The following is a 531,347-nucleotide window of genomic DNA, read 5'->3' as shown; positions in this document are numbered from 1 at the left end:
TAGATGATTCCAAAGAAGTGTACGCTGTTAAAGCAAACTAAATATGGCCTGAGAAGGACTCCATACTTCTATATGTGAATCCCTGTGGATGAACCGTAACATAGCTTAATAGTTAAACAAGATTTAAAACCTAACTTAGGAGTATGTGCCTGTAACAATAACTGAGTCTTGGCCAATCCCAGCGGCCACATTTTAACCACTCATAAACTGATAATTGTTCAAACTGTGTTCAAATAAGGCAAACACCAACCTGTAACCAATCCAGCTGTTTCTGTACCTCACTGCTGATTTCTATATATCATTTCCTTTTTTTTTTTGTCTATAAATCTTCTTCCACCGTGTGGCTGCACTGAAGTCTCTGTGAATCTGCTGTGATTCTGGGGGCTGCCCAATGTGTGAATCATTCATTGCTCAATTAAACTCCTTTAAATTTAATTTGGATGAAGTTTTTCTTTTATCAATACCAATGTATATTATAATCAAATGTCAAATGGCAAAAAAAAATAAGAATTTTGAAGACAGCAAGAGAAAAGCTACTCATCATTTATTAGGCTATGAGTGAATTTCTCAGCAGAAACATTGCAAGCCAGAAGGAGGTGGGATGAATATTCAAAGTGCTGAAAGAAAAAAAAATTGTCAGCCAAGAACAGTGTAACACACAAAACTGTCCTTCAGAAATTAACAGAGCTGGGGACAGTGTTGTGCACCTGTAGCCTCAGCCATTCAGGAGGCTGAGTTGGGAGAATCATTTGAGCCCAAGAGTTTGAGGCTGCGTAGTGCAGTATGATATCACCTGTGAATAGCCACCGCAGAGCCACTGCATTTCAGCCTCGGTGACATAGTGAAACCCATTTCTAATTAAAATGAACAACAACAACAACAACAAAAAAGGAGAAATAGAAACTTTCCCAGGTAAACAGAAGCTGAAGGAATTCATCGCTTTACAAAAAGTGCTAAAGGGAATTCTTTAAGTTGAAAAGAAGAATGCTGAACAGCAACATGAAAACATATGAAAGTAGAAAACTCACTTATAAATATAGAATACTGTAATACTGAAATGGTAGTGCATAACATACTTTTAATTTTGGTATAGAAGTTACAAGGCAAAAGTATAAAAATAACTGTGACTATAAAATATGCTAATGTTACATATTATAAAAATATGTAATTTGTGACATTAATAACATAAAGTGTGTGAGGGGATTAAAAGAGTAGAGATTTTGTATGCAATTGAAGTTAAACTGTTAGCAACTTAAGATACATTGTTATAAGATTTTTTATGTAAGCTCCATGGTAGCCACAAAGAAAATACCTATAGAAAATACACAAAAGAAAATGAGAAAAGAGTCACAACATGTCACTAAAAAAATCATTGAAACACAAAGGAAGACAGTAAGAGAGGAAAAGAGGGACAAAAAAGTTATAGGACAGACAGAACACAATTAACAAAATGGCAATAATAAGTTCTTCCATGTCAGTAATTACTTTTTTTTGGTGGGGGGGATAGAGTTTTGCTCCTGTCGCCCATGCTAGAGTGCAATGGCACAGTCACGGTGCCCTGCAATCTCCGCCTCTCAGGTTCAAGACATTCTCCTGCCTCACATCCCAGGTAGCTGGGATTACAGGTGTCCACCACCATGCCAAAAATTTTTGTATTTTTAGTAGAGACAGGGTTTCACCATGTTGGCAAGGCTGGTCTCAAACTCCTGACCTCAGGTGATACACCCACCTCCACCTCCCAAAGTGCTGGGAACAGCACTCGGCCAGTAATTACTTTTAATGTAAATGGATTAAACTTCCCAATCAAAAAACAGAGTAGCACTGAATGGATTTAAAAAACAAGTCAACTATATGCTGTCTACAAGAAACTCATGTTAGAGTTAAGGACACATATAGGCTGAAAGTAACAAAGATGGAAAAAGATATTTCATGCAAAAGGTCACGAAAAAGAGCAGAGATAGTCATACTTATATAGAAAAGAAGAGACACTAAGTTTAAAAAGTCACAGGAGACAAAGGATGTTATATAATGATACAATGGCCAATTCATCAAGATATATACAATGATGAATTCATATGTGCCAAAGATCAGAACACCCAAATATCAGACTCAAACATTAACAGAATTGAAGAGAGAAATAGCAACACAATCATAGTAGGATAATTTGATTATCCACTTTAAATTTAGTGGATAGGACATCCATATAGACGACCAATAAGGAAACAGTACTTGAACAACACTAAAAGAAGCATAGGGGAAAATCTCCATGACATTGGTCTTGGCAATAATTTTTTGGATCTGACACCAAAAATACAGGCAACAAAAGCACAAATACACCAATAAGACTTTAAAAACTTCTGTGTAGCAAATAGAATAATCAACACAATGGAAAGACAAAATACAAAATGGGAAGAAATATTTGCATTTCATATACCTGATAGGGGTTAATATTTTAAAAAAAGGAATTTCTATGACTCAAAAGCAAAAACAAGCAAACACAAATCCTAGATAACCCAATTTTATAAATGGGCAAAGGACTTGAATAGACATTCCTCCATATAAGACATACAAATTGCCAACAGGTATATAAAAAGATGCTCAATCTCACAAATCATCAGGGAAATGCAAATTGATTCCTCTGCAAGGAGATATCACCTCACACCTGTTAGGATGGCCATTAGCAACAAAATAGAAAATAGGCCAGGCGTGGCGGCTCACGCTTGTAATCCCAGCACTTTGGGAGGCTGAGGCAGGTGGATCACGAGGTCAGGAAATCAAGACTATCCTGGCTAACACGGTAAAACCCCATCTCTACTGAAAATACAAAAACTTAGCCAGGCGTGGTGGCACACACCTGTAGTCCTAGCTACTCGGGAGGATGAGGCAGGAGAATCACTTGAACCTGACAGGAGGATGTTGCAGTGAGCTGAGATCGCACCACTGCACTCCAGCCTGGGTGACAGAGTGAGATTCTGTCTCAAAAAAAAAAAAAATAGAAAATAACAAATGTTGGCAAGGACATGGAAACTTTGGTATTCTTGTGCAGTTTGTGGTAATACAAAATGGTGCAGCCACTATAGAAAATGGCATAAAAGTTCCTCAAAAAATTAAAAATTAGAGCTACCATATGATCTCATAATTTTACTGTTAGGTATATATCCAAAAGAATTAAACATAAGAACTTGAAAAGACATTTGCACTTCAGTGTTCATAGGCAGCATTTTACAACAGTCAAGAGGTAGAAACAATCTGGGTGTCCATCAATGGATGAATAAATTAAGAGAATGTGGTATATATTTATAATGGAATATTATTCAGTCTTTAAAAAGAAGGAAATCATGTCATATGCTACACCTTGGATGAAACTTGAGGATATTATGATAAGTGAAAGAAGCCAGTCACAGAAGGACAATCATTGCATGATTCCACTAATATGAGGTATCTAAAGATGTCGAACTTTTAGAAGCATAAAGTATAATGCTTGTATTGGTCCATTCTCATGCTGCTCATAAAGACATACCCAAGACTAGGTAATTTATAAAGGAAAGAGATTTAATTGACTCACAGTTCTGCAGGGCTGGCAAAGCCTCAGGAAACTTACATTCATGGTGGAAAGGGAAGCAAACACATCCTTCTTCTCGTGGCAGCAGCAAGTAGAAGGGGCAATTAAAAGGAAAAATAGGCCAGGTGTGGTGGCTCACGCCTGTAATCCCGCACTTTGGGAGGCCGAGGTGGGCAGATCACGAGGTCAGGAGATCGAGACCATCCTGGCTAACATGGTGAAAACCCGTCTCTACTAAAAATATAAAAAATTAGCTGGGCATGGTGGTGGGCACCTGTAGTCCCAGCTACTCAGGAGGCTGAGGCAGGAGAATGGTGTGAACCCAGAAGGCAGAGATTGCAGTGAGCTGAGATTATGCCACTGTACTCCAGTCTGGGAGACAGCATGAGACTCCATCTCAAAAAAAAAAAAGAAAAAATAGCCCCTTATAAGACCATCAGAATTTCATTACAACTCACTCACTATCATGAGAGCAGTATGGAGGTAACCACTCCTATGATTCCATTACCTCCCACCAGGTCCCTCCCATGACACATGGGGATTATGGGAACTACAGTTAAAGATGAGATTTGGGTGGCGACACAGCCAAACCTTATCATTCTGCCCCTGGCTCCTCCCAAATCTTATGTCCTCACAATTCAAAACACAATCATAACCTTCCAACAGTTCCCCAAAGTCTTAACTCATTCCAGCATTAACTCAAAAGTCCAAGCCCAAGGCAAGCCCCTTCCACCTGTAAAATCAAAGCAAGTTAGTTAGTTCTAGATACAATGGGGGATACAGGCATTGGATAAGTACACCCATTCCAAATGGGAAAAATTGGCCAAAACAAAGGGGCCACAGATCTTATTCAAGTCTGAAATCCAACTGGGTAGTCATTAAACCTTAAAGTTCCAAAGTAATCTCCTTTGACTCCATGTTTCACATCCAGGTCACGCTGATGCAAGAGGTGGGCTCCCATGGCCTTGGGCACCTCCACCCTTGTGGCCTTGCAGGGTATAGCCCCCCTCCTGGCTGCTTTCACAGGCTGGCATGGAGTGCCTGTGGCTTTTCCAGGTGCACAGTGCAAGCTGTCAGTGGATCTACCATTCTGGGGTCTGGAGACAGTGGCCCTCTTCACACAGCTCCACTAGGCAGTGCCCTGGTGGGGACTGTCTGTGGGGGCTCCAACCCCACCTTTCCCTTGTGCACTGCCCTAGCAGAGGTTCTCTATGAAGGCTCCCCTGTGCAGCAGACTTCTACCTGGACATTCAGGCCTTTCCACACCTCCTCTGAAATTTAGGCAGAAGTTCCCAAACCTCAATTCTTGACTTCTGCACACCCACAGGCCCAATACCATGTGTAAGCTGCTAAGGCTTGGGGCTTGCACGCTCTGAAGCAATGGCCTGAGTTGTACATTGGCCTCTTTTAGCCAAGGCTGGTGCTGAAGCATCTGGGATGCAGGGCACCATATCCCAAGGCTGTACACAGTAGGGATGCCCTGGGCCTAGCCCATGAAACCATTTTTCCCTCCTAGGCTCTGGGCCTGTAATGGTGGGGGTGGGGGGCACTGCTATGAATGTCTCTGACATAGAAGAACCTCTCGTCTTGCCCATTGTCTTGGTGATTAACATTTGACTCCTTGTTACTTATGCAAATTTCTGCAGCCAGCTTGAATTTCTCCCCAGAAAATGGGGTTTTCTTTTCTATAGCACTGGCAGGCTGCAAATTTTCCAACCTTTTATGCTCTGCTTCCTCTTGAATGCTTTGTTGCTTAGAGATTTCTTTCACCAGATACCCTAAATCACCTCTCTCAAGTTCAAAGTTCCACAGATCTCTGGGTCGGGGCAAAATGTTGTCAGTCTCTTTGCATAGCAAGAATGACCTTTACTACAGTTCCCAACAAGTTCTCCACCTCCATCTGAGACCACCTCAGCCTGGACCATTGTCCATATCACTATCATCATTTTGGTCAAAGCCATTCAACAAGTCTCTAGGAAGTTCCAAACTTTCTGACATTCTCCTGTCTTCTTCTGAGCCCACCAAACTGTTCCAACCTCTGTTTGTTACCCAGTTTCAAAGTCACTTCAACATTTTTGGATATTTTTACAGCAGTGCTCTACTCTCTGTGGTACCAATTTACTGTATTAGTCTGTTCTCACACTGCTAATAAAGACACACCCAAGACTGCATAATTTATAAAGAAAAGAGGTTTAATTGACTCACAGTTCCACACAGGCTGAGTAAGCCTCAGGAACCTTACAATCATGGCGGAAGCAAATACATCCTTCTTCACATGGCAGCAGCAAGGAGAAGTGCCAAACAAAAGGGGGAAAGCCCCTTATACATCTTGTGAGAACTTACTATCATGGGAGCAGCATGGAAGTAACCACCTCCATGATTCCATTACTTCCCATTGGGTCTCTCCCACAACATGTAGGGCTTATGGGAACTACAGTTCAAGAGGAGATTTGGGTGGGGACACAGCCAACTCATATCAGCATGTTTTTTAATGAAAAAACACAAAATTCATCATCAAATTCATAGAGATTTTCTCCTGTTTTCTTCTAGAAGTTTTATGGTTTTGGGTTTTACATTTAGACCTATGATCTATTTTTAGTTAATTTTTATATAAGCTGTGAAGTATATGCTGAGGTTCCTTTTTGGCATGTGAACATTCAATTATTCCATCACTGTTTATGTAAATGACTATTCTTTTTCCATTGAAATGGTGTGCCTTTGTCAAAAATCAGGCAACCATATTTGTGTATTTATTTCTGGGCTCGCTATTCCACTCCACTTATCTATATGCGTATCCTTATGCTAGTACCACAGTCTTAATTACTGTAGCTTTATAGTGACCCATGAAATTGGGTAGTGTGGGTTCTACAAGTTTTTTCTTCTTATTTATAATTTTTTGATCATTCTGTTTTCTTTGTCTTTTCATATACATTTTAGACTCATCTTGTCATTATCTATAAAAAATCTTGCTGGAATTTTGATAGGAATTACATTAAAACTGTAGATAAATTTGGAGAGAATTAATATCCTAACAATATTGAGTGTTTCTATCTATGAACATAGTATAGCTCTTCATTTATTTAGTTCTTCATTCATTTCTTTTTTCAGTTTTGAGAAGACCACTTTGATAAGGAGACATTTGAGTTAAGACCTGAATTAAGTGAGGAAGTGAACCATCTGTAGAAAGAGTGTTTCAGGCAGGCAGCATAATAATAAGTGCAAAGGGTATTTCAGGCAGGCAGTATAATAATAAATGCAAAAGTCCTGAAGTAAAGTGTGGTTGAAGTAGTCTAAGAACAGTAAGGAGGCTAGAGGAGGAGGTGGAAAATTCTTCTTGTTTGATTCCTGGTAGCATTACTCCAACAATTATTTCTTCACCCCAGCAGCAGCAAGGTCTTCCCATAGCAGTAGCTGAATGGAGTTTGCAGTTCTTCTTGAATTTGCAGAATTAGCCTCATTACCACACCACCCCTGCCACCTCCCCTACCACCCCCATTAGTGAACAGCACCAACCAGTGGAGTGGAGTGAAGTGGTGTGAAGAGGAGTAGAGGATCATATCACAAAAGTAACAAGAGGCCAGATTATATAAGGTCTTACAGCCAATGTAAGGCATTGAATTTTATTCAGAGGAAGGACAGAAGTGATTGAATGTTTTTGAGCAGAGAAGTGATGTCTGACTTATCTTTTAAAAGATCATTCTGAGTGCTGTGTGCAGAAAGGATTGATGGGAAAAGATGAGTCCAAGATAGAAGCAGGGAAACCAATGATGAGACAATTACAATATTTCAGCAAGAACAGATGGTGGCTTGGACTAAGGCATGAGTACAGGAAGTAATAAATGTTGGAATATAGATCTATTTTCAAGATAGCACTGATATGAGTTGCTGAGGGTTAGATGTGGCCTGTGAGAGAAAGAGAGGAATTAAAGGTTTTTATTCTAAGCAACTGGAAGGATAGCATGTCCATCAACTAAGTTGGGGAAGACTGCGAGAGTAGGGGTTTCAAAATTGTTTATCTAGTTTAGAATGAATAGGCAGTGGAAAAAAGATTCTAAAATATTTATTAAATATTTATTAAATTTTAAGTACAGAATCTAAGAACCTGCATCATACATCTGAGTACATTCCAATAGCAACCATCTGGGATAAACAGCAGCCTATGCATTATGGCTTGAATGTGAATGGTGAGGGTAAGGCAATAGGCAGACGGGAGGAAAATAACATTTTAATTAGTAACTCAAGTTATTATGCCTCTAAAGGAGCATGTAGGAATGATATCTGGGGCTCAGGAAGACCTCACTGAAGATTATGTACTTTACTTGAGACTTAAAGGAGTTAGCCAGAGGAGGAAGTTGGAGTTTGTAGGAATGGGAGGTTAGTCCATAAGCCAAGTGATGAACAGATGCAAAGGTCCAAGAATGAGAAGATGTGTTTGACAAAGTAAAAGAACAACAAGCATAGAGAAGGGAGAGCCAAATTAAGAGTATTGTGAAATAAAGCAGGAGATAGATTTTATTCTAATAACCAGATCTATAATTTTTTTTTTTTTTTGAGATGGAGTCTCACCCTGTTGCCTAGGCTGGAGTGCAGTGGCATGATCTCGGCTCACTGCAACCTCCACCTCTGGAGTTCAAGTGATTCTCCTGCCTCAGCCTCCAAAGTAGCTGGGATTATAAGCGTCCGCCACCATGCCCAGCTAATTTTTGTATCTTTAGTATAGATGGAGTTTCTGTATGTTGGCCAGGCTGGTCTCAAACTCCTGACCTTGTGATCCACCAGCCTTGGCCTCCCAAAGTGCTAGGATTACAGGTGCGAGCCACCGTGCCCGGCCCAGATCTGCATTTTTACAGAATGAATTGGAGGGGAAGAGTCATCTAGCCTGAAGACTAGTTAGGATGTCATTGCAGATGTCCTGATAATGATGGTTATGGAAGTAGATTCAGACTTCAGAGATACTTAGCAGCTTATATATGGCAAGTTAGAAGAGACAGGCTCTGAGAATGACTACTAGACTTCTAAGGTGGCAACTTGGCAGATGGCGATACCTTTACTAAAATGGGTGTGCCACATATTGTCTCTCAGCTGCAAACCTACTCTTCTATATTCTACTTTGTGAAGCTGATGCTTGTATTTTGCAAAACACATTTCTGCTTTGCTGGCTGGCTCTATGTAAACTCTTCCAGACGTGGCACTAGAGGGATACTGGGTAGCTGGAGGAGGAGAAAAGAAATGCTTTTTCCCGTGTGCTTCCTGGTAGCATCAGTCTAGCAATGATTCTTCACCCCAGAAGTAGCAAGTTCTTCCCATAGCAGTAGTTGAATGCAGTTTGCACTTTTCCCTAAATTTAGAGAACAGCCTATATCACAACACTGTGTTCCCATTCCACTCCCCCCCTACCTCTCCCTCCCCTACTCCCCTCCCAGCCCCCATGTCCACACTGAGCCAATAGCACTAACCAGATAGTGCTCTCTCTTCAAGGGTCTGAATTTCAGGCTTATGGGGATCCTCTTTTGAACCCAAAGACCCTAGAATCACTTGAGTAGCATTTCTTCCTCAGAAGTCTGAGTTTTAGCTATTGGAGTTCCTCCTCTAAGTTTCTAAGATTTGATAATTCTAGCCTCCTTCCTTTGTTCCCTCAGCCCTTCCTGCAGTTGCTACCTCCATGATACCTTATGGGTTGGGGGGCTTTTGAAGTGTTTCTTTTTAAGCTTTCATTTACCTAGTTAACATTTTTTAATGTAAAATTGTCTCTAATCAAATAACGTGTGTGGTTTCTGTCTCTTGACTGGACCTTGATTGATATAGAAATTGGTTCTAGAAAAGACTTTAGAAGTTGGGATTTGGGATTTGTTTGGTTTTGTCCTTGAGCTTGAATGAAGTGCTGAGCTCCCCACTAATGTGAAATAAATTCTGGTAACCCATGTCATGCAGATGTGTCATGATTCATTAAACTGTCACCTGCAGTTAATTGTGATGACATTCCTACTGAACCAAGTGCCTTAGGAGCATGGGCCTGATGCATCTGTTAGCAGTAGTAATGACTGTGAGGGCTGTGGTGTGGGATAGATTCTTGAGTTTAATAAAACACATACAGAAAGAATAACAAACTCAGGTCTTTACATTCTTCATAAAGTCTCATTAGGATGCCAAAATGATTCTATGGCAGTCCTAAAAGAATCTCTCTTTTCTTGCAGCCACAGGGCTGATATTATTAAAAATAAAAAAAGACTTCATTGGCCAGTTTACAATTTTTACAACAACAGTTGGATTTACAACCTTGCTAGGTCTGTCATGTAGAAATTAAAAAAAATGGAAAGAAAATGACCCTAAAACTTGGAATGAGTACACATTTGTTTGGGCTTAAATGGGGTTAAGAATTTTGAATTGTCAAGTCATTTTGAGCCTCTTCTGACAGTGGGAGCAGTTACTCCTCCTGTGTCTGAGAGATTAGCCTTCTCTTGCTTGAAAACTCTATCCACTATACCCATAACTAGGTCAGATATCAACATACCCCAAAGAGCCAGCATCAAATTTAACTTAGGAGGAAGCAGGTGGTAAACCAAAAGAATTGCCAGATTTTTCTAATTTATATCACCATCAACCTAGGGAACATGTATAGGAATGGAGCTTAAGGAAGATGAAATATAACACTGGATTGGGCCAAATGTATTGATAAGGGTGTACTTACCTGAGGTTCTGGATTTAATGTGTTGGCTCATGCAGGTGGAAGCATTCTAACAATTTAATATGTTGGTTTACTGACAGTTGGGCACAACAGCAGCGTCTATTTAATGAGGTTGAGATACCAGAACTTTCCATATTATAATGTTGAGGAAAAGATTCCAGTGCTTAGGGAAACAGGAATGGTGGAGCATATTTATCATGTGTAGTCTACACACCCATCCCTCAACAACATCCTTGAGAGAATCCAGAGGAAATCCCATAACTGACATGTGGAGAAACACATTTGTGTATAGACCGTGTACATCCTTGAGAAGTTCTGTTGTGGCTGTGCTCTGTAAGCCAGGTATAACGGGAATTTTCAGTGTTGAGATGGGCTCCGCAATTTAATAGGGATGTTGGAAGTTCTGGAGTATCAGGGGCAAGCAGTAGTACTTAACCACAGAAGACAAGGTGGGGGGCATATTTATTATAAAAGGAAAGCAGTAACATAGTGGTAATCATAGTTTTGAGCCATAGGAATTTTGGGAAGTATCCTATTGATTATAATGTCCCGAAGAATGAAATAGTTAGACAACCTAGTAAAATGGTCCTTAATCTCTATAACAGTAAAAACCAGACCTGACAGCAAAGAAAACTGACTGGAGTCTCAGAAATGGACAGTCACGGTCTTTTATTCAGTTTCCAGACCTAAGCCATGTACAGTACGAGAACCTCTTGGATTGAAGGAGACATCAGGTCTCTTTGAGGAAAGCCCTATATCATAGCCACAAGTGTATACTGTATATCTTCTTTCAAGTCTTCCTCAAAGGAAGCTGCAGCCATCTACTAGGGTGACTGTGTAGTAACAAAATGGAAATACCCAGACCTTTTGTGGGATTATCAAACACTGGCCAACCGATACTAATTCCTGCGCACTCACAGCCCTGCAAGTCTACCAGTTAAACTGGGGGCTTATGTAGTGTCTTAGTCAGTTCAGGCTGTTTTAATGAAATATTATTGGGTAGCTTATAAACAACAGAAATTCATTTCTCCCAGTTGAAGGCTGGGAAATCCAAGATCAAGATCCAGGCTGATTTCGTGTCTGGTGAGTGCCTGCTTTCTGGTTCATAGGTGGTGTCTTCTAGCTATGTCCTCACGTGATGGAAGGGGTAAGGGGTCTCTCTCAGGGGTCTTTTGTAAGGGTACCAATTCTTTTCATGAAGTCTTCACCCTCCTGACCTCATCACCTCCTAAAGGCCTCACCTCCTAAAACTATCACCTTAGAGGTTAGGATTTTGTGAACATTGTCAGATTCAAAATGTAGTCACTTGTGTCAAACCCTAGCAAAATGGAGCTAGGAAAGGCTATGCTGGTAGGGCTCTCACACACAATTTGCCTGATAACACAAACTATCACAAGACATTTTTCCAAACCACAGTTTACTATGTGAGTCACACAAAGACAGCTGGCAGCACAAGGACAGCTAGCCGCTTACACAAGAACATATGCCTGACACACTGACTCACAAACCCAATTCTAAATGTAAAGGCCTAACTGAAACTCCAAGATTACAAGTCCTCCCTAAGGACTACTGACATTCACATATCAGAACTCTCCAGCTCTTGTAAGATGTTGCCAGCACCAAAAAACTTTCTTTTAAAACAACTTGCATAAATCTCCTCTTTCTCCAATAAAATCCTAACCTTTTACTCTGTTCTCCATATATACTGGAGGCCATCCTGGTTTGTATATATGTCCCAAATTACAATCCTACTTCTTGTATACTATTCCCAAATAAAGCCTTTTTACTTAGAGATTCATCTCTATTTTTACATGACAATTTCAATATATGAATTTGTTGAGGGACACACACATTTAGACTATAGAAGTGAGTCAGGTGATAACTGGAGACCTAGCCCAACTTTGAAACATGATGTGCTCAGTAGGTCCACAAATCCACTGTGTGTTTTTGTCTCCAGCTCTCGAATGTATAATTGGAAGAGACATATGTTTAGGCATAATAGATATGCTTGGCAGCTGGTAAAATCCTCACAGTGTCTATGTGACCCATGGAATAAGGACCACGATAGTAGAAAGAGGAAGCCTCTGGAGCTTTCCTTCCCTTTCAGGACAGTACAAAAAAAGATATACTACATCTTTAGAGGAGTTGCAGAGATTAGTGCCATTATCAAAGACTTGAAAGATGGATTAATCCTATCACATCTCCATTTAAGTCACCTGTTTGTCCAATGCAGAAGAGAAATCTTAGCAAATAACTGAGTGTGGTTATAAACTTAATCAGGAGGTGACTCCAGTGTTATTTGATGCTCCAGAGGTAGTGTTACTAGGGTGAATCACCATGACATTTCCTGACATCTAGTGTGTAGCTATTAACATGGCAAATGTTTTGTCTCTATATTAATTTATAGGGTCCAACTAAAACAGTTGACCTCTTACATGTCAAGGCCAGCAGTGTAGCATCATTGGATTGATATCCAATCTTTTACTCTTTGCCATAATATAGTTCACAGAGATCTTGATCATCTTAATATTCTCATACAAAATAAACTGGTTCAACACATTGATTAAATTATGTTGTTCAGATCTGATAAATGCAAAGTAGTAAGCATTTTGGATGGCAAAAAAAGACAACTAGGATCTCAACTGTCAGGATTCATTACCTGATACAGTGAAGAACAATAGAGAAGCAGAATGCTGGAGTAAAAGGGACAATGACAAGATTAGTTTCAGGCATGTTGAGCAGCATAACAGAGAGTTATCCAAGTGAAGATATTCAGGAGGCAGTCAGGTACATTAATCTGGAGTTAGAGAGAACACAAGTAATGTAGATTTGGTAAGCACTGGCAAACAATAAGTCATAACTGAAACCATGGAATGGGATGAGATTTAGTAAGAATACATAGAATAGAGAAGACCCAAGACTGAGCCCTGAGGAATGTAAAACTTTAAAGGTCTATGAGAAGAGGAGGAACCAGCAAAGCAGGATGAGAAGGAGCAGCCAGAGTACCAGGAGAGGTTTCAGAGAGTATGGGGCTCCAGAAGTCAAGGGAAGAAAGTGTAGCTAAAAGAAGGGAGAATATCAGCAACGTAAATGCTGTAGAATGGTCAAGCAGGAGGACTAAGAGTGTTCATTGGGTTTAGTCCCATGGAGGTCATGGGTAACTTTGCAGTGAACAGCTTCAGTGTAGTGGAGGGGGTAAAATTAGTTTGGTGGGGGTTAAAGAGTGCTTGCAGGGTGATTATAGAGAGAGCAGAACCATGGTAAATAGGTGGATAGTGAGTTCAATTCACTAAAATTGGAGATTCAAAGAAGCAACTTATTTGGGAGAGATTTATATAAAGTTCAGTTGTAAATATATTGAGCTTGAAATGTCTTTGTATTTCCAGTGCCTAACTTGGTGTCTGGTATGCTATTTGTGAATGAGTCATGATTGACTATGACTTCAACACATTACTCTTCCTTTATCCTGCTTATCCTTCCTCATAGGGTTGATAAACACTAAACTTGGTCATTGAAGAAAGTATTGACATTGCCAGAATGTCTCGTAAAAGTAGGTCTTGTCCATCTGCCCCAAAGGAGGCAAGAGTGTCCAGTGGAGGAACACAGAATAAATGCTAAACAGACCTAGGACCAAATATGTACACAGTCACTTAGAGCTGTGGGATGCAGTGTATGTCTAATACTCCCTCTCAGCTCTTGTTTTCCTGTTTATATGTTGTTTCACCATACCTGCTTCTCACAGTGGTTAGGGTGAAATGAGATAATGAATTAGAAGAGTAGCACATTGTGAGGCTCATCATCAGTGGTCAATAAGTTCATTCCTTGCAGTCCAATATAGAAAAGTACAAGGCACTGCAGAGAAGCTCCATGCTCTCTGGTTCTCAGAATTTTTAAAGTATTGTTCAAATAGGAAACATGTACGACCCTTGCTCCTTGACTATAAAGTAACCAGCTATGCAACACAGCAGGTCACTGGGTATGATCTAGGTTGGCAGTGAAAGAAGAAACTGGTGAATGCAGGTGGATAACAAGAGGCCTATATACATTCCACTATGAGAGGAGCAAGTGGGCCAAGGGAAAGGGAAAAGTGTGGGGAAAAGAAGTAATATAAGCTATGTTTTAAAAAACTGCGTACAGAATCAATACTCCCTCAATGAAAAACAGGATACCTAAAGGTAATGTTTTGATAAAAAGACATCATTTAATACTAAGAAGAGTTTTTGCTAGTAATTCTACCCAGTAAGATGTAAAATTTATCAACCCACAAAGTTGACCTTTCCAAATAGAGTATACTTGTACCTAAGTAAGAACATTTAATTCAGTCTTTGTTATCTTGAACAACTTTTTAAGATATATTTCAATATTTATTCAGTTTCACCCCATGATGTGTAAATACTCCATATATAATTCTGTGATTAATATGACTGAGGTTAGGAAACAGATCTGAGGACCTAAAATACCAAAATTTACCCCAAAGTCTAAGTACCTATAACATGGGAAAGAGATAAAAATCCTACTAGAGATGGCACCTATCTTATCTTTGTGGGTACCTAATGAGAATGCTTGACTCCATTAAACTCCATAGCATTTTACTGAGGGTCCACAGCAACCAAATCATTACTGGGGCTGAGAAAATCCAACGCAGTTTGTGGCCTGTGATAGGTCTTAAATATTTGTTAATTAATAAAGTCATCATGCTGAGAAAAACAGTAGTTGCCTGGATCAGCACTCTTATTTTTATTTTGTGTAATCATAACTTATGATTTTGAAAATTTGTGCCCGGCATTTCGTATTTCCACAGGGTAGAACATGAAATATTATCTCACCTCTTCCATTGTTCTCCATTGCTGCTCTCTTGACTTTATAAAAGAGGGTTTCATTTTCATACCGTGTTAGCAGGAATAAAAAATGAGTATAAACTCTTTGGAAGTTGTTAATTTGGAATTTTCTCAATTCTATTAATTTTTTTATTAAAAAGTAGCCTTAACTAAGCAATTCTACTTCTAGAAATTTATACTTGCACCAAGTTGAATGGACAAGTATTGTTTGTACACTGAAAAATGGCAATAACTTAAATGTCTGTAGGGTTACATGAAGATGCATCCAACTAATGGAATACTCTGAAGCCTTTGAAAAGAATGAGGTTAAGTTTAAGTGTCGCCACAGAAAGACCATCAAGGAATAGTAAGTGAAAAGAGAAAGATTGCATAATAATAGTAGTGATAACAGTAATTATAATAAACATATTATGTTCTAAGCACTTTACATTCATTAACTCATTTAATTCTCCTCATAACTCTATGGGGTGGGTACGATTGTTATCCCCATTTTGCAGGTGAGGAAATCGAAGCACAGTGATGTCTAGTAATTTGCCCAAGGTCACAAAACTACTAAGTGGCAGCGGCAGTGTGTGGCTTGAGGATTAGTGTTCTTCTCTGGTTCTATCCCAGATATGTTTTTTAAAATATGTAAAAATGTGTATATACGTATATATTTGCTTTTTATTATGAGGGGAATTGTTACTTCTATAATATTTTTTTCTACAAGGATGTTTCTTAAAATACAATGTTTTATTTTTCCTTTTGAAGCTAGCAGTCAAGGAAGAAATTTAATCATTTTCCTTGTTTTCATTGATTCAATCAACTAAAATATCTAAACTGTGTTAGGCATCCTTGCCTGCCCCTGTCCTCAAGAAGCAACTGTCCAGTGGAAGAGAGTGATATGTAAACATGTAATGCAGAGCCCTTTTGCTATGGTCTGTATGTGTCCTCCAAAATTCATATGTTGAAACTTAATCACCAATGTGATATTATTAAGAGGCAGGCCCTTTAGGAGGTGACTAAGTCATCAGGGCTCTGCCTTTGTGAGTAGGATTCATGCCTTATGAAAGAGGTTTCACACAGTGTTTGTCCCTTTCTGAACTTCTGTCCCTTCCGCCATGTGAGGACATGGTGTTCTTCCCCTTCAGAGGATGCAGTGGTTAAGGTGGCACCTTGATCTTGGATTTCTCAGCCTCCAGAAGTGTGAGAAAATAAATTTCTATTTTTTATGTTATCCAGTCTCAGGTATTTTGTTATAGCAGCAGGAGCAGATGGACACTCTATAAAGATGCGGTAGGAGAGGCACAAAGGAGAGAGAGCAACTATGTAGAGGGAAGTCGGGGGCAGTGTGAAGGAAGACTGCCCAGAGAAGAGGTAATGTTCTGCCAGAATACGGAAGGAAATGTAAGAGTTTTTCAGGAGCTGCGTGAGAGGAGGAAGAGAAAAAGCAGCCCAGATGGAGGGAATAATGAGAGTAAAGACACAGAAGCCAGAACCCACATTGTTGATTGATCTGCACCTTAAGGGAGGGAAACGTGAATAGTGCCTCTGGAGATGTGGGTAGGAACCACATTATCTAGGACCTTGTAGGCTACATTAAGAACCTCATCCTGTGTGCCAGTTTTTTAAGGAACGCTTGAAGAACATAGGTGTTCTCAAAGTAACTCAAAAGATATAAACCAATTATACACATATAACTGAATATTATTCAGCCTTAAAAAGGGAGGACATTCTAACATATGCTACAACGTGGCTGAACCTTGAAGACACTATGTTAATGAAGTAAGTTCATCACAAAAGGACAAATACTACATGATTCCACTTATATGAGGTACCTGGAGTAGTCAAATTCACAGAGACAGAAAGTAGAACACTGGTTAACAGCAGAGAGGGAAGGAAGTAGGGAAACAGGGAGTGATTGTTTAAAGGGGAAAGAGTTTCACTTTGGGATGGTGAAAAAGTTCTAAAGATGGATTAGTGATGATGGTTGCAAAACGATGTGAATGCAGTTAATGCCATTCAATTGTATACTCAAAAAGGGTTAAAATGATAAATTTTATACTTTGTATATTTTGCCACAATTTATTTATTTCTTTAAGATGGTCTTGTGCTGTTGCCCAGGCTGGAGTGCAGTAGCATGATCATAGCTCACTGCAGCCTTGACCTCCTGGGCTCAAGCCATTCTCCCACCTCAGCCTCCTGAGTAGCTGGGACCACAGGCGTGCACCACCACATCTGGCTAATTTTTTTATTTTCTTGTAGAGACAGGGTCTCACTTTGTTGCCCAGGATGGTCTCAAACTCCTGGGCTCAGGCATTCTACCTGCTCCCAAAGTGCTGGCATTACAGGTGTGAACCACTATACCTGGTTTACCAAAATATAAAAATAAGAAAAAAAAAAAAAGAAGAAATTTAAAAAGATACAGACCAAGCACTTAGAAAAATAATTCAAAGCTCTTCTTTCCTAATCTATTAAAGTTCAATATATAATTTCTTTGCTTAAATCGATCATAATGATTTGCTTCTGTTATACAATAATGACTACCATTTACCGAAAACTAGCTCTTTGCTAGCTACACATCCACAGAGATCAGGTTCAGGGAGGTCATCTAATTGGTCCAAGACACACAATAAGGAGTGCGTGTGTTGGGGGGGGTGTCGTCATTTCTAGGAATCCTACAACTGGAAATCAAGTCTTTTAGGCTCCAAACACCTTGTGCTTTCACCAATCCCCACGCTGCTTATCTTGCTTTTTGGGATATGTCAACATTTTTCTTAAAACGAACAAAACTTCTTAATCTGAAAAGAAAGTATTGTTTGTTGTTTTCTGGGTTTAGAAGGTGTAAGAAGCCTGAGGCATTGCAGAATGAAATTTTCGTTGAGTGTTTACTGTTGATCCACATCTGATACTTTTGAAGGGTTTTTACCCCCTGCAAGAGAGGCTAAAAGAGCATTCAAAATTAGTCTAGACGCAGTGTACTCTAACTACTTGGCCGGCCACCTGTAACAGAGGGGAGGAGGGTCTGCACTTAGTTGCGGCAGTTATCCGGAGAATACGGCCTTCCAGCCCCTCTGCCACCAGACTCCCCCCGCCCCAGGTACGCGCCCCGCGGAGAGACCCAGCGCGTGCTCGTGCGCAGGCGCAGGGCGACTGTCATCCGGAGTCTGTGGTTTGTCGCCCGGCGCTCTAGTGTCTGGATGTAGTTCCCCTGGCTTCTCCTTGTCCGCCTCGGGCAGGGGGGTAGCCACTGCCCCTTCTCCAGGCTCTCTCCAACCCCTGCCCAGGCTAAGCCCGGCGCGGCCCTACCCTCTGACCCAGCGTTGCACAATGACCGGGCAAAGTCTCCAGGGGTGTGAACCCCGGCGTCCCTGCCCCTGGGCGGGGACGGGCGGCGGCCAAGCGGGGAGTGGAGGCGGCGAGCGCGCAGCTGGCCTAGTCTGCGGTCCCCAACTCCTCGAGTCCCCTGGGAGCCGCCGCTGCAGGCCCCCGAGCCGCTAGGCCCCGCCGCCAGGCCCGCGCCGCTGCGGCAGCCATGGCGGAAGTTCATAGACGTCAGCATGCTCGGGTTAAAGGAGAAGCCCCCGCGAAATCCTCCACACTCCGAGATGAGGAGGAGCTGGGGATGGCGTCGGCCGAAACGCTGACCGTGTTTCTGAAGCTGCTGGCCGCCGGCTTTTACGGCGTGAGCTCCTTCCTGATCGTGGTGGTGAATAAGAGCGTGCTCACCAACTACAGGTAGGGCCGAGGCGGCGGCGGCGGCGGCCGAGGCCGCGGAGGAGGAGCGGGCGGCGGCGGCGGGGCGGCGGCTCCCTGGACTTTGACTGCCAAAGTTAAAGCCGAACAAAGTTGGGCGGGAGCTGGGGAGGGCGGGCGGCTGACGCGCGCGGCCCGGGCAGCGGAGCCGGCCTGGCGGGCGGGCCTGTGGCCGGGGTCTGCTCCCTGCGCGGAGCTCCGGCCGGACCGGCACGTTTGGGGCTCGCCTGCCATGCCCTGGGCGCACCGCCCCGAAAACCTTGCCCTTCAAAGAGATGGAGCAAAGTGACTCGCTTTGTGACTTTTGAGCCCTTATGCCTGTCGATCAGGGAGGAGAGCAAGGGAAGCCTCCCTCCTCCGCAGCCTGGACAGGGGGCCGGGGCTTCGGTGTCCCCTGCACCCGTTGACAGCATCCTCACCCCCGCGGACAATTATTCCCTTGCTAACACTGGGACCCAGAGGCAGAAGTTGTTGTTTGTTTTTTTTTAAAGGTGTGTGAAACCGTTGCAGAGATCTGTATCTTCACTGCCTTGAGAAATCCTTTGCAGGCAGCGGACTGAAATTGTAGACTCGGACAAGATGAGACAAGCGGTCGCCCGAGGCTACATCAGCGGGGTGGCCTGACAACCAACCGGCAGGGAGTTTTCTCCCAAGATTTTTGTTTGATTTAGGGGCGGACGTTGGTGTGGCTTGTATCGGAATGCCTTATTAACGTTGCCGATGTGCAAATTGAATTCACGGAGCTAAGTTAGGTTTATTCTGATCTTGTTTTTTTCTTTGCCCTTTTTGTAGATTTCCCTCCTCACTATGTGTTGGACTTGGCCAGGTTAGTTGGAATTCTCACCATTACGTGGTTTATGTTGTTAGAACTTCTGTGTGTGTCTTTATGTGTAGAACAGTGAATCTGTGTTCTCTGTTTACAGATGGTGGCCACAGTGGCAGTTCTCTGGGTGGGAAAGGCGCTCAGAGTAGTCAAGTTTCCTGACCTTGACAGAAATGTACCTCGAAAGGTAAAAGAAGAAAAGCGATACTTTATTTTGTGAAATGAAGTCACTATGTATTAATATATTTTATCAGTGCCTTGCGTATTTAAAAATTGCGGCCTCAAAATTGCCCAGTCTAGAGTGGTTATAATGAATGTAAAGAATAAAAGTAGTAAGATGTGTCAAAGAAGGCCTACAATCTCTTTAAACTTAAGAGAAAAAATAACCTAGGAATATTCTTCTGTTTTTAATTAATGCACACTTGTTGAGAGTACAATAGTTTTGCAGTTTTTCTATCCATCTAATCTAGCCAGTGTATCCTGCATTCATTATTCTTTGGGCTTATTTTATACTGTCTGCCTCTGCTTGACTCCAAACGAAGATGAAATGCCCCTTTACTTTTTCTGCTGACATTAGAGCCATGGGCTCTAATACGTTATCATATTTTACAGCAAATGATGTTTCTGTCTCACATTGATCATATTCATATATTTCTGTCTTTTCTCCCTGCCTTCCTTCCTTTTTTTCTGCCATAGTAATGTTGTTTATCCAAGCATAAGTGTTGTTTGGGTGTTTGGGTGTCAAAATTGTGTATGATAACTAATCTTATGTTTTAAGTGGAAAAAATTTTGATCATATAAACAAAATTGTTTCTGTTTGAAAGGACCTTGTTTTAGCTATCTTTATTATTGAGTTTTGTTATCCCTTTTTAAATTTTCTAGACGTTTCCACTACCTCTACTATATTTTGGGAACCAAATCACGGGACTGTTCAGCACAAAGAAACTGAAGTATGGATAACTTTATTTTACTAGTGAGGTTAATATAATGTATTCTTAAAATTGTACTTGAATGTCAAATATTTAACACGTTGTTATTGATTCTGGAAAAAAATGAAAGGTCCAGAAAGCTTCTATTACTACTAAATAATGAAGGTGGTGCCAAAGGTTTTAGTTTATAGTTTATGCTCTTTTCTTTGAAGAGAAAGAGGAGTTTTTTGTTTTTGTTTTTTTTATGCCTCATTTTGATGTTAGAAGTCTTAAAATGTTATAAAATGCTATGATAGGAAATTTTTATTATTTTTCTAGAGCTACAATAGTGGAGATATATACTAGGCTTCTGGGATTTCAGTTCTTTAGTATAGTTCATAAATATTTTAGGCAACTTCCACACAGCAAAATTAGAGGGTAGGCACAAGAACTTTTGCAGTTTTTCTTTTAATGTGAAGTAAGGTAACATCAGCTAGAACCCTGATAAAAATATTATTAATATCTTACCCATGGCATATAACTATAGAGGCAACATACTTATTTTCAGAAAGAAGCAATAGCTCTCCTCTCCGTGGTAACACTATCTTTCCCTCTAACCTCCTGGTTTCTGGCTTCTGCTCTTATTGTAGTGTACATATCAGGTGTGTATGGTATTAAAATGACACAAATAGAGAAAACATTTAACAGAAACCCAGTGGCTTCACCACTACCGCACAAGCTAAAACCCTGGCATTGTAAAATAGAATGGAGAGATTTCTGAGGATCAGGGACAAGGTGTTTTTCATTGCTTCCTTTAAAACCCAAGAAACCTGACAGAATGACCAAGATGATATCTCTGAAGAGGGTTCCAAGGAAGTCAAATTTATCATGGGTGGGACATTTTTTTCCATTTCATTACCCACCAGGAAAGAAATGCAGGCCTTCTGCAAAGTGCCGCTTGTATAGAGTTTGCTTTTTTTCATCCATCTCATCCAACCATTCATTCACACCTATCTTTGATTGCTAGCTAAGTATAAGGCACTTTGGAGTGAGATAAGATATATTCAGAAATAAATATATTGCAAGAAGCTGTATGTTTGATTGGTACAAGCAAAATGCTCTGGGAATTTAGATGAAGACAAAATTACATCCACAAAAGGACAGTCAAGGCATTTCATGGGGTAAGATTTTCATAGATGGTTTTTGGGTGGTCTAGGGGGTGGGAAGGGATGTCAGACTAGTGAAAAAATGAGAAGGAAGCCCTTTTCTATTAAAAACTGACATATTTACAGCTTAGGGTTTTGCATAATTAGCAGAATAAAGTTTTGTAGTTAATTTAATGTTTGTCACTTCTAGTAGTTTTTTAAAAGCAACTCTTGTAGGCCTTCAAGTAGGAATTGTTTCTAGAGAGAAGCAGGGTTTAACCATAAATGAATCAGTATGGAATTTCCATAATGGAAGAATAGCATTATTTTAACTACCAATTTGGAAAATCTTAGTTTAAAACAAATCGTTAAATTCTATTTTACCTAATTATCTTTTTTTTTTCCAGCTTGCCAATGTTTACAGTTCTGAGAAGGTTCTCCATCCTGTTTACAATGTTTGCTGAAGGAGTTTTACTCAAGTGAGCTAAGTTTCTAATATATCTGTTCTTTAAATCACCTTGAAAAGGTGCCCAGCATATGTGAGATATTAAATTATTTGTCTTGTTCCTACCTTACCTTTTGAGAAGGTTAAGCAACCCTCTCTCTTGGCTGCTGGAATTGATAGTTTGTGGGAGTGGCAGTTGGGAAGGTTATGAATTGGAGTTGAAAATCTTATCTGAACATGAGATTTACATTCTAGAATTTCTGTACTACTGCCACTGGGAGAAGCTGGATCAGAATCATAGGTATAGGTTTTAAATAGTGTTCATGTCTTAGCTCCTTTTATTACAAATGAATGTGACATTTTTCTGTTAAATTCTACTTTACAAAAATTCAAACTCACTAATAATAACAATAGGTGAAAATTTCAAAAGTGGGTATAATAACTGATATAACAATAAATTTTTGCTTTATCAAAGGGGTTCTTTTAAACGTCCAGTTTCTCAGAAATGTTTAAAATATGATTGTTTATAGCTTTTGAGAAAGCATATCATATTTTTTGCTTCTGTTGTAAAATGAGTGTGGGAATAAAGTCGTGTGTATTTTAACATTTTTTATTTTGTAGGAAGACTTTTTCTTGGGGTATTAAAATGACTGTATTTGCAATGATTATTGGAGCCTTCGTAGCTGCCAGGTAAGATGCGGGCCTATGACTAGCACGTTATAAATTGTCAATAATTATTGATAATAAATGATTACTTATCAATAACAATTTTTTATAGCCTAAGTAAGAATTATATCTTTGAAAAGCATCTAGAAGACTCTTGAAAAGGTTAAATCTTTTTGGCTGTATTAAGATAAAGGTTGACAAAAATAAGATTCTTGGGATTGTTAAAATTTAAATTGATGTAATTTAGAATTTGTTACTGTCGTTGTGCTGAGCACATAGCATGTGCCACACAATATGTTTGGCATTTTACACATCTTATTATGTATTCCTCACAACACCTCTGAGAGGTACGGGTATAATTTTCCTATTTTATAGTTGAAGAAACTAAAACTTAAGTTCAGTAACTTGTTTAAGGTCACAGAGCTAATGGCAGAGCTGAAATTTGAATCTGTGGCTTTCTTCAGAGCCTGTGTGTTTTTATAAACCATGTGGCATTTCTTTTTTTTTTTTTTTTTTTTTGAGACAGAGTCTTGCTCTGTCGCCAGGGTGGAGCCCAGTGGCGGGATCTTGGCTCACTGCAAGCTCCTCCTCCCGGGTTCACGCCATTCTCCTGCCTCAGCCTCCCGAGTAGCTGGGACTACAGGTGCCCTTCACCACGCCCGGCTAATTTTTTGTATTTTTGGTAGAGACGGAGTTTCACCATGTTAGCCAGGATGGTCTCGATCTCCTGACCTCGTGATGCGCCCGCCTTGGCCTCCCAAAGTGCTGGGATTACAGGCGTGAGTCACCACGCCTGGCCTGGCATTTCTTAATTTTGCATGCTGCTAAAGAAAAGCATGTCTCCTCTTCTGTGAGGTGAGGAAAATGACTGTGAAACATTTGCTTGCCTTTTCGAATAATGAATAATAACATTGCTTTAATTGGCCTCACATAAGATATGTCACAAATGCCATAACTTAGATATTCTATTAGGTTATTAAAGCTTTTCCCATTTTTCTTAAGTTTTAAAATACATGAGGAAAATGTATACCCTACAGACTGAGAAAATTATAATGATTGCTAGAAGTCTTCTACAACATTTTAATCAGCCCAGGGCATGCATATATGTATTTGCTAATGCCACACATTCTGCCAGACATATGTTTTCCATCCAGGAGTTCCAGTGTACTTCTTGAATTGACTCATTTACCTTCATCACATTCCCGTCGTATAGGTGGAAGAAAATATTATCAGTCCAGTCCTGTTTTACAAGTCCAATCTCCAAGTAAAATTTCATTCTAAAAAAAAGAGAGTGGCATAATTGGTTACTGGAAATTGGCTATATAGCTAACTGCTTTTCCTTCTATGTCATATTCCCCCCTTGGAGAAAAATTCTATACTAGCCTCTTACCTTTCTTTTTAGAGGTGCCCTGCTAGTCTTTGAAACGTTTCCTTGAAGCTGATGGGACCCAAAATTGTACCAAACAACAGGGGTACCTCAGGGCTTTCTTGGGTCTACAAAAAACTTCTGAAAAGGATTACTGTCCGGACCAGCCTTATCTGGTTAGATCCTTTGACTTGGAAAAAGATTGAAAGGAAGGGAACTCAGACCTCTGAAGTCAGTCAGAAGGTTGTTAGACTGCTTGGGTAGGGAGTGTGCATTAAGTTAGTCCTGCCTAAAATTGCACTGGCATAGAATTATTAGATAAGTCTTGGTTCCCATACAGTATCTCTGCAAACATAGTCTGTGGAGCCACTATTTTAGCTAGGGTGCTGAAGTATGCTGAAGGTATACCTTTCTCAGATTTTCATTTATTCTGTTTAATTTACTAAATTCTTATCTTGTGCCTGGTACTCTAAGTTCCAGAAATTTTCAGTTTCCTTAAACCCCCCAAGTTATACTTCACAGGTTCATTCAGCAATTATTTAAGTATTTGAGTTCCTGCTAGGTGCTTAGACATTGTTCTAGCTTGATCTCAGAACTAACCATGATCCACACTTCAGAAATTTCACCCAGGGGCCCAACTACCTATGCAAGATAGTCCTACCTTCCATGTGGACCTTCAGAAAATGACTAGTTAACGGCCTTGTCCTTTTGGTTTTCTTGTCTATGAAATTGAGCTCTGCCTGCTTCTGCCTGCTTCACAGATGTACTTAATGGTAATCTGGTGCTTTTTGTCATCTGGCTTTGAATGCAGAGCAGTGTGCTATTAAATTACATGAATGATTGTTGCTAATTATGTGTTTAAATGTTAGTGCCTCTTATTTCTGAGGAATCCCTTATTGAGGTGAAATTGCAAACTATGACCAGAAATCAGGAAATACTAGTAGCTGATACAATGCCTGATATTCACTTCCCTAGATGAGCATATGTTCTTGTAAATATTTTAGCTCATATCTATTTAAAATTAAATGCCTGTTCTTTAAGTTGTTCTTAAGCTGTTGCTTATGTTTTGCAGCTCTGACTTGGCATTTGATCTGGAAGGATATGTTTTTATTCTGATAAACGATATCCTGACAGCAGCAAATGGTGCATACGTAAAACAAAAATTAGATTCAAAAGTAAGTAGCAATCTAAAGCTTTAACAGATGTGTACTGATGTTGGAATGTCAATTCATCGGAGAAAAAGTGGGGAATAAAGAAAGTACTTACCAGGGATGAGAAAGACATAGTGGCTCTCTGAGGGTAAAATTCCTGTACTTTGGTGTTCATATAAGAAACTTTATTTTTTAATTAATTAGCAATTAGGTTTTATTCCAGGCTTTTCTGGGATTGCATGAATTTTGACTTCGTGTGGGGTAGGGAAAGTAAAGCGTGTTCACTGCAGTGTCTTTAAATGTTCATGGCTGTATTCTAGAGGACTTTCCGGGGGACCTGGGAGGCAGAAAGAGAACTACCTGGAAACCTTTGGGCAGACTTGAAGGGAAATGAATGTTGGAAGGGGCTGCAAAACAAAAATGGCCTTTATGTATTTGCCCTATAAATAATGGGAAATTTTAGGGAGCATTAGTATCTCTGTCTCTCTTAGGGGCAACCAGTGTTTCCTGGCCTGGGCTTTACCAGATATTGTTTATTTGTTTACTATATGCTTTAAATATATTATTTTTAGATCAAGCCAGATTGTTAGCTGAGTATTTGAATCTATTGCTTTTGTAACATTATGTTATGAGATTACATTACTGTAAGAAACAACTAAATGGACCTCAACTTTATATATCCCAGGGTTGCTAATTGAAGGAATTGTCCTTGATATCATAATGTATCCTATATGAGGACTCATATGAGATACTTATCTTAGATGTCACCATAGTTTTTCCTGAGCAGCTGGTACATTTTTATCTCATAATTACATCTTGTAACTGACCATGACTTTATCTTATTTTCCTACCCATATTTTCTCTTTAGTCAGATGACTTTAACTGCTTAGTTTTTAGTCTTTTCTATTATGTGTAGAATGTTTCTGAAACTACTTAAGCTCCTTTTTGGGAGCTTAGATAATAAATAAATACAAGTGTCCTACCTGCTTGATAGTACTATTAGTATTGAATTGACCTTGTCTTGGTCAGGGGCTTTGCCTGCTCCTCTAGAAAAGAAGTATGGATTGAATGTCTATCCCAGTAGGTTTCATTATTTTGCAGATATTTTTTGTTTGTTTGTTTGTGTGTTTTTGGAATAGGCTTGAAGAACCAAGGACAGTGTTGATTTGTTTCCAGTCCATTTTCTTTAAATATACATGTCTTGGCCTCCATTTATTTGCTTTGATGAATCTATATGATGGTTGCGTTTTAATGGAAGCTACTAGTAAGAATTTTTATCTTTTTAAAATAGCTAGAGAAAAGGTAGCAGTTAGTGATTGATCTTACTCTTTTCTTCAGCCCACTTGCTGCTTTGGAAAATAGATACTATTAATGACATTTTATTTGTCCAGCAGCTTCAGTTGTCTAAAACAGCACTGTTAATAGAATTTTCTGTGACATTGGAAATTTATATTTCTGCTTTCCATTAACTGGTCATTAGCCATGCATGACCCTTGAGCACTTGAAAATAACTGAGAAACTGAAATCAGTAGTTTTATGTGATTATAATTAAATTGAAATAGCTACATGTGGCTAGTGGCTACCATATTAGTACAATCTATAGTATATCCCAGAACCTAGAAAAAAAATCAAGAAAGTTTCTGAGTGTTTTATTCCTAGGAGAGCCCTTCAGTTTCTCACTTAGAAATGACTATGACTTATTTGTACTAGAACTTTTAAGTTCATTGATTACTTCTCCTAGCTCATATCTTACAAGCAACAAAATAGAAGGCAGAAATCTATTTAGAGGCAGAGAAGTTTACCAGCAGTATAAAAGGTCAGCTAACAAGAGAAACAGTCAGATTATAAAAGACAGAAATACTGAAGAAGAAAAAAAAGATGTAGGGTGTATTAAACAGCTGTAAGGGCAACACTGAATAAGAACATAATACATAAACCTAATAATACAGATTTATGATGCATAACAGTGTATCATAAGACATAATAATACATGTTTATGATGATGCCCTAAGTCTAGTTTTAGTCAGTGTACTTTATTTAAGAAGGCAGGGAGAAAGACATTCAAAGCAATTAAAATGTATAAAGAAAAACGGAAGTTTTGGCATTTAAGTTTTTGCTGTTTGTCAGTTACTGGGTGATGTGTATTTGTGTGTATATGTGCCTCCATGCATATCCTCTACTTCCTGGATAACACTCATGCCTCTGGCTGACTGGGCACCCTTCTTAAAGGTTGTCCCAGTATGGCTTTTTTTTTGCTGCCGTACACATTTACACTGATGCTTGTGGTGACCATAAGCAATCAGTTACTTGGTTTATCCCAGAGGCAGTAAGGCAGTACGGCCATGCTGAGGTGCTTTTTAATACATCAGGAGTTTTCTTGTTTTCTTTTGTTTTTAGAAGTAGAGAAACAAGAATGGCTACTCCATAGGCAGGGCAGCCAATCAGGAGTTTTATTACTGATAATATCAGGACTGCTTACAATCATAGTCCATCGAGTATGAGTCATACGGCATAAAGATTTTGTGCTGCATTTTAGACCTGAATGTAGCTATCGAATTTAAAACCTTTTAACTTTAAAATATTACATAAAATAATGCGTGTTTATGATAGAAGTAGTAGAAAACATGAATAAGCAAGAGGAAGAAAACATAAATCTCCCTTAATACTATCATCGAGTGAGAAGCACTGTTTTGGTGGATATCCTTTATTGTGTGTGTATGTGTATGTGTGTGCACACTTATCTATATGTTAAAATTTTAAGCAAAAGAAGGATGATATATTTTCTAACTTGTATTTTTCACTTAGTACCATTTCTTGAACACCTTTTTATGTCAATCAGCATCATTAAAAATTTTTAGTGGTTGTGTAGTATTTCACTGTACAGCTAGTTATAGTCTAATCATCTAATCAGATAGTTTTCCTTCGGGTTTTTTTTTTTTTTTTTTTTTTTTTTTTTTTTTTTTTTTTGAGATGGAGTCCCACTCTGTCGCCCAGCCTGGAGTGCAGTGGCACATCAGCTCACTGCAACCTCTGTCTCCTGGGTTCAAGTGATTCTTGTGCCTCAGCCTCTTGAATAGCTGGGATTACAGGTATGCACCACCACGCCAGGCTAATTTTTGTATTTTTATTAGAGACGGGGTTTCTGTATGTTGGCCAGGCTGGTCTCAAATTCCTGACCTCAGGCGATCCGCCTGTCTTGGCCTCCCCAGGTGCTGGGATGACAGGCATGAGCCACTGCACCCAGCCTAATCAGCTAGTTTTCTATTGTTGGGTATTTATTTTCAGTTTTTCAGTGCTGCTTTTGAGAAGGCAGCTCGACTTTTCTCATCAGTCAGTAATCTTTCAATCACAGGAGTTAGGCAAGTGTTATGCCCCGATCCTTACCACTCCCTCACTGTCCCCACTTCCCACCTCTCAAACCCTGGCCCGCATTTTCAGGAGACTGCTTCATGCTGAATGTCCCAGAAGTGTGTGAATCAAAGGTGGACTCAGAGTTCTTATGGGCTTCCTGTGTTTGAAGATGTGTGTTGTCCTTTGTTGCTCCCCAGTAGCTAAGAACCCAGTGAGTCATATTGTGTTCTGGCAGTTGTAGTTATAGTAATCTTAATCTTCATTGTACTTCATACACATTTTCGGAAATACTTCACTGAGAAGTGCTGTCTGTTGGTATTGGTCTAGGCTTGAGTCTGTGTGTCTGAATCTGGCCATCTTTTTTTGTTTGTTTGCTTTGTGCTTTTTGTTTGTTTTGTTTTTGAGCCAGGGTCTTGCTCTGTTGCCCAAGTTGGAATGCAGTGGCACAATCAGAGCTCACTGCAGCCTCCCTTGGATTCCTGGGTTCAAGGGATCCTCCCACCTTAGTCTCCTGAGTAGCTGGGACTACAGGTGCACACCACCATTCCTGGCTATTTTTTTTTTTTTTTAATTTAAAATAGGTTCTTGCTCTGTTACCCAGGTTGGAGTACAGTGGCACAATCTCAGTCTTGGCTCACTGCAGCCTTGAACTCCCAGGCTCAAGTGATCCACCCACATCAGCCTCCCCAGTAGCTGGGATCTACAGAAATGTGCCACCATGCTCAGCTAGGTTTTTTTTTTTTTTTTTTTTTTTGAGATGGAGTATCTCACTCTGTCATCTAGGCTGAAGTGCAATGGCACGATCTTGGTTCACTGCACCTCCACCTCCTGGGTTCAAGCGATTCTCCCGCCTCAGCCTCCCAAGTAGCTGGGATTACAGGCACCCGCCATCATGCCCAGCTAATTTTTGTATTTTTGTAGAGACAGTTTCACTATGTTGGCCAGGCTGGTCTTGAACTGCTGACCTCAGGTGATCTGCCTGCCTCAGCCTCCCAAAGTGCTGGGATTACAGGCGTGAGCCACCGCGCCTGGCTGTTGTTGTATTTTTTGTAGAGACAGTGTTTCACCATGTTGCCCATGCTGGTCTTGAACTCCTGGGCTCAAGCAATCTATCCACCTCAGCCTCCCAAAGTGCTAAGTTTACAGGTGTGAGCCACTGTATCCAGCCTCATCCATCTTTCTTAAATGACACTGTGCTAGGCTTCTGAAAAGCCCAAGACATACTCAGTGACTCTTGATTCAGTTCTGGAAAGAGAATGGCTTCAGAGAGATGTTTTGATATTGGTGTGTGTGTGTTTGTGTGTGTTTTTGTGTGTGTGTATGTGTTCAAAATAACCTCTTTTCTACTTGCTATTTTGAGGCAGCCAGTAGTCATTTTTATTTCTCTGATCTTAAGCACTTGAGGAATTTATTTCAAGTAAGTATAAAATTTTGTAAGTTTGCTTTGTTTGGTCTTGAAAGTTTAGATTATTTCTTAATGTTTGCAAAACTTCTAACTTAATTTATTTGCTGTGTATGTTGTAGGGGAGGGTGTGTGTCTTTGTGTATTTAAGTGTAGTTTGAGTGGTATTTTGTACAGTGTTGTATCTGCTAGAACCAAATGCAGATGAAACACCTAATTATTTACTGTCCTAGGAGCTGGGAAAATACGGACTGCTCTATTACAACGCACTGTTCATGATTCTGCCCACCCTGGCCATTGCGTATTTCACAGGAGATGCACAAAAGGTAGGACTTTCTAATTATGGCTTAATGGCTTACGTTGATGAACTGCATTATTATTTATGATGAAAAGATAGACTTTGTTGTTCACAAGAAATATGCTTATTAAGTGACCAAAAACTGAGCATTTACTCTTTAAATTGCTAATGTCACGCTAACCTCTTTTCTTGGCATAAACATTGGATAGTACTGAGATGACTCAAAATAGCTCTGCTGTCAACATAAAAATAGTGCTTGCCAGCTAGTGCCCTTTTCTTACATGCCAGAAGGATAGAGGAAGGGAATTTTTACATTTCTGCTAAACTATAAAATAGGAATAGTAGTAAACTATCCTTGAGAAACAAAAATCTTGAAATAGTAAAATTCTCCAAATCCTAAACAAAATGCTAGGCATTGCTAGAAGTTCTCAGTTTTAGTGTACAGTTGTCATCCTGGTTTAACTCCCAACTTGGTTTTTTTTTTTTTTCCTCAGGAGATATTTAGCATTGTGTGGCAACTTAACCATATAAAGAACAACTAATATAGTAGTTTACCAGTTTTCTGCAAATGTCTAGCTAAATAAATACAGAATAGAGTAGTAAAATAAATCTGGAGAAGAATTTTTCTCTAAAACAAGCCCATATAGGAGACCAATTGATAACATATTGTTAGAATTCACAAAATTCTGTAAACTAAATGGAAGCCCAGAATTATGGCAAGGATTTCTGTACCAAGATTCCTTCTAATGATTCCCCTGGCTAGTAACTTCTTCAGAATAAGTATGTTGGTCATTTACTCTAAAGACTGTGATTTTTACAAATTTGTGGGAGCTAAAATAAAAGAGATTTTTAAAAGCAGTTGGACTATTAAATTGTTCTTGAACCAAAGGCTGGAGACTGACAGCTTATGAAGCTGTTTCCCCCCCGCCCCACCCCACCCCCATCATACCTCTTTCTTTTAAAGAACTGGTACAGGTCATCTTGAATATATGTGTAAATGTTTTAATGAACTGTGACTTACCTGCCAGCAGGCCTAAAAATGACACCAAAGTAGGAAACAGCTATTTCTCTAATAAAGAGTATTGAATAAGTATTTTGTGGCTGTGAAAAAAAATGGGGCAAGAAACTAACATTTATTGAATCCCTATTATGTGTTAGTCACTTTATATGTTTAATATAATGTAGTTTTTATAACAGTCAAGAAAATTTTAATTATACCTATTTTACTAACGTGGAAGGAGAGGTTCAGAGAGACTAAGAAACTTGTCCAGTGTCATACTATTGGGGAATAGTGGAGTCAAGATTTAAATCCAACCCTGACTCCAAAGGCTGTGGGCTTTGGAGCAGACTAGCGACTAGCAGAAGCACCCCTCACTCTCCAGCTTTGGGACAAGAATATGGTGTGATATATGGTTCTAAATCTTGAGGCCAATCTGAGAAAGCTGGAAGAATTAATTTGCTTAGGGAATGTATAAAGTTTCTTTTAGCAGACTTTGAACCAAATGGACTAAGAGAGCAATTTGTATGGCCCTTTGGAGGGAGAGTAATCTAGGTCAAGGAAGAGCAGGTTCCAAGTCCTGAGGTGAGAGTGCTTAGCATTTTTTAAATGGGCAAATACCAGGAAAAGTCAAAGTGGGCCTTGAAGAATGTGGAGGAAGAGAAACAAAAGGTACATTCCAGATAGAACTAACAGCATGAGCACAGGTACACCTGCAAAGACCAGACTCTTCAAATTAGAAGGTAGAAGTCAAAGACCTTAGAAACATTAGCAGAGACCTTAGAGAGCATCTGGTTTGAGCCTCTTATTTCATAGTTGGGGAAACTGGGCCCCAGAGAGGACTAGATTTTTAAATTCTAAGCAGGTGTTATTACCATTCCCATCATACCACACCCCGATTCCTTCTAAATTAGGACCAATGCTAGACACAAGAATTTGACATTTACTCTGCAGGTAGTGACAAGTCCTTAAAAGTTTGTGACAAAGGGCTAGGTGCAGTGGCTCCCGCCTGTAATCCTAGCGCTTGGGGAGGTGAGCAGATTGCTTGAGCCCAGGAATTCAAGACCAGGCTGGGCAACATGGCAAAACCCCATCTCTACAAAAAATTCCAAAAAAATTAGCACGTGTGGTCGGATGTGTCTGTAGTCCCAGCTACTGGGGAGGCTGAGGTGGGAGGATCACTTGAGCCCAGGAGGTCGAGGCTGCAGTGAGCCATGATTGTGCCACTGCACTCCAGCCTGGGTGACAAAGCAAGACCGTGTCTCAAAAAAAAAAAAATTGTAAGTGGTACAGTGGGGAGGATTTTGGGCTCTCAGAATGCAGAAAACTAGCTACCTCCAGTTCTGTGCCTGACCACCATCTGACTTTGGATAAATCCCTTCTGATCTCCCACCTAGCTTTATCATTTGTAAAATGAGTCTCTAGGTACAGCCCTTTCTGGGATTGAGACAGAGTTTCTGAGGAGTAAAAGCCATGTCATTGTGGAAACAGGCAGCTATTCTCACAGCTGGCATGAGCCCACTACTCCCCAATAATCAGTGCTGATAAACTGCTCTCATTTGTTGGACTGCAGACTTTTCTGACCCACTTTGAATGGGGGCCACTTTGAAGGGAAACTTTCTATGTATTGAATGAAAAGATCTCCAAGATAAATGGTTAAATGAAAAAGCACAGTGCCAAATGGTGCATATGGTATCCTACCTTTTGGGTAAAATAAAAAGAAAAATAAGAATACCCCCCACACCCCCACGCACACACACACACACACACACACACACACAATTTTTTCACTTATTTAAATAAAGAAAGTCTGGAAAAATATACATGAAACTAATAAATAATTTTTGTGCATATTGTGGGAACAGGGTAAGTAGAACAGGAATGGGAGACTTCTCAAACTATTCATCTTTCTATATTTTTTTGATTATAGGACCATGTAAATGTATTTAAAAACTATATCAAAGGAACAATAAGGAAAAGATAGTTTTTCTATAAATGACTACTATCGTGTGGTTAACCCTAAATTTGAAAATAACTGGGGACGTGGCAGGTCAGTTTGTTATTATCCTAAGTTGCAGACTCCTGACCCACATTGCAAATTGAAGCAAAATCGATGCAAATTATTCTGAAAGTCTCACTGTTAAATTTAGTAGGCAGAAGAGGGAAAACTTCCCTTTGTTAGGACAAGAATCCAACAAGGGGGCTCTGAAAGGTCAGCTCCGCAGAGAGGCAGGAGTTGGATACAGCAGTTAATGCGGTTGATACAGCCTTTAAGCAAGAGTTGGAGGCCAAGGATGAAAAAAACGAAATTATAATACCATAAAAATGTAAAGGAAAGTTCCAGTTGAAAAATTCATCCTAGTGGGCACATAATGCAACGTCTTGGCAAAGCATTTTGAGAAACCAAACTAGTGTGTGTGTGTGTGTGTGTGTGTGTGTGTGTGTGTGTGTATACATATTTAAAGTTTATCCAAGGTTCTCAAAGTTCTGGGTTTACCAGAAACCAAGGAACAAATAAATATATCCAGCACTTAGTTTTTAAAACATGTATCTTCTAACTTAAAAACATTTTCTTAAACTATGCCTCTTGTAAAAACCAGCTTACTGTTTTTTTTTGTTTTTGAGACGGAGTCTCGCTCTGTCGCCCAGGCTGGAGTGCAGTGGCGCGATCTCGGCTCACTGCAAGCTCCGCCTCCCGGGTTCACGCCATTCTCCTGCCTCAGCCTCTCCGAGTAGCTGGGACTACAGGCGCCTGCCACCACGCCCGGCTAATTTTTTGTATTTTTAGTAGAGACGGGGTTTCACCGTGGTCTCGATCTCCTGACCTCGTGATCCGCCCGCCTCGGCCTCCCAAAGTGCTGGGATTACAAGCGTGAGCCACCGCGCCTGGCCGCTTACTGTTAATAAAAGATACCTAGTTAACATAGATAAAGGCCGAGTGGACATCACTTGACCAATGACTTTCCAAAGCATCAGTACAGACTGTGTTTAAACTTACTAATTGCTACCTCCAGATGGGATTTTTTTTAGTGCAAAGCCAGTGATTCAGTCACAGGAGTTGGAGCTTGGCTTTCTGGCAGCACACCCTGCTAGGTGTTCTTACATAGGGATGGAAGAACAGACCCCTTGCTGTAGATCTCACAAGGCTAGTTCTGTGGTACACTGTATAATGTCTCCATTATATCACTGGCTAAATTACATGGTTTAGGGGAGTTATAGGAAAAGTTGCTGCACAAATTATCTGCCTGGAGGTGTCTCATACTAAGCATTGCTGACTAAATAATGAAGAAATTTTAGGCTGTTAAATTAGCCTGTTTAGAATTATTCGTCTTTTCTGGATTGCTCTGTGGACCATACAGATTGATTTTCAGACTCTGAATTATTCTCACCACATAGAGACAGATTCCTTCTGTTTTCTGGGCCTTGGTGTTCCCATATGTAAAACAGGTGGGTTGGGTCAATTATTCTTTAGTTATGAATGAATAGGCCTTTCTCTTTGCCAGTATATTATTTGACTGACACTGTTACGTTTTTAACCATTCTTACCTCTGAGATATCTCTTTTTAAATAGGAGCAAGTGACCTACTTGGCAAGCTGGAATGTGTAGTTTTGACATGATCTGTAGATTTTATTTTATATAGGTGGCACCACTGACATTATCTTCTTTCTGCCTTAGCAAGTTTCCTAACAGTTTACTTTCAGATAAGGATTCAATTTTTTCTTAGTAATTTTTCAGGGAAAGAATTTTTGGAATAGAATATCATTTATTAATCTTTTTTCTTTACCATGACATGCAAACTCAGTGGTTTATTTTTAGACTTCATGGTGAACAGAGATGTATCAAAACACTAAGAAAATATCTGTCACACTTTGGATTTTAGTTCAGATTTCAAATGAGTTGATGACTCAGAAATGGGGAATGGTTGCCTCAAGTGGACATTGAAACTTTTCCATATTTCTGACTAGATTAGGGTTGGTAAATTGTAAATTGGTGCTAAGTTATCCTGTGCTCTTTGTAGACATTACCAAGTAGTCACAACACTAGCCTGAGACTGCTTACCAAGACAGGAGTCTGGACAGCCAGAATCAGTTGATCAGAGCTGGTACAAAAGACAAAATCTGATTGCATCCCTGGATGAGAGTTTAGCCTTTGTATTGATTGTGTAGTTTTTGTACTAATCTTACTCAGATACTCCCTTTCTCTCTTAGTTTCCTTAACCTAGGCAACAAAAAAAAACAAAAATTTTTAAAATTAAAAATTTTTTCAAATATTTTTATATAACTAAAAGTTTTCAACAAAATGTCTACTTATACACTGTAACGGTGGTATGTAAACTACTCTTATTTTACATATAAAGACAAAAAGATGAACCATCAAAAATAATACCTGCAACAACTTTTCAACACATTGACAGTACAATAAGATATCAAGAGAAACAATAGAAAGTTAAAAAGTGAGGGGGTGAAATTAAGGTGTAGAGTTTTTATTAGTTTTCTTTTTGCTTGTTTGTTTATGCACACAGTGTTAAGTTGTTGTCAGCTTAAAATACTGGGTTATTAGGTTGTGTTTACAAGCCTCATGGTAATGTCAAATAAAAAAGCATACAACAGATACATAAAAAATGAAAAGCAAGAAATGAAATTATACCACCACAGAAAATCACCTTCACTAAAAGGAAGACAGGAAGGAAGGAAAGAAGGAAGAGAAGACCACAGGACTATCAGAACAAAATGGCAGGAGCAAGTCCTTACTTAACAGTAATAATATTGAATGTAAATGGACTAAACTCTCCAATCAAAAGACATACAGTAGCTGAATGGATAAAAAAAGAAAAAAAAAAGACCCAGTGATCTGTTGCTTACAAGACACACACTTCACTTGTAAAGATGCACATAGACTGAAAATAAAGGGATGGAAAAATATATTCCATGCCAATGGAAACCAAAAAAGAGCAGAAGTAGCTGTACTTATGTCAGACAGTATAAATTTTAAGACAAAAACTATAAGAAGAGACAAAGAAGGTCACTATATAATGATAAAGGGGTAAATTCAGCAAGAGGATATAACAGTTGTAAATATATATGCACCCAACACTGGAACACCCGGATATATTTTAAGTTAATATACATTAACTTAAATTAACCAAATAAATGAAAGATCTCTACAGTGAAAACTATAAAACACTGATGCAAGAATGTACCAATATATAAAACAAATACTACTAGAGCTAAAGAGAGAGATAGATCCCAATACAGTAATAGCTGGAAACTACAACACCCCAGTTTCAGCATTGGACAGATCTTTCAGACAGAAAATCAACAAAGAAACATTGGATTTAATCTGCACTATAGACCAAATGGGCCTAATAGATATTTATGGAACATTTCGTCCAGTGGCTGCAGGATACACATTCTTTTTCCTAGCACATGAATCCTTCTCAAGGATAGACCATATGTTAGGTCACAAGACAAGTCTTAAAACATTCAAAAAATTGAAATAATATCCAGCATCTTCTCTGACCGGTGGTGAGGTGGTACAAGACACCAGGCTTCTGAATCCTGGGCCACCTACTTTTCTAGGTACAGTGGCTTTTCTTGCAGGGTATGTGTAACCTTGCAGGGTATGCGTAACCTTTCCATTGCCTAATTGTTGGTTTACTGGGTTATGCCTTGTCTGTTCAAAGAAAAAAAAAAAAAAAAAACTTAGTGCAAAGCTAATGCAGTTCAAATGACCTTTAATTATTAGAAGAAAAGTTAAAATTATATATTTTGTTAACTATACCTTAATAAAGCTGGAGGGGGGCAGGAAACAGGGCAAACTGATAGTGTAAGAAACAGTTAAAACGTAAACAATTAAAATGTAAACATACTTGAGATTCTGGTCCAGTTTCAGATAAATGTGAAATAGAACTGTTTTTTTAAAAACAAATTATGTAGATTGAACATTCAACTTAAATACAGTTAGTAGCATGTACAAACAGGTGTGTGGGTGTATTAAAAAGCAAAGTTCAGAGGGGGTCAGGGATTTAAAAAAAAAAAAAAGTAAAGTTCAACTCATCTGTGTGTAGAAAATGATGCTGGGCCACAGATCATGGATGTTTAATCCACTACCACTACTATTTGTGCTTAGCACTTCTAAGTGCATGGAACTCTGCAGAAATGACATGTGACACATTTCCTGATCCCAAGGAACTTATAGTCTTGCTAGCAGAAGCTGGTCTCCTGAGTCGTAGGCCAGTTTATTGTGCATTACTGATTTTTCATCAGAGAGGAGGTTGTGTTTACAGGTATGAAAGAGCGTAGCATGAGATTGTATGCATGAGTTCTAATATCTTCCATTCATCCAGCAAACAGTTATTAAACACCTACTATTTTCTGATCACTTTGTTAAATACCATGGATACAGAGATAAATCATCAAGGTATTTGCAGTGTCTGTCTGGAGAGAGAGTCATGTACATAAAGATGTCCATATATATACACATACTTAGTAAGGAACCTGATAAAAGTAGCATTTAGTCTTCTGTTGAGTTTGGCAGGAAAGATACTAATGTGCAACTTAAGTTTTTGTGAAAGCTTCCTAGTGGAAGCATCATTTGGTGAGGTTTATAATTCAAATCAGGAACTGAATGTGGTCTTTCATTTCCTAGCCATGATGGAATAACACGGACAGGGTTTACCTTCCTGCATTAAGGTACTAGAAAATCAAACATTTATCAAACAACATTTTTCAGTCTTTGGATGACAGGCTGTGAAGGATTGTTAAGAAAGGATGAGAAGAGGAAAGAAAGCTATAAAAAAAGACTCAATTGGAACTTTTAGGGATGAAAAGTATCTGAATTGAAAAATAAAGTGGAAGGAATGAAACAGCAGATTAGGAGAAAAGATCAGTGCATTAAAGACAGTAATGGAAACTGTCCAAGATGAATCATATAGAGGAAAAAAGATTGTAAAGCAAATGAACACAGTATTAGTGACCTGTGGAGCAATATCAAGAAGTCTATGAAGCGTGGGGGTAGAAATTTTTTTTCCCCAAATTTGATGAAAACTTTAAAGGCACACCCACAAGGAGCTCAGTAAACATAGAATGTAAAAGAAACTGTACCATAAAGAGGAACATTTCATAATGATAAAATGGGTTAATTCCTCAAAAGGACATAATGGTCCTAAGTGTATATGTTCTTGATGAGAGAGCTCCAAAATACATGAAGTAAAAACTGATAGAACAGAAAGGAGAAATAGACCAACCCACAATTACAATTGGGATCTTAATATTTTTAACTCAGTAATTGATAAAACAGGATGCAGTTTCCCCATCCTGTTCTCGTGATAGTGAGTTCTTACGAGATCTGATGATTTTATAAGGGTCTTCCCCCTTTGCTGGGCACTCATTCTTGCCACCCTGTGAAGAGGTGCCTTCTGCCATGATTGTAAGTTTTCTGAGGCCTCCCCAGCCATGCGGAGCTGTGAGTCAATAAAACCTCTTTTTTACTGAAAGTCAGTAAAGTATAGAAGACTTGGATAATACTGTCGACAATCTTGATCTACTTGACATTAAAGAACATTCCACTGAACAACAGCAGCTTACACATTCTTTTCAAGTGCACATTGGGTATATACCAAGATAAACTATATTCTGGGCCATAAAATGAGTCTTAATAGTTTAAAAGAATTGAAACCATATAAAGTATATTCCCTGACCAGAACAATATTAAGGTAGAAATTAATGGCATAAAGATATTTGGAAAATCCCCAAATATTTGCAAATTAGCACACCTCTAAATAATTCATAGATGAAGAAAAATCACAAAGAAAATTAGAAAGTATTTTGAACTGAATGAAAATCAAAGAACAACATAGTGGCTGGGTGTGGTGGCTCACTCCTGCAATCCCAGCACTTTGAGAGGCTGAGGCAGATGGATCACTTGAGGTCACATGGATCACTTGAGGTCAGGAGTTTGAGACCAGCCCAGTCAACATGGCAGAACCTCGTGTCTACTAATAATACAAAAATTAGCCAGGCGTGGTGGCTCACACCTGTAATCCTAGCTACTTGGGATACTGAAGCAGGAGAATCACTTGAATCCAGGAGGCAGAGATTGCAGTGAGCCAAGATAGCACCACTGCACTCCAGCCTGGGCAACAGACCCTGGCTGTTTTTGTGTCTGTCTCAAAAAACAGAAAAACTACAACATAGGAAAATTTCTGGAATGCAGCCAAAACAGTATATAGACGGAAATCCATAAAATTAATTCTATAAATTAAATCCCTAAATGCTTATTTTAGAAAAGAAGAAAGATCTAAAATGAGTGATCTAAGCCTCTGTCTTAAGAAAGTAGCTGGGATGAGGTAGCTCATGCCTGTAATTCCAACGCTCTGGGAGCCTGAGGTAGGAAGATTACTTGAGGTCAGGAGTTCACAGCCAGCCTGGGCAATATAGTGAGACCTGTCTTTTAAGAAGGAAGAAAAGAAAAAGGAAACTAGAAAATTAAACCCAAAATAAACATAAGAAATATAAGATTGTAAGATAAGAATAGAAATCAATGCAATTAAAACCAATGAAACTAAAAGCTAGGATTTTTTTGAAAAAAAAAAAAAAGATTAATAAAATTGCTAATTCATAGCCAATTGATCAGGCCAAAAAGTGAGTTTACATAAATTATCAATATCAGAAATTAAAGAAGGACCTCATTACAGAGCAGGTATATTTTAAAAGAAGAGTAAGGGAATATTATGAACAATATTATGCCAATAAACTTGACAACTGAGACAAAATAGATTCTTGGAAAAGACAAGCTATATACCAAAGCTCACTCAAGAAGAAATAGGTAATGTATGAATAGCTCTACTCTGTTAAGTAATTGATATGATTTGGCTGTGTCCCCACCCAAATCTCATCTTGAATTGTAGTTCCCATAATCCCCATGTGTCGTGGGAGGGACCAGGTGGAGATAATTGAATCATGGGGTGCAGTTTCCCCATCCTGTTCTCGTGATAGTGAGTTCTTACGAGATCTGATGATTTTATAAGGGTCTTCCCCCTTTGCTGGGCACTCATTCTTGCCACCCTGTGAAGAGGTGCCTTCTGCCATGATTCTAAGTTTCCTGAGGCCTCCCCAGCTATGCGGAGCTGTGAGTCAATTAAACCTCTTTCCTTTATAAATTACCCAGTCTCAGGTATTCCTTTATAGCAGCATGAGAAGAGACTAATACAGTAATTAAATAGTTCTGTTTAATTGAAATTGATCATAAGCCTTAATTAATAATAGGGCTATTATAGCCCTATTTATGTTAAAGAAATTGAATTTGTAGTTAAAAACTTTCCTCAAAATAAAATTTCAGGCCCTGATTGCTTCACTGGAGAATTTGACAAAAAATTTAAGGAAGAAATAATAATTCTACATAAATTCTTCCAGAAAATAGAAGATAGAACACTTCCTTGTTGATTTCATATGGCTAGGATTACCTTCTGCCAAAATCTGACAAAAACATTACAAGGGGGGAGAAAGTATAGCACAAAAAAATCCAGCAATATATTAATAGGGCAGTATATCATGACCATATTGTGTTTATCTCAGGAATTAAGGTTAGTTTAACATTTGAAAATCGATCAGTGCAGTTTACCATATTAACAAGGATATAGTAGAACTATCATAAATAGATGCAGAAAACCTATTTGACAAAAGGTGACACCCACTCATGAGTGTAAAATTCTCAATAAACTGGGAATAGAAGGGAACTTTCTCAGCGTAATAAAGGACATCTACCAAAGAATCTATTGCTAACATATTTAATGGTGAAAGAAAGACTGAGTACTTTTTCACTAAGATTTGAGAACAAGGCAAGGATGTCTGTACTCGTGTAGTGTTCTATTCAGCGTTATGTTGAAGAACTTCATCTGTATAATATAGATTTGAAAGGAAGAAGCAAAACTGTGTGTATTAAAAACATGATGATATATGTAGAAAATCTTAAAGAATCTAGAAAAAAGTGATTGGAACTAATTAGCAAGTTTGCACAGTACAAGGTCAATATGCAAAAATTAACTGTAGCTCCACACAACAGCAGTGAACACTTGGAAGCTAAGTAAAAAATACCATTTATAATAGCTTCAGATTATAAAGTACTTGGGGATAAATTTAACAAAATATGTTACCTGTATGCTGAAAACTACAAAACACTAGTGAGATAAATTTTAAAAGACCTAAATAAGTGATTTTTATGTTTATTAATTAGACAGTTTGATATTAATTTGTCAGTTCTTAGCAAATTCATCTATAGATTCAACACCACCCCAACTCTATCAGAAGATTTTTGTAGAAATTGACAAGCAGATTTTAAAATTTATGTGGAATTGCAAAGGACTTAGTATAGTCAAATCAGTTTTCAAAAATAACAGCTTTAGAGGATTTATCCTACTTGATTTCAACACTTCTTATAAAGCTTCAGTAATCAAGACACTGTGATATTGGATTAAGAGTAGACAGACCAGTGAAACAGAACAGAGAATCTAGAAATAGAAATATACCATATGGGCAATCATTTCTGTCAAAGGTGTGAAAATAAATCAATGAGGAAAAGATAATGTCTTCAACAAATGTTGGTAGAACAATTTGACATCTGTATGCAAAATATTGAACCTTGACTATGACCTTGTGGAATACACAAACATCAATCAGGAAAATGTTACAGGTTAAATTGAGTCCCTCCCCTTCCAGATTCATATATTGAAGTCCTAACCCTTAGTACCTCACAATAAATCTTATTTTGAAATGTGATGATTGAGGTGTAATTAGTTAGGATCAGGTCATACGGGAGCAGGGTGGGTCTCTAATTCAATATGACTGGTGTTCTTATTAACAAGGGAAGTCAAGGGCCAGCAGGGTGGCTCACACCTATAATCCTAGTGCTTTGGGAGGCCATGGTGGAAGGATCACTTGAGGCCGGAAGTTTGAGACCAACCTGGGCAACAAAGCAAGACCCTGTCTCTACAAAAGAACTTAAAAAATATTAGCCAGGTATGGTGGTGCACACCTATAGTCCTAGCTATTCAGGAGGCTGAGGTGGAAGGATTATTTAAGTCTCGGAGTTCAAGGATGCTGTGAGCCATGATTACGCCACTGTACTCCAGACTGGTTGACAAAGCAAGACCTTGCTTAAAAAAAAAGGTGGCCGGGGGGGGTGGGAAATTAGGACACAGGTATGCACACAGGGAGAACACCAGGTGAACATGAAGTTAGACATCAGGGTGATACCTCTACAAGCTAAAAAATACCAAAGATTGCCAACAAACCACTAGAAGCTAGGGGAGAGGCAAGAAAAAGATTCTGTCTGTCAGTTCTTAGAAGGAGCCAATCCTGTAGACACTTTGGTCTTGGACTTCTAGCCTCCAGAACTGTGAGACAACAAATTTCTGCCATTTAAGCTACTCAGTTTTGTGGTGCTTTGTTACGGCAGCTCTAGCAAACTAATATTAAAAGGTTCATAGACCTAACTGTAAAAGTTAAAACCATAAAACTAGAAGAAAAGATAGAAGATCTTTGACTTTTGGTTACACCCAGATTTCATTAAAAAGTTATAATGCAAGAATTATAAAAGACAATATTGATGTTAGACTACATCAACATTCACATTTTTTGCTCTTCAAAAGACACTATTAAGAAAATGCAAGGTGAGGCCAGGCACGGTGGCTCACACCTGTAATCCCAGCACTTTGGGAGGCTAAGGCAGACGGATCACTTGAGGTCTGGAGTTCAGGACCAGCCTGGCCAACATGGCGAAACCCCATCTCTACTAAAAAATACAAAAATTAGCTGGGTGTGGTGGCATGCACCTGTAATCCCAGCTACTTGGAAGGCTGAGGCAGGTGAATCACTTAAACCCAGGAGGCGGAGGTTGCAGTGAGCCGAGTTCGTGCCACTGCACTCCAACCTGGGTGACATAGTGAGACTCTTGTCTTAAAAAAAAAAAAAAAAAAGAAAATGGAAGGTGAGTCACAGTAAAAATATTTGTATTTTATGATTTTATGTATGTGTGTGTATAGCATATGTATGATTAAGGACTTTAGAATTTATTTTTAAAAACTTGTGCAACTCAATAATAAGACAAATAATGTGAATAAAAATTTGGCAAAAGAGGCCGGGCGCGGTGGCTCACCTCTGTAATCCCAGCACTTTGGGAAGCTAGGGTGGGCGGATCACTTGAAGTCAGGAGTTGGTGACCAGCCTGGCTAACATGGTGAAACCCTGTCTCTACTAAAAATGCAAAAATTAGCCGGGTGTGGTGGCATGTGCCTGTAATCCCAGCTACCCGGGAGGCAGAGGCAGGAGAATCGCTTGCACCCAAGAGGCGGAGGGTGCAGTGAGCTGAGATCACACCACTGCACTCCAGCCTGGGTGACAGGGCAAGACTGTGTCTCAAAAAAAAAAAAAAAAAAAAAAAAAAATTGGCAAAAGATTTAGACAGACACTTCACCGGAGAAGAAATGCTAATGTCAAAGATTAAAAGGTACTCAATCTTGATAGTCTTTAGGGAAATGCAAATTAAAATGACAAAATACCACTTAGCCACTTATTAGAATGGCCTATAACAGTTCCAAGTGTTGGTGAGAATACAGATCAGTGGGAACTCTCATATAGTGCTGGTGAGAATACAAAATTGTGTAGCTACTTTGGAAAACAGCTTGGCAGTTTCTTACGAAGTTAAAGATACACCTAACCAAATGAACCAGCAATCCCATTTTCTAGCTGTTTACCCAAGATAAATAAAAACATGTCAGTTGGGAGACTTGCAACCAAAGGTTGAAAGGTTCATAATAACTTGTGGAAATAACCCAAATAAATGTCAATTATCTGGTATTTGGATAAACAAATTGTGGTATACCCATAAGATAGAATGCTAATTGGCAATAAAAATGAATGAATTACTGATACATACATAGGATGGATGAATCCTAGGAGCATAATGCCAAGTGAAAGAGAAGGAAGACACTAGAGTACATGCTATACGATTCCACTTGTAGGAAATTGTTGAACAGGGAAGTTTATAGTAACAGAGTAGATGAGAGGTTGCCAGGGGCTAGATATGGAGGGGAGATTGACTCAATGGGGAGGAGGAAACTTTGGAAGGAGTTGATTTCTTTATCATGATTGTAATGGTGGTTACATGATTATACATTTGTGACTACTCATTGAATTGAACACTTAAAATTAGTTTATTTTTCATGTATTCTACCTCAACAAAGAACTATAAACAAACTGTCTGTCAAGCACTGTTAGGAATATGATTAGATAAATGTGATGTGGGTCCTCCCTTCAGGGAGTTCAGTCTGTAGACATGGTATAGAAAGATTTACAGTTCGAAGAGACAAGAGCTCTAGAGAGGAGTACTGAGGGACAAAGGAAGGAGTACTTGATCAGGGAAGGCCCCACAAGGGAGCCTTGAGTTTTAATTTGATGGCCGAACAGGAGTCAGACGAATGTTGAGGGGAAGGACATTCCAGGCAAAGGCATGCATAAGAAAGTGTATGTTATGTTTCATAAGCCACAGGGAGCCTGGTATCGTTGGAGCCCTGGTGCCATGAGATTTATGTGGAAGTAGCAAAATTGAAGCTGGACAGGTTGGCAGAGATAAAAGGTGGAATGTTTCTCACATTTGCTTATCAAACTCCTATTGCAAAAACAACTAGGTACTTGAGAATCCATTCCTCTTGGACAAGAGATGAGATGATCAGCGTACCCTTTCATTTCTCTTTATTCCTTTCCTTTTGGCTTAACAGAGACAACAACAATAACACAAAATTCCTTGTTTTTAGAATTAACAGTTTTAAAACAGTAATTCTCCTTGAATAGACCTCAGCTGAATTTGTATAACTAAGGCTGTATTTAAGCTTTCACATGTTACAGAAAGGAAACATGTTTTAATGTTTGAGAAAGCCTTTAGTACTAGCACATTAATAGCCATCTGAAAGAACTGAGATTAGCCAGATGTGGCTTGTGCCTTCAAGGAAATATCAGTTTCTTTGCACCAATAGTGAGAAGTATAAAATCTCCACGTTACATTTTGGATGGGAGAAAATCTTATGAAACTACTTACTAGTTCAACTCGGTATATATGAAATCTTTGAACATCACTCTCTATCCTTGGAGTAATTCAGGGAAACATATACGTGTGTGTGTGTGTGTGTGTGTGTATGTCTGTGTCTGTGTCTGTGTTGGAGGCAGACTCATAGAAGGATTTACATAAAAACAGGATAGCTGATTTTGAAGGTCTGGTCTAAAATTTAATGCTTTCTTGTGTGTTGCAGGCTGTGGAGTTTGAAGGCTGGGCTGACACCCTCTTTCTTCTGCAGTTCACCCTCTCCTGTGTGATGGGGTAAGCCTTTGTTACCTTGTTAGCAGATAGTTTTCCTAAAGAAATGGGTTAGAGAAATTTGCGTGCCTCATTTCTCAATACCTTTAGGTCTCCTGAGTGTGTCAGCCTAGGATAATTAAGCCTGCAGATTCAGGTGGTTTCATAGCTCTTGGGAATGTGCTCTTAGGGCTACTGAATTGATACCTTAGAAGGATGAAGAAAAGAAACAATTTACCTGATAACTTGCTGTTTAGTAAGCACCATTATATTTCAACATACATTGTATAGTTTTATCTCTATACTGACCATTTGACAGAACTTTAGTAAATTGTCTAAATTTGCACAGTTTGTAGGTGGCAGTGGCAGCATTTGAATTGGGGGCAGTTTGACCCCTCCTTACTGTGTTTTCTTCCTCATAGAAGAGAATAGAGGTTGAGAGGATACCGCAAACATGCCTCTTCTCCTCACATCCATGTCTCTCTAATGTGATTTTTTTCCTCAGCTAGTTTAGTTGCTATTTGTGACTGGATCTGGCACACAGTGAGCAGATGCTTCAAAATAAAGTTGACTTGATGCCTTGGTTCTAAGTCAGGCTCAGAAGCCTCAGTGTAAATCAGAGAGTTCCAGCTGCTGCCCAATTAGTTGTTAAGTGAACCTGTATCCCCTCTTAAAGTAGTTTTAATTTGGTTTTCTTCAATATTTAAGGATCTCTCTTGCCTTCATCTGGCCCAGAGGACGTGTTGTCCTTACGGAAGGTGCACAACTGCATTTTAGGGTCTGTGAGTTCTGAGCTTTCTGTCTGGCTGGCTTAGGTGTATTAGTAGGAAGCATGATCTGTCAAAATAGTCATGATTGTAAGAGATGGTTCAGAGTTTTGATGAGGGCAGCAAGAAAAAACACTTGGTAAGGAGATGAATGTGTTTCTCTTTAGTGAAATTTTAAAAATTCTGGAGCTGCAGTATAAGAAGCAGTGAGGTGGGGAAAATTCATAGCTGGTCAGTGACTAGAATGTGCTGGCTTGGCCAACACTGATTGTTTATCTTGGCTAGAGATTACTATAAAGTAGGAAACTGGATTTTATACCTCTTCCTTCATTCTAGGTTTATCTTAATGTACGCCACAGTACTCTGCACGCAGTATAATTCTGCTCTTACAACTACAATAGTTGGCTGTATTAAGGTAAGTAGAAAAATACTGTTACCTTTTGGTACCTGCATTATTTGAAAATTGTTCCTTTAAGAGTCTGGCGATGGCCTTAAGACCCAAATCGTTATTTCCTCACATACTGTCTTAGTTTGAGAAATTGTGGTGATAGTGTCTGAAACAGTCTTTAAGAATGCAGGGAGGGCATAGTCTCTACTTGGAGGCAGCTTAGCTCTGAAGAGCATGGGAAAAGGAAAATGTATTATCTGAATAGAGGAAGGAATAGAATTAGGTCTATTTCTGACAGGGCAGATTAATAGCTTGATAGTGATAAGCCTGCCCCTTTAACCGCCAATGAGAACTGCTGTGTTCTCTGCCTCGCTGAGATCTGGCTGTTTTGTAGGGAAAGGATGCTGGCCAGAAGCTAATCAGGGGAGTTTTCCTATGCCTGAGCCAAACCTTAAATGGCTCACGTTTGAAAGCTGTGTCTGACATTTCCAATGATCTCATTTCCTCCTGATCCATTTTACTTGAGGGAGACTAATTTGTCTTCAGCCAGGAGAGCCAAGTTGACTTGAATATTGAGCTAAAGTTGGTGGCTTGAAGCCTGAGGCCTCTTTCATCTGACTTTGTGATTCTAGTGCTTTATGATTCAAGAGGCCACAGCTTGTCTGAATTCCAAATGAATTAGCCAAGTGGGCCTGCTTCCTTAAAAAGGCAAAACCCAGAAAGGTAGATCCTCAAACGTTAAGGATCTACCTTAAGAGGGCCATTACCCTTAACCATAAAGAGGGCCATTACCCTTGTGACTTCCTTTCTGATGCCCCATTGCTCAGTAGTGAGGGAAGGGGTTTCAGAGGTCAAGTTTTTACTGCTCTGCTGTTTATAGTCGCAATAGAGTGGTGCCCACCTGATCTCATTTTAGAAACTAGATTGGGTTAAAACTCCAGAAAGTCTGTGGTTTCAAATCATGAAATTGGACTGTTTGTTGTGAATAGAATTCCAAATTAAGCTATAACAGGTCAATTTGTGTGAATTCCTTTAGAAAGCTAGAGACAATCTATATGCCAGGGATTGGACTGGCTGAGACAGTTTTAGGCCCCTCCCCCAAATTAGCTCTAGCTTTATTTTGGTTTTGTAAAGTGAATGCTTCAAGGGCAAACTGGATGGCTTTCGTCTTCAGCATAAGAGCAGCAAGAATGTGAGAAATAGGCCATGTTTTTAGCTAAGGAGAGGGATGATGCAGGAAAGCCTATGTTTAATTTTAATAAGTAAACCTATTTGGCCTGGAATTTCTTAGTGTACTTTATCATTATCAACATGGGATACAAATAAAGTCATTCTTGCTTATTACTTTCCTTTTGATATATGTTTCTCCTCACAGTAGTCCAAGAACTCCGTGGATTTACTCATTCCAGGGTGATTAATTTTACTTACAAACTCCACCGGGAGGCAAAAACTGAATTGTCTGATTAGTTTACTACTGCTCTTGCTTCATACTGGTGCATGCAGACAGATGGGAATCCACTGATAGCCTTGCAGGGTCAAAGTCTCACAGGACACTGTGGCGCTTCTGTCATTAGCATCCCAGTCGTAACCCCTTTAGCTCAGCCATTCCTCCTAAAAGAGGCTTTAAGCTTCCTTCTGTGCTTGAGAATCCCCTGCAAATCCTTAGGTCAGCATTCCTTTTTCTGTTCAGCATGGTGGGAAAATCACTTAGGATAACTCATTAAAAGTAGAAATTCCAAGGCCTACCCAGATAGACTCAGTCAGAATCTCTAGAGTAAAGCTTAGAAATGTTTATGTTTAACAAGGTTTCCAGGCAATCGTCAGGCATACTAAAGTTTGAGAATTGCAGTCTTAGTTTTGAGCTATCATGACTCTTCTGTGCTTCTTGATAATTTCTTTTTTGAAGACTTTGGTGTCTTTTCTTCATAGCTAACCTTGCTTAGGATACCGTAATATATACCTACAGGTTTTCCAACTTCTGATTTTGAGCAGCATGGGTTGGATTCTCTGTCGCCTTCATTTCTGAAGTTCCTTGGGCAACTTACATAAATTAATCCACCTCCCTGGATCTCTGTATTCAAATGAGGTCCTGTTACACACTTTCCTAAGTGGCCTGATAGCCTTGTTTATTGTTACATGATACTTAATTTATTTTTTCCCTTCAAATAATAGGAAAATCATTTCTAAGGCAACCTCCTGTCTTCATCCTTAGGCCTAGAAGAGGCTGACATAATTTTGAAGGTTCTCTCAAAGGGCGTTTTATTAGAAAAATTATTTTGAAGTTACTTTTTGGCCTCCCTGTGTCAATTTACTTTGTGTCTCATAGGCCTAATCTAGAGGCCTGTGAGAAATAAGTCAGAGAAATATATTTTGGGGTAAAATATTTTAATTTCCTTCAGTCCTCACTTGAAAACTTCTAAAAGTTTTATATATTAAAAGCCGTTTGGGCCAGAGGTCATTAGAGATAGACAAAGAAGTGAAAAAACAAATTTAGATAAGCAGAAAAGAGTAAATTTAAATATAAATCCCATATATTTCTTAGTCATAGTCCTAAGAATGGATTAGTTTAAACATTTGTGTCCCATTTTAGGAGGTGGCATTGTAGACACACTAGGCCTCTATGTATGATGAAGGCAAACAGATCTTTAATAAGAGGTGTTTTTATGGAAACAGAAGAAAAAATGAAGGTTAATGTCTGGGGTAGTGTATAGAGTTTTTTAGAGTCCTTGAAGTATCTTCAGATTGCAGTGGCAATCTGACAGATTTTACGGATTATAGTTCAAATCAGTATTGAAGTGAACTTTCTGAGTAGTCTATACATCAGTAGGCATGAAGGCTGTTTGTATATAACTTGTGATTTTTCCTGAAGTTTAAGTTGTCTAGTTTCAGTTTGTACGGCTTTAAGAAAAGCCCAGTTTTAACTTTCAGTGGCTTAAAGTCAAAAATGGAAGAAAAATTTGAAAATGTTAGTTTGGAAACTTGTAGCCAGGAAAGAATTTAGGTTTTAGTCTAAATATTAGAGAAATAATAAAAACAATAACAATGAATGAGGCTAGAATCTAAACAGATGTGCTGTAGTTTTATTTGAAACAATTTTTTTTCCTCTAGTCTCCCTTTTTTACCAAAGATAAATCATAGTAGGATCAATTTATTTGTAAACTAAGTTTTAGTCTTATTATACTTGGCCTGCTTATTGTATAAAGTGTAATAAGAATAGTGATTGGCCATATAGGCTCTTCTTAGATTAGTTTTGTTGGAACTTTTTAATAAGGAATCTTAGATTATTAGACTTTTAAAAGCCTCAAGGCCAGGAGGCTAAGCCAAGGATTTGCCACCAGACTCTAATACCTGTAACAAATTGGGTGAATCTTTCTCCTTTTGATATCATAAAATAACTTGAGATCCCTTGGCCTGTCAGAAAGTTACATTTTTTATCACAGGTCAGGAAGCTTATAAAGGAGCTGTGTAGACAAGGGTCTTTTTATTGGCTTTGTAAAGTCAACTTTAATTTCTTAAAGTAGTCTGGTCATATCTGAAAAGATGTTATTTTAGTGAAAGCCTTGGCAAAATAACCAGTGTCTCTAACTGTGTCCTGTTACAAAGAAAACAGATGCGTATTGAACTTATCTAAATAATTATATTCTGATAAGAGTATTTATAAATAGTTTTTAAATTTGGAGAAATTAGTTAGAAAGATGTTTTATATTTGTTCACAAAGTATATTTTACCCAAGCGTTGTGAATTATAAATAGTTTAAAAGAAAAAAAAGTTTTTTGACTCTGGAAAACACAGCATTTTTTTTGAAGTCATAAAAATTAGTCTTTTACTAATGTAATTCCATGTAATTCTTATTCTGCTGGATGTTAGGTTAGCAATCCTCATGAATACTTCAGTTTGTTAACTAGAGTACTGAAAGTTTTTACCTAGTCTAATGGTCTGATGAATAAAGTTACCAGAAACCTGTATTTACAGCTACTTACCAGGGTCTTTTTTATTAATTTCTCTGAAGACGAAGCAAATTTTGGACTCTACCCGATTGTAAACTGCATTTTGAGAAGAATCAACGTAAAACAATAATTGTCAATGGACAACAAAAATCTTAGAATAGTTATACAATTGACAAGGAAATTTGATTATTTCATTGGCATATACCAATTTAACATAATCATAATTATTACTGATAATATATCTGAAGACGTTTCAAATCTTTAGGAATCTCATACAGGTTTAGAACATATATTAATAACACATTTATATAAATATAACACAGAGAAAGTTAAGCACCTTCTTTTTAATGATTTCCATTTGATTTTAACATACTAAATAAGACTAATAGGTTTTTCTTGGACTTCTAGGGGCCCTATTATCTAAAAAGTTAGTTTGAGGTCAAAAAAACTGAATTTGAAATTTTGATTTGGGGAAATATGTCAGATAACAAAGGTTTAAAACAGGATTACAGGCCACTAAAAGATATCATTTATTTAGTCAACGTGATAATTTAAAGATTTTAAAAAGCAAAACCTTTTACTCTTGGTGGAGACTTATAAGACATAATAAAGATACCATGAGTCATACTGAATCTGTTTTTCCGTCTACCCCCTCTTTGTTTTTTGCAATTTATTTAGAAGGTAAATAAAATGTTAAAAATTATTTTTTATTAATACTACATGAAAATTTTGTTTGAAAGAGAAAACTGCCCAGGGTTGGTGGCTCATGTCTGTAATCCCAGCACTTTGGGAGGCCAAGGCAGGGGGATCACTTGAGGCCAGGAGTTTTAGACCAGCCTGGCCAACACAGTGAAACCTGCTTCTACCAAAAAATACAAAAATTAGCTGAGCATGGTGGCATGCACCTGTAGTCCCAGCTACTTGGGAGGCTGAGGCAGGAGAATCGCTTGAACCCAGGAGTCAGAGGTTGCAGTGAGCTGAGATCACACCAGTGCACTCCAGCCTGGGCAACAGAGTGAGATCCTGTCTCAAAAAAATCAGAGAAAATTAGATTTTATTTTTGTATTAGTGTATTATTAATGTTAAAGTTAATTTTTAATAAAACCTTGTAAATAAATCTATTTAATTTTAGTTTGACCACAAGCTTTTTGTACGTTTTTAAATAGCCTCTTAAATTTAAACATTTTATTTTTATTTTTTTAATTAAAAACTTTTTAAACGTTTATACTAGGCAAAATCTTTTTTATTTTTTTACAAAAACACATTTTTATGTGTTTTATAACCTTTTTTACGAAAAACACATTTTCCTTTTTGAATATACTTTGTATATGGAATTATTTTAGTATCTAGTAGTTTTAATTATATATATTAGTTATGATAGTATCTCTTAGTAACTCTTATTTTTAGTGAAAAACCTAGGAAATAAGTAATTTTAACTATATGTGGAGTGCAAGACAAAGAACAGAGCTGTGAACACAATGCCTGGAGGAGTTAATCCTCAGTATGGCCGAGAGACATGGTTGGGCTAGGGAGGACGGGACCTGGGTGTTGGCCCCAGACCTTTTTGTCTAGACATTAGAATCTGAAGTCTCAAATTTACAGACATAAGCTCACAGATAAATTAAGTAAGCATTAAAAATATTATAGAAGTAACAGTTCTGTGACCTTAAACATTCAGTAGAGAGAGTATAAACCTGTCTGATCAATCCAACCAGGCCAAAAAAAAAAAAAAAAAAAACTAACTTAAAATTTGAAGACATTTTAATTTTATTTTACTAATAATTTTTAAACTTTTAATTTATTAAGGATTACTAAAACCACGTGAACTTGAAAATTATTTGGGCTTATTTAATTTGTGAGTACTAACATAAGTTAATTTGATATTATGTAGACAGTATATACACATAGACATGTATATATAAAAATATAGATGGACACAGATAAAGAGTTTATAGCTTTGGTTTTTAAATTTTAGCCATAAGACCAGTAAAATTCACTAGTTTAAAAGAACAGTTGGATTTAAACTCTTTGTCTTTGTAAGGGAAAAAGATTAAAGTTTATCTGCCTTACATGGCCCAAGCCCTTATTGTGTTTTAGAGAAAATAGGGTAGTAAATTATATTTTAAAGTGCAGAGAGAGAATTTATATTTTTTAAAAGGAGTTTGAATGTGTTAGTGGAAGATTAAAAATGGATGTCAAGGTAACAGACTTATAGGAACTTATCATAGGATCTTATAAGGGGACTAATTTTATTTAGAGGGGCATTGTAAAATTTAGTCTGTTTTTTAACTGGATCACTGAGCTCAAGGCAGAGCCCATTAAGCAACAGGGTCAACAAAGTATCTGTAGTTTTTAGGGCCTAATAATTAAAATATGTGGAAAGTAGGCACCGTTGAAAGGCAGAACATATAGAGCTTTACAAATGTAGAATTTTACTTTTACATTGAATCCCACATGCCCAGAAAGAAAAATGCCATGAAACCAGGTCATGCAATGCTTGTATAGTGTACTTTGATACAAAGACATTTTTAAAAGTATTTAAACTACATCTTTTAAATCTAAACTCACAAAGAAACAAGTAGTCTCTTGTAGTAATAATTGTTTACTGTAAACAGCTGTTAGCAGTCACCTCTAAAACAGTAGCTCTTCCCATAGTGATGACTCACCACTCATCTCACACACACACACACGTCATGTTTCTCCCACAGTACAAGAAAGGGGTAGATGGCACCTTTTTTTGTGTTTCTTAAGGGATCTGAATCATTAGAAGTCCCCTCTAGATTCTTTTATGTTGTACCAAAGACAGCAAAGAGGAGGAAGGAGGAGTAGGAAGGAATAAGAGTAAATGGAAGAAAAATATGTATTTTTTAAGACAGGGTCTCACTCTGTTGCCCAGGCTTTAGTGGCACAATCATGGCTCACTGCAGCCTTGACCTCCTGGGCTCAATTGATCCCCCCTTCTTAGCCTCCTGAGTAACTGGGACTACAGACACCTGTGAGCATGACTGGCCAGCTTTTATTTTATTTTATTTTTTATAGAAACAGGGTTTTGCCGTGTTGCCCAGGCTAGTCTTGAACTCCTGGGCTCAAGTGATTTGCTCACCTCTGCTTCCCAAAGTGCTGGGATTACAGGTGTGAGCCTCTGTGCCTGGCCCAATTTCTAAGAAAGGAAGTAAAATTTAAGAGTCTAATTTTAAAAACATAATTTTAAGAGTTTTAGTCTACTGAAAAAAAATTTAAGAACAGGATATATATATATATATATCCAGGATATATGTTCTTAAATTATATATGCATGTATAATTTGAATATCAGTTTTTAATTAAGCTGACTTTTAACCACAGAGCTTTTTTTAAAAAATCTTTTAAAATCTATTATCAGATTGTAGCTGGGGGGACAAACGTGATATTTTTGCATTTTGAATTTTTTTTATTGAAGATACCTTCACAAGTGAAACTAGTAAGACTTAACCAAAGTTGTGACTTAACTAAGGATGTACCTGGCATCTCTAAAGAGGTGAATGGGTACCCCAAAAAGTCAAAGTCACATGAATATTGAGCCAAAAGGGGCTGATTCTCTGACCAGGAATTGAACCCAGGCTATGGTGGTGGGAGTGTACAACTTGAATTACCAGCCATAAAGTACAGTAGCCTTTATTGTGAATCCCACAGGGGATCTAAAGCAGGGAGTGTGAGCTTACAAAAGATTTTAACTTTGTTTTAGGTCAGATTTTTGCTCTTTTAATTTTGTCAAGAGAAAAATTTTTAAGACTAACCATGACACTATTATGTGTCTTCTAAAAAAATTGTGACCTTCTCATCAATTGTTTAGAATAAGAAATCTCTTAAATTTTTTTTTTTTAATTTAGGAGTCTAATTTAAAGGATCCATCTTTTGGCTGTTGAATTTTTAACGGTGTCCTTATTTTAATAGTGACTCAATCTAATAGTCTCTTTGTGGAAAACCTAGGATGCAATTTTTTAGGTTTAGAAATGTTTTCTTGGAGAGGGCATAGAATAGCCTATCCCAAAGTTCCCATGCCCCCCCCAAAAAAAATGTATTGCCAGGAATAGGCTCAGATAGTGAAAGATTCTAATTATCATAGATGGTCTCCAGTAACCCACAAATATGTGGGGTACCACCAGTCACAGACCTGTTAATCTGTGACAATAAGTAGGCTGTCATGGGACTGGACTTTTTTAGTACTAGCCAAGCAACAAAGGTTGAGATGACAAAAGCCCCTTGTAGATGAGACTTTTTATGACAGACTGTCCTAAGAGCTTGACACGTTTGGAACAAAGTCTTGGGTTTCTAGCCATTTTTAGACTGGCCACCTGACGTGACTCAGAAATCATGCCCTCAGATGGCAGAGACCAAGAGAGAGTGCTTCCACTTGATCAGAAGTCAAACTTTCAAGGGCATAAAATGACCAGAGAACCTCAAGCAGTACCCTAATTTTTATGACAGAGCAACACAGAAAGACAAAGATAAAGGAAAAGACTATTTTCAAGAAGAAAGGAATCAAAAAATTTGAATATTCATGCCACAGAGAACCAAAAGCTATAACCAAGACTTGTCACACAAATCTTTTTCTCCCATTAATCAAGATTTGGGCTCTGTAGCTGTATAGGTGGGTGTGGTGGCTCAACTCCTATAATCCCAGCACTTTGGGAGGCTGAGGTGGGTGGATTGCCTGAGCTCAGGAGCTCAACACCAGCCTGGGCAACATGGTGAAACTTCATTGCTACCAAAAATACAAAAAATTAGCCAGGCATGGTGGTGCACACCTGTGGTCCCAGCTGCTTGGGATGCTGAGGTGGGAGGATTGCTTGAGCCTAAGAAGCAGAGATTGCAGTGAGCTGAGATTGTGCCACTGCACTCCAACTTGAGAGACAGAGTGAGACCTGGTGGCAAAAAATTAAAAAAAAGATTTTGGAGAGGAAAAAGAAACTGATTGTTTTTTTACCATCCACTTGACCAGATTCCACAGGGAGAAAGAGGTCTGGAGCCTGGCTGGTAAGAAATTTTTATCCTTATGCTGGCTGGTGAGGTCCTGGATTATCTTTGCTGCAGCTTCCAAAAGAGCAGAACAGCTTTGGTGACCCTGCTTACTGCGTCAAAACTGTAGGAACGAAGGGAAAATTTGCTTAAAAATCAGCTCACAAAAGACAGACTAGTAAAAGAAAAGGTATCTAATTTATTAATGTGTATATGGAGAATATTGCAAAGTGACCACCTAAACCCCCAGTGGAGTGTAGAAGCTTATATACTATCTTGAAGTTACAGAAAGAATGGGGGCTTAGATTGGGCAAAATAGGTTATAGGAGGGAGAGAAGAGGAGGCTTGGCTAGCAAAAGTGGTCTTGTTATGCAGATGAAACCTCACAGGTAGCAGCCCTTGGAGAGAATAGATGATAAATGCTTTTTTAGACCTTGAAAGGTGTCAGACTCTCAGTTAATGTTTCCTAGATCTGGACAAGGGGAGGCCTGGCTGCTGTCAGTGTAGATTTTTCTACAAATGTAAATTTCCCTCACAAAAGACAGCTTTGCAGAGCTACTTCTTTTTGCTGGCTTTCTGACAGCTATCTTAATTACTGTATGTTAAAGAAAATATTTGGGGGTAAAATTTTTTGATTTCCTGCAACCCCAAATCTGAAATCCAAAATGCTTGCTCCAAAATCTAAAACTCTTTGAATGCCAACATGATATTCAAGGGAAATAATCATTGAGGCATTTGGATTTTTGAATTTGAGATATTCACCTGGTAAGTGTAGTGGAAATATTACAAAATCTGAAATCTGAAATATTTCAGGTCCCAACTATTTGGGACCTGATAAGGGATATTCAGCCTCTAGTTTAAATTTTAGAAACTTATTTTTTGTTTTTATGGTCTTAGGATAATTAAAAGGGAGCCAGAAGATGTTTGCACCTGGGAGTGTCAGAAGTGATTTTAGGTATAATATCTTGAGATGACTTCCCATGTGTTTTCTTAAGATACCAAGGAAGATTCCTCTAAAAACAGTCATTATATTGGTAAAGTCCCCACCATTCCCTTTTTTCCATTTTAGAAGAAGAGGCAAAGATATTTTAGGTTCTGGGGGTGCATGTGCAGGTTTGTTACTTGGGTAAATTGTGTGTCACTGAGGCCTGGTGTACAAACAATCCTGTCACCTAGGTAGTGAGCATGGTACTCAACAGCTAGTCTTCCAACTCACACCCCCCTTTTACCCTCCCACCTCAAGCAGCACCCAGTGTCTATTGCTCCCGTCTTTGTATCCATGTACATTCAGTGTTTAGCTCCCACTTTCAAGTGAGAGCAGGTGGTGTTTGGTTTTCTGTTCCTACGTTAGTTTGCTTAGGATAATGGCCTCCTGCTGCATCCATGTTGCTGCAAAGGACATGATTTCTTTCTTTTTTATGGCTGCATTGTACTCCATGATGTGTATGTACCACATTTTCTTAACCCAGTCCATCATTAATGGGCATCTTGGTTGATTGCATGTCTTTGCTACTGGGAATCATGCTGCAGTGAACATAAGAGTACATGTGTCTCTTTGGTAGAACAATTGATTTTCCTTTGGGGATATAACCCAGTAGTGGGGTTGCTGGGTCAAATGGTAGTTCTCTTTTAAGTTCTTTGATAAATGTCCACACTGCTTTCCACAGTGGCTGAACTAAATCTACATTCCCCCCAACAGTGTATAAATAAGCATTCGTTTTTCTCCCCAACCTCGCCAACATCTGTTGCTTTTTGACATTTTAATAATAGACATTCTGACTGCTATGAGATGGTATCACATTGTGGTTTTGATTTGTATTTCTCTGATGATTGGCAATGAGTCTTTTTTCATATATTTGTTTGCTGCATGTATGTTTTCTTTTGAGAAATATCTGTTCATGTCCTTTGCCCATCTTTTAATGGGGTTGTGTTTGTGGAATTAGGTTGCTTATCAATTCTGGATATTAGACCTTTGTCCAATGCATAGTTTGTGAATATTTTCTCCCATTCTGTTGGTAGTATTCTTCAGTATTGGCAAAAGCATTTATCTTCTGGAGAAATCGATTGAGAAGAGGCTAATGTCACTGATTCCTTTGTAGTGTTCTTCCTTATACTCTACTCTTATTAGGGTTGGTGGGTTTTTGTTGTTTGTCTTTTGTTTATTTGTTTTTGTATTTTAAGGACAGATATTTGGATGAGTTTTATATATATGTAAGAAGCTCAGTTAAACCTATGTAACAGTATATTACTATTTTTATTTTTAGAATATATTAATAACTTATATTGGAATGGTCTTTGGTGGAGATTATATTTTCACGTGGACAAACTTCATTGGTTTAAATATCAGGTAAGTAAAAATATTTAATTAAATTGAAAAATCGGAGTTGGATATTCAAATAGTGTCACAATAAGGTTAGGCTATTAAATTAATGGAACATTTATTCATTATTAAACATATGTGGAGTGCCTTCTATGTGCTACATATTTAATGTCTCTACATAATGCTTTTTAAGAAGCAGGGAGAGGTTGGGCATAGTGGCTTATTCCTATAATCCCAACACTTTGGGAGGCTGAGGTGGACAGATTGCTTGAGCCCAGGAGTTTGAGACTAGTCTGGGCGACATTGTGAAACCCTGTCTCTACAAAAAAAATTACAAAATTACCTGGGCTTGGTGGTGGACGTCAGGACTGTTGCTCCCTGGCCATGGGGTTGCTATATTGAAAGCATTTTTAGTGTATATTTTTGGAATGGATATCTCATTGTCGGGGGCTAATGAATATGTCCATGACTGTAGGTTTAGGAGAAGTAGACTGTGTTTGCCTTGCTTTTGAAGATCAAAAGTGGATCAGAGCAGATGAAGTAGATTTAGTAGATTCAATAGATTTGGAAGCAGTTTGGCACATTCCAGTCAGATTTGCAGTATTCTAACAAGGCCCCTGTCTCAGGAACTGTAGCTTTGTCTTTTTCTTCTGGTTGTCTCCCAGCTGTGTCTGCCACAGAGGTCTCTGTGAGTTAAGAGTTGGTAGTGCCACTTTGGGAGGCCGAGGCAGGCAGAAAAAATGAATATTTAGGATGATCTAATGTATTAACACCAATTTCATAGTACTAGAAGGCATCAACTTTAATGTGAATATTTATGGAGCCAGTAGATTTGTTAAAGGGTCTCTGTTTGAAGTAGTAGAAGATCCTGATTTAGAATCGTTTGGTAGTGATGTATAAAAATTCAGATATAACCCCTCTCCCCTTCAAATCTGGGCTTTTCCTCATTTTCCCTTTCCCTTCCTTCCAGTTTTCCCCTTCCCCAAAGCTGCTAGAGAGCAAATTGTAGTTCCTGTCCAAAGTGTTTACTCATCACTGCATCACACATAGTATGCTCGTTGATGAATATTCAGTTCTCTCCAGGTGGTTCATGAATTGCCCTTTCTGAAAATCTGTATTTGATAATGATCGAGTCAGTAATAAAGATGAAATTAAAAATATTTTATTGTTGCCTCAAGTTACAACCATGTGGCAATAGTGTGCCCCCTCTTTCATAATGTTACATCTCCTTGCTCTATGGTCTGAATGTTTGTGTTCCCCCAGTTTGCTGAACTCTCAACTCCCAAAGTGATAGTATTCGGAGGTAGGGCTTTGGGAGGTGATTAGGTCATGGAGTTGGCATCCTCATGAATGAGATTAGTGCCCTTATGTAAGAGATCCCAGAGCATGATGAGAAGATACTGTCTGTGAACCAGAAAGAGAGCCCTCTCTAGACACTGAACCTGCCTTGATCTTAGACTCCCCAGCCTCTAGGACTGTGAGAAATAAATTTCTGTTGTTTATAAGCCATGATTTATGGTATTTTGTTATAGCAACCCAAATGGAGTAAGACGTTTATAATTATAGTACCTCACCTTTTGTCAGCAGTACATCTCCCCTCTGGTCTGTGAGTGTCAGGGCTGACAGGGAAGGTAGGGGAGAAGAGAATGAAGAGAAGATTATCCGTGTAATCTCTAATCCTCAGATAAGCTTAGATAGATAACATTATTCTTATTTGATGAATGCAGAAATGGATTAATTAATTTGCCCAGGGTCACATAGCTAGTGTAGATTGAACATCTGTGATCCACAATGCTCCAAAATCTGGAATTTTTGAATGCTAACAGGACGCTCAAAGGAAATGCTCTTTGGAACATTTCAGATTTGGGATTTGGATGCTCGGCTGGTAAGTATAATGCAGATATTCCAAAATTTGAAATTGGAAACACTTCTGGTCCCAAGCATTTTAGATAAGAGATACTCAACCTATAGTGCATTCAGGATTTGAACCAAGACCAAACTGTAGAGTCAATGTTTTTTTAATACACTGACTATGCTGGGAATATAGGGTCTGGAATTATCATTAGGGCTAAGCCTGGAATAAATTCCAGGACATTCTTTGTCTTCTTCTATCCTGTGCTTCCCCAGTATTCCTATCCAGTTTAAATAGGGTTAATATGAACATCAAAGATCATCTTAACAGGAAAAATGAGAAAGCATTTTTATTTTTTAGGTTGTTGTGGGAAGGGGAAGCTAGAGGAAGGTAGGATGAAAGAAAGGAGAGGTAGCCCTTCTACTTTGTTTTGGGTTGGGTTTGGAGGCAAAGGGAAATTGACTGTCATGTGGATGGATGTACATGTGAACCTTAAAAAACTTTTAGCTTCAGTCAAAAAAGACTTCAGTAAGCCATCTTCTTGGGTCCAGGCCAGCTACCAGGGAAGTAATCTACCTGAGGTACTAGAAAAGCCAGAAAAGTTTCTAGGAGAGTCATATCAAATTCCAGAAAAAATTAAATGGGAAAAAGCTGCTAGATGAAGGAAAAGATGAAGCTCTATGAACATTGGCATAAGAATTGGGTTCATGCTAGGCGCAGTGGCTCACACCTGTAATCCTAGCTCTTAGGGAGGTAGAGGCGGGAGGATAGCTTGAGCCCAGGAGTTCACGACCTGCCTGGGCAATATAGTGAGACCCTGTTTTCCACAGAAAGGGGGGAAAAAGACAAAAAAAGTGTAAGAATTGGGTTCATGAGGCCCCTTTCCTCAAGTGGGGTGATAGGGGATACTCAATTCAGCAGTTGCCGAACTTAACTGTGTTGCTAAAAAGTGCCAGGCCAATTGCAAGAGACTCTGTACAGCTAAAAGAATTAAGGCCATGGGAAATTAACAAGATGATAAGGACAAAGTGAGGATGGATAACTAATATTCTGTGGCACAAGGGTCATAAGGGAGGCAGCAGTTGGAGTGGAGAAAGACTAACCTAGGTTTTATTCTGGTCCATCATTAGGATGCTTTGTGACCCTGAGCAATTTATCTTATGATTCTGGGACTTTCCTCATCTATAAAATGGACACCTTGGAGGGATATTGTACCTTGCAGGAATATTGCAAAAACAGGAAATGTAAATAAAATGCTTGACAGGTAGACTTTAATAATTTGATTGTTCTTAAGTGCTGTGAGGTGCAGATGAGAAAAAGGAAGAATCTGGTTGGGAAGGTTAAATTGGAAAAGGCTTTATTTTGGGTTGATTGGAGTCTCAGAGAATGGCTAGTATTATGCGAGCGTGTGCAGTAAAGAACAAGCGCCAGTGCCTGATCCCGCTTTCTTCCTAGTGGGAACAAGAGCTAGGCATCTCTCACCCTTCTGCAGCTGGTCTGGGGCTGATGTCAGAGCCCAGAGGAGAACAGAACTAATTTCAAATAAGTGGCAAGTTCATGAGTCAAGTGGTCAGGCAGAAGATGAGGGCCAAAACCAGGGCAGAAGAATTGGAGCCCAGGTCAGGCATCCAGCTGGCTGAAATCCAAGGGAGTCCTGGGTGGCAGTCTCAGTGGAAGAGCCAGGGAGGGCAGGGCAGGAGTGGTCGGATCTGTGAGCTCCTCCAGCCTACTTTCCACTTAGTGAATAGGGTAGGAGGCTGTGTATCCTAGGTGAGTTTGAGGTCCCCACAGAGAATGGACCAAGTAATCACTGTCACCAAAGAGGGATCCTTCCTGGTGGTAGGTGCAATGGATAAGTGACGGGTACCAGCAACCACCTGTCATAGGCTGATGGCCCAGATGATAAGTTCCCTACTGTGAACTTGCTTTTAGTCAGAGAAAAATCAGCTCTGTGAATCTCCTAGGGTCTGCATATTTAACTAATTTGGGATGTTTCCTATTAATGCCTATTTTTCAAAATGCAAAAAAATACAAGTAAAAATTTACCTGTAATGTCAGCATCCAGCTGTAACCACTGTTAATATTCTTGGTGTGTTCCTTACAGACTTTTGTCTATTCCAGTGCATATTCATATACATATTGATGTTCATTTAAATAAAATGGGATTAGACAATGCTTGATGTTTTATGATACATTTTCTCATAAAGATTTAAACTGTCTTATAAAATTTAATGTGTCAATGCCTGTTTTTATTTTATACCATTTTAATAGATGCATAGTGCTTCATTGTATGAATTTCCCCACTGTGAAACTTTACCCTTCATCTAATTTTTTGGTGTCAGTTTTTTTACCGAGTAGAGTGTTTACACTAAAACCCTCCCTTCCTCCATCTCTGATAGTGGTTTTCTGTTTTGCAGCATTGCTGGGAGCCTGGTGTATTCCTATATCACTTTCACTGAAGAGCAGCTGAGCAAACAGTCAGAGGCTAATAACAAGCTGGACATTAAGGGGAAAGGAGCAGTGTGACCAGAGGATTGCTTCATCTGATACGTAGGCCTAAGTTTTTAATCAACTCAGAACACTGGCAATTCCTACACAGACACTGAGATGTCTTGATTATGGAGGAAATAACCATTCCTTTGCACTTGTACAATCTGAGGATTGATTGCTGCCTTTTAAAATTTTATGATGAGAGAAACTTATAATTGACTCTATTTTAAATATGTTGTTTGAATTAATTTATATCAGACTGGAAAATGTACTGGGCTTTTTAATTTATTTTTCTTCTATGCCGACAGTGAAACATCAGTGTTTCGAAAGTGTTTTATTTCATAATTTGATATCCAGGTGTCCCTGAGAGCTGCATATATAATGTTTGCCAACTGGAGCTTCATCATTCAAATTGTTGCTGCATCTGGAGGCAGTTTAGCCTTTCCTCTGCTGGAAATGCAGACGAATATGTGAAATTTCTCTTCTTTGAATCTTATTTCTTATGATTGCATTGTCTTCATCATATCATCATTCCATTTGCCAAGGAAAACAACTTTGGCACTATAAAAATATGTGGGGCTTTGAAGTGTATTGCTATCTATGTTGGCTTCCCTGACTTTCATAGGATGAGCAGAGTGCATTCCTTGAAAACATGTTCTTTTTTTGTTGTGTAGAATGGGGATAATGAAGGGGGTGAGAAAGTAGGCCTTTTACTAATTTTTCATCTATTTGATTTATTGATTCAACTAAAATGTTTTAAGTATATGTGCCAGGCATTGTGCTAAATGCTGGGGATACAGAGATGTTTGCAGAGGTAGTTGAAACATCTCACTCCTGCCATAGTGAGAATTTAGCTCTGTTAATCCATTCAGAAGATGTCACTAGGAGTAAGTTGTTTCAGCACTCAAAAGCTGCAAATCTCTAAATTGGATTAAAAACACCTGCCCTACCTACCCGGCAATAGTGTGAATCCAAATGCTGCAATGTGAGATGAGGTACAAGTAAAGAGCTGTGTTTTGTAAACCAGTGCAGCTCAGCATTGACTTCCTCTCTAAGTGAGAATTGCAGACAGGCACGTCTGTTTTCCCTTGCCTCCTTCCTTTGGGTTTGGTTGCTCTTTGGATGAGTATGATGAGGTCCCACATTTCTGAATTTATTGGTTTGAGGGGAAAGGCTGGTTAGACGGCTTTGTATTGTCAATGGTTGGTTTTTCTCTGGCAGTGTCAGTGTTAGAGCTATCATCTTCCTTCTTAAATGGCATGAGCAATGAGCAAACTTCCCTCCTTTCAACATTCTCACCTACATCATATGTCCCTTGGCTCATCTACTGAGCTTGCCAACTCTCAAAACCAATGCTGCATTTTGGGAGAGCAGCTGTGAATGGGCACTGCCTAAATTGCCTCTTGGGGTAATCTGGAGGGTGGAGGTGTTAACTCAAACATAATCCTATGACTTGACTCAGAGATATCCATTGACTTCGAGGATTAGTGTGTTTGCTCAGGCCAGTTGTGCAGCCAGTGTGCAAGAGATTTGGTACCTTTGCACTAATGCACACACCAGTGTCTATTTCATTGGGTTTGGAATCCACTGGACTCTGTTGAACTAAACAGTTAGGGTTTTGATTTTTTTTTTGATTTGCAAATTTATATTGAGATCATTTTCATATTCCTGTCTTTCTCTTTTGGTTTGTCTTTACTAAAGCTTGGCTGGTGGTGCTGTGTCCCTAGAATTATCCCTGCAGCCAACTCCCAAGTTACAAGCTTCATTAAGAGCCTTAGACTCACTTTTTTCTAGCATCTTCTGACCTGAGAAAATTCCACTGAGAGTAAAGGATATTATCTTGTGTCATATGGGTCTTACTCTCCCTATTTTACCAATGAGAAAACAAAACTCAGAGAAGGATGACTTGCTAACACATCAAACCTATGTCCTTTTTATTGAACTATGCGGCTATTTAATTAACCGCCCTTCCCCTCTGAGGGAGTAAGGAAACAGATCCTGAGTTCACTTGAGCACTTTCAAAAAAGCAAGCAGTTGATTGAATTTGGTGTCAGAGAGGAGCATGCTTTGCAAATCAGGAAGAGTGACAGGTTACCCTGTCCTGGAACCCTTATCCCACTTCCAGGCTGACTTTACTTGGTAATGCACTTCTGGCTGTAAATGTTGCCAACACTTCCTGGTTTTGCTTAGGTACAGTGAAAGGGCATAGTGAGAGCTATTTTTAGTGATTCTGTTCCTTCTGTCAGCAACATGAAGGAGGGACCTTTGAATAATTTTTGTTGTAGAATATTTCTTCATGAAAGGCTTTTGGGTGTCTTTAACAGGTGTTGGGCTAGAGCCCCACCAGGAGTTGAACTGCCTCTTGGGGGTCGTGTTCCCTAGGAGATCTGTCACCTCTTCAGGAGTATTTGAGAACATTGTGTAGTTACAGCTTCACTAAATGCACGTGACAGGCTTCTGTGCCTTGGGAGCCCTGGCTTATGCTGAAACTTCTGGCTGACCAGAGCAGTACAGCAACTTCTGCCCTGTCTGTGTTCTGCTTCCTGGATGCCTCCTTCAGCCGCTAACCAGCATTGCAAGATGGAGCAGGGTGAACAAGCTGGAGACTGAATAGTCTTTTGGAGTTTGTGTTTTGATTATTGCAGGCGTGTTATAATATGCTGGGGATTTACCTGGTACTGTGGCACCTCCCAGAAAGTCTGGTTTTTGCCCCGTGTTTGATATTTACTAGGCAGAAATTCCTTGTCCTGTTAACTGCCTCCTGGGAGAAAAAGAGGCAATACAGAGTTAAATCCTTAATTTTCCCACTGAGACAGATGAGCTGTGGTATTCCAAAAGACAAATTCTATGACTAGTGGCTCCTGTTCAATGTAGGTGAGGCCCTCTTTGGCCAGTCTGCTTCTAGTCAAGGCTAAATGGATTGGAATAACCCTAGTTGGCCAGGCCACACATTGCCAACATGTCCCGTTGAGTTTTAATTGCCCCATGTGGCTGTGGACTTTATGAGTCAATCATTTATAGGCTCCAGTTTGCACCTAGTTTTTTTTTAAAAAGTGCATTTACACGCTTTTGGTAGTCCTGTTTTATCAAGAATCCATGGAGGGTTTTGGTCAGTACAGCTGGTGCAGGATCCTCACGGAGAAACAGTGGAGTTTCACATTGAATTGGTTTGAAATGGCACCCCAGGACTTTGGGCCTGCCTTGCTTTACAGCCTCGTTCAGTGAGCAAAGATTTAGTGAGCAGCTGTTGTATGCCAAGTATTTTGCTAAGCTCTGGAAAAAAGATAAACAAGACATGGTTCTTGCTTTCAAGGAGTGTGTAATTCTTTCGCCAGATATGGTAACCTGGACCCTGAGTGGGAGAAAGGAGACAGATGAAAGGAGTCCGTGATTTTGTAACCAAGAGCTGCCTGCACAGCTATGAGTATCACTGATTTTAGGGGTGCCCCACACAGCTAAAGCATTTTTTTAATCTGAGAGGACTTTTGTAACTCATATTAGTTAATCTTCTAGCTCTGAGATAGCAACACAGCTCTTAGAATTCTGTAAGTAGCTTGAGGCCTCCTCCTCTACTGTAGATGTTCTTGCTTTCCCTAAGTTTGGTTTTCCCTATGAACAAGACTGTAATTGATTTTTCTCTCCCTGAGGAAAAAAGTTCAGAATAAATGAGACACGGATATGAAACTACTTAGCACAATGCCTGGTACATATTAGGCACTCAGCAAATGTGGCTACCGTGTCATTATTTCATGGTGAGACTCAAGGCAAAACAAGATTCTTAATTTATGCTCCGTAAATGCTAGAGGCTTGGGCAATATGGTATATCCTGAAAAACAGGACCCTGTATCTCATTGCCTCTAGAATCCTTAGGTTGCAGTTTCTGTTCACTGTCTTTTCTTTTTTAAAAATATCTACTGGACACAATTATGGCCATTACATGATGCAGGTGATTCTACCTATTTTTAAAAAAAGAACAAAATTGCTTTTATATTGTGATGGTACATTTTAATAAAGGAAAATTATTTTCTTGTCCCTACTCCCCCTCCTTTTTAAAAAAAAAAAAAAAAAAAAAAAAAAAAAAAAAAAAAAAAAAGTCTTGCTCTGTCGCCAGCCAGGCTGGAGTGTAATGGCGTAATCATAGCAGCTCACCACAGTCTCAAACTCCTAGGCTCAAGTGATCCTCCTGCCTTAGCCTGCTAAGTAGCTACGACTATAGGCATGTGCCATTACGCCTGACTCGTTTCTTCCTTTTTTTTTTTTTTTTTTTTTTTTTTCCTGGTAAAGACAGGGTCTCACTCTGTTGCCAGACTGGTCTCAAACTCCTGGCCTCAAGTAACCCTTCTGTCTCAGCCTCCCAAAGTGCTGGGATTACAGGTGTATGCCACATGTCCGGCCAGGAAGATTATTTTCTATCTTAAAGAAAGATAATTACATTTTAGAATGGCAATTCAGTTAAGTCTTTCTCAGTTTCTCACCTTAAGATGGCTCCTGGAAAGGCCAGCGTTCCTTTTCTCCTCTCTGAATTGAAAGCACTTGACCCCATGCTGCCCCTGCTTCCAGGCCTGCCTCAGTTGTCATATATTGTGAGTCCCTGGCACCATTACTGTTTTCTAAGCCAGTCTTCTAGGTCTTACTTTCAGGATGCTGCTTCATGGTATGAGGATATAGTTTACAGTGTTGTAGTTTTTTTTTTTTTTTTAAAGCTTTGTTCTTTGAAAATACTTTTTAGAAAGAAATCTACTGGTTAGATTTATTGTCTCACAAAAATGTTTTTAGAGATTATTTTTTTCACAAATGTTTTCTTTCTCATGCTGATGATCAACTGATTTTTGTCTACAGGTGTTAGCTTCTCACAGTATTTTTTCATTTTAGAGTCTATTTACCAAATGACCATTTTTAGTGTTAAAAGGTACTGAGGAATTGAGGTATGTAAATCAGGTGACATAAACATGAAAATTATGTGCCTAAATATTTTTGTAATGGTGTAAAATAAATACTTTTTCCTGAAAACAAGTATTAAAATTCCTTTGTAACTGCATACAGAGACTAATCCAGAGCCAGAAGTCTGCCCATATTTTAGAGGTTGGCATCCTATCCTGTTAGTTGATTGAGACTCCGTATGCAGAAAATACTGTTTTCTATACAAATGCTTTTATGAATAGTACGTGTAACTGAATATCCAGTGTCTTGTGGCATACTTGTGGTAAATTAGAAGGAAAGAAGTGCTAATCTTTCTGTTTTCAGGGCATTTCAGCTGCATTATCAGGTTTCCAAGCTTCTGAGTAGCTTTACTCATCAAGTTAGAGGCATTTTGGTACAGGCAGACTCAGCAGAGGTGGAAGCACATTAAGGTGTGTCAGAGGGAGAAGCATATTAAACCTTTTTTAAAGAAAAAGATTGTGGTAAAATAGACATAAAATATACCATCTTAGACATTTTTAAGCATACAGTTTAGTAGTGTTACATATATTCATGTTGTTGTTCAACCAATCTCTAGAACGTTTCCTTGCAAAATTAAAAATCCATACCCATTAAACAGAAACTCACCGTTTTCCCCTCACCTCAGTCATCGATAACCACCATTCTTTATGTTTCTATGAATGCGCCTACTCTAGGTATTTTATATAAGTGGAATCGTACCATATTTGTCTTTTCGTGGCTGGCTTATTTCACATAGCATAATGCCCTTGATGTTATTCCATGTTGTGTAACATATGTCAGAGTTTCCTTCCTTCTTAAGGCTGAATAATATTCCATTGTATATGTACCGTTTTGTTTATCCAGCCTTTGGTTGATGGGTACTTGGGTTGCTGCTACCTCTTGGCTATTGTGAATAATTCTGCTATGAACATGGGTGTACAAATATTTTTCAAGATCCCACCTTTTTGTGTGTGTTTTTTTAGATGGAGTTTCACTCTTGTTGCCCAGGCTGGAGTGCAATGGCACCATCTTGGCTCACTGCAACCTCTACTTCCCGGGTTCAAGTGATTCTCCTGCCTTAGCCTCCAGAGTGACTGGGATTACAGGCATGCACCACCATGCCCATCTAATTTTTGTATTTTTAGTAGAGATGGGGTTTCATCATGTTGGTCAGGCTGGTCTCGAACTCCTGACCTCAGGTGATCCACCCGCCTCCACCTCCCGAAGTGTTGGAATTACAGGCATGAGCCACTGTGCCCAGCCAAGATCCCACTTCCTTTTCTTTTGGGTATATACTCAGAAGTGAAATTGCTATATCATATGGTAATTCTAATTTTTTTGAGAAACCACTAGACTGTTTTCCATTATGGCTGGCCCATTTTAGAATCCCACCAAGAGTGCACAAGGGTTCCAGTTTCTGCACATCCTCACCAACGCTTGTTATTTTCTGTTTTTCAGATTGTAGCCATCCTAATGGATGTGATATGATAATCTTGTTCTGGTTTTGATTTGTGTTTTCCTAATGATTAGTGATGTTGAGCATCTTTTCATATGCATGAGGTGTTGCTGAGTTGTAAGAATTCTTTATATTCTGGATTTTAACCCCCTTAGATATATATGTCTAAGGATATATATATATATATACACACACACACACACACATATATAAATTATAGATATAAATTATAAATATAAATTATAATATAAATTATATATATAAATTATATATTATAAATTATATCTATAATATATATTATAGATATAATATATAATATATATTATTTATATATTTATATTTAAATATATATATTTATATATTTATATTTAAATATATATATTTATATATTTATATTTAAATATATATATTTATATATTTATATTTAAATATATATATTTATATATATAAATATATATTTATATATTTATATTTAACAGTAACAATATATAAATAATATTTATATTAAATTAATATATATTTAAGGATCTATATATTTAACAGCTTTCCTCCTGTTTTCTAAGAATTTTGTAATTTTATGTCTTAAATTTGGATCTTGAATATATTTTTGATTTCTGTATATGTTGTAAATACATATTTAACCCCTTTAGATATAGGGTACCTGCATATATATACAGATACATCTTTATACATCTCTATATCTGTATGTGTATATATCTATATCTAAAGAGGTTAAATATATATATAGATAGAGATATATATCTAAAGGGGCTTAATTATATATATATATATATTTTTTTTTTTTAACACAGAGTCTCACTCTGTCGCCCAGGCTGGAGCACAGTGGCATGATCACAGCTCACTGCAGCCTCAATCTCCTGGGCTCAAGAAATTCTCCTACCCTAGCCTCCTGAGTAGTGGAGTAGAGGTGCATACCACCACACCCAGCTAATTTTTCTGTAGAGAAGAGGTTTTGCCATTGCTGCCCAGGCTGGTCTCAAACTCCTGGGCTCAAGCAATCTGCCTGCCTGGGCCTCCCAAAATGCTAGGATTCCAGGTGTAAGGTGCTGTGCCTAGCCTCTTTATCAGTTATATTATTTGCAAATACTTTCTGTCATTCCACAGGTTACCTTTTCACCCCTTTGATTATATCCATTGACTTTGATGCACAGCAAAGTTTTAAATTTTTATGTAGTCCAGTTATTTTACTTTTGTTGCCTGTGCTTTTGGTGGCATATCCAAGATATGCTGGCAAATCCAATGTGAGTTTTATAATTTTACGTCTTAAATTTAGATCTTGAATACATTTTGAGTTAATTTCTGTATATGTTGTAAAGTAAGGGTCCAACTTCATTCTTTTCCATGTGGATATTTCATTTTCCCAACACCATTTGTTGAAGAGATTGTCCTTAACACATGTGTTTTAATCAACTTAAAAAACCCTCTTAGAGTCTGATTTTTTTCTAATTTGTTGAAGTTAGAATTCATCTTTTTGATAGCTTCTTGTCTCACTTGACTTCCTTGAAGCATAGGCTGTCAGTATTGGGCAACACTATAGATGATGCACTGCTGAGAGGAGAAAGCACAGAGCTAGTGCAATTGTGTGCCCACAGTGGGTCAGCAGTTACCAGGTAACTTCAATTCTTCTTTCCTACAGTTCTCATCACTTGGGGCCTATGTATCCATTGGTTCATCCATCCATCAAGCCAGACTGAGTTCACTGGTGCCAGCACCCATCCTCTAGTAGAGGCCTGGCATCTATAGATGAAGCTCAGAGAGGCCACACTTGCCCGGTGTGGTCAGGGAACCCGCATTCAAACCCCAATCAGTCTGACTTCGAACACCCTTGCTCTTCGCCACCATGCCAGGTTCTCGTTTCCCTTAAGTCTGTCTGTAATAGACTTGGCAGCACCAAACACATCACTGCTCTATACTTGTCAAATGTTATTTTTCATTCATTGTTCACCCACTGTGGATTTAAAGCTTAAGCATGAGATGGTGGCTGGTTTAATCTGAGAAGGCAAAGCAGCCATGCTTTTCCAGCTGTGCTAAAAGTGCCCTCTTGTGGCAACACCTGCTTTTGGCAGCTAAATGATGGAAAGCAGTTTAAGAGGAAGGAAAAGCAGTATTTACTGACGGCCGACTATGTGCTTTCACTGGGTTGGGGCTAAAATGTGCCTTTTCATATTTGGTCCTTCCAGCACTTTACTGGTGCATAAATGGTGGCTTCAGCCAGGCTAAGGAATTTGTCCAACTTCACTCACATGAGAAATGTAAACCTGGACTTTGATTCCAAAACCCTGTTCTTCCTGAAGAATATATTTCATATACCATCCCTCGTTGTTAGAGAAAGAGGAGGGTTTCATGAAGAGTGCTTTATCATATCTGCCTATTTATCCTTCAGATAATGTTTTTCAGTGAACATTTTTGAGGACAGTGTCCACAAATGATGACAGAATTATGAAAGTATAGCTGAGATATGCATATGAATGTATGGGAGGAGGAATTTCATTCCACCTGGGAACGGTAGGAAAGGTTTCCTTGGAGAAATGGCATTTGAGCTGATTCCTGAAAAACAACTAGCATTTGCCTGAGAAAATACTGGCGGGGACAGCCCATCCACCTTCTAGAGCCTCTGTCCCACTCCTTGACTGGAGCGCATCTTTCCTTACAGTACGTGCCCTCATCTGTGTGGGTCTTCCTTGACCAGCCTATCTGAAATAGGCTCCCCTGCCCTCACCACACCATGTTCTCTTCTGTCCCTTATTTCATCTCCATAGCACTTCAAGCTCTATGAAGACAGAGGTTTTGGTCTGTTTTTTTTTCTTTTTTTTAGCATAGCAGGGCAGAAGCATGGCCTCATTTGCATTTTAGAAAGATCACACCAGCTGTAGTATTTGGATTGTATACTGTAGGTCAGAGGTTGGCGAATTCAGATGTCTCACAGGGGCCAGGTGTGAATGCCTAGAGTGAGTGGTGGGGCTTGGGGTGTATACCTGCTCAAAGGCATTGAAATAAAACAAAACGTCTGCCAGCTAGACTTAGCCCACTGGCTACCAGCATGACTAAGTTGAACTACTACAGATGAGATTTGCACTATGACAGGATCACTGGGATTGCTGCATGGATGACTGTCAGGTGGGGATCACGGAAGGGCAGGACTGGAGGTGAGTGCATCAGATAGAGCAGGTTGTTGTGCTAGTGAGAATGATGAGGCCCTAAGTACAGTTGTTTCTTTTTTCATAGAAAAGAAAGGGATTTGAGTTATTTTAGGAATTAGAATTAACAGGTGATAAGACTGTTTTTCTTTTTAAGTAAAGTTGTTTCTTTTTTTTTTTTTTCCTAAATATGTCTTAAGGAGACCATTTTAACTTTGGGAACTTTTTTTTAATTAAGCATTTTATTTAATTATTTTCAAGAAACCACCTTAAATACTTAATTAAAACTTGAGGCCTGTATTGAAAACAAGTTTCCTAATAGTGTCCAGAACATTATTTGAAACACCTGTTTCCTCAACTAAGATTTAAAAATTTAATAATCCACTGTAGGATGCTGAATAGACTTCACCCATTATCACTTTGGATTTTTTTTCTTTTTTTTTTCTTTTTGAGACAGAGTCTCGCTCTGTTGCCCAGGCTGGAATGCAGTGGCGTGATCTCGGCTCACTGCAATCTCTGCCTCCCGAGTTCAAGTGATTCTCTTGCCTCAGCCTCCCGAGGAGCTGGAGCTACAGGCTTGTGCCACCACGTCTGGCTAGTTTTTGTATTTTTAGTAGAGACAGGGTTTCATCATGTTGGCCAGCCTGGTCTCGAACTCCTGACCTCAAGTGATCCACCCGCCTCGGCCTCCCAAACTGCTAGGATTACAGGCATGAGCCACTGTGCCTGGCCTGGATTTCTTAATATCTTATTGTTTTCATCATCCATCAGAATTACGAGTTCAGCTTCTCTCTGGATCGAACTGGCAGTTCTCAGGGTGCTGCGGCGCTAATAGTGACAAAGTAGACTTAAGATGGCCACGTGACACTGACAGAGAAGCTGATCATCTCCCCGGAGTCGTCAGGTGAACGGAACCTTTCCCTAAGGGCTCATGGCCCACCTGTGCTAGAGCTGAGAGTCCAGTGCTGCACATGGCCATCCCATGACCTAATGAACATCTAAGCATGCATGCTTGCAAACCTAAATGTTTTTAAAGCTGATTTTGATCTACCAATACAAGAATGCTGATGGTCCTGCATTTTAGGTAAACCAGTAAGTTTTGACCCAATTATTTTAACTTACAAAACATAATGGTGTACTTTCACCTAACCTCAATGCTTTCCGAGTGTAAAAGCAGGAAACTTTTTGAGGTGACTAACTTACATTTCCAAGAGTTTTCCAAAAAAGTAATATTTGAAGTGTAGCAAGAAAGAGAGTGCCTGCTATACCACAGTAAAAATACATGTATTGAGCCATTTTACATGCTACACATTTTTTTAGCACCTTGCATATTGACACATTTTAATCCTCTAAACAATCCTTTAAAGTTAGTCCTATTGTTATTTTAGAGGTGAAACAAGCATGGGAAAGTTTTATTGTTGGACAGTGGTATTTGTGAGACAGTCTTTGCTTAGAATATAAATGTGCCTTTCTGTAAAGCCTATCTTTTTCTCTGAGGTCATGGAGCTTCCTAGAACAAGCAGTAAAGTATATGATGTTTGAGGGTGAAAGAAATGTCACAGTACATTTTATTTTATATCAAAATATATCTGAGTCCCCATCTTGCCACCTACCGGAAAATTCAGTCCCAGTTCTTCGCTAAGGTTACACAAGATCCAGGAGAATTGCCTGTGCTCAGAAGATACAAGAGGGACTCTTGTCTTCAGTGCATCATGGTCACTGCTGAACTCCTTAATGACCAACTCTGAGGTGTCCTTTGAAGGCAGATGGTACAACAAATTGCAAACTTTGCCCTGGTAATAGTTTCTACTACTGGAAGTTCCAGTGCCTAGAGTCCAACCTGTTTTGTACTCCGTGTAGTCATTCCTCTGATGTCTTTCTAGAGAATGAAGCTCACATTCCTGCCATTCTTAGAGCCTACTAACATCTTTTTTCCAACTGGAGGAATTTCTCTTTTCTAGAGTTCAGAGTTGTGGGAAAAAGCTAGGAGAAAGATTGTTTGCAAGCAACATGTTTTCTATTCTACAACACACATCTTCCCTAAACACAAAGACCTGACTTAGAAAAATAGGTAAACAAAATCCAGATCATTGGAAAGAGCAAGTCTTAAAACTTCTTAAGGTAGCTCAGTTTTATTTGTAAATTGGGGAAAATAACGTTGTGAAGATTGTTTTATAATTAGTGCTATGCTTTTAACAGCAATCACTTAACAATGGTAGATAATATTTGCAGTAGACTTGTTTTATCTGCCTAATAGTCTTTCTCTGTGACCAGCCTATTTTCCTTTTGAGGGAATGCATCTTCCCCAACTATTGTAGCCAAATAAACCCAAAGGGTGCTGCCGTCTTAGGATGAAGACCTACCTGCCTAACCGCAAAGACAAGTTGGGTAAAGGGTAGCTAATAGTATCCTACTTCTCTGGCCATCGGGATTGACTGGACAAGGGTTAAGCCCATGGCTCTAGCCATGAATACATGTGAGCCATTAAGTGCCATGAAGGAAAAGGATACAGGCATCCAACATTGTCAAAGAAGCTCAGTCTAAAGTTGTTGAACCTCGGACAAGTCATTTTCCCATTTTCGGCCTTGGATTTTCCCTTCCGTAAGACAAGAGGATTGAGTGAGAGATTCCAGAAGGACCGCATCTGGGCTTTGGCAGCCTATTCTCACTCACCTGCTGCATTTATAGGCTTCCGGTTGCTCTGCAGAAGGCTCAGAGTGTGCAAGGTTCTGTTGTTGCTGCTATACAGGTTAGAGTGCACCTGCTAATTTGTCTCTTTGCCAGTTATGTAGAAAGTAAAGGCAGTTGGGACCAGCTGCCAAGTGAGCACCAGCAAAAATTTGAAAGCCACTACAAGTTTGCAATTCTGAAATCCACAGGGCTCTGAAAACCAAGCTTTTTCTTGTCGAATTTGGCTACAAAATCTGACCTGAAATTCATGTCAATACATTTTATTGTGGCCATATATCCAGCCATAGGTTTGAGAACGTGCTGTGGATGTGTTTTGAAATACCGCTAGCCACAAGAGTTTTGGATAAGCGATTGTAGACCTGTGCTATTACCTACCTGGTCATTAGCCAGCACTCTCTAGGGACAAAATATTTTCCTTATGAGGTATCTCATTTATAATCTCAACAGACCTACTGGCACATTGGTATCATCCTTATTTTACAGACGGCCAGTTTAGAGATTTTGCTTACCGCAGATTATACAGTAATGGCCAGATGAAGAGGAGAAATCTTGAAACGTGGCTGAATTTGACTGAGTGGGTATGGAAAAAGTTGGTATGACATAAAAAAAAATGTAAATATTTTGATTGGGAGGATTCTGAATAAAATAATATTTTAGGCTATCCCTTGGTTGAAATGGAGGAACAATATGAGGTATAGTTGGAGATAAGGAAATGCAAGGCCAGGTGCTGTGGGCTTTCAGCTCTTTGTTCTGGAATATTTAGGACTAATAAACATTAATGTGACTCCAAGCATCAGATGAATCCACTGCTTTCCCCATTAAACTTATAGGACATACCTTGTGAAGACTAGCATGGATATGAATGACAGTGGTTCAGAAACACTTCCTAAGTTTGTCACATAGATGATGAGTTGACTTTTTGACAAACTTTAGGGAAGGAAATAAAGGGCTCTGATACTGCTAGTATTCATGCCACAAAAATGGGACTGTGACTCTCTGTGGAACCCAGAGGGCAACTGGGACTCAGGCTAGCAATGTGGTCATTGACATCCATGTAATTGTTTCTTCTCTTCTCTCCAGCCTCCCCCAAATCAACAGGTTTTAGAGAATGGGAGAATGTGTAGGTATAGGATTACACAAGCAATGGGAGATGCTGGTTTCCATAATTTAACCAGGCAACCCTTTGAAGAAAGAAAAGTTTTCAAAAATCCTAGAGTCGGAGCTCCCCCAAAAAGCAAGTAAAGTGGTACCCTCTACCAGTGATGCAGTACCTGGATGAAAACACGCTTGGTACCCTCTACCAGTGATGCAGTACCTGGATGAAAACACGCTTACACTACTACTCAGATGGAAGTGAAGAACGGCGGCGGTACAAAGGACAACTCAGGATGTATCCCCAAAGGCAGAATAGAACAGTATCACCGGAAAGAGTAGCCAGAGTTAGGCCCTAAGCAAGCAGGAGACAAATGGTTATAGGCTATACTATAACCTATATGCTAATATGTTCAGTGAGTAAGGGAAGAGGCACTGTGCTTGGATGTGGGTGTATGATGGTGAGAAAAACAGACTCGACCCTCCCCCTCAGGAGGCTTACTGTTGGAGGGGGAAATAGTCATGCAAAACCAAATGGCACCTGGGCCAAGTGCTAGGAGACTTCTTTAATAAGGGGTCTGGCCACTTTAAGTCCACCACTCAGAAACAACCGTTACTTTTGGCATATGACCTTCATTACTTTTCCTAACTATACATATACACGAAAATAGATCCCTTTGCCAAAACTAGTATCATTCTGTTCAAAGGTATCTACTACAGCTCCCATCTGCTGCAATCTAAGTGAGTTGTTTTATTCTAATCTACTTGCACTAGCTACAAGAATTTTGTGGCCAGGTGTGGTGGTCACATCTGTAATCCCAACACTTTGGGAGGCTGAGGCAGGTGGATTGCTTGAACCCAGAGTTTGAGACTAGCCCTGGCAACACAGCAAGACCCTGTCTCTACAAAAAAATAAAAATTACGGCGTGGTGGCCCACACCTGTCCCAGCCATCTGGGAGGCTGAGGTGGGAGGATCCCTTCAGTCAGGGAGGTTGAGGCTGCAGTGAGCAGTGATCATACCACTGCACTCCAGCATGAGCAACAGAGCAAGACGTTGTCTCCAAAAAAAAAAAAAAAAAAAAAAAATTGCTGACGTAGTCCACGTATGTTCATAGTGTGTTTTTTAAAGGCAAACAAACATTTGTCTACTAAACACTAGAGGCAAATGCGTAAGACAACAAAGGAGGCCACACAGCAAAGCAGTTCACAAAGCTTATAATTCAGGATGTTTGAAAGCTCAAAACCACCAGCCACCCAAGTAAATTTCTGTCATGTACAAATACATGCTTAGAGGGGATTAAGGGAGTACCTTTCAGAAATAATAAAAAGGGATATACTTAGAAGGACGGGCACCACTATTAGCTCCTAAGCAGAACTAGTTTCTCATGTTCATTCAGCTAAAGCACAGCTGGTGACAAGAGTAGACTAAGGGATTTGAAAAGCCCCTCTTGGGAACAAGCTCTTAACCTAAATCTAGATTTTCTGGTCAAGAATTTAAAGTGGCTCAGATCAATCCTGATGCAGTTCTCTACCTGATCTTGTTTCTGGAAGAAACCACCCCCAATTCAAGGCCCATATGTCTTCTTTTTAAAAATGTTTAAGCTCAGACATGGTGGCTCACGCCTGTAATCCCAACAAACACTGGGAGGCCGAGGCGGGAGGATCACTTGAGCCCAGGATTTCCAGAGTGGCCTGGGCAACATAGTGAGACCTCGCCTCTACAAATAATAAAAAATTAGCTGACCATGGTGGTGCACAACTGTAAACCCAGCCACTCAGGAGGCTGAGGTGGGAGGATTACGTGCGCCTAAGGATGTCAAGGCTGCAGTGAGCCATGATCTTGCCATTGCACTCCAGCCTAGGCAGCAGAGTGAGACCGTCTCAAATAATTTTTTTAGAAGTTTAAATATTCCTCATATTAATCCAAAGTCAATTTCAGAGATCTTCTAATTTTGCTGAGTGAAACCATTTATTTTAGAACTACCTGAACTCTACAAATTCCAGTCAGTGTGCAGAAAAACAGCCAACTCTACATTCAGTCAACCATTCATGTTAACAACGATGAGAATACCAAAAAGTGAATGTTCTATAACCAGGCCAAATTTGTATTAGGCCTCCCCTCTTACAAACTTCAGAAAATCAGGAGATTCTCCACCTAATAGTAGTGCTCATGGGACAGTGAATGACAAGAAAAAAGGGATGAGTCCTAAATAATCCACAGCTGTTATGGTAGAACCGGCTCTGCAGGAAATATTTTTTTAAAAGACAAAATTTCTTAGGGAAAATCATGCATTTCATGTTGGTTAATTTCCAGCAAATACGAAGTTTGACAAAAGAAAAATCTTTAGCGAGACTTATGTGGCAAAGAGGAAGGTAAACTCATTTTCTTGAGATCGTGCCTATTCCTCTCTTTGCTGTCTCTGTACTCAGAATGTACTTCTACCATTAACACTTATCTGCTGCCTTCTTGAAGAATAGGGCATGCCACATCTCTGAAGCCACAAGCCAAGCAAGCATAGTACCTGGTCCAAGTATAGGCTGAAGTACTTGCTGGATATTAGAGTATATGGAAACATAATGAAAGCTTGTCATCACTGACATTTAAATGTGAAACTGTCACCATCAATTTGGACAATTAGAATCCATCTCCAGTTTACATGGCAATTCTTCGATATTCTTGACAGAATAAGTAGCCTTTAAAAGTGTGTTCAAATTACTTCTTACTCAAGAGCAAGCAGAATGACATTTTAATTACATTCTACATTCTGTAATTCTTTATACAAACTAAAGACAAACTGAAATTAAAAATAATCATATTCAGAAAAGGAAAAACTCCACGTCCGTATAGTTGTCAAAAGATCAGCACAATACTAAGGGTATATTACAAGAGTTTATGGAAAAGTGCTATTAGAAAAGAAAGAGATTAATCAGATAGCCAGATAGATGAAATCAGTCTGTAAGTGGGTGGATGGATGGGTGGAAAACCCTTTAAGATTTTGCAAAGGATGAACTTGATATTAAAGAAGAGAGTTAATTTTTAGGGTAAAAAGTTCTATCAGTAGAATTATGTGATACAGAAAAAGTCATTTTGAGAGAAGAAAGTCATTTTTAGAATAAAAAGTTAAAATTTGGGAACTCCTGTTCTTCTGTATGTTACATGGTTTTCCACACTGGCATTTTTCATGAATATGGATTATAGTTGGGAAAACCTTACTATCTCTGATTTGGTAGTTACACACCCCTAGGGTCATCAGCACACATATAAATATTGCCTATTATATTCACCAGCCCTCAGTTATTCCAAGTGCCCACTCCTAATTATCCATCGATAGCAAAGAAAATATTGTGACAAAACAAGTTTTATTTTGCAAAACATAATGTGATATGAACTCCACTACAAAATAAGGGAACAAATTATTTTTAAAGTATATAATCCAGCAGAAGAGAAACAGAGTGAATGGAGGTCTAGGGACTGAAAGGATCTCTTGTGGCAAAGGGGAAGAAGACAAACATCCATCACCCAAGATGCGGTAAAGGGGACCAAGAACCACTGAAAAAGTAGTGCAATATGTCTAGGAATCGAAGAAACAGACTGTGTGTGTATATATATATATTTGCATTGTCAATAACATGCATCATTCAAACAATCTCTAATAAAATCTTAGTGAATGAAAATATTCACACAGTATTATGTAGGCAAATATGTTTAAAAAAATATTTTAATAAGCATATTCAGAATGGCAGACAAGGAATGGGAGAAGGGAATTATTTTACAGTGCAAAATTACTATGCATAAATTTAACATCTAATTTGAAATTTTAAATGCCTATTTAAATATTACTTCAAATACATTTGAAAGCTCAACAAACTTGTGTTGAACTGAATTGCAGATCCTGAACTCTATTTAAAAATACATCATGAAATAGAAAATACCCATTCCAAATGAAAATGATAGTGCTTTGCTGGGGGTGGGAATGAGGCGGGGAGACTAAATCACTATTAACAGACTTCTTTTCCCAATGCAATTTGTCAAAAGTTCAAAAGTTCTAAAATGTACTAAATCTTAAGCAAATTAAATTCATGATATTACTAAAACTTTTTAAATAGTGCAATGACTTATCAAGTTATAGTGGCTGCATTAAGAACAAATTATTGTGTGAAATACCTGTATAAACACAAAATACAATTAAATATTTCTTTACAAAAAGCTGAGCATTACACATAATAGTGGAATGTCTTTCATTAGGTGTATTTTTTAAAGATTAACAAAAGTAACATTTCCTAAAATGTATACATGTGCCATATTTTTTCAAACATGCCTGAGAATTTACTTAAAACGTTTCTGTAGTAAGAGTTTGCGAGAACTTCACAAACCTGCAAATAAAATGCATCTTTTTAAAAAGGTGAAAATGGCATCTCCAACACTGCAATAATTCAAAAAGTACAGCATCCCTAATCTTTAAAAACATTTCTATAGACCATCTTTGACAAAGAGCTAGGATACTTTGGATTCATTTAATAAAAAATGATTTAGAAAACAGATTGTGACCATCTGCTTGCTAAAGCTACTGCCATTCTGGATAAATTAAAGTTTTAAGTAAAACAAAACAAAAACAACAAAAAACTCATACTTCTCAACACTTCCACCCAAAACTTTGATTTACTTAGATATGTATGTAACAACAGTGAATGTACATTAAGATGAAGTCAAGTGTTGCAAAGTGGCTTTTAACACTGTTTGGGAAAAAAAGTTGTTCACATTGGTGAAGGGAAGCAGTCTGAATGTATGTTAACAGTAATACTTCATGGGGGTAAGGCCTAAACAATAATTTCTCAGTGCAAACCTTCACTCAATTGCATCAGACAGTTGAGCCATTAAAAACAAGACCACAGAAGCTTTATTTTAAAAAGGCATTGGCTCTTGAACTGATGGCTGAAAAATGAACTGGAAGAAGCATTTGAAGTATGCCTGTGTGAGAAAAACAAGAATAATTAATATTTTATAAAAGTTTGGATATAGGTTGGTCTATCAGCTATATAAAACTACATTATTTACCAAGAATTTAGCACTAAAAATAAAATGGCACTCTTACAAGGCTATGCAGATGGATAATCCTATCTGTAATCACACAGAGCAATGATTATTGTGTATCTTATTTTCACTTTGGAAAAGCATCATCAAATCTGAAAAACTGGATTGTAACTAGAAAAGTTTGAAAAGTTTTCAAACTTCACTTTCTCTTCATAAAATTGATACTGCCTGCCAACAGTTGTTCCCTGTGTGCCAATATCTAAGTATCACTTGACCCCCTCCTCTGTTTATTTAATGCAGAAATGGGAAATTTTATGATGCATATAAAAATAACAGGATTCTGGTCAGCATGATATATTTAAGCACTTAAGCTGACATTAAACTTTTGCCTTGCTTCAAAAATAATTTTGAAAATTATAGCAAATGCAAAACAAACTGCAATCTAAGCATCACGCTTAATTTCTGAATTCTCAAATTACTTGCCCTTAAGTAGAAATCTGAAAAAAAAAAAAAAAAAAAAAAAAAAAAAAAAAATTTATAATCCTTTTACCACCTGGATAAGAAATATGACTTAATTACTACACAAACACTTAAAAATTCATTAGAAAAACCTTAGCAAAATAAAATGAAAGCTGACAGACTCAGAATAACAATTCCTCTCATAAAAGTTTACCAACTGTACAAGTTAAGAAAATTATACAAGCTTTTGTATTAAGAAAGGACAGCTCAGTCAAGACATATGTACTGTAAAAATCTTTCAAAGGCTACAAAGAATCTGGAAAAATACAGAATGTATTTCTTAAGCCCAGATAAGAATATGGAAAGACATCATTGATGTCAACAATTTTACATATACAAACCTGACCTGGTTTATTTTAAACTTCTATATATAAAAAAATCATGCTAGCATAATTTTCAGGATTCATAAGGGTTTCCTTAATAAAGATACTCAAATTGTTTGGTGAGAAAAATGTCTGTTTTAAAGACATTTCAAGAAACTCAGAGAAATTGGTATTAAGCAGAAATTTGGACATGAGTTTTTTCCCATTCATCCATCAAACTAAGCAAAAATTACCTTGTAGTGAAATTTTATGATTAATACATCAAATGAGAAGGTACAGATATATCTTTAGTTCATTCAAATTTACCAAAATTAGTAAATTTGAATGAACTAAAGATACTCAAATGAGAAGGTAGAGATATATCTTTAGTTCATTCAAATTTACTAATTTTTAAAATACCCTTAAAAGAGTCTGACAGCTTTAAAGTACAAAAATCTGCAAAAGGCAGAATTACGAAACCTCATTTCCTAAAGTTAAGACTCAATTCAAATTTTCAAACTGCACCAAGGAAATCAACTTTTTAAGGTAACCCATCAACCCTGAAAATTTTAGTCACACCAGAATTTACTCCAAAGAAAGTAAAATAGGTCTAAAATTTAGTCATCTGTGTTTTCAAGTTCTTCAAATTTCCCATGTGAGACTGCTTCTTGGAAAAATTCAGAAGAACCTGGACTTTCTTTTCCATTGCTGTTCACCCTTCGCCTTTTGGCAGGTCTCTCACTTTTTTCATCAAAATCATTTTCATTTCTTGCAGTAATATGGGCAAGTTTTGGGTCAGTGGTAAGGTTATCTGTTTCATAACCATTAGTATCCATATCTGCATGAAGTGGTTTCTTATTTCCACCTGTTGGTCCATTAATGTGTAACCCTTCAACTTTTACTTCCTCTTTGTTTAATATTTCACCTGGTCCATTAGATGACACTCCTAAATTGAAAGAAATATAAATGAAACCACAATTAGAAAAAAGTTAAATTTGCAAACTATTATAAAACAGCTTATTGTAGTTATTGTTATCAAGGAAGCAAGGTATCAAATACATAGTCTAAATTCTTGCTCTATTACTTATTAGCTATGTCTCCTTAGGCAAATTATTTACTCTTTCTGTACCTCCATTTCATTACATATATACAATAAAGATCATAATAGATATTCCTTACAGGGTTGTTGTGAAAATTAAATAAGTTAATAAATGTAAAGAACTAAGAACAGAATTTGGCATATGTTAAAAGCATATTAGGTATATGCTACAGCAAATAAGCACTGGATCCAGCAGTCTAAATAAGCTGAATTAATGGAAAATGCAGTAAATTACTCAGATTCAACAAAAGGTTTTCAACATTCTAAAACCACGTAAAAGCAAAATGAATGCTCTTTCTTATAAAAGCTTGAGTAAACTGCCATATAAAGGCAAGATGTCATGACTTCTTTATTCTTAATGTAAATCTATGGGAACTGTACTTTAAAAGATCACACAAGGCTGGGTGCAGTGGCTCACGCCTGTATTCCCAGCACTTTGGGAGGCCAAGGCGGGTGGATCATGAGGTCAGGAGTTGAAGACCAGCCTGGCCAACAGGGTGAAAACTTGTCTCTACTAAAAATACAAAAACTAGCCAGGCGTGGTGGCGTGCACCCTGTCTCCCAGCTACTCGGGAGGCTGAAGCAGCACAATCGCTTGAACCCAGGAGGCAGAGGTTGCAGTGAGCCGAGATTATGCCACTGCACTCCAGCCTGGGCGACAAAGCGAGACTCTGCCTCAAAAAGAAAAAAAAGAAGATCACACATTATTTACCTAAGTAGACTTAATCTGTCAAAATGTTAAAAAACTAATGCCGCACTATCCAAGCATATACTTGAAAGTGCTAAATTATTTACTTAAGTAAAAACAAATTAAAAAGTAAATACAAATTCTGTAATAGGTGAGAAAAGTAAAAGCGCAATTATTCTAATAAAAGAAAACAAAAGTTCATTTTAGAGTTGACTGTAAAATGGAATGCAAATTTTGGTGATAGGAAGTAAAATATAGGATGCATCACTGAATAATTACAATTTAATTGCTTGAAAAATATTCAACATAAAGGATGAGCCTCAAATACTGCATTTTGATCAAAGAAAATATTCTATTTTGACCAACTCAAAAATGCACTCAAATCATGAATGCACATGGGGATTATGCATCATAATATATTGAAGAGAACAATTCTGTAGGAACAAGTCCAAAAAGCTAGCTGACACTGTGATTAGGTCAAAAATAACTAAGATTTCAAAGTACTAATTAAAGCCCTATATAAAAAAGTAATACAATACTGGGATGACAAGTTCCTTCCTTTCTTTGAAAAAGCTGGCAGTTTTGACTGTACGTAATGTGAGTGGCTTTTGAGCTACAAGTAATTTATAAGTAACTTATGAACACTTTCCTAGCCTAACAGCATGTTCTCATCAAATAGTTTTTTAAAAAGGAAAATAAAATGATTTATTTGCTGTTAATATGTTAAGAACAAACAGGAAAAGCAGTAGTAGTACCGTCTGCCTCCTTGAGCCGATACCGTTAGTCCCAAGGTCAGAGTCTCAGCATCTTATTCTACTTCAGAATGCATGTGACAGACATTAGACATCAAGTTAACAAACCTTCTTGGACCAGGACATACTTATGGGCCCTAAGTTTTGTTTGTTTGGTTTATTCTTAGAAGTAGTGAGGGAACAGAGAGGGGTCATGAAATGAACTAAGCATATACACTCCAGCAGTACGAATGTGAGACCAAAGGTCAGAAGAGGATCAAGGCTTTCACAGTGTTTCCCTTCCAGTTTCGGTCAGGAAGAAGTCAGCTCTTCACTGGTACTCTCTTATCACCAGTTTCCTCAGAGGAGCTGGGGCTGGAACTTATTACTTTCTTGGAACTCTTTTACTTAACAAGACCATTTAATCAAAGAAGAAATCAAAATAATTCTCTGGCTCTTACTACTGATCAGCACAGTGATCTCTGGTCCACTGTATATTTCAAATGGAAACAGTATCTGAACCTCAAACAATTGGTATGCCTTTTTCTTCCCTTTTTCTTGGAGAGAAAAACAAATATTTCTGTAGAATATTAATGTACAGGTTGATACCGGCTTTGTCTTTTCTCATTCTTCAAGGTTATTATGCTATCAAAGAGAACTTAAATATTCAAAACAGTGCACTTGTTACCTTACATCAAGGTATTTCACAATGATCTGTGTATCACATGTGAAACTGCAGGGTTTTGACCTAAGAGTTAACATAAATACTTGTATCTAGGCATCAACCCAACTAGATAGGAAAAGAGATGCTACTGAAAAAGAACAAATTTCTTACAAGAAATAGTCACTGTTGATAGTATGCTTTATTAAAATTACTTTTTAGTGATGTCCAATCACTTTGTATTCTGTTAGTATATATGTATGCTGATGTTATGTTTGTCTCATGTGTTATCATTTTTTACTTTCTGATCTAGAAGTTTAATAGAAACCCAAACTGAATTTCCCAAGTCACTGAAAGAAAGTGTCCCTTATTATGAAGAAAGAGAAATGTTTCTCTGGTTGCTTACCATTTTGATTAGTAGTGCTTATAGTGCCATCTTCTTTCTCAGACTGGCTGTTACTACTATTTGATGCAGTTGGGGGAGGGGATGGTGCTCGACTAGATGCAGCACTTTCACTTTCATCTAGAAGACGATCCATGTAATCCCTTAAAATTAATAAAACAATTTTTATATTAAAAAGAGCTGAAAATTAAAAATTAGTTGAGGTTAAATTTAGAAGGCTTTCTTAACAAATAATATCCTAACATTCACTTAACATTCATTCCAGTGCTTCATCTATCACACCAGGATCTGAATATTTAAATGAAAAGCTCCTTTTGGTTACATGTTTATAGGAAAAATACATAAAGGTTTTAAAGTAACAAATTTTAGAGACCCATTGGAAATTTTAAAGCTTGTAAAGTTGTAGGCAGGTGCTCAGAGTGGCCCAACTAGAGCTGGAAGATCTCTTAACTGAAGTGATAGGGGTGATGTCTAGCAAGAGTACAAAAGACTTTCTGTACAAACACAGATTGAATTTTAAAGCTCCTAAAGGCAATACCTAAAAGACAAATTTGAGCCCAACAAAAAGGACTGATGACCTCCTAAAACCTTCCTGGATATTTTTGGTATTATATTTCTGCCAGATCTGAACTACAAAATGCTAACTAAATTCCTGGGATTATCTGCTGGTTTTATCCTGTCACTTTCTCATTGTATGTGAGCTCATTTCTCTCTAAATCATTCCTGAACTACATAACTGTGGTTAAGTGACATTGGTGAGCAGATCTGGGACAGAGACTTGTCTCTCTCAGGTTTAGTGTATTACCTACAAAATGTAGATAGATCATACCTCTCCTATCTAACACCCATGGTTATTGTATTATATATGTACATAAAAATGTTTCATAATCCAAAAAGTGCTACTAAACCACTAGAATACAAGTCAGCCAACTATAGCCTGTGGGCTGGCCATCAGTTTTTTGTAAATAAAGTATTATTGGAACCCAGCCACACACATTTGTTTACATAGTGTCTTTGACTGCTTTCCTGCAACAACTGCAGAACTAAGTAGTGCAATTAAGTCCTTTCTTACTACAGAGCATAATATATTTATTCTCTACCTCTTACAGAAAAAGTTTGCTGATACTAGATACTGCACCAGAATTCCCCAAGGACAGGAATTTTTAGTCTATTTTGTTTATACCTGCACCACTGGTACCTAAGTTGTGCAAGGCATAGAACAGAAAGAAGCTCAATAAAATTTTAATTGTGTTATTTATCTTAAAATTCCTTCAGCATAAATACGATAGAAATATTAAGACAAATCTCTTAGAATTTTGTGAGCAGGGTAAATAAGAAGGAAACAGTGGAAGCTCTAAGGAATTTTCTGAAAGTCTGTGTTAATAGTCTGTAATATGCAATTAACTGTAGTTATCTCAACCTATATGGTCATCACTGTCTCCTAGGTTATAGGGATTTAACAAATATAGGGATGTGATACCTGACTTCAGGAAACTTCTAATAGTCTGAGGTATAAAACTAATACATATCACAGAAATGTACATGACCATGACCTACTCAATTTACATTCTATGCCTTATTTTCCTCATCTATAAATGAAGGGAATTCGATGGTCTTGAATACCTATAAATCTATATAGAATTAAATGGTCTTGAAGACCTCTTCAGCTTTATGCTACTCATAATTATAGAAAAATTACATAACAAATTTGAAGCATACAGAAATAAGTGTGATGAGTCCCAAAGGGACTTCAGGTGCTAAGGCTAACAGAAGACACATGATGAGGAATTGTTGGAAATAAATATGTTATGGTGGGAATGGATAATATGAAGGAAGTTAAAAGCCAAAGCAAGGCCGGGTGTGGTGGCTCACGCCTGTCATCCCAGCACTTTGGGAGGCCGAAGCAGGAGGATCACCTGAGGTTGGGAGTTTGAGCCAGCCTGACCAACATGGAGAAACCCTGTCTCTACTAAAAATACAAAATTAGCTGGGTGTGGTGGCGCATGCCTGTAATCCCAGCTACTCGGGAGGCGGCGGCAGTAGAATCACTTCAACCTGGGAGGTGGAGGTTGCAGTGAGCCGAAATTGCGCCACTGTACTCCAGCAGCCTGGACAACAGGTTGAGACTCCATCTTAAAAAAAAAATAAAAATAAAAAAAGCCAAGGTAAAGGAAACAAGAGTTGATATCAAAATTATTTTTAATTTCTGGATATAGTCATACTTCTGTGAAAGGATGGTAATTATTATTACCATTATTTCCTAAAGATTAATAGTATCCAGAATGTTCAGGAAAGGGCAGAATCAGACAAACCATCTAGAAAGCTGGAGCAGCATTCAGGTAATCAAAGTTATGCTGAGTTAATTTTTAGTTTTTGGAAAAATTATTTGGAAAGCTGAATATTTTACAATGAAATCTCCAATAGGGCTCCCAATTCTTCCAGGTAGTAAATAGGGACAATGTGTAGCAGAATCTTTCAAAGGCTGTTTGTAGGCAGAAAAGGGGAAAATGTGTTTCATTCTGGTGAACAAATGACTTTCAGGATAATGTGCTCTGAATTATGGATTTTGACCTAAAAAGGAGGATGAGAAAATTCACTCAAATTTCTCTCTAAACACATTAGCTTAATGTTTTACGAAGTCACTTAAAGTGTAGCTATTAACAGAAAGAGATGGTAATGGAAGCAAATCAGAAAAATTTATCCCCATCTGGAAAGAAATGTACTGTTTGGTCACTGCTTCTTACAGAAGACATAACACAGCTAAAAGGGAAGAGTCTCAGTAAAAAAGTATGATTCTTTCAGTTAAATAAAATTTATTTAAAAAAACCCAGTGGGACTACAACTGAAGCCTACAAAACCATCGTATTCCTGCCTAAGGGAAAAAACACTTTAGTTCACGTCATACTATTATACCAGGTGACCACTATTAAGATATTGTTTACTTTTAACTGTGGCCACTCTACCTACAGAATATTTAACCTTAAAAGTCATCAAAGTTACAGATAAAAGTATCTTCAAAAAGTTTTCAGAAGCTACGGGGAGATCAATAGAGAAATTAGAACATTTGGTGGCACATCGCTACCTAACCTGTTAAGCCTGACATCACAGAGGACCAACTAAACCAGCCCACACTTTGGTGATGCTTTCTGAAAGAGAAAACTGGATGAACCATGGGTCTGACCAGCATGGCCATTCTTATGTTGTTACTGCTGATGATTACAGACTGACTGAAGCTCACGTGTGAACATTATTTCTGAAATGGTTGAAAAAATAAAAGATGTTACTATTGCTTTTCCCTATATAATAGCTTGAAAACCATGACTATTTTAAGATATATCTGCAGACTGGATGCTATATCTAATTCTGTATTATTATGCTTGAATACTACCAATGGAAAAAAAAATTAACTATAAGTTTAACATTAAGCAATTAGATAAAATTTGGAATACTGCTATTTATGAAATTCCACTTTAGCAATCACCAGCTTTGAATAATGGGGGATGAGGTACACACTCCATTGTCCCATGATTTCCAAGGGTGAATCATACCCATTTATTCCCTTTTGGATTATTTTACTGTGGGCTTTAGAGCATTTGACCTTCTAAGGAAGTGACCAGCAGAGACACCTATAAATGAACTTGACCAAGAAACAGTGCAGTTTAGGAGTCTGAAGAGCAAGATCAAATAAACATACAAACATATCTTTCTTTTTTTTTTTTGGAGACAGAGTTTCGCTCTGTTGCCCAGGCTGGAGTGCAGTGGTTTGATCTCGGCTCACTGCAACCTCCGCCTCCTGGGTTCAAGCAATTCTTCTGCCTCAGTCTCCCGAGTAGCCGAGATTACAGGCGTGCACCACCACATCGGCTAATTTTTGTATTTTTAGTAGATATGGGGTTTCACCATGTTTGTCAGGCTGGTCTCGAACTCCTGACCTTGTGATCCACCAGCCTCAGCCTCCCAAAGTGCTGGGATTACAGGAGTGAGCCACCGCACCTAGCCCAAGCACATCTTTCGAAGGTAATTATTTGGTCAGCTTTAAGAACATCTTTACTGGAGTACATTGACAAAGTCACAGCTTTGCATTATTTTTTTATTCTGTAAACGTTAGGGAATAATTAAGGATAGTACTGTAAAGTTAATTCCACCATAACAATCACCATTTTAAAGCAATTCATGAAAGACAAGGGGTTCAATACTCTATTTAAGTAACAAATTGCCAGTGGTAGTAGAATGTTTCAATCCAAAGCTAGACTGAATAAGGTGAAGACAATAAATTCTCTTAACATGGGAATAAATTAGGCATATCAGACATTTTACATAAAGAATGGATACAACAACCCATATCTGTGTCACTGGGACTATGCTATAGTTGCATTACTAATTCTTAAATATTACTTGTTAGAGGAAAGATTCAGGAAAGCTAGGAAAAGGAAAGTCACCATATGCATGTTTTTTTCCTCTATAAAAAAACTGTATGCCGGGTACAGTGGCTCACTCCTGTAATCCCAGCACTTTAGGAGGCCGAGGCAGGTGGATCATTTGAGGTCAGGAGTTCAAGACCAGCCTGGTCGACACAGTGAAACTCCGTCTCTAATAAAAATTCCAAAATTAGCCAGGCATCATGGCAGGCACCTGTAATCCCAGCTACTCGGGAGGCTAAGGCAGGAGAATCGCCTGAAGCCAGGAGACGGAGGTTGCAGGGAGCTGAGATTGCATCACTGCATTCCAGCCTGGGCAACAGATTGAGACTACATCTCAAAAAAAGAAAAAAAAACAAAAGATTAAAAAAGTATGTGCTTATACTGAATGGAACTGAATTTAAGAAAAACATGCTTTCACAGCTGTTCTGATCCATTTCTTCTCAACAGTGTATTAAAAATATGCATTCTAAATCTTGCTTTAATGATACGCTTGTCTCAATATGAACTGTAGTTTACAATATTTCATAAGACACTGAAAAGTCTAAATGCCTTATTTATGAAGATATAATAGATGGTAAAGTTTAATGTATATTATAAAAGCAAGATTATATCGCTCTCGGCCTTCTGGTTAAGATCTAAAAGCAAGATTATCAAAATAATAACTCAAGAAAAATCTAGAAAAGCTTAGCAAAAATGTATATATAGCTCTTAAGGAAAAAATTAACTCACGTTACACCAGGATGAAGATTATATTTCTTTTTTCCAAATCGTGTTTGCTGAGCAAAGAAATCATAACGTTCAGATTTTTTCCACATGTAATAGAATGCTACACATTCACCAACTGACCTTGTTCGGACCTATAAGAAACAAATGCTTGTTTTTAAGAATCTCCTTTTTAACAAAGTTACTTCATGATAAACATCTGAAGTTTGAAAATAAATTTGGCTAGTCCTTAACTGAAATATAATCCTATATATAACATACAACACTGTAGCAGCTATGTTGAAAGCTATTCTTTCTAAACGTCTGTTAAGATAAACAATATATTGGCAACAGGTCTTCAGATATACAGCACTGTGCTTTTTAAAATGCTACTACCATCATCCTAATTTACTAGAAAAATATACTCATGTATTAAAAATGCTTGGAAGTTGGCCAGGCACAGTGGCTCACGCCTGTAATCCCAGCACTTTGGGAGGCCGAGGGGGGTGGATCACAAGGTCAGGAGTTCAAGACCAGCCTGGCCAAGATGGTGAAACCCCGTCTCTACTAAAAATACAAAAATTAGCCGGGCGTGGTGGCAGGCGCCTGTAATCCCAGCTACTCAGGAGGCTGAGGCAGGAGAATCACTTGAACCCCAGCAGGGGGTGGGGGTGGGGGCAGAGGCTGCATTGGGCTGAGATCACACCACTGCACTCCCACCTGGGTGACAGAATGAGACTCAGTCTCACACACACACACACACACACACACACACACACACACACAAGCCTGGAAGTGGCATTCAGGTTAAAATAAATGTTATAAACAGTTTGCTAATACTTTTACTCACAGAGTACAAGTACCTAGGGAGTGTATCTTTAAATTCCCTTTTGAAAGATTCTCTTACTAGTCCCAACAGCAATCCAGACTCAGTTAATTTACTCTCTAGAAAGTCTGGGAAGATGCCACAGGGAGTTAAAAGTATCATAATAATGCTAATGCTTTGTTTACTAAGTTACTCTTGCGGCTTACTGTGCTGTACCTATTTGTGCAACTGAATGGCTCTCCTCACATAATGTTAAATGCCTATGGAATTAAATGATGCTGACAGAATCCCTTTTTGTTACTTAGCCGGGAGAACTGGCGGTAGGGTTGATGTATATACATAAAATACTAAGGATTTAGGGCTGATGTATATAAATAAAATACTGGTAACTTTCTTCCTTTTTTTTTTTTTTTTTTGAGATAGAGTCATGCTCTGTTGCCCAGGCTGGAGTACCGTGGCACTAAACCGCTAACTGCAGCCTTGCCCTCCCAGGCTCATGCAATCCTCCTGCCTCAGCCCCCTCAATAACTGGGACCACAGGTACATGCCACCACACTCAGGTATTTTTTCTATTTTTTATAGAGATGGGGTTTTGCCATGTTGCCTAGGCTGTTCTTGAACTCCCGGGCTCAAGCAATCTGCCTGCCTCAACCTCCCAAAGTACTGAGATAACAGGCATGAGCTACTGCACCAGCAATACTGACAATTTAAAAGGAAATCCAGTGTCTGTATGTGTTTTGGATGCAATATACTTCTTCATCCCATAAATTTCTGCTCTTGAAGTAAATATTCTGTAGCACTGATTGCACCTAAAGGACAAATGTTGATGATACCCTCCCTTACCCAACATATATTTTGCTTTCTTCCCATTTGCACTTTACAGCTCTGATCAATATTGCTCTGAGACTGACAGCAATCAGGACTTTAAAAAAATCATCCTCTCAAGCTCTTTTTTGTCTCCTCTAGGATCTTATTTATAGATAGATTCAAACTAAGTCAACTGTACTTTACTGAAAGCAAAAAGATAACGTCCTTTTGGGGCATGCAAAGTTAAGATTATGAAAAATCTTCAACAAAAGCCCTCAAAATAGAACTTATGATTAAGATCTGAATTTTAATTCCAGATATAAAACCAAACTTGATATTCTCACTAGAGTACTCTTCTCCCTTTTAAAGAATTACTGTCCTCTTTTTGTTCACTAGAGTAATTTAGTGTTCTGTAGAGGTCAGCTGACTTCTACCTTGTAACATTTAAATGCCACTGTCCCAAACATTTATAAGAAATCAAGGTTATACTTTTAATACTTATGTTACTTGGCTCTAAGTTTCAAGTCACCTATAATTTCTTAACTCCTTTAAAAAAACCATATTGGTCAGGGTTGTTGCTGCTGCTTGTTACATCAGCTATCATTCCAGGAGTCCCTTCCTTAGGTAATTCAGCATGGTTTGGTTAAGAGTGTTTTAATTCAACCAGAAGTGCTAAAACAACAACCAAAAAAAAAAAAAAAAAAAAAACCTCATCCAAAAATGTTGTCCCTTTCAACCATGAAACAATGAACTTTTTTCTTTTTTAATCAAAAACATACACGGCCAGTCACATAATGCACTCCTTTTCTTGAATGTTAACTATATTTGAGGTTATCAGATAATATAAACACAACATTAGGGCTATACATTTTTGAAACTAATTACATTGTCTTCTAAGTTATCCTAAATGCTAAAACTAAAAATTTCTCTATTAGTGTTATCTGCAGTAAACTGCCAACATTCAACAAAATAATTAAGAATGAACTAGTTGGGAGTGGGGCTCTTCACTGCCCAGTTCCTGCTCAAAAAAAAAAAAAAAAAAAAAAAAAGAATAAACTAGTTAATGCACGACAAAATTTAAGAAATGAACCCACAGGATTTGTAAATATTTTATTAATAACAAAAAATATTAAATATGTGTCAAAAAAAATCAACTGGATACAATCCAATCACATCCAAATGTATAAAAAGAGAGATGTGGTAGAAGACTATTCTATAGAGCCTCAGACATAAGCCCAGGTACTTTCAACAAGGTCCTGGACAAGCTACGACACAAAACTTGGAAGCTATCTTTCAGGAATTACATAAACCAATACCCTTGTCGTTTCTACTAACTAAAAGTAATGTGATAATCGTAAGCCTAGGAATTAATTTCCTACATTTAATCTCCAAGACTTTAATTCTGCCTGTCCTAATCTGTTGTCCTAATGTGTTGCTCATGGAAACAACACATTTTTCTATTCTATATATATAGTTACTATTAAAAATTATACCTAATTTCAGTTATAAGAATTAAGCCCCAAAACAAATCTGTAAGTAATTATAAAGTTATTTGGAGTATAAATTACATGACTGATATTATCAACATGAAATGATAAATGATTATGTTCAATAAAATCCTTGAATTATAAGAATATAAAGCTGATTTATTGACATAGAAGCTTCTAGAAAATTAAATGTTGACTAAAAGTAAGTTAAATATTAAATATTTGACTTTAGACCACTCAGGATTTAAGCAAATGTAATAAATATTTTAACTGCAAATAATGTCATGTTGAAAGTGCTTTAAAGTTTCCAAATTATTTCAAAGGCCCTCCATAAAATAGTCACAGACTGTGGAAAACAGCTATAAAGAATTCCATTGCACATAACACACCCCAACTAGAAGCTGATTAACATGCTTGTAAATGAGTACAATTCTTAAACACCTGCAATATGACGCACTGAAAACAGTTACTAACAGGTTATTATAGGTTAGGAAGTATAGGCAGCTTTACTATAATTACTCACTAAATACGAAAATATTGTCATTAATTATGAAACCTTTAACACTAGACAATATAGCAAATTACGATACATGACCATTTGAGTTGCTCAACTAAATTTCTTTTTGCAAAAAAGAGATTATCATTACTTACTTTATTAGCCTGAATCAAATGAAAATCCTTTCCATAGGCCTTCAACCCTTGTTCAAAATTTCTACACTCTTCCTCTGTCCAAACAGATAATTCCTCTGACAAGATGGGAGGAACAAACTGTTAAGCAATATTCCCCCAAATATTGCATACAACAAAACTACAAATGAAAACTTAACCTTCTGGTAAAAATGAGGGAAGCATTTTACTCCTGAGCTCTATTACTAATTGTTGCAAAAGATAAAGTGACAATTCCTTATTTAATAAGATTTTGAATGATTTGGTCCCTACCTCTCCAGCTTCAACTTGTGCCACTTTCTTCTTAATTCTTACTGATCAAACTATCTTAGCCACCTTTCAATTCCTTAAATTTGCCATGTTCTTTCTTACTTCAGACTTTGTGCATGGTGTCTCTCCTTTGCTTAGAATTATTTCCTGCCTCTACCTCATCCCCTTTCACTGAGATAATTCTTTTGCATCCCAACAAAAATCTTACTTCATTCTGAATGCTTCCCTTTTCTAAAAGCACTACCCTCTCCGCAAATAGGTTAAGTCCCATTACTACAGGTTTCAATAGCACCCTCTAATTTTCCTTGAAGAATTCATCAGCTATTTTCCAGTTTCCCTACCTAAGCTCTAAGCACCACGAGGGGAAGGGACTTTGTTTATAGTTACATCCTCAGAACTCAGAAGGCACTCAAGTTTTTGTTAAATAAATATCTCTCATTTGTTACTTAAATATATATATATGTAGTACTCTTAGTGAAGGGGGGTAGGAGCCAGATATAGTATAAAAAAGAAAAATCTAAATTTTAGTCATGGCTTTATTACTGATGAATTATGTTTGCTTTCACCAAGTTACTTTAGTTCAGAGATCTCAGGCTCATCAATTTTTACTTTTAAGTAAAGGTATTATCTGTCATACTACCTAGTTCATAGGGCAATTATCAAGATCAAATAAGAAAATATTTATAAATATGTCTTGAATGCATAAGGCAGTATAAATTTTTACATTTTTACTTACATCACTGTATTTTCCCACAAAGAAGGAAGGGACAATCTTAATCCCACTCCCCATAACGACTTGTGTAATACTTGGTATTTTGTAAATATTTATCAAACTCAGAAAAATCAGTATTATTAAGTTTAGGCTATACCTAGGTAAACTGAAAAGCTTAATTTTAAAATTTCTGCCAAATCATGAAAATGAATAAAAACTATACTTACCTCTAGCTGCTTTTACATTAAATCTTAATCTTCTCAATGCTTCTTCTGTATCAAAATTGCATTTAACCAATTCATATAAAGCCTAGAAAAATAAAAGGCTTGAATATGTGACAAGGACTATAAACAGTTCAATGCTACAATTTCTTAAGAGTAAAGGTTTTTCAAAAATCCAGTGTTTTCATCCTTTTTGAGGGCAAATAACTTTAGTGAATGTTATATATAGAGAACTTCAAAGAAAAACAAATATGAATTCAATCCTGATAAATTAACTACCTTTAAATATGTACGAAGTAGGATATGTGAAAACTTGGTGGCCATAGTATCCTAGGAACTAAAAAGAATTCATTTTATATCAATGAAAATTCCTTCTTTGTGGCTTCTTGAGATTCCTATAATTTTAAACAAATCAGAAAAGAAAAACAATGATTAAAAAGGTAAAAAAGATAGGTTCATGGTAGGCACTGGTCTTACCATGTACATAACATCTGGGGTGAGAATTCCAACTTGATATACACAGATTCTTAGGGATAGCCAAAGGAATTTTAAAAAGCCTAATCAAAAGTATATACAGGCAAAATAAAACATCAGGTTTTTGTTTCGTTTTTGAGCTTCACACCAATGAAGTCACTGTGGTAACAATGGGTATCCTACAGGGATTATAACCTCAGATTCCCTGTCAATAATGTTATAAAAAGTTTGGTGGACAGACAACAATGCAAGTGACAGCATTTACATAAATGTGTATGGCAAGGTTCTAAGAGGTGTTTCTTATTCACAGACCTGTTCATTGTCTTTTATGTGAGATCCTTCAGGAATTGCTTCTACACCCTTCTCATCACCTGTTCTTCTAGACGCATCTTTAAGAAATATAATCACTTTATCTTCTGGTAAGTACTCAGGGTCCCACAGGAGCTGATCATCATTTTCATATACTAAATTAGTAAAAGACAATGTTAAACAAATTTCTAAAAACTGATAAGAGTTTGTGTTAAAACATATTACTAAATAAACAACTCAGAGCCAAATGCTGAGAACTGAGGTACAGTGTGGTTCTACTACTTGCCTGACTTCGTTCTTGGGCAACAACTATAGTTTAAGTGAATTAAACAATTTAAACAGAGAGGAAGCACCACTTTATGCCCCCTGCAGATCCAGTCTGACTTTATCTTGAGTTTACCAAATTCCAAGCTCTCTTGGTTTGAATACCATCTCTACCACTTACTATGTGTATGATGACCTTGGGCAAATTATTTCCCTTCTGTCTCATCTGTGAAAGGAGGTAACAATAACTCTACCACATAGTTTTAAGGATTTAAAGCACTTTACAATCATTCTGGCACATATTAAAATCCTGTAATTGTAACTATAACTATTATTTTTGAAAAAATACCTAGAAGAATGCTCACCAAATGTTAACACTGCTTAATTCCTGGTCGTGGGATTTGAGGTAAGTTTTACTTTATGTTTTCTGTGATGCTTGAGTGTATAATGTATATAAATCACTTTCACAAAAAAAGTCATTACTTTTTTAAAGGTATTTAAGTTTCACCATAATTTCCATTATAAGAAGATGAAAGACTAAATCTAATTAAAACTCAAAAAGTAATGAAAGGAGGAGGATCTAAGACAAAGCCTGTGGAATTCTAAATGATAAGAAGAAAACATGGATAAAATTCAAAAGTCACAAATAGAAGAAATATCAAGAATGTAACATCACAGATGGTAAGGGAAGACAGTGTTTCAAAGAATAGCTTCAAAGACTGGTTAAATTCTGTTGAGTGATGAGGATGAAAATTGAAAAAGGTTATGCCAGCTTTACTAACAAGGAGGTGAATGTTGTGAGAACTCTTTCTGTACAGAGATGGAAGCAGAAGCCACATTGGATAAGATTGAAGAATAAATGGAAAGTGAAGAAATAAGACTCTTGAAAAGTTTCGTTATGATGGTGGAGATAGGGGAGTAGCTAGAGAGTAGAGTTGAAGAAAGTTTTTATGTTGTTTTGGTTTGTTTTCAAAGATGAGGCAAACATGTAAATGACAACAGGAAGGAGCCAGCCTGAGAAAGATTTTAAGAGACAAAGAATAACTAACAGTGTCAAAGTTTCTTTTATTATGAAAAGAATTTAACAGCTAATTAAGCATATCCTATGTACCAGGCAACGAATTTTTTTTTTTTTTGGAGACGAAGTCTCACTCTGTTGCCCAGGCTGGAGTGCAGTGGTGCGATCTCGGCTCACTGCAACCTCCACCTCCCAGGTTCAAGCAATTCTCCTGCCTCAGCCTCCAGAGTAGCTGGGACTACAGGCATGTGCCACCATACCTGGCTAATTTTTTGTATTTTTTAGTAGACAGAGTTTCACTGTGTTAGCCAGGATGGTTCTCGATCTCCTGACCCCGTGATCTGGTTCTCGATCTCCTGACCCCATGATCCACCCGCCTCGGCCTCCCAAAGTGCTGGGATTACAGGCATGAGCCACCGCGTCCGCCCATATTATTTTCACACAAATTATCTTGTCCCCTCACCGACGCACACTTCAAAACCTTCTTCTATCTTTCCTTGTTTCCCAAAATAGATACTTTTGTTTAAAGTACAGCCCGAAGGAAAATATTTAGAAAATTTTCCTTAATAAACATCATTCCTTTTCTAATCTGCTGGTACAATCCTAGTTATATCCTAAATTATAAATACAATGAAACTACCATGATAAAATGAATCTGGATATACTGCTATTGATTTCTATTTCTGCTCAGCCTCTGTTCTCTGCAGACTAAAGTTCTTATCTTCTTGGGATCTTTGGGGTAGACAAGGCCATACAAGGAAACCCTAATTCAGAAATAATTCACCCACCTATTCACTTAGGCACCAAATGTTTACTAAGTGCCTATGGGGCAAGGATCGACCTACTTACCAGTAAGGTTACAAAGATGAGTAAACAAAAGGTTAAAATACACTGTGGTTAGTATAAATGATAACTTACATGAATTTAGGAAAAAGTTAAGGGTAGCTCAGGAGATTTTGTAACCAAAACAGATACAAGTCCAAAGGAGCATGCCTGGAATGTTATTATAACTAACAAATCATGTTTATTTAACTGTTTGAATTAGGAGTGCTAACCAATGAAGAATATATAATCTGCATGGCGCCTAATAAAAAAAGTCAGATGGCAGAGAGAAAAAATTTGTCAATGTCTCTCCCAAGATACTAGGTAAGGAGGTTTCCATGTATCAATGAAAAGGAGAATTCTGATCCATCCATTAAGTAATCCCTACAATAAAGATATCAGGATATCTTAGTTTTGTGGCACTTAAAAAAAAAAAAAAATGGTCTGTGCTCACAAAACTGATGAAAAATATCCTGTGAAATGTTTTCCATAAGAATGCACTAATCAGCACTGTCCCTTTGACAAGTTTTATTTCTAACAGCATAGTTTACCTAATAGTTTCACGAATTTGGTTTGTGGTATAGGGTATCCTAAGAGAAGACAATTCTGGGTATCTTGACAAAAGTTTGAATTTCTAGAACTACAAAGCTGAGGAGTGCCCCTTTACCACAGGGATCCCTCCAAAGCAATGTCATTCTGCTTAGTCTGATCCTCCTTACACAAACTAATATACTTAAATTCTCAAAATGAGAAAGCTTCATAAATCACTTGTTCCTGAAAAAAATTAAGTATGTATAATTACTTTCTAAAATGTTAAAATGGAAAATATTAAGTTAGAATTTAAACCATGAAAAAATCAGAACAATTAGACAAGAGAAAGATATAAAGGCAATCCAAATTAGAAAGGAAGAAGTCAAATTATCCGTTTACTGATGATATGATCTTGTATTTGGAAAAACCTAGACTCCACAAAAAACTATTAGAACTGACAAATTCAGTAAAGTTGCAGGATACAAAATCAACATACAAAAATCAGTAGCATTTCTATATGCCACCAAGTCAACATTCTGAAAAGGAAATCGAAAGACTAATCCCATTTAAAATAGCCACAAATAAAACCAAATACCTAGAAATTAACCAAAGTGAAAGATCTCTATGACAACTATAAAATATTGACAAAAGAAATTAAAGAGGACACCAAAAAAAAAAAAAAAAAAAAAAAAGGAATGATATTCCACATTCATGGATTCAAAGAATCAGTGTTGTTAAAATGTCCATACTACCAAAAGCAATCTACAGATTCAATGAAATCCGTATCAAAATACCAATGACATTCTTCACAGAAATAGAAAAAAAGTTCCTAAAATTTATATGGAACCACAAAAGACTCAGAATAGCCAAAGCTATCCTAAGCAGAAAGAACAAAACTGGAGGAATCACATTACCTGACTTCAAATTATACTACAGAGCTACAGTAACTAAAACAGCATGTACTGGCATAAAAATAAGACATACAGAACAGAACACAGGACCCAGAAACAAGTCACATACCTACAGTGAACTCATTTTTGACAGAGATGCCAAGAATGTACACTGGGAAAAGACAGTCTCTTCAATAAATGGTGCTGGGAAACTGGATATCCATATGCAGAAGAATGGAACTAGACCCCTATCTCTTGTCACATACAAAAACCAAAATAAAGACTTACATCTAAGACCTCAAACTATGAAACTATTACAATAAAATATTGGGGAAATTCTGCAGGACACTGGACTGAGGGCAAAGACTTCCTGAATAATATCCCACAAGCACAGGCAACCAAAGCAAAAATAGACAAATAGGATCACATTAAGTTAACAAGCTTTTGCACAGCAAAGGAAACAATCAACAAAAAGACAACCTACAGAATGGGAGAAAATATTTGCAAACTACCCATCTTAGAAGGCACTAATAACTAGAATATATAAGGAGCTCAAACAACTCTATTGAAAAAAGTCTAATAATCTGATTTAAAAATAGGCAAAAGATCTGAAGAGACGTTTCTCAAAAGAATACATACAGATGGCAAAAAAAAAGTGTTCATCAACAGATGAATGCATCAAAACCACAATGAGATACCACCTCACACCAGTTAGAATGGCGATCATTAAAAAGTCAGGAAACAACAGGTGCTGGAGAGGATGTGGAGAAATTAGGAACACTTTTACACTGTTGGTGGGACTGTAAACTAGTTCAACCATTGTGGAAGACAGTGTGGCGATTCCTCAAGGATCTAGAACTAGAAATACCATTTGACCCAGCCATCCCATTATTGGGTATATACCCAAAGGATTATAAATCATGCTGCTATAAAGACACATGCACACATATGTTTACTGCGGCACTATTTACAATAGCAAAGACTTGGAACCAACCCAAATGTCCATCAATGATAGACTGGATTAAGAAAATGTGGCACATATACACCATGGAATACTATGCAGCCATCAAAAATGATGAGTTTATGTCCTTTGTAGGGACATGGATGAAGCTGGAAACCATCATTCTCAGCAAACTATCGCAAGGACAAAAAACCAAACACCGCATGTTCTCACTCATAGGTGGGAATTGAACAATGAGAACACTTGGACACAGAAAGGGAACATCACACACCGGGGCCTGTTGTGGGGTGGGGGGAGGTGGGAGGGATAGCATTAGGAGATATAACTAATGTACATGACGAGTTAATGGGTGCAGCACCCAACATGGCACATGTACACATATGTAACAAACGTGCATGTTGTGCACATGTACCCTAGGACTTAAAATATAAAAAAAAAAATGTGGTAAACACAATGGAGTACTATTCAGCCATAAAAAAGAATGAGATCCAGTCATTTGCAATAACATGGATGGAACTGAAGGTCATTATGTTAAGCAAAAAGTCAGGCACGGAAAAGACAAATATCCCATGTTCTCAATGATATGTGGGATCTAAAAATCAAAACAATTGAACCCATGGAGATACAGCAAAAGGATGGCTACTAGAGGCTGGGAAGGTCAGTGCAGGAAAGAAGTAAGAGAGAGGTAGGGATGGTTAATGGGTACAAAAAAATAGAATGAATAACGCCTAATAGTTGACAGCACAACAGGTGACCATAATCAATAACTTAATTGTACATTTTTAAAGAACTAAAAGAGTATAACTAGATTGTTTGTAACACAAAAGATAAATGCTTGAGAGGATACATACACCATTTGCCATGATGTGGTTATTACACATTGCATGCCTGTATCAAGACATCTCATGTACCCCATAACTATATACACCTACTATATACCCACAAATATTAAACTATAATATAAATTTATAATATAAATACTAAAATATAAATATAAAATAGGCACTATTATCTTTCATTGTCAAAATTTAAAAGAAATTTAATAAAAACAAATGTCTTTCAGTTCATTTATTTGCAGAAAGAAAAACCTCAATGGTGAACATTGCTAACCGCTATATGAGTAAAGCACAAAATTGACATTTCAATTACAAAAATAAATACAAAAGCCAACAGATCATTTATTTTGGCACACAATTATGCGTTCACAGAACATATCATATGTACAGAATTTCTATATGTAATAAAGTCACTCCATACTGCTAGCTTCAATGTTCCTATATGTTGCAGGAATTACCTTGAGAAATAAGTGGTAGCTATTAAACATTTAAATGCTGTATTAAAACATACTGCTATCACAAAAACCGTACTGGCCTGTGATGTTCCCTTGACTGCCTCTGACCTGCTGCTTACCCTGAGAGTAGGTGCATACTTAGAATATAAACTAAGTTTTTGGAGAAAATGCTAAAAAGAAATAAACAACAAAAAACTTCTATTAATACAACTCCAAAGGCCTTCGTGTATATTAAGTTGAAATGTGCAGAAAACTGAAATAAAAGAAATAAAGATTTCTAGTCCTGAGTGATGTCACACTGCACATGAACTCATTAAAAGCACACATACGGCCAGGCGCGGTGGCTTATGCCTATAATCCCAGCACTTTAGGAGGCCGAGATGGGCGAATCACCTGAGGTCAGGAGTTCAAGACCAGCCTGACCAACATGGAGAAACCCCATCTCTACTAAAAATACAAAATTAGCTGGGCGTGGTGGCGCATGCCTGTAATCCTAGCTACTTGGGAGGCTGAGGCAGGAGAACTGCTTGAACCCGAGAGGCGAAGGTTGTGGTGAGCCGAGCTTGAGCCATTGCACTCCAGCCTGGGCAACAAGAGCAAAACTCTGTCTCAAAAAAAAATAAAAATAAAAAAAGGCACATATACACAGCATTCTTTCTGGAACTCAAATGAAGTGAATAATCTGAAACAGACTCTTTAAAAAAAATCTTCGGCCAGGCGTGGTAGCTCACGCCTATTATCCCAGCACTACGGGTGGCAGAGGCAGGCGGATCACGAGGTGAGGAGTTTAAGACCAGCCTGGCCAACATGGCGAAACCTCATCTCTACTAAAAAACACAAAAAAATTAGCTGGGCTTGGTGACGGACACCTGTAATCCCAGCTACTCAGGAGGCTGAGGCAGGAGAATCACTTGAACCCAGGAGGTGGAGGTTGCAGTGAGCCGAGATCATGCCATTGCACCCCAGTCTGGGCAACAAGAGCAAGACTCCATCTCAAAAAAAAAAAAAAAAAAAAAAAAATCTTCAAGTATCGTATGTTATTGGAAGTATGACTTACTTTAGGACTTTCAAATGAAATGAAATGTAAAAAAAAAAAAAAACGTAAAATTTAAGTATACAAGTTGTTTTCCCAAATTATTTTTAAAACACAAGCCTCAAAGTAATCCATTTTTTTTTTTTTTTTTTTTTCCAGACGGAGTCTTGCTCTGTCACCCAGGCTGGAGTGCAGTGGCGTGATACTGGCTCACTGCAACCTCTGCCTCCCGGGTTCAAGTGATTCTCCTGCCTCAGCCTCCTGAGTAGCTGGGATTACAGGTGCGCATCCCGATGCTGGGCTAATTTTTGTAATTTTAGTAGAGACGGGGTTTCACCATGTTTGTCAGGCTGGTCTCGAACTCCTGACCTCATGGTCCGCCTGCCTCAGCCTCCCAAAGTGCTGGGATAACAGGTGTGAGCCACTGTGCCTGGTCCAAAGTACTCCATTTTAATAAGCATTCCATTTTGCTTACTGAAAGTTTCAGGAGCAAATAAGCTTTTTATATCAGTTATTTACTCTCGTTTGTTTTTATGCCTTTCATTGACATAAAATGGACTTCTAAAAACTAAATTATAAAGATTAGAAAAGGGTTAAAGTTTAGAGCACTGAAAATATGGGGAAAAAGTAAAAAAAACTGTTGAGACATTGTAAGTCACTTTAAAATGAAAAAAAGCATTCACTTTCTCCTTTTTTGGCTACGCTTCTATAGACCAAACTGAAAAAATTGAGTAAACATATTCTTCTCACAGAAATAATGAAGGGTTCTCTTTCACAAACCAATGGGGTTACAATGGGGTTACTTAGTAGGCTGTCATGTTCTTATCACATTTTACATATAAAGTAACAGTTCATTACACTGAAAGCATAAATTCAGCTAGGTAACTTTACTAATAACCCACCTTTTTCATTTTCTTTGTATCTACAAATGCCAACGGGAATTTCTGCTTGAAACATGGAGCCCACCATAATCTCCTATTTTAAAAATAACATAAAACATTAGTAAGATCTAGTAACAGATTTTATATCCATTTTCTAGCCTTACCATCTTAGTAAACTGTTCCTGGTTTCTCTGTCATAAAATATAAAAACAACCAATTAACTACCTCAGAGGTACCTTTGTGAAGATGAATGACAAATGATGACTGGATGAAAATATGAGTAATAATAATGAGGTGAAATGCAACGTAAACAATAAATACAAACTATTTCAAAATACAGAGACAAAGAAGTGAATTCTGATAATTCCATTAGTAAGACAACTACAAAACATGTAAAACACAAAGTCAAATTCAGATATTTTCAGAGTATCTACACTTAAGACAGTGGTCTTAAATATGATCCCTGTATGAGCAGCATCAGTGTCATCTATGAAATTTTTGTTTTTTTGAAACAGGGTCTTGCTCTGTCACCTAGGCTGGAGTGATCATGGCTCACTGCAGCCTCGACCTCCCAGGCTCAAGCAATTCTCTCACCTCAGTCTCTGAGTAGCTGGGACTACAGGCACATGCCACCACACACAGCTAATGGGAAACTGTTAGAAATGCAAATGCTCAGGTCCCACCCCAACCTACAGACCTACTGAAACTCTGGGGACAGGACTCAGTCACTGGTATTTTAACAAGCTCTCTAGGTGATTCTGACATACACTGAAGTCTGAAAAACAGAGCTTCAAGGTAAGAAAAGTAACAAAAAGGGTTTGTATAAAGCTCAGTAGGGGCCAAATGAAAGAAACTCTAAATGAAATACATAAGTAGGTTATGGCTTGACTTTCATTAAAACAATACAAAATAAAAAAGTAACCTCCTCCCACAAATACAATTAAATAGGAAATCCAGTAATCATATCTATATAGTCAAATCACAGATTAGGTGAAACTGGCTGTTCTCAAAAGCAACTGGAAACTACCACTGGTGAAATTTCACAATGCAAGGAGACCAAGATTACATGAACCCTCTTTTGTGTGATGGCTAAATATTAAGAACACATTTACTGACATTTTCAAAATTGGGCATGAAAGGTACAAAATCATGGTCTGCAAGTTTTGCTAACTCTTAGGATTTGGAAAGTCTCTCTCCTGCTATTGTTACCCCACTGATGTGAGGATCTCATTTTATCCAGTACAACTTCAAAGATGTGCTTTATGTAATAAAGTTATTTCTGTACCTATAAGAAAAACCAATCTTTCTCATGATCAGTTTTCTAAAAAGAATCAAACTTACAACAAATTTTCTCTACTCTTACAATGGAATTCTCTTTATGTCTTCTACTATAAAAAGAGTCCTTTATTGTCACATCTTGTGCCTCTTTTAACTTAACTCACCTAGGCCTACCAAAGAACACTGTCAAGTTACTAACCCTGGCTGGGGTGCTTCTAAGCCATCAATGCCTGGATCCACTGCAGGACAATTAAATTAGAATCTATGAATGAAGGCCCTGGTAGTCAGTACGTCTAAGTTATCCAAATGATTCTAACATAAAAACAGGGTTGAGAACATCTGGATTAGTATAAAGATAGGTACTTCCTTTTTCCTGTTCAGTTCTGAACATTTCTTTTCATCTGTTAATTTGTTCTGTAGTACAGGGAAGGGAAGGGAAATAGCTTTGAAGATCATTATGTGTAACATATCATATATGTAATTTTCGTTTAATCTTTCAGCAAGCCCCATAAGGCTGACATTGTTATTCCCATACTATATGTGAGAAGATGAAGCTAAAAAATTTGATTTTCTCAGGAGCACACAGTTACTAAGTTCTAGAGCTATAACTAAAATTCAGGTTTGACTTCAATACTGTTTCCCCTACCTTAAGTTTCTATAAAAACTCAATTTCATCTTATAAGTCTTAAAAAAAAAATGAATCTCTGAACCTTGACAATTATTTAAAACAACAAAATCATACTGAAAGAAAACAATCTGCATTTACTCTGGCCTGCTTTATTACATAATTTTTTTCTGAGAAAGGTGTGGTTAATTAATACCCTTTCTGAGTAAGGTGTGGGTAATTAATACCCTCCAGCAATGAAAGGTGTTCTACCTCTGAGCTTTTGTTCTTTCATTTAAAAAAAAGCACTGAATGCTTAATCAAATACTCTACTGAACACTCCAGATTAAAAAAAAACATATGTTGAAGATACATAAACTTGAATATGAAGTGGGACAGCAATTTATAAGGACTTCCAAGGTTTCTACCTTTTTTCATCTTAATTTCTGCACACTGTAGGAATCAGATTAAAAACAGGATGAAAGAACCCTTGCCCAAATAGGCCACACAAATTAACTTTTGTGATTCTTGTTTTCTGTCGAGTCCCATCATTTGCTCAAATTAACATATACCGTACACTGGGCTAATCTTGCCTCTCAACAAAAATAACTATTTCTTTTATATAAATGATTTGTTTTAACCAGTTCTACATAAAAAATTTTTTTGAAGACATGGGGTCTCACTATGTTGCCCAGCCTGGTCTCAAACTCCTGGGCTGAAGTGATTCTCCCTACCTCAGCCTTCCAAGTAGCTGGGACAACAGGGGAAACATCACTGCAACCAGCTAATTCTACATAACATTTTGATAGATTTTCCTAAGAGCTCAGTTCTTTTACAATAACTTACAATTCTTTAACTTAACTGTATGATTAATTATATGCTATATTTTATAATTAAAAACTAATCTCAATATACTATCTTTAGATTCATTTCAGAAATTAAGTTGTATATAGTTATGAAGCCAAATCTGTTTCTTCGTATAATAAGCTTATCAGTTATGTCAACATTAAATTCAATCATTTGGAGAATTTTCCTTTTATAAAGTAATACAGAACAAAAACTTGCGATACGAACTACTAAACAAAATTTACTTAAATATCAAAGCCTCCACAAATGCTTTCCATAATATTGAAAAATATATACGTGATACTTTTTACAGGGCAACAAATGCCTAATTCAGCACTAGTTCAGGACTAAATCAGAAATGTAGACTTTCATTTTTTGTTTTGTTTTATAAAACGAGACAGGGTCCCGCAATGCTGCCCAGGCTGGTCTCGAACTCCTGGGATCAAGCGATCCGCCTGCCTCAGCCTCCCAAAGTGCTGGGATTACAGGCGTGCGCCACCGCTCCCTGCCGGAAATGTAGATTTCTAATCTTAGTTTGAGTGCTGACTTCCTCAACAAAAACCAATTCTTTGAATTCATTTTATTTTATAAAAAGATAAATGTATCTCTAACCTAGATGTGTTAAGAAGGAATCTGAACATTTATCAAACATTTAAATGTCATAAAAGGGCTTATATCGATTTTATCAATATACATAGTTAGTAAAAAAAATAATAATAATAATTACACGAGACTTTTAAAAAAAATATTAATTTATCTAAATTTTGGGAAAATATTGTTCTAACTACCTTTTTCCAGTCTTCTGATGGAATATAATCTTCATCTTCTTCAGATTCTTCTTCTACTTCACTATCTAGAATAAATAAGACACCAATACTATAAAATGACTGCTTATCCTGTCTACATCTACATATTATTTTTACATCTACCATCAAATATTTGGATATGCTCAAAGGTATCTAATGCATTAAGCCAAGATATTTCTAAACAAATAATTAACACCCTATCACTTAAAAAAAAAAAAAAAAAAAACCAAAAAACCATAAACATTCTACGTAATTGTATTCTCATGAAATGATTTCCTATAAAAACTTAGGGGAAAAAACTGATTTAGAATAAAGATAGTATTACCTTACTACATATTTCATGACAGTTTTTCTTCAAGTGTTTTTCTTCTTTTTAAAGTACAGAAATTTAGGTGTATTTATGAATATACCTAAAAAAGGCTAAGAGGCAAAGAAAGTAAAAAATGGAAACTAAGGGAAAGACTATGAGAAATAAAAAGATGACCATGAAACAAACATTTAAAAACAGGGCAAGGAAAAAACAAATACACCCAAAGTCAAGTAGTACATGACACAATTATCGTAGTATATTCACTAACAACAGGGACCCTGCATTGCTAAACTAATAACTTACAACAAAATCCATTTATTGTTGAAAAGAATTTCAGACTAAATGAATTCAAAGACCAGTTTAAAAAATGAAGATTTTAGGTAATACCTAAAATAGTAAAAATTATATTCAAATATTATCAACCAGTAACACTTACTTGTATCAAAATATTTACATCGACGTGGGCGGATTATTTCCTGGGCATCTTGAGAAGCAACAGATTGTGATGGATCATCATTGGAAGACTGAGTTTCATCCTCCTGACCTGATGAATCCTTTATATTCTCCTCCTGTGGAATAATAAATTAAATTTCTTTAAAATGTAAGGAAAACAGTTGCAGATGAAAGACCATAACATATAAATTTTGTTCTAATATAAGCAGAAGACTAAAATGAATATACTAGATGTAATATCGTATTCTGGGTTGGGTCCTGCAACAGGAAAAAGTACATTAGCAGAAAAACTGGTATAATTCAATCTGTAGTTTAGTTAATAGCACTGTACCAAGATGTTAACCTTAGCAGAAGTTGAGGTAAGAGTATACAGGAACTTTCTATACTAACTTTAAACCTTTTATAAATCTAAAATTATTTCAAAATAAAGTAAGAAAAATAAACACAAACTGCCAATTAGCCTTTATTATTTAAAAGCAACAGCATTTTTTAGAAAGTTGGTATAAATTAATTAGAATAAGCACTGGAAAAAAAAGAAACCTGAAATGACAAGACCAAACTGTTACCTCAGGAGTAGATTACAGGGGATTTCCAATTTTTATATTATGTATTTCTGTAATATCTTAATTTTTAACACTTTTAAAATCAGGAAGAGTAAAGATTACAAAGACAAGTAATCAAAACATATTGTGAAATTTTAACTTCAACAAGAATAAAGACCACAATCTTAAATATACGTATATAGACTTACTTTATTTTCCCCACTACAGCCACTGTTGTCATCATTATCAGCATCTTCATCATCTTCACCTTCTTCTTCCTCTTCCTCCTCTTCCTCATCTTCTTCAGGTAGTCGAACAGTACTACCATAGCCATAAAGGCTGAGAAGTTCATGAATTGGCATGTCGCCTTCCTAAATAAATCAAAATAAAAGTTAATCTCTGAATCAGTGATATTTCTGATTCCCAGGCTATAATCCACAAATCTGTGGAGCATTCATTCTATACTGAAGAATAAAAGCTGTATTATGAATTCTCAGATCATAAAAAGTAAAACTGAAAATATTTCTGAAACCCAGGAATATCCCAATCTTTTAAGTATTTCTATAAAATTAACCAATTCTAATTGCTGACAACAAGATCTTTAAGTATAATTAAACAGTGGCCTTGGTCTAACATGGACTATTCTTTTTGCAATCAATTCAGTATATGCACAATGAGTTAACGCTATGCATGGATGCCCACTCTTAATAAGAGTACCATACTTAATTTGAGGGTGGAGAAATAGAACAATGAGAAATAGATGATAAGTTAACAAACCCAGAAAAGCAGATGAAATTCAGAGCTCAGCCCGAACACATGAAAAAAAAAAAAAAAAAAAAAAAAAAAAAACACAAACCAGTAGTAATATACAGAAATGATAATGGACTACATTAACCATATATTCTTTTCTATGGTTATCTCCATTTACATATAAAATCATCTCATGCAATCCTTACCATCTATCATACAGACTTGTTTTTTATTTCCATTTCATAGATGAGAAAACAGAGGCTGACAGGTTAAGCATTTCTTCAGAAATCAGACAAGTTACAAGTAGTAGAGCCAGATTTAAACAGTCTAACTCCAAAAGCCCATATTCATATCAATACACCATGGTGCCTTGGCCAGGGACTTCTCTCAATCCCCACAAAAATCAGACCCTCTGTGGATGAAAAAGAAATGTCCATACGCAATGAAATGAAATCAGCTTTCTATACAAACTACTGACTCTAACCAGTAAACAAGAAATGCACAGCATCAGGGAAACATAACAGAATTCTGATTATAAAAAGAAAATTTAATCCAAATCATGTGAACATATTATACACTCATGCACACCCACATACAATGCACATGGTCTAAAGCAAAACAGTCAGAAAACAGTCAGTTTAGAAGCTAGAAAAAAAGGGTAATCATGAAATAAGATATGGTTTATATTTCTCCAGCAGTCATGGAAAGAAAGAAGTAAGTCTGGCTCCTGTGTTAAACACATTGCTACAACGGATATGGGTAAATCAGACTGGATTAGATGATACAATTAACCTGCATCACTCAAAATCCATGTGTGAGAAGAAATTAATGATTATAATTTGAAAAGATTTTCTTATGAAGAACTAGGAAGAAAGTGTCATCCAAAACTTCTATTTCACATTACAAATGGATATTCTGGTTATGAATGAGTTTGTGAATCTATTTCTGAAAGATAAATCAATTCCAAGACCCCTAATGATTTTCAGAAGCTACAACCTGAAAAGTGGTAACTTTATCAAGGCAAGGTATTGCCACTCTTAGCTAAATAACCAGCTGGCAAACAACTGACAGTTCTTATACTGTGTTTCTCAAAGTAAAATACCACCAGTGCTTTAAGTGTTCAAGTACCAAGAATCTGGTACAGGACACTGGTATTTGGGAATCTGGGGAGTCAGTACTCAGGAACTAAAACAAAACTTCAAAATAAGAGATAGAAGTGTAATAAGAGAAATATAATGAAAAGGCTAGATTTATTTTTTGAGACAGGATCTTGCTCTGTCACCCAGGCTGGAGTGCAGTGGCATGATCACAGCTCACTGCAGCCTCAACCCACTGGGTTCAAACGATCCTCCCACCTCAGCCTCCCAAGTAGCTGGGACTATATATGTGCACCACCATGCCTGGCTAATTTTTGTATTTTTCATAGAGAAGGGTTTCACCATGCTGCCCAGGCTGGTCTCAAGAAAATTAAAAAAAAAAAAAAAAAAAGGAAAACAAAATGCTTGCTTACTAGTATTAAGGTTTTTCCCTCCTGGATATACAGATGAGAAGTATGACTCACTTTATAAAAATTCATTTCTCAGGCCAAGCTCAGTGGCTCACGCCGGTAATCCCGGCACTTTGGGAAGCTGAGGCTGGCACAACACTTGAGGTCAGGAGTTCGAGACCAGCCTGGACAACAAGGCAAAACCCCATCTCCACTAAAAATACAAAACAATTAGCCAGTCATGGTGGTGCACACCTGTAGTCCCAGCTACTCAGGAGGCTGAGGCAGAAGAATTGCTTGAACGCAGGAAGCAGAGGTTGCAGTGAGCTGAGATCGTGCCACTGCACTCCAGCCTGGGTGACAGAGTTGAGACTCTGTCTCAAGAAAAAAAAAAAGGAAAAAGGAAAAAGAAAAAAATTCATTTCTCAAAGAAAAATTCTCCAACACCTCCAATACTGACTAAGCAGAGAACAGAGTCAAAAGTAGCCTGATCACAGTGCATTTAGAGGGGAAATGCTTGAATTACAATCGTAATAGAACTGGCACAGATGGAGAAAAGTCATTCAAGTCAGAGCAAATGACAAATATACCGTACAGAAACAAAAATGAATAATCCAGTCACCCTGATTAGAGCAGACATACCATTTACAGTAACTAAAAAAAAAAGTATCATTTCAGAAGGCCATACATTACTGAAAGATCAGTTATAGATTAAGTCAGGATTACTATTTTTACCTACTTTCTCTAGTTTTACTAATTTTTAAAGGCTTCTGTTATACTCTTGACTCAATTTGAGCATATTGAATAGTTACTGACACTATGGAAGTATGCAGGGGAAGATTTAGGTTGCTTGCCAAGTGGGAATCCACTGCTATCATTCACTACACATTCACCTGTATTATGATCAGAACCTAAATTAAATTAGTGGTTGTGGAAAAGAAAAAATTGAAGAGATGCAACAGGATTCAACCGGGGATTAGGAGAGATGGAGGTCCTGGTGATGCTGAATCCCTGGTTCCATATATTCCTCGTACCCAACTCCACTTTCATATACCTTCTAATAGTCTATTTTTATACAACATTATTTTTAGATGGGCTTTATCACATGGAAACAAAATACCCTTACTTATTCAATCAAGAAAATGCTTACTTATGCCGGGCGCAGTGGCTCACACCTGTAATCCCAGTACTTTGGGAGACTGAGGGCGGCAGATCACTTGAGGTCAGGAGTTCAAGACTGGCCTGGCCAACATGGTAGAACCCCAACTCTACTAAAAATACAAAAATTAGCCAGGCATGGTGGTGCGGGCATGTAATCCCAGCTACTCAGGAGGCTGAGGTAGGAGAACTGCTTGAACCCAGGAGGCAGAGGCTGCAGTGAGCTGAAATTGTGTCACTGCACTCCAGCCTGGGTGACAGAGTGAGACCCTGTCTCAAGAAAATAAAAAAAAAAAAAAAAAAAAAGGAAAAGAAAATGCTTCCTTACTAGTATTAACTCAAGCTGTCACCCAGTATCAGGTGAGTAATATCAGCTTAGTAAGCAACAAAGAAAAAATCATCACCACCAAAAATACAAGTTGAAGCATGACAGTATAAAAAGTCTCTTATTTAATCTAAGGTAAAAAGTCTCTTACTTAATCTAAGGTAAAAGTGAAAATCTTGCAGCAAACTCTGGGCTACAACTACAATAAAAATCAGAATCAATTTTGCTGAGGAATCCTGTTTCAAATTGCAATAGCATGTATTTGTGTTCCTGCTTTGTGCTAACTGAAGATTTAGCAAGCATAAACAAGCATCATGTAAGGATTATTTATTATTTCCCTTCCAAGCCTCTCCTACTCTCTTCTACTTCTGTACTTGTCTTCTCACACGAAATGTTCTTTCTTCCATTCCAAGCATTTATTTTTCTTGAAAGTTCACCTCCTTGACCATAGTAGCTGACATAATTGGAATCACTGTATTCCCTGGCCATAGATTTGGAGTGGGCACATGACCCAAGCTTGTCCATACTTTGTTTCTGGAGTTTTATCAACAGCAACTTAAGAAAGAAGCACAGACTATCTCAAGTAGTAAATGTGGGAGACCTACAAACTGACAGCATCATATGAAGGAAGTTGGTCTGAAAAGACAAGTCAGGTGGGACACGGTGGCTCACACCTGTAATCTTAGCACTTTGGATGGCCAAGGTAGGCAGATCACTTGAGCTCAGGAGTTCGAGACCAGCCTGGGCAACATGGCAAAACACTGTCCCTATAAAAAATACAAAAAGAATTAGCTGGGTGTGGTAGCGCATGCCCGTAGTCCCAGCTACTAGTGGGGCTGAGGCAAGAGGATGGCTTCATCCAAGGAGGCTGAGGCTGCAGTGAGCCAAGATCGCATTGCTGCACTCCAGCCTGAGTGACAAAATGAGACCCTGTCTCAAAAACAAAAAGAGGTAAACCATGTAGAAAAGCAGAAATAGAGAAAATAAATTCTGGTGGTGCTTGAGTCCCTGGGGAGCAGATATATCCCTCCTTTAATGAAATTCCTTGAGACTTACATGAAATTCTTCATTTTGTCTAACCTGGTTTGAGGTTAGACTGTCTGTAATCTAGTTACAGACAGATTTCTGTCTCTGCACCCCCAAATTCTGATGCTATAAACAGTAATGATATCGTGTAACGCAAATATTCCGTTATTTCCCTCTGAAAAAAGATGTAAGGATGAATAAAACTTGGCCAAAAGTAGTACACTATTATGCCAGGGCCTGTCAGTCACCTGTTCCAGAGAATTTCTAATTAGCTTATATTACCAAAGTCTGCATTCTACCAGTTACTCAAGGGCTTACTTCAACTTAAATTGAAACATCACAATAAAGCAGCACAGTGTTTTATTCCCATTCACGTACGTGTTAAAAGAGTATAAAAAGGCGAGAACAGAGTGAAAGAAAAAATTATGTGTCAAGTTGTACATTTTCAGTTATAGGTCAGAGACTTTTTTGAGAATCTTATGAATGACATTAACTACTAAGACTTATTTTGTGTTTATTATGTGCCAAATACTATGTTAAGTGCTTTAGATACATTATTCTTGTAGTAACATCTGAAGTTTAACAATGTTAAGTAACCTATCCTAAGTCACACACTGAAATAAGTAGTAGAGCTGGATTATGAACCCAGGCAGTCTAACTCACTGCTTTACACTGCCCTTCTGTACATATGCATATATACTGCCTTCTTTAAAATCTAACGTCAGGTTAAGTATACAGCATCCTGTTACAATGTGAAATAAGAGGGCTGATAAACTGTGAGAAATAAGGAAAGTGGGCATAGTACATGATGAATAAAAATACAGAAATGTAGCCAGGCACGGTGGCATGCACTTGCAGTCCTAGCTACTCAGGAGGCTGAGGCAAGAGAAAGGCATGAATGCAGGAGGTTCAGGGTGCTTGAGCTATGACTGCACCACTGCACTCCGGCCAGAGTGACAGAATGAGACCCTGTCTCTAAAACATTAAATTAAAAAAAAAAAAAACAGGAATACATACTATATTTTCAGACTGTACTTTAAGAAATGAGCTGTCTTACACTGTAACAAAAGGAGGGGCAATCATGTCTGCATAAGCTAAAGGAAGGCTGGCTGAAGGTGGGAGAAATGGACTTTTTAAAAGATAAACCGACCAGATTCGGTGGCTCACGCCTATCATCCCAGCACTTTGGGAGGCCAAAGTGGGAGGATTGCTGGCACACAGGAGTTCAAGACCAGCCTGGGCAACAGAGCAAGACCCCATTTCTACAAAAAATAAAAAATTAGCCGGGCATAGTGGTGCGCGCCTACAGTCCCAGCTATGCGGGACGTGAGGCAGGTGGATCGCATGACCCTGGGAAGGCGACAGAGTAAGACCCTGTATCAAAAAGGATAAACATCATATACTATATCTCAAGTTAAGTCTGTCGTAATTTCAAGACAATAGGGTAAAGTTATCAAACACCAACATATTATAAGGTTGGAGTAGTATTCAACTCCTAGCTGCAGAAGAGGTGCTAATTCCTAGCTCCTTCTCCCTCACATCAGGAGGTGAGTCATGAAGAAATGGCAGATGCTGACCTTCAAGTCAGGGCCATTTCGTGGATGTAGATAGTACTCTTACACCTGTTGTACCAAAACTGACTTACCAATAAAAATGCTAATGAAGATAGGAAGAAGGAAAGAGGCTGATTTCCAGCCAAAAAGGCCTAAGGGACCAAATCCAGACTGAACTACAGAGATGGTTCCTAAGGTAACCAACCTCTTGGGGCTGGGGCTTGACTAGAAGATAAAACTACATAGGAATGAAGGCACTGAACTCTTCTTTATAATCCTCACACTGAGATTTCTTTTCTATCTATATAATTAATGTTGTGTGTATACTTCAAAATATTGCAATCTCTCACATTTTAATCACACATTTTAATTATTCTCTAGCTCTGGATGGAACACATCTAGCACTTTAAAAGTATATATTAAATACAGATACTGTTAGTGTGATTTTTATAAAATATATCTAAATACATAAATATATTGCAATCTTGATCTTTCTTTTCCCAAATGGACTGCCACAATTGTGCCCATTTAGAGTCTCTGAGTTTAAAGAGTTCATTTGGAAAACAGAGTTAAACTCTAGTGTTTCTATTTGTAGCAAACAAGAGTGTATCTATGGCCAGGTGCAGTAGTTCACGCCTGTAACCCCAGCACTTTGGGAGGCTGAGATGGGCAGATCACTTGAGGCCAGGAGTTCGAGACCAGCCTGGGCAACATGGTGAAACCTCATCTCTACTAAAAATACAAAAATTAGCTGGGCTTGGTGGCACATGCCTGTAATCCTAGCTACTAGAGAGGCTGTGGCAGGAGAATTGCTTGAACCCAGGAGGTGGAGGTTGCAGTGAGCCGAGATCGTGCCACCGCACTCCAGCCTGGGCAACAGAGTGAGACTGTCTCAAAAAAACAAAACAAAACAGAAGTCTATTTATTTACTATGAGAATGATTCTGACATTCCCTCTAAGATCACCACAATAAATAATAACCTATACACCCAATTCTATTAAAACACTTAACACTTAACTATCTTTTATATTGCCATAATCCATGCATACAAATGTAACAATACACATCAAAACTTCTATCAAGTTAGTTTTCACTGAAAAATTCTAGAATTCAAATTGAATGAACTTAAAACCACATGCTATACAGTTATTGATATTTCCTGAATGAATGTCAGAGTTCTGCCACAATACATCAAAAACTCATTTCATGCAACCAAGGTATAAGGTGAAAAACGCTTTATCAATCCCTGACATAACTAATGTTTTGCTTCTATAAAAGCAAATCAATAATCAACACAACAAAATCTTACTCACTTTTTAAATAAACACAACAAGGATTTTGTTTGGTTCATACCTAAAGAGTTAACTCTAGGAAATCCAACAAATTGGCCCCGAAATATTGCTTAGCTTCAGGTTATAGATGAAAAGCATTCTAAGCTACTTAAAGCTTTAATCGTTTCTGGGAGAAGTCAGAGAAGAATCTGAAAAGGTATAAGGCTGCCTAGTTGAAAGGATGATAAAGGATTCGTTCAACTGTCTTTTTTTCCCTATCTCTATAAATAATTCTATTTTAACTTCTATTTCCTAAGGCAGGGTCACTTGAAAGCAAGTTTTAAGGCACTATATGGGGCTGGGGAAAGGAATAGCAGAAACGGGAAAAGCCAATGATATAACCAAAATTTTAGCACAGCCCATTAGTAATTTTCTACTAATTAAATGTAATAAATACCTCATTTTCTGAAATAGAAAAAAACATCACTCTCATAACCCATTATGAAAACTGTACTTATTTCCTCTTGCTAATTAGTACTTGAGCTAATATAGAAGACAGAAAATACAAGATTTTATTACTGTACCTTTTATCCCACAGATGGCTATTCAGAAGCAAAAAATATAAAGTGATAGATCTTCTCTGAATATAGGCAAACTGAAAATAATTGTCTTCTCACTTCACAAATACATGAAGTGACTATGATTGTTAAATCAACTGTTTTTGAATCGCTTCCCAGCCTCCTACTTTTAAACAATAGTTCTGACTCCAAGTTCTTCAAGTGCCCTGTTTTCAGAGACATAGTCTCTGAAAAATAAAACAGGGTAAATAGTAGTAACATTTTTACTGTCACCCAGGCTGGAGAGCAGCGGTGCTATCATAGCTCACTGCAGATAATGGGTAAGAGGCCATTATCATGCAGGTGGCCTTGCTGGCCTGGTTGAGGAGTTTGGGTTTTCTTTGGATATAACAGGAAGCTGGGAGGTTGATATAAATTGATTTACATTTTGAAAAGAAGATCACAGCTCCTGGGTGGAAATGTATCAGGAGAAAGATGGTAAAAGGGGAAATGGGGAAACCAGTTAGGAAGCTACTGCAATAGTCTAGGCTAGAAAGAATGTAATCTAGGCAGCAATGGAACAAGAGTCGGCTAAGGGATATTCTTGTGGATACAAATGATAGGTTTATTTAGAAATAAGATATTGAAAGAGAAGGAAAATGACTCACTGGTTTCTCTGACTTAGGCAACAGGGTAAATAGTAGTGCCACTTTTTACTGATAGAGAGGACAGGGAAAGAACAAGTAGAGAAAAAAACAACAGTCAATAGTTCTGTTTTGGACATTTATAATTTAGAGATGTCCGTTGAGATAAGCAAGCAGAAATGTCAAGGTGGACAAACAAAACTGGAGACAGGAAATAGGTTAATGCTAGAAATATAAACTAAAGAATACTAAGCATATAGACACCATGGGAATAAATTAAATCACACAGCTTAGTGATTTTCAAATTTAGTGTACATATAATGCCAACTTACTGAAGATGTGGATCTGAACCCCACCTCCAGAGATTCTGATTCAGTATGCCAGGGGAGAGGTCTAAAAATCTGCTTTTTAAAATAAGTACATGGTTGATTCTGATGCAGCTGACCCTCATACTACATTTTGAGGAGCACTGATCCAGACAGAGACAGGAGAGAAAAAAAGGTCCAAACTGAGAATTACGAACTGCCAACATGTAAACCTTATGTAAGGGAAGAAGAGTCTGCAAAAGATACTGAATAGGAACAAAAAGATAAAGAAAACCAGACAGTGGTGTACTCCAGAATTCAAGTAAAAGAAGGGAGTGTTAAACTATATTGAATACTGCTGAGAAAAAGTAAGGTAGTAAGAGAAAAGTGAACATAACAATGGATGTAACAAGGAAAGTTCACTGGTCACCTTGACAGGAAGAGGTGGAGATAATCTAGAGCACTTTATGTAGTGAATGGAAAATGATATTTCAAGAATTTTTGGCTCCGAAGGAGAATAAGTAAAGATACGGTAACTGGGGAAGGACAAAGGGTATATAACAGGCCATGTAGAATCCTTTTATAGTCCATTTTTGACCAGACCTTTTATAGCAGAATCATTTAACAGTCTATGTTTTACCAAAGTAACTAAATGAATTGTTATTTCACATAATGAAGTTATTGTTTTTAAAAGCCTTTCATTTCAAACTTTAAATATCCCACCTATGATCACACAGAATTTTTCAGTCATTAATATATAACACAATTTCTCTCCTAGTCAGAGAATCAAAATTTCAGATCTTCCCTTTCCACAAAAAAGTCATAACCAATTCATACCCTAGCTCTACATGTTATTTACCCTTGCAAGATCTTCTATTTCAGAGCTGAAGTTTGTTTCTCCTTCCATCATCTCTTCCTCTTCTAATGTTCGTTCATCATCAAAATCATGAACCAGCATGTCAGCTGATGGATCAAATTCATGGTCATCTGATGTTGCTGAACCTCCTGGTAAGGAATATTTCAAAAAGTTTGGTAAACCAAATTAAGTGGATCTTATTAATATTAATGTATATATTTTTATTTGAAGCTGGATGTAAGTCAAAAGTACCAAGAAAAAGCTACGCACAGCAACTATTATGTATTGCTTTTTAATAGTTACAACAGCAAAATGGGAGGAAAATGTTTATAGCTTTAAAAGTGTTTATAATGTTATAAATATAAAACAAGTTGTAAATAATAAATGGTCATATCAAATAAGAACAGGCTTTTCGTGTGGAAAAAAGTCACAATTCTTTTTTTTCTTCTTCTTCGAGACAGGGTCTCACTCTGTCCCAGGCTGGGGTGCAGTGACACAATCACAGCTCACTGCAGCCTCAACCTCCTAGGGTCAAGCGATCCTTCTACCTCAGCCTCCAAAGTAGCTGGGACTACGACCACAACACACAGCTAATTTTTAAATATTTTTTTGATAAAGGCAGGGTCTTGCTATGTTACCCTGGCTGGTCTTGAACTCCCAGGCTCAAGCAATCATCCTGCCTTGGGGTCCCAAAGTGCTGGGATTACAGGTGTACCTGGCCCTAAAAATCACAATTCTTAACCATTTGATTAATGTTTGATAGAACCAATGAGTATGAACTCCTCTGGCCCATGAGGAGACTGTAAGTCAGCCCTCCATGTCCATGGCTTCTGTGTCTGTGGATTCAACCAACAGCAGATTGAAAATATTCAGAGGAAAGAAAACCAAAAAAACCTCTGTCTTCAACATGTACAGGCGTTTTTCCTTGTCATTATTCCCCAAACACCACAGTATAACTATTTACATAGCGTTTACCTATATTAGGTATTTTATATATATATATATACACACACACACACACACACCAGAGATTATTTAAAGCATATAAGAGAAATGTGCATAGGTTACACGCAAATACTATACCATTTTGTATCAGGGATTTGAGCATCCACAATTTTTGTATCCGAGGGAGGTTCACAGATATCGAGGGATGACTGTATAGTCATGCGAAATATACAGTCATCTGAATACACAGTCTAGTGAAGACACAGCTGCACTCAAATATTATTATTCTAGAAGTACTTCCTTGAAAATACATTCTAGTGGCTGGATGTGGTTGCTCATGCTTTAATCCCAGCACTTCACGAGGCCAAGAAGGGAGGATCACTTCAGCCTAGGAGTTTGAGACCAGCCTGGGCAACAAAATGAGACCCTGTCTCTACAAAAAATTTAAAAATTAGCTGGGTGTGGTGCTGTGTGCCTGTCATCCCAGCTACTCAGGAGGCTAAGGCAGGAGAAGTGCCTGAGCCAGGGAGGTCAAGGCCACAGTGAGTCATGATCACACTACTGCACTCCAGCCTGGGAGACAGAGTGAGGCCCTGACTTTAAAGAAAAAAAAAAAATCTAATATTTTGAGTAGCTGTCCTTAACTTAGTGGATTTTGATCAGAAATAACGCAAAAGACTGAGTAGAAGAGCAAAATTTATTAAAACTACATAGAGAACTCTTATCAAAGGCATTAAAAATAATCTAGTCTAATAAACATGTCTAACTGACATGCGGTTAGGGAATACTGCTGAACCCTATAGGGTCAAGCTTTGTAATAGTAGAATGCAAAGGCTGGGCATACATAGTCTGTAAAATATTGTACTACATTGGCAGTAGTAAAACTTGGGGATATTTTACAGACTATGTAAAATATCCCCAAGTTTTACTACTGCCAATGTGGACCTAGATTTGCAAAAGCATTGTTTACTAATAAACAAATGAGTTACTGAACACTGAAAAAATTAGCAATTTTTAAAGTTTTAACTGTTGGTGGTTAGACATTAATAGATGTACCTATTCTTTCATTTCACTCCAGAAAGATAAACAATAAGTAAAGCAAAGAGATAGAGCTGACTTCTTGAAAATCTGACTATTATGAATAAGGGAGTGCTCAAAGCTTAGGGTTCTTCAGTTACTCACAACAATTTTCAAAAGAATCATTTTTTTGAGTGCTTACTATATGCCAGATAGTATGTTCAAGCACGTCATATACATTATCTCAATTAATCTTCAAATAATCCTACAAAGTAGGTATTATCATCCCATTTAAAGAGGAAAAAAAAAAACAAAATAAAAACTCAAGGCTTAGAGATTTTAAGTAGCAAGTCTAAACTGACAAAGCCAGTAGATGGCAAAGACGGAATTTGAATCCTGAGTATACTAATCCCAACACCTATGCTTTTATTGGACTCCAAGCCTCCTGTAAATTATTTTAGTATACTGCCTCAAAGAATACTTAAGGAGAGTCTATGTACTAAGATGAGTGAATGCAAGCCAGGTCACATGGCAAAGCACTTAACATCATTGTGCCCTTTCAGAAGCATTAGAAAATACTAATATTAGGCCAGGCGCAGTGGCTCATGTCTGTAATCCCAGCACTTCAGGAGGCCAAGGCAGGAGGATTGCTTGAGCTCACGGGTTCAAGATGAGCCTGGGCAACACAGTGAGACCTCATCTCAAAAAAGAAAGGAGGAAAGGAGGAAAGGAGGAAAGGAAAGGAAACGAAAGGAAAGGAAAGGAAAGGAGGAAAGGAAAGGAACTGATATTAAATAGAAAATAACTAAAAACGTAATTATATGCCAAGTCAGATACCTTATATCAGATTATAGTAAAAATAAGTTATTAACACTTTTCAAAGTTTTAGAATAATTTAGAAAAACATTTAGAAAAGCATATTATCTTAATTTTCTTCCAGAAATTAAGAAAAGCTCAGTGCAATTTTAGCAGTGCATCTTAGTACTGCTTGAGGGAATGGACACAAGGGTTCCATAGGAGCACAATTTGAGAAACATTAATATAGGTGTAGTTTTCTGTCCCAATCCTTTTCTCTTCTGAGTTTTCAAGAAAAAACTCTCCTCAAACTTTTCAGTTCACCCAGGAATCTTCTGGGATACTGAGTAGTCAGTAATCATGTATCCCTACAAATGATGCTATACTTTTCTCCGTTGTAGGCAGAAAGACCCTAAAAAATCCCCACATCATCCCTTTGTATACTATTATCCCAATCAGAATATAATTGCAATTAGACACAGGTATTATCAAAAATAATTATGCTTAATTCCTTGTTATACTTGTTATACTCTATTGACTTTTAAAAAAATTCAAGTTCATAGGTATACAGCATCAAAGCATGTGTTATAACTCACCTTAAGTTCATTTTGTTATTATTTGCAAAGCCAATTATATATGAAGACTTGCCATTTCACTCCCTTATTATATCAAATAACAAAGTGTAGGTGAACTACTTCCTGTCTCACTCCAATTCCTTTCGCTAATGCACACTATGCTTTTTTCTATAAACTTTCAATTTTCAGTTTTTCTCTTTCCTTGATCTGACCTGTTTTATCTGACTTCTTTTTGCCTTGTTCCTTAGAACCAACTAACCATCTTATTCTTGTCAATAGCTAGGCCCACCATTAGGGTGTCTCCTAGGGGAAAAAAAAAAAAATCCCAATAATAAATCATTAGGGGTAATGAGTCTGGTGCTTTGTATAAATTAAGTATTTTGCATCAGAGTTAGGCAAATGTCACTGCTTTGTCATGAAATCCTATCCTACTGCAGGAAAGGTACCTTACATCTTTTCAAAGGTAAATTCAGTTTGTATCATGTCTACTCATTTAATCACTTTTTAAATTATCTTCACCTCCATTAATTCCCCACCTCTAATGGCTACTAGTCTTACAGGTAAAAAGCCTTACATTGTGCCTCTACTTTGGCTTACACTGGTGGAGACTAAAGACAAAGCAATTAATGTGGTCATGTGACTATTATTACTAGCATTGATTGCAAAGTACAGATGCTACAAAGGATATATAGCCTTTTCACCAGGGGACTGAAAAATTTTTTACATGACTATTCCTAATTTTCTCTACCAACTTTTATAACTGACTGTAATTAACATTATTGATAAGAACAATAAACACTGCCCTGGGCAGAAGCCTCAAATGACAAATACTGTCTAACTCAAAAGATCTATTTCAGTCTGAAAACAAGCTAAAGAAATATAAACATTCAATCTGTTAAGTATTCAACAAGTAGCAAAGCTATCAAAGACTTTTTTTTTTTTTTTTTTTGAGAGAAGGAGTCTCACTATATAGCTCAGGCTGGAGTGCAATGGCATGATCTCAGCTCACTGCAACCTTCACCTCCCAGGTTAAAGGATTCTCCCACCTCAGCCTTCCAAGTAGCTGGGATTACAAGCATGTGCCACCATGCCTGGCTAATTTTCGTATTTTTAGAAGAGACGGGATTTCACCATGTTGGCCAGGCTAGTCTCAAACTCCTGACCTTAAGTGATCCACCCGTCTCAGCCTCCCAAAGTGCTGGGATTACAGGCGTGAGCCACTGCGCGCCTGGCCAACATTTGTATTCTTCAAACTCCATTATTCTTCCAGTTCAGCCTAGGCTGATTCAAATGTAATGGAAACTGAGAAAGCCAATTACTAATATCGCTTGCTGAGTAATTATTTTATGTATCTATGTACTATCGGATGAATGCCTCAAAAATTCATCAGAAATATCTAAATCTCAATTTTATCTGCAATATCACAATACTATAAAAAACAAGTAGGATCTATTTTTTCTATGAAAACAACTTCTGTTTGAAAAAAAAATCGGAAATAATTCCACGTCCTAAAAATGAATATGGTGATCTAACACTTATCTAAGACCAGATTACTCCCAATCTTAACCATCCAGGATATACTTATAAAACAGAAAGTTCAAAAAAAATTGAGTTACAGAAATGCACAAAGCCTAATGTACTTTACTCTCAAGCATATTAAAAAGAGTAAGATGATTTCAGCTGAAATCAAAAGGACAAAATCAACATCAACTAAGCACACTAGTCATTTAAAAGGGATGTAGATGTGATCTAGTCCCACCCTCAGAGTCCAATGATTCATGTTCATAGAAAGGACCTTGCACCATGAAAACAGGCTTATCTTATGTTAAGCATTTTTAAAAGCTTTCTTCCTAAAACTTTAAACACAGAAAGGTGATTGCTTCAATAATCTGGAAAATTCAGTAATACAGAATACATCATATCTAAGTATTCAATACATGTGAGATGTTTTCAAATAAAACATTACTATGCCTCAGAGGGTTCATTTTCTCACTCTTCTGTATTGGACTACTCTTTAACCCACATATCCCATGCAAAAGGCAGTCCCATTTCTCTTGACAGTCACTGGACACTGAGGATAAAAGACTAGTACTTGACTCTTTCCTCACTGCTTCAACTCCAATGAATTACTGCCATGTAGAACTACTGTACCCAGTGGTGCCAGCCCATGGGAACCCTAAATCCAGATTTCATATATAAAATATTCTTATTTTTAAAGATCACTACAGTGGCCAAACAAAAAAAAATTTGTGGCACAGATCTGATTCAAAGATCACAGGTTTGCAATCTCTAAGTTAGGAAAAAATGAATATGTACTGTATTTGAGAAAGAATACAAAAATCCTAGATGTGTAGTCAGAACATAAAACTTGATCCTATTCAAATCTAAGAATGATTTCCTTATTTAGAATATTCCTTATTTACATTAAATATTCACTTGTTGAATCTTTTGCTTACTTTCTTTTTCCCCTCCCTCTGTAATGCACTAACAATTTTTTCTCAAATAAAAATACTTTGAAATCCCTACACAAGCAAATATTTCTAAGCTAATGATTCCTTTTTAAAAAGCACACTTTATATATATACTACAAGTCAAACAATAATGCAAAACTGTGAGAAATACATATGGCAACTCACCAAAAAAAAAAGAAAACCCAAAAATAGTCATTTTTAGGATGAAATCACAGTGGCCTCACCTGTACTTTCATGGGCAGTCAAACATTTCATCCATTTCTTTTTCCCCAGAGAAAAGAAGCATCCAGAAGAAAAGCAAGTCAGATAATAGTCTAACTCCTCTAGTCTTTATGCAACTAGTAGGACAAATGTTACTCAAATAGAAATTATAAAAAATATGGAAAATACTTACCTGGACTTGAAGATTCAACAGATGGCTGAGAAGGGGAGAAAAGAGGAAAAATTAGTATTTCTGTATAATGTATCTTCACAACCATTACCGAAATTATTCAATGACTACTATGATGCCAAAAACTATAGTAAGTTTTAATGTCTGCATTTTAGTTTTAATGTCTGCATTTTCTAAGACAAACTAAAACTTCCCATATAATCACTTCCCTTTCATTATATTTAAGCATAAAGAAAAATTCCAAACACTCCTGAATCCAGAAATAAAGACAATAATATAGAATTCAGATTTTAAAGATACATGTGGGCTTCATAACATATGTGGTTTAAGTAGTATGATTTTAGATCTTGGAATTTTCTGAAATAGATTTTCTCCTATCAACACAGAACTATGCACAAAGTTTGCTATCAAGCTGGTCTCCGACTTAAAAAAAGTGAGTGTAAGATGGGAGACAGAAACAATTTAGGACATTATCTCAAATAAAAAAGCAAAAGGAAAAATTAAAATTCTATTTAAGCACCAAATACTATATTAGGTTAACTTTACAGATAAACAATATATTTTTAAGTTATAACAGAATTAGCGAGCATTCAAGCTAAAGCCTATAGAGTTTAGGTTATCTGATGCAAGACTACACAGATTTCCAATTATAATGCTCCTTCCACTCTACCATTCTACCTGTCATAAATTTAACCACAAACAACTTGAAAATGTAAAGATAAAATTGGTAGCAACTTATTTTAGTAATGTTACTGCTTGACAATGCACAGTTGTGTTTTATCTTAGTTCAGTTAATCCACAATTATAAACAAATCATCTACAAACATAAGACTCCTATAAACCAAATATTAAAAACTCAAAAGATGCTTCAAATAACATGAACTAAAACTTCACCAATTCATTCAGAAGTATCTATTTCATGCCCATTAGAAAATACAGATGGTGGGAGGCCAAAAGCACTAGCAAAAGAAAGATAGGGATCTTGCAATATTTTATTTCTGCTAAGTAATGGGGAAGAGAGGCAAGAAGAAAAAAGGAAAGAGGGAAAATCTCTATTTTTCAAAAACGATGTGTCTAAGACAAATTCCTATAAGGTATTAAAATTTCTGTTTTTAAAACTGTACATATTACGTAATTGTAGTAAGTATGGGATTCTAGATTCCATATGGTGACTCACATTCTTTTGTGGCACACTTTTTCAAAGGTCCTACTTTTTCTGTTAAATTCTTATAAGAGAATAATTCCTTCCTATAGCATTGTCTAGCAAAAATCTGACAATAACCAGTATTGTATATTCCAGTGATACACCACTATCATTATTTTAAAGTTACTCTGACAGAACACAGTAAATACAGTGCTGCTTTTAAATCTCATTCCTCTAATGGGAAGCTTGGAGAGTAGGGTGACATGGCAAGAGTAATGCAACCACAAAAAGGGTTTCCAGCTTGCTTAACATCTTTTGGGCAGAGCTACATATTTCTGGTTCAAAATGGAGTTAACCACCACACAAATTATTACATAGTAAATCAATATTCTAAAATATTAATCCACTTGTGTTTCACGCAGTTATACTTCCCAACTGTAGGCACAACCTTCTCTGTAAGGCTACAAGCAATGTTAATGATCATCTTCATCTAATCCTAGGCTCACTACCCACACAAAATAAGACTTATGAACATTGGAATAATTATTCCATTTAACAGTTCTCTGATTTAAAAAACGGCTTTCTCGGGCGCGGTGGCTCACGCTTGTAATCCCAGCACTTTGGGAGGCCGAGGCGGGCGGATCATGAGGTCAGGAGATCGAGACCACGGTGAAACCCCGTCTCTACTAAAAATACAAAAAAAATTAGCTGGGCGTGGTGGTGGGCGCCTGTAGTCCCAGCTACTCAGAGAGGATGAGGCAGGAGAATGGTGTGAACCCCGGGAGGCGGGGCTTGCAGTGAGCCGAGATTGCGCCACTGCACTCCAGCCTGGGCGACAGAGCGAGACTCCATCTCAAAAAAAAAAAACAAAACAAAACACGGCTTTCTAATTACAAGTTACTTTATCGAAGAATAAAAGTTACATTTTTATTGATATTAGATATTAACAATAGAGATTTTGAATTGTAAATGGTGTCCATATATTTCAGTTTGTAAAAGGCCTCAGGAGCACTGAATGCCAATAAATATCTTAACCGATTGTTGCTTCACTGGTAAATAGTTAAAGTTCTGAAAAAGGCTGCAAACACTTTCCAATGATTAACATACCAAATGCTTGAGGACTAGCAGCATTTGTAAGCGTAGCTGATACAGAGTAGAACACCCAGTGTTCAAAGGTAACATTAGTGATTATGTCAGACATACCAGAATGTTTCAATGACTGATTTAAAGGCACATCTAGATTAGCACAAGCGGAGAACTAGGAGTGGTCTGCCTACAGATACATTTAATATCCATACATATTTCAGTATTTTACTTCCAAAATAAAATTCTGTTCTATATGTTTGGGGGTAGGATTGAGATTAGATTCTTTAAAGTTAAATACATCCCATTAAATCAAAGATGAGTTTCTAAAAAATTGGTATTTGAAAACATTGCATACTGTAAACATTCCTTTGTATAGCTGATTATCAAAAATGATGATCTTTCAAAATAACAAGTGAGTTTAGCATCTTAATATAGGAAGTTTGGGTGTGCAATGAGGGTAATTTTTATTTAGATATGAAATAAAATAGTACATCCAGCTTACATTCACATAGTGCTACACATTTTCTTTTCTTTTCTTGAAGAGAAAAGAAGATGAGATGGAGTCTTGCTGTGTCGCCCAGGCAGAAATGCAGTGGCATGATACTGGCTCACTGCAGCCTCCATCTCCCAGATTCAATCGATTCTCCTGCCTCAGCCTACCAAGTAGCTGGGATTACAAGCACGCACCACCACGGCTGGCTAATTTTTGTATTTTTAATAGAGACAGGGTTTCACCATGCTGGCCAGGCTGGTCTCGATCTCCTGACCTCAAGTGATCTCCCTGCCTTGGCCTCCCAAAAGTGCCAGGATTACAGGCGTAAGCCACGATGCCCAACCCAGTGCTACACATTTTCAAAAGCATCTAGGTAGCTGATCATAATCATAAATATAGGAATAATACCTGCCCCGCCTACCTCATTTTATAAATTAGTAAACCCAAGGAGACACACTGACTAGATCAAGGTTCCATGGTAGGTGGTGAAGGCAGGCCTGAAGTCTAGACCCTGACTCTTCCTTCTATACCTTCTATAGTGTCGGTTTGTACCTTCTAGAGAAATAACTGCTAAAATTTTTCACTCTTCACTTCTCTCCTCCTTCACCCTCACTTTTTTCTTCTTCTGTTTTTTTTTTTTTTTTTTTGAGAGACAGAGTCTTGCTCTGTCGCCCAGGCTGGAATGCAGTGGCACAATCTCAGCTCATTGCAATCTCGGCCTTCTGGGTTCAAGTGATTCCCGTCTCAGCCTCCCGAGTAGCTGGGACTACAGGCGCACACCACCACACCTGGCTAATTTTTTGTATTTTAGTAGAGACGGAGTTTCACACATGTTGGTCAGGATGGTCTCGATCTCCTGACCTCGTGATCCGCCCGCCTTGGCCTCCCAAAGTGCTGGGATTACAGATGTGAGCCACCGCGCCCTGCCTCTTTTTTGAAATGATTTTCATCAGTTCAAAGTATGTTTAAAATGTGACTGCAAGTAGTCATCTGTCATGTCAGACTGTTATCAGTCTTCAGAAACTGTTATCTTCACAATACCTTCCTGGAAAACCCACAACATCTACCATTAATTACTACCATAAACTAGAAAGGAGAAAGGAGAGACAAAAACAAAACTAAGGGTGGGCGCGGTGGCTCACGCCTGTAATCCTAGCACTTTGGGAGGCCAAGGCAGGCAGATCACCCTAGGTCAGTGGTTCGAGACCAGCCTGGCCAACATGGCAAAATGCTGTCTCTACTAAAATACAAATTTTTTTTTTTTTTTTTTTTTTTTTAATTTGGTGGCGAGCACCTGTAATCCCAGCTACTTGGGAGGCTGAAGCAGAAATGCTTGAACCCAGGAGGCGGAGGTTGCAGTGAGCCCAGAAAGCGACACCGCACTCCAGCCTGGGCAACAGAGACTCCACCTCAAAAAAACAAAAAACTAAACTAAACTAAACTAAAGCTAAGTAAGTGCTTATTTATAACAATACCTATTTTTAGAAAAAATACTTTTAGGAAAGATGATTTAAAATTGGGTATTAAAATATATTTTACATGTACTCATAATGTTATCAGTAGAAATAAGTTATGTCAACCACGCTGGAGATCATTTTGCTAACATGAACTTATCCTACTGATATATTTAAAAAAAGACACCAAGACATATATATATATATATAACATTCACTACCACAAAGTTGTTCATAACAAAAAGTTAGAAAAACATTTAAAGTCCATCCGTTAGCTGATTAGAAATGATACATAGTTCTTCCATATATAGTTCTTCCAAACAATAGAACACTATGACTCCATTAAAAATAATGAGATATCTCTTTGTGCTGATAGAGAAATAAATGGCAAAAAAAATTAGGAGTATAAAGAAAACTGTAGAACACAGCGTAAACTGGGCTGGAATATGAAATAATATAGAATAAATTTTTTTTCCTCAAAAGGATATACAAGAACCTGTTAACACTACTTACCTCTAGGGAATGGGGTCAGGGAGAAGAGGCTTTTTTCATTTAATACGTTTCTGTACTGTTGAACTTTTCTAACCACTTTCATGCACTATGCATTCTTTCTTAAAATGAAAGTCACTGGGGACTGATTATCTTGTGGAATTATGAGACATTTTCATTTTCTTCCTCTAAATTTTGATTTTTAAAAAAACCTAGTACTTGCTACTATATTTTAAGCCGTAATTTTGAAAAATTCAGTGTTTCGGGGGTACATATTTATCTTATCTCAGATGGAAAACAACACTAGAGAGACAGAAAGACTGTACACAGAGCATGAATGGGCTAAAACAAATTAAAAACAAACTAGTAACTTTTATAGCAAGTTGACCGTCACCCACATATTTGTATGATTTAGTTGATAAAATTGCTAATAGTTGTAATGAATATTCAATGCCTCAGATTTGCTGAAATAATTCTCTTTTATATTTTTCTAGAACATGGTGGGAAATGTCCCATACAGCAGAAAACTATAATTTGAGAGAGAGTAAAGAAATAACTAACTACAACATTACCATTATTTTCACCAAAAAAACCCTAACAACAACATAGTAAAAACATGAAGTAATTACTAGATTTTTTTATTCCAGGCAATCAAAAGCTTATTTTCAATGAGTATTACTGTCTGAACAAATTTTTCCCCTCAAACCAATTCTACCACCATTTCTTTAAGTATTGCCGTCATCTACTTAGTTATGTAGACTCTAAGTCAGAGATTCTCACAGCAATGGAGATGGGGATAGAAGCCTGGAAAGAGTTAGGGGTCCTACTTTAGGGTGAAAGGTGGTTACTGTGCCAAGGGCTCACCATCCCTCTCCTCCAATAAAATTAAGGTACTTAACTTTGTTGTTACTCGCAGGAATTCTGGGGTATAAAAAGGTTAAGAATGTACTGAAATTAAAATTAGCAATTTACTACAGTAGTAATAATTCAGAAGTAAAATGATATCATAGAAAATAAGGACCGGGAACAGTGGCACATGCCTATAATCCCAGCACAAGACAGGAGGATCACTTAAGCCCAGAAGTTCGAGACCAACCTGATCAACATATTGAGACCCTGTCTCCACAAAAAATAAAAAGCCAGGCATGATGGCACATGCCTATAGTCCCAGCTACTTGAGAGGCTGTGAGGGAAGGATTGATCACCTGAGCCCAGGAGTTTGAGGTTGTAGTGAGCTATGATTTGCGACACTGCACTCCAGCCTGGGCAACAGAGAGATCCTGTCTCAAAAAAAAAGAAAGAAAGAAAAAGAAAATAAGCACTAGGAATCTAGGAATACAGAAGGCTGGGTTCCAGTCTAAACTGTGCCATAGATGAATTGCACGACCTAGGACAAACTACGTAAACTCTCTGCTCACTTTCATTTTCTCTATGATCAAAAGATTTAGATTTCTTCAAGACCTAACTTTACTTTTACTATAAATTGCTCTAGAAACGTAACACTGCTAAGGAGTATGCAGCTAAATGCATGGGGTATGTTTAAATTTATTTTTTTAAATCTAGGACTGTTAAAAAAATCTCAATTTGCAGAAACACTTTTTTGGGGTCCTACTTCATGAATTTCATACCTACATAATAACAGTTATTGTTCTAAGCCACAGAATAAGACAAACAGAACGAGCCCCAAGCAATGACTGGTACTTGAACAATTTAATTACTGCAATGAATTTTGAATGAACGTCAAGCCAGGCAGGCATTTCTAGATAGCTGATTACTTTTCATAAAGACATGCTTAAGCTCAATGGCAGTGTTTTATTTCTGAATTATTTAGAAAACTGGTTAGTTTCACTTACTAGAATTATCTTAAAGTAATTCACTTATTGTTTCTCCCACCAAACCTTTCCCACCTATTCAAGTACCCTGACTCTTAACTGCCACTGAATTAAGCTTTTTAGGACTCTCAAACACTGGTGATCTTGACTACTTTTAAAATCTTAATAGCTCTGAAGTATAAACACGAAAAAAAAATTCATTATTAGTGTCAAGAATTATTTGAAGCTTAAATTCACTGCAGTGAAACACATTTTGCTTAGAGTAGAAATTAACGTTTTCATGAGTAACATTTAACATAATCCTTCCTTAAAAAACAAAATCCAAATACACTCAAAAAATACTAAGCAAGGAGTCCATTTTAAAGAGAAATGAATAGATAGGTGTGAATGTGAATAAACAGATTATATACCGTCTTTGAAAGTACTAAAATACTTAAATAGAAAGAAGCAAATCCATTAATTTTCTCTTTATACCACAGAAATGTGGCCTAGGTGAAAAGATAGGTCTTGAATTGTGCCATGGATTTTTTTCCTTGAGAAGAAAGTCCCTTACGTGTTTACAAACGCTAAAATAAAAGACAAATTGTTCGTTCCCAAAGGTCCCTAGTACATTCCTTATAAAACACAAAGGATTAACTATTTCTTCCTCTTATTTTTTCTCTCATTTTCCTCTTATTTTTTGCAGTTAGTAAAACTGCAACTATCCTGTAATTTCCTTCCTTTAAGTGTGACTAGGAAAGCGTCCTTTTAGAAGGTTGGTAAATAATTTTAAGGGATAATAAGCAATGAGAAATATTGCCAAAAAGTATTAAGCAAGGGAGCATATGCCATTTATTCTAAGTACATTAAATACGGCTTTAATGTTATCACAACTGAAGAACCAATATATACTTCCTATTATGGACTAAGATAATCAGATCAAATATAAAAAATTAGTATATCCTATTCACATTTAAAGCACTTTGTATTCAAGAATAAATATTTTTCTGGAAAAACATGGTTAGGGTCATGCTCTTGTAGGAAGCATCAATTTTTTTTTTTTTTTTTTTTTTTTTTTAAGCTGAGAAGCATAATACCTACATTTTTCTCTGGAGACATACTTCTTCAATAACCTGTTTTCCCCCTCAGATTTAACAAATAGATATATACTGTTGCTTTGCACTTACTCTTACTTCACAAGCTATCCTTAAATCCTCAGATTTATTTGATCAAAAGCACAATAATTCAGCATCTGGATTATTTCATCACGTTTTTATACTGGCTTCATAAAGAATGAATCTACTGAGAGCTCAAAGTGAAAGCCAACCAAACATTTCTCCTTTGTCTAATTTTTTAAAACCACTGGTCTCAAAAATCATCATAATTATTCAAGTACTGAGGCCAGGAAAACTATAAATCAATTGTGCTTTTCACTTCTTCACCTTAGATTTTTTTGTAGGACACAGATCACGAAAGTTCCTCTAACTCTTCCCCAATTCACTATACATGAAACTATCTACAAGTAACTGAAGAATATAGAAGATAAATTGTTTAAAGATATCAGGTCATTAAATAAACACTAAAAACAAATAAAAACAAAATTCCAGTTCTTTCCTTCTTGAAGTTGAACCATCCATGCGTTCCTACAAAACATTCCATTCTCCAACTGATAAAATATTTAAGAAAACTAAAACATACATTAGAAAATATTAGGAAATGACTGATTAGTGAATCAAAATATTTTTTCCTTTATCTTACAATCATGCAACCATCTTTAATTTTTAAAACAAAAAAGTTAACATAATTTCTTTTACATATTAGATCTTTTAGTTCCCTCGGCAGTAAAATTTATTTTTTAAAAACACAGAAATTATAAATTTAAGTTTTTTTAAGTTAGATTTCTCTGTATAAGCTATGTTCCTTCAGTAATATCTTGCCTTAGTATATGACTACACACCTTAAAGCTCAAACCATCCTGAGCAACACCAGGAGAGAAGAAACCACATTACCTATGCAGCACATTGCTGCTTATCCGATATTCACTGAAAGGGGTCCACTGAAGACACTGACAAAATGTATAAATCCAGCTACACACAACTCCTTAAACATGAAGGAAAGAAACACTTAAGAATAAGAACCTCACCAGGACTAAAATCCAGGTACCGATTCTCAGTCTACTGGAACAAACGCAGTCACATTTTGGGGAAACAGAAAGTACTACGTTCTCCAATTCATGTGCCTGGAAATACAATTCTTTAACCACCAAGAGCAAAAGAAGTGAAAATAAATCTAAGATCTAAATTTAGTTGTAAATTAGAGATATTGAATGTTTTAAAAATAATACTGGCAGCAAACAGTCCTGTCTGCTACAGTAAAATCTCACCCTCCTTCCTAAATCTGTATTGGGGTGCCTGTGAAACCGTGAAAATGGCAATTCAAACAAGAGAAATGCCTTATCAATCAAAATTTACAGTGGCTTATTTCAAAGGAGTCATAAAAAAATCCAAATACATCATCTCGAACTCCCAGGGATAAAGAATACTGAAATTCTTCCACGGATAAGGAAAAAAGGAAACAAAACAAATCCCCACAAAACTTCAGATATTTTAAACGTTTTTTAAACTTCCAGTTATTTAAAGTTCCAGTAGCTTATACTTAGTTCCGATTAATGATAAAACAGCAGTTGTATGCCCGCCAACTGCGGCCCAAATATGTAAAATCAAAAAAGGGGCTTTACGAACTTGATTATAAAACCAGCAAAAAGAAACAAGAAAAAGCTTCTCCAATTAAAGAAAAATTAGAAGAGAAAGAAGACAAGAATAGGGTAGCCTTGATTTGGAAAGGGGGGGGAAGCCTGGAAAGTGAAGGTGGTGGGGGAGGTGGAAAAGCAGCTCAGAGGTTGTACCTTGGGGAGCGTGCGACGGAACTGTCTGGATAAATGGGCAGACTCCCCCCAAACCTGGAGGGCTGGATTGCGGCTGGCCAGGTTAATTTACCCACTCGCATTTTACCACGATCATGAAAATTACAGTTAATGAAAGGCCGTCAGCCTTACGTTTTCCCCACTAACACAGACTGGATGTCAGTCGCAAATGGATGGGGGTGACGCGGAAGGGCGCAACAGCATCTCGCTTAGGAAGGGAAAAAACTTCGCAAGAGGAAGCAGCAGCTTCTCTCCTGGCCCCTAGCACCGGCCGGCGAAGTTGCGCCACAGGCACCCCTTCCCCGGCGGGCGCCCCCTCCCCCTCGCCCCGCACGACTACGCTGCACTACCCTTCAAACTGCCCCCGAAGTCCAAGTACGCCTCCGCTTCCTCCTACCCCCGGACCCATCCCAAGTAAGTTCCAGGCGAAGCTCCCGCCCAGAGCATGGCCTGTTCCGGACAACAGGTGGGCAGTGGCGCCAGCAGGGCTGGGCCTCTCCTGACCAGGCCCACTACACTCCTCCCCGGCCCAGGGCCGGGGGCGCCCGGCTCCGGGACAGGGAGGGGGAGCTCGCTCCCTTACCTCCGCCATATTTGCCGTACTGCCGGGTCACATCTCCGCGGCGGCCGCAGCTGGGTCACGGCCAGAACCCGGATGTGAGACTCAGCAACGGGACTCCGGCCGCTGCCGTCTCTGCCGCTCCCGCCGCCACTGCCTCGGCGGGAACGCGCAGGAGCCGCCCGAGCGCGCCCACCACACCCCACTCCGCCCCCTCGCGGCGCCCCGGCTGGGCTGGACTGGAGGGAAAAGGCCAGCGAGCACGCGCCGGAGCAGGGGCGCGCGCGCGGCCCCGCGGCCAGCCCTCCCCGGGAAGTGCGGAGGGGGCGGAGTCAAGGTGGGTGTGGGAGGAGGTGGGCATCCGCGCGGGGCGCTTCGCTGGCTCCAGCTGATCCGCCACTCCAGGCGGAGGGGGTTGTCTACGGATCAGAGAGGTCAAGGAACAGTGCCAAAGGAGCCACATCCAGCATTGACACAGCAGGGGAAAAATACGTAATATTTTACATGTAGGTCGTTTTTGAAATGCATTTGCTGAAAAACGGATGTTGCTGTGATGCAACGGCGGCAAGAACTGTGCTTTGAAAGCGGTTATGCCTTGACAAATATTTCTCCATCAGTAGATTCCCGACAGGAAATATAAAATTCTATATCCCCAAATCTCTAGAGAGGTCAGAGCAAAAATTAATGGAAGGGGTTGTGATAGGCAGTCTGCCATCCTCATGTCATTTGCGTTTTCACACACACTTCTGTCATGCCAGTAGCAATACAGTTATGTACTGGTTGAATTTTGCACAACCAGACAAAATTTAAAATACTGAAAATTGACTGTTTTATGGATACCATCTATTTAGTAGCATGGAGGGAGAACCTACTTATTTGCACTGCCTGAAATGCCGGTAACTTGAAAGTTTATTTTAATGTATTAGCCTACAGCTGCCAATTGGCAATGATGCCAATGCTGATGATGGCCAGAGCCAATGATTTCAAAGTAACTAACATGTTTCACTTCCATTATACTAAGGCACATACTGAATAACACAAAGGTGACATTAAAACAGTCACTAACATATTTTACTAAACCAGTTTGAAAGTCTTTATTTCAAAAGACTGGGATTTTTTTTCTAATCTTAAAGGGTTCCTCTTAATGCAGTTTCAAAAGTGGCTACCAAAATCAACCATTTAAATACGAGAATTATTCATTCCTTCCAAATAATGTGAACCAATGCTACAATATATTGCATAAATGTGTACATACACAATTTTTCTTAAAGTTTATACTTAACTTATAATGCAATATAGGGGAGGCTAATTATTTCCATTTCCTTAAAATTCTAGACTCTATCAAGCATTTTCCTATTTCCAAAGATTCAACGTTAATTTGAAACTGTTATATCCAATAATAATCTGTGCATGAATAAACTGCATTTACAGATATATGAAGTAGCCGCTAAGTGAAAGGACATTACCTGGTAATTTGACAGGAAAAGAGTCCACAGACAGTCTGTAAACCAATTAAACATAAACATCTGATGCACATTTTCTACTGAAAGAAAAGCAAGGGAAAGAAGAGAAAGGAAAACTTTAAGGTTCCCAAATCTACAAACAATTTTTACCATTAACTGTACTGTACAGTATTTTCATTTTATTTTTTAGAAAACTTATATAAAAGTGTTTCTCAGGATTCCTTGGGGGAATGAATATTTTAGCAGAGGTATATAGTTTCTAAGAGTTACCCTGTTGAATTATGTCAATCCTTTGGACTTGAAATAAAAATGACTTTTTAAAAGTGTCAGTTCATATCCAAATAGTTTTCAATCAATACACTTAATGCAAAGAGCTGAAGGCAAAGAACAATGGATATACATGGACCTGAGGTGGGTACAGACACAATTAGGGGCCTAGAGGTACAAACTCAGGCTTTATACCATGGAGATGAAGGAGGGTTTTCCATTAACATATGAAATCTAATTTATGAAATTTGGCTACCAAAGGAAAATTAAAAGTGTTACAATACAAGGTACAGGAATAACTTGCTTGCTTAAGTACACTGAATCTTTGATTCTTCAGTTAAATTACCAACAGAAATCCCAACTGTGATAAAGAGCAGGGGATCATAGTCTATTAACCTACTGAATGAATCCTAAACTTGTCAGGAAAATGGAAGTCTGAAACATTTCTGAATGAGTATCTATCTTACTGTTAAATAACTTTTTAAGTTTATTAATATTGTGTGTCAATATTACTAGCTTTAAATGGTATTATTATTATTGAGGGAAAAAAATCTCTCTACATTTTTCTCCTTCCCCTTTTTATAAATGTGGATTCAGTGGGATTTTTAGGTTCAGATATTATAAAAAAGAAACAGCTCTAATACTGCAATTCATAGGTAACACATTACCACTGAATTCAGTATACTTCCAGTATTATTTTATTTTAGTGATACACTTAACTGTAAAATTTTCAGGAGCCACCTTAGGGAATGAAGTCTTTCTCAAAACACTTACTTACCCTCTTCAGCATTAAATATATAAAAATTAACTATTCACTAGTTATAGAATTTTAGTGTTGGATGGGACCTTAGAGATCTTTTAGTCAATTCTCTACCCTGTCAAGAGAGTAATCTCTCATCATGCTTCTACTACCAGGTTTTCTGCCTATGTTTAAACACCTCTAGTGACTCACTATAGCTCATAAAAAGGCTGCTCTTTTCAAAAAAAGTTCAAATGTTTAAAACATTCTTTCTTTTATTATGCCAGAATCTACCTCCTTGTTGTTTCCATCCATTATGCTTAGTTCTTCAGCACTTTGGATTAATTCAACAGATATCTTCTTTGAATCCAAATGCAAACAGTTAATATTTATACTTGGGTTAACAAAAAAAATTAGTTTTAAAGCCTATTCATACTAGAAGAGTTGAAAATAGGACATGAGAGAGCTAAAGGCATGAGAAAATGCACCATTAATTGTGTCTGCTTAAAATTATTACACTTTGTTATTTATTAATGTGATATCCAAAACAGTAGTTCTGTTGGAATTGTGTATAAAATCTTTAAACTAAAAAAGTGTGGTGAATTCCAATTTTATGTGAGGTTTGTGATTAATGTCCCAAAACAAAAAACCGCTATACAAAGCCTGAATAAATGCCTCTTCAGCTCCTATTCCCCACCTAAAAGCCTCATTTTCAGGCAAACTAACATTAATTTTTATGGCATTAAGCTACTCAAAACTGCTATTACATTGATAAATCATTTGTAAGCAATTTACTGAATCTTCCACTCAAAAGTTATTAAACAATTCTATAGAGGCTATAAGGCGCACGCACACACAAACCCCTCAGTTATTATTATGCTTTTAACAAAAGCATTTAGGATCACAATCTTACTTCAACCAGTACCTTAAACGAACCAATGAACAAACTTCTTTGGCAATTTACATATACCTAAGAAATATAACCTTTTATTCAGTACCAACACCTGATTCAAATGCAAGTAACATATATATATATACTATATAAACCAATCTGTTATGCAATCCAAAAAGGTACCTCTCAAAATGCACCAAGAAAATACTGTACTTATAACAATTCAGACTCTGGGGTTAGCTGAATGAAATAGATTAATACAACACGTCCAAAACTAAAAAATTCTATATCTAACAATTTTCAGGGTCCATGAGTCTCTTTTGAGATTAGTTTATAAACTATTTCCTGAAATTTTTATGTAAAAGCAACAGCCTACACCATGTCTTTATGATGTGGTGGTAAAATTTTATGGATAATTACTAATTTGGTTGAAAATACCTAAATCTAAAAAACTTCGCCTATTACATTTGGAAGCCCCACATCCATAGTGACAATCAGCATCATCTTTTCATTAGTTTCATTTTTTATTATTAATGCCACTCTAAAACACTTATATAGGCTTTTGGTTCTTCAAATAACAGTTTTGGATTTTCTTTTCATAATTTTTACACAGTTTTATCCAGTGGCCCCATTTTACCAGAATATTACAAACTATGATTATGGTTTTTACACTGATGACATGTTATTTTTATCTCACCCAAATTCTGGAAATTTTTGGCCCATCAGTTCTCAAACACTGGAACATATAAAAAGAGTAATATAATCTTATATTACTTGAGGGAGTTTGGATTTTCCCTCCCTTAATCTCCAAGTGTACCCCTGCCTACCAGCATCACATCCGTCTTGTCTGCATTGAACCTCAACCAGTTGGTTCTTAACCACGTCCGAAACTCAGCCAGGCACTGGGAGAATCGAGCGACCACACCATCTGGATCAAAGGAAAGACAGCCTCAGTAGCAAGGAGACAGAAACGATGATACAAGCTCACCATCCACCCTGTTTCGCATTTTTAAAAAGATGGTCGGGAATCAGGACAAGGATCCCATGACAATTTTAGAAAAACATGTAATGGGCCTTAAGTCATGCAATTTGTAACTAATGATAAAGGAATAAAAGCGACCCAATAAATAGGTCGCCTCATTCCACCCATGAGTGAAGAAGGTTCAGTGAACTCCGGGTCATCTTGGTGAAGCAGCCTCAATAGCCAAGTCAATCTTGTAATTAGGTAAGTTCTTCTGCAGAAATACAGAATTCTAGCGTTGGAGGAAGCTTTAAATAGGGAAAACCGAAGCCCAGAGAGGGATAGTGACTCGCTCAAGGTCACACAGCATGCAGGGACCACAGATAGGCTCCAGGCCAGGCACCTAGCCACTACAAGCTGAAAGAACAAGAGTAAAGAGCGGCAGGCATCTGTCCCAAGGGATCCTCCCACGCGCTAGGAGGACCTGGTTTCTTTACAGTAATACCCTATTCGAGTCTCTCCTCCCTCCCTGACTCCATCCGAAAAGGGCAAGTTGGCCCAGGGCGCTGCACACCATAAAGGCTGCAGTGCAAGCGGGAGCCTCCCGGGGATGGGACACAAGTGAGGGAAATACAGGAGAAAGAGGCGGAGCCACAGCGGGGTGGTCAGCTTAGCCCCACCCCGACTGGGATCAGGGACCGAAGCGAACGGGGCGAGGCGAACTCACTCCGCAGCGGATTCCGAGCGCTGCGCCGCCACCGCGAAGGCAAAAAGGCGGCGCTGGGAGGGAGTCGGCGGCTGCCGGGGAGGGAGCTGCGCATGCGCCTTCGGCAGCCGGCGGCGAGCAAGCCAGGAGCGTTCTGCGGCAGCCCCTCCCCGGAAGTTAAGGGTCTTCCGGGCGGTACACTGCCGTGGGGGAGGGGAAGGAGAGAAAGGGGACTGAGGACACCTCAGGAGCCCCTCATCCCAAACTGGAATAGAAGGGGAGAGATGGCTTGTGGAGGCTGCACTTACAGCCGCTGCCGCTGCTGCCGCCGCCACCTTCGCTGCTGCCGCCACCGCCTGAAGAAGCCCCATCCATCCGCCTGCAGCCGGGAGACTCAGAGCCTGGGAGGGGCCTGAGGCCCGGGCCGCCCGCCTCCTCCTTCCAGTCGTCGTCCGGAGCTTCCTCCAGCTCCACCAACCCTCTGCCCTCCCCTCCGCCTCCGCCCTCCTCCTCGGCCTCGTGCAGCCAGCCAACCGCGCGGCCGCTTGTTGAGCCAGGGCTCCACCGTCGCCATGACGCCCGGCAAACATTCCGGAGCCTCGGCCCGAGCCGCTAACGCAGGAGCTTGGGGGTACAGGGACTTCAGAGGCGGCCAAAAAAGGGGTGGTGGACCACTCCCCAGCTGGTCGCCACCATGTCAGTCTCTCCGGCAGGCAGTCACAAGCAGCAGAACTTCGGCTTGTAAGTTCCGGCGCTAAAACCGTAGTCCATCCCCCTGGGACCCGGAGGGAGCCCTTCTATTAATAGATACCATTTCTGGATTTGGAAAGGGGCCCTACCCTAACTGGGTTCAGTCTATAGACCTCGAAGCTCCTAGGCCACAATGGCTCCTTTATCGACCTACCGCAGTCTTTAAAAAAATCTCTACTGGGCTGGGCGCGGTGGCTCACGCCTGTAATCCCAGCACTTTGAGAGGCCGACGGGGGGGTGGATCACCTGAGGTCAGAAGTTCGCGTCCAGGCTGGCCAACATGGTGAAACCCCGTCTGTACTAAAAATACAAAAAGTTAGCCGGACGTGGTGGCGCATGCCTGTAATCCCAGCTACTTGGAAGGCTGAGGCTGGAGAATCGCTTGAACCCGGGAGGCGGAGGTTGCAGTGAGCCGAGATCGTGCCGTTGCACTCCAGCCTGAGCAACAGAGCGAGACTGTCTAAAAAATAAGATAAAATAAATCTCTACTGCTGTGCTTGCTCTGTGAGAAGAGACCTGGTTTGTTTAGAACCATCCTTCCTCCTAGCACTTCTAGTTTGTTAAGGCCTGCAATCTCTCAAGCTTGATGCTTTCATGCTGTGCCCAGACGTTCAAGAGCCTCAGCTTCTGTGAGCCACCAGGCCGAACATTGCTGTGCTCTGTAGTAGAGGTATTTTATTGTCGTCTCGTCAATACCATCTTACCTTAAAACTAATTCCTGCTTCCAGCATTCTACTGTTATGCAGCAGTTGAACAAGATTGGAGAAAAGCACACAGCTATGTGGACTTGTCTTACTTTAAATGGTTCCTTAGCGCTGCCCATAATGCTGCCCACTAAGTTCCCCCAAAATTCCCTAATTAATTTGTTTTCTCTTCCCCTCTCCAATCTCCTCCACCTCAGCTAATCTTTCTTCTGCGGAACTTGTTGAGAGTTCTTGGGAGAGAACCTTGCATTCTCTCGAATATGGTACTCACGCTTTTGTCCATCCTACCACTCCACCAAAACAGCTTCTATGAAAGCCAACAATAGCTCTGCAACCAAATACAATGGCTGATCCACAGTTTCATTCTTTTTGAATGAAGCAGCGTCGGTCGGGTTTATCGCTTCTTGAGCTTTGAAAAGCTTTATTTGGGTTCTGAGAAACCACTCTTCCTAGTTCTTGTCTTGGTTCATGGTTTCACCTTTTCCAGATCCTTTGCTGGTATCTGTTCCTCACTACCATAACTAAATACAGTCATGCATCGATGGTGATACCTTCTGAGAAATACCTTATTAGGCAATTTCAGCATTTTGCAAATATCTTCCAGTGTACTTACACAAATGTAGATATATGGGCTACTATACACCTAGGCTACAATTGGATAGTATACTGTACACCTAGGCTATAGTAGGCTATACATCTAGGTTTGTGTAAGTACACTAAATGATTTTTGCATAGTGATGAAAATGCATTTGTTGCTTCTAGGCTACCAACCTGCATAGCATGTTACTGTACTGAATACTGTAGGCAATTGTAGCACAATGCTAAGTATTTGTGTATGTAAACATAGAAAAGGTAGTGTCTTGTGCTTGAATGTTGTGACAGCTACAACGTTGTTAGACAATAGGAATTTTTCAGCTCTGCTACCAGATCACCATTGTATATGTGGTTCATAGTTGATGATCCAGGACTGTATTGGTATTGCTGGGTCAGTTCATAAACCTCTTCACTCTGATGTCTTTAATACCACCTATAATGATGATTCACAAATGTTAATCTCTGGCTAAGACCTCTCCCAAGAAAACAGACCTTAAGAAAAAACACCTGCACTTATAAGTTAATAAACATCTCAAACCAAATATATAATATTTTCTGTCTTTTCTAATTAACTGCAATCTTTCTCATTTTAGTGAATGGCAAATTCCACTCTTTCATTACTCAGGGGAAAAACCTTGGGATTACCCTTGACTTCTATCTTATACCTCACTCCATAAGCAAATTTTACCATTTCTACCTGCCAAATAAATCCAGACTACCACTCCCATGTAAATCACTGTGTTACATTGTGATACCCACCTAAATAGTCTTCTTGCCAACACCCTCCAGGTAGTAATCAATGTGGTTCTGTTCAAAACATTTCTCAAGTTTTGTCCATTTCACTCAGTAAAACTCTTTACAGGGCCCCACAGGATCTCACTATGGACTCTTCCCCTTGCCTAATTACATCCCACGTTGTCCCACGACACATCAGGCACACTATATTCCCCCTTTGGAGCCTGTGCATATGCAGCTTTTTGGAATATTGTGCCCCCAGATAACCTCATGACTCACCTCCTTTAGGTGTCACTGTGTCAAAGAGTCCTTTAACCACCCCATATAAAATAATAATACTTCCCCCTTGGAGCTCTTCAATCCCTCACCTTTGCTTGAATTTTTCCATAAAATTTATTCCTGCCAGGCACAGTGGCTCATGCCTGTAATTCCACCACTTTATGAGGCTGAAGTGGGCAAATTGCTTGAGCTTGGGAGTTCACAGCCAGTGGGCAAATTGCTTGAGCTTGGGAGTCCACAACCAGCCTGGGCAACATGGCAAACCCCCATTTCTACAAAAAATTGAGCCAGGTGTGGTGGTGTGTGCCTGTAGTCCTAGCTACTTGGGAGGTTGAGGTGGGAAGATTACTTGAGACTGGGAAGGTGATGCTGTAGTGATCCGTGATCACTGCCATTGTACTCCAGCCTGGTCGACAGAGTGAGATACCATCTCAAAAAAAAAAAAAAAATTCTACAAGTTTATTGTATGCCTGCTTATTCATCCATCTTCACCTAAGGATAGTACTCCGAAAGGGCAGAGATTTTTGTTTTGTTCACTACTGTATCCATTGCTTAGAATGAAGAAGGTGCTAAATAAATATTTGCTGAATGAATATTTACTTCAGTAACATTGGTTACTGCTTATCTTGTATGGTTTTTGTTTTCACCTTAAGGTATGGAAATTTTAATGTAAAATTGAATTGAATTTATTAAATTGAAAAATACAAAAACTGTCCAACCCTCATAGTATGGTGTGTAAGAAAAATTCCTTTGGGAGTTTCTTAAATGTTGACAATTTCATAACATTATCCATTAAGGAAAGAATGGGGTGGGAGATGGGAAGTAGTATAACCTTCATTTTTTGCAGTAGCCATGTTATCTAATTAAAACGAAGTTTCACAGGCAAGTTTACAACCTTTTAGTTTGGCCTAATTTGTTATTTCTCATCTTCCTTCTTTTAGGACTTAATCCTGACCTTGGAAGGGATCTCATGAAGCAAATATTTGTCAGTTTTCCACTTTCTCTTTTCCTGTGTTAGATTCTTGCCTTTAGCTTTATAATAGTGGACAAGTCTCCCATTGCAATAAAAATAACTGCTGATTCTTCAACTCCTCATCCTATTTCTCTGTCTAGTGCCTTTATATTCCTTACATGTTCTTGTTTCCTTTTGATTCTTATTTAATATTTTTATCTCTACTTACGTTACTCACCTGTTCTTGAATGTTACCCATTTTTTCCATTGGAACCTTTAGCATATTAATCACAATTAGTTTAAATTCATAGTCTTAACAGTTATAAAATATCTGTCATATCCGAGTGTGGTTCTGATACTTGCTTTGTCTCTTCACACTGTTTTTTTACCTTTTGATATGCCTTACAATTTTTTGTTGAAAGCTGAACATATTGTATAGGTAATATGAACTGAGATTAAATAGGCTGATAGTGTGTTTTATGTTTGTGTGGCTAGGAATTAGGCTGTGTTTACTGTTTAGTTGTAAATGTGTAAGGCATCAGTTTCCTCTGTTGTCCTCGTTTCTGTCTTTTACAATTTCCCTAGGGACTCCTTAAGTAGATTCAGCTTTGCAGTTCTTTCCATTGTAATCTAATTATTATACAGGAGCCCTGTAGATATGGTGGTGAAGCAGGATAGTGACTGCTTCACAGGTGGGACCTGGAGTGCACAGGCGCTGGCAGGGGTGAACTCCACTCACTTGCTGCTCCACCCCTCGAGGGAGGTGGAGCACAAGTGAGTGGGTGCAGGAGCCAGGGTGAGTGCTTTTGGGCATCTTCAAGAGCGAACTGCATACTCGCTCCCCAGCAGTATCTAGGGGAGAGTACCCACAACGCCTGAAACCCCACAAGAGGTGTTACAGTGCCCTTTTAGCTTTGCCATCTACAGACAGCGTAAGTGTTAACAGCTCAGTGTAGGGTCAGCATGACAGCCTTTTGCGCCCACACTCGTGGCACCTGAGTTCTTGTCCGGTGTCCAGGAGGAATGAGGTCGCATGAGAGTTGAAGCTGGTAAATGCAGGGGATTTTATTGCGATGAAAGTGGTTCTCAGTGGGAAGAGGAGCTGAAAAGGGGACGGAATGGGAAGGTCATCTTCCCCTGAAGTTCAGCCGTCCCCAGCCAGATTCCTCTTCAAAGCTACACCATCAAGCTGTCCCTCTGAAGTCAAGCCACTTCTCTCTGACTTCTAACGTCCAGCTGCTTCTATTTCTGCCGCTGAGCCTAGAGTTTTTATGGGCACAGGATAGTGGGGCAGGGCGGGCTATGGGTGGTTTTGGAAAAGGCAGCATTCAAGCAGGAAAACACAGATGTATGTTCTCACTTTGGGCCATGATTCCAGGCTTGAGGGTGGGGCCCTCGCCAGGGACCTGCCGCCTTCTGCCCAGAATTTCCCTGCTTCCTATTCCTATCAGTGGGAAGATGTAGGGGGAGGGGAAGGATTGGACAATGCTATGATTAGCTCTTAGTGTTTTAATGGGCCCTTGTTCCTGGGATGAGACTTGACAAGTGCTTTTCAGTACATTTTTTTTTGGGGGGAAAAGATGGCTACTGGGGGCCAGAGTTGGATTTTCCTTTCCCTCATGTCAGTTAGGCCCTGATAAAACTCTAGTTAGGCTCTGGTAAAGTAGTTGTCCTTGAGGGCAGGTGTTTGTTAAGGAGAAGATAACATTCTAGGTGTATTTTAGAAAGATTACTTCCTATCCACCTGCTAGAACCATGAGGAAATTTTTCTTTAATCTTTATCCTGAGAACTTTGTGGGCACATAGAGGTAAAGCTCATGAAACTGTAGGGGCCCCCCTATGGGATCCCCAGAGTATTTTTTCTCTCAAGCTAGTCTACACTCAAGTCTTCAGTAGTTAGCTAGTTGTCTTTTAAGTTGCTGGCTTCAGTGGCATTTTCTGCTCCCAGTAGGTTGTGATTCTCTGTTTTCAACTTGTCTCCAATTTCCAAGGTAGTTGTTTGTTCTCCTTAAATAGAGGAAGAACTGTTTTATGAGTTAACGTGAGATTATTTTATTGTCCATGTATTCACTTTGAGATGGCTGTTAGACTAGAGTTATCTAGTAGTCAATTATTCGTATGAGTATGTGAACCTGAGAATTTGAGACAGGTCTCAGTTAATTTAGAAAGTTTATTGTGCCAAGGTTCAGGATGTGTACCCATGATACAGCCCCAGGAAGTACTGGCAACATGTGCCTAAGGTGGTCAGGGCATGGCTTGGTTTTATACATTTTAGGGAGGCATGAGACATCAATCAATATATGTAAGAAGTACATTGGTTCCATCCAGAAAGACAGGGACAACTTGAAGCAGGGAGGGGGCTTCCAGGTCACAGGTAGGTGAGAGACAAATGGTTGCATTCTTTTGAGTTTCTGATAAGCCTTTCCAAAGGTAGCAATCGGAATATGCATCTGTATCAGTGAGCAGAGGGATGACATTGAATAGAATGGGAGGCAGGTTTGTCCTGAGCAGTTCCCAGCTTGAATTCTCCCTTAGCTTAGTAATTTTGGGGCCCAAATTATTTTCCTTTTACATTTCCCCCATTTCTTTTTTAAAAAATCTTTTGGAGAAAACATTTTAGAAGAAAATGTGTCTCTGGTCTCAGGTTTTATCCGATCTGTCATGGCTAGGACAGTTTGTTCCTAGATGGGTTAGGTCCCAAAAGCTCATTTTTAGCAGATGGTGAAGTCTCATGTCCTATGAAGGGGAAACGGGAGGAAGGGAGGAAAACAACAACAAACAAAAGAACAATCCTGGAAAAACTGATATAGGCTATAGGTATGAATATATATATAGGTATGAAAGTGGCTTATGTATGTAAATAGGTTGCTGTTATTTTCTTCTGAAGTTTAAGTTGTCTGGCTTCAGTTGACAGGGCTTTAAGAAAGCACAGCTTAGTTTTCAGTGACTCCAAATTAGGAAAAATGGGGCAAAAAAGAGGGAAGAAAATTGAAAACATTATTTTGAAGACTTGTGGCCAAGAAAAATTAGAATTCGGTCCAAACTGTAGAAAATAATAAACATTGAGAAAACATTAGGAAAGACTAGACTCTTAACAACAGGTCTGCTATAGTTTTGAAACATAATTTTTCTCTCCAGTTTCCCATTTTTACTAAAGACAAATCATGGTACGACTGGTTTGCTTTATTATACTTGGCCTAATTATTTCTATACAGTGCAACAAGAAAATTTTTACATAGGCTTTTAAACTGGCTTTGTTGGACTTTCATAGGAGAAATCTCAGATAAGACTCTTTTAAAGCTGAGCCCAACCATGGATTTATGCAATCAAATACCTATGAGTTGGGTGAATTTCCTCTCCTCTTGAGGTTCCAAGATAAACCTGAGGCTTCTGGGCCTGTCAGAAAGTGACATTCCTCACTTAACACAGGTCAGAAACCCTGTACAGGGACTATGTACACAAAATATGAGGCCGGTTTTTCCAAGGGCTTTATTGGTTCCATAAGTCACGTTTGATTCCTTAAAGGAAAGCACACCATTTCAGTCAAAGCCTTGGTAAAATAACCAGTTTCTCCAATTGTGTCCTGTTACAAATTAAAACAGATTCTTATTGCACTTGTGCAAGTGACTGTATTACCATAAGTTAAGAATACTCACAAATATTTCCAAATTCTGGAGAAATCAGGTAGTGAAAAACAAATATGCTTAAAGTTTTGTTCATAGAAGTATACGAAACTCTTAAAAGCTGTCAATAGCTCAAAAGAAAAGTTTGAAAACTCTAAAAAACAAAGGATAAGCAACATTTAAAGCAAGAGTTAAAAAGATTGCTTTAGTCTCCTGTCAGTTCAGTTTATGGAGTTAACTCCTGTTCTGCTTGATAGTCGTGAACACTTCAGCTCTCCATGAGAATCCTGCAAGTTTTTTTCCCCCTCTATTCTAATGTCACAATCTGCAAAGTTATCAGAAACTTGCATTTAAGAACACCAGTTAGAGTTCCATAGTTGATTATAGAACACCTAAAAAGGACCAAAACAAGACAACAATTGTCCATGGATGACAAAAATTTTAGGGCAGCCATAATCAAAGACACAATTGACAAATGTGTTACCTCTGTGGCACACAATAATTTAACAACAATTATAATTACTGAAAATGTACACCAAGTTAAATCAGAATTATAGGAGTTTCCCATCATTTTGGAACACATACCAATGAGATTTATACAAATATAGCCCAAAGAAAACCAAACATCATTTCATATTTGACAGTGCTTGCTGTCTAATTTTTATACCAAATAAGCCAAATTATGTCATTTTTGGACTTTAGGGGACCTAATATCTTGAAGGATTAATTAGGTCAGGAAAAGACAATTTATAAATTGATTTTGGAAAGTTTGTAAAATATCAAAGGTTTAAAAGACTTGATACCATGAAATAGGATCACAGGTCATTGTAAAATAAGTCATCCATTTAACCAAAGTGATAAGGAATTCAAAAAAAAAGGCAAAAATCTTCATTCTTTGAGAAAGGAGACATAATTTTCCGAACAAGCCCTAATTAAAACAGCATGAAGCCAATTAAATTTGTTTTTCAAAATTTTATAAACTATAAAATTTTAATTTTGACCATAACATATAGCAATAGAGCTTCCAAATGCCTTTTATAACCTTTATTAAGGAGTTGGTTAATGCTTCAAGAAAACCCTGTTAATCTGACACAGGGGCCCATATACTGGTCTTGCATCAGTGTGCCTTTGACATTAATTGTTATAGAGAAACTGAACTTATTTTATCTCTTAAAATCAGCCCTTAAAATCCCACACTCCAACCTCTTTCACAATAGTCCCGGGACCTTAAAGAGTTGAATGGCTTTAATTATTGGCCCTGTGTCTCAGGGATGCCGTTTATTTTGATTAGCATCTTCTATGGAGCCTGGAGATAAGGCTTTAATTGCTGTCAGTGTTAAGATTTAGGAGGACTTGTCCTTTTAGACTCAAGAGTCAAAACCCTGTAACTTTATGTCACAAGTACTTTAGGAGCACATACAGAAAGATACATGGATGTAATAATTAAAAAAAAATTTAATCTCAGTTTTTTTATTTGTAAGCAAACCAAAACAATATGACAACTTGATCATATAAAAGTTTTTTTTAATAAATCCTTTTATTGTGATTTACACCGATTATTCATGATATGCTTGAACTTTCTGCTTTGTCCTGAACATCCCTCCTTCTTAAACAACCAGTCATTTTATTTTAGTACTAAATTTACCATATGAGATTCTTTTTTTTTTTTTTTTTAGACAGAGTCTTGCTCTGTTGCCCAGGCTCCACCTCCTGGGTTTAAGCGATTCTCCTACCTCAGTCTCCCAGGTAGCTGGATTACAGGTGCACACCACCATGCCTGGCTAATTTTTGTATTTTTAGTAGAGATGGGGCTTCGCCGTGTTGGCCAGACTGGTCTCAAACTCCTGGCCTCAGGTGACCCGCCCACCTCAGCCTCCCAAAGTGTTGGATTACAGACATGAGCCACTGTGCTTGACCAAAGATTTTTTTTCTCATATAAAATTATTCTCTTTAAGCTTTCTTACCACACAAAAACCTCTTTATTGTTATAACTTTCTTTACATTTCTGTTATTTCCTGGTTCCTTTTACCTTGTTTTATATATAACCTTTAAATAAACTTTGAATTAGACAAAACGTGTTCACCATTTTTTTAAAATGATAGTCTTTTTTATTTTTACCAAGAATGTTTTTCCACAATATAAACTTATTGGAAAATACTCAAGTAATGAAATATCAATTATTGAATTTAATATAACCTTAGATTCTAAATTATGACAAGTTTGTCTATAAGTATTTATCCCATTACATTTACCTAATTATTTTACTTGTTTACCTATATGACCTATGAAAACTGCAATAGTCATGATTTAAAGTTATGAAACCGCCATTGCAAAGTTATAACTGAGACAGTGAAAAAGATATGACCTAACTGACTCCATCTTGCTTCTAACCTCCAAGCTGTCCTTGTTCATTCGTGGGCACAGGCGAAAGTAACTTTGGGAGGTACTTAGTTTATAGCTTAGCTTTGAAACAAAGATGGTAACAGTTCTTTCCCAAAACAAGCCTCCTTACTGCCTGTGGACTAGACTGCCTAAAGCCACCGGTTTAGAAGTTATGGTAATCTTACTAACTAATTCAAGATGTAGGTAGTTTCATTAAGCCAATATTAATGTCTTATTTGTTAAAGATTACAGAGCAAAGGTCATTCTGTCTTGGGCTGGGTTTATGGTTTTATAAACCCTTTGCCAAATTTTGACACCTTATGGTATTTGTCAGGGATAAGTACGAAATTGCTTAATAAATGCAAACAAAATGTATGCTGGCAATTCTTAGGACATTTCTAATGTTACTTTACCAGTAATTTTAAAGCTAGCTTATTTATTAAAGATTTTACTTAAGTTACATAAACTCGAAAAAGCATTTGACTAGTCTTTTCCTTTTTAGTACCTGATTTAAGTGCTTTTATTTTTTAAGCCAATTAGAGCCCTTTGATATATTTTTAGTAGTGAAACATTGTGTACACAACACATAAATACATAGACATATTAGGCATGCAAATAGAAGTACATTTTATAGATTCATAAAAACCTTTTTTTTCGTTTTTTCCTATCTTCACAACCCTGGGCAGTTGTCAGCTAAATAGCCTTAAATGTGCATGTTAAAGGAAACTCAGGTGAAAGTCAGATAGCAAAATTTATATTATAAGATGCGGAGAGAAAAAGTTTTATGTGCTAGAAGGAAATGAAAACATTTAATTGCTATTAAACATAAAATTATAGAAATTATAAAAGTCTTTTAAGTGCACATACACACAGATTCTATAGCTTTTACTTCAGAACTTTTAGCCATGAGATAAATACAAATTCACTGGCTTGCTAAAAGAACTTGTTGTATCAAAACTGGTTTTTATCTTAATAGAAAAGTAACAGCAGATTTAGAGCAGGCAGAAAAGGAAAAAAAAAAAAGAGAAAAAGAGGACTTAGGAACTCTGTAGTTTGCAGGTTGACCTTGTAAATGTGCACAAAGACCATATTATGTCCATTTTACATACACTTTGGCAAGTAGAGGTGCCATAAAACCTATGGAGTGCTAGAAACATGCATTCTGCTTGTTTTCACCTCACTCTTAGATTATTTATTTACCCCCCCCTTTTTTTTTTTAAAGGAGGAATGGAGCTGTGGCCTGGGGTTTTTGTGTGGTGGATTGATGTGTGCTGTTTGTGGACAGGACTCCACTGTGTGTCACCACTGAGTCGTTTCCAGCTTTTTTTTTTTTTTTTTTTTGCCCAGGCTGGAGTGCAGTGGCGCGATCTCAACTCACTGCAACCTCCACCTCCCGGGTTCACGCCATTCTCCTGCCTCAGCCTCCCGAGTAGCTGGGACTACAGGCGCCCACCACCATGCCCGGCTAATTTTTTGTATTTTTAGTAGAGATGGGGTTTCACCATGTTAGCCAGGATGGTCTCGATCTCCTGACCTTGTGATTCGCCAGCCTCAGCCTCCCGAAGTGCTGGGATTACAGGCATGAGCCACCGCGCCTGGCCTCCACCTTCTTAATGTGTCTCAGTTGCTCTCTCCAGAGGTCTGTGACCTCAGAAAGGGCTCAAAATGTTGGGTCATCAGCCCTTATATATATTTCCTGGACAAGCCATTTTTAGAATTAATTTTTGTTGGGGATTTCCTTGCAGGGCCACAACTGCCCAGATACTCCCAGGAGGCCCCAGGGTACCCAGGGGCACCTTTAAGCTTGGAGGAGCAAATGCCCTTTTCCTTTGGAGCTGAGAAAACTCAGTCTCTCATTAACATATGAAAACAACAGTTCAGTTCCGCATCCAAATGCACACAGACAAACCGAATTAAGATTAAATTTGGGAGAAAAAGCAATAAAGACTTTGTAGAATGCATCTTTGAACTAGAATTAGGATCCTTAAACAACAACTTCAAACCAGAACAAACAACAACAACAAAAATCCCCAACAATATCATCACTGCGCTCTAATTGTAAGGAGAAATTAAGACTAGCTGGTTGTTAATCTTAACTTGAGCCAAGGAAAACCCCAAGTCAGTTACTTACCTAGGGATGGGTCTCAGGCTGAAGACTGCTTTCTACCATCTTAGAAGCAGGAAAGAAAAAACAAACAAAAAAAATCCCCTGATTTTCCCTGTTGGAAGCAAGCTCAAACTCCATAAAGGAGTTACCTGCCTTCCATCGTCATGGAAGCAGGAAAAACTTGCCATTCTTGTGTTGGAAGCAAGTAAAACTCCAAAAAAAAAAAAAAAAAAAAAAAAAAAAAGGGAGTTGTACAGCAAAATGAACTTTAGATCTCTAGCAAATTTTGGGAGATCAGGGATTCTCTGGAGGGGGTGCTCTCAGACCTCAGCAAATTGCCCTATTAGTTTGAGCCATAAAGTTAGCTCATGCTGTTAGCAAGCACTGATAGGAAATTTGTCAAAGGTCAGGGGCATCCACACTCAGAATCCCTTCGTGGTTACCAAAATGTGAGCCCCCAAAATTTGAGACAAGTCCCAGTTAATTTAGAAAGTTTATCTGGCCAAGGTTGAGGATGCGCACCCGTGTGACTCAGCCTCAGGAAGTCCTGGAAACATGTGCCGAAGATGGTTGGAGCACAGCTTGGTTTTATACATTTTCGGGAGGCATGAGACATCATTCAGTATATGTAAGAAGTACGTTGGTTCCATCCAGAAAGGTGGAACAACTTGAAGCAGAGAGAAGGCTTCCAGGTCACAGGCAGGTGAGAGACAAACGGCTGCAGTCTTTTGAGTTTCTTTTTTTTTTTTTTTTTTGAGACACAGTTGCACTCTGTCGCCCCAAGCTGGAGTGCAGTGGTGTGATCTTGGCTCACTGTAGCCTCTACCTCCCAGATTCAAGCGATTCTCCGGCCTCAGCCTCCCGAGTAGCTGGGATTACAGGTGTGTGCCACCACACTCAGCTAATTTTTTTTTTTTTTTTTTTTTTTTTTAGACATGAGGTTTCCACATGTTGGCCAGGCTGGTCTGAAACTCCTGACCTCAAGTAATCTGCTCCCAAAGTGCTGGGTTTACATGTGTGAGCCACCATGCCCAGCTTCATTCTTTTGAGTTTCTGATAAGCCTTTCCAAAGGAGGCAATCAGAAAATGCATCTGTCAGCTGGGCATGGTGGCTTATGCCTGTAATCCCAGCACTTTGGGAGACCAGGCAGGCAGATCCTGAGGTCAGGAGTTCGAGACCAGCCTGACCAATGTGGCAAAAACCTGTCTCTACTGAAAATACAAAAATTAGACGGGTGTGGTGACACACACCTGTAATTCCAGCTACTTGGGAGACTGAGGCAGGAGAATCACTTGAACCTTGGAGGCAGAGGTTGCAGTGAGCCAAGACTGAGCCACTGCACTCCAGCCTGGGCCACAGAGTGAGACTCTGTCTCAAAGAAAAGAAAAAAATATGCATCTATCTTTAGTAAAAGGCGAAAGATTTATACGATATGAAGAGAAACCCCAGCACTTTGGGAGGCCGAGGCGGGCGGATCACGAGGTCAGGAGATCGAGACCACGGTGAAACCCCGTCTCTACTAAAAATACAAAAAATTAGCCGGGCGTGGTGGCGGGTGCCTGTAGTCCCAGCTACTCGGAGAGGCTGAGGCAGGAGAATGGCGTGAACCCAGGAGGCGGAGCTTGCAGTGAGCCAAGATTGCGCCACTGCACTCCAGCCTGGGCGACAGAGCGAGAATCCGTCTCAAAAAAAAAAAAAAAAAAAAAAAAATGCATCTATCTCAGTGAGCAGAGGGATGACTTTGAATAGAATGGAAGACAGGTTTATCCTGAGCATTTCTCAGCTTGACTGCTTCCTTAGCTTAGTAATTTTGGAGTCCAAGATATTTTCCTTTCACAAGTATGAAGAGTAAGACAATATTTTGAGTTGGATATAATGATTTGGAGATTATTCATTGTTTCAATAAATGTATTAAACAGCCACTGTATTATGTACTGTGATATTGTAAAATAAATATTTATTTGGTCTTTGATCAAACGGTCCTTAGAATCTCCAGACTGTTGTCTTTTTGTATGCTAATGAGTTGACCATGGCTAGTACCTTCTAGGTAGCTTCAGGATGGAGGTGTCATCTGGAAGACAAAAGCATGATTATAGGATTGGGACCTTCAGCCCCACCAACCAAACCTTCAGGGAGGGGAGAGAGGCTGAATGTTAAATTGATCACCAATAGCCAACAGTTTCATCAATCATGCCTACTTAATAAAACCTCCATAAAAACCAAAAGGACTGGGTTCAGAGAGCGTCTGGATAGCTGAGCACATGCAGGTTTCTGAAAGGTGGTGTGCCCAGAGAGAGCATGTAAGCCACTGGCTCTTCCCTTGCCGTATGCATCTTTTCATCTGTATCCATTCTAATATACTTTACAATAAACCAGTAAAAGTAAATGTTTCTCTGAGTTCTGTGATCCACTCTAGCAAATTAACCGAACCCAAGGAGGGGGTTGTGGGAACCCTGGTTTTATAGCAGGTCATTCAGAAACAGGCCACAACCTATTTTTTCAACTGCCATTCGAAGTCAGAGGTAGTCTTATGGGACTGAGCTCTCTGCCTGTAGGATCTGAGACTATCTTCAGGTAGATAGTGCTGGAATTGAATTGGAGGACACCCAGATGGTATCCACTGCAGAACTGATTGTTTAGTTGGTGTGTGGGGAGAAACCCTACACATTTGGCCACAGAAATCTCTATTGATTGTTGTGGCGTGAGAGCAGAGCAAAAACAGTTTATGTTTTTTTCCACACTTGGGTACTGTTGTAAGCATTAGGGATACAACAGGGAATGAAAGAGCCTAAAGTTCCAACCCTCATGGAACGTAGATTCCAAGGGGAAGCAATAACTGATTCACAAGATAAATAAGTTAAAGATATACTATGTTAGATAGTAAAAAGTTCTAAGGAGAAAAATGAGGCAAGAAGATATGAAGTACTTGAGAAAGAATTTTGACATTTTAGAAAGGGAAGCCAGGGAAGGCCTGAGGCACAGGGGCTGCCCCTGTTGTTCTGGCATTTGGCCATGGGGTGATTAGGGCAGGTGAGGAGAGGATAGTTTTTCATTAAAGACCTAAAGAAAGTGAGGATGCTAAGTATGTACCTGTATGAGAAAGAGCATTTCAGGCAAAGGAAACATAAATTCAAGTCTTTGATATGGAAATGTGCCCAGCATGAATATAAAGGATGCCACTATGGCTGAAGCAGAGTAAACAAGGAAGAGATCACGAAAGATGAAATCAGAGGCCTAGTTGTATGCACGTGAGACTTTTTAAGTCATAGTAAGGACTTAGGCTTTTATTGTGAATGGGATGGTAAATGAAGGATTTCGAGTAGTCATATTTTATTTTATTTATTTATTTTTCTTTTATTTTATCTTATTGTTCTTTATTTGTTTGAGACAGGGTCTCGCTCTGTTGCCCAGGCTGGAGTACAGTGGCATAATCATAGCTCACTGTAACCTTGAACTCCCGACCTCAAGCAATCCTCCTGCCTCAACCTTCCAAAGTACTGGGATTACAGGCATAAGTCACTGTGCCCAACCCTTATATGTGTTTTAAAAAGGTCATTGTGGTTGCTATGTGGAGGATAAACTTCAGGGGATCAAGGTTAAGTAGGAAGATGAAGCGAAAGGCTATTGCAGTAATCCAAGAGAGATAGGATAGTGTTTGGACCAGGATGGTAGCAACAAGAGTGGTGAAAAATGAATGGATTCCAGATGTAGTTTGAATTTTTTTTTCACCCAAGCAACTGGAAGAGTAAAGTTGCCCTTAACAAAAATAGGGAAGAGTGCAAGAGGAGTGGATTTGCTGGATAGGGTGAGGGTGATGTGGTGGTGGTGGAGGTTAATGTCAGGAACTTAGTTTTGGACATGCTAAGTTTCAGTTAGTGATGTCAAGTAGGCAAGCAGATATATAGAGGAGAGGTCTAGTTAGAGATATACATATATTTGGGAATAATTTTCGCATAGATTACTTTTAAATCATGGCATTAGATGAGTTAACCAGACTATGAATGTAAATAGAAAAGAGAAGTGCAAGGATGATTGCCACAGAAAAGGGAGGAGGAAAACCAAGCAAAGAGAGTGTCCTACGATCCAAGTTAAAAAAAAAGAGAGAAAAGAATAAACAGCTGGGTCAAATGCTGCAGACAAGAAAGATGAAAACATTGAAATGACCATTATTAGAGTTAGTATTGTGGAGGTGATTGGACCTTGGTAATAATCCTTTTGATGGAATGTTAAGGGCAAACACCTGATCAGACTCTATTCAAGAGAGACTCTGTGTGTGTGTGTGTGTGTGTGTGTGTGTGTGTGTGTGTGTAGAGAGAGAGAGAGGTGGAAACAATAAATAGGAAATTTTTCCCAAGGGGTTGCTATAATTAAAGGAAACATGAATGACTGATAGCTGAAAAGACAGGTGAAGTAAAGAGAAGTTTCTTGTTTGTTTAAGATGGGAGAAATAACAGTTTGTTTACATGCTGAAGGTAATAATCCAATAGAGAGAGAAAAACTTATGATGCAGAGAGAGAACTGCTAGAGCAATGTCCGTGAATAGGCAGAAAAGAAATGGAATCTGGTATGCATGTAGAGGGAGTGACCTAAACTGCAATAATAGAGAATTCATTCAGAGTAACAAGAAAGAAATACAGAATATAGGCACAGATATAGGCAAGTGCATAGATGTGACAGTGGGAGTATGTACAAGTTACCAGATTGCTTCAGTTTTCTCATTCAGACGGCTGAGAGTGAAAATGTGAGAGGAGGTTTTCATATTTGAAGAAAGAGAAGGTATAAGATAGCCTTAAAAAGTGTAGTAAAAAATGGACCAAGAAAATACAGATTGCTGGCACATTAAGGACCCTGATTAAGTTAATGACCCATAATTTAAAGTGAGACCTGTCATCATAGTTGGGTATTTTTCTTCCAGTTTCATTTAGCTGCACAGGTTGAGTTAAAATATAGTGTATTATTACAAAATTTAGGGTATAGTTAGTCTAATAGATCAGGAAGTCATTGCCATTGAAAAAATAGTTTATTATTCACAGTTCCAAGGAAGAGGAGGCCCACCACACCACAGGGGACTACCCAGAAGTAGTGAATGAGGCAGCGTAGACAACTTTAGGATTAGCTACTTTGAATAATCTCAGTAGGTTCTGGGGCACAGGAGCTGCCCCTCTTGGTCTGACATTTGGCCACGGGGTGATTAGGACAGGTATAATGGCACAGAGTGTGAAAGCCCCATAATGGTGTGGATTCTGGATTGCTTAGTTTGCATTTGACAAGTGCGTGCCTGGGAGGAGGACTCCTCTTAGGAAAGAGGATGCAGGGCAAGAAGAGAGGCCAGAGGCCAAGACAAGGTAACTTAGGCATAGCATCAGGTTGTCCAGAATAGGGCATGTGTTTGACCCATGCATGTAGGTCAGATGTTACAGTATCAAATTTACAGACACTATAAACATTGTTAATATACAGGTATAGGCTCAAAGTAAGAGGATAATTGGAAATAACCATGATTTTGGTTTTGCCAGCAAGTATGCTGAAATGAAGGGAAAGGTATGGTGAGAATGTAAGTAAAGAATGATTATAATAATTAACTATCAATTAAAGTAACTAACTGTAACCTCAAGAGGGGAGAGATGGCATGAGAAAGATGGTAGAAGAATAAAGCATGGTAGAATCAAGGGCCTGAAGGTCATAATAGGGTCGAAGGATTGTTGAAGGATTGGAGTTTGAGAGGGTATATAAGCTGGAAAAATAGGAAATGCTGATTGACCTTGCTAAAAACAAAAGCCACATGTATGACCATGGGAGTAAGTGTCTGAAGTAGCAAGGCAGGTAAAATCATTTATGTGAGAAGATTTCAAGGAGCTAAGAGGTCAGGGTATTTGAAGGATTACCTTCATGGATATTGAAATGCTCAAGAATTATGCCAGAAGTAGCTATTAGAGATAGAGCCAGTGACTTAACATATGAAATCTTCAGAGGATGGTAGAAGAGAAAGGTAAATGCCATAAGGAAGTAGAGTACATGTAGTCATTGAAACCATGGAATTTACTCAGGGATAGTGTATATAGTGAGAAATCAGATAACTAAGATTCGAGCCTAAACGTAATCTGTAAAAGGGGAGCTCAAAGGAAAAGGGAATGGGAGGACCAGCTTTTGTGAGGATAGTAGGGCAAAATGTTAAGGGGGAAAAGAATGAGAGAGTTGAAGGTAATGGCAAAAGAGTGACTCAGTTGATAAATTGTGGATTCAAGATTAATAGAGAAAAGAGAAATCTAAAATGTTCTGATTATTTGGTAGAAATGAAAAGGCCAGGTGATTAGAGGTCTCAAGGAGGTTGAAGAATAGGCTGCGGTATGAGAGAAACGAATCTGAGAAGTCAATTTTAAGAAGGAATGGTCAGCTGAAGAAGAAAGAGTGAAGCTAGATTGTAGTTACAGAGCAAAAAGAGAAGTCATGTAGTAGGCAGTATTACTGACTAACATTTTAAGAAGTTGGACTGAAAGGAAGGAGAATATAGTAATAGGTAGAGGAAGACATAGTTAAAGGAAGGAATTTTTTTTTTTTTTTTTTTTTTTTTTTTTTGAGACGGAGTCTTGCTCTGTTGCCCAGGCTGGAGTGCAGTGGCGCAATCTCGGCTCACTACAAGCTCTGCCTCCCGGGTTCACGCCATTCTCCTGCCTCAGCCTCCCGAGTAGCTGGGACTACAGGCACCCGCCACTGCGCCCAGCTAATTTTTTGTATTTTTAGTAGAGACGGGGTTTCACCATGGTCTCGATCTCCTGACCTCGTGATCCACCCTCCCCGGCCTCCCAAAGTGCCAGGATTACAAGCGTGAGCCACTGCGCCCGGCCTATAAGATAGGAGACCTGGAATTATGGATGGAGAAGAGTCCCTGAAACACCAGTGACAGGTTTTAGAGTTCACATAAAAGGTTAGTCTTAGCTAAGAACGGCAACTCTTTTACTGAGAAAGGAAAAAAGAGATAAGTGAGTTTGTAGGAGGTGGGAGAAGACTTTAAAGGAGGTGGTGAAATAATTTGAAGGAATTTTTACATGAATGATAGTTTTTTTTTTTAGAGATGTTGGGGGTTAAGTCCTTAGAGATAGAAGGAGACCTGGGTAGGATACTTAAATGTAAATTTGAAATAGTGCACAAATGGAATTCATTTACTCATATATTTTAAAAATATTTATTAAGTGTCCATGGTGTACTAGGCACTGTGCTGGGTGCTAGGGATACAGCAGTGAACAAGACAAAGTTCCTGCCCTAAACATGCTTACATTCTGTAGAGTGGTGGACAACAACAAAATGCCAAGTAACGATAAATGCTATGAAGAAAAATAAAATATGAAAACTGGATTGATCGTTATTTAAAAATATTTTATTCTTGTCAGATTTTTTATGATTTAAAAAGTAAATATATTATTTAAAATGTTTTCTTTGGAAGCATATTTTTATAATCTCAGGGAGGAGCATCCCCATTTTATAGAAATCCATATCACAGAGTACTAGAAGGAATAAAATGATAAAGTAAGTCCTTGTTTTAAGGAATTTACAGGGTAAATCCAAAAGTGAAAAAATATTTTTTCATGGATATAAATATTTTGATTGTAACTTCTCTTCTTATTGAAAAGGGCACGGTGGCTCATGCCTGTAATCTTAGCACTTTGGGAGGCTGAGGTGGGATGATCACGAGGCCAGGAGTTTGAAACCAGACTGGCCAACATGGTGAAACCCCGTCTCTACTAAAAATACAAAAATTAGCCAGGCATGGTGGTGCACGCCTGTAGTCCCAGCTACTTGGGAGGCTGAGGCAGAAGAATCGCTTGAACCCAGGAGGCAGAGGTTGCAGTGAGCCGAGATCACACCACTGCACTCCAGCCAGGGTGACAGAACGAGACTCTGTCTCAAAAAAAAAAAAAAAAGTATACAATTCAGGAAGGAACACGCTATTCTTTCTCAGGCTTTATTAATCATGTTTAAATCTGCCTATTTAACTGCACTACACACTCATGTGTGCTTACTATGTGCCAGGGACTTACTAACCATAATACAAAAATTAATTTATTTAATCCTCATAATAACCTGTGAGTTAAGTACTATTATTATCCTCATTTTGCAGACAAAGAAACTAAGACCCAGAGAGGTCAGCATGGACTTAGGATCTGACCACCTGGGTTCAAATCTCAACCACTGTAGGAATGTTTCCCCTTAAAGCCTCTGTGACTTTATATAAAATAATATTAATAGCAACCTCTTGGAATTATGAGGAGAAAGTGATGTAATATATGCCAACTCTTTAGAACTATGTTTATACATAATAAGATTTCAAGTAGCTATCATTATTTCTTGTTATATGTTTAGATTGTTCACATGTTTTTAAAGGAAATCTACTTTTTTGTTGTTGGTTGATTTTTCTTTTCAATCTTGAATCCTTTGCATTATATTTTATTTTCCTTATATAGGAACAATGCCACACAACCAAAGAAGTCTATTAGCTTTTTTGCTACAATGAAAGCAACTTCAGTGAAAGGATATACTGGTGCAAATCAAAGCAGAATGGCTGTGTCCAAAACCATGCTTACTCCACCTGAACTGAAAACTGTAGAAAAAACAAATCCCAGTATAAAGACAACACAGGTAATATTCTTAGAATTCTGAGTTTGTTTGAAAATGGCACTATGAAAAACTCAATTGAAATGTTAAAGATAGAAAATATGCTGCTTTCCGATAATCACTCGTAATTATGAAATACTGATTTTGTTAATTTTTACCACATATTATTCCATACAACATAATATTGACACTTGGCTCCTATAAGTAGTTATTGATAAGCAGAATATTAGAGTAGAATGAGAAAAATCTATTCATGACCTTAAGAACTATTTGCTTATGGTATTAATTATATACATTACAACTATCTTTCACTGTTGTCAGCAATATAGTCTTGAAAATATAACAAAATTATTTGTCATAAAGTCAGTTATTTTGCCTTATTAGAAGATTTATAATTAAGAATTGACTCTTTTAAACTTTTAATCAAATGATTATATATATACAGAAAAGCATATAATATATAATTTTGAATGGGTTCAGCATTTGTTTAGATGGGACATTAAAAGCAGAGTCCATAAAAGATAAAATTCATAAATTGGACTTCATCAAAATTAAAACTTTTTCTCTTTGAAAGACATTGATAACAGAATGCAAAGAAATGTGACACACTGGGGAAAATTATTTACAAAGCATATTTTGATAAAGTACTTATAACTAAAATGTATAAACAACCTTCGAAGCAATATTAAGGCAACCCAATTTTTAAAAATTAGCAAAATGTTTGAGCTAACACTTCACCAGAGTAGATAAACAGATAGCATGGGAGCACATGAAAAGATGATCAGTATTAATTAAAAACCATACAGCACTTCTAAGTACCTATTAGAATGGCTAAAATTAAAAGACCGGTCATATCAAGTATTGACAAGTATGTGGAGGAACTAAAACTCTCACATGGCTGGTAGACATGGAAAATAGAAAACAATTATTTGTCAACTTATTAAATGTTAACATATACCTACTATATCATCCAGCTATTCCATGTCTAGGTATTTACCAAGAGAAAAGAAAGTATATGTTTATATAAACACTACTACATGAATGTTCATAGCACCTTTATATATAATGGCGGAAAACTAAAACAACTCTCATTTTGTTAAATAAATACTATATATTTGCACATATGTATCTCACTTATTTATGTGTGTGTATATACACATATACATATATATGAATACATGCATTTAAATATATATGCATACACACACAAATAAAGTATATTTCATTTATTTATATATATATAAAAAATTGTTTTCTCCAATGATGAAAATATTTATTATATATATATATTTTCTCCAATGGTAAAAGACTGAAAGCATCTCTCCTAAGGTCGAAGAACAAAAGAAGGATGCCTGCTTTTACCACTTCTCTTCAACATAGTAGTGGCAGTCCTAGCCAGGGCAATTGAGCAAGGAAAAGAAATAAAAGGCATCCAGCTGGGCATGGTGGCTCATGCCTTTAATCCCAGCTCTTTGGGAGGCCAAGGCGGGCGGATCACTTGAGGTCAGGAGTTCGAGACCAGCCTGGCCAACATGGCAAAACCCCATCTCTACTAAAAGTACAAAAAAATTAGCCAGCCATCATGGCAGGTGCCTGTAATCCCAGCTACTCGGGAGGCTGAGGCAGGAGAATCACTTGAACCTGGCAGGCAGAGGGTTGCAGAGAGCAGAGAGAGCGCCATTGTACTCCAGCCTGAGGAACAGAACGAGACTCTATCTCAAAATAAATAAAAGGCACCCAAATTGGAAAGGAAGAAGTAAAGTTCTCTCTGATGTGATCTTATATGCAGAAAACTGTAAAAATTACACATACACACACACACAACTAAAAAATGAATTCTGCAAAGTTGCAAGATAGAAAATCAACAACACAAATTAGTTGCATTTCTAACAATGAATTTCCAAAAAGGAAATTAAGAAAAAGATTGCATTTACAATAGCATCAAAAATAATAAAATACTTAGGGATAAACATAACCAAAGAGGCCAAAGATTTGTATACTGAAAACTACGAAACACAAAAGAAAGGAAAGAATACACCAGTAAACAGAAGACATTTCTTGTTCATAGATTGGAAGGCGTAATAGTGTTAGGATGTCAATACTACCTAAAGTGACTTACAGATTGAATACATTCCCTACCAAAATCCCAGTGGTATTTTTTCAGAAATAGAAAAACCTATCCTAAAATGTGTATGAAATATCAAGAAATGCAAATAGCCCAAACAATCTTGAATAAGAAGAACAAAGTTGGAAGTCTCATACTTTCTGATTTTAAAACTTATTACACATCTATAGTAATCCAAACAGGGTGGTAGTGGAATAAAGACAAACATACAGTATAGACCAATGGAATGGAATGGCCCAGAAATAAAATTTCACATATATGGTCAAATGGTTTTGACAAAGAAGCCAAGATTACGCAATGGAGAAAAGACAGTTTTGTCAACAAATCTTCTTGGGAGAACTGGATATCCACATGGAAAAGAATAAAGTTGGATCCTTACCTTACGCTATCTGCAAAAATAAATTCAGAATGGATCAAAGACCCCAAATAAGAGCTAACTCTATAAAACTCCTAGAGGAAAACGGGGAAAAGAAATTATTTGACAACAATTTCTTGCATATGACAACAAAAGCGTATGCAGCTAAAGAAAAAATATATATATTGGACTACATTAAAATTAGAAATGTCTGTCTATCAAAAGACATTAACAGTGAAAAAACAACCCATAGGATGGTACAAAATATTTGCAAATTATATATTTGATAAGATGCTAATAACCAGAATATATAAATAACTACAAATTAACAACAAAGAAAACAGCCCAATTAAAACAATGGGCAAAGAACTTTAGATATTTTTACAAAGAAGATGTACAAATAACCAACAAACACAGGAAAAGATACTCAACATCGCTAAACATTAGGGAAATGCAAATCAAAATCACAGTAAGACACCACTTCATACCCATTATGACGGCTACTATTAAAAAAAAACAAAACAAAATAAGTGTTGGTAAGACATGGAGAAATTGAAACCCTTGCCTACTGTTAGTGGATTGTGAAATGGTGTGGCCACTGTGAAAAATGGTATTGTAGGGCCAGGCATGGTGGCTCACACCTGTAATCTCAGCACTTTGAGAAGCTGAGGCAGGAAGATTGCTTGATGCCAGGCTCAGCACTTTGGGAGGCTGAGGAAGGAGGATTGCTTGAGGTAAGGAGTTTGAGACCAGCCTGAACAACATAGCAAGACTCCATCTCTATAAGAAAATGAAAAAATAAATTAGCCAGGTGTGGTGGCAAAAGCCTGTAGTCCTAGATGCCTAGATGCTCAGGAGAATCACTTGAGCCCAGAATTTCAAGGCTACAGTGAGCTATGATTGTGCCACTGCACTCTAGCCTGAATGACAGAGCTATATCCTTTCTCAAAAGAAAAAAGGAAAGAAAAACAGTATTGTGGTTCCTCCAAACCTTAAAAGTAGAATTACTATATGATTCAGGAAACAGTATATATCAAAAGACTTCAAAGCAGAGTTTCAAACAGATATTTGTACAACCATCTTCATATCAGCATTATGCACAATAGCTAAAAGGTGAAAGCAACTAAAGTCCTCATCAGCAAATGACTGGATACACAAAATGTGGTATATACACACAATGAAATATTCAACCTTAAAATATAATGAAAAATCATTGATGAAATTAAAATCTACATTAGAAAAATATTCACTAATAGAAATAATATACTATTGTGATGGTGATAGGTAAATAATCAGTAAGTTAAAGAAGAAATTAAAAGGAAAATCAGAAAATATTCTGAGATGATAGATAATCAAGACATGACATACCAAAGCTTATGGGATACAGCTAAAGCACTGCTTAGAGGGAAATTTGTAGATATACATTTGTATTAGAAAGAAGAAAGATCTCAAATAACTTACGCTTCCAACTGAAGAAACTAGAAAAAAGAGTGAATAACACAAAATAACATGAAATAAGCAGAAGGAAGGAAATAAAAAATATTAGTGTGGAAATTAATGAAATATTGAATAGAAAAACAATAGAGAAAATTAATGAAAACGAAAGCTGGTTCTTTAAAAAGATCAACAAAATTGACAGAAAAAGTATTTAAAAAAATCCAGCATCTTTTCATGACATAAACGCGCAACAAACTAGGAATAGAAGGGAATTTCCTCAACCTGATAAAGGATTTACAAAAACCCCACAGCTAACATTATACTTAATCGCACTTAATCTCCTTATGATCAGGAACAAGACAAGTCCTTGCATTGCTATTCAACATTATCGTGGAGGTTCTAGCCATGGAAATTAGACAAGAAAAAGAAATAAAAGGCATCCAGATTGGAAAGTAAGAGGTAAAAACGTCTCTATTTGCAGATGACATGATGTTATATATACAGACTCCTAAGGAATTCACTAAAAAACTATTAGGACTTGCAAATGAGTTTTGTAAGGTTGCCGGATACGTGATCAATATGCAGATAAACTATATTTCTAGATACGTGCATAGAACCATTTGAAAATTAAGAATGATTTATTTCACAATAACATCAAAAACAGTAAAATACTTAGGAATAAATGTAATAAAAGAAGTGCAAAATGTATGCTCTGAAAACTATAAAACATTATTGAAAGAAATTAAATAAGATCTAATTAAATGGGAAAGTATCCCATGGTCATGATCAAAAGACCTACTATTGTTAAGATCATTATACTCCCCAAACTGATCTGTAAACTTAACACAATTGTTATCAGAATTCCAGCTGACTTCTTTCTACAAACTGACAACTGATTCTAAAGTTCATATGGAGCCAGGCGCGGTGGCTCACGCGTGTAATCCCAGCACTTTGGGAGGCCAAGGTAGGTGGATCACCTGAGACCAGGAGTTCGAGACCAGCCTGAAAAACATGGTAAAACCCCGTCTCTACTAAAAATAGAAAGTTAGCCGGGTGTGGTGGTGCATGCCTGTAATCCCAGCTACTCGGAGGCGGAGGCAGGAGAATCACTTGAACTTGGGAGGCAGAGGCAGTAGAATCACTTAAACTTGGGAGGCAGAAGTTGCCGTGAGCCAAGATCACACCATTGCACTCCAGCCTGGGCAACAAGAGCAAAACTCTGTCTCAAAAAAATAAAAATAAAATAAAATAAAATTCATATGGAATCACAGGTGACCCAGAAGAGCCAAAATCATCCTGAAGAAGAGCAAAGTAGGACGATTCACACTTCGCTGTTTCAAAAATTACAAAGCAATAGTAATCAAAATAATGTGTTATTGGCACAAAGATAGACATGTAGATCAATGGGATACAATTGAGAGTTCAGAAATAAACCCATTTACCTAAAGTCAACTGATTTTTTATGAGTGCCGAGATCATTCAATGGGGAAAGGATATTCTGTTGAACAAATTGTGCCAGGATAACTGGATTGCCACCTGGAAAAGAATGAACTTAGACCCTTACCTCATATTTTCAAACTAATTCAGAATTTATTAAAGACAGATTTAAGAGCTAAAACTGTAACACTCTTAGAAGAAAACATAGGGGTAAGACCTTGGATTTGGCATAGGATACTTATATGTGACACTAAAAGCATACATAACAAAATAAAAAGTAGACAAATTTGACCTTATGAAAATTTTTAAATGTTTGCATCAAAAACATATACAGAGTGAAAAGATAACCCACAGAAATAGAAAATACTTGTGAAACATATATCTGATAAGAGCTTGTATCATATATAAAGAACTCTTATAATTCATTAATAAAGACAAATAATTATTGATCATACAATCTGAATGCTCATTTCTCAAGAAAATATATACAAATGATCAAAAAGCTTTTGAAAATATGGTGGACATTGTTAGTCATCAGAGAAATTGAAATCAAGCCCACAATGAAATATTCACTTTATACCCACCAAGATGGCTAGAATCAAAGAGTCACATAACAAATGTTAGAAGTAAAGAAAGGAGAACCCTCATACGCTGCTTGTGGGAATATAAACTGGCCACTTTGTAAAATAGTTTGGAAGTTCCCCAAGAGGTTAAGCAGTGTTACCATATGAACCAGCAATCCTACTCCTAGGTGTATATACCCAAGAGAAATAAAATATATTTCCATACACAGAGGTATACACAAATGTTTCTAGTAGCATTATTCATAATAGACAAAAGGTGGAAACAACTCAGATGCCCATCAATGGAAAAGTGGGTAAAGAAAATTTTGTATAGCCATACAATAGAATATTATTCAACCATAAAAAGGAATGAAGCACTGATGCATGAATCTTGAAAATATGCTAAGTGAGACAAGCCAGTCACAAAATACTGCACAGTATATGGTTCCATTCACTATCAAACTCCTGAATAGGGAAGTCTATAGAGACATGAAGATGCTAGTGGTGGCCTAGGGCTGGGAGCAGAGATGTTAGGGGACTATCTTAATATGTTTTCTGTTGTTATTATATAACTGAATGCTCAAGACTGGGTAATTTATAAAGCAATGTATTTCTGACATTTCTCAAGGCTGAGAAGTCCAGGGTCAAGTGGGCACATCTGGTGAGGATCTCCTTGCTAGTGGGGGACTCTGTGCAGGGTCCTGGGGTAGAGCAGGATATTACATGGTGAGGAGTGCTCACAAGAGATGGAGAAACTGGCTTTTATAACAGACCCCTCTCATGATAATTAATCCACTCCCTTGATAACCTACTTTTATTTATGAGGGCAGAGCCCTCTTGACCCAGTCACCTCCCAAAAGTCCCACCTCTCAATACTATTGCATTAGGGACCAAGTTTCTAACATAACTTTTAGAGACACATTTAAACCATAACTTTCTGCCTTTGGCCCCCAAATTCACATCCTTTTCACATGTAAAACACATTAATTCCATCCCAATAGCCCCAACGCCTTAACTCATTCCAACATCAACTCAAAAGCCCAGAGTCTTACCTGTGAGCCTGTGAAATCAAAACAAGCTATTTACTTCCAAGATACAATGGTTGGGCAGACATGGGGTATACATTCCCATTTTAAAAGGGAGAATAGGCCAGAAATAATAGGTCCCAAAAAAGTCTGAACTTGGCAGAGCAAACATTAAACCTTAAAGCTGGAGAATAATATCTTTTGACTCCATGTACTGCCTTCTGGACACACTGGTGCAGGGATTGGGCCCCCAAGTCCTTGGGCATCCCTGACCCTGTGACTTTTCTGGGGTCATTCTACACTATAGCTCTCCCAGGCTGGCTCTGCAGGCTGATAGCTCTGTAGTTCTGGGGTCCTGTGGCAATCCTGCTCCCATGTCTCCACTAGGCATTACCCTTTAGGGGCCTTCTGCAGTGGTTTTGCCCCTGTGATAAATCTCTGCATAGACTCCCAGGCCATCTGATACATCCATTGGAATTAAGATGGATCTTAATTCCTCCACAGCTTTTGCTTTCTGTAAGCCTGCAGAATTAATGCCATGCGGTTGCTGCCAAGGCTTATGACTCACATCTTCTGGAGTAGTGGGTATAGCCCCAGTGGGGGTCACTTGTGCCACAGCTGGGGTGGCTGACTCCTTGCCAAAATTTGGGGACCCAAGGTAGTTCTGGGTAGTGAGCTCTTGAAGGGCACCCAGGGCCTGTCCCCTGAAACCATTCTGCCCTCCTAGATCTCTGGGCCTGTGTTGGGATGAGCCACCTAGAAGATCTCTGAAATGCCTTTGGAGACTTCTTCCACTGTCTTAATGATCCCTTCATCTCTACTAAACTCCTTAGCAAATGGTTTGTGGGCCACACCCTTGGTTCATTCTTTACATGGCCAGGCTAAGACTTTTCCAAATCCTTCTGCTTTGCTTCCCTTTTGATTATAAATTGTTTTTTTAAATCTCATCCCTTTGTTCTCAAATCTCACTGTAAGCAAGCAAAAGCAACCATGCGGCATCTTGAACACTTTGCTTAGATATTAATATTTATTTTGCCAGGTATCCTAGTTTGTCACTCTTAAATTTTGCCTTCCATAAATTCTGCCAATTTCTTCACTACTTTATAACAAAGACAGTCTTTATTCCGGTTTCTAATAAGAATTTCTCATTTCTGTCTGAGACCTCATCAGAAGTCTTTACTATTCCTAATTCTACCAGTATTCTGTTCACAACCACTTAAGCAATTAAAAAGATTCAGACTTTCTCTAGTCTGCTCTTCTGAGCCCTCACCAGAATCACCCTTAGTGCTGTTTATGGCAATGCAGCCTTTTTCTAGACTGCTTCTCCAAGTTCTTCCAGCCTCTATCCATTACTCAGTTCCAAAGCCACTTCTACATTTTCAGGTGTGTGTTATTAGTCCCACTTCTTGGTATTAATTTTTCAGTGTGTTTTCTCTTTCTGTAAATGAATACCTGATACTGGGTAATTAATAAACAAAATAATATTATTTCTTATAGTTCTGGAGGCTAGATGTCCAAGGAACCACATCTGGTTAGGGCCTTGTTGCTAGTGGGGACTCTGCAGAGAGCTGAGGTGGTGCAGGGTGTCGCATGGTGAGGGGACTTTATGAAAGGTAGGGAAACTGGCCTTTATAACAGACTTCTCTTGTGATAACTAAACCGCTCCCTTGATAACCCATTTATCCATTAGTTCATGAATGGATTAATCCATTTGTGAGGACAAGCTTTCATTACACAGTCACCTCCCAAAGTCAAAGCTCTCAACACTGCTGCATTGGGACCACATTTCCAACACATGAACTTTTGGTGCACACAGTTAAACCATAGCAGGGATCATAACGGATACAGAGTCTCTTCTTGAAGTGTAAAAAGATTCCAAAATTAATTTTGGTGCACATATATGTGAATATATTAAAAACTATTGAATTGTACATGTTAAAAGCAATTTAAAAAAGAAATTAATGCATGTTATGTTATTGTATTCCAATTTTGAATTTTGAAAATTTAGGTAAAATGTAAAAAATGTAAAAAAAATGTAAAAAAACTTTTAAAAAATTACACTTTACCAAAGCAGACAAACAAAAATTGAAAACTGCAAGCTATTAAAGAAATTTATATGAGTGATTTAAAAACCTTCCTTCAAAGATAATTCCAGATTCAGATGACTTCAACTGTGGTATGTGTCAAACATACATAGATGAAAACAGAACACTAAAAGTGGGTATACTCCAAAACTCGTTTTATGAGGCTAGCATTACCTTGATATTAAAACCTGAATACAGTAAGAGAAACAAATATTATATGCCAATTTCACTTGCAAACATAGAGAAATCCTCAATAAAATATTATCCAATAAAGTTCAGTAACAACAACAACAACAAATGCCTAATACATCATAAAGAAGCTTGGTCTGTGCCAAGAAATCAAGATTGGTTTAACATTTAAAAACCCTTAGTGTAATTTACCACATTAACAGCATAATGTGGTAAAAAAGCGTATGATCATTTCAATATAGACAGAAAGTATCTGATAACATTTAATATTCATGATTTTAAAAATTCTTATGAAACTGGGAATTACAAGGAACTTTAAACATTTAGGCTATCTATAAAATCCTACAGTAGTGATCATGACAAATGGTGAAGCATTTCAAAAAAGAGCCCCCTTTTATTCAACATAAATCAGTTCAAATTGGTAAGAAAAAGAAATGGAATGTATAAGAATTGGAAAGGAAGAAAGAAAATGTTGAATATTTGTGGACTGAATATTTATGAGCAACAAATAGTTCAAAAATTAAATTTTTTTATTTGAAAAAAATTGTTTTAGAGATGAGTCTTGCTCTGATCATGCAGACTGAAAGTGCAGTGGCACAATCATAGCTCACTATATCCTCAGACTCCTGGGCTTAAGCAGTCCTCTTGCCTTAGCCTCCCATGTGGCGTGGGCTACAGGTGTGTGCCACCATTCCCAGCTAATTTTCTCAGTTTTTTGGTAAAGACGAGATTCTGCTGTGTTGTCCAGGCTGGTCTCAAACTCCTAGCCTCAAGCAGTCCTTCTGCCTTGACCTCCCAGAGCACTGGGATTACAGGCATTGAGCCACTGTGCCCATCCAAAAATTAGACATTTTAAAATGATACAATTTATAATAGCACTAACATTTATCAAGCACTTATGGAAAAATATAACAAAAGATGCATATACCAATATTTTTAAAACTATAAAAGTTTGTTGGAAGACATTAAAGAGGACCAAAACAAAAGGAGACATAGACATATTTGTGCATAGAAAAAGTCAATATTTTAAGATCAATTATCCTAAATTTTGATTTATAGATTCTTTGCAATTTTAATCAAAATCTCAAGTTTTAAAGTTATTTTTTCCAGAAACTTTTCAAGATAATTCTAAAATTTATATGGAAATGCTAAAGGCTAAAAATAGCCAAGACACTTGCATAAAAACTCAGTAGAAGCACTTGATTTCCTCGATACCAGGCTTAATAAAACATATAATATTAGCAAATTAGCCTTCAAATGACCTGAGCACATATAAACACTTATTTTATAATAAATGTGAACTGCAGAGTAATGGGGAAAGGACAGGATTTTCAAAAACTCTTGTTGAGACAATTGGATGTTCTTATGAAACAAAAATATATTGGCTTTCTTATCCTATGTATAAAATTACTTCTGGGTATATTATAGACTTAAATATGAAAAGCAACATATAGGACTTCAGGGCTGGGAATCTTTTTTAAGGAGACGTCTAAAGCACAATCCATATGGAAAACATGATACAATTGACTACATTAAAAATAACTCATATTCATCAAATATACCATAAAGAAAATAAAGCCACAAAGTGAAAGAAGACATTTGCAGCTTATACAACTGAAAGGACTCATACATTACCAATAATAAAAAAGTCTCAATAAAAAGTGTGCAAAGGACTTGAATAGGAAATTCTCCCCCTCCAAACGGAAATCAAAATGGGAATAAATATACAAAAACAGTTCAACTGTATCAATATCTCTGTTTTCTGCCTCCACATTTTGTCCCACTGGAAGGTTTTTTGGGGACAGTAATATGCATGGAGCTGTCATCTCTTATAACAATATCGTCTTCTAGAGTACCCACTGAAGGCCCTGCGCTAGGCTGTCCTCCTTTTATTTCTCAAAAAAATAAAAGGAGTACACTCTAAAATAATAAAAAGTATAGTTTCGTAAGCACATAAACCAGAAGCATAATTTATTATTATTATCAAATATTATGTACTGTGCATAATAGTATTGCTATACTTTTATATGATTGGCAGTGCAGTAGGTTTGTTTATACGAGCATCACCACAAATTCGTGAGTAATGTGTTGTGCTATGACATTATGATGACTGTGATGTCACTGGGTGATAGGAACTTTTCAGTTCTGTTATAATGTTATGGTACCACTGTCATATATGTGGTCCATTGTTGACTGAATCATTTTGTGGTGCAGAACTGTAAACCAAAAGCATATAATAACTTGGGAAATGCCTATTAATGAAATGTTAAGTGAAAAATAGTGAGTTTTCTTTAAAACGTGTACATACAATTTACATGCACCAAAATATTAACAATCTGGATGAATTATCTTTCCACTTTTCTGATTTTCCTAAAGTTAATATATATTAATTACGTATAGATAAAGCACAAATAATATTTTAAGAAAGTTTTTGCATAATTAAGAAACTTTCTAAGCATGACATTTTAAAGCATCCAATTTTTCATGTTTATCCTATTATAGGAACATTATACTTATCTTTTTTCTACCATATTTGTTTATATTTTCTAGCAGCTGTTATTTAGAAGCCCTGTCTTTTTTAGTTATTTCATTTTAAATAACCATTTTTAACAGGTGTTTGACATAAATGGAACTGATGTTACTCCTCGACCTCTTTACCATCCAGATCCACTTACTGGTACAGCAAAGCCAAATAAACTCTTGACATCACAAGAAGGATCACTTGGATCAGAATTTATATCTTCCTATAGCCTTTATCAGAATACAATAAATCCTAGTATGTTAGGGCAGTTTACAAGGTAGAGTATACTATTATATAGTTCCTTTTTTCTATCATATATATTCCCTTTCCATTTAAATTGCACATGTGTATCTTAGATATCAGTTGTCTCCAGTCTTCCAGTTTCTTTCTTTCTCTTTTTTTTTTTTTTTTTTTTTTGAGACAAGTTTCACTCCTCACTCCTGTTGCCCAGGCTGGAGTGCAGTGGTGCCATCTTGGCTTGCAACCTCTACCTCCTGGGTGCAAGCAATTCTCCTGCCTCAGCCTCCCAAGTAGCTGGGATTACAGGCGCCCCCCAACTACACCTGGCTAATTTTTTGTATTTTTAATAGAGACGGGGTGTCACCATGTTAGCCAGACTGATCTCGAACTCCTGACCTCAGGTGATCCACCCACCTAGGCCTCCCAAAATGCTAGGATTACATGCATGAGCCACCCAGTTTTGATTATCATCCTAGTGTTCCATCTCTATGTTCCTCTCATGTTTTAAATTAAATGCAGAGCTCTTAATGTCTTAAGAGTTTCCATACACTCACAACAAAACATTTGTGAAAAATATATATATTTCACTCAAGACTTCCTGAGCAACCAAAAGATGGGACTAAAATCACATACAATTAATTTCAAATTCCCATTAGACATTTTTCTTCAGATTTCTTCAGCTTCTTTTGAGCTGCATTTTACAGGAAGAGGTGGCTTTCCTTTTTTCCCCTCCTCTCCCATGCAAATCTCTGTTCTAGAGTTTGATTTCTCTCTTATTTTATAATACACAGCAAGTATATGCTTCTCTGGAGCTTGCCTCTGAATTTGCCTACAAAAATATAGGAGTACCTGGTAAAATAGGATATTCCAATAAACTTTACATCCTCTTTTGATGGGCAGTTGAGACTATAAATAGGAACAAAAAAGAAAGTATGTAACACCATGGAGTAGTGTTAAGTTCGTAAGTTTAAGGAAATTGTTTTTGGATTCTTCCATTGATTTCTTTCTGAGTACATATATTTTAGTTAAACCTTGAGAAGGCCTTTATAAAATGAAATAAGTCACATTTTTAAGATGACATTTGAACAGTGAACAGAAACCAAGTGAAAAATGAAAGGAAGAGTATTCCAGGCTGAGGCTCTGAGTTAGAGAGCTCTGTAAGATTGAGGAACTAAAAAAAGAAAAAAAAGTAAAGGAAGACTAATAATGAAGATGAATATGCTGGGTAGGTTGACTGTATTTTGGATTTATATACTAAATGTATTGGTAATTCCTTGAAGGACTTTAAGCATGTTTAACATGTCTTTCTTCTAAAATACATTTTGGCTGGGTGCGGTGGTTCACGCCTGTAATCACAGCACTTTGGGAGGCCGAGGTGGGCAGATCATCTGAGGCCAGGAGTTCAAGACCAGCCTGGCCAACATGGTGAAACCATGTCTCTACTAAAAATACAAAAAAATTAGCTGGGCGTGGTGGCACAAGCCTGTAATCCCAGCTACTCAGGAGGCTGAGGCAGGAGAATCACTTGAACCTGGGAGGCAGAGGTTGCAGTAAGCAGAGATCATGCCACTGTACTACAGCCTGGGTGACAGAGCGAGACTCCATTTCAAAAAATAAATAAAGATACAAATAAATAAATTTTAAGTAACTTTTTAAGAAATATTAAAAACCAACTCATTGTTTAAAAATTAATGTGTCCATTTTGCTTATATGATCATAGTATATTTGATTTCTCCATCTGATAATATGTTCTAATTTGTATATGTAGTTTCCTATAAGGACATCTAAATAAATAAGTAATTTTGTTATTCATTATTAAAGGTCAGTTTTAGGAAGCAGTACAGTTTCTAAGTCAAGTGTATCAACAAGTGAATCAATAGCAGAAGACCTGGAAGAACCATCCTATAAACGGGAAAGATTGACTAGTTTCACAGGTAATGAAAATATACTTGTTATTTCAGTAACAGTCCATTATTTAGTCAATATGCTTATTATTGGTTGGGTACTTGAAATAAAAGAAATATGGTACTGATTTCCAAATGCTGGCTTGTGAAGTCACTTCAAGAGAATTACCAGGGGAATATCTATTTTTTTAAGTTCCCTGGGTGACTTTTTTGAATCATCAGCCTGAGGAACCAATGGTGCTTTGTGTTAGAGCTCAGCTGCTGCTTCTGCTGCTGCTGCTGCTGCTTCTGCTTCTGCTTCTTCTTCTTCCTCTTCCTCTTCTTCTTCCTCTTCCTTTTCTTCCTCTTCTTCCTCTTCCTCTTTTCCTCTTCTTGTTCCTCACTTCTTCCTCCTCTTCCTCTTCTTCCTCCTCCTCCTCTTCCTCCTCCCCCTCTTCCTCTCCCTCCTCCTCCTCCCCCTCCTCCTCTTCTTCTTCCTCCTCTGCTTCCTTCTCCTCTTCCTCTTCTTCGTTCTTCTTTCCTCTTTTTTTTTTTTTTTTTTGAGACAGAGTCTTGCTCTGTCACCCAGGCTGGCATGCAGTGGCACGATCTCCGCTCACTGCAACCTCTGCCTCCTGGGTTCAAGTAATTCTCCCGTCTCAGCCTCCTAAGTAGCTGGGATTGCAGGTGTCCGCCACCATGCCTGGCTAACTTTTTTGTATTTTTAATAGAGATGGGGCTTCATCATGTTGGCCAGGCTGGTTTCAAACTTCCGACCTCAAATGATTTGCCCACCTCAGCCTCCCAAAGTGCTGGGATTACAGGCCTGAGCCACTATGCCTGGCCTCTTCTTTTTTCTTCTTCTTCTCAGGGTTTCACTCTGTCACCCAGACTGGAGTGCAGTCTTGGTTCACTGCAACCTCTGTTTCTTGGGCTCCGGTGATCCTCCCACCTCAGCCTCCCAATTACCTGGGAATACAGGCATGTACCACCATGCCTGGCTAATTTTTTGTAATTATTGTAGATACAGGTTTTCACTATGTTGACCAGGCTGGTCTCGAACTCCTGGGCTCAAGTGATCTGCGTGCCTCGGCCTCCCAAAGTACTGGGATTATCAGTGTGAGCCACCAAGTTCAACTTCTAATTGGAGACAAATAATTCTGATACATTTGTGATCAGTTCCATAATGACATATGTGGAACGTCATGGGAACACTTAGAAAGCAGTGATTAAATCCTTTGAGGTAAAATAAAAAAGGCTTCACTGAGAACATTATCGACTTTTGAATTAGGTTTTTAAAGATGATTAGTTACTTGTCTGGAGAAGAAGTAGGGGAAGCCCAATCCAGGCAGAGGGTAAAACATGAGGTAATAGAAGGGATTATGCAAATGAAGATACAAGAATGAGGAAATAATAATGGATGATCAAAAGTGCTGGGAGAAATGGTTACATACTTGAGAGGTACTTGATTTGGAGTGCAATAAGGATTTTTTTCCTTTAAAATGATAATGAGTTACTGGTGAAGATATAAGGTTGGAAAAATGGTGCTTTATGGACTTTTCTTTTTGATGTTGCGGGATGTAACAGGAATGACTTTGACAGCAAGTAACAGAATACCCAACTAACAAGAATTAAACAAATATTTACTTTTCTCACATTAAAAGAAGAGATAGCTTTTGGCTTTGATTTTTTTGGCTTAATTTTGTCAGAATTTGGATTGGCCGTTCTGCTGTTCTCTTTCCTAAAGCCTTCTTTACTTATGGTCTCAAAATATCTTCTCCAGCTCACTCTGGGCATTTAATCTACATTAAAGACAGAAAGGAGAAGGGCAATAGCACCATCCTATCTCTCTCATTTTTCAGGAAGGTAAAAAATTTCCCAGAAGCCATTCCGCTTTCTTTATTTTTCTGCTTTCATCTCATTGGCCAGAACTGTCACATGACCACCCTTAGCTTTAAGAGAGCCTGGAAAATCAAGTATTTAGCTTTCTATTAATTATATTATTTCTATTAAAAGAAAGAGGCAAGGGAAGAGAGAAAGGATTTGGAACAAAAATCTAACCAATCAGCAATGTCTGCTGCAGGAGAGACCCTCATTCTCTCTGTTGGAGGCAGAGAAAACTGGATTATTGTCATTACCTCCCCCAGCTTTCTCTATAGATATTCTTGCCACCTTCCAATCTATTTTTCCAAACTATATTCAGAGTGATTTTTTTAGAAACACAACTAATTGCATCCTCTTTTGCTTAGAAACTAACTCTTCAAAGGATTTGCATTGCTCTTAGCATAAAGACTAAATCTTTATGTAACAATTTGCCTGGAAGACTTTCTTTGCTTATCTACATCAAAAACAAACAAAAACAAGTAACACAAATTTACCTCCAGAAGACTTGAAAAACAATCTAGATATTTATATCATCTTGGCCAGTTGCTGGTGAATTTTTTTGGTTTTTTTTTTGTTTTTTTTTTTGCTCTGTCACCCAGGTTAGAGTTCAGTGGCGTGATGTCAGCTTACTGCAATCTCTGCCTCCCGGGTTCAAGTGACTCTTCTGCCTCAGCCTCCCAAATAGCTGGGAATACAGGCGCTTGCCACCATGCCTGGCTAATTTTTGTATTTTTAGTAGAGACGGGGTTTCACCATATTGCACAAGCTGGTCTTGAACTCCTGACCTCGTGATCTGCCTGCCTCGGCTTCCCAAAGTGCTGGGATTACAAGCGTGAGCCACCATGCCCGGCCGTTGCTGGTGAATTCTAACTACAAAGTCAGCCTCTAAAATGAATGACACCTAAACAAGTCTACTTCTACCCACTGGCTTCTTTTTTAGACTAGAACAGTGTTTCCTCACTCTAGAATGCATATTAAAGTCATCTGGTATGCCTTTTAAAAATTCCCATAGTTGTGTCTCAATTCAGGTCAATTGAATTGCAATATCTGGGACTAGGGTTTAGGCCTAAGCAGTTAGTATGCTGATAAATGTTTTACCACCTACACAGGTGGCAAGGAAACCTTTATTTGCAGCATTTGCCAATTTCCATGTTATAAATCCTCTCATTTTCTGAATGGGAAGTTACAAATAGATACTTAGTAGCACACCACCACACCACCATACAGATACAAGAGATATTTTAAATAACTGCAAGAATTAGGTAGTAGTAGGTTTTTTTTTTTTTTTTTTTTTTTTTTTTTTTTTTTTTTTGAGACAAAGTCTCGCTCTGTCACCCAGGCTGGAGTGCAGTGGTGCAATCTCGGCTCACTACAACCTCTGCTTCCTGAGTTTAGGCGATTCTCCTGCCTCATACTCCCAAGTAGCTGGGATTACAGGTGCCTGCCACCACAGTCAGCTAATTTTTGTATTTTTAGTAGAGACAGGGTTTCACCTTTTTTGCCAGCCTGGTCTCAAGTGATCTGCCGACCTTGGCCTCCCAAAGTGCTGGGATTGCAGGTGTGAGCCACCACTTCTGGACGGTAGTAGTAAAATTTAATAGCATAACTAGGAAGTGATGATCTTTGAGTAATTATTATCTTTGTTTTTAATATGATTTATTTAATAATAAGTTTATATAATTTAATTTTGAGTAATGTCTACGTTTAACAACTGACCCACAAAATTCCTGAAATTAGCCTGTTCTAATATACTTCTAGATAAAAATATATTTAAAATATGTTTGTAACTTCCCCCCTCCCAGACCTACTGAATAAAAAATTCTGGGGTGGACTTCCAGTTTCTGTTCTTATATGTAGAGAGTTTAGAAGTCATTACTCCTGTCTTATAACAAGAAAAAGTTGGACAAATGGAAAATTAACAACTTTTCTTGGGCTCATCAGAGAACTGTGGTGACAAGGGCAAACTGCCACCTTAAGATCTAGAGAGACAGACAATCCAGAGAAATACAGTTCCCAAGAGTTACTTACCATAAGCTGGAGGAACACATGAATGATTATTTTTATGAATTGCTGGAGGCTGAGTATTTTACTAGTATAAGAGTAAAAAATTCCTGGGGGAGCACAATCATGGGAAAGAGAGGGCCCACACTTACATGGGCTTTCGTTCTAGGAATCCAGTGGATTCTTTCAGGGAGGATCTGAGCTAAGGATCTGAGCTGAAGATAAGCTAGTGGCCTTGGTAGGGGAGGGAAAGAATATCCACCTTAATACACTCCTGCCTCTTTTTTCTAACAAAGACTTAGTCTGGGGATGGGGGATGGGGGAAATTTGCCAGAGGGTAATTTTGAAACTATAGCCCAGTTAGGGTAAGGGAATTCTACTCTAGCACCAGCCTTTATTTCTTAACTAAGGAGGAAAGATAATAGCGTTTAAGGAATTCCGTTGGGAATGTTGCAGCCAGGGAAGGGAGTAGGGGCAGGGATAAGATAACTATACCCTGGAAGTAGGAATAGATATACTTGTGAACACCATGTCTCCAAGACACAGGTTAACTAAAAGTCTGAGGCTCAATCAGACTGTAGACTCTTCCGTAGAATCAGATTGTAGACCCTTCTCCACACTTACTACCAGTGAACCTCCAGAGTAGCAATACTGGATTACAGATGAAAGAATTGCAAGACATAGGCTTTCTCTAAAGCAATACAAAGAGAAGCCTGAAAGCCAGGAAGGGAAACAAAAACAAGAAAGGTTTTGATACCTATAGCTACAACAACATTAAACACAACCAAACTGCTACCCTGAGTACTATCAATTCTTCTGCTGAAGGCCTTATTACCTCAGCACCTGTTACAGGATACAACATGTCTGGCTTTTAACAAAAAGTCATTAGGAATGCTAAAGGGCAAGAAAAAAATATTTTCAAGAGATCAAGCAAGCATCAAACCCAGACTGTTATGATATAAATTTAAAAATTATTGGACAGGGCATTTTAAATAATTATGATTAATATGTTAAGAGATCTAATGGAAAAAGTATACAATGTGCAAGGTGTGTAATGTCAGCAGAGAGATGAAAATTATATGAAAGACTCAAAATGACATGCTAGATATCAAAAACACAGCAACATGAATGAAGAATATCTTTGATAGCCCCATTGACTTCACGGGGTTAAGGAAAGAATCAATTAATTTGAAGATAGGTCAATAAAAACTTCCCAAACTAAAATGCAAAGAGAAAAAACATTGAAAGTAGAACAGCCATGCAAGAACTGTGGGATAATATCAAAAGGTGTAACATATGCACAATTGGAATACCAGAAGAAGAGAGAATGGGATAGAAGAAATGCTTGTAGTAATACTTGTTGAGAACATTCCAAAATTAATGTCAGACACTGAACAACAGATACAAAAAGAATACCAAGCAAGATAAATATCAAAGCAAAAAAACAAAAACAGAAACCTAGGAATATTGTATTTAAATTACAGACAACAAAAGACAAAGAGAACATCTTGAAGGAAGCCAGAAGGAAAAAACATCTTACCTATCAAAGAACAAGGATATATTTTTTATTGTTTTCTTTTTTTCTCTTTTATTTATTTTATTTTATTTTTTTTTTTTATTTTTTTATTTTTTTTTTGAGACGGAGTCTCGCTCTGTCACCCAGGCTGGAGTGCAGTGGCGCGATCTCGGCTCACTGCAAGCTCCTCCTCCCGGGTTCACGCCATTCTCCTGCCTCAGCCTCTCTGAGTAGCTGGGACTACAGGCGCCCGCCACCACGCCCGGCCAATTTTTTGTATTTTTAGTAGAGACGGGGTTTCACCGTGGTCTCGATCTCCTGACCTTGTGATCCGCCCGCCTCGGCCTCCCAAAGTGCTGGGATTACAAGCGTGAGCCACCGTGCCCGGCCTTTTATTTTTGTACAGACAGGTTTTTGCCATGTTGCCCAGGCTGGTCTTGAACTCCTGGGCTCAAGTGATTCTCCTGCCTCAAGCCTTCCTAAGTGCTGGGATTATTATAGGCATGAATCATCACACCTGACTAGAAGAACAAGGGTATAAATTACATTTGACTTCTCATCGGAAACCAAATAAACAAGAAAAGAGTGAAACAAAAATCTTTAAAGTGTTGAAATTAAAAACTGGCATTCTATAATTCTATATCCAGAAAAATTATCCTTCAACGGTGAAGGAGAAATGAAGATTTTCCCAGATAAAGAAAATTCTGAGGTAATTTATTGCCAGCAGACCAGCTCTGAAAGAAATGTGGAAAGAACTTCATCAGGCAAAAGAAAAATGACATGGGTCAGAAACTTGGATCTACATAAAGAAAGGATAGATGGCATTCTGTAGACCACATTCTGGTCCATAAAACATACTTCAACAAATCCAAAAGAATAGAAATTATACAAAGTATGTGCTCAGGTGACAATAGCAATAAGCTGGAAATCGTAACAGAAAGATAGCTGGAAATTTTCCAAACATTTGCAAATTAAACCACAAAATTCTAAATAACCCATGGGCCAAAGAAGTCTCAAGAGAAATTTAAAAACAAATAATTTGAACTCAATGAAAATGAAAGTACAACTTATCACAATTTGAGGATGCAGAAAAAGCAATTTTTAGAGGGAAATTTATAACACCAAATCCATATATTAGAAAAGAAGAGAGATATACAATGAATAACTTAGGTTTCCACTGTCCGTTGAGACAACTGGCTGTTCTCTGCTATCAGGCAGAGATGCTGACAGGGTACTTTGATGGCTTCTGGTTAATCTGGTCACAGGATGTATTCCTTGGCTAAGCAATTACGCTATTTGGTATCTGCAGTTGGTCAGGGCTGCAGTTGGGGTCTGAAGGGGGAACATTTCCAAACTAATTTTATAAGGCCAGCATCACCCTGATACCAAAACTAGACTAACACATTACAAGAAAAAATCATGAGCCAATATCCTTGATGAACATGGATGCAAAAATCCCCAACAGAATATTAGCAAACTGAATTCCACAACACACTGAAAAAACTCATCCACCATGATCAAGTGGGATTTGTCCCTGAGATGCAAGCATGGTTCAACATATGCAAATTAATAAATATGATACATCACAATAGAATGAAGGACAAAAACTGTATGATCATCTCATCAGATACAGAAAAAGAAGGGAACTCTCATACACTGTTGATGGAAATATAGATTAGTATAGCCATCATGGAAAACTAGGTAGGTTCCTCAAACTAAAAATAGAATTACCATAAGATCCAGCAATCCTACTTCTGGGTGTTTACCCAAAAGATTTGAAATCAGTTTCTCTGACTGCATCCCATGTTCATTGCAGCACTATTCACAGTAGCCAAGTTATGGAATCAACCTATGTTCATCAACAGATGAATGGATAAAGAAAATGTGGTATATACACATAGTGGAATACTCTTCAGCCTTAAAAAGAAGGAAATTCTGTCATTTGTGACAACATGGATGTAATGAATTAGAGAACATTATGCTAAGTAAAATAAACCAGACACAGAAAGACAAATACTACATGTTCTCATTTATATGTGGAATCTAAGACAATTGATCTCATAGAGGTGGAATGTAGAATGGTAGTTACAAAGGCTAAGGATTTGGGAGATTGGGGAGATGATGATCAAAGGGTGAAAAATCTTAGGAGAAGTATGTTTTTTTAAAAAGTCTATTGCATAATGTGATAAATATAGTTAATAGAATATTCTATATTACAAAATTGTGAAGAGAGAAATTCCAAATGTTTTCACTACAAACATGTTGAGTATTTGAGGTGATGGATATGTTAACTAGCTTGATTTACTTATTCTACATTGTATTCATAAACCATCACTTTGTACGCCATAAATGTACACAATTATAAATTGTCACTTTACAATTTAAAAATTGTATATTCCTGTAAAATACAACATATTTAAAAGTATCTTCCTAAAAAAGATATTTTAAAAATTATGTCACAGGCAAAATGAAACTAGGTTTACTTTTTTAAAAAGGAATAAAGTTGATGCAGATTGGGCCGAGTATGGTGGCTCACACCTGTAATCCCAGCACTTTGGGAGGCCAAGATGGGCAGATCACCTGAAGTCAGGAGTTCAAGACCAGCCTGGCCAACATGGCAAAACCCCATATATACTAAAAAAACAAAAATTAGCTGGGTGTGGTGGTGCACACCTGTAATCCCAGCTACTCGGGAAGCTGATGCAGGAGAATCACTTGAACCCAGGAGGTGGAGGTTGCAGTGAGCTCAGATAGCGCCATTGCACTCCAGTCCGGTGACAAGAGCGAAACTCCGTCTCAAAAAGAGTTTTTATAGATTGGAAGGCAAGAAATAAAACTGTCTATACTTACAGATGACATCATTGTCTATATAGAAAATTTCTAAGAATCTACAAAAAAAAAATAAATAAAAATAGGAAAACTTCCTGGCACCAGTAGGCATGTATCCTGCAACATTGCAGGATACAAGGCCAATATATAAAAGCAAACTGCCTTTCTGTTTGCCATCAATGAACTACTAGACTTTGAAATTAAACTACAACAACAAAAAGCATTTACAGTAGCATCAGAAAAGAAGAAGTATAAATCTAACAGAATATTTACAGAATCTATACACAGAAAGCCTCAAAACAGGGAAGAAAAGTAAAAAAATAAATAAATGAATTTCATATGCATGCATTGGAACACTCAGTATTGTAAATATATCAGTTATTTGTAATTTGATGTATAGATTCAATCCAATTTTAATCAAAATCCCAGCAATCTTTTTTGTAGATATCAGCTAATTGATTCTATAATTTATAATGAAGAACAGAGGATTTAAAACAGCCAGCCCAACTCTGGAAAAAAAAACTGAAGGACTCACATTACCTGATTTCAAGCATAAGAATAGAGCTATCATAATCAATTACACTGATAAATAAAATGGAATACAGAGCTCAGAAACAGACCCACACTAATATAATCAACTGATTTTTTATGAAAACACAAAGGCAATTCAATGAAGAAAGAATTCTCTTTTCAATAAATGTTGATGGAAAAATTGAACATCCATATGCAAAAAAAGAGAGCATAGACACAGACCTTACATCTTACTCAAAAATTAACTCAAAATGGATCATGGGCCTAAAGTTAAAATGCAAAAGTATGAAACTTTTTGAAAAACATCAGGAAAAAATCTGTATGATCTTGGCTTTGGTAATGGAATTTTAGATACACCAAAAGCACAATCCATAAAAGTAGAAATTGGTAGAATTGGACTTTTTAAAAATTTTTGCTTTGTGAAAGAAAATGTTAAGTGAATGATAAGACAAACCACAGGCTGGGAGAAAATTTTCTGCAAATCAAATAGATCATAAAGGACTTTTATCCAAAGAACATAAACAATTCATAAATTTCACAGTAAAAAAAAATTCAACTGTATTACTCTGTTTTCACGCTGCTGATAAAGACATACCCAAGACTGGGAAGAAAAAGAGGTTTAATGGACTTACATTCCACATGGCTCGGGAGGCCTCACAATCATGGTGGAAGGCAAGAATGAGCAAGTCATATCTCACATGGATGGCAGCACGCAAACAAGAGAGAGGTTGTGCAGGGAAACTCCCATTTTTAAAACCATCAGATCTCTTGAGACTCATTCACTATTACAAGAACAGCACAGGAAAGAACTGCTCCCATAAGTCAATCACCTCCCACTGGGTTCCTCTCATGACATGGAATTGTGGGAGTTACAATTCAAGATGAGATTTGGGTGGAGACACAGCCAAACTATATCATTCCACCCCTGGTCTCTCCTAAATCTCATGTCCTCACATTTCAAAACCAATCATGCCTTCCCAACAATCCCCCCAAGTCTTAAGTTATTTCAGCATGAACTCAAAAGTCCACAGTCCAATATCTTGTCTGAGACAAGGCAAGTCCCTTCTGCCTATGAGCCTGTCAAATCAAAAGCAAGTTAGTTACTTCCTAGATACAATGGGGGTACAGGCATTGGGTAAATACAGCTGTTCCAAATGGGAGAAACTGGCCAAAACAAAGGGGCTATAGGCCCCATGCAAGTCCAAAATCTAGCAGGGCAGTCAAATTTTAAAACTCAAAAATGATCTCTTTTCATTCCATATCTTGCATCCAGGTCACACTGATGCAAGAGGTGGGTTCCCGTGGTCTTGGACAGCTCCACCCCTGTGGCTTTTCAGGATATAGCCTCCCTCCTGGCTGCTTTCATGGGCTGGCATTGAGTGTCTATGGCTTTTCCTGGCACATGGTGCAGGCTGTCAGTGGATCTACCATTCTGGGGTCTGGAGGATGGTGGTTCTCTTCTCAAGGCTCCACTAGGCAGTGCCCCAGTAGGGACTCTGTGTGGGGGCTGCAACCCCACATTTCCCTTCTGCACTGCCCTAGCAGAGCTTCTCCCTGAAGGCCCTGCCCCTGCAGCAAACTTCTGGCTGGGCATCCAGGCCTTACCATACATCCTCTAAAATCTAGGTGGAGGTTCTCATACCTCAGTTCTTGACTTCGCTGCACCACAGGCTCAATGCCACATGGAAGCTGCCAAGGCTTGGGGCTTCCACCCTCTGAAGCCATAGCCTGAGCTGTACCTTTGTCCCTTTTAGTCATGGCTGGAGTGGCTGGGATGCAGGGCACCAAATCCCTAGACTGCACACAACACCAGGACGCTGGGCCCAGCCCACAAAACCATATTTACCTCTTAGGCCTCCAGGCTTGTGATGGGAGGGGCTGCCATGAAGACCTCTGACATGCTCTGTAGACGTTTTCCCCATTGTCTTGGTGATTAATATTTGTCTCCTCATTACTTATGCACATTTCTGCAGCCAGCTTGAATTTCATTTCAGAAAATGGGATTTTCTTTTCTATTGCATTGTCAGGCGGCAAATTTTCCGATCTTTCATGCTCTGCTTCCCTTATAAAACTGAATGCCTTTAACAGCACCCAAGTCACCTCTTGAATGCTTTGTTGCTTAGTAATTTCTTCTGCCAGATACCGTAAGTCTCTCTCAAGTTCAAGTTCCATGAATCTCTAAGGCAGGGGCAAAATGCCACCACTCTTTTTGCTAAAACAAGAGTCACCTTTGCTCCAGTTCCAAACAAGTCCTTCATTTCCACCTGAGACTACCTCAGCCTAGACTTTATTGTCCGTATCGCTCTCAGCATTTTGGTCAAAGCCATTCAACAAGTCTCTAGGGAGTTCCAAACTTTCCCAGATTTTCCTGTCTTCTTCTGAGCCCTCCAAACTGTTCCGACCTCTGTCTGTTATCCATTTCCAAAGTTGCTTCCACATTTTCGGGTGTCTACAGCAGCACCCCATTCTACTGGTACCAATTTGCTGTATTAGTCAATTTTCATGCTGCTGATAAAGACATACCTGAGACTGGGAAGAAAAAGAGGTTTAATGGACTTAACAGTTCCACATGGCTGGGGAGGCCTCACAATCATGCCAGAAGGCAAGGATGAGCAAGTCACATCTCATGTGGATGGTGGCATGCAAAAAAGAGAGCTTGTGCAGGGAAACTCCCACTTTTAAAACCATCAGATCTTGTCAGACTCATTCACTATCATGAGAACAGTACAGGAAAGACTCACCCCCTTAATTCAATCACCTGCCACTGGGTTTCTCCCATGACACGTGGGAATTGTGGGAGTTACAACTCAAGATGAGATTCGGGTGGGGACACGCCAAACCATATCACCAACCCAGTGAAAAATGAACAAAACATAGAAACAAACACTTCATCAAAAAAGATATACGGATGGCATATAAGCATATGAAATGATGCTCAGTTTCATGTTATCAGGAAAATACAAATTAAAAATGAGATAGTACTACATATGCATTTAAATGGCTAAAAAAACCTGATAATACCAATTGCTGGCAAAGATGTGGAGAAATAGGAACGCTCATTCCTTGCTGGTGGGGATGCACAATGGTACATCCAGTTTGGAATATAGTTTGGGAATTTCTCATAAAACTAAATATACTCTTACCATATCATCAAGCAGTTGTGTTCCTTGATACTTATCCAAATGAACCAAAAATTTATCTTCACACAAAAATCTGCACTCAAATGTTTCTAGCAGCTTAATCATAAATGCAAAAGACTAGAAGCAACCAAGATGTCTTTTAGGTGGTGAATAGATAAACAAACAATAGTATGTCCATATAATGCAATATTATTCAGCAATAAAAAAATGAACTATGAATCCATGCAACAAGATTGATGAATCTTAAATACTTATTGCTAAGTCAAATAAACCAGTCTGAAAAGACTATGTCCTGTCTGATTCTATTTATATGACAGTCTAGAGAAAGGCAAAACTATAGAAACAGAAAACAGATCAATGGTTGCTAGCAGGGCCTTGAAGAGAAGGGAGAGTTGAATAGGTGAAGCATAATGAATATTTTTAGGATGGTAAAACTATTCTGTATAGATACTGTAATGGTGGATACATAGCACCATGCCTTTACTAAAACCCATAGAATATTACGGCACAAAAAGTGAGACTTAAAATTTGGGAGGTTTTTTTTAAAATCACAATTAAGAAATAGGAGGATCCTACAATGGAATACAGACTGTAACGAAAGAATCAAACTGCCTTACAAATGTATAATATAACCCTCCAGAAAGAGTGGGAGGAAAGGGTATATACCTAAATGATATTGAAAATGAGTAGAGGCTGTAAGATTAAAGACAAAAGGAACTGCAAATAAACACTCTAGTTTATAGTCAGTTCCCATGGGGTATGGGTTAATAATTCTGAATCATTGTACATGCATACTGGGATTGAACATGTAAGTAATTGGAGGGCAGATGGTAGGAACTCACCATTGTTGGAGTGGGAGATTACAGAAAGCAAGAAGGGTACCTAGAATTATTCCTGTGGTATTGAACAAGTGTCAAAAACATTAATGTAAACTCATGTTTAGCTTAATAGAGATATAGATGAACATAGATGTATAGATACGTTTGTATATACAAGTTAGTGTACATACAAATATTTCTTAGCTCTGTCCACTAAGAAGGCCTAGAAGCAATGACACCCCAGAAGCAGCAAGCACTCCCAGTGCTCAGATTTTCATTTCTAATTCCATTCTCTAATAAAAGTAACTAGAGCTCTTTGAAGAAATGCCTGATTCTAGAGTTGGGGCAGGGATACAAGATGAGCCAGAAAGTAAAGAAGTGTTCAAACAAAACAAAATAGAACAAAACTCTACAATAAACAAACAACAAAAAGGGGTATTTGAGAGGAACCAGCAGCCAACAGAAAGAGCTCACAGTGGCAAAAGGTAAAACAATTTCAACAACAAAATAAATAGTATAGAATTGGATTATAACCCAAATTATAAAATAAATACCCATGAGTTCATAGTAACACAAACCAATATTGAATAAATGAAGAGGAGAGAATAGACAAATCTTTTTACACAAGAATTCCAAATAATTATATAGATATTCTTCCCTCAAGAAGGTGGATCTTAACTTCCCATTATACAAGTATGGGCTTTGCATGTTGACTTTCTTCTAAACAGTACAATATGTAAAGGAGAGAGGGGGGAAAATAACTTTAAAGCAGAGGATATTGACAGGTGGTCAAGATTAGCACCATCAACGATAAGTTATGTTGTTAGCATGTATCTTTGATATGATATGATGAGAATGATACTTTACCTCTGTAGTCTTCCTCCCAGAAACCCATAACACTTGTTTTACATCAGAAAATCACAAATTGAAGGACATTCTACAAAATACATGACTACTACTTTTCAAAACTCGCAAAGTCATCAAAAACAAGGAAATTCTGAGAAACTGTCACAGTGTAGAGAACCCCAAGGAGACATGATGACTAAATGTAATGTGGTGCCTTGGATGAGATCCTGGAAGAGAAAAGTGACATTAGTTAAATTTAAGGAAATTGGACTTTATATGATAATAAAATAGCAATATTGTAGTTGTACTAAATGTACCAAAGTAATGTTAACAATAGGGAAAACTGGATATAGGGTATACAGGAACTCTAATTATTCTTACAACTCTTCTGTATAACTAAAACTATTCTAAAATACAAAGTTTACCAAAGGTTAAGAAAAAGTCTAGAGGTAAGTCCACGCAATTATTGCTAAGCCCTTGGGTGCTTCTGATGCACGGTCAAGTTTGAGAACCATTGCTTTACCATATAACCAAAAGGAGTTTTGTGCTTAGAAAAGTTTATGGTTTTAATTGCAAGGTAGGGGCCAAACACATGCACGGGTTGTCTCTGGATGCTCTCAATTAATAAATAACTCACTAATAGATACCTTTGACAAGTGAGGAGAAGGGAGGAAGAATAAACTGCTTTTGTGACTCAATTATACTGTAATTGTATTGGGCCCATTGAAGCTAAAGTAGAGGCCAAGGAAGGCTTCATAGGTTGTTCTCTACTGGGGTCTCTGAGAATAGCCAAACAATTGCATCCCTTTTCCCCACCCTGCTCTGAATTAATTGAAAAATATGATAAGGGTAAATATGATGAATTGGAGCCAAAATATCACATTAAGGATAAAAGTCCCCTGTTAAACCCTCAAATTTGACAGACTTACCCACCCATTCATGAAAGGTTCGAGACTACTTCAGGACTCTCCTAACCCTCTCAAGGGGCTTCGTGAGTAAAGGTGTGGAGAGGAGCCATGATTGTCATACTAGGCTAGAGCTCCCTCCTCTGGGAAGAACCGTCAGGAGTGTAGATGTTCCCTCCATCACCGGCAGTGAAGAGGAGCAGGCAAAACAGATGATAGAATTGTGATTCTTTTCTAGGTGGAGAGAGAGGTGTACTCAAAATCTGTGGTACAGCTAGTCTAAAGTTAGGGGATTTGACTCATGAAATAGACAGATTCTATGGGTAAACAGTTTGGTTTGGGGGTATTTCTGAATATATATTAAATTCAAGCAACATTTAGGAAATGGGTGACACAGAACTCCAGGCAAAAATCCTATTTGCCATCCTAGGGCTTTGTCTATGAATGGTAGTTCCTCTGCCATCAAGAAGGTTGACTAGACTATTACTTTTCCCAACCATAATAACTGAGATGTTACTATATTAGGTTCTATATATGTAATATATCTAATATAAGATCATTTATTTTTATAATTAGCATGTCTGTGCCACATTGCTACTTTGAAGTATATATAACTAAATTGCAAAGGAAGATCTGGTGGTCTAACAGTAAGAAACCTCAGAGAATCAAGAGCCTAAATCGCTAGTCTTAAAATTGTTAGTATTCCTGTGTGGACTTTTCACTTAACTTCTGTTTTTTATTTTCTTCATTGACAAAAGGTTTGGACTACATATACCTCCAATTTTGTTCTTGTGGATAACTCATTTACTTCTTTACTCATTTTGTCTGTCTTAGTCAAATTTACTTATATAAATAAAATCTTTTACTTATTTTTAAAATTTATTACACAAATAGAAAAAAATTAAAGAATATTTTTAAAAAAGAAGAATCACCCAAAACTAAAGAAGATTTGCAACTTAAAATTTTCTGTTTCCTGACCTTGCTTATCTGCATAATATTTTACATTCTTATTACCATAGTGCAGATCACGTTCTGGGCTGCTCTGTCATTTAACATTTTAGAACATATTTTCAAAATTTTTTATTATTACATTACTTACTATTTAATAGTCATAGATGGGTATACCATAATTTATTTAGCCATTAAAAATGTTGATGATTGGTTTTTGGAATTAATAACTTGTATTTTTTTTAGATTATAAGGACGGTGTTTTTCTCAGCTCTGAACCTTTTTAAGAGGAGACTGAGATGTTTTTAAGTTTTCCTAAAGCTGTCCAAGCTTTACCTATCCCAAAGGCTCATGAATGTCTGCTGTATACCCTGTTGTTGATAGAAAACATTGAACTCTCACTTATATACTTTCTCATGGCTGTTACCCACATAACCAGTTCCGAACTCTCCTAGCTGTGAAACTCAGTTCTCAATGGAATTTTCCAAGGACCTTGGATCAAGTTCTGACTGTCCTAAAGGTTTATGGCCAATTATTTTCACTCAATTATTTGCCTAGACATTGGTTCCAATTTTCTTTCTATAGTCAACCAGGACTAATATAGTAGAGTCTTTACCCCTGGTGAAGATGATTAGAGGTGGAATGACATCTAAATTAAAAGACAGCTAATAAGGAGGGCAAATGAAGGATAAAAGTTTGCTAAAGCAACGAATTAGAAGTTAACTTCACGGCTCAAAGAAGCGTTGCTTACTAAATATACTTGCCTCCATATTCTTGAGTAGTGCCAACAGTCACTAACCCCAGTTCCCAATTAATATTGTGGGATAGTTATAATGGAATACCCTTAGAGTTATGACTATAGGTATTAAACTGGGGTAGGCTTGTTATGTCAGCAAGGAAGGCTGTTTATGGCCTACAAGATCCAATTTGGCTTCAGAAAGGTTGAATATACTACATCTCACAACCTGGCCTGTTCCTTGACTATATAAACCACCTGCAATATATTACCCATTATGGTATTTTGGTGACTAGAAGGAAAAATGCAAATTAAAAATAGCAATTAGTAAATGATTTTAATTAAGTCATGTATTTTAGATTTGCAAGTTACAAGGGCAGCACCTGAAAAAATTGTAACAAAAGAAGACCTGGAGAAGAATATACAGATAATACTCACAGAGACAGAAACACTGAGATTTTTTGACTTGCCCACAGTCATAGTCTCTGTAGAATCTGAAGAAGCTGAGAAAGTAACGTACGTATGGTTCAGTTGTCTACATTGTTTCTGTAATTCAAATGCTAAGCCAAGGGTTCTTATCCTTGTTTCTGTGAAGGGTCCTTGGGGATTCTGGGATATACACTATGGGGTTTGGGGGGAGACTGTATATTCCCTACAAAATTATATACAAAGTTATATAAGTGCCATGTGAACTTTTATGTTCATGTTTATGTTGTGTGTAAATTTTTCTAGAGGAAGAGCCCATAGCTTTACCATATTTTTAAATAATTAGGCGAACTTCTAAGCCAAATAACAAAATAAGCTTCCAAGTCTCTATATAGGTTTTAATTATTTTTACTTTTATACATATATAAATCATTTTCAATTTAAAAAGAAACAACTGACATTTTTATAGTAATAGCCAAAACCACAATTACTTTTGCACCAACCTAATATTTAAAACTTAGGAAGGCAAAATATGGGTAAATAAATGAATTTACTATATTAGAGAAGTTTTCCATTTCTCTTTATTAATGAATATAAATAGAGTTAGTTTTGATCTCAAGTATTTTGATAGTCTGTTGTTAGGCAGATACACATTTAAGGATTGTTATGTTTTCATGAAGAACTGACCCCTTTAACATTTTGTACTATCCGTCTTTGTCCCTGATAATTTTTCTTGTTCTGCTCTCCTCCATCTAAAATTAATATAGCTACTATAAGTAGATTATTAATAGTTATTCTGATTATTTTACCTAAATTATTATTTGAATAGGATTTATAGTACTAAAAACTCCATCACTAAAATAATTTTAGGGTATTATTCCTTCTCAAAATATAAAATATTATAATATGGTTTGGACTATAAAACATAGTACGTATTAGATCATGAATAGCGTACCTTTAAAAGCTCATAAGAAGGAAGGGAAAGTTCCCAGGACCAAAAAAAAAAAAAAAAAGGGAAAGAGGGAAAAAAGAAAGGGATAGATAATTGCTTTGAAATCAGAAAGGCAGAAATGCTGGGAAGAAATGTTAATATTAACATATGGATCTGGGGCCCAGTGATGAGTCTTGGGTTCTCCCAACCCTTACACTGAAAGAGCTGAAAGAGAGATTCTTGTGTTAAGCCAAGACTCTCAAAAGGAGCTCAGTTATCTCAACTGATCCTAGGCCAGTAGAGTCAACTCCCTACTGTCAGAAGCAAACACAAATCTCTGGAGGAAAGCATACCACCATTTTCGCTCTTAAGATTCCCTCAGATCAGCCGGGTGTGGTGGCTTATGCCTGTAATCCCAGCACTCTGGGAGGCCAAGGCAGGAGGATGGCTTGAGCCCAGGAGTTTGAGACCAGCCTGCAACATGGCGAGAGCCCCATCTCTACAATTTTTTTTTTTCTTTTTTGAGTAGCCGGGCATGGTGGTACATACCTGTAGTCCCAGCTGCTCGGGAGGCTGAGGTAGGAGAATCACTTGATTGATCACGGGAAGTGTGGCTGCAGTGAGCCATGTTCACGCCATTGCATTCTGGCCTGGTCAACCGAGAGAGACCATGTGACCATGTCTAAAAAAGAAAAAAAAAGGAAGAAGAAGATGAAGAAGAAGAAGAAGAGGAGGGAGAGGAGGGAGAAGGAGAAGGAGAGGGAGGAGAGGGAGAAGGAGAGGGAGGAGAGGGAGAAGGAGAAGGAGAAGAATTCCCTTAGGTTGAATTTGGCATAGATCCTGAAGACTATAGATAATTATATTATCAGATATAGAATATAAAATATGTGTGAAATGTTTAAACAAATAAGAGACAGAGTTAAAACATGATTAACATTAAGAAACTGTCAGGCCGGGTGCGGTAGCTCGTGCCTATAATCCCAGCACTTTGCGAGGCTGAGGCGGGCAGATCACTTGAGGTCAGGAGTTTGAGACCAGCCTGGCCAACATGGTGAAACTTGTCTTTATTAAAAATACAAAAATTAGCTGGGCATGGTGGCATGCACCTGTAATCCCAGCTACTCGGGAGGCTGAGGCACAAGAGTTGCTTCTCCAGGAGGGGAAGGTTGCAGTGAGTGGAGATCACCCTGGGCAACACAGTGAGACCACATCTCTCATTATTATTATGTATAAATAATAAATAGATAAGAGCATGGGAATATAAAAGTAATTTCATTAAAAAATAAAAATAGAAAAAGTATTTTTAAAAATCATGTCACCTACAGAGGAACAATTAAACTGACAGCATTATTAGGGATAAAGTGTACTTCATAATGATAGGAAGGTATAGTAATCCTGAACTTGAATATTCCTAATAAAATAACATGGGCCAGGCATGGTGGCTCATGCCTGTAATCCCAGCACTTTGGGAGGATGAGGCGGGTGGATCACCTGAGGTCAGGAGTTCATGAGCAGCCTGATCAACATGGTAAAACCTCGTGTCTACTAAAAATACAAAAATTAGCTGGGCGTGGTGGCTTATGCCAGTAGTACCAGCTTCTCGGGAGGCCGAGGCAGGAGAATCACTTGAACCTGAGAGGCGGCGGTTGCAGTGAGCTGAGGTCGTGCCACTGCACTCCAGCCTGGATGACAGAGCAAGACTCCGTCTCAATCAGTCAGTCAATCAATCAATAAAATAACCTGAAAATATGTGAAGCAAAAATTGGAAACTTGATACATATCCTGTTAAAGTAGGAGATTTAAACACACCTCTCTTAACTGTTGGTAGGTCAACCAGAGAACACATTAGTATGGATATAGAAAATTTGAATAAAAACTTAATGGTCAGATACAGACTTCTGTGCTCAACAATTAGAGAACACGTTCTCTTTCAGCACACATGCAGCATTTATAAAAAATTATTCATAAGGCTATGAAGCAAAGTCTCAAAAATTTCAGAATAGAATTATACAAATGAAAATTTCTGGCCACAATGCAATAAAGTTAAAAATTAATAACATAAATCTCAACTAAAACAGACACATTTACATACACATTTGGAAGTTCAAAAGCACATTTCTAAATTCCTCATGGGTCATCAAAGAAGTAATGGAAAATTTAAAAATATTCAGAACTAAAACCTACATGGAGTTAGTACTAGCATGTTATTGATAAGGTACCGAAAGTAGTAGGGATGTTGGGAAATAGACACAGTATAAAAGAGTCTTCTGGAGGTCATTTAGTGCAGTCTTTTCCTAAGGCTTTTTTTGAACTCTCAGTTCACTTTTTGGTGCAAGCCACATTAATGAAAGTAATTTTAAGGAAAAGAATAATATAAAGAGATAATATGTGCAGTGATGATTCTTATTAATGAGTTGGATACACTTTATTTTTTACAGTCAGAGAAACAAGAATTATGAAGTCCTTTGTAGAAATAGATTAGGCAATGACCTATACGTTGAAAGGATGATGCAGACTTTCAATGGAGCACCAAAGAATAAAGATGTTCAATGTGATAAAATCATAATGGAAGATAAAGGTAATTTCTTTCATTCTGCTTGATAAACTATAATGTTCTCATGTACATTCTTTGAGTCTGTCAATCAACAAGTGAATATTGAAATATATAAAGCAAAAATAAAAATAATTTGGCCAAACCACAACAGTAGTTGGACACTGTGATCTATAGCTTTCAGAATTTGACATGCTAAGTAATGTATAGATTTGAATAACATAATTATTCATCTTGATTTTTATGCATACTATATCATAGAACTTAATACTCTTTAAATGTTTATATAAACTGATTATTTACTATGTCACAAAGAATGTCAGCCATAACTATTAACATTTTAAATGTGTCAGACACTATGTCCTTCACATATATTAACTGGTTTAATTTTTACAGCAACCCTATGAGGTAGATACTATTATGCTTCCCCATTTTATAGATGAGGAAACAGGCAAAGAGAAGTTTGCTAACTGTTTTGGTTCTAGAGCTTGTGCACTTAACTACTATACTTACCACCTCTCAATGTGTACAGATTAACAACCCTGAGCACATTGCATAGCCAAAATCTGTAAGGTGTAGCCAAAGAAGTAATTACAAGCAAAGTTTTTTTCTTCCTTTTTTTTTTTTTTTTTTTTTTGAGGCAGAGTCTCACCCTGTCACCCAGGCTAGAGTGCAATAGCACAATCTTGGCTCACTGCAACCTCTGCCTCCTGGGTTCAAGTGATTCTCCCCCTCAGCCTCCCAAGCAGCTGGGATTACAGGCACCTACCATCATGCCTGGCGAATTTTTGTATTTTTGTAGGGGTTTCACCATGTTGGCTAGGATGGTCTTGAACTCCTGAACTCAGGTGATCCACCCATCTCGGCCTCCCAAAGTGCTAGGATTACAGGCATGAGCCACTGTGCCCAGCCAGTTATATTCTTTTCTTTTCTTTTTGAGACACAGTTTCGCTCTTCTCACCCAGGCTGGAGTGCAATGGCGCAATCTTGGCTCACTGCAACCTCCACCTCCTGGGTTCAAGCAATTCTCCTGCCTCAGCCTCCCGAATAACTGGGATTACAGGTGCCTGCCACCATTGCCAGCTAATTTTTGTATTTCTAATAGAGATGGAGTTTCACCATGTTTAAGGCTGGTCTCGAACTCCTGACCTCAGGTGATCCTCCCATCTCAACCTTCCAAAGTGCTGGGATTACAGGCATGAGCCACCGCACCTGGCCACGGCCGGTTTTATTGTTAATTGCCTTTATTATGCAGCAGAACTATAAGCTAGTTTTTACAAAAGATTAACAGAACAAACCCCTAGCAAAAAAATTAACCATTGCTTTTAATCAAAGAACACACATACATCTTATTGGTGAGAGCATTTATTCCTTACTCCTAATGTTTTCTTTTATGTGGAAGAACATGAGTGGATATCTTTATCTCCATCTCTTTCTATTCTCTCACTCATTCCTACTTAGGAGTGGAGGTGTGACTTACTTGATTGGTAAATAACCATACATGGGGATGTATGGTTATTCCCCTGCTTTCCCTCTTCTGGTAGCCTGCTGGCAGAAAGGAGTACAAATTCTGATTGGTTTCTCCATGCTATACATTTTATAGGGGGAGGACTCCACATTGTTAGGCCTGTGGTTATCAAGCTCATTGTTGCTGCACATCTAAACTGTATCAGCCAATCTAAACATTATCAGTAATAAAGGTAATTTTGATCTCTGTTTTATTCCTTGTCAGTTTCTAAATTGGTGCAAACTTGGATGGACCCAGAAAAGTGAATTCCTAGATGATATTTAGTAACTTTTTCTAGTCCTTAACCAATTCGTATTAAGAAACCTATTCATATTTTTTCCAAATATTAATATGTAGTAAAGGGTTTAAATATTTTTAAATGGATTACTGTATGTAACTTTAGGTTTCCAATTCATATTAGCAAACCTATTCATATTTTTTTCCAAAAGTAAAGAGTTTAAGTATTTTAAATGGATTACTGTATATAACTTGATGCTAAAATATTTGAAAACAAAAAAAGAATGATTCTTTATGGAACTCAAAATAATCAAAACTTCCCAAGAAGTAATAGAATTACACATTAACTCAAAGAAATGGGAAAATTTTACCAAAATATACCACTTTAAAATGGCCTAGATCAAGGTCAATTACTTTAGAGGTTTATTCTGTAAATGTGAGAATACTTTATAATATTCATGTGTATTAGGGTTCTTCAGAAAAACAGAACCAATAGAATATGTATATATATTCATATCTAGGATTTATTTATTTATTTATTTATTTTGAGATGGAGTCTCACTCTGTCACCCAGGCTGGAGTGCAGTGGTACAATCTCAGCTCACTGCAACCTCCGCCTCCTGGGTTCAAGCGGTTCTCCTGCCTCAGCCTCCCAAGTATCTGGGACTACAGACACGCCACCACACCCAGCTAATTTTTGTATTTTTAGTAGAGATGGGATTTCACTGTGTTGGCCAGGATGGTCTCAATCTCCTGACCTCATGATCTGCCCACCTCGGCCTCCCAAAGTGCTGGGATTACAGGCATGAGCCCCTGCACCTGGTCGATTTATAGTTTATATCTAGTATTTATTTATAAAGCAATTTATTACAGGGCATTGGCTTATGTAATTATGGAGGCTGAGAAGTACCATGATCTGCCATGTGCAAACTGGGGACACAGGAAAGCTGATGTGGTAGTTTGAAGCCCTGAGAGTTGAAGAGCCAACAGTATCGATTCCAGTCTACCTCTGAACACCTGAGAACCAGGATCACTGAGGGCAGCGGATTGATGCCCCTACTGAAGTAATCAGGCAGAGAGTGAATTCAACCTTCCTCCACCTTTTAATTCTATTCAGCCCTCAGTGTATTGGATGATGCCCACCACATTGGAGAGAGCCATCTGCTTTACTCAGTCTACCAATTCAAATGTTAATCTCTTGTGAATACACCCTCACAGATAACCCAGATACAACATTTAATCAGCTAGCTAGGCATCCTGTGCCCAGTCAGGTTGACATATATAAAGTTAACCATCACACCATGTTATTTAAATTGCTCCAAGTTATATAAAATATGAGGATATTTACTAGTTTTTAAAACAAGGTTAACAAAACATTACAAAGAAAATATAGACTAATCTCATAGATATGTGGAAAAATTAAAAATATAGTAGTACTAAATTTGAACCCTCAAGGCATTAGGAATCCCTATAGTAACAACTTATTCTAGGAGTATAAGATTATTAAATATCAGGAAACCTATGATTCATCATTACAAAATCATATTTATAGGTTTAATGTAAAACAAGAATGGTAAATGCCAAAAAGAGTAGTTGATGCAATTCAGACTTCATTCGTGATGAAATTATCTGTATAGGAATGGTATGGATCTTCTTGATAAAATATTTAAAAAGCAAAATTTTTGCTTGCAGGTGAACCACTAGAGATAATAATTGCTGTGATCCATTAAATATAAGAAGCAGAACATAATGTCACTTATCACAGTAACTCTTCAAGTTTGTTTTGGCAGTTCCAACTATTGCAGTAAGACAGCAACAGATATAAGATATTAATACTTATAAGGATTCAAAAACAAATAGTCATTATTTGTAGGTGACATTAGTGTCTACTTAGCTACCTCAGGAACATCAACTAAAAAAAATAGTTCCAGGATGATGCAACAAAAATGGCAGAGTAGGTAGTTCTGACAACGTGTCCCTCCACAGAAATGCTCCTAAAACTGAGCAAACGCTGTCAGAATCTGTTGCATTCATGGAACAAGAACAGAATGTTCTTTAAAAAAAAATCCAAAGAACAAAACAATCTTGATAGCTTAATAAAATGTTTGGAAGATAACAAAAAAAAAATTTCCAAGAAGTAGAGAAGAAAAACAAAGAGATGGAAAATCTAAGAGAAACAATAAAATTAGAGGACCAATCCAGAAAGTTCAATAGTCAATAATGGTTCCTAAAATAGAAAATGGAGGGGAGGAGCTAATTCAGTAAAACCTCTCCGACTTGAAAGTCAAAAGTTGGAAGATGGAAGGGGAACAAAAAGTGCCAGCATATTACCAATAAATGAAATTTTAAAATGTGGGGGACAGAAAATGTCCACAAACTACCAGAGAGAAAAATAAATAGGTCAGTGTAGAGAACAAGACATCAGACTGGTTGGAAACAAGAATGTAATGGAACACTGCTGATATGCTTGGCTGTGTTCCCACCCAAATCTCATCTTGAATTTTAATCCCCATAATTCCTACATGTTGTGAGAGGGAAGAGGTGGAGATAATTGAATCATAGGGGTGGTTACCTTCATGTTGTTCTTGATAGTGAGTGAGTTCTCATGAGATCTGATGGTTTTATAAGGGGCTTCCCCCTTCGCTCGTCACTTGCTTTTCTCACCTGCTGCCATGTAAGACATACCTTCTACCATGACTGTGAAGCCTCCCTTGCCATGTGGAACTGTGAGTCAATTAAAATTCTTTATAAATTACCCTTGGTAATTTTTAATTTTAATTTATAATTACCTTTGGGTATGTCTTCATAGCCGCATGAAAATGGACTAATACAACTGCCTTCAAAATTTAGAAGGTAAATAATTTCCAGTCTAGATACTACATCCAACCAAACGTCAAGTATGATGGTAGAATAAAGACATTTTCATATATGCAAAGTATCAAAATAATTTACCTCTCCTGTATATTTTTTCAAGAAGTCAAGGATGTGCTCAACCAAAACCAACTGTGAAACTAAAAAGGAAGAAGACAATAAAATACACTGAACAGGAGATCTGACATACGAGTGAGGTGATAGTAGTTCCCAGAAGGATAATGACTGGATAGCCTAGGATTTCAGCTGTTCACCAAACATAAAAGGCAACCTATTTACATTAAAACTTGAGATTGGCATATTGATCACTACCATAACCTAGATGCTTGCTGACATTATACAATCTCTTTAACCTGAGGACAGAATACTTAGTTACATTATTGGTCTGAATTCTTTTCTGCATCTTGCTTGCATTTACCATTCTTTTTTTTCTTTTTTCTTTTTTTTTTTTTGAGACAGAGTCTCATTCTGTCGCCCAGGCTGGAGTGCCGTGGTGGAATCTCAGCTCACTGCAACCATCACCTCCTGGGTTCGAGTGATTCCCTGCCTCATCCTCCCAAGTAGCTGGGATTACAAGTGCCTGCCATCACACCTGGCTAATTTTTGTATTTTTACTAGAGACGGGGTTTCACCATTTTGGCCAGGCTGGTCTCAAACTCCTGACCTCAAGTGATCCACTGGCCTCAGCCTCCCAAAGTGCTGGGATGAGGCATGAGCCACCACACCGCCTTTACCATTCTTAATCCAGTTCCTGCTTTCCTTTTCAATAGGCCTCCATAGTTAAGTTGAAGCTTAATTATTTGAAATGCCACCTTTATCATAAGTGACTATATGTATACTGTCAGGGAAGACTTACTCCTCCCTTTTTGTGAACCTTTACAGAAAGAACTTCTGCTAAATTAACACTTTTGGCCTCTCTCTATACATTATTTACTCATTCCCAGGAAAAGAGAAGTGACTGATTTGATAAGAGAATTTAGGAGAAGGAATGAAGCTCAGTAATTTGTGGCTGAGTCACTTTTTGTTAAGTCTGTTCACTTGCAGAAAGCATGCAATCTGGGCTGTTCTTACCCCTGTGGAGGAAGTCTGTGCTTATCTAGCTGTGACAGTTACTGGTTAGTAATTCTTCCCTATATTCTGGAAGGAAGAATTAGCAAGTCCATTTAGTTGCAGATTTAAGGCTACATTTTTCAATTAGACTTATCAGTAATAAAGGTAATATGTTGACCTCCATTTCTCTGATTCTTGTATCTCTTCCAGTTTCATCCAAAATCAGGCAGGGAAAAGGTACACTTTTATCGATCCATAAAATCTTTTTGTTGTTGTTGTTGTTATGAGATGGAGTCTTGCTCTCACACCCAGGTTGAAGGGCAATGGTGCAATCTTGGCTCACTGCAACCTCTGCCTCCCAGGTTCAAGTGATTCTCGTGCCTCAGCCTCCCAAGTAGCTGGGATTACAGGCACATGCCACCACGCCGGGCTAATGTTTGCATTTTTAGTAGAGATGTGGTTTCACCATGTTGGCCAGGCTGGTCTCAAACTCCTGACCTCAAGTGATTTGCCTGCCTCGACCTCCCAAAGTGCTGGGATTACAGGCGTGAGCCACCATGGCTGGCATCCATAAAATCTTAATATTTACTTAATTTGCATCTAAATTCTTTAGTGTAAACTGTCTTTCATTATTAAAAAACTTTATTATGAAAAATATACTGCAAACAGAAGAGCATACAACACATACATGTGTAGTGTAAAGAAAAAATCAATACCATGTACTCACCAGCCAGGATAAGAAATAGAACATCCCCAGTTGATTAGAAGCCCCCTGTACACTGTCCTATCACAACCCTCTTTCTTCTAGCCACCTCTAACAGAAGTATCCACTCTCCTAACTTTTGGGTTGATCATTACCTTGCTGTTTTTTGAGACAGAGTCTCGCTTTGTTGCCCAGGCTGGAGTGCAGTGGCACGATCTCGGCTCACTGCAACCGCCGCCTCCTGGGTTCAAGCGATTCTCCTGCCTCAGCCTCCGGAGTAGCTGGGTCTACAGGTGTCTGCCACCATGCACAGCTATTTTTAGTAGAGACAGGGTTTCACCATGTTGGCCAGGATGGTCTCGATCTCTTGACCTCGTGATCTGCCTGCCTCGGCCTCCCAAAGTTCTGGGATTACAGGCGTGAGCCACCGCGCCTGGCCTACCTTGCTCTTTTAAATGTTTTTTTCTTTTATAGCAGATGCTGTAACTGAACTGCCCATATCACGTCTGCATTACCTCTTGCTAGCCAATCTCCATCTGTCGACACCTGCGTTTCTTTGCCTTTTAACAACTATTTAAACGTGTATTACACTGAGAAATGCTTAAAAAAAAGGCACAGTTTGAAATGCTTCTTTTCTGATACCAGTTAAAATAAGCTTTCTTTAATAGCATATAATTATAAAATTGGGAAGTCACAATCATTCATTATTACCCATCTTTTACATAACATTAAGGCATGAACTTTGAGATTTTATTTTTTAACAGCTTTATTGAGTTAGAATTATATACAAAACTGCACTTATTAATGTATACAATTTGACAGGTTTGAAAGTTTGTTTCTTAGGTTAATTAAACTTGTTCAAATGAACAAATGTAACTATAGCACCCAAACTAAAATGAGCAGTAATTTGTTATCTACAAATAAGAGTCAACTTTTAATTATCCAAACATATTGTATTGCTTATTTATAATAGGCATATTTGTTTATGTAACAATTATTAATGACCATGTAACAGTATGTTCCTATATGCTAAACTTACTAAACTTTCAGTTAAAGGAAAGAAAAAGAAAGTTGAGTAATTCAGTGTTCAAAGATGTAATTTCTAAGTTCTCTTCATGAACATGGAAAATGTACTTTTTTCAATTGAGCAAAATATAATAGGTATTCTGTGCATGACTTTGTTAGATGGCCTTATGATAAGTTCATTAAGATATAAATATCATTAAGAAATTTGAGTTAACATTCTTACCCATTGAGGCTGGGCATGGTGGCTCACACCTGTAATCCCAGCACTTTGGGAGGCCAAGGCAGGTGGATCACTTAAGGTCAGGGGATCAAGACCAGCCTGGTCAACATGGTGGACCCCATCTCTACTAAAAATACAAAAATTAGCCAGGTGTGATGTGGGTGCCTGTAATCCCAGCTACTTGGGGAGGCTGAGGCAGGAGAATCATTTGAACCCGGGACACATAGGTTGCAGTGAGCTGAGATTGCACCACTGCACTCCAGCCTGGGCAACAGAGCAAAACTCTGTCTTAAAAAAACCAAACAAAACAAACAAACAAACAAACAAACAAACAAAAAACCCGATTATTACCCATTGAAAACATTGCTTTACTAGAGCTCCTCCATTTTGTATTAGGAAAATAATAGTTGTAGCAATTAAGAGGCTGCATTTATTAGATCCACATTCTGTTTTGATTTTTAAGGAAAAAAATTATTTATTAAATCACCATCCTTTAACTGAAAAATTGGTAAATTTAGCATGTACAAATATATTGTTACATGATCGCTGATAAAATAATTGCTGCATAAACATAAATCAGCAGTGAAAGAGACTTGCAGTTTTTATTATTTAAAGATAAATAACATTGCCAATATTTGTTTGCAAGCCATTGTTATATTTTTGATGATTTGAATAAATTTAACCTAAACTATAATTTTGAAAGAGAAGATAATAGCCATACTACTATACAAGCTTCTTGAGATCAGAGTCTATCAATTTTCCCAGCAGGGACAATCTTTTCACATAATAAGTGTATAGGAAATTTTACTTGATAAAAATGGAATCAGATGCTTGCAAATATCTGTTGACAATATATTATGTATTAATCATAAGTAAAGGAACATAAAAGTCTTTTTATAACATATTTGTCCATATGCATATCACCAAGTCAGCCCTACAATGACAGACCAATGAGATTATACTGTACAGGTGTGGGGTAGAGGGAAGGGAGGTGTGATGGTCAGAAAATATTGTGAAGATAATTTGGAGTTATCCTTAAAGCATTAAAGTGTTTGTAGATACTAATAGTGTGATGACTAAGGATCTCTTGAGGTATCCTCATGATGTATTTCTTCATCATTTCTATCCACTTCCTGTTATATTGTAAAACAATAGTGTTTTTAAAAATAAACAGTAGATTCTTTTTTAATTTTTAATTTCTTTAAAGAGAGGGTCTTACCATGTTGTCTAGGCTAGAGTGCAGTGGCTATTCTCAGGTGTCATCATAGCACACAACTGCTTCTAACTCCTGGCCTCAAGTGATCCTCCTGCCTCAGGTGGACCAAGTAGCTGGCATTGGCAACTGCATCAGGCAACAGTAGATATTCTTATCTTAGATTTTTCTGTGACTAGTTATGTGTAAAGCTAAAATGTTGGAATTTGGTTTAAAACAATTTTTACCTTTCTGTCTCTTTATCTAGGCATAATGTCCACTGCCTGGGATTTGTATGATTCTTACAATGCTATGGAACTTCTATCTTTATCAGTAAACCAATCTGTGGTTGAGTCAAGTAGTAAAGCAAATGCACTTCCTAAAGATCAGGACCAAAGAGTGCCAGGGAGCACTACAGAAAAAAGTAAGATTTCATTTATTTCAGTTTTTTTGAATGACTTTCACATGGCATTTTTAATAAATCCTTTTTTTTGACAGTTAACAATGTTTTCTTTCTGATGGACCATGAAAAGTACAACTTTTACTCAGAAATAGCACTATTACTCTATCACATGGTCTTGGACTTAACTGAAAAATTTACGTTTTTCTTGGATATCTGTCAAGAATTTTCAGTTTGTCTCTTTCTCTAGTGCACCTTTACTTGCTCTTAAGCTCCCTTTCGTACATGTGAGTTCCATCATTTTCTATCTCCCTTTCTTTCAACTAGATTACTTATGAGAAAAAGGATGTATACTAGCTCTATGACAACTTAAAATGGATTTATACATTAACAACAGTGGCTCTTAATTTGGGGCTATTTTACTTCCCCTGGGGACATTTGGATGTCTGGAGACATTCTTGTTTTTCATGACTATGAGGGCATCTACTGGGGATACTGCAAAAAATCTTTCAGTACACAGGACAGTCCCTGCAACAATGAATTTTCAACCCAAAATATCAGTACGTGTACTGCCATGGTTGAGAAACCCTACATTACACCTTTAGCTTCTAGTATTTTAATTTTTAAGATGAAATGTTATAATTAAAATCAATACAAAGTTGTAACTTTCCAAATAAACTTCGCAATGTGGAAGAACCTTTACTAAGTCTAGTTATAAGAAGTTTGTTCAATTCCACTTCGGAATAGTTTATGGTTATCTACTTTTACTTTTCCTATTCTGAAATGTTGTATCTTTTTCTTACAAAATTATATTACTGCATTTAGGTGATGGTTCTCATTTTAGAATAACTAAAACCTGATACATTTTTTTAAGTTTTGGCAAATTTTTTAAATTAAATGGAGATGTTCCTACTTTCACTAATTTTGACCCAAAGACAAATGGAATATTTTCAAGTTCAGTAAATCAGTAAGTATAAGTATTTTGAAATAACAAGTTTAAAGAGAATTAATAATTTCCAGAAAACAATTCCCTTATTTATAATTGACTACATTTCCTTAGGAGACTATAGATCCCAAAGACCTTTCAACTTGTTCTTTTTTTTAAAATCTCATTTTCTAGTCTCTTTGAATCTTAACTTTCAATAAGTGGCCTATATTCCATAGTTCTTTAACTATGTTTATGGTCATGTAGACTAGAGCTATGTTTTACTGAAAGTTGTTTATAATGAAGAATAGTTAATTTTCTAAGAGAACAATGAAGGGGAACAATAAATTATTTAATATTCGTTATCACTAAAGAAACATTGTTTTTGTTAAGCATGAATGTCTATACAATAGGTTTGCTTGTAGAAGCTATCAAAAACTGCTCAGAAAAATCCAACCTTAGACTGGAAATTACACTGGGACTTTATATTAGATCAATCTCTTCCACACCATTAAGGCCATTGACCTACAAAAATGTGCGAGTGCAAAGTTCCCCACAAAAAATAAATCTCAATTTGTGAATCTTTCAGAGTATTTCATGTGTGTATGGATGTGCTTTTAAAAACCAAAAGGGATAATAAAACCATATTCAATAACTACAATAGAAAATAAAGACATACTTTATTTTACTATTATAGCCAGTCAAGGGAATAGGGGAAACTAGAACTAGGAAAAGAAAATTTAAAAATAGAAAAAAATAGAGAACAAAGCTGAATAATCAGATTTAAAGGAAATTCAGATCAAAACTAGGACTAGTTACCTCTAAGGTCCTTTTGACTGAGATTTTTATAGTAGGAACAGAAAGGAAAAAAAGTTAAATATGATCCATATTTGATTTAAGAAATATTTTTATTCCATTTAAACTTTGAATGTATTATGCAAGTTGCATTTAACCTTCTATTTATCATACTCAAGGGGGGAAAAGTCCAATAATAATTGCCTTTGAATGAAGACCGTATCTCAGTTGATAGAGAAAAATTATTTTTTCTTCTGAAATAGTGCTGTAGGTTTAGAAAATTGATTAATAGAATTTTCTAGTACAGTTTTAGATTTACAGAAAAATTGAGCATATAGTACCAAGAGATCCATAAAATCCCTTCATCTCTCTACTTTCTGTGCACAGTGGCCCCTATTATTAATATTTTGCATTAATGTGGTATATTTGTTACAATTGGTGAACCAATGTTGATACATTATTATTAATTAAAATCCATAGCTTACATTAAGTTCCATTCTTTGTGTTATATAGTTCTTTGTATTTTAACAAATGCATAATGGCATGTTTCTACCATTACAGTTTTTTTTTTTTTTTTTTTGAGACGGAGTCTCGCTCTGTCGCCCAGGCTGGAGTGCAGTGGCGCAATCTCGGCTCACTGCAAGCTCCGCCTCCCGGGTTCACGCCATTCTCCTGCCTCAGCCTCTCCGAGTAGCTGGGACTACAGGCGCCGGCCACCACTCCCGGCTAATCTTTTGTATTTTTAGTAGAGACGGGGGTTTCACCGTGGTCTCGATCTCCTGACCTCGTGATCCGCCCGCCTCGGCCTCCCAAAGTGCTGGGATTACAAGCGTGAGCCACCGCGCCCGGCCCCATTACAGTTTTATACAGCAAAAAATTAATAGTTTCACTGTCCTAAATTTCCCCTGTGGATCACCTATTCATCATTTCTCCTTTCTCTTGTACCCTTGATAGTCACTGATATTTTTATTTTTATTGTCTTTATAGTTTCGTCTTTTCCACACTGTCATATAGTTGGAGTCATACAATATGTGTAGCCTTCTGAGACTGGCTCCTTTTACTAAACGATATGCACTTAAGCCTCCTGTATATTTTTTCATGGCTTGACAGCTCATTTATTTTTGTCACTGAATAATATTCCATTGGATGGGTGTACCACAGTTTGCTTATATATTCGCTTATTGAAGGACATTTTGGCTGCTTCAAATTTTTTGTGATTTCGCATAAAACGGTTATAAACATTCATGTGCAGGTTTTTGTGTGGATATAAGTTTTCAACTCATTTGAGTCAATATCTAGGAGCCCGATTTTTGGATCATACACTAAGAGTATCCCTAGCCTTTTACGAAACTACCGACTGTCTTCCAAAGTGGTTGTACTATTTTGCATTCCATTAGCAATGAGTGAGCATTACTGTTTCTCATTCTTGCCAGCATTTGGTATTGTCAGTTTTTTTGGATTGTAGCCACTCAAATATGTATGTAGTGGTATCTCATTATTGTTTTAATTTACAACCCCCAATGTGATATTGAGCATCTTTATGTCTTTTTTGGTGAGAGATCTATGTGGATGTTTTCCCCTTTTAAAAATTTGGCTGTTTGTTTTCTTATTGAGTTTTAAGGGTCCTACGTACAATTTAGTTCTTTATCAGATATATGTACGTACTTTCTCCTAGTCTATGGCTTGTCTCTTCATTTTTATTAGCAGGGTTTTTCATAGATGATAAATTTTTAATTTAAATAAAGTCAATTTATCAGTTTTTTTCTTTTTTACATTCTGTTTTTGATGCTATATCTAAAACGTTATCACCATTTTCTCCTATGTGAGAAGGGATATCCTAACCTTATTACTGATCTTAGGGGAAAGTTTTCAGTTTCTCACCATTATGTACGATGTTAATTGTAGGTGTTACCTAGCTGTTCCTTATCAAGTTCAGGAAGTTCCCCTTCTCTTCCTAATTTGCTGGGAGTTTTTATCATGAATGTGCAATGAGTTTTGTCAAGTACTTTTTCTGTGTCTATTGATGTATTTTTCTTTTTTAGCTGGTTGATGTGATGGATTACATTAATTGGATCCTGAATGTTGAGCCAGCTTTGCACACCTTGAAAAAACGCCATTTGATTATGTTGTATAATTCTTTTTATACATTGGTGGGTTCTATGGTTTCTATTTGCTAATATTTTGTTGAGGATTTTTGTATTATTTTCTTTTTTTATTTATTTTTATTTTTTTGAGACGGAGTCTTTCTCTGTTGCCCAGGCTGGAGTGCTGTGGCCCGATCTCGGCTCACTGCAAGCCCCGCCTCCTGGGTTCACGCCATTCTCCTGCCTCAGCCTCCTGAGTAGCTGGGACTACAGGCGCCCGCCACCACGCCCGGCTATTTTTTTTTGTATTTTTTTTTAGTAGGGACGAGGTTTCACCATGTTAGCCAGGATGGTCTGGGTCTCCTGACCTCAAGATCTGACGGCCTCGGCCTCCCAAAGTGCTGGGATTACAGGCGTGAGCCACCGTGCCTGGCCAATTTTTGCATTATTTTCATGTGAGATATTGTTCTGTAATTTTCCTTTCTTGTAATGTCTTCATCTGGTTTTGGAGTTAGGGTAATGCTAGCCTAATAAAACAAGTTGGAAAGTATTTTCTCTTCATCTATTTTCTGAAATAGATTGTATAAAAATGATATTTTTACCTTAAGTGTTTGGTAGAATTCACCAGTGAAAGCATGATGCTTTCTATTTTGGAAGGTTATTAATTATTGACTCAGCTTCTTTAATAGATAATAGGCCTCTTCAGATTATCCATTTTTCCTTGAGTGAGTTTTGGTAGTTTCTGCCTTTTGTTCCATTTCAATCTAAGTTATACATTTTGTGGGCAGAAGACCCGGTGCGGTGGCTCACGCCTGTAATCCCAGCACTTTGGGAAGCTGAGGTGGGCGGATCACCTGAGGTTGGGAGTTCAAGACCAGCCTGACCAACATGGAGAAACTCCATCTGTACTAAAAATTCAAAATTAGCCGGGTGTTGTGTTTCATGCCTGTAATCCCAACTATTCGGGAGGCTGAGGCAGGAGAATCGCTTGAACCTGGGAGGCAGAGGTTGTGGGGAGCCAGGATCGTGCCATTGTACTCCAGCCTGGGCAACAAGAGTGAAACTCCATCTCAAAAAAAAAAAAAATTTGTGGGCAGTCTTTAACATTATTACTATTATTCTTTAAATTATACTTTAAGTTCTAGGGTACATGTGCACAACGTGCAGGTTTGTAACATATGTATACATGTGCCAAGTTGGTGTGCTGCACCCATTAACTGATCATTTACATTAGGTATATCTTCTAATGCTATCCCTCCCCACTCCCCTCACCCCACAACAGGCCCCAGTGTGTGATGTTCCCCTTCCTGTGTCCAGGTGTTCTCATTGTTCAATTCCGGCCTATGAGTGAGAACATGCGGTGTTTGTTTTTTTGTCCTTGCAATAGTTTGCTGAGAATGACGGTTTCCAGCTTCATCCATGTCCCTACAAAGGACATGAATTCTCTTAGGTCCATGGAATCAGTAGTGATGACACTTCTTCCGTTTCTCATACTGACAATTTTAAATATTCTTTTTTTCTTGGTTAGCCTGGCTAAAAATTATGGATTTTATTGATATTTTTAAAGAACTAACTTTTGGTTTTATTAATTTTCTCTAATGATTTTTTGTTTTTGATGTCATTGATTTGGAACTTTTCTTTTTTATCTGCTTGCTTTAGGTTTATGTTTATTTTCTTTCTCTAGTGTCCTAAGGTGGAAGCTTATATTACTGATTTTAGATCTTTCTTCTTTTCCAATACATGTATTCAATGTTACAATTTTTCCCTAAGAACTGTTTTTGCTGTACCACACAAATTTTGATAAGTTGTTTTTTCCTTTTCATTTAGTTCAAAATACTTTAAAATTTCATTTGAGGTTTCTTCTTTGACCTATTTGTTATTTATAAATATTTTATTTAATCTACAAATATTTTGGGATTGTCCAACTATCTTTCTGTTATTTAATTCTAGTTTAATTCCTTTGTGTTCTGAGACTATATGTGATTTCTATTCTTTTAAATTTTTCAAAATGTGTTTTATGACCCAGAATATAGTCTATTCACATGGTGAATGCACCATGTGATCTTGAGAAAAATGTTTATTTGTTGATAATGGATTAACTATTTTATAAATGTTATTTAGATTCAGTTGATTGCTGGTGATATTCAAGTATATCTTTGGCCAGGTGCAGTGGCTCACCCTGTAATCCCAGCAATTTGGGAAGCCGAGATGGGCTGATCACCTGAGGTCAGGAGTTCAAGACCAGCCTGGTCAACATGGCAAAACCCCATCTCTACTAAAAATACAAAAATTAGCTGGGTATGGTGGCGGATGCCCTTAGTCCCACCTACTCGGGAGGCTGAGGCAGGAGAATTGCTTGAACCCAGAAGATGGAGATAGCAATGAGCCCAGATCGTGCCATTGCACTCCAGCCTGGGCAACCAAGAGTGACACTCTGTCTCAAAACAACAACAACTACAACAAACCTATATCTTTACTGATTTTCTGTCTGTTGATCTGTTAATTACTGACATAGAGGAGTGTTAAGTCTCTAACTATAATAATGGACTTGTCCTTTCAGCTCTATCAGTGGGGTTTACATATTTTGTAGTCTTGCTTTTTGCACCATAAACATTTAAGATTATTATGTCTTCTTGGAGAATTGACCCATTTTTCATATGTAATGCCCCTCTTTATCTCAGATAATTTTCTTTGCTCTGAAGTCGGCTTCATCTGTAATTAAATATAGCTACTCCAGCTTCTTTGATTAGTGTGTAGATAGTATATCTTTCTCCATTTCTTTAATTTTATTGTATTTGTATCTTTATATTGAAAGCAGACAACATTGTTTTAAAATGTAGGTTTTGTTCTTACTGAGGTATGGTAAAACCAACAAATCAGGAGATGATTGCCATTGCAAAGATAGCTTATTATTATACTCACAGATCTCAGAAGGAGGCATTTCATGCCATGAACTTCATATGTAAGTATCAGAGTTGGTCAGAAGGCAGAGAGAGTGATGGGGAAAACATGGGCAAGAGCCTTTATTGTGGTTACTAGGGAAAGGAATGGTGAGGCAAGGTAGGCAAGTTTAGGATTGGCTAGTTTCAGTAATTGCAGTGGGCTCTGGGGTTTAGCAGATATTCCTACTTGTCTTGTAGCTGGCCCTGGGTAATTAGGGCAAGGGAAACTAGTGACTGAGTGGGAAAGCTTTGTTAAGGAGGCAGTTGGGTTACGGCCTCTGGTTGATTGGTGTGCATATGGAAGGTATGCTATCACGTGGATCCTTTACTATTTTTAGGAATTGGCTAATGCTAGTGGAGGCAGTTCCTCCAGGGTTAGCAAGGCCCCAGGATATCAAAGCATTAAGTACAAAAAGAATTGATATCTTTACTGTGTTGTCTTTCAATCTGTGAACATGGAATGTCTTTCCATTTATTTAGATCTCATTTATTTAGATCTTTGAACTTTTTAAATTTTTATTTTTATTTACATATTTATTTTGAGACAGAGTCTTGCTCTGCCACCCAGGCTGGAGTACAGTGGCGTGATCTTGGCTCACTGCAATATCTGCCTCCTTCCGGTTTCAAGCCATTCTCCTGCCTCAGCTCCCGAATAGCTGGGATTACAGGTGCACACTACCAAGCCCAGCTAATTTTTGTATTCTTAATAGTGATGGGCTTTCACCGTGTTGGCCAGGCTGGTCTCGAACTCCTGATCTCAGATGATCTGCCTGCCTCTGCCTCCCAGTGCTGGGAATACAGGTGTGAGCCACTGCACCCAGCCAAGATCTTCTTCAACCTTTTTAAAATCAGCATTTTGTAGTTTTCAGCATTCAAGCTCTGTACATGTTTTGACAGATTTACACCTAAGTTTTTTTTTAAGCAATTGTACACAGTATTTTGTTTGTTTCGTTTGAGATAGGGTCTTGGTGTGTCACTCAGGCTGGAATGCAGCAGCACAATCATGGCTCACCGCAGGCTCAACCTCCCAGGGTCAAGCAGTTCTCCCACCTCAGCCTCCCAAGTAGCTGGGACTACGGGTGTTTACCACCACACTCAGCTAATTTTAAAATTTTTGTAGACACGAGGTCTCACCATGTTGCCCAGGCTGTTCTCAAACTCCTGAGGTCAACTAATCCTCCTGCCTTGGCCTTACAAAGTGCTGGGGTTACAGGCATGAGCAACTGCACCCAGACAGTATTGTGTTTTTAATTTGGTGTTCACCTGTTTATTGGTAGTATTTAGAAATACAGTAGATTCTTGTATGTTTTTCTTGTATGTGGTGACCTTGCTGAATACACACATCAGTTCTAGGAGTATTTTTGTATTCCTTGGGATTTTCAGCATCCACAGTCATGTCAACTGCATTTAGGGACAGTATCTTTTTTTTTTTTTCTATCTGATCTACACATGCCTTTTATTTCCTTTTTTTGGCTTCATTGCTCTGCTAGAACTTCTATCACTATATTGAATAAGAGTGGTGACAGCAGACATTCTTGCCTTTGTTCTTGATTGTAAGAAACAATTCAGTCTTCCGCCATGAAGTATAATGTTACCAGTAGTTTTTTTGTAAATGATTTTTATCAAATTGAGGGACATCCATATCTTAGTCAGTTTGGGCTGCTGCAACAGAGTACCCTAGGCTTGGGGGGTTTATAAATAACAGAAATTTATTTTTCATGGTTTAGAGGCTACAAGTTCGAGATCAGAGTGCCAGAATGGTTGGGTCCTGGTGTGGGACATTTGTTGGAAATTTGTTTAATATAGTTTCTGCCTTGGCATTCACTGTTAGGTCTGACATAAGTTGTTTGAAACTGTGTTGTACCCCCATCACCTTTAGCCTAGTTAGAACTTCCCTTTGCTGTGTGGTTGTGTGCCATAGAGCCCACTTGTTCCTCATCTCACAGTCCTAAAACTCAATATACCCCACAGCTGCTGACCATGATAAAGCCTAATGGTCAACACTAGAATCATGTGAGTTCCCTGAATCAGGCATGTTTTCTTTAAGCTCGTCAATCCATAAACCTGTGGGAAAGCCTAAGGGGTAATGCCCATGAGGCATAGTTCTGCATGTCTTCTCTCTCACTCCCTTCCTGGTGATTGAATTCTTTGCCTCCTCTGTGCTTCTCATCAGCTTCTTGTTAGGAGAATAATAACCAATAATTTCTCTGAGACCTGTAATACGTTTTTGATGTTTTGTGCATTTTGGTTTCACTTCCTCATGGTGTCTCACCTGACCAACATACCTGAATTTACCATTCCTCCTGGTCAGGGCCCTTCTAGAGAGTAGCTATCTTGGCCTATAGCTACTTGACTGAGAGAGCTCAAGACCAAATTAGAAAGAAGTTATAACAATAAAAATCATAACAGCCATCTTCCATGTTGCAGATTGCTAACTTCTTGTATCCTTACATGGCAGACACAGAGCAAAAGAGCTCTCTGGGGGTATCTTTTTCAGGACACTAATCTCATTCATGAGGGCTCCACTCTCATGACTTAATTATCTCCCAAAGGTCCTACCTCCTAATCGCCATTACATTGGGGGTTAGAATTTCAACACACAAGTTTCTAGGGACACAATCATTCTGTCCATCACACCCTGCTTGTTTCTATTTTTCTGAGAGATTTTTTTTTTTCATAAATGGTTGATTTGTCAAGTGATTTTTCTGCATTGATTGATATGATCATTTGATTTTTTTTCATTGGCCTAAACGTATGGATTACTTTGATTGATTTTTTAATATTGAAGAACTCTTTTATCCTAGAATAAACTTCAATTGGTCGTCCTGTATAATAATTCTTTTTATATATTGCTGAATTCTGTGTTGTAATATTTTGCTAAGGATTTTTATGTTGATGTTGATGAGAGATATTGATTTGTAGCTTTCTTTTTTGCACTTTATCTCACTTTATTATAATAGTTTCATAAAATGAATGAGCAAGTATTCTTTCCTTTTCTATTTTTGGAAAAGTTTATGTAGAATTAGTGACAATTCTTCTTTAAGTTTCTGGTTAAATTCTTTAGTGAAACCATCCATGCTTGGTGATTTTTTGTGGGTGAGTTTTTTAAATTACACATTTAATTTTCTTAATATTCAAATTATATTATTAATAGTATAATATAATTTGTAATAGTAGTTTTTAAGTAATTGGTTTATTTTATCTAAGTTTTGAGATTTATGTGATGTAGGGTTGTTTGTTATTATCACTTTGATGTCTGTAGGATCTGTAGTATCTACTATTTTACTCCTGATTTTGGTAATTTATTTTTTCTCTCTTTTTGTCTTTGTCAGTCTGCTGGAAGATTGTCAATTTTGTTAATCTTGTCAAGGAAGAAATTCTTTATTTCACTGACTTGTTTCTAATTTCATTTACTTCTCTTCTATTTTCTTCCTTCTCATTGCTTTAAGTTTATTTCGCTCTTTTTTCTCTTCTTTATTTTCAAATTGGGAACTTAGATTATTGACTTGACTTTCCTTCTTTTCTAATGCATACGTTTAATGCTGTAAATTTTCCTGTCAGTGCTGCTTTATCTGTATCCCACACATTTTGATATGTTGTGTTTTATTTTCATTATTAAATACATTTTTTATTTCCCTTGAGACTTCCCCTTTGACACAGATTATTTAGAGCATTTTGTTTTTTTAAGATTCTAAGTGTTTGGAGATCTTCCTGTTATCTTTCCATTATTGATTTCTAGCTTGATTCCACTGTAATTGGAGAAGACACTATGATTTCTCTTCTTGTAATACACTATGATTTCTCTTCTTTTAAATTTGTCAAGGTTTGTTATATGGCCTGGGATGTGTATTCTGCTGTTATTAGGTGGAATATTATATAAACGTTAGTTACATCTTTTTAGTTGATGATGTTGTTGAGTTCATATATACCCTTGCTGATTTTCTGTCTCTTTATTCCATCAAAATTTTATGTAACCATTATTTCTCTTTTCAGTTCTAATAATTTTTATTTTACATATTTTATAGCCTTGTTTTTTTGCATAAACATTAATTATTGCTATGTCTTCTTGGTACAATGATAACATAATGTTGCTATATATCCCTGGTAATTTTCTTTGTTCTGAAGTCAACTTTATATAATATTGATATAGCTCCTCCTGCTTTCTTTTGGTTAATGTTTGCCTGCTATATCTTTTTTTATTTGTTTACTTTCAACCTATCTACATTGTATATTTGAAATAAATTTATTGTAGACATCATATGTTTGAGTCATGTTTTTAATCCAATTTTTTTTTGCCAGTGTTTATCTCTAAATTGGTATATGTAGACCATTTGCATTTAATTTTTTATTGGCATGTTAGCCCTTAAGTCTGCTGTTCTTTTCTGCTTATTCTATCTTATCTATCTTATATTTCGCTCTTATCTTCTTCCTGCTTTCTTGTTGCTTTTTCAAACATTTTTTTTTACCATTCTGCTTTAATTTACCTGTCGTGTTTTGAGTTTATTTATGTGCAGCTTTTTTATTATTTAATTTACATATTCCATTATGCATACACAATAGTTCATAGATGTTGACATTTTACCAGTTCAAGTAAAGTGTAGAAACCTTACCTCCCTTTAGATTCCACCCCCATTTATATTTGCCTTAAATATTTCTCCTAAGTATTTGGAAAGATATTTAGATATATAAACATTTAATATTTAGACATTTAAAACTATATCAGACAATGTAATAATTTTTGCTTCAACTGTCAAATGTAATTAAGAAAACTCAAAAGAATAAGAAGTATATTCTATTTATTCTTATTTTCTCTCTTCCCATTGTTCTTTTTTCCTTTCATATGTTCTAAAATTCCTTTCTCATTTTCTTCCTGTTTAGAGAACTGCCTTTAGCCATTCTTTAGGGAAGACTTTTTTTTTTTTGAGACAAATTCTTAGTATTCCTTCATCTGAGAATACAATATCTTAATTTCCTCTTTATTCCTATAGGATAATTCACTGGGTATAGAATTATTCCCATAGGAAAATTCACTGGGTATGGAATTCTGCATTGACCATTCTTTCCACTCAGAACCCAGAAAATGTGTGCCACTTTTTTCTGGCCTCTAGGGTTTCTAATGAGAAATCTGCTGCTATTCAAAGTATTTTCCCCCTAAAGATAAGGTGTCATTTCTCTCTTGCTGCTTTCTAGATTTTTTTTTTTTTTTTTGGCCTTCTGTTTTTAGAAATTTTAGTATGGTGTGTCTTGGTGTGCATTTCTTTGAGTTTATCTTCATTGTGATTTATTCATTTGTTGAATATGTTTGCTGTTGTCCTTTGGCAAATTTTGGAAATTTTCAGCTATTATTTCTTTAAGTACCTTTTCAGGCTCACTCCGTTTCTCCAATTCTCGGATGATAGTGATGTGAATGGTACATATGTTGTTATGGTTGCAGAAGTTCTTGAGACTCTTCATTTTTTTCAGACTTTTCTGTCTGTTTTAAATATTGGGTTATTTCCATTGTTCTCTCTTCCAGTTTACTGATTTATTTTTCTTCCATTCTGCTGTTGAGCCCATCCATTGAGTTTTAAATTTTAGTTATGTTTTTCACTCCTAAAATTTCCATTTGGTTTTTCTTTTCATTTGGTAAGACTTTCTATTCATTAGCTAAGACTTTCTATTCCTTTGATGATACTATTTTTTCATTTATTTCAAGTGTGTTCATAAATACTTGTTGAAGGATTTTTATGATGTTTGCTTTAAACTCTTTGTCAGATAATTCTAACATTGATGTTGGTGTATAGGGACTTTTTTCCATTCAAGTTAAGATTTTCGTGGTTCTTGGTATTATGAGTGACTTTCATTTGAAACCTGGACATTTGGGGTATTGTAAAAGTCTGGATCTTTCCTGAACTTCCATTTTTGCAGGCTTTGTTTGACACCGTTCTGGCAGGGGAAAGTGGGATTCACTGCCTGATTATTTCCAGGTGAGAGTAGAAGTCTATATTCGCCACTTGACCTCCAATGACATCAGGGGAAGTGGTGTCTTCATTACCATGGGGCAGTGATAGGAGCTCCGGTTTCCATTAACAACACCATGGCTAGGAGGTATAAGAATGCTTCATTAGTGCTACACATGTGGCCTACACTGACACAACAGAGTGGAGGTTGTTCTCATTACTGCTGGGGAGTGATAAAAGTTTTGACTCTTCACCAGTCCAACTCTGACTACTCCAATGGGAAGAGGGAGGTATACTTTGTTACTACTGGATAGGTTGGAATTCCAGGATCCCCAGATGGTCTCCACTGACACTGTAGGAAGGGGACCACTGTCATTATGTTTGGTAGGGATGAAAGTCCTGCCTGCCTGCTGGGCCTTCTCTGACACCATACACAGTGAAAGGTCAGGGATTTGGGATGCCTTGTTACAGCCTAGTGAGGGTGGAAGACTAGGCTCCCACTTGGCCTTTGTCACATGGGTGGGGCTACAATTTTTTCTGTGCTTGGCTGGAGTAGAATGGCTGCCATCTAAAAGCTTTCTTTCTTTCAAGGCTGTGCTTTTCCTCATCCTTTGGCTAAAGAGAGGAGGCTTCTTTTCAGGATTTTTCTTGCCTGTGCCCATCAGTGTTCCCAGGTTGTTGACTTCTTCAGCTGCATATCTGGAATATATATATACCCATTCCTTCTCTTCACCTTTCAAAGACTGCTTATGTTTGTTGTTTTCTAAAATTTCCAGTGTTTTTAGTTGAATTTAGCAGGAGGAATAGGGAAAAATATGCTCCCTCTATCTATAAAGATAAAGAAGCAAGAGTTTCCTCCATTCTGTTTTTAAAATAAGAGTTTACTAAGTAATGCGGTAGGCAGAATAATAGTCCCGGAAATTTGTGCACACCCCAATCCCTGAAACCAGTGAATGTGTTACCTAACATGGCAAAAGAGATTTTTCTGGATGTGATTACAATGGGGATCTTCAGATGGAGAGATTATCCTGGATAATCTTATTGGGCCCAGTCTAATCACATGGGGTACTAAAAAGTAAAAGACCTTTTCCAGCTGTGGTCTGGGAGAGAGATGCGATGACAGAAGGTCAGCGGGAATGCAATCAATGTTGCTGTCTTTGAAGATGAAGGAAAGGTTGTGGTGGCCACCAGAAACTGAAAAAATCAGGGAAACAAATTCTCCTTTAGAACCTTCAGAAAGGAACAAAGCCCTATCAACTTCTTGGTTTTAGCTCAGTGACATCTGTTAGGCCTCTAATCTACTGAACTGTAAGATAAATTTGCATTGTTTTAAGCCACTGTGATTTGTTACAGCAGCAATAGAAAACTTAATACAATAGTATAGTATTTCTATATAGCAATAATCAAATCAGACCTTTTTCTGAAGACTGATCATCTTATTTCAACTTGAATTTTAAAAGAATAAAGACAAAAATTACCTCTGGAGGTTATCATTGCCTATCTTCTGAAAAATAGTGCAGTTTTTGATGGTTAAGAATTCCAAAATGAGATATGTGCATCTTTCATGTGCTTGGTACATAAGATATTCAATAAATGTCTGTTAAAGTTGTTGGAAACTGGAAGAAAATAAATACAAATGATGAAATGTCATTTTTAAAATCTTTAGAATGTATGAACCATCCATTTGAATATTTTATCATTGTATCATGTTTGTATTTTGTAGATAGTGAAACTAGTTCTCTAATGGACATAGAAAATGTAATTCTGGCAAAAATCCATGAAGATGAGGAAGACCACTCAGATGCAATATTAAAATCTGACAAATTTCATCAGGACTTATTTTTTATGGAACGAGTTCTAATGGAAAATATATTTCAGCCAAAACTTGCCGCTTATCGTCAGCTTCCTGTTTTAAAAGGTATTTAAAAAAATAAACATGTTTAGACTGGGTGCAGTTGCTTATGCTTATAATCCCAGTACTTCAGGAGGCTGAGGAAGAGGATTGCTTGGGCCCAGGAGTTCAAGGTTGTAGCAAGCTATGATCATGCCACTGCACTCCAGCCTTGGTCACAGAGCAAGACCTTGTCTCTTAAAAAAAGAAAAAGAAGATATCATGTTCAGACAACCTCAAATAATTTTTAAAATGTAAGGGTTTTAGTATATATTTCTAAATGTAATCTCCAGGTTGAGTTATCATTATCAGGGGACATGTTTCTAAAGCTTTCAGCACTAAATGCGTGAGTAGCGCTAGAGTCCAGACTAGGATGCCCACAGAAGCAGATTGTCTCAGATTCAAAACTTCCTAAGCATCTATAGCTCTTTGTTCTCCCTTATTCCTGCATTCAATTACTTATTCATTTTCACAATATCTCTCATATTCAACCTCTTCTTTTCCATTGTCGTTGTTACTTTCTAAGTTCTTACTTTTATTACTACTCCCAAATCTATTGCAGGAGCACTCTTCCCATTCTCATTGCTACAAATCCCATCTCATATGATCACAGAATGTTTTAAAGGATTTTAGAGATTATCTTAATCAACCTTTAATCATGTATTAAAAAATACGTGAATGAAGAAAATGAAGGCTACAGAAACTTTGTGAGGTTAATAGTAAATGGAAAAGCTAGGCATTCAACCAAGGTCTTTTGATCTCAAGTTCCAGTTCTCTTTCTACTTTATCAGCCCACTTTGCTGATGTATCCTAAACCACTCAAAAAACCTTCAATGCCTTCCCATTGCCTAGAATAAATTACAAAGCTCAAAGTGTATCATTCAAAAGATACCTACAATATGGCCACAGATTGCTTTGTATTATCATATTGCTTTGGAGACTCTAAAAGTTAGCTATATTTAGACTTATCTGGTAATCCTCAAATAGAACCTACGTTTTCCTGCGTTAGTACTTTTAGTTGGAATTTGCTTGACAGTCTACCCTTATCCCCACCCCATGTTTGCTTATTGTATTCCCAGCTTTCAAATATAGATTAAGGAAACTTCCTTTATGAAATTTATCTTGATTCTTCAAGTCAAAATTAATCTATATGGTTATATTTAAAAAGAAAAAGGTTACAGAATAGTATGTGTGACAAATGGTTGTAAATCTTTTTGCCTGCATGCATCTAGAAGAATATTGAAAAACTGTGTTCCTTCTCTCATATTAGGTTGATATTTAAAGATTTTTATCACTTATATATATAGATTTTTCATCCTATATTTAAAGAGTTGTAAGGTTGCAATTCACATAGTACTGTATATATTGACGTTTACAAAACAAAATGTAAATGTAACAATGTAAATGTTACTGTTGGCACATCACTTCTTTCGACACATCTAAGAAATAAAAATACCATAGCAAATGTTTTATTGAGGTAACATTTATATACGATGAAATATATATATTAAATTGTATGTAAAAATACATTTTGAAAATGTATAAACCAGAGTTACCAATACCCTAATCAAGACAGAGGACGTATCTATTAACCCTAAGAGTTACCTTGTGCTGTTTTCCAAGTAAACCTTAACCCCACCCCCCAACTCCCACCACACACACACACAGGCATTGCTCTGATTTCTGTCAATATAGATTAACTTTCCCTATTCTGGTATGTCATATAATACAAGTGGGTTCATAAAGTAAGTATTCTTTTGAGTCTGACTTCTTGCATTCAATATTAATGTTTTTGAGATTTCGTAGGTTGATGCGTGTATAAGTAGTTCATTTTTTTCCCAGTAATGCTCTAGTATATGAATATACCATAATGATTTGTTTACCCATTCACACATTGAGGGACACTTGCATATTTTCAGTCTGGGGATATTAAGAGTAAAGCTGGTACAAACATTTTTGTGTGAGCCTTTTGGTAAATGGATGTTTTAATTTTTCTTGTGAAAATACCTGCAAATGGGATTATTGGATTATTGGGTAGATGTTTAACTTTTTAAGAAACAGTGAAATACTTTTCCAAACTTTTTAAGAAACAGTGAAATACATTCCCACAACAATGTATAAGAGTCTCAGTTGCTCCACATTCTTTATAACATCTGATGTTGACAATCCTTTTAGTGTTGTTCTAAAAACTGAGTTCTTGTTTATGTGGTTTATTTTGGTCACTTGAATATCTTCTGTTTACTGTTTGGTCAAGTCTCTTACCAGTTTTAAAATTGAGTTGCCTTTTTTTTATTTTTTTTTTTTTTTTTTTTTTTTTTTGAGATGGAGTTTTGCTCTGTCACCCAGGCTGGAATGCAAAGGCACAATCTTGGCTCACTGCAACTTCCACCTCCTGGGTTCCAGTGATTCCTATCTCAGCCTCCCAAATAGCTGGGATTACAGGCGCCCACCACCACACCCGGCCAATTTTTATAGTTTAGTAGAGACCGGGTTTCACCATGTTGGTCAGGCTGGTCTCGAACTCCTGACCTCAGGTGATCCGCCCTCCTCGGCCTCCCAAAGTGCTGGGATTACAGGGCATGAGCCACCATGCCCAGCCTGAATTGTCTTTTAAAAAATCAAGGTGTAAGAGCTTATTTTTATATACTCTGGATACAAACCCTTTGTCAGTTACATTTTTTGCAAATATTTAAGTCTATGGCTTGCCAATTTATTTTCTTAAAATTTTTTTGATGAGCAGAAGTTTTTTATTTTTGTGAAATCTAATCTGTCAATTTTTTCTTTTGTAATTAATTCTTTCCATGAGTTCTCTAACAAATCTTTGCCTGCCCCAAGTTTGCAAATTTGTACTTCTCAGTTTTCTTATAGAAGCTGCATAGTTTTAGCTTTTATGTTTAGGTCTACTATCTATATTGGATTATTTATTTATTTATTTATTTATTCATGTTTTGAGACAGAGTCTCACTCTCTGGCCCAGACTGGAGTGCGATGACCCTATCTCAGCTCACCACAACCTCCACCTCCCGGGCTCAAGGGATTCTCCCACCTCAGCCTCCCTAGTAGCTGGGATTACAGGTGCACGCCACTACCACCTGGCTAATTTTTGTATTTTTAGTAGATATGAGGTTTCACCATGTTGGTCAGGCTGGTCTTGAACTCCTGACCTCAAATGATCCACCCGCCTCATCCTCCCAAAGTGCTGGGATTACAGGCGTGAGCCACTGCACCTGGCCTATTTTTATTTTTAATAAATTTATTGTGTATATTTAAGGTATATAACATGATGTTTTAAGATAAATATATATAGTAAAAAGATCATTACAGTGAAGCACATTAACATATCTATCATGTTATCTATTTTGAATTAATTTTTTTTATGAATGGACTAAGGTAAGGTTTAAAGATTTGTTTTTTTTTTTTTTTTGAATCTCCAGTTGTTTCCGCACCATTTTAAATAAGAGTTGTTCCCACTCTGGGATTATGGGCATGAGCCACTGTTCCTGGCTCCTTTTCTAGTTTCTTAAAATGGAAAACTGGATCACTGATTTCACATTTTTTTCTTGTCTAATATAGGTATTTAATATTTCAAGACTTAGTATAAAGCTATCATGGTCAAGACAGCATGCTATTGGCAAGAGAATAAACAAAAATATAGAATAGAACAGAATAGAGAACCTAGTAATAGGTCTGCCAAAATATAGTCAGCTGATCTTTGACAAAAGAAGAAAGGCAATACAATAGAAAAAAGATAGTCTTTCAACAAATGGTACTAAATACGAACCTAGACATAGACTTTATACCTGTCACAAAAATTAAATGGATCATAGACCTGAATGTAAAATGCAAAACTATAAAACTCCTAGAAGATAACATGGGAGAAACACTAGATGACCTTGGGTCTTACAGTGACTTTTAAAATACAACACCAAATGCATGATCCATTGAGAGACATAATTGATAAGCTGGGCCTCATTAAAATTAAAAACTTCTGCTCTGCAAAAGACACTGTGAAGAGAATAAGAAGACAAGTCACACACTGAAGATAATATTTTCCAAAGACATTTCTGATAAATTACTATTATCCAAAATACACAAAGAACTCTTAAAACCCAACAGTAAGAAAATAAACAACATGATTAAAAATGGGTAAAAGACCTGAAGAGATACCTCACTGAAGAAAATACACACATGCCAAAGTAGCATACAAAAAGATACTCAACATGATATTATTATTTTCTCTTCTTGTTCTTGTTCTTCTTCATCCTCCTCCTCCTCCCCCCACCCCCCGCCTTTTTTTTTTGAGACAGAGTCTTGCTTTGTCACCCAGGCTGGAGTACAGTGGCACAATCACGGCTCATTGTAGCCTCAGCTTCCCTGGCTCAAGCGATCGATCCTCCTGCCTCAGCCTCCCGGGTAGCTAAGACCACAGGCATGCACCACCACACCCAGCTAATTTTTAAAAATGTTCTGTAGAGATGAGGTCTCGCTTTGTTGCCCAGGCTGGTCTTAAACTCCTGAACTCAAGCTACCCTCCCACCTTGGCCTCCCAAAGTGCTGGGATTACAGGTGTGAGCCACTACACCTGATCTTTCAATATCAGATTTCATTAGGGAATTGCAAATTAAAACAACAATGAGGTGTCACTACACACTTAATTAAAATGGGCAAATCCAAAACACTGACAGCACTCAAAGCTGGTGGAGATGTGGAGCAACAAGAAGTCTCATTCATGCTGATGGGAGTGCACAATGGTATATCCACTTTGGAAGACTGTTTGGCACTTTCTTACAAAGCTAAACATACTCTTGTCTGGGCATGGTAGCTCATGCCTGTAATCCCAGCACTTTGGGAGGCTGAGGTGGGCAGGCCACTTGAGGACAGGAGTTCGAGACCAGCCTGGCCAACATAGTGAAACCCTGGCTCTACTAAAAATACAAAAAATTAGCTGGGTATGGTGGCAGGTGCCTGTAGTCCCAGCTACTTATTGGGCTGAGGCATGAGAATTGCTTGAACCCAGGAGGTAGAGGTTGCAGTGAGTCACGATGGTGCCGCTGCACTCCAACCAGGACAACAGAGTGAGACTCCGTCTTCAAAAACAAAACAAAACAAACAAAAAAGGCTAAACATACTCTTACCATATGATTTAGTAATCACTCCTGTTGATTAACTAAATGAGCTGAAAACTGTGTCCACACCAAACCTGCACATGGGTATTTATAGCAGTTTTACTCATAATTGCCCCAACTTAGAAGCAACCAAGATGCCTTTCAGTAGGTGAATGGATAAATGAACTATGATACATCAAGACAATGGAATATTATTCATCACTAAGTTATCAAGCCAGCAGCAGACCTGGAGTAAATTTGAATGCATGTTACTCTGCAAATGAAGCCAATTCGAAAGGCTGTGTGATTCCAACCATATGACATTTTGGGAAAAGGCAAAATATGGAGACAGTAAAATGATCAGTAGTTTCCAGGGACAAGAGACCAGAGAGGGATGAACAGGAAGAACACAGAAGATTTTTAGGGCAGTGAAACTATTCCGTATGGTACTACAATGGCAGATACGTGTCATTATACACGTTTGTCAAAGCTTATAGAATATACAATACCACGAGTGAACCCTAAAATTTAAAATGTAAAACTATGGACTTTGAATTGATAACGATAGTAAACCAGAAGCCGTAGCACATTCTTGGAGGGACTTCAGAGATTACTGCCACTGTCAAGGACTTGAAATATGCAGGGATGTTGATAACCACCACATTTCTCATTCAACTCACGTATGTGGCATGTGTAGAAAACAGATGGATCTTGGCCAAGTGCAGTGGCTCATGTCTGTAATCACAGCACTTTGGGAGGCTGAGACATGAGGATTGCTTGAGGCCAGGAGTTCAAGACCAGCCTGGGAAATATAGTAAGACCCCCGCCCCCCCATCTCTAAAAAATAAAAATAAATAAAATTAAAAACAGATGGATCTTGGAGAATGACAGTGGATTATTATTATAAACTTAACCAGGTGGTGACTCCAATTGCAGCTATTGTTCCATAAGACATTCATTAAGGAAATTAAGACGTCTCCCTTGTACCTGGTGCATAGCTATTGACAAGGCAAATGCTTTTTTTTTTCTGCAATGTCTATTGGTAAAAAACAACCAGAAGCCATTTACTTTTAGATGGTCAGGCCAGCAATATACCTTCACTGTCCTACTTCAGGGGTATATCAATTCTTTAGCCCTGTATCGTAATTTAGTCTGCAGGGCTCTTTCCCTTCAACAAGGTAACACACTAGCACTTTAAATGGATGATATGCTGTTTGAACTTAGTAAACAAGAAGCAGGCTTCAGTAAGAAATTTTCCTGTCAGAGGGTGGGAAGTAAATCTGACAAAATTTCAGGGGACTTCTACCTCAATGAAGTTTCTGGGTGTCCTGTGTGTGTGGTGTGGGATATGTTAAGCTGTATCTTCTAAGGTGAAGGATAAGTTGTTGTACCTGGCACCTTTTACAACCAAAAAGAAGCACAATGCCTAGTGAGTCTCTACATTTTAGAGACAACATATTTATCATTTGGATGTGCTGCACTGGCCCATTTACCGAGTAAACAGAAAAGCTGCTGGCTTTGAGTTGGAACCCAGAACAGCGGAAGACTCTGCCACAGGTCCAGGCCGCCCTTCATGGTGCCCTGCCACTTGCACCATATGATCCAGCAGATCTGATGGTGCTTGAAGTGTCAGTGGTGGGTAGATATGCTGTTTGGAGCCTTTGGCAGGTCCCTGTAGATGTAGAGGACAATGATCTTTTTATTTGATTAAACTTTAGAACCTGAACCTGAAGAGCCTGAAGATGTTTTAGAAAGTGCAAAACATGAAGAGGTAGAGGAAGAATCTAAGAAGGAGGAGGAAGAAGAAATACATGCAGAAGAATCAACAATACCTGCCAACATGGAACGACTTTGGTCTTTTTCCTGTGACTTAACCAAAGGCCTCAATGTGAGCAGCCTTGCCTGGAATAAAGCAAATCCAGTAAGTTATCAAACATTTGAACAATTCTGTTTCTAGCATTGAAGGGAAATTATCAAGTTCGAATAATGAAGAATTGTTTTCCTTAGATATGGGACAAGGAATTTAAATTGACCATAACTTTGAGTTTTAGAATGCCCCTAAAATAAGTTCCAGTTTAAAAAGGGGGAAATGCAAATAGTTACGAAATAATGTTTCTCTCCTTTAATATAGTAAACATTTAATATGTAAAACATTACCATTTTTATTTTAGGGGATCTACTTGGGACATGGCATTCTCTGAATTCATGTTAGATATGGATAAGTAAACTATAAGATTGGTAGATTTATTTAATGTATACCAAAACTCATGTGCCCAAATTTATGTTAGCCTCAAAGTAGTCATATTTGGAAGTGTATACTTAATCTAGTGACCCTACAAGTGTGCAAAATAATCTTGAGATTCCTTAAAATACTGTTACCACCGATATTAGCAAGTGCTTAAACAGCACTTAGTATGTAGCAAGCACTATTGTGTTTTAACTGTACTAACACAACAACACTATGAATTAGATACTATTATTTTTCTCATTATGTTGAAAGGAAACTGAAGCACAAAAAGCATAAATAATTTGCCCAAAGTCACACAACTAGTAGGTGAAACAGCCAGAATTCAGATGCAAACATCTGGCTCCATAGTTCTTGCTCTTAACTGCTGCACTGACAAAAGTCATCTTGAGGCAAATAAGATGAATTTTCAAGGTGGAGAATTATATGTTTGATTGTAAAAAAGAGATAATTATAGAGTAATTAGACTAATTTTCTTCTGGTGTTTATAAACTGGTTCTGAAGATATTTCCCAGTTAACAATTCCAACAATTTTTCAGGTAATGGCAGTATCTTTGATATAAATTTTTATATCGTTGAAGCAGTCAAAACCAATTTATTTAAATTATATTATATTTTGTATGTTTAAGAATTAGCCTTATTATTTTATTGCCACACCTTATCAGGTGCTATGTGCAAACATGACAGTTGTCATAGTTATTAAAAAACAGAAAGTCTATAATCATTTCCATTGAAACCTAAATAATGCATTATTTTAATTATGTGTATTATTTTGTAACAAAGTAAAGTACTTTTATTATGAATTTATCTTTATAAAACTATATTTGGGATTGTCTTGTCGACTAGTGGAATTAATTTTAATTAATTAAGTTTTTGGAGAGATGGGGGTCTTCTTTTGTTGCTAAGGCTGGTCTTGGACTCCTGGTTTCTAGTGATCCTCCCGCCTTGGCCTCCCAAAGTGCTGGGATTACAGGTGTGAGCTACCATTCCTGTCCTGTAAATACAATTTAATAAATCTGTAATAAAGATATATGAAACATTTTTAGAAACAATATACTAGCATTTTAAAAATTAATGCTTTGCTATGGAGATTAAATTAAATAATTTTGAATGAGCCTAAATACAAACATATTACAGATGGAGTCTATAATGTTTATTAATTCATTGTATAAATATTTATTGAACATTAACTCTGTGCCTGGCACACTGTTAAGGTGCTAGAGATACAGTAGTAATGAAGTTATACGTAGACCCTGCCTATATAATAATTTTGAATGTGCTATGATGAGGAAAATAAATGGTGCTGTGGGGACACATACAGGAAGCTCTTGAATGTTTCTTAGAGAAAGTAATGCCTCTGCAGAGTCTAGAAGAGATAAACAGGGATTTGTCAATGTCAGGGTGAAAGGGTATAGTAGTGAAGACTGTTTTTAAGACAGAGGGAATTGTGGAGAGATTACATTGGCCTGAAAGTAAGGTGGTGATAAGAAAATACAATATTCTAAAATTAAAGGTATTCTGGTTACACAGCAGAGGCTGGATTTGTTCAGTTATTAAGATTTGCCTATTTGTATTTACATATGCATTTCTTGAAATGACCTCCTGTATTAGGTAGCTCATGCTGCCATAACAAAATATTATAGACTGGGTGTCTTAAAGAACAGCAATTTATTTTCTCATAAATCTGGAGGCTGGAAAGTCTAAGATCCAAGGGCTGCTGATTCAGTTTCTGATGAGAGCTCTCTTCCTGGTTTGCAGTGGCTGCCTTTTCACTGTGTCCTCACATGGCAGAGAGAGACCTCTGGTGTGTTTTTCTCTTTTTATAAAGTCACCAGTCCTGTCACATTAGGACCCCATCCTTATAATCTCATTTAACCTGAGATTCCTCCTAAAACCCCTATCTCCACATACAATCATATTGGAGGTTAGGCCTTCAACATATGAATTTTAAGGGGACACAATTCAATCTATGGCAGCTACCTTTAACTTAAGTGTCCTTTATTTTACATTTGAAATAATTGTCATCCTCAAAAACTCAAAATATATTATAACCTATTAATACAATCTCAGAAGACGACCTCAATATGTAAAAGAACTTGTTAGCAATTGGTTATTTTTAGGTGCTTATCTTTCTGTCTGCAAATGGGAAGCATTATACTGATTAATTTTTTTGCTTAGGAATATGGAGGTATAGAGTAAAAACAGATGGTGTACTGGCATTTTTTCCTCTCAGTTGAAATGTCTTCCTACTATTTTTAACACAGCTCATTAATATATATCTTTATACATTTACCAATATTTTAATGCTATCTTCTCTTATTTTTAAATGTATTTTTCTGGTTTTCAGGATCTTTTGGCTGTTGGCTATGGGCACTTTGGGTTTAAAGAGCAAAAAAGAGGATTGGCTTGCTGCTGGTCAATAAAGAATCCCATGGTAACCCAAACAAGAATAATAAGCATTTTTATCTGGCTGTTGACAAAATTCTTGTAAAGTATATAATTACGTGTAATAAATAAAGTCTAGAAAATTTTATCAATCGAGACTATTTTCTTTGGTTTAACTTCATAGCAATTAAAATTTGTTCTTGTTGACATAGGGTAAAGATAATTCATTTATTAATTCATTCAGTAAATATTTATTGAATGTGTACTATTTGCTGTTATATATGATGATGAAGAGTTGAACCATTATTGATTTTCACAGCTAATTATAAAGAAAAAATTAATCTTAAATGAAAATCCTTTGAAAATTATGTTTTTTTTTTTTTTTTTGAGACAGAGTCTTGCATTGTCGCCCAGGCTGGAGTGCAGTGGCGCAATCTCGACTCACTGCAAATTCTGCCTCCCGGGTTCAAGCGATTCTCCTGCCGCAGCCTCCTGAGTAGCTGGGACTACAGGTGCGCACCACCCCACCCAGCTAATTTTTGTATTTTTAATAGAGACGGGGTTTCACAATGTTAGCCAGGGTGGTCTTGATCTCTTGACCTCGTGATCCGCCCACCTCAGCCTCCCAAAGTGCTGAGATTACAGGCATGAGCCACTGGCACCCAGCTGAAAATTATGTTTTTTAAATACCTGGTTGTTTCTTAATATATGAACACCTCCTTATCACCTGACTGTTATTCTTAACAGATATAAAATAGATTTATATAACCTTCTTACTGTCATACATTTCTGAAAGAGAATGAATATAAAGAATCATAGTAGTAATTTTGCTAAAGAGCCCTAGTCAATCTGTCACTTTAAAGTTTTACATTTAGTTTAAATTCACAACTGAAATGCAAAGTGGAAAACTTAGAGAAGGGCCAGAAGAGCATATAAAAATGACTAAAATTTTTATAAATAGCTCTAGTCTGTAATATCTGTAACAGTGTTTGAATAAACAGCGATATGTCATATAGATCTGGGTTTATATAGCATAAAAGAAAAGAAGCAATTTTAAATGTGGAGGGATTGACATTGGATTCATCATCAGTAGTCTGTCTTCTTTTTTATGTAGGTGGTTAAAAACAGGAAAGGATTTAAATTAGACATTCAAACAAAACAAACTCTTCATGGGGTTGTAGAACAGAGTAACTTGGGGAGTTTTGGAACTTTTTCTGTTCATTCTTTAGATAACCCAGGCATCTGAAACAAATACTAGAAGACAGGAATATGTGCTAGATGATTAGTTTTTTGTTCCCATAAGAAGGTAGACATGTGATGGTAATACTAATCCTGCTGAAAGATTACCAAAATATAATTATTGTAGAAGGCTGTGCTGTACTTCCCTTCCTACTTTCCTCCCTCCCTTCCTTCCTTCCTTCCTTCCTTCTTCCTTCCTTCCTTCCTTCCTTCTTCCTTCTTCCTTCCTTCCCTCCTTCTTCCTTCTTCCTTCCTTCCCTCCCTCCCTCCCTCCCTCCTTTCTTTCTTTCTCTTTTCTCTTTCTTTCTTTCTTTTTCTTTCTTTCTCTCTTCCTTTCTTTTCTTTCTTGAGGTGGGGGTCTTGTTATGTTGCCCAGGTTGGTCCCAAACTGCTGGTCTCAAGTGATCCTCCCACCTCAGCCTCCCTAGTAGCTAGGATTCCAGGAGTGAGCCCCCATGCCCAACACTCTATTTCTTAAAGCCATGGAGTGCTGAGGATTCATACTTGTATCAAAGGAAATGACCAAGTGAGGTTTTATTATTTTCTATACTGGAAATTAGGAAGACAGAAGTAACTGAATGTGGGCTAACTCTGCTCACATACCCACTGCCACCAAACTAAATCTCAGCCACCATTATATTCTGCCTTACTGTGGTCTACAAAAACAAATTGAAAATGTAATTTTTTAAAATTTAGTGGCCAGAACGTATTTATCAGAGTCCATATGGAGTTACTGCTGTGGATTTTTCAATTGGAGCACCTAACCTTTTAGCAGTTGGCTACTACAATGGCACAATTGCAATTTACAATGTACAGAGCAACAGTAATGTTCCAGTTCTGGATAGTAGGTAAGAATCTGAGAATTAGATAAATGTATAATACATGCTTTTTCAGAAGGATTTACTCTAATGTTATTTAGTTTTGAGTAAATATTTATGTTGTTACTGTGAGTGATACCATTATTTTTGAAACATTTAATAATCCCTCATATTGTCTCTCCAGCTGGAATGGTCTGTCCTAATAGCTCCTTCAACTTCTTCTCTGCCCATCTCACTAACGAACTTCCTCTGGCTTGACAGTTTATGCTTATTCTTAAACTATTGCTTTGGTTTCACTTCTTCCAGGAAATCTTCCCATTTCTTTCTTTTGTGCAACCTATACATACCTTTATCATAGCGCTTATCACATTATATATAAAAATTATTTATGTGTATATATGTAAATCTATCTTATCTATCTATCTATCTATCTATCTATCTATCTATCTATCTAAGGAGGGTATAAGTTCCTTGAGAGCAAGGATTGAATCTTACATACTTTCTATCATCAGCATGTCATATAATACTGGACATGTAACAGGAGTCCAGTAAGTGTTTGATGAGTAATTGATGAATAAATGAGTTATATGAGGAAAGCCAAAAAGTTAGAGGTGAAAGATATTAAAAAGGCTAGATTTTTGTAATAGACAAGATACCAATGGGGGATGTTTGTAAAAGTGTTTGAATAAACTTAGCTATAACTAGAAATAACCATTAAAGCAGAGGTTTCTAAACTTAACTTTCAAATTATTTGCAGTTTTGTAAGCATAGGCCTTTGTGCTTGTTTCTGGGAAGAGGGTCCATAATCTTCACCAAAAAATCAAAGATATGTATGATTTTAAAAATGTTCAGAATTGATTGCATTGGAGGGTTTGTATTAAAAATCAAGGTAGTCAGCACCATGAAAAGAACATCACATTAATCTGATAGGAAAAGACTCAGTAATCTGAGAAGTGAGTTTAATTTTTCAGAAAAATTTTAACTGTAATCCATAGAGAGAGTCAAACCAATGGGCAATCTTGAAGCATAGGAGGAAGACTGAAATATAGAAAAAGGAATTGTTTACCTGGATAAGATTTAAATGATTAACAACTTAATTCATAAGAACATCATAAAGATGAAAATACTTATATTCCATGTGTCTAAAATAAAGTAAAAGTCAGAATTTATACAACTAAACTAAGAAAAAATTAATGAATAGAGTAAGAAAAGTAGATTCTGAAAAGAAAGAACATTTTTGCTCTTGTATTCCTGTTATGATAGCTAATATAGTTAAAGACCAGTACAATTTTTCTTTTGTAAGAAGTAGAAAAAATAACAGTGAGTATTAAATAGAAAAGGGGTTGTCTTTCCTATTTTTTAAAATATTTAAAATAAAAGTCTATTTTTGAACAATAAAAGGATTATATAAATAGGTCATGATCTTCTAGAAAGCTGATCTTATCACTTATACTCCAAGGCCTTTAAGAAATTATTATAATGATTATATGTTTGGTATTTTTTTTACTGTGTTAGTGAATCACCTCAAAAACATTTGGGACCTGTATGGCAACTACAGTGGATAGAACAAGATCGAGGAACAACAGGAGATGACAAAAGAGAAATACTAGTTTCTATATCAGCAGATGGAAGAATCTCCAAATGGGTTATACGAAAAGGACTGGACTGTTATGGTAAAAGAAAAATCAAGTTATCTTTCTCTTGTTACATGCTGAATTAAAATTTTCTAGTTAACCATGTGTGAAAGGTGACAAATTTTGGTTTGGCCAATAAGAAAAAAATTGGGCTTGGTCACGGTTTTTCTAAGCAGCTAGTTCTGGTGTGTGCTAATTTTAGCCTAATTACATGCAAAAGTTGGCAGAACTAATATTATTATTTGCAGGAGGAACACACATGATATTTGCAGTACTCTTTCATGTGGTAAATAACAAGTTATATGTGTTTTTCTTTAAATACAGATTTGATGCGATTAAAGAGAACTACAGCTGCCAGTAACAAAAAAGGAGGGGAAAAGGAAAAGAAAGATGACGCTTTGATATCTCGACAGGCTCCTGGAATGTGTTTTGCTTTTCATCCCAAGGTAAATTATTTCACTCTTATTTACCACTGGACATAACAATTTCCAAAAATTGAAGTGTATTAAGTCATAAAACAAGACCAAATATTAGCCTGTTAATGAATACTGTGCCTAATATATTAGAGACAGAAAGTAGATAAATGATTGCCTGGGCTAGGGGATGCAGGTGGAAAAATAGGTGAGGAGGGAGGGAAAAATAGGGAAGAATGAATATAAAGAATGAATATAAAGAATCATAGTAGAATTTTGACTTCCTAATGATGATAGAGTTTTTTGGGGGATGATGAAACTGTTCTAAAATTGATTGTGGTGATGGTGCACAACTCTGTGAACAAACTACAAACTACTGGATTATATACTTGGCATGTGTGAATTATATGATATGTGAATTATATTCCAATAAAGCTTTTTTTAAAATTGTGCTTTGTAAGTGAAAAAATAAGCACAGATTTAGCTGCTAACCTAAGGTGGAATGGTACATTCCAGCTGGCTATACTATGATCTTTATCTACTTTTGCAGGTAGATAGATGAGAGGTATATATTTCTGAGGAACTATGGAAAAATTCTCTTTACAACTTTGTGCTTAACTCACGTGCCTCTCCTTTCCCCCCTTGGCCACTCTGCTGCTCTATCATACTTACAGAAACCTAATCCCCTTGTATATAGTCTTCTACATTTCAATTCACGTGGTGACTCTCAGGATTTGGGGATTAGAAAGACTACTTAATTTCATGTTTACCAAGAATCAAATCAGAGCACAGTTAATGAAGTCCTCCTTTTTATTTTATCTGGAGATACTTTTTTTTATTTTTAATTTTTATGAGCACATAGAAGTTATATATATTTATGGGGTACATGTGATATTTTGATACAGGCGTGCAATGAGTAATAATCCCATCATAGATTATGGGGTATCCATCCCTTTGAGCATTTATCCTTTGTGTTACAAACAGTCCAATTATACTCTTTAATTCTTTTAAAGTGTACAATTAAATTATTATTGACTATGGTCACTCTGTTGTGCTATAAAATACTAGATGTTATTCATTCATTCTATTTCTTTGTACCCATTAACCATCCCCACCACCCCCCTACCCGGTAACCATCCTTGTACTCTCTATCAGTCTGGAGATACTTTGGAATCAGAATGTTCAACCACTATGATAGGCTTTTTCAGAACATGTATTCCATGTTTTCTGTTACATGTAATATGATCATCTCTTTGGTGACACCATCATCTACCTCATTATGCAAACCAAAACTTGAGCTCCTCTATTCTACCCTGTCATCCAAATGATACTTAAATTTGATTGTCCCATCCCTTCCAGCCCAAGCCTGCTATTGCTAATGTAGTTCAGACCTTTCTTATTTTTTACTTTTACTACTACAGCCATCTTCTAACTTCCTTCATTCTTGAATTCCTTTAATTCACCTTAACTTTGACTCTAGTTCTCGATGTGGGCAGGGAGGGGAGAATTTTCCCATTAGGGAACATTTGGCAATGATTGGAGATATTTGTGGCTGTTGCAGCTGTCAGGAATTGAGGTGAGGGTGGGGAAGTGCTACTGGTATCTCTGGGAAGATGCCAGAAATGTTGCTAAATATCCTTCAATGTACAGGCAGCCACCACCCTCCCAGTGCACATCAGTCCCCAGCAGAGAATTATCTGGCCCAAAATGTCAATAATGCTTGGTTGAGACAACCTAGTCTAGTGTCCTGAAGTGTCCTTGGCATAAGGAATACAAGATGATCATATGGTCTGTAAGTAAAAACAGTTTTATTTCTTTCTTTCTAACCTGGTTGCCTTTATTTCTCTTTCTTGTATGATTGCACTGGTTACAACCTCCAGTACAGTGATGAGTAAAGACGATGAAAGCATGCATTCCTATATTGTTCCTGATCTTAGAGGAAAAGCATTTAGTCTTTTACTATTAGGTATGGTGTCAGATGAAGGCTTTTTGTAGACACAATTAATCAGATTGAGGAAGTTCCATTACATTCCTACTTTGTTGGGTGGTTCTTATTCGGAATGGACGTTGGATTTTGTTAAACGCTTTTCCGTATGTATAAAGATGATCATATAGTTTTTCTTTTCAAGTTTGTTAATATGGTGAATTAGATTGATTTTTTGAATGTTTATCCCTGGAATAAACTTTATTTGATTGTTGTTTACTACCCTTTTAATATACGAATACATTTGATATATTGAAATTTTATTTAGAATTTTTGAATCTTTGGTTAGAAGAGAGATTGATCTATAGTTTTCTTGTGACATCTTTGACTTTGCTATCAGGGTAATCATGGCTGCATAGAATTCCTTTTAGAAAGAATTTTCATAAAATTAGTATGATTTCTTCATTATATACTTAATAGAATTAGCCATCTGGGCCTGGAGTTTTCTTTGTGGGGAGATTTTTAATTTTTAACTACAAATTCAAATTTTAATATATGTAGGGTTATTATGGTTATCTATTGCTTCTTGAGTGAGCTTTGCTAATTTGTGTCTTTTAAGGAATTTGTCTATTTTATCAAAGTTGTGGAATCTATTGACATAATATTCCCTTAGCATCCTTTAATAACTGTGGAATATATAGTAATCTCACCTCTATTTGTGTGTGTGTGTGTGTGACAGAGTCTCCCTCTGTCATCTAGGCTGGAGTGCAGTGGTATGATTATAGCTCACTGTAACTCTGAACTCCTGGGCTCAAGCTATCCTCCCACATCAGCCTCCTAAACAGCTGGGATTACAGCCACACACCACCATGCCTGGCTAATTTATTATTTTATTTATTTTATTATTTTTTTTTTTTTTGAGACAGGGTCTCCCCCTATAGTCCAGGTTGGAGTGCAATGGAGTGATCTTGGCTTACTGCAACCTCCGCCTCCTGGGTTCAAGCGATTCTCCCACCTCAGTCTCCGGGTTAGTTGGGATTATGGGTGTGCACCACCACACCCAGCTAATTTTTTGTATTTTTTTTTAGCAGGGACAGGGTTTCACCATATTGGCCAGGCTGGTCTCAAACTCCTGACCTCAAGTGATCCTTCTGCCTTGGCCTCCCAAAATGCTGGGATTACAGGCTTGAGCCACTGCACCTGGCCTAATTTATTTTTATTTTTGTTTTTGTAGTGATGTAGTCTTGCTATGGTGCCCAGGCTGGTGTCAAACTCCTGGGCTCAAGTGATCCTCCTGCCCTGGCCTCCCAAAGTGCTGGGGTTGTAGGCATAAGCCATGACACCACCCTGTGATTCCTAATATTAGTAATTTGTGTCTTCTCTCTTTTCCTGATTAGTCTGACTTATGTTTATCAATTTTATTGAACTCAGAGAAATGGCTTTGGACTTAATTGGTTTTCACTATTTTTTTTGTTTTCTTTATCATCAATTTCCACTTTGATCCTTATTATTTCTTTTCTTTACATTGGTTTTAATTTGCTCTTGTTTTTCTAATTTTTTAGAATGAAAGCAGAGGTCATTGATTTATGACATTTTTCTTTTCTAATGTAGTTATTTGTGCTATAATTTTTCCCTAAGTACTGCTTTAGCAGCATCCCAAAAATTCTGATATGTTACATTTTCATTTTCATTCTGTTCAAATTACCAATTTCACCCTTGATTTCTTCTTTGATGGGTGGGTTATTTAGAAGCATGTTATTTAGTTTCCAAATATTTGGGGATTTTCCAAAGGTCTTTCTGTTACCAATTTATAATTCAATCCCATCATAATTAGAGAAAATACTTTTTATAAACTGAACTCTGTGAATTTATTAAGATTTGTTATAAAGCCCAGTATGTGGTCTATATTGGTAAATATTCCATGTGTACTTGAGAAAAATATGTATTATGCTTTTCTTGGTTAGAATATTCTATAAATGTCATTCAGGTTAAATTGGCTGATGATGTTGTTCAAGATTACTTCTCTTTGCTGATTTTCTTCCTACTTCTTTCAACTATTGAGAAAGAGGTATTAAAGTCTCCAACCATAATTGTAGATTTGTCTATTTTTCCTTGTAATTCTATCAGTTTTGCTTTGTGTATCTGGATGCTTTCTTATTAGGTACATACATATATTTAACATTATTATGTCCTATTGATCAATAAACTCCTTTATCACTATGAAATGGCCCTATTTATAACTTGTGATTTTTTTTACTCTGAAATCTACTTAGTATGATATTAGTATAGCCACTTCAGCTTACTTTTAACTGGTGTTAGCCTGGTTTATCATTTTTTATGCTTTTTCTTTTAACCTATTTATCTCTTTATACTTAAATTTTTTTGTAGGTAGCATATAATTGGGTCTCACCTTTTTATACAATCTTAAAATCACTGCCTTTTAATTATGCTGCTAGGATCACTTACCTTTAGTTTGATTATTAATATGGTTAGGTTTGAGTCTAACATCTTGCTTGAAGGGGGCATATGTAAAATATCTGGCTTCCTTATCTTGAGACAGGACTCTGAAGGGCCATCTTCTCTCCAGAGCTTCTTAAACTTTGGACTGAGCCCTTGATTGCAACTGCATCACGGCTCAACTGAAATATCTGCCCATTCCTGTTTTACACATAGAGGTTGTTCCTGAGAGCACTCCCTAACACTCTGGCATGAAATCTCAGAGTTTATTTGCTGGGAAACCCAACTTTTAACAGTGACCTTGAAGATCGCTAGCGAAAAATGACCACTTATAAATGGTGTTAGAATAATAAGTATCCATATTAAAAAAGGAATTCGATTTCTATCCTATCATACACAAAAACCTTTCAGAAGAAAATGTAGGAAAATATCTCTAGGACCTTAAGGTAGGGAAAGATTTCTTAAAGCACAAAAAATGCTAAATATAACAGAAAATGAGAACTTATGTTCATCAAAGACAGTAAAAAGAAAATAAAAAGGTAAGTCATACACTGGGAGAAGATATTTATAACATGTTATAGACAAAGCAATAGATTCTAGAGTATATAAAGAACTCATACAAATGAAAAATAACAAGATGTATTATTACTAAAGTTATCGGGACACAAAAGAAGAGGAACCACAAGTGGCCAATGAACATAAAGTGCTCAACCTTACTGATACTCACATAAATAGGAATTAAAAACAGGTGATGTAATTTTACATCTAATAGAATGGCAACATTTAAGATTTCTGATGTAACCAACTGTTGAAGAGAATGTGAGTCAGATAACTTCTAGATAGGACTGTCTGGGAATATGTATTGGTAATACGAATTTGGGAGAAATTATACTTTATCATATAGTTTTTTTTTCTTTTTTCAATATCGTGTAGTTTAAAAGTGTATATCTGTCTTTTCTTTGACTAGTTGTAATGAAAGAGCACTTAGTATTTCCCTGGACTGCTAGTTCCATTGTCAGGTAGCTCTAAATGTTAGAAAGTTTCTTATTTATTTTAAGCCAGTGTTTTTCTATGTAATTTCCATACAGGATATTAAATGCTACCCCGATTCCAGCAAAGGACCAATTTATATTTTCTTTTGCACAGTAGTCTCTCAGGTAGTTTGATTATTACAAATTCATGACAAAAGAAAGACAAGATTGGTATATTCAAGATAGTGTTTTTATTTTGGGTTCTTGAATTGATTTTAATAGATCCAGAAATATCTAATCTTCTATTCATCACACTTACTAATGTATCACAAGCCAATGCATTTCGATGTTTTGTGTTGTAGGACACAAATATCTATTTGGCTGGCACTGAAGAAGGTCATATTCACAAGTGTTCTTGTTCATATAATGAACAATACCTAGATACCTACAGAGGACATAAGGTTAGTTTAATTATAGTAGGTTGGAACATTTATTTTGTATTTCTGAAAAAATAGTACCATTATACACAGAATATGTAATATGCAATACATTTACAACTTCAGAGTTAAAAATACCATCTTGAATTAAGTGTTTTCTTCTATGGAAACCACCAATAATGTACGGGGCATTTTATTTGACTTCTAGATAGCCTTGATTTCTTCTTGAAAGTTTGGAAGTTTTGTTTCTAAAAGACTTTGCTTATGATAACATGCTGATCCTAAAGTAAAATTGTCTTTCACCCATACCTAGTCTCTATAGCTTATTTTTATAATTTTTTTTTTTAAAAGATGGGTCTCACTGTTACCCAGGCTGACCTTGAACTTCACTTTATCTTCCACTTGATCTTCCCACTTTAGCCTCTAAAGTAGCTGGGACTACAGGCAAACACCACTGCACCTGGCTGTATATCTTGTCATGATTGTTTCAGCCACATTTTCTTCATTTTCGCCCTCATTTCTTTTTTTTCTTAATACTCTTTATTTTTTCAAAGTATGCATAATATGTGTTAAATTTAGTGAATATTGTAGCAACTATATTTTTATGTTTCTAAATGTAATAATTTAGGGAAGATTCAATCTATGATCTTATTCTCAGCTAAAATAATGCCCACACAATAATGAACAGTGTGAAAATCTAGAAATCTTAGCATTTTTAATTTGCTGGTCAAGTTTAAAATAAAAGATGTTAAATATTATTTACCTATGTATTTTTTTTTATTTCTAGGGTCCAGTGTATAAAGTGACATGGAATCCATTTTGTCATGATGTATTTTTAAGCTGTTCTGCAGATTGGGGTGTTATTATATGGCAACAGGAGAATGTCAAGCCATTTTTGAGTTTTTATCCAACTACTTCTGTTGTTTATGATGTTGCCTGGTCTCCAAAATCATCCTATATATTTGCAGCTGCAAATGAGAACAGGGTGGAGATTTGGGACCTTCATATCAACACGTAAGTGTTACTATTTTTCTTGGGTGTATTTATAGTAGAAGCAGTTCAAACTAAATGATACCTGATAGTTTTGACACCAGTTAGAGGGTACTGCAGTTACTTTAAAAGAAGTAATAGTTTATGAGAGTCCTTTTTGAATAAAGATAACGCCAGGATGCTATATTAATGTCAATTATTTATACCGTATGTGGTTTTAAAAATATTTGAATGAAAGTAGTTTACCTTGGCTGGGCACAGTGGCTCACACCTGTAATCCCAGTACTTTGGGAGGCTGAGGCGGTGGATCACTTGAGGTCAAGAGTTCAAGACCAGCCTGGCCAACATGGCGAAACCCCATCTCTACCAAAATACAAAAACTAGCCAGGTGTGGTGGCATGCACCTGTAGTCCCAGCTACTCAGGAGAAAGAAACAGGAGAATCATTTGAACCCAAGAGGCAGAGGTTGCAGTGAGGCAAGATTGTGTCAGTGTACTCCAACCTGGGCAACATAGTGAGACTCTGTCTCAAAAAAAAAAAAGAGAATAAAGAAAGTAGTTTACCTTACTCATCTCCTCAAACTTTTCTAGGACGATATAGGATATAATAGCTATCTTGAGTTCTTATTCATTGCCTGGTTTAGAGAAACATACAGAGGCATTTTTACATTTTTAACTAAAAGTTTTCTACAATAGAAAAAAGGGACAAAGTAATTATTTTTGCAACATTTACTTATACTTTTACCTTGTTTCAAAAATATTCAAAGGGGTATGAACTTAATTAAAATATTTGATTTAAGATATTACACCAAAATTATTAGAGGATTGTCTAAATTAATTTATTCTTCCTAATATGAAAGCTTAATACAGTGTTGAAATAAAAAGGTTAATGGTTCTACATTTTCAGTTGGAAATTATAATATATCTTTATGCTAGTTTTTAGCAAAAGCAGCAAGAAAATAAATTCTTGTTTGAAAGAAACGATGTCAAATTCAATGGATTTATTCTTCATGAGAAAATTTTTTGCTGGGAATTAATAATTCAGTAACTTTAAAATTTTGCCCTGGTTTGTTTTATAAAACAGTATGAACCAAAAATCAAGGATTACAAGTATGAGGTGACTAATGTATAAAGTGGCTTCTTAAACAATCCCACGTCTGATTTTAATTTTTCTGGAAAAGCTGTAATTCCCAGGACAGCACATTTTTAAAAGAAGTATACAAACTTGCTACTTGTCTTCTTTTGAGGACACTAGGTAGATTGCTTTAGATGACGAAGATGGGAAAACTTCTTGTTCAAAATGTACTTGTACGTTCCAGAGGTTCATTTGGATAAAAACATTATTCTGTTAAAAGACAGTTATTATTTAAGAAGTTGTGTTAGAGGTCTCCAGAGAAACAGAACCAATAAGATGTATGTATCTACTTAGATCTATTGTTGTCTCTGTCTCTATATATCTCTATCTTTATATCTATCTCTTGAGAGAGAGAGACATTTATTTTAAGGAGTGGGTCCTATCAAGTATGAAATCTGCAGTGCAGCCTGGCGGGCTGGAATTTCCAGCAGGAGTCATGTTGCAGTCTTGAGTAGAAAGGCATTCTGCAGGTAGAATTTTATTCCACTTTGGTGGATATCATTCTTTTCTTTTAAGGCCTTCAACTAATTGGATGAAGCCTACCCACATTATGGAGGGTAATCAGCTTTATTCAAATTCTAGTGAATTAAATGTTAATTGTATTTGAAAAAAAAATACCTTTACAATAGACTGATGTTTGATCAAACAACTGGGTACCATAGCCTAGCTAAGTGGACACACAAAGTTAACCATCACAGAAGTTTAAATTTATGAGTTCACATCTTAATTGTGAAGTACTTTAATTTACCTGGTTGAAATTAGCTCATTGAAGAAATGAAGGTTTTGATTGAGTAAGGAGTGAGGAGCAGTTATTTTGAGTTTGGAAACACTTAAATAGGCTTATGGTTTTTGTTACATTAAATTTAAAAAATGTCAAATTTTTCTTTGTCTATTTAAAAGACCATATTAATATAACAATTGAATTTACAAATAAAATATTTCATTACAGTTTGGACCCTCTGATTGTGAATACTGCTAACCCTGGAATCAAGTTCACAACCATTCTCTTTGCCAAACAAACAGATTGCCTTCTGGTAGGAGACAGTGATGGACAGGTTTCTGTGTATGAACTGAGAAATATGCCTATTGTTTTGGAATCTGGCCGGGTAAGACGCAAGAGTAAAAAAGTTTGTGTCATTTTATTAGTCTATTCAGTTATACTTTTGTAGCATGCAAAGGATTTACATTTCTCAGTATCTTAAGTGTAATATAATAAAAGAACATAAATTCCAAGGGTTGCTAACTTCCAGATACGACCTACCAGGGTTATTTTTTTTTTTCGGCCTCATCTTCTTTATCTGTAAAAGATAATGAGAATAATAATGTTGGTGAGCAAAACAATTGTAAATATTATGTGGGAGAAACTAAAATTGTGCTTGGTATGTAATCGGGACTTAATAATTCTTAAAGATATTCAGAGAAATTTACGTCATATATTAAAAGATTGTTACATAAAATAATTGTATTTTCAGATATTTTCCAGTGTTCCTGAAATGGGTATTTATTTCTGTTGGGTTAGCATTATCGTATTCTCTTATTCCACATTCTTTGAATACCCAAGTTTTGTGTCGAACTTTGACAGACAACTCAGTGTCAATAGATGCCTATTATTTAAAAAAAGTTTTCAATTTTCAATTTAAAATTTCCATTTTTTCTCTTTCTTATGTTTAAATTGTTATTATAAACAGTAATCTGGTAAATATTAGCACAAATATGATTAATATGTTAAAATATTAAAAATATGCACAAATCAATATGAAAAAACACCAAGACTTCAATAAAAAAATGGGCAATGGTCGGGAACAGGTCATTCCCAAAAAATGACTAGTAGCTATGTTTTAAAATCCAACCTCACTAATAATTTAAAAGATAAAATGTTATTAAATTCAAATAGCATTCTCACATATCAGATTTACAAGGTTTATTTAAAAATAATTTTTTAATAAGACTACTCTGTACTGGCAAACATTTGATGAGTCCTCTCATACTGGTGGTTGGAATACAAATCGGTATAACTTTTTGGAAGTAATTTGACAATCTGAATCAAGACTGTTAGAAATGTTTAGAGAAGGCTGGGCATGGTTGCTTATGCTTGTAATCCCAGCACTTTTGGAGACCAAGGCAGGTGCATCACTTGAGGTCAGGAGTTCAAGACCAGCCTGGCCAATGTGTTGAAACTCTGTCTCTACTAAAAATACAAAAATTAGCTGGGTGTAGTAGTAGGTGCCTGTAGTCCCAGGTACTCAGGAGGCTGAGGCACGAGAATCATTTGAACGTGGGAGACGGAGGTTGCAGTGAGCTGAGATGGCGCCACTGCACTCCAGCCTGGGCAACAGAGCAAACTTCTGACTCGAAAAAGAAATGTTTAGAGAATATTGATTCCTTTTAACTAGCAATTCCACTTCTGAGACTAGCCTATAGAAATGTTTATAAATGTAATAAAATAAATTAACTGTAGCATTATTCATGAGATGATAAGAAAAGAAAAGGAAAGGGAAAACAGAACAACATAAATATCCAACAAGAAGGAAATGTGGCCAGGGAAATCAGATGGTTGATTAGATCTGGGTCACATGTAGGAGGTAGAGTTCTGTCCCAACCATACGGACTACAAATGTTAAATAAGTAAATAAATAAAATAAATAAAATGCTTGTCATTTCCCCAGCCTAAAATTCACAGGGCTTATTTCTTTACTTACTTCAAATCTTTGCTCAAGTGTCACTTTCTCAGTGAAGTCTTTCCTGATCATCTTATTTAAAATTGCAACCTCTACTATCTTTCACATTCCCTATTCAATACTCTTTCACGACTTATTTTTTAAATAACATTTACCATCTTTGAATATATATAAACTTACTTATGCATTTTATATTTATTTATATATAAATGTATGTGTGCATTATAACAAAATTTATTTATGTATTTTGTTAATTGCCTGTGTCCCACATCTAGAATGTTAACTCTATGAAAACAGTGATTTTTATCTCTTTTTTTGGGTTGTATTGCCATGGACTAGTATAGTGTCTGGCTTATAGTAGTTATTCAACAAATGCTTGTTGAATAAATATGCATTGAAAAACTAGAGAAAAAATTAACATGCTTTGTATTACAACTATTAGTTATTAGTGGTGGAGTCATGGATAAATTTTAGTTTTTCTTTTTACTTACCTGTTTTCCATATCATCTGTATTTTTTTCGCAAAATGCATTGGTTTTCTTACATAATAATTTTAGTCTACTCTGAGGAATGTAATCCTAATGGCTTTTTCATGATATTAAACATGTTTTCATTTCTCACACATTTATTGAGTATCAGATATTTTAACAGGTACTGGGATATTTATCTCCACATTGAAACTTGCCTAAGATACACAACTCAATGACCAAAAGAAATTAAAATAAAATTCCATTCTTATTCAAATGTCTTAAAATGTTTAAGTGACTCCAAATACATAGTTTATAGTAATCTTTTTTTCTTCTTTTGTCCATAAGCCTCCAATTCTAAATGTAGCCTCAAAGCCTAAATTCATCTTTTTTAAAAAAAAAAAAAATCTCTGTGATTCTCCTAGTCCATCTCACAAGAGCTCTAAGAACTTGCCCACAAACTCTGAATTTGCGGTGGTTGGGAGCGGGAATTGAGTTGTTTGAGTTGTTTTAAAATTTTTGTTATTGTGTGTTGGAGATAGTGGTGGAAGAGAAATCTGTGAATATTGGCATGTTGATTCTTTTCTTTTGATCGAATGTATATATACATGTATTTGTGTGTGTATTTTTATATACATAAAACCTAACAAGTGTGACAATAATCTATCAATAATAAGTTGCAGTATTTTGTATACTTATTTTTCTTACTAGTTTGAGCCCCTTGGAAACATATATGTAAATGTCTAGCTCAGTACTAGCACATAATGGGCATTCGGTGAATACTGAATGACTGAATGAACAAACACACAAGCAAAAGACATGGTTTCTAAGAAAGGGACAATAGATATTCAAGAAACTATAATCAAGTCATAAAGAACAGAAATAATGAACTACTATAGAATCACAGAGCAGGAGAATAATTGACTTTTGGAAGGTGAATGGGAAGAGGAAAAGGAAAATAAGAGAATGCTTTTGGGAAGGTTTTCACAAAGGAGATTAAATTTCAACTATGCTTGGAGGTTTAGGATTTTTCCTTGCAGATAGGGAAAAATTGGAATTGTTATTCCTGACTGAGGGAAAAGCTCGAGCAAAGATAAGGAATTGGAAAGGTTTGTGTCATCTTAAGGAACTGGTAAGTTGACTTTTTTGACTGGTAAGGAAGTTGCTTGAGAGAAAAGTGGCAAAGGGGCCAGTATAAGAGTAATTTAATAATTTATATACTGGTAATAGAAATTAAAATAGCCTCTTCAGAAAGCAATGAAATAAAATGGAAAATTCAAATACCATACAAGCCATAGAGAATCACATCTTACACATGCACAATGGGAGACATGTATAAGGAAATATCAATGTGAGGTGTTTTTAAAAATTTATTTCTTATTTCTTTTTTTGAGACGGAGTCTCGCTCTTGTCGCCCAGGCTGGAATGCAGTGGCATGATCTTGGCTCGCTGCAACCTCTGCCTCCCAGGTTCAAGCAATTCTATTGCCTCAGCCTCCTCAGTAGCTGTGATTACAGGCGCCCACCACCACGCCCGGCTAATTTTTGTACTTTTTAGTAGAGACAGGGTTTTGCCATGGCTGGTCTCGAACTCCTGACCTCAGGTGATCCGCCCACCTCAGCCTCTCAAAGTGCTGGGATTACAGGTGTGAGCCACTGCACCTGGCCAATTTATTTCTTATTTCTAATGTTCCCTACGGTAGCCTTTATTTGTACAAAAGATTACTCAGTCTACTTTGATTTTAAAAATTCATATTCAAATGATATAAGATTTACAAAAAACAAACAGTTCGTCTTAAGTTCTTACATTTAGATTATATATTTTGTTATTCTCTTTTTAAGTCTAGCAGATTTTAATACATGCCAAATGAGTTTTTGCAACTTAATTAAATTTTCTTAAATATTTTAAATCTCATTTATAAATTTAATATATTGGACTTTTAAGTACTTCAATTTTCTTATGGACAAACAAGTCTCAGATACTTAAGGAATTCTTATTAATTTCATAAATTAAAAATTTTAAATGTGATGGATACTATATTTTCTTAAATATTCCAATGCCGTTTACAAATTAGTAAGATTTCAATCCATGATTGTAAGTGTAAATCAATTACCCAAATTATACATTTATATAAGAAGCAAATGTTTCTGTTAGACATTCCAATATGGCAACTTCTCATATACATAATGAATATTTAAAATATTAAAAATATATACATTCCTTAATGCAGAAAATACTAAAGTTATCTGTTTGATTTGCTGCATCATTTTTGTACACAGTGTTTATTCTTCTCAGGGTAAAAAAGATTAACATTATAAGTAGTTTTGAAGATTATTTTCCCAACTAGCCAAGATGCATCTTGACTTAAGATTTTAGCCAAGGAATGAGGCCTGACACTGTGAACATTTAAGGGGATTTATCTAACTACCTTAGCTGCCAGCCTGAGCCCTGTTTTACTGTTGATTTGTCAATGCTCCAATGCATTTGTCTCCCAGCCCATGTCTCCTAAAGTCTAGTTACACATTACCTAAGTCCTCCATCATCTCACGGAAGTCTGCAACCCTGCCCATGTTGCTGGATCACTTGATTGACTTCAGTTCATTGATTTACTGTATCATTAAATTCTAAATTATTACAGTTTTCCTATGCAGTAGGATTACAACTTTTGTAGATGTTTAAATGCCATCTGATTAGATTAGATTCTATCCGTTTTTTTTTTTTCTTTTTTCTTTTAGAAAAGATCTCACTCTGTTGCCTAGGCTGGAGTACAGTGGCCTGATCTTGGCTCATTGCAGCCTCAAACTCTTGGAATCAAGCAATTGTCCCACCTCAGCCTCCCAAGTAGCTGGGACTACAGGTGCATACCATAATGCCCAACTAATTTTTGTATATTTTGTAGAGATGGGGTTTTGCCGTGTTATCCAGACTCATCTCGAACTCCTGGACTCAAGTGATTTGCCCGCCTAAGCCTCCTCAAGTGCTAGGATTACAGGCATGAGCCACCAGGCCTAGCCCAGATTCTATACATCTTTAGGGCTTTGTTCAACTCATGGGTAATGGTGTGAAAAACATGCTAATGAGAAAACAATGTTTATAGTAGCCTTGTTTGTATACTGACAAATTGAAAACAACCCAAATGATTATCAGTGGAAGACTGGATAGATAAAATATGACATTTACACATGTGTAATTACAATACAGAGATTTAAATTACCTATATCTTAAAGTGTTAATATGACAAATTTTAAATACATTTAAAAAACAGCATTGAGTGGTAAAAGCAAATTTCCATAAGGTAAGTACAATATGTTATAATATATGTAAGTATTATTTAAACACAAAAATAAAAACATATTCTTAGTAGACACATTTATAGTTGGTAAAAGTATAAAGTATAGACTGGAATATAGAAGAAAAATACTTAATTTTTGTGTTTGGATTTGAATTGGTTACGCAATCTTTTAATTTGAACAGTATGCTCTACAAGCAGAAAGCTAAGCTGAGAGAATCTGAACATTTTTGGCAAAGCTGTGTGTGTGTGTGTGTGTGTGTGTGTGTGTGTGTGTGTGTGTGTGAGATTTCAAGGCCCGTAAGAATAATTTGCTTAACAAATCAATTCCATATTGTTAGTAAATAAATATAATTTTTGGATACAAATATGTTTTTCATGTTTTTGGTCACTATATTTGAAAGGCTTAGGGTTATACTTTTGGGGAGATTAAACAACAACAAAAAACCATTAATTAGTTTTTTTTGTTACTTACAGCCAAATGTTAATGACAATACCTTTTCTTTCTTAGCTTATAGAGAATTATAGTCATAATAATAATTTGAAGTTCCAAAGTAATGTCAAAAACATTATTTCCTACCAAGATATCTTGTCAAGTAACATTATGACCTATAATTTTTTCATTAATTTTAACCAAGAGTGAATCAAAGTTTTGGAAGCCTTATGATTTCATTCTATATGAAAGATGTGCACCAAATTTATGATAAAGGCTGCCCCTGGGACATGAGGGAAAAGGAAGAACAGTATAAATGAGAAAGTTTAGGCTTAAGCATTAAGGTTAAATAGGAGATGCCAAAATTTTCTTCTTACTGAATCTTTATAAAATTATTTATCAGAATTCATTAAAAGAGTCTTTCGGCCAGGCGCAGTGGCTCACGCGTGTAATCCCAGCACTTTGGGAGGCCAAGGAGGGCGAATCATGAGGTCAGGAGATCGAGACCATCCTGGCTAACACGGTGAAACCGTATCTCTACTAAAAATACAAAAAAAATTAGCCAGGCGTGGTGGCACGTGCCTGTAGTCCCACCCACTCGGGAGGCTGAGGCAGGAGAATTGCTTGAACCCAGGAGGCGGAGGTTACAGTGAGCCGAGATTGCGCCACTGCACTCCAGCCTGGCGACAGAGCAAGACTCTGTCTCAAAAAAAAAGAGTCTTTCATGGAAAGAGTAGGTTTATACTAGGAAATAACCATTACTGTTTAAACTTACCTTTGCTTGTTTCCCTTTTACAATCTTATTGGATATGTGTATCACTAACTTATAAATTTTAAATGGCATTTTAAAGACTACTTTACCTTTTAATTTGCATTTTATTGCATTGTAATTTTGTGACTTTTTTTTTTTCAGGGAGATATAATAGATACTTTTCTTGGATCCAAGTCAAACCAACCAGCATAATTCATCATTCCTAATATTTTTCTTGTAGTTGTTTGAAAAAAGGAATTAACATCCAATATTCTGTATTATATACTGTACACCAGATTTTGATTTCAGAAAACAATATTTGATGTATAACTTCCACTTAATTTAAATTTAATAAACTTCTATTTCAGAGATATTTGATTAGTTTACAATCTAAGAGTTATCCTTAAGAGTTTCAGTGGAATTTTCTTAATTTTTCTAAAGATATTCCTACTCTACTTTTTGATCATATTCTAAGTACATATGAGTACATGTACATTCTTATACAATGTCTAAATGGGTTAGAAAATTATTATACTTATAGAAGCGAAACTTGGAAATTATTAGAATCACTAAAACCAAAATCTTTATAAGACACAATTCTATTGATTTTAAAGCTTCTGCTTTCCAGGCTCTGTTTTTCAAAGTTTATAATTACGTAGTTTTTAGTATGATGAAAATAATGGATTCTTGTACCTAACATTTTATCCTCTTAGATCTAAGAGCCGAAGCTATAGAACTTTGTTAGACTATTTGGCAAGCAAAATGTATGACAGTAAATATCAGAATTTTATTGTTTGGCCAGCGCTTATCACATTCCCAATTCAGCGAGAAAAATTAGTCTGGGACACAACAGGGTACTCTCCTCTGTTTGCCCAGAATCACCTCTGGATTTTAAGCCCAGACTTCGGTGGACCCAGATAGAAAATATAAAGTCTCTGATCTATAGGCCACGTCAGGATGTTATTTTATGAAGAGTTCTAGAGCAAGGTTGTGGAAATCAGGGTGGAGATGGGGAGCAGTGACTCCTCCAAATATTCATTGCTAACAGGCTATTCTACGCAGTTTGTTTTAACAAATCCTGGGTTAAACTGAGGCCACAGGACATTACGGGCTGTTCTATAAAGCATTCTAAGTGGAGAGGAGAGGATAGGGCATATGAAATTCACTAAACTCTCTGGAAAAAAAATATATGTATATATTAAAAACCAAGACTGGAATCAGTGCAACAGTGGGAACTAGCTTTTACAAGTATCCATTGCTTCATAATCTCCATTTGTTTGGAGCCATCCCTTACACAAAAGCAAGGCAAATTTTACATGGATTTAGAGCCTAGGTCAGGTTATAAGGATTATAAATTTTCCACTGGTATGTCGTTGTGATAATCTTTGTTTTTGTCTTTCTGAAAGATTGGACTTTCTATAACACCTTGTGTAAGAAAATAAAAACTTGATCTAACTGAAAAAATGTGTTCCTTTTTATTATGTACTTTTGATGTTTACAAATTATTCACATATTTTCCCCATTGTTCTTCAAGCCTGCATATAAAATAAAGCTATTTTTTTTGGATCCTGGGAAACTGCTCCTAAAGCACTGAACCTATTTTATTCTACCCTTCTCACCCCTGCTTCTGCAGCTTTAAGTGATTTTCCCATACTTAATAGGTTAGCATCAAATTTTTAGTCTAAGATCTTTCCTCCTGGGGACTTCAGAAGGAATTATTTTGCTTGCTTTATAGACTGGCTTTGAATCTTTACTAGTAAACTCTGTTTACCACACATTTTTAAGAATTGAGTAAGAATTCTGTCCTGCCATTAGCCATCTTATGTTATCCTTAAACACACACACACACACATACACACAGACACACACACACACACCCTAGTGTGCTGGTTAGGGATCTAAGGAGAGAGTGGTGACTGTGCTAACTTTAGGCTTCTATTTTGTGCTAGGTATTCATTACTTCATTTGGTCATTTTCTACCAGGCATCTCTCATATAGAACTTACATTATTGTTGTCTGATAGTAAATTGTTAGCTGCTCTTTCAGTTGAGGCAGAAAAGGAAGATTGTATTCACTGCTATATAATTGTGTATCATATTTAGTGTGTTCACTTGGTTCACCTCTATGTAGTTACATATAATTATAAGTGAGAAAATGGAACACTTAGTATTTGCCATTTTATCTCAGGAGAAGTCTCTTTAAAAGAAAATTTTGAATTTTACTGTGAATAGATTTAGTTATTAACATACTAATTATGCACATGAAAGTTCTTTACAGTTTGCCAAACACTTTCACATCCATTTTCCCAGTATATCATCACAGCAATCCTATGAGACTAATGGGGCATGTAATATTATCATAATCTCTATTTTCCAGATGATATAATTAAGGCTTGAAGAGGTGATACAATATGCCATAGACCATACAACTTATAACTGGTCAGGCTTGAACTCAAGTCCAAAGCTCTGACCAGTTCTTATACACTTTCTATTTTGGCATAATAAATGGTTGATGCCTTATATAGTTTGCTGAGGCCTCATACACCAAAATGAAAGTGTGTATAATCTATAATTAAGATTTTATCCATAAATGATAATGCTCATAGATTTGTTTTTTTTTTCAATGTTCTCCTGCTGTGAGGCCTTGCCACCTGTATCCTTTCTGTTGAGAACACCCTCCTCCCCACTCCTCACTCTCCTTCAAAACATTAACTCTTTTTTTTTTCAGATAAATATATCATTTATTACAGCAACATCAAAATTACTAAGAATTATTTCTAAAAAGTATGTTAAAATATGTCAAAAATAATATTAAAAAGTATGTTGTCTAATATTTTAATTTTTAATCCCAAAATATTAATTAAATTAATTTTTGTCTAATATTTATTGATGATCCATTATATTCCTCTCAACATACTAGATTTGAACACCATGCTAAGCATTGGAGACAGTTCTAGTCAACTTAATTGAACTACTTATTTTAAAACAAGGCTATAGTACCCAAAACAGCATGGTACTGGTAGCACAACAGAGACAGATCAATGGAACAGAACAGAGCCCTCAGAAATAATGCCACATATCTACAACTATCTGATCTTTGACAAACCTGACAAAAACAAGCAATGGGAAAAGGATTCCCTATTTAATAAATGGTGCTGGGAAAACTGGCTAGCCATATGTAGAAAGCTGAAACTGGATCCCTTCCTTACACCTTATACAAAAATTAATTCAAGATGGATTGAAGACTTACATGTTAGACCTAAAACCATAAAAACCCTAGAAGAAAACCTAGGCAATACCATTCAGGACATAGGCATGGGCAAGGACCTCATGTCTAAAACCCAAAAAGCAATGGTAACAAAAGCCAAAATTGACAAATGGGATCTAATTAAACTAAAGAGCTGCACAGCAAAAGAAACTACCATCAGAGTGAACAGGCAACCTACAAAATGGGAGAAAATTTTTGCAACCTACTCATCTGACAAAGGGCTAATATCCAGAATCTACAATGAACTCAAACAAATTTACAAGAAAAAAACAAACGACTCCATCAAAAAGTGGGCGAAGGACATGAACAGACACTTCTCAAAAGAAGACATTTATGCAGCCAAAAAATACATGAAAAAACGCTCATCATCACTGGCCATCAGAGAAATGCAAATCAAAACCACAGTGAGATACCATCTCACACCAGTTAGAATGGCTATCATTAAAAAGTCAGGAAACAAGTGCTAGAGAGGATGTGGAGAAATAGGAACAGTTTTACACTGTTGGTGGGACTGTAAACTAGTTCAACCATTGTGGAAGTCAGTGTGGCAATTCCTCAGGGATCTAGAACTAGAAATACCATTTGACCCAGCCATCCCATTACTGGGTATATACCCAAAGGACTATAAATCATGCTGCTATAAAGACACATGCACACGTATGTTTATTGCGGCACTATTCACAATAGCAAAGAGTTGGAACCAACCCAAATGTCCAACAACGATAGACTGGATTAAGAAAATGTGGCACATATACACCATGGAATACTATGCAGCCATAAAAAATGTTGAGTTCATGTCCTTTGTAGGGACATGGATGAAACTGGAAACCATCATTCTCAGTATCGCAAGGACAAAAAACCAAACACTGAATGTTCTCACTCATAGGTGGGAATTGAACAATGAGAACACATGGACACAGGAAGGGGAACATCACACTCCAGGGACTGTTGTGGGGTGGGGAGAGGGGGGAGGGACAGCATTAGGAGATATACCTAATGCTAAATGACGAGTTAATGGGTGCAGCACACCAACATGGCACATGGATACATATGTAACAAACCTGCACATTGTGCACATGTACCCTAAAAGTATAATAATAATAATAATAATAAACCCTTAACTCTTTACATGGCTTTCAGATCCCAGTTTCTATCTCATCTCCTCAGAAGAACCCTCTCTGAGCTCCCTTTCGTAGGACCTACCACCCAATCAAATTAAATTTGGTTCCTTTGATAACTGTTCTCAAGTCACCATGGATTTCCCTTATAGCATTATTTCAGAAATTATTATTGAGGGATAATATTAAGAGATATATTTTTAATCCTTATTTTTCTTCATTACCTTTCCCTTCTCAAGTTAGTAGCTCTATGTTTATAAGTTGAAAGAGACATATAAAATGACAATAAATCAAATACATCCATTTTTGCTCCATAAAAGCATAGGACTTGGAAAAGGTATTTGAGACATAGACCAAGTATCTTAAACATAAAGAGAAATGTGAAGTTTCCTCAGGGTTGGAAAGGGTGGGGGGATGAGAAAAAGAGGGAGGCCTGTGGATCCTTAGAGCAGAGGAGATCCATGCCCTACTTCTGAAAACCATTGTCCAGGAAGTAGTAAGACCTGTGAGGGACCACAGGAACTCTGAAAGCTATTCCTCATGCCATGAGTGATGTGCAACAGCAGCAGCAAAGAACAACTAGAACCAAAGAAGCCAGACAACTGAGGAGGCACCAACTCTTTGATGACAGAAGGGCCTTGGCACGCCAGAGTAAGATGCTCTAGTTATGTCCAGAGAAGAGGAAGGAAACCAAGCCCAAGTTGGGCTGACATTAGCTTGTTTGGTTGTTGTTTATTTCTGCCAGCTGAGTGGTGTGGAAACTTGGAGTCAAAAATTGAACAGAATTCTAGCAAATATATTTCTTGGGTAACTGTTTCTAAATGAAGATTCGTACCAACTGTGCTAAATGTTTATTTGTACAATCATTTGCTTAGTGCCTGTCTCTCTCCTAGACTGTAAGTTCCTTGAGGGTAGGAACTATGTGTTTCACTCACTGCACTATATTTACAACACCTAGAGCAGTGGCTCACAGAGTAGTAATGCAACAAGTATTTATTGAATAAATGAATTATCAAATTAATGGGGAAACGATAGGTTCATGCTTGCCCTTTATCACGAGATGGCATAACATTTTAAATTAAATTTTCTAAAAATCCTAACAAAATATCTTGACCATCACAGAAGGAAAAGAAAACATTTTAAGTGTGGAAAACATACAAAACATAAAATCAGCCTGGCAAGTTGGTTAACACAGTCATAGTTGTCTTTGGTTCTACAGCAATATAAAATCAGTTTTTCCCTTCAAGACAAAAACTAACCTATGATCCCTTCTTTTAAAGAGCGAGTATTGCTGCTACTTTGTAAGACTGTGTTCCTGCCAGCCATTTGGGGAACAATTTGTCTCTGATGTAAAGCACTAGCAAAATGCCTGGTACATGGTAGGCACTCAAAAATGGCAGCTCTCATTCTGATTATTCCAGAACCACATCCTCATGTTCTGGTCTGAGAACCTCTTTGCCCTTTGTGGTTGACTGGGTCTTTGCCAAGGCTCCACTCCTCCTGCAGACTATGTTGATGACCTCATTTGTTCCTTCACACAATATTTAGGGTGTTTTTTCTTGTTTGTTTAGGATTTTGTACAATGTCAAATCCACCCTCAAATCCATAGAACATTTACTAGGCTATTAGTCTTCATTTCTTTAGGTTGACATATCCATTTAGTGATAAAACTAAAAGGCTGACAGTTTACATTAAACGAATTCCTGGGTTAAATAGAAAGCATAATGTATCCCTTAACTTGGAACATATAAAACATTGTTATGAATCTTACAAAAAAGGAACACTGCATTTTCTAAATGGGTGAGACATTTATGCAACATCCAGAACAACTAATGAAAAATGTACTTTCACCATGTCTGTATTTTCCTCAAATAAGTCAACTATTAAAAGACCTGGTGCCATTATACTGGGAGAACAGAGGATTCCAGGATGTTCTGTTGGTTTTAAATCAGAACTCACTGATAATAATTTTATTGAATTTTCCAATTATTTATTGAGTCTTTATTTCTAAAAGCCTAAAATGACAACAAAAACGTAAGAAAGCTGCTGTTCTGTTCATACAAAATAAAGCTTTAAATATAAATTATTGTTTTTAAGATATATTTTTAAAAACATTTTTAGTTGCTCATTTTATTTTATTTTAGGTGTATTTGTTTTGGATTTTCTCCCAGTTTTATTAAAGTATAATTAATTCACAAATAAAAATTGTATATATTCCAATTGTACATTGTGAAATGATTACCACAGTTAAATTAATTAACACATCCATCATCACACTTAGTTATCTTCTTGTGCATGTATGTGTGTATGTGTGTGTGTGTGGTGAGAACACTTAAAATCTGATCTCTTTGTAAATTTCAAGTAAACAATACAGTATTAACTACAGTCATCATACTGCATATTAGATCCCTAGAACCTATTCGTCTCATAAGTGAAAGTTTTCACCCTTTGACCATCTCCCCATTTCCATCATCTTGCAGCCCCTTGCAACCACTGTTCTACCCTACACTTTTATAAATTTGACTTTTTAAAAAAGACTCCACATGTGTGAGATCATACAGTATTTGTCTCTCTGTGCCTGACTTCTTTAACTTAGCACAATGTCCTCCAGATTTATCCATGTTGTCAGAAGTGGCAGAATATCCTCCTTTTCTTATGGCTGAATAATATTTATCTGTGTCTGTGTGTATCACATTTTCTTTATGCATTCATCCACCAGTGGACATTTAGGTTGATTCCATATCTTGCCTATCGTGAATAATGTTTTAATGAACATGGGAGTGCAGATAATCTCTTCGACATATCGATTTTATTTCTTTTGGGTATATACCCATAAGTAGAATTGCTGGATTGCATAGTAGTTCTGTTTTTAAATTTTTGAGGACTCGCTATACTATTTTCCATATTAGCTGTACCAGTTTACATTTCTATCAACTGTGTGCAAGGGTTCCCTTTTATCTACATCCTTACCAACATTAGTCTCTTCTCTTTTTGATAATAGCCATCCTAATAAGTGTGAGGTAATATTTTGGTATTGATTTGCATTTTCCTGATGATTAGTGATGTTCATCATTTCATATACCTGTTGGCTATTTTATGCTTTCTTTGAAAAAAATATCTGTTCAGGTCCTTTACCTATTTTTTATTCAGGTTATTATTATTATTATTGCTATTACGTTGTATGTCAGCTGGTCATTTTAATCCTTACTGATAGGGCATTAAAAAAATCACTGTAATGAGTGGTAAGAAAGTTTAATCTATAAAATCATGCAAAAAGTTTTATAGATAATGTTATTGCAATATCCCTTCCACACATATTCCTCATAAGTTAACCAGATTTAAAAAGTCGAGGGAAAGGAGTTTCAGATGGGGAAAAAGAGAATATGGAACTTCAATATCTGCAAGGCGTTTGATATAACTGGACCATTTAGAGTTCGAGGATATCTAAAACCTGAACAAGTAGAGAGAGGCCAAATCATGAAATGTCTTGCAGGCCATGTTAGAGAAATTTGGAAATTTTCTTCAGGGAAACTGTTGGAGAGTTTTAGAGATGGGTGATAATCATGAGTTTCAGAAAGATCATTCTGGCAGCAGTATGGTAAATGGATTGATGACAGCGCCAACTGAGAGGCCATTGCAGCAATGCCAATGAAACTTGAGGTCATGGTAGAGGGGATAGAGAGCAGTGGGTGGATCATAGAGAAATTTAGAAGGTAGAACCAAAGAGACGTGGTGATTTAGTGGATGTTTGTGTATGGAAAAGGTTTAGTCAATGGAGTGTGAGAGAAAATGAGGAGTTGGGAATGACTTCCAGGAAAAGCTGGACGAATCGTCGCATTTTAATGAAAACTCTGTCTAGAAGCATTAAAAATAAGTATTAGCCAACGATGAGCAGCTACTATCTGTGTCAGAAAATAACAAAAATAAATTAGTATTTGCTAATGAATTTATATATAGTGATATCATAATCATAATTATCATCAAATAATTATATGTGATATGCTTTATAATTTATCAGAGCTATAATTAACATTACCGCAATTGATCCTGTTATACTTTTCAATGTAACAAATCAGAAAACCAAATTACAGGTTAAATACATCCTCAAGATCTCTTAGGTGGAAACTAGAGTAGCAATCCTAAAAGTCTAACATTCTAACACCAAGGTTCTATTTGGTGGCATTCCCCCCATTATAATTACCATCAATGATCAGTCTATTGAAACTTTCCTTGTGCTAGAGACTCTGATCAGCACTCTTTGCATCATTTAATCCTTACAATTAGCCTAATGAAGTTTGTATTATTATCTCTATTTTACAAATGAAGAAACTGAGATTCAGAGATTTTAGGTATGTCTTAAAATCTAAAGTATTAAGGTCACATAGATATTAAATGGAAGAACTGATATCTGATTTTCAAAATCCAGTGCCACAAACAGTATATACAATTCATGCCAACCTACTCCAAACACCATCTATTAAGTATACTGTCATCATAGTTCCTTGACAAATAGTATAGAAGTGAGTGATATATTTACTGAATTCATTGTTTGGTTGTTAATTTGGGTTTTTGGTACACATTAACTGTAGGCCTTTGTATAATCAATCATATTGAAAATGTGGTAATTAATTCCAATTGTTAAGGCCAAATAACTTGCTTTGCTTTGATCTAGAAACTTGAATCATTATAAACGTTCTCTGCATCTGTAACATGTAAATAACTGTAAGATAATTATACTAGTCAGGATAAGCCAGGTTATGTTGTTATAACCAGCAATCTCCAAATCTCAGTGACTTCAAATGACAAAGGTTTCTTTTCCATTCGTATTACAGATCAGTGGGCAGTTATGCTCCATATTATTCTGACTCAGTGACTAGGTTCCCACATCAGGAATGTTGTTGGTAACCGCAGCTGGGGAGAGGGAGAACTGGAGGATCATACACCTATCCTTAAATTTCAGGCAGAAGTGACATATGTCACATCCACTCATACTTTATTTGCCAAAATATGCCACATGGTCTTGCCCAATTTTAAAGAGCAGAGAAATACAACCCTACCATGTGTCAGGACAGAGGAGAACTAGAAATACGTCTACTCTAGAAATTCACAGCAATCTCAGATGCTAATCAGTTTCACAACGGAGTTATTTCCAACATCAAATAAGTTGTGAAAACATTGGATTAAACCAAGTTAAAGAAATTTCATAACTATAAGTCTTCTCTGGGCTCTACTATATTAGTAGGCATTATTAATCTCAAAGAAAGAGACTACTATCATGGAATCCTTTTTAAAAAATATTCAAAGACCATCTGCAAAGACTCATGTTCTGAAGAAAACACTTTATGAAACAGTACCATAAGACCTTTCTTTATTAGAACTTGTTTGTGGAAGGATGAAAGGAAAGAAGAAGGCAAGGAAAGGATGAAGGAAGGGAGGAAAGAAAAAGACTACAGCAGTGCAAATTTATGGATGGTTTTGAGATTAAGAATTATACAGAAAAGTCATCCATAGTAGCTAGTCCCAACCAAAAATATTATTTTCTAATCCCTTGTTCATGACATTGTTAATTTATTATTTATTGAATTATATATTATGCTAGGTGCTGTACTTGTGTTAACTCATTCTGCTTCACAATAACATTATAAAACACAGATTATTATCTCCTCATAGATGGAGAAATTAAAACTTAGAGCGAAAAATTACATATTGTGTCTGCTATGTTGAAATCCTAACCCCCAAGGTGATGAAATTAGGAGATGGGGTCTTTGGGAGGTGAATAGGTCATGAGGGCAGGACCCTCATGAATGGGATTGATGACCTTAGAGACCCCAGAGAGCCGGCTTGCCCCATCTTCTGTGAAAGGACACAGAGAGAGGTCCTGGAATCCGGACCATGCTGTCACCTTCATCTTGGACTTCCCAGCCTCCAGAACTGAGAGAAATAAATTTCTGTTGTTATAAGCTACCCAGTCTCTGGTATTTTGTTAGAGCTACCTGAATGACACCTGAAATAAGACACATAATAATTGCCACATAGATAGTAAACTGAGTTAGAGACCAGAATGAGGAAGAAAAATCACGTCCATCTCCAAATGAAAAGGATTAAGTGCTCCTGTGAGAGGTGCAAACAAGAAACTGTGGTTGGTCAAAAGATGGAAAGATTCCTTTTCAGTTGGTTAGCCTTTCATGGACCTTGAGGTATGTGAAAAGAGTGATGTTTGGGTACCTGAGTAGAAAGCATTAAATGTCACATTGTTTGGATTGTTTTCTGGAGGTAATGGTGAGCCACTAAAGGTTTGTGAGGTGGGAGTAACATAATCAGACAATTACAGTAAGACTGATAATTTCAAGTGCAGAGAAGACTTTTAACAAATTCAACCCTCTCAATATACAAATGGGGAAAATAAAGCCCCCAGATTTCAGGCTTCACATCTAGGGCTTTTATTACTGTCATGAGCTTTTTCATCTGGGTAGCTACTTGGCTGGCTAACTTGCCTCCATTAGGTCACAGAATGAGCTCACGTACTGCCAGCCTTTCATCCCAAATTAAATGAGCCCTAATGAGGTATTAAGAGCTGGCAGAAGAGGGGACTACTTTGCACTTAGGGGCATCAAGTGTGGTGATAGCAGGACCATGCCAGAGTCCATCTGACATCCAAGGTAGGGATCGTCCCTTGGCTGAATATCCCGGGGGCTGTGCAGAAGCCCAATCCATAGCCACTGACAATAAATCTACTGCAGTGCTATGTTAAAACTGGCATTGTCAAGATATGCGGTATAAATCTCCAAAGAAGGGAAGAAGTTTGGTAATACATGGCTCAATAGCTGTTATGTTGTGGGTGTGCTAAGCGTGGTAATACAGATGTCCCTCTGGAGTTGATGAAAGATGCTGATTTTGACCCATCCAAAGATGGAGTAGCTTTGTCTGATGACAGAACCATTTCTGCTTCTTTGGTCCCTTTCTTACCAAATGACCCCCCTACCTCCCAGTTGAACAAGCCAGAAATCAAGGTATCATATTTGACATCTTTCTCTCCATTGCCCCGATACCCAGTCAGTACCAAGCCCTTCTATATTTTGAATACACATGTGCCCTATCCTCTCTGCCATGGCCTTAGTTTAGGCCACCATCATATCTAAATTACTGAAACAGCCTTTTTCTGTTCTTCCTTTCTCAAGTCTTGCCTTTCTTAATCCATTTTTCACACTACAGCCAAAGAAATGGAGAAAGCAAGACTCTTGGAAATAATTTTTATTTTTTAGAGCAAAAAATGCTTTCAATTAGAGAACAGATTATTTTGTTTTATTTTCCAGCTTCCCTACAGAAGAACAGTGATTTTTCAAGAAGTACAAATGATATGATCATGGCCACAGACTTAGCAATTTTTTTCCAACCAGGAATCACAGACAAGGATTTCACAGAATCAACTGAACCATTATTTGTTCAACTTGCTAAAACCTGAGTCAACAGTTCTTTAAGATCTCAAACTCTGGGATTCTCTGTTTAGGTAAGACCTTTGCAAGAACTAGTGCTTTCAGAGGTTTTGCCAAAAGAGAAATTTCATTATGTAGCTTTTTGGGATATGGACTCAGCTTTCTATTATCATAGATATGTGTGTTGAGAAAAGTGTACCTACGTCATAGGTGAAGGATAACAAGATCCTAGTCAGATAAAATCTTCTGAATTCTGAAGTTATCTTTTCTAGTCTTCTGTTCTGATGGTGAGAGGAGAAGCAGCTAATAATTATTAGCTGTTTTTTTTGTTTTTGTTTGTTTGTTTTTGTTTTGAGATGGAGTCTTGCTCTGTCACCCAGGTTGGAGTGCAGTGGCGCGATCTCAGCTCACTGCAATCTCCACCTCCTGGGTTCACGCCATTCTCCTGCCTCAGCCTCTTGAGTATCTGGGACTACAGGCACCCACCACCACACCCAGCTAATGTTTTGTATTTTTAGTGGAGACAGGGTTTCACCGTGTTAGCCAGGATGGTCTCGATCGCCTAACCTCGTGATCTACCCGCCTCGGCCTCCCAAAGTGCTGGGATTACAGGCATGAGCCACTGCGCCTGGCCTATTAGCTGTTTATTGTACCAAGTGGGACACACATTATCACGTTAGCTCTACGAGGTAGTTACAATCATCAACACTATTTTACAAAGAAGGATGCTTTAAAAAACTTGCTTAAGAGTCTAGATCTGGTAAGTAACAGCCAGGTAACAGCAACGGCCAGGATTCAAACTCAGGACATAAGAAATTGCCTACTTAAGTGTGATATCCCATTGTTCTGACATTCATGTTGCTTTCAATATTCAAAAAAACCCTCGTGAGATGGGTCTTCCCATTCTAGAGATACGGTTATTGAGGTTCAAAAAGATTTTTGTTTTTTTTTTTTTTTTTTTTTTAGAGACAGGGTTTCACCGTTACCCAGGCTGGAGTACAGCGGCACTGTCATGGCTCATTGTAACCTTGAGCTCCTGGGCTCAGGTGTTCCATTGTGCCTGAGTAATTTTTAAATTTCTTGTAGAGATGGAGGTCTCGCTATGTTGCCCAGGCTGGTCTTGAACTCCTCTCCTCGAGTGATCCACCTGTCTTGGCCTCCCAAAGTGCCGGGGTTACAGGTGTTAGCCACCAGGCTTTGCCTCAACTCAAAAAGTTTAAAACTTGCCTTATGTCACTCAGTAAGTAGCAAGGCTGAGATTGAAACTCATCCTTGGCAACTTTCGAAGTCCATGAGTTTTCCATAATGCCTTCCAAGAGGGCATCTGTTTTTATCATCTCACAGATGCATTGATGGTATTAAGGAGTGACTGAATAGCTGGCAATAATCATAAAACCACATTTTCAAAACTTTACTGTGTAACCCTATGTGCTTAGCAAATACTGTAAAAATGAGGTTCTGACCAATGAAATGTCAGGAAAGTTAGTATAAATTGGTCAAGAGAGTGACAGTCACTCCAGAATTTGATTTGACCATATTTACCATATCAGATTCTCATTCAGTCCTCAGCAAAATGAAGGGCTCCATTTTCACTCTGTTTCTATTCTCTGTCCTATTTGCCATCTCAGAAGTGAAGAGCAAGGAGTCTGTGAGACTCTGTGGGCTAGAATACATACGGACAGTCATCTACATCTGTGCTAGCTCCAGGTGGAGAAGGCATCTGGAGGGGATCCCTCAAGCTCAGCAAGGTAACAGTAGCTCATGTGTCTCCTCTATTTTCCTTTCACATGTCCCTTTTATTTTTTCAAGCTGTGTTGTAAACGATTATTTTATTAAGTGTTTCTCTAAGTACTGTTGAGGCGTTTTTTATGTCAATTTAAGGGATTAGTTATCAAAATATACTGAATTTGGCTTGGGAAAGTGATGAGCATGCTACCTTTCAAAAAATAAGGACCTCATTTTTTTAGTCCCCTGCTTGAAATCATTTGATTGCATGACTACTTCAATGAGCTCAGCATCTATGGAAGGTACTTTGGAGGCTACGGCAAAGCATATGATTTCAAGGAGCATGTTGAAGTAGCAAGACTTTCACCCATGAATAATTATACAATATAATAAGTTAGAATTCAGGCAGTTGTTAAATATGGATGCAAGGAAAGAAGCTGACCTTAATATTGAGCACTTTTAAGTGCCAGGAAGTTACATGTGCAACATTTCATTCAGCTTTCTGATAAGGATCCTGGGAAGCAAGCAAAATTACCACCATTTATCATTTTACCAAGAAGAAAATTCTTCTCCCAGCTGGTGAAAATGTGGCTAGGTAGCAAACTGGGTCTATCTGGCTTCAAGAGCCAAGGTCTTTACTAATTCCATACTGAGTCTCGGGTGGGAAAGAGAAGGTGGTGGACTTTTGTAATAAGTGACAGCATCATGGAAGTGGTGGTTACTGACAGAGGCCCTGAAGGATTTGGGGATTATGAAAGGTGGTGGGGAAGCAGGGTGGGAATTCTAGTAGTAGGAATTGTCTGATCAGGATTTTGAAGGTAGAAATGAAACAAATGTCTTTCAGAAACAGTGAAGTGACTGACTTCACTATATTTCTTTATTATTCAATTCAACTAACTTAAAAATTTGACTGAAATTCTTTCTGTTAATTCCATATTAAAGTATGAGGCAGAATTTATTTAAAATCCTATTTTTAAATTTTTATTTATTTATTTGATTAGAGACAGGGTCTTGCTGTCTCACCCAGACTGGCACAATCATAGCTCACTGAAGCCTCAAACCCCTGCACTTAAGTGATCCTCCCACCTCAGCCTCCTGAGTAGGTAGGACTACAGGTGTGTGCCACCACATCTGGCTAATTTTAAAATATTCTGTAGAGGTGGGGTCTTTCAACGTTTCCCAGGCTGATCTCAAACTCCTGGCCTCAAGCAATCTTCCATCTTGGCCTCCCAAAGCACTGGGATTACAGGCATAAGCCACTGGGCATGGCTAAAAATCCTATTTTAAAAATTATTTTTTTAATTGGTAAAAATTATATATATTTATTGTGTATAACATATTGTTTTGAAATATGTATACATATCATATACATGCAGAATAGCTAAATCAAGCTAATTAACATATGCATTACCTCATATACTTACGTTTTTGTGATGAGGACACTTGAAATCTACTCTTTTAGCAATTTCAGGAATACAATGCATTGTTATTAACTACAGTCACCATCTCGTACAATAGACTTCTTGCAATTATTCCTCCTAACTGAAATTCTGTACTCTTGACCATCTCTTCCCCAACCATCCCCCTCACCCTCACCCTCTGATAACCATCATTCTCCGCTATACATTTTTAAGTTTGACGTTTTTAGATTTCACATATAAGTGAGATCATGTGGTGTTTGTCTTTCTGTGCCTTGCTTAAGAGTCTGTTTTAATAATTGGTTATATTTGCTTTGTTTTATACTAAAAAGTTAAAAATGAAAAATGTGATTACATAATAAATGTTGCAACCATATGTATGATTGTTAAGGTTTCCATTTAATTTAAAATGATGTTAGCAATAAAAACATTTTAGAAAATGACCTAAACTGTTCATATTTGGGTGGGCTAATGTATTGAAAAAGCATGTATTTTCCATTTTCACTACCACTTTAATATTGAGGTTCATATGACTAGATGCTAACAAAAATTATATGGGTTTTTAACCTTAAGACAGTAAGCATAATTTACCAGGATTTACAACAATCGCTGTAATAGCAAACCAAAATGCACTATAAAAAATACATTTGGGATATCTCTGAAACACATAGGGCAGTGGAATGGATATCTATAAGGCTGGCTCTGTTGGACATCACAGAAATCATACTACTACTTGTTAAATCTTTCTCAGATTTTCAGTGTTTTCCCATACTTTATTTATCTGATCAATTACTGGTTTACTAACCAGCAACCATTCACCTAATTTTTCATGGTGCCTGCTGGTGTGCTGAGGCACTGATAAGTCAATTTGAACTAAATTAAAGTGAGAGAAGCTTATATGTGAACTTTGGAAACAACACTTAGGCAAAAACTGTGAATTTCACTTTTTATTTTCAGATACAGAGGTTTAAATCTCCATTTCCTTCTTTACAGATCAAGATTGCAGGGCATACGCAGGATTGTTTTTTCGTTTATGTGTTTTTTGTTTATAGCACATAACTAATACTGGAAGCTGCAGTCATCCAGCAGAGGTAGCGAGTAAAAGAAGTCAAGTCCTGACTAGCTGAGGGACACTGGCTGTCACTCCTCGTCTTTGCACTCAAGTTTCTGCCTCTGTAAAATGAGAAGAGTGGAGATGACTGTGCTGTCCCCAAAATGTCTAATCTCTCTGAAACCAGGCCAACATTTTAAAAAATTATGTGTAGGATTCTATTTCATTTCAGGGATCCAGTTCATTTCCCCAAGAGTGGAATGTGGTTGCTGCCTTCTTTGTAGGAGCTGTCTAAGGATGTATTATTTTTTTCTCTTCCATACAGCTGAGACAGGAAACCCCTTCCAGCTCCCAAATAAACGTGAGTTTTCTGAGGAAAATCCAGTGCAAAACCTTCTGAAGGTGGATGCCTCAGGGGAAGACCGCCTTTGGGATGGACAGATGCCCACTGAAGAGCTTTGGAAGTCAAAGAAGCATTCAGTGATGTCAAGACAAGATTTACAAACTTTGTGTTGCACTGATGGCTGTTCCATGACTGATTTGAGTGCTCTTTGCTAAGACAAGAGCAAATACCCAATGGGTGGCAGAGCTTTATCACATGTTTAATTACAGTGTTTTACTGCCTGGTAGAATACTAATACTATGTTATTAAAATGATGGCTTTTGGGTAGGCAAAACTTCTTTTCTAAAAGGTATAGCTGAGTGGTTGAACCACAGTGATCTCTATTTTGTCCCTTTGCCAAGGTTAATGAACTGTTCTTTTCAAATTCTACTAATGCTTTGAAATTTCAAATGCTGTGCAAAATTGCAATAAAAATGCTATAAACCAAGCTCGCTGTGCTGTTTTCTTTTTTAAAAATTGTAAACAACTTTTAAACAGTAAACCGAAAATGCTGGTGATGGTTAAATCTAAAAATATACATAAAAAATTAACATCAGCTATTATCCTATCATCCAGAAATAACTATTCATGCTTAATGTTTGGGTTACTGTGTATTGTTACTGAAAACTTAAACGTTGATTCATAGTGTAAGCCAAAAAGTATCTGAGACAGTTGTCAATCAATTTAGAAGTTTATGTTCCTAAGGTTAAGGATGTGAACCCAGGAGACAGTTCTGTGTCTTTCTCCAAAGATGAGTTTGAGGCCTTCACTATTTAAAGGGGAAAGGGTGGATATTGGGGAAAGAGGATTAACTTTTTTTTTGAGACGGAGTCTCGCTCTGTTGCCAGTCTGGAGTGCAGTGGTGCAATCTTGGCTCAGTGCAACTTCTGCCTCCCAGGTTCAAGTGATTCTCCTGCCCCAGCCTCTTGAGTGGTTGGGACTACAGGAGCGCACCACCACACCCAGCTAATTTTTGCATTTTTAGTAGAGACGGGGTTCCACCATGTTGGCCAGGATGGTCTAGATCTCTTGACTTCGTGATCCACCTGCCTCTGCCTCCCAAAGTGCTGGGATTACAGGTGTGAGCCACCGCAACTGGCCGAGGAATACTTTTTAAGAGGTGTGGGTAGGTGAGAAGCAAAGGGTTGCATTCTTTTGAGCCTTTGATCAACCATTCACATGTGATAGGGGAGTAGAGAAATAGTCACTTGTGCATTAATCTAGCTCAGTGGATCTGCATTTTTACATAAGATAAACATAGGAGAGAGGAAGCAATCAGACATGCATTTGTCTCAGGTGAGCAGAGGGATGATTTTGAGTTCTGTTCTTTGTCCCACACCTGTGAAGATAAGCTATCAATTTACATTGTCAGAGTGAAATCTGACAGAACTATTTTAAGGTAAAGATCTTGGGGCCCACAAAAAATTTCCTAGTGGGCAAATTGTGAGGGAGGTATGTAGCTTGTTAAATCTTTGTAGTTATCTTAGTTAGGAATAAAATGAGAGGCAGGTTTGCCTGATGCACTTCCCAGCTTGACTTTTCCCTTTGGCTTAGTGATTTTTGAGTCCTGAGATTTATTTTCCTGTCACAATAGTCAAATATGAGAATCTAAACAAAGTGCTTTTCTAAAAGTACCAAAGTGCTCAATAAATGTTTCCTAATATCATATAGTCCTTCAACACTATATTTGAGAATAGCCAGGGGGCATATAAGTATCTACCAGGTCCCATAAACAGCTGAAACCCAGAATACGTTTAAGTGATAAGCTTCTTCCTGTAGTATGGGCCACCTTGGTTTTGCCTTTCTACTGCATTCTATTCTCATTCTGGAACTTGTGAAACAAAGACCCAGATAACCAAGTCATTGTTATGCAATTGGATGTCTTCCCAGATAAAATGACAAAAGACCGAGTAAGGATATCACAAAACTATGCTTTTATTTCTAACTCTGACAGCGAACTCCCCCAGTGGGTTGTAACAATAGTTAGAATCTAAAGACACATGCACACATATGTTTATTGAGGCACTATTCACAATAGCAAAGACTTGGAACCAACCAAAATGTCCATCACTGATAGACTGGATTAAGAAAATGTGGCACATATGCACCATGGAATACTATGCAGCCATAAAAAAGGATGAGTTCATGTCCTTTGTAGGGACGTGGATGAAGCTGAAAACCATCATTCTCAGCAAACTATCTCAAGGACAGAAAACCAAACTCAGCAAACTATCGCAAAGACAGAAAACCGCACGTTCTCCCTCATAGGTGGGAGTTGAACAATGAGAACACTTGGACACAGGAAGGGGAACATCACACACCAGGACCTGTCGTGGGGTGGGGGGAAGGGGGAGGGATAGCATTAGGAGATATACTTAATGTAAATGATGAGTTACTGGATGCAGCACACCAACATGGCACATGTATACATATGTAACTAACCTGCACGTTGTGCACATGTACCCTAAAACTTAAAGTATAATAATAAAAAAAAAGCAAGTCAGTTTCACTGAAGAATATCCTTGACGAAGTAGTAAAAGTTACATTAATCTCAACCCTTGAGTACATGTCTTTTCAATATTCTGGGTGATGGGAAGACTGGACGAAGCATTTCTGCAGCATACTGAAGTATGATGATTGTCTCAAGGGTAAGCATTTATGTATTTAAATTACAAACTTAAAATTTATGTAATTAAATTGTGAGCTGCTTTTTCCATGAAGCACTGTTTTTTTCTTTTTTTTTTAAAGAAAGAATGAAAATTTAGTCATTCGGATTTTGGGATTTGAATTGAAATAAGATTTGAAAAGTGAATGAAGTGAAACTTTCACTTCAAGGAAAACAACTGACAGTATTTGTTGCTGATGACAAAATTTAAGCTTTCGAGAAATTTTGGGAAACTCATCCCCTACTATCAGCATCAGTGATGATATCAATGAATTTGATTTTTTGACATTGTGTGTCAACATTTGGAAGATATGTATAACTTAGCACAACAATATTTTCCAAATGATCAATGCATGATATTATAAAATAATGAATGGGTAAAATATCCACTCAAAGTGCAAAATTAAAGTTTTAATCTAACAGTACAAATGATTCATTGATATGACTTCAGTTTTACATGGCAATCTAACTATAATAAATAACTGCTTGTTGAGTTTGGGGATATACCAAAAAAAGAATTTAAAAACTATCTGAAAACGTTATTAAAATAATCTCCCCTTTCCAAGTAAGTATCTATATGAGGCTGGATTTCCTTCACATATGTCAACCACTACCACACACAGCAACAGATCAAATGCAGAAACTGGTTTGAGAATCAAGCTGTCTTTACTAAGCCAGCCATTAGAGACGTACAAAAATCTGAAACAATGCAAGTCTTCTTACCAATTTTTTTTTTTTTTTTGGTGAAATGTAAGTAGTTTTTTGTTGTTGTTTTTTTTTTATTTTTTTATTTTTTTGGAGATGGAGTCTCACTCTGTTGCCCAGGCTGGAGTACAGTGACATGACCTCGGCTTGCTGCAACGGGGTTCGAGTGATTCTCCTGCCTCAGCCTCCCTAGTAGCTGGGATTACAGGCACGTGCCACGGGGCCTGGCCAATTTTTGTATTTTTAGCAGGGATGGTGTTTAACCATGTTGGCCAGGCTGGTCTTGAACTCCTGATCTCCAGTGATCTGCCCACCTTGGCCTCCCAAAGTGCTGGTATTACAGGCATGAGCCATCATGCCTGGTCAAGTTTTTATAAAATACGTTATTTGTGTTAACATGGTGGATTTATTATTTTTAAATGGGTTAATAAATTTAAATTTCAATGCAATAAATATTCATAGATTCAACCCACATAAACAGAAGTTCTTTGAAGTTCTTAATTTTTTAAGAGTGAAAAGGAGACTAAAACATTTGAGAACTGCTATTCTATAATATGTATTGCCATATTTTTTATTACAACAGTAGATATTCAGGTTGTTTTCAGTATTTGCCATTACAAATAAAGATGCAATAAACAACTTCCTTCATATATCCTGATGTACTGAAACTTATTTCTTTTTTTTTTATTATTATACTTTAGGTTTTAGGGTACATGTGCACAATGTGCAGGTTTGTTACATATGTATCCATGTGCCATGTTGTTTTGCTGCACCCATTAACTCGTCATTTAGCATTAGGTATATCTTCTAATGCTGTCCCTCCCCCCTCCCCCCACCCCACAACAGTCCCTGGAGTGTGATGTTCCCCTTCCTGTGTCCATGAGTTCTCACTGTTCAATTCCCACCTATGGGTGAGAACATGCGGTGTTTGGTTTTCTGTCCTTGAGATAGTTTACTGAGAATGATGGTTTCCAGCTTCATCCATGTCCCTACAAAGGACATGAACTCATCATTTTTTATGGCTGCATAGTATTCCATGGTGTATATGTGCCACATTTTCTTAATCCAGTCTATCGTTGTTGGACATTTGGGTTGGTTCCAACTCTTTGCTATTGTGAATAGTGCCACAATAAACATACGTGTGCATGTGTCTTTATAGCAGCATGATTTATAGTCTTTTGGGTATATACCCAGTAATGGGATGGCTGGGTCAAATGGTATTTCTTGTTCTAGATCCCTAAGGAATTGCCACACTGACTTCCACAATGGTTGAACTAGTTTACAATCCCACCAACAGTCCTGATGTACTGACACTTATTTCTGTGTCAGTACATAGCTTACCAGGTTGCTGGGGAAAGCAGTAAATATATATTTGCATTATATTTTTATTATTTATTTACTGTATTCTTATTTATATTTATTAGTTATTATAAATGTATTTATATAATTTAAGTACATGGAGAAACAAAGAAGAAAAATGGAACATTGTCTCTCAATAAATCCTGTAACCACTTTTTTTTGCAGGGAAAAAAAGAATATATGCATAAGGTTAGGAAATGCAAACAGTCCACAGAAGCATAAAATAAATCAAAAGCCTCTCTCTCCTTTATTTTGTTCTCAAGTAATAATATAACCCTTATTAAGAGTTTCTTATAACTTCTGCCAGAAGTAAAAATCATATTCATAATGAATTCATGTGGTGTAACTGCAAATACAGCTAGACAGGTCTATCTATCTATCTATCTATCTATCTATCTATCTATCTATCTATCATCTATCTATCTATATCTATCTATATCATCTATCTATCTATCTATCATCTATCTATCTATCATCGATCATCTATCTATCATCTATCTATCTATCTATCTATCTATCTATCTATCTATCTATCTATCTATCATCTGTCTAGCTAGCTAGCTATCTATGTAATCTATCTAGTGGATCTATCTCTATAGCATAGACTTTTAACTGTCCACTGAAAATTTCTTCTTCTCTTCCTCTTGCGCACACAGCTAGACTACATTTCTCAGCCTCCTTTGTGGTTTTGTTTGGTCATGTGACTGAGCTCCAGTCAACTAAATGTGAGTAGTAGTAATACGTGCCACTTCCAAGACTAGTCCATAAAATCCCCACCCTCTTGCTTAACTTAACAAGCAACAGCCTTTGAGTTGTTTCATGTTCGAGCCTATTTTTAAGGTAGTAAACCTACTCTAATACAGTATCTACTGAATCTATCATCTTATTTTACACCAAAATGGATTACGCACAGTGTCCTACATCTCATTGTTGTCGTTTCATTTAATATATCTTCATATATTTCAATAACATCTCAATATATGTATTTTAAGTTTAAACATATAGCAAGAGATGACCATCTACGAAGTGTGCATTAATTCACATTTCCACTAGAAATTTATGAGAGAGCCTATATTTTCACCTGTCTATGATGTGATTACACTTGCAAAAATTTGGTGAAATTAGTTGACATATTAAACATAATTTTTGGTTTGATTTGCACTCACTTGACTGTGGAGTTTTTTTGTTTTTGGAGATGGAGTCTCACATTCACTTTTGTATTTATAGGCCACTTGTATTTTCTCTTGCATAAATTAATCTGTCCATATGATTTGCCCATTTTTCTATGTATTTTTCTTATCAAATTTCAAAGCTTTTATATTAAGAATACTAACTTATTGACTGCTCTCCAGGTAAAATATTTTCTCCTAGTCTTTTATGTCCTTACTTCATTTAGGATGTCCTTTGACAAACGATGTCTGTCTTTTTCTTTTACAGTTTCTGAATTTCCTGCTTTGCTTGGGAAGATTGCCCTTTCCGTGAGGTTGCACAAGACTTCTCCTAAGTTTTATTCTAACAATGTTACCGTTTATCTTTTGAATTTATATCTAATTCATCCGACATTTATTTTTTCATAGCATGAGGTGGTTAATTTTAATTTTCTCCAGGTGGATAGCAAATTTTGCCTGCATCATTTATTAAATGAATTATCTTTTTCCTGTAAAAATTTCACGTCAGTTTAGTCATATGTTGTTTCCTTTATACTTTGAACTATTATAGTCTGTTTATTCTGTTCACTAATCTATTTACCCTGGGTTAACTCTATACTATTTTGACAGTAGTAGCTTTGTGGTAAATTTTAATATCTAGTAAGAAATGTTGCCCATCTCTATAGATTTTCTAGAAATAATTTTTATGACTATTATGAGACTTATATACTTCCATATGAATTTGTTATTCTGTACTAAAAAAACTCATTGGAATTATGATTTGAATTGCATTACATGCATACAAATGTAGGAAACATTTACATTCCATGATGTTAAGAATTCCTATTTAGAATATATTACTATAATAACATAGTTTATTTTAAATATTTAAATAATGTTATTTATGTAGGTATTATACCTTTTAATTTAAACTTATGCTGGAATTTTTTGCCACTATGAATGAGAAATTTCTTCCCATGTTCATTTCTAATTATTTGTTGCAGTGCAAAGAAAAATCTTGATTTTTAAAACATTATCTTATCTCCAAGCACCTTGTCAAGTAATTTTATTAAACTTAATAGCTGCTTGACTAGTTCACTTTGGATTTTTGAGGTGCACAATATTATCATCTACTATGAAAAAATACTTCTGTCTCTTCTTTTGCAGGATTTAAGCTGATTGTTTCATATTCTTGACTTATTACTTTACTCATTATTCAATAATTATTTATTGAGAGAGTAATGTGCCAGGCATGGTTCTGGGTAGTAAGAATAAAGCTGTGAATAGAATAGAAAAAGTGCATATTCTAATGGATGGCACATGTAAACAGGAGTAATATTAGATTATAATTGATGCTGAGAAGAAAATAAACCATGAAAAGGGGATAGGAAATCTTGGGTGGGGAGATAAAGGGAATTGAGTTTTAAGCAGGGTGGCCATGGAAGGCCTCACAGGGAAGGTGATCACTAAAAAAATCTAAATCAAGCTTGTCCAATCTGTGGCCCGTGGGCTGCATGATGCCCAGGATGGTTTTGAATACTGGCCAACACAAATTGGTAAACTTTCTTAAAACATTATAGCTTTTTTTTTTTAATTTTTAATTTTTTTTTTTTTTAGCTCATCAGCTATTGTTAGTGTTAGCGTATTTTATATGTGGCTCAAGACAATTTCTCTTCTTCCAGTGTGGCCCAGGGAAGCCGAAAGATTGGACACCCCGATCTAAATGATAATAACGACAGCAGACATCTCTCCCATGTTCCTCATTGCAATGGAAATGGCTTTAGCATTCACTACTCAGTATGACATTTGTTGGTTGAAATATGAATAAATAAAACAATAAATAATGAATTAATCTATATTATACATGTATATATAATATTTGTAATTATCTTAAAAGCATTATTCCATTACATATTGCTGAAGGACTTATTTTGTTGGAAATTCTTCTAAATTTCATAAAATACACATTTAATTTTATCATATGGTATTTTTCTCTTTAGTAAACGTGAAGAGTTCTGTTGATAATCTTTTTTTTTTTTATTATACTTTAGGTTTTAGGGTACATGTGCACAATGTGCAGGTTTGTTACATATGTATCCATGTGCCATGTTGATTTCCTGCACCCATTAACTCGTCATTTAGCATTAGGTATATCTCCTAATGCTGTCCCTCCCCGCTCCCCCAACCCCACAACAGTCCCCGGAGTGTGATGTTCCCCTTCCTGTGTCCATGAGTTCTCATTGTTCAATTCCCACCTATGAGTGAGAACATGCGGTGTTTGGTTTTTTGTCCTTGCGATAGCTTACTGAGAATGATGTTTTCCAGTTTCATCCATGTCCCTACAAAGGACATGAACTCATCCTTTTTTATGGCTATATAGTATTCCATGGTGTATATGTGCCACATTTTCTTAATCCAGTCTATTGTTGTTGGACATTTGGGTTGGTTCCAACTCTTTGCTATTGTGAATAGTGCCGCAATAAACATACGTGTGCATGTGTCTTTATAGCAGCATGATTTATAGCAGCATGATTTATAGTCCTTTGGGTATATACCCAGTAATGGGATGGCTGGGTCAAATGGTATTTCTAATTCTAGATCCCTGAGGAATCGCCACACTGACTTCCACAATGGTTGAACTAGTTACAGTCCCACCAACAGCACCTGTTGTTTCCTGATTTTTTAGTGATGACCATTCTAACTGGTGTGAGATGGTATCTCACTGTGCTTTTGATTTGCATTTCTCTGATGGCCAGTGATGATGAGCATTTCTTCATGTGTTTTTTGGCTGCATAAATGTCTTCTTTTGAGAAGTGTCTGTTCATGTCCTTTGCCCACTTTTTGATGGGGTTGTTTGTTTTTTTCTTGTAAATTTGTTTGAGTTCATTGTAGATTCTGGATATTAGCCCTTTGTCAGATGATCAGGACATAGGCATGGGCAAGGACTTCATGTCTAAAACACCAAAAGCAATGGCAACAAAAGCCAAAATTGACAAATGGGATCTAATTAAACTAAAGAGCTTCTGCACAGCAAAAGAAACTACCATCAGAGTGAACAGGCAACCTACAGAATGGGAGAAAATTTTTGCAACCTACTCATCTGATAATCTTTCTCATGTTGAAATGTCTCTAATTCTCAGAATAAATCCATTTGATCGTAGTACAACATTCTTCTAATACTCAGAAGCATTGCATTTGTTAATATTTTATTTAGAATTTTTGTACCTGTGTTCATAAATAAAACTGATCTCTATATAATAGTTTTGCCAATAAAGATTATTCTAGCTTTATAAAATGAAGGCATTATTTGTTCTTTAAAAATCTGGAAGAAAAAAGCTGTAATAGTATCTTTAGCCTCGTGACTTAAAAAAAAAATCACTGGAGTATAATACACATACAATCAAGTACATGACTTTTAAGTGAATTTTTACTTATTTGTACACAAATGAATTGTTAAAATATTTCCAGTTATGAATAATGTATTCTCTTTTTTATATACCACTGCACTTTATTTGTTAACGTTTCACTTAGCATATATTTTCATAAACAACATTTATGTTTTTTGTAATATCATGTTAATAAATTTTTAAATAACATTTACGCTTTTTCTTTAATGTACTTCAGTGATTTTGATATCAGGGTTAAGCTAGCTCCATAAAATGAGTTGGAAAGTGGTCCTTCTTTCTTTAATCTCAGAATGTTTCAGATTGATACTATTTCTTTTTTTTTTTTAATTATACTTTAGGTTTTAGGGTACATGTGCACAATGTGCAGGTTTGTTACATATGTATCCATGTGCCATGTTGATGCACTGGCCATCAGAGAAATGCAAATCAAAACCACAGTGAGATACCATCTCACACCAGTTAGAATGGCCATCATTAAAAAATCAGGAAACAACAGGTGCTGGAGAGGATGTGGAGAAATAGGAACACTTTTACACTGTTGGTGGGACTGTAAACTAGTTCAACCATTGTGGAAGTCAGTGTGGCGATTCCTCAAGGATCTAGAACTAGAAATACCATGTGACCCAGCCATCCCATTACTGGGTATATACCCAAAGGACTATAAATCATGCTGCTATAAAGACACATGCACACGTATGTTTATTGCGGCATTATTCACAATAGCAAAGAGTTGGAACCAACCCAAATGTCCAACAACGATAGACTGGATTAAGAAAATGTGGCACATATACACCATGGAATACTATGCAGCCATAAAAAATGATGAGTTCATGTCCTTTGTAGGGACACAGATTGATACTATTTCTTCTTTAAATGATTGGGCCCATAAATGGCTTTTACTTGTGCTTGTGAATTGGGATGCAAGCAAGCAATTTTACTATATATTTTTAAAAAATTATTAACCTGTCCTACCAAAGTAAAGTTCTTGTTATATAATACATTTCCTTAAAGGAAAAAAATAAATATAATTAATATAATTAACTAACAACATACAGTTTATTTTCCTTTAGTTTCAAAATGAAATTATGAGTCTTTAAGCTTGATTTTTTCATAGGAATTTAAAAAACTATTTCCCAGCAACCCCTAAACAAATCTGGCTGGATAGTCTGTCCTTTTAATGGTTAGATGATTCACCCTCATCATCGTCTGTGGGAAACTTTTCTGATCACAAATGTAAAGTGAAGCTTAGTGCTTCCCGTACTGGTTATACTGGTTCCTTGCTTTGCTAGGTAGGGAAATAGCCTGGTGGGCGGGTGGAAAACCACAAGTTTCAAGTTATATCCTGCACTAAAATAAAAAAAAAAAGTGTACTCAAATTGGCAAGGAAGGAAATTGGGAAGAGATTACAGGAGACTTTAATCAGATATTTAATATATATGCCTAAATAAACCTTTGGTGTGTTTATTCTATATGAACATACTAGAGGAATATATAAATTCACATGGGAACTAACAGGATAAAATAGGTGGAAGTAAACAGAAATGTTCAAAGGAATCAAGAAAGTACTGAACTGACAGTTAAGACATCTGAATGAAACAAATTTAAAAAACAGGTAGACATGAGCCATGAGAAGCTAAATTTGGAGATGTATAGGACTGTATAATGAATGTGGACTTGAGAAGAAATTGTCATTCAAAGAAGGCAGCAGCAGATGATTAAAGGTGCTAAAAGAAAAAATGTAATCTATGGTATTACATTAGGGTAGTGAGCAGAATTGCAAAAATATCTGCTCAATTTTTTAGAAAAGAGTTTCTGCAGGAAAAAATTAAAGGTTGAGAGTAAGCATCTACTGTGGGTCAGATATTCTATGCATACTTTCCCTTTTAGTTGTCATGACAAGAACATAAGTAGTAATCATAATCATCTTTACCTTTGGGGAAACTAAGGCTCAAGACACTAGCCACCACAAACCAAAGTCAGACACAGCTAGTAAGTGTGGCAGTTAAAGGATATTTTTGTCAAACTTATGCTAAAAAAAAAAAAAAAAAAGGCAACCAAAACCTAACCAACTATATTACAACGCCACTCAAAAGAAATGAATTCAGATGATAGCTGAGGTGGATGCAACTGGGGAAATGTTTTGCAGATTGGCCTGGGGGACCACTTTGAATACTTGTGAAAGTAACACATTAGCGGCGATGAGAACTAGATTTCTGAAGGTGAAAGTAGCATAGAAAGAAGTGGCAGAGAAAATCAGAGGTAATGGGCGCAGGCCACTCCTTTAGAAGAATTTTGGGAGCAAAATGTATAGTAAATTATGAATAACTATTTAATGTTGAGTTTTCTTATTATATTTTTTGGTAATATCTAGAACACGGTCAAATGATGGTTCCAACAAAGAGTTTGTTCATTATCTAGGATGGCTACATTTACAAGCTCTAATTTCTCAACTGTTGTTGTTTTTAAAATCATTCCCATATACTGGATAATTCTTAAGAGTTTTTTTTTTTAATAAAGGAGTTGAACTAGCACTTAATTTCCGAACATATAATATGTTGAACTCTGTTGGAAGAACCTCCTATGATGTATTTTCTTTAAAGCCATTTTATTAACAATGACAGCAGATGACAGCACTGACACCTCCATTCAAGATGCTAATGTATTTTTGAGAGAACCCTTACATTTTTTACGATGTCTGACAACATAAATGGATCATCTAGGAATTTTTTTAATGAAGAAAAGAAGGCATCATTTAATTTTAGTTTTGAAAAAAAAAATTCCTATTAATTTTTGAGGGGTGGTTTCCGGCTGATGTTCCCAGAGTTAACTGAATTTTTAGTAATTTGCTATTAGTACTCACTATACTTGCTGAAGATTATGCTAATGAATATTTTATAAAGCAAGAGGATGTTAGGTCTCAATCTGAATGACTGCCAAGTCTAAATCTCTCACCTTGATGTTGTAGCTCAGCTCCAGCCCCACGTTCTCAGCTGCCGGGGGCTAACCCCATCTTAATATCCCATCATTAACTTAAATTCAACAAGTGCAAAATCAAACTTCATATTTTATTCCTCAAACTCTTCCTGCTGACTTCCTTATTTTTGTTAATAGGCCCATTGAACTAGTGACCCATATTGAAACTTTCAACTGCAATCTTAAGAGCTACTGTATTGAGAGCTTTCTATCCGGAATTATGATGTTGAGAGTTTAGCAAACATATGTATTTAATTCTCACCAAAATCCTATGAGGTATGTACCAGTATTATCATTCCTTTACAATGAAGAAGCTGTGGCTTAGTGATATTAGTAATTTATTTGAGGTCACTTAACTTGTGTCTGGGACAGCAGGACTCAGACCTACGTCTGCAAACGTCCAGAGCTCAAAACTTTCAACAGTCTTTTCATATCGTGTTGGGGTCACTTCTGACTCCTCCTTCCCCTTGCCTACTCATGTAGACCTTGCCCCCATAGTGTCTCATACAACTGTCCTCTCCTTTCCATGTCCAGTGCTACTGCCTCTTCCAGCCTCTATTACCTCTCACCTCCCCAAAGAGTCTTTCTGTTCTTTCCCGACATATTCATCTTCTTAGAGCGTCCGTTCACTTATACTGTTAGTTTAACGAGAAACCTTTAATGATTACTCATTTTCTTACCCAGACACTCACAAAGTATTCTTCTAATCTTAGTTCTAACCAGTTATCTTCATGAACACTGTGTTTTATCCAGCCTAGACTTCCTGTAATCTTCTGCCTGTTGAAATTCTAATCTCTCCTTCACAGTCTAGCTTAAATTTTCTTTCCTTTCATGAAGCCTTCCACGATTCCGTTAATTGGATAAAGATATTCTGGATTTTTCTTATGACAACATATTTGAGCCTATACTGGGGTCACTTGTGTACTTCCCTTTTCACCCCTATAGGATCCTAGTTCCTCAGGGGTTGAACTGTGTTTGCTATTATCTGTGCAGCTGGGAGTTATGTAGCACAGTGCAATGCACATAATGATAACTCTAAAAGTAAAAATGAGTTTTATTGCTAGGCACTGTCAAGTTATGTGGTCCATGTCCTCAATATGTCTTCAGTCTATTAATAGTAAGGGAAACAAAACTAAAATTCAAAAGTTAGCTAGAGAACAGTCAAGAGCTCGACCATGAGAATGATCAGAGGAGAGAGAGAGCAGGAGGCAGGCAATGAATAGAGAAGGACTGAGAGAAACGGTGAGACCTGAATGTGACCCTGAAAAGTGAAGAAAGTGGCTTAAGTGGGAGGGGGTGTTCCGAGGTAGGAAAGCATGAGTGAAGGCTCTGGGGCAGGGATGGGCATGGCTGGTCTGGGAAGAAGGATGGCACTTTAGGAGAGGAAAAAGAATACCAGGGAAGTTCAGGGCGTTTCAAAGTAAAACAATTCCTTCAAATTTATAGTGTCATTTCTTTAAAAATTTCTCACGATAAGGTTCTGTGTGATAATTTCTTTAAAAATTTCTCATGATAAAGTTCTGTGTGATAACTAGCTTCTCCCAAGTTAGTTGCAAGGAGTGAGTTTTTACTATGTATTCTTATACTGCTATATAATTGCTAGAATTCATCACTGAGTATCTGAATTACAGTGTGTAGCAATATGCTGGCAAACTGCTTTCATTTTTGTTTTTTAACTGCCGTCATGTTTTGTAGTTTCGCTTCTCAACACAGCCTGGGGAAGATAGTAAGAAATTATCTCATGGATTAGAATTTAGAACTCTAAAACAAACAGTCATTGTTACGATAGACTTTCTATATGTTAAAGAAGTTTCTTCATTTTCATTTATTCATACAAAACTGTGATATGATTAACCCCGCTGTCGTTCCACAAAGGGAGACGTTCACAAATGTGTAATGAAAATATGAAGCTCATTTACTTATTATAGCTGTAATCTAATCCAGATTGAAAACTGTTCTATGGAGACTGACAAACATTGGTTGTGATAAATTATTACATAGACATATTCCCACTAATGCACTAACAGGAAAAAACTAGCGAAAATTGACAAATTCATTTTGAATAATCACTTTAAAAGCCAGAAAATAGCAGAAGGGAAGGGATTTTAAAAGTATCCACTTTTTACTACATGTCATTTTTGGGGAAAAGTAAGACACCAAAACATTTTAAAATTAAAGCATTGACTGGTTTTCCATTTGCTAAACTCTTTTTGATATGAATGATAAATCATTTTTTCCTTAAGACTACAGCATTGCTAATTTTCTCCATATGTGTACAATTTGTCTTTGACCTTTAACAAATGTCCTCTAGGCAGTCCACTTACCATCCAAGAACAACGCCACAACATCATTTTACTTGCACACAAAGACTTGAAAGCTTCATAAAAATAAATGATCCGTGGCGTAAGATACATTAACCAGCAGAATAATAAGCTATTTCAGCCCTGTAAATTTTAGCGCCCATCTATTCAAAACCTCACTGGGTCACTTTAGTATTAAAGTCATAGGAGCAAAATGGTAAATACACATGCTTTATTTGTTAAGGTGCCAGCTATATATTTTGTGAAAAAGTTTGTTAGCCTAGGATATTTAAAAGCAATGTCTCTTTCCAATAAATGATTTTATGTGTTACAGACACATTTAGTATTAAGCATCATGTATATTTAATTCACAATGTCTACTTCAGTGTCCCAAAAAGCCTTTATTCACTTTATAGTTTCCATTACTGAAGAGGCAACATTCGGTTCTCCCCCAATTGTGTAAAGTGCAGGCAAGCCACAAGAGCTTCTAGTTTTAGCTTGCAGCCCGTGGGACCATGCTAATTGTTATGAAGCCATTAATTCTACCTCGGCAGTTTCAGCTGTCAGGTACATGTAACAATAATTGCACTTAATGAATGCTGCTCAATTTATTAAGTACAAAATGAAAACCAGTATTCTTTTATATGCAGCACTGAGGCATATTATTTATCATTTGTGTATACCATGTTGAATATTCTACTATCATTTATTGGTCAGGGTATATAGCCATAGTTTTTCTAAACCTTCTTTTTATTAAAAAAATGCAGGAAATTGTAACACTCTAATTAAAGAATAATTAAAATAATTAGTACCAAAACAAATATTTAATAAGAATCTATGTCTGTGGAAAGCAATCCAGCAAAACCAAGACCAAGTTCCTGCTTTAGATAAACAAGATTCTTTCTGTGGCTACCCTCCCCTCCCCCAATCTTTACTAGAATATGAAAAAATTCAAAAGCTTCCAGTTGCTTGAATTATCAGTGTTGTTTCTTTCTCAAAGTTTTTGGCAGTAAAACTTTTGTGTACAGACATACAGCCTGCCTCAGAATTTTCAAAAGTAAGAGCTAGATTTCTTATTTTCAATCACTCAAGGTAAACTGCATAGACATTTGCAAGAGCGAAGAGAGAAGAATTTCTGAAAACATAAGATGAAAAGGTATCACTTTTAGGATCCCAGAGGCATCTGCTTCCAATAAGTATGCTCTGCCTGTTCAGTTGTCCAATGTGAACAATCACAATTAGTTTATACCGTGGAATCATCAAGTCCTTGACCTGGGCTTTAATAACCTAGAAATTTAAAAAAAGGGAGGGTCTTCATTCAGCTACATTGAAACTCAAAAGTATTAACCTTTGTTGTAAATATAAGGGATTTAATTTAATAGCATGATGCATTATAGATACTTCGAGTGATTGTTGTAGAACCGTAACTATGATTCCCTTCAAGCATGGTCCTCCTGAGATAGAACATTCAGGGACAAAATTTTAACACCAGCAATAAATCAACCTTTTTTAAGATACATGAAATAATTATAATCCAGAGCACAGAATTTGATAAATTACATTCTTTGAAAATTTATGTTAAGATGGCTTCACGTCAAAGAATGTTGGCATTGGAATTACACTGTCTTGTTCATGTCTAATTAAGGAACCATACATTTGGAGTCTCCTGTAATATAACTAATCATTAATGTTCATTAAAGAGTTTGTTATCAAAAAAAAGTAGAGGAAACCTTGATGAAGTGCAGCCCTGGGGTTTGTAAAACTAGAAATGTGCTTGAAGACCACGATGTCTGTATTTGATGGCACTCAAGGAAGCTGCCTTAGTGAGGAGAAAATAATCATTAAAATGTTGTATCTTTTACAATAAACACTTTTATAAATGGGGCAGTTTTATACACTTTTACATAATGCATGCAAATGATGCATCTGATTGTTTTAGACAAAGGCTTTATGTATACACACACACACACACACACACATTCATATATGTAGAATATGACCTAATTATAAATATGCATTTTAACTGTTACTGCAAATTAATTCCCCTCATCAAAAAAGTAGAGGGTTCATTGTACTTTAGCAAATATTCTAGCTATTGTTAACACTTTGGGCAAATCACACATGTACCTCAGAAATGGTTTTAGTCATCTGTCTACAGAGCTCTGGTTCATATTCTTCTACTTGTAGATAGCTGGTTAATACATCCTTCAAAATATGATTGACAGCGACCACAGGAAAATGTTTGGGAGGACCTGAAAATACACATAATATTTATTTCTAAAAAGTAATTGCAAATCACACCCACCCACCCCATAGGCTAATCAAAAGAGTATGGAAACATGGAGGGATTTAATCTTCTGGGTGGACTCTATTAAAAGAAACAAGTGGCTCTAATTAGGTTTCCCGTCAAGTGCTCTGAGAGAGGACAAGAAGACAATATTTTCATACATTTACACGACTATCTCAAAAGTGTGTTCAATACTGCTGAGGTTTGACCTTGAAAGTCTCTTCCTTCCCAGGCCCCATTGTTATGGCCATACTTCAAAGTCTCAACAGCTTTCTAACTGGCTCTCTACCTCTTATATTTCCAGCTCCAATCTATCTACCAGATCTTAAGTGACATTCCCCTTAGCGAGGTCCAAGGTGTGATTCCCTACGGCCCCTTCTCCCGCTACCACAGTGCCCCTCTTGCAGACTGCTCCAGCCTCACAGGCTCCATCTGTCTATAAAGGTGCTCCTGTGTCTTTATTCTTGCTCTTTAATTTTCAGATGGAATACCTTTCCCCATCTTGTTCATCTGAGAAACAGCCACTCATGTTTCAATACCATCTCAAATGTCTTCTTCTCCAGGTAGCACTCTACCTCCTCTTAGGTAAAAATGTCCCTCCTTTCCATGCACTGGGTCCCCACTGCCATCCTGGCTCCTAATCCACTTGATATTGGCTAAAGCATACCTGCGTTTCCAGTGAAATGGTAAGCAAGCTCGGATTTTATCCTCCTCAGAGTCTAATACAATGCTAAAGGCATAAGAAACTTTTAATGTATGATTTCTGAATTTAAATAGAATTAAATTTTATAGATAATAATCATTATATATGACATATGATTGTATATTGTATACATATATAATAATGAATGCTTTTTATTAAGCTTTTGCTACATGTCAGGCAGTGCGATAAGCACTTCATATTACCTTATATAGTCTTCCAATAGATCTCTGAGGTGAATCTCACTGTAATCTCCATTTGGTAGGTGGGGAAACAGATTTAAATACATTGAGTAACCTGCCAAGAATCACACACAGAGGCAGAGCTGGGCTGCACACCCAGGTTTATCTGATGCTAGAGCTTATATTCTCGACCACATTTCATCCACGTTCAGAGGAGAAGCTTCAAATGAATCTTCTTTATCCTGCATCCCAGGAATATTAGCCATATCATCACTTTGGTCATATACTAATGTCATTGCATGATGTGAACGTGTGCCCAGGGCCTGGCATACAGAAGCCCAATCATTATTTGTTGAATTGATAAAGGTGAAGGAATGAGATCAAGAATTCTATTCAATCCTCTTTTAATAGATGTCGGTATCTATTAATAAGTGTTTGTTTGTGATGACTGCATCTGTCAGGGTCAAAGGAAACATATGGCACCCTATAGTTAAAATAATTCCAGGAGGAAGTTCTGAGTGGGCTGTAGAAAATCACAAGGGATAGTGCAGTACCCCTCAGCCAGTGAAAGTAAGGTTGTCAGCCCACCCCCACAACCCCAAGATTGGGGAATAGAGGAAGAGCTTTTAATAGATCCCAGAAGGGTCATGTGGAGAGGGCTCCCTTGGGAGCAGCTTCTGTCCTTTGGTTGAGGAATGTAACCAGGCTGTGATGAACTCACAGGCAGGAGCCAGGGAAATAAAGAGCTCCACCTCACACTTCTCACTCCCTCTGCCTCTCTGCTGAGGTTTCCCACTGGCTGAACTTAACCAGAAGGTTACAGTCTCTGAATGCAGTTCAGTTAGGTGAGCCTCTTGAGGTTCTATAAATGGTTATTTTTATTTGATTCAACAATATAGAAATTGCTGAATTCCATTTAAATCATGGAAGGGTGGGGGTGGAGAGTGAATCTGGATAGGTAAAGTGGTTCTTAAAGATCTCCCCATCATTTCCTGTGAACTCAAGCCTAGGGCATGGTTGATTAACCCAGGGGTGACAATGCTCTGGGCCAGGACAATGAGAGCCTTTTCTTGGAATTTTTACTTTAAACTGCAAGTAGGAAAAAAGAGTCAGGCTCTTTCTGGTGGCAAAAGTTACCACGTGACTCTGAGGACCTGCTGGAGGCCATGTTTTTCATGGTGGAAAGGAGGCCAGGCCACCAAAAGAGAAGAAAGTGCACATAGGTTAGTGCTGGAAAGAGGGACCTGGTGGCACTTGAGTCTGTTTCCAGTAGTTCCCGTTGTACGGTGCTACCAATGTCCTTTCCACACTTTGCTTAGATTAAAAAAAAGTCATTAACCAGATCCTGTTTTGAAAGTACTTTGAAATATGGTAATGAAGTATTCTTTTCTTACTTCTTTGTTACCTTTTCCCTAAACATCCAGAATCATCCATCAATGTTCAGTTTCTGACTTCTGAAATAAGCTCCTAAAACTACTTTCAGAGTAAACTGGTGTGAATGGCAAAGCTTTTCTTCTTTTTTGAGATATTTTTTTCCTTAGGAGAAAAAACATGTTTTAGAAATCAAAAGGCAAAGACCTGAAGGATCAGAACAAAAATAATTTTAAAAACAAACAAAACTTATCCTTAAAAAATAAATAAAGATAAGTTTACTTAATGTATATGGGCCTCCACTACCCCACATTGGGGGTAATAATAAGAATTACTACATATTTTTTTGTTAGAATTAAATGAGACAATATATTGAATATGTTTAGAACAGTGCTTGTCACACAATAAAACACTCCTTAGATATGTGATCTTATTAGTGTTATTGCTGTTATTGTAGTTACTGCATGCTGAAGGAAGAATTGGGGATTTACCTTGCTGAGAAGGCAGCAAGATGAATGAGGACATAAGTCGGAAGACTGGGAGGCCTGTGGGGTTAGGAAGGACCCCATGGGGTGGGTCCCACCCAATCTCTCAATGCTGAGAGATTGACAGGGTCTAAGAAAACATGACATAGAGACAGGGCCTGAGCACTTCATGGAAGCTGAACTCAAATAATCTCTCTCTTTCTCTCTCAATATTTTGGATCTACTTTCTACTGTGCTGGCTTCATTCTCAAGGCAGGCTGTCTTGATGTGGTAGCAAAGACGGCCGCCAATCTAGTTTGGCTCGCAGTCCATGTTTGCAAACAACCAGGTGCCGCTATACTCAGTTCCAGAAAAAGTCCTGTGGAAAACTTATTCCATAATTAATATTAAGTTACAATGAATATCATGGAAGGCTTTTATTCTTAGTGATCTATAGTAAGATCCTTGAGTCAGTCACTTTTAGGAGTAGTAACATGATGAATGGAGATATTTAAACATATTACATCATTTGAGTCTCATAGCATCCATATGATGTATAGACTATTATCCCTATTTACAAGTGAAGACACTGAGATTCAATGATGCTAAATACCTTGCTCAAGGAATTAGCAAAATTAGTATTCAAATTCAGATATGACAGATGCCACAGCCTGCATTTTCTTTTATATTTGTTTTAGTAATTAATGAGAAATATGTAAATGGTATTTTATTGTAAGAAATACAGTTTCCTTTTCTATTCCCTTTTTTCCTCTCATGAATTATACTCATGTTTCATCTCATTTTTTGTAGCCGTAATTATTTACATAAATGCTCTCATTTAAGATGTGTTTAGATGATGCAAACATTATTGAACAGAATGAAAAATTAATTAAACATAATAGTGCTGGTGATTGGCTGATATTTCCCTCTACTTTTCTGGCCAGTATTACATTGTAAAGATATGATAAACTATTTACCAAAGTCCCACTGATATAGTTTGGATATTTGTCCCCTTCAAATCTCATATTGAAATGTGATCCCCAGTGTTGGAGGTGGGGCTTGGTGGGAGGTGTTGGAGCCAGGAAGGTGGATCCCTCATGAATGGCTTGGTGCTGTCCCAGCGGTAATTACTGAGTTCTTGCTCTATAGTTCTCCCTCTATTAGTTCACATGAGAGCTGGGTGTTTAAAACAGCCTGGCACCTCTCTTGCTCCCTCTCTTGCCATGTGACATGCCAACTCTCCTTCCCTTCTGCCATGCCTAAAAGCTTACTGAGGTCTTACCAGAAGCAGATGTTGGCACCACGCTTCCTGTATAGTCTCTAGAACCATGAGCCAAATAAACCTGTATTCTTTATAAATTACAGTCTCAGGTATTTCTTTATAGCAATGCAAAATGGACTAATACACCCACAAAATACCTTTCATATGTGAAATAAACCCAGAAACAAGTAGAAGTGGAAACACAGTTTTGATTAAGTATTAATAAAATGGCTGGTTGAATGCTATAAAAAGTGAATTGTCAAGCATAAAATACTTTAATTATTAAAAAATTCACATAGACTATTGTAGGAAAATACAGGTATATTTCATCTATACTAAGCTTTTTCTAAAATTACTTTTCTGATGTGTTCATGCTCAGTACTTCTAAAACTGATAAGATGCTTTATTTGAGAAGACAAGTTGCAAAAAATATCCTTATGTAGAAACACAGAGATTCACATTTCAAGTGCCCTATCTTGTTGAAATCTGATCCAAACCCTTCCAGCATGCACAGTTAAAAGTCATAGACACCCCATGGCTAAGAACTTTTAGTTGCAAGTGAGGGAAAACCTGACCCAAACTTAGCTTGCCTAACTGAAAAGTTAAAGGGTAGCAACTGCATTTAGGACTCCAATGATGACATCAGGATTCTGTTGTTTTCTCTCAGTTTCAAGTCAGGGCAAGGCGGCAGATACTGCCAGAGCCCCTACATTCCTTCAAGTTTCAGGGCTTTATGTTCTTCTGCAACAGGCCAAACAACATTTTCTGAATTTAATCTCAAAGGCCTTGATTGGATTGACCATGGTTATATGCCATTCTAGAATCAGTGACTGCTGTATCTATAAAGCCAGTGCCGGCTTCATCAGAATGCTAGGATCAAAAGTGGTGATGATGGTGGAATTTCAAAGGAAATTTAGTAAGGTTACCAGAGAAGTATAAAAGTATATTGGATGGCAGGAATATTAGCTGTCCACCACAGGCACTGTGAAAATATCAGTAGATTGGCTAATTATGGAGCCGTGTAATCCATGTAGCCTTAATATGAAGTTACAATGAATATCATGGAAGGCTTTTATTCTTAGTGATCTCTAGTAAGGCCCTTGAGTCAGTCACTTTCAGGAGTAGTAACCGTAGTCTTGGGGATTCCTGTAGAAAACTGGCTACAAGGCCAAAGGGGACACGCTGATGGTCTATAATTTTCCTGGGGTAAACTGGCCACAGATGGAATCACCTTGGCCCATAGAGTCTTTATTTGCCCCTTGGTAAATCTCTGTGGAATTTCTATATAGCAGTAATTATATATGAATTCAGGTAATAGTGGGCAGGTACGCATTTAGAGAAAACCAGTGTGTCTATGAGGAAACATGGATGGGAAAAGATATTTGCCGTGGACTCCACCTGGGAGTATAGGGGCAGGTGCAAAGATCTTTGTTTTCAAAGACTCAAAACCTCAATGGTAATGGATAAACATCTCTGTCAACAGGGGACTATGAGTCATTTGCCTTTGCTTTGAGTTTTTTTTTTCCTTAACCTACTAACAACACTGATTGGTTTTGTTGGATAAAACATCAATACTTATCTCTTTCATTTAAGTCATATCTCTCTATGTACCCAGAAATACTCAGTGAATTTGTTAAGTCAGTAGTATACTGTATACATCATTGCCACCTAGTGAATTGCCTGGCATTTGGGAAACATTAATAAAGAAAAGTAAGACAGCAAGGGTTGTTGCCTTTTTGCTGAGGAAGAAACTAAAGCAACATCAAATCACTCAATTCATTAAAGTCCCTTATATTGTGCTAGAATTGAAGACAATGCCAGGTTATCAAATATCATTTTTAAGAGCCTCAGTCACCAATTTAGAAGTTTAAAATAGGAGTGAGAGATAAAAGAACACACCCAACTGATAGGTGTTTTCCATCTGTACTGTAAGGTGAGACACATCATCACGCTGACTAGGTTCATCCACATAAGACACAGTACTCGTAGAACTAAAAACAAGGGAGAAAACAAATTTTAGTCATTATTATAACAATAATAACAAAATACAATATTACTTTAAGCTAAAATGTTACAAAGATGAAGTTTTCTCGAAAATTTCAACTAAATCCTACGTAAATATCCTAGTGGCATATTGAAAGTCCAAAACATCTTAGAGATGGAAATATTAAGATGCAGAGGAGTTATTTGGAGCAGGTCTCAATGTGATGGCTGAAGCCCAGGGCAGTTACCCAGGTCATCAAATTATCCAGAAAGTGATCCTGGGTTGATGTATGTGTATGGGGTAACAGTACATACTTCAAAATCCGTTGCCAATCGCGTCGCCTCCACTGATATAAAGCCTCTCCTCAAAGTAGACAAAGCTCACAAACAGGGCTGGGGGACATATGAGGAAGCTTAAAATGTTGGGCAACAACTCTATATACACATGTAGTATTATAAAGAGTTCACTATTATGTGTAGTTCACAAAATCCCTTTAGTATGAAAAAGAAAAATGAGAAACTCATCTACGTGGTAAAGGAAACCGCAATTCACCAAAACTATAATAAATTAATAAGCATCAATCAGCCCTTTCAACATTAAAAAAGGGTTTTGCTTTTGTTATCAAGGCAATATGAGCTTATCCGGGTGCTAAACAGGAGACGCAAGCAAAGAGGAGCCCCCAGTGTCTCTCCAGCACTACTTAATTCAATTTAGTTCAGAGGAAATTCAGCTGTAACTAATGACGGTCTCAGAACTCTGCACCCTCAATTTTCTCCACCTGTGAAAATGAACGTTAAGACAGATGTCATTTCAAAGAGGAGGATATAATAGCATGTGTGTATGTGCGTGTGTGTGTGTGTGTGTGTTCAGAGTGACCACTTTTCTAAGCAGGCCATGTTTTTGCTTTAATTAAATAAAAAAGAGATATTTGCTCTTAATCTTTGGGGATCTTTTTTCTTGCAAGGAATTTAAAATAGTTCTATGCTGTTTGGAATTAATAAACTTCTTGCAGATTGATATTTTAAGAAAATCACGGGCAATCTATTTTTAAAAATCCTTTAATGCAATACAACTTACATGATAAATTAGGGTTTACTCACTCAGCCCAAGAAAATGATGGAAGAAATTCTGGCTGCTTTTTTCATGGTGGGTTTCTGGATGAGTGACTTAGTCTTTATTCTTATAACATCTGCCTTCCTCAATTTACTGCTGCCCTTTGAAGTAGAAACCAACCTGTTTGGCCACACTGGCTGCAGGTGTTGTGGGCAATACCAAAGATGATTACTGCTGCTTAAAAAACCCAATGTTACATAAACCCCTTGATTCTAAGATAAGCCAGTCTGCCCCATTACTATATATGCTACTTTTAACTTTGTAAAACATTTCCCATAAATTATCTCATTTTACTTTCACAGTATCCTTTGAGGTAAGTAAAAGATTCATTATTCTACTCATTTCAGAGATAAAGGGAATGAGGCAAAGGGCTTAATGTACATGTATAAAAGGCAGACAGATTTCAAATGTCCTGTTTCCCTCTTAGTGACAAAGTCCCAACTATGATTATAACTGACAGAATTAAAATAGGGGCAATGAAATAATTAATCACTGCAATTAAAACTTACTTGCACAAACATACAGAAGGTATTCATAAAAACTCAATTTCTTTTCTACTGAACACCATATTAAAAATTCATGGAGAAGAAGAGGTAGTGCAAAATTCAAATTAGCTGGAGTGAAAAGTCAAAAAAAAGACAAAAAAGCAAATAAAGATTTTTATAAACTGTCTTCACTATCACTTACTGCAGATTGACAATCAGTGCACTTAATATTATTATCATTATGAAACCGGTAAGTGTCATAAGGGCAGCTTAAAAATCTCACTGGTTGAAGGTTGGTATGCGAATAGAAAGTTTTGCAGATTGACTTTTTTTGAGTTATTGTAGATGAATTTGTTCAGTGCCCTTTTATTTCCATAGTAGTCATATAAACAGTGTAAGCTCGTTTTAAAAATTCAAAACATACAGAAAAACATAGAGAAGAAAGTAAAATTACAAAAAATTATTAACCCCAGCGGTTCCTTAACCCCTGTTAACATTAAGAAAATCATTTCAGACATTTGATTTTACGTATGGGCTCATATTATAGATGCTTTAAAAAAATTTAAAATGTAACATGGATAACTTTCCATGTCAATAAATAGCAAACAATGCTTTAAATATCAAGACAGTACTTAATATATGCACATTCTGGATTTCATTTAACCATTTATCGTCCGTGCCTTTTAGGCTATTTCGAATATTCTACTTTTTTTTTTTTTTTTTTTTTTTTTTGAGACGGAGTCTCGCTCTGTCGCCCAGGCTGGAGTGCAGTGACGCAATCTCGGCTCACTGCAAGCTCCGCCTCCTGGGTTCACGCCGTTCTCCTGCCTCAGCCTCTCCGAGTAGCTGGGACTACAGGTGCCCGCCACCACGCCCGGCTAATTTTTTTGTATTTTTTTTTTAGTAGAGACGGGGTTTCTCCGAAAATTATAATGAACATTGTGTCAGGGACTCTTATTTACTTTCTAAAGTTGTTCTTTCCTTCTTCCTTGGTAACGGAATCCCACATTTGTAGGAATATTCCTGTGCAGACTAAAGACAAATTCTCAGTCTCTTTTTGTGCTATCGTGGCCTATGTGGCTTATGAGTCAATGAGATGTAAGTGGAACTGTTGTGTGGAAATTCTGAGAGGTTCCTCAAAAGAACTAGTGCAGCCTATAGGAGCCTGTTTTGACCCTTCTTGGTGACTGGAATGTGGATATTCCAGAGCTCAGCACTGTCTTGGGTCTTGAGGTGACCTTGTAGATTACAGATAAGAAAGAAGCCTCTGAACTTCCTCTCTTCAGACTTACTTTATGTAAGAGAAAAATAAATTTCTATTTTGTTTCAACTAATGTTTATTATTATATGCAGCAGTAGATCTAGCTGATAGCAAGTCTAATACAGAGTTTGCTACCTGGAAGTGGGATGCTACAAGTAATCAATAAATCGTAAAACTTGGGGCTGGCAGTGGTGGCTCACGCCTGTAATCCCAGTGCTTTGGGAGGCCGAAGTGGGCAGACCACTTGAGGCCAGGAGTTCAAGACCAGCCTAGGTAACATGGCAAAACCCCATCTCTACTAAAAATATATTTTAAAAAATTAGCTGGGTGTGGTGGCACACATCTGAGATCCCAGCTACTTGGGAGGCTGAGGCACAAGCACAGCTTGAACGGAAGGTGGAGGTTGCAGTGAGCCGAGATCATGCCATTGCACTCTAGCCTGGGCAACAGAGCAAGACTCTGTCTCAAAAAACAAAACAAAACAAAAACCAGTAAAAACCCATAAAACTTGGAATTAGTTTTAGAAAGGAACTGGGGCTTTGAGGAGCAGATTTTCAATATTTTGCTGGAAACCTGGTAATTCTTCTCTTAAAAAAACTATTATTTTAGGTTAGGGGGTACATGTGAAGGTTTGTTATATAGGTGAACTTGTGTCACGGGAGTTTGTTGTACAGATTATTTAATCACTCAGGTACCAAGGTCAGTACCCAATAGTTATCTTTTCTGCTCCTCTCCCTCCTCCCACCCTCCACCCTCACATGGGCCCCAGTATCTGTCATTCCCCTCTTTGTGTTCATGAATTCTCATCATTTAGCTCCCACTGATAAGTGAGGACATGTGAAGCCTTGAAATTCTTACCATGCAGAGGGAAAATAATTAGTCTATTGCTTTCTGTGCCTTAGAAGGCTGACTATGCATCAATTAAGACTACAACGTCATAAAACAGTATAGGAAATGTTTACTTTTTAAAACCTGTGTTTATGGTATTATAAAAATCTGAGATCTGATAGTTCCCACGTTAGAATGAGATGGGTTAGAAAAAGAGAGAGAGCAAAAAAGAAGAAAACGTTGAATAGAAAAAATAAGATATTTCTTCCTTGAGAAAAGAAAAAAGGAAAAGAGAAAATATTTAAAATGCTTGCAGGTATGGGCAAATAGCATTAAACCAGAATATGGGCTTGGCAGATTTTTAGAAATAAAACAGTTTTATGTCTTAAAATTGGGGAATTGCCAATATCGGTTCAGAATACTGGTTTAGGAAAACCTGGGCATATTTTCTATTGATAAACAGCTTCACTCAAATCCTTTGAAATCTTTAAAGATAAATATGTGAGATACCCAAAAAGTAAATTTATAATTTTAATTGCCAGTGCTATATACCTGGCACAATACATTTTTGGGGTATATATCACAATATTACACATGCACGGGTTTCAGTTGTCTATCATCAGACTTTTCCTAGTTTACAATGATAACCCTTCTAGATACGTAATCTCATTGTAAAGTGAATGCTACAGTTTTATTTTTTAAATATAAAAAATGTTCTTGCTGTCTATGTGTTTTACCAGCTTGTTGGCATTTATGGAGAAAAAAAATTCAATTGGCAAAACGTGTCCCAGAGAGTTATAAAGTTTTAGAAAGAAAGGTAGATGAAAAGTAATGTAATAAAAGAAAGTCTAGCATAAACCACTGGTGAGAACATTTAACAAATTAACTAATATTATTGCAGATGGAAGATTAACAACTTGTAATTCAATGAAAAATTCAGTGAATATCTGAAACCACATATGCTATTGCTGAGGACAGACAGCCTGCATACAGAAGTAGCTGCATTAAATTGGTCCAAAATAACAAAAGTAATCCTCCTTATATGTACCTGGCTGACACTGGAAATGCACCATGCTAACCCAATAGTATGCATTCTGATTATTTGCAGGAAAAAGACAAAAAAAAATTAGTTAAGAAGTTAGAGCCTGTAGTCCCAGCTGCTTGAGCGGCTGAGGCCGGAGAATTGCTTGAACCTGGGAGGCAGAGGTTGCAGTAAACCGAGATCAAGCCACTGCACTCCAGCCTGGGCAACAGAGCAAGACTCCATCAAAAAAAAAAGAAAAAGAAAAAGAAAAGAAAAGAAGTTAGAACATATTTACTCTTGAATGAAATTCATTTTTTCTTAAAAACATCTTGCAAATTTGCTTGCTGACCAGTCTTTGAATTACATAGATAAACACAAGGCATGTCTTTTTATTATGACGGTTAGAGATGGTAACAATAATTTCAGTTAATTCCCATCAGCCACAATAGCATCTAATTATTATTGAGAACTCATTTCCATACATTTTCAAAGTTATTATTATTATACCTAGATGTTTTGAAGCTGCAGGAAGAGATAATATTGAATGTGTAAGTGACCTTAGAGACATTAAAGTAGTATCTTTAAAGGTCAGAATATCATCTTTTCCTTCTATTTGTAACCATGAAATGCCTGGAACCACCATATTTATAAATATAGCATCATTTAAGTGTGTCTTTTTCGGAGGGGGGATAAGCTGTTACTAAAATCATGTGCTGCCTCCCAGTGGTGATATTTCAGAGTGCACAGAGAAAAACAAGGTCTTCAGGGTATAAATTTGTACATTTGTACTTTCCATTTTTCTTCATTCTTTCAACAAATATTTATTGCCCACAATATGTCAGGCACAGTGTGAAGTACTGGTAACACAGATAAAAATAAGAGCCCTTCTGCTCAAAAAACAGGATGTAGAATATGAGATTAAATATGCATAGAAACTCCTTTACTTGGGAACTTTCCACCTAAGACTATCCATGGATATTTTTATGAGTGTTATGCTCAAGAGCAAAGCATACCAACTTGTCCCCAGCAGTAGATGATGTTATTTGTCTGGTAAGGTAAGTTAGTTTTGCAGTTGTTATTTAGTTTATTCCAAATTTGCTGGATTTTTATGTACAGGCATATCTCATTTATTGTGACTCACTTTATTCTGCTTTGCACACAATGTGTTGTTACAAATTGAAGGTTTGTGGCAACCTTGCATTAAGCACATCGGTCAGCATTATTTTTCCAACAGCATGTGCTTACTTCATGTCTCTATGTCACATTTTGTTAATGCTCGCAATATTTTAGACTTTTTCATATTACATCTGTCATGGATATCTATGATCAGTGATATTTTATGTTATTATTGTAATTGGTTTAGGGTGCCACAAACTGTATCCACATAAAGCAGCTGACTTAGTTGATAAGTGTTATGTGTGTTCTGACTTCTCCACTGACCAGCCATTTCCCCATCTCTCTCTCTTTGGGTCTTCCTATTTCCAGTGCACAACAATATTGAAATTATGCCAATTAATAACCCTACAGTGGTCTCTAAGTGTTCAAGTGAAAGGAAGAGTCCCACATCTCTCACTTTAAATCAAAAGCTAGAAATAACCAATCGCGGTGAGGAAGGCATGTCAAAAGCCGAGATAGGCTGAAAGCTAGGCCTTTTGGGCCAACAATTTGTCAAGTTGTGACTACAACTAAGTAGGTTTTTTGCTTGTTTTTGATTTTTTTGAGACAGAATCTGGCTTTGTCACCCAGGTTGGAGTGCAGGGGTATGGTCTTGGCTCACTGCATCCTCGAACTCCCAGGCTCAGGTGATCCTCCCACCTCAGTCTCCCAAGTAGCAAGGACTGCAGGTGCACACCACCACACCTGGCTAATTTTGTTTTAATTTTTTGTACAGACAGGGTTTTGCCATGTTGCCCAGGCTGGTCTCAAACTCTTGAAATCAAGTGATCCACCCACCTCAGCCTCCAAAGTGCTGGGATTACAGGTGTGAGCCACTGCACCTGCCTGAAAAGTTCTTGAAGGAAATTAAAAGTATCACTTCAGTGAACACATGAATGATAAGAAAGCAAAACAACCTTATCGCTGATATGGAGAAAGTTTTAGTGGTCTGGATAGAAGATCAGACCAGTCACAAATTCTCTTAAGCCAAAGCCCAATTCAGAGCAAGGCCCTAACTCCCTTCACTTCCATGAAGTCTAAGAAAGGTGAGGAAGCTATGGAAGAAGTTTGAAACTAGCAGAGGTTGGTTCACGAGGTTTGAGGAAAGAAGCCATCTCTGTAACATAAAAGTGCAAGGTGAAGCAGCAAGTGCTGATGTAGAAGCTGCAGCAAGTTACCCAGAAGATCTAAGATCATTGGATAAGCTAAGAGGTTACAATAAGGAGCTACAATAAGCAACAGATTTTCCACGTAGATGAAACAGTCTTCTTTCAGAAGATGCCACCTAGGGCTTTTATAGCTAGAGAGAGGTCAATGCCTGGTTCAAAGCTTCAAAGGACAGACTGACTCTCTTCGTAGCGGCTAATGCAGCTTGTGCCTTTAAGTTCAAGCCATACTCATTTACCATCCTGAAAATCCCAGGGCCCTTGAGAATTATGTTAAATCTACTGTGTTCTATAAATGAAACAAAAAAGACTAGATGACAGCACATCTGTTTTACGGCATAGTTTCTTGAATATTTTAAGCCCACTGTTGAGACCTACTGCTCAGAAAAAGAGATTCCTTTTAAAATATTACTGCTCATTGACAATGCACCTGGTCACCCAAGGGCTCTGATGGAGATGTACAAGAAGATTAATGTTGCTTTCATGCCTGCTAACACAACATCCATTCTGCAGCCCATGGATCAAGGAGCAATTTCGACCTTCATCTCATTTATTTACTTATTTTTGTATTTTTTATTGATGTATCATAGTGATACATTTTTTTGGGGAACATGTGATATTTTGATACATGCATACAAAATGTGTAATGATCAAATCAGGACAACTGGGATATCCATTGCCTCAAACATTTATCTTTTCTTTGTGTTGGGGACATTAAAATTCCTCTAGCTATTTTTTCCCCCTAACCCCCACTAGCTATTTTGAAATATATAATAAATTATTGTTAACTATAATTTCCCTACTGTATTATTGAATACTAGAACTTATTCTATCTAATTGTATTTTTGTATGTATTCACCAACTTCTTTTCACCCCATAAATTTTACGATTTCAGAAATTCATTTTGTAAGGCTATTGCTGTCATAGATGTGGATTCCTCTGATGGATCTGAGCAAAGTAAGTTGAAAAGGATTCACCATTCTAGATGCCATTGAGAACATTCATGATTCATGGGAGGAGGTCAAAGTGTCAACATTAACAGGAGTTTTGAAGAAGTTGATTCTAGCCCTCAGGGATGACTTTGAGGGGTTCAAGTCTTCAGTGGAGGAAGTAACTGCAGATGCAGTGGAAATAGAGAACTTGAATTACTGTTAAAGGATACAAAATTATAGCTAGCTAGGAGAAATATAAGTTCTAGTGTTCTTACCACTGTAGGGTGACCATAGATGAAAATAATACATAGATTCAAAGAGCTAGAAAGAGGACATTGAATGTTCCCAACATGAAGAAATACTAAATGTTTGAGATAATGGATATGCTGATCACCCTGATCTGATTACTATACATTATATGTATGGAAAAATCACTATGTACCCCATGAATATGTATAATTGAAATTTTCAATTAAAACATAAAATTTAAAATGGTTAAAAAAGAAATGGAACCTGAATATGTGGCTGAATTGCTGCAATCTCATGGTAAACTTAAACAGATGAGGAGTTGCTTCTTACAAATGAGCAAAGAAAGTGGTTTCTTGAGATGGAATCTACTTCTGGTGACGATGCTGTGAATACTGTTGAAATGACAACAAATAATTTAGAATATTACATACACTTAGTTGATAAAGGAGTGGCAGGGTTTGAGATGGATGGACTAATTTTGAAAGAAGTTCTACCATGGCAAAATGCTATCAAACAGCATCACATGCTACAGGGAAATCTTTCACGAAAGGAAGAGTCCATTGATGTGGCAAGCTTTAAAATTTATTTTATTATTTCATTTCATTTTATTTTTACTTTATTTGAGATAGTGTCTCTCTCTGTTGCCCAGGCTGGAATATAGTGGTATGATCAAAGCTCACTGCAACCTCAGCCTCCCAGGCTTAGGGATCCTCCTGCCTCAGTCTCCCAAGTACCCAGGACTACAGGCAGGTACTACTATGCCTGGCTGATTTGTTCGTAGGGAAAGGGGGTGTCTCACTATGTTGTCCAGGCTGGTCTTGAACTCCTGGCTGCCGTGATCCTCTTGCCTTGGCTCCCCAAAATGTTGGAATTATAGGCATGAGTCACTTTGCCCAGCCTGTTGTCTTATTTTATGAAATTGCCACAGCTATCCCAACCCTCAGCAACCATCACCCTGATTAGTCAGCAGATGTCAACACTGAAGCAGGCCCCTCCACCAGCAAAAAGATGACAACTTGCTGAAGGTTCAGATGATCACTAGCATTTTTAGCAATAAAGGATTTTTATACTAAGGTATGTACATTTTTTCTTTAGATAAAATGCCATTGAATACTTAATAGACTACATACAGAACAGTGTAAACAATCTTTATGTGCACTGGAAAACTAAAACATTGATGTGACTTCCTTTGTTGCAAAATACACTTTATTGCAATGGTCTGGAACTAAACCTGCAATATTGCCAAAGTATGCCTGTAGTTTTTAGGTATTTTACTCACATTATTTGCTCCATTTTACTAGTAAGAGAAAGGCTATAATGGAAAGAAAAGATAATTTTCAAAAATGAAAGGCAGGAACGTGACAAATGACACTGTCTTGTGGAACGTATTTTTTTCGAGTAGAAGTGATGCTGAAGGATAAAGAATGAACCATGCAACCTGTGAAAAGCGCAGCTCTGGAGTAATTGAAGGTAATCCAGAAATGGTGATTGACAAAGTACAACAATTTTAAGTATGTGGATAGAAGACCAGAGTTAGTGTCTGAAGCCTATTGAGCTAATGCTCATCCAAGAGCAACGGAGGTGAGAGTTAAGCACAGCTGATGAAATTTTGTTGCAGCTCCTCGATGAAATGCATTGGTTCAAAGCTGTTTCACGCTGGGCAATCATCAGAGAGGTGATGCTGGGAGTGCGGGTGCCATGAATACCTCTACAAAGCTGTGGAGATCATCAAGGAGGAGTGTGGCCTATTACAACAGATTTCCAACACAAATGAAACTGTTCTTTTGGGTTTTTCAAAAATAGATGCACAATGGAATGTGTCAGCATGGAGGTAAAAGTATACATTAAGAAAATCTGAACAAGCATTTTTTCTATTTGCTGTAAATGCATCTTATGTCTATAAGAGGAAAGCCCATAGTCACTCTGGACTTAACACGTGCACGGACCTGTCAACCTAACTTGTTTGTGAACAAAAGAAACTTGCTTGCTCAGGAATTGATAAAATGCAACAATTATTCATTCGATGATCACAAAATATGTATTGAGTGACTACTACATGCCAGGCACTATTTTAGGTCTTTGGGATACAATACTGAAACAAAAACGAAAACAAAAACAAATTATGGTCTCTACTCCCATGGAACTGTTACTTTAGTAAGGAAAGACAGAGAATAGACAATAAAATACTAAACAAGCAAATTATATATTATGATAAAAGGTGATACATGCCTCGGGGAAAAGAAAAAATAGAGCAGGTTAAGGGAGTTTGGAAGTGGGTGGAGGAGAAGATGTGATGTGCAATTTCAAATGAAGTGGTCAAGGTAGGCCTTCATGAACAAAGAAAAGAGGTGAGGAAATGAACCACATGGATGGCCGAGGGAAAGGTATACTAGGAAGAGAGAACAGCCCATGCAAAGGCTTTGAGACAGGAGGCTGCTAGTGTGTTTGAGAAAATGCACAGATACCAGTAGCAGAGGGAGGAAGAAGAAAAGGAGTGAAAGAAGATAAAGTTGCAAAGGTATCAGGTAGCTAGATCATGTAGGGCTTTGCGAGCCATTATTCTGTAAGCTCTTACTCTGATAAAGCAGACACACCCTTGTACTTTCTGAAAACCACTAACTTTCTTTGCCAAATGGTGATATCAGGTTTTACTCTCACATGCCTTGCCAACATTTGGTATTATTCTCTTTTCTTATGTTTTGCCATTTGGATGGGTGCAAAATGGTATCTTGTTTTAATTTATATTTTTTCTGTTTGAAAGTGAGTTTTAGCACCTCTTCATATTCTGCTTAGCTATTTGGGCTTTGTTTCTGAAAACTGCTGTCTTCTTTGACTATTTTAAAAATTGTTTTCCTAGCACAAGTTGTTAATGTGCAGGATTTAAAAAAACGTATATGTATCTTCGGCCAGCCTATTAACTATGTCTGTTGTACCCTTTGTTGAACAGAAGCATTAGATTTTATTGTGGTTATATTTATCCCCAAATTATTTTGCTCTAGGGTTTGAGTTTTCATTTTGGGATCTTCTTTCAGAAATCTTTCCTTACTCCTAGAACACAAAGATACGGGCCTGTGCTTTCTTCTCTTAGCTTTGTTAATAGATTTCCACATTTTGGTCTTCCATGTGGAGTTTACCTGTGCAAAGCATATAAGGTAAGAGGCCAGCTTCATTTTCCTCCATATAATGAGCCAGTTTTCTGCCAACACAATCTATCATTTCCCCATTTACAAACATAAATGGGGATAAAATTATCTTCTCTACTTAACTTACACAGATATTGCATGTTAAATGGCTTAATAACCTATAAAGTACAATACAATATTAGTTGTTATTGTGGTTTCATTTGGAAACATGGCCATTTCAGTTTTCCCAAACTATTTTCTCTTTTTGGGGGAGGCTATATCTCAGGTAGGTCTTGTTGGGGGCTTTAGTTTAACGTAGATGGCGATACAACTTATCTCCTAACTCTGATCTTCTAATCTCTAGCCTTCTCCTTAGGTATCAAAATGAAGAAATTGCTCTGGCAACACCATTTTCAATTGCCCATAAACAGCTCACAGTAGTATAGATTGAATGATAGAATAAATTCATCACTGTTGAAATGAAGTAATGAATGCGATCATTTCCATTTTGGTCAATTTTACTGGCAAGACCTAGACAATGTGAAAAAAGTTACCAGGCAGCTCTCAGTTTCCCTGAAAAATGAACTTATCTAAATTAGAAACCTATAGTTATTCACCTTTATATGCCTAATATGTGGCACAGTAATTGGCACATAGAAGCTAATAAATCCTGAATAAATGAAGAAATACATACAGTGTGGCCTAACTGGTATGTTAGATGCCATCAGTGGGTTCACACGGGGAGCTGCGGGATCCATACAGAAAGTTCTGGTAACATGACATCACTGTAATTTTGGTTTGAGGCAAAGGAGAGAATGTTCAGCCCCCAACCTTGTCCCTAATCTACTAGTGGAACTCCTGGCCTCACAGATAAAAAGCCTGGATATCATGTCACATGATCCTGTGAAAGTAACTTGACCTCATAGCTTCTGTTTCCATTTTAAGAACAGACACTTCTCAAAAGAAGACATTTATGCAGCCAGAAAACACATGAAGAAATGCTCATCATCACTGGCCATCAGAGAAATGCAAATCAAAACCACAGTGAGATACCATCTCACACCAGTTAGAATGGCCATCATTAAAAAATCAGGAAACAACAGGTGCTGGAGAGGATGTGGAGAAATAGGAACACTTTTACACTGTTGGTGGGACTGTAAACTAGTTCAACCATTGTGGAAGTCAGTGTGGCGATTCCTCAGGGATCTCGAACTAGAAATACCATTTGACCCAGCCATCCCATTACTGGGTATATACCCAAAGGACTATAAATCATGCTGCTATAAAGACACATGCACACGTATGTTTATTGCGGCACTATTCACAATAGCAAAGAGTTGGAACCAACCCAAATGTCCAACAACGATAGACTGGATTAAGAAAATGTGGCACATATACACCATGGAATACTATGCAGCCATAAAAAATGATGAGTTCGTGTCCTTTGTAGGGACATGGATGAAACTGGAAAACATCATTCTCAGTAAACTATCGCAAGGACAAAAAACCAAACACCGCATGTTCTCACTCATAGGTGGGAATTGAACAATGAGAACTCATGGACACAGGAAGGGGAACATCACACTCCGGGGACTGTTGTGGGGTGGGGGGAGGGGGGAGGGACAGCATTAGGAGATACACCTAATGCTAAATGACGAGTTAATGGGTGCAGGAAATCAACATGGCACATGGATACATATGTAACAAACCTGCACATTGTGCACATGTACCCTAAAACCCTAAAGTATAATAAAAAAAAAAAAAAAAGATAAATTATCAATCAAAAAAAAAAAAAAAAGAAAATGAGAGCACATCTGTTCAAACACTGTTCAGTGTCTGCCAAAGCCTGAGCTTCCAACGAGAAAGATGTCATTGTCAAGACCTGCTCTTACTGCGGATGGGAAACAGAAGGTTCTGGTGAATGAATAGAATAGTTTTATTAATGCAAATCACACATGGATTGCCAATTTTCAGGAAATGAAAATACTCGACTAATAAACAAAAGCCCATTTTGCTGCTTGCTAATTCTGTAGCTTTGGAGCCTCAATCTCTCTAAGCTTCTGCTTCTTCATTTGTCGAATGGGGGAGATAATAACATCTATCTTTATAGAGCAGGAGTCGGCAAACATTTCTGTAAAAGGCCAAATAGCAGATATTTTTGGATTTGCAGGCCCCACGGTTTCTACTGTAACTACTCAGCTCTGCTGTTACAGTGCGAAAGTGGCCAGAGACAATGCACGAGTGAATAGGAATGGCTGTGTCCTAATAAACTTTATGCATATAGAGATTGGAATTTCTTATTACTTTTACACGCTGAAAAAAAAACTGTTCCCCTTTTGATTTTTTTCACCTATGTAAAAATTGTATTTAGCAAAACAGATGCAGATTGGAATAGGCCCTCGGGTCATAGTTTGCCAACTCCTATGATGGAGCTTCTCTGATACATAAAAAAGGTTCATGGTAAGGGCCCTATAAATGTTAGCTATTATCATCCTTATTATTATAAATTGTTCAGGTAAAAAATAATTTGAAATTACAGATGGAGTATGATGACCACTGTGTAGTGTACTGCCTGGACTCAGATAGTATGGGTCTGATACATGCGTGTCCAGGTCTAACAGAAATATGCCAACACACTAACAGTTACGATGTTAGGATAATAAGATCCAGCTTAAGATGTTTCTGTTTTTTCTTTAATAAAACATAAAAATTATATTAAATTGAAAAGATAACCTAAAAGCAGACCCAATCTTGAAAACAGTTCACAATAATATTTAATATAAATTTAATCTTCTTTTTGTAATTCAGAAGGCATTTCAGATATTTATTCTGTCTGGGATCATTGTTAAGCATTAGTTACAAGTGTGGAAGACTGCAGACGTGGAGACCAAGACTGTAGGGCTAAATCTGTGCTGATCTTATGCCACATATAAGAAGCAGCTTTTCAAGGAGGTCTACCTTTACTCTTCTTGTCCTCCTTATAAGTGTGGTTACTGCTAAAAAGACAAATAAGTCCATAGTCTATTGAAAGAGATAGACAAGCAAATCGCCAAATATAGGTGCATATCGAAGGCGAAAGCAGTAGGAGAAGAAAGGCAGATCATCCAACCCAGTCTGGAAGTAGAGGTGGTCATAGACGGGTAATTAGAGAGCACTTCCCAAAGAGGTGGAGATGGAGTGAAATTCTGATGGGAGAGGTGAAGAAACCCAGGGGAATAGTGTAAGAAGAGCATTGCAGGCAAGGAGTCAGGTACCCCACGGGGAAGCAACATGGGGCAATGGCTGGGAGCCAGATGGAGCACTGAGGGATAATTGAGTGTGGCTTGAGAGGAGGATGCCCGCAAGATGGTAGGGAAGATGGTGCTATGGAAGTAGGTAGGGGTCTGTGGACTTTGTATCTCATAGTCAAGGATTTGGGACTGTATCCTAATCATTAAGTCAAGTTACTTGACCTGTAAATTTTAGTTATTTCATAGTAAAGTGGTAGAAATGATGCCTACCTAGTAGGATTAATGCTGGGGAGATTCAGTGAGATAATGTATTCAGTCCTTAATAAACTTCAGAATGTTTTACATTATTGAAATTTATATTTTCAAGATTGTTTTAAAGTAATTTTCAAATGAAAGTTATATGTTTTTCTGTAAAACACTGCAATTTCAAAACAATGCCTGCATTTGATAGTCACTAAGCTTTCAGAATTTTTCTACTAGTTGAAGCCTCATTCATGAAGGAGAATAACTTGTACTGTCTAATTCCAGACAGTGAGGAAGCCAATGGAAAGCAAGTGCTAATACAAGTTAGCATGGAGTGGGGGGAGCCTCTTAAACAGTCTGCATTGCAAGGGGACTTGGAAGCTGATCATTTGCTATTTAAGAAAAAAAGTACAAATAGAGGATCCATTCTAAATGTTTTGTTTGGGAGTCCAAAACCAAAATAGTTATCATTTAAATGTAGTTGTCAGTGAAAAATCTATCCTAATGTGTTGATAAATATGATTTTTGTATTCTTGTTATTTTTAATATGTATTTATACTTCATCAACAATAGGTTAAAAAGAGTGATCTCTAATTCTTCAAACGTAGCCATGCTCTGATTCTATATGACAAATTTGTTTTGAAGGGGAAAAGATAAATAAAAGTCATGCAAATAGGAATTACAATTTAATCTTTGGAGACAGTATTTAAAAAATATCATGGGTACATAATTAATGTCGACTATTACTTAAATAGTTTCTTGGAAAACGTAAGTTGAATTTAAGCTAACAATCAGTTTTAAATAATTAAAAAAATAACCCTTGCACTTAACTATTGGAAATAGCAGCCAGAAGAGCTTAGAAGCAAAAATTACAAAGATTAATTATTCTCCCACCTTTACTTCTGACATGTGCTGGGATTGCTACTCCTTTATAGTCAGTTTCCCACCTGTAAAAGACATTGTATGTGTAATCCACAGACTTCCAGGGCTGGAATGTGGAGTTGTAAGTAGGCATTAATACACTCTGAGAATAGAAAGATTTTGGTTTCAGAATTCTAATTATTCCAGTTCTTCTACTCTCTGTTCTGCAGGACACCCTAGCTCCTGCTTCCCAATGTATACCCAATATACTACATCCTCCAGTGCTATAGAAACTAAGAACGAAAGTCTCTTATTAATTGACTGCTACATCGATAATTTGTTTTGTTTTCTTCCCAACAGCAGTCAAAAGGAAATGCCATGAAAATATTAAAAATTGATGTATATCTTTAGGAGAAAAGATGCAACATGTAGCAAGAGCCAAAAAATCTACTCACTGCCCTTTGACCTACTAATTATTCTTCTGGGAAATGACCAAGCAGAGACATATAGTAAAAAAGAAAAAAATGGAAACAAACTTAAAATGTCCAATAATTAGAGAATGGCTAAGCAACCCAGAATCATAAACTCACAAAATATTATGCAGTCATTTAAGAGGATATGGAAAAAACTATGAAAATATATGACAAAATTATATAAAATAATGTTAAGTACATTGTATATGTATGTATTGATTACAAAAATGCAAAACCTATGTTATAAAATATTGAGAAGAACTCAAAAGGCATATGAGTGTGTCTGCTTTACACTGCATGTGGTGTTTCTTTTGAGCAGGGGGTTTTTGGGATAGTATTTGAAATAGCAAAAATCCTGCTAGGATTTACATATCACTTAAGCTTTCTCTCTTTCTCTTTCTTTTTAAATATGGCCCCTAAAGATGACCTGCACCTTGTACTTGCCCATTTTATCTATTTTTATGTCCCTGAGGAAGTGTTTTTTTCTCCTAATAAACATTACAAACCTATTTATTCAATAAATGAATTTGCAATTTTAGACAGTTACTCACTCTTTGGTGCGCCCATGAATTTCCTTTTGCCAAAATTCATGATTACTTAGAGAAGAAATACTCCCTCTTTTCTTCCATGAATGAGCTGCTCTGTCTTTAGCATTGTCTGACATCATCATAACCTATGGGAGAAGACTTTTGTAAAATAGCAAAAGAAAGACCCGGAAACATTTTAGTTAGTATAACAGGGTCTAATCTCAAAGTACACAGATACTTCTCCTACCAATTTTGAACAGGGAAGTGGGGTTTCCTCAAGAGCAATATATAGTATTTGTTGTTATTCTGATCAGTAAAACTGGAACTATGATAACTCTGAAAATGCTTATTTATGCAATAGTATACTTAATTTACATAAGCAGATATTAAGCTATAGCAAAAATGCTTAACTGATGAAGAGGGAGGTCATTGACAAAAGATATGCCTGTATAGCAGAAAGATGCTATCCTACATCAGAAACCAATATTTTATTGCCCCCCAAATTTAATCATAATACAACTTTGCTAATTAATATTTGCTGTCACTGTTACATTTTATTTTTGAGACAGGGTCTTTTTCTGTCACCCAGGTTGGAGTGCAGTGCTATGATCATGGCTCACTACTGCCCCAAACACCTGGGCTCAAGCGTTCCTCCCAACTCAGCCACCTGAGTAGCTGGGACCACAGGTGTATGCCATCAAGCTGGGCTTATTTTTTATTTTTTGTAGTGATAGGGTCTATGTTGCCCAGGCTGGTCTTGAACTCCTGGGATCAAGCAATCCTGCTTCAGCCTCCCAAAGTGCTGGGATTACAGGCGTGAGTCACTCTACCTGGCCTGTTTTATTATTTTAGAGACAGGATCTAGCTCTTGTTACCCAGGCTGGAGTGCAGTGGCATGATCATAGCTCACTGTAACTTCAAACTCCTGGGCTAAAGCGGTCCGCCCACCTCAGCCTCCCTAGTAGCTAGGACTACAGGCCTGCACCACCATGCCTGGCTAATTGTTAAAAATTTTTGTAGAGACAAGGTCTTTCTATGTTGCCCAGGCTGGTCTTAATCTCCTGGCCTTAAGTGATCCTCCTGCCTTTGCCTCCCAAAGTGCTGGAATTACAGACATCAACCACTGTGCCTGACCAGCCATGACTTTAAAAAATAAAATTAGGGGTAGGGGGCTAGAAAATAAATAAACAAATAAAAATTAAAATTAACCTTGCTTTCCCAAAGATTTTTTGTTGTTTGTTTTGTTTTCTTGAGCAACATTTGCATACTTTGTAAGGAGCAAATAGGACTTAACTTTTAAATAAATAATTTATTGGAAAACTCCCTCCTTCCTACTAATACTTGTTAAAAAGCTGGTAGTAGCAATGGACTTCCCAGAACTTAGACTATAACTCTAATGCCCTCACTGTCTACCTACAAATTAAGGTATTCATTTAAATTATTTCATAATCTATAAATGTGAGAGCCCCAATAAGGAAATACTGTGCTAGACACCAAAGCATAAAAATAAAAGAGAATCCATGCCTTCAAAGAGCTGGCAGTTGAGTAGGTAGGGCACACAAGAACATACCCTAAAACTCAGTGGCATCAATGTCAGAGCAGAGGTGCTGTGTGTGGGTGAGGCAGGCAGCGTGGTGTGTGTGTGCACGTGAGTGTGAGCGTCCTTGAGTGTGTACCTGTGAGTGTGCATCTCTGTGTGTGCAGGTGCCTGTGTGTATAAGTGTGTCTGTATTCGTGTGTATGAAGGTGAGTGTGTTTATGAGTGTGGAAAGACACACAGCTTGATTAGGTGGGTCATTCAGGTTTCGCTGCAAAGTCACATAGACCCATCTCGGCCTCAGTTGTTTCCAAAGCTGCCCTGCAGGCCGCCCCCTCCCCAAGAAAGGCCGGAGTTGGGACCTGGAGGTCCTCATGGGTGCGGCCAGCTACAGGAAGACCGCCCGAGGTCAGGGGACCTTGCTGGCGGGCTCTGCGTTGACCATCACTCTTGAAGCCCAGCCATGCAATGGGGCAGGGGACCAACGGCTGGGACAGACTTTCAGTTCCCAAATTTGGGATCATTTTTTCTTATTTGTTGGGGAGAGGAGGAATAAAGTGGCGGAGAGATCGGGGCCAAATAGGGCCATTTCTCAACAAAGGGCCGATCCCTTGTCCCCTGTCCTTCCTTTGGGGTCCAGATGCGCTGCAGAGAGAGCCGACCCTACCTGCAACAGGGAGGCTTCGCCCGGAGCCTCCCAGACCTCTGGCTCGTTCACTGCAGACACTGCGCGCGGCGCGGCTCCAGCCTCCCAGGCCTCATTCAGCTGGCGGCCGCCGCGCACTACCCCTGGACTCTGAGGCCGGTCTCCAGGGTGACCTCAAACAGCGTCCTCGGCCCGCCCCGGCCGGACTTGGCCGCTGAGTGGCCCTCTGAGCTGCCCTAAGGATGTAGAGGATCTCAGCTTCACTGCCCACTGGGGGTCGCCCTGAGCCCCGCTGCGTCCTGGGTTGGCGGCGAGCTGGAGGGGAACTGGTTCGTTCTGCAGCGAGGAAGACATTTGGTACTAAAGACATTTGCACCCCGAGGGCCCCTCATCAAGTTCCTTTTCCCGCAGACGTCAGGGGCAGGAGTGGGAAATGCTGCGGTTTCCTAGGACAGGAAATCCGAGGCGCAAAGACAAAGTAAAGTAGCCCCTGCCCTTTCCCCGGCCCCTAACGCTGCTTTGCCCGTTCCCCCTCCAAGGCACAGGAGGTGGAATGTGGAGGTAAATGAGCACTTACACTGGCCAGATACCCCAGATATCGACAAACATTGGGATTTAGTCGTCCCAATAACTCTGTCAAGAAAGGAATGTTCTCCCTTTAAAGGATTTGGAAAATTGAGATTCTAAAATGTTAAATAATATGCCCACGGCCCCTGAAACTCATGGTCTTAACTCCAATGCATTACAAACCGGGCTGGGTTCCTTCGCTTTCCTTAACAAGACTGTTCTGAGCCTGTTAATGTCTAAGAAGCTTTGAAATGGAGGCTGTTTGGGGTTGAGGACCTACCTGCTGGTATGAATGGGCCTTTCCTCTTCTTTGGCGACTATCCCCAGCCTAAGCCCATTGGGCCTCCCCAAACCAAAAGCAAACAAAATAAGCACTATAGGGACCCTCCTGTAGTGGGCAATCATTGGAAGCAGAAACAAGATGCCTCCAAGCATCTAGCCAAGGGCATGGCTCTTGATGAGTGTCCTGCTGCAATTAGCATTAGCTGACAGTAATACATTGGGATTCCGGTGGAGCACAATGTTAGCATAGTGTTGGAAGAAGAGAAATAGATACTTCTGCCCATCCCAATCTCTACTCACAGAAAGATAAGAACAGGAAAGGATTGTTGATGGAATATCTACTATGGACTAGGTAGGAACTGTTAGGTGATGGATAAACATTATCTCACTGAATCTGTTCAGTGACTATGACATAGGGGACATTACTCTTTTTTTTTAAGATAAGGAAATGTAGAATCGTTGAGTAACATGCTCAAGTCGATATTTAAATCACAGAGCTGAGATTTGTCTAACTCTAAACCCCTGAGCTTTGCCAGACCTTTGGCCCACCATCCCTATCCTAAACATGGAATGAAGTTTTCCAGAAATGCGGGTAAAATTTTAAGAGGCTGACAGTAAAAGAGATTCACAATTCAATTTATTTTCATATTTTTCATTTATTTTCCAGAAAAAGAAATCACATTTCAGTAACAACTTACATATAGAATTAAACTTTGTTCTGGAATGGGAGCCCTAGTTGCAGTAATGTGTTATAATAAATAATTGCATATTCAGGATTTTGTGAAATAGATGATTGGGAAAGTTATGAACAAAAAACATTTACAAAAAATATTATTTACAAAAAGTGATATCCATACTATTTCTAACTTATAAGGCAAGTAATGTTAAGATGGTCTCATGATTATCTTCAACAAGTCAATTACACACTTTCCTGTCACCATTGCCCAGCAGAGAGCTTTGCTGCAATTCTCTGGAGGAGCAAGTCTTCGCTTCCGTTGTTGGTTTTCTCTTGAGCACAGCATAGAAGCAGTAAAGCTTTCAGCACAGACTAAGCAGTAATGGCTGTCAGAATAAAGTATACTCTTTTGAAATAGATGTGTAGGAAAAAGGCTGGGAATCAACAGTTTGACTAAATTTTAAAAGCATCTTGAGTATTTCAATTCACAATTTTATAAATATTTTATGCCCAAGGTATTTTTTTGAAATTATGTACTCAGTACAAGATTAAAAAGAAATTTAGTCTATTTTTGCTACATAGATCAAAGAGAGCTCTAAATAAAGGCTACCACCAAATCAAATTACACACAGCATTTTCTTTAATTGACGGGATTTCATTACCTATAGAAACACAGCAAAATCTTTCTGAGAGTCCTAGATTCTTATATTGTTAAAGTTTTAAAAAATCAATGCCTTACATGGCCACTTAGTAGGAATGAAAATTAATATCCAAGCATTTAATTCATATGATCTTTTACTATACAAGTGAAACACAAACAAAAATTCTTTTAAATCAAAAACAATAGGGTTCAAACAGCTTAAAAAGCCAGCTGTATACATTACTGCTTGGCCTGTAGTGAAGCTCTGTTCATAGATAAGATTAATATATCATCATATCAACACTTGGCTTTTTCAAGAAAAATTATTCAGCAGCAATTTTCCAATTCCCCTTAGACAGAGAGAAAAGAGACACACACACACACAGAGAAAGAGAGAGAGAGAGATAGAGAGAGAATATGAATTAGATAGGAGCCAATCTCTTTCATGTATGTCCATTTAACAAAGCAAGAACTTAATTCTGACCTGAAAAATCAACACAGCTATATGAATTATCATTCTAGCAACTTGAAAAGGAAAAATAATCTGACTTCGGATCTTGGGACAGTAGTTCCTGTGATAGTTATTTGTATGATTTAAAATACCTTAGAGTGATGGTGTATGAATAATATTAAGCATTTACTTTGCCAGAAAAAAAGTCGTAAAAGTAATATAAAACTGAATGAGCAAGATGAGATGGAATTAACATTTGCATGATATACTCATTCAATGGAACATTTAAAAATTATAAATGGCTTATGATCTATCAGGCTGATTCACAAACTCTGGATAGATTAAAAACTGAACTTTCTTTAGAGAAATGTAAAGTGATTCAGTTTGATTCTTTTCTATATGATAACAGACAATTTAACCGGGAAGTTTTTAAAGAAACTTTGTTGATTTGGTGTAAAAGTAACTGATTGGCAAAGTAAAGCAAAGCAAAAAACAAAACAAAACAAAAACAACCTGTGAAATGCTCATTAAAAGAGTATAGAATCTCGCAAAATCTGTGCTAAACAGTGCACTGCTCTTAGCTTTCCCCAAAGTGTTTTTTAATATAATTTCTCACAAGCTTATGTAAAAATACTGTCAACATTGATCTATCATGCTTCAGTTTCCTAAAGCTGTTTAGTAAAACGTTACTGGAGATTATTCACTGGCATTAATTCCACACGGCAGAGAATTGGAAACATCTTCAACAGATAGGGGTCTGATATGCTGGTCATAGGTGCAAGCCTTAAAAATAATACAAAAACAATTAAAATAATTTTATTGTTTTGTTTTGGATATTTTAGATGATAAAGTTAAATTCACTAAGAGATACTAATGAAATTTAAAATAGATAACAATTCATTTGAAATGACAGGAATTCTCTTAAAATTAAAACAAAATTCCAGAAGCATTTTTTTCAAAGCATTCCTGGTTATTTTATTTACAATTATTGAAGGATATATAAACTAGTGTTAAAAGAAAACTTTTCCAAAGGTTTCTCAAGGTGTGCTTAGAAAAAAATTTTTTTTACCTGATTCAATAACTTTCTTAAGCTTCATTAAAACACTAACATTTATTGTTAATGTCCAAGGAGAGAGAATTATAGTATAGGACCATTTGTTCTCAGACCACAATGAACATCTTCCAGAACACAATTTGTAAAATACTGGAATATTGGTGAGCATAGCCCAAATACACTTTACTTCTTTTCTTTAAAACATTATGGGACATTTAAAAATATATTTGCTTTTTGCCAAAACATTTTTTACAAGGATAAAGATGTATCTAAGGTAGGCAAGGTATTACTCTAGGGGTAGACGGAGGCAGTTAGAAATCAAAGGAAAAATAATTTTAGAAGTTAAACCTAGAGAATAAATTATTATACCCACGGTCGATGTCAACAAATAGGTGTCTTTTCCTCATAGACATACCCATTTAGGAGAGAAATCAGATACTAAACGTGAGGGCCAATCAAGAGATTCACCATGGTCAACTCAACAGACTTTACATTTGACATTCCTTCATAAAAGATATTTAGATCTTAATTAGACGTCAACAATGCAACTCTAGCTTGCAGAAGATGACAGAACATTGAAGCAATGACACAAGAGAAAGGCAAGTGTTTTGTTGTCGTTTGTTTTTAATATTTAGAGACTTAAGCAATGTACTCCTATCTCATTTTCCTTCCATACACTCCACTGACAAAAAGGAACATTAATGGTAGCCATATTTAATTCATAAGTGAGAGAATGGCATTTAGATACTGTTTTCCACATGAAAAAGAAAGCCTAAAGGAGCAAGGAAAATACAATAAAGCCTTAAGAGGAAAGTGCACACAGTAATAGATGGTGAGGCTGGTCATCCGAATAGTCCCTTCAATCAATGTAACTTGGATTGATTTGTTCATTTATATCAACAATCTAATCTGACTCATTGCATGGACACATATTATATTAACTTTCAAAGCTATATTTAGAGATCAGTCTTGTTTTGATATTATTAAATATAATGTAACGCTTCCATTTTTTTAAAATTGCTGATCAGAAAACCATGCGGCAAAATGAGTACATTTAGACTGAATGGGATTTTGCTCAAATGTATAATCTTTTGGAAAAGGAAAAGCTTAAACACAGACACATACACACATACTGATCTGTTTAGTATGTATCTGCATATTTTACTGCATTGTTCAATTTAATTTACAGCCTGTGGTTATTTTGAGAAAAAATATTGGTGCAACTCTTTAGAATGAGGCTACCACATGTTTGTAAAGTCAAAAGCTTATAAAATAAATAGGTTCGACTCACAAGTTAGAGATCTGAATGTCCCTTGCAAAAAAGGAAACATTGATTAGGATTTTGTATTTGAATAAATAACAGCTTGCAGCCTCCCTTCTACTTCAAGTCTTTTAAGACATTGAAGAAAAGGACAGAATTATGAAAACGAGAAAATGCGTTTCAGGCTACTTTGAGACTGAGATAGTATAACAGAGTAACTTTAAGAAAAAGATGGGGATTTTCCTAGGGAAAAAATTTTTTAAGATTGGAGGAAATTAAGTGGACTGAATGAAAAATAAACTGACTAGAAAAATGGTTTTCATCTTAGAATTTAATGCTTAAAATCTGATATAATGTCAGAACTAAGAAGGACCTTAGAGATCTACTAGAGCAATGATTCTCAAATTTGGGGCACTTATCAAAATGTATGTTCCCAAATCTCATCCCTAGTAGTTTATGCCGTCAATACAAATTTATCGATGACTACTGTGTATAGCTTGTATGAACTTGATTATACATGTTTCCTTATAATGCCTCAAAAGGTGGTTTATCTGAGTAAAGTAGAATCATGGAATTTCAGAGTGGAAGACATTGACATGTGATAGATCACTGTGTGTTGTTACGGTGTTTAACAATGTTTATCAGTGCCTACTATCTTCTAGGCATAGTGGTGACCAAGCCAAAATCATTAATAAGTGATGATACAAAACATTAATAAGTGATGATACCAATCATACTTTGAGAAGCAGTGATTCTTTTTTGACAGTTTTGTTATTGGAATTATCCTTATTTTGGTAATGGTTTTTCATGGTGCCTTTTATCTTGGCATTCAAATGGATTATGTATAGTGACATAAAACAGATTGTTTTGTTCAGGATGGACAAAGCAATTAAGGCGTTTCCTTTGCAGTCAGAATAACTGGGTTACTTTCAGCTGCAGTGTCATTTGGGGGAAATTATTCTATTTAAGCCTCAGTGTTATCACTTGTAAAACAGGAATTAAAAAGAGTACTTACAATTTTTTGATTGATAGGGCATTAAATGAGCTAATATCTCTAGTGACTGGTACATGGTAAACTGTCAATTTTTATTGTATATCATTCAATTACTGTGATTTTACAAGTTGGCTTATAAAGCCTCAAAAGGTGGTTTATCTGAGTAAATTACAACTGTGGAACTTCAGAGTTGGAAGACACTTGATAGATGATTGTGTGCTGTTGTGGTATTTAAACCATGCTCTGGGGAGCTCCGATTTAAACTGTTGGAGAAACTCCTGCATTGCTTTGAGCTGTTTTGCCTACCAGGATTCCATGTGCAATTTTATTAGAAAAAAAGCCCTGCTGTTAAGGAAAGCTTGAAAACCACTGTCAATCCCAACTCCTCATTCTAAAGATGAGAAACTGAAAAGGGCAGTGACTTGTCCAATAGCACATGGCAGGAGTCAGTGGCAGAGCCAACATATTATAGTCATCTGCTTTTCTAAAAGAAGATTTAGAAATGGAAATATTTGTAATTATAGCTCAAACACTTTGCTGACTAAGAATATATAAAACAAAACAAATTCTGTAGTTCGACTGAGGGATTCCTATCTATTAACTCAAAACCGTTTGAATTGTGGACATTCTTTCTTTCACAGGTGAAATATATTCCCAAATACCATACAGTGAATTTCCATTTTGGCTGTGGGTGTAGAGAAGAACACAGCTTTAAAAATGATTAAAAATTTAATTCTTAGTAATTATAAATTTCAATTATGATAAAATTCAGACTAATTCTTAATAAAAATTTATTTTTAAAAATTTCATGAAAATATGGATTTTATTGGAAAAAGAAAAACATAATTTCCATGTTGCCAAAATAAAGTAGCATCATTTATACTTTTTATCTTGCTAAAGCAGAACATTTTAAAGATCATAACGTTCAGGAAATGGTGTTCTGGTTAACTAGAACCATTTCTTTTTGTTTTAACCCCTAGTACTGAAAATAGTTTTAATACCTACTAGTTCATTTTATTCTGACTTGGGAATAAAATGAATAAATGAATCTGACTTAATGTCTTTGATAACTGAGACTCATTGCCTAGGACCATTTTCAGGACATGAATTCTTATTCTACAGTACTGTGGATATAGATGTAACAGGAGATTATAATCTACAAAATTAAAAAGAAACAACAAAATGTCAAAATGCAAATCCCTGATAGCAGCTTATTGTGTTATTATTTGATCTCTTTTCTGAAAGGTGAAGGGATACATTTTCTATTGAGATTCTGGTTATTCATAGTTCGATGATTTTGAAATTGCTGACTCCCATTCTGTTTCATAAAGGCCAATAAGGGATTATAGGATTTCTTCATAGTTTTTAATTTAGTCCCTAGAAAGATTTGAATAATGTTAGAGATTACCGTAATCTATGTTTTTAATGACATTTTTAAAAATTAATAAAATTATTTTTTGGGAAAAAACCCTTGTGTTTAATTACTAATCCATTCTAGATCTATACAAAATAAAACAAAATAAAATATAAATACAAAGACATGAGAACCAGTAATATTTACACTTTTTAATATGCTTTGTATTAATATTTAATTTTTTAAATGAATTGATTACTTAACACACTGTTATATTCATATGCTTGATAATTCTCAGTTTTCTGCTGCTTACTCTCCATTAATTTTGGTGTCATAAATTCCATGTTTCATGGAATTTAGAATTTTGCATTTTCTATTTTGGTTTCAAAATCAAATTGGATACCTTTACCTAAAATGAGTATATTAATTAGTTTGTTCAAAGAAACTTCAACACCAGACTGCTGTATGGGGCCAACTGAGAATTTGTTGAATAGTAAGAATTTTCCCACAGTAAAACAAATCATTTTGGACATTCTCTTGGTAGCGAGCACTGATAGAGGAGTACAAAGATTAATTTAAAAAGTTTCACTATAAACAATTGCCAGTCACAATCTCATTTTAGAAGTAAGACTTTAAAAATTTAACTTAATTCTAAAATTTAAAGGGGCTAAAGATTCTTTGTGAAATTTGAGTGGGTATAAAATGAAATTTAACAACTAATTATAAAAATAATAACTTAATAATTACAGTTATTTAATAGCATAACCTGTAATAGAAATTGGATTATCTTTAAATAAGTTCTATGACTTAAAGGAAGACTAACATTTTCAGATCTTAACGAGGGAAGATTTTACAACTGAGACTCCGGAAGAAGTTTGTCTTTCTAAATGTTCATATGGCAGGGCCAGAGTGAATAATTACAGTTTTTATTATACCTTGCAACGATGAAACGACATACATTTTTGATAACTCTCCTCTTGCTTCTCCAAGAATGGCAAAGATTTACAGTTTTATGCAATGAATCCTAATCATCCGAAAGGAAATTTATTACACAGTAATGTGAATAGAATTTCATTTATAAACCTTATTTTTTCATTCTCAAATGATATACACAATGATTAAAACTCTCCTTCTGGATCTAAACAGGGGAATTTTTTTTTCCCTAAAATTCTCAGTCTCAGCATTTTGATTCCTGTGGGTAAAGAGGAAGACGCGAGGTATCATTCCCCCATACTGGATGAGTAAGATCATCTATTCAGAGTAATTAAGCAAAAGTTGTTAACCAGTTCAACTATGGAAAGTCTCGAAATCTTAAAATCACAATTTTGGTTTTAGTCTGACTGATTATTCAGCACTCCCCACATTTGCGAAACTGTAGAGAGGGGCAAGTAGTTAAGACTTCAACATCTTCTTTACTCTTGATTATAATTTAATATACTTAAACTTTAAATATGAATTGCTTTCCCTTTTTACACAAGTTATAAAAATAAGAAGCCCTGTTTACACAGTTTGCATTTTTATGAAATTTGCGGTTTGAAAAAAAAGCTTTTTAAAAAGTGGTAACTAATGCTTTTCTTTGAATATGCTGTAACCTTAGAATTTTTTTCTGAAATAGTTTCTCAATTTAACCCACTAAACATTTGAAGATAGAATTTTTAGCACTAGAGTAAAACATACTAAGGATTGAAGAAAAGTAAGCTTGTTTCTTTTTCTTCTGGTTCCACTTAAGTTTCTTTAATATGTGGCACCCCCTTTATGACAGCTATCAATATTATATTTAAATTTTATATATTGACAAAATGCAATCTACCTCTGTAAGCATTGTGCCATTCAACAATACTACTATTAAATTTACATACCACAGTTTAAATTACATCCATTCAGGAATGGTAAAATGCTAAAACTCAAGTGTCTAACTGCCTTACTGGAATGAGAGTACAATTTACAAATACAATAATTACATTTTAAAACCATTAACAATATTACACCTAGAAGTAAATACTGTAGGACTGGTCATCATGGTAGTGTGTGAGGGAAATCACAGATGAAAGTCATTGACTTTCCACCTGATATATCCGAAGTGCAGATACTGGTTTGTTTTCATCAAACCAAAATTAAAACCTGTTTCTCATACATCAGTTCTCCATTATATGAATCCTCCAAATCCTTGCATAAGATTTCATCAGTTATCTGCCAAGTATTTTCCTGCAAAACAAAACAACATGTCAACAGTTTATCTGCTAATTCAATAATGTAATTATTATATGGGTAACATTTCTATTCCCCCTTCCCTACCCCTACGCGCCAGATACTGCATACTTTAGAGGTGCAATACGAATAAAAGATACATAAAGTTTCCAAATCAATTTTCAGTTTTTCAGATCAGCTAGTGGCCTTTTCACATTTCCATAGATCAACAATTTGCAGAGGTTTGGGGTTTGCCCAGAATGGATTGGGAGATTTATTTCTGGATGTGAGAATCCAACTTATGTTAGAAAGGGTGCTCATATAACTTATATTCCAATTTGGATCATTTTTGAGAGTGAAAAGGGCATAATTAATAATTACATCAGTACGATGGACATAAAAAAACCAGGATTTATCCCAGCAAATCACTGAAAAGTATAATCACTCTAGTATTAGAGAGTTCCTCTCTCCCAGTTGAAAAACAAAACAAAACCCCATTGTTTGTGCCAAATAAAACCTGTCTCATGGCCACATTCAGCTTATGGGTGACCAGTTCTGATCTGTGGCCTAGATTCTTTGAGTTTGTTATTAAAGTGAAAAATAGATTCTCCCAGGTCTCAGCTAAACCTGACAAGTCGAAACTCTATGAAGTCCTGTCAGGGAACAAAAAGTTTTCAGGTGGGAGATAAATTAAAAGGCAAGGCTGGGTGCGGTGGCTCACACCTGTAATCCTAGTACTTTAGGAGGCCGAGGTGGGTGGATCAAGAGCTCAGGAGTTCGAGACCATCCTGGCTAACATGGTGAAACCCCGTCTCTACTAAAATACAAAAAATTAGCCAGGCGTGGTGGTGGGCGCCTGTAGTCCTGGTTACTCAGGAGGCTGAGGCAGGAGAATGGCGTGAACCCGGGAGGCGGAGCTTGCAGTGAGCAGAGATCGTGCCACTGCAGTCCAGCCTGGGCAACAGAGAGAGACTCCGTCTCACCAAAAAAAAAAAAAAAAAAAAAAAGAAAAGGCAAAAAGTATTTGTCTTGTTCGTCAATATAATAAAAGTAGGATTTACTCCATTAACCTCAGTATATACATCTATATAATGGGAACAACTAGCCCCACTTAAGAAACAGAAGTCAGAGCCTCCTGACTTCCGATTTCTAGTGCATTGTCCTATTTCTACTCCATTCAATAATTGGTTTGTTTTCTAGTTGGGATAGGGGTTGGGAGTGGGAAAGAGGTGGAGGAAAAAGATGAGAAAATCACAACCTATTCCTCTTAAGAGTAGCCAAAGCAACATTATTTTCGCAAATGAAAAAATCAAGATACTCATTTACCTGCAGCAAACCTTTTCTTGATGAGTGAAAATCGATACCCTGCTCCAACAAGTTCAATGTCACAGCCAGAAAGGGTGCTTCCTTCACTTGTGAACTGCACAACCAATGGAGAAGGTTTGCTTGGGCCTTCAGATAACTGAAATCTTGCCAACAAAGAACCCACCCCTAAAAAAAACACATTATTACAAGGTAACAGTCAACATAATATTCTGGATATAATTTTGGAGGTTGCATTCAAAAGTTAACATACAAAATCAGACACCATTCATTGACAAAATGGTGATTAAATGAAGTTTATCACTGAATATTATGAGCAACTCTATTTGCACACTGGTAAAAGTGTACTTCCGTGAGATGGTACCTCAAAATTTGAAGATGTGCTACTTGGAAGCCCTCGTATTTTCCAACCTATGATTAACATCTGAGGAGAGTGAAAAATATCTAATCAGCGAGTGTGGAATCTGACACAGGATGGAAACATGCCTCCTTAAGAGGCCTAAATGATAGTTTGTTTGATGTGGAGTCTGTAGAAAAGGGGGAAAAAGAGAATTCATTGAAGAATTATTTGCTTTTATTAATTGAAATAAGTAAATGCAAAAATGGAGTGAAATATTCTGCTTGTTTTTATTGCTACATGTTTTGGGTAATAGTTGGCAAATGCCTAAAGCCATTTTAGCTTTACATGTTAAAGAAAATAAGCTTGTGATTCCATTACCTCCATTTTCTGACTTCTGAGAGATATCAGGAATCTTCCACAATATTCTCTGTTGTTCAGCATTCCTAAAAATAAATTAGGTAAAAGGTGTTTGTATATCCAAGAGTTTTTGTTTAGTGGATGCCATGTTTTTTTTTTTCCGGATAGTATTAATTTTTAAAAATAGAGCTTGAAAAGTTTCACTACCATTTAAAAATTCCCTGTCTCTCTCTCTCCCCTCCCAGACATACGTAAATCTCTTTTTTCCCTGTCCTTATTGTAACTAGCTAGAACACCATAAGATGAACATTCAGAGGACAAAGTCGAGTTAATTTTTTTTTAATAAATCTGCTAAGACAGATACATGGGAAGATAGATAGGAGCATTAGTTAATCAATTAATTAAGGTAATTTAAATTGGGGTCATGATCTGGCTGACATTCATTTTTAAAACAAATTCCACTTTTTGCTTCTGACAGTCGCATGGAAAAAGTGAAATGCTCTTTGTAGAACAAGTCCTTTATAACAGATGATATAGGCACAATGTATCTATTCAGTTTCTAGTCCCATACCTTCTCTAGTGTGCCTTCTTATACTTCAGAGGCTACAAAATGAAACACTACATTTCTCAGAGGCCTTTGCAGTTAGGGTCCTAGGCACAAATTAGGTTTCCCAATTGCATGCACGGTTTGAGATTTAGAAGACAGAAGGGAGGCAGAGGCCATTCTCCTGCAGCTTTCTTGACTGTTTTCCTCTGACCAGCAATCTAACTCAGATGTGGGGATCTTCTAACAACAGGAGGCCACTCTAGCCTCCAGTTTGTGGGTGCCAAGAAGCACTTAAGGAGGTACCAAAAGGAGCTTGCTGGTCCTAGGATCAGAATTACAGCTGTGGCTTTCTGAATTCAGTGGTTCTACTGGTAGCCTTCTACTTTCTCTCCTTCCCCGGATTGTGGCAGGCCAGTTCTGCAGAGCTCTGGGAGGCATTTTTGGAGATCCAGCCTGTTCCTTTAGCACTTCCACCGTTGTGTAAGCATTGAAGTCCCTGTTGAATTAGTTTTTGCTTAAAATAGCTACCAGCGGTTTCTATTTCCTGCCCTGAACCCTAATACACAGGCCTGCTGTCATCTCCTCCTACGGGACACACAAGCGCTAAGAAGTCTGTGACCTCTTGACCCAGAGGAGCCCTTTGGTGGAGAGAATAGGAGGCTTCATACCAGACTGCTGGTGGGAGCACCGCCTGGAGCTTGGTGACTCCTCCGTCGATGGGGACCAGGAACTGCACATTGTTGAGGGCCACAGCAGTCGTCATTGCATCTGTATTATATTTGTAATCTATGCGCAGGTCAGTGCTTGAAGGCTCACATCGCCAATTCACTGCCAGGTTCAGAGGTGTGGACTGAATGCCCTGGGCAGACACCTTGCCAGACAAACGACAGGAAAGAGAATATGTAAGTCTGGACCATTAATCTGAAACAAAACCAGAAGCTATGATTTTCTCCCACAGGGATGTTCTTAGACATCAAGCAAAATGTCATATGTTGTTTATGCTGCTCACAAGCAACCGTGAGTGAGAGGCACCGTGAAGCATGCTGTGAGAGAGCTGGGTGCTTCAGGGAAACTGTTGGAGACTAAAACCATGAAAGCAGCTACTAGAGTCTCGGTGGCACTTTGGAGTTTTCAGTACACTTCATGTCAGTTAAGGAGGTGGAATAGCATCACGGCCAGGAGCTGAGGCCAGGAAGCTAGACAGTCCCAGGTGTGAGTTCTGATTCTGCCACTCCACTTACAAGCTGAGTGATCTTGGACAAGTCCCTAAACCTCTCTGAGCTTCTGTTCTTTCTTCATCTGCTAAATGGGAATTACAACAATAATATTTACCCACAGGGTTGTCAGGAAGATTGAAGGAGGTGTTTTTTTGTGAAACACTCAGCAGGATGCCTAGCACACACTAGGAATTACATTTTGATAAATGTCACCTATTAATATTCTTACCATATTTGCTCTTCAACAAAAAACCAGTGAGTTAGACTGGGGTAGGTTATTATGACTGCTCTGGGATTTCACATCTGGTTTCAAGGCCTTAATTTGGCAAATCGCAAAGAGAGTAACTGGAAGTTACTTCTAGTTTTTACTTCCTTTGGGATTCCTTTAGCTGGAAGTGCTACAGTGCTATAATCTACTGTCGATACTAATTAGAATCAGCTGTGAGCTTGACCAAGAAAAAGCCAGGCTTGAAGAATCAACAAACATTTATCTAAAGACAATAATATTGATGTGAATTCTGGGGCCACAGTGAAAAATTCACAGTGTTGGAATTTCTCGATCCTTCATTATGGTGGTGAATAGGTGTCTAAGAAAGTCACCTCTCACGAGGACATGTACATTGCAGGGATCAGATGAGTGGTGTCTATGCCCTTGGATTTTTATTCATGGAGTGTGGTGAGCTTTGCTGATTTTGAAGGATATAAACAACTGTCTAGGAAATGCCTGCACATATGATCACCATGGATAAGGGTCCTGAAGGTAGACTGAACTCTCAAGGCAGGAGTGGTTGTGGCAGAAACAAGCCCCAAAATGGATTCTTTTATAAAATGACAGATATGGCTTTTGATGACAATTTAAGCTAGTTAACCATTATAGTTTTTGAACTTTAAATATTATTGGCAGCATAATGCTTTCTGCAGGCAAACATTTATTTAGAAATCTATTAACTAAAGCAGATCAAAAGCAGAGCAGAATCCCCCTCCCCCACCCCTTTTTCTGGACTCTGTCCTCAGCAGTACTTCTCAACCTGATTACAGTTCCTCTACCTGGGGAGGTGTTTTTTGGATATATGAAAATGTGTTTTTGATCATCCCAATTTCTGGGGGGATGCTATTGGGCCAGAAACTAAACATGCTGAGATTTAAGGGCAATTCCACAAAATGCTAGTTGTGCTTCTCCACCCAATCCCTTGCATTGTTGAAAAACAATAACAAAAACACAGCTAAACAACAGCAAAAGGGATTCCTCAGAGAACACGTTAAAATAAAACAGCAAGTTTAGGACTGTTTACATTTCACAAAGTACTTTGAAATATATTAGGCTATTATTAGTTTCTTATAGCAACCTATAAAATAGGTAGATATCATTATTACCCTTATTTGTAGAGGAGGAAACTGAAGTTCTGGGATATTAAGCACCTGAGGTCAGTGGCCAGTAGAAAGCTGACTTAATTCTAGAATTCAGTATCTTGCCTACACTTTATTTATTTTAAAAAAGTAGAGACGGGGTCTCACTATGTTGCCCAGGCTAGTTTCAAACTCCTGGGCTCAAGTGGTCCTCCCGCCTCAGCCTCCCAAAGTGTTAGGATTACAGACGTGAGCCACCGTGCCCAGCCCTTGCCTACACTTTAATACTTTACACAAAGCTCATACTGCAATAGGTGAATTCTAATTTCTAGATTTACTTAATAACAAATATGGAAATGAAAAAAACTCTATAGATTTAATAATTTAAAAAATTTTTTTATCTGAAGTGAAGATGTACATGCAGTGTATATAATTGGAGTCCACGAAGGGAAAGAAATGCCAACTTATTTTCACACTTTGGGGATGCAAACCATACATGAAATTTAACTTCTGCCTTGAAATTTAACTTCTCATTCAGAGAAAAAATTACATTTAGAGTTTTCCTTTCTTATTTCCTTTCATTTCTCTCAAAGCGTAAAGCAGTCACTAAGCATGTTTAAATATTTTGGGAAAAAGTTAAATAAAATGTGTTTTCCATTATATTTTAATTTGTAAGTGATGAATTTATGCCACATTATATATTTTTTCAGTATTATCTGTAATGTTCGAAGAGTATATACTATTCTCACAAGAAAAAATTATATTCTTTTGCATTTCTGGAAAATACACCATTTTATAGATATTTCACTTTAAATGGTTTTCTTACAACAATTTAAATAAATGTTTTCCAAGGCATAGGATGCATAGACTCCCTTGAGAAACTTACACAAAGTACAGATACCTGGGTGGCATTCTAAGCCAATTAAATAAAATAAAAAAATGTATATTTAATATATATATCTGCTAGGTCCTAACACCCCCAAATATACATATATGTATATTTAATAATGATATCTACCTATATTTACATATAATATATATTATATTCACATATAATATATTCACATATTATATTCACATCTAATATATCTTACTATATTCACATATAATATATCATATTTATATATTTGTATATTTTATGTAATATTTTTAAATATACAAATATTTATATTTATAAGTATAATGTGTTATTTTATATATTACAGATTGTCTACATAAATATTATAAATAAATATTTATATTATTTAAATATATATACATGTATATTTCTTTTTAGCATCAATTCAGAACCAGCATTTGATTGAGAAATACAGTTAAGTTTGAGATGTCCTGATTTTTACTAAAGTACAACTTCCTTCATTTGAAGAAAAATAATCTGAACATATTTAATCAAAAATTATAATGCATTGAAAATGTGGTAAATGAAATGAGCCAGGCACAGAAAGACCAATACCACACGATCTCACTCTTATGTGAAATATTTAAAAGTTGATCTTGGCTGGGCACAGTGGCACTTCGAGAGGCCAAGGCACGGGGATCACCTGAGGCCAGGAGTTCAAGACCAGCCTGGCCAACATGGTGAAACCCCATCTCTATCGAAAATACAGAAATTAGGATGATAGTGCGTGCCTGTAATCCCAGCTACTTGGGAGGCTGAGGCAGGAGAATCGCCTGAACCTAGGAGGTGGATGTTGCTATAAGCCGAGATCGTGCCACTGCACTCCAGCTTTGGCAACAGAGTGAGACTTCATTTCAAAAAACTAAATAAAATAAAATAAACATAAAAATAAAAGTTGATCTTATAGAATTAGAGAGTAGAATGGTGGTTACCAGAGGCTGAGGTAGTGGTGGTGGTGGGGGGGTGGGTGGGGTTTGTTTAGAGAGATATTGGTCAAAGGACTCAAAATTTCAGTTAGATGAGAGGAATAAATTCAAGAGATTAATTGCATAATGTGGTGACTATAGGTAATAACCATATCTGTATTCCCGAAAAACGCTAAAGTGAATGGAAAGTGTTCTCATCACAAAAATAACTATGTGAGGTAATGCATATGTTAGTTTAGTTTAGCCATTCCACAACGTACATATATTCAAAATATCACGTTGTACCTAATACAGACATACAGTTGTACCTGTCAGTTTAAAAAAGTTAAAAAAAATCTAGGCAGTCAGCTGGTGTGGTGGCTCATGCCTGTAATCCCAGCACTTTGGGAGGCTGATGAGGGCAGATCACCTGAGGTCAGGAGTTCCAGACCAGCATAGCCAATGGGGTGAAACCCCGTCTCTCCTAAAAATACAAAAAATTAGCAGGGCGTGGTGGTGCACGCCTGTAATCCTCGCTACTCAGGAGGCTGAGGCAGGAGAATCGCTTGAACACGGGAGGTGGACGTTGCAGTGAGCCGAGATTGTGCTACGGCACTCCAGCCTGGGTGACAGGGTGATATTCCATCTCAAAAAAAAAAAAAAAATCTAGGCCCTCAAGTGGCTGGGAATCAATGAGAGACTCAGGCACTATCAGCATCCTAGTATGAATTAGGCTTATTTATCATATCAATAATAAGGTAAGGGCAATTCTAGATACAAAAAGAAAGTTCTCATATATTGTATGCATCAAACATTCCTTTCTTATTGAACTATTTCTTAATGTTAGATTTTATTAGAATTCTTTCATAGGACTATCTTACTAGAAAAACAAAAGCAGATTGTGTACATTGAATCATTTAAAATAAGAGGTTTTAGTATAGCAATGTTCTTAACAAAATTATAATCATCTTGTTTATCAATATAAACTTATAATCTTAATTAGTATAATGTTCTGCAACTTCATTTTTTGTGGCACATTTCTCTAATTTTGTGATAAAATATTTTACTTGTAAGCTTAAACTAATAAGAATATGTATGAATGTTTTTGTCAGTAGTCCCCAAGTTGTCTTTTAAAGTTTCCATTTAAAAAAATGAGTTATAGCTTTTAAATAATGTTAAAAGAAGTGTTACTTTAGTTACTTTTATTCAATGGTAGGTACTTTAGAAAACAAATATGTCATGTGAAAGAGATACTGATCATGTAAATAGGCTTACCTGATATTTGAGCATGTCAACGTTATAATATGTAGCCTGGGGTTTTTGTTCAGACACTTTCTTTAGGTGAGTCATCAAATTTGGCATGTTTACCCAGAATTCCTTGGTATTGGCATCATTTTGTGTATTATCACTGTTCATTTGGGAAGAAAAATGATTCAGTAGCATCTTAAAACAAATATAAACCCTACAAGAAGCATCTTACCAAATTGTCCTCTGATACGTAGAGCCATCTTTTGACAATTTGTAGAGATTATTTTGGATCTATTAACAGTAGTGTGGTTTTCATACAAATACAGTTCTGAATGCTATTGTGCTGGTAGATTAATATCCACAGGGAGGAGCTACTGTGTTGCTATCAGTCTCAGTGAGTGCTCAGTAATATTTACTGATTGTGATGATAATTGGGAGCTTTAAAGAGTGAATTATTTATTAACTCAAACTTAATAGCACTTTCTACAGCACCAGCTTTGTCTAAATTAGTCAGTTAATGCAATTAAGGAACTGAATACATTTATTTACTTTTGAATTACTTTGACCAGTAGTTTCTCAGAAATTATCCAGTGAAATATTTGGCCAAACATAAACCTGGTCTTTATCACCAACTAAGCAGAAAAGAGTGATACTAAAATTACCATGCTGCCTTTTCAGCATTCATAATATTTCATCCATGAGCATTTAAATCATCAGAGATTTCACTTCACTTATAAGATGATCCTGGAGTTGAAATGATAATCATGGTAGTTATAATACAGAAGAAGAGTAGAGTCTTAATAAGCTAAGAAGTTTTATACCCCTATGAGAGTCTTAGCTTTGTTCTGAGGCCTGTATACAGACCACTTACCCAATCTATCTTGCAAATGCTCATCTCAATGATAAAAAGAATCAGGCAAGAGTGCACAAACATATAACTCATTTCCCATATAATGAGGAAGCTGAGGCCACAAGTGATTCAGTTACTTGTCACACACATTTGCTGACACTTCACTTTCAGAATATCCTATATAATGCAATAACAGTAGTAACAATTTCTTAACCACCTATTATATGCTAGGCATTATAAACTATTTCATTAGAATCTACCCTGCAAAGGAAGAATTATTGTCTTTGTTTTTAAAGATGAGCAAACTTGTTATAAAAAGATAAAATTAGGGGTTGAGAAGAGAGAAGGCTGATACAGTGAAAAAGTGAAAAGACAGGTCAAAAGTAAGTTGCTATGATTCAGCCTCCAGAAGTCTCATAAATCAAGAAAGCTGAGTAAAAAACACCAGGGCTTTAAAACCATCACTGATCTGTTAGGAAAGAGTGGCCAAGTCTCAGTGTGACCAGTGTGGTTTTGCTGTCCCTGGATGTAAGGTTATTGAGGATGAGGCAAAGCTCTTTGGCCCTGGAAATGGAGGAAGGGGGTGGAAAATACACCTGGTTCTTAAGACTTTGCCCCTTTTCAGTTGAGCTAGGGATGCTGATAAGGGCTATCTGAGTTTTTTTAAATTGAAAAGCATCTAAGTTACCCAAGCTCCCAGAGCTGTTGCTACACAAGCAGGCAGGAGGTAAGAGTAACAGAGGGTCTGTGAAATTAAATAATTTGCTTAAGGTCATGCAGCTAATAAGAAACAGAGCCAGATTCCAGCCCATATCAGTTCTACAAATAACACTTTCCCACTATGCCAAAATAGAGGTTCAGAATTAATATCTAGCAACATGTCATTAATTTGTACTAAGTAGATTTGAATAATTGGGAAACCCTCAATTACATAATGCTATTTTAAAGGAGTACATTTGCTGCGATTAATAGCAAAATAAACTGTCATAGGTCTGTGATAATTTCTTAGAGAACCTGCTTTAATAAATATTCAAGAAAGCTTTGCCAATCAGATGCTTACACAGAGATGGAATTCTTAAATGCTCAAGAAGCCTTGAGCATTCTTCAGTCTCATACTTGAGTTGACAATTGTTCCCGCATATTTTTTACAAGCAAACTTTTTTCACAAGAAAAAAGTAGATGTAAACTTCAATTTGGCCCCTGTCATAGTGATTGCAAACCAAAAGTCTCCAGGGGCCATGGTGACATATGAATCTTCAGTAAACATTAAGGAAACAATTGGCCGATGATAGACACTAAAGGCTGGTACTGCAATCTAGAATCATGCTTGGTCGACAATGCCTTTTTAAAAAATTGGGGATGGCTGTGGTGGTCGAGGTAGTGGAGTGGCACTGCATAACAAAACTAAAGAATCTATAGATGACTAAAGGGTCATTCATCACAGCCCTGTTACAGTGATCAAGTATTTAGAGTTCATAAGACCCAAATTGCTCTTTGGGGGGGTGGAGCCAAGATGGCCGAATAGGAACAGCTCTGGTCTCTAGCTCCCAGCCCCAGTGACACAGAAGACGGGTGATTTCGGCATTTCTGCTTGAGGTACCGGTTTCATCTCACTAGGGAGTGCCAAACAGTGGGTGCAGGACAGTCGGTGAAGCGCACTGTGCGCGAGCTGAAGCAGGGCGAGGCATTGCCTCACTCGGGAAGTGCAAGGGGTCAGGGAGTTCCCTTTCCTAGTCAAAGAAAGGGGTAACAGACGGCACCTGGAATATCGGGTCAGTCCCATCCTAATACTGCGCTTTTCCAACGGGCCTGGAAAACGGCACACTAGGAGATTGTGTCCCGCACCTGGCTTGGAAGGTCCTATGCCCACGGAGTCTTGCTGATTGCTAGCACAGCAGTCTGAGATCAAGCTGCAAGGCAGCAGCGAGGCTGGGGGAGGGGCGCCCGCCATTGCCCAGGCTTGCTTAGGTAAACAAAGCAGCCAGGAAGCTCGAACTGGGTGGAGCCCACCACAGCTCAAGGAGGCCTGCCTGCCTCTGTAGGCTCCACCTCGGGGGGCAGGGCACAGACAAACAAAAACTCAGCAGGAACCTCCACAGATTTAAATGTCCCTGTCTGACTGACAGCTTTGAAGAGAGTAGTGGTTCTCCCAGCATGCAGCTGGAGATCTGAGAACGGACAGACTGCCTCCTAAAGTGGGTCCCTCACCCCTGAGCAGCCTAACTGGGAGGCACCCCCCCAGTAGGGACAGACTGACACCTCATTCGGCTGGGTACTCCTCTGAGACAAAACTTCCAGAGGAACTTTCAGACAGCTGAATTTGTGGTCTCACAAAAATCCGCTGTTCTGCAGCCACCGCTGCTGACACCCAGCCAAACAGGGTCTGGAGTGGACCTCTAGTAAACTCCAACAGACCTGCAGCTGAGGGTCCTGTCTGGTAGAAGGAAAACTAACAAACAGAAAGGACATCCACACCAAAAACCCATCTGTACATCACCATCATCAAAGACCAAAAGTAGATAAAACCACAAAGATGGGGAAAAAACAGAGCAGAAAAACTGGAAACTCTAAAAAGCAGAGCACCTCTCCTCCTCCAAAGGAACGCAGTTCCTCACCAGCAAGGGAACAAAGCTGGATGGAGGATGACTTTGACGAGTTGAGAGAAGAAGGCTTCAGATGATCAAACTACTCTGAGCTACGAGAGGAAATTCAAAACAATAGCAAAGAAGTTAAAAACTTTGAAAAAAAATTAGAAGAATGGATAACTAGAATAACCAATGGAGAGAAGGGCTTAAAGGAGCTGATGGAGCTGAAAGCCAAGTTTCGAGTACTACGCGAAGATTGCAGAAGCCTCAGTAGCAGATGCGATCAACTGGAAGAAAGGGTATTGCTGATGGAAGATGAAATGAATGAAATGAAGAGAGAAGGGAAGTTTAGAGAAAAAAAAAATAAAAAGAAATGAACAAAGCCTCCAAGAAATTTGGGACTATGTGAAAAGACCAAACCTACGTCTGATTGGTGTACCTGAAAATGACGGGGAGAATGGAACCAAGTTGGAAAACACTCTGCAAGATATTATCCAGGAGAACTTCCCCAATCTAGCAAGGCAAGCCAACATTCAGATTCAGGAAATACAGAGAACGCCACAAAGATACTCCTCGAGAAGAGCAACTCCAAGACACATAATTGTCAGATTCACCAAAGTTGAAATGAAGGAAAAAATCTTAAGGGCAGCCAGAGAGAAAGGTCGGGTTACCCACAAAGGGAAGCCCATCAGACTAACAGCTGATCTCTCAGCAGAAACTCTACAAGCCAGAAGAGAGTGGGGGCCGATATTCAACATTCTTAAAGAAAAGAATTTTCAACCCAGAATTTCCTATCCAGCCAAACTAAGCTTCATAAGTGAAGGAGAAATAAAATACTTTACAGACAAGCAAACGCTGAGTGATTTTGTCACCACCAGGCCTGCCCTAAAAGAGCTCCTGAAGGAAGCACTAAACATGGAAAGGAACAACCGGTACCAGCCACTGCAAAAACACGCCAAATTGTAAAGACCATCGAGGCTAGGAAGAAACTGCAGCAACTAATGAGCAAAATAACCAACTAACATCATAATGACAGGATCAGATTCACACATAACAATATTAACGTTAAGTGTAAATGGGCTAAATGCTCCAATTAAAAGACACAGACTGGCAAACTGGATAAGGAGTCAGGACCCATCAGTGTGCTGTATTCAGGAAACCCGTCTCACATGCAGAGATACACATAGACTCAAAATAAAGGGATGGAGGAAGATCTATCAAGCAAATGGAAAACAAAAAAAGGCAGGGGTTGCAATCCTAGTCTCTGATAAAATAGACTTTAAACCAACAAAGATCAAAAGAGACAAAGAAGGCCGTTACATAATGGTAAAGGGATCAATTCAACAAGAAGAGCTAACTATCCTAAATATATATGCACCCAACACAGGAGCACCCAGATTCATAAAGCAAGTCCTGAGTGACCTACAAAGGGACTTAAACTCCCACACAATAATAATGGGAGATTTTAACACCCCACTGTCAACATTAGACAGATCAACGAGACAGAAAGTTAACAAGGATATCCAGGAATTGAACACGGCTCTGCACAAAGTGGACCTAATAGACATCTATAGAACTCTCCACCCCAAATCAACAGAATATACATTTTTTTCAGCACCACACCACACCTATTCCAAAATTGACCACATAGTTGGAAGTAAAGCTCTCCTCAGCAAATGTAAAAGAACAGAAATTATAACAAACTGTCTCTCAGACCACAGTGCAATCAAACTAGAACTCAGGATTAAGAAACTCACTCAAAACCGCTCAACTACATGGAAACTGAACAACCTGCTCCTGAATGACTATTGGGTACATAATGAAATGAAGGCAGAAATAAAGATGTTCTTTGAAACCAGCGAGAACAAAGACACAACATACCAGAATCTCTGGGACACGTTCAAAGCAGTGTGTAGAGGGAAATTTATAGCACTAAATGCCCACAAGAGAAAGCAGGAAAGATCCAAAATTGACACCCTAACATCACAATTAAAAGAACTAGAAAAGCAAGAGCAAACACATTCAAAAGCTAGCAGAAGGCTAGAAATAACTAAAATCAGAGCAGAACTGAAGGAAATAGAGACACAAAAAACCCTTCAAAAAATTAATGAATCCAGGAGCTGGTTTTTTGAAAAGATCAACAAAATTGATAGACTGCTAGCAAGACTAATAAAGAAGAAAAGAGAGAAGAATCAAATAGATGCAATAAAAAATGAAAAAGGGGATATCACCACTGATCCCACAGAAATACAACCTACCATCAGAGAATACTACAAACACCTCTATGCAAATAAACTAGAAAATCTAGAAGAAATGGATAAATTCCTCGACAAATACACCCTCCCAAGACTAAATCAGGAAGAAGTTGAATCTCTGAATAGACCAATAACAGGTTCTGAAATTGTGGCAATAATCAATAGCTTACCAACAAAAAGAGTCCAGGACCTGATGGATTCACAGCTGAATTCTACCAGAGGTACAAGGAGGAACTGGTACCATTCCTTCTGAAACTATTCCAATCGATAGAAAAAGAGGGAATCCTCCCTAACACATTTTACAAAGCCAGCATCGTCCTGATACCAAAGCCTGGCAGAGACATAACCAAAAAAGAGAATTTCAGACCAATATCCTTGATGAACATTGATGCAAAAATCCTCAATAAAATACTGGCAAACCGAATCCAGCAGCACATCAAAAAGCTTATCCACCATAATCAAGTGGGCTTCATCCCTGGGATGCAAGGCTGGTTCAACATATGCAAATCAATAAATGTAATCCAGCATATAAACAGAACCAAAGACAAAAACCACATGATTATCTCAATAGATGCAGAAAAGGCCTTTGACAAAATTCAACAACCCTTCATGCTAAAAACTCTCAATAAATTAGGTATTGATGGGACGTATCTCAAAATAATAAGAGCTATCTACAACAAACCCACAGCCAATATCATACTGAATGGGCAAAACCTGGAAGCATTCCCTCTGAAAACTGGCACAAGACAGGGATGCCCTCTCTCACCGCTCCTATTCAACATAGTGCTGGAAGTTCTGGCCAGAGCAATCAGGCAGGAGAAGGAAATAAAGGGTATTCAATTAGGAAAAGAGGAAGTCAAATTGTCCCTGTTTGCAGATGACATGATTGTATATCTAGAAAATCCCATTGTCTCAGCCCAAAATCTCCTTAAGCTGATTAGCAACTTCAGCAAAGTCTCAGGATACAAAATCAATGTACAAAAATCACAAGCATTCTTGTACACCAATAACAGACAAACAGAGAGCCAAATCATGAGTGAACTCCCATTCACAATTGCTTCAAAGAGAATAAAATACCTAGGAATCCAACTTACAAGGGATGTGAAGGACCTCTTCAAGGAGAACTACAAACCACTGCTCAGTGAAATAAAAGAGGATACAAACAAATGGAAGAACATTCCATGCTCATGGGTTGGAAGAATCAATATCGTGAAAATGGCCATACTGCCCAAGGTAATTTATAGATTCAATGCCATCCCCATCAAGCTACCAATGACTTTCTTCACAGAATTGGAAAAAAACTACTTTAAAGTTCATATGGAAGCAAAAAAGAGCACCCATCGCCAAGTCAATCCTAAGCCAAAAGAACAAAGCTGGAGGCATCACACTACCTGACTTTAAACTATACTACAAGGCTACAGTAACCAAAACAGCATGGTACTGGTACCACAACAGAGACATCGATCAATGGAACAGAACAGAGCCCTCAGAAATGATGCCACATATCTACAACGATCTGATCTTTGACAAACCTGACAAAAACAAGAAATGGGGAAAGGATTCCCTATTTAATAAATGGTGCTGGGAAAACTGGCTAGCCATATGTAGAAAGCTGAAACTGGATCCCTTCCTTACACCTTATACAAAAATTAATTCAAGATGGATTAAAGACTTAAATGTTAGACCCAAAACCGTTAAAATCCTACAAGAAAACCTAGGCAATACCATTCAGGACATAGGCGTGGGCAAGGACTTCATGTCTAAAACACCAAAAGCAATGGCAACAAAAGCCAAAATTGACAAATGGGATCTAATTAAACTAAAGAGCTTCTGCACAGCAAAAGAAACTACCATCAGAGTGAACAGGCAACCTACAGAATGGGAGAAAATTTTTGCAACCTACTCATCTGACAAAGGGCTAATATCCCGAATCTACAATGAACTCAAACAAATTTACACAAAAAAAACAAACAACCCCATCAAAAAGTGGGCAAAGGACATGAACAGACACTTCTCAAAAGAAGACATTTATGCAGCCAAAAAACACATGAAGAAATGCTCATCATCACTGGCCATCAGAGACATGCAAATCAAAACCACAGTGAGATACCATCTCACACCAGTTAGAATGGCCGTCATTAAAAAATCAGGAAACAACAGGTGCTGGAGAGAATGTGGAGAAATAGGAACACTTTTACACTGTTGGTGGGACTGTAAACTAGTTCAACCATTGTGGAAGTCAGTGTGGCGATTCCTCAGGGATCTCGAACTAGAAATACCATTTGACCCAGCCATCCCATTACTGGGTATATACCCAAAGGACTATAAATCATGCTGCTATAAAGACACATGCACACGTATGTTTATTGCGGCACTATTCACAATAGCAAAGAGTTGGAACCAACCCAAATGTCCAACAACGATAGACTAGATTAAGAAAATGTGGCACATATACACCATGGAATACTATGCAGCCATAAAAAATGATGAGTTCGTGTCCTTTGTAGGGACATGGATGAAACTGGAAAACATCATTCTCAGTAAACTATCGCAAGGACAAAAAACCAAACACCGCATGTTCTCATTCATAGGTGGGAATTGAACAATGAGAACTCATGGACACAGGAAGGGGAACATCACACTCCGGGGACTGTTGTGGGGTGGGGGGAGGGGGGAGGGACAGCATTAGGAGATATACCTAATGCTAAATGACGAGTTAATGGGTGCAGGAAATCAACATGGCACATGGATACATACGTAACAAACCTGCACATTGTGCACATGTACCCTAAAACCTAAAGTATAATAATAAAAAAAAAAGACCCAAATTAATGGGATATATTTTATTTCTTTTATTTTTACTTTTGCGAATAATAATTTAAGGGTCTATATAATATTTTCTTAAGCAAAACCATTTTGAGCGATATTTGATTCTATATATAAGACCAATATGTTAATATATGTATACAACTTTTGCACATATGCCTAAGAACTTGGCAACATAACTGCCTAAAAATGCAAACAAAAGCTGTAACTATGACACCAGTCATACTTACAAACAAACTGGCAAGATATTGGCACATAATTCCTAATTTCAGATGGAGGAACCTTGAAAAATAAACTGGCTCAACGTGCACAACCAAAACATGGAGGGAAACTGAAGCAAGAATTTGAATTAAGAGACTTTTTCCATTCTCTCACGGCTTGCACAGTCTTGTGGGGGAGACGGATGAATGAAGAAACACAAATAGATATGTCATTATTAACTGTAGTAAGTGCTACAAAGGAAAAGAACAGGGTACCTTTAGAGAGAATAACAAGGGGACAGAATTTATTAGGTTGGCACAAAAGGAATTGCGGTTTTTGTCATTTAAAAGTAATGGTAGCAACTGCAATTACTTTAATTACTTTTGCACCAAGCTACTAGTTTGGGGCTGGTTTGTGGGGGTATGGGGAGGAGAATGGGATAGTCCAGGAGGCAGAGTAGAGCTGAGACTAAAGGATGAGTTGGAGTCAGGTGAAGAAGGTTGAAACAGTATTCGAGGCAGAGGAAACAAGTACTACAAAGCCCTGTTGTGGGAAAGGACTCAGCCTGTTTCTGAGATTGGCAGGTCTGGCTGGAGCTAAAAGGATTCTGAGGCAGGATGGTGGGAGATGAGAATGGAGAGGCAGACAAGAGTAAACAACTCAAGGCCTCAAAGGCAATGGTAACAGGTTTAGATTCTGGGACAGGTGTAATGCAAAGCCACCAGGGAGTTGTGAAAGAAGGAGGCCTGATTTACTCATAAAAGACCACCTGGCTGTTAAAATGTATTGGAGAGGGGCAAGATTGGATTCAGGGAGAGAAGGCAATTGCAGTGCTACAGGGAAAAGACAGTGGTCACTTGGACAAGGGAGGTGGCAGTAAAGAAAAAAGTGGCCACTTCAGAGAGAGGTTTGTAGATGAACATCAGGACTTCATGACGGAGAAGCTGTCAAGAAGACTCCTTTCAGCTCATTCACTGCAAATAATTAACTTGTATAATTGATCATTTTAATAGCATGCATGCATGTGGGTTTGTGTGACTGTGCATATGCATAATAAAGACATCAAATTCAGGTTTGATAGTTAGAAAATGTGAAAAATTACATTTATATAAACATATTTGCATAAGTTTCTTTTATGGCATACATGTAAAGTTCTATCAAAACAATGATCATTACAATGAAATTGTATTAACTATTAAACCTGAATTTGATGTCTTTATTATGCATATGCATATGCACAGTCACACCTACACACACAATTGATTTAAAAAGAAGGCCAGGCGTGGTGGCTCATGGCTGTAATCCCAGCACTTTGGGAGGCCAAGGTAGGCAGATCACTTGAGGTCAGGAGTTTGAGACCAGCCTGGCCAACATGGCGAAACCTCATCTCTACTAAAAATACAAAAATTAGCCAGGTGTGGTGGTGGGCGCCTATAATCTCAGCTACTTGGGATGCTGAGGCAGGAGAACCACTTGAACCGAGGAGGTGGATGTTGCAGTGAGCTGAGATGGTGCCACTGCACTCCAGCCTAGGCAACAGGGCAAGACTCCATCTCAAAAATAAAATAAAATGAAATAAAATAAAAATAAAAAGATGCTTATACAATGAAAGGATTTTATTCTTGTTATTTGGCTCATTTCCCAACATTGTCATCTGTTGATAATGAGTAAAACAGACAATGAATAAACTGTTGCTGATACAGATTTTCTTACTCTGTCTCTCTAACCACTTGAGATAGTCGGCCATTAAAACACGTATATGCATATGCAGTCACACATACACACACAATCACCCACAACAAATTTTGATAGCTGGTAAAAGTTCTGTGCTTGAATCTACAAATATATCTGAGTGGTGGTAATTTCACTATAGTGCAACTCTCTTGCTAAGATATATCCCTCATCTAAGTACAAAGTACTAAGCCACATATGTCTCTGAAAAATTTATGCAAAATCATATTTACCAGCAGAGAAGTTGGGGGTTTGGCAGGACGTGTTCTAACCTGCTGAAATTTATCACCCGAAACGTCAGAGCAGCTGGGGATGGGTTGTTGGCAAAGTGTCTGGTGATGCCAGCAGGAAATGACAACACCATTTCTCCAGTAATCTTAACAATACATCTGGCATATCAAAACACAGAGAGGAAAGAGAGAGAAAATCCATGTCAATACACTGAATCAAAACTGCTGTGAAAAACAATTTATGAGGCAATGTTAAACAGCGGAAGAGATAAAAGGCAGGCTCTTACAATTCCATTAAAAAATACTTTAACTTCTAGTTTAGGTTGGGGGTACATGTGCAGGTTTGTTATATAGGTAAACATGTGACTTGGGGGTTTGGTGTACAGATTATTTTGTAACCTGGGTACTAAGCATAGTATTTGACAGTTTTTTTTTTCCGAACTTTTCTCTTCTCCCATCCTCCTCCCTCAAGCAGGCCCCAGTTTCTGTTGTTCCTCTCTTTCTGTCCACATGTTCTCATTATTTAGCTCCCACTTATAAGTGAGAACATGTGGTGTTTGTTTTTCTGTTCCTGTGTTGGTTTGGGAAAGATAATGGCCTCCAGTTCCATCCATGTTCCTGCAAAGGACATGATCTCATTCCTTTTTTATGGCTGCATAGTATTCCATGGTGTATATGTAACACATTTTCTTTATCTAGTCTATCACTGATGGCCGTTTAGGTTGATTCCGTGTCTTAGCTATTGTGAATAGTACTGCAATGAACATACCAATGCATGTGTCTTGATGATAGAATGATTTCTATTTCTTTGGGAATATAACCAGTAATGGGATCTCTGGGTCAAAGGGTCGTTCTGTTTTTAGCTTTTTGAGGAATCACCACACTATTTTCTACAATGGTTGAATTAATTTACACTCTCACCAGCAGTGTATCATTTCTAACTTATCTGAGAAGTCAATGGTCAACACTTATTTTAAAAAGTGACTACTTTGTTTTATGTGTTTTGAAATGTAAGAAGAAAAGTACAGCTTTTCTCTTTCTGTAGAAGTCTATAGCTTCGCCTCATGAATAGAATCCTATACTCTGATGGTTCTCCCTCACTTTGATTTCTTAACCTTTGGCAGCATATCTGAAGATAGTAAATTGTACAATGTTATCACATTATTTCCTGGACTTGTCTTACTTAGTTCTTCGAGTAAGGTGAGTAATGCCTTTAGCATGTTCTTTTACGTACTCATGAGGTAAAGTTTTTGCCTTGCACTTAACTAGTTCTTCATTCCATTAATTTGTCTATTTGGTCAAAATTGTAAAATCAGTCATATAAGTTAACACAATGGGATGATAGCATGGAAGGAAAAACAATTCTTTTTTTTTAAAAAAGGCTTTATGAAGATATAATTGATATATAATAAACTGAACTTATATACAGTGTAAAACTCCATGAGATTATATGATGTAAAATCATCATACAATTAAGAAAATGAACATTTCCATCATCCCTGAAAGTTTCTTATGCTTTTTTGCAATCCCTTTTTGTAATCTCTCCCACTGCTTCCTTTCCCTGTCCCTAGGCAAGAGTTAATATGCTTCTCTATACCTTCGTGTGCAATTTCTAGAATTTTATATAACAGAATTGTAAAGTGTATGATTTTTTTGTTTCTTTCACTCCACAGAATTATTTTGTGATCTGTCCATGTAGTTGTGTGCACTAATAGTTCATTTCTTTTTGTGGCTGTGTAGTGTATTGGTATACCACAGTTTTTAAAAATACATTCACCTACTGAAGAACATTTAGCTTCTCTCCAGTTTTTGCCTATTACAAATAAAGGTGCAATGAATACATGTGTACGGGTATTAGTATGAATATACCCTGCCATTTCTCTTGGTAAGTTCACAGGAGGAGAGTCACTAGCTCACACAATAGGTGTAGACTCTCAAAGAAACTGCCAAACTGTTTTCTAAAGTGGAAAATACAGCTGTGCATGAGGGTTTTACTTCTTCCATGTTCTCACCAACACTTGGTAGAATTGATCATTTTAATCTTAGCCATTCTCATAGGTGAGTAGTGATATCTTCTTCTTGTTTTAATTTGCATTTCCATAATGGCTAAGGATCATAAGCATCTTTGATGTGCTTGTCATCAGTTATCTTCTTTGGCAAAGTTCTGCTTAATCTGTCTGCCAAGTTTTTAAATAGAGTTGTTTGTTCTCTTATTGAATGTTAAGGTTTCCTTATACATTCTGGGCATGTCATTTATCAGATATATAATTTGCAGCCCAGTCTGTGAAATGTTTTGTTTTTTCTTTCTCTTAAAAGCACATTTGAAGAGCAGAAGTTTTTAATTCATCAATTTATTCTTTTATGGGTTATGTCTAATCCAGTCATTCTTTTGGTGTCTTATTTAAGAAATCTTTGCCAAACCCAAGGTCACAAAAGTTTCATTTGTATTTTCTTTTTCCTTTTTGAGACAGAGTCTTTCTCTGTCACCCAGACTGGAGTGCAGTGGTGTGAGCACATCTCACTGTAGTCTCAAACTCCTGGCCTCAAGCAGTCTTTCTGCCTTGGCCTCCCAAAGTGCTGGAATTACAGGCATGAGCCACTGCAATTGGCTCACTTATATTTTCTTCTAGAAGTTTAAAAAAAACTTTGAGTTTACATTTAGCTTCATTACCCATTTTCACCTATTTTAGTCTTACAATGTATATAGTGTCACGTATGGATCTCAGTTCATTTTGTGTGTGTGTGGATATGAATATCCAGTTGTTTCAGCATCATTTTTTTGAGAAGACTGTCCTTTCTCCACCGAATTACCTTGAAAATTTTGCTGAAATCTAATTGTCCTCATCTGTGTGAGTCTATTTCTGGATTCACGATTCATTCTGTTCTATAGATTTATTTGGTCTATTTTTTAAGCCAATATTGCACTGTCTTGATTACAGTAGCTTTATGATAGTTCTGAAATCAAGTAATGTTAGTCCTCTAACTTTGTTCCTTTTCATAGTTGTTTTGGCTATTGTAGGCCTTTTGAATTTCCACATGAGGTTTATAATCATCCTATCAATGTCTATATAAAATCAATTCATTGCCTCTCCGTTCCAATTCACCCTTTACTAACTGCTCTGAGAAAATTAATGGATCTTTATTGTATTTTTCTCTTTGCCTGCAGGAACCATGCTTAGTTTTGTCAGTAGAGGGCGCTAGAAAGACATCGCAGGAGAAAGGGGTTTTCCTTCTCCCTTCCAGCCTGCTTGCAAATGCAGGCTCTTGCAATGCACAAGGCTTATGTAGTGCTAGGCTGTTGCAGTTACAAGAGGCTTCTGTGTGGTTCTTGCAGTGCATGTAGTGTCCCCAGAGTGTAGGTTTTGCAAGTCATGTAGCTCTGCCAGTGCCTGGTAGCACAGACAGCTTTCCTGTCATCTGATTCATGTAGTACAGCTGGCTGGGCTGCCACAATGCCCAGATCTTGCAATGCAGATGGATTCTTTTCCAGCCTCCTGCCATGTTCACGCCTTCTCCACTGCCATCTTCTGCGGTGCATGGTGGCGGCAGTACCCATCGACCTTAGCTTCCCCTGGCACTTCCCTCGGCCAGTTTTGTAGTAGAGTGCCTCAGTGAAACACCTCCCCGTGAGCAGCTGGGCTCTCCTTATGCCAGGCCTGAAAACTCTCAAGCAGGTAAGCTGGAGCAATCATAGGGCACACCTCCCCTTTTAGGGATCACTGCCTTCGCCTGAGGTCCGGTGTCTTGCAAGTCATTGTTTTCTATATTTTGCTCATTTTTAAGCTGTTTGAGGTAGAAGGGTAAATTGGTCTGTTACTCTACCTTGGCTAAAGCAGAAATTTCACAAGGCTTTTATTCTTCTTTGGGACACAGTAAATGCTTAAAGTGAGTGAGCTTCTTTATGATTTCCTCCAATGTCTCCACAGCTGACTCCTGTAGTACTTCACCTCTAAGTTCAGGTATGTACTTTCTGGGGAAATTGATGTTAATACATGAAAACTTTGCTCACGTTGGAGCATGGGGACTCCACGTTGTCCTATAGTCACCTTGTATATTGTGTAACTCTGATGGATGAAACGCACATGGTTCAGGTGGGGTGCTCTCTGGCATACATTCAAAATAGCTTAAATGAGGAACTGCTATAACCTTGTAGGTATAAGGCTGGGTTTGGGGCAGAGACAGGGAGCAGATGAACTTCTTAATGATGCCACGTGAGCCTCCCTCACTCAGGTGTTAAATCCATAACTTTGTAGTGCTCTGAATGGGATTTTTGGTTTCTGGAAGTTTGCATCTCCATCTCTCCTGGAGAACACTGCTGACCTCCCAGTTCGGGAGCAAACTGCTGTCTTCCTTCTCTACCTTTTAAATCCATTAACCCTGTTTGTATACTGGGCCGAATTGGTTCTGAGCCTTGACTTCCCCTCAAGCTGAGTCTACTCTTGATATTTGTCCATATGTGGACATGTAGAATATTGTTTGGCAGCTATTAGAAAACAATTAGAGCACTTATAAAATTAGATTTCAGCACCTACCATCACTCAGAATATTGTTATTAGCAGTGGTGGCTCAACTGTTCTTTAACTGGTAGGGAATTTTCTCAGTTTTCTTGCCAGGTTGCTCAAAATGAGATCTAAATCGTGTCTTGGTAGGAGATAAAGTTTCTGTTTTGAAAGCAAGTCAGACAGGGGAGGAGGTGGCGTTTATTAACTCAACAGGCATCTGTCTATTCACTCCTAACTATGCAAGTTGTTCCTGTTATTTTTTCTAGTGGGGTGATAATTTAAAAATGAGCAAAATAGTCTCTGCTTTCAAAGGGCTTACAGTGTTGGGTAGAAGGTGGGAGAAGTAGTCCACGTAGCCCTGTGTAAGAAGCACTGAGGCCTCAATTACATTTCTGCACCACGATTGTCAGAGCCAGAACTTTTGTTGACTTGTTAATCCATCCAGTGTTTAAATTGGCCTGAAATTTTCTATATAAAAATTTAATATTTTCTATACTCACTAAAGAATTTTATTTTTAACTTAAGAATTGTTCCTACCAGTATGGAAGGTGGCTACATTTCATGTGAGTTTGAATTGTGGAAATAATGTGAGATGGAAATACGAATAGATGCTTACTTCATGGATAAAATAAGAAATCATGTGAATCCTTACAAATGAAACGTTTGTCAAAAAATGGCAAAACTTCAAAGTCAACCAGCCAAGTGAATTATACACTGGATTTTCCCTAGTGCCGTGGGCAGCATCCCTTAGCTGGTCACGGAAACACTGGCCAGTTTTGTTTAGGGAATGTGTGAGGTCATCAGAGATGCATCCCTCTCATAAAATATGATTTATATGTACTGCTAACTAAACCCCCAGATCTGTTTCTCAGTGTATATCTGTGTAGATGTAGCTTCTATTCTTTTTTTTTTTTTTTGAGACGGAGTCTCGCTTCTGTCTCCCAGGCTGGAGTGCAGTGGCGCAATCTCGGCTCACTGCAGGCTCCGACCCCCGGGTTCACGCCATTCTCCTGCCTCAGCCTCCCGCGTAGCTGGGACTACAAGTGCCCGCCACCTCGCCCGGCTAATTTTTTGTGTATTTTTAGTAGAGACGGGGTTTCACTGTGTTAACCAGGATGGTTTCGATCTCCTGACCTCATGATCCGCCCGCCTCGGCCTCCCAAAGTGCTGGGATTACAGGCGTGAGCCACCGCGCCTGGCCGCTTCTATTCTTTTCTTTACAATTCCCTTTCTTTGGCTTATGTACTGCTTTTCATATTACAAGACTAAGTCCAAAAGAAGGGCTTTCTGAAACATTTCTTTTTTTTTTTTTGAGATGGAGTCTCGCTCTGTCGCCCAGGCTGGAGTGCAGTGGCGCAATCTCGGCTCACTGCAAGCTCCGCCTCCCGGGTTCACGCCATTCTCCTGCCTCAGCCTCTCCGAGTAGCTGGGACCACAGGCGCCCGCCACCACACCCGGCTAATTTTTTTGTATTTTTAGTAGAGACGGGGTTTCACCGTGGTCTCGATCTCCTGACCTCGTGATCCGCCCGCCTCGGCCTCCCAAAGTGCTGGGATTACAAGCGTGAGCCACCGCGCCCGGCCCTGAAACACTTCTTAATATCCTCTCCATTTAGCCTTCCTTGGTTTCTCCTTTTTCTGGGTTCGCTTGGAGATAGGTACAGGTCTTTTTCTAGAAAATTATGTTGCAGTTTCACGCACATCTTACCTACTGTTGTGTAGACAAGTTCTGTGTCATAGGTTCTGGGAAGGCAACGGTGCATAATGCAGAACTCAGAGTAAGAACTCATTGTTTAAAAAATAAATTCATACATTTACTTATTTATTTATAGGGTGCCTACACAATATACCAGGTACAATGTAATGTGCTAGATTTGGCAGTGACAAATTGGACAAATTGTCCTTGTGCAAACTTCTAGTTTAAACAGGAAGACAGATACTGAATAAATAATTAAAATGTGATGATAAAAGAAGGATAAGAGAGAGCTGAGAAACCTAAGCTTTTCTAGGGAATTAGAGAATTAATCTCTGACCCTTATTTTTAAGCACCAAGGTTCTTTAAACAGGAACTAATAGCGGGAGATGTGTTTCCCCAATCAGTAGCAAAGGTCAAGGAATTCGCTGCCTGTGAGCTACTGAGAAAGTCTTACACGTCAGAATACCTGTTACAGGTGCTCTGAATATTTACAGTATAACTATATTTAAATGGGTTACATATCATAGTATATAATAATTAAGACAGTAGATTTCTGTTCCCAATGGATGATCTGAGAACAAATGGCTATGATGCAGGATGACAGGAAACTATAGACAAAATCAAACCCAAATGCCTTTGCTGAATCATTTCTCTGTTTGGTACCTTGGCTGGCATTATTTCCACTTGGTGAAAGAACTTGAGTTTTTTCCTTGAAAGTGAATGATAAAGGAAGAGCAATTAAAGTGGTTGCTGAAGATGAAATTAAAGATATGAGTGTCACTTCATGATTCAAGTTTCTGATTTCAAAATTTTAATGAAATATATTGCATCTCCCATCTACCAGCATATAGGATATCCTACAACTATTATGGCAATAAAATTAAAAACAGATTCCATATACATCCACAAGTCAAAGACTCAGTTAATTTAGAAGGGTATAGGAAAAACACTAATATTAATTTGGCTCAAGTGCCATGTCATTGGAATGCCAAGGCCACAGACAGTGGACTTACAGGTGTAGACCACCCTACACGCCTGTCATAGTGTATTGGGAAACTGAACCGGGATGAAAACCCTGGCTTATATTGTGACAGGCCGATGGGATAGGCTGCTATACCACTTATTGGAATTAAAAAATACGTTAATAAGGGCTTCTTGAGTCCCATTGCACCATATTTACACCTGTTCTCTGGTGTACTTGGTATTATATTTATGCACAAGTCCTATTTTCCATATGAGCTGTCTTTATCACCAATATATCTCCTGTCTAGCACAATGGCAGGTACATAGTAGCCATTTTGTAAATGTTAGGTGAGTAATTCAATTCAACTTGTTCCGCAAATATGCCTTGTCCTGTATAGCTGAGGACACAACAGTGAACCAAACAGGCAAAATCTGGCTCTCATGGTATTTACATTCTAGTGGGGAGAAGACAAACAATGGGCAACAACAACAAAAAAGATGTTAGAGAGAAGGGCTATGGAGACAGAGAACATGAGGTAAAGAGGAAGAAAATGTTGACAGGGTGGGGAGCGGTGTTGTTATTTTATATAGGATGGACAAGGAAGGTCTCTTTGATAAATTTACTGAAGAATCATGAAGGGAATGAGGGGACAAGTCACTCAGAACCTAGGAGAAGATTTCACAAAGGCAGAAAGTGAAGCAAATGAAAACCCCTGAGGTGCGGATGGGTTGGGGTGATGGAAGAGAGACGCCATGAGGCCATGTGGCTCCAGTAGAGTGAATATGGAGGTGAGGGTTGGAGGCATGGTCAGGGATAAGGAAAGGAGTGATGGAGATGGGATCAGAGAAATGGCCACTGGGGTGAGGCTGGGGGAGTCTCGAAGGGCAGATGATGGAGGGTCTTGTAAGATTACTATGAAGCATTTTGTTTTTACTTTGAACAAGATGAGAGGATTTTGAGCAGAAGAGTGACATGATATGTTGAGACTTCGTAAGGGTGCAAAAGTGGAAGAAGGGACACCAATTAGGTCTCTCTGAATAAATTAGTGGATGAATGAATGAAAGCCAATTAGGAAGCAGACAAAGATGAATTCATTCTTGTGTGATCCCCAGTGGTTTTCACTCAGGTATATATATTCCCTCCTGACTACTCTGATTTTTCAAAAGGGCAATTCTGGCCAGGCACAGTGGCTCACACCTGTAATCCTAGCTCTTTGGGAGGCCAAGGTGGGCAGATTGTTTGAGCCCAGGAGTTCAAGACCAGCCTGGGCAATATGACAAAACCCCGTCTCTACAAAAAATACAAAAATTAGCCGGGCGTGGTGGCTGAAGTGGGAGAATTGCCTGAGACTGGCAGGTTGAGGCTGCAGTGAGCTGTGATTGTGCCATTGTGCTTCAGCCTGGGCAACAAAGTGAGATCCCATCTCAAAAAATAAAATAAAAACATAGAAGGATGTTTGTCTGCTTTTCTCAATTCAGGCCAACCTGATTTTCTAAGGTATAGGTCAGTAGTCAGTGACAAATATTTCTTAGAACTGGAATAACAGAAAATTATGCAAATTCTTTGTCCAAAGAAGATTCTACAGAGCAAATATGTATGAATAAAGCATATCTACAGCTAACGCTCATGGCGACTACTTGCCTTAACAGTTCAGATGTATGTGTATAGGAGGTAGCTTGTGATTTCTATTGATATGGGGATGTGGCAAATGGCCTTTCTGCTTTGAAGATGAAAGAGAAAAGACATGGAAAATCCAGAGTCCACAGTGCTTGTTTCTCTATAATATTCTGGGCATAGAATGCAACCTAGATGTTGTTTAAAGAGACATGAAGTTGATAGATCCTAGTGGCTGGCTAGTACACTGAAAGGTGGAGTTACTAATTATATTAGTTTTCCAGTATAATATTGTTAGATTTCGAGTTTTACATCTAAAACTAGTGTTTCTGAAGTGTCAAGAGGATTCATGATTAGTTATACCAATTTCCACTTAAAATATATATGAAGATCCAAATTCTAATTATATTTAATTATCACTGTTTCAAAAAATTTTTATAATATAGTCTAGTGTTCTATATACACATTGACATTTTCTTGTCCGGTTTTTAAAATTATATTTATTTTTCTGAAACAGGGTCTTGCTCTGTCACCCAGGCTGGAGTGCAGTGGTGTGATAATCATGGCTCATTGCTGCCTCTGCCTCCCAGGCTCAAGCGACCCTCCCACCTCAACTTCCTAAGTAGCTGGGACTGCAGGTGTGCACCACCACACTCAGCCAGTTTTTGTATTTTTTGCAGAGGCAGGCTCTTCCTATGTTGCCAGGGGTGATCTCGAACTCCTGGCCTCAGCAATCCTCCTGCCTTGGCCTCCCAAAGTGCTGGAATTACAGGTGTGAGCCACCATGCCTGGTCTCCAGTTCTTATTGTCATAAATATTAAGTTTTTCCAAGCCCTAGTCTTTGTAAGTAAGAAAATTAAGAGCAATTGTTTCCTCACTGAGGTTTTCCCTTTATTGATCAAATTCAGGCCTGGAATTATATTAATGACACTATTGAAAATAAGTCTGACTTAGTTGTTTAGTTTTTGGTGTAGATCACTAATCACTTTTAATCTTTTTTTGGATTACAAATCTCTTCGTTAAGTGATAAACGTTATTATAGACTCTTTTTATAGAGTAATGCACACATGCACACACATAAAATACACAATATAATTTCAGGGAAACCACTGATTTTCTGAATCCTATCCATGGAATTCCTTAGCAAGAGGTCAAATATTTAATTATATCACATATACATTCAGACCAAGTCCATTGTCAGTATGTACATGTATAAGTGAAATCAGGCTCATGTAAATAGAAAGTGGTGAATTTTCCCTAGAATTTTTACTTTGCTCTGATTATAATTTTTTCTTTCTCTTTCATTTTTGGCCAGTTTTTCCTTTCTTAGTAGGGGTCACAGAAAATTTGTTCCCTTGCTACTTTGTGTGTTTTGAGAAGGTGTTTTTTCTTTCATGTTCTCATTCCAGTGAACCATTGTTTTAATTAATATGTGGGTGATTCCTGTCCAGGAAAGATTAAGACAATAAAAGACATGATCTGCACATTTACTTTTGTGAGACAATAAACTTCCTCATTGTTGACAGACTGGGTGAGAGTTTTCTGTTACTTGCAACCAAAGCGGAATCAAAGATTTCTAGAGTGAATTCTCTTGATACATTTTTTAAAAGCATGAGATCAGTATTCCTAATGACATTTTCACCTCTATTCTAGCTGTGCCATCTACTATTGCTAACAGAATTATTTTTTGCTTTTTCAAATAAAGAATGAAAAGGTTGTATTTAGGCTGTTCCACACTCAATGGGACAGAACTCAGAAAATACAATGGACCAAGTATCAGGCTTACTTGCTTGGGTCTGCTCCTTTGAAGTAGGCATTGACTGTTTCTGTAAATGCTGCTGCAACAGGGAGAGTGTCCTGAGCTCCCATGGTTAGGGGGCTGGGTCCCCTGGAAGAACCTGCATGAAATGAAAAATTTTCATTAATTATGAAAATAGGAGACACTTTAGTATATGTGAAATTAAAAGCCCATTAAAGGGTTAAGGAATAAAATCTACCCCTTAATGTAAAAAAAATGTGCTGAGAACCATAACTCTGTATATTCAACACAGAGCTCAAGTATTTAAAAGGAAATATTTGGCTGGTTTAGAGACAAACACACTTGAAATTAATTCAATTATGTATTTTGCTACAGAGAAGAAAATCCAAGCAGAACAAAGTCACAGGGGTTTTCAAATGTTTTGCATAAAACATAAGGCAGTATTTGCATGACAGTTTGTACAGCAGGTGGTTAATAAAGACAATTATTAGTTTCCTATTTGAGCATTCAGTCCAATCAATTGCCCATACTCAAAACTTTTTTTCATTTCTTCGTTTTGAATAGCAGCCAAGTGGTATCACATTACCCATTTTTTTTTCTGGATTGTTTCCATTTCAAAAAGCCCAGTTACTCTCAGATCAAGTAAGCTCAAGTTTACATGTCCAAAAACATGCACAACCAAACTATACACATTGACTTAGCACAACACATAAATGCACTAATTCACACTATTAAAAATAACAGCAGCTCACACTATTAAAAATAACAGCAGCTATATACAGGTGTTTATGCAGACATGGGCAAGGCATGTCTGCATGAACATGGGTGCCTTACATGAATAATCTCATTCAAATTCCACATCAACCCGGTGGGATAGGTATGATTATTCCCATTTTATAGAAGAAGAAACAGAAGCTCCATGTAAGTGACTTGTCTAAGATAATATAGTTAGTTAAATGGCAAAACAAAAATTCAAACCTAGATTTATCTCCTTATATAACTCATGTTTTTCCCACTATACCATGCAGTGTTCTAAATGAAACAGTTTCCTGTATCATTTTGCTGTAACCTGTAGCTTCTGAAAAGTATCAACGTTTAAGATTTTTTTTGTTATTGATCTCTAGGCATGGTATTGAACAGTAAAGTTTTGGTAATTATTACATAAAGTATTTAATTATGTCACATACTCACTGCTTCCCCTTCCTGCCAAACAAAATGCGTTTACTCTATCCCACTCCCGGCATAGACTACATACTTTAGTGTTAGGCTTGTTTTCTTTCACCTTCAATAACTTTTGTCCTCTTCTCCAGGTCTGAAAATAATCTACCATTTGTACACCTCCCTCCTCAATAAAGCTTTCCTTGATCACTCTAGTTCATACTAGTCTCTTTTCTATCTCCTCTTGGCTTCCAGTATCTTGGACTTGGCAATTGACAATTAATTTAACAAACAGCTATCTAATATCTAATATCTACTATGTATAAGGTATTATGGTAGGTGCTGGGGATTCAAAAACACGTAGTCTTTGCCCTCAATGAGTTACCATCAGCAGCAGCATTCCCATCATCAACATCATCAACATTCACTAATCTTAATTAACTCCATTAACATTATTTGTTGCACACTTACTAAGTGTTTTATATGTATTACCTATGTAAATGTATGAAGTAAGTATTGTCTTCATTTTACAGTGTGATGGAACCAAGGCTCAAAGAGTTTATACAACTCGTTCAGTCCTGCAAGCTGGTATGCATAAAGCTTAAGATTGGCACTGGGGTATGTATGAGTTTAGACTCTGAGGACATTATTATTTTGCCTTCTTAGTAGGCAATTATAGTACCAAGTGGACAATTACAGTGCCACTGGGTGAGTCTGAAGTTGGAGTGTGCATGGCTAAGTCTTCGCTGCCCATGGAGCCCTAAATTTTAAGAGGAAGGAACAATGGCATTAGCTTCTTTAATGAGACCTTGACAGTCCCTAAAACCCAGCCTGGATGATATTGGCCTTTCACTAAATACATGTTGAATTATCCACGGTTGGGTATCAGAAAAGTAAGATTTATGCACATTTATAAACAATAAAGGCACAATAAACACAGGCCATTATTTTGTAATGGTGTTGTTCAGTTTATTTCATCACTCATTAATTCAAATGTTTATTGAGCAACTACCAGTTTCTGGAGAAGAATGGCTTCTCTAACTGTTGAAGCCACAGTGGTAAGAGGGCTGGACTGTTACCACTCCATCAGGGTCATTGCCACTATGTGATTGAACCTTGGTGTTTGGTGAGGAGGATAGATAAATCTACAATCAAATACAGTGATTTCATAAATTCTTTAAAAGAAGGAGCAAAGCTCTATGAAAGCACTTAATGATGCTTGTATAGGTCAGGGAAGGTTTCATTAAGCTGATATTGGAGCTGAGGTCTGAGGATGAAGATGATCTTACAAACGGTAGAAGGAAGGAGATCCACCTTGTATGTATGTGTGGAACTGAGCAGACACATTTTAAGAAACCACAGGAAGTGTGGCATTTGTGTGTGTATGTGAGTGTGGTGGGTATCGAAGGGTGAAATGTGGAAGGCAAATGAGGCTTGGGGAGTTAGCAATTAGGTCATGAAGAGTTTTATATAAATATTTAGGAAAATTTGTCTTTATAGTCATTAAAATCATAATTCATTTTTGATAATCTAATACAAATCTAAGAATACTTTTCAGAGCAAAGCACACATATATACATCATTTTTATTATTTAAAGTAGAATTATAAATTTCCTGAGGTTCTTGGGGTCCTGGAACTGGGGTTAGAACACCCTGAATGGAAGATGGGAGGCCTCTGAAGTATTTGAAAAAATGGACTTGAGTTTAGAGCATGCTAGCTATATAAATGTATGAAGTAAGTATTGTCTTCATTTTGCAGTTTGATAGAACCAAGGCTCAAAGTGTGGTGCATCATTTAGTGAAGGAGACAATAATGTAGGTGAGGAGATTTCTTAGGAAAAAAGATAAAAATGACGAGAAAAGCAGATATTAGTATATAAAGGGAATGTCATCATCATAATATTTTTCAACTCTGCAAAGCATTTAATAGTCTTCTATGATAGTCATGAATAAAATAGTAAAAGTTGTGTGGATCATAGTCTTGCCAAGTGAATTGACAATTAGATAAATCACAATATCCAATGAGCATGAATCAGTAGCTATACATCCATTGCGAAGGAACTCTCTAGTGGATTATCTCAGAGATTGGTCCCTAGTCTGGGCTCTTTCGTGGCTTGGATGAAACTGAATAAAGTGCTCAGAAATGGCACACTGTAGTGTCTAAGAGCATGGGATTTAGCATCAGACATACCTGGGATTGAGTCTTGTCTCTGACACTTGTTATCTAAATGATCTTTGGCAGGGATGATGTCATGATACCCACTTTGTAGGCCTGTTCTGAGGATAAAATGAGGCAAAGCGTTTAGCACCACGCTTGAACCATAGTAAGCACTCAGTAATGATTAGCTACTTTTATGATGATCATCATGGCAGATTCATTAAAAGTGCTAAAAATTTTCTTATATTTTTGAGGTACTGGACTGGAACTTATAAGAAAAATCTCAGCAGAAACAAATGTAAAATTCTTATATATCAAGGTTTAAAATCAATGAAACAATTGTGGTTTGGTGAGAACTTGCTTGGTAGAAGAATATGTGAAAAAAAAGCAACTGGAAGTTTTAGTTGATCATCAATTTTCTATTGTTGAGTTCTAAACATCTTGCCTAGCTTGGGCTATGTCAAAGGATGAGTAAGAGACACATGACTAGAAATGATGGTTGTTGTGCTTTTTGTTTGCTTGTGTGCTTTGTTTTAAAGCTCGCAGATGGCAATCAGAACACACACCCACAAGTCAAAGACCACACTCTTCAGTGTAATGATACACAAGGCCATCTGTGGCACGATCAAGACCCATTTCTCCTTACCCACCTCCCTCCACGGCCCCCAACAACAACACATCCTCTAGCTATGTTAACTTCTGGGCACTATAGTCCTTATTGTAGAACTGATCAATGATGCCGGGGAAGCAGAAACACACAAAACAACAAACATTTAAAGAACCTTCTTATCTTTAAGGGTCCAAAATTTACAACCGTAATTTCTTCACATCCCTATACATTGCAATTGATACGCCATTTTGTGTTTTACTTTTTCCCACTTACAATATTCCTTATTGCTATTTGGTCTACATATTATTTTCCACAACTATTTGTTATTCTACAAATATTATCCAAAGGTTGAAACACTTCTAGATAGCAATCTAAATCCATCTTTGTTTAGACAGGTCTTGTGTTCCTTTTTTAATTTCCTTAAGATGTAATTTATTCCTACAAAGTAGAATGACCAAATCAAAAGGCAGATCAATGTTTAATTGACAAAAATACCAGGTATTTTGCATAAAGATTATACTCACTAAAAATGATATGAGTAATAAGTGAATGCTTTCATCCGCCCATGGCACCTCAGAGAGTTTTTCTTTAGTAGCATTATTGGAAAACAGGGCTAAAACCAGAAAAGTGTCCCAGATAATGAGAAATTCAAGCCTTATGGCCTAAGAGGACTAAGAGGGGCCTGGAAACTGTTTTCTAATAACTGAAATAATATTAACAGACAGCGACTCTGGAGACCAGAGTTCAAGGCTATAGATCTGCAAGTTAATAGCTCTGTGGCCTTGGGGAAATCTCTTAAACTTAGGTACTAAGGTTCTCTCGATCACGAAATGAAGGCAATAGACTGCATAGTGTCTGTGTTTTAAGATTCTATGATTTTAAGTTGTCTATGGGCGTTTAGAATTTTTACAGTGAAAACAACTTTCTAACAGAAAAATAAACTGCCCTGAAAACAGCATAACTTCACTGGAGATTTGGGTGGCTCTGTCATATTTACTGAGACACTACCATGTACAAGATGGTGAGAACACAAATATGTAGTCTTTCAGGAAAAAAGACATAAACATATGGAAAACTACATAACAATAATGTATGCCAACAAGAGGTTAGGTAAGACAATAGTTCAAGTGACATCATGATGGGATTATTTCACTGAAAGATTAATTACCAAATGAGTGGTATAGCAGATGCTATTAGTTGATTTAATAAAGGAAACCTGGACTGTAGAGTCATATGGACTTGCGTGTGAATCCTGGCTCTTTGGCTTACCATCTGTATGTCGAGGGACAATGTATTTAAATCTCTCTGTAATCAGTTTCCTCATCTTAAAATGGTATAAAGATAGTATCAATGTTAAAGGCTCATGGTGAACATCGAACAGGATAACATCTGTGAAGTACTTAACATGGTATATACTTGAAAACATATGACTAATATTATTTTTTTTGTTGCTGTCATTTTTGTCAGGGTGAGCTTTACTGAGGTTGTTGAATTAGAGTTGGTTCTTTGAAGTTGAGTAGATTTTTACGCAGAAACAAAAGGAGATACAAAACAAATAGGATTCTTCACTGAGCATGGAGTTAGCCTAGAATTCTTTCAGCTTCCTTCCATCACTAAAATTCTATCATATAATCTGCACATGTGTGCCTAATTTTTCACGTATCAGATAGGTGGCTATTATATTGATTTCAGTGGCTTGATAATAATACTTGTGTCAATAGGAGATAAAGTTGGTTGAATGCATGTTTATTTTATTCAAATTATTATTTGAATAATCATAATTAATTTATTAAAATGTGAGTTCCTATAATAATTAGACATTGTGTTAGGTGCCGAGGCATACACAGAAATGTATGAGGCATATCCTTCCCTCTATGGAGTTTATTGTATAAAAGGAGATTATAATATTAACTACAAATGAAGTTAGAGAACAGTTTAATATTGTAATTGTTATATTATTGTTGTTAATAATAATTTACAAAGAATTCAACTGGAGGCAGTATTTATTGACATGGCTTTTATGTCTGTCCTTCAATAACATCAAAAATCAAACACTAATGTGGCTTTATGTTCTTTGTACACTGGAGTGTACACAGGTTGGGCATAATTATCTCTAGCCCAAAGTAACCCTGCTGGTAAGTGGCGAAGCTGAAATTCAATCCTAGGTTTTCTGGCTCTCTTAATGGTAATTGTAGCAGCAATGAAAATTTCTATCTCTTACTGCATACCAACCACTATTCAAAGGACTTATCTTAGGAACCTGGTACTTATCTTAGGAACCTGGTAATGTGTATGTGGTACCCCTAGAAGGATGAGTTGCTGCCATGAGCCTGTGGACCTCTGACAAAAAAGCATCTCCAGAGTACTGGGAAGCAATTGACATGCACACTTTGAGGGGCTTCTGAGGAATGGAAGAGGGCACAGAGAGTCACCAGTGTGTGACTGTTTCTGAAAGGCAGTTTTCTGTGACTCTCATTACCAAGCAAGGTCACACAGTTGTACACATGTAGACAGCCTGAGGCTAAAAATAATTTAAATTCTTAACAGCAGTATGACATCTGACATCTTTAAAAGATGAGGTCCTTAATTTATGAAAGCATTTCATGGGGAGACAAATGAAAAATGAACGTGGGGAAGGAGTACAGACTGTATATGTAAGTGTTTAAAGAAGAGAGAGAGTTTTTAGAAGAGAAAGAAAAAATTAGAAAAAAAAAGAGGAAAGAGAAAAAAAGGCAAAATGCACAGGTACAGCAATTGAATACAAGTATAAGAAGGTTTCCTTTATAAATAAAGGAGTGTTTACCTCCTGAGTTTAATCAAGGTGCCTCCTATGCACTTCTGCCCATCATGTGCAGTGAGCAAGCCTGCCCTGGGGCAGGCCGGTCTCCCCTTCCTGTGCACTTTCTCCATTTTCCATATATCTCTTCCACTTCGCAATGTTGAAGTTTAGCCTTTCTCTCATCAAAGCCAGCTCATGAAGACAATGTATTTTCAGTTGTTTTACATTTAGTATGAATTTATGTCAAACTAGTGGCTCCCTCAGGGGTGTTGTGGCATTTGTCACAAAATTAACAATAAATGGTAATATCTATTATGTAATGTGTTCAAATTCTGTGCAATGATTCACATGTGTTATCTCCCTTAATTTGCACCACCATCTCACCATGTAGGTGCTATTTTAAACATCTCTTTCTTACATGTGGGGAAAGCTAGAGTGCTTAAGTAACCTGCTCAAATTCAGATAACAAATGCCTGCAATAAGGAGTCTAGGATGGTGTCAGAGGGTGTGGGCTTCAGTCTTGACTGTGCTTCTTCAATATTTGACCTGAGCTGGTCAATGATTCTAGCTTCACTCTGTTAAATTAGGACAAAAATACCAGTGCTCCCAATCTTATCCAAATGCAGGAAGGATCTGCACCACTAATGCCAGATGCCATGAGAGCTGCATATTTTACCTTCTGTTCATCTGAGGTTGGAAACAGTCACCCCAAAAACACAATCTGAAGCACGGACAGCAGGAGAGAGTGGTCTGATTTGTTTAAAGACTGTCCCCATTTTGCAGGCTATCAGGCCAAACAACTGCCCACCCTACCAGATCTGCTGCAGGCAAGGGGCAAATGACCCTTATGCCCAGGGATGACAATGCAGGGCATATAACCAACAGAGGGATATAACCCAGGGATATAACCAACAGACGTAGACATCAGAAAGCCTCAGAGCGCACGGAAGACAGACGATGCTCCAGAAGATGTATGAAGCAGCAAAGAGTGAACATTAGACTAGCTTTTTCTTTAAAAGCTGATTATATTAGTTAGAATTAGGAAAAAGATAAATGAGACCCAATTCTAAAATAATTTATAGAATATGTTATATATAATGCAGTGACAAAGGGAAAGAATGTTGGAAAGAGATTGAATTAATTTTGAATCTGGGTTTTACCCTTACTCTGTGACCCTGAAAAATTACTTGACCTCTCTGAGTTTCAGCTTCATCATATTGTAAAATGAAGATTAGTACCTTTTACAGACATTGGGAGGATGAAATATGATGATATAGGATGTTCTGTGTTCTTGTTATTTGAGGATAGTCAATAACAGAGGAATCATTTAACAATTAAGGTACTTAAAATGGATACTAAAATTTCATAGTACATAATGATAGAAAGGTTTGATTGAGATTCTAAGCTGTCATAAACTAAAGTTGTCAAACGATCTTTTATTAACAAAATTTAAGCTACATTAATAACTGAGTTCTTAGAATGAATAAAAATAATTTGTGTTGATATTTTTGGGAAGGGTACATTTTTCTGACACAATGATATTATAGCTTTACACACCACCCAAGATTTAGGTTTGGCTTTGATTCAGGATCATAAATGGAGCCATTATTGCAGAATTAATTGAGAGTTTTATACATTATTCTAAGGGTCTCTCAGTTTCTTGTCTTTCTTTTGAAGTGGCTCTGATGTAAGCTTATGTTTTTCCCTCTTCTTTAGTAATTAATAGTTTTAATTTCTGTTAAATTCTAAACTGACAATGACTTTGGGTGTGATGAAAAGCTTTACATCATCAGTTTCACTGACTTCATGGAATCCTATATCCTTCCTAAGACTGGCAATTTCACTTGCAATAAATATGCACTGTATTTGCATGGTATATCCATTGTTTATATGATCAGATGTTTATGGGAAAACTTATTGGGTTCTGCATTCATGTAATGGGTGGGGATGGACACTAGTGTTAATTTGGGAAAAAGTGTATCAGAATGAGGACTAAGGTTGTAAGTAAATACTTTCATGTTGCTGTGGTCTTTGCTTGTCTTCAGAATCCAGTAACTGCAAGGAGACCAATAGTGAACACTGGGACAAAGAGTTTCATTAGTTTATGTAAATTACCGTGCCTGACACACAGTAAAAACTCGATAACTTGGCAGCCATTATCACTAGCAGTGAAGAAGAATTTGCCTTACAGTCATGACATGTAACATACTGTTTCAGGCTCTTCTCAGCACCAGATGCATTTAGTAAATGAGGGAAGCATAAAAAGAAAAGTAGAAATTCTTTCTATATAGTTCAGTAGAAAGAACTGTATCATGAGAGCTTAACTTGAAAAGGCAAGTATGCTCCTGTGACATTGTGAATCTTAGCTGAAGTGATGATTAATAAAGTTACTTTTTTATCACGGCAAAAACTTTTCAAAAATGTTTAGGATAGGTTTGGGAGAAAAGAAGTCAAAATAAAGTTACTACATATTAACTTTTAATTTTTTCCCTTTTCTCTAAATCTTGGAATATTATGATTGAAGTTGGCTTAGATTATATAAAATATTATATAAAATATATCTTGTATGTGTGTAAATTGTGTGTGTGCATGCTGCATATAAAAATCTATCTTTATATAATATTTTCTTGAGTGTTTTCATAGTCCTATACTATCACCTAATCTAATTAATAATAATGCTACGACGAGAACTAAAAGAACATATACTTTCTGAATTCTGGGGACTTTGCTAAATGTTCCACACGCATTCCCTTATTAAATCCTCACACTTTTAAGAAAGATGTATTGTTATCCCCATTTTACAGCTGACAAACTGAAGCTTAAAAAAGTCAAGAAGCTTCTGTAAGTGCTGCCTTGGCTTCTCCTGTCCCGACGTAAGTAGCACCAGTTGACCTGCTGAGTGAGAATACAGAGGAAAAAGGGCAAACCTCGAAAGAGGAGGAACAATATTATTGAGTACTTGCTATGAGCTAGATACTGTCTTTTATGCTTTACACACAGTGCATCATTTCGACTACAACCATGTGTCGAGATAGGCATTACTACATACTATAGATCAAGAAACTGAGTCTGAGAGGAGAGAACCATTTACCCATGTTTTTGCAGCCAGTAAATGATGGAGTCAGAATTCAAATCTAGATTCACTTGACTCCACACTTTTCCATATAAGTGCTCCATAAGCCTCGTCCTCACCCATGGTAGCACTGGATGAGTTATGCTTGCTACATGCTTTTCAGAGTGCTACATGTTCTCCTTCATGAAAATGAGGAAAGTGTACTTAAGAAAGTCAGTTCTCCAACGAGAACACATGGACACAGGCAGGGGAACATCACACACTGGGGCTTGTCGGGGGTGGGGGTGCTGGGGGAAGGATAACATTAGGAGAAATACCTAATGTAGATGATGGGTGCAGCAAACCACCATGGCACATGTATACCTATGTAACAAACATGCACGTTCTGCACATGTATCCCAGAACTTAAAGTATAACAGTAAAAACAAACAGAAAAAAAATTCGAATGATTAATAAACATGCATGGATGCCCAAAATAAATAAATAAATAAATAAATAAGAAAGTCAGTTCTCATAGAGTAGAATTAAGAGTACTGGATTTCTGAGTATGTAAATAGGATTAGAGTTATTTCCAGTCTTCCTCTTCATAAGTCTGCTCACTTGCCCTGGTTATATATATATTTCATGTACATATATATTTTTTTGCTTTTCAAATTCTGCTCAGTCCAGAAACATACAATCAATTGACATTTTTCTCCATGTTTTGTAGATAATTTTTCTTCACCCTGGTTCTTTGCCTAGAGCACCTAACCTGTCATCCAAAATTAATGCCCAATTGAATTAACTTCCTAAAATGTTTGGCTCAGAAAATGAGAAAGTTATACTTTCTTTTTATTATCCAAGTCAGAATAAGTGTATTCAACAAAAACACTATTGTTAAATATGAACATAAGACAGAAGACAAAGCCATAATAAAAATGAAAGAAAAGTGAAGGTACACTTGCTCAAATTGATTTCCTCAGTTAGTCTAAAAACTTAGGATTTTCTTTGTCTTTGTATGAAGACTCATACTGCCAAATTTTAAACACTTTCACATAGACAGTGGTGAGAGTTTGATCAAGCATTGGAAACAGCCAGCTATAGCATGGTACTATGAAGAATATGAAGAAATACATCAAAAGCTAATTTATGTAAAGCACTTCTATACAATGGCCACTGTGCTGAGCACATTACATGCCTCGAGTCTTCTAATCTCAAAACATCTCTTCGATGTACACTCTTTTAGATTAAACCTTAGTGAAATTAAATAACTTGTTCAAGGTAATTTGCTCTATGGTAAGTAGGGGAGCTGGGACTGAAAACCAGGTCTAACTTCCATTGCATTCTTAAACCCTACCCTGTGTTAAAGATGTTCGTCCCTACATCCAAGGAAGTTGTGATCCGAGATCTAGCTGCAGGCGTGGCATGCATTCTCAAAGCGGAAGTATCACCCCAAAGGGGGTAAAAATTGGCTCTTTGGGGAAGGTGAAAAAGATCTCACTTGTTAAATATATAAAGCACACAAATATACATATAGCACATGACAAGTTGTACAGTACATCTGTGATATTAGAATTCAACTTGGGGAGCAATTAGGGAAAAACAAGGTCTAATAGAAGTTCTCTGGGCAAGGAAAAAGGGATAATGAAAAAAAAGTTTGAGAAGCACTGACCTACAGGCTTAAAAGGGCCAAAGATGTGAATGCCCCTGGACAACTCATCAACTCTCTTGGAAAATTAACAGTCATCTACCAGACTATGCAACTGCTGGTGGGAGAAACTGCCACATTCTTTGGAATCTAAGCTACAGAATTTTGAAAGATGAAACAAGTAGTTTACGACTGACATGCATCCTAAAGGAACACTCAGGTGCTAAAATTGTATCTGTCAAAAATTTCTTGTTGACTTTCAAGGAAATTATTTACTTTGCAACAATTTATAAGTAAATTCTGGAAAGCTAATGCAGACAAAATTCTGGAATTTTTGATGTGTCACAAAATTAAACTATCAATGCAAAAAGTATAAAGAGGTCAAGGTTATAAACATGTGGTATAGAAAAATCATCACACCACTATGATATTAATTGTAACTGCTGATGGCCAGAAGTGATTCAGATGTGTCTGCAGATTCTGAATATGAAATAGATTTAGGCTCAGTTTCTGATGGTTATACTGAAGATAGTGGCTAGTACTTTGTCTATTATTATTGGTTAGAAAAAAAAATGCTTTTCTACACTTGACAAAGTTTATTTTGTGCCCAAAAAGTTGTGAAAACAATGGAGCATATCCCAATGTATGGCTTCTTGGGATCAAGTAAATGCAGCACACGTATTTGTGTGTGTATGTGTGTCAGTGCATGTGTGTGTAGATACATGCAGAGAGGGTTTCATCAAGAATTTTCATCAAAACATCAAAAATGTTATTTCTACTCTCTGAATAGTGTGATTTTGGGGTGATATTTACTCTTTTATTTATACTTCCCATATTTGAATTTTTAAAAGTAATAATATGCTTAAATTAATGTCATGATCACAATAAAGCCAACTGTGAGCTATTTCTAAATACTTTGAAGTGTCAAGGGGAATATTAGCATATGTTAAAGTGAAAGGATGCATAATTATACACTGCACTGTGTGATAATATAAACTATATATGCACAAACGCAGACTCACATTCACATGCAAAATCTTAGAACTGAAAAACATCAAAATGATAATAGTAGTCAGCTGCAGTTATTTGATTATAGATCTTTTTAAAAATGCCTTTCTGTTTTTCCAAGTTTTCTATAATGTGTATGTGTTACTTTGATATTGAGGAAAAAATATAAGTACATATCGATAATTACTTTGGAATTTTAAATATTGAGATTTCTACATTTTCCTTTATTTCTTTTTTCTTTTATCATCTTTACATTTATTAAAGAGAAAAGATAATATTTAGATTAAAATATCTTCTATTATAAATATTATATTTACTAAAATATTTATAATATTTTATATTATATATAAATATATCGCTATATAAATTATGATATATAAATATATATTTTATATATAACTGTTTTATATTATAAATATATAAATATATTTTATAGTATAGATATTTATTTATAATATTTTACATATTATATAATATATAGTTTATATTTTACATATAATATAAAATATATACAAAATTAAAAATATTTGATTAAAATGTGAGGTAAAGGTAATAAAGATGTGACCAAATTAAAATAAATGGTTTGATAGCAAGAAGCAAATTATAACAAAAAAGTTTCAGATTATACCAAAAACAATAATTCATTAAAAAGAAGAAATAAATTGTGAACCAAAGTAACGAAGAAGTTTTTTTGTTTTGTTTTGTTTTTGTTTTAATATAAATGGAATTCAGAAACATTTTGTTTTTTATTTATTTATTTTTAAATTTTACTTTAAGTTCCGGGATACATGTGCAGAATGTGTAGGTTTGTTACATAGGTATACATGTGCCATGGTGGTTTGCTGTACCCATCAACCCGTCATCCAGTTTTTAAGCCCCACATGCATTAGGTATTTGTCCCAGTGCTCTCCCTCTCCTTGCCTCCCAACTCCCGACAGGCCCCAGTGTGTGGTGTTCCCCTCCCTGTGTCCATGTGTTCTCATTGTTCAACTCCCACTTATGAGTGAGAACTTTCTTTTATTTCTTGAATGGTTCCTTGCAGTTACAAATTGGATGCTGGTAATTTTGAGCACTACTGAAAGTTATTCCCCCAATGGGACTGATAAATATGATTGGAGAAGCAGGAAGAATGCAGTCTGCCATTGTTTGACTGCCTGAAAGCCTGTTATTTGAGCTGCTAGTTTCATAGCAAATGGGCTGTGTGGAAAGTCCAAAAGAGGCAAAAACCCAAGGAAAGGAGTAACCGACATTAAATAACTCATACTTCCTCTCCCTAGATTCATTTGCCACAGTGATGACTGCAACTTTTCTGAAACATCCTTGAACAATTAATATTACCCTTGGGACACTTCTCCAGAGAAACCTCTTTTGTTTTCTCAGGGCATATTTCAATTATCTGAATCTGATCTTAGGGGAAGTCATGCTGTTATTACTCTGAATAGAAGATCAAGAAACACAGTTGTAAACAGCACAAGCTGCCTGTGGTGAATGTGCGTCAGCAAGAAAAGAAGCCCCAAGGCCATATTTACATGTGTCCTGGTGACTTGGTACAGCAGGGTCAGCAGAAGAGAAGACAAAGTCCATGAAATTTTTTTGTCTGCTGACAGTCCACCCTGTAGCAGAAATGATTACACACACAGTGCAAAATAGTTGAAGACATAAAAAGGTTAAAATCTTAAGGACAGAGACTTATGTTAATGCCTTATGTTCATGTCTCTCAGCCAATCTTTGATTTAATAAATGAAGCAATTAATATAAAATTCTTAGCACATGCCTAGCACATATTAAATATTCATTAATACTGATTATAATCTTAGGAAATGATTACTTTTGAACAGGACTTTATAGTTTGCAAAAGCCTTTCACAAGTAATTGTCTAAAATTTGTTTGGAGTATATGTGGTGCTGATAAATATATCCACAGCAGACACATAAAAAGGCTTATAAGTGGGAGATTCTCCTGAGCCGTAATAAAATCTCTTTGAATCACTAGTATACTTCGTTCATTTATGTCAGAGGTTGATAAGAAGAGTACTTTGAAATAGGGTAGGCAGCCAAAGTCTGTGGACAGCTCTTCTCAAAAGACATAACAGAAACAAACGCTATAGAGGTCATCAGCCAGCGATCGCATGTTGAAGGCTCAGAACCATCCAAAGATGAAGCAGTTCCTCCCTGGAATTCTCAGCTTCTCCATCCTTTTCTCAGGAAGTTTGAAATTATTTGTCAAATCGGCAGAAATGCTATGATTTACAAATCCTTTAATGAAAGAGAGGATAAAAGATTTTCTGCCACATCTCCCATCAGTGTTAACACAGAACCCCCAGGAGTACACTGGCAGGCAGACCATCAGTCTCAACAAGTCAGCTTTAAGAATGGGCTCTAGTGGAGGCTAAGGGTGTACAGCAATGCAGTGGCATGATGCTTCCAAACATTGTCTTGCTCCATGCCAGCAGAGAAAACACTGCTTAGCATCCCTGCTGACAAGGAAGGGAGACCATGTAGCAACTCACAGCGGAATCAAATTGTCAGATTTGTATGTGGAAGAAGACAAGAATGCTACAACTGAAACTTCTCCAAAACAGGCAAGAACTAAGTAAAACACAGCCATGTTACAAGCAGAGGATGCATGAAGTTGGACAACAGTTGCTTATATTTGAGTGCTTTGCGTGCACTGTCCTCAGTGTTTGACTTTAATCTTGACCACAACCCTATGAAAGAGGTGCCATTATTATTCCAATTTTCAGAGGAGGAAACTAAGTCTTAGAGAGGTTAGGTAACCTGCCTAAAGTCACACATTGTGCTGAGGTTATAACTAAGATCTAGAAGGCTTATTCCAGAGCTCATGCATAAATGCACACACACACACACACACACACACATGTACACACACACAGAGTTCTTTTTCTCTTTATATATGTGATATGAAATATCTATGATATGCCATATATCATACATATTCCATATTTCATATACATCATATACAAAAACATTATATATCATATATGAAAACCTATGATATATATCATACTGTAGGTTATGATCATATACAATATATATGATATATATCATATATAAAATGTGATACAGCTGACATACAATATGTAATATGTATGTTATATCAATATGTCAATATATCCTAAATATGATATAGAATATATGTGTGATACATATCATATCATATATATGATATATATATCCCATATATGTATATTCCACATCTTTTTCTCTATTATCTCTATGTGTGTGTGCGTGTGTGTGTGTGTGTGTGCGCATAGGTATGTATATGTGTACTGAGAGCAAATGGATATGCATTAATTAAAGAATCTTTCTAATACTAGGATAATACCAAACATACCTTAGGTTAACATTTACATATCACCTAAGATTTTCTATTAGACTCTAACATAGCAACATGTTATATTGCTTCAAAGTAGAGTCTATGTAGGTATAAATGTTGCTCCCGTTTCTTCCATCACCCTACTAGAACATTTTTGCAATTCTACCATTGCCTTTGCTACAGGATGCTTTGTATAGGAAGTGCCAAACTCTTCTATTTCTTCTATGCTTCCATTTCTTGTGAATTACTGGAAGGCAGAAGTTTTATTATTTCACCTCCATAATTCCAGCACAAGGGCTTATAGCTAAGAAGAGCTCATGGACTGGTTGTGAATCACTGAATGCAAAAATAAATGAGTGAATATTCTTTAACTTTTCTATTCTGTTACTCATTTTCCTGCTCTAGGGGACTATTTAACTTATGCTTCAGGTTTTAAAATTGTCCACACATAGCAACCCTTCTTTTTGTGGGGCTCAAGACTTTCTGCTGTTCTTGTTGGTTCCCCATTTGATTACTCCAGTCAGATGAGAAGTCCTGTTCTAGAATCTACTTTTGCACCCAGGGAAGTGCAGCTGACACTCAGGGTTCCGTTCCTCTCTGGGGAGTGAAAGGCTTCAATCTTGAGCAAAGCAAATGCTGCCCAATGTTTATCTATTTTAAACCTATTAGATTGTGTTGATTTTCCTTTGCATGAGAGACATATTCAGAAACAACTGTGTGTTTTGGACCATTATGGCCATAAAAGGAAGAAACTACGTTATCAATGAGTCTGATAGAGACACAAGAAGCTTCTAAGTATAGTCACCATCAGACACCCAAGAGGCCAATTTAGAGACCAGGAAGATAGCAGAAATGAGGAACAAATGCATCTCGGATGCAATACCTTCTTGGTTTCTTCCTTTAATTCTTATTTAATTTGAATGCAACTTCAAAGCATGGATAATTTAAAACCTTTCATATGTATAGTACTTTATTAAACAAAAACCATGTGTCTTATCTGAATTTCCTGATTATCCTGCCAGGTGGGTATTATGCTTTCCATTTTAAAAATGGTAGAACAGAGACTCAGAGACATTAAATGCTCAAGATCACGTGGTTATTGAGTGGCACAACCAAGACTTGAGTAGCATAGTGGTTTGGAACATCAGTTTTGTGACATAATAGTAACTCCCTTTTAATGTATTTAACCATTGACTAGCTGTGTTATCAGTAACTCTCCTCTGATTTAACCACCAACTAGCTGTGTAATCTCAGAAAAGTTACCTAAGTGCCCCCAGCCTCTGTTTACTCATCTATAAAATGTGATTAACAATAGTACCCACTTCCTAGGACTGTTGTGTGAATGATATGAGCTTATGGATGTAGAGTAACTAGCTCAGAATGTAGCCCATGTGAAGGGCTCATCAGTGATACACTGCATCAGCATTACTGGTAAAACAGCAGCACCCCAGATATGCTGAACCCAAGCAAAATGATATTTTCACCAAGTAGGTACTCCTTGCATGGTGACATGCTTGGAATAGAAGGTAACACCTGCTCTTCAGCTTTCCCATCAGTAGAATTCTAACATGAATTCTGTACGTTTATGTCCTCCCTAGAAGCCTATTCCTTCCATTTTGGCCTAGACCTCAGGCCAGAAACAGGGGACACTTTGCTGGCTTTCTGTTCTATCACCAGCATGACAGTCGTACACTAATCATGAATGAGACAGGACAACTGCCTCAAAGAGCAGGAAACCAAGTATGATCAGCATGCTGGTGAATGTCAACATTTTCAGAACCAGGCAACTAATTTATTATGAAGAGGTAAAGTGTTCTACTGAAATCCTCGGCAGAACTGCCTGACAGAACATTTTGCAGGTTCAGCTCCACTTTAATCTTCTTAACAGGTTGAGGCTATTAAAAAAAACTCTCTGTGACCTTCAGTTATTTTAATAGAATGAAGTTTTCATTTTAGATAGACAATACCGTCCACATATAAAAACTCAGAATAGCTAAGGAGCGTGGTTTTAATATTTCTAATGAAGACAGTCTTGTAAAACTGCTTTTAATGTTTCTGTATTGTTTCCCCAACCTGGTCATACTTAATGCTGTGATTTGCAGAGTGGGTACTTAATAATTTTCCTGTTATTGATTGAAAGGGGCCTTCAGTGGAGTAAGTGCTGTTAGCGAACACCTCCCACTTGAGAATAATGTGAATTTAGCATAGCCATTGCTTCCCAGAAAATTAGTCATATCTTCCAATTTTCCTTTCTTTAGTGACTCTCAAATGAATTAATTAGTATCCTTGTGGCTGCATGTGAGAAATTTGACCTGTTCATTTCTTACTTTATTGCTATGTCAGGGTAAGGAAAGTTGAATGCTCTATGACTATAATTGTGACTTGCCGATGACTAAGTAGGGGTATTTAATAACCTGTTTAAGAAGGTCAGACATTTAAAATGCCCAAGCATTTATTTTTTTCACAGAGATAATATAACTCCAAAGAGAAAAAATGTAGCTCCTATTATGTAAATGATTAAGGTCCTTTCAGAAACGTATTTTTCCTCTCTGGGGTCTCATCTGGATAATGGAAAGAACTTGAATATCTCCACCTGGGTTAGTGGACTGAGAACAGGAAGAACGTGAGGACAGAGGTCTCAGTGGGGTCAAAGGCTGGTTAATAGGTACAAAATTACAACTAGATAGGAGGACTAAATGTTAGTATTCCAAGCACTGTATGGTAAATAGGGAAAACAATAATTTATTGTATATTTCCAAAAAGAGGACTTTGAATGTTCACAACCCAAAAAAACGATAAATATTTGAGATGATGGATATGCTAATTACTCTGATTTGATTATGATACAACACACATGTATTGAGATATTATTTGGTATCCTATAAATGGGACAATTATTAGCTGTCAACTAAAAATAAAAGGGAAAAATATGGTGTAGTATCAGGAAATTAGAGAGCTGGAAGGCTAGAAGATTAGGGCAAAACCTTTGTTGCAAGGACTGAATGAGATTAGGTATGTACAGTAAGGTGAGGTGGTGGAGCAGAGTGGCCTCCGGCTAGGCGGCCAGAGTTTGAATCATTACTCTGTTTTTTTTTTTTTTTTTGAGATGGAGTCTAACTCTGTCACCCAGGCTGGAGTGCAGTGGCGTGATCTTGGCTCACTGCAACCTCCACCTCCCAGGTTCAAACAATTCTCCTGCCTCAGCCTCCCAAATAGCTGGGATTACAGGCACGTGCCACCATGCCCAGCTAATTTTTGTATTTTTAGTAGAGGCGGGGTTTCGCCACGTTGGCTGTGCTGGTCTCAAACTCCTGACTGCAGGTGATCCACTCACCTCGGCCTCCCAAAGTGCTGGAATTACAGGCGTGAGCCACTGCATTCCACCACTCTGTCTCTTTTGACTGTGTGACCCTGTGAAAGTTACTTACATTGCCTGAATCTCAGTTTCTGCATCAGTGAGTTGTGCAGGTGAAATAAGACAATAGATGGAGACTGCTTTACACATGGTAAATACTCATATGTTAGTTACTCATATTCATTATTATTTTTATTTTATTTTTCATTTTTCAACCTCAAATCCTCCAATTTAAAACTGCAACCCTCACTATGCTCCATTCTCCTTTCCTATTTTATTTTTCCTATAGAACTCATTACCATATTCATACTATATATATTTTACTTATTTATCTTTTTATTTTTAACCTTCCACAGTAGAACATAACCTCTGTGGGGACAGGGTTTTTTTCTGTTTTGTTCACTAGTGGGGAGTGCCCAGGACAGTGCTAGTACACTGTAGGCAGTCACTTAATATTTGTTGAATGAAAGAATATTGCTTCATAAAGTCCCAGGTGTACAAAAAGGGTGACAAATTCTTAATGATGAAACAGCTGAAATGAGACTTGCCAGGGGAATGACTTCCAGGGTGTGGCCAGAGGTGTGGAGTCCTGAATAAAGTGGAGAGAAAGCTTCTTGGGGCAAAAATCAAGAGGCCCTGGAGCCAGCGTGTGAGACAGGTCGCACACATACACTCTATGTCACAGGATGATGCTGGGAAGTGAGGTGGCACAGAGGATGACACGCAAGCTGCCAGCACCTCTAAGATAAATGCAGAGGACTGCTCTGCAGTCAACTGTTAACAGCAATAAGGAGTGGAAGAGGGTGGAATTATCAGATGGCTGCTCTCGCAATCAGGAAGGCTTTGGAAGTAGCAATAGGGAGCTAAGAGAATCCAAACATGATGGATGAACAATCCACAGAAGACTGAAGAGAGGTCTCCATAGAGAGTGCTATGGAAGTGATGGCTCCTAAGAGTAAGGATTTCGTCAGGAAACAGGTGGGCAAGTTCATCTGAGAGACTGAAATGTAGAAAAGGGTACTGCTAGGGATGTGGCATTCCTGGTGGGAATGAAGGGAGGAAGACCAGTAAACAGGAGCACAAAGCAGTCTAGAGATGAGAGAGTGTGAGATGTAAAAGGCTATATGAGCAGATGACAGAGCTTATATTCCCACACAAGGCCACTTAAGTACTTAAGGTAGCAGACTTTTTGTTTGTTTTTCGCCACCACATACAAGATGATTTTGTAGTTAAAAAAGCTAACTAAGGAGAAGTGCAGTACATTTCTGGAAACATCTTGATGTTCAAACACTCTAGGGAATTGTTCAAATATCTAGCAGTCATATCTTCTATTTAATATTTGTCATGAAAATATCTTGCCCTCCCACCTCAGAATACTTGATAGCTTCAATAGGATACAGTCTTTGATGAATTTAAAAAGTCATCACCATTTGGGCTGGGCGCAGTGGCTCACGCCTGTAATCCCAGCATTTTGGGAGGCCGAGGCAGGTGGATCACGAGGTCAGGAGATCGAGACCATCCTGGCTAACACGGTGAAACCCGTCCCTACTAAAAATACAAAAAATTAGCCAGGCGTGGTGGCGGGCGCCTGTGGTCCCAGCTACTCGGGAGGCTGAGGCAGGAAAATGGCGTGAACTCGGGAGGCAGAGCTTGCAGTGAGCCGAGACTGAGCCACTGCACTCCAGCCTGGGCGACAGACTGATATTCCGTCTCAAAAAAAAAAAAAAAAAAAAAAAGTCATCACCATTTGCAATCTTCACTATTTTTTTTTCCCAACTTAGAATAAATTGAATTTTTATTATAAATTAATATTTCAGTGAAGCTGTTTCTAAAAGTAAAAACATTCAGAAAAGCACTGGGACTTGTGAATTAGAATCACTAACACTGTTCTATCTCTATTATTAACTTAAATTTGGAAGTGTGAAGCATCTCATATTATCCTCAGATAAAGTCACATGCCTCTTAGTTGATTGGTTGATCAGTAGCTCAAACATTGACTGACAATGGTATCTAAAGCTTTGTAAGAACAAAATGATGAATAAGACAGAATAGTGTTTTGAACACTATAAAAATACTATTTAGAAGTCGAAAAATAAAAATTGAAAAGCTATTTGGAACTGATGACTATTTTGACGTGGGAATCTTTCTTCTACATTCCCTGAATGAAGAATTAAAGATAATGATAATTAATATTAATAATAACAAATGCGGGTAAAACCAGAGTGTCCTACAAGAATATGTTAGAAATCCTACTCAATAAAGCATGTTGAAGGAAAATGTTTTTGCAGTATAAAAACTTAGGTGGGGGCACTATTCTCAGTAAATTAAAATGTCACCATTTCTATGTCATTTTATCATCACAGCAGAAACATTAAAAAAATTCTTCTAGGTTTTACTAGCTAAAAATACCCAAGTCTAACGTACATACATGATGAAAACAAATCTCCATTTAAAAAAATATAGCCGTTTTTCCTCAGATAGCAAGGCATCATTTTTAGTTTCTTCTAAGGCTTCCCTTGAAGTGCATTTGAATATACTTGTATCTGCATAAACATTTTTTAGCGAGAGAAATAGTGACACCGGCATTGGTGATATGGCTATTCACGTATCATTTCAAGAAGCCTCCTTTATACTTAAACTTGAACAAAGTCCAAGATCAAGATAATACAGTACTAGGGATTCCAATTAATTTCTATTAAAACTCTTCTTGCGTGACTTCTCTTGGCCCAAATTGAGATGCTTAAGGAATTTGGGTCTCACTAATTAGAATGGCAATGTCACCAACTTTAAATACCCAGACATCTACTGACAAATATATTTTCATAAAATGTGTTATGTTATTCCACACATTTATTAAATATTTATATTTGATTGAAAATATGTATTTTTAAAACAAACAAACTGACAACCAAAGATGTCTTTAGATTGGTTTCTTCAAAAAAGATCTCTCTTTGTCTCTCAAAACAGGTCTACAATAAAGCATAAACAAATAAGCTGACATATACACTAGCCAAAACAAACAACAAAAAACTGTCAGTTGTTTTTTTGTTGTTGAGCCCCAGACAATTATATGAGGGTTGGCAAAGTCCCTTGCTTAATTTCCTAGTTAAAAGAAGGTAAACTACATCATCTGGTGTGACCAGATGGAACCAAACTGCCTTTAAGTATGCAGGTATTGCTTTACTTCAGGATTACCAACCTATGCAACTGTAGTTTCTTCTTTGGCAACATGCTGATTAGTAAAAAAAATACCTGGGCACTCATTAATTTCATCTAATTCAAAGAGAAAGTTTAGGAGGTCACAAGTTGTGGACTTTGCATCTTGGTTATCACAAAATTAATGACCCAAGGCAATGAAGGCTTTGACTTCATGTGCAGAAGATACATCCTCTCCTGAAGACTGCTTATTTACCTGTCTTCTGACCAGGCTAGTTCAAGAAATCAGGATGTTTGAGAAATTTGAAATCAGACCATCTTTCCTAATACTACCCAAGCTATTTCAGGATAAGTTCTAGCTAATAACTTCCATCTCTATGACTATCTTGCAAGCAAAATTTATTATTGAGAGAAAAAAGCCACAACTATACAAACTGTTTATGTATACCAGCCATTCTGATTTTTAAAGTTGCAGTAAAAAACACACTCAAGTTACGAAAATTCTATTTTGTTGCCATGAAACACAAAAACAAATTCAATATTTAGATTCAAATCTAGAGTGGAATGTGTTTTGGCCAACTTTTGATCCTGGGATAAATGTAGCTATTTAAAATCTTGGAAAGTAGGATTTTATGAGATAAATTTTTATGTGTAAGATGGTCCATAAATTAAGTTAAATTACTTAACTTCTTCCCCCACCATTAGTTTAAATGGACCATTTAATCAAATGACTGGCCTGTTAAGATGATTAAAACTTAAATATAAAACAGAAGAATGCTTACCCTTAATGCAGAATATAACAAATGATCAAACAGTGAGGTTACATATTTGACATTATATTTATGTATATTTTCCTTAATCTTCTAAAATGTCAAGTCCAGCAATAGTTGTCCATTTTACTGCAGTCATCTCAATTGCAATTTCAGGAGATGCAGATCAAACTTACTAATAAACTCCTTTTTTTCTTTTCCCAATTTTTCTGATCTCTTATATAGCATTCCTTGTCATAAGAATGTATTTATATATTTAGATTTTACAATAATGGATGTTGCATCTAAAATATTAATTATCCAAAACAACTTAAATACCAATACCAACCAAAGATGTCCTTGTATTTGTTGCACTGCATTTGCAAAAGAGTTAGGAAAGAGCCCTGGTTGACAGAGTTAAGTTCCTTGGCCAAAAAAGGTGTGTTTTGTTTTGTTTTATTTTCAATTGACCATAGTTAATTAAATAACCAATATTAACTGCAAATTAGCTTGAACTTTTTTTAATGTGAAAAAATTGAAGATCATATACAAACCAAATTCATGTATTATTTCCTTTAGTGTTTAATATTTTCTAAGTAGCCATAGCATTTTCATATAGAAAGTGAGACCAGAACTTTTGAAGAGAACTGGGATTTGGAAATGCAAATGGGGAAATAAGGATGAGGAGGAGTGTAAATTAGAATCTGGTATGCTATGCACTACTTACCTTCAAAAGTCAAATAAAACTTTCCTCTGTCAAACCAAACGAGGGAAGGCTGTTCATTCTCTGTATGGCCAGGAGTTGAAGCGGGATGGGAAGGGTTAAGGAAAGGGAGAGAGAAGGACACAATATGAGTTACAGAGCAGGTCATTAATCTCACTATAGGGAAGGGTGGAGGCACTACATGCCATTAGCGTGCAGGAAAAAGGGAAGGCTGGCAATCTACACTTTTTTTTTTTTTTTTTAGTTCGGGAAACAGAAAGCAAAAGCAAAGCTATGGAGGCCTAAAGGAACGGGCACGTGTTGGTGGTTGCTTGATACTTGGTGCTTGTGTGCATGGAGCAGAAGTCTTCCTGGCCATGCAGGGGCGTCAGCATATTTTAACTGCACTAATTTGGGCAAACTGTCATTCAGCAATTGCTGTATCCATTTCATCTTCAATGTCATCCCCTTCTGTGTTTCCAAAAAGATAAACTCAGAGTTATGGATTGTAGAAAACATTAGCTTAGATTTTAAATGACAAAGCATTGCATATCAATATAAATTTCAGGGAAGATGTCACATATCTTCCATCCCCTCCCCTGGAATCACCTTAGGCATCCAGACACAAAACACCCTTTCCCTATGTACCAGAGAGAAAACAAGATTACTAATGATGCTCTATTATTTTTTAAATTAAAAAGCAGTGACCGGACATGTAATTCTGAGCAGTTAAATTATTCTTTCCTTTGTAAATTCACAAAGCAATAGCATCTCACCTTTTTTGAACCTCTTCACTGAGAAACTGTCATGCAACCTGCTGTTTTTGAATATAGTCACTTAAAAATTTTCATTGGCATGAGTTCCACGATGAACAGTAAATATACAGGGTGCATCTGAGAGGCACTGGACACTCATGAGGTGAGGGCATGTCCATGAAGTTTATAGCATTCAGATGGATAATGGCTTGGATTTTTGGAATCTAGGTCTCTAGAGATCACTTGGCTAGCACCATACCTGCAGGCATTTCACAGCGCCTTTCAAACGAGGGCAGTTTGTCATAAAAAACATCATCTTCTGACACTACGAACCAAAGAAACATAAACGAATGGAAAACAAAAACACAAATACAAATCCCAAATGAAATCAAGAAGCCCACTTTACTGACTGAAACACAGGAGTGGTTTTAATGGAAAAAGGAAATAAAACTGAAAACACTGGAATTATGATTGTGATATCAAAAAGTGTTTTCTTATTTTGTGATGATTCTATGAGAGGAAATGAAAATGTTAAAAAAAAAGCCAGGGTTTAGCATCTGTGAATTTGTCTGAAGTCAGCTCCAGGGAAGAAGTCACGCCCCACCTTTTCTGGGAGTTGCTAAAGGAACTGTCATTAATAATTGACTTATGCAAGTGTATTTCACTCCAACACAGTTCTCAAGTGGCCAGACACATGTCCATCAACAAGAATCTCCCGACAGAGAACTGACAGCTCAACAGGATCACTCAGCATGCACCTTCCTTCCATGGGGAAAGTAGATGCTTTTAACATGGCCATAAAAAAGCAACAGTATAAATCCAAGGTCCCTGTATGAACTATCCGATTTCAGCCTCATCAATATCCAAATGCAATTTGCCTTGCAGCTGCCTTTGATAGTTATGGACTGTTAATTTTGAACAGCATTATCATAATTTCATCTTTGTCTATGGTATCCAGCTGTGTCTGAATGTCTTTGTAAATTGGTCACAACATCATGAATTGGTGCTCTGGACTTTAACCAATTCAGCTCTTTATAAGGTCTCTCTTCTCAGCAACTAAAAATGCAAGTAATTGGGATTTTTGACTCTTTGTGATTTTAAAAAAGTACTCAGTGCTACAGGTCTTATGCATACTATTACAACTTTAACAGAAAATTGAATAAAATCTGTACAAAAACCAGTAAGAAAGAAAAATGCAGAGAAGGAGATGGATGAGGGTAGAAAAAATATTCCAAAAATAATAATGTTCCTCAGAAAATATTCTATTAGCTTGACTCCATATTTACAATTTAATGATAATATTCCTCATTATCTCTATTGTTATCTCTGTATCTTGAAATGTCAAGGTGCTTGTTTCTTAGAATAACTTTAAACAATTTGCCTATCCTCATAATATTGATAGGCTTTTCCCCCAAATCATATAGTAGAGGTCCTGTGAGCTTTTACTAGTGCAAAAAAACTTACTGTTTTTCATTTATTTATTTATTTATTATTTTTAAAAACTGAGATGAGAATCTTGCTAAGTTGCCCAGGCTTGTCCTGAATTCCTGGGATCAAGTAATTCTCCCATCTCAGCTGGGATTACCACCAGATTACCACCGCACACCACCAAACCTGGCTCATTGATTCTAAACTGTGCACTTTTTCATATTATAACCTGTCTGAAATAATTAATGTAATAAAAAAGCATTTTATCTTAGCTCAACCAGTAGTTTTTCTCCCCTTTCTTAGTCATATAAAAAATAATGGTACATTTTTCAATAGAGGGTGTCTTCAATTCAATAAAAGGCAGTTGTATAGGAGCTCTTCTTCATTCGAGTGTGACAATACACAAAATGCCCTAGTTTCACCTGTGGCATCAGATTTGCTATTGTGTAATCACAGCTGTCATGAGAGATTTCATATCCAAAGTCATTTAGGGGCATCTTCTTATATGAATTGCTGTGTAGAAGGTTTAGACTTGCTCTTAAAACTTTACTTCTTGAATTACTTTAGATTTGCCCCAATTTTGGTTCAAGTACCATAGGAAATGTCAAAAAAAAGTATTGCAGTGGGAGGGAAATGTTGAGCTACCAACCTCAGAGAATTTGCTGCTGAAATTCTCTACCTCCCTCACACCATTTGACTACATTAAGTTGACATTCCAAGTCAGTTATGATTAGGCCTTTTGGTGTTGAACAGCCCATCCTCTCCGGAGAGGAAGAGCAGTGCACAGGAAGCTTGGGGACAGTCAGTCTTGACAATATATTTACTTCAGAGAAAAGTGGCTGTCAGCTGACCCACAGCAGGTGAAAAGACAAAGCAGGAGGGTGAGGAATTCAGCAGGAAGATGGACACCAAATAAATATAACAAAATCAAACAGATTAAATCCGTATGCTCCTTAGTAATGAAGCAACGTGACTATCCTCTTACGTGGCTATTTTTTTTTTTAATCCCACTCTGGTTCATCCTGAAGGAACCCATACTAGATGTGTTAAGAATCAAAGTTTCTGGCCAGGATTTGAGATTTCTGCAGCAGAGAGTATAGAAACACATTGTACAAACATACATAAAGTTCAAATTCTCTCTCTCTTTTTTTTTTTTTTTGAGATGGAGTCTCACTCTGTTGCCCAGGCTGGAGTGTGCAGTGGTACGATCTTGGCTCACTGCAACCTCTGCCTCCCGAGTTCAAGGGATTCTCCTGCCTCAGCCTCCCAAGTGGCTGGGACTACAGGCACCCGCCACCACACCCGGCTAATTTTTGTATTTTTAGTAGAGAAGGGGTTTCACTATGTTGGCCAGGCTGGTCTCGAACTCCTGACCTTGTGATCTGCTCGCCTCAGCCTCCCAAAGCGCTGGGCTTACAGGCGTGAGCCACTGCACTTGGCCAGTTCAAATTCTTTGTGTGTGCTATTTTCTCTATGAATCAGAGTGCATTGAAAGAACATGTTACAGGTTTATCTGCGGTCACTTGGGGTCAGCTTTCTGAGTGACAGTTTACTCTTACTTTCCTCTCTGACAGACAAGTCAAATCACATGAAGGAGGTGAAACAACTAATCTAGAAAAAGAGTGGCAATGTGGGGAGTGGCTTATAGCAATCGAGGAGTATTAAGGAGACAGAATTTAAAAAAGTTACAGAAACAAACAAAACAGAGGGATATGAATTACTAGGCATTGAAAGATAGGAAGCCCCAAATTGCCCCAGTTGATGCTGCAGACAGGAGCAAACTTGGCTACATAAATAATGTTAAATATCTGTCTGTTGCTAACTCACATGAAACTAGGTAACTGGCTCTATTTTCACCAAACTTGAAAGGTTCTTTTGGGAGGATTTGATTAAAGATATAAAGCCATGTGATATAGTTGAAATTCCCTTTGGGGGCCTTAAAAGGCACAACTTAACTTATTTATCTGGGAAAATAGGCAGTTCTTTCTCCAGAATAGCTTCAGGCTTTGATCAAGCTACTTCTCGCATAGGCAACTGTGCAGTCTGCTCTTCCAAGAGTAGCAGAAGGAACTTATTTAGCTTTAGTTAAGGATTCTCCCAAGTAATGTGGGATGCGCCAGGTGGTTTACACTACGGAAGAGCTGGAGGGGAGTTTCTGACAATAAAGGAAGACAATGGGGAATGGGGATCCCATGGGAAAAATGGAATGGGAAAGCCCTAGGTGGGAGACACCATGCAAAAATGAGAGAGGCAACAGGAGCCTGTCTCCTGCTGGGAGGCAGAAAAAGAGAGAGACCAGCTTTGGAAAGGGGGATGATGCTCCAGGCAAAATGAAGCATTGAAACCTTGGAAAACCATCCAGCTGAACAGCCATTCTCAACTCGTCACTTTCATCACAGCATAAGGAAAGAGGCATAAAGGCATTTCCTGAAAATGCCACCAACAGCTTATTTCTCTGGGAAAATTGACCACACATCACTGAAAAGCACTAGAAAAAAAAATGTCGAAAAGTTTGCTCAAGTCTCACAATGCCGATGTTTATACCATCTGTCAACATAAGGACAACCAAAAATAATGAAGAAATGAAAGCTTCAAGAAAATACAAGTTCTAACTTTTGTGATTTCTGAAGTGGTACATGGTTGGAATTTAAACAAACATTTCCCCTCAAAGGAGACTATTTTTATTTTAAGAAATAATATCTAAATTACAAGACCTTCTTTGGCGATTTCTTCCTTATTTTTTGAATAGCTCTGTATGGAACAGCATAAGAAAATTCCTGCAAAACACAGGTGTTAATGTTCTTTTGTTTATTTGCTTAGGTAAAGCACTTTGCCTCCTTTGCTGAGAAGGTGGTTTTAAAAGAAGAGTCAGGTAATAGTAGCAAAACACACAGCAAAACAATTTCAACCAGAAACACAGGGCCTTGGGGATTTCAGATCATAAAAAATAGCCAGTCAAAACCACAAATGGATTAAAAGAGAGGAGTGAATTTTTACCAACTGTGGGAGTGGTGGCTGCGCTCAAGGAATTGGTTGACGATATTGAAGAAGTGCTTTCCGCCCGCGCTAAGGGTGCTATTGGAGGAGGGCTGGAAGAATGAATGGGAGGGCTAAAAGGTCTGGACTGTAAGGAGAAGAAAAGAGATGAAAAGTTAGATACACAGGTTGCAGTATTTTTGTTCCATATTTTTAATGTCTCCCAGCCCCAGATACGACAACTTAGGTATTTGAAGAATAGACAACACCATTTTTACACTGAAATTAATTATATCTATATGAGAGTTTGTAGAATGGAGCTGGAGAAACGATGAACATAACATGCTAAACCTGAGCTTAGCAAAACTGGGATCTGTGACATGGTCAGTGGGTCTGTTTCAGGACTGAAGTCACATGCCCTCAGGGACTCAGCAGGTAACACAGAGTGAGAGCGCATACTCCTCTAAAGCTAACCAAATTCAAAAATACTGTACTGTGTTAGCCCAGCCAAATAATACGGACATCATTTGTTTGTGACTCCTGTGTGCAAATGCCAAAGAAATCTACCTCTGCCACAAGTCTCTCTTAATTGTTCACACAGAATGTTTTCCACTCCTCAGCCTTAAAACACAAGGCAAGAAACTTCTGCAACAAATTCCTCAAGCCACCACTCATTCACTGTATATTCACATAGTGTGCTTACTAGCAATAAGTCATCTGTATTCTGGGATCAGAAACCAGGATTTTCCCTCTCTTGGAGTTTTCTAATATTAGACAAATACTGTGAAACACCTCTCTTTCTAAAGGATTTACTGCAACTGAATGTTACCATCGTCATTTGCATCTAACCCACTGTAGCAGAGATGAGGTTCCAAGGGTACCATTCCTGTCATTTTAGACCTTGGCTTGAAAGATGGTAGAAATTTGAGGAGGGTTGAAATGTACACTCATACCGCAGTGACTGTCTTTCAGATGCCACCTGTCAGGGTTGTTTGTAAGAGTTCTCTAAACCCTTAGACCTGAAGGCATTTGGAGCTTCTGTTTGTCATCCTCACTGTTTCTGAGCAAGCCAGGGTAGAAGGGAACATACCACATCTCCAACTCCAGGCTTTCCTGGAGGTAGCTTTGGCCTGGATGGAGGCCGGGGAGGAGGTGGAGGTGGAGTGGTACTGCTGCAAGGAACCAAAGGAGTGGCTGGTCGAGCAGGGGATGATGCACCTGAAAAACAAACTGGTATTAAAAATGGCTGGAAACACAGGGGGCCAAAGCCCTGTTATCACGGTACAATGCCAGTCGCGGACATTCTTTTTTTTTTTTTGCCTTGGCAGTTACTACACCAAACACTGTAGCACTTTCTTTTTTCTCTTTTTTTTCTTAATAAAGAAAAAAATTACTTATTTCAGCTATGGTTGATGGCAGAAGCTCATTGCCTTTTGTTGTCATGTGACATTCAGTGAAAGGTAAATCCTTTTATTGCTCTATGACAGAGGTAAGTTCTTAAGACTCTCTGCTGCATGGTAGGTACCTTTCATTATCATCACATACACATTAAACACATAATAAATTCTCTTGCATTTTGCATGCATTTAGAATTTATGTCCAAGATGAAAACGGAAGTTAGAACTTGAAGGAAGATGAATGATTTTTCTGCTTTAGGTTTTTCTTCTTTAAATGTGGTTAAGAGAATTACGCTTTTGACTGTGTTCAAACTATCAGTGCCAACTTTATCAATGTACCCAAACACTGGATGGTGAGCAAAAGATAAAATATAAGAAAATAAATTAGATGTTGCATGAATACTTCGTATTTAGAATCTTAATAACAGAAATGCACTGAATTTAGAGGATTTTGTTTTGTGAAGGAGGCTGCTTAGGAATCTGTCAATGCAGAGTTTGCCCATGATGATTTTTGAAAGAGCTTGTTGGATTTACTTTTCTGGCTGTCAATGACAAACGTATGAAACACAGAAGACACACAGAGGCTGGCATGCACATCAGTCAGCACACCAGTGGGGTCTCTGGATTCAGGCATCTGCCTAACTTCAGTCATATGTCTGAGATACACAGGGAAACTTGACCAAAAACCCTTAAAAAGTCAAATCAATGTTCAAGCCATTCTTGTTCAGAAAAGTTGTGACTACTTCTGAGGTATTTGTCACTTCCGTTAGAAGCACAGGTCTCAAATCATCCCAAGAAAATTCTGAGAAATCCTGCCCTGGGAAAATATCCACACTTCATCCCCCACACCTGCCACCCCCTTACCACCTCCCAAACAACACACCACAAAACTGGGATCTCTGGAGAGTTTTTATACCAGCATCTCAGTCTCCAAATTCTCAGACTCTCAAAAGCTTTGAAGTTGAGCAGCAAAACCTATCATTTCAGAAATCTGCTGTGTTTTAGGAGAGTCCCTGGGGGATTAAACCTTGCTCCTCTTGTTTAAATAATCTGAAATCCAGAGTGTGTTTCTCTGTGCTGTTTATTCTATGTGTAATTACATTAGTGTGAAACCTACTAATTATTACCCCCGCTCCCTCTCTGTCTCCACCTTCCTCTACCACTACCATCCGTATTCTTACTTTTTATTCTCCACTGGGCCAAGGTCTACGCTAAGCACTTTACATGTATGATCTTATTCCCCTGATAAGCTTTGGAGGCAGGTATTGTCAGGTATCTATGCGGAATCTGAAGCTCAGAGATATTCAGTAACTTGTCTCAGGTCGTGTAGCTCAAACTGTGTATGTACCTCCAAGGCTCACGCTCTTCAGTGCAATCTCTTATAGCTTGAGATGGACTGTGGGGTAGAGTCCCACATTTTCATAAAGTCTGTTCTTATTTTTGCTTGGCTTGCACATCTGTCTCTCAATACAGATGTTTTTAGTCTTTGGCTAATCTTCTCTTAAAAAAACAAGGTATGTTTTGACAGGCCCCACTACAAAGTTTTCTTTTGATTATTGTGTTAGATTTACACCCAGGATGTTTTCAGAAGACAGAAGTAACAGCATAGAGATCAATAAATCTTTAAACAGTGAAGTCTCAGGACATTTTTTTTTTTTTTGGTGTTGATGGAGGAGGAGGTGTTCTATTTAGCTTCATGAAAACCATGCCATAGGAAAGGTCCAAAATGTCTATCTGTAGGACTGTTTCCAAGAAGTAGTCTTTTGAATTGATCTAAAAAAAGAAAAAAGCCAACTGTTTATCTTTTTCCTACATGTTCCAGAAAAAAAATTTAAACTCCTTTCAGTGATGCCTGGGAAGGTACTAAGGAGCCATCATCAAGGCAGTGTGGAATATTGAAAAACACTGGATGAAGAACCAGCCGATTTGAGTTCTGGCCCTGCTGGCCTGAAACCTCAGCTTCCTTGTTTTAAAAAGTGAGACATTGTTTCTGCCTTACAAGGTATTTGTAACAAATGAAATTGAAAATGCTTGTGAAAATGTTGACTATATAAAATGTTACACAAATAGAAAGTAGTAGATACCGGTGATGATGATTAACATTGTGGTTTTTGATACAAATACAACTAAAAAGTTAAAAGAAAGTTTGTTGTTCATTGAAAAGTTAATTGTTTTCCTTTACGGATGCCCCATTGGAATCACTTTTTCTGTACTGATTTGAAATAATTGATTTGTTGTGCAGCTAGAATGACATTAAGAGAATGTCTAAGAAGCAAAAGGATATTTCAGTTAAAACCCTGCTTGACCAAACCCTGAGGCCTAGCAGAGGGTGTTCAGGGCCCGAGTGGTATTTCACAGCTGAACTAAGGCTTCACATACTTTTGTGAAATTACTCCATTGTTTCACATTTTAAGAGTGTAGATGGCTATCATTTGCGCATCTGTATCCTCACTGTTCAGTTTTCAATTGCATTTTCATTTCCCCCTTAAAAAAGTGTTTATTTCCAGAACAATGCTGGAAAATGATTTGGACAGTAACACTGTTTAAGATTTAACTTTAAAACCCAAAATGCACTGAGTTTTGTGAGTTAAAAAAGGTTGGCAATGACTGAAATGCTCTCAATCCATTTGTTGTTCTCAACCTGGTTTAATCAATTTATTTGGCAACCCCCAAAGACCACATGTCTACCGCTTCAACTTTCACCTCTTTTTTTCTATCTGTGTGTTGGGCTGGAGCAGTGGAAGCAGCTGGGAGAAGTGGTCAAGGCACAGGCCGTGGAATCCAACAGATCTGGGACCATAACCTGGCTCTGCCAATTACTAGCTTTGTGACCACAGCTAAGTTACCTTTTTGAGCTTCAGTTTCCTAATCCACAAAATGAGGCTAATAGTTCATGCTGTTTCTGGGAAAATCAAGTGAATTAAAACATACACACTTTGAGATACGTGTAAAACTAAACAACCTTTCCCAAATTGTGTTTCTTAGACCATAATGATACCATTTCTTTGAACAAACCATTAAATATGTATGTAAATGATTGTATGCTATGTTTCTCTTTTTGATGACTAACACATTAAAAGCCCTGAAATATTACTAATAGAGCTTTCTGCAATGGTGAAAATATTCTAGAACTGTCTAATAAGATAGTTGCTAGCCACATATAGCCACTGAGCACTTGAATTGTGGCTGCTGTATCTAAAGAATGAACTTTTTATATTAATGTTAAGCAACTAAAATTATAATTAAAATAACCCCATGCGGCTAGGCACTACTGTATTGGACATCGCTGCTCTAAAAGACTTGTAGTTAGCAAATATATTCAGTTAATTCAACCCCAGCTAGCTCAGACTAATTTGTTTATCGACTGTGTGTTTGCATGTAACATCTTTAGTTTCCCAAGTTGGAAAATGTTGCACTGAATATTCTTTCTTTACTTACTCCTTTCTTTCCCTGGCCCTCAAACATGGTGCAAGCCAACAAAACTCTTTCCCTCCAGCCTCTGGCACACAACCCACATGGGAGAAGAGATAGCTTTTGCCAAGAACCAGCATTCCAGTAAAGTACTGTTCTGGTGAAAATAGGCATTTATGACTTTTGCCATAAGGACATTGAAGTTATTGGAACAAATTCTTAACTTCCAACTGCTTTTCAACAGCGGGTACCTCTTCTGATTCACAAAGTTATCAGTACTGTCTATACTTGGTCAGTGACAGTCACCTTGCTGTGAATAAAATTTTAAAAATGAGTGCACAGTGGAATACAATTAAATATGCTTCGGGAAGTACAAGAAAGTTAGTTTCATCAGGCCTAATGTTATGAAAAGCAGGTAATGAGAAGCACTGCTAATCTTTAAAACATGAGGCCATACCCTATTGTTTCAATCTTAAATTTATATTTCTTCCAGCTTGTATACGTTCCATCAATAAAAGATTAAGCAGCAAATAAACTAGGACTTAATTAAGGAGATAATGCTGCAGAGTTTTATTTATTCACAAACTTCAGTGGCCCGGTTCAATTTTCTACTTAGAAATCCAATCTCTTAATACCAGTAAAGTCAAGCTTTTTCCAGCTCAATTACGAAGAATCAAGAGTCTTTACTGGTGATGTTTTAAAATAATTTCAAATAAGGGTATGGAAGCTAAACATTAAAATCACAACAAAACTCTCAAAAATTCCAGAAATAAAACAAAAGTTCCTTTCTTCCTAATTAGATCAGTGGTAAATTCAATTGAGCAAATATCTTCGAGAACTTTATGAAAGGTGTTAGATGAAACACAGATGAATTACCAAAGCCACCTGTCCTCTCCACTCCTGATAAAGGTGTTTCCTTTGAGGAGAGCATTGTGGTCTACCCTTGGAGGGAGATGGGTATTCTTTAAATGTCCTTTCAGGAGACTGAGAGCCTGGCTTAGGAGAGCTGCATAGAAAATAAAAGTACACACCCCTCTTTTATAATAGACAGCTAATGTCTTTGGGTTTGTGGTTTGGAGGATTTACATAGTGGTTCTTTATTGTCTTTACAGATAGACAAGGAGTTTGTATCCCCCCAAAGACCTGAAAGAACAATAGAGGGATGGAGATGGATGCTGTAACCCTCTAGAATTAGAGGAGCACAGACGAGTACATTTTGAGAGAAGACTTCCGGTGATCTTGTTGATGACACTGTGCAGTGTAGATGGGTGTCAGTAGTCAAATAAGTTTGGAATATTTATGACCAAACCTTACAAAAGTGCCTGGAGAGCACACTCGTTAACAACATAGGCTCCAGATCAGACAGACCTGAGTATGAATCTGGTTCATTGCCTCCAGCTTGTAAACTTGGGCAAATTACTTGACATCTCTGAGCCTCAGTTTTCCCATCTGTAAAATGGGAAAGATAAGAGTATCTACCACATGGTGTTGTTGTATGAAATAATGTACAAAAAGCATTTAGGGCCAAAAAGCATTTAGGGCTGGGCGCGGTGGCTCACGCCTATAATCCCAGCACTTTGGGAGGCTGAGGCAGGTGGGTCACTTGAGGCCGGGAGATCGAGACCAGCCTGGCCAATATGGTGAAACTCTGTCTCTACTGAAAAAAGTAGCCAGGTGTGGTGGCACACACCTATAATCCCAGCTACTCAGGAGGCTAAGGCAGGAGAAGCACTTGAACCCAGGAGGCAGAGGTTACAGTGAGCTGAGATGTATTGCACTCCAGCCTGGGCATCAGAGCAAGACCTTGTCAAAAAAAAAAAAAAAAACAAAAAACAAACAAACAAACAAAAATCCTGGTGTCCAGGATAAGAAACTGTAGTTTCTACTATTTGCAAAATAAAGGCTCCCAAAGGTCTTATGGTAAAAATATTTGCTGATTTTGAATAGTTTTCCTTTTGGGGGGAAGAAGACCTGGAAGCATACACACCTAAAGATATAAAACACTGGTTTTGTGTGCGGTACGGGTGAACTCCTAGCACTCTTCTTGATCACCAGGGACGCTCTCACTTTAAGCACAGAAGCATTTGCAAGCACAGAGCAAGTACTGCAAGACCTCATTGAAAGAGGCAGTGATGATGACTGAATATTAGAATTTCTGTCTCTTACTAGATTTAAGTACCTTACACTTGATTGCCTCTTTCATAGCAAATGAAAAACAAATGCATGGCACCTCCTGAAGGCCTCTAAACTGAACCCACATGCACAGGAAGGAAAGCACTGGGGGATGTTGTCAGACAAATTTGGGCAACAGTGGAATAAATTATATGGGGGAAGATACTTTTGAAAATATTGATATTGCTTTGGAGTGCATGGTAGGCGTTACTATGCTTTCATAATTTAAACACACAAAATGAAGCTTCAAATAAGGAAAAAAAATTCAATATCAGAACTGGCATAGTGTCCATCACCTGTCATCACACTTAGGGTTGACCTATAGCCTGATGAGTGTGTCATCTGGTGAGAACAGAGAACAAGTTTGTCTTCAGTGACAGCTTGATTGGATTACAGATGCAATATATGTATTCCTTTGTTTTTCTTTTGCCTTTTCCTAAAATCTCCTTTACAAACATTACATCTTTTTAAAGACATTAGAGGGGTTAACGTGGTTCTCCCACAACCAAAAAAGAAAATAAAAAATAGAAAAAAAGAAGAAGCCCACCCACCCCCTCCTGCCTGCCCACATACAGACACAACACATTGGCCCACAAAACCTAGTGTCCTTGTAGGGGCATCCGACAAGGAAATCAGACATTTAACATGAAACCCACTCTCTGTGAAATCTGTCTTCCTAGAACTTTCTTGAATTCCAAACAATGGCATGACAGCTTTGTTTGAGAAATCAAGACCTCTTAACTGCAGCGTGGACGGCAGGGCACACCTAAGGGCTGGGAGTGCAAGGCAGAACACATCCACAGACTCGGACCATTACTGTGAGCATCTGATGGACTAGGACATGCTGCGGGGCCACAGGACACCCAGGCCAGAGGAGCGAGGGCTGAAGCTCTGAAGCCGGCTGCCAGGCAGGAGGAGGGTGTTGCTCACACTGCAGCAGCCATGGCCATTCCCCGTCACAAGAAGCACACTCAAGCACAAGACATACCACTGGTGGTCCCCGTACCAGGGCCCGAGCCAGGTCCGGGGGACGAAACCACAGTCCTGTAGGTGGGTGGTGGTGGGGGAGGTGGAGTTGCTCTTTGTCCCAACCCCAAATCTTTAGGAGATGAGATTGTTTCTAAGTAATCATCTTTAATGAAGGTCTGCTCGGCGACTTTCTTCTGGACTTCTTCTAAATTGAGCGGCGATGGTACATTGCGAGGAGGCCCAGGAGGCCCTGGGGGGCCGAGAGGGCCTGGAGCTGGGGAGTCAGCTGGGCTGTCTGGTGTAGCTGGTGGGGACACCACTTTTTCCCTTGGAGTCACCTCCGGAGTAATGTGTTCCGGGGATGTATCAGAAAAATGCACCCACTTTTCTTCAGCATTAACAGCAACAGACTTGGGGGACAATACTGGCCCAAAAATGCTGTCCAAGTCATTGATGGATGGTAGTTTTTCAATTTTGACCTCTGTAGCTGACTGGTCATTTCCTGTGGTTAAAGTAGTTGATTTTAAACTTTAATTGACTTATTATTTGTGTGGGGAGTGAGGGAGGGAGGCAAAGACTGGAAAATACATTGCTGTGTGAGGTGCCTCAGTGGGCGTACTTCATGATGTAAAAATATCTTTATCGGATTAGGAGCCTAAGGTGAGGAAAGAGATCCCCCCTCCATAAATCGAGCATCATATTTTTGTGCTATTATTTACTCTTTTTTGCAAGCTGAGCACAGCTAGCTACTTTGACCATCATGTAAAGTGCTGTGCATGATACTGCTGTCAAAGGCTGCTTACAGGTGCACAAAGTGTGATCATTTTGAGAAGGCAGTGTTAGATTCACAGAGAGATACAGGCTCTGGGATGGCATATTCCAGAAGCAAGGTCCCTTCTGAAAATCTGGCCTACTAAAATGCACATCACACAATATAAAAAGAATTAAGAAGTCAAAGTTGGCCTCATATTTTATAAAGATTGTCTACTCTCGTATATTAAATCCAGACTTTGGTGAAACTGATTATAATATTTGTTAATTTTAAAAAGTGATCACATCATATTTAGCTGTATACCCTCAACCTTAAAAAACACCAGAAAAACAGTACAAAGATTAAGAAGGTGTCACCACAAATATACTTACAAATACAGCTATACACACCCCGCACACAACACACACATAGATTATTGAGGAGGCATTTGCTACTTATTAGAACTGTTACATATATACCTGCTTAACAGGGAAGAAAATAATTTAAAAATTTTTAAATAATTTCTTTTCCCATTAAGTCTAACCTGTCAACCTTATAGGTATAACTGTGATATTTATCTATAGGTTGTCATGATACTGAAAAGTCTGTTTTGCTAAAATATTAGCATAAGCTATTCTTTTTAATTCATAGCAATAATAAGAGAAAAAATTAAAAACGATCTTCTACAGCTCTGTATGAAGAAGTGTACTTTTTAAAAACTGAGATTATTCACATTACAAATTGTTACCTAAATAACTGGAAGGCATGAGCAGAAGTCACTTTACCTTTATATAACTCTTGGGCTATATGAGCCATCTTAGTATTTCTATATTTCTCGTTTGACAGGAATTAACTTTCAAGGTTCCAAGGCTATAGATAAATTGGGAAGCATTTTGCACGGTCTGCAATATTTATAATCTTGTGCTAGTAGGTATATTTCTATCTAACACAATTTGTGGAAATACAAGGGGGCAAAATATCTTGAACCTGCAAACATCTTTACTTATGAAGCTCTGGATGACTCTCTATTGGGTTCAAGTCAATATAAATTTCATAAATGACTACATCTTGCTTTTGCTTTTGTTGATGAATGCCCCACTCTGCAGCTATCAAACTCACCGGGTTGCATAAATAGCAAAGGATGAAGCTGCAATAGTATTCCAAAAGTGATAAAGAACCACATTCTAAGAGCCCAGGCACATAAAACAGTTAGTACTACTTTTGATTTGCTAGTCCAGTAAGACTTGGCAGACTATAAATTGTATGAATACATAGTATTGATTTTAATAGATGGTAAAGGTGTGCCTTAAGCATTATCTGTCTACAGGCATGTAGCAATTCCTTGCCGTATTTCATAATCTTTACATATCTCTTTGCCATGGGATAATAAATACTTGAATGACCACTGGAAAAAGAATTTCCTGGCCACCAGTATGCGGCACACCCTGGGAACCATTTTATGTCTTCATAGACTAGAGAGTTTTAGTCTTAGCAAAATTGTCTTGAAAAAATACCAATTGTGCTTTGAGACTATGAATTTGTAAACCATTAAAATGAGAGCCAATGAAGTGAGGGGTTAATTAAACAATGACTTTTCATATTGAGATTTTTTTCCTTTCATGTTACAAAATGGCCCTCATTCAACAAAATTATACCAAGGAAAAATTAATTAAGAAATTAATACTTTTTTGTGTGTGTGAAACCTGGAAGTGGTGCTTTAAAATAAGTCTGCATAAGAAATTCTAGTGAAAGCAAAACTGAATGCCAACATTGTAATGTTTTTGTGTAGCCTACAGTTTTCAACACATCAAGGGCATGTTCGTCCGGGGCCACTGCTCTGTTTGACACAGCATACCAGAACTGAAAAAACAAAAGCGTACCTGGTCCAATTGTTAAGGGGGATTCTGTTCGGGGTGGGGTAGCTGGTACATTTTTTGGAGGCAGTGGTGGAGGTGCTGCAAAGAGATGAGAAATTAAGTATCATTGGTCATGTTCTTCCTAAGTCATACAATACACTTTAAATAAGCAGGATTTGGGCTTTCAGTTATATTCCTGCTATTGGAAATGGAATAGCAATTAATGGTCTATTTTTTTGAAGTTCAAAGCCAAAGAACTGAAGCAGAACCCATTCAGATTGTTCCATTTTATGAGAATAAGAGAACGTCAAGAGAATGTTGGACAATAATAATAATATCATCATTTTATTCATTTAAATATGATTCAACACACAAACCTCAAGCAACAACTATGTCCTACCTCCTGTACTAGGAACTAGGGTCATAGGGTTGAATAAAAATAGCCTCTGGCCTCAAGGGATTTATGACTGACTGAATGAAATCATGTCAGCTGACAGTTACAGTCGAGGGTTTGATAACGGAAATAACAGGTTGGGTGGGGGCTCCTGTGAGGGGTTTTTAATCCGGTCAGGATCTTAGTGTCCAGATTGAGTTGGAAAAGATTTCTCAAAATTATATTTCTTAAATTTTAGTACATTTTTTAAAGTTAGAAGCAAACTAACTCCTTGGGTCAAGGAGGAATGAACAGATTCCTTTGACAAAAATTACAGCCAAAACAAGTATCATGGTCCTTACGAAGAGATTCACCTTTCTGAGCTGGACTTGTCACTTTGTGGGCAAAGTTTGGAATTACTGTTTCAATTCGTTCATTTCCTCTTTCTCTTTCTTTAAGTGTGTGTTTTCTTGTCACTGGTCCTATTTGGTAGATTCAAAGAGTTCACACTAATTTCATAGGCCATCCCAAAGCTTAACTGTGAATCTGAATGCCGTCCAATCTCTCCTACCCTAAACGCAAAGGGAGGCAGGTGGGCACATGGCTGGAGAGTGCTTGCTGGTACCTTCCACTTGCCTAAATTAGGAAGAAGCTTTTTCTGTCATTCCTCCCTCCTCCTCCTCTTCCCGTACTTTATTTATTATCTTTAGGTAGCATCCTGTTCTTCCACACAGTAAGTATGACTAACAACCCTCATCCTAAAGCCTAGGAATATGTGGTTCTTAACCTTAATTATGAGCTTCTGAAAGCTACACCTCTAGTGGATCATGTTTCCCGCAGAAGTTAAGAGTCAATCAGGGGCTCTGCTCCTGATTAAGGATCTCTGCCAAAAATCAAGGTCATAATCAACAAAATGCCATAAAAACAAATAAAATACCATAAAAGCCTGATAAGCTAAAATAGAAAACTTATGCTGAAACTACAACGTGAGCAGAATGATACAACGCACGTCAACTAAACAATAGCCTGTGCTGTGTTAAGTGTAACCACAGCATGTTAAGACTCACAACTCTGAAATACCAATAGTTAAAACCAATACGTCACCTCCATAAACAATCCATTCACTTTCTCGGCATTTAGGAAAGGGTTTTCTAGGGATCACTTGCATAGCTCAGGTCTCTAAAGAAAGCTTTTCAAGGAAGTTACAGCTTTTACACTGGTTTTGTTTTGCAGGGAATAACATTCAAAATCATGCCACTGTGGCTCAAATATTTTAAAAACACATTTTTCAAAGTTCAGAAGTTTTTAAAAAATTGTTGATAATGATGTTTTTCCTATCCTGTTTAATGAAGGAAATATCTTTGGAAAGGTTAGATCACATGGCTTTATAGCAATAATATTTCCAACAAACAACCTCTTGGCCTTCGATTATGAATCCCCTCGGTTAATTCTCATGATCATGTTTAGGCACCAAGGCGCAAGCTCTGGAGATGCTGAACTGGAAAAAGTATTGGTTTGTCTGTATGTGAGCCCAAAGGAGTAAAAATACTCTTTGCATCTCTCTCCTCCCAAAACACCTTTTTTTGAAAAGAGTGCCTTCCACAGGCATGCTTCAGAGGCAGTCTACTGAAAAGGGAATTCAAGAAATCTGTAAGAAGGGTGGCTTGACCTGATGAACAATCCATTCAGTCCAAATAGCCCAGCCCATCACCAGTGAAGGGCTATCTAGATCTTCGGGACCTCCTTTCCCAGCCACCTGGGTCATGCTGGAAGAAGCCAGACTGATGGCAACTTTCACATACATTTGCTCTGATCTACTGTCTAAGCTTCTCTCTACCATATAGCCCCAGTTCTCTTGTTCCCCGATTGTCACTCCTTCCTATCAATGTGTCCTTTCTGTCCTGTGCAGCCTCAGTTGCTCTATAGGATAAGCAGAGACCATATTAGACTTGTTCACCTCTGTGTTACATGATAGCCTAATGCCTGGAACGCAGTAGGATCTTTAGCTCACTTGCTTCTTATTCTTACATATATACGATGAATAAATGCATGAATAAGCATGTGGGATTTCAGAAAAGGCTATGAGTCAAGGTTAATAATTTGCTTTATTGCATTATTTTCTTCCTGTCTTCATAACCTGCCCTGAATTCTTTAACTTGAAAGCCTGTTAGAATAACATCTCTTCTGAATATAATTCAGTTCTAACGTTGCTTACGTAGACTTTCTAAGAGTTGCCTAATTTCACTATGCAGACAGACAGTAAAATGAGTCACTTATTTTTCCAGACAGAGCAGACACATAACTTACTTCCAGTGGGAAAAGGCCTTGTTAACTTTGGCGACTCCATGCTTGGATTAATTGGTTGGCCTGAACCCCATATCTCAGGCTGATCTAAAAGAACTGGAAACAAAAAAGATTTCCCAGGGTGAGTTAAAAAAAACCCCATACTTTAGAACTTAAAATTTCGATTTCAAGTTGAGCTTTACAAAATTATTTTCCTCTTGTTTCAGTACTAAAAAATTAATTTAGGAAATGTGCTGCTCCTTATTCTTTTCAAGCAGAGAATAGAAATAGGAGTGTGGTGTGAGTGTGGGTGGGAAGAGTGTCTGTGTGTGTACATATAGCTACATAAAAACTTTCAGAGAAGAATCTGCATTTTCTTCCTGGATGGTCACTTAAGGACATTCTGAGCATCAGCACATGTACTGGCTCTGTTTCAGGTACCCATTGGAAAATCCAGACATTAACCCCACGAACATTTGTTTTGTTGTAAGTTGGTTGATTTAAAGCCTCCTATGAATATGCTTCAAAACTGAAAATGCCTGCATTCTATGCAGTGGTTACTACCCTTGAAGGGTTTTATAGGGTCTTTACATAAACTTTTTACGGCATCATAAAAAGAAACTAAATTATTCTAAAAATGCTTGGTGAATATGTTAAGAGAACCAGAAAAATGAGTGCTTAGACACCTAACACAGGGCAATTAGGTTTTGGGCCTAAGGACACTGAATTTAACACTTCTTCTCTTTCTTTTTGCTTCCTGTTCTGATTTTTAAAAATAGCTATGACAATGCAAATAGTTAGTGCTTCTCAGCACCTATGCCGTGGCAGGGACTGTGCAAGTACTGCTGTAATTCATTATGTCATCTAGGACCAGCTGGGAAGTCAGTTGGATGTGGTTTGAATCTATCGTCTGCACTGACTGTAGGACGTTGGCAAGTTGCTTAACCTCTCTGCGCTGCCTTCCTTTAGTGTAAAGTGGAGATAATAAAAGCAACCTTAGAGAGTTATGAACAGGATTAACAGAGGAAAGATATATTAATAGAGTATATATAAAATGTCTATAAAACAGGTATCACAAGGCCAGTAGCTGTTACTATCTATTTGAATACTCACGCCACCACCATGTGGTTCATACCAGTTCCACTTCTGGGAGAGGAAACTAATGATTGGAGTAGTTTAATGAGGTGTCCACGATAAAAGAAGAAAAGCTGAGATCTGATGCAGCAGACTTAACTCTAAAATACATATTTTTTCCCCAGACCATTTCAACTAGTGATAGAAAAATCTTTCTAGACCAGGCATGGTGGCTCACGGCTGTAATTCCAGCACTTTGGGAGGCTGAAGTGGGAGGATTACTTGAGTCCAGGAGTTTGAGACCAGCTGGGCAACGTGGTGAAACCCAGTCTCTACAAAAAATACAAAAATTAGCCAGGTGGGGTGGCATGTGCCTGTGATCCCCGCTACTCGGGGGGCTGAGGTGGGAGGATCGCTGTGGGAGGTCGAGGCTGTAGTGAGCTAAGAACTTGCCACTGTATTCCAGCCTGGGTGACAGAGTGAGATCCTGCCAAAAAATAAATAAATAAATAAATAAATAGAAAAAAGAAAAACAGAAAGAAAAAGAAAAATCAATCTAAAGAAGAATGAGTAGATACAAAAGGGAAGTGTGAGTATTGAAAAAGCTAGTGTGATTGGTGCAAAGGCAGGAACTTTACAGAAGTTCAGGGGCTGAAATCATCTAAAGAACAATTGAGGCCACAATCACGGACAGGTCTAGGTATGTATCTCTTCTCCACCGCAAGCCTCAAAGGTGGACTTTGCTCTGTTTTAACATAAAAGCAAACATTCTCCAAAGATATGAAGCAGCATTTTCTTCATGAATTCAATGTGGAATACAGCTTTGATTTTTTAAGAGTGATTTCTTTTTCTATATATAAAGTTTCCATAGAGTTATGGGATTCCTTAAACGGGCAGATTTAGGTGCAACAAATCAAATCCGCTCTCCAGTGGCCATACGATATGTCATTAAAAGTGAGACTGATCACAGATGAGTTAATAAGGAAACTGATAGCCTCATGGCAAGGCCACCTTTTCATAGGGATTCTAAGTTATGGACATTTAAATCACTAAAGGAGTATTTAGAAATGTTCTTTGGACATTTTCCTAACAAAATAATTGAAAATATTCAGGTGTGGCTGACTGCTGGCTATCTCCCAGAATTCATTCTCCAGTTCTTCTGTAGTAACAGAATTTTAGCTGGCTACATGGCACCAAATTCTCTTCAGTGGGGTTTGGCAGGAAGTGACCTGTGCCTCTTCTAGTTTTGCTCTTAGAATAGTTAGCAGTGAGCTCCAGTGGTCCTCACCCCACTTCCTTTCTTCTGAATGGGAGGGGAGGAGAGCTGCAGCAGCCACCTTGGAGCCAGAGATAGTAGTAACATTTTAAAGACAGCAGAACTACTTTACCAGTCCTATACTGTTTACTTCTAGACTGTTAACATGAAAGAGTAATGAAATTCCATCTTGTTTAATTTATTGTACTTGGGGTCTCTTTGTTAATGTAGCTTAGTCTACCCATCATGCTTCCAATTCTTGCCATCTTTAACACTTAAGGACCTTCACCAATAGGTCCTAGAAGGATAACATGTTATTATACATTTACCATGGTGCCCCTAAGTCAAATAATTTTTTATAAAAATATTCTATATTACCAAACATAGCTACTGGAGATACATGCATTAGACATAAACACATTTCAGGGATAGATAAGATGCATTTTATAGACAGCTGATTTTATGTCAGTAAAGTACACAGTATTTACAGCCATCCAAAAATATGGTTAATTTTAAAAAGTTAAATATTTAACTCTAGGAATAAATATTTAATAAGTAAACTCAATGGCACAAATAAAGATATTTCTTCAGTAGCATTTTATTTTTTAATTTTTTTTTGAGGTAGGGTCTTGCTGTGCTGCTCAGGCTGGAGTGCAATGGTGTGATCACAGCTCACTGCAGCCTTGACTTCCTGGGCTTAAGTGAACCTCCCACCTCAGCCTCCCAAGCAGCTGGGCCTACAGGCGTGCATCACCATGCCCAGCTAATTTTAAAATTTTTTTTGTAGAGATGGGGGTCTCCATAGGTTGTTCAGGCTGGTCTCGAACTCCTGGGCTCAAGCTTTCCTATCTCAGCATCCCAAGGTGCTGGGATTGAAGGAGTGAGCCACCATGCCTGGCCTTATTTCTAAGTTTCTGAATGATTCAAGGTCATTCTTGGGTCTTGAGACAACAAACAATGACTGCTGTGAGCAATCCAATTGATGCCTTCGTTATTGGGTGGGAAAGAGAATAGATGGTCAGGGAGGCCAGACTGCAACGACAGCGACAATGACGGGTGTATGAAGGTCTGTCTCCATTTGTGATTCTGTTGATACCTCAAATGATGATGGTCTGGTTCCCAGAGTGTTTACTCCATGACAGGGATTTGTGTAGATTTGCGGTAATTTTTACTGACTTCTTTTGAAGAATGAGCTTGTTAGCTATTAGATATTTCTGGAAGTAAAGTTTCAAATCCTAAAATAATAGAGATTTGCAAACTAAACTTCCGTTCTTGACAGCACACCTAGATTGAAACTTTTCTTTCCCATGAAGATAATATATTAAAAATATACCTCAAAGTACACACATTTAATCTAGAAGAGTTGTACTTTAATAAAAGAAAAAACAAATCTATAATATATGGAGTTTCTTTTCCTACCTCCTGTCTTCTGCTCATCAAAAGCTGATTCTAGTGGTGGGCCAAAGAGGGGAGCGAGGGCCGTAGTGTCATCTGCAGGCTTTTTGCTAAATCACACACATTAAGGCAAAATACAGGGAAAGGGCTCAAAAATTAATACTCAAAAAGATATACAAACTTTCAAATATTTTTCTCAGTAAAACAAGTGTGTGTGTGCACTAGTGCATGCATGCATGCGTATACAAGCCCCGTTAGGACTAGAAAGTATTTTATAAGGATGTCAGATATATTATAGGACAAAAGAATTGGTAGAAGGTGAGATCCTTAGTTCTCAATGGAGAGCTGAGGTGCTCATCCAATAGAAATAAATTGAAGGAGAATAACTCTTTCAAAGCATCATGATTCTCTATACCTAGAAGAGATAATACTAGAGCTGAGTTTATTGCAAAGCACCTTTCTCCCCTAAGATCTCAAGTACCATTTATATTTGATTTCACCACATCTCTTTGTTGTAGTTAATGAAATTTATAATTAGTGAAAATCAAGCATAGTGATATTAAGTAAAAAGCCACCGAGAAGGTTCATCCTCTAATAGACTAGTTGTAACCTCCTTATACCCCAATACAGTAAATCTCAGAAAGAGAAGTATTAAGAAATCAGGGGGAATCAAGTTAAACTCGCATCCCTTCTCTTAATTATTACTCCAGACTGATTGTTAAGAAAACGATGCATAATTATCTTCATTTCTTCTCCAAATCTGATTGATCCCAATGAGGTATATGTGGTATGGTAACGGGCAAGGGGTGAAGAGGAGAGGGGAGAGGTTGGAGGAGGGTAAAGATTGAAAATAATCCAGTTTTAAAACAGAAATAAGAGTCTTTTTATAAAACAATGCCCATTTGTACAATACTTACCTAACCCACAGAATACACTGTAAAATACAATGCTTTGCCAAAAACTAAAAACAGAATGGAAGGTTCCTTTGGTGTGTGGCAGGTGGAATGTATCATGAGATGGTATCCAACTAAATAGGCTTCTTTGCGTAGGGTAATATAATGATATTGAAGCTCGGCATTCCAGACACCAAAAGACCCCTTTAGAGAGAAACTTTAGCTGTCCCATCAGGAAGGGGCCTGCACATTCTGATAGACAGTTACTTCAGATAAGTGCAGAATATTTCCCTAAAGGTCTCCCTTGGGCTGCACTTATGAAAAATAATAACATATTTGGACCATGCTATGGACATATGGACTGACATGTTTTGGTAGAGCCTTTGTTAATGGGAGCTGAGAGTTTAGCTCAAAGGAGATTTGCTTAATTGTTAAAAGTTCACGATGCCTTGCATAAAACACAACTGTCTTTCACACTCACCTTATAAGTTCTGGAGTTGGTGTGGAACGCCTGGGTCTTGCCACTTCTTCACCTGATGCACAGGACAAAGGAACTTTTTAGACAAATTTTTACCATTCCCTGATATGTTTTATAACCTATGTTTGGAAACACTTAGAGATTTAAGTCCCATCAATAAGCAGCTCAGTATGAAAACTTTGCAAAACAAACCTTCTCCCCTGGCAATGCAACAGCCATATATTAGGCATATGTAGTGGTGTTTTTTCTGGCATTTGTAAAACCTCATTAACTAAGGAACTTCCGTGACAAGCCATCAAATAGAAGATTTGTATAGTGCAACACTTAGTGAAAAGCACACCATTCTTGGAATGTCTGCTGCCTTGACTGGTTCTGCTTTCCAATTAAGAGAATAGTAAGCCAGGCCATATGTGTAATACATGAATCCAGCATTCTCTGCCTGTTCTTTTCTTGAAATGCCAAGAAAATGTTGTATCTTTAACTATGAAACATGAATTTAGAATTTCCTAGAAAGTGTTGTATGCAGCAGAGGAAAATTTTGCCCTATGTGTATTATAACCTATATCATATCACTTTGGTTGACTAAAATTTTCATATCAAATAACACAAGAATGGGTAAGTTGCTTCTACTTTCAGTTCCTTTTGCCCGCCCATTCTTCCCACCCCCAGCAACAAATACACACTTGATTAAATTCATTTCTAAAGTTAAATAATACAGCAAGAGTTGACAAATGTAGAAAGAAAATAGCAATGTTTTTCCAAAAACATATTTATTTTCGGAACTTAAACATTAATGACTCAGAACCCACAAGTGCCCTCTATCATTACAAGAATTCTTTGCTGTAAAAGTAAAAAATTTGTAAGTCTTAAAAATTAAGCCCAGGAATGTATAATTCATATGTATATATACTCCAAGATCCAAGGAACTGTTCTTTCTTTTAAATCATACGCTATTTCTGGTAGCTAAGATATACTTACTGGATAAGTTCCTTTTAATTGCACCCTAGAATTAGAAATAGACACTATAAGGTTTAAGACCACATATATGTTATGTACAATATGTATTATTTCTGTCATTGCAATTAAACTGAACTCAAATAAATGCAGATAGGGAAATGAAATTTTTCTCAGAACCGCGTTTAAGTAGGAAATTGTAGATACACACACAGAAATCAGTTTTTTATTTCACTCAAAGATTATAGAGAGGAGGGGAGGGTAAATCATAAGTCTTCTGAACAAGAAAAACCCCTTACCTGGGTAGATTTGGTAAATTAAATTCAAATATTGATTAGTCCATTAAAAAAAAAACCTCTAGAACTCTAGTAGATAAGAAAGTAAATTGAAGTTTAGCATATACTTGATGCTTAAAAATTACAGAATGTGTTTAGGAGTGGTGCATGCTCCTTGCCAGGTGTGGTCCCCAGGTTGCTAATGGAAACAGTCATCAGTTTACACATGTGATTTTAAAAGGTATAGATAGCAAGTGTAAAAGGCAGGGGAAACTTGAACCATCTGCCATTGAATGAACTGTTTTATTCAGAAAGCCAGGGAATTCCACCCTACGCACTCATCCTCCAAATTTATTTCACTTGCCTGCCGCTAGGCTCATCAATTCATGAATTGGAAGTAATGTCTTTAGCTCAAGGTATTGTGATATTATTGGAATACAAATAGCCCTGTCAGGAATAATCTGAGCAGGTCATCTCCAGTTTTTATGCCTTAGCATAAACTTATTTAGATAGCAGAAGGATTGATTAGATTAAAAATTTTGATTAAAAACCAGAAGTTGTGAAAAGTTCTTAGTGTGGGATGCCACCAGAAAAGTAGACCACCAGGATGGTTGCATCGTGGGGTACAGCATGGCTTGGGATGCCTGCAGTAGGAGAATGACAGGGGCAGAGTTGAGGACAGGGAAAGCTGAAGTACATGTAAGAAAGCATTCCAAAAGGTGAGACCATGAACACATTTGTTGGACGGCTACCAAACACATTTTTTCCTACTTTTTAATTTTAGTGAAGGCTCAATCTGGTGGTCACAGATACATTTTCTTCTCTCAAAGTATAACATTAACAGCTTAGGACAAGGTTTAGCACCTCTGTAATTGACCTATAAGAAGCTTCTTTCCCTCTTCCTAAGGCTATGTAAGCATTTTCTGTCCCATTTTGGACCCATTTATGCTAGAGGAGCAGTTTCAATCTGAACAAGGATCCATTTGATGGTTTCTCAATCTCTCAAACTACATTTTCTGGCTTTTTGTCTAATAATGTGATCTGTTTTTCCCTACTAAGTGTGCCATATAGAGAATTACTACATTATTTATAAATACTTTCTAATAAATATGGCCACGTAAATCTGCTGAGGATATTATGGAAGTTTGGACACAGGTTCGCTTTTGGAAAAGAAGGCTCCATAGACAGAAATGATTAGATAGCAGAAATAATTAGATAACAGATGTTTTTCTGGGTTATGAACCCTCAGATAGAATTCCATTAATAAGATCTGAAGGAGGAGATAGAGGGGCTTTAGTTCCAAGCAGTCAATCACAAGATTAATAAATGGCATTGAGGGAACACAGCCCACCTAGTACCGTGAGGCCTAAAACCCAGGAGGTCCCAGAGGCTGTATTGAAGACCTTTTTGTCCCTCTGTCCTACTCCTTCAAATGTTAATATCCATGAAACCAAGAAAGGTACAGAGCTCCTTTTGTAGTCATCAATTCCCAGGTGTGTCAATTCATTCAATGGATATTCACAGTTGAAAGGCACTAAAGAAGAAGCCCCTGTAATATTTTTGTTAAATAGTCTTCATGAATGAACAATCTCAAGTTAAGCGCAACCAAAACATGGCAGAAATATTCAAGAACACTCTGTTGTTTAGAAATTAGGAAGAACAAAGCTAGTATCAACTTAGAAAGCAACAAATGTTTGAAAGATCGCAGCAACTCAGCAGCAACAGAAAAGAAAGTCCTGCTATCTGCTGGATGGGCATACGGATCTCTGATGACCTTAATGTTGCAGCATGACATATCTAGAAAAAGACTGAGGTGATGTTGACCACACAAACCACATTCAGGAAAAAAGCCCATTGGATTCAAAAACCTCCCCTTGTCAAGCGACTGTATTTTCCCCCTTTCAATGCTTGTTTGTTGTTATATGTATGTTGTGAATAAATTTCCTCACTTTGAATGATTGAATTCACTCTTTTCATAATCTGTGATGTCACTTAACAGCTGGGTTGGAATAATCCGTAGATTAGCAGTCTCTGCAGATACTATCTTTGAATGGCATTAGCTATGTAGTTTAGCAGAGAACCACCAACTGGTCACCTGGGGCAGGGTATTTGCATCAAATAATAATTGACTAATTGGATTGGCACAGGCCTAGGGACATTTCAGAGAGCGCTGTTTTCAGTTCCATTTCCTCTCTTAAGGGACTGACCAGGTAAGTGGGGATCATTTCAAACATAACAAAACCCTCCTTTTTGTTGCTTTAAATTCATGATACTCTTCAGCTGGGCGCAGTGGCTCATGCCTGTAATCCCAGCACTTTGGGAGGTCGAGGCAGGTGGATCATGAGGTCAGGAGATTAAGACTATCCTGGCTAACATGGTGAAACCCTGTCTGTACTAAAAATACAAAAATTATCTGGGCGTGGTGGCAGGTGCCTATAATCCCAGCCACTCGGGAGGCTGAGGCAGGATAATTGCTTGAACTCAAGAGGAGGAGGTTGCAGTGAGCAGAGATCGAGCCACCGCACTCCAGCCTGGGCAACAGAGAGAGATCCGTCACAGAAAAAAAAAAAAAAAAATTCATGATACTTTTCAACTTGAAGAAAATGACAGTTTTCACTTTGAACAATGCAAATTAATATTGATCTACCCTCCCAAAGTTTGTCTTCTGTGATGAAATTTATTTAGAATTGTGTGATAGCCTAGGAATATTGACTTGAAAGTGTGTCTCCCTCTCCCAAGATGGAAATTATAATGATGTATCAGCATATTCTGATCATTGTAAGTTATGGTCCAGGAACATATTTTGAATTCAGGCTTAAAAACAACGATGGCTTAAAAATGGTGTCCTTACATTCTTATTAGTTTTATTATTCTTTATTATCTCTTTGCTATCAACTTCTATGGTACTTTTTGGTGAATCTCTAGGCCTTTTATGTACACATACACACACACACACACATACACACACACATACACACACACACTCCATATATTTTCCAAATTTAGTACTAGGAGTTGGAATTCCCATGTATTAATTTAGTTACTTATGGGAAAGTGCTCTGACAATTCAAAAATATGCCCTTGATACTTAAGAGGGTCAGAGGCTTTCAATCAGTAAACCTATTTCATCTGCCTCATTCACACTGGGTTATCATAAATTTAATGGGAAACCAACCTGGCCACCTTGCCTTGGCAGCAATTTTCTCTATACATGTTTAAGGTAAAAATGTTGAGAGTTCTTACCGGGCTGCGCCTCTGTGATCAGCAAAAAGGAAGAGAGAACAGACACCTAGTCAGAGAATGATGGATCAGTCAACAGTCTTGGGTAATAGAAGACTTCATAAGCAGCTAACCAAACATACACTCCAGAGAATCAGGCCAAAGGAAGACAGGCAGTCCTAGTGTTTAGGGCTTATTTAAACGACAGGAGGCTTTGGAGAACCTTAAAGAGAGGCTATCCATTGTACAATACAGTTTGCTAATGTGGGTATATAAGTTTTAGTTATGTGTACATAAGAACAAGGCAGAAACATACAAGAAAACTTTACTGACAATGTTTAATGCCTTGCCGTAGAAGTTTTTCTCCAGATACTTTGAGGAGGGGTTACTTAGAGATTAGAGAAGTAAACTGTTTCCCTACAGAGCAGGATGTTAGCAAATATAGACAATAATGCATTTCCCACATAGTTAGGGTACAAAAAGAGCTTACAAAAAACCAGAGGCAGGATTTAGAGAGCGCTTTTCCTTGTCTGGATTTTTTCTTTGGTGTTCTATGGAAGGTGTGCCTATAAGGATTTTTTTAATGTTCTTGGCCTAGTGATTTGGGCGGCCTCTACCAATGTGATGTGAATGATGAGAATGTGATGGGAAAGATGAGGAGCCCCTGAAAAACGTAGTTGGGAATGATGAAAACTGTCCAGCAGCAACAGAACCCTGGTGGACCAGATGACCTTAGAAAACACAAAATCAATGTGCAAAAATCACAAGCATTCCTATACACCAATCACAGACAAACAGAGAGCCCAATCATGAGTGAACTCCCATTCACAATTGCTACGAAAAGAATAAAATACCTAGGAATCCAACTTACAAGGGATGTGAAGGACCTCTTCAAGGAGAACTACAAATCACTGCTCAATGAAATAAAAGAGGACACAAACAAATGGAAGAACATTCCATGCTCATGGATAGGAAGAATCAATATCGTGAAAATGGCCATACTGCCCAAGGTAATTTATAGATTCAATGCCATTCCCATCAAGCTACCAATGACTTTCTTCACAAAATTGGAAAAACCTACTTTAAAGTTCATATGGAACCAAAAAAGAGCCCTCAGTGCCAATGAAGGTAAGCAAAAAGAACAAATCTGGAGGCATCACACTGCCTGACTAGAAACTATACTACAAGGCTACAGTAACCAAAAGAGTATGGTACAGTACCAAAACAGAGATATAGACCAATGGAACAGAGCAGAGACCTCAGAAATAACACCACACATCTACCACCATCTGATCTTTGACAAACCTGACAAAAACAAGCAATGGGGAAAGGAATCCCTGTTTAATAAATGGTGCTGGGAAAACTGGCCAGCCATATGTAGAAAGCTGAAACTGGATCCCTTCCTTACACCTTATACAAAAATTAATTCAAGATGGATTAAAGACTTAAATGTTAGACCTAAAACCATAAAAACCCTAGAAGAAAACCTAGGCAGTACCATTCAGGACATAGGCATGGGCAAGGACTTCATGACTAAAACACCAAAAGCAATGGCAACAAAAGCCAAAATAGACAAGTGGGATCTAATTAAACTAAAGAGCTCCTGCACAGGAAAATAAACTACCATCAGAGTGAATAGGCAACCGACAGAATGGGAGAAAATTTTTGCAATCTACCCATCTGACAAAGGGCTAATATCTAGAATCTACAAGGAACTTAAATTTACAAGAAAAAATCAACCCCATCAAAATGTGGGCAAAGGATATGAACAGACACTTCTCAAAATAAGACATTTATGCAGCCAACAGATACATGAAAAAGTGTTCATCATCACTGGTCATCACAGAAATGCAAATCAAAACCACAATGAGATACCATCTCACACCAGTTAGAATGGCAATCATTAAAAAGTCAGGAAACAACAGGTGCTGGAGAGGATGTGGAGAAATAGGAATGCTTTTACACTGTTGGTGGGAGTGTAAATTAGTTCAACCATTGTGGAAGACAGTGTGGCAATTCCTCAAGGATCTAGAACTAGAAATACCATTTGACCCAGTGATCCCATTACTGGGTATATACCCAAAGAATTGTAAATCATGCTGCTACAAAGACACATGCACACATATGTTTATTGTGGCACTATTCACAATAGCAAAGACTTGGAACCAACCCAAATGTCCATCAATGATAGACTGGATTAAGAAAATGTGGCACATATACACCATGGAATACTATGCAGCCATAAAAAAGGATGAGTTCATGTCCTTTGTAGTGACATGGATGAAGCTGGAAATCATCATTCTGAAACTATCACAAGGACAGAAAACCAAACACCACATGTTCTCACTCGTAGGTGGGAATTGAACAATGAGAACACCTGGACACAGGGCAGGGAACATCACACACCAGGGCCTGTCATGGGGTGGTGGATGGGGGAGGGATAGAATTAGGAGAAATACTTAAAGTAAATGACGAGTTAATAGGTGCAGCAACCAACATGGCACCATGTATATATATGCAACAAACCTGCACGTTGTGCACATGTACCCTAGAACTTAAAGTATGATAAAAACAAGAACAAAAACAACAAAAAAAACCCACAACAAGCAGATGTATGACTTCTTTGTTTTGCTTTTCAAATCTTGATTATGGCTGCTATCAATTTATTCCAACAATCTCTGATAGCTCTGCCTCTTTAGGAGCTTTCTGATGTAAACATGAGTGACTGGCATGTGAGTGGGGAAAGAGCTGTTGGTCAGTTTCCCTTTCAATATGTGGGCTAATGCATGGATTCACCAGAGGCTGCCTCCCAAAACCAAAACTAGGAGCACAAACACAAAGAAAGCTAGGAGTTTGTTCAAATGTAGAAGATATTCTTTCTAGAACATAGATAGGAAGCAAAAACTTGTAGCTTTTTACATCTGGTAGGCCTCCACGGATATCTAGTCCAACTGGCTACATGCTATAGAGAGGACGGTGAGGCTCTGAGATACACAGCTAGTAAGCAGGTAGAACCAGACACAGAATTCAGATCCCTGATTTCTCATTTTCTCATTCCTTCTACGATGCCAAGCGTGGCATTGCTGAATGACTCCAAAAGCAGAGAGGCATTGTGATTAACATCCAGGAGTGGTTATTTTTCAGACCGGTTTATAAGTAGCTAGGATTCTGCACATGTTATTCTAGTCAATTTACTTGTAATATTATAGACTTTATTATTTGCCTTATTTTCCAGGTACCACTACGTATTGAATCCACCTGTCTTATAAACCTGCCTGGATGCACCTTAAATAAAATTAGAAAAAAAAGGCCACATAAATACCTATTTCTGTGCTTAAATTATCTTATTGATTAATCCATACTGTGTTTTGAGAAAAATTCAAACGCTTTTTTATATGAAAATTTAGACTTTATTATTCTTTAGTGACCAGATTAAAAAGTTCTTTTGTGTTGGAAGAAGTACAGGAATTTCATGACAAACAACTCACTTTTAAAATATAGCAATTAGAGGACTAAAAGTGGCCCAAGATGAAATTATGAGAAATATGCAAAATAGACTCTAGATTGCAAGCATTCAGAGGCAAAACCTTACATATAGGACCCTTTATTATTAAGGTAGGTGCAAAAGGAATTGTGTTTTCTTGCCATTACTTTTAAGGTTATACAGAACACTTTTTCAAAATAATTTCAAATATATTAATCCACCCAAATTGAGTCATATCTTCATTTCCAGTGAGTTATAAACCTATACTTTAATCACAAGTTCGAGGTTTAATTTTTTTTCTAGTAAAAGACAACCTTGTAATATAGCATGTTGGAAACCCCATTTGCAAAATGCCTTCAGCAGGGACTAGCTGTTCAAATTCAGGTAGCCACAGGCTGATTAAACAGAACCCAAAAGACACAGCTAGAAGCTGTGCGAAGTGCAGACCCAGAAAGCCTCAAGGTCTATAATTAAGAGCTATCTGCAAGCTTCAAAAGGAAAATAATTCCAGAAGCAAATGGAAGGGCTTTATATATGTCAATTACCACCACTGAAGAGCAAAAACTGGCTTAGGCTATGCTGGACAAGGACAGAGAAATTATGATCAGCCAGGAGGGAAGGGTCTTTTCCTATTCAAAATTTTACTTTACCCTTTCTCCCATCATTTCCCGAGAATGTCCAAGCCTTTAGTGTTCTATTTTTTGTTTACCAACATACAGAATTTTCTTCAAAGGCGGAAGAAAACGAAGTTAGTATCTGGTCTTGATATATTCTATAAGCTGAGAGATCTATGTCCAGAGTTGCAAACCCAAATGCTTGGAGGAGTAAAAAGTGGGTGGCGGATGGGGAGGTGGTGCTGGGAGTCAGGCACATACACATTATGAGATTCTGGAAAACTGGCCACTATTCAGTGCACCCCATGTGCACCACGTGCGAATGTGGGCTTAGTCCTGCCAGGTCTTCAGAGAGATGATGAGCATCCAGATTTTTTGTTTTTAATTTGAAATGTTCTAGTTTTGAAATGTGGGCTAAAATTGTTTTTAACTGCACAACCAAACAAAACACCTATTCAGTTGTTCAGAATCTGCAGGAGGTTAATTCATCTCTGGTTGCAGCCATTTGTATCATACATAATAAGCTCTCAGTAAATTCTATCTGCTGTTATTACTGCTTCATTTCTATGTCTGATTACTCAGAGACTTTGCAAGTGGTCCACTTGTTTTCTGAACAAATTTCCTTCACTCCTAATTAAATACTGTGTTCAATACCTAGATTTCTCTTGGTCTTCCAATGCGGAAAACATTTTATTTTCCCTTCTACTTTTATTTTGGTGTTCAACTTACAGATAACTCTTATTTTATGTGTGGAGATTATTTTCAAAGTGAATAAACACGGCTAATCTATGATTTTGTCACTGGAATGAAGATCTAGAATGTGGTATATTTCTAAAATTTATATAATTTTCAAAATGAATATGTCTACCTAAAAGAAAACACTTCAGCCTATGTTCTCAGCCTTCTCACTGTTCTTATATGACATGGCAGTTCTGTTTTATTACCTTTTGCATAATAGAATTAATTTAAATTCAGTTAACTATGATACCTTACTCTTAGTCAATGTGAATAAAGTGTTTTAATATGTTTATCATTTTCAACTAACCAAACAATCGATCCCCCTTGTCAAATTCATTAAATAACCCAGATTTTGAAGTTTTATGGCATCCTAATTTGCTAAGTTTAGTGCTACGGGGAAACAAAGATGAAAATGGCCAATAAATTATAAAGCACTAAACAAATACGATTTTTCTATAGTCTCGTTTTAGCAAATTGACTGATTAATGTTAGAGAATTTTCTAGGAAAGGATTAGAATATATGATCACTACATTTATTACTAAGATTCCTACGAGGATTCCTATTTGTTTTTAAATGCTTTAGGGTGAAGACAAACTATTTGGCAAGCATCAATTTGCCACACCATTGTAGGTGTTTATCTGTATTTAAACTTGGGTCGACTACATATTACAAGTTGGATTACGGAGACTGTCCATTATATTCAATCAGACATATTTGAGATGATCTTCTAAAACTGCATTTGGGAAGAGAAACAAAGAACCTGCTAGTAACCAAGGTATCACCAAGATGACCAGGCTGACCAGGCTGAGGAATCAAGATGGACGCTTCCAAAGAAAAATGAGGTGAGGGAGTGACAGGGGAGAGATTCTTGTAGTTAAAATTGCCATGAAGGACAACAGGAGAAAAGCTAATGAAAAAGAGAGAATTTTTAAAACACCATAGGCAAACTTCAGGCCACATAGTCCTGTGGATATTTAAAGTGGCCAAATTTGGCTAATTCAGGAAAATATTCAGGGTCTACAAGAATAAATGAAATTGGTAAAGTGTAAGGAGAGGCTGTTAAAAAGCACCAGTAATATTTTGCTGCCACAGAACAGGCGATGCATAGTTGATTCTGAATTACTCAGAAGCGGGCCATTTAGCTTAGTAATAATCATAATTGTAGCTGCTTATTTTATTTTTGGAAACCAAAAGAGTTGGGCTCACATTTTGAGACATTTTAATGTTTTGGTCTCATATTTTTGTCCTTCCTGTGTCTCTGTTCCGTCTCCCTCCCGTCCTATGGCTTTTCTGTAAGCACAGTATCCTGTATGTGGTGCAGTGGCTGCCAGGATTTGGTCGGTGGGAAGGATAAGAGGTGAAAGCACTTATTGCACCATCCACCTAGCTGCGTTAACAACAAACCAGCCACTTGTTGGTGCTGTGAACATAGAACATAATATCTTCCTATTTTCCAGCAGAGAGGTCACCTCTGCCAGCCATGCATCAGCATCCTGAGAACATGTTCCCAACAAACCAGGCAACCAAGAAGAGAACAAATTCATTTTATTTTTTGAAATCTGTTCCTTGTGTTGCTCTAAAATAAAACGATGTAGGTACATCATATCAGACTTGTGTTGCCACTAAAAATCACCCACTGCTACTAAAAATTAACATCCAGGAGGTAATTTACATTTTATAAAGATCCTCTTTTCCAGTCTCTGACAATTCCAGGAGGGAGTATTTTGATTTACTAAAACAAAAACAAAATAAAACCCCCCAGCTTCCCTACAACTCCCCATTCCCAGGCCAGCTTCATAGGCATTCCAGATGCTACCACGTTGTACACTAATCAAAAATTAACTTAAAAAACCTTTGCTTAGCTCATGATATGTATAAGTAGCTTGACTAATTCCAGTGGAAACTGCAATAAATGAAACTAAGTACCAAAAATATTTGATCGTATGGCTGTGATTGAGGCAGAGGTGAATCTTTACAAAATGACCCCAGGGCCCTTAATAACGGGGTTGTAAAATCGCTTAGCAACCAACTTCCTTTTTTCCCATGTGGCATAATGAGACCTGGTCATGGATCACAAAGATTTGTTTTTAAAGTTCAAAACCTTGTTTAGGTGTTAAACACAGTCAGTTATTAGATATGCAGATAATGAAAATAAACAGAATAAATAATGTTTGCCCCAAAAGCGGGAAGGACTTATTTCTTACCGGACTTTTCCTCTAAAAGCGTAGGCATGGGGAGGAAGAATACAGAGAAAATGAGAGAGGTGAAATGTATTTTCAAGAAGAAACAGGTCAAGGCTCGGGATAACCTTACTTAAGGCAGCTCTCGAAGGCACTGCTTTTATAAATGCTTCCTGTGGGGGTCTGATATGGTCATTCCTAGGCTGCTGTCTTTAGTTCAAGCTACAGAGGGCATAGATGTGGACTTCATCTGGGCATCTGAGCACATTCTAAGCTTGCTTTTTCCTTCCTTCCTTCCTTCCTTCCTTCCTTCCTTCCTTCCTTCCTTCCTTCTTTCCTTCCTTCCTTCTTTCCTTCCTTCCTTCTTTCTTCCTTCCTCCCTCCCTCCCTCTCTCTCCCTTCCTTCCTTCCTTCCTTCTTTCCTTCCTTCCTTCCTTCCTCCTTCCTTCATTCCTTCCTTCCTTCCTTCCTTCCTTCCTTCCTTCCTTCCTTCTTCCTTCCTCTCTCCCTCTCTCTCTCTCTTTCTTCCTTCCTTCCTTCCTTCCTTCCTTCCTTCCTTCCTTCTTTCTTTCTTTCTTTCTTTTTCTTTCTCTCTTTCTCTCTTTTTCTCTCTCTGTTTCTGACAGAGTCTGTCTTGCTCTGTGCCCCGGGAGGAGTGCAGTGGCATAATCATAGCTCATTGAAAACCTCAACTCCCGGTCTCAAGAGGTCCTCCCACCTCAGCCTCCCATGTAGCTAGGACTACAGGCATGTACAACAGTCTCTGGCTAATTATTTTTATTTTTGTAAAGATAGGGTCTTGCTATGTTGCCCAGGCTAGTCTTGAACTTCTGGCCTCAAGTGATCCTCCCACCTCAGCCTCCCAAAGTTCTGGGATTACAGGTGTGAACCACCGTGCCTGGCCTAATCTTTCTTTTGAATGGTTTACTTTTATCAAACAGATTTGTGGCTTGACAATAAAAAAATTATGCCTTGTAATATTGAGAGGATTTGGAGAATACTACTCATGCATTGTAGCTGGGCACGGTCATGAAATGAAAACATGAGACTTTCCAGAAACCCCAGTCTCTCCAGGGAACCCAGGACTTATCATCTTCTCCCAAGTCACCATGGCTAGAGCCATCAGTTCTTCTTTGATCCCATCCTTAATTTTACCCTATTCTCCATAGACAATTATGAATTCCTCCCCCTGTGAGTGGTCAATGGCCCCTCAGAATGCCCTCTTACTTCCTCAGCAGCTATCTTAATGAGGCCTTCATTATCCCTCACTGACAGCACATGTGCTTCCTAGTTGATGGTCCTATTTCCAGCTTCATCTCCTAATCCATCCTTCACACTATCCTCGGAATCATTTTCCAAAAATAGTGAAGTGAATATATCATTCTGCCCTTAAAAAACCTCCTTATTATCCAGAAAATAGAATGCCAACTCCATTCTACGGAACTTAATGCTTTGGTGATGGGCTCCAGCTTCCCTTCCCACCCTCATCCTCCCCCACTGGCTTTCTATGAAGCCTGCACTTCGCTGCACTCTTCTGGCTCTCTTGGATGTGCCGTGCACTTACACGCTTCCCTGTCTTCTGCCCATGCTGCTTCTCCCTCTCCCCGCAATCAAAATTACTCATTCTTCAAAGTCAGTAACATTTCTTCCATAAGACCTTTCCCAGATTTGCCTGCGAAAATAAATTGTTCCCTTCTCTGGTTTGATCCTGACCCATTCCTTTTGTTCAAAATAATAAATATTGAAGGCCTTTCTATTGGCCTGACATTTATTAGCCTCAGGGGAACAAAGACACACATTGCTAGTACATTTCTGCAATTTTTATTTTGTTCTGTATTATTTAGATGTCTCCACTTGATTATTAGCTCACAGTAATGGCTATGCATGGATTCTCTCTAGCCCCAAACACGGAGTGAGGCACTCAACACATGTTTAGAAATTCCCTTTTTGGGGAGCCATTAAAACATTATACAAATGTTTGAAGCACAGTGTCTTTTGAAATATAAAAAAATAAATTGTTCTCTAAAATATGGTTGAATTATATATGGCACAAGCCATGTGTCCTCCGTTGTAATGGTTCTTTCACCAGCTCCATAAATATTTCAGTTAGTTCCTACTTAACTGTTAATTTCTCTGCCTATTAGTGACCTCAGGTGCTTACACATGTTGCAGATGTTCTAAAGAAGTGGCACAGCTTTGTACAACATTAGTGTAGATTATGTGTTCAGACCTCCAGGGCAGAATTTTCTCCTAGAGCAAAAACTAATGCTTCAGAATAGTTAAGGGGCAAGAAAGGGACTACATCCTTGTAGTTTTCAGTCCTTGAACTAAAACTCTTATTTATAAGGTAAATTTCTCAGCCTTTTAAAAAATAAAATGCATCTTATTTAATTAAAATCAGAAGACTAAACATGAACACACAAATGATAAAGGTTACCCCTCCCCTCCTCTACACCTCTCCACCTCAGGCTACCTCATATATTAAACCATCTTTATTTAATATGTTGTTTTGCTATGGCAGCAGCTATCAACACCTAGGCTATTATCTTGAACTCTTAGCTTAAAGGTTTCTTCAGAATGTTGAAAAAAACAATAAAAACAAAGATAGGAAAAAACAAAGATATTTTCAATTTAAAATGGGCTAATAGCATCAGAGTTTATTTTTAATTATAGAAAAGATAAATAAGAGAAATGGGAGCGATATCCCTCTGGGCTTACTTGTAAATAGAAGTAGAGTAAGTGAATTTTTGGAGTAAAATATAAATTTACCTAAAATATAACCATTGAATGGTTACGAAGTACAGGGATTATTTTTTGTCCAATAGTCTAAGAAAACACAATTTCTGACTGACAAGGCTTGTTGAAAGGTGGCTTATCCTATAATCAACAGCTTTCAGGGAACTCATAGACCCTTGTCTTCTGCAGCTGGAGAGTCTCTCTCTATCTCTCTTTCTGGCTGTTATTACTCCAAATAACATGGTAAAATGCAAATATGCACTCAAGTTAGGTTTTGTTGAGGACTACATTTTTGCATGAGGGGTTAGAAACCAACTCAAAATTGAATTGTGTTTGAGAATCAAAGCTAACAGAGGTGAATGAAGAAAATATAAACCAGTTTTGATGGTCGCTTACATGAAGGTTTCGTGCTCTGATTACATCCCTGCTTGCTTCCTAGCTTAACAAGGAATTGAGCTGCCATGGGAATTTTTGACATCAGGCATCATAGAGTGGGATCAAGACATAAAAAGTCAGGTTGAATCTGTAAGCCTTTTAAGAGTCTGCAATCACTGAACCTTAAAAATAGGATGGCTGTATCCTGAATCTTTCTCTTTTTATTTTTATTTATACGATATATTTTTAGAGATAGGGTCTAGTTTTATTCCCCAGGCTGAAGCGCAGTGGTGTAATCATAGCTCACTCTAACCTTGAACTCCTGGGCTCAAGCAATCCTCCCATCTCAGCCTCCTGAGTAGCTGGGATTACAGGTGCATGCCACCATGCCTGGCTAATTTTATTTTTATTTTATTTTTTGTAAAGACGGGGTCTCGCTATGTTGCTCAGGCTTGTATCAAACTCCTGGGCTCAAGCAATCCTCCCAATGTGGCTTCCCAAAGCACTGGGATTATAGGCATGAGCCACTATGCCCAGTCCAAATCTTTATATTTTAATAAATGGGATTCTATTACAAAATAATCACTTCGTCTCAGTTATTTATGACTAGTTGGGTATTCACAAGGAGCAAAAGGATTATTCATTTATTAAGCCATTAACAGATATTTATTGAGCACCTAATAAATACTAGACACTATTTTAGGGACATTAGTGAACAACAGAAAAGGCAATAAAAGCTCCAATGGGTTTACATCTGGGAGTAGGGGAAGGAGAAAGATAATCAGTAATAAATACTGTCATGCATTGTATATGGACGCTTTGGTCAATGATGGACCGCATATACGATGCTGGTCCCATAAGATTATGATAGAGTTGAAAAATTTCTATTGCCTAGTGATGTCATAGTGCAACGCATTACCCACATGCTTGTGGTGATGCTGGTGTAAACAAACCTCCTGTGCTGCTGTATTATTAAGTACAAAAACTTGATAATAAATGGCTGTTACTGGTTTATGTATTTACTATACTATTTATTGTTATTTTTTGAGTATACTCCTTCCAGTTATAAAAAACGAGTTAACTAACTGTAAAACAGCCTTGGGCAGGTCCTTCAGGAGGTATTTCAGAAGAAGGCATTGTTACCAGAGGAGGTGACAGCTCCATGTGTGTTATTGCCCCTGAAGGCCTTCCAGTGAGATAAAAGGTGGAGGGGAAAGACAGTGATGTTGCTGGTCCTGACCCTGTATAGGTCTAGGTTAATGTTTGTATTTGTGTCTCAGTTTTTAACTAAAAAGTTTAAAAATGAAAAGAAAAATTTTTAATAGAAAAAAGCTTGTAGAATAGAGTATAAAGTATTTACTTTAAGTATTATAAAGTATTAAAATACCTTAAATACTACAAAGAAAGAGTATAAAGTATTTTCGTACAGCTGTATAATGTTTTTGTGTTAAATGTTGTAACAAAAGAGTCAACAGGTTTTAAAAAATTTAGAAGTTTACGGCCGGGCGCGGTGGCTCACGCTTGTAATCCCAGCACCTTGGGAGGCCGAGGCGGGCGTATCACGAGGTCAGGAGATCGAGACCACAGTGAAACCCCGTCTCTACTAAAAAAAAATAATACAAAAAATTAGCCGGGCGTGGTGGCGGGCACCTGTAGTCCCAGCTACTCGGAGAGGCTGAGGCGGGAGAATGGCGTGAACCCGGGAGGCGGAGCTTACAGTGAGCCGAGATCGCGCCACTGCACTCCAGCCTGGGTGACAGAGCGAGATTCCGTCTCAAAAAAAAAAAAAAAAAAAAAATTTAGAAGTTTACAAAGTAAAAGAGTTATAAGGCTAATTTTATAAATTTTAGAGTAACCTAATTGTACAGTGTTTACAAAGTCTACAGTAGTGTCCAGTCATGACCTAGGCCTTCACATCCACTCACTGACTCACCCAGAGCAACTTGGAGCCCTGCAAACTCCATTCATGGTAAATGCCTTATACAGGAGTACCATTTAAACAAATCTTTCATACCATATTTTTACTGTACTTTTTCTATGTTTGGATACACAGATACCATTGTGTTACATTTGCCTGTGGTATTCAATATAGTAACACGCTATACGTTATTTGTAGCCTAGGAGCAACAGGCTATTATACCATATAGCCTAGGTGTGTGGTAGGCTACACCATCTAGATTTGTCTAAGTGCACTCCGTGTTGTGCACACAACGATAAAATTGCCTAACAACAATTAAGCAACATACGACTGTGTAATAATTAAATAAGGAAAGTAGTATTTTAGAAGATGACAAATGCAATTTTAAAAAGTAGAGCAAATAAAGGGGTTCAGGAATTCCAGGGTAAAGGGTTTTGCGATTTTATGTAAGGTGGTCAGGGTAGGCTTCCTTGAGAAAGTGACTGAGCAAACAAATGAAGTTGATGAGGCAGGTCACAATACAGCTATCTAGGGGAAGAGGGCTCCCAGGGAGCCAGGGAGGAGTGGAAGGAGAGGGAAGAAGGGCAGGCATTAGTCTAGGGAAGGGGGAATCTTGACAATGAGGCTCTTGTAGACCACCGTGAAGATTTTGGCTTTACTCTGCTCCAATGCAGCTTATTGCTGTTACTTATCAGGAGTTCTGAGGTGTGGACATTTAGTAACTATTGGTGTTGAGAAGAGGCTGGATGAAAAAATATCAGAAAATACCCGGTTATGATATGTGCTGTCATTTGTCATTCCTGTTTGGAAACTCATTTTGATTCTCCCTGTGCTGTGTTTAAAAAATAATGAAATAAAGATGGGCTTCAAATAGGTTACAAAGTGGAAAGGAGTTTCGCTTAGGCAAAACACACTGAGGCCAGTCCATCTGCCCTCTGTCTCTGTTGCCCGCATTGGGACAGGCAGCTCGGCTGGCAGGCACAGCTCTGCACCTCTTCTGTGCTGGCCGCTGTTTCAAGCTACAGCTCCAAGGCCCATGAGCAGTTAGAGGCTGTCCTTCAGACAGACATAAGTCGGAAGGAAATATCACCTTCATTCTGTTTAGAAACAAAATTCTCCCCAGTCTTTGAGGAAAAATTTTTTGACATAATTAATGTGAGTGATTCACACTCTAAGATTTTTTTTTCTAAAACAATAAAAAGTACATTTACTGCTGTAAACTGCTGCCACTAAAACAAAATCTCCTTCAGAGGGCAAAGGGATAGATTTTTTTTTCTTGTACTGTTATGCTTGTTTATACTATTATTCACATATTTGTAGAAACTCCTTAGTAAAAAAATAAGTATAATTGTATAAGAAAGATAATCATTGATACGTGACCCTCAAGGTTGAAGACAACTAAATGAAAACCTCAGGCTTTAGATGAGAAAACAGTCTCACTGGTGATGCACTAGGACCCACAGAAAAGAACACATTAATAAACTTTTTAAAAGAACCTACACATTGTAGAGGAAGAAACAGGAAATTATTACTCTTATTGTTCACCCATCAAGTAGTAGAAAAAGAAACTTGGTTAAGTTGAAGAGGAAAAGATCAAAGCAACTGAGAACCATAAATTTGCTTTGTTTGTAAAGTAATGCGAGTAATGTCAGTTGCATTATAGCAGAGCTAGATACGGCATACATTTTATATAATGTCCCGTGGTGCATCCATCCACCTAGACAATCAACAAGTATTTTCTAAGTACCTACTATGTGTCATTCACTGCTGTGGGCCCTGGAGAAAATGCCTCCTTAGAGAAAAAGTAGACAACCTACAAGCTCTGGGTGCAGGATTGGTTGTTAGAAATCCAACATTCAGTAAACCGCTCACAAAGCAGGCTTCTGTTAAAAACTTACTTTCAAAATTGATTGCTTCTTTACAGAGCACATTCTACCCTGATTATGGCCCTTAGCTAATCAAAATAGTTTTAAATTCTAAATGCTACTGACATTTAAAATCAAGGCAGACCTTAAAGGTATAAAAGTTAGCCTTTTTTGATTGCAATTAACATTATAATAAAAAACATATAATTCAATAATTTGCTACTTCTACTGAGGCCATCCTAAAATTTTATACAATGTGTCAATATTGTGAGTACATAGCCTTATTCAATGAAATTTTGAGTTGGTTACAGAAATTCAGTGTTTGTGATCTCCAACCATGGTGATCATGTTTCCAGAACCCCCAAATCAGGTCAGCTTGCCTAGACAGTATAAAACGATGTAGGAATTGTGTTTATGCAAGAAAAATCTAACCCGTACATTTCACAAAGAGAGCAAAATACCATCTACTGAGAAGGTACAACCAACATGAATTGGAGAAATCATGACAAAGGCACTCCAGGTTGAATACTAAATATTCATACAGCTCAGCGATTTCTTTTTACCAGAGTAAGGTGGGCATGAAAGGTGTGGATTTTAAATGTCAGGAAATGGAAGCAACAGAAAATTTCCTAGGGAAAAAAAAATTGGTAATGAAGGAAAGAAAATACATGTATCAGATACAAAACTAATTTTCTGCACACAGTCCATGGTTTATTAAAATGTTGAGAAGAAAAAAATATATTTTGAAAAAGAAAATTTCCACCTATTTTCCTATCTATCCTCTATAAGGCCCAGGAAAAACAAAAGTTGCGTCTCATGTGTTAACTCTAGCTGATTTTGGTCCAGCTGCCTGCAGGTCTGTCTAGAGGGGGCTGGCTTCTCAGCCCATATCTGGGATTTAGTGGCAATGTCTGTGGAAGATTTGGGGATGAAGTGGCAGTTTATATGCCCCAAGTTTCATATCCCTGGTATAGACCAATCCAAATCACGTTTACCCTATGAAGCTTTCCTTGGTGAGTAGAACTCAAGCTGAACCTCTGCCTTCTAATTCACTGCATAAGAGGTCTGGGCTGAGTGCCTAGCATCAGAACGCATGCAATCTTTAGCCTCTCCTTGCACCGTGCACTGTTTCTACCAGGAGAGAATACTGGTGTGTAGGAGACTGGAGCTCACCTCCTCCGCTGATGACTCTTTGTTTTCAATGAACTCAATGGGGTGCTGAACCTTCTGCCGAAGTGAGTACAGGAAAGGGGGTGGTGTTACCAAGCAGCAGCAAATTCATGAATTTTGCTCTCTGGCAGGCTAATTTGGGGGTGGAAGGGTGGGTGGGCCACATGGAACAGGCAAACAACACCAGACTGTCTCCAGTTCAAAGCTATTTCCCCCTCCTCATGTCTTTTTGGTTAAATAGTTATGCATCACAAATCTCCAGGATGAAGATTAAACTAATTGTTCCTTCATGGCTCAGTGTCAGATTCTTTATCACTGCACCACTTACTTTCCAGAGGAAGGGAGAAGGCACTGGCCTACATGCCAGGGTAGGTCAGCTCCTGCCCTCACATCATTTCTCCCAGCCCTTGTGACTTTGCTCAAGTCCTCCTTCGCTATTTTTATTTTCCTTCTGCCTCCTACAAGTCTCTGAACTTAAGGAAAAGGAAAGCAAAGCTGAGAAGGTGACTGATATTTAATGGCACCTCTTCTGGGAGACAGCACTGAATTGGGTATTTTACAATATTTTCTCATGTCGTAAGAAGGTAGACACATTTTTTTTGCCATTTTACAGCCATGAGATCTGAAGTTTGGAGTTGAGGAACTTGCCTATGACCACACAGGTAATAAGATATATACTCAAAAGCCTGTGTTCATTCTATTTATCCTTGTCTCTTGATCTTTCTATGCTGGTTTCTCTGTAAAATAGGGGCATCACTACCTCCCAGATTGCTTAATAGTGCTGCTACTCATTTCATCCTTTTGATCGTGACTGGGCATTTATAAAACATATAGCATTATTATAATGTGCCATTGACGTAAAAAGTGCTTGCCAATTGATTAATTGATTAGGGGAACTGAAATAAATGAGTCATATAAAAATGGACATCATTCCTTAACATTTAAAACAAAAGTGTAGACAATCTGCATATATAATAAGGTAATTTTAATAAATGAGAAATCACATATCACACAGCAGCATTTAAGCCTGATCTGCCAAGGTGTCAACTCAGCCTCGCTCTCCTGTCATGTGTTACAATATATGAAGTGCTGTACCATAGAAGAGAGTGTTTGTGGATGGACTCAGTGGGGAGAAAGTCTATGAGGTGGGCCCTTTAGGCTGGGATCCCGGGCCCTTTGGGCATCCATCAATATCCTTCAAAGGGTTTATTTCATGTGAGCATTCAGAAATTGTATGTAAAATATTTTGAATGAGCTAGTGAACTTTTTTTTTCTAGAAAGAGAGCCAATAGCTTTCATCAAAACTAGTGGTTTTGATGAAATATAATATAGTGGTTAAGAGTTCTCAATCAGAAACTGAACTTTCTGAGTGAAGTGAATAGCAACTCCACTTACTAGCTGCGATGCCTTGAGTGAGTTAATAAATCCCTCAATGTCTCAATTTTCTCATCTGCGAAGTGGGGATATCAATAGTACTGATCTCACAGGGTTGTTGGGAGGATGAATGAATTAATGTATGTGAAGCATCTGACACACAGCACTCGTGTTCACAGCTGCCACAACCAAATTCATCACCATGATAAGTTCTCAAAGTCATCAATGATCTTAAAGGATGACTTTGATATTCTATTGTTATCCTGATTAATAATAGCTATCATTACTAAGCACCTCTTTTAGACCTTACATAAATGTACTTACAAAGTACTAAGCACCTTACATGCATTACTTCCTTAATTCTTACAAATACCCTCTGAAGTGGGCAGTATTATTAACTTATTTTATACTTAATTAAGCCTTGACTGAGGCTTAAAGAGTTAAGCAATTTGCTCAGGGCTACGTGGATAATAAATGCAAAGCCAGAATGCAAACTTAGTTCTGACTTACTCCAGAGCACGATATCTTAATTAGTAAGGAACAAAATGCTTGTAGTTAAAAGACACCTTCTCAAGGTAAGCCAGAAGGGATTATTGGCTCTCTGAAAAACAAAAATAAAGGAATCCATGGGAGCACATTATAAAAGGAAAAGATCACATCAAAGATTAAACCATAGCATTTGTTTTCTCACTTCCACAAAAGCCATGGGAGCCACAGGTTTTAAGTTACCTGGTGAGCACAGCACATGGTGCAGATGTGTCAGACAGTGCTCCGTGTGGGATTTGGAAGGAATGGAGATGTCCGTATCTGAGACCCTAGGAAGGGTGAGCAAGCCAGGAGACCTGGAAATGGAGGCCAGAGAGAATGTGGGCTGCAGAAAACCAATCAGGAGACTGAAGTGAAGACAGGCAAGGGTTTGAACCACAAGACAAATTTCAGCTTCTGGTTGCTGCTAGATGTGGTTTTCTCAGTCTGTTCAGTATTTCTGGTATTAGCTCTCAGTTCCTGCTACATGGAGGTTGCTCAACTTATATTTGGTGAAATGATTTGAAGGGGGAATTAGAAACAAAGTCAATTATCCATGAGGCACAATGAAGTGTGCCATTGTGAATGTTAGCCTTCAGTAAGTCTCCCGAAGAAGTACCATATGTATTCAGGGGATGTTGATAATACTCAAAACAATTTAGAGATGCTTCCTTCTGGAATTATCTTCAAAAGGCATCACAAAAAACACATTTTCCCAGTTTGATGCTTAGGGTAATTAATGGGTAATTAATTACTGGTCTTGGCTCTAAATTACTTTTGGAAATTTGAGTTATTTATCACTATTAATGATATTCTTTAAAATGTGCCCTAGGCTCTATAGCAATGAGACAATCTTTACATGTAGCTTCTATTAGGAGTACTTTACATACATGAAATCATTCAACCCTCAAAATAGCCCAATGAAGTAGGTATGGGAGTCACCCCATTAATAGATGAAGAAACCAAGGCACTGAATTTGCAATGTACCAAAGGTCATCAACTAAAAGGAGGTAGAACCCTCTTGTTTGAGTAATTGGGACATCATTGGAATAAGTGTCATTTCTATTTCCCTCAAATTATCTTAAAGGGAATTGTATTCAATTCAATTCAATTGTATGTTGAATTCTGACTTTGGTTTGTGTGTGTGTGTGTGTGTGTGTGGGTGTGTGTGTGTGAAGTCATATTTCCTTATAATTCATTCCTGCAGTGATTATTTCATTTAGCCTCCTTCAAAAATTATTTTACTCTTTAAGAACAAAGCCATTTCTTGTATGATATAATGGAGGTTTGCTTCTACCCCAAATGTAGGGAGTGTGGTGTAAAGGCAAGCAAACCACAGAACCGTTCATGTTGCATCTGTCTCTATCTCCTCCTTTAGGGAGAGTGGTCTTTACACTGTGCTAGCAGAGATGACCATGCCAACAACCACCCTGTAAGGTAGCTGTTTGTTTGTCCCATTTCAGACAGAAAGAAACTGAGACTGTCACTGAGGTTTAAGTACCTTACCTAAGCAGTACTGCTAGCAAGAGGCTGAGGTCAGGGCTGGCACTTTTCCCACTGTACCTCAGTTCCTTCAGTGGGTATGTACAAAGTTTCTATTTGTGTCTAAAGAGAAATCAACCACAATTGTCCAAGATGGAGAAAACTAACTTAAAAGTAGTTCCTCTAAAAGGCGGATCAGATTTGGCTCAGAATTAAAGTCCAAGACAGGCAAGAGAATTCCAAGCTGCTTTAACGGAATTCTAGCCTAGAGATGTAGATAGATTTTAACCCAGGAGATGAAAACACAGTGTGCTGTTAGGTCAGAAGGCTGAACGTGGGGAAGCAGAGCATGACCCCTGAAAAAAGAGAAGTGGTTTTTTTTAAAAGAATCTAGGTTAAGTAATGAAGAAACGAACAATTGCAGAGTACCAATTACACATCATGTACTGTTATTAGGATCTTCTGCACAAAAAGTCCTTAAGGATTCTTATCAACCTTCCTTTACAGTGGCAGAAATGGAGGATCGGAACAGTTATGGGGCTTGTCTAAGGTTACACAGGTAGAAAGTGGTCAACCTGGGCTGGGGCCCAGGACAATCTGAATCCATGTGATATGTGCTTTCTGTTACTACACACTGGCTTGTGATTAACCCAAAATTCTAGAACAAAATATTTAAAAAGATAGCCAGAGAGCACTTGGAAAAGAAGGTGATAACCCTCGGTGCCAGCGCAAAGAAACAGGGCAAACTGAACCTATCACTCTCTCTGATAGGGTTTGTGGCCTGATAGATCCAGGCAATGCCATAGACACCCCAGGTCTCTCAAATGCAGTGTTGTTTTGGAAAAAATGAATGAAAATATGTGCCCAGGATTAGGGGACAGTTAGGAGAATCATTGAGTGGTGGAGGCTGAAGGGTGTTATCAGTGGATAGTTGTAAAACTGGAGGGTGGTGGCATGCCATGGTTCTCTGTCCTTGGCCTGGTCCCATTCATGTATTTGTTCACTCACTCACTCACTCACTCACTCATTCACTCATTCACTTGTAAGCATTAATGGAATGGCAATGATATACTAGGCCTTATGTCAAGAACAGAGAATTTGGGATGGACACCAAAATGCACCATGCAGAATCTTCTTCAGATGGGTTCCTTGCACCAGCTGCTGGGAGGGCTATTTGCAGCCTTCCATTGTCAGCACCTCAGGATCTGCCTCAACTGCAGAGAGCTACCTAACCCAAGGGCATGCCCCTTCCTAGTGTGGCCCACATCAGAGCACTGATGGGTTGAGCAGTATCAAGGTTATTCAACTTAGCCAAACTCACACTAACTCTGAAGACTCCTACTAGTTCCTGAGTTTCCCTGGGATCAGCTCAGGCTGTTGTTGGTTGTGTAAAACAGCTCAACTTCTCCCTCTGCCCACCCCACACCACAGGTATTAAGTCCAAGGTCACTCCTTAATAAACATCCCACACACTAAACTTGGAGTTAGAGTCATTCTGCTTCATGGAAAACTCACTGGTAAAAGAAGGGGCTTTACCCTTTGTTCATCCTTTAAAGAGTACAACTACAATCAAGGACAAAATTACACATTTGGTTTAATAAAAGGAAGACTTTTCTTTCAACAGTGGAACAGCCTGCCTCAAAAACCAGTGAACCTGAATAAGCAGAGGGACACTGGAGTGTCTCTGTTCACCCTGCTGTTAGCTAACAAGCAGCACAGTATCACTAGCATTTATAAATTAGTGATTAGAAAATTATTTTATAACATTCTGGATTCAATAGGTACTGGGAATATTTTTAAACATATATGGGAAGAAATCCCATTTCCTAATGAACTCTCTGAAATAATCTGAGATTACTTAATTCTAACCTTAAGATGCAGATAAAATATAATTCAGGACCTGGTGGCAGAAACTGTCAAAGTCCACCAATAGCCATTTGTTCTTTTGTCTTCTAGTAATAAAACCCCAAATGTTAGCTGGCTACATGTTTATCTAGCAAAACACTGCATTTTCCAGACTCCCTTGCAGCGAATGTGTCCATGTGATTAAATTGTGGTAGTGGGATCTGGGTGGTAGTGATGCATGCAACTTCTGAGTTAAACACTTAAAGAAAACCACTTGCTTTTTATTTCTTCTTTCCTCCATCCCAAGGCTGGTACATGGAAGTACTTGCAGTGGTAAGGCAGCAGTGCTACTCTAGGAAAGGGGAAGCAATAATGCAGAAAATTCCTGGGTTTCTGAATGACCACTGGAGTAAGACTCTTTTACCTGTGGACTGTCTGTCAGCTTTGACTTTTACTTGGGAGAGAAAGAAACCACCTATATTATTTAAGCCATTATTATTTTGGTCTCTGTTAAAACAGCTTAACAAATATTCTAACTTACGCAGATGCCAAATCAGCATCTCAACCCTGGGTGATGTTCATTCTTTGCCCTATAAGCATGGTATCTTATCAGCAGACTGGAACATGATAAGAGTAAGAATTATTATCCTTTACCTGTGAGTTAACTCCTGCATTAGCCTTCTGCCTTTTTGGTGCTCTGCCTTGTCCTGGCCCACGTTATATTTTAATTCTATATAAAAATCAAGGGCTAAGGCAAAATCTGGACTAAAATTTTGTTTATTTGTCTAACTATACTGTAGAATTGTTGCCAGCAATTAAAATCTTGATTTGTCTTGCTGCTGACACTGTCTTGAGAAGTAAATTTCAGATAAGTTTATATTGTATATACACATAATTATATGATTCATTCATTCCTCCCACTGCATTTCATTCATTAATTCGACCGCCGAATATATATAGCAAAACTATTCAAGTAAAATAAAACCAATTCATGATAAAAGAGATCAAATTGGTTATACTTTGTGGATACATATTAACAAATAAATGAAAAGAATAAGTGAGGCACGACTTTATCTTAAAAACTTCAAAATAAACATAAATCAGAAGTCCAACGTAAACCATTGTTATGAATAACTTATTATTTGAAATTTCCTTTCTATTAATGTAATGATTGATGCTTTTGTAGTATAAAAACCATAGCTTAAATAAAACATTCTGATATATCATTAACTGTGTAGATCCTATTTCTTTTTTAGTACCCGAAGAAAGTATAGATGTATAATTGTCTGCTCTTTTGGCTGGAAACATGAAAGTCCAAAATCATTGTCATTTTTGTCATGGCACCAGCTGGGTTTTAGGTTATTTCTACTTATCTGGCTCTGGAGAGGAAGTGCTGCATATGTCATTTATAAAATACATGTACATGGCTGGGCGCAGTGGCTCACGCCTGTAATCCTAGCACTTTGGGAGGCTGAGGGGGACGGATCACTTGAGGTCAGGAGTTCGAGACCAGCCTGGTCAATGTGGTAAAACACCGTCTCTACTGAAAATACAAAAAGTAGCCAGGCGTGGTGGCACGTGCCTGTAATCCCAGCTACTTGGGAGGCTGAGGCAAGAGAATCGTTTGAACCCGTGAGGTGGAGGTTGCAGTCAGCTGATATCGTACCATTGCACTCCAGCCTGAGCAACAGAGCAAGACTCTGTCTAAACAACAACAACAACAACAAAACTATCTATATCTATATCTATCTATATTTACACATGGGTTATGAAGGAGAGGGCAAGGATTCTAAAGCCAAGAATATTTTCAGTTATAACCTCTCTTTAAACTCATGTACATCCAGAAACATGCTCACCTTTTCCTAAAGTAATAACAGCTCACTCTTCCACACCAACTACGAAAAATTATAAATATTTAGGAATCGCAGAAATAGGAGATCCAGGTTCTCACATTACAGGGAACAAACTGGAGGTGTGGGTGCTAGGAACGGGAGCTGAGGGTCCCTTGGTCTGTGGTGGTGTTGGTTTGCAGAAACAGAATAACTCCGAGGTCACTCTTTCTGGGTGTCTCCATCTAGTTTTCACTCTGCTTCCCTCAACATTTTTTCATCAGAATCTTAACCACATCATGTCAATATATTTCCTTAAAAATAGATGTTGAGAAGAGCTCAGAGTAAACCACCACTTTTTGCTGCATCCTTAGCAATGTATCTGGTTGGAGGAATAGCTACCAGATAATTTAGGCATACATATTCTATTCAACAGAGGGAATCTCTTCCTTCCTGGATTCAGCTATATTCCAGCAAACATCCACTGTGTTTCTGGGACTGTGCCCAGTACATTTGCTTTCACATAAATGTGTTCACTTAATCCTCTGAACTTGCCTTCTTTTACTTACCCCAGGTAGCTTCCAAAGGGCCAGTTTATTACACAGAGAACAAACTCAGAGAAGTGAATAAAATAAACTGCACAGACGTGGCTATAAATTGGTTTTAGACATTTAAGGAGATTTTTAGTAAAAAATATTATTCAGTAAGTGAAAAATAATTTGAAAGATGCCACTGAAAAGTGAAAGAGTGTGCTTTTAAAATACCACCATTACTAGAACTACAGGCCAATATGTAACTTTAAAATCTGCACCTTCCATTGTAGAAGGAAAAGAAAACTAATACATTTCATTCTTCCCTTTTCAAGAAGACATCTTAAAGTAGCAGGGGAGTATATGATTAAAAATTACCTTAAATATTATTTACTGTGGTTAGTTACTCTTAGCAATCTTTTTGGTTGTCACCAACAGTAGCGATCAAGTCCACTATATGCATTAAACACTAAAGAAAGCGTCATTATAGACATTTTTCATCCCAGGGAGGCAAAAGTTTATTCTCAAAAGATGGATGACTACAATTCATTTAGAAAGGTTAGTTGAGATGTTTCCTGAAGCATCTCGAAAATGGTTCCGCATTTATTAACTGCTCTGTTCGGGGGAATGCTGTACAGAGATCACATCTCTCTAAAGAAGATGCCAAGAACATATTAGCTGCCAGTTTGAGAGCCTTCATCTGTTCCTCACAACCATTTTTAGAAAACAATGGTGGCATTTATCAAACAGAGAAAAGACCATAAATGTTGGAACCCAGAATTCAGCAATTAAAGAAATTTAATAGCTGGGAATTGGGGAATGAAAGCACAAATTGTGCAAAAATACCTCTTTTTTTTTTTTTTTTTTTTTTTTTTTTTTTTTTACCCCAAGTCTTAGCTTGTCTATAGGAAAATACCTACTTGAACAATATAAATAGGATAGTACTCATATCTGAGGTACCTCAAAGTTGAGATTATTATTATTATTATTATTTTTTTTTGAGACGGAGTCTCGCTCTGTCGCCCAGGCTGGAGTGCAGTGGCGCGATCTCGGCTCACTGCAAGCTCCGCCTCCCGGGTTCACGCCATTCTCCTGCCTCAGCCTCTCTGAGTAGCTGGGACTACAGGCACCCGCCATCACGCCCGGCTAATTTCTTGTATTTTTAGTAGAGACAGGGTTTCACCGTGGTCTCGATCTCCTGACCTCGTGATCCGCCCGCCTCGGCCTCCCAAAGTGCTGGGATTACAAGCGTGAGCCACCGTGCCCGGCCAAAGTTGAGATTATTTAAGTCAATTTGATAATACAATAGAATGAAGGATATGAGTTTTAAATTCGATTTAGACTATGATTTTGATTAGTTTTTGGCTTTAGAGCATAGCAATACAAAAAATAACCAGTTTCCTTCCATGTATTTTCATGTGGTGTATCATAGAAAAGGAAACTAAGATGTGTTTTTAAAAATCACTGTTAGCAAATCTGTGAACTTCATGTTGTTTCTAGTTGCAAAGTCTGCATGAGAGATAAGTCTGGATAATCTTTTTATTTATTTTTTCTTTTTAAAATGCTTGCAGGAAAGTAAGTCAAAAGAAAATGTGATTCCATATATTTTTCACCTTTTTGAAAAGCACAAGGACTGCAATATAAAATAAGTACAATTTTCTCAAGCTAGAATGAGCTTCTTAAGATTTATAGAATTCATGATATGGTGACCATATGCAGGCTTCAATTTAAGGAGTTTCTGATCGATTTAATGCATATAGGCAGAACATAGCTCTGTTCAGTCTCACTAAAGCTTAACACACACACACACAACACTCACCACTGGTGATGGGGAAAGTGCGATGTTGCCTATTGATGCCTTCAATTCATCTACAGTTGCAGCATTCTTAAGAATGTCTTTAGATTGCAATGGTTTAATCTTGATATTAAATTTCTTATGTGATTCTTCTTCTTCTTCCGATTCACTCGAAGAATAAAAGTGCTTTCCTTTGGTAGGTAGAACACAGTTAAAGATACATAACTCTTTCTTCTACTGGGAGGCAATGACCCCAAGACAAGAGCAATTGCATATAGAGACAGCAAAAGTATCCTTAGATAGCAGAAAATCAAAGCAAAACATACAAAAGTAAAGGAGGAAAGGGTTAGAACTTATTCACTTTTCCTCAGAACATGATCAATGGTTCTAATATCCTACATTTTTGCTGCAGTTGACCGTTTGTTGTGCCATACTCAGCACACACAGACAAGGACATGTGAGCTTACTCATCTACAGAGAGAGGAAGGCTGCTTTATGAATGATCGTCGATGAGTTTTAAATGCATCAGCGTGACATGCTTTGCCCAGAGATGGATTGTAGGGAGAGGACAGTAAGAGCTATTTTCTAGTCACTATAGATGACAGTCATATCAGGGATTAGCAGACAGCCCGGTACCCACCATTTCCACAGTTGTTTTTTTTAGCACGTTTTTCTCTTTCTCCTCTCTCTTTTCTATGAATAGATTAAGGCAAAATGCCTGCTTGCTAGAGCTCAGGGTGTTCTCAGTGCTGTTTATTCATCTCTAATATTAGGGATAACAGAACTTGTGAAGATTAGGTTATTTCATTACTTTTGTAAAACCTGATTTTATCCTACTGTTTCCTGAGAGTGAATGAAAATTAAAATAAAAAATAAAGAAAGGATATAACCGGGTTCCTCGGGTCTGATACTGTAGCCTTCTTCATCCAGCTCAGGTGAGTTCTATAAAACACAAGTGCAAATGAAGTAATTATTACCCTAAGATCAAGAAATTATTTTTTTTCTAGAGTCTTCTATTTAAGGATATAGAAAAGTCTTTTCTTTTAGGAGATGAAGCTTTTAACTTTTGGAAGTGAATTCTGAGCAATATGTTTAGATATTTACTCAAGGATACTTGGAGAGTCCTCCTACTGGGAGAATAAATGAAGAGGAATCAACTATCAATGAAAGAAAGCATTCAAACAGAATTTAACATGCATTTCCTGTAAGCCAAGGACTGTGCTAAGCAACATGGGTGATAAGAAATGCAGATTATTTGTCCTCAGGGAAAATGAAGTGTGTTTCGGTAGGTAAAAATTAAAAAGAAAATACAAAACACAAAACACCTGTGTCAGACAGGGTTCAAAGAAAAGGAAATTAGTGAGGTTTAAAAGAGTCAGGGAGGTCTTTATGGGTCTTTCAGGACAGACAGGAGAGGGTAGAGTAGGAGCTCCTTCCAGGTGGTAAGGAAGAGCCTGTTCAGAGACACCAGGATGGGAGTGGACACTGGGTGACTCAGATGGGGAAACAGAGGGCAACAGCAAAGATGACATGGCTAGAGAAGAAGCTGCACAGCGGGAGATGGGGAGATGAGACTATGGAGACCAACAGGCCAGGGGAAGAGTTTGGACTTGAGGTAGCTACTGCAGCTTCTCAGCTAGGGTGCGGCATACTGAAAGCAGAATCTTAAGGAGTTCTGGAAGTATGTTCCAGGATAGCCTTGGGGCAGAAGGACTGGAGAAAGAAAAACTAATTTAAAACATGTGCATCGATTCAGGCAAGATGTGCTAAGGATATGGATCGAGTTATTGGTGGGATGGGATGAATCAAGGATATTTGAAAGGATGGATTGTTGGTTCTTGGTAACAGATCCGTCAGTCATAGGAGAAAAAGCAGAGGGAAGGTTAAAGAGGAATCCAAGATTTCTACCCTCAAATTGTGGGAGAGTGCTGGTACTCCCATTTGAACTAATTCTAACAGTAGACAACTAACATTTTTTGGAAAGAAGCAGAAAACATAAAAAGGCAGTTTGCATTGTGGGGATTAGAATGATCATATTTGGATTCTTATTATATGGTAAGCATTGTGTCCCATATTTTACCTCACTGAACCACGTAACAAGCATATGTGAAAAGAATGATCCCATTTATCAGGGGGAAAATAAGAGAAATCAGATGCCATTTCTCAAGGAAACACACCCAGCAAATGTCAGATCTAGGTTTTGCCCCCGGGTGTCTCAGACTATACGCCATGTCCTAGAGGGGAGGAAAATGAAGTATTTGTAGGTGGCCCTGTTGCAGTTGAGGTTATAGGTCTGTCAGTGAGAGAAGGCAGAGTTGGAGAGTTAGTTTTGGGAGTTAATAAAGCAATAAAAATGCCATAATCATGGAGAGAGAAGAGGGTCTACATACCATGGAAAAAGCCCCCATTAAAAAAATCATTTTTATTGTCTATATTTAAGGTGTACAACATGTTTTGATATGCATATACATAGTAAAATGACCACTACGGTTAAATTTACATTTCTGTTACCTTCCATAGTTGCCCTTTTTATGTGTGTGTGTATAAGAGCACTTAAACTCTTAGCAAATTCTTAGTACATTAGATATCTAGACTTCATCTCACCTTACTGCAAGTTTGTACTCTTTGACCTACTTCTTCCATTTCCTTTCTCTTTCTATCCCTGCTGACTACTTTTCTACTGTTTCTATGTATTTGACTTCTTTTTTTTTTTTTTTTTGAGACAAAGTCTCTGTGTCACTCAGGCTGGAGTGCAGTGGTGCGATCTCAGCTCACTGCAACCTCTGCCTCCCGGGTTCAAGCAATTCTCCTGCCTCAGCCTCCCATATTTGACTTCTTTTTATATTCTGCATATAAGCAAGATCATACAGTATTTTTCTTTCTATGTCTGAAACTCACCATTTTTTTGAGCATTTATTGTGGTCTTCCTCTTCTCCTCCTTCTTCAGTTCTCAGAGTTGTTTTTTTTTTTTTTTTTTTTTTTTTTTTAATACAAGTGTACTGAGCTAACTTACCTGCTAAAAACCCGTCCCTGGCTTGTCACTGCATTTAGAACAAAAGTCAAGCACCTCTGTGTAGCCAGTAAGGCCCAGCAGGGCTGGCTCCTGCCCCTCTCTCTAGCCTCGCATTTGTAATTATCTTCCATTGATCCCCTCTCAGCCACATGTTCTCTCCTTCCCAACGTTTGTGATTTGCGTGCTTCACGCACTGTCTCATTTCAGGGACCTCATCAATGCTGTTACCTCTGCCTGCAATTCTCCTCCCCCAAATGTTCAGCCTGTTAGCCTCTATGTATATGTTAGGCCTTTGCCCAGAGGTCACATCCTCCCTGAAGCCTTTCCTGCCAAAATCACGTTGACTTGCCTCTATTCTCAAAGCTTCTAAGAAGTAGAACCAGGGCTGAAACACCCAGATTTAATATTAGAAAAGCATTCTTTGAACAAATACTACAGGCTAGGCAGGTTAGTGAAATGTTTTGCAAATAATTAGCTCCTTGAATCTTCGCAACAATGACATGCGGTAACTACTGACTTCTTTTTTGCTACCCAGCAAATAACTACTCCAAGGCCACACACAGCTAATATGTGTAGGGGCTAGATCGGGGTGTCCAATCTTTTGGCTTCCCTGGGCCACATTGGAAGAAGAAGAATCATCTTGGGCCACACATAAAATACACTAACATTAACATAGCTGATCAGCTAAAATAAGTAAATAAATCACAAAAAAATCCCATAAAGGTAGACAAGCTTGGACAAGATCTTAAACCCAGTTCTGACAGACTGTATTGCCCTTAGCCCCATCCTAAATATGCCAGGCATTCCTAATGACATGGAGAACGTTTCGCTTATTTCTAAGTCCTGTTATAAGAATGCCTCAACTCATTTTTAAGCTGTAAAATACTTAATAAAGAGAAACACTCTTCTGATACTCACATATCTTTCCCAATCAATTTCCGCATAAAATCCATTTGGTGCCCCATTGCTTTTCTTCTGTAATAAATTCGAAAATGAATTTAGATGGAAAACATTTGAATAAAAACAAAGGAACAAAGAACATTTAACTCTTATATGTATTTAGCAAGAGCTATCAAAATCCAGCACTGGAAAGACATATTAGAGCAGTTTATTAAGGAGGCACATTTGTGTAATGGAATGGTAAATCTAGCTGCCGTGACACTGCATAAAAGGGCCTACGTACTTATTTCACAAAAGATTGTAGGATACTGAGGCACAGGGATATTATCGATGCACTGTTCAAATTTTATTCAATTACTGAAGAATTAGCAGCACCTTTATTATAATGGAATCCTCTAAATCTACAGGAGATATTGCCATGTACATATGTATTTTAAATGGAAACATTTTTACCTCCATGCTGCTATTATATCCAATTAGTTACAACATATTCAAAGAGTACTCATCCAAGTCATTAACTAATCTTTTATCATTTTAGCACTGACTCAATTTTTTTGTAACTACCCCCTTGATAAAACATAGAGGAAGTCAGCTCCAAATCAGTTCATTCAGCTCCTAGTTATTAAAAATAATGTTTTTTAAAATGGCTTTTCTTATCAAATTTTAAAAATAGGGCCGGGCGCGGTGGCTCACGCTTGTAATCCCAGCACTTTGGGAGGCCGAGGCGGGCGGATCACGAGGTCAGGAGATCGAGACCACGGTGAAACCCCGTCTCTACTAAAAATACAAAAAAATTAGCCGGGTGTGGTGGCAGGCACCTGTAGTCCCAGCTACTCGGAGAGGCTGAGGCAGAAGAATGGCGTGAACCAGGGAGGCGGAGCTTGCAGTGAGCCGAGATCGCGCCACTGCACTCCAGCCTGGGCGACAGAGTGAGACTCTGTCTCAAAAAAAAAAAAAAAAAAAAAAAAATTGAATTTGAGGATTAATGGTGGATTTTCATCATCCGTGTGATCTGTGCCTCCATGAGCACGCGTCATTGCAAGTTTACTGGATATCAGCACTACTGTCTTTTAATTATCTTAAAGTTTTCTTTGTCCCCTAGTACAACCATGACACATGGCCACAAGCACTTGAGCAAAGATGTGGCATCACCCAAATAGATATTGCCAAGATTTTCTATGTCTTGTGAGCAAACGACAAACACAAATCAGGCTGGTAATGGAGGGTTCATTCAACATTCTTATATTTAGCACATGGAGCAAGGGTATGTCACTGCGCATAGCAGATCTCAGAACAACACACATCAAATGGTGATGCACGAGGCTTGGACACAGGACCTCTAATTTTGCAATAACAAATAAAGGCCGCTTGAACTGCAATGTAAACAACTAATACCCAATTTGACAAATAGGTGGAGAAATTAGATTTTTATGTGTGCACATAGGATCACTAGATAACCCAGAATAATCATTATCATCGAATAACAGTGAATATTGACTGGGCATTCTATGGACTAGCAGGGCTTTGGCAAGGGTGAATAATGCACAAGAAATAGATAATGTGTTCATCCCCTCTTTCTTCCAATACACTACCACTGCACTAGAATTTACAAATATAAGAACTGGGCCATGCCTCCACAGACCAGCATCCACGGACATAAGGTCTGTGACCATCTCCCCCTTTGTCCCACTCCTGACATAGATTATTTGTATGAGACTACATCATTTTAATCTTCCCATATAATTGCCTTCATTGAATTAGTGCTTCAGTGGTAATTTTTCTACTTTGAACAATGGTCTTTGTAAAACCTGTCATATGAACTCTGCCTGTGTGTACCTTATGAAGCCACTGTTGAGAACTGGTCCATTACATAATGTATCGCTTAATAAAAATTATCCTCTCACTTGGGAATAGACAGGGCTCCTATTTTCTCTTTATCATATTTACTTTCTCTTTTAATTCCTGCTTTACCAGTCTGTTTGTATATGACTTCTTTGCAAAGTGCTCCGCTCCTTCTTAGAAAGTATATATAATAAACAAGTTCAATATAGACATTTAATTTATATTAATAGAAGATCAAAAGGACTAAGCAGATTCCAGAGAAGTAAACTCATGAATTTTGTGATCTGGGATTGTTACCCAAAACCACAGATTAGATAAATTACTGAGTTTAAAATTTTCAAAGTTCTATAGTTTGCTTCCATGATAATCTCATCGTTGTAACTAAGGCCCTTAAAAACCAAGATGGCTTATATGTTCAGCTAAACAGTTTATATATATATATATATTTGTGTGTATGTATGTGTGTGTATGTATGTGTGTATGTATATATGTGTGTATGTATATGTACATACATATATACATACACACATACATACATACACATGCATATATATAGACATACACAGATACCTACACACACACACACAGATATATATATATTTATTTTTCTTTCATTCCTGACAACATATATCTAATATTGTAAAAGAAAAGTGAGTTCTAAATTTGACGATCTAGGCAGCATGAAAATTTCCCAGTTTGCATGAAAACCAAAGGAAGATTGAGATAAAGGGAAAACAAAACTTGTAGAAATTTTTTCTTCAAAAATAGGGACACTTTAAAAACAAAAACTAAAAACAAACAACAAATCATAACAACACACCATTTTTGGCAGATATTCAACACACACACACACACACACACAAACACACATACATGGCTTTATTAGAGGAATTTGGTCTCAGTTATGCCAGTGGATTCTTACAAATATCTTTGGTTTCCCAAGTGAAAATTATCAAGTTAAAGCTAGGCCAGAGCCTGGATGGAATTCTTCTGGTTCAAACCCAAGAAAAAAACAATTCTTTGTTGGTTTAATCATTGAGAAAGGTGCAACTGCAGTACTAGTAACAGTGAAGATAATGACTCTATTGATTTTCAAATGGAAAACTTTCAAGAAGAAGAAGCAAGAAAGAATATCAGTGAAGTGGGGAAACACCACTTAAAAACCAGGCTTAAGACTGAAGGAAGTATCAGTTAGGCACCAACATATAAAAATGATTTTTCTCTTGGAATTGTAATTATATAGATTTTTACCTTTCCTTTTTTTTTGTATTTCTTAAAATTCAAAAATCCCACCTTAACACAAGTAACTTTAATAACTTGAATATGATTATTATTTAAAGATAACTGAGGCTCACAGTGATGCTAATCATGTCTTCATAGGTATTTTACTTTGGTTAGGCGTATATTATCTGTTCTTAGATAATATGATGGGCTAAATAGATAAATATAGTGACAGTTAAGTTCAATTATACATTCATCAAAGTTGTCAGTTTCCACTGGGAATGCCTCTGGTTTTCAAGGTCAGCTCATGGCCAGGTAATGATCCTTGGGTGGGGCGTGTTAAAGGTACATGATGTACTGCCTAAACATTATCTTTTCTCCACTGAGGTAGACTTGACTCACTTTGTAAATAATTCCATAGAACAGCACGGCCCAACAGAAATATCTGTGAAGAAGGCAATGTTCTACCTGTGTGCTATCCAAGATGGTAGCTACTAGCCACAAGTGGCTATGAAGTACTTGAAATGTGTCAAGTGCAACTGAAGAACTGAATTTTAACTAAATAGTCACATGCGGCTACCATAATTTACAACATGGCTATAGGTACAACAGAGTTTGGGCTAGGGTCAGCATCCCTGACTCAATGTCCTTTGGTCAAATACACTGGTTCCTATAGATCAAGTTTCTGCCAAATGCCTGATGTTATTGAGATAGTGCTCATCCTAAGAAATGACTACTCAATTTATGTGGTGATATTTCTATTATAGCCAAAGGCTTCTTTATAGATAGTAGATTCTTTTTAAATTTGAATTCCTGTCCTTTGTCGATGAAACAGGTAACACACATCTTTTATGTGTGGTCAGTCTTTAAAAGTATATTCAGATGTCAGTCCATAAAATCTATATGGTTAATTTAAAAATTGGCCCCAGATATTCAAGAAGTCATTTGGAAATACCTGAGTTTTCTTAAATGGAGTAAATGAAAACTACTGTGTTTTCCAAATTTTAAATTGGGATTTTACTCACTGTTTTTTATAACCCTTTGGAAATTTTAAACTAAAATCTGTTTCCTTACCGAAACTTTTTTTCCTCCTTCACGCGCACACTCTGCTTTGCTATTGTAGGGTGGTTCGTGTGGGCTGGGCTGCTGGAATTGATTGTTTTCATGTAGAAAAAAGTGGTTAAAAGATCTGCTTGTTCTTCAAGACACATATAAAGAATTACATGGAGTCAGCAAACATACCATAGAAGAAACCATCTCTAGGCCAAATCGTACGGCCTACCAATCTTGGCAGGGTTCCTTAAGCAAAGAGTGGACTTTGGGGCCCATAATGAGGCTCTATTCAGCAGGCCAGCTTGGTTAGGCCAAGAGAAGAAGGGAGGAGGAGGAAGGTATGTCCCAGGCACTAGGGACCATGTGGATCTATTTCTCATACAGCCAGCATTTAATTTACACGTAGAGAACAGGCACGATGACACACAAGAAGAGACTGAATAAAAATGTTTGTATTTCTAACCTAAGTAGGAAAAGTTCAGTTTAGCCTGGATCAAAGCCTTCCTGCGGGTCACCAATACACACAGCACACACAGCTGATAGCTCCAAATCTGTGCCCTTTCCTGCACACCTGTTCAGGGTGATAAAAAATGACCTTCTCACAGCAAAGGCTATGACCCTCATGCTCCAAGTCTATGTGTGGAGGGAAACTGGAACTGCTTGGAAACAAGTTAGTTTGCCCTGCATAAATTAGAGTTTGTGTCTAGGTTAGGATGCATTGTTACACTCGGACACCATGACAGACAGCTCTGCCAGTGATGGGTACAGTCAGCCAGTGGGGAGCAAGGCCCACCTTCATGCATGCAGCCCTGCCGCGAAGCCTCTATAGGTTAAACCTCAGAAGCATTGTCACCAGAGATGAGCTTCGTTGGATTTTGAGAAACTGGCATTAAATAAACAACAGTACATTAAAGCTTGTGTTTACCAAGTAGTTTATAAGCATTAGGTGGGTGCACCACCACCTGTAGTTTGTGGAACTACATTAATGAAACCACACATTTCCACGCTTGACATTCAAAAGGCAATAATTTGAAAGCTATATCAGCCAAGCAAAAGTGGACTGGGTCTATAGAAACAAGGGCTGAAGGAAATCAGTCTGAGTTTGAAGGAAAATCAGGTTGGTATCTCTGAGAACTGAATGCAGACAGAAACTCAGTTAGCACTGGTTTCCAAAATGCAGTGACCGTAGTAAACGTGGACAACTTGGAGAACATTTCTAAATGGTAAAACCAGCAGCTGGCTAATAATGTCCAATTACCTATAAAGCCTGTTTCTGAGGAAGTGCATTTATTCTGAATGTAGCCTTTTCCAGAACAGGTCTGTGTTATTTCCTAAGAAATCAAAATTAACTAATTTATCTTTCCTAATAATCATGATCAGTAACATTTATGGCATTTCTAATTAAGTAACAAAGTGGGCACAACTTCTAATAAAGAACTTCATATGATTTGGAATGGTGAAGGACTTGGGGGACTCAGGCATGAAGCCCTGCCCTGGGGGGATGCATCCCCAGAATGACTGCTGGGTTCATTAATGCAGCACATACTCATCATTGCCTGCCACGTGTCAGCTGCTATACCAGGTACCAGGGTGCACATTCTACCAGAGATTTAAACTGGTGCTGCTCAGAACACAGAGAATAGTGAGGCAGCAAGGGAGCCTTAGAGACAATGAGCAGGGGTTCGGAGAAAGAAAATAAGGACAAGACTGAGAGTGGCAGAGGTAGAGAAGCAAGGAATAGCAATCCAGTCTGGGAGCAGCGAGGATAGAAAGCAGAGTAGCTAACAGAGCTTTGCAAAGGTCAGAGGGGACCAGAGAACCCAGGGAGGGGACCGAGCGGGAAGCAAAGAAGAGACACAGAAGCAGAGAGTACCTGAGACAGAGTTAACGAGAGGGCTCTGAGCCAGAAGCAAGAGGTGAGGAGAAGCTGAGTCTTCTGGGTCTTTTTTTTCCCCTGCTGAATAGAGCCTTGATTATAGTGTTACCCAATGTCTGATCAATTTCAGTCTATTTTCTTAACATTTCATGGTGAGAACCACATGAAAGCAAAAGGCACCCCAAAGCTAAGAACCTTGAGTCAAGTGTGGAAGGAAAATTCCTGCTATAGCTGCAATTAACACCCCAGTTTATGTATAATATTGTGAAGGGTGATTTAAAATTTTTTTTAACCATCAGGTTTATTTTAGTTCCCACTCCAGCCCAATGAGCCTAATGTAAGTCCATTTTTTTTTTTCAGTAACAGCTGTTCTTTTGAACCTTCTGAATAGGCATCTGATTTAGATTTGAAGGAAGTCATTTTAGGAGTCGGTGCAGACTCCCGTAAGCACAACTCGGATAAATCTAAGCCCATGCACCACGGACTTCTTTAAAAAGCAAGAATTCTGGTGGCCAGCAAGGAGTCAGAGTTAACTGTTAAATCTAAACCCAGTGGACACATTTTCCTCTTTCAGGCTGTAAATTCAGGCTTAAGTGGTTTTCAAGACCATCTCCTACTTTTGAATTTAATATAGAAAATGTATCTGCAGCACAACTACTAAAGGGGAAAAGCTTCTTTCAATTTTCTTGGATCTCAGCTTCATTACAACTTTGTGGCCTCTGTTGGAGAAAAACATTCTCCCATAATGAGCTTTTACATCATTAAATTGGAAATGAAATAACAGTTGATGGGAGCAGCCCCTGCGTGAACTCTCTGGCTTGTGACCCACCCTCTGTTTTCCTGCCTGCTCTGGGGCAGGGTTTTAGGTAAATGCCATAAATAAGTCTAGCTTGACCAAGACTACGTTCATGTCCCATGCAATTAATATAGAAATTAATATAAAATTACAATAGTGAGAGGTCTAAAAAGTCATTCAAGCTATTTTTTCCCTACAGGAAAAAAAATGGGGCCTTGAGAAATTTAAACATAACATATATTGAAGCACAAACTCAGTAAAAGTGGCTATTTAAATACTTACAATTCCATCTCTATCTGGTGAACCTCTGTAACAAAAAGAAATTGATAGCTGTTATGATAAGGAATCATTCTTGCCACATAGACTAAAGTTCAACAGTAAGAACCATTAACCACCATCCTCCCCTTCCCCAGCATTCCTGCCCCAGTAAACCTGGCTAATGAAAACCAAATCAAAACAAATTGGTTGAGTGGTATTTAAGTGTGGGGTATGTGTATGTGGGAAGGAAATTCTCATTAAAAAATTGCAGCCCAGAGCCACATGTGGGAAGCGTAGTGCCTTGGTTCATTTTTGAGAGGAGAGTTTATTAAAGAGACTCCACTCTAGCTGGCTCCATTTAAAACTATCCGACTCTAGCTGGCTAACTGTCCCACTCTAGCTGGCTCCATTTAAAACTCTCATGAGGCAAGTAAACCAATTTGCTCTCTCATCTATGTATTTTTAAGAGATGGGGTCTTTCTATGTTGCCCAGGCTGGAGTGCAGTGGCTATTCACAGGTGCAATCAAAAGCATACTACCCAGCCTTAAACTGCTGGGCTCCAGCAAACCTCTGCTCCAGCCTCCCGAGAAGCTGGGATTGCAGGAGAGCATCACTGAGCCCAGCCCTTTTATCTTTTCTTCTGCGAATGGTCCTGAATTGCCTCCTAGATGAAAAAGCTTCTGTGGTATTTTTCAACTTTATTTTGAGAGTTGGTACTTTCCTCCGTATTTCTCTATTTACCTCTCCTTCCATTATAGAAGAGCAGGAAATGGAGAGCAACATTTTGCTAAATGTCTCCTTCTGATGACTAAAGCCCAGGGCAGCTATTCTATGGTGGCGCTATGCTGCAGTGGTCAAGAGCAAGGGCTTTCGAGTAAGATGAAGCTGGGTGTCCAAATAGTTCTATGACCTTGAACACTTAACCTCTCTAAGCCAGTTTAAATAAGGTAATATATAGAGAGAACTTACAATAGTTCCTGACACATGGTATTCAAAACTGTGAATTGATTATAATTTCTTTTCTCTTCCAAGATGTCTCTTCACTAGGAACACAAAACTGCCCACTTGCAGCCACACTGGACTTTAGGGCAATGTAGGAGAGGTATTAGAGGTATTTTGGAAAACTGGATTAGAAGAGCAGAGGGAGAAACTAGAAGGTAGCCACTGTAATTTTATAACTTCCTATTTTAATTCAGTTTTTAAGAGGCTAAAACATACAGGGATACATATTATGCTTGGAAAGGGAGCTGCATTATTTGGAAGAAAACCTTAATAAGTGCTTGAGGTGAACTGTGATGTCTTGAGGAGTTTGGTGTGGGGTTGGAACCATTCTTCAGAAGGTGTAATCAGGTAAGAAAATTATTGCTTCATGGCAGGGAGCCAGTGAGAAGAGAGAGAGAGAGAGAGAGAGCAATGCAGAGAGTTGGTGGGATGCCATCTGGACTCCAAGGTGTGATTCCCTTTCCCCTCCAATATCCCTTCAAAATTAGCAGAATATTCTACTTGGATTATAATACACTTGACAGAGTGCATATTTTTCATAACTAGTGAGTTCTGTGTCCACACAGATGCAGTGGTGAATCAGTGATACAGGGGCAAGAAACAGAGAAGATTCTGATATTGAAAGACCATGGGAATTGATAGAAATCTTGAGACTTTTGGACATTACCTGGATGTGGAAATTAACCAGTTTGAAAAAATTTTATTTAAAATAGAATGATAGGAAGAATCTTGGCTGAAAAAAGTGCTTGTAATGAGCCAGGTGATTGGTTAGGACCAAAGGATAAAAATAATGAAAACATATTAATCACAGAGAGAATGAAACGGGTGAGTAAATCCAGTGGGTTATCATGGTCATAGTAAGCCCAGGCTAGTAGGAGAGCACTGAAGATAGGTACCAATCCATACTCATCAAAGCCAATTCTCTTTTTGTATCTATATACTTAGTCTTTCCTTCCTTCTTTCTTTCTTTTCTTTCTTTCTTTCCTTTCTTTCTTTCTTTCTTTCCTTTCTTTCTTTCTTTCTCTCTCTCTCTTTCTTTCTTTTTTTTCTTTTTTCCTTCTAGATGGAGTTTTGCTCTTGTCACCCAGGCTGGTGTGCAATGGCGCAATCTCAGCTTGCTGCAATCTCTGCCTCCCAGGCTCAAGTGATTCTCCTGGCTCAGCCTCCCAAGTAGCTGAGATTACAGGCATGTATCACTACGCCCAGCTAATTTTGTATTTTTAGTAGAGAAGCAGTTTCACCATGTTGGCCAGGCTGGTCTTGAACTCTTGACCTCAGGTAATCCACCTACCTCAGCTTCCCAAAGTGCTGGAATTACAGGTGTGAGCCACAGTGCCTGGCCAATATACTGAGGACTTCAACTTACTAGGACTTAATATCTCCATATATGAGTAATTCTTAGTAGGACTTCAACCTCTGCTAATGGAGCTGGGAGAGTAGTGATTGCATCAACTTTTGGGTAGGATGTGTTTAGAGGCACTGATCCATGCGGGGATGCCTCTGGGAACAGCAAGAAATAGATGCGACAAAAGCTCAGCGATTAGCCTGGCTGTGGTGTTGCCCACTGTGAATCCAGGTAAAAGGTCATATCAGTAGGGGATCTTAAATGGGAAGCACTTGACCTCATGCTTATTGCAGCTGTTGGGATGGTCTTTCACAATTTTTAATCAGAGAAACTGTGACTGTACATATCAGCACTGGAGTCCTATTCTGATCCTTTGTCTTCTCGACTGATGGAAATGTGGCTCATGTGTCCTGTGGAGTCAGTGAGCATGGTGGCTAAGGGCACTGGCTCCAGTGCCAGACTGCATGGGATCAACCAATGTCGATTTCCTAGCTGCAGAAGCTTGGGCAAGTTACTTCACCCCTTTGTTTCTCAGTTTCTTCATCTATAAAACAGCCATCGTAACAGCATCTATCCCATAGGGCTATTAGAGGATTCAGTGGACTAACATAAGTGAAGAACCTGAAATAGTCCCTAGAACATAGTAAATACTCATTAAATGTTTTCTAGAATAATAATTTTTATACAATATGACCCAGGATAGAGAGTGAAGAGATTTTAGCAGCATCAGACACTTGGACATGTGTTCTAATTTCACTTTCTAACCCCCTCTAATGAGGTTTTATATTGCATTTTAAAATAATTTTTTTCTTTTTCATGGCAGACTTATTGTATTTGCTGACTTCTATTTTAAAAAGAATCATCTACCATGGACTTTTGGCATCTATATTTTAAAGTTTCAGTTACCTTTTGTAACTACTGTCTTTTTTTTTTTTAACCCTCCTATCTGTCTGGATTTTAATTCTACCCATTGTACTTTTTCTTTTGGGTGATGAAAGCACAGACACTGGATTTTAGACTAGAATATGGGCTCCAAGTCTTGCTTTCTGGGTAGGCTTCAGAATGTTACTTAACCCCCTTTGGCACTGATGTTTCTCTTTAAAATCGATGCATTACTGCTAACCTTATTTAATTACTAGGAAGACTAAAAAGGATATCAGCGCAACATATGTCCTGCACAGGGCCTGCCACTTAGCACAAGCTCTCTCCCTTCCTCTATCAGCTGCTGTAATGATGATCAAATCAGGAGACTCTGGTCCTAAACCCACTGTATATCTAAGGAGGTTCAGTCAGCTGAATTTGGTGATGGTGTCTACCCTAGCAGGTTGCTGAGCAACCCATAGTGAGTTGCAGCAGCCCTGAAAACAGTTTGCATCAACAAGGCTTCAATGATCACAGACAAACACAAGCATTTACCAAAGCTGAAGGGACAGCAAATTGCTAGAGCACTTTCCCAACCCCTTTGCATTTATGATTTCTTTTCTGAGAATGATATGTGATCCAATTACAGAGTTCACGAAAGCATTAGTGAGTTCATGAAAAGCAAAGACTTATACTAAACATACAGAACAGCTCGTCCTTTGACCATCACTGATGGTGGAAACAGCTTCAGCTATTTTGCTATCATATAAGTAATTTGGGACTCTCAAATGACAAGAAGTTAAGGAAGGATACTTGGGATTCTTTAAACAAATGTCTCGTTAGAGTACCTCAGAGAAATATTGGGCCTCTACCCATAGCTGTGAGGAATAACTCAGTTATTTTAATAACTTTAGAAATGATGATGGAAGAGTAGTGCTTTGGCTACATGTAAATTAGTTCAGCCTGCCCTGTAGAGGTTGTTCAACCTCTTCTCTCTCGAGAAAGCCTTTTTCCATTCTAACTTTCCTCACATGCCAGAAATCTCTGGTGCAGTCAGTTACAGACATTGTCTTCATTCAGAAATGGATTTGGTTTCCATTAACGATGTTCTCCTGAGCTCCATCGAATAGTGTCCCACACAACACCTGGCACTATACGAGTCCTATAATGCCTTCCCTTATGTGACTCATATAGTGTCTGGCCCTTTAGGGAAATTCGATTCCATCTAGTGTAAATTTCTTTGTTGTTGTTTACAGGGGTGGAAACTGAAGCCAAGCAAAGTAAAGGGTAATTCCCAAAGCCATGGAGTTTTGGCAGTGCTGGGACTACAGCCCAGGTCTTCAGATCTAGTGAAGGCATCGTCACATATTCTGGGTGGTTAATGATTAGAAAATGGCAAGGGAATATAAATCATGCTGCTATAAAGACACATGCACAACGTATGTTTATTGCGGCACTATTCACAATAGCAAAGACTTGGAATTAACCCAAATGTCTAACAATGATAGACTGGATTAAGAAAATGTGGCACATATACACCATGGAATACTATGCAGCCATAAAAAATCATGAGTTCATGTCCTTTGTAGGGACATGGATGAAGCTGGAAACCATCATTCTCAGCAAACTATCGTGAGGACAAAAAACCAAGCACTGCATGTTCTCATTCATAGGTGAAAATTGAACAATGAGAACACTTGGACACAGGAAGGGGGACATCACACACTGGGGCCTGTTGTGGGGTGGGGGAGGGGGGAGGGATAGCATTAGGAAATATACCTAATGTTAATGACGAGTTAATGGATGCAGCACACCAACAGGCACATGTATACATATGTACCAAACCTGCACGTTGTGCACATGTACCCTAGGACTTAAAGTATAATAAAAAAAAATAAAAAAGGAAAATGGCAAACTTCTTAAGAAACAATGTAAATTACATAATCCTCAGAAAAATATTGCTAACTTAATTATTTAGAAAAATTTACAGGACAACAGTAAATGTAATATCCTTGAAATAAATAGTTACAAAAGAAAATGCAAAAAGAAAATATAAGAACTTAATATTTGGCATCTAGACAAAAAATAACTTTGTTCGCCCAATCCTTTCCACTCTTTGGCTTAAAAACTTTCAAGGTTTCAAGGTGGCCCACTGCCTATGGAAGCAGCCTACACACTTCAGCCTGGTACTGAAGGCCCTTCCTATCTGGTCCTGGTCTCCTTTCCAGTCTTGCCTTCCATTATCACATTTACCTGTAACCCCAAGTAGACAAACTGCCCCATTTGTCTTGTCAGTAAATGCCTAGTGGACTTTTCTACCTTTCTGCTTTTGCTTTTGTTGTTCCCTTTGCATGAAATACACATCCTCATCTTCTCGAAGGCCAAACTCAAGTCTCCTCCCCCACCCCGAAGCATCACTGATCATCAATCCAAATATGAGATTTTTCACCCTCAAATTCCCATGAAATCCCATCTTAGTTGCTTGTAAGGAAATTACACATACTAATTTGTGTCAGTAATAATAAGAGTACCAGCAACTGCCGTTTGCTGAGCATTTACTAAGTATTAGGTACCATATTAGTCATTTCAAATACGTTACCTCATTAGTTGTACAAACAATACTTTAATTAATGTAGTAGATATTTTATCTCATGAATCAGAAATTCTTAAAGGACAAGGGCCCAGGGAAATACTCAGGATCTTATGATAAAATTGACGCATGATAAAAATATACAGAATGAAAAGCTAAAGGTGAGAATAAATGTGACTTTCTTCATTTTCACCTATGCCCATACAACTGTTGCTTTTCCCATTTTCTAACTTTCTTTCAGAGATTCTAGCCAAATGAGGGGTATAATGGGCTCGATTCTGACGTACAGCAAACTACATCATATCTGCATTTCTACCTGGTCACAACCACCTGCAGCTGAATAGTTGTGCTCTCCCTACACTGGTCTTGGGCTGGAGTCTCAAGTTCCTGGCCAGTGGACTTCACATATATAAGTTACCTGCTTGGCTCCAAAAGGCAACTGAGATTTTGTTTCAGAGCCAAATACTTCTGCAGGAGAATTCAAGATGGTCAGATAAGTGGAAGGAAGTTAGTGGAATGACACTGTTATGTCATTGGACATTTTCAGGGTCTATCAGTGTCTGTGGGCAATTAATTCTCTTGGATATAATCACTTAAATATGTAAAAGCATCCCCACAGTTGTTTCTGGCATTTGTTTCTTATTCACTACTAAATATCCAATAATTCCTGAATTCTGTTGGTTGGTTTACAATTTGGCTTGTACAAAATCTTGGCATCTCAGGTAAGAGCTTTGAGATGTTATCTAGTCTACATTTCTGTTTCTGGCTAGGACTAATCTATCCAAACAGGTGTTTTATTGTTTCTTCAGTTCAGATCGTAAGGTCAACCCTATATGTGGAAATGAATTCTTTTTATCCTTCATAAAAGTAACAGTCACATTTTCTGCCTCCTGAGACTGCTGGGAAGTGTAATGATCAAAAAAAAAAAAAGAAAGAAAGGAAGAAAAAAGGAAAGAGAAAAAGAAAGAAAGAAAGAGAAAGAAAAAGAAAGACATGATAAAAACTGAACACATGATGAAAAATTTTTACCTTTTTAGCATAAATCTAAGAACTGTTTATACTGAATAATTACAATTTACTCAGAAATGGGGAAAGCAAATAGTACACAATATCCGAGAAAATTGTGTGGCAATCTTATATTGACTGTGACAAGAACATCTCTTATGCAAATAGATTCTTCGAGGAGGCAAACTCCTAAAGTACATACATAGAATCAGTGTCCTTTTCTTTCTTCCGTATTCCAAAGGCCTTCCTTGTACGTTTTTTCAATCCTGTGGGAAAACAGCAAAGGGTCAAAAACTCTCTCAGCAACATTCAAGTAAACATATTTTGAAAGTTGTAACACACCAGTTAGACTTAAATGTTTAGAAAGCAACGAAGTTTCTGAAGTTGTATGTATAGGTATGTGTGTCTGCATGTCCATATGATTCATGATTACATTTTTCAATAGTTATTTATCAAGGACTTCATACCATAAGTTCTTAGCACTATAAGCAACATAAGGATACATGGGTATAGAAGAGATTGCAAGATTTTCTTAGACTACTGTTGTTCATCACCCATATTGGGGTTCTGCCAAGAAGCCAAATCACAGATTTAGAAGAATAGCCATTTTCAGGTTAGACATATTCTTTAGAATAGGATAATGCCAAGACATGGATCATGTGACCCATGACAAGAGAACTGCACAGATCTGACACATCTTTGTGTCTCATATTCCCATCTTATCTTTTACTACTTCCTCCAGTCTGTGGCTGCACTGAATTATTAATCATTCTCTGAACACACCCCCAAAATTTGCACTCCTGTATCTCTTTTTTTCTTGTTCGGTCCTTACTTAGGGTTGAAATGCTTTCCCTGTTTGGTGGACATTTAGAATTTCAATTCATCCTTTAAGGCCCAGGCCAAATGTCTCTCCTTCTGTAGGGCTTCTTAATCCTAGAGGCGTAAGACACTGACTATTCTATGCTCCCCCCAAAATGTTGCTCTTATATGTATTATGATAGATCAAATGGTATCACCTATTAGTCCCTGTGTCAGTTTCCCTAGTAGGCTGTGATCCTTTCTTGAACAAAGGCCAAGGCTCCCTCATTTATAAGACCAGATAATATTTGTGATTTAAAATATCTTCCAGGAAGCACCATTCAAGCAGCACTGGCTAAGAAAGCCCTTTTCTTCCATCCTGACAAGCCAAGCCCAGTCTTGGTTCTTCTGTACTTCTCCTGTCAAGGCTGTTTGTGTTTCCCATCCCTCACATGTTTCATAGTTACAGACATGCCTTGTGCTTCTGTTAGTGAGTATTATCCAAATATACTAAATGTTTATGTATTCAAACCTTAGACTTGTTATTGGTGGTTTGGAAAGTCTTCTTGAGAAATTGGAGCTGAGAAAGTCACTGATATTTCAGATTTGTTTGGTACTACCAGGTGGAACAAAGGGAAAAACAATGACAGAATCAGTGAGTTGATAATACGTTTTTCCAAAACATGTGAGTCAGCCCAAACCACTCAGACTATCTGAGTCATTCATTATCTGCCTCTTAGGATACTACTCAAATACAATCTTCAAAATGTCTCTGTTCTGTCTAATTTTGTATTTTAATAGTCATCCATTTAAGACATTTAGGTCTTTAAAATGTCATTTTTTTTTAAAACTCCTCCCACATAAAACTATTTTCTGTTACTCTCCACATGATGAGTTTATAGAAAAACGTATTGACATTTAAAACTACCCACCCATAATATTTAGAAACACCTTCTCCCCTTTTATTTTTAATTTAGTTTATTAAAAACTTCTTTCTCACCTCTAATTGTCTTCTTCCCTTATAAGGACAAAGTATCATAGTTACATAATCATCAGTCTATCTCTACGATTTTCCTTGGGTTTCAAGTCTCCTAATTGGCTTCCCTTTGCTTCTGTTTTAGCTTTGAGCTCACAATGAATGCCATATTCAGCAATCACCACTGGTTTTTACAGGACTGTAAAACCAATGCTATTATCATCTCAGGGTTTCAAGTGCTTTATTTCCTGTAACTTGACCTATGAGATAAAAAATAGCATGCCTTACCAAATATATCAGAAAATACACACACATTCCAGTACTTTTTGTATTAAATTGGTAACAGAACAGGAAATAGTAGTTTTCCATAAACCCTGTGCTTGTTTTGACCACCAAGTTTGGACAATAGCCAACATGAACTAGGTCATGAATATCATGAGTTGTCCACTTTCCAGTGGAAAAAATGCACTGAATCAGGATCCAGGAGGCAGAGAGTCCATTCCCCAGCATCAGTTCTAATTGCATAGCTTAATACAAGTTACATTACCTTTATGTTTCAACCTCTCAGCCTATAACAAATCAGCCAACGATAAGAGACAAAAGAATCTGCACACCTTCACAAAATGCCATGCCTATATCTGTAGCTTTACTTTCACTGGAAATCATGTTTTTAACACATGAAATACACTTATACATAGAATGTCAATAGGCATACACCACAAGATGAGAAATTCTAGAAAAAAAATGCCCTAATCAAATTGTTGAATAAGAAAAAATGTTGGGCCAGGTGCAGTGGCTCATGCCTGTAATCCTAGCCCTTTGGGAGGCTGAGGCGGGTGGATCACTTGAGGTCAGGAGTTCGAGACCAGCCTGGCCAACATGGTGAAACCCCATCTCTACTAAAAATACAAAAAAGTTAGCCTGGCATGGTGGTGCACACCTCTAGTCCCAGCTACTTGGGAGGCTGAGGTGGGAGGATCCCTTGAATCTGGGAGGCAGAGGTTGCAGTGAGCCAAGATCATGCCATTGCACTCCAGCCTGGGTGACAGAGTGAGACTTCATCTCCAAAAAAAAAAAAAAGGTTGAAAACTTTTTACTTCTTCAAAAGTGGAAAGGTTTAAGAAGTTTACAAAAATTATGAAGAAAACTGAAAGACTAAAGCAAATGAAGTTATGAAAGTAAGTTATTCATATCTTAGTGAATCTTTCAGAAGATCCAAGGAGAAAACAATCACACCAGCTGCGTTAAAATTGAGTGAAGGGAAGTGTGCTCATGTCTTTTGAGAATTCATCAAAAAATATTGAAACTCTTCAACAGAGAGCAACAATAGTCAAGGATCTTATAGGAATAACAAATTTAAGACACTATGTTCAATAATCTGATAAGTTTTAAAAACAGTATATCCAGTGATTTTTGACTTCAGGTAGTTATGATTACAATATAATTGCATCTGGGGTGGAGCACAAATTTTTTTGTCAACTATTTTTTACCAAAAATGGGAGGGCAAAAACTAAGTGTCCTTTAAGAAATGTGATGACTCTTCCCTTGCCAACATCAAAACAAAAACATCTAAAGGGAAAGAAGTTTACTGTCTTGATAATCTGGGGTTAGAATGGTTCTCTCCCAAGCTATGGAATTGAGAACACTTTCCTATGCGGATCCAAAACTGCCACACTGTGTGTCTGGCCTGTGCCTCTAACTTCTCCACCAAATTCAGATTCCTTTAGCTTCTTTTGGTGGTGTGGGAAACAACCACACACACACATACAATTAAATATAGATGGATTTTTAAAAGGTTGAAAACTTATTTCAAACTAGGCAGCCCAGTTACAACGTTACCAGACAAATATCATCAATATCTTACCAGATAAGATAAATAAAGTAACAGATGTGGAAATCGATAATAGTGATAGGGTCAAAAATACTGAGTAGAAAGAAGTTTTGTCATTGGAATACTACCAGCTACCACTGCTGAGGTCCTACCTATTGCCCAGGCACTGGATGCGTATGTTGCCTCATTTAAATCTCTTATAAACTTTGTGAAAAAGTAGGTGGTATTTTTCCCTAAAGTAGTGAGCCTGAGAGTTTGCCTAAGTTAGGTTTTATTATCTTCATCCCCAGTGAGGAAACTGGAAGCTACTCTTACTCCACTACTCCCCAGCATGTTGGGGTTCTTCAGGGCTTTGTCCTAGGCAATTCTATATCCTTTTCTGAGGGTGATTTCATCCACTCACGTGGTTTCATTCATCATATGTATGCAGATAAATCCTGAATTTATAGGTGAGGCCCAGCACAATCTCATGAGCTTCTGAATACAGAGTACTTCTCATACTCAGGCTCCTACAGAGACACCAGATTTCTTCAAAAACCTTCAGACCCTACTTTTAATACATATGTAATAAAAGCTGTAAAGATGTGCCCAATCATTTAGTTTCTAATTATTTTGTAAATAAAATTCCTTTTAAGATGAAATGGCTCCCTATCAACAGACAATGGATAAGCAAAATGTGGCCTAGTTATGCGATGGAATACTATTCAGCCATAAAAAGGAAAAAAGTACTGATACAGGCTACAATGGGAATGAACCTTGAAAATACTGTGCTAAATGAAGGGAGCCAAATGCAAAGAGCCACATATTACGTGATTTCATTCATATGAAATTTCCAGAGTAGGCAAATTCATTAATACAGAAAGCAGACTGGAGGTTGACAGAGGCCGAGTGGAGGGGAAAGGGGAGTGGCTGCTTAATGAGCGCAGATTTCCTTTTGGGGTGATATAAAGTTCTGGAACTTGATGGTGGTTATGTTGCACGACATTGAGAATGTACTAAATGCCACTGAGTTTTACACTGTAAAATGGCCAAAATGGAAAATTTTATTTTGTATGTATTTTACCATGATAAAAAAGAAATGGAGTCGTTCAAGCCAGATTATTCTGTGACAAAGGAGGACAACGATGGGAACAAGTGGGGAAGAAAAGGAAGAAACAAGGCAGATTGGCTTAAAAGTTTGTGGCACATGTTACTGCTTTTGGTTTTTGTTTTGTTTTGCCGAAGTTGTCAAATATTTAGTAAAGACATCAATACAATCACAAATTCCTGTTCATAGTGACCTTCAGTATCAAGAAAGTAATATTTCCATGAGAATTTACAACAGACATCCAGCTTTTCTCACTCATGTATCAGATGTTTGCAAAAAGCTTTTCATAAGCAAGTGCATTTTTGTCATGATGCTTGCTCCTTTGATCTGTTCTCCTAAAATCACAATGTTATATTAATCCCACTAGATGGTGAACTCCATGAAGTCAGCAGCTCCATCCATGTGGGCATCTTGTTTATTTTCACCTCCCCATGTCGCATGAAAAGAACATTCTTTAAAATCATTGGCTCAATTGTGTTAAAAGAGAGGCAGTATTTCTCAATCCCCTTTTCAAACTGCAAATAAGTCCCCATTGGAAGCTTGTGAAGGCAGTTTGTTAGGGCAAAACCTCAATTTTAAAATGAAACAGAAAAACGTGCATTGCCTATAGAAAGGATAAATACTGTTTCATGAAACTCCTGGCCAAATTGGATGGTGATATAAAACACATTTCTTGTGTAATATGGTTTGGCTTTATGTCCCCACTGAAATCACATCTGGAATTGTAATCCCACGTGTCAAGGGAGGGACCTGATGGGAGGTGATTGGATCATGGGGGCAATTTTCCCCATGCTAGTGAGGGAGTTCTCATGAGAGCTTATGCTTTAAGTGTGGCACATCCCGCCCCCTCCCTGTCTCCTCTGCTGCCATGTAAGACGTGCCTTGCTTCCCCTTCACCTTCCACCATGATTGTGAGTTTCCTGAGCCCTCCCCAGCCATGTGGAACTGTGAGTCAACTAAACCTCCTTTCTTTATAAATTACCCAGTCTTGGGTAGTATCTTTATAACAGTGTCAGAACAGCTAGTACATTATGATAGATTGCAGGTCAAAAATAGTTTGAAAGACATTTTTTAAAAAATCTTTTTAAAGCCGGGCACGGTGGCTCATGCTTGTAATCCCAGCACTTTGGGAGGCCGAGGCGGGCGGATCACGAGGTCAGGAGATCGAGACCACGGTGAAACCCCGTCTCTACTAAAAAATACAAAAAATTAGCCGGGCATGGTGGCGGGTGCCTGTGGTCCCAGCTACTCGGAGAGGCTGAGGCAGGAGAATGGCGTGAACCCGGGAGGCGGAGCTTGCAGTGAGCCGAGATTGCACCACTGCACTCCAGCCTGGGCGACAGAGCAAGACTCCGTCTCAGAAAAACAAAACAAAACAAAACAAAAATTTTTAAAAATAACCCTTTTAACTTGAAACAAAAATTAGTGTGTTTACTGTTGTTTTTCTCTGAAGCTTCCCTAAACTAACTAAAAAATCTCCCACAAAGTACCTTAGAATTTCCTGGCTTTAAGAGTATACAGACCTGCAGGTGAAGAAGAAACAATACAGCAGAAAAAATAAACTATCTTTATCCATTTTCTCTTCTCCTGAGTACAACTGATAGGAATTGTAGGGATTCATTAAGTAAACATCAAATTTTGAATTTGAGCCACTTTTAAATGTTACACTGAAAGGAGAATTGTTTAGAGGAAACCTTTAGAAAGGAAACTTGGACTCTATACTAATTTTAGGTAAAACATCAAAGTCTGTTACTCCAGAGAACCTGCAGAGTTTTTGCTTGTTTAGTTTTATTTCTATTTTATTTTATTTTTAAAACACACCTGAAATATTTTTCTCCATACAAATGAAGACTGTTTCTGTAGATCGCCAAGGGGAGGTCACGCTCCTGGAGCTGAGTCCCAAACAGAAGACACTGAGGTGTCTGCATTCTGTAGGCAGAAGCTGAGGACCAGACTCAAGACACTGCTGGCCTTAACCCACGATGCTGTCTTCTAGAAGTGTAAGTGGAGAGTCCTGCCAATAACCCCTCCTTTCTCTCCTTGTCTTGTATTCCTACCATTCCATTGCTAGCTGGTAACAGAACAACATGGAGAGGCCAAATGTAGAATGGTCACCTTCCTATCAGCATCTTAGCAGAAATGGGCTTATCACCCAAGCTAACTTAAAGGGACTGGGGTGGGAAGAGAGGTGGGGCAGGTACAAACCAGAGAAGAGCCAAAGACAAAGCCAGGTTTTAACACTGGGGCAGGCGGAGCCTGCGGGAGAGGGCGGTCTGTCTTTGAAAGCATTTCTTTTTTGCCCACCTTCCTTACTCACCTCACAGTCTTGCTACACATTGCTTTCTCTAATAGCTCTTTATTGTGGTGTTAGAACCTCTATATAAATGTACTGCCTTTAAAATTGTTGAAAAGGCACCACTTTTGGAGATCATGTTCCTAGCGTGCATTTGCTCCTCCTGCCTCTCATCCCTCACTGTGCTTTTAAACAGAGCTTGGACAAGACAAGGACTAGGAACAAAGCCAGCTCTAGGAGTGACCTAGAGCTCTGGAGAAGAAGAGGAGCTTTAAGAAGAGGAGGTAAGTTGGCAATGACCACTCTTCAGGATCAATATGTAGAACCCAGTTAATAGTGGAATGCAATCTGTTCCTCACGTATCTCCCCCAGAAGCATGCAAATGCGTGCTTCCAAAAACTGAAGTAGGGTGACAGGGTGGAAGGGAACAAAATATGTGACCATACTCAGAATCCAAAGATCTGGGTTGAAAACCCAGTTTGACTGCCTTCCAGCTGTCATTTGCAGCAACACTGATAGAGAGTAAGAGATACTGTGCTACTCTCCATATAAGCTTCGTGCTCTCACAAGATATGCAGTTTGGAGGGACAATCTTAATTATCTCTCTGTAATCACTAGGGGTGAGGGAAAGGCAGTTCTTGTTTACTGAGAGCCTTGCATGTGCCAGGCACTGTGTCAAGCACTTTAATGCAGACCAATTCTTTCAACAACCTCTGTAAGTATTACTAACTCCCTGTCTTTGGATTAAGAAACAGACTCAAAGTGAGTAAGTTTCTCTTTCAAAGTCACTAAACAAATGAGTAACAAGACCAAGATGTTGAGCTAGGTCTGTTTGGCTCCAGAGTCAAGCAACTTCTTTCAGAATGGTCATGATGATTATTGCAGTACCTAGTGCACAGAAGACATGTCATCAATGTTTGTTTAACAATTTCTTAAAAAGCTGCTTAGTGTTTATATAATCATTTTTTAAAAACTAATGACTTTTGCCAATGTTTGCAATATACAATCCATTGGTGTCCAATTTTTTGATATTTATTTGTGTATATAGATGTATTAGGGAAGAAGGAGAAGGAGCCCCAAACTATACCAGATGGATCAACCTGAGTACACAGGCCTTTGGCCAGAGAGCAGGGACTTAGAGTCAGGGATGCACTAAGACCACATTACATTTTAGGTGGGAAATGTGCACAATGATACACTAAAAACTCAATTTAGCTCAAAACATGTATCATAAAAAATTAATAGACATAATGTACTGAGTAGTTGCGATGTTTCAGGAAATTTATCAGGAATTTTCTTATCTCAGTTCAACACAATTTAATAAGATGGGAGCCATTATCAAATTGATTCTATATCATGGCGCATGAGAAGCACCTGATGCCAGGTCGCACAGGTGATAAATAGCAGATCACATTTTAAAACACCCTCTGCCTGACTCCAGAGTCCAGGCTCCTCATGACTTTGGAATATCTTTTGTTAGTCATCATAATTCATTTTATCCTCTTATAAAAAACAAAAAACAAGAATGTGATTTTTTTGAAAAAATGGAGAGATATTTTTAGGCAAGTTAGGCTGCACATTTCTAATACACAAAGGCTTTATTTTGCATGTTTAAATCTTTATATACTGCCCAGTGAGCATAAAGGGACCCCATAAATATTTGCTAAATGGATTATTTCTGTAATAAATATAAATTTTCAGCTTCAGTCTTCATTAACTTGGAGGGTTACTCAAAGGTGAATCACATGTAATGGAATTAGTTATTTTCTGCAGGAACCCAGGCCAAATATTTGGTCTCAGTAATAAAAAACAGGCAAATTTAATTGCCCTGGGCACAATGCCGCATATTGACAGCAACTCTAGACTGACTATATCTTTTCATTACGATGCTCACTGTATTTCTGTCAGAAAAGATTAAGGCGCTTTGTGTATCAGCTTTTCTTCTAGGTTTTAAATATAGTCACTGTAATCCAATTCAGATTCTTTGTCATCAGAATTTTTTACAGAAAGACGTAAGACCAGTTAAGATGGAGGCCAGTTGGTCCAATGATTTTTTTTAATGATATTTATGATTTCCCGTGCATAGACTACTGCCTAGGGTATAAGAGATGCTTCATAAAGGCAAGTGCCAGGAAGTAGAAAATGCAGAGTTCAGTGTCTAGCAGTACCTGGTGCAAGGTAGTCATTCAGTAAATGTTTACAAGCCATTCTACATATTTGCAATTCTAACCAAAATGAACTGCTCGAAGTTGGTCGGCATGTGGTTTTGGTCTGAATGCTTCACCTACATTTTTGCTTGACTTAAAGGAAATCCAGGTGATCTCTGTACTAAGTATGCACAAAACCTCTTTAAAAGATAATATCTCATCATTCTGAGCTGAGCACTGAACTTTTTGGGAGAAATCTTAAGGACACACTCTGTTAGCAATAGATTGCAAAAGGGTCTGATATAAATGACAACTTGAAATTCAGATTTGATATATAAAAATTCATGCTGAGACACTAAAATGGAGATTTCTAGAGGGTAATTATGAACTTCAAGGGGCTAAAAATGACTTTAAAAAGAAATATTTATTCTTTTGGTGACATACAAGAAAATGTTAAAGAAAATGGTCATGAAATAGGTTTGCCACAAAAGGACTTGGTGTTTGCTGTGCCAATATTAATGTAATGATGCAGTTGAATATAATTGGGAAGAATTTTAAGCAGGTGGTCAACTTCTGTTAAGCTATAAGAACTGTACAAAGATCCACGAGAAGCAGACATAGTTGTAAAGTATGAGCTTTGAGATGGGAAACCTCTTCCTAGGACAAGTTTCTTGACTTCTCTGAGTCTCAGTTTTCTCAGCTATCTATCATAAAAGGTTTTTGTAAGGTTTAAAGAAGTATAAAAACCCAGTACAAGACCTAAAATATATTATGCATCACTTTATGCAGATTTTTCTTCCTTTTCTTGGAATTTTGATAGTTATAAAACAACTAGAAATCAGCTCTTTTAACAGATCACATAAAAGACACTAAATGATACTTACAGAAGCCCCATAACTCTATTCCTTTAGAAATAAAAATATGACATCAAAATTTGAAAATCATCAAAATTTCAAAATAATCAAAATTTCAAAACCTCAAGCTTTTCTTTGTTAGAGCAATAATAACAAAACCAAACTCAGTCTCAAGAGATGTCATTGACTAACATCTATCATAAAAGATAAGTGGGGATTAAAACACTCACAACAAGAAATATAACTCTTTCATGCAGCAGGAAAATACAGCATTGATGAAGCCTTCTCTTTGTGCAGGTCTGTTACAAACTTCAATTGATCGGTTGGTCTTTCTAGTGTGATCTGAAAGTAGGTCAGTGCTCCTTCTACTTGGGTTAGAGATATCACAGAATTTGGAGTTTCCTGCCTAGCCTATTTGGGAGACACACAAGTTTTGCATGAAGGAGCATACTTTAAACACTAGGTAAATTAATTTGGCCTGTTCCCTTAGAACATTCATCTGTAAAAAGGTTACTTTCTTTTTCTCTCCTCCATTTTCTCCCACTACAGTCGTTTATTTTCTTCACATCGTTCCATCTCCAGTCCCTCCCTGGCCTGACAATGACTTGTAGAAAGCATTTAAATTAATGGTCCTGCTCAGATAGACTTTTTAGGCATAAACAGAAAAAATCAATTGAACTGTAATTCACCAAACTAAATGAGGTTTAAAAAACTCTCCATTTTCCATAAGAAAATGAATTCAAAAGAAAATGTACTGGATAATACCAGAAATGCTTTTCTATATGCCCCTTCCTTTTTATATTTCATTCAGGGAATAGGGGGCCAGTCCTTTGGTAAAATCTATAAATTCTTACTACATATATCATTTAATCATTCAAGTTAAATTATTCAAAGATCAATTTAAAAAGGAAGCTGGTGGACGTGTGCAGTGGCTCACACCTGTAATTCCACCACTTTGGGAGGCTGAGGCGGGCAGATCAGCTGAGGTCAGGAGTTCGAGAACAGTTTGGCCAAAACGGTGAAACCCTATCTCTACTAAAAATAGAAAATTAGCCTGGAGTGGGGCGCATGCCTGTAATCCCAGCTACTCAGGATGCTGAGGCAGGAGAACAGCTTGAAACTGGGAGACGGAGGTTGCAGTGAGCCAAGTTCATAGCATTGCACTCCAGCCTGGGCAACAAGAGCAAAACTCCGTTTTGAAAAAAAAAAAAAAGGCCGAGGACAGAGGCTCATGCCTGTAATCCCAGTATTTTAGGAGGCCGAGGTGGGTGGATCACCTGAGGTCAGGAGTTTGAGACCAGCCTGACCAACATGGAGAAACCCCCTCTCTACTAAAAAAATACATAATTAGCCGGGCATGGTGGCGCATGCCTGTAATCCCAGCTACTCGGGAGGCTGAGGTAGGAGAATCACTTGAACCTGGGAGCTGGAGGTTGTGGTGAGCTGAGATCGCACCACTGCACTCCAGCCTGGGAGACAAGAGTGAAACTCCATCTCAAAAAAAAAAAAAAAAAAAAAAGACAGCTGGAACATATCCCCCATTAGAATTCTTCTGTTTAATTCTAACCTAATATGTGGAGGCAGAGAGGTAGATAAAGTAGGAGATTACATGGTACTGCCCTTTCTGTACACCACAGGCTATTAGCCAACCTTATTTAATAAGGATCTATGAAGTCTACTTCTAAAAAGGGATATAAATGGTTTAAAAAGTTACAAATTATATATGTAAATGTGAAGTTATTGTTGAAAAAATCAGCCATCAGATAAACACACATAGAAATAAAAGGTTTTAAAGGAAAATTAATATGCAGTATATGCTCTAAATTCTTTGGAGAGGCCTTAAAGGCTACCAGGATGCATGTAGAGTGATCCTGTTTGCAAGATTTATAATAATAATAATGACCATCAATCTATTTATTCATCTGTCCTCCATCCATCCATCCTTTGGCTGTAAATCACAATAGGTAACATAAATTCACTGCATGAAATTCATCCTGTTGGATCACATAAATCCATCAAGTTACAGTGAACACCTGCTCTCCCTTAGTCTTTCCTCAAGTCAACTCTCTTGGAAAATTAACCCTTGGCAGGCTTGCAGGTTTATTAAGCCATCCCCTCAGAATTTTAGAGTAAACAGTCATGTCGTTATTCTCTGTCTTTACTTACAGATCTTCTATTTCAAACATTTAAATACATATTTGTTGCTCTACTAATGATTCTCGGATCCTAGGTCCTCATATTCACCTGGCAAGATTAGAATGATAATTTTTCTCATCACTGGTATTTTCTTCACCAATTGTCCAGTATTGGGCAGGGATATAACTCTAGCATTTCATTCAATGCTTAGAGTCATCCAAGCTCTGGAGTATTTGGCATCACTATCAGAAGATACCTTCATCTTCTCATTCAGTGGTCAGTAGAAAAGAAACCTGTTGAGCATCTATCATGTGCCAGAGACTTTTCTAGACTAGAGATACAACATCTAATATTACCCTCTAATTATGTGCAATCAGAGACCAGTTACTTAAAACCTGAAACACTCTTTCCATTAGGTCACTGTTACACACTGTAGTCATCTAGTCATCAAAGGGGCATATATGCATTATTGCGTGGTGTTTGAGGTGAAGAGTGACATGAGATGAGGTTGCCAGGAGCCAATTATGCAAGTTTTAGAAAGTCAAGTTAAAGATCTTAGATTTTAGGCTGGGTTCAGGGCTCATGCCTGTAATCCCAGCATTTTGGGAGGCTGAGGTGGGCACATCGCTTGAGCTCATGAGTTGGAGACCAGCCTGGCCAACATGGCAATACCCAATCTCTCCTAAAAATACAAAAAATAGCTGAGGTAGTGGTATGCACCTGTAGCCCCAACTACTTGGGAGGCTGAGGTGGGAGTATTCCTTGAGCCCAAGAAGCAGAGGCTGCAGTGAGTTGAGATTGTGCCACTGCACTCCATCGTGGGCGACAGAGTGAGACTCTGACTCAGAAACAAAACAAAACAAAACAAAACAAAACAAAACAAAACAAAACATACAAAAAACTCAAATTCTAAGTGGAATGGGCAGTCGTTGAAAGTATCAGAGAGGTAGACAAAGTAGAAGGACAAGAAAGTGACATCCTCTGATTTTTTCCCTATCAGCAATGTCTATTACTTAGTGCCAGAAAACTTTAGGGCAATAGTAATTAATTTCTATAATACTTACTATGATAAGCTAAACAAATAGAGTGTTTTCAACAACACCAAAAGACAAAATTATATTGAGTATTGTTTTAGTGTTAAAAGTACTATGCTGTATACTTGTTTAAAAGCCAGCATTTAAATTATGACCTATATTCAAGTTATGAAATGCAAATTCTCCCTAACTAGAATATTTAATCTACCAGAACAGCTGAATACCTGAACAGTTTTTAACTCTTAAAAATCTTCTAGTTTTGACAGTAATAAGCCAATTCTGAGTTTTTAACACTTCAGAGTTTTCCAGTTGTGACAATATGTAAATATACCAATGTTGACAATCTTTTTTTTCTATTTCTTTTTTTTTTATTATTATACTTTAGGTTTTAGGGTACATGTGCACAATGTGCAGGTTTGTTACATATGTATCCATGTGCCATGTTGTTTTGCTGCACCCATTAACTGGTCATTTAGCATTAGGTATATCTCCTAATGCTGTCCCTCCCCCCTCCCCCCATCCCACAACAGTCCCCGGCGTGTGACGTTCCCCTTCCTGTGTCCATGAGTTCTCATTGTTCAGTTCCCATTTATGAGTGAGAACATGCAGTGTTTGGTTTTTTGTCCTTGCGATAGTTTACTGAGAATGATGGTTTCCAGCTTCACCCATGTCCCTACAAAGGACATGAACTCATCATTTTTTATGGCTGCATAGTATTCCATGGTGTATATGTGACACATTTTCTTAATCCAGTCTACCGTTGTTGGACATTTGGGTTGGTTCCAACTCTTTGCTATTGTGAATAGTGCCGCAATAAACATACATGTGCATGTGTCTTTATAGCAGTATGATTTAAAGTCCTTTGGGTATATACCCAGTATTGGGATGGCTGGGTCAAATGGTATTTCTAGTTCTAGATCCCTGAGGAATCGCCACACTGACTTCCACAGTGGTTGAACTAGTTTACAGTCCCACCAACAGTGTAAAAGTGTTCCTATTTCTCCACATCCTCTCCAGCACCTGTTGTTTCCTGACTTTTTAATGACGGCCATTCTAACTGGTGTGAGATGGTATCTCACTGTGGTTTTGATTTGCATTTCTCTGATGGCCAGTGATGATGAGCATTTTTTCATATGTTTTTTGGCTGCATAAATGTCTTCTTTTGAGAAGTGTCTGTTCATGTCCTTCGCCCACTTTTTGATGGGGTTGTTTGTTTTTTTCTTGTAAATTTGGGATTTAAACTAATTTAGAGCCTTCTTTTTAAACCTCCATAATTCCTGAACTCAAACCCTCACAGAGTTTTGTTACATTGCCAGTCAGACATGATATCAGATTTTAGTTTTACCACTAACTGTGTAATATCAAAAAAAATCATTTAATCTCTCAAGAGTTCAGTTTCTATGCCTTCTTCACATGATTATTGTATTAAATGAGAAAATGGGTTTGGATATATACATAAAGTGCTACCCAAGCAAAAATTAATATCATTTGTTGATATAATTATTATTACCATTTTAGTTGAGAGTTGAGAAATAGTAAACTGTCATAGTACACATCATATAAAAGTAAAGAGTCCAACCCATTTCAAATGGTAAGCTCTTTCTCTTCCTTTGTTAATACAGAAAGGGGAGGAAAATCCACATCTCTTCACAAACCGTCTAACAGTATGCTTTCCGATTCCTTCTGTTATAGTTTGGATGTTTGTCTTCCACATCTCATGTTGACATTTGATCCCTGATGTTGGAAGTGGTGCCTAGTGGAAAGTGTTTGGGTCATGGGGGAGGATCCCTCATGAATGATTTGGTGTCATTCTCAAAGTGGTGAATGAGTTTTCACTCTGTTAATTTCTATGAGAGCTGGTTGTTAAAAAGAACCTGGCACCTTCTCCCCTCCTCTCTCTTGCTTTCTCTTGCCATGTCACCTCTGCACACACTGGCTTCATTTCATCTTCTGCCGCGAGTGGAAGCAGCCTGAGGTTCTCACTGGAAGCAGATGCTGGTGCAGTGCTTCTTGTGCAGCTTGCAGAACCAAAAGCCAAATAAACCTTCTTCTCCTTCAAAACTACCCAGTCTCAGCTATTTCCTTACAGCAACACAAGTGGACTAGGACACCTTCTGTTGAATAACATTGACTCTAAGATTCTGGAACATCTTATTTAATTTTCAGTAATTTATCAAGACAATCTAGTGTTCACATGAGGCATGTATAAACTAAAGCTGAATCTGTCATCTTCCTCCCCAGCCAGTTCTTTTGCCAGGGTTCCCTCTCCAAGTAAACTGGTGCCATCATCCTCTGAGATGCTCCATCCAGAAACCTAAGAAGTATCTTTGATTCTTTCTTTTCATAGCCAAACCATCAGAGAGTGCTGTTAGGTCTCTTTCTTGTGTCTATCCAACCTGTTCACATAGGCTTCTCCCATCGCATGAAGCTATCACCTTTGATACATGGCCTCCAAGATTGCCATGGAAAAGGAAGAGACTGTGATGAAGTCACCTCAGATACTTTACAACTTCAGCCAGGAGGAGACAGAATTGTGCTGTATACTGTTGGCCAGCAGGAGTTTGGCTTATGGACCATGTGGCCTCACCTACATGGGAGACACTGGAAACAAAGTCCCTGGCTGTGAAGCCACTCCCCAGCAACAGCTCTGCACTACACAGAAGAGAAGCTTGGCTCTTTGGAAGTCAACTAGCTGTTGTTTTCAAACCCCGCTATCCCTTCTCTGCAGCCCTGAGCTCTAGTCCCACATAATTAACTGGTTCTACCATTTACTACTCGTGTTACTATGAATAAACTTATACTTCTCTCAGCCTCAGTATTCATACCCACGAAATGGATCTTATCTCACCGGTTAGCTATGAAGACTAAATAAATCATGCATTCAGAAACTTAGTAAAATCCATCAATTATCACAATAAATATGTTGGTTTTTTAATTTTAATTTTTTTATTTTTTATTCCCATAGGTTTTTGGGGAACAGGTGGTGTTTGATTACATGAATACATTCTTTAGTGTTGATTTCTTAGATTTTGGTGCATCCATCACCCGAGTAGTACACACTGTACCCAATTTGTAGTGCTTTATCCCTCATTCCCCTTCCACCCTTTCCCACCGAGTTACCAAAGTCCATTGCATCATTCTTACGCCTTTGCATCCTTGTAGCTTAGCTCCCACTTATGAGTGAGGGCATACAATGCTTGATTTTCCATTCCTGAGTTACTTTACTTAGAATAATGGTCTCCAATTCCATCCAGGTAACTACAAATGCCATTATTTAATTCTTTTTCATGCAATAAATATTTTTGAGAAATTGAATATGAATGTAAAATTTGACCCCATGATAATCCTTAAAATCGATGGAATTAAAAAAAAAATCTCTACTATGACTTACTGAATTCCTTTTTTCCCCTAAAGCTGATGGTTGAAGAAGACTTTAAAGTGTTTTGTTTCCTTCTCTTTCCTGCTAAAATCCTAATTTAAGCAAAAAGTTCCTGTTCTTGTATGGTGACTTTTAATCAGTTTCCACTGAAGGATTAGAAAGGGGCAATGATAAGACACAACTAATGGGTAGCTAAATTACATAACATCAGGGAAGAGATCAATGTCTGGTTCGGTAAGATGAGCAAAACTGAATTCCAGGGAAATTCAAACAACAGGCCCACAGCCACACAGAAAATTTTGGAGCAGCCTGGTCTCAAACTTTCATCCCTTTACTTCAGTTTGGTATGCTTTACCAACTTGCTTCATTAAATATGAGTGGGTATATATGTGTAATAAGTAACTATATATAATCACATAGAAAAACAAATGTTGATATCTTTACCTAGAGAGAACACAAACTCATACCTAGTTTCTGTAATACTCCAGCATATAGAGTAGTTTTAGTTTTTTTGAGTATGGTTTTTGTATCTACTTCTACACTAAATATATCTAATTATTTTCTAAATGTCTAGAACAGTGTGGTGAACCCTATTTGGCTGAATAGCATTATCTGAAAATCTGACTCACATTTCCAGTGACGCTAATAACTTTTTAGCTGAAATTTGGCTTAGCGTTTTGATTAAATTTTCTGTTAAGTGCTCTAAAAAGACTTTGAACTGATGAGATTGTAACTTCAAAGGCAGAAGGAAAGTAAAGGGTGGCTTTAATAATGGTGAAAAAAAAGCCCCCAGAATCAGATATCATTAGAAATGGGGTCTCTAGAAAAGCCAAGATCCAAATGCCGAATCTGAATGAAGCTAATTGTGTGGTGCTCTCCACAAATGTATTTTGTTTTTTTCTAAAATAGTCACATTTACAAGATAAATTATATGCTGAATTCAAAAGTTTGCTAGCATCCTAGTCAGGTTGGCCCAGATATTTCTTCTCTGAAACTCAGTTGAAACCAGAAGCTAGCTCTAGTCCCTCTGTTGAGTTGCTAGTCATCTAAATACATCCACGCATCTTGTTCAGTTCTACCATTTGGCTTAAGTAGTGCAAACCTCTGTGATTTCACAGAATTCAATCTGTTATGAAGTCACCAGAACACAGAACTCCTTACTTGGTGTGGCATTAGGACCTGGTCTGCTATATTTCTCCAGTTTTATCTGTCACAGTAACTCTAAGCACTCCACTCTGAAACCAAACAAAAATTCTTTCTATTCCCTAAACAAGTCTGCACATTTGTGGTCTACATATTTGCTTCTGTTTGGATGAATCTCTCTTTGGATGACTTTGTCTTCAAACTATGGCCACAGAAACCTTCCCCTTCTCAAGCTGGCTCAGAAATGCCCCACTATACCTGCGGGAAGTTGGATTTCAAAATGGATATTTTTCCCTTTCTTCCAAATTTCACTTAAGACTTCATTATAAAACTTCTCAAATTTTGTCTCATATTACAGTTTACATTGTCTTTGTTCTTTGAGATTTTAAGCCAGTTGAAGGTATTTGTTTTATCTCATTCATCTTGTGCCCATTGGTGATCCTAGTTCAGTGTCCTGACTGCAGATGGAACATTCGTTATACTGAGAAGAGGGCTCCAAGCCAAGCAAAGGCTCAAGTGTCAAACGTGACCTTCATCCCTGTGGGATATAAGTGACCAGACCAGGAGCTTTTAAATTAAGACTTTTTCCATTACTGAGAAAAAAAATCCTCGACTAAATACTTACTTGCTAATCTACACTTGTAAAAGAGCATGTACCATAAATACAGCGAACACCCTAAAAATACAGCAAAGTCAATGAAGAAGAAGGAAAGGTGACATAAGGCATGGTGAGTCCATACAACACTGAAGAGACCCTCACACTCTCACTCAGTGCCTCCTCCCTCCTGTTTTGTCAGTGAAAATCTTGTTAATCTCTTTTCCAGACTAGAAAAACAGCAGAAAATCAGAATGAGCCAAGGGGGCAAAGTTAAACATAAGTATTAATGGGAGCTGCCAGAGGGGAAATGAAACATCATATACTTCAGAAAACCAGAGAGCTTTTATCTTCAGGCCAGCAGCCCGAAGCAGAGCAACGGTGTCCGGTAGCTCTGCTGAATTATAGCACAGTGTGTTAATTGATATTCTAAACAATGATCAATGTAAAAAGCACTTTTAAAATGGTTTAAAATAGTTACAAAAAGGTAACTTTTCATCATCGAAATATAGGTCAAATTATGTGCAATTATTTTTGCTTAAGAGATGTATTAGCAAGAATATATATACATATATTACAGATTAGAAATATTATCATCAGATAAGAAGTTTTAAAAGGATACATCTTAATCTCCCAGAAAATGAGATTCTGTAAAATAAGAAGAGCTAACTGTAAGCTAGCATTTATTAAATGCCTGCCATGTACTTTTCATGCATTATCACATGAAACTCACAGTACTACACTGTGAAGTGGGTGTAATCATCTCCACTTTGCAGATGAGGAAGAACTCTCTGAGAAGTCCTGCGATTTGCCAACATGGCATGGACAGATAGTGATGAGCCTGGGTCACATTTGGACTCATGGAAACCCAAGGCCAGTATTCTTGCCCCATTTTCGCGCTGTCTGGATGGTTGGATGAGGGCTACGCAATGCCTTGAACATGTACACGCTGAACTCAGCTCACAAGATCTTTGGTGATACCCTCATGCTTCCCCTATTCTCCTCTCCCAGCACTCCTGGGAACATCCGCTTTATCTGGTCTGTTCTCTCTGGTCTACTCAGTTTTCTTGCTAGGGTTGTTATAGAGAAAGAAATTTAAATGAAGAGAGAAAACAAAAAGCAATAGCAAGAACTGTCAGTGATGGCAAATGGGAACCAAATATCCCCTTTCCACCAACAGCTAGCTTTTTAAATAGGCTTCACCTCTAAAGCATATGAAGAGGCCAGTTGTCAGGCATCTTTGTGGAGGGTTTCCCCTGGCGGTGATGGTGGATGGGGGTGGGGCATTACTCTAGACCTTTCAGGGAATCCCCTGTCACAGAATATATCCAGCCAGGGGGCAAGGGGAAAAGCAGTACTGTTTCTATCTCGGAATTGTCAGTTTTTATTTTAGTGACAGAGTGACAGAGATGACTTCTGGTTTTTCACTTCAAATACTTTCAGCCATCAATTTCCAGTCAAACCCACTCCGCCACTGTGGTACACCCTCTGTCATTCAGCTAGTGGCCAATGGTGGGCCACATCTGACATAGCTTGCTGTTCATGTCTGCCTGAGGCCACTCCCCAGTATCTAGCAGATTTTATTTATAGATAATGCATATGCAAGGATGCTGGGCTACCCGAACACTGTGGGTGATAAAACTCCAAGTCCTGGTTCTTTGTCCTCGAGGCACTTTTCATTTGAGATAACTAAACAGTGTTTCATTTTTGAAATATGAGAGAGTGAGGAAAAGTTTATGGTTAGGAGAAGAGTACTATAAACTCAAGCATGTTTCACCAGCAATTAAGAAACAACTTGGAATGTCTGCTCGAGTTCTGTTATTGAGAATCAAATGTAGTAAAATTCCTATTACAACATAGTACAGTTCACAGAAACAGTGCATGGCTCCAATCCCTTTTTCATCAGGGTACGTCTTTTAAGATTGTAGGAAAAACGTATTCATGAACATGGTATGATAAGTCTTACATCATGTAGCAGTGACTCTTAATCTCTTTTTGGTCACAAACTCCAGTGAGAATCTAATAAAAGCTATAAATCCTCTCATAAAATACAGGCAAGAACATGTCTTCCAATCCATGTATAACATTCCTGGGAGTTTACAGGCTGCCTAAATGTATCTGCAAACCCCAATTTAAGTCCCTCACTCTGTAGGAACTCAATATATATAGTTTTTGCATTAATGTGTAAAAACAGTGAATGATAAATTATCTTGGCAGAGACAACCCAGCTATGCTGAGCATTATGATGACTCTTTGTCAGATACTAAATGAATTGCTTAACACCTTGGAAAGAATCAGAGCCTAAGTCAGGCTTAGAATACACAGTATCTGTCCCTGGACTCATGATGATGGATGCTGTAAATTACAGTCAATCAGCCAAGCCCTCTGTCATGTCTCCCTCATGGAGCCTTCCTATTTTTCCTCTGGCTGGTCTAGTCATCCATCTGTTCCTATTACACAGCCACAGTGCTTTTGCTGGGCCTGCAGCTTTCAAAGCTAAATAGAAGGAGAAAAAAACCCAAACCAGTTATTTCAGAAGCAGAAATAGAAATAAAGAGCTTGGTCATTACCAATGATGATAAAGGAGAAAACAGACATAGTTCCTACTGTGTGCTAATTATTTAATACAATGCAAAACCCTCTCACACACCTTATCTTGTTTAATCCTTAAATCAATCCTGATGGATAGGTATTATCCATGCGCTTTTTACATGTGGGTAGCCAGAGGTTCTGAGAGATTAACTGACTCACGTAAGACCCCATGGTGAATAAATGTCACTAAGATTTAAATATATTTGAGCTTGACTACAGGCCCAGTATTTTTTCCTACTACATAATACCTATTTTTAAAAAATCTGAGACTTAGGTTCATGCTTCCTATATTTTGAAATTATCTACGTCTGGGAGACCTCAGATCTTCCCCAGATGAAAAGATGTGCATGGAGGGAGAAAAAAGGTGACTTATACCTTCTAGAATACTCAGGTGAATTCCAACATTGAGGTTAGGTGGTCTTGGCTGAACCGCAAAGCAATCGAAACCTTACCTGGAAAGCTGGGCCTCATTCCAGGAGCGTTCAGACTGCCTTTTCTCTCAAGACACAGCTAATTGAACCACAGACATAATCAGTGGTATTGAGCAATAATGCTAAAACGTTGTATCCTCTTTCCATTCACCCTTAAACACCAAATTAGCCTTCACCAGCATGTCCTTCCCGATCAAAAATAAAAACCTTGATGAACTGTCATGACAAAAATACCAGCTTGTTTTGGGCTATAAAGGGGTCATGAGTCATTGTTTGGGCTGTGTTTGTTAAGAGCTCTGAGACACACCAGATAGCACAGTAGTTTTGTGACATCCAGACTGTTTGCCTCCTCTCACATACCTTTAAAACACAGTTTGGTGTAATGACTGTGGCATCAATCTCCTTAATTCAAGTATCCAGGTTAAAAAGAAAGCCACATCACAATTCTTTAGGAAGATGACTTGGGGGTGTCACATCTCTCTTTTCTGCCTTGACAACTCCCCCTTTATACATTTTTTAATTTCTCTACCCCTTAAGGGAGGTACCTGGGGTAAGGTAATGGGCTTTATCTGGGAATTACTGCCATAGAGCAATTGGCTGGTCAGATGAAAAGCCTTTAATGTCTACTCAGAGGATGCCTCCCAAAGTCATACACAGAAGGATGAAATGGATGGTGTGTATGAAGAACTAAAAACATTTGCTATTTGTAAATAACACTAAATAAGAAGAAGACAGTGACAGGAGATGGGGCTAAAGGGTCAGGTCATGGGGATCCCTTTGTTCCATGGAAGTAGCTTGGACTTCATTCTGAAAGTCACCGGGAAGCAAATATAATGTTTTAGTGAAACATTTACGGGGTTAGATTTGTACGTAGCAGGGAAGATGAAGTGAAGAGCAAAGACTAGACATAAGGAGACCAGTTTAGAGAACATGGCGACAATTTAGTCAAAATACACGATGGGAGCCCTAAAAGAGGATGGTGCTATAGAAATGGAGAAGTAGAAAAATAGTGGATTAAAGAATTATTTAGGAGATAAAGTAGGAAAAACTCAGTGAATGATTGGATGTTGGGTTGAGGGAATGGAAAGAACTCAAAATGATTCACAGTCAGAAGTAAGGGGCTACAGGTTGACCAGAGAAGACTGAGATGTCTCAGAGTGTACAAACAACCAGTTAATCCACTGCTGATCCAATTCAGTAACTCACATTTTTACAAAGTGGTGATAGTTTGTGAATTGGATATTCATTACATCACATATTTCATCATCCCAACCATCCTATGAGATAAGCATTATTATTTTTATTATTATTATACTTTAGGTTTTAGGGTACATATGCACAATGTGCAGGTTTGTTACATATGTATCCATGTGCCATGTTGGTTTGCTGCACCCATTAACTCGTCATTTAGCATTAGGTATATCTCCTAATGCTGTCCCTCCCCCCTCCCCCCACCCCACAACAGTCCCCAGAGTGTGATGTTCCCCTTCCTGTGTCCATGAATTCTCATTGTTCAATTCCCACTTATGAGTGAGAATATGCAAGATAAGCATTATTTTGTCTGTTTACCATTGGATGGGAAAATGGGTTGAGAGAAAGTTAAATGGACTTGATCAAGGTCACATAACAAAGCAATGGTAGAGTGAGGGTTCAGATTCAAGTTTACACAGCTTAATGTAGAAAATGACTTTATAAAAAATTAAACCATATAAATTGTCCATTTTGACTCTTTTGGTATTTTCATGTTATTTGACTTGGCAGTATGCTATGTTGTTTCTCTATGGAGGAATCTCATTGTCTGAGACGACCATGATGGAAATGCTTTTTCATTCATTATTTCGGCATCTTTTTTTTGCTGGTGCATTCTAGTGGTTTCTTGCATGGAATATTTTGCTACATTATGAGATGAAACTCAGAACTCTGGTAATAAAACCAAGGGGTGAGAAGTTAAGTAACTTCTTTGATCAGTAGAAACATGCCCTTCCTTCCCCAGCACTTTTTCTTCTTAAACATCTTACCATATTTAGCATATCCTAGAGGTATTTTTCCAGAGACAGATGCTACCTATTTCACCAGGTTACCATGAAAGTAAAATAAGCTAACACATATAACAGGGATTCATAAACTATAATGTGCTGCCCAACACATATTTCTGTATTGTTATTCTCTGATCAGTTATGGAATAAAAGGAAAGAAGACAAAAAACTGTAGTCAATATCTTCTGGACTCCTTTCCGATTCTTAGTATATTCCCTCTATTAGCACATTCCAAAGTTCATCTGAAGTTGATAAAGCAGCTAGGTGTTGATTATATCTAGCTATTTAAAATGAAAATACTCCATAGCAACTTTTGTTATTAAGATATTGGGGGAAAGTTGGAAAGTAATTGTTTAGACATAGGTCTATCAAAGATAATAATCTTAACCAAAAGATTGGTCTCTTTTTCTAACTAATTTATTCTTCCATTCTAGACCTTGCTTTAATCATTTTGCTTAGAAAATTAGGCTTTCTACCCTGAAAATTTATATTAAACTTTTAATGAAGCATTTCTCAATGTGTTTCATAGCTCTTAATGTGTTTCCAGTACAGTGTGTGGTCTGTGTGATAGGTTCTAGATTTATATTTCTGATGCTCTATCAGAAGCAATACAAGTGAATATTCTAATTCTAGTCCTTTAGTTTCAGTAAAAGAAATTCTTTATAATATGTGAAACCATTGAGAAAGCATTGTTTGCTTATTTTTAAAATGAAAATTTAACTTTGTGGATCACTAACCATAGACACTGTCCAAATTCTCTTACTCAGAAAGTATGGGATTTGATATATAATTCTTACATAGGACGTGGTTTCTATATAAACCCTAGTACACATCTAATGCTTATTAAATAAAAATCTCTACTTGATAAGCACCATGAAGAATTGAAATGTTTTTTTCCATAAATAGCCTGAGAAACCGTTAATACCTTGTCCTCAAAAACTGAACATTCTATTTCTTTCTCTTTTTCCAAGACAAATGCTTGTCAAAAAGCATTAGCTTAACATTTATCATCTATTTTAGGACTGATTCATTTAGGCTTCACCTACTTGCAGGATATATAAGATGAACTTTCTTATATCTTTCTCCTGATATATATTTGTAAGGCAGATAAAACAAGAACGAAAACAAACTCCATTGTTTCCCACAGGTAATAACTAGAGCACAGCATGTTATTTTCTTTCAGAGAGGCCAAAGTTTTAATTGAGGGCTTAATTTTCTAACATTTCTAAAAATTTATGTAAAACATTCTTACTAAGTTCTACGAAACTTCTGGTAATACCATGAGCTAAATGTGCGAACTTATTACAAGAAAAGAATCTATCTTCTTAGACATCCAGTTATTATTAGTAATTTTCAAGGTAAGCCAGGAGAGAGCATGAGATATATCTTTACATTGGTATCTTGCACCTGTAGGGCTTTTGACTGTTTTGGGGCTTTTACATACAGTATTTCTTTTTATTTATTTATTTATTTATTTATTTATTTATTTATTTATTATTGTTATACTTTAAGTTCTAGGGTACATGTGCACAACGTGCAGGTTTGTTACATATGTATACATGTGCCATGTTGGTGTGCTGCACCCATTAACTCGTCATACATACTGTATTTCATTTGTTCTCCATAACAATCATGGCAGGGAGGCAGATCTCACGACCATTCTCTAGAAGAAGTTCCCGGGGTTCAGAAAGCCCAAATCAGAAGTTACCAGTCATGGTCACATGTGGATCATGCAGGGAGCTCTTAAAATGTTCATATTTCCATCGTAATTCTGGGATCGAGGCCCAGGAATTTACACATTAAAAAGGTCTCCAGATGATTCTGATGCAACTGCTCCGTGGCTCAGTATTTGGGAAGCTCAGGTCATATGGGTTGAGTTTCAGGTCTCTCAAATCCTAGGACAAGGTTCTTTCTGTCACCCACCCAAACTTTGAATCTTTCAGATCTATTATTTGGACTTTAAATTTGGACCTATTTGGACTTTCAAGCTTTTCCAGTAGAAAATCCCTGGGGTCTGAGAGGCCAATATTCTGCCTTCTCCAGATCACTGATTCTCAGCTTAGTGAGGTCTCTTCTATGTACACCTGATGTTAGCAGCTCCGTGGTCTGTATGCAAAGGAATTAGGCAGATATGTTTGGGATATTGCATCAGAAAGGTGAGGTCTACAGAGAAAGGGATCTATGTACTAATTTAGGGATATTGCTTTACTAATATGTTATTAGGAAAAGCTTTCTGAATCAGAATCAAAGTTGAACTAAATTAGTATTTTTCAAACTGCAGGCAACAACTCATTAATCAGTCAGGAAATCAATTTACAGGGTCTTGACAAGCATTCTAAAAATGAAACTGAATGCGGTAAAAAGTAGGGCTCCTTATATACAGGGAGAATAGGTATTTTAGTTTGTTTCTGCTTTTTTTTTTTTGTAAAATACTTCACTTTTGATTTTTATATGTATATCTGTATTCTGGGTCCAGTGGAACATGTTTTCATTACTGTGGGGGTTAAGTAAAGAAATTTTTGAAAACACTGGACCAGATCATTTAGCTTTCTTTCCATTATAGATTGTTAGGATTCTATTCTATTCTTTTCTCTCTCTCTCACACACACACACACACACACACACATGCACACACTCAAAAACAAACAACCCCTCCCCAACTCTGACAAAAATAATGGACAGAGAAAACTGTATAAGTTTTCTGAAGCACCATAAAGATTGCTTTTAGCAGAATCTTTTTGCTTCTTTTGTTTTTATTTGTTTGTTTGCTTGTTTGTTTTTGGGACGGAGTCTCGCTCTGTCGCCCAGGCTGGAGTGCAGTGGTGCGATCTCGGCTCACTGCAGGCTCCGCCTCCCGGGTTCACGCCATTCTCTTGACTCAGCCTCCCGAGTAGCTGGGACTACAGGCGCCCGCCACAAAGCCCGGCTGATTTTTTGTATTTTTAGCAGAGACAGGGTTTCACCGTGTTCGCCAGTATGGGTCTCCATCTCCTAACCTCGTGATCCGCCCGCCTCGGCCTCACAAAGTGCTGGGATTACAGGCGTGAGCCACCGTACCCGGCCTTTACTTCTTTTGAGTAGGACCAGCATGTGTGTATTGTAAAGTGAAGCACTACAATCTGTGTTCACGTGGGAAGTCGTTTTCACTAGTAGGAAAAGGTTTGAGCATTGAAGCACCACAAATTTTCAAAAACGAGTCTAAATTAGTATGGTTTCACCACGTAAACAGTGTTTACTAAACACCATCCCAAGACATCCTTCCTGTTTTTGGTATCTTACCTGTTCCAAGCTACTCTACACACTACTGGTGGAATGAGTTTTCTAGTTTGCAAACCTAATCATGTCATGCCCCTGCCTAAAATCAGCACATTTTCTGGTAAAACCCACAGGCTTGCATGGCCTAGGGGACCACTTATGATCATGACCTAATGTACCCGCTGGCTTTACTGGTTGCTCTCTCTCTGACACTTCATTGTCCAGTAACATTCAACCACTTGCATCCTTTCTAACGGCGCACTGTTTCAGCCTCTGGTTTCCGAGCACACTCTTCTCTCTGCTCTGAATTCCTTTCTCACATGTTCACCCAGCAAAACTCCTACTTGTGCTTCTGGATAAAACATAATCATCGCCTTCTCTATGAACGTTGCCTTGGTAGCATCCTTTAGGTGGAACTGGTTATTCTTTCCTTGCTGCCACCATCAGAACTTGTAAATGCCTTATTATGACATCTACCATGAGTGTGACTTTTCATTGACATGACTTCCATTTCTAGGAGGGGGTCTCTGTGCTAGTTCCCCTTTGAATCTCTAGTTTCTAGCAGAATGGTAGAACAAATGAAATCTATTCAAATTGAAAAAAGATTCAACCTTGGATAAAAATTTTTGTTTAAATGTGAGTCATAATAACACAACTTTTGTAATGAATCTTCTTTAAAAAGTTAAATTTCTATAAACTTATTGAAATGAGCCCAAAGGCACAAAGGCTGACTGTTTAACGTGCTGTTCATAAGGCTGCGTGTTAAATGCCACTGAACAAAGGCAAAGCAAAAACTCACTGAGAAAGCTGTGTTTTAAATGCCCATTACAATGGAGACCAATGTGTCAAATCTTGTAAAGGTTCTATCAGCATTCACCGGACCTTGGGTTTTAATACTGCCCGCCCCTCTGGGTTACAAAGATGGTATCAGGGATCATTTCTGTGAAGGCTGAAGGGAAAATCTAGACTCTCTTTAGTGTTCAATTGGAGTTCATCAGGTTGAAAATAGATCCCAAGTGTCCAGTTCCCTGAAAGGCTGGATCAGCCATCTAGCCACAGGAAACCCGAGGAGAGGGTAATATTCTCTGTCAGACCTCAGAGTCTCCTTGGTTACAGGCGCCTAAAGTTGTTTTAATATTGTTTTAGCATTTATTCAGACTGAACAAAAATCCTCAGTCATAGCATTTTGTACATTTTCCTCGCATACTCAAAATCAGGTGGGGCAGCTATTAAGGCAGCATAAATACCCCTGTAGTTAAAAAAGACGTGTAGCATGGAAGTCTATCTTTTCATACCGTACATTCAGACTCAGAAGAAGGCGTGTGAGGATTTGGAGAGAGAGTACGGCTTTGTGAAAGGGATTCTCCTGGGAGGAGAATCAGGACACCAGGATTTTGTTTGTTTTATTTCTGCCTCTGACTTGCTGTGAATTTTTAGGCATGTCACTTAGCCCCTGTAGCCCCAGTCACCTACCAGTGGTGTAGATTTGGGCAAGTCACTAAAACTCTGTAAATCTCAATTTCTTCAAGTATAAAATTAGGCTGATTATACCTATCTTATGGGATTTTATGAGGAGTAAATGAAATAACATGATGAAATATGTTCCCCTATGCCCTAGGACAGAGGTTCCCAAATTCACTTGATGTTTAAGTAATATTTTCATAAAACAGAAATACCTAACAGTTTCATTCATTAAGCAGTTAGGTTCGAATAACTTGAGCATTTATGTCCTTAATAACTTAGTACTTATTTGAAAAAATACACACAAATTGAAAGAAAAATAACAACTGAATTGTATTTGTAACTAACCATAATTATTTACTGATGAGGGGTATGTTGCTTGCTGAGCCTTGGGTAGAACACTGCCTTCTTCATTTCTCGTTCTACATTTTTTTGTACATTTTTTCTACATTTTGGGCTGTGCTTGCGTTTCATCCCAGTAAGCCTCTAAAACTCAGCTTTGCAAGGATATGATGTCACCTAAAGGAATGTGCCATGGTAATATGGTTTGGATCTGTGTCCCTGCCCAAATCTGATGTTCAGTTGTAATCCCCAGTGTTGGAGATGGAGCCTGGTGGGAGGTGATTGGATCATGGGGTCGGAGTTCTCATGAATGGTTTAGCACCATCCCTTCGGTGATGTTCTGGTGATACTGAGTTATTATGGGATCTGGTTGTTCAAAAGTGTGTGGCATATCCCCACCACCTTTCTTCCTCCTGCTTGGCTGTGTCAAGTGCTGGCTCCCCTTTCACATTCAGCCATGATAGTAAGTTTCCTGAGGCTTCCCCAGAAGATGCTACCATGATTCCTGTACAGCGTGCAGAACGTGGGCCAATTAAATCTCTTTTCTTTATAAACTACTCAGTCTTAGGTATTTCTTTAGAGCACATGAGAACAAACTAATACACGTGGCCAGAGATTGAAAGTGTGAAGTACCTTAAGCTCATTCAGCATCTGACAGATTTCACTTTGTTTTCCCTGGAAATTTAAAGCAATCCAAAGTTAAAATTTAAATTAGGTACGCAGTTTGGAAACTGTGGCTCTAACACGGTAGGTACTCAGGGTCTCTGAAGTAGATGAATTATCTCTTTCAGGTAAACCATTCTATGATGTGTTAGTTTTTATTGCTTTCCTTATGCTAGTCTGGATAGAGTACATGTAAAGAAAATAAATTAAAATCACTCATTTCTCTTGCTTCTGGATTAAAAGACCCCTTTACTATCAAATCAAGTAACTAGTGTCAGCCTCTAGATACTGATAATCTTTGACACTTAAGGTTGCTACTTTAATTATTGCAAAAAGGGACAAATGCCTTTTTAAAAATGTATACTTGCCCAGGAGAACTTATTTTTCTCCATGCTGTCCAGTTGTGTTCCCTTTCTGCTTGAACTATATAGGACTTTAAAATCTGTTCACAGTTTACCAGCTGTATATGGTACTACTTTTTCAGGAATGTTGTATTTTAATGCAAAATCACTCAATTTGTCGACCTTTTATTTATGCAAGCTAAAAACATTCAGCAAGCCTGTGAATCTTGCTTAGAAGAGGTGAAACTGGGAAAGGAAACAAAATGTTAATGCGTAAAATCCTTTTTACTTGGCATGGACAGGGGATAGACTACTCTAGAAAGTCCCATACTCTGAGAAGGAGAATTAGTACCTAAATGCTGACTCGGGGGCTCCATCTTGTGTCAATGGCAACTTACTGTTAATGGCTACCTTGAGTGTGTGTTGAGAAGGATTCTGAGGAAGTAAGATCTTCAGAAAATTCTGTGCAATGATCAATCAATGATGTCTGTCATAGACTGGAGAATCAGGGCTAAGTGGAAACATACTTGCTGCATGTTTGCCATCTCTGGCTGAAAATATATAGTACTGTAGAATACTCCCCCTACCTCCCATTTTTAAGGGGACAAAAGCACCAGATCTCACTTTTGCTTAGTTATTTTACCATTTCATATTAAAACAGAAAATGTAACAAATAGCATAAACTAACATTCTGTCAAGTTTTAAATAAGGTGCTCAGGCTAATAGAATGTTGGATAAACAGTTTTCTGTTATAGAAAACCAAATACTGCATGTTCTCACTTATAAGTGGAAGCTAAATAAAGAGAACTCATGAACACAAAGAAGGGAACAATAGACATTGGGGTCTACTTCAGGGTGGAGGTTGGGAGGAGGGAGAGAAGCAGAAGAAATAACTATTGGGTACTAGGCTTAGTACCTGATTGATGAAATAATCTGTACGAACCCTGGTGATATGAGTTTACCTATACAACAAACCTGCACGTGTACTAAAATAAATTTTTTAAACCAGTTTTCTGTTATAATATGGATAAGTCAGGCCAGATGAGGGAGTAGATACATCTTTCAGGACTGTCTTCAAAGTAAAAATATTACAAAATTTTAAAAATACAGCTACCTTGAGTTTGAAAATATTTGAGCAGCAGTCTTTCCTATTTTGAAGGAATAATTCCCTTTATTTGATACTTAATTGAAATAGATGCAATTGAAATGCTCATTGCAGATCTTTTTAAAAATATTTTGAGATAATTGTAGTTGTAAGAAATAATAGACCCCACATACCCTTCACCCAATTTCCTATTCCAGTGTTAACATCTTGTACAATATCACAATCAGGAAATTGACATTGATACTTAGAGTGGCAGAAGGCAGCCAAATGCCTAGGCTGATAGGGGCAGGTTCCCAGTGAAATCCCACCTCCAAGGAGAAGACCGTTTAAAGCCTGAAAGCCAAGCCACAAGTGAAATCCTTGGACCAGATTGAGAACTTATCTTCCCCTTTGGCGTGCTTTCCTCTGATCTGTTTCCACCTTTCACCTATTTTACATATACCTACCCTTTCCTAATTGGTTTTTCTACACTGTTGTGCCCACATCTGAGTGATGTCTTTGCTTTACCTTTTCTGCATATGCACAAACCAATCAGCACACACTCCCCATTCTGAGCCCATAAAAGATCCCAGACCCAACCACACAGGGGACTTTCCTGCCTTCTGGTAGGGGAACCACCCCACCCACCCTGCATACCCTCTGTGCCGAGAGCTGTTCCATCACTCAGTAAACTTCTTTTCTGCCCTCTTCACACTTCAATGTCCAGCATAACCTCATTCTTCTTGGGCACGGTACAAGAGCTCAGGAACTGCTAAATGTGGGTACAAGCTATAACACTGGTTAGCTGGGGCACGCCAGCTGGCTTGCAAAGTGACTGAGAAGATAAATCCTGCATCAATACAATACACCCACCTATTCAGATTTCACCAGTTTTATGTGTACTTGTGCACTTGCGTAGGTTTGTATTTTAAATGAGATTTTATAACACATGTAGATTCTTTTGCTCACTGCCATAGTTAAGCTACAGAATAGTTCTATTGCAAGGATTCCTTGTGGTGCCCTTTAATAGTCAAAGCCACCTTCCTCCTTTCCCTCCTCAAACCACTGGAAGCCACTAATCTCTCTTCCATCTCTCTAATTTTGTCATTTCAAGAATATGAACAAATGGACTCATACAGTATGTACCATTTTGAGATTCATCTTTTCAACACAGCATAATGCCCTTGAGATCGATCCAGTTTGTTGTATGCATCTGTATTTCATTCCTTTTATCACTAAGCAACATTCCATAATATGGATTCCATATTATGACTTGTTTAATTAATCACTCTTAATGCACATTTTATGAAGAGGTTAGAAAAGCTAGTAAATGGAAATGTTAAAAGCACGAGCTCCCTTACATGCACAAAACCTGAGAGTGGAACTCAGGAGTTCACCAATATAACTTTTATCTTTATCTGCTTTTTTGTGAGGTTGTGGAAGGTTTGAAAGTTATCACCCTTAGTGTGGTGAAAACTTGATTAATAGAAACAGCACACTGATGAGAAATAATGTGTTTTCAGCTATAAGTAGGGACTGATGACTTCTTTGTGGCCTATTCCCCGGATCACAAATACATTTTACTTCCAGTAAAAACTACGAGCCGTTGGTAGTGACTGCCCGGAGATCAGTGATGAGAAGAATTCGGAGGGTGAGTTCAGGCTTAGCAGGAAGAGAACCCAGTTGACGCTTGATGTCTGCCACAGGCACTGGCAAAGATATTGCCACATGTGTACCAGCTGTTTGTTAACAGTGGTGTTAATGGAACTAAGGAAAGTTCACACCAGCTGAAAAGTCAATGATCAGCACGAAGTGTATGAAAACAATATTTAGAAAAACAAATCTGATAAATGTGTCTTTAGCATGGTTCAGGTGAGGAGCTCCCAGTAAACAGCATGCCCCTGGCAAATTTATCTCTGTAGTGTGAAAGGATGGCTCGAGCCAGGAACTCCTTCATTACAATCTCCTGATTCCATTTTAGTCTGACTCCATACACATCCAGGAAACATCTCATTCTGAGAGAGAAAGCACTGACCAAAGGAGCTACAAATATTTTCTTCTCCTAATATTTGAATGTTTAGAAAGTGACAAGCAGAGTGTTAATGCATTTTCTGTACATTACCTCATTAAGTCTCCCACAATCTTGTGAGGTTGGGTCCTATCATTATCCCCATGTATAGATGAAGACTGAGGACTTGAGAATATCAGCAACCCACCCAAGCTAGGAGAAAGATGCCCTCGGTGTGCGTCTCCACTGCCACTCTTTCTCCTTGGCCTTTTCTTTCTTATTGCAAGTTAATAAAATGGAGTTTACTTTATATTCAAATCTTTATATGCAAATCTCTGGTGAGTCTGGGCCACATGACTGCTCCCACATTCCCAGAGCCTGCTCATCTCTGAGCACTGGCAAAACCAAGTGCCTGGATCTCCAGGGCTAAGGGCCAGACCTGGGAAATAGAGACCCAAGTGAGTTTTCTGAAGCCAATTTGCTTAGTTGTGAACCAACCTTCCTAAACCACACTCTTCTTCATCACACTAACAAACCACCGAACAAATCTTCATCACAGATGATAAAACTACTGAAAAAAAGTTACATTTACAGGGTAAGAAAATAAATTAATGTTAATAACAATATGTATAATAGTTGAATTGCAACAAATTTCCCAAGGAGACCTATAAGGAAATACAAAGAAATAATTTGGGGGACTAAATAAGTGTTAGGAATTTTAGATAGGTACACACCTTTACATTAAAATGAAAAAATGTTTCTATTTTTTTCCTTTCACATAGCTGTTTATTCCCATTGTAATACTCTGTGAACAACTTTTGTTCTTCTAGATTTTATGGCTACCAAAATATTTAAAAATTTCTAAACTTATACTCACTTTCCACTTTATAACTTTAAGTTGTGAAGAAAGAAAAACACACTATTGTTATTGGGTAACCATGAATAATAGTCTTATTTCATTTCTTGTAATATTATTCATTGAGAAACATTCAATGCTAATCGGAATATGTGTTGTGTTCTTTAAGAATATTATTAGATAAATATTCTTTCAATTATGTTGGAATCTCTTAATCTTATTTAGAAAAGAGGAAATATAAGAGATTTTTTAAAAAGAAAAACTTGGCAAGTTACAGAGCAAATGAGGACCCGAAATGCGCCGCAGCTGGGTTTGTTTTTATATCTTTTTTAGAGACAGGGTCCTGCTGTGTTGCACAGGCTGGAATGCATGGAGATCATAGCTCACTGCAGCCTCCACTTCCTGGGCTCAAGCAATCCTTCCAGCCTTCTGAGTAGCTGGAATTACAGGCATGAGCCCCTGTGCCTGCTAAGTTGGGTCTCTTTTTGACCTATCAAGGGAAATTCATTGTGCCTTATAGCTCATACCAGTATTCCATGTTTTCTAAATGAATAGAATAGACCCTTACAAGGGAGCTGTGTGTCAAATCAGCCGCGTGTTGTAGTAAGTGCTATGAGACAATTGGCCGTCAATCCATGGGAAAGGTAAACAGAATTGTAGAGCAACAGGGACTCTTATTCATTGTTAGTAGAAATGCAAAGTGGTACAGCCACTTTGGAAGACAATCTAGCAGTTTCTTACGAAACTAAACATACTCTTACTGAATGATCCAGCAATTGTGCTCCTTGGTATTTAGTAAAATGAGTTGAAAACTCTGTCCACACAAAAACCTGCACATGGACGTTTATAGCAGCTTTATTTATATTTGCCCAAACTTGGAAACAACCATGATGTCCTTCAGTAGGTGAATAAATGAATAAGCCATCGTACATCCAGACCGTGGAATATTATTCAATGCTAAAAAGAAATGAGCTTTCAAGCCAGGAAAACACATAGAATAAGCTGAAATGCATGTTACTAAGTTAAAGAAGCCAATCTGAAAAGGCTACATAGGCCAGTTGCAGTGGCTCATGCCTGCAATCTTAGCACTTTGGGAGGCAAAGGTGGGAGGATCTTTTGAATCCAGGAGTTCGAGATCAGCCTGGACAATGTGGTGAAACCCTTTCTCAAAAAAAAAAAAAAAAAAAAAAAAAAGAAGAAAGAAAGGAAGGAAGGAAAGGCAAGGCTACATACATACTGTATGATTCCAACTACATGAAATCGTAGAAAAAGTAAAACTATGAAGAAAATAGGAAGATCAGTAGCTCCAGGGGTTAGGGTCAGGGAGGGAAATCAGAGCACAGCTTTTTAGGACAGTGAAACTATTCTGTATGATTCTATAATGGTGAATACGTGTTGTTACACATTTGTCCAAACCTATAGAATGTACACCACTAAGAGTCAGTCCTAATGTAAACTATGAACTTTGAGGGAGAATGATGTGTCTATGTAGGTTTATAAATGTAACAAAGGTATCACTCCGTGGGGAAAAGCAAGAGAGATCAGACTGTTATGGTATCTATGTAGAGAGAAGTAGACATAAGAAACTCCATTTTGTTCTGTACTAAGAGAAATTCTTCTGCCTTGAGATGCTGTTAATTTGTAACCCTAGCCCCAACCCTGTGCCCTCAGAGACATGTGCTGTGTTGACTCAAGGTTTAATGGATTTAGGGCTGTGCAGGATGTGCTTTGTTAGAAATGCGTTTGAAGGCAGTATGCTTGGTAAAAGTCATCACCATTCTCTAATCTCGAGTACCCAGGGACACAAACACTGCGGAAGGCCACAGGGACCTCTGTCCAGGAAAGCCAGATACTGTCCAAGGTTTCTCCCCACGTGATAGCCTGAGATATGGCCTTCGTGGGGAGGGAAAGACCTGACCATCCCCCAGCCCAACATCCATAAAGGGTCTGTGCTGAGGAGGATTAGTGAAAGAGGAAGGCCTCTTTGCAGTTGAGATAAGAGGAAGGCATCTGTCTCCTGCTCGTCCCTGGGAATCGAATGTCTCGGTGTAAAACCCCATGGTGCGTTCTATTTACTGAGATAGGAGAAAACCACCTTATGGCTGGAGGTGAGGCATGCTGGCGGCAATACTGCTCTTTACTGCACCAAAATGTTCGTGTAAAGTCAGACATAAATCTGGCCTACGTGCCCATCGAGGCACAGCACCTTTCCTTAAACTTATTTGTGACACAGAGATCTTTGCTCACATGTTTTCCTGCTGACTGTCTCCCCACCATTACCCTATAGTCCTGCCACATCCCCCTTACCTAAATGGTAGAGATAGTGATCAATAAATACTGAGGGAACTCAGAGACTAGTGGCCCCCCGGGTCCTCCGTATGCTGAGCGCCAGTCCCCCGGGCCCACTGTTCTTTCTCTACACTTTGTCTCTGTGTCCTATTTCTTTTCTCAGTCTCTCGTCCCACCTGATCAGAAACAGCCACAGGTGTGGAGGGGCTGGCCCCCTTCACACTGTAATGGGGGACATTGATAATGGGGGAGGCTATGCATGTGTGGGGGCAGGGGATATATGGGAAATCTCTGTACTCTGTACTTCATGCTCAATTTTGCTGTGAACTTAAAAGTGCTCTAAAAAGTCTATTAAAAAGAAAAAATACAGTAAGCAGGACTGGAAAAAGAAGGAACTTTATCAAAATGGGGATGAGAAAGAATCTGTGTTCATCACCTAGATCATTCTAACTGGCTTATGTCGAGGCTAAGAATCAGATTCTTGGCCTAAACAAGGTACAATTATCTGAGAAAATTGTATTGTTAACAATTGGATCAAGATACCTTGTTAGAAGGAATATGGCATTGTTGGTGAAATGGTTTGATAAGATACTTCCAGACCAAATTCAGAAAGTGTAGAAAGGCTGTAGGTAGAGGGAAGGGTCAGAGACCTCTTCTCACTCCTGAAGTAAGATGGTCAGTGCTCAACCATACAGAAAAGTCAATGAACACAGACAATGTCAAGTTCACTGTGGGTGCATGATATAAAAATACCTCCATTGCCTTAAAAAATTTACATTGATTACTAATATGGAAATGTTGGTAAGAGTGGATATTTTGTTGGGGCAGTTTGAAAAGGAGGACAAGTGAGCCACTGACAGCTGGGCTGCAGAAAGAAAATGTATTTCTCATTTTAAGAAATTCTGATATATGCCAGGTGCAGTGGATCAGGCCTGTAATCGCAGCACTTTGGAAGGTTGAGGGGGGTGGATCACTTGAGACCAGCCTGGGCAACTAAGGACACCCCATTTCTACAAAATATTGAAAAATTAGCCAAGTGTGATGATGCATACCTTTTCAGATTGGCTTCTTTCACTTAGTAATATGCACTTAAGCTTCCTCTATGTCTTTTCCTGGCTTGATAGCTCATTTCGTTTTAGCACTGAATAATATCCTATGGTCTAGATGTATCAGGGATTATTCATTTACCTACTAGGGACATCATGGTTGCTTCCAGGTTTTGGCAAGCTACTTGGAGGCTGAGGCAGAAAAATCACTTGAGCCCAGGAAGTCAAGGTGGCAGTGAGCTAGGATCACACCACTGCACTCCAGACTGGGCCACATCTCTGTAAAAAGTAAAAATAAAAAGTAAAATAAAATAAATTCTGATATACAGAACCCACACTTATACAACCAATAATTAGATGAAAATTATTTTCTAACATGTCATCCAATTTCATACAGTTTACTCAAGGACTCCCTTAATCAAACAAACAGATGTGGGTAGATTCTAATTGTTCCTAGGAATGCACAAGAAAAATAACATTTGTTTTTATCTCCAAAGTGAGTAGGCTTATGTATACATTTGCTTGTCTCACTAAAAATGGGAAACAATGTTAAAAAATGACATTTCTCCAAATGAGTATGAAAATTTTCGAAATTTGCTAGCCTCTCTTATCCTTATGTGACTGAATGACATCATTTTGATTTTTGAATTAGACATGGTGGTTGTAGGGGATGCCAAAATCCCTTTAGTACCTAGAGTCACTTGAGGTCTTAGCCTAATCCTGCCTCAAGGAATTTAACATCGGAATGGGGCAACTCACACACAGGGAACAAAGAGAGAATCTGCAGTATTCTATCATCATGTGACAAATTGTGTGTCACTGTCTATAAATGCAACATAAATTTCACAAGACGATGGATAATAATTTTATTGAAGAGATGAGACTTAAGCCAGGCCAAAGGATGGAATGGAACCTTGGTAGTCAGAAAAATATTTGAGATTTGTATAGGCCATGGAGGGTTTAAATAGCTAGATATTTCCATGACACCTGAATATGATTCCTTAAGTAAAAAAACCTTTACTTAAAGAAAATATCTTAGGAATATGCTGTCAAACACTCTCATTTGTTGAGAATTCAGGGGTTGGAGGTAATTACATACAAACACATGTGGCATCAGGAGAGTGTTTTTCACAGGCATTTGGGTTTTTACCACAGGCATTGTTTGGAAGCTGGTTGGTGGGGAGGCAAAGAGTCCCATCACAAGCTCAAGAGCCCCTGGGAACATCCATTCTTCTGGAATTTATGACCCAGAAAAGCCAACAGTTTGAATTTCTTCAGGGACTCTTGCCCTTCTACTTGAGTATTTAGGGAATTTGTTTTGTTTGTTTTTGAGAAAAGAAGAGAAATTGGGGTTAAGAACAGAATTTTTTTTTTTTTTGTGCCCAAATTATTTAAGAAAACAAAGTCTAAAATAGGCAGGTCTTAGCCTCTTCAGCAAACATTAAATTGATTCATTCTTTTTCCATTTAGTCATGAGAAATTTCTGAATCCTTCACCTTCTCTTTACCCCAACCCCTACATATATATATATTTATATATATAATACATATTATATATATATAAGTATATATATAATATATATATATATTATATATAAACTCTTACCAAAAAAAGTTACCATGTAGGTATTAGGAATCTAAGTGGAAAAAAAATAATGATGACATATTCAGATGCTAAACAGAAAGTAAGATATAATTTAATATTGATTAAAATAATCCCATGTTTTACTGTTGGAGAAAATTTAAGAAAAAATAAGATAAGAGTTCTGTTTTTGTTTCTTGTGCTAAGTAGAGAATTTTTTTTCTTTTCTTATCACCTTTCTACCAAATTTTACCTTTAAAGTTCTCAAACCAAGGAGGCAGTATGTTTGCCTTATTTAAAACCTTAAAATTCAAATGCTACTGCTACTAATGAAGTTTTGGTTCCTTCTAAGAAGATATTCAACTGAGAATATATTGCTAATGATCTGCAAAGAATAAGACACAAACTAAATGTGAAACCAAAAGGGTGGTAAGAATGAAGAATGCAAATAGGACATCATGAAGGTTAACTGCACTTAGAGCTTTGTAGATCACAGGTCTGGAGTGAAATTTTTAAAATGCAAAAAAAAAAAAAACTAACTAGAAAGAGTGAAAAATTAACTTCTTCAATTAATTATTATTTCTTTTATTTTGCTGTAAAAGTCAAATTACTATAGAGTAATTTTAGACAGACTATATTAGACTGACTACATCTCTGCCTTGGAGCACATGGTCTCAAATAGTGACAAATATTACATATGAACAAATCTGTCTTTCATAGAACATTGAAACACTGTTGCTCTACTTTTCTTCCACAGTCCAATGAAGTAGGGGTGGTTCTAATATTTTTTTGTTTTGCAGATAGAGATGCTGAAGGAAAATGAGGGCAAGTATCTTCCCAGAGATACTACAGTGAGTCAGGGGCAACTTGGGCTATAGGCAGCAGCAGTACTTGCCTTAATACTCTCATGTTTTCAAGGAGACAAATATATACGCAGCTATTCCATTTTCTTTAGTTAGTGATCCTAAAAGATGATCTGGCAATCTCCCGAATCACAGAATAAAACATGGCCCCACTGGAAGTTTAATAAGTGAAATTATTACAAAGAGGGTCTAAATAACAAACAGAGCATACTTCCATAAATACTTCAGCAGATTTTGTTTTTGAGTTTAAGAGCTAATATTGTAACTCAGATGAAGTAATACACCCATGATTTTGTTGTTGTTGCCCTTCTTGTTATTGTCTTAATGAAAAGAAGATCAAAAAGCAAAAAGTGCAAGTAATAGAGATTCCAGGTAAAGGTTAAAGGAAGTAGATGCTTTTATTGAGAGAGAAGACTTAGTACTACCAAGTTTTACAAGGGTTGTTTCCTTTCTTTCTCCTCCTTTCCCTTTCTGGCCTTTGTCTTCCTTACCTTTGTGAAGATGATTGACAGAGGATCAAATTAGAAAAAGCGGGCTTATTTAAGGTAGAGGCAATGTGGTTAATTAAATAGGATCTTTGTTCCACTGTCAGAAAGATGACTCCCCAGAATTTGTTAAGGTAATGTCAACTAGAATTAGCAGTATCCTAGAATGTCCACATAAGCACTGGCAGTCTAGGAACCTAGTTAGGATTAAGCAATAATAAGCCTAATTCTAATCTGTTATGAACAGAGGTTTTCAACATAACAAGAGGCCCAAAAGAAGTCATATAAACACTGCAGGGATTGGTTTAGAAAGTTGATTTATTTCATCTGAATAATACAATCTGAAATAAAAAGCTCAGTGGATGGCTCAATAACAGAAAAGAATCAGTGAACCAGAAGATAAAACAATAGAAATTACCAAATCAGAAAATAGAGAAAATAGACTGAGAAAAAAAAATGAACAGAGCCTTAAGGACATGTGGGACTATAACAAAATAGTTATCACTTGGAGTCTCAGAAGGAGAGAAGAAAGAAGGCATAGCTGAAAAAGTAGTTGAAGAAATAAGGGCTTAAAATTTTCTACATTTGTCAAGATACACGAACTCACAGATTCAAGAAACTGAGCAAACTCTAAAAAGGATAAACCCAAAGAAATGATACATGCAGTGATTGAAATTCTGAAAATTAAATACAAAGAATAAATTCTTAAAAGAAAACAGAAAAAAATGATATGGTAATTGTAGGAAAGAAACAATTCTAATGACAGAGGATTTCTTATCAGACACTATGGAGACTAGAGGAAAGCGGGGCAATATCTTTTAAGTGCCAAGACAAACTAAACAACAGCAAAAAACTACCATCAACTCAGAACTTACTACCCAATGAGCACATCCTGAAGAAATGAATGAAAATCAAGACATTCTTTGATGAAAGAAAACTAAGAATTTATCACCAGCAGACCTACTCTCAAAAATAGCTAAAGGAGATTCTCTAAATAGAAGGAAGAAATAAAAGAAGAAAATGTAGAACATTAGGAAAGAAGAAAATAGCACAGTAAACAAAAATATGGGTAAATATAACAGGCTTTCCATCTTCTCTTGAGCTTGATAAATTATTTTTGGTGGTTTATGCAAAGATTATAATACTTTCTGATGTGCTAAAAGCATATAGAGGAAATATTTAAAACAATTGTATTATAAATTGGGAAGGATTAAAGGGCATAAAGGGAAGTAAGGTTTTATACTTTACTCAAATTGGTAAAATGATGACATTGGTATACAGTAATAAGTTATGTAAATATGATGTAATATCTAGAGCAGCCACTAGAAATTCTATACAATGAGATACACTTAAAAACATTATATAATTCTAAAAAACATGTTCAAGTAACCTTCAGGAAGGCAGGAAAGAGAAAACAGAAATGAGGAAACAGAAAACAAACAAAAATTGCCATAGTTAAACTCTAATCAATTATATTAAGTGTAAGTGGCCTAAATATACCAACTAAAAGATAAAGATTGGCCAAGGGGATTTAAAAATATAACCCATCTATATAACGTATACAAGAAACTCACTTCAAATATAATAACCTAGGCAAATTGAAGGCAAAATGTGGGAAAATATATTATGAAGACATTGATCATAGGAAAACAGGAGTAACTTAGTATCAGATAACGTAGACATCAGAACAAGAAAAATTGCTGGAGGCATAAAGCAAAATTATATAATGATAAAAGAGACATTAGCAATTCTTAATGTTTAGGCACTAAACAAGAGAGCTGCAGAATATGTGCAACAAAAATTGATAGAACTGAAAGAAGAAAAAGACAAATCCACAATTGTAGTTGGAGACTTTAAGACCTCTTTCTCAAGAATTGGTAAATCAATTAGACAGAAAATCACTAAGTTATTTTCGCAGAGCACTTGGAGACAGCATTAAACTTGGAATTTCTCTAACACATACTCTTTCATAAGCATAGAACTTGGTATTCACTGGATTCCTTAGAAAACTCCAAAGCTCTTGGCCTGGCACAGTGTCTCACGCTTGTAATTTCAGCACTTTGGGAGGCCAAGGTAGGTGGATCACCTGAGGTCAGGAGCTCAAGACCAGCCTCGCCAACAGGACGAAATCCTGTTTCTACTGAAACAAAACGAAACAAAACAAAAACCACGAAAATTAGCTGGGTGTAAAAAAACAAAACAAAACAAAACACACACACACACACACACACACACACTCCAAAGCTCTTTTAAATTTTTCTCAAAATAGCACTGCCCATAGTGGGAGTGCTTAAAGAGTCACCCTGCTTTCTCACGGACTTTAAAATCTACAGATCCAAAGTTAGCATAACTTGATATCCTAGATCTATTCCATGCAGAGGAAATGTTGTGACATGTCACGCACAAAAGTAAAGTCTCAGACTACATGAGAGAAGGCCTAATAGACATTAAACTTAAGGCAGATACAAAGACAGTGGATCAAAGTCTCAGGAATGCGGAGTTCAGCACAAAACAAATGTAAGATTATAGAGGACTGTCAAAAACAATAAAACAGAACAGAACAAACTAAAACATGGCTAAGAATGCAAGAAGCACCATAGAGAAGGGCACGTGTGAAATGATTAATAAGTAAAGGCCTCCAGGCAAGATAGAAAATCATCCTGTGACCAGAGGTAAAGGCACAGAGCGGGAGATAGACCCAGAGGGAAGAAATAATTATGATAATGGAAGAAAACACACATGTGATTGGAACATAGTTCAAGGAAGACTTCCAGGTAGAGATGTTACCTGAATTCAGTTCAAGGGAAAGAGTAAGAATTTACAATGCTTGTTCTTTCTTTTTGTTTGAGGGAGAAGGGTGGTATACTTAGCTGCCAGTCTATAGTTGTGTGAAACATTTGAGAAGGGCATGAAGAAAGGTCAACACAGCATTGGTGGCAGGAAAACACTAAGCACCAGGAAAGAAATCCCCACATGTTCATCTATCATATTTGCTGAATAATACCCAGGAGCACAAAAATTCGGCCACAGGGAAGAAGGTTTTGCTTGCTTCATATACCTACCACTATCTTAAAGCTGCTCTCTGTTAATTAAACATAGTGCGTTAACCTGTTAAAATTACTGTCATGTTTCAGATATCCCTAGATGTACACCAATATGGGAATCCTTGAAAATTACAACCTGGTAAGGAAGCTAACATAGTACAGTATTGACCTGAGTGATTCTAGTTCATGAAAAAAGAAGAAAAAACCCAACTTGTGAACATTTAGATCAGTTTAAATGTACTTGTTTGCATTTGGTGTTACTGAGCTTCCTGGAGCTAGATAAATTTTAACAGGGGATAGAGGAATTTTAACACGGGCTACAGAAGAGATATTTGCACTGTTAGGCAATGGAATGGATAACCTCTGAAGTCCTTTCCAACTTAAAGATTCAGAGATTTGGCGGGGCGCGGTGGCTCAAGCCTGTAATCCCAGCACTTTGGGAGGCCAAGGCGGGCGGATCACATGGTCAGGAGATCGAGACCATCCTGGTTAACACGGTGAAACCCCGTCTCTACTAAAAGTATAAAAAAATTAGCCGGGCGTGGTGGCGGGCGCCTGTAGTCCCAGCTACTCGGAGAGGCTGAGGCAGGAGAATGGCGTGAACCCGGGAGGCGGAGCTTGCAGTGAGCCGAGATTGCGCCACTGCACTCCAGCCTGGGTGACAGAGCGAGACTCCGTCTCAAAAAAAAAAAAAAAATTCAGAGATTTGCTTCTCTTTAAGGAACATAAATTTATTTATCTAGGTGTTGGAGAATCTAAACGGCATCTGATAAGCATTTATTATCTTCAAGGGCTATGGCTGATGCTTACTAACATTCAGCTTAATTTAAACTTTATTTCTTTTTAGCACCTATACTAGATACAGGTATTGAAAATATGGAGATTATTGAGATACAATTCATAAATTCAAGAAGCTTATAGTTTAATTGGAAGTAGACATCAAACCAACAATTTCACTTTAATCAGACAAGCCTCTGGTACCATTTCAAAGATAAATAAAAGCAACAACAACAACAAAACAGGACTCTGAAGATTCTACTTACTAATTTATCTCAAATGCATTTCTTGAGATCACTGGCTTCCTGTTGGAGCTAGACTCTTCAGCAAAAATGTCCCAAGTTTAGCCAAGTACAACTTTTAGTTCACCATAGAGATGAAACATTAACCTTTATGAACCAAAGCTAAAGCCATGCAACAAAAATTTATTGAGCAGCTATTATGTGTTGACTACTGTACTAGGAGAGATGGCATCAAAGATGAATAACATTCCTCCCCTCATGGGGCTCATAATCAGTGATGCAGACAGGAGCAAGCTATGTGAACAAATGCAATACCAAGTGACTAAGGAGTATGCAGAAGAAAGACACTACTAATTGGGATGTAAGAGGGAAATAGATGGGGAATAGGAAGCCTTATCCAATGATGTAAAATGAAGCACAGCTGAAGCTGCCAAAGAATTTCCTCTTTAGTTTACCTAATTAAAGGGTATTTGGGCTTAAAGGATTGTGCTTGATGTTTATGAACTAAGGAACTTGTATTATGAAAATAAAAATTAGGATCATGAATTTTTGCAAAGGTGAAACCAGCCTTTAAGCAAATAGTTAATCCCAGTAGTTGACAAGAATGAGAGTGCATAAGAGCAAACTAAGGAAGTTAGTGCAATGCAGTTATTGGGGCCTACTCCCCAAGACTCAGTAGGATGGGGTGAATCTGAATTTATAATAAGCACTTTAAAATTTTCTAGTGCAAACATTACATAGACTACACTTTGAGAATATTTTAGATGTATCCCAACTTTCCTACTAGTAGGAAAAGAGCTGATGGCTCATCTCTTGCACAATTCATCTTTCAGTCTCATCAAAACCACTTATACTTTTCTGACTTACTATTATAGCTGAATTTTTTATTTATATAGCATAGACATATCTCACTTTCTCCTTGAGAAATATTTTGTAGGTTGTATCTAAAAAGCCATGTGTAATTCAGATATTTATCAATCAATTGATGTCAAACACATCAGAGATTTGATATATTTAAAAATGTTATAAATATGTGTGAAATAAAATCTAATTTTTGTACAAATCCACACTTAAGTTGAGTTTGCTTTAAAAGCAACATGCGCCTGTAGATTATGTTTCTTTTTTTTTTCTAGCATAGAGCATCTTGCTGCCACTCTGTTAAACAAAGATCTAAGGATTTAAGAATGAGAAACTGGGGCTAATTTATCTTAACAAAATCCTAAATTATTCAAGGTGGATCATCTTTCTGAAGAACCATATACTTTGATATACTTATAAGCATATTTGTCTCACATTCTCCTTGATAGTTTTTAGGCAGCATCTAAAAAGCCATGTGTAATTCAGATTTTTATGAATCAATTATCAATTATTTCTAATATAATTATGATGTTTATTTCATGCACTGATGACTCTAATTACTTCCTACATCCTTGACTGTAAACTGTTAACTCCTTTTCCACTGACATAAATTGGCAAAGCCCTTTACAAAAAAAAAACATCTTCAGCCACTGAAGTGTATTTTCCTCTCACTTAATCAAAACCTTAATCAAAATGGCTTTCCTCAGATCATCCAGAGAGCAATGACTCTCCATTCATATTTGTGGTGCTAAGACCTGACCTGTTTTCATACAAAGTATCCCTGGAAGGGATGCTGACAGTAAGGTTCTTCTACTTTTATTCACCAGTTCATCTGGCCACTTCCTCTGAGAACAAATACTTCTGAGCAAAGGTTTTCATTTTCAGAGGCAACGTTATACAAATGGTGTTTTACATTATCTATCCCATTACTATTCTAGTCCACTTAGTCTCATTCAGAATTCATGAGCCCTTTTAAAATCAAGATGACCTTTTCCCAAATTTCCAGATAACCCACAACCAACCTCTTTCCCAGCTCTAAAAGCATGGCAGAATGGAAAGTGCGTTGAGTAGACTGTGGAAGACATGGATTCTGACTGATCCTGTTACCACCACTAATTAGGCAGTCACTTCTTTTTGTGAGGTAAGATACTTAGAATCCATCATCTTTGTCTCAGAGATATAGTTCAATGCCTGTCCTTTTCTTTTTGTATAATTTTCCTCATGCCAATGTACCACCTTAGCTTCTTAAAAGAAAATTAAAATAAACAGTAACAATTTGTGAAGCAAATTCTAATTAGTGTTCTTTGTCTTCATTTGTTGAAGTAAAATTTGGTAAAAGTATTCAGTCTTCTTTTTTAGTGGCGAATTGTTAAATAAATCAAGACCTAACTCACATTTGATTTCATGTATTACTAAGGTAATCACTCTTCAGTCTTCAGCAGGGAGTACAAAATAAAACTTAATTTGAAGTTTTCTCACGAATCATGTACAACAACTCATCTTGAGCTGAGCTGAGGGTGTGCCAGGCAAAGCATTTTAAACTTAAGAGAAGGTATGAACCTCAACACATGAATTATTTTTGTAGAAATGGATTTAATAATAAATAGTTCTTATTTATTCTTTGAGTCAAGATTGGCAGAGCCTATTAGGAAATACCTTGTTAAGAGTTATTATGTACAATCAAATGTAACAAAAACTATATTTTATAATAACAGTAACAATAGCTAAGATTGAACTCCTACTATTTATAAGGCACTATTCTATGGGTTTTATGGATACATCATAAATACTTTCATTAACACCATGAGCTAGGGATATTATTACCCCTATTTACACACAAGAAGAGAAAGGTTGAGAACTTGACTGAGTTTGCATAACTAGTAATTTTTCAAGTTAGAATTTAAAAATACACAGTCTGAATGCAGAGTATGGACTCTTAAACCACTGTACTATGCTGCCTTAAATGAACCAAGTGGCAATTTAAACAGACCGGGTTTATTGGTCTAAAACAGTGAGGTTTAATTATATACTCTCATGTCTTAGTGTTTCAATAGAGTGAGATTTTGAGTTTTTGACCACTAAGAAGATAAGTAATTGTGACGAGAAAATGTTACAAAATTTCTCCAAATTTTCCATACATTTGCTTAAGCTTTTGGTATATATGATGGCTTTTCTATAGGTTAGAGTGCACAGATCCAAACAAATGAAGAAATAAATACGCTTTAGCAAAACACTTAGAAACAGCTGATTCTTAGTTACAACAGCTCATTTTTTTAGTGATGTATGTTTGCTGTTGTGATTTTATACTGTATGAATAAAGTTATATATTCTGCTAGTAAAACTAGCAATTATGTATTTCAGCATTGCGTGGTGCTTCACAAAAAGAGCTATGTAGTCATGCATGAATCAAAACATTTATTGAGTACCTACTATGTACCAGATATTGAAGATAAAATAATTAGGAATTCTTGCATAATTAAGATAAAACAAATATATAAAGAAATATCTACAGTAAATTGCTATATTGGATGTTTTTATTAATTTATTGATTACATAGACATCACACTGAGTGTTAAAGACATAGTAACAAACAAAATTCCTGCTGTATATGGAAAGACAGATGATGTACAAATAAACATCTTGTGTCGGATGGAGAGAAGTATTACGAATAGGAAAAAGCAGATTCAGGTAGATAGGGAATTTTGAGGTAGTGATTGCTATTTTAGGTGGTATGCTCAAGAAAGACTTTTTAGGTGATATCTGAGCAGAGACCTACTATGTAGTTATCAGGGGAAGAGGGTTTCAGGCAAGGGTAAGAGTAAGTGCAAAGACCCTAAGACAAGAAAATACTTAAAGGTACAAGAAACAGCAAAACCCTCATGTGGTTGGAGAGAAGTAGAAGTGGAAATTGGAGTTGTAGTGGGGCCTTAGGTTATATAGGGCCTTGCAGACACAATGGTTAGGAGTCTGGGTCTTTTTCTGAGTGTGATGGAAGCCATTCAAGTATATTGAAAATATGTGACATGATCTGCCTTAAATTTTGAAAGGGTCACCCTGCTTGTCATGTAGGTAACTCATAGAAGTGGGGCTAAAATGGGAACAGAGAAGATAATTAAGAGTCTATTAAAATAAACAGCTGTGTGTATATTGTGCCTTACACCAGAGTGAAAGATTTGGAGAAGGTGAGGAGTGATTATATCTGAGACATATTCTGACAGTAGAGATCATAGAATAGTTGGTGATTGAAATTGGAATATGAAAAATGGAGAGAAATCAGGAATGAATAAAAAAAGTTTGATTAGAGCAACTGAAAGGACAAAGTTGGCATTTACTAAGATGGGGAAGAGGAGAGAATGACCAGTTGTATTTGGGTGGGATGTTGCCCATAAAGGTTTTGTAACAATAAATGATGCTTGAGGAAAGTCTTCATTAGGTATTATAAAGATAGGAAAGGTGTTCCAAGAAGCATGAACAAGGATTATTTCCATTAGTATAGGTACCAGGAGCCAAGGCAAGGCTGGACAAAAAAGTAAGAATATTGTGAGAATTACAAGCAGTCTGTTAGAATTGAAACAGAACATGTTAAGATTGAATCCAAATAATGTGATCTAATGAACTAGGACAATATTCTACAGGTGCCTTGCTACATGCACAGAATTTAAGAAATATGGTCCAGATGCACAGCTTTAAAAATTTTTCATTTCAAGTCTGCCCTCTGCCATAATCTCATGTGGATCTCTTTTTCTATCCTATGAAATGTCTATGTCTATCATCTTATGAAACCTTATAAAAACTTCTGATAATAGGCATTCCCATGTCTACCATCTTACGCCTATCATCTCAAACCTTAATGGTGTCTCTACAGACACTAACACGAAGGTCTGGGACACTGAGAGATTGGTGAGGCTGAGTACATGTAGCTTTGGGAAACAGCATGTTGGGTATGACATGGAAGGATAGGCAGTCACTTCTCTCCACCTTAGCTTCTTAAAAGAAAATTAAAATAAACAGTAACAATAACAAGACTTGGCTACTCCTATCAGTAAATGTGTATATAATTTTACAGACCCAAAAATAAATAGAAGTGAAACCACACTTCCTGGATACTTGAAGAGGAAAACATATGGTTACAGATGTGTCTCTGAATCATCAGTCTCATCTGACTTGTAGATATACCCCTTAATTCTCTCTACTTGCTGTTCTAGATATTTGCTTCACTACAAATACCATGTACTTTGGGGAGCAGAGGAGGGTGGATTACCTGAGTTTGGGAGTTTGAAACCAGCCTGACCAACATGGACATACCCCATCTCTACTAAAAATACAAAATTAGTCGGGTGTGCTGGCGCATGCCCATAATCCCAGCTACTCGGGAGGCTGAGGTAGGAGAATCCCTTGAACCTGGGAGGCGGAGGTTGTGGTGAGCTGAGATTGCCCCATTGCACTCCAGTCTGGGCAACAAGAGTGAAACTCCATCTCAAAAGAAAAAAAAATACCTTGAACCAGTGAGTCCATTTGTACAATTACGGGCATGGGATATGTACTGTTTGAAGCTGGGTTCAGTCAGGACTTTGAGTTTCTAAGTGAGTCAGTTAATGTCTTTGTCTCAGTACCCCCTTAAGAGAAAAGTGAATAAAAACAATTGCCTTACCTACCTTGTAGGAGGGATGGGCTATGTGAAATTTCCCTTTATGAAATGCTTCACATATGGCTAAGCAGGCTAAATATGTAAGGCATTTCATAGTATAATTCAAGCTTGTGAGTTAGCGTTTCTTATGATTTGATCTTCCCGAGCAGCTTATAAACTCCTAATGGATAGGACCTAATCTTTTCACCCCAGTTCCTACATCCATTGCTCATTAGCCCCACTTTGGAAGCTTTTTAAAGTTACAAATTTCCAGTTCCTGCAGATATCCTGACTCAGAATCTCCAGGGATGGGCTCAGGAATGGGAGCCCCCATGTGACTCTGGTGATCAACCAGACTGGAGAACTATTATTACATGACATTGGATATTTTCTACCCCCAATAATGCCGAGTACCAGTAGTAACAGGAATGCATTTCTAAAAATGGAAAAAAATTAAAATATAAATATCTCTGCAAGAGGTAAATTTTTTAAAAAGTCACACCAACTTCTAAATAACATCGAGATATTTTGGTTAGAATAGGTTTTAATAGAGCAATGATTCATAGAAACCAACCTTGATGCTAAAATTAAACATCTGGTCTTGAATCCTGACTTCATATAGAAAGGGAAAGTGAAAAAGAAGGGAAGAAAGAAAAATTTCAAAATGTAACTTATGGTTGAGCCTGCTGTCATTGTCCTATTCCTCCTCCTCTTCTTTTTCGGTATGCAATACACGTGCACACACACACACACACACACACACAGGACTGCATTAGTATCACTCTTCTAAACTGATAATTAGCGTATCTATTCCAATTATTAACCATTTGAGCACCTCCTATGTTCAAAGCCCCATTTTACATAGAAAAACATATCCCTGGAATCATGTTTACAAGAAAGAAATAGGATAAATACACTTGTCACTATAATACAAATAAATGAAGGTAACACGCATCAGTTAAAATAGTCCCATGGACCTCTTTCCTCTTTGTCCTTCATTTACGTGCAACCAGGCCCCATTGTGGTCAGAATCAGAAGCCAGGAAGGATGAAATTAATTAGTTAAGCAACAGAGTTAGATTAGATTAAAAGCAGAAATGCTTATCAAACCAAGATACAGGTAAATTAAAAGAAATTGTTCAGGGTCAGTCTATAAACAACAAACACTCTTTTAAGGAGGTTATATGATGTAGACCTGGATACTTGACCAGATTAATCAAGGAGACCTAAGGATCCAGGCTGTAAGCATGTGCCATGAACTGAGTGTGAAAGGGGGTCTAGAAGAGAGACCAAGAAAGGCCTTCATGGAGGAATAGATGGATGAAACGAATCTCGAAGAATAGGCAAGACATTTAACAGGCAGAAGTAAGAGAAGGATGGTCTCAGTAGCAACCTGCACTTCATCTGGGACAAAATACCTTGCCAGCATTTAACAGGCAGGTAGTTATTCAAGACACTGGGTGCCAATGAACTAAAAGTTGCCCTTCTCAAAAACAAAGCAGAACAACATCAAAAACACCCTGAAGCATCCTCAGCTCTCACTGCTGCAGCTGCATGCCAAGCACCAGGCACAACACAGCTGAAGCTGCCACCCTGAGCAGGCAGCAGCTCTGCTTGGGGAGGAGCTGGGAGGGAAAATAAGACAATAATACCCTTTGTCTGATTTGTAATCACTGAAGACTAATCCCCAGATCCACAACTTCAGATGACACATGGCTAATCTGAAAGCATATTCTTTCAAGAGGAGTCTGGCTTGTGGCCAGTACCACTCTTATCTACTCTGACAGGAGGGATCAGGAAAAAGAGAAGAGGAAGAGGAGAAGGAGAAGAAAAGAAACACACTGCAAATCTTTCTAGAAAATTTAAACAGATAGATTTCTGGAGTAAAAATATAGAAGGGGTTGATCTGGGAGATCTCGAGATATGTATTAATATTAAAGGTTGAGGTAATAAGAAAAATGGCTATCAATTCCTTGAGTGTTCACATGTGCATTGGTTTTATTACCTCTATAAATTCTTACCATGACCCAGTACTATCATCTTTATTTTGTAGGTGAGGACACTGAGGCTTACAAAGGTAAATGACTTGAAGTGTTTCATAAAGCTTTTATGCGGCTCAGCCAGACTTTGAACCCAGGCTGCTGACTCCAGAAGCCCATGCTCCTAACCCCACATTACAATGTTCAACTACTTGGGCTCAGCAATGGAAAGCTACATGGTTACAATTATTTCACTTCACAGGAAAGACAGATGTTCCAATTTTTTTCCTCCTCTTCAGTGATTTTTAACTTGATACTACATTAACACCTTCTTTTCAAGAAGAAAAATGCGAATGCTAACACAGTACCTCCTTCTTTGTTAACAACTTTAAAACAATATTTATCTTCAGGACTCCATCCCATGTTCCATCTGCATCTTATTACTGTGAATTCTTATTTTCTGACCTCTTGCTGCAATACAGAAATAAATACTGGCTCACTTTGGATCTCTCCACCTTCAATCTCAGTGCAGTGCACATGTGTTCGTAGGAAAAAGGGTCCTGCAGTCTAGACATGTTGCACATGGCTCCTAGTGTACTGACGAGACTGCTACTGAAGCCTGGATCTGTTGGAGCATGAGTCACTGATAACAAAGGCAAATGCTGCCTCTACTTGTCTTTCCAAGACACTCAAATGACAGCTGGTTTCTATTTAAGCTTTAAACATACACACACACCACACATTTTATTTACTTTGGAGTGTGTCAGATTCTAACTGTGAATGGAAAATAAAGCCCTTGATATGATATTACCACAAACTATGCGTGCGCCAGGCATGAATAATTTAGGCTATACAGCATTAGAAGTAAAGAGGCTTTAGAAGTCAGACTGGACCACTCTCATTTTTCTATTGGTGAAAACTGAACCCCAGTGGGCCAGCATGACTTTCCTGAAGACCCACAATGAGCCACATACAGAATGTCGATACACATAGGTTTGATAGGTTATATATTTGCTAAATTTAAATTTGTGCCCAGAATACTTAGGTCCAATTTTGAGGTTTTTAAAATGGCTCCTTTCCAAAACCACAGCAGGTAGAGAGGATTTGGGGATGCATCTAGAAGTAAATGTAAGATCCAAGTTGGATCTAAATGTAGGGCCAAGTAAATTTAAGAGTGAAAAAGTTGGCCAAATGAAATGGGGTCTTGTAGATGCACATTATTGATGGTGATTAGGATCTTAATTTGTTCTATCACCAGGAGTCTTATTGGAAATTCACACAGGACCTAATATAAATCCTCCCATCCTCTTTGCAATGCTTTCTAAATTCCTGGAAGACCGTTCGCTGTTATCTCCATGAACACATATATACCCAAGCCTTCTAAGCAGAAGGACAAAATTATACACCATGTGATCATGACGATGGAGATGATATGCCTTCCACATGCTCTGTGAGTGGCAACTTTATAAACTCTTTGCTCAAAAGACATCTTAAAAAGTTCTATTGCTCTCAAGTCATATGCTTGCCCACATTTTGACAAAGTATAAGGTTAAATCTATTTTGGAATGGAAGAACATTTAAAAATAATCAGCTAGCAACATGGTTTCATAAAAGAAAATAATAGTTTAACACTCCAAAATATCAGAGGGACATAATCTCTAAATAAATTTCTTAAGCAAGCGCAGCTGGCAATCTGACATCAACTATATACACACATATACGTGTGCGTGCGCGCGCACACATGCAACAGACTACATTGTCTTAATTTTTACCATTTTACTCTACATTCAAGCAATACACAGACAGACATGTGAAAACAACAGCTATAAGAAAGGGGGAGCCAGTGAATGTCCTGAGAAGGGGAAGTAACAAGGATAGATTTGCTTAAGAAAGATATGTCTGGTGACAAAGGCAGTCAATTAAGGAGAGTGAAGGAACAGGTTGATAACTCCTATGTTCTGCATATAAAGCATATTCTCCTTTCCCTTAATGGATCCAAAACAATCTAATTGTTCTCATAGATGTATACCACATGTGCCGAATTAAACAATGAGAATGTATATAATCCAGAATTATACTAGGTGATGAATAAAACATGGCAAAGAGTTGGAGATAAGCACCAATAAGTAGGGAGGATCATGGGGACACCATGGCAGAGAATGGCTAGCCATTTGCCAAACCAGCTTACTCTCCTTCCTGGATACACAATTAAGTTACTTTTCCAAGAGGCCTTTGCAATTAGGTGTGCCATGCAACACAGTGGAACTTGAGTGGAAGTGATATGGGGTACTCCCAAGCTGAGAGGTTAGAGAAATAGATATGCCTCTTTCCGCTCCCTGTCCCCATCTGCCAGATGATTGCAGAGGACTCTGAGATCTAAGAGATACAGGGATGGAAAGAACCTGGGTTTCTGAATGACTGCGTGGGAGGTTCCTCACCTACCAGAAATACCTGCATTGGATTGTTATGTGAATGAGGAAACAAATGTGCTAGTGTGAAACCACTATAAGGTTTGGGGTTGTTTGATAGACCAGCAAGCATTACCCTAAAAATACTGTATCCAATTATCATGCCTAAGCTTAAAAATAGACCAGCTTTATTTTTGTTTTTAAATTTAACTTTTATTTTAAATTTAGGGGTACACGTGCAGCTTTGTTACACAGGTAAACTTCTGTCATGGGGGTTTGTTGTACAGATTATTTTTCATGACCTGGGTATTAAGCCTAGAACTCATTAGTTATTTTTCCTGGTCCTCTGTCTCCTCCAACCCTCTGCTCAGTGATAGGCCCCAGTGCATGTTGTTCCCCTCTGTGTGTCTATGTGTTCTCATTAGCTTCCACTTATAAGTGAGAGCATACGGTACTTGGTTTTCTGTTCCTGCATTAGTTTGTGAAGGATAATGGTCTCCAGCTCCATTCAGGTTCCTGCAAAGGACATGATCTCTTTCTTTTTTATGGCTGCATAGTATTCCATGGTGTATATGTACCACCTTTTCTTTATCCAGTCTACCACTGATGGGCATTTAGGCTGATTCCATGTCTTTGCTATTGTGAATAGTGCTGCAATGAACATATGAGTGCATGTGTCATTATGATAGAATAATTTATATTCCTTTGGGTGTATACCCATTAACGGGATTGCTGGGTTAAGTGGTATTTCTGTTTTTAAGTCTTTGAGGAAAGACTGTCTTCCACAATGGTTGAACTAATTTACACTCCCACAAACAGTTTATAAGCATTCCTTTTTCTCTGCAACCTCACTAACATCTGTTATTTTTAGACTTTTTAATAATAGCCATTCTGACTGATAAACCAGCTTTATTAAGATATTATTCATATCCTGTAAGTGTATAATTCAATGATTTTTAGTATATTCACAGACTTGTGCAACCATCACTACTATCTAATTCTGGAACATTTTAATCACTCCACGAAGAAACCCTAACCAATTAGAAGTCTCTCTCCATTTCCCCTCAACCCTCCCAGCTCCAGGCAACCATTAATCTACCTGATAGATTTGCCTATTCTGGACATTTACTATAAATGGAATAATGCAATATATCTTTTGTGACTAGGTCCTTTCACTTGACACAATATTTTCAAGGCTTACCCTGTTATAATGTGTATATGTATCAGTACTTCATTCCTTTTAATTGCTGAATAATATTTCATCTTATGGATATATCGTATTGTAGTTGTCTTTCATTAGTTGATGACTCATGTCAAATTGTTATTCTCTCTGTTGTAGGCTCTTTAAAATATCCTAGCACCACACTGAAGAGGAGACCCTTTTATGTAGGGGCTGCATATTCAGTCTTGTGGGTTATATTTTACCGAAAATTATGAACTTAAAATCACTCAGAAAGCTTGAAACTACTATCATAAGTTGATGATACACAAAGTCCCTAAGAGTGAAAAAAACAAAAGGAAAGTGCATGTTTTCAGGCTTTTGAATTCAAGACTTAAGGACAAAATAATGCATTGCAGCTAAACAGCCTGGGAGCAACCTCCATAAGGACATATTTTGGGGAGGAACCCAAGGAATTAAACTGAATGTCAACACAAAGCAATTAGGTAGAAATTAGGTATTGCTGGGTCAGGAAAAAAAGTTCATTAAAGGAATCAAGTCTCGGTGTTTTTCTAAAGATAAATCCCAGCTATGATAAAAATCATTAAATCTTAATGACAGAGTCCATTTGTTGGTGGTGTTTACAAGTGAAATATTAGCATATTTCTGTCACTTGGGAGTTTAGAACTGTGATCGTCTTTCCATTTTAAGGAAGTCAAATCTCTGAGATTTACAGGATAGGAGAAAAACACTGCAAGGTAGAAAAATGGTCTTTCTGTATTTCTCTCTCTTTAGATCATGAGGAGGACATGCACAGAGAAAGGATCCACTCTGCAGGCATTCATTTGACAGGCGATTATCATGCACCCCTTGTTTGTTGAACACTATGGTGGTGCTGGGAGTACAGAGACAGAGAGACATTGGCTTGATAATTACAACAGAATGTAGTGAATCCTCTAAGTGAGCCATGGAAAAAGAAGCAGCTTGAAGAAAATGACTAATTCTGGCCAAGTTGTTTGTCCCAGTGGAAAATATTTTGTGCTATGACTTTAGGGATGAGTACATTTGTCATCTGAGAAGAAGGGCAAGGAAATTCTGGACAGTGGGAATGGGATTCACAAAGACTTGGAGTCATGAAAGGGCATATGGTGGGTTTAGGAAAAGGAACGTTATGCAAGGAAGAATCATGGGGAATGCAGAAATAGGTCAAAAACTAGTTTGGGGCCAGTTTATAAATGGACTTGAATGGCAAGCTTATGAGCTTAGATTGTGTTCTGTAGCCAGCAGAGAACTTGCAGATTATTTTTAAGAGTTACATGACTGAACAATTTTAAAAATTTTACTCTTTAAACAAACATGAAGGAGAGTAATATAAAAATTACCCTATGTACATCAAACACTCAATTATCAAGATGAATGATTTTAAAGCAAATCTCTCACCTCATGTCATTTCTAGATATGTACATATGAATTTGTTCTTATCCAACCACAATCAGTTTTCTAAGCTAACTAAATTAAAAATATTTTATTGGCATCATTTAATCAGGTCTACATTCATATGTGTCATATCTTTTTAATAGTATGTTTGCTCAAATTGAGACCCCAATCACTGTCTCATGCTGTACTAGGTTGTAATGATTCTTAGAGATCTTAATTGAGATCACTTTCTCTTCCCTCCACCCTCTTAACATTGACTTACTGGAGAAACCTGATGTAATGTCTTAGGACTATTTCATATACTCCATTTGTCTGTTTGCTTCCTTGTTGGTTTCATTTAACATTTTCCTCTACCTTTTCTGTTTCCTATAACTGGTAGTTTACTCTAAAAGGCCTAATCCGATTCAACTTTAGTTTGTTAAAGGCAGGAATACTTCCCAGGTGGTGCTGTGTACTTTATATTGCATCACATTGGGAGGCACTTATCTGGTTGACCCACTCACAGTTACACTAAGACTTATCATCAGATTTATTTCCAAGAGGACGATTTTACAAATGCTGTATGAGATGTGGACTATGGTCAAGCTACTTTGGTAGCAGGGAGATCAGGAATTACCATCTTATAGGGGAGATGAAGTGGATATGACCTGAGACAAGAATAGCAAAGAAACAGAATGACAGACCCAAGCAATAATTCTCAAATTGAATTATCGGAAGACTGGAAATTTACTACAAGTTTAAATGGAGGATGGAATCATGGTGGATGAGCAAGTGATGAGGACAAAAAGACTAAGCTCCATGACAGTAGGGAACTACATATGTTTTGCTCAATACTAAATCCTTAGTGCTTACAACAGTGCTTGGTATACAGTAGGCACTCAGTAAACATTTGCTAAATACATATATAATGAATGATTTGATGGATAGATGGCACTGAAATTTCTAAAATAGGAAACTATTGGATATCACACTATTAACAAAGATCAAATAGTTGGGGAGAGGATATGAAACTTCCTTCAAATTTAACTTACCTGCAAGATATTTGTCTATTGACTATTAGTGCCTCAGGAAAATGCTTAACGTTGTAAAGTATTTTATACAGTTCACAGCCCAGGAATGTGCAGAAAGACCCAAACGAATCTGAGTGTACTCTTTGGAATGCATACCTGGATTATAGTGATGGAGGAATCAACTTTGCTTTCCTTCTACACCCCCCTTCCAAACCAAACAGGGGAAGTTTCAAAAAGTTCCTAGGATGATAATGGCAGAATTTATGCATGCTCACTGATGGCATTTCACATAGTGAAATTAAGACCATTAAAAATAATAATAGAACAAAACCAAAAAATGTCTTATTGAAAAGATCAATAAAACCTATAAGCCTCTAGCCAGGCTAGCTAAGAGAAAAAGAGAGATGTCATAAATTACTAATATCAAAAATGAAAGAGAGGACATTACTACAGATTCTATGGACATTAAAAGGATAATTAAGGAATATGATAAACTTCTCTATGCCCACAATTTGATAACCTAGATCAAATGAACCAATTCCTTGAATGGCACAATCTGTCAAACCTCACATAAGAAGAAACAGACAATTTGAATAAGTCTATGTCTATTATAGAAATTGAATCAATAGTTGATAACTTTTAAAACAGAAAGCACCAGGCCTGGATGGATTCATTGATTAGTCTTACCAAATATTTAGAAAAGAAATTTTTCTAATTTTCTATAACATTTTCCAAAAAAATAGAAGAAGGGATATTTACTAACTCATTTATGAGGCCAAAACCAAAAATACTGCAGGAAAAGAAAACTACAGACCAATATATCTCATGAACATAGATGTAAAAATTCTCAATAAAGTATTAGAAAATCAAATCCAACAATGTATAAAAAAATTATATACCACAACCGAGTGGGAATTACACCAGGTTGGCAATGCTGGTTCAACATTTGAAATATGTTAAATAAATGTTAAACTAAAATAATCCATTACATCAACAGGCTAAAGAAGAAAAATCACATTCTTAAATCAATAGATGCAGAAAAAGCATCTGACAAAATCCAGCACCCATTTCTGATTTAAAAAAAAAATCTCAGTAAACTAGGAATAGAGGAGAACCACCTCAATTTGATAAAGACGATCTACAAAAAACCTACAGCTAACAAAGCATTATGCTTAATGGGGAGAAACTCAAAGCTTTTCTACTAGGATCAGAAAGAAAGCAAGGATGTTCTCTCTCACTACTCCCTTTCAACATTGCACCAAAGCCCTTGCTAATGCAATAAGACAAAAAAAGGAAATAAAAGAGATACACATTGAAAAGGAAGAAATAAAACTCTTTCTTTCTGGGTACCTCATTCTCAAGTTTCACCTTTTGGAGACTGTAGCCTCAGGCTTGTATCCTTCCAGGTATAAGCTCAGGAGAAGAGATCAAGTACCTCATACCATACAATTCTCATAATTCATTCTTATTTAACCAGTTTGAATAATACTTGCATTCCTGAGCCAGTTGCTGAGGTCTTTTTATTTTTTTCATAAGCATCTTCATTTATTATTCTGATTGGCCAGGTCTGTGCCACATGCTCTGTGCTATATGGGGTAGCAGCTAGTTCCCAAGAGAAATTTTGGATAGTATTACTAAAAAATAGTAAACGCTCCCTCAATACTTAGTTTATTGAGAGTTAATAACATGAAAGGATGTTGAATTTTATCGAAGGCCTTTTCTGCATCTATTGAGATAATCTTGTGGTTTTTGTCATTGGTTCTATTTATGTGATGGATTACATTTATTGATTTGCGTATGTTGAACCAGCCTTGCATCCCAGGGATGAAGCCTGCTTGATCATGGTGGATATCTCAAAATAATAAGAGCTATTTATGACAAACCAGTGGCTGATACCATACCAAATAGGCAAAAGCTGGACGCATTCCCTTTGACAACTGGCACAGGACAAGGACATCCTCTCTCACCACTCCTATTCAACATAGTATTGGAAGTCCAAGCAAGGGCAATCAGGCAAGAGAAAGAAATAAAGGGTATTCACATAGGAAGAAAATAAGTCAAATGGTCTCTGTTTGCAGATGACATGATTCTATGTTTAGAAAACCCCATCATCTCAGCCCAAAAACTCCTTATGCTGGTAAGCAACTTCAGCAAAGTCTCAGGATACAAAATCAATGTGCAAAAATCACAAGCATTACTGAACACCAACAATAGAAAAGCTGAGAGCCAAATCATGAATGAACTCCCATTCACAATGGCTAAAAAGAGAATAAAAAACCTAGGAATACAAGTAACAAGGGACATGAAGGACCTCTTCAGGGAGAACTACAAACCACTGCTCAAGGAAATAAGAGAGGACACAAACAAATGGAAAAACATTCCATGCTCATGGATAGGAAGAATTAATATTGTGAAAATGGCCATACTATCCAAAGTAATTAATACATTCAATGCAATTCCCATCAAACTACCATGACATTCTTCACAGAATTAGAAAAAACTACTTTAAATTTCATATGGAACCAAAAAAGAGCTCATATAGCCAAGACAATCCTAAGCAAAAAGAACAAGGCTGGAGGCATCATGCTACCTGACTTCAAAGTATACTACAAGGCTACAGTAACCAAAACAGCATGGTACTGGTACCAAAGCAGACATATAGACCAAGTGAACAGAACAGAGACCTCAGAAATAACACCACACATCTACAACCATCTGATCTTTGACAAACGTGACAAAAACAAGCAATGGGGAAAGGATTCCCTATTTAATAAATGGTGTTGGGAAAACAAAAATTAACTCAAGATGGATTAAAAACTTAAATGTGAAACCTAAAACCATAAAAACCCTAGAAGAAAACCTAGGCAATACTATTGAGAACATAGGCATAGGCAAAGATTTCATGACGAAAATGAAAATTGACAAATAGGATCTAATTAAACTAAAGATCTTCTGCACAGCAAAAGAAACTATCATCAGAGTGAACAGGCAACCTACAGAATGGGAGAACATTTTTGCAATCTACCCATCTGACAAAGGTCTAATATTCAGAATCTATAAGGAACTTGAACAAATTTACAAGAAAAAAACAAACAACCCCATCAAAAAGTGGGCAAAGGATATGAACAGACACTTCTCAAAAGAATACATTTATGCAGCCAAAAAACATATGAAAAAAAGCTCATCATCACTGGTCATTAGAGAAATGCAAATCAAAACCACAGTGAGATACCATCTCATGCCAGTCAGAATGGTGATTATTAAAATGTCAAGAAACAATAGATGCTGGTGAGGCTGTGGAGAAATAGGAACATGCAACCTACCCAAATGCTTATCAATGATAGACTGTATAAAGAAAATGTGGTACATATACACCATGTTATACTACACAACCATGAAAAAGAATGAGATCATGTCCTTTGCAGGGACATGGATGAAGCTGGGAGCCGTCATCCTCAGCAAACTAACACAGGAACAGAAAACAAAACACCGCATGGTCACACTCATAAGTGAAAGTTGAATGATGAGAACACATGGACACAGGGAGGGGAACATCACACACTGGGCCCTGTTATGGAGGGGGGGCAAGAGGAGGGAGAGCATTAAGACAAATACCTAATGCATGTGGGGCTTAAAACCTAGATGATGGGTTGATGGGTGCAGCAAATCACCATGGCACATGTATACCTATGTAACAAAACTGCACTTTCTGCACGTGTATCCCAGAACTTAAAGTAGAATAAATAAATAAAAAAGAGTAAATGCATCTGAGGAAGGCAAAAACAATAAAACACTCTATGTCTTATACTGTATTTTCATAGCTATCATGTTTTCATTATAATCCCCACATGACAGATGAAAAACTAGACCCATCGAGTGGTATGGTTAGGACTGCAATTCAGGTCAACACACTCTTAAGTGGTGTTATTCCATTGGACTAGATTCTGCTGCATACGAGGATTAATGTTCATTATTCAAAAAGTGATAGAAGAACTCATCCCACAGAAAAAGTGCATTTTTTTCTTGATGGATAAAATAAAAGGTTTTGGAGGCAAATATATAAAAGTTACCCTTTCCAAATTATTAGTTGTTATTCCTAATGTCTCTGAAACAAAAATGATGGACAGAATAAGAATCAGCGCCTAAGAAAGTTGATGGCCCCTAGGGATCACTCTGGCTCATTATTCACATCGATCTTTAAAAGATCTTACAATGCAAATAGCAAATCAACAGACTGCGTCGAGGTGGGTTGCTTACCACTAGGCAAACCACCCTGGTCTTCCTCTAAAAACAGGATTTACGGTTTCTGGTTGTTCCAACATATTCTAGCGGAATGATTAATTTCTCCCAATAAGAGTAAGACATTAAGTGAATATATCTTTCATTCAGTGTAATGGCTAGTTTGGGTTGAATCTAACCAAAGCCATAAGGATCTAAAATATTTTACTTGAAATAAAATTTACTATTAAATGAGCTGGCAAATGAAAATGAGATGACTGCTTACAATTCACACTACACTTGATTTCAGTATTTCCTGCTCTCTGCTTTCTTCTAGAAATATAGCATGGTAGCACTAATAATGTTTTTCTTGAAAACCTACACTTTATTTTCTACAAGAGTGAAGGCAATTCTTATTGTACTCACTACCCAGTGCCAACACAGAGTCTAGCACAGGGAGGTGAACAAAAGTGTGTTGAATAAATGTGTAAGCAAATGATTTATTTAACTTAGAGGAGCGAGAGTCTTCTACCTTTTGGATTCCACCGTGACCAGCTTTTTCTGGAAATCTAAGCCCAAATTTCAGAAAGTCTTTTCCAATACAATCTCCAATTTTAGAAATCTCTCTCTCTTCAGAGGTACTTTCTGCCCATACCTCTCTCACTTGGAATTTTTTTACTGCCTCATCATTTTCATGTATAGCTCTATTGTCCCCAATTAATCTGTAAGTTTCTTGAAGCCAGAAACCTTGGTTTATCCTTTTTATGCCCCTTACCCCTTAATACAACTCTAGCATAATTAAGTTTGAATTTCTACTCATTTCTGATAATGTCGACAGTTTTTGTAAAGACATCCCAAGAGTGACACGGTAAGATGTTTCAAACATAAAATAAATGAAAATCAGGACATCAAAAATAAGAGCCCACGTAAATGAAAGAAAAGGGATAAATTATTTCAGAATTAGTTAGAGTATTATACTTGGGCAATAAATTTGGTTACAAGTTTTCTAGCACTAAACTGAAAAGGGAGACACCCAAATTACATGTCAGATGACAATGCACTGGCAGAAATGTTTTTCCCCTGACATGGAAATCAAGTAGAAATTTAGTGGGGGAATCACTGTAGCATAAAGCAAAGTGGCAGTGGAGTCAGGTAGTCCTGGTTTTATGTCTACTGTCTGACCCTTTCCAGATTGCATGACTTTGGGAAGGCACTTAAACTCTCCAGATCTCAGTTTTTCTTCATGTGGAACATGAGTACTGATCATTATAAGCCCTACAGGGTTATTGTAAGAAGTGTTACTATTATGCTAGTTACATAACAAAAATACTCACTAATACAATTGCATGCTTACTATACCCCAGACATGAAGTTGAGGACTCTAGGTGTAAAATCTCATTTCCCTGTAATTTCCTCCTTGGGAAGGAGGGGACTGAAGTAACTACCCTAAAAGCCCACAGATAGCAGATTGTGTGATTCTTGGTGACCACTAGATCAAAGTCAATTTCTTTACCTTTGTGTGGACTGGTGAACACCTCCTACCATTACATTTTTACAAGAAGAATAACAGATGCAGCATGATTTCCTGCTTGTATTGTCTGCTCAGGACTACAGGGCATCTTTGGGCTGTTTATGTGGACCAGGGTAAAGAGGAAATGGCAGATGACACAGACATCCTAAGTATCTCAAGAACCACATGAAATATATATTTTTCCATGCCTGCTTTGCTTGTGTACATTTGTTTATATTGGTCAGGTCAAACCACAGCTTCCTCTGACTTGATGTCACTGAATTTTCCCTGGTTACTGGATACAGTAACATACTGCCTAACTTCATCCGGTCACTTTCTGCTTCCAAGGAGATCTTAGTTCCAGATGAGGCATAAGTCATGAGAGCATTTTACCATGTTAGTGAATTACAGAAGGGTCAATGGACTGAGCCTGAGGAGACCTGAGTGCAAGTCCAGGTATGCCACTCCTTAGCCATGGGACATAGGGAAGGTCATTCTGAAATCACCATTGATAGAGGGAGTCAGCTGAACTAGTTTGGTCATTTCCAAATTGCTTCTCTGTCTCAGAGACTATTACAGCAGGGTAAGGGGCAGATTAAGAGTTTTCAATTCCTAACTTCAACCTAAGCCACTCCAATTTTATCAGTTTTTGTTTATTGAATGTTGACTTTAATTTGGTTTAAGAAAGGGCTTCTGACCTGTTGAACTATATGATTGCTAACAGTCTGGGTTTAACAATCTCTGGACACACATCTATTCATGGCAGTACTGGCTGCCCTAGATAGGACTTCTGCGTTACAATTTGCCCCTAAAAGTAAGGGATAGTAGCTTTCTAAGAGTTAAGGAGGAGACATTCATCTTTCTCTTTGCTAGCTTCTGAAAAGAAGTCAAGTATTTCAAATGATATTCCTTCTCTTCAACTACCACAGGAAGACATTGGTTAGAAGGGAGATCAGATAAACTGGGAAATTATTATTTTTTTATTTTTATTTTTATTTTTTTTATTATACTTTAGGTTTTAGGGTACATGTGCACAATGTGCAGGTTTGTTACATATGTATCCATGTGCCATGTTGATTTCCTGCACCCATTAACTCGTCATTTAGCATTAGGTATATCTCCTAATGCTGTCCCTCCCCCCTCCCCCCACCCCACAACAGTCCCCGGAGTGTGATATTCCCCTTCCTGTGTCCATGAGTTCTCATTGTTCAATTCCCACCTATGAGTGAGAACATGCGGTGTTTGGTTTTTTGTCCTTGAACTGGGAAATTATTTACTGCTTCCAGCAAATCAGTTGGGTGGAGGGGGGTGGGGGAACAAACTCTTTCTCCCCTTTAGCACTGCTGGGAGGAAGTAAACAAAACATTCCATCCGATGTGATTCAGAATTTCCCAGCTGCTAAGCCAATCAGCCTGCTGGAGAACTCTAAATCACTAGCACGTTCCCAAAACACCAGCAAAGCACAGTCTTCCCTTGTGAAGAGACAGGAGCCGAGTGGACGGAGAGCCAGGGTCACAGTCAGGAGATCTGGTAGTTGTCTTTCTTCCCCTTCACCTTGGTGGAATCGGGCAAGTCACTCTCTTCTCTGGTCTTGGTGACCAAATCTGTTAAAGGAAGGCTCTGGACTAGATTTGTGTCTTGAAAGTTTCTTCTTGCTGCAACATGGCATGTTTCTCCAAATAAGCCAGGAGTCAGCCAGATGGACAGCTCCAAGTCCTCTGGCCTTATGTAACACTTTGCAGTACTAAAGTAGAAGTACCTCCCGTGCCGGCCCTGAGACACACTGACCCTCCCCTATTATCCCAAGGTTTACTGGGTGGGTTATATTCCTCTTAGGCATCTCTTGTTCAGATTGTCTATTTATACCAAATTCTTGATGTTGTGGTTTTCCTCTTGTAGCTGATTTTTTTTCTCTTTCTACTTCATACTAATGTTTCCAATAATTCAGGACAATGCTCTTGCCTCCCTGTTTTTTTCTTCAATTTCTCATAAATACCACATGTAAGAGAGTGTAGGTAATAGATTTTAACAACAGCAACAATAAATAAGGAATAACAGGATTACATTACAGCAAGGCAGCTAACATTTTAAACATTTCTATTCTTAAAAATCACAGACCATTATTATCACAGAGAAACTTTCAGCTGCCAAATTGCCTCGCCCCTCTGTGCATCACCTTGTTCCAGAATCTCGCTCATGCTCCTCCTTCCCGTGTCCCCTCCTGGGCAATTCCTAAATACTTAAAATTTTCCAACTTCCTTTTGTAGAGCAATTCAACTTTTTCTTTCCCTTTGATTTTCCTTGGCTCTGCCCAGGGGCAAGTTTTCCACATCTAAGAAGGCCCAAAGTATTTTTGCTAAAGAAAAAAACCAAAACAAAAAAACAAATTGAGCAAGAAGTTTTGGTCCTAAGCATATTCTGCCGCTGGTGGTAAAATACTTTGCCACCCCTCCTTGGTGAATGGAGGGAACCTACCCACTAGTCCTCTTTGTCTTTTCTCAGCTTGGTGCTTCCACTGCAGTCTCTAGTCTTTATTGTTCATATACTCCCTCTTTTGCATCCCCCAGAATTCTTCCCTGCTATTGTTTTAATCCCTTCTAAAATTCTATCAGATACAGAATTTCCCACCTTTGCAGAGAATTTTATCTCCCTGAAACCCTCATCTAGCAAATATTCTTCTTTTAAAATTTCCTCTAATATCTATTGCATTTGGAAAAATGAAATGAAAAATTAAAACTAGCTGTCGTGCAGTCAAGATTAGAAGTTGCCACTCTCCAAAAGTGCAAAGGAAGGGACTGTGTCTACCCTGTCTGTCATGTACTCTGGCACTCTGCTGGGTGCTTAGCATATAGGAGGTGCTCACTAATGTATGTCAGCAAATGAAAGCCAGATTTTTTTTTTTTTTTTTTTGGCTAAAAGAAACTCCCACACCTATTTAAACTGATACAGAAGAAATCTTCGATATGGGAAGTCAGGAGCTGTTAGATGTATGACTACTGCTATCTGTGACTCAAGATTTTATCAGGAATGGGCAACCAAAAGCAAAATGATGAAAACGGGAAGCAAACTTTAAGCCTGGTGCATTTTAACTGGTCTTGTCCGTGGGCTTTACTGTAACTTTTCTATAACGCTGAATGTAGAAATGAGTCCTAATAAAACACGTATCTGTTTCAAGACATTGGCCTTCCCTTATAATATTTCATTTGAATAAAAGGCCTCTGCCATCTAAAGCAGTAACAATGTCAGTTGAAGACCATGACATGGTAATACTTGAGGGGCAAGAGAGTCCAACAGGTGGGACCGAGCGTCTTCCTCAATTGTGCCATGAACATAGTATTTTACTTTGCAGCCTACCACAAGCACCATGCTTTAGCAAGCTTCTATAAAGCAGGTGCTGCTCATGAGACAATTAATGCCTTAATTCTGTTCAGTTCAATATGAGAGTGCTCTGTAAACTCTAATTTCGATTGAATACTTATTAGTACCCTTTTAAACATATCTCTTCATTTTCTCAAGTTCTGCTATGTTCTACGGATCACAATCTCTGACTTCCCACACACTTTCTGACATAGAGTAGATTTTTTACCATGCTTATTGACCAAACTGAGGGAAGGGAACAAGGGGTAGTGGAAAGATTGTGAACAAGTCATTTAACATCATAGTCTATGTTCACCCATATCAAAAGTAGCATAAAGTTAAGCATGCGAGAGTCAAGTTGACTGAGTTCCAGTCTCAATAATGCCACTACCAAAGTGAATGTCACTGAGCAATTTAATCGATCTTTCTGTCCTTCAGTTTTGTCATCTGTAAAAGGAGAAAAATCATATTTCCATGACTTGTTTTGAGGCTTCAATGAGATAATGCCTGTTTGGTAGCCAGAACGGTGTCTGGCACATAGTAGGTGCTCAATTAATGTTAGCTATTATGAGTTAATAATAGCTGCAATACTATCTAATCTTTCAGGGTTGTTTGGGGGATTAGAGAAAATATGTGTAAATACAGGTGCCACTTCAAGGAAGCAGGCATATAAAAATATAAATGTGTTAACACTTACAACGGGCTTACTCTATGCTAAGTGCACTTTTCTTTATATGCATGCCTCACATTCACAAAGGCCAAGAGAGGTAAATGCTATTCGTATCCTCATTTCACAGAAAAGGAAACCAAAGCATAAAGCTTAAGAACTCGCCTAAGGTCACACAGTTAGTGGCATAACTGAGATTTAACCCAGGTAGTTGGGCTTCAGAGTCTGTGTTTTTGTCCACCATGTTGTCCTGCTTTTTTTTTTCTTTAAAGTAGCATTTATTAGTAAATGAGGAAAAATTTTCACTCAATGTATCTCTTGTTATAGGAATTTATGTCAAGAATTAAATTCTCTTAACGCACTTTTAAAAATAGTTTTTGGCAGTTCACTGGGTCTCCCAGGAATGTGATTAAGAAACCTGGTTGTTTTTTAATTGCTTATGGTAAAATTTATCCATAATTGCTTACTGTAAAATTTATCTAGTGTCCAAACAGAGGAAACACATCGTACAATGCTGGCAAAAATCAATCATGAGATTTCAAGGACTGGATCAAGAAAGCATTGGGCATCAGAGTTCCCTCTATTTGTTTAGGGATGAACTACAAGGATAGAGTGCGGAACTAATGAGGGTGGGCCTGAAAAACATACAGTGTTTCAATTAAGTCAAGCCAACAACAAAATCAACTGGGTACTTATTTCTGCTCTACATTGTAATTATGCATCAATGATTAGCTTCCCAGTAGAAAGCTGCGGTAAAGGTTATTTTTGCACAGTCAAACTAAACATTTAGAGGTCAGCTTCAGGGAGGAAAAATTCAATGACAGCAAAGAGAAGGGTTTGAGCCTCCAGACCTCTCTGCTGCAGATCTGTGATAAGATGGTGTGTTGCTCTTCTTGAAATAAAGCCTCTTTGCTGGGGAGTATATGTGAGTAGACACATACACTACGTTGGTAATTTGCCAACTTAGCACCTAGTCTCTCTCCCCTCAGTTATGAGGAATTTCCTCTTTCCAACCTAATTTGGACTTATTTCAGATATTCATTCCTCTGCATATTTACATGTATAAAGGGACATTGACCCCCTCCTCCCTGGCTCCAGCAAGTGGACTCTGATTATCTTCATTAAGCTAAGCCAATCCCAGTCATCCAGCCCCTGGCTAAATAACTGGGTTGGAAACAGACCAGCGACATGAAGTGTGAGATGTTTGCTTGGGGCTTCTGCGAAATGTGTCTGGGTTCTAAACAGAGAGACCAGAGACAGCTCCTTTCTGCCTCTGGACATTGTTTTATCTGAAAGTGATATCCGTCACAGTCACAGCCATGTACTGAAGGCAGAGGATGGCAGAGTAGAGAAACGAAAGCCCAGGTCTTTGAAGATATTGCGGAGCCATGTACTCTACTGCTCCTCAAGCTTGCTTTTGACTCCTTCTGCTCCTTCAGTTGTATAAAATAATAAATGTCCTCCTTGCCTAAGGCAGTTTGAATTCGAGTTTTCTCTTCCTCGAAGCACTAAACATTCTAAGTCATAGCATTCATGCATGTGCTTATATAGGCATGTGTCGATATTTGTATTTATAAGATAGGTTAAGCCAGGCTACTTATAGGAAAAGTAGTAGCTCCATAAGTCAGATAAAACAGGAATTCAGGATCTGCCGTAATATCTGAAAAATGGCAAGCCTGTCAGCTTGCTACCCAAAGTATGAACCAATAGCATCAGCCTCCCCTATAAGCCTGTCAGAAATTCAGAATCACAAACCCCACCCCTGACCTTCTGCATCAGAATATATATTAAGCAAGATTGGTACATGTTTTCTGCACACACGAAAGTTGAAGAAGCATTGTCCAAGGATGCTTGAGCCCTGGAAGGGAAGCAGGAGAAAGGGGCCCAGCAGTACGGGGTTCCTAAGGATCTCCTGAGGAACTTTCAAGTTTGCTTAGCATCCTTCTCCTTTCCCTCATCCCCAGATGAAAGAAAGGGCCTGAAAGTTATTTACACCTGCTAGCCCCTCTCTGGGTTCCCTCCTCTTAAAATTTTTCTCTTTGATTCTTCGAAACCAAATCACAACTCCTGAATGGTAGGATTCTAGAATTATTAATCTGGAACCCAAGTGACAAAGAATGTCTCTCTCTGATAAAATGGATGCTGTAGAAGGTTTTTTTTTTTTTTTTCTAAAAAAAGAGAAGTACACACCCACAAAACCAGACATTATTTGTGAATTCAACTTGAAGTGAGAAAAGACAAACTGAAGGCTAAGCTAACCCACAACTGCCCATCTAGCACAGTGAATATATTAGACTATATAATATAGTCTAATTCTGTGACTTGTTTTGAGGCTTCAATGAGATAATGCCTGTTTGATAGCCAGAACAGTGTCTGGCACATAGTAGGTGCTCAATTAATGTTAGCTATTATTAATTAATGATATTTGCAATACGACATAATCTTTCAGGGTTGTTTAGTATTATATACTTTCAGTATTACATACTATATAATATAATATATAGTCTAATATACTCACTGTGCTTGATGGGCAGCTGTGGGTTAGCTTAGTCTTCAGATTATGTAGCCAGGCAGGACTGGCTACAAAATCTGTGGGGCTTGGTGTAAAATGAAAATGCAGGGCTCCTTGTCAAAAATTATCACAAATTTTAGGAAAGTGATGGCAGAGTATTAAACCAAGTGTAGGGCCCCTCTAAGCATGGGCTCTTATGTGCAGATTACAGACCCATGAAGCCAGCCCAACTCTCAGGGTAAAATGAGCAGGAGAGAGAGATGAATGCCATTGTCTCCAATTTTGGAAAACCTGGAATCAAGAGAAGTTGTCATTGGAACAGGTCTATAACTGCTCCATGGTGAATAAGACTCTTTGATTAAAACCACTCATACTAAATATCAGTTATTCATTCATGCTTAACACATCAAAGGCATACTGATAGTTTCCTGGAAGCAAGTTTTTAAAAAAAGTGTTTCCTATTCCTCATCCTCACAGCAGGCAAACTGACATGCAAAGAGGCCTACCATATAAGGTATCTGATTGTTACAGTGGAAGAATTCAATAAGTATTAAGTATTCAAAATTGAATCACAAATCCACAAAGTGTAAGTGTCTTCTATAGATTAGTACATATCCACTTCTAACAAAAGTTAATTTCAGGTGTGGCACCATTCATAAATTAGGCCAAGAAGTAGACTGTTTTTGGTAACAATAGGTGAGTTTCTGGTTGGGACATTATTTTGCCTAATGGAAATTTTGTCTAGCCTGTGCTTAGCTATTTTTCTCCACATGAAATCTGATCATTATTCCTCCTTTTCATTACCTACTCCTGCCTAAACATTTATCCCAATCCCATTGCCAGAGGTGTGCAGACCAAATGAAGTGACCCAGTTCCCTGATGTGTTTGGAGAATGCTTGGTATGTTCTGTCTGAGAGACCCAAACATGTGTAGGAGAGGATAGAGAAATCCGAATTTAATGTCAGGCTCAAGTTAAAGGGAAAAAAAATAGGCAGCTTACTTTAGACCTTCCAAAGCCCAGCAATACTGAGCAATTTTCACATTTTCAAGCACCAAATCCAATTAACCTTTTGCAGAAAATTCTGATTCAGGCTGCATTTGATTAGAGCACTTGAATTATTAGCAATGTCTGCTCTGAGTGTGGAATGGGAAAATTCCAAAAGCCTTATGTCACAATCATTTGTACAAAAATCTAAAGCTATTTCACTGATTCAGAAATAGAGTTCACCCTTGACATTTGGACAAGAATCCCTAAATTGTAATTACTACTCTAGAGAATAATGGACCTGTTGAGATGTGGATGCTGGGCGCTCAGCTAGGTATATTCTCTGACTGACCCTCACCTCAACCTCTGCATCCCTAAGTGGATGATTTATAGTCACATCTCAGGGCACCTACAAATTACTCCTTGTTGTGATCCTAAAGTGCATTGTACAAATACAAAAAATCTGAATGTTAAACTTGTAAATATCAAGGTACTATTATAATTGTTGTTTGTCAAGCAAGAATTCAGAAAACAATTTAACCAGGCTGACATTCTCTTAAATAACTGGCATTCACTGACCAAGAGCTAGGTTTTTCTAAGGGAAAAGCTTTCAAGTAAAGCAAAAATATTAAGGTTAAATAACCAACGGGGGGACAGTTTGAGATATTTTGTTTTACAGATCATTTTAGCCATGATGGGTTCACTCACCCTTTAAATAATACTTTCTGATCTCCACGCTCATTTGAACAGGGTCCAGTTGGCATCAGAAGTAGGGCACCTTGCATAAATCATCCCATGACTTGTAGGTGGGGGTGGGGGATTCTGGAGACTTGGTTTTTGAGGGTACCAGTGACACATATCCAAGGCCATGCTTTGCAAGAAAGCCGGGCGCACAGCCTGCCCTCCTCCAGCTCCATTGCAAGCCTGGAAGCAAGCCTGCACACGCTTTTGTGAATTTGAACCTACGTCAAGTTGAGCCAACTCAATCAGTGGGGAAATACAAATGCCCACTTCATTTTCATTCAGCTGATCAGAGGCTTGCAGTGAAGAGCTGCCTAGGACAGCTTGCCAGAGAAGCTCCAGGAAGTAGGGCTTCCTTAAAGAAGGCACATCCTGCCGTTAGCCTTGTGGCATTTCAGAGGGCCCGAGAATTCAAAGGAAAAAAGGAGAGCTCCAGCTAGGGCGAGGTTGTTATCACTGAGGGCCAAAACACAAGAGCAGACCTATTTATAAGCAGCCAGGAGATCATCTTACCGGGGATTATGAATAAGCAAGAGCTGAATCTAAAGAGCTGTCCATTCCTAATAAGATGATTATATTATGCTCCATTGACCAGAGAGGCTGACTGAGGAGCTATTTTTGTTTGTTTGTTTGTTTTAGTCTTGGCATTACTCTGGTGAGATACTCAATATTTTCCTGTGTTTTGCAGTGATGTGAGAGGTAGCATAGTATAATGCTAATGATTGTACATCTGTCGCCAGAATCGCTGGGTTCAAATCCTGGCTTAACCACGTTCTAGCTTTCTTAACTTAAGCAAGTTACTTAGCCTCTCTGAATCTCAGTTTTCACATCAATAAATTGGGGATAATTTAGCACTTACCTCACACTGTTGTAAGTTTAATGGGAACAGTAGGGATAACGCATTTGGCACTGGGCCTGATACATAGGTAGTGCTTTTTTCTCCTCTACCTTGTAAGAGGTATGGCCAGAGCTAGGATTCATCCAGTTCAACACCTTCTTATAGTTTCATTGATTTTGGTCTTCCTTAAATGGATGAAAACAAAGCAATTCCCTGAAACTACAAGACCATATAGCTGCTAAATCGATGCCATTGGGGTTTAGAAAATTCTGACATGAATTGGGCTGAATTAGTCAGGGAAACCTTTGTGGAAGGGAGTCATTTGTTAATTCAACCAATATTTACTAAGCTCTTATTATGAGCCTGGGATTGTACTAGTGCTTGGGATACATCCCTCTTGATGAACAAGAGGGACAGGGCTCTTTTCTGTACTTTGGCTGGGCCATGAAAGATTTGGAAGAATTAGATGAACAGAGTTGCAGAAAACAGCCCTGGTAAAGGTTCAGATATAAGATAAAGATGGTGGACATGGGAGAACAGAAAATATATTTTGGGTAAGTTCTGTTTATTGAAACCCAGAGAACTTGATAACACAAGTGATGGAGAAGGAAAAATGGAGGTTTAAGATGTGAGCAAGAAGTGAGCACTATGTATATGAGGAGGGCACAAATGAAGGACTAGGAGAGAAGTTGGGTAGAGCCTGGGAATATGTGCAGCTTGAAATCTATTTCAGGATTCTGGGAGTAGCATAATGTTCAGATTTACAGTGGTGGTGACAGAAAGGGAAGAAAAATACAGAGAGGCATTCTGAATAGAGCACTGATAGTACTTGGTGACTGAACTTATGAGATAAAGGAGAAAGAAGAATGAAAGATGATTTAATGTTTCCTAACCAGTTGAGATGACTTAAGCATTAACCTGGCTCCAGATAGAGAATCTCTAAGATTACTCAGTTTAAAGATAATCACTTTTATAGACGCATTGTATAGATGCGTGCCTTAATCAAAACAATATGTTAAAAATCGGTAGCAAAGTTGGAATGATATTTCCAATTTGTGACTCTTTCTATTATAGGTTGAGTATTCCTTATCCAAAATGCTTGGGACCCAGAAGTGTTTTAGATTCTGAATTTTTTCAGATTTTTGGATATTTGCATATGCCTTAGGAGGTATCTTGGGGATGAGACCCAAGTCTAAACACAAAATCCATTTATGTTTTATATACATACCTTATAAACACAGCCTGAAGGTAATTTTATACACTATTTTAAATAATTTTGTCCATGAAACAAAGTTTTGATTGCATTTTGACTGTGGCCCGTCATATGAGCTTAGGTGTGGACTTTTCCACTTATGGCATTCATGTTACTGCTCAAAAATTTTCACATTTTAAGGTATTTTGGATTTCAGATTTTCTAGGATTAGGGATGCCCAACATGTTATACGAAGGGAAAGGTTACAGTAGTATGGATAACATATAGGCAGACTCAAAATTGCATTATTTGCATTGGCTAAGGACCTTATTCTGTCTGAACCTTAGAGAAAGCATCTAATCTCAAAAGGTTGTAAAAAGCAAAGAAAAAGATTTTTAACTCAGTAGAGCTCAATGGTTGTTGGGTTCCTTCCTGTCTATACTTGACCCCAACCTCATTTAGACTTTGTGGAGCATCTTGTTCTGAAATTGTGTTGACTTGTGGGTGAAGGAAACACACGTTAAGCAACTACCAGAAGAGAATTCTTGGAGCTGTATTAGATTCCTTAGAGGATTTGCTCAGTGGTAATGGAACAAAGTATGTTTGGTTGGTACAGGAGACAGGATAATGTAAGCCGTAATGTGATTCAGTGAGAGAGTCACAGATGACTGCCGCATAAACCAAGCAGCAACCAATAAATGAGGCCTGTCCAGACACATCCTGCTGGACACTCAGAAAGTGACCACTGGCAACAGTGTTTATAAACTTGGATGCCAACCCAAGAGTGCCAGAATGTCAGAGCTGGAAGGAAACTCCAACATCACTGAATGAAGTCACTGAGGCCAGGAGAGGGTAGTGTAGGAAGAAGGATGCATAGCAAAGTGAAGGGAGCAGCACTATGAGGTGATGAAGAGCATAGGTATTGAAATCCTGTAGCTCTTAATCAAATTATTTCACTTTCCTTGGCCTCATTTTTTTTTTTTTTTTTTTTTGACTGGAGTCTTGCTCTGTCGCCCAGGCTGGAGTGCAGTGGTGTGATCTTGGCTCACTGCAACTCCACCTCCCAAGTTCAAGCAATTCTCCTACCTCAGCCTCTGGAGTAGCTGGGACTACGGGTGCCCACCACCACACCCGGCTAATTTTTGTATTTTTAGTAGAGGTGGGGTTTCACCATGTTGGCCAGATTGGTCTCAAACTTCTGAACTCAAATGATCCACCCACCTTGGCCTCCCAAAGTGCTGGGATTATAGGTGTGAACTACCACGCCTGGCCATTGGCATCATTTTCAATGACTTTATTTTTAAAATGAAAAAAAAAAATGCCGTCTATAACAAGAAGCAGTGAGCATAAATTAAATGCTTCATGAAAAGTTTCGTATGCAGCTGGCTTTGAGGGTCATTTTGAATTCTTCTTTACTGTCTCTGTTCCCTGCATGCAAATAAAGTTATCATCTATTCCCCAGTGCCTGACTGTTGTGGTGCAAATGAACAGGAAGCCACCATTCCCCCAGCTTTCTGCCTACCCGCTGAAGACTGCAAGGCTCAGGTCAACCGTGACCCAAACATGGAGCTGTCGTCCCAGCATTGTGAATAAGGGCAGCTGGGAGTTGGAGAGATGGGAAGTGCAAGAGTTAAGAGAAAAACAAAACTTGGCTGATGTGTTGGTCTCTGAGGTCCTAGTGGCAGTCAGCCAACTCACTGCTGTGGCCAAGGGGAGCTTGAAAATTAGGGAATGAGAAGCACCTTAAAGGGAAAACTTATCTGCTTTTTCTTCCTGAAGGAAGGGTTTTCCTTATAGTGGTTGAAGTCATTTTCTCTCTCACCCAAATAATGGGATTTCCTGATGTAAATTACCTCTTATCATGGAAATGTAAACAAAAAAAGATTAATTAGGCAAGCAATTATTATATGGCAACCACTAAGCTATGTACTTTATATATGTTAACTTATTTATTCCTCAAAATAACTTCATGAGATAGGTATTGATTTCAAAGCTGAGAAAACGGAAAGTAGAGCCACAGAAAAGAGAAGTAAATTAGCCAAAATAGTGGAGTAGTAAGTGAAATTGGATTAAGGTGTAAAGTCAAGCAGCCTAGCTCAAAAGGCTGCTGTCTTATCGATGCTTCGCTGCTACATAAACTTGCCTGTGTGAGGGAAGAAGGAAGGCAGAGACCACAGAACAGGAGGAACACAGGAAGCAGCAGCAGCACTATGCCAACCAGGTAAGAGAGCAGAAGAAAAGAGGGAGCAGTGTGATGGCACAAATGAGCACACGGTGCAGAAAAGAAAGGTGAGGTGGAAGCACCAAGGGTAGCATAGCCCCAGAAATTGTGTTGTTAAATGAATTTTCTGAAGTCTGTAAAGACCCTTTAAGATACATAGCCAATAGCCAAGAAAGCGGGCATGTCCAAGAACTCAGAGGAGATGATGAGAAGTGATCCAGTGGCTCCGCATGACGTCTCTGCTCATGACAAGGGACAAGGACCTCTCCAACTCAGCTTTCTTAACAAGCCCATCATGATGTCTGGTGGTAAACGCAGTGGTTCAGAGATCACACCAGCTAGGACCCGGTGGTCCCATCCTGCTCTGCTACTCCCTAGCTGTGCATGTGATCTTGAGCCTCGGTTTCTTCATCTATCAAACGGGATTAAGACTACTCCTCATAGAGGTATGGTGAGAGATAGGTGATCCACCATTTTATACAGCCCCTCACTCAGAGCCTGATACACTGATAAGTTGTGCAGAATAATTAATAATGCATACTATTACTACCAACCTTGGGTCATCTTCTATGAGTTAATTTCATCTCAGAATCTCCAATCTTGGACTTTTGCACACGTTGGAGGCAGGTGCCTTATATATGGCATTCATCTATGCAATTGTGGTAATAGCTGTATTTACTTGTTAAGAGAAATTATGGAACACTTCTTGGATAATGTTATTCTCAGTCTTTTTTTTTATTATGCAGTATCCAGAGATCTAGGGCTATTCTGGGGCAGCTGTGTTTTGGTAAGTTACAGGGCAACTATCTTTTGGTGAGGTCTAGTTAGAGAATGGGAAGAAAAGGAAAGGAAAACTAAAGCCAGTTATAGAAACTAGTAGAAGAGGTCATTCGGGGCTATTGGCTATTAGGAGCTCTTCCTCTCACCAATCTGCTAGGAAAATCAAGCGTTCGCCATGCATAGGTGTATGTAACACATATGCACTGACAATATAAAAAATAAAAAAAAAACCATAATTTCACAGCCTTTGGTGTGGAGAAACGATGAAGTCTGAAGATTAGATTTATGGCCTAGGACCTAGGCCAGTGGTGAACAAGAAAGATTTTCTCAAGAATAATGAGAAGGAATATCCCTCTGTCTCATAATTCAGCCAGAGCAGGTGCTTATAGAGCAGAGTGGGTATAGCAATGAGCTCTTCAAAAGAACTCAAAGATACTGGGAGGGACTCTTCTTTTCTTTTGGAAAATTCCCTAAAAGATTCCTGCTTCCTTCTGGAACAACAGAGCAACAGGGCAGCTGTGATGTTGGGTTTAGATGACACTTATTTAGGAGATGGAGCAATAAGATCAGAGGTCTTCTAAGGATCCTGGGGAGTCAATGTATGGACGGAAACCAAAATATGAGTGTGTAGCCCAGAAACTGCTCAGATACCTGGTCAGAAACTAGGCAAGCTGGCAGGGGTCAGGAAGCACAGATGTAGAGCACATCAAGGCAAGTGACCAAGAATATCGTAAAAAGACATTTTGGTATCATCTTGTAGCAAGTTCTGGGGAAGTTCACTGAATCAAGGATGTGCACAAGCATGGGGGTGCTGATAATATTAACAATGCCAATGGCAGTGATAATAATAAAGATAACATGAGCAAATGAATGTAAAAGTAACAGGAAATGTGTTTGACTCTACACACACGTAGTGTCATTTAATGCTTGCCACTTTGACTTACTCTCACCTTACCAGGTTAGGTCCTTATTTAAAAAGCTCTTTGAGAATCCCATTCAATGCTTCTTTCACATAACTTTGCTCACTTATAGTCATTTAGTTATCTGTGTTATTTTAATGTCATTGTCACTAAACTGTAAGCTTCACAATGTCTGTTTCATGAGGTTTGCTCACTATGTATATCTAGTACCTAGCACAATATTTGAAACCTCAATAAATAGTTGCTGACAAGCTTGTAATTTGTGATAGTTTAAAAAGGAAAAAAAAGAGTAAGAGAGGAAGCAAGGAAGACAGGAGGAAGGGAAGGAAGGAAGGAAGGAAGGGAGGGAGGGAGGGAGGGAGGGAGGCAGGCAGGCAGGCAGGCAGGCAGGCAGGCAGGCAGGCAGAAGGAGCTTAAGCTCAGGCTTGCCCAGGGGTGCACAGCCAGCAAGTCTCAGAGTTAGGATCTGAACCCAAGTATTTTTTAACTTCCAAGCCTGTGCATTTAGCTGCTATATTATATAAGAAATTATAAAAGAAAACCAGAGGCCTGTTCCTGTCCCAAAGGAAACTAGACCAGGAACAATTCCTGCCTACAGGAAGCCTTGCATATATTTTCCTCTTGGGTAAAAATGCAATTTAGGGCATAGTAAGTTTTGGCACCTACAGGTAGGAAGAGACGGCTATGAATTGGAGAAGTGCGCAGGTGAATCTAGTTAAGGTGAACAGTAGGGATCTCAGTAGATGACATTCAGAGAGGACACAAAATGTTTTAATGGAAACATTTGGAGAGAAAAATGAAACATGGAGAGGTCAACCTCTGTCCACAGTAAGATCCCTTAAGTATTTCTATCTTTCTGATCTAGCCTTGAGAGAAAAAGCCTCAGTGATGAAATGATGAAAGCCCCCCTAATAAACAAACTGATTCAGTATCAGAACGGCTATCAAATAATTGAAGTGCTTCAAAGCCATTTAAAAATAAGTACATAAAAAAGTGCATGATACCCTTGTATCTCTAATATCTTCATTTTTTTCAGCTGTCAGCATGTCTCTGAAAAAGCCTAATGCCAGAACCGTTTGGGTTAGAAAGAGTTTATTCAATAGCTAAATTAAACCTTCACTTTGAGCCTACAGACCTCAATAGTGATGGTGCTAATGAGTGGCTTGGGGGAGGGCACCGCCATCCCTTCCAATCTCCATCAGCTTTCCCACAAATAAACATAAAATTTAAATAAAATCATAATATTCATTATTCAAACACAGATTCAAGACAATCCCTCCTCCTCCTTCTCAAAAAAAATAAAAAATAAAAAAGCTAGAATGCCATCTGTAGCTACTAAAGTCCAGCTGACAACCCAAGTAATTGTCTAAAGATGTAAGCAAAAGCATGACCTTCTCCTTCACCCTCTCCAGTGGCTTTCCATTGCTTCAGAATCCATTCCAGATCCACCTCCATTGCTCACAAAGCCCTGCCTGATGTGAATCTCCTGTTCTTCTCTCCTGCCTCTGTTCCCTTCCTCACTGGTCTCTGGCCATGCTGGCTTCCCTCTTGTCCTTGAGTTCACCAAGGCCTAGGCACTTCACCCTGCTGTTTTCACTCCTGAGATGTTGTTCCAGAGCTTCATGGGTCACAAGATATAGGGGTCTCAGTTCAAGTGCCCCTTCTCAGAAAAACCTTCCCTTACCACGTAAAGTAGGCTTCACCACCACCCCTCCCATTCTCCACCACATGATTCTATTTTGCCTCTTTCACTGATTTTACAGGTAATCTGAGATGATCTTGTTCATGCATTTGGTTTGTTAATCTTGTGTCCTCATACTTGAACTCAGGCTCCATGACAGCAAGGTCTCTATGTGTCTTGCTCGCCTGTGTCTCACAACTAGACCCCTGGCTAGCTCATCGCCCTGCACTGTCACTACAACATTTCCTCACTGGTCTTAGTCAAAATTTGATCAAGAGTGTGATGAGCTCTGTTCTTCATTGTGCCAACTTGAACTGGGTTGCCATGAAGACAGAAGATAACAGGAAACTCGAGAGAAGAAATCCAGATGAAATCGTTTGATCTGGCATTTAGATGAAGAGGATTAGACTTTGCTGAAATTGTATACAGAACTATATTTGGGTTTGTAACGAGGCCAAGATAGATATCAGTTGAACACACTTTAAACTGCATTTTAAATTGTCCCACTATGTATCCATTATTGCTAACAATATTTTTATTCAGTTTAACAAAATTCCGTATATCCATCTCCATTTAAATAATTCATTAAATTTGGAAAGGTGCTTATCTTCTGGTATCCAAAAATGAAAAAAAAATCATTTGTAGACATGGAAATTTGAGGATATATGGAAAGGGGTTGCCTGTAGCAGGGATACATCATAGAGTTTTAAAATGAGTTGGTGCCTTCAAAATATCTAACCCAACTCTTCAACTCTTCAGAATTTCCAAGATACTGAAACTAATAATGCTCTAATACTACATTATACTTACATAAAAATTTTGCAGCTCTCAAAATATTTTCACATATATTTTAATGCTTCAATATTCAACCCAGTAAGAAAGTCAGAAACACTCATGTAATTTACCAGTCTACAGATGGGAAAATAGAGAGGTGATGACTTAACCCAATAGACACAGTCAGGGCTTGCAGAAAGGACACTCCAAATCTGTTCTTACCCACCTAGCAAATTCTTGGTCTTATCCTCATAACTAATAAAGAAAGGTGCCAGGAGATATTAGAATTTTTCTAATTAAAATCAATTTCTCTTCACTACCTTGCTTTCTTTCCCCAGTGTTAAAGCCTTGTCTAAAGTCACTCAACTGGCTGGGGCAATGCCAGGACTAGAATCCAATGCAGAATTCTTACCACCTCATCAGGGTAACTTACTAAATAGGAGCCAAGAAGTCATACCATACCACAAGACTCCTTAATCTAAGCAATTCTTGCTCAATATATAAATCAAGCCTAAATATTTGATGACAGAGGAATAGTAAAACAAATTATGATGCTGATGAGATCACCAAGGGTTAAGGAACTTCAGGTTGTCTGTCTCCGAAGTTCATGTTCTGCACTCAACAAACTGTAGTAATGGTTGGTTCTTTCATAACAATGAGATTATTTGGGAATTTAATTTTCTTCTGTGTATCTTCTTATTTTGCAAGTTTTCTGCAATGAAACTTGTCCTCTTAAAATCAGAGGAAATGATTAAAGGAGTCAGGCAGACATGTGTGAGATACTATATTAACTGCACACTCCTGGAACCAGAATGTGGCTCTCAGCCAGTGTGATCCTACGTGGCAGATGGGTGCTTTGGGAAGAGCAGAGGAAGCACAATCCAGGGTATTGCCTGGCATCCAGGAACTTTACTGGGACCTTTGATGTGCACATGACATTAACATTTAATAAGCTTTTACTATGGACCAAATACTCTTCTAAATGCTTTGCATATTTTAACTCATTTAATTCTCATAATAACCATATGCTGGGTGGCTTGACTCTTTTCACCAAAAGTTTGTGATCCTTACACAGGATTCATTTATTAAAACTGGGTATTTATTGAGCATTTACACACATGCCACACATTGGGAATCCTAAAGTGAGTAAAATATGGTCTCTACTGTGGCATAGTCCTTGGTTTTTGAGCAAGGAAAAAAGCAGGTATAAGAATGTGCTATGCCTAAAAGAGAACAGTAATTAAGATTTATTGGGAGCTTACCATTTTATCTTAAGACTTCACCATCAACCCCTGCTTGAGTTACTGGCCTGCCAGCCTTCCCTACAAATTTTGGACTTGCCATGCCAGTCCCCACAATCATGTGAGCCAATTCCTTATTTAAAAATTCCTCTCTCTCTGTATGTGTGTATGTACACACACACACACACACACACACACACACAATTTGTTCAGTTCTGTCTCTCTGGAGAACTCCAAATGCTACAAGTGCACTTTCTGATTTAATTTTTGCAAACTTACATGTTTAGATTACCCATGAGAAAGACTGTTATCATCACATCCACTTTCCTGAGAAGGAAACATGTTCACTAGCTCCCTAGAGTCACACACACAGGTTTAAGCTGGATCAGCCTGACTCCAAAGCTAGTGCTCTCATTCTCAACCTGCTGCATATGTGAAGGCTTCACTGAAGGCAGGCAGTCTTTTCTTAGTCCACTTGAAAAGTCAGAACAGACTGTTTCCATATAGAGAAGGAAAGGAATGGCAAGTTCAAGGGCAAGAGAATGGCAAGGAGCTCTGTCTGGCTGGGCCAGTGAGAGGTGAGGCTGAAGGCAGCCTGTGTGTGAAAGCTTTGCACAGCACACTAAGGCATTTGGACTTCATCTTAGAAGCATGGTAAACAATCAAAGGCAGATGAGGAAATTGATGTCTTTGGTGGCTGTGAGGAGGATTCATTGGAAGGTGGAAGCAGCAAGGTCTGATCAGATGTGTTAGCAGGGGATGAAAGACAGAGAACAGAGTCAAGAGCTGTTTAGGAAAGACAATCTACAGATCTTAAGGACCTACTGATGTAGGACAGGAAGGAAGGAGGAATTAGGAATGAATCCAAGCAGTGACTCTAGCTTGGCTACCTGGTAGACATAGTTCTTCAAATTAGGGCACAAGGAGGCTAAGAGAAATTTAATGGTTACAGTCAATAGCATAGGAGTAAGGTTCTACCTACAATCGGGCTTAGAGACCATTTCCTGCCATTGTTACCAGAACTGCTGCTGTGAGCAATTTTTGACATGTCATTTTTGGTGATTCACTAAGGGCATGTGTAAAGGTGGGTGCACAGGTAGATCACCTATATTCTAATAGTTTTTTGTATGTGTGTTTGTTTGTTTTTGAGACAGAGTCTCCCTCTGTGGCCCAGGCTGGAGTGCAGTGACATGATCACAGCTCACTGCAGCCTCCGCTTCCAAGGTTCAAGTGATTCTCCCACCACAGCCTCCTGATTAGCTGGGAGTACAGGTGTGCACCACCATGCCCAGCTAATTTTTTTGTAATTTTAGTAGAGGCAGGGTCTCGCCATGTTGGCCAGCCTGGTCTGTAACTCCTGGCTTCAAGTGATCCACCTGCCTCGGCCTCCCTAAGGGCTGGAATTACAGGTATGAGCCACCTCGCCCGGCCTGTATTCTAGTTTTATTCCCTGTATTTCAACTTTGGGAAACTGCTTGTGGTAAGGAATGCAAGGTAATATCATCTCATGTGCCAATTCCAATCAATTCACAGGAATTTCCTGGAATATGATGTTGAGATAGATACTAAAGCTAGGGAGAAAGATGGCTGTGATTGATTACTGATGCTGTACATGTTCAAGAAAGGGGTGGCCTAGCACATGGACATTGAGAATAAAGGATGATAGAGTATGCTTGTAACTTAATAGTATGGTGAAGAGGAGAAAGAAATCTGTAAGGCCTGTCTTCAGGACAGGTACAGCAATAATCTACAGAAAAAGCAAAACAGCAAGCAGTAATGTCTAGCCTCCAAAGGCTAAGAAATCCACAAGTAACACCCAATACAACAATGGAAACTGTTCTATTTTATTATTAGTTATTGTTGGCAATCTCTTGCTGTGCCTAATTTATAAATTAAACTTTATCATGGGTATATAGGTTGAGAGAAAACTGTCTGAGAAAAAACTGGCATCTGCACCACACTCTCTCAGATGTATATTTATTATTTCATTTGCTCTTCATAATGACTCGATGAGGTAGGTAGCCAGCATTATTCTCCCCTTACAAATGGGGAAGCTGAGGCCAACCGTTCCAGAACTCACTCAAGGTCACCCAGTCACAGAGGTGGTATAGTCCTTCTTCAAGTCCTGGCCCTTCCCCCCACACTGTACTGACTCACTGAGAAAATCAGGGGAGAAAGCTATAAATGGTCACATTGTATGTGTACTCAGTAGAAGGACGACCCTGGGGACACATTCATTTGTGTCTTTTGGCAGTCACCCAGCCAGCCTCAGCACCTTTGAACGTGAAAGACACCATGGGCTCCAAGTCTTTGTCTATTCACAGTTTTGGAATCATTACTAAAATAAACTTTGACTTGTCCTGTTACAGAGAGAATAAAAATCCTTTGGTAAGTCTTTTCATTTGGCCTTGGTTTCTGCAACTATAAAATGAGGTTGAACCCATTTGGTTAATCTTCAAATGATGGCACACATTATCATGTTTTCGTGATAACAGCCACAGCTTTCATAAAATATCAGTGAACACCGAGCTGTCCTTCTCAGGGGAAAAAAAGGGGCTTTTGTTCTTGGTGGGAACCAGGCTTTTTGATAAAATGTGTGGTAGAAGGTAAGCTGTGAAAGTTTAGAGTCCACTGGACTAGTGACATCACATCATGACCCTCTCCCTCAGAAAACTGTAGAAAAACAGGGAGAGCTACTGAAAAGAGCCCACTGGGTTAAAACCCTTCTGTGTGAGGTGGCCTTCTTCAAGTTGATGACTGTTCTGAAAGATCATGACCTGATAATAAAATTAACTTGCTTAGTTCTGAAAAAGGCTTTTGAAACATCCAGTCAGATTTAAACAATCTGCTGTTTACTTGCCAGTCAGAGACCTAGGCCAAACACTTTAGATATGAGCAAGATTTTCCAGTTATGCCATTATACAAATAAACAGCACTTAACTAGGAGTCAAGCCTGGCTGATAAGCGCTGTTTCTGCCACTAGTAAGGTGGTCACCTTGAGCGTCACTTAACCTTGGTGGGCCCTAGTTTCCTTCTGTTTAAAATAAGGATAGTAATACAGAAGTCTCTCCTTATCCAAGGTTTCATTTTCTGTGGGTTCAGTTACCCACAGTCAACTGTGGTCTGAAAATATTAAATGAAAAATTATAGAAATAACCAATTCATAAGTTTTAAATTGCACACCATTGTGAGTAGTGTAATGAAATCTCGTGCCATCCTACTCCATCCTGTCTGGGACATGAATCAGTCCTTTGTCCAGTGTATCCACGCTGTCTACACTACCTGTTCTTAGTCACTTAGTAGTCATCTCAGTCATCATATTGTTGCATATCACAGTGCTCATGTTCAAGGTCAATGGCAGCCTAACACTGTGTCACAATGCATACGTCATTCACTCCACTTCATCTCACCATGTAGGCACTGTAACATCTCACATCATCAGAAGAGAGGTGCGTACTGTATAACAAAATATTTTGAGACAGACACCGCATTCGCATAACTTTTATTATAGCAGATTGTTATAACTGTTCTAAATTTTATTATTAGTTATTGTTGCCAATCTCCTACTGTGCCTAATTTACAAATTAACTTTATCATAGGTAAATTTACTTTTACCTATGATAAAGGTAAAATTATCATAGGTAAAGCTGATACCTATTGATTGATACCTATGAAGGTATATATATAATCGTATATATAAATCAACTTTATCTCATATATATGTATAGGAAAAAGCATAGTGCATATAGGGTTTGGTAATATCTGCAGTTTCAGGCATCTGCTGGGGATCTTGGAACATATCCTCTGCAGATAAGGGAGGATTACTGTACTTATTCTTTCTACCACACAGAGACATGGCACGAATAAAATATGTACATGCAAATGTGGTATCATATACTAGATTCTATGCTTCTGAAGACGAGGGACATTGTTGCCTTGTGTTTTGCTGTCATTTTCATTGTGCCTAGTACAGCAACTGAGATATCAGAAACACTCCAGGTGTATCTGTTAGATGAATAAAGCATTTTTAAAACTTTTAAGCATGTGCAAATGTCACATAATCTTTGACAACGCCCTAAGTGAGCTCAATATTTTCCTCCTTATATTGTTTGTTAAAGAAAAGAAACATAGGTAACTCCACACAGGTTTTCAAAAATCCTAAAACACTAGTCCTGACACATAACAGAAGTGGATATGAACCAAAAATAAAAATGAAAGTTTTTGGTATACACCAAAAAACGTGAGTAGATGAGTAATTTTGATCCTAGAATGAACCTTTCATGGCATTTACATCTTTTCTGTGAAAATGTTCAAGCCTAGAGTTGCTGCCGAGCTCTCAGCTGTAACTCTGGGTTTGGAATGGTGAGCTAAGACAAGGACATGATACTCATTCATTTATTAAATGTGTGAGAAGAATGAGCCCAAGGGGCACTGTCATAAGACATTCACAGAACCGGTATCTGAATGCTAGACTTCTGAATGCTCACCTGTCACTTGATCCATGGATCACATAAGCTCATGCTGAATGACTTCTGCAAAAGGATGCCCACATGGGCAGACATTTTAATCTGTTTTGTTCACTACTGAGCTTATAGCACCTAGAATAATGCCTAGTGTGCATTTGATACAGAATATTTGATGACTAAATAGACAGCTCTAGACTAGGAGTTGCAGAAGAGGGTTGCCATAAATGCACTTTTTGTGTTCCAGTACAGCAAAGAGACAAAACAAAATTGTGGATGCAAAATAAACATAGAGAAAAATTAAACTAATAAAAGGCAGACAGTAATGCATTTCAATTATTTGTGTGTCAGGGATGAATATGTTTTGAGGTGAGAGGAAAAGGAGTCAATCATTAGAATTCAAACCTTGGAGGGAGTAGATGTGAGGAATCCCAATCATTCAGCCAATGCCAGAGACTGTTAGAGCTGGAAGTTCTGGAGGTATGGCAGATCAATTATCTCATTTTGTGTGCAAGGAAACAGAGCCCAGGAATGTAAAGTAACTTTCTCATGGCATACAGCCAAGCAGTCACAACACTTAGACTCAAAACTGAAGTCTGACTTCTGGGTTCATGTTCTTTCTACTAAAAAGCCCAACTGCATAAAATCAGCTAACACATTGAGCTCCTAAGATTAACAAATTCTTCAATCAAGAGTAATTTGCATCTGAAAAATCTCATATACCATGACATTGCCACTATACACACAAATACACAGAACAACATTACACTCATTTACATTCATTCATTTATTTAAAAATACTTCCCCAGATTCCAAGTCAAACCCGCTGGCTTTATAAGCCACCATTTTCAAGCTTGGCCATAAACCAGAGAAAAGGAATGAGAACCCAGGAAGGGAAAGGTGGGATGGAAGAATGAGAAAAGTAGCGAAAGGAAAGGCAGAAATGCAAGGAAGGCAAAGGAAGAGAGAAAAGAAAAAAAGCATATCCAGGATATTGACAAAACTGACTCTGGGAATTCTTTGAATGGTGGTGCTACAATGTGCCTCTTTTCATTATGAAATCATTTCCTAGGAGCTCATCACCAAAACAATTCAAGCCCAAGTACCTATTTTCAAATGAACTATTTCTTTTATTTTTGCATCTCAATATATATTATCTATTTCTCACAATTTATCACTGCAGAATATTGTCTTATTTCCTAATTGTTTCATGTTTATTGATTTTATTTCTCCAGTGAGAATACACATTTGAGCATTTTTTTCTTATGTCCATCATAATGCCCAAAATAATACCTAATAATGAATAGTATACAGTTATCTGAGCCATTTATATCTAGTTTTGTTCACTTATTCAATTAATAAACATGTTAAGTATTTATAGTGTGCCAAGAGCTAAAGATACAGAGATGAATACGGTAGACCAGATTTCTGCCCTCGTGGAGCTTACCTTTGAGTGAGAGATTCAGCCCATGCACTGAAAGCAACCACAAGCCATAAACAGCTCTGAGGAGAGAGAGCGGGCTGAGATGGACTCAGTAGCCCAGGATATACCTTTGAGATGACAAGGATGATAGCAAAGGCTGCCTGAGGAGGTGGCAGTTTTGCTGGGACCACAAGAGAATTGGTAACTCCATGACCTGCGAAAGGAGTGTTTTAGGCAAAGAAAAAGCCCTGAGGCATGAAAGTGTTTATTCTAAACACCAGGAGGCAGGCGGTGTGGCTTTCAGTGTGAGTGAAGTATTTGATGAGCTTGAAAAGGCACAGCAGGTCAGAGCACGCAGGGGTCTTGTAGCCTATGGATTTTAAGAGAAATGGGAAGATATAGAAGTTTTCGTAAACATGGAAGGCATGTGATGTGAAGTATTTAATTCTAGATGCCTAATATCTTTCTAATATCAGATCTTTCTAATATCCTGCAGATGTAGTTAACTAACATACAAGTTCCAAGAATAGATGCCCATCGCTTCCCAAGTCTAAATGCACTTCCCCAGTCTCTCTTCCACGGAAAGCTTGCCATTGTGTGCCCGTACCTACATTTGGTAGTTAGCACACAAACCTGTAAGACCCGATACCTCTGCCTCACACCCTACTTTTTCCTGCTTTTACTATGCTCCTCAATTCTGTTCTACCTATGACCTCTTTGTTATTCAGTTAATTTCTCCAAATGGGACTTACTCAGACATATGAGCCCAAATTCATTATAATCCCTTATCATTTTTCTCTCTTCCAACTCCTTTAGAATTATCTCAGTAAATTCTCTCTCCCACTTTTAATTCAGTCTGTGAGTTTACATCATGACTTTACTCATAATTTAAAAGCAGTTCGTATGATAAAATGGAATTGAGAAAAGGTAAGCCACAAGTATGAAAGTAAAATTGAACATAATTGAAAAATTCAGTGTCATGAATATCTAAAACTTCTGAAAATACCTAAAGTATTTGGTGGTATTCTAAAAATACCATCCAATTTTTTCTCCAGCTCTTCATTGTCCTCCAATTAAAGCTTCTTTCCTTCAAACAGCAGCATCCAAAATTAAAAACACATTTAATGCCATAATTTTCTTCTATTTGATTACTATGGGAACCATACTGTTCTTTACACATTTTATGGCAAATATTTGTATGTTAGCTAGATATTGGGTTAATAGCCTTTGATGGACTTGTGTGAGACTCTATTATTTGTATCATTATTCCAATGGAAAAACATGCTCCAAGTAACCAACTCACAAACAAACTTTCAGGAACATAAAAATTGTGAGTTGGTAACTTCCTGTACCTTGTTTATTTGGAACATGGATAGTGTATGTGCTACATTCAACAGAAAGAATGATCCAGAGTCTTCTAGTATGGTTTATCTAATTTAATTTTTTTAAAGACTCCATATTCTTTTTAGAAGTTTAAAGTTGACCCCTGACATTTGGATGGGAACATATATATCTAAAGAGGTTCTTTATGACACAGAACACTGGAGAAGATGAGAAATTACACAAGTGATGGAACATATATTGGAACCTTATATCTGCATGTTTAGATTTTCTAAAGTAATTTCATCATTTAAAGAAGAGAATCAGTAGGAAAATTAGAAGCATTCCCTTTAAAACTTCTTAACTAACTACAAAATGAACAGCTCCAGCTTCAAGGTGTCTTGCTTTTTTCTGACCAAGCCAAAGAATTTTCCAAATGTTATTTTAGTAAAACTCTATTTCTAGCTAGGAAAAGAAGAAGTTCTTAGTGTTTATAAGGTTTATTGCAACAACAGAAGTTTAGTTACTCTTCAATTATGCAAAATTTTTAAAATAATGATTTTGGACATAAAAGGCATTAATAAGAAATAAAAGAGTATAGTTCTGTGAATATTCATATTTAAAACAGAGACACACAGAATATGCACCAAAAGGCACTACAGCCTATTTTTCAATTAGGTTAACATGCCCAGCCTGATGCAAAGCGAAACTAAGAGGTTCCTAGAAGGTCAAAAACATGAGCTTTGTGGTTAAATGGATGTAGGTTCAAATTCCACTCCACAATTTTTTTGCCTCAATGCATTATTTTTACTTTTGAAATGTAGAAAGGGACTGAAAAAAGCACTGCATATACAATATACTTATTTTCAGGTTATTATGAGTAGTAAATATAATAAAATATATTAAATTATCCTGAATATTGTAATTAAACCCAGTAAGCCCTTAAAATATTTGCTTGTTAATTTTTTAAATTATCGTATAAAATGAAACCATTGGCACCCAGAAACTTATCTTTCTAGTATAGCACCTAAGAGCCTGAATATGGAACTAAAAACACAAAATGCCTTCAGTTGGGCCTACGTGAACAAGGAAAGTACTTTCTAGACACCCTCACGAATAGACAGCCCAAGAAACTCTGACTTAGTTCCAGTTATCTTAGAAAGGATAGCTAAAGAATGCCATTTTCAAACTTTAATGATAATATATCAAAAAATAGTCCTTGAATAGTTGCCCTAACCACATAGACTTCATTGTAAGCTTAGCCAATACGTACACTCCTTAGTTAATAATTCCCTTTGCTCATCATCTTTCCCATCACATTTATACTACAGAAGGCTCCAGATAATGTGGCTTTCTTCAGAAAAGAAACAACTCAATGCCAACCACTGCCAAAAGATAAAGTATGCAGGAAGCAACAAATCAAGTCCCTTAAAATATGTTTTTTAATTAAAATATGTTAAAAGAACCATGGATCCACAAACTACTAATCACCTGCTTGTGGTCCCTGGGGAATTATTTCGTTGACTTCCATGAAATTAGGATCACTGAGGAGGTAGTAACATTTACCATCTATGATTGGATGGACTTCCAATAGGCATTGAATGAATGGAGCCTATATCCTGTTCCACACAAACGAAACGTAGTTTACTATGACCCATTCTACCGAATATTTGTTTACTCTTGCTTTACACAAAATAGAGAAGTGCCTTTGAAAAGTTGCCATGGCCATGCTTTTTCTGAGCAGCAGACTAAAACACTTTGGCAATATAGAAATGTACATACACACAAGTGCAAATATATGTTTTCTTCCTTTCCAGAAATGTGTTTGTGTGAGACACACTAGTTGAGAAGAAATATAATTTTAACTAGCTGTTTTGGTGGCACATTCTCAGAGTCCACTAATGTTTCAACAAAAAGCTGCCATGACAAATTTGGGGTGCCTTTTATGAGGTTCCTTATCTTTCCAAGGTTATCGTGGTAGATGTACAGAGCCTGGCAATCTCTAGAGATGAGTTAAGTGCAAATAATAATTATATACCACACCTTCAGAATAAGAGCAATTCAGAGGTGAAATTCTGCCATGCAATACCAGAAACATGAATGTATATTGCCAAAAAGACTGTCAACTAAGTTGGAAGGCAACTGATAGCAAATTGATTTTTGGTTAAGCTCTTATTTGGTTTTCTAAGGTCACTGAACTATGAAGATAATAAGGCTTAAAAACATTTAAGTAGGAGCTATGGGTAGAAATAAATGTTAATTTCATTTAGCTACTTAAGCCAGTGGGAACACCTGTCCAATTTCTCTTGCAAAAGAGCTGGTGAAAGACAACTGTATCTATAGTATAACCTCTAATTCATACCAGTGCTAAGATAACATCCTTCATTAGATAAATTTGGCAAACCCAGAGCAATAGTGCTAATTCAGCTCCAGCACAAGTCTTTGTTGCAGTTCTCATTTTGGTTTAGGCAGCCTGGATAAGCTTATCACAGGGCTTTGAACTGACATTCTTGGATGGCACAATAGGCCATATTACCAGGAGAATCATTAATGAGCATCAAGAAACGTTACAGCCTTCAAAGAAGATACTTTAGTGTCATGGTTTGCAAGGCAAGAAGTGATAAGAAAGAGCATCCAATTCTCTATGCAAGACTGAAATCTAATCAGAATGTGTGCAGATGCATTTTTAAGACATGCTATATGAAATTGAGCTGGAGAAATACAGTACCTCTACAGGCAAGATATTTTTTCTGAAGAAGATAATCCACATGAGCTTTTAATTGAAAAGTGAATAAATAATACTCTTTCTGTTTGTCTTGCCTTGTTATTCAAAGATTAAATCCATTTGAATTAATGAAAATGATTTAATCTGAGAGTGTTAGCAATCTCAATTTATTTAGGCCTGGATTTAAAGGGCTAGCTTGAGAGCCTTTTGCAAACAAGACTCAACTCCATAACAAAATCCTACCCAACCTCTCTTTTAAGGCTGTCTTCGAAAATCTGTGGGTTTTGACTCCAGAATTCTTCACTCCCCCAAATCACATGAACAATGTTTGACATGATGACAGGGAGAGCAAAAAGAATTCATTTCTGCCAAATAAGTACAGGCTACACTGCTGTTTTTATGAAACCTTCCTCCTCTTATTCCATTTTGGTAAATTTCTAAGGAATAGTTAAAATCCGTAGGACAAACCTTGGCTTTAAGAGGTGGCCTCTCTGCCATTTTCATGGCTGATTTGAGACCCATTATGCACTCAATTCTGCATTGTGAAATCCAGGCTGGGGACAAATTTCTGCCTGTCATCTTAGGAAAGGCCAGGAGTTTTGCACCATCCTATAGTGTGAAAACAGAAAATCAAAGCTTGCATAGAGCTGCTTGCTTCTTTCCTGATCAGCTTGCTGTTTTTTGAGACAATCTTGGCTGTCACAGTTTCAGGCTGGGAAGGGTAATTTAGCAGAATAAAATATAGTTTAAATAGCATCTCCCCAGGGAAAGTTCCTCCTGATACTCAATATTGAATATGCAAAAAGATCATCAGCAAATAATCATTTGATACTTGGCTAAAAACCATTGGACAGGGAAAGCATTTAGGGAGCACAAAATTCTTTTTTAACCTGATAAGACCCCGAATCAGGAGGCAAGAGGCCCGGATATTTTCCTTATATTTTTCATTCTGTGGCAATGACATTCTCATACAACTACAGTTTATGGACCAAATTTGCTGCTCTCCCCATCCCAATAATATGATGTAAACAGCAAAGATAAAAATACCTCATGAGAATTTTTATAATTTTAAACAGTTCACTGAAAATGTCTGTATGGATAACTCTGTTAATGACCTCTCCTGTCTAATGTCAATTTCAGAAAACAAGTTTCCATTGTAAATGTTTAATCAGTGTAGTCCCAGGAACCCAGAACGGAAAACCTTATCTTCTCGCCCAACTTATTTGCTCTGCAAGCTCTTTCCTAGCTCCATCTCAGCTGCCTGCAAACACTTTAGGCTTTTCTCTCTCAAAGGAGCTGGGAGCTCTGTAGGTTCTGAGCTAGGCAGCAGCCCTGTGGTTTGATTCCATTAGTCTGAGCCCAGATCCACTGCAAGAAAACTGCAGCATTTCTGCTTGCAAAACCTTGGCAACCAGGTTCTAGAACCGCCACATACACTGGCTGCACATATTCTTTAATGCTGTTCTGCCCAAACCTTGCCTGAAGCCAGTCAACCACAGCAGAAAGCATCCTACCTTCCATCATGGTGGCAGAATTGCATTCCTTAATTTCCAAGGAGTCTGAAAAAACACAGGAGGATACGATTCCAGGTCCCAGCGAAGTCCTCACCACGCCGCTGCTGAGGTCTATTCCATCCGCTGCCGAAGCCAAAGGAGATAAGTGTTAAGCCAAAAGACAGGCCATGGATGCTGCTGGTGCTGCTTCACCTACAGGCAGGCTACCAGGAAGATGCTGAGAGAAAGGGAGAGGAACGGCAAGCCGGCCGAGCTGCACCGCCTGCGCTGCCTCGGCCAATCCCTTCAGCTTTGGACCGCGTCACATGGTAGCCAGCCTGCATCTCCTGACACAATACCCCCGGAGAGCACACAGAACCTATTTCCCGTCCCCATTCCCCTCCACCCCCATCGCCTCCCGCTTGTCACCAAATACACAGCCCCTTCCCCACCTGGTGACGCACTTCCCCCGCCCCTCCTCGTCGTCTCCTTAAGCTTACAGCAGCGGCTGGGTGCCCGAGATTAGTTATCAAGGGCTGCCACCTTAACAGGGGACTCTGGCGTGAAAGGAGCACCTAAGTGGCTCGCTGCGGAGGGGGTTCTTTTCTTTTTCTTTCTTTCTTTCTTTTTTTTTTTTTTAAGAAAAACTTAATAATTCCGTGCAGCCTGAAATCTTAGCAACATAATTCTAAGCTCCCATTCCGGTGTCCTTTTACCCTGAAGGAATTCCAAATGTCAGTGTCTGTGGCCTCCGTGCACATCTGTGCGTCCCTCTCTCTCTCTCCGTCTCTCTTTCTC

General features: G+C 37.7%; 6 protein-coding genes across 34 annotated transcripts; 3 read left to right on the top strand and 3 right to left on the bottom strand.

The window, feature by feature from the left end:
- The first annotated feature begins 18,215 nt into the window (after nucleotides 1–18,215).
- Nucleotides 18,216–67,536, top strand: SLC35D1 (solute carrier family 35 member D1). Its single transcript, XM_003265206.2, has 12 exons — nucleotides 18,216–18,802; nucleotides 19,613–19,646; nucleotides 19,744–19,830; nucleotides 20,526–20,593; nucleotides 22,104–22,175; nucleotides 22,763–22,831; nucleotides 25,246–25,348; nucleotides 30,311–30,403; nucleotides 45,676–45,743; nucleotides 46,823–46,901; nucleotides 58,083–58,165; nucleotides 62,408–67,536. The coding sequence occupies exons 1-12, from the start codon at nucleotides 18,600–18,602 to the stop codon at nucleotides 62,514–62,516; spliced, it is 1,068 nt and encodes a 355-aa protein (XP_003265254.2). The 5' UTR covers nucleotides 18,216–18,599; the 3' UTR covers nucleotides 62,517–67,536.
- A 10,212-nt stretch (nucleotides 67,537–77,748) lies between these two features.
- Nucleotides 77,749–140,833, bottom strand: MIER1 (MIER1 transcriptional regulator). 15 transcript variants are annotated; one of them, XM_030812989.1, is made up of 17 exons: nucleotides 140,080–140,833; nucleotides 138,932–139,032; nucleotides 136,210–136,283; nucleotides 124,788–124,812; nucleotides 124,618–124,654; nucleotides 118,594–118,739; nucleotides 108,868–109,029; nucleotides 108,100–108,232; nucleotides 107,336–107,400; nucleotides 103,841–103,913; nucleotides 96,132–96,283; nucleotides 95,352–95,433; nucleotides 94,128–94,222; nucleotides 90,384–90,511; nucleotides 85,237–85,376; nucleotides 82,577–82,597; nucleotides 77,749–80,767 (listed from the first exon to the last, which is right to left on the bottom strand). In XM_030812989.1, exons 1-17 carry the CDS (start codon nucleotides 140,144–140,146, stop codon nucleotides 80,697–80,699), a joined length of 1,572 nt encoding a protein of 523 aa, XP_030668849.1. In that variant the 5' UTR covers nucleotides 140,147–140,833; the 3' UTR covers nucleotides 77,749–80,696. The 15 variants fall into 15 exon arrangements, with proteins under 15 accessions (XP_030668849.1, XP_030668843.1, XP_012362071.1 ...); XM_030812983.1 differs by having other exon boundaries at nucleotides 77,749–82,597; XM_012506617.2 differs by lacking the exon at nucleotides 124,618–124,654.
- On the top strand, nucleotides 140,344–249,044 carry WDR78 (WD repeat domain 78). Its single transcript, XM_030812982.1, is given in 18 exon segments — nucleotides 140,344–140,422; nucleotides 140,425–140,512; nucleotides 160,358–160,532; nucleotides 172,337–172,521; nucleotides 174,306–174,418; nucleotides 190,881–191,037; nucleotides 194,317–194,456; nucleotides 203,504–203,659; nucleotides 218,044–218,238; nucleotides 225,035–225,237; nucleotides 227,909–227,995; nucleotides 229,882–230,033; nucleotides 231,519–231,676; nucleotides 231,962–232,083; nucleotides 237,765–237,863; nucleotides 238,627–238,853; nucleotides 240,913–241,069; nucleotides 247,743–249,044. Coding segments are annotated over 18 exon segments (2,544 nt in total). The 3' UTR covers nucleotides 247,794–249,044.
- An 11,895-nt stretch (nucleotides 249,045–260,939) lies between these two features.
- On the top strand, nucleotides 260,940–264,421 carry INSL5 (insulin like 5). Its single transcript, XM_003265201.1, has 2 exons — nucleotides 260,940–261,146; nucleotides 263,918–264,421. The coding sequence occupies exons 1-2, from the start codon at nucleotides 260,972–260,974 to the stop codon at nucleotides 264,148–264,150; spliced, it is 408 nt and encodes a 135-aa protein (XP_003265249.1). The 5' UTR covers nucleotides 260,940–260,971; the 3' UTR covers nucleotides 264,151–264,421.
- Nucleotides 264,422–278,026: 13,605 nt separating this feature from the next.
- Nucleotides 278,027–305,778, bottom strand: TCTEX1D1 (Tctex1 domain containing 1). The gene is made up of 5 exons (XM_003265200.3): nucleotides 305,654–305,778; nucleotides 303,474–303,595; nucleotides 286,696–286,787; nucleotides 280,659–280,783; nucleotides 278,027–279,818 (listed from the first exon to the last, which is right to left on the bottom strand). Exons 2-5 carry the CDS (start codon nucleotides 303,590–303,592, stop codon nucleotides 279,615–279,617), a joined length of 540 nt encoding a protein of 179 aa, XP_003265248.1. The 5' UTR covers nucleotides 303,593–303,595; nucleotides 305,654–305,778; the 3' UTR covers nucleotides 278,027–279,614.
- A 1,323-nt stretch (nucleotides 305,779–307,101) lies between these two features.
- SGIP1 (SH3GL interacting endocytic adaptor 1) lies at nucleotides 307,102–531,032 on the bottom strand. Of its 15 annotated transcripts, none has more exons than XM_030812974.1 (25): nucleotides 530,571–531,032; nucleotides 438,545–438,608; nucleotides 431,563–431,587; nucleotides 430,482–430,565; nucleotides 424,511–424,567; nucleotides 421,467–421,521; nucleotides 420,604–420,779; nucleotides 403,160–403,171; nucleotides 396,143–396,154; nucleotides 392,649–392,673; nucleotides 391,674–391,725; nucleotides 390,324–390,409; nucleotides 386,600–386,692; nucleotides 383,944–384,018; nucleotides 379,540–379,620; nucleotides 374,454–374,581; nucleotides 373,385–373,511; nucleotides 368,229–368,288; nucleotides 344,520–344,631; nucleotides 333,962–334,117; nucleotides 323,308–323,440; nucleotides 318,334–318,536; nucleotides 317,140–317,204; nucleotides 316,425–316,589; nucleotides 307,102–315,116 (listed from the first exon to the last, which is right to left on the bottom strand). In XM_030812974.1, the coding sequence occupies exons 1-25, from the start codon at nucleotides 530,578–530,580 to the stop codon at nucleotides 315,094–315,096; spliced, it is 2,079 nt and encodes a 692-aa protein (XP_030668834.1). In that variant the 5' UTR covers nucleotides 530,581–531,032; the 3' UTR covers nucleotides 307,102–315,093. The 15 variants fall into 15 exon arrangements, with proteins under 15 accessions (XP_030668834.1, XP_030668827.1, XP_030668829.1 ...); XM_030812967.1 differs by lacking the exon at nucleotides 379,540–379,620 and adding an exon at nucleotides 381,332–381,814 and having other exon boundaries at nucleotides 530,571–531,030; XM_030812969.1 differs by lacking the exon at nucleotides 379,540–379,620 and adding an exon at nucleotides 381,350–381,814 and having other exon boundaries at nucleotides 530,571–531,030.
- Between the last annotated feature and the right edge of the window lie 315 nt (nucleotides 531,033–531,347).

Source organism: Nomascus leucogenys, chromosome 5, assembly GCF_006542625.1.
Source record: "Nomascus leucogenys isolate Asia chromosome 5, Asia_NLE_v1, whole genome shotgun sequence".
In the NCBI taxonomy this organism is placed as follows: Eukaryota; Metazoa; Chordata; class Mammalia; order Primates; family Hylobatidae; genus Nomascus; species Nomascus leucogenys.
The sequence above is the reverse complement of the archived record's forward strand: the minus strand, read 5'-3'. Positions and strand labels throughout refer to the sequence as shown.

Bases quoted from the DNA above. Each gene is read 5' to 3' on its own strand.
- SLC35D1 (XM_003265206.2), top strand. From the start codon at position 18,600: ATGGCGGAAGTTCATAGACGTCAGCATGCTCGGGTTAAAGGAGAAGCC. The intron at 18,803-19,612 runs GTAGGGCCGAGG...CCCTTTTTGTAG, and splicing joins AGCGTGCTCACCAACTACAG to ATTTCCCTCCTCACTATGTG. The intron at 30,404-45,675 runs GTAGGACTTTCT...TGTGTGTTGCAG, and splicing joins TCACAGGAGATGCACAAAAG to GCTGTGGAGTTTGAAGGCTG.
- MIER1 (XM_030812983.1), bottom strand. From the start codon at position 140,146: ATGGATGGGGCTTCTTCAGGCGGTGGCGGCAGCAGCGAAGGTGGCGGC. The intron at 124,813-136,209 runs GTAATGTCCTTT...TCCCCTTCTCAG, and splicing joins TTTTCCTGTCAAATTACCAG to CCATCTGTTGAATCTTCAAG. The intron at 94,223-95,351 runs GTAAGTATAGTT...CCATCTTGTCAG, and splicing joins TAATGTAAAAGCAGCTAGAG to AGGAATTATCTGTTTGGACA.
- INSL5 (XM_003265201.1), top strand. From the start codon at position 260,972: ATGAAGGGCTCCATTTTCACTCTGTTTCTATTCTCTGTCCTATTTGCC. The intron at 261,147-263,917 runs GTAACAGTAGCT...TCTTCCATACAG, and splicing joins GATCCCTCAAGCTCAGCAAG to CTGAGACAGGAAACCCCTTC.
- TCTEX1D1 (XM_003265200.3), bottom strand. From the start codon at position 303,592: ATGATGATGTCAGACAATGCTAAAGACAGAGCAGCTCATTCATGGAAG. The intron at 286,788-303,473 runs GTGAGTAACTGT...CCTTGTTTTTAG, and splicing joins ATTCATGGGCGCACCAAAGA to TTCTACGAGTACTGTGTCTT. The intron at 280,784-286,695 runs GTGTGTTCTTTT...GTGTATTTTCAG, and splicing joins GGAAAACACCTATCAGTTGG to GTCCTCCCAAACATTTTCCT.
- SGIP1 (XM_030812967.1), bottom strand. The intron at 424,568-430,481 runs GTACTCTCTGCT...AATTTATTACAG, and splicing joins TCTCGTTAACTCTGTCTCAG to AAGAAAAGCAATGGGGCACC. The intron at 390,410-391,673 runs GTGAGTGTGAAA...TGTGTGATTTAG, and splicing joins CCAACTCCAGAACTTATAAG to CAAAAAGCCTGCAGATGACA.